The 461,399-nt window shown below is 50.4% G+C and overlaps 22 protein-coding genes across 46 annotated transcripts; 9 read left to right on the forward strand and 13 right to left on the reverse strand.

The window, feature by feature from the left end:
• The first annotated feature begins 7,100 nt into the window (after nt 1-7,100).
• Nucleotides 7,101-42,519, forward strand: LDLR (low density lipoprotein receptor). 2 transcript variants are annotated; one of them, XM_082837046.1, is made up of 18 exons: nt 7,101-7,278; nt 18,096-18,218; nt 19,172-19,294; nt 20,928-21,314; nt 24,045-24,167; nt 26,171-26,293; nt 27,501-27,620; nt 28,097-28,222; nt 29,751-29,922; nt 30,009-30,236; nt 33,442-33,560; nt 33,868-34,007; nt 35,423-35,564; nt 35,675-35,863; nt 36,667-36,786; nt 39,099-39,176; nt 40,509-40,666; nt 41,321-42,519. In XM_082837046.1, exons 1-18 carry the CDS (start codon nt 7,212-7,214, stop codon nt 41,354-41,356), a joined length of 2,574 nt encoding a protein of 857 aa, XP_082693172.1. In that variant the 5' UTR covers nt 7,101-7,211; the 3' UTR covers nt 41,357-42,519. The 2 variants fall into 2 exon arrangements, with proteins under 2 accessions (XP_082693172.1, XP_082693173.1); XM_082837047.1 differs by having other exon boundaries at nt 35,675-35,827.
• An 8,365-nt stretch (nt 42,520-50,884) lies between these two features.
• Nucleotides 50,885-56,123, reverse strand: SPC24 (SPC24 component of NDC80 kinetochore complex; the record flags this gene model as incomplete). Its single annotated transcript, XM_082837148.1, is given in 5 exon segments — nt 50,885-51,058; nt 51,983-52,059; nt 52,255-52,379; nt 52,515-52,672; nt 55,964-56,123. Coding segments are annotated over 5 exon segments (627 nt in total). The 3' UTR covers nt 50,885-50,951.
• Nucleotides 56,124-63,207: 7,084 nt separating this feature from the next.
• KANK2 (KN motif and ankyrin repeat domains 2) lies at nt 63,208-86,045 on the reverse strand. Of its 4 annotated transcripts, none has more exons than XM_082837049.1 (12): nt 85,848-86,045; nt 84,725-84,817; nt 83,055-84,266; nt 73,669-73,842; nt 73,471-73,573; nt 72,206-72,457; nt 71,482-71,569; nt 70,708-70,927; nt 69,732-69,874; nt 66,937-67,137; nt 66,768-66,857; nt 63,208-65,352 (listed from the first exon to the last, which is right to left on the reverse strand). In XM_082837049.1, the coding sequence occupies exons 2-12, from the start codon at nt 84,759-84,761 to the stop codon at nt 65,299-65,301; spliced, it is 2,574 nt and encodes an 857-aa protein (XP_082693175.1). In that variant the 5' UTR covers nt 84,762-84,817; nt 85,848-86,045; the 3' UTR covers nt 63,208-65,298. The 4 variants fall into 4 exon arrangements, with proteins under 4 accessions (XP_082693175.1, XP_082693177.1, XP_082693176.1 ...); XM_082837051.1 differs by having other exon boundaries at nt 72,206-72,388; nt 84,725-84,840; XM_082837050.1 differs by having other exon boundaries at nt 72,206-72,445; nt 84,725-84,840.
• A 2,458-nt stretch (nt 86,046-88,503) lies between these two features.
• DOCK6 (dedicator of cytokinesis 6) lies at nt 88,504-131,059 on the reverse strand. Of its 4 annotated transcripts, XM_082834909.1 has the most exons (50): nt 130,952-131,059; nt 123,768-123,855; nt 122,978-123,153; nt 122,671-122,739; nt 122,292-122,421; nt 121,128-121,340; nt 119,750-119,835; nt 117,930-117,996; nt 117,681-117,830; nt 116,684-116,764; nt 116,415-116,568; nt 116,123-116,250; nt 115,921-116,014; nt 115,266-115,428; nt 112,092-112,209; nt 111,950-112,020; nt 111,589-111,727; nt 111,393-111,494; nt 110,612-110,698; nt 109,965-110,196; nt 109,553-109,714; nt 108,699-108,862; nt 107,927-108,031; nt 105,672-105,764; nt 105,332-105,427; nt 104,452-104,592; nt 101,395-101,508; nt 101,031-101,201; nt 100,542-100,681; nt 100,285-100,454; nt 97,959-98,119; nt 97,505-97,687; nt 97,269-97,395; nt 96,755-96,839; nt 96,498-96,594; nt 96,229-96,363; nt 95,528-95,680; nt 95,188-95,346; nt 94,972-95,072; nt 94,100-94,292; nt 93,856-93,999; nt 92,624-92,755; nt 92,513-92,527; nt 91,080-91,205; nt 90,876-90,965; nt 90,312-90,548; nt 89,803-89,946; nt 89,615-89,721; nt 89,186-89,347; nt 88,504-88,745 (listed from the first exon to the last, which is right to left on the reverse strand). In XM_082834909.1, the coding sequence occupies exons 1-50, from the start codon at nt 130,993-130,995 to the stop codon at nt 88,703-88,705; spliced, it is 6,342 nt and encodes a 2,113-aa protein (XP_082691035.1). In that variant the 5' UTR covers nt 130,996-131,059; the 3' UTR covers nt 88,504-88,702. The 4 variants fall into 4 exon arrangements, 3 of the variants coding, with proteins under 3 accessions (XP_082691035.1, XP_082691034.1, XP_082691033.1); XM_082834908.1 differs by lacking the exon at nt 107,927-108,031; XM_082834907.1 differs by lacking the exon at nt 105,672-105,764.
• ANGPTL8 (angiopoietin like 8) lies at nt 113,518-115,236 on the forward strand. The gene is made up of 4 exons (XM_082834910.1): nt 113,518-113,823; nt 114,005-114,166; nt 114,699-114,808; nt 114,890-115,236. Exons 1-4 carry the CDS (start codon nt 113,527-113,529, stop codon nt 114,915-114,917), a joined length of 597 nt encoding a protein of 198 aa, XP_082691036.1. The 5' UTR covers nt 113,518-113,526; the 3' UTR covers nt 114,918-115,236.
• Nucleotides 131,060-157,478: 26,419 nt separating the features above from the next.
• Nucleotides 157,479-172,079, forward strand: TSPAN16 (tetraspanin 16; the record flags this gene model as incomplete). The annotated part of the gene is given in 8 exon segments (XM_082836513.1): nt 157,479-157,571; nt 163,760-163,915; nt 165,900-165,936; nt 165,939-165,956; nt 165,959-166,002; nt 168,449-168,595; nt 170,778-170,861; nt 171,996-172,079. Coding segments are annotated over 8 exon segments (663 nt in total).
• LOC309960559 (small ribosomal subunit protein eS26-like) lies at nt 159,253-160,356 on the forward strand. The gene has a single exon (XM_082837428.1). The coding sequence runs from the start codon at nt 159,950-159,952 to the stop codon at nt 160,274-160,276; it is 327 nt and encodes a 108-aa protein (XP_082693554.1). The 5' UTR covers nt 159,253-159,949; the 3' UTR covers nt 160,277-160,356.
• An 8,123-nt stretch (nt 172,080-180,202) lies between the features above and the next one.
• On the reverse strand, nt 180,203-190,258 carry RAB3D (RAB3D, member RAS oncogene family). Of its 2 annotated transcripts, none has more exons than XM_082835571.1 (5): nt 190,155-190,258; nt 188,518-188,783; nt 187,623-187,741; nt 187,408-187,532; nt 180,203-182,928 (listed from the first exon to the last, which is right to left on the reverse strand). In XM_082835571.1, exons 2-5 carry the CDS (start codon nt 188,743-188,745, stop codon nt 182,741-182,743), a joined length of 660 nt encoding a protein of 219 aa, XP_082691697.1. In that variant the 5' UTR covers nt 188,746-188,783; nt 190,155-190,258; the 3' UTR covers nt 180,203-182,740. The 2 variants fall into 2 exon arrangements, with proteins under 2 accessions (XP_082691697.1, XP_082691698.1); XM_082835572.1 differs by having other exon boundaries at nt 190,103-190,249.
• A 1,439-nt stretch (nt 190,259-191,697) lies between these two features.
• Nucleotides 191,698-194,050, reverse strand: TMEM205 (transmembrane protein 205). Of its 3 annotated transcripts, none has more exons than XM_082835615.1 (4): nt 193,978-194,050; nt 193,327-193,435; nt 193,058-193,221; nt 191,698-192,037 (listed from the first exon to the last, which is right to left on the reverse strand). In XM_082835615.1, exons 2-4 carry the CDS (start codon nt 193,424-193,426, stop codon nt 191,732-191,734), a joined length of 570 nt encoding a protein of 189 aa, XP_082691741.1. In that variant the 5' UTR covers nt 193,427-193,435; nt 193,978-194,050; the 3' UTR covers nt 191,698-191,731. The 3 variants fall into 3 exon arrangements, with proteins under 3 accessions (XP_082691741.1, XP_082691742.1, XP_082691743.1); XM_082835616.1 differs by having other exon boundaries at nt 193,918-193,986; XM_082835617.1 differs by lacking the exon at nt 193,978-194,050 and adding an exon at nt 193,893-193,972.
• An 876-nt stretch (nt 194,051-194,926) lies between these two features.
• CCDC159 (coiled-coil domain containing 159) lies at nt 194,927-200,351 on the forward strand (the record flags this gene model as incomplete). Its single annotated transcript, XM_082836514.1, is given in 13 exon segments — nt 194,927-194,946; nt 195,935-196,001; nt 196,003-196,054; nt 196,151-196,371; nt 197,449-197,538; nt 197,627-197,705; nt 197,898-198,093; nt 198,695-198,762; nt 198,843-198,919; nt 199,250-199,369; nt 199,601-199,686; nt 200,046-200,182; nt 200,347-200,351. Coding segments are annotated over 13 exon segments (1,218 nt in total).
• Nucleotides 200,352-203,670: 3,319 nt separating this feature from the next.
• On the forward strand, nt 203,671-208,374 carry PLPPR2 (phospholipid phosphatase related 2; the record flags this gene model as incomplete). 4 transcript variants are annotated; one of them, XM_082835864.1, is made up of 8 exons in its annotated part: nt 203,671-203,736; nt 204,265-204,453; nt 204,580-204,715; nt 205,535-205,806; nt 206,695-206,871; nt 207,410-207,532; nt 207,853-207,904; nt 208,031-208,374. In XM_082835864.1, the coding sequence occupies 8 exons, from the start codon at nt 203,671-203,673 to the stop codon at nt 208,372-208,374; spliced, it is 1,359 nt and encodes a 452-aa protein (XP_082691990.1). The 4 variants fall into 4 exon arrangements, with proteins under 4 accessions (XP_082691990.1, XP_082691991.1, XP_082691992.1 ...); XM_082835865.1 differs by having other exon boundaries at nt 204,340-204,453; XM_082835866.1 differs by having other exon boundaries at nt 207,410-207,516; nt 208,031-208,063.
• A 6,446-nt stretch (nt 208,375-214,820) lies between these two features.
• Nucleotides 214,821-216,383, forward strand: SWSAP1 (SWIM-type zinc finger 7 associated protein 1; the record flags this gene model as incomplete). The annotated part of the gene is made up of 2 exons (XM_082835477.1): nt 214,821-215,069; nt 215,697-216,383. 2 exons carry the CDS (start codon nt 214,821-214,823, stop codon nt 216,198-216,200), a joined length of 753 nt encoding a protein of 250 aa, XP_082691603.1. The 3' UTR covers nt 216,201-216,383.
• Nucleotides 216,384-217,658: 1,275 nt separating this feature from the next.
• Nucleotides 217,659-222,439, reverse strand: EPOR (erythropoietin receptor; the record flags this gene model as incomplete). Its single annotated transcript, XM_082836238.1, has 8 exons — nt 217,659-218,270; nt 218,364-218,451; nt 219,745-219,832; nt 219,916-220,069; nt 220,550-220,707; nt 220,784-220,962; nt 221,338-221,473; nt 222,325-222,439. 8 exons carry the CDS (start codon nt 222,437-222,439, stop codon nt 217,659-217,661), a joined length of 1,530 nt encoding a protein of 509 aa, XP_082692364.1.
• A 5,789-nt stretch (nt 222,440-228,228) lies between these two features.
• Nucleotides 228,229-241,214, reverse strand: RGL3 (ral guanine nucleotide dissociation stimulator like 3; the record flags this gene model as incomplete). The annotated part of the gene is made up of 19 exons (XM_082835322.1): nt 228,229-228,439; nt 229,989-230,103; nt 230,192-230,344; nt 230,983-231,097; nt 231,168-231,236; nt 231,337-231,432; nt 232,142-232,263; nt 232,360-232,392; nt 232,596-232,682; nt 232,789-232,833; nt 233,427-233,511; nt 233,612-233,715; nt 234,436-234,651; nt 234,762-234,904; nt 239,192-239,406; nt 239,525-239,578; nt 239,752-239,975; nt 240,587-240,700; nt 241,182-241,214. 19 exons carry the CDS (start codon nt 241,212-241,214, stop codon nt 228,321-228,323), a joined length of 2,142 nt encoding a protein of 713 aa, XP_082691448.1. The 3' UTR covers nt 228,229-228,320.
• Nucleotides 241,215-241,889: 675 nt separating this feature from the next.
• Nucleotides 241,890-249,779, reverse strand: ODAD3 (outer dynein arm docking complex subunit 3). Its single transcript, XM_082835361.1, has 13 exons — nt 249,535-249,779; nt 248,433-248,554; nt 248,246-248,323; nt 246,397-246,567; nt 246,208-246,309; nt 245,984-246,109; nt 245,620-245,742; nt 244,952-245,107; nt 243,886-244,046; nt 243,591-243,804; nt 242,836-242,991; nt 242,288-242,372; nt 241,890-242,125 (listed from the first exon to the last, which is right to left on the reverse strand). Exons 1-13 carry the CDS (start codon nt 249,773-249,775, stop codon nt 242,007-242,009), a joined length of 1,854 nt encoding a protein of 617 aa, XP_082691487.1. The 5' UTR covers nt 249,776-249,779; the 3' UTR covers nt 241,890-242,006.
• Nucleotides 249,780-249,809: 30 nt separating this feature from the next.
• Nucleotides 249,810-393,108, forward strand: PRKCSH (PRKCSH beta subunit of glucosidase II). 8 transcript variants are annotated; one of them, XM_082837430.1, is made up of 18 exons: nt 250,389-250,447; nt 250,768-250,920; nt 251,125-251,241; nt 251,664-251,759; nt 251,856-251,913; nt 252,817-252,934; nt 254,440-254,569; nt 259,598-259,682; nt 260,584-260,662; nt 261,380-261,466; nt 261,743-261,925; nt 262,002-262,098; nt 262,576-262,645; nt 262,914-263,003; nt 263,197-263,271; nt 263,360-263,459; nt 263,545-263,723; nt 393,095-393,108. In XM_082837430.1, exons 2-17 carry the CDS (start codon nt 250,845-250,847, stop codon nt 263,689-263,691), a joined length of 1,608 nt encoding a protein of 535 aa, XP_082693556.1. In that variant the 5' UTR covers nt 250,389-250,447; nt 250,768-250,844; the 3' UTR covers nt 263,692-263,723; nt 393,095-393,108. The 8 variants fall into 8 exon arrangements, with proteins under 8 accessions (XP_082693557.1, XP_082693559.1, XP_082693556.1 ...); XM_082837436.1 differs by lacking the exon at nt 393,095-393,108 and adding an exon at nt 263,846-264,174 and having other exon boundaries at nt 263,545-263,735; XM_082837435.1 differs by lacking the exon at nt 393,095-393,108 and adding an exon at nt 263,846-264,174.
• ELAVL3 (ELAV like RNA binding protein 3) lies at nt 267,898-275,457 on the reverse strand (the record flags this gene model as incomplete). The annotated part of the gene is made up of 6 exons (XM_082835940.1): nt 267,898-268,249; nt 269,976-270,014; nt 270,765-270,990; nt 271,176-271,329; nt 274,863-274,966; nt 275,253-275,457. 6 exons carry the CDS (start codon nt 275,455-275,457, stop codon nt 267,898-267,900), a joined length of 1,080 nt encoding a protein of 359 aa, XP_082692066.1.
• Nucleotides 285,500-300,307, reverse strand: ZNF653 (zinc finger protein 653; the record flags this gene model as incomplete). Of its 2 annotated transcripts, none has more annotated exons than XM_082834857.1 (9): nt 285,500-285,882; nt 286,167-286,266; nt 287,145-287,259; nt 288,393-288,504; nt 288,609-288,786; nt 288,926-289,531; nt 294,616-294,831; nt 296,667-296,710; nt 300,009-300,307. In XM_082834857.1, the coding sequence occupies 9 exons, from the start codon at nt 300,305-300,307 to the stop codon at nt 285,705-285,707; spliced, it is 1,848 nt and encodes a 615-aa protein (XP_082690983.1). In that variant the 3' UTR covers nt 285,500-285,704. The 2 variants fall into 2 exon arrangements, with proteins under 2 accessions (XP_082690983.1, XP_082690984.1); XM_082834858.1 differs by having other exon boundaries at nt 285,753-285,882; nt 286,167-286,283.
• Nucleotides 300,764-316,756, reverse strand: ECSIT (ECSIT signaling integrator). Of its 4 annotated transcripts, none has more exons than XM_082835942.1 (9): nt 316,677-316,743; nt 316,333-316,471; nt 311,299-311,417; nt 306,704-307,121; nt 306,258-306,481; nt 302,297-302,354; nt 302,016-302,164; nt 301,741-301,798; nt 300,764-301,140 (listed from the first exon to the last, which is right to left on the reverse strand). In XM_082835942.1, exons 2-9 carry the CDS (start codon nt 316,469-316,471, stop codon nt 300,890-300,892), a joined length of 1,416 nt encoding a protein of 471 aa, XP_082692068.1. In that variant the 5' UTR covers nt 316,677-316,743; the 3' UTR covers nt 300,764-300,889. The 4 variants fall into 4 exon arrangements, with proteins under 4 accessions (XP_082692068.1, XP_082692067.1, XP_082692069.1 ...); XM_082835941.1 differs by having other exon boundaries at nt 301,741-301,846; XM_082835943.1 differs by lacking the exon at nt 316,333-316,471 and having other exon boundaries at nt 301,741-301,846; nt 316,677-316,756.
• On the forward strand, nt 329,511-335,731 carry CNN1 (calponin 1; the record flags this gene model as incomplete). Its single annotated transcript, XM_082837464.1, has 7 exons — nt 329,511-329,650; nt 331,668-331,789; nt 334,158-334,224; nt 334,334-334,471; nt 334,665-334,775; nt 335,259-335,405; nt 335,486-335,731. The coding sequence occupies exons 1-7, from the start codon at nt 329,588-329,590 to the stop codon at nt 335,729-335,731; spliced, it is 894 nt and encodes a 297-aa protein (XP_082693590.1). The 5' UTR covers nt 329,511-329,587.
• On the reverse strand, nt 339,460-343,277 carry ELOF1 (elongation factor 1). The gene is made up of 4 exons (XM_082835273.1): nt 343,227-343,277; nt 340,626-340,759; nt 340,375-340,445; nt 339,460-340,113 (listed from the first exon to the last, which is right to left on the reverse strand). Exons 2-4 carry the CDS (start codon nt 340,739-340,741, stop codon nt 340,049-340,051), a joined length of 252 nt encoding a protein of 83 aa, XP_082691399.1. The 5' UTR covers nt 340,742-340,759; nt 343,227-343,277; the 3' UTR covers nt 339,460-340,048.
• Nucleotides 349,403-352,011, reverse strand: ACP5 (acid phosphatase 5, tartrate resistant). The gene is made up of 5 exons (XM_082835868.1): nt 351,934-352,011; nt 351,416-351,712; nt 351,078-351,205; nt 350,600-350,945; nt 349,403-350,219 (listed from the first exon to the last, which is right to left on the reverse strand). The coding sequence occupies exons 2-5, from the start codon at nt 351,710-351,712 to the stop codon at nt 349,941-349,943; spliced, it is 1,050 nt and encodes a 349-aa protein (XP_082691994.1). The 5' UTR covers nt 351,934-352,011; the 3' UTR covers nt 349,403-349,940.
• Nucleotides 393,109-461,399: the final 68,291 nt, after the last annotated feature.

Consider the following 461,399-nt stretch of genomic DNA (forward strand, 5'->3'; position numbering starts at 1 on the left):
TGTGTCCTCAGGGAGTCAGGGAAGGCCCCAGCAAGACTTGGGTGAGCAGGTCCCTTTGGCTGGAATACCGGATGGTCAGGGCATGATGGGAGCCCCTGGGGTGCCCTGACACAGCTAGGACTGGGAGGGGGGCAGTCAGAAGAGTATGGAGCATCACATGTGACAGATGGCCACAACAATATCTCCCACCCCATATGCACTTCTAGAACCTTGCAACTCCCCCACCAAGACATGGAATCTAATTCTCCTTCCCTTGACTTTGGCTTGGGACTCTTGGTTAAGCAGTAGGGTGCAATAGAAGTGACAATGTGACCACTAAGAGTGGGTCATACAAAGCACCTCAGTTTGTTGGAACACTCCCTGTTAAAGCCATCAGCTCTCATGGAACAGCCCAAATGCCTAGAAGCCACCATGTTGTGAGGAAGTCCGAAGAAGCCCATGCCGAGAGACCACCAAGACCACAGGAGGAGAAAGAGACGGCTGGCCAAACCCCACCTGTGTGCACCTGCCCAGATGAGCCCTTCCCACCTTCCCGACACAAAGAAAGAGAGAGAACAAACTGTTGTTTTAAGCCACTAAGCTGTGGGGTGATTTCTTACACAGTGATAGCAACTGGAACATCCTAAAACAATTTTTCAAATGACATGGGTCTAATTAAGCTAACATGGAAAGATCTTTAGAGCAATGTTAAGGCTAGGAAAGCAAGCTACACAAATGTCCAGCAAGATGCCTTTTTTAAAATTAATTTATTTATGTATTATTTTTGGCTGCGTTGGGTCTTCGTTGCTGCGCGTGGGCTTTCTCTAGTTGTGGCGAGCGGGGGCTACTCTTTATTGTGGTGTGCGGTGGCTTCATTGTGGTGGCTTCTCTTGTTGCTGAGCATGGGCTCTAGGCACGCGGGCTCAGTAGTTGTGGCTCACGGGCTCTAGAGAGTAGGCTCAGTAGTTGTGGTGCACGGGTTTAGTTGCTCCAGGGCATGTGGGATCTTCCCGGACCAGGGCTTGAACCTGTGTCCCCTGCATTGGCAGGTGGATTCTTAACCACTGCGCCACCAGGGAAGTCCCAAGATGCCTTTTTTTTTAGCACACACAGGGTCTCAGATATTTGCTTTGGACCATGTCTCTGCCACATAAACATTCAGAGAAAGTCCTGTCAGGATATACCCCCAAACACACTATATCCTGAACAGCTGTTACCCCTGGAAGCAGGGGACAAGAGGATGGAGTTGGGAGCTTCTCCAAGCTAGTGAGGTTCTGGACACATGTCCATTTTACGACCCATTTCTTGATTCCTCACCAATGTTTAATTCAACAGAATAGTTGGTTTCTAGTTTATGTCATGGTCTCAGAGATTTCTGCTTCAATGAGGCCATTTGTATCTTCTAGAGCATTCATACTGACAAGGTGCCCAAAGCCCAACTCATCGTGTTCCTCCCACACCTGATTCCGCTTCTGTGTCCCCACCTCTTAGGTGGCTCCAGTGGCCCCAAGAAATCTAACTCAGCTCTCATCCCTTTCCCTCAGCCTCCTACATCCAGTCCATCCCCCAGCTCAACCATTCTCCTTTCTAAGTATCTTCAATCCACCCACCTCTTCTCCATCCTTGGCCCCTACCTAGTCCACCACCACTGCCATTGCTGGTCTGGACCAGTGTGGTCTGCACCTCCCTGGTTCCCCAGCTCCCACCCTCACTCCCCACCAGTCTTTTCTTCCACATGGCCAGAGACTTCTAAACTCTTCCAAATCCTTGAGCGCACATGGGGCCCTGATCATCTGAGGCTGGCAACTCTCCAGGCATGTCTTCCTAAAACTCAGCCACACTGAAATTTCACACCACACACTTACAGGTGTTTGCACATGCAGGTCCCTCTTCCCAAAATGCCTCCCTTGGCAAATCTCCTTCCCCTGAGCCTCGTCTCAAATGTCATTTTCCTGCCCCTTCTCACCTTTCGTTGACAATCTGTAGGAGGAAGCATGTAGGCGCCCTCTAAAAGAAGCCCTCATTGTCATTTTGATTTGCATTTCTCTAATAATTAGTGATGTTGAACGTCTTTTCAGGCCCTTATTGGCCATTGTTATATCTTCTTTGGAAAGGTGTATTTAAGTCCTTTGCTTGTTTTTTAATTGGGCTGTTTGTTTTGCTGTTGTTGAGGTGTAGGGGTTCTTTATATATTCTGAATATTAATCTCACCAGATATAGGATGTGCAAATATTTCCTCGCATTCCATGGGTTGCCTTTTCACTTTGTTGATAGTGTCCTTTGATGCACTTTAGTTTTTAATTTTGATGAAGTCCACCTTATTTGTTTTTTCCTTTATTCTGTATGCTTTTATTGTCACAGCCGAGAACTCACTGGCAAATTCAATGTCATGAAGTTTTACCCCAATGTTTTCTTCTAAAAGTTTTATAATTTTAGCTCTTACTTTTAAGTCTTTGATCCAGTTTGAGTTAATTTTTGTATATGGTGAAAGTTAGTATGCAAAATAGTAAGCAGCATTATTTTGCATGTGGTTATACAGTTTTTCCAACACCGTTTGTTGAAAAGACTGTCCTTTCTCCACTGAACGGTCTTGGCACCCTTGTCAAAAATAATTTGGCCAGGGCTTCCCTGGTGGCGCAGTGGTTAAGAATCTGCCTGCCAATGCAGGGAACATGGGTTCGAGCCCTGGTCCGGGAAGACCCCACACGCTGCCGAGCAACTAAGCCTGTGCGCCACAACTACTGAGCCTGCACTCTAGAGCCTGTGAGCCACAACTGCTGAAGCCTGTGCACCTAGAGCCCGTGCTCCACAACAAGAGAAGCCACCACGATGAGAAGCCCGCACGCAGCAACAAAGACCCAACGCGGCCAAAAATAAATAAATAAAATAAATAAATTTATAAAAAATAAAACTTTTACTTTTTCTCTACTTCTTCCTTTCCTTTTTTTTAGATGTTGGGGGTAGGAGTTTATTAATTAATTAATTTTCTGTGTTGGGTCTTCATTTCTGTGCAAGGGCTTTCTCTAGTTGTGGCAAGTGAGGGCCACTCTTCATTGCGGTGCGCGGGCCTCTCACTATCGCGGCCTCTCTTGTTGTGGAGAACAGGCTCCAGACATGCAGGCTCAGTAGTTGTGGCTCATGGGCCTAGTTGCTCCGCGGCATGTGGGATCCTCCCAGACCAGGGCTCGAACCCGTGTCCCCTGCATTAGCAGGCAGATTCTCAACCACTGGGCCACCAGGGAAGCCCTACTTCTTCCTTTCTTATTTGGACGCCTTTTATTTTCTTTTAATTGCCTAATTACACTAGCTAGAACTTCCAATACTATGTTGAATAAAAGGGTTGAAAGCAAGCATCATTTTCTTGTTCCTGATCTTAGGAAAAAGTCTTTTTACGTTTTCCTAACCAGAGAAATGTTTCACCAATTCAAGCTAAATGAAAGTAGCCTTCCACATCTCATACCAGAAGTAGCCTCTGCACTCTCCATCTGGCACTGCATGGGCCCATGTTTATATACACATCCTGCCGTGTTCTCTCTCCCAGAATCCTTGAGGATGAGGTGGTGTCTTCCTCAATTTTGAATCTCCCCAACTACAGACTTGGGGCTTTCTCCATGTTCTCAATACAGGTTTGCCTTCAAGTCTGGTGTTCTGCTTGAAAGGAAGGACCGGCAGCCCAGAACAAATTTGAGTTCTGAATTATCAAAATCCCAACAACAGTGGAATTCAGAAGCAGGGCATCTCTAATGTTGTTGCAGCCACTCCAGCAATAATGTCTCTTGGACTTCCCTGGCAGTCCAGTGGTTAAGACTCTGCGCTTCCACTGCGAGAGTGGCAGGTTCGATCCCTGGTCAGGGAACTAAGATCCCACAAGCCACGTAGTGTGGCAAAAAAAAAAAAAACACCTCTAATTTTCATTTATTTATTTAACCCTTACTACCACAGGGCGCTGGATATATAAACCATTGTCTCTGCCCTCATATGGCTTATAGGCGTTTTTGTGGAGATAATTGATGGCTACCGAGTCAAGGCAAGTCTCTAATTGTACCTACTGGAAGGTACCAAGGCACCTGCAGTTACTCACCCTCTGTCTGCTGGCTTCTGGGTCAAAGGCCAGACGACAGCTACAAAGGCTCACCTTGGTCAAAAGCAGACCCCTTTGTTCAGAGACCTATTCTGGTTTGAGTCTCCTGGTGAATTCGAGAGGTGTAAAATAAGACAAAGAAGGCTGTCCGTTAATTAGAATGAGGAAAATGCCTGCCCTGGATTTGAATGACTTTGCAAGTTTAGGAATTTTCAGATGAAGTGGATTCCATGGAAGGATTGTTTTCAAGTTCCTATGAGAAAGAAAGTGATAAATGGAATATTTATAAATGGAATGGAATATTTGTAAACGGAATATTTCCTGTCATATCAATAGACAAAGGGTGTCACAGTCATCAATGATTGCAGCCCTCCAATGTGACCCGGTGAGCCCTGAGGAAACTCAGGGCTGAAAAGAATATCTGCCAATTAGCAGCCAACAGACTGCAACCACTCAGGAGATGGTGAGCCCTGAGGAAATTCAGGATGTGAAAATACAGGATACTGGCCCCAGATAGCTGAGGTGCATATCAAAGGAATGAGTCCAGTGAGCCCAGACTTTTACATCTTCCCATACAGAGAAAAGCGCTAAATTCCTTAACTTGAGATATCTGGTTTTCTTTAATTAACAATAATCTTTTTATGTTCAGACTACCTGCCCTTTGGTACAAAACTTCTTTACAACCTGGCTCCCCCCTCACCTTCTCGGAGCAGTTTCTCAGAGCTATCTGAAACGCTGTCTCCCGGGCTGCAGTCCTCATTTTGCCCCAAATAAAACTTAACTTGCAGCTCTCACGTTGTGCATTTTTTTTCAAGTCAACAAAAGTGTTCCCTAAAGAAAAGAGAGAGGGGGAAAAAAAAAGATGTAGTTGCAAAGACAGCCAAACAAAACAGGGAACCCATACACTGTGTCTATTATGTGCCAAGCAAGCATGGCTCCAATCACGTTTATTTATGTATTTATTTAGACATTTAAAAAAAATTATTTATTTATTTATTTATGGCTGTGTTGGGTCTTCATTACTTCGCGCGGGCTTTCTCTTTCTGTGAGCACGGGCTCACAACAGAAACTGAGCCAGTGAGGTCTTGCAATTTTTCTGAAGGGAAATCACACCTAGGGCTCCTGACTTTAAAAGATAAATAAATAAATAAAAAAGGAGCATATGGTGTAAGGAATTGGAATTGGATGGTGACACGTTCATAAATGTTGCAACTCCCAGAACTTACCTGCCCTTGTAAATTTCTCCAGGTGTTTGCTCAGGATCTCATTTTGACCCTGATACTGAACCTGCCAAGTAAGGGAAGTGGCATTACTTTCTCTCTCATATTTATTTTATCTCCCATTTTTAATTTTTATTTATTTTTTTAAACATTTATTTATTTTTGCCTGCTTTGGGTCTTCTTGCTGTGCGGGCTTTCTCTAGTTGCGGCGAGCGGGGCCTAATCTTCATTGCGGTGCGCGGGCTTCTCACCGCGGTGGCTTCTCTTGTTTCGGAGAGCGGGCTCTAGGCGCGCAGGCTTCAGTAGTTGTGGCATGCAGGCTCAGCAGTGCTTAACTGCTCTGCAGCATGTGGGATCTTCCCTGACTAGGGATCAAACCCATGTCCCCTCATTGGCAGGTGGACTCACCCACTGAGCCACCAGGGAAGTCCCTATCTCCCATTTTTTAATTGGCAAAGCTAAATGACTCGGGACTTCCTTGGTGGTCCAGTGGGTAAGACTCCACGCTCCCAATGCAGGGGGCCCAGGTTTGATCCCTGGTCAGGAAACTAGATTCTGCATGCATGCCACAACTAAAGATCTCCACATGCCCCAAGGAAGATCCAGCATGACTCAACTAAGACCCTTCACAGACTAAATAAATAAGTGTTAAAAAACAAAACAAAACTGAGTGACTCACCCAAGGTCTGTCTGATTCAGAAGCTGGGGCTCTTTACTGCCAAACACTGTCTATAAGTTTCTTCCCCTGGATTAAATCACTGTTTTTCTTTCTGTTTCCTCTCTGCCTCTTTTCTGCCTTCTTTCCTGGGTTTCCTGTAAGCCTGCTGAGAGGTAAGTATGCCTTGCCAAGCTCAGTTTGTAAAACCTCAGAGAACTCTGCTCATTCCTGAGGGAACCCTCCAAAACTTCCAAACCCCTTACCGGAGGCTTTCTGGCCAGGGGCCTCTGGGAAGTTCATGAATCTCCAAAGAGACACCCTGATTCTTGAAAGCCGTTCTCCATCAGCCCTCTGTGGTTTAGGCAATCGGGTTCAGTTCTGAAAGCTCTATTTTGTTTTCATTTTGCTTTGGGGAGAGGCTTTGGGCCTCTCTGTTGATTCAACTCCTTCTCCTTAAAGGATAAGTCAATATTTATGTCCAGACCCCAGGTATTGGGTCAATTGATTTTAGAGATGTTTTTGCTCATAATTCATCCAAGTGCTGGATTCCACAAAACAAAATCAGTCTTTGGCTGTACTTTCGTGACGATTTTATTTAAATGCCTCATTAATAACTGTTTATGGGGTGATTTGGAAGAACTCTCTAAGACTATATATGACGAAACAGTTAAAATCTATAAACAATTCCTACAAAGGAAAAGGCAAGGAGAGACAGAGGTAGGGGGGTGTAGTTTCCAGCATCTCTAGTTTTTTTCCTTTTGAGTCAGAGGGGAGATGTCAACTGGCCAATTAGACGATTTGGAAGGACAGGTGGTTCTAATCTCCTTTGGGCACCAAAGAGAACGTAACAATTAAAAGTGGAGTGAAATGTAAGGGAGATCCTTCAGGAGACGCGCATTTCCATTTGGGGGTGGGCGTGGCGGCGGCTCCTCTCTTCAGGGGCTACCCAAATGGGACACATCCGGCAGCCTGTCCCGAAGCGGCTTTGGAAAGGACTGGAATCCGAGTCAGGGCTTCACGGGTTAAGGAGCCCATGTCACATCGGCCGTTCCAAACTCCTCCTCTCGAAACTCCTCCTCTCGCAGTGAGGTGAAGATGTTTGAAAATCACCCCACTGCAAACTCCTCCCTCTACGGGAAACCTCCCATTGAAATGCTGCAAATGACTGGGGCCCCGCGTGCAGTCGCGTCAGGGCCGCGCGAAGCCCGGGTTTCCAGAGCGGACACAGCGGACAGCAGCCCGGCCCGGGGCGTGACAGGCAGAGGCTGGGAACATGAGGCTTGCGGGCTGCGGGCTGCGCTGGGCCGTCGCCCTGCTCATCGCTGCGACTGCCGGTGCAGGTAAGGCTGGCTCCAGAAGCCCGCGCGGGGTGGGGGTGAGCCTGCGAACTAGGAGAGCCTCTTGGTAATTTTTTTTTGCAGGGGAAGAGAACGAAAAATCATTCCACCCTTGGAAGACTTGTGGGAAAATGGCACGAAATCCTTCCCAAATGGCTGCAGGGAGCACTAAGGGGAGCGCGAGGGTTGGGAGGGTCTGAGGGGTCTGGGGAGTCAGGGGAATGTGGGATGCGGCTTTCCCCACAAGCCTCCATCCGATTGCAGACCCTCTTGTCTTAGAGCCGGGTACGCGGGTCTCCACCAATGGGGGGAGGGACCCCCTCCCAGAGTTATTCTAGGGGTGAGCGTGACCCGAAACCCGGCTGCTCAGCCTGGTCCCTGGCTGCACGCTCAGGGTAGTCTGCGGGCGCGCCCCGGCGCCGGTTCACCGTCAGAGGTTACGGCGGCGGGCAAGTTGGCTTTGTGCGGCTCAAGGGCGCTGCTGGCTCCCGGAACTGAGAGGAACGCGTCCAGCGCGGACCCCGCACCACACTTCCTCCCAAGGCCACCGCCTTCAGCCCCGCCCCCGAGCTCCCATAGGGCGCCATTGGAACAGGCGAGCCTCGAGCCACTCCCCTTGGCCAATGGGAAGCGGTGTCTGCGGAGGCGCGCGCGGCGTCGGGCGGGGCTGGCTCAAGACTAGCGGCGCACCTCGTTCTCGATGAGGACGTCCAAGGAGATTCCTCAGGTTGGTCCCAGCTTCTGTCACAAAGGAGGCGTCACGTCCCGGGCCCCTGGAGAAGTTCTGCTAGCGTGGCCGAGGCGCCCGTGGAGCGCCTCGGTCCCTCGGCGAAGGCCTCAGTTTTCCCCTCTATCTGTGGCGAGGCCTTCGTCCCCGCTTTGTCCTCGGGGGCCGCCCTCACCCACCCCGCCCGGGACATGTTCGCAGACGTGCCCCCCAGGCCACCCTCATGGCCCTCGGGTTGCCTTGTTTGTTCAGAGGCGCTGAATGGGTTCAGCTGTGCTGCGCACATGACAGCATTTCGTTTTAGAGGGTTTGAAGTTTAGATTTGGTTAAGAGGCTAGTAGATGCACCATCCTGGGTTGTCTACTGGCTCCCAGAGGCATTTGACCTCGCTCTGGAAAATAGAGAAATGGTCCTTTTCCTACTTACGACCAGCTGGGCCTAGAAAAGGATTGGGATTGTCTGAGTAACAGGATGCAGGAAGCTTTTCCTTTTTATTGGCAGGGAGGTGGCTTTGAACTCTTGGAATCAGTACCTGTGACCCATCAGTTTCCTCTGGGAGGAGAGGAAGGGAGGTTGCACATGGCAGAGGATTACTGTAATAATTCGGCCATTCAGTTGTGTGAAGCAAAGGGAGCGTGGCTTGGTCAAGAGATGCTTGATTAGCCTGTATTTCACACGCGATCCACTCCTTTCCTAAGAGGAAACGATGGCAGTGAAGTCTTGAGCAAGATGCGTTGTTTGCTTCAGTTTCCTCTTTCACTGGGTGGCGGAGGATCTGGTGTATTTTGGGTCTCAAGGAGGCTGATCGTCTGGTGTGTTCCCCAGGCTCCCGAGAGCTGGCAGCTACTAGGTATCTTCTCTGGTGTTAACACAACCATGTACATTTGTAGCAGCCCTGACTACTCCAGTTTGCCCCGAGGGGGAGGGAATTTCTTGTCTGTTTCCTTTGGGAATGGAAGTAATTGGGATCTTAACTGCATGCTTTCCCTTAGCCAGATCAAAATCAGTTAACAGCTGTGTGTGGAGCCTCAAATATGCCAAGGACACATCCAAACTCAGAAAGTAGAGTGGTCCCGCTAACAGTTGTGTCTGCTTTGGCAGCAGGCTCCAGGGTTATTCATTGATCATTGCCAAGCATACTTTTCTTCCCGGGCAGCACTGGCAAAGATAGGGAGAGTGTTTTTGAGACTGCAAATCTTTAAGAGAAATATGTGCCTCATTCTGTCTTTCCACAGTATTCCTGCTCTTATCTGTAGGGTTCCTCCCCTGATAAGACCCAATTCTAGATGCCTTTTTTGCTCAGAGCTTGGATGGCCTTTCATGTTCCCCTTTAAGTACATTAACAGCATCCATACTCTGCCCCGCTGTCAGGAAAGAGACCATGTGTTGCTAAGACACTGTGGAAGTAGCCAGCTGTGAACAGTGATAGAAACAGGCTACCCCTCCCCAAAGGCAACAAAATCTACCATCGAGATCACCCTTGGGGAAAATACCTTGGCGACACCTGGTGTGGAAAAGAGCACTGGTAAAAGGATGTCTCGTTTGTTTTCCGCGGAGTCTGTTAGGTCCCGCCATTTCTTTCTCAAGAAAATGATTCCATGTATTATTTTGATTTCCCTGCACAACCACTGTCTTCAGTAACAGGAAGGAAAACATCGAAAGCGCTTACCACCTCATTTGTGTGCTGGAGAAAAAGCAGAAATGTGTATTCCCCTTATCTGTTTCGATTATGTTGTTCCTGACTCGTCATTCGTGACAGGAGAGGTCTAAGGGCTAGAGTTTAGTTTTTTTGTTTTTGTTTTTTTTCCTAAGGGAGGGTGCAGTGCTTATGTAATTTTAGGCATCTCCAGCATGAGGAGATAAGGGATTGGGAGCTCTGGTTTGCTTTTGCTGAAATTCAAATGAAACTGACATAGAAAACCCAAATCTTGCTTCTGGAACAGGGAGAAGACAAGAAAGAGGTGTGATTTCTTTGGGCTGTGGCGTTTGAAACAGGCCTAGTTCTGACCCATTGTTCAGGACTGTGTTGCCTGCTGTGGAGACACCCATCTGATGTGCTGTCCCTTGGTGCTCACTGTTCCTCATCCCCGTCCTCATGAGCAAGGCTATGGGATTTATTTCCCAGCTGACCGTTCCCTGTAATGGTGAAATCCATTCACTTTTCATTTAAACACTGTCTGGAGCTGTTGGCTAGCTGTTCAGGTAGAAATAGGTAGTAGTGGGGTCTTCCTGTTGGTGGGGTCTTCAGCCGTCTATGACAAGCAAATATTTGATTAACTGTTGCCAGGGGAAGTCTTGTTATCCAGGGAACGGGGTTATTGTTCTTTAAAGGGCCTTAAGATGTTTTAATAGTTCTAACCTTTCCAGGAGCACATTTTGTGTGTAAGATGATTCCTTGTGCAAAGTGGATTAGTAGTGGCAATCGAAACTGCAATCGCCTGGTTGGGAGAGGGGATGACAGAAGGTCCTCCTCCGGGATCCTCACTGAGAATGCCCCTTGCCTGAACTTCCTTTTTTACTTTTTTCTGAGAGTCTTGGAATTCCGATTGCTTTTTGCCCACCCTGTGTGCCAGGATCTAGAAGTGAGTCATTTCCTTTTTCAGGCATGATCACAGTTCGGTTGTGAGTCAGTGGGGTGTGGGGTGTATTGTAGAGGCAACTCGGAGGGAGATATCCTGTTTGGCTCAGTAGCTGGGCAATGTGTTTATCAGTCTGTGTTCTGATAGCAGTAGATTCCAAAGCTCAGCTCATTCACTTCTCTTGAATGAATGGGCTCCACTGGGGCCACCTCCAGCCTGGCCTCCTTGAGTTCAGTTACCAAGTTCTGTTGATGCTTGTCAGCACTCTTTGTATTTCTATCTTTATCACCTGTAGCCTCCTTGTGGCCCTCCTAATCTCACCTGACTGGTTTCCTAACCTCTGGCAGGAACCTTGGACATGATCTTTGAAGACTTAGAGTTTCCATTTTGAAATTGAGGTATAATTGACATACTATAAAATGGACAGATAAGTAAAGAGTTCAGTGAGTTGTGATAAACATTTACTTCTATGTAACCACCTCTCATTAGGATCTAGAGAATTTCTCACCTCCCAGAAAGTTCCCAGAAAGCCATTTACACCCAAGCCTGTCTGTCTGAGCACCTCACTACACTGCCTCTCAGGGGGTCTACACAAAAGTGCTGGGTGAACCAGCAAAGTAGAAATGGATGAAGGGATACATTATTCTCCCATGGATCACTTTACCAGAAATGCCAAATCAAGTTTCTCCATCCGTGCATGCATATTTGAGAACTCAAATACATACATATACACACATGTACACATAAATAAATAAGTAAGTAGCTGTTTTTTAAAGAATAACTTTTACAAGGAAAAGCAACCCAAACGTTAGTTTCATTGTGCTCCGTAGACTCCAGGGCAGTGAAAGATGATCTTTTTGCAAGGTTCTCCAAAAGTCCTAAAAATGCAGAACATTCCTTGACAGCTGGAATCAGGCCATGGAATGTCATCCACCATCATCTTACCTTTTCCTGGCATTCTGTGGCTGCAGTAAAAGGTTTCCTCCCTCTTGTATAAATGTAATACACTCATCTGGGTAGTGGAACTGTTTACCAAAGGAAGCCAGAGGAGAGTGATAAAGTACAGCATATGGTGTCCCATTTCTCCAGGAAGGTGGTTTTCAAACTGGGTCCCAGAGCCCCTGACCCCCATAGCCCTCAACCCAGGCTCAGGATTGGGTTCAAGGCTGAATGAAATGTTCAAGGGACTCCAGAGGTCTCTGGCCTTGTCAACCCCCATTGGAATGACCAAAGCCACCAAGAGCCGACAAAAAGGGAGGTTTATTGAATCAGAGGAATTAGGGCTAATGCCAGGGATAGGCACTGACTGATATCTTAGTTCTTTCACTTAATCATTTTCTTCCTTTGTTTAAAAAAAAAAAAAGAATCTCAAGAGTAAAGCATTCTTAGAAGAAAACCAAACAACCTGAAATGAATTAAAGAAGGCCCCTTGCCACTGTTTCCTATGCAGAAGCACAGATAAGACTTTGTTTCTTCCAAAAGTAGGATCACACTGAAAACTATTACAAACTCTTCTGCCCCTTGCTTTTTTCCCCATTTAGCAAAATACTGTGGACAGCTTTCCACAGTGTCACAACGTAGGATGGTTGCCATCACCTTTTTCAGTGCCTCTGAAGGATCTGCATTATAATTAGGTATCGATTTTGCATGTGTGGCTACATAGTTCCATTTGAATGTAGGCATACCTTCTTAAGTTAGGTTATGTATTAATTATCTATTGCATATCAAATTACCCCAAAACTTAGTGGCTGAAAACAATACACATTTATTATCTCCAGGTTTCTGTGGGTCAGGAATTTGGAAGCAGCATAGCCAGATGGTTCTGGCTCAGGATCTCACTTGAAGTTGCCATCTAGATACCCCAGGAAAAAATATATTTGCAGGGGCTGCAGTCATCTGAGGGCTCTATGGGGGCTGAAGGTTCCCTTCCAAGATGGTGTCCTCAGTGGCTTTTCCCAGAAGGCCTCAGGCACTCACTGCATGGAGCACCTCAGCGTGTGCAAAGGGCTTCCCCCAGAGTAAGCAATCCAAGAGATTCTGGAGGAGGCTGCGGTGGCTTCATGATGTAGGGTCAGAAGGCACACCTCATCACGTCTGCCTTTTTCTCTATATTAGAAACAAGTCCTGAGTACACGCCAGGCGTGGGGAATTAGGCTCACCTTTTGGAGGGAGTGTCATGGAATTTGTGGTCATATTTTAAAATACCACTGGGCTTCCCTGGTGACTCAGTGGTTAAGAATCCTCCTGCCAATGCAGGGGACACCGGTTCGCGCCCTGGTCAGGGAAGATCCCACATGCCACGGAGCAACTAAGTCTGTGTGCCACAACTACTGAGCCTGCGCTCTAGAGCCCACGTGCCACAAGTACTGAAGCCTGCACACCTAGAGCCTGTGCTCCGCAACAAGAGAAGTCACCACAATGAGAAGCCCGTGCACCGCAACGAAGAGTAGCCCCCACTCGCAGCAACTAGAGAAAGCACTCACGCAGCAATGAAGACCCAATGCAGCCAAAAATAAATTAAATACATAAATAAATAATACCACCAATTGTTCTCCCCTTTTCTCTATTATAAGAAAAGTTTTAGGGACTCCCCTGGCGGTCCAGTGGTTAGGACTCTGAGCTTCCACTGCAGGGGGCATGGGTTCGATCCCTGGTGGGGGAAGTAAGATGACGCATGCCGCCAGGCACTGCCAAAATAAACAAACAGAAAAAGCTTTGGACCTCTTTTGAACTTGACATTGTTATACACCTGTGTTAATATTTCTTCTGGGTCCCAGGGACTTTGCACTTTAAATTTTGACAGATTCTGCCCTGTTGCCCTCCTAAGAGGTGGAATGTGGAAGAGTTCCACTTTTCCAAAATCTTTCCCCGGCAAAGGTGATGGACCCGGCCCTGATTTTTGGCATACCTATTGAACAAATCTTACTGTGACTGTGTCAGGCCTTGGGCTCTGATGGTTTCATGCTGAAACGATGAAAAAGACATTCCTTACTCTCAAGAAGTTTAAGTGTAGGCTGGGGGATACACAATAAACATGTGCTTTCGATACTGTGTTAGGAGTGAGAAATGGGTGTTTTAGGGGCTCACGGGGGTGCCAAACCCAGTTTTGGGGAAGGTCAGCTTCAAAGTTGAACTGTTAGGGACTTCCCTGGTAGTTCAGCGGGTAAGACTCGGCAATCCCAATGAAGAGGGCCCAGGTTCAATCCCTGGTCAGGGAACTAGATCCTGCATGCTGCAACTAAGAAGCCCTCATGCTGCAACTAAAAGGTCCTGCATGCCACAACTCAGACCTGGCAAAGCCAAAATACATAAATAAATAATAAAATAAATAAATAAGTATTCAAAGTTGAACTGTTAGCCAAACAAACAGGTGGGAGTTGGGAGGGGGCTTTGCAGCAGAGGGAACTGCAGGGATTTGGGATCTGAGGTTGTGAAATTTTTACCAGATCCAGTACAGAGGCAGAGAATGCCATTTCCATAAGACTGTAATTCACACTGCTTTGGAGTGGGGACAGTTGGTGAAATCTGGTGACCTCAGGGCCTCCCTCTTCCTTGTTTATAGAGGTTTCAGGATGGCATTTTATGGGGAAAACAGATGTCTTGCAGATGGGTGTGTATGAAAGGAAATGGGATGTGTGTAGGGAACACCGGCCTACATCCGTGAGCTTGGAAAAGAAGTATCCAGGCATGTTCTTTTGTTCCCTTCCGGCTGTGGGCCACCTTCACCTCTCTGCCACCTTATGTCTTGACTTTAACTTAGATGGAGACCACACTTCCATTTTGGCCAAGAATGGGATGAGTTGGAGACTCAGCTCTTCCTTCATCATCATAAGGTCTGGCTTTCACCTTCTAGCCCTAAAGACTTTTTTCCCCACTGATGCTCCCCAAGTCTTTATTCACATTCATTGTTCATTTTAAGGAACTGCAGTGGGGACTTCCCTGGTGGCACAGTGGTTAAGAATCAGTGGTTAATATCTTGTAATAACCTATAAGAGAAAAAAAATTGAAAAAGAATCTGAATCACTTTTGCAAAAAAACATTTGCTCTGACTACATCATGATTTCAGATTTTAACTAACTATAGTAGGAAGCCATCACGAATAACAAGATGTTTTTAAATGTTGTGTGTCTGATTTTTAATCTCACCTTTTTAACATTTCTGATTTTCTGTATAGTTATAGTTTGTCATGTACATCATACACTAGTACAGTATATGATAAATAATTATATTAGGGAGGACTTCCTCAAAATTTTTTTAACCAGTGAGGGTATGCGATTAAAAGAGCTGGTAGACCAACTGGTTAAGACTAGGATCAAAGACTTTAGGGCCCAAATGTGATGTGAAATACTGGATTGGATCTTGGAAGAGGAAAGGGCCATTAAAGAAAAAAATGGATGAAATCCAAAGAAAGTCTGGAGTTCATAGTAATATACAAATGTTAATCTCTTAGTTTTGACATGTACTGTAGTATGTAAGATGTTAATATTGGGGGAAAATGTATGAGGGGTATGAGAATTCTCTGTAATATCTTTGCAACTTTTTTTACATTGAATATAATCCCAAAATAAGAAGGTAATTTTTTTCCCAAGTCATTGAGGTGAAAGATGACATACATTAGATGACTGCAGTTCGTTCTTTCTTTCTTCCTTTCTTTCTTTCTTCCTTCCTTCCTACCTTTCTTCATTAAATATTTTTGGCTGTGTTGGGTCTTCATTGCCGTGTGCAGGCTTTCTCTAGTTGCAGCGAGCGGGGGCTGCTCTTCAATGCGGTGCATGGGCTTCTCATTGCGGTGGCTTCTCTTGTTGCGGAGCACAGACTCTAGGCATGCAGGCTCAGTAGTTGTGACCCCCAGGCTTAGTTGCTCCGTGGAATGTGGGATCTTCCCGGACCGGGGCACGAACCCGTGTCCCCTGCATTGGCAGGCGGACTCTCAACCACTGCGCCACCAGGGAAGCCCCCAAAATTTGTTTTTATCCATGGTGGTATTGCCTAGAAAACGTGAATCATCTACACTTAGTCTAGTAAATGGTTACAGGTAAATTAAAATTTTGTTGCCTGGAAAAGAAAAAAAAAAAAAGAATTTCCATTAATAATTCTTTAGCTCTGAGACTACTGAAGAATGTTTCCAAGTATCTGTTCTCCTCCTCCTTCTCCATATTATTAAGACCTTCAAGTTTTAGCTGGGCACACGACCCAAAAGAGGATCTATAATTTCCCAATTTTCCTTGCAGCTAGGTGTGGCCATGGGACTGAGTTTAAGCTAATGAGCTGTGAGTGGATGTAAATGTGCAAACTTCCCAACCTTAGATGGCAGCATTGACAAGTTTATTCCTATTTTTTTTAAGTCTTTATTGAATTTATTACAATAATGCTTCTGTTTTATGTTTTGGTCACGAGGCATGTGGGATCCTAGCTCCGCGACCAGGAATTGAACCCACACCCCCTGCACTGGAAGGCAAAGTCTTAACCACTGGACTACCAGGGAAGTCCCAAGTTTATTCCTATTAATGAGCATTTCGCCCCTCCTACCCTCAACATACAAGATAAAAAGAGACCTAATCAGATATGATAGAAGGTCAAGCCAAAAAAAATCAAAATGATCAAGGACACCCTTTGAAATGTGGCCTTCTGTGCCCAATTGCTAATGATTAACCTTGCCCTTAATACTCAGCCATAAAAAAGAATGAAATAATGCCACTTGCAGCAACATGGATGGACCTAGAGGTTATCATACTAAGTGAAGTAAACCAGACAGAGAAAAACAAATATCATACAATATTGCTTATATGTGGAATCTTAAAAAAAAACGATACAAATGAACTTATGTACAAAACAGAAATAGACCCATAGACACAGAGAACAGTCTTATGGTTACCAAAGAGGAAAGGGGTGAGGGACAGATAAATTAGCAAAAAAACCCAAAAAAACAAAAAAAAAAAAAACAAATTTTGGGTGTTTAAAGAGAATATCAAAGGAAAAAAAAATCTAAATACATAAAAAGCCCCAAAGTGTGTAAGATCTTGAATCTTCCTCACCCATATCCAGAATGAAGGAAGGAGAGACTTCTCCCACGAGAAGAATCGTTAAAGGATCTACTGTCTTCTGTTCTTCTTGTCTGGAGTTTTCTCCCAGACAATGCGTTCATTAATTGCCTTTGTGCAAGATGAGCTCATGAATAAGTTTTGCACAAACCATTAAACTCTTTATTTGGTTATGGCTAACATTCAAAATAAATTAATAAAAGAAAAGACATTCTTAATCTTCTTACAAAGGTAATGAAAAATATAACAAATGTAGCCATCAGTTAAAACTTCTATTTTACATACTATTTGCCTTCAGAACATCTGACTAATCAGGAAAATCTTGCTAGCTTCTTTTTTTTTGGTCTTATTTCCTTATCCTGAGATGAACCAGATCATAATTTTTATTGGCTGCATTACTTTAGATTACAAAGGGGATCAAAGTTTATATTTGGAGATTAAAGGATTAGTACCAGGTTTTACCAACCAATAAAAGTTTGCTTTGATCGTAGTTCACACATAACAATGCATTCTAAATCAAAGCATGATATCTAAAACTAAATGCAGTCAATATTATTTTGTTCTCTTTTCCAAAGTGCAAAAATCATATATTTTAGAAAACTTCCCAAACACTTACTTTGTCCTCATTTTTTTTTTTTTTTTTTTGCGGTACGCGGGCCTCTCACTGTTGTGGCCTCTCCCGTTGCGGAGCACAGGCTCCGGACGCACAGGCTCAGCGGCCACGGCTCACGGGCCCAGCCGCTCCGCGGCATGTGGGATCTTCCCGGACCGGGGCACGAACCCGCGTCCCCTGCATCGGCAGGCGGACTCTCAACCACTGCACCACCAGGGAAGCCGCTGTCCTCATTTTTATCTCAAAATCCAAGTCTTCGTTTTCCTAAGGAAAGTTTTCTCTTGATTAGATCTTTTGTTACTGTGTCTGTCCCATTTCTTTTGATCTGACTTTTAGTTATATGATTATCTTTTCTGCTGGATCTCTGCTCACTGACCTCTACATTAATAATTTCTCATAATTTTTATCTCTTTATAGTTCCTTTCTACCTACTGGAGAAAGCTTTTCAAGTTTTCCTCCAGCTTAATGCTTTTACAGCCTCAATTTTCCTTGGTACTGTTTCCAATACAGATTTGTAATATGTGAAATAATTTTCTTTTCTTTGTTAATGTACACCCAGTTTCTAATATTTTATTCCCATAGACCAATGGATCCATACTTTGGACTCAACAACCATGATGCCAAAATCTCATATTGGGGACAAATCTCTCTTTTGGATGTGTTCTTTGCATCCTCCACAATACTTACATTTCAGTTCATGAAATTTAATTTGTTGTACGTGTTTCATTTCCTGGGAACTTGACTGTTATAGTAAGGTTGTATTTCTGGTTCGTTCTTCAGTTGGCAGGAAATAGACACAGGGAGCATGGTCGTTTCTAATCCTGACCCTGATCCTTCCTTCTCCTTTCTTTCTCTCTCAGTGGAAGACAAATGTGGGAGAAATGAGTTCCAGTGCCGAGATGGGACATGCATCTCCTACAAGTGGGTTTGCGACGGGAGCGCTGAGTGCCAGGACGGCTCCGATGAGTCCCAGGAGACGTGCAGTGAGTCCCCTTTGGGCGTGACACACGTCCTAACCTTTTTTGTCACTCTTTTTTAAAAATTTAAGTATAGTTGATTTACAACGTTGTGTTAATTTCTGCTGTACAGGGATTTCCCTGGCGCCCAGTGGTTACGACTCCACACTTCCACTGCAGGGGGCCGGTGTTGGATCCCTCTTTGGGGATCCCCGCAAGCCATGACACAACAAAAAACACTTTTTTTAAAATAAATAAATAAACATTTCTGCTGTACAGCAAAGTGATTTGATGATACTGGATGACAGACTCGGTGGAAATTGGCCAGTGTATTGATGTATTCAGCTGTGAATTGGGAAATGGAGAGAGAAGATATTACTGGAACTGAAACTTTCCTTTAAAGCCTCTTTTTTTTTTTTGTAAATCGAGGTGAAATTCACATAACAGAAATTAGCCATTTTCAAGTGATCAGTTTGAGAGGGAGGGGGTAGGGATAAATTAGGCGTTTGTAATTAACATATACACACTGCTATATAAAAAATAGATTAACAACAAGGTCCTACTGTATAGCACAGGGAAACTATATTTAATATCCTGTGATAAACCGTAATGGAAAAGAATATATATATATATATATGAATCACTTTGCTGTACATCTGAAACTAACACAACATTGTAAATCAACTATATTTCAATTTTTAAAAAGCCAAAAATATTTAAAAATTAAAAAAAGTAAAGTTCAGTAGCATGAATACATTCACAGTGCTGTACAACCACCACCTCCATCTCGTTCCAAAACCTTTGCAGCACCTAGGTTCTAATTTTAAACAAGCTCCATTAAATGTCCTTCATTTTGACTCAGAAAAGTGGGCTTGGCACTCCCTGTCAGAAAACTCTGGGTTTTTCCCTTGCAAAGCTCGGACTGGTGAGGCAGGTTGGTCTTCGCTCTGGGTTAAGGCTGAATCCTGTTTCTCCCATAGTGTCTGTCACCTGCAAGACGGGGGACTTCAGCTGTGGGGGCCATGTCAGTCGCTGCATTCCTGAGTCCTGGAGATGCGACGGCCAGCTGGACTGCGAGAACGGCTCAGACGAGGAAGGCTGTCGTAAGTGGGGTCACTGGCCTGGTGGCCCGTGGGTCCTGGCTTAGTCCAAGTGACCTGACCAGGTTCCTGGCTAAGGTCAGAGTTTGTTCCCCAAACTGAGGGTTCTGTGAAGAAACAGGCCGAGAGTCTTGGAGGGGAAGGCACTTTGCAGCTGGTTCTGTCTTGTCTCTTTGATTTTATTCATTGTTTATAATTTCATTTTCAATTGCACAGGTTTTTTTTTTTTTTAACAAAATAAGGCCCTTTAAAAAACAAAAAACAAAAACTCCTGGGGAAAATTTCAATAACTGAGATCACATCAAATCTTCAAGTTCACAAAATATGAAAACCCTTAAGAGAGTCTTAAAAAAAACTAAAAACAGGGAGTTCCCTGGTGGCCAGGTGGTTAGGATTCTGGGCTTTCACTGCCGTGGCCAGGGTTCAATCCCTAGTTGGGGAACTGAGATCCCACAAGCCATAAGACCCAAAAAGTGAGTGTTTGCTTACATTTACCTTAGAAATGCACGTCTAACCTTGGTTAGTGGTCATCTGATGAAACAGCTCCCTGGGGAACATTTTAATAAATTTATTTTATTTATTTATTTATTTTTGGCTGCGTTGGGTCTTCGTTGCTGGGCGCAGGCTTTCTCTAGTCGTGGCGTGCGGGGGCTACTCTTCATTGCGGAGTGTGGGCTTCTCATTGCGGTGGCTTCTCTTGTTGCAAAGCACAGGCTCTAGGCACGTGGGCTTCCATAGTTGTGGCTTGCAGGCTCTAGAGCGCAGGCTCAGTAGTTGTGGTGCACAGGCTTTGTTGCTCCGCGGCATGTGGGATCTTCCCAGACCAGGGCTCGAACCCATGTCCCCTGCAGTGGCAGGCAGACTCTCAACCACTGCGCCACCAGGGAAGCCCCCATATATTCTTTTTCATATTCTTTTCCATTATAATTTATTATATGCTATTGACTGTATTCCCTGTGCACACTGTTTTTTTGACTGCATTGGGTATTAGTTGAGGCATACAGGATCTTTGTTGAAGCATGTGGGATCTTTCATTTCCTCGCTGGGGCTTCTTCCTCTGTAGTTGTAGGGCACAGGCTTCTCTCTAGTTGTGGCGTGTGGGTTTTCTCTCTCTACTTGTGGCACGCAGACTCTAGAGTGCATGGGCTCCGTCGTTTGCAGCACGCAGGCTCTCTAGTTGAGGCTCATGAACTCAGTAGTTGTGGTGCAGGGGTTTAGTTGCCCCCGCCCCGGCATGCGGGATCTCAGTTCCCCAACCAGTGATTGAACCCGCATCTCCTGCATTGGAAGGTGGATTCTTTACCACTGGACCACCAGGGAAGTCCCCTGTGCAGACTCATACTGCTTCCCATGTACCCAGCCCAACGTGAGAGCTTTATACCCCAAGTCCTCAGCAATGCCTTAAGACACGAACAGATGAGGGAACTGAAGCACAGAGGGGGCCCAGGAGCTGGGCAGTCTTCCGGCCAGGGCAGCGGTTCCGTGTTCAGGGTTCCTGACCACTGCCTTGAGCTCCTGACCACTGGGCTCTGGCCTCTCCTCGGCTCAGTGTCTGCATCTGTGCAATGGGCTTGTGTCAGAATGTGGTGGGAGGCTCCCTGCTGACCGGGCTGTCGTCTCCCGTCCGTCCCCGCAGCCCCCAAGACGTGCTCCCAGGACGAGTTCCGCTGCAATGACGGCAAGTGCATCGCCCCGAAGTTCGTCTGCGACTCGGACCTGGACTGCTTAGATGGCTCAGACGAGGTGTCCTGCCCCGTGCCCACCTGCGGCCCTGCCAGCTTCCAGTGCAACAGTTCCACCTGCATCCCCAAGCTCTGGGCCTGCGATGGTGACCCCGACTGCGAAGACGGCTCGGACGAGTGGCCGCAGCACTGCGGGAGCCCCCAGCTGTCGGACCCCACACAGGGCAACAACCCCTGCTCGGCCCTCGAGTTCCATTGTCGCAGCGGCGAATGCATCCATTCCAGCTGGCACTGCGACCACGACCCCGACTGCAAGGACAAGTCTGACGAGGAGAACTGTGGTAGGGGCGCCGCACGGGTCCCCTCATCTGTCCCCAGGCTCCCCCAAGTCGGGGCAGGGGCAGTGCCTTTAGGTGGTTGAATGGTTTCACATCTCATAGCAAGAAAATCGGTCCCATTTCATGTTCGAGTCTTTCCAGTCTCATGGAGGACAAGCTATCCTCAAAAGAGTGCTCAGTCTGGAACACCTATTTAATTAATCTCTTTTGCCCAGGGGAGCAAACTGCAACGTGCAGTATAATTTGGGTCCAGAAAGGATCCTGGGCTCCGGGCCTGGCTGGTGTCATCTGTGCTGTGTGACCTTTGGCCAGGGACCACTGTGCTGTGGTCTCCTCCCCTGCAGATGGGGCAACAGCATCGGCCTTTGCAGGCCTCGGTTAGAATCCAGTGCCATCCAATCGAACTTGCTGTGACGCTGCCCAGTGCACGAGTGCTGGCCAGTGTAGCTGGTGCCACTGAAAGATGGAATTCTTAGGTTGCTTTCATTTTAACTCATTGAAACTTAAATAGCCACAGGTGGTTAGTGGCGACTGTGATGAAGACGTGGCCCTGAGTCAGTGCACCCTGAATCAGGGCCGTTCTTGCACGGCTAGTGATGTAGGTCGTTTTCGTCTTTCTGTTTCTTTGGCATCTTTGCCCACGTGCACAGTGTTCAGAGTTGTAATCGCTGTATAGGTGTAATTAGACATTTTATTTTTTTATTATTATTTTTTTCCTTTTTGGCCGCTCCACATGGCATGCGGGATCTTAGTCCCCAACCAGGGATCGAACCTGTGCCCCCTGCATTTGAAGCGTGGAGTCTCAACCACTGGACTGCCAGGGAAGTCCCGTAATTAGACTTTTTAAAAACTTCTTACACCTTTTAAAAACGATTGAAGGGACTTCCAGCCTGCGGAGTCCAGTGCACCCGGCCGGGTTCAGTCCCTGGACAGGGAACTAGATCCCGCATGCCGCAACTAAAGACCCCACATGTCGCAATGAAGATCCCGCATGATCCCACCTGCGGCAGTGAAGATCCCACATGCCACAACTAAGACCTGGCGCAGCCAAAAAATAAATAAGGCAAAACAAATCAGTTGAAGACTTTGTATGTGATCGATCGGTTCTAAAACTGAACACCCTGGCAGTCCAGTGGTTAGGACTCCGCTCTTTCACTGCCAAGGGCCGGGGTTCAGTCCCTGGTTGGGGAACTAAGATCCCACAAGCCCCACGGCGAGGCCAAAAATAAAAAATAAATAAGTAAATAAACAAATAAAACTGAACACAAACTCATTTAATCCCCATGACTTGTGAGAGCACGCTTCCCTCATTCTTTACAGATGAGGAGACTGAGGCACAGAAAGGCAGAGTAACCCTCTGAGGACACACACCTGTGAACCCGAACCCATCCCTGATCACCCCACCATGTGAACTCTCATCAGAGAGCATGTTTTGCGAGAGTTATGTTCAGTTGTATTTTTTTCCTTAATGCAAAGATAGACACAGGGGTTAAAAATAGGATCATTCTAAATACACAAAGCAAAACAAAAAATAGGATCATTCTCCTCTTTTACCTAGGTCACAGCAGAGCAAGTACACTTGAAAATAACAAGCGCCAGACATTTGCATATTTTTATTTTATTTTATTTATTTTATATATATTTTTTTGCGGTACACGGGCCACTCACTGTTGTGGCCTCTCCCGTTGTGGAGCACAGGCTCCGGACGCGCAGGCCCAGCGGCCATGGCTCACGGTCCCAGCCGCTCCGCGGCATGTGGGATCTTCCCGGACCGGGGCACGAACCCGTGTCCCCTGCATCAGCAGGCGGACTCTCAACCACTGCGCCACCAGGGAAGCCCATTTGCATACTTTTAAAAAGGTGGATGGGGAGGATCATTCTGCCCATAGATTTATCATCTTTTTTCACTGACCTGCTGAAATCGAATTTTCAAATTGTAAACATTTTGATAGTGAAATGTAACCCATGGGAAAGTGCAGAAAACTTAAGCTTAGAGCTTAATGAATTAGGGTAAAGCAAAAACCTGTTGGAGGTCAAGGTCTGGACCGTGGTTAGAATGACCCTATTCTTTTTTTTTTTTTTTTGATGTTGGGGGTAGGAGTTTATTAATTAATTAATTTTTGCGTGTTGCATCTTCGTTTCTGTGTGAGGGCTTTCTCTAGTTGTGGCAAGCAGGGGCCACTCTTCATCGCGGTGCGCGGGCCTCTCACTATCGCGGCTTCTCTTGTTGCGGAGCACAGGCTCCAGACGCGCAGGCTCAGTAGTCGCGGCGCATGGGCTTAGTTGCTCCGCGGCATGTGGGATCCTCCCAGGTCCGGGCTCGAACCCGTGTCCCCTGCATTAGCAGGCAGATTCTCAACCACTGCGCCACCAGGGAAGCCCAGAATGACCCTATTCTAGTCATCACGTGTGTCCACCAAGATTTCATTGTAATGGCCTTTTTAGGTAGTGTCAACTGAAACATGTTTTACGTTTGCAGTGTGAGTCATTTGAAGGGCTGTATGATACTCAGTGGTATTGATATGATTTATCATAGCTTACCTGGCCGTGCCTCTGTCTGGGTTGGGACCACATCACTGCTTTTCTGCAGAGAATGGCCTGTTGGGTCTGCCAGCTTTTTAATGCATTTCCTGCATACGAGGACAGACTGGAGAAAAGTCTAAGAAAACGGTTGTGTTAGGGTGCTTTCCTTCCCACTTTCTTATTTTCCACACCTGGCTCTGTCTTTCCCAGCTGTGGCCACCTGCCGGCCTGACGAGTTCCAGTGCTCAGATGGGACCTGCATCCACGGCAGCCGGCAGTGTGACAGGGAGTATGACTGTAAGGACCTGAGCGACGAGCTGGGCTGCATCAATGGTGAGCTGTGTCCCACCAAGGTCCAGGGCCATGGGGAGATGTAGGGGGATGAGCATGGTGCATCCCAGACAAGGGAGGAGCCTCCTGTGTGTCCTTGGGCAAGTTACTTGACCTCTCTGAGCCTCATGTCCACTTATCCGCCAAATGGGCAAAATGTAAGCACCTACTTCAGGACTGTGAGATTTAATGCGGTCGGAGTGTACAGAGCTCATGTCCCTGAGCTCAGAGTTACATGCACAGTACGATTCCATGTAAAGCACTTCGGTGAATTTACAACATAGCAGTTCCGCTCCTGGGAAACTTGCACTGGGAGAGAAGCTCTAGAACAGGCAGAGCAGCACTGTCCTAACAGCAAAACACTGGAAGCAACCCAAATGTTCATCAGCAGTAGAATTAATTAAAAAAATATATACGTATTTATTTATCTATTTATTTATCTATCTGTTTATTTATTTGTTTGTTTATTTACTTATGGCTGCGTTGGATCTTCGTTGCTGTGCGTGGGCTTTCTCTAGTTGCAGCCAGTGGGGGCTACTCTTTACGGAGTAAAGCCTACGGCGCAGGCTTCTCGTTACGGAGGCCTCTCTTGTTGCAGAGCACGGGCTCTAGGTGCACTGGCTTCTGTAGTTATGGCACAGGGGCTCAGTAGTTGCAGCTCGCGGGCTCTAGACACAGGCTCAGTAGCTGTGGCTTGCAGGCTTAGTGCTCTGCAGCATGTGGGATCTTCCCAGACCAGGGATTGAACCCGTGTTCCCTGCATTGGCAGGTGGATTCTTAACCACTGTGCCACCAGGGAAGTCCCAAAATATTTTTTAAATTGTGGTAAAATACCTATAACATAAAATTTACCGTCTTAACCTTTTTTTTTTTATCTTAGCCATTTTTAAGGGTCAATTCAGTAGTGCTAAGTAACCGTCACCACCATCCATTGCCAGAACTCTTTTCATCTTCCCAAATTGAAACTCTGTCCTCGTGAAACACTCACTCCCCCTCCCCCTCCCCCAGCCCCTGGCACCCACCATTCTACTTTCTGTCTCTATGAATTTGACTCCTCTAGGGACCTCATGTAAGTGGAATCACACAGTATTTGTCTTTGTGTGTCTGGCTTATTTCACTGAGCATGATGTCTTCAATGTACATCCATGTGGTAGCAGGTGTTAGAATTTCCTCCCTTTTTAAGGCTGAATAACATTCTATTGTATGGATGGACCACATTTTGTTTATCCAGTCATCTGTGGATGGATACTTGGGTTGCTTCCACCCCTTGGCTGTTGTGAATAGTGCTGCTGTAAACAGGGGTATATGGAAATAATTTTAAACGGCACATAGTGGAATACCATACAGCTGAGAAAATGAGGCTACAGCCCTTGTCTGCAGCCCAGGCAAACCTCATAACCTTGGGGTTGGGAGCAAGAAGGAAGTTGTAGGAATTTACTGGGTACAGTTATTATATCATACTCAAAAACAAGCAGAGTGCAACAATATATTGTTCATTCATACATGTTTGATAGAATGATTAATGAAAAAATAAGGAAATGGTAAACCCATAATTCAAGACTATCATTACCTCTGGGGGTAGCAGAGAGTAGGGGGATGGGATGGCAAAGACCACTATAATAGTCTCTGTCAGGGCCCAATGGTACAGGCCAGAGAGTAAGTATTTTCAGCTTTGTGGGCCATAGTCTCAATTACAACTACTGGACTCTGCTATTATAGCGTGAAATACACCACTGACGATATGTAAATGAACGGGCAGGGCTGTGTGCCAATAAAACTTTATTTAAACCAACAGGCAGTGGGCCAGAGTTTCCCAGCCCCTGCTCTTGGTGACATTCTAATTCTTAAGCTGAGTGGAGGCTTCACAGGTGTTCAATAATTATTTTGTTTTATTACCAAATACGTTTGCATCTATTCTTGCATGAATAAGCTATCATATTAATAAAAAGCACTAAGTGGGCTCCTGCTGCTCAGAAGCACCTGATCCTCCTCTGTGGCTCTCATAGTGACTCTGTGTGAGGGACCCAACAAGTTCAAGTGCCAAAGTGGCGAGTGCATCTCCCTGGACAAAGTGTGCAACTCAGTCAGGGACTGCCGAGACTGGTCGGACGAACCCCTCAAGGAGTGCGGTGAGCCCCAGGGTGCGGGCAGCTGGCAGAGCAGGGGTGGGACCCAGACGTGGGTGCTGCGGTGCTGCGAGGGGCTGGCCCACCCAGGCCCACAAGTGCTGTGGGGTGAGACAGATGGTGGAGGGGGGGTGCTGGGGATAAGTGGATTGGCTTCTAAGCCTTAGTTTTCCCAGCTGTAAAATGGGACAGTAACTGCTCCCACATCCTAGGGCTGCTGGGGATCAAATGATGCAATGCGTGTAGTTTTAGCAGTGCTATGACCCATATTTTGGACTTTATAGGCCATAAGGTCTGTGTCACAGCTCTTCAACTTGGCCATTGTAGCAGAAGAGCAGCCATACAAATGCATACATGTGCATATGAATGCTTGGGGCCGTGCTCCAAGGAATCTTTTATTATGGATACAGAAACTTGAATTTCATAGAACTTTTTCATGAAATACCATTTTGCTTTCGATTCTTATTTTTCTTTTCAACTTTTTTTTTTTTTAATTTTTTTTGCGGTACGTGGGCCTCTCACTGCTGGGGCCTCTCCCGTTGCGGAGCACAGGCTCCGGACGCGCAGGCCCAGCGGCCATGGCTCACGGGCCCAGCCGCTCTGCGGCATGTGGGATCTTCCCAGACCGGGGCACGAACCCGTGTCCCCTGCATCGGCAGGCGGACTCTCAACCACTGCGCCACCAGGGAAGCCCCGGCTTTTACTTTTTATAATTAAAAAAATTGTAATTACGGTTAAAAAAACATAAAAATTTACCATCGTAACCATTTTTAGTGAAGTTCAGTAGTGTTTTAAGTACATTCACGTTGTCGTGCAACCATCACCACCATCCATCTCCAGAACTATTTCATCTTGCAGAACTGAGACTCTGTCCCCGTTAAACACTAAGCCCCCCTCCCCCTCCCCCAGCCTCTGCACCCACCATCCTACCTTCTGTCCCTATGAATTTTACTCCAATAGGGGCCTCGAGGTGGAATAGTGCAGTATTTGTCCTTCTATACCTGGCTTATTTCACTCAGTATAACATCCTCGTGGTTCATCCATGGCGTCCCATGTGACAGTGGCTGAGTCCTCTTAGGAGTCATGGTACTTCTGCAGCTGCACAGTCATTGTGGTGATTATAATGATGACGGCGAAATAGCACAGGGTGGTGGGAGAGTGGTGGCTGGAGGCCAGAGTGTGACCGGTCCCCATCCCCCACCTGGCACAGGGACCAACGAGTGTCTGGACAACAAGGGCGGCTGCTCCCACATCTGCAACGACCTCAAGATCGGCTACGAGTGCCTGTGTCCTGAGGGCTTCCAGCTGGTGGACAAGCACAGATGTGAAGGTGATTCCCGAGCCCCGGCCCTTTCCCTGGACATGGGGAAGGTCAAGCCCTCAGCCTCAGTTTTCCCATCCATTAAGTGGGCGTGGGCACTGTCCCCTCTGTACAGGGCTGGTAGGAGGCCAGGGGCACGGGCCAACTGTCGCCGGCTTGGCTCTCAGGGAGGACTTGCTTCTGGCCTTTGGGGATTAATAATTAAGAAAGAAATCTCAGCTGACTCAGCTTGGCCCTGCTGGCTGTGCCCTGAGGTGAATGGTGAGGTCGGGGTCACTGTTAGAGGTGACACTTGGCTGTTTCCAAGATTTTGTTGGTCAGAGTCCCCGGCCCTGGAGGTCTTCCCCAGAGGGGATGAGCTATCCCCCATTTGATGAGCTGTCCCCCATTTGCCACTGGGATGCACGGCCTTTGGTCAGAGCCCATGGCTCCATCTGCACCCCGTGGGGAAGATGCCCCAAATCTCTCTGTGTCCCATCCCGCAGACATCGACGAGTGTCAGGACCCAGACGCCTGCAGCCAGCTCTGCGTGAACCTCGAGGGCAGCTACAAGTGCCAGTGTGACGAGGGCTTCCAGCTGGAGCCCCTCACCAAGGCCTGCAAGGCCGTGGGTGAGTGCAGGGAGGCGGCGGGACGGGGAACGAACGTGGTGGGGAATTTTATCATCTGAACTTTGCACCGACTGCAGTGACCCGGGGGTAGACCATCTGCTCCGGAGGCCTCTGGTAGGTGAACACCACAGCCTAGTTAGGAATCGGGCTAGGGAGCTGCCCACACCTGTCTGGCTTCTCTGAAGACGCAGATCAATCCCGTGGGGGATGGTTTGTAGCCCCCAGTCCCATGAGGGTCTTCAGGGCACAAGAAGTGGAAAGCCATGGCCTGAACAGCCTGCACCCCCTCCAGCTAAAGGAACTTATATCAAAAACACTAAATCCATTGAAAAGAGACCAAAATATAATTGTTCATAATGAAACAAAATAGTACAAATCACTGAGTTTCTTCTACCTGACGTTTAGGTTAGAACTGCAACCATGCACTAATTCTTAGAATCACCTAGATCAAGGGATCCCATGGTTTTGGAGGCATAGCTGTCCTGGTGAAGTTGACAGGCCACCCAAACATCCTTTGTCTTCTGTCATGTTCTGCTCTTGCAGTGTGATTCCAAATGAGGGCCAGTTTTGCAGAAATATTTTAGAGCTGTTTCCCCTAGGGCCTCTCAGTCATCATCCCTTTGACAGCTCCCTGGCTTCCCTCTGTTACATCCCCATGTGTGAAGCCCTCCAGGATTTGAGATTTCATTTTCATCCCATTCTGTAGGGTCAGGTCCCTACAGATGCCATCGCAGCTGGAATGGTGTTGTGGGAAGGGATATTCTGAGGGGGGTCAGTTGTAGAAGGCTTGGTGTGTTGGTGGATATTGATGTCATGGTTATAGCACAGCCCCCAGAGTCAAAGTGACCCAGGTTCGAATCCCAGCTCTACCACCCACTAGCTGTGTGACCTTGGGCAAGTCACTTCTCTCTGAGCCTTAATTCCCTTATCTGTACAGGGAGCTGACAACAGCCACTGCCTGTTAGGAGGGTGAGGGTCAATGAGAGAAAAACGTAGGAAAAGCACTAAGCAGAATTCCCTGACATTGGGAATCACTTTGTTTACACTTGCCGTTATCATTTCTTCATCTTTACGTTCTTCAATGTAAAATGCTGAGGCCCAGATGTTTTCAAATGTAGGTTTTACTATTAGTCAGCTATGGTGAGGCCAACAGACCAAACCGGGGTTGTGGGAGAGCCTTTATTGTGGTTTCTGTGGGAAGGAACAGGCAAGTTTGAATAATTTCAGTGGTCTCTGGGGAATAGACGCTGGCCCTTGTTGTCTGGCACCTGTCCCTGGGGTGACTAGGGAAGGTGGATAGTGGGCAAGAGTATGAGACCCCAATAAAGGATGTGGCGGGGTGTGGGCTGGTTAGTTTGCATTTGAAGTGAGTCATTTACCATGTCCTCCCCGACCCACATCAGAACCACTTTGTTAATACCCCAGGCAGGCATCCTGGTGTCTCCCCTGATTCAGTCAGACCCTGCAGGGTGACAGTGGAGGCCAGGGTCCCTTTCACTCTCCTGAACTCCCCTTCCTGGCTCCCCAGGCACCATCGCCTACCTCTTCTTCACCAACCGCCACGAAGTGAGGAAGATGACTCTGGACCGCAGCGAGTACGCCAGCGTCATTCCCAACCTGAAGAACGTGGTCGCCCTGGACACGGAGGTGGCCAGCAACAGAATCTACTGGTCCGACCTGTCCCAGAGGAAGATCTACAGGTGAGCCTGGGCCCCGCCCCGTGCAGCCCCAGTCCCTGACTGGACTGAGGGCCCCTGGAGCTGACACTCTCCTCCTCTCCCCTCAGCGCCCAGATCAACAGAGCCTCCAGCTTCTCTTCCTACGACACTGTCATCAGCGAGGATCTCCAGGCCCCCGATGGGCTGGCAGTGGATTGGATCCACAGCAACATATACTGGACTGACTCCATCCTGGGCACCGTCTCAGTGGCTGACACCAAGGGTGTGAAGAGGAAGACGCTCTTCCAAGAGAAAGGCTCCAAGCCACGGGCCATTGTGGTGGATCCCATCCACGGGTGGGTATTCCCAGGGCTGGGGGCACAAAGAACACGGGTGGGGTTCATGAACCGATTAGGGCTCCAGGTCGGGGGAGGTTTGTGCTGAGGTAGACCAGACTGAGTTGGATGCGGGCTGTCCCGAACCCCGGGATGCTCTCGATGTCAGAAAAGAACAAGGCCCAGGGCTTCCCCGGTGGCGCAGTGGTTGGGAGTCTGCCTGCCGATGCAGGGGACACAGGTTCGTGCCCCGGGCCAGGAAGATCCCACATGCCGCGGAGCGGCTGGGACCGTGAGCCATGGCCACTGAACCTGCGCGTCCAGAGCCTGTGCTCTGCGACGGGAGAGGCCACAACAGTGAGAGGCCCGCGTACCGCAAAAAAAAAAAAAAGAACAAGGCCCAGAATGTGGGCCTCCCCACCCATCCTATGGGGGCCCTGGGGGTCGATGCCCCACCATGTCTTCCACCTGAGGTGGAATCAGACCCTGAAAAGCCCTGCCCTATGGAATAGAATCCAAAATCAGAGATTAAATACTGATTTAAATTGATATTAGAGGGACTTCCAGGCGGTCCAGTGGTTGGGATTCCATGCTTTCCACTGCAGGGGCCGTGGGTTCAATCCCTGGTAGGGGAACTAAGATCCCAGTGCCAGGAGGTGCGGCAAAAAAAAAAATTTATATTAGAAATGAACACTTGTTAGAAGTTAGAAATTTAAATTCCAATGTAGTATTATACGGCAGAGTATCCTACACTGAGACAGGATTGCAGAGATGTTTAAAAACGCTCTGGGGCAATGTTAGCCAACTGACAGATCACCGCCCGTGGATCACCCTCCTCGGGGTCCGCAGGCCCCGTGGCTGACTCAGCAGCTCCAGTGTCCCCAGGGACCCGTGTCCCCTGGCGGAAAGCCTCTGTCCTCTGTCACACGTACCCTGCACCTGCAGCACACACCAGCTGCCCCGGTACATCATGTGTGGCATTTCACAACCCCAGGATGGGCAGGATGTTCTGGCTGCAATAACCGGAGAAAAGGGAGCATTGGGCCTCAGGGAGAAAATGTTGGCAAAGGCGCACTTGGCTGTCCTTGCATGGTGTCCGTGGCTCAGAACGGACAGACCCCCCTTGGGGTGAAGGTGGGCATGTCAGGTCCTCATCAATCAAGACTAATGCTCTCATTTGGTGGAGGGTCACCCGGTCCACCCTACTGCCAGCAGAGAGAGACACCCTCCCCGACACACTCCACTTATCATTATTTATTTTAAAATATTTATTTATTTATTTATTTGGCTGCGCCAGGTCTTAGTTGCAGCACGCGGACTTCTTAGTTGCAGCATGCATGTGGGATCTAGTTCCCCGACCAGGGACTGAACCCGGGCCCCCTGCATTGGGAGTGGGGAGTTTTACCCATCGGACCACCAGGGAAGTCCCACACGCTCCACTTAGATGTGTGTTGTGTGCTCTGCTATTGATTGATTGATTGATTGATTGCCTCGCTGCATGGCTTGTAGGATCGTAGTTCCCTCAACCAGGGGTCAAACCCGTGCCTGGAAGCTCAGAGTCTTAACCACTGGACAGCCAGGGAGTCCCCAAGTGCTCTGCTTTTGTGTTTCTTCTCCCCACCCCCAATAGCATGGAATTCTCTGCCCGACCTGGCTCTTTCATTTGGCCTATGGGTTTCCTTCCCTGCCAACCCCATGGGCCATGATTTATTTAAACTGCTATCCAGCCCCTGGAAATTTAGGTTTTTACCCCCTGCCTCATACAAAGTAGCCATGAATACCTTTGAATGCCTTTGAAGGTGACTCGCTGCAGTTTTATCTGCAGGATAACATTCTAGAATTTGGATTACAAATAGGTCTGAGGGTACTTACATGGACATAGCCTCAAATTGTCCTTCCAAGCAAACATTGTGATACTGACCCTCCCGCCAGAGGTGCACCCTAGGACCCGTTTCCCCACACTCTCACCAAAGGGTTTTCCATCTTTGTAATCATGATGGGGAGGGTGTATTCCAGGGTAGTTTTAATTTTTATTAGGTCACTTGTGAGTTAGCCTGAGCATCTCTTCAGATGTTTAAAAGCCCTTGGAGCGACTTCCCTGGAGGTCCAGTGGTTAAGACTCCGAGCTGCCACTGCAGGGGGCACAGGTTCAATCCCTGGTCGGGGATCCTGCATGCTGCAGGATATGGCAAAAATAAATAAAATAAGATAAATTAAGATTTAAAAAAGAAAGAAAGAAAGAAAATAAAAGCCCTTGGAGATCCACTTGTAAGTATGGATCCAAAAGAATTGAAAGTAGGGACAGGAACAGATGTTTGTACACCCGTGTTCTTAGCAGCATGATTCACAGTAGCCAAGCGTCCATCTGCGGAGGATTAGATAAACAAAATGTGGCATATGCATACAGTGAAACTTCATTCAGCCTTAAAAAGGAAATCTGACACCTGCTACAACATGGATGAACCTTAAGGACATTACGCTTAGTGAAATAAGCCAGTCACAAAAGGATAAATACTGTATGATTCCACTTACGCGAAGTCCCTAGAGGAGTCAGATCCATAGAGACAGAAAGTAGGAGAGTGGGTGTCAGGGGCTGGGGGAGGGGGATGGGGAGTCAGTGTTTAATGGGGACAGGGTTTCAGTTTGGGGAGAAAAGAAAGTTCTAGAGATGGATGGTGGTGATGGCTGCACAGCAGTGTGAATGTACTTAATGCCACTGAATTGTGTACTTAAAAATGGTTAAATGCTAAATTTTATGTTATGTGTGTTTTACCACAATTTAAAAAAATCTCTCTTTGTGTGTGTGTGTATATATACACGTATGTATATGTAGGGGTGTGTGTGTGTGTGTGTGTGCATATATATATATATATATATATATATATATATATATTTGTATTTAAAAAGCCAAAAAATTACCCCCCCCCCCAAATTTATAAAAAGCCCTTAGAAAGCAGTGTTCAGGGTGCAGATTCCAGGGCCCCAGTCCCAACATTGGAATGAAAACCTCCCTTTGTTCTCAGACGTCCTCCAAATCCTGCCAGGTCTCACCAGATGTGGGCCTTGAGGGCAGCAAGGCCAGGGAAGCAGAAAGAACCCATCCAGGGTCTCCCCAGAACCAACTGGGAGTCCTGGCCTGGCTGCTTCAGGGGCAAGCAGCTCTTCTGGGTAGGCAGAGCCTCCCTCCCTGATGTCCTCCTGTCTGTCCTTCCCGCTGTCCCACCAGCTTCATGTATTGGACAGACTGGGGAACCCCCGCTAAGATCAAGAAGGGGGGCCTGAATGGCGTGGACGTTTACTCGCTGGTGACGGAGGACATCCAGTGGCCCAATGGCATCACCCTGGGTATGTTGGGAGCACAGTGGTCCTGTGGGGTCAGGCACAGTCTGGAAGAGAGGAAATGGCCACGGGCCTCCCTGAGATTTTATAACCTGAAACTCAGCTCCCATTCCCCCACATACCTGCATGCGGTTCAGGCTCACACATGGGGGTGGGGATGGGGGCAGGGTCTGAACTGCTTTCCTGGGCGCATCTCTGCTGGGTCCTTGGGGGTCTCCCTCCTGTGGGGAGCAGCGTGCCCAAGCCCCAAGCACCGCCCCCCGCATCACGTGTGACCACTCCTTGTCCCCCCCACCCCCATCTTGGATTCTAGATCTTTCCAGCGGCCGCCTGTACTGGGTCGACTCCAAGCTGCACTCCATCTCCAGCATTGATGTCACCGGGGGCAACCGGAAGACCATCCTGGAGGACAAGAAGAAGCTGGCGCACCCCTTCTCCTTGGCCATCTTTGAGGTGGGTGCTGGGGGCAAGCGGTTGCTGCTTCCGTGCTTCCGGGAATTCACGGTCAAGTGCTGCTGACTGAGCATCACTTACATACAAGGCGCCAGCGCTCCTGCTAACAGGTCCACACACATCGTGTAGTCATTCAAGCCCAAACTAGGTCAGAAAACTGCTGGTGACCGTGAAGAGGTCTTAGACCAGGAATTAGGGATTTCCCTGGCAGTCCAGTGGTTAGGAATTAGCACTTCCACTGCAGGGGACCCGGCTTCCATCCCTTGACGGGGAACTAAGATCCCTGCAAGCCGTGAGTCAAGGCCAAAACAAAAGGATGCTGCTCAACACCCTGCAAGAGAAGGGGGTGCCCATCAGGAAGGCTTATGTGGCCCTAAATAGCATCCCAGTGGGGAAACTCTGCTCTAAAGAATGTTGCTGTACAGCTGACCCTTGAACAACGTGGGGTTTGGGGCACTGACCCTTCACACAGTCGAAAATCTGAGTATAATTTAGAGTCGGTCCTCCGTATCCAGGGTTTGTTGGTATCTGTAGTTCCACATCCGTGGATTCAACGAGCTGGGCATCGTGTATTTACTATTGAAAAAAATCCACGCAGTTCAAATGCATGTTGTTCAAGGGTCAACTGTATTCGTAAACCCATGTTCAAGCAGCACGATCCACAAAAGCCAAGAGTTGGAAGCAACCCAAGTGTCCATCAGTGGATGACTGGATAAACACAATGCGGTCCATCCATCCAATGACATATTATTCAGCCCTAAGAAGGAAGGAGATTTTGACACCTGCTATAACATGGATGAACCTTGGGGACATTATGCTCAGTGAAATAAGCCAGGCACAAAAAGACAAATACTGTGTGATTCCACTCATTTGAGTCCCTAGAGGAGTCAGATTCATAGAGACAGAAAGTAGAATGGTGGGCGCCAGGGGCTGGGGGAGGGGGATGGGGAGTGAGTGTTTCATGGGGACAGAGTTTTAATTTGGGAAGATGAAAAAGTTTTAGAGATGGATGGTGGACACAACAATGTGAATATACTTAATGCCAAAGAACTGGACACTTAAAAATGGTTAAGATGGTAAATTTTACATAATGTGTATTTTACACAATTATTATTATTTTTTATTTTTATTTTTATTTTTTTGCCGTGCTGCTTGGCATGTGAGATCTTAATTCCCTGATCAGGGATCGAACCCACGTCCCCTGCACTGGAAGCGTGCAGTCTTAACCACTGGACTGCCAGGGAAGTCCCCACAATTAAAAATATTTTTAAGAAAAAGAAAAAAGAAATGATGCTACCACCCAGCACTGCTTGTTCCCCAGAGAACCCCAGTAACCTCAAGGGGTGTGGAGACAGTGGTCTGTGTCCCAGCCCCATGGTTGATGGGATCTGTCATCTTCCTTAACTCCCATGTAGGATAAAGTATTTTGGACGGATATTGTCAATGAAGCCATTTTCAGTGCCAACCGCCTCACGGGCTCGGACATTAATTTGATGGCAGAAAACCTGCTTTCTCCAGAGGACATCGTCCTTTTCCACAACCTCACGCAGCCGAGAGGTAAAGATGGGATGGCCACCCCCACCTCCACGTCCCTGCCGGCACTCTGGAATTTTCTAGAAATTTTCTGACCTCGTTTTCACCCTGCCTCCCTGCCTTTTCCGCCACAGGGGTGAACTGGTGTGAGAGGACTGCCCTCCGCAACGGTGGCTGCCAGTACCTGTGTCTGCCAGCTCCGCAGATCAACCCCCGCTCGCCCAGGTTCACCTGTGCCTGCCCTGACGGCACGCGGCTGGCTGAGGACATGAGAAGCTGCCTTGCAGGTGGGGGCACCAGTCTGCCTCCTGCCACCCTTGCAGGTCAGCCCAGCAGCCGGACCTTCCTGACCCTCACTTTACTCATTCATCAAATGGGAGAGCGAGGCCCCAGGAGGCCCTTGTAAGGCCTTTCTCAAATGCTGGGCGCATCAGCACTGTGCCTGGCAGGGAGATGGACTCAGTTCACCTGTAAGGTCTAGTTCTCTCTTTCCCAGACCTCTTGGGTGGGGGAGGGACTGATTTTATTTATTTATTATAAATTTATTTATTTTGTTTATTTTTGGTTGCGTTGGGTCTCTGTTGTTGCACGCGGGCTTTCTCTAGTTGCGGCGAGCAGGGGCTACTCTTTATTGCGGTGCGCGGGCTTTTCATTGCAGTGGCTTCTCTTGTTGCGGAGCATGGGCTCCAGGCGCGCGGGCTTCAGCAGCTGTGGCGCACAGGCTTAGTTGCTCCGCGGCATGTGGGATCTTCCCGTACCAGGGCTCTAACCCGTGTCCCCTGCGTTGGCAGGTGGACTCTTAATGACTGCCTGCGCCACCAGGGAAGCCCGGGACTGATTTTAGATGCAGACACTGAGGGAGAAGGTGGCCCCCTTTTGATTCTCCTCATCCTCAGAGAAAGTCTCCATTTGGGGCCAGTGTGTCTGTAACACTTAGGAATCTTCCTTTTGAAAAACAATGTGTAATATAATAACATAGATATTGGTGGGTTTGTATTTTCAGTGCGTTTATCTTCAGTTATTTCTTTGTGGCCCATGGCACTTGCTTCCTATCCGTTGTCAGCAGCAGCGCAGCTATCAGTGGGGCTCAGGCTGCAGGGCACTCAGGAACTGTTTATTCTTTCAGAGACTGAACCTGCAGTGACCACCTGGAGGCCCTCCACGGTCAACTCGACAACCGTGGGTCCGAAGCGCACAGCCAGTCCTGAGCTCACCACGGCAGAGTCAGTGACGATGTCCCAACAAGGTAAAGGCTGGGGTCACCCTGGCCCCGGTTCATTGATATGAGCATGTTGGTGAAGAGACAGAGTGGATTTAGTCTTGGCTCCTTTTCTGTCTCTGGCATGGTGGAAGCCTCAGTTTCCCTACCTATAAAATGGAGCTAATAACAGTGCCCACCCACCTTCCTGGAATAGTGGGGATCACATGGGCTTTTTCAGGTGTCTGCCCAACAGGGCCAGGACTAGCATGAGGCAGGTCAGGCACTCCCTGGGGCAGCATCTAAAGGGGGCACCAGGGACTTCCCTGGTGGTCCAGTGCGTAAGACTCCGAGCTCCCAGTGCAGGGGGCCTGGGCTTGATCCCTGGTCAGGGAACTAGATCCCGCATCCCACAACTAAGAGTTCGCATGCCGCAACTAAAGACCCCCGCAGGCCACAACTAAAGAAAGACCCACCCCTGCATGCCACAACTAAAGATTTTGCATGCTGCAACTAAAAGATCCTGCATGTGCAGATCCCGTGTGCCACAACTAAGACCCGGAACAGCCAAATAAATAAATATTTTTTTAAAATAAATAAATAAAGGGGGCACCAAAATACCCAAGATTCAAATAATATTTTAATGCAGTATTTTTAAAGAAAATCGAATCCTCAAACTATGGCATGTGGGGTCAGCCACCTGTTCTAGTAAATAAAGTTTGCTCAGAGCCAGGGTCTCAGTGAGGCAGGATCTTGCAAAGTGTATAGTCAGATCCTGTTTTCCTAAAAGTTTTGCTATTTTGGTCACCATGAGGTATCGGCATTAATTTTTCTTTTCTTTTCTTTTTTCTTGGCCGCGCCGCGTGACTTGTGGAATCTTAGTTCCTCAACCAGGGATTGAACCTGAGCCCTCAGCAGTGAGAGCGCGGAATCCTGACCATTGGGCCGCTAGGGAATTCCCGTTGGCATTAATTTTGATTTTTAAAAACAATGCAGGGACTTCCCTGGCGGTCGGAGATCTAAGATCCCGCATGCTGCACGGTGTGGCCAAAACAGGAGAAAAACAAAAAAACAATGCATTATAATATTACTGGCTTACTGAGTTTTGGGGGGACCCCTTTAAATTTAGTGCCTGGGACGAGTCCCTCTCTCTCCTCATCTTAGCCCACCCTCAAGGTCATGATCTACCTCCCCAGCTGGAGGAGGTGAAAGCTTGGCTCTCAGTGAATTGGAGCCCACCATTTGCTGCTTTGTCCAGCAGAGGGCGCCCGACCCCGTTTTTGAGCAGCCCGGAAACAGAGCTCAGACTTTTTTGGCCAGGAGAAAAAAAAAAGGCACATCAGCAAGTTTCAGACTTTTTTTTTTTTTTTTTCCCCTCAGAGTAGCTGAATCCTTTGTTCAACCATAAAGGAAATAAAACTGGAACTATATGGTTGAGGGAGGCCCAGAACCCTTCTCACTTGAAGGACCACTGCTTAAAAAACCGTTTCACAGATGGGCCCGTCGAGGGCTTCTCGAATTTGGCAAAGGAGCCCTTTTAAGGGAAAAATTTTTCAAGGACACCGATGCTGCTGCCCAAAATTATTTTTGTGACAAGATTTCTTAAATATGCGTAAGTGTAAAACTGCATGTAAACTCTGTCCACAACACGTGTGACAGCGGATTGAATTAAAACCCAAAGGATTTGAACACAACCAGAGACGGTCATCACTGTTCACCGGCCTATGTGTGGCTTGGATGTGGCTTGTGCAGTCTTCCCAGCTCACTGGCCTGTTTGTAGGCCTTTAAACTTTCACGTGCACGGCCCCTCACATTGTCCGGCCCAGGTGCACGGGCATGGTTATATAATGAGGTTCCCCCCGCTTCTAATATTTCTTATTAGGTGGGGACAGCTGGCGCAGGACTATGGGGCTTTGGTGCGATGCAACCCAGGCACTGGGATTGCTGAGTATTACAGGGACAGAAGTTGGCCTCGGCCCCATCCAGAAAAGGCTCCTTGTCATCAAATGCAGAAGCAGGTTGAAAAATTCCACCAGTGACCTCGCCAGCCACTGGGAGTGTATCTGTAGGCGTTGGTCTCAGGGACCAGCAGTCCCTTCCCCAGTGCCTTGTAATGTGAGGCTAAAGGACCCTCTTAAATTTGCCCCAAATCCCATAACCCCGATTGCTAACAAGCGAGGCCCTGGAGGAAGCCAGCCCGGCTCCTCTCACACCTGGGAGATGCTCCAAGTTCCTTTGAATGTTTGAGGACACTGAGAAATGTCAGGCATTTTCCTTTGCGGGTTGTCATCATACACCTGCTGTGTTTTCCCGCCCCTCACTGGGGAACTGGGCCTCACTTTCTCCCTTCTCCTTCGCAGTCCTGGGTGATGTTGCCGGCCGAGCGGATGCGGAGAGGCCCCAGGGCGTGGGTGCTCTGTACATCGTCCTCCCAATCGGTAAGCCTGTGGCCGGTCCTCCCCTGGTTCCCGGGTTCCTACAAAATGATCTCCGTGCCCAGTAAGCCAGTCTGGTCCACCTTTCCTCCAGGAATGGGGTAGCCCTGCTGCGCATCCTGTTCATCACTGGGCCCCCCTTCCTAGCTTCATTTACTTAACAAATACAGTTGAGCGCCTATTGTATACCAAGATTGCTTCCGGGCACTGGGGACCCAGCCCTGAAAGAAACAAACATTCCTCCCCCCAGCCCCCACCCCCGCCCTGGAGCTGACGGTGAGCAGAGTGGGGCAGTCGGATGTGTCACATGGGGGAAGTGGGGCTGGGCCAGGGTCCCCGGTGTGAGTATGGGCGGCCTCACCAACACCCAAGGGATGGGAGGGCAACCAGCAGGGGCGCCTCCTGGTGAGCGGTTCTCTTGCAGGGGGCAGTTTGGAGATTTCTGCTTCCCCCCCCCCCCCCCATCAATCATGGCTTGGTCAGCATCACACCCATTTTTCCTTTTCGAAAAAAGTCCTTTCAAGGTGTCCCTTCACAGAGATGAGAGATCTAAGTGCCCAACAGCTGTGCGCTGTGGGTTGGCGGCTGGGCCCCTTACCTTCCTTGGGGCTGCCGGGGGCCCAGCAGAGCCTGAGCCTCTCCCACCCTCTGGACCAGAATATTTTTCAGACCTGGGCCGGGTGAGCCATTGGCTGTTCCCTGGATCTGGGGGAGGGGGTAGGGAGGGGACAGGAAGTGCCACCCCAAGGCCCACCATAAAGGATGCAAAGAGGGATCCAGCCCCACCCAAGTTCAAACAGAACCAGAGTACACTGTGGCCCTGTATGTAGAGAACAGTCCTATTTCTGAAAAAGCGGCGGCTCCCATGTGACTAATCACAGAAACAAACTGGAAGAATTGACAATAGTTGGGTATTCAGAGGGTGAGGCAGGGCTTCCCTGGTGGCGCAGTGGTTGAGAGTCCGCCTGCCGATGCAGGGGACACGAGTTCGTGCCCCGGTCCGGGAGGATCCCACATGCTGCAGAGCGGCTGGGCCCGTGAGCCATGGCCGCTGAGCCTGTGCGTCCGGAGCCTGTGCTCCGCAACGGGAGAGGCCACAACAGTGAGAGGTCTGCGTACCGCCAAAAAAAAAAAACCAACAACAAAAAAAGAAAGAGGGTGAGGCAGTCACAGTGGTCTTCAAGCTAGAGATCTGTTATGCTCATAGATAGATTTTTTTTTTTTTTTTTTACAACGGGCAAGTACTGCTTTAAATGCAGAATAAAAACCTTTACAAGTTGAAAGGGCCTGACAGCTGAAGGCAACATCTCTCCCCTCTCTCCCCTCTCCCTGCAGCGCTGCTCATCCTCCTGTGCTTTGGGACCTTCCTCCTCTGGAAGAACTGGCGGCTTAAGAGCATCAACAGCATCAACTTTGACAACCCTGTGTACCAGAAGACCACGGAGGACGAGGTCCACATCTGCCGCAGCCAGGATGGCTACACCTACCCATCGGTGAGCCGCGCCACTTGGGACCTCGCTGGTGCCCGTGTGTCCGTCTGTGTGTCTGTCATGCCTCCTCAGGGCCAGGTCCTCCCCGAAGAGCAGACATTCTCATGGTGTGGGTACGGGGCCAGAGGATAAGCAAAAGGATCGTAGGTCCGAGGGTGAAAGCCAGAAGGGGGACAGAGAGTGGTTTGTGGGGTCTGGGAGGGAGGGGATGCAACTTTAGGTGGGCAGGAAGGCTTCTCTGAGCAGGGAGTGTATGGTGTGCAGAAGGCACCACCTGTGCAAAGGCCCTGTGGTGGAACCCTGCCTGGTGTGTTTGAGGAGCAAGGAGGCCACCAGTGTGACCGGAATGGAGAGAGTGGGGGAGGGTGGGAGGGGACAGGGCAGATGGAGCAGCACCCTCGGAATGAGGTGGGAGCCACGGAGCCACACGATCAGACTCGGGTGGTCACGGCGCTCTCTGGTGGCTGTGAGGGAGCAGGCTGGGACCAAGTAGCGGAGCTCCGAGACCCGGGGGGAAGCCACTGTGTGGGTCCAGCGGGCAACGCGTGGGGGCTGGTTGGCCGGAGGGGCCAGGAGGGAGTGAGGCGTAGGTGGCCTCTAGCCATGTTTACTGTATGTTGGACTGATGGTTTCCGGCGTTTACCGTTTTGTTGACAGAGACAGATGGTCAGTCTAGAGGATGACATGGCGTGAGCTGCTGCCTTGAGTCCCGTCCCTTCCCGGAACCTGCCGCTGGTCAGTCGCTGGCAGGAAGAACACTTTCTCCCCGGACCCTTGACCTGCCTCAAACCCTTCCTGAGACCTCGGGCACCAAAAGTAGTGCTGGTGGTTGCAGCCCCGGAGCCCGTCTGCCTTGTCTGCCAAAGCTTTGTTTTATATATTTATTTGTTTGGGAGGCAGAACAGGCTTCCGACAGCGCCCACGGATCGGGTTTGGGTTGCATTTTTTTCTTTCTTTACGCTTAAAGGAAAAGAGGAGGAAGGCGGACGAGCTGGGGGATGTTTCTGAGCTTCTCTCCTCCTTGACGTGCTCTTCCCCCAAGGGAATGATGGACGGAGGGACACGGAGCGGGAAAGCTAGTGGCTTTGAACGCACCAGAGCAGTTGCTTCCAACAGGGGCCCGGGGAGCTGCTGCTTCACGTGCCCTCCAGCTCGAGCCTCACACTCAGGACTGAACGTGTTTACCTCTGCCTGCCGAGCTGATGGGATGGCCAGTGTTGGCCTTTGCTCTGCCACCCACAGGTTAGGCTCAAACTAGGGTTTTCCAAGCTGGGTTTGCCCTCCCCTTATGCTGGGGAAGGGCCCCTGGTGATGGCTGGCTCCAGCCGTCTGGGGGTGGCACCCGCTGAGCCCTATTCATTCACCAAAATCCGGCCATCCCCAGGGAAAACCTGAGCCACCTGTCACCCTTAATATGTATTAAGTGCCTGAGACCCCATTGCCTTGTGCGTGAAGATAGGTGGCTCCGACCTCTAACTGTGTCCCTCTGTCTGGGTGTGGGTGTCTGGACCCCAGCCCTGCCCCTTGCACTTTTTCAGTTTAGTTGTACACTGTGTAAAGTCGACAGTCTATTATTATTTTGCACTGCTTTCCGTTCTGGTTCTGTTCTGGCTGGAGAGAGTCCAGGTCGGTGATGGTGCGGACCTGGCCCCTCTCCCAGCACGTAGGGAGACGTGCGTGAGGAGGAAAGGGTCGGCCTGATCACAACTTCAAAGCCAAGATCAAGATCGAGACTATCTGGCTAGTGTTTCCACTTCTGTGCAGATGCCCCCCGAGCCGTTCATTTCCCCAATAAGCTGGTCATGGTTGGCGGGGGGTCCATCTGAAACGTGCATGGCAGGTCTGCCCTGTAGGATATGCTCATTTGTGACCACAGAGTGGGGGTGGGGGGGTGCCTCCCCCGGAGACTCTCTGAGGGGACTGTCTGCTGTACAACCACAGAACATGGCGGCCCTGCAGGAGGCTGTGAATGCCTTTTCTCTTTCTGAAGCATGTAAATAGATCCCCGGGCAGACAATGGGAGCTTTTTGTTGTTTGCACTTTGTATATTTGTTGAAACATTTATCACTTATATGTATATAAAAAAAGATCTATTTATTTTTGCAAACCCTGGTTGCTGCATTGGGGGAAACTGTCTCTGAGACGCCTCGTCTTTCTGTACAAAAAGATTATTCGCGCGTGCTGCGCGCAACGCTCTTCAGGAGAATCAGGTCTGCGTTGTATATATGGGTTGCTTTTCCGGGATGGGTATCGCTTTTTAAACCACTGTATAGAATGTTTTTATAGCCTGAATGTCTTACTGTGATCGATTAAATTTCTTAAAGTATTTGGCTAAACCAGAAGTGCTTTCTTCCTCTGTTCTCTGGCTCCCTCCATCTGTTGAGGGACTAGACTCCCCGGGAGAAGGCTCTGGAAAGGGAACATCTCCCCAGATCTCCAGCAGGCTGCAGGCTCTCGGGGATATTGTGCTCAGCTGGGGAGCAGCTCTGCTGGGTGCTTCCCTGAGTTGGGGTTTTGCTAAATTTCCTGCTTGTTCATTCAATGAACAACGGGCACCTGTTGCGTGCCAGGTCCTGTTCTAGGCATGTGGGACACTGCAGTGAATAAGAGTCCATGCCCTTGGGACTTCCCTGGAGGGTCCAGTGGTTAAGACTCCACGCTTCCAATGCAAGGGGCGGGGGTTCGATCCCTGGTCAGGGAGAGCTAAGATCCCATATGCCGTGTGGCACGGCCAAGAAAAAAAAAAGTTATATATATAAAAAAAAAGAGTCTGTGCCCTCAAGGAGATGACGTTTTAGAAGAGGAAACAGATAGAAAAAATTATATTTTACAAGATTATTCTGGAAGAATATTAAAAAGGAACTGAGTGGCAGGAGGCTTTTTTTATTTTGGGGGGTGTCGGGGAAGGATTCTCCTGAATTTAGTCCTATTAAATTCGTTGCTAAGATGGAAAAAAATCGAGAGATTTCACAACACAAATCCAAATAATCATAAATTCAGGTGAATCTGGCTACATCATGGAAACATTTGGCCAGAGCCATGGGTGTCAGGGTACGTGGGCTGCAGTCCACCTCAGTCCCCTACACCCTCATTCTCTTGTGCACCCCAGCTTTACCTGAGTCTGGGCCTTGAGGGCATTTCAGACCCCTGTCTTAGGGCATGGCGGTCAAGCCACAAATAGTCCTGGCACATCAACTGGGGAACAGTCAGGAACATAGCAGGTCACTGGATAGAAAAAAACAATACAGGGATCTAAGCATAACACACCAAATGGGCAAATCATAATGAGATGCCACCTCACACCCATTAGGATGGCTGTAATGAAAAACAAAAAACAAGACAACAAGTGTTGGCGAGGGTGTAGAGAAACTGGAACCTTCGTACATTGTTGGTGGGAATGTAAAATGGTGAAGGCACAGTGGAAAAACGGTATGGCGGCTCCTCAAAAAATTGAAAATAGGACCTCAAATTTTTTAAATTAAAAATAGAACTATTGGGACTTCTCTGGCGGTCCAGTGGTTAAGACTCCACGCTTCCACTGTAGGGGGCATGGGTTTGATCTCTGGTCAGGGAACTAAGATCCCGCAAGGCGCGAGGCATGGCCAAAAAAATTAACAATAAAAATAGAACTATGATGTGATCCAGCAAGTCTACTTCTGGGTATATATACACAGAAGAATTGAAATCAGGGACTTAAACAGATATTTGCACACCCATGTTCTTAGCATTATTCACAAAAGCCAAAAGGTGGAAACAACCCAAGTGTCCATCTGCAGGTGAACAGATAAATAAAATGTGTATATATACAATGGAATATTATTCAGCCTGAAAAAGCAAGAATATTCTGACACATGCTCCAACATGGATGACTCTCGAGGACATTGTGCTACAGGGAAATCAGCCAGTTATAAAAAGGTAACTACTGTATGGCTCCACTTATATGAAGTCCCTAGTGTAGTCAAATTCCTAGAGACAGAAAGTAGGACGGTGGGTGCCTGGGGCTGGACGAAGAGTCTGGGGAGTTGGTGTTTAATCGCTATAGGCTTTCAGTTTTGCAAGACCAAAGAGCTGGATGGCTGGTGGTGCTGGTTGCACAACAATGTGAATGTGCTTAAGGCCGATGAACTACACACTTAAACTTGGATAAGATGGTAAAGTTTACGTTATGTGTATTGGAGCACAACTGAAAATAATGCTAAATAATACTTTTTTTTAAAAGACCAGGGGGCTTCCCTGGTGGCGCAGTGGCTAAGAATCTGCCTTCCAATGCAGGGGACACGGGTTCGAGCCCTGGTCCGGGAAGATCCCACATGCCGCGGAGCAATTAAGCCCGTGCGCCACAACTACTGAGCCTGCACTCTAGAGCCCGCAAGCCACAACTGCTGAGCCCGCAAGCCACAACTACGGAAGCCCGTGCACCTAAAGGCCGTGCACCGCAACAACAGAAGCCACTGCAATAAGGAGACCACGCAACGCAACAAAGAGTAGCCCCCGCTCTCCCCAACTAGAGAAAGCCTGCGGGCAGCAACCAAGACCCAACGCGGCCAAAAATAAATTTATTAAAACAAAACCAAAAACCCAGGGAATTTCCTCGTGGTCCAGTGGTTACGGCTCCACGCTTCCACTGCACGGGGCACAGGTTTGATTCCTGGCCGGGGAACTAAGATCCCAAATGTCGCAAGGCGCAGCCAAAAAAACCACAAATGGGGACAATGAGGCATCTAGAAATAACAGCAGAAGAAGGGGTGGCATTACTGGAGCCCAGGAGCTGTGGGAGCCTGGGAGGAGACCCCTCCACGGCAGAGAGAGAGGAGAGAGACTCCGTCCTCTCCCCTCCTCCGGGCCCCCCTCCCGCCAGCGCCCCCATGGGCTGAACCCAGCAGGACCTGGGAAACAGGGTTCCCTGCAGGAATGGGCCCAGGGGCAGGGGACCCAGAGTGTCAGGGCAGCAGATGGGAAAGAGCGCAGACTGGGCCAGGCGGCCTGGGTTGAGCTGGGTGACCTGGGACCTATCAGAGTCTCAGCTTCCCCAACCGAAAACGGTGCCGATGCTGATGCCTACCTCCCGGGCTCCACGGGTGGCCGGCGTGGTGGTGGAGAGAAGCGCCAGGAGCCGCAGGGACTGTTATCTCTTCTCTGTCCACAGGGTGGCACTTCCTTCCTTCCTTCCGCCTTTTGTCTTGGGAAGGTTCCAAAATGCCTCGGGGGGCGAAAGCTGAGCGGGCCGCACAGGAAGCGTCCGGGGCCTGCAGGCAGGCGGTCAATAATTGGTCGATTGACTGACTCCATGCTCAGCCGCGTGGCAAATGGGACAAATGAGCTCGAATGGCTGGGCCTGCGGGAGGGGCCAGGAGGTGGCAGAGGGTGCCGTGAGGGGAGGGTGGGCAGGACTCAGGTGTCCCTGAGCAGAGGAAGTGCCTGGGAGAGGCTGGAGGTGATGGAAGTTTCTGGTCCCTGGCCTGGGCAGTTTTCCATTAAGGGAGTGAGTAGTTGCTGAAATCCTCCCTCGGGCGTCCCCACCGTGGCACTGAGTACGACACAGACACGCAGAACTAGAGCCTCAGGAAAAATGAGAGCAAACACTTCTTGGGGATTAATTGTCTGCTCCCCTCGGTGGCTGCCCAAGGGGCGGGGAGGGAGGGCAGGCCCAGAGCCCATTTTACAGATGGGAAAGGGGAGGCTGGGGTCACCGGTCTCAGCTCCCGCAGCTCCTGGTGAGACCCAGACGTCCCTCCCCACCAGCAGCCCGAGGGGTGGAGGGGGTGCGGCCTGGTGATCCTCTCTGGGCTCACAAGGGGTCCCCTAGGGAAGGGCGTGGATGTCACCCAGGTGAGATGCAGCGCAGCCAGCCGGCCACTTGGAGGTGGTCTGTAGGCGCAGCCTGCCCAAAGGGGCGGGGGGGCAGACTGGAGCTTCGGAGCTGCCATCCCCAAGGACAGGGTGTGGGCAGGCGTGACCCTGGCTCCCCCTCTCCAAGGGCTCAATGGCTCTGGCCAGGACTGGCTGGGTGGTGGGAAGAAGCTGCTCCCCCAAGCCTGACACCCCAATTCATGTCCTCTGCTGCCTCCCCCTCCTGCCCCCACCGGCATCTGAAACCACAGCTGCCTGTGGTGAGTCAGGCTGGAGCCTGCGGGGCTGAGCCCAGGTCCGGGGGGAGGGAAGGGGGGAGGCAGGGAGGGGGGAGCCCTGTCCCTGACGCCGGCCCCTCCCCCACAGTGGGGGTCAGCACCCCTTCCTCTCCCCCAGGAAGTGAATCCCCTCCACGATGAAGGGGTAAGAGAGCGGCTGAGAGGTGGAGTTTGAGCGAACACTGGTCACATCACCCACCCCACTGAGTGGAGTGGGATGGGGAGGGGATAGCCCCCAGGACTCCAGGGTCCCATCCAGCCTCCCTTCCAGGCAGCTCAGGTTTCAGCACTGATTCCTGCCCTTGGTGGAGGGGCTCCACCCTCCCGGCACAGCTGCTCTGCTCACCCAGGAGGCCTCCTCTCCCACGCTGTGCCTGGGATGGAGGTGGGGAGCTTGGGGGTTCATAGCGAGACCAGCCCCCTAGTCAGCTGGGCCTCTGCACCATGACCTGTGTCAAGAGGCCAATGTCAGGCTCCCCTTTCCAAGCCCCAACTCTGGGGCCCCCCTGGAATCTGCAAATCCTCCCCATGCCTCACTGTGGACTGCAGGCCTGGCATGATCCAGCCCCACAGCCTCATGTTCCCTCCATGCTGGCCTCTTTGCTGTCCCTGAACACCCATCTTTGCACTTGCTGTTCCCTCTGCCTGGCTCACTGTCTCCACACCTTTATCCCCAGAGGGCTCAGGTCTATCTGGGCTCAAACAGCTCTTCCTCCCTGGGGCCTCCTGCAGGCTCTGTCTCCATAATCTGCGACACCTTCCACGAATAGCCTGCCGTCTCTGTGCCTCAGTTTCACCACCTGTAGGGCACTGGGAGCCGGCACACGGCACCTGCTCGTGGCCTCCACTGGAATGTGGCTCCCTGAAGGGGGGCCTAGCAGGTCACAGATGCCCAGTGCACACTTCTGAGCCAGTCGGGGAGCCGCCAGGAGGTCCTGGAGCCTCTGCGAGGGTGGTCCATGCACTGCCGTGTCTGTGCTGATGCCCTGTGACCAGTCCTCCCGGCCTCTCACCAGCCTCGGCCCACCAAGCTTGCCGGAGGTCCAGTGTGAGGGGTTTGGCTATTTTCCCCGGAAACACCAATTATAAGACAGGTTGGCCAGGTGTGTGGATGTTTGACCGGCAACCACTGATCACTAAGCGTCTAGAACTTTACCCTGCTCCGTCGCCCAGCAGGGCTCCACCCAGTACAGGCCTGAGTTCCAGTCCTTGGTCTCTTTCTACCTGGGTGACGTCGGACAAGGGGTAGATGCCTTGGAGGCCATTTCTCATCTGAAAAGCCAAGATGCTCCTCCATGGACCCCAGGGCCCCACTGCCGAGTTCAGCCTCCCAGGGTGTCACTGTCCTGTGACTTCGGGCAACCGACTGGACCAAGCTGTGCCTCGGATCCCCCACCTGTAAAACGGATACTCCTCACCGGCGTGGGACGGTGTTGGCCTGAGGGGTGCAGGAGGAACGGGCGGGGGGTGAGGGGTCAAGTCTCACCTCTGCAGGCGCAAGGCCTCGGTTCCCCACTCACTGCCTGGTCAGGGGGACTCCGATCCTGCATGCACTCCAACAGGCCCGGCCGAGAGAGCTGGTTGCTGGCTGCCCACGGGCCGGGTGTCAGAGGGAGAGCAGGCAGGGGCGGGAGTGGGTGTGCAGGCTGGAGGCCGCGGGCCGAGGCTGTCCGGGCGTCCAGCCAGCGCCGGGCAGTGAGTCAGGGCCCAGGCATGTGGAGGGCCAGGGCCTCTCGCGGCCCCTGTGAGCTCAGGCACCTCCCTGAATGCGCCCGGCGGGCCCCACTGGGCTGCGTTCCTCACGCACTTGCTCACTCCTTGGGCTGGTTGCGGGGGAGGCCTGAGGCGACGGGGCCCCTCTAAGCCTAGGTCCATGCTGCCTCCCTGGAGCCACCTTCTTCTTCTTGGGGAAACTGAGTTCTGGGCAGGCAATGCCTCCAGGGCCCCTCCCAGAACAAAGCGAGGCCACTGCTCAGGGGTTGGGGAGCAGGCCCATGGGGGGCTCAGGCCCTGGGCCGGGGTACAGAGAAGCCCGCGTCTGTAACGGCACCCGCTCCTCAACACTGGCTTTCTCTCCCAGGGACTCTGCACCTGCAAATCTTTTTGCACTGGAGAGCAGTATGCCTCTCTGCCCGCCCTGGGACCCTCAGCTAGGCCGGGTCTACTCAGGGCGGGGAGCACTCCTGCAGGGGAGCAGGTGGAGGCCGGCTGTGTCAGCAGGAACAGCCACCAAGGTGACAGCAGCTAGTCAGCTGACCTTGGCAGAAGACTGACTGGTTCCTGGCTGAGGCTGCAAGGCGGGGGGTGGCAGCCCTGAGTGTGCCTGCCCCCCCCCCACAGGGTTTTTGCGACAGGGGTGTGCTCCTCCCATCTAGTGGGTGGAGGCCAGGGATGCTGCCAGATATCCTGTGATGTCCAGGACAGCCCCCACCAGAGACAGTGACCTAGCCCAAACATCGCGAAGGCTGAGGCAGGAAAACCCTGGTCTAGATCAAGTCTTTTGCCCTTTGGAGGCCGAGGGTACAAATAAAGGGCTCTGCTTCTTTTTCACATCATAAAAAACTCTGCCAGCCTTGAAAATGGAAACAGCCCAGGAGGGCTTATGTGAACATTTCCTTGAATATGTAAAGCCAGGCCCTCGGCCTCTGAAGTTCTTCTGGGAATCTTTCTTTGTGAGCCAGATGGACTGGGGCTGCTTACATTTCAGGGAGACTAACAACCCCTTTTTTGGGTCTATCTCCTGGAGCCCGACAGGCAGGATCCCTTGCTCTAAGGCCTCTGAGAGACACCGGAATGGACTATTTTTAGTGCCCACTTGATGGACTCAGGAGCTGCTAGAACTTACTGCTCCCTCTGCTTAGCATGTCCCTCTCTGATCAAGAAATACAAGTTGTACTCGCTGTAAATGGTACAGAGGTGCACAAAACCCAACACCCAGAGGCTCATGTAACTACCAAATCTACTGGCTTCAGGAAAAGCTGTATCCAAGAGGCACTTGCTATCGAAGGGACCCTACTTCTCACTCTCTACCCTCACACAGGCAGGCAGGCTGGCCACAGGCTTCCCACTCTTAGTAGTCCCTCAGTCACTGAGGATGGGGGTTAGGTGAAGAAATCAATTGGCTGGCCCAGGCCTTGGTTGCATGCTGAATCAGTGAGGGTTTATTTTGGCTGTTTGTGATAGAAAAACTAAAATAACAAAGGCACACATAATAGTTTAGCCCCTACCCGCAAGGAAGTCCAGCATTGATACCCAGCTACACCATCATCAGGGAACCAGGTTCCTATCATCCCTAGAGGATTGCACCCCTCCTTAAGTGTGGCAATACAGCTGCTAGGGCTCCAGGCATCACACTCAAGTTCCAGAAAACAGAGCAGAGGGGGAAAGGGTATACTACCTTGCCTTTTAAGAAGTCACACACAACACTTCTTTTTACATTTCACTGTCCTGAACTTAACTGCAAAGGAGGCTGGGAAAAGTTGTGTTTTGACTGGGCAGCTAAAAGGATTTCCTTACCAAGGGGGGAGGGGAGAACAAATATCAGGGAGGCAAACAGTGGTCTCTGACACACAGCCCACCCTGGAGCCAGCGATGGGCCCCTATACATCCTATAATGTAATCTCTTCATGACTGACTCATCCTTTCCAGTCCCAGCAAAAATGCCACCGCCATCCCCTGGGGCAGGCCCCCTCCCTGGCCAGGGTCCTGAAGCACTCTGGATGCTCTCTAGCCCGAGGGTGTCATCTGATCACTTTTGACTCCTCCACTGGCTCAAGGGATCCTTCATCTTGCCTTGGGTTCCCAGCACAGCTCGGACACACAGTGGCACTCAGAGAACGAACGGATAAAAAAGGGCCAAACCTGAATCACAGATGACGAAGACCTGGAATTTGTCATCGGATACTACGGTGTCATTTGTATGTGTTGTCACAGACGCGAAGTCACAGGCCTGGCACAGTTAAGTCCATTTTCTTTGGTTACCTAGTCCAGCATTTGAGGCCAAAGTCAAGACGGGGGAACGGGGGAAGAAATCCAGTAAAGAACTCATTTACGTATAAACATTTAATTTTAAGCTGATCTCACCACTGAGGCACTGACCACCCACCACGGGCTGATTCCCACTGTGTGGGACTGTACGATGCAGTCCCAGAGGCTCCTGGCTACCACTCTGTGTCCACCAAGCTCCAGAGATAGTCGCTGATGAATTTCTTGGAGAGCTGGGTGCTGTCCAGGTGGATGGGCTGAGCAACGCTGGGGCCATGATGGACTGAGGGTGCAGATGTAAGGGAAACCCAGCACACATGGCCCTCCCTCTCCCCCCACGATGAAAGGACACTGCCTTTAAATTGTTATTATTAAGATAATTGGAGACTGAAAGACATTTTCATGAACAGAAAGTTAAGATAATGAACTGTCTTTTTTTAAATTGTGGTAAAATACATATAACATTATATTTACCACCTTAAACATTTGAAAGTGCCCAGTTCAGTGGCATTAAGCACATTCATGTTGTTGTGCAACTATCATTACCATCTCCAGAACTCTTTTCATCTTGCAAAACCAAAGCTCTGTCTCCATTAAACACTGACTCCCCCTCCCATCATAATCCCCTTCCTATGTTCTGTTTCCATGAATCTGACTCCTCTAGGGACCTCATGTAGGTGGTATCATACAGTACTTTTTTTTTTTGCGGTACGTGGGCCTCTCACTGTTGTGGCCCCTCCCGTTGCGGAGCACAGGCTCCGGACGCGCAGGCTCAGCGGCCATGGCTCACGGGCCCAGCCGCTCCACGGTATGTGGGATCTTCCCGGACCGGGGCACGAACCCGTGTCCCCTGCATCGGCAGGCGGACTCTCAACCACTGTGCCACCAGGGAAGCCCACAGTACTGACTTTTTAAGGCTGAATAATATTCCACCGTATGGATGGACCGCATTTTGTTTATCTGGTCATCTGCAGACGGACACTTGGGTTGCTCCCACCTTTTGGCTTTTGTGAACAGTGCTGCTGTGAACATGGATGTACAAACATCTGCTCAAGTCCCTGCTTTCAATTCCTTCGTGTGTATCCCCAGAAGTCGACCTGCTGGGTTATGTGTTTATTCTGGATTTTTTAGGACCTGCCATAGTGTCTGCACCGTTTAAGATTCCCACCAACAGTGCACAGGGTTCCACTTTCACCACAAAGGATACTGCCTTTGATCATCCCCGGCTCACATTCATAATCCCACTCAATTTTACTAATTCGGCGATAAAGTTGAGCCACATACCTGCGTGAGAAGACGAAACGGGGGGGGGGGAGAGGGGGGGAGAGAGGGAGAGAGAGAGAGGAGAGAGAGGAGAGAGAGGAGAGAGAGGAGAGAGAGAAGTTACTCCAGCGTCGACTCCAACAAAGAGCTGTGGGCTGCGTGTGCACACACACACACACACACACACACACACTCACACCGCGTCTGTGGACCTACACGGCTGAAGGGATGGTGACTGTCGTGTCTTCGTCAACCTCCCTCTCTTGTCTTTCAAGATCAGTCTCGATCTCCTTGAGCTCCTCCAGCTCTCTGCTGAGCTGAGTACACAGGCAGTTAAGGACTCCTGGCTTTGGAGAGAGGGCTGCCCACGTGCTCACACCAACCCCGTCGGGCCCGGGGCTGCTGGCTCCAGGTGTGCTCTCTAGAGTGAACAAGGGCATCCTGGGTGAGGCTGGGGCCCGGCTGTCCTGCACACACAGGAAAGGATATAGGAGGCTGGCCTTCAGACGGGCGTCCTCCTCGCTGGCCCTCTGAAGCTCGGCTTCAAGCTGCTGCAACTCGGCGCCGCCCTGGTGTGCCTGCTCCTTCGCGTTGAGGAGGCTCTGGGCCACCTCCTTCTCCGCAGTGAGGACCTCTGCAGGGCAGGGAGAAGCTGCGTTCCTCATCTCGGGCTCCCCAGGAGAGCCCCGGAGCAGAGGGCAGCCTCAATGCCCCCATCTATGGCCACGTTCCCACTTCCATCTCTAGCTCCCTGACCCATCGTTCTATTTGCAAATGCCCGCCTGAGAGTCCCACCTAGACCGGGCACACGTGCTTCCATTTCACCGAAATCACACTTGAATCCATCCAAAGTAATAAAGCCTGGTCCTTGTTTGCACACCTAGTCTTAATTTATGACGTCACTCTCGACCCCATTGTCCAAGCAACAAGCCTGGGACTCACTTTCTGGATCCAGTTAGCCATCCCGTCTGGCAGGACCCCTTCTTCTGCGTGCTGGTCCTTCATGCCTCCAGGACCACCCCAAAAACCTCCCGGCTGTGTCCTGCTTTGGTCTCTCCCGTTGCCAATCCTTTCTGCTCTCTGCCTTCAGAGCAGCTGCGTCAGAGGCCAAATGTTAAGTCACTCCCCGATCAAAGACCTCCCGTGGCTCCCCAGAGTCTCCAGGATAACTTCCAGGTCTTTTGGGGCACCTTCGGCATCCCTGCCAACCTCCTCTCTCCCTGCTTTTTGCCCCACCATGTGCTTTTCCCTTTGCTCTGGCTGCAAAGATGCCTCATCATCGTGCAGACACGCCATGTTTTTTCAGTCCTGGGCCCCTGCCTGCCGGTCTTCCAGGGACCTGTACCCCTGTGTCCCTGCCCACTGGCGCATCATTCCCAGCATTAAGGCCTTCTGGATAACGCCTGACTCAGGCGGCTGGACACTCTCTTCTCCCTCCTGGGGCGAGACTGTGCTCCCAGGACAGCCCTTATCACACTGGACTATTTATTCCCAAGTCTCTCTTCTTCAAAGCACAGATTGCATCTTAAAATCACCGTACATCGCCAACACCTACTCAGAATAAACACATTTTGAACAAAACATCCAAAAAGATCAAAAACACCCTAAGAAGGTTACTGTGTTCCTTCCCACAGAGTCAGAGAAACCTGCCAACTCAGAGAAGGCACGGATGAAAATGCTTCTTAAAGGGCCGGTGTTTAAGTGTTTATAAACTTATATTAAGCTAATTTTTAATCAAAGCACCACATGTCTATGGTTGTGAAAATTTAAACACACACACACACACACACATATAACCCTCTCTAAGCCTCTCCAACCCTCTGAAGCAGCCACTTAAACTCTTCACTGTTTTCTCTGGCATCGACCTTCATATTTCTAAATAATTTGCTTATGCTGCTATTTCTTGATCTGTCTGTGTTAGACGGTGCCTGCTGACTTCCTGTGAGGAGAGCTGAGGGTCTGGCTCTCTTTTGCAGCCTTCCCGCCCCTTCTCCACTCACCCTCCGAACAACAACCGAGTCTCCTGGGATGATCTCTTCCCCATGGACGTTCATTATAAGCTGTCGTTACCCGAATGTGTGCTAAGTGCCACAGGTGACCACGGGGCCCCAACTCACTGAACTCTCACCACTCCCTGAGGGTGGCTGAACCCCTCCCCCGATTTGAGAGGCGATGAGCAGAAGCCCAAGGTCCAGTGGCTTGTCCACACACTTAGCTCTGAAGCTGGCATCTGAACTGGATCCTTTTGATCGAAACCCCAGCTCCCTAGAACACTGACTCTTGTCTCCCTGCCCCAAATCCCTCCGTGCCTCTGAAACCCAGGCAGGTTGGGTGATGCAGAGCTTCTCCTCAACCATCAGTGAAAGGGGAGTTCATGGAGCGGGAGGGGAGGAAAGAAAGGAGAGAGAAGGAAGGAGGAAGGAGAAAAGAGCAGAAGACCCTCACCAGGACATCTGTTGTGCTTAGCCTAACATCCAAACTCCTCCTGGGGGCTCACCGCCTGGCAAGTCTGGCCCCTGATGACCTCATCTTCTACCTTTCTCTTGGGTCTCCAGCTCATTCTCACCTCATGACCTTTGCATTGACAGTCCCCTCTGCCAGGAACACTCTTCCCGGAGCCATCCCATGGCTAGCTCCCAGATCATTCAAGTCTCAACCCAAATGGCACTCCCTCATAAAATGTAATTGTCAAAAGGCATTACAAATCCCTGGCACTGAAACCACAGTGGAAAACTAGATGACAGCCCCTCAGAAAAATTAAATATCAAATTACCATCTGATCCAGCATTTCCACTTCTGGGAAAATACAAAAAAGAATTGAAAGCAGGGACTCAAAGAGAGATTTGTACACTCATGCTCATAGCAGCATTATTCACAATAGCCAAGGGGTGGAAGTGTCCCAAGTGTCCAGTAATGGATGAATGAATAAACAAAATGTGGTGTATCCATACCATGGAATACTGGAGATGATGGTGGTGATGGTCACACAACAATGGGAATGTACTTAATGCCACTGAACCGGACACTTGAAAATAGTTAAAATGGTAAATCTTAGGTTATGTCAATTTTACCACAATAAAAAAAAAGTCTGAAGCCTTTAAAAGACAAAAACAAAAAAACCCTGATGCTGAGAAAAGCCGCGACAAGGGCAGCTCCTGTGCCCCTTTTAAGGGCACAGTGCTGTGCAAGCATCATCTCCATGAATCTCACTTTGATCCATCAAGGGGTGCTATCAGCAACCCCATTTCACAGATGAGGAAACTGAGGCTTGAGAGGGAAGCACTGGACTGGGACAAGAGGGTTCATGAGTTAACAGCTGAAATCCTTAGCCCATCACCTCCTGACAAATCCATTTTTCTTGTTTATCCTCTGCCTCACCCCACTAGAATATTAGCTCTACCCCCACCCCAGGGATTTTGTTTGCTCTGTTCCCGGCTGTCACCCCATGACTGGCACTATGCCTGGACCCAGCAGGTGCTCAGTAAGACATGGGAACAATCTCAGCAGGAAGATGCGGACTATTTATTATTACAACCATTTTATGGGAAACACAGGCATTGCAAGGTTAAGTAAGTCACCTCAAATCTCACAGCTGGGAAGTGGCGATGCTGGGATTCAGACCCGGCGCTTTGACACCTGAGCCCCAATTCAAACCCTGAGTCCCAGCTCCTGCTCACAGCGCGTCAGTCCTCCTACATTCACCACTAAACCCCTGGGAGGTGGCTGCTGTCCTGAAGCCCATTTCATGGGTGGGGAAACCGAGGCTCAGAGGGGACAATGCTCATCCGCCGGTCGCACGAGGAAATAGGGTAGCGGATGGGGCGCCCAGAAGGGAGGAGGTTTGAGGCCGGCCTGGTCACCACCACCGCCACGCGGGCCCGGCTGCCCGCCGCCCCCCGCTCCCCGCCCCCGACCCGGCCTTCACCTCGCAGCCGCTGTTCGGCACCGTCTTGCGTCTCCAGCAGCCGCTCCACCACCTGCTCGTGGCGCCTCAGCAGCCGCCGTTGCTGCGCCTCGGCGCGGTTGGCACCCAGCAGGCTCAGCAGCCCCTGGCTCACCTCCTCCATGTCGCGGAAGGCCGCCATGACTACACTAGGACCAATCCCGCGCAAATTTAACTGCCCGCTGGGCCCCGCCCCCTTCCCGGAGAGGCCCGTTTCCATTGGGTTTAGCCCACGTCAGTCATCAGCCAATGAGGGTGGCCGCGTCTAGTCGGACTAGTGCGCCTGCGCCGGCACCTCTGTCAACCATTGGCGATGGCCAGTCTGCGTAGGGAGCGTGGTGGTGGTGGGGGGGTGCCTCCGGAGTCCTGCCTGATGCGCCTGCGCAGGCTGGAAAGCGGCTGCAAGATCTTCAAGCTGTTTCTTTCCGGGTCCAGTGCCTGCTGCAAGCAACGCGCTGTTCTAGGGGCGAAGCCAAGCACTACTTCTCGTGGAGCTGAGGTTCAGCGGTGTGTATGTGGGACATTAACAATAAACATCATAAATAAGTAAATTCTATAAGAGGCTGCGTAGCAAAATGGAGTCTGCATCCAGATTTATTGCGTTTCAATCCCAGATTTTCCACTTACTAGCTGTGTTACCCCGAGCAAATTGTTTCATCCTTCTGTGCTTCACTTTCCTCCTCAGTTAAATGAGGATCATCATAGTGTCTACTTCAGAGTTGGTGTGAGAGTTGAATGAGGTCAGTGCCTGGTATTCAGTACGTGCTTTATAGGTGTTAAATAAAAAATACGTAGAAGGCTAGTGGGTGAGGTGTTTGATTCTCACCGAACACCATGCTGTGTGCGGGGTTACGGTTGAGGAAAGACAAACTGTTCACTTTTGTGACATGTCCCTCAAATGAGGTGAAGAGGGCTTCCCTGGTGGCGCAGTGGTTGAGAGTCCGCCTGCCGATGCAGGGGACACGGGTTCGTGCCCCGGTCCGGGAGGATCCCACATGCCGCGGAGCGGCTGGGCCCGTGAGCCATGGCCACTGAGCCTGCGCGTCCGGAGCCTGTGCTCCACAACGGGAGAGACCACAGCAGTGAGAGGCCCGCGTACCGCAAAAAAAAAAAAAAAAAATGAGGTGAAGAAATAAGCGGGTCATGACCAGCATTTTCAACAAAATACAATGAAAAAAAATAAGTGCATTTTGTACAGAAAGCTAAGTATTGTTTTGGGAAACTCCCCCCATTTGTCTACTGGGTGTGGAAGATTGTATTTTCCAAAAAAATGGCTACAGAAATAGTTCCAATTTTGCCAGTCCCTATCAAGAGACAGACTCCAATTCTTCTCTTGAACTTGAGCAGGATTTGTGCAACAAACAGAATGTGGCAGGAGGGACGCCGTGTGAATTCCAAGTCTAGGTCAGAAACTAGAATACATCTTTTGCCTGGTGCTAGCTCGCTCTCTCCCTCTTTGTCAATTCCAGGATACTCTCTGTGAGCCCAGCTGCTATGTTGTGAGGAAGCCCAAGCCACGTGAGGAGTCTCCCAGATAAGGTCCCAGCTGAAACCAGCGTCAACCACCAGAGAAGTGAGTGAACATTGAGATGATTCCGGCCCCCAGGCTTTGAGCCGTCCCAGCTGACACCAAGAGGAGGAGAGAGAGAACTGTTCCCATCAAGCCCGGCCCAAACTGTGAGCAACATCGATGCCTTTGTTTAAAGCCAGTAAACTTGGGGGTAATTTGTGATGCAGCCATAACACCTGGATCACTGGGTCACATGTAAAATTTGTATCTTGATGTGGGTTGTGTAAAAAACCATTGAAAGCCACAGCTGTAGTGGCAAGTCCTCACAGTAAGCAAAGAAACAGATGAACAGAATCATTTTAGCCAGGAACACCTGCTACAGGGAATAAACCAGGGTCATAGGACAGAGTCACCAGAGTTGGGGCAGGGGAGGGAAGTGGCTTTAGGTTACGTGGTCAGGGATGGACTCCCTGAGAAGGGGACATATGAACTGGGACCCGAGTGATGAAAAGGAAACAAAAAGGAAACAGCACCAGGCAGAGGAAAGAGTAAGTTCAAAGGTGTTAAGCAGGGAAGAGCTATGGAGTGGATCGGCTCCAGATCTTCCGGAATCAAGAGAACTTGCCAGCAAGACTGGATTCCATCCTTCTCTGAGGAAGAGAAAGGATGCTTCTGGGTGTTTGGCCCAAACACCTGTTGGGTGGTAGGTAGTGGTGGTGGTACTGGTGGCCAAGGCGGGTAAGGGAGCAGGCTTGGAGGTGGAGGGCTGCGTGAAATGGAAAGCTTGAGGAAGTTCCCAGTGCCTGGAGGCTGACCACGTGGAGCTATCAAGAGGGTAGTTGCAGGACTTCCCTGGCGGCCCAGTGGTTAAGACTCCGTGCTTCCACTTCAGGGGACGTGGGTTCGATCCTTGGTCAGGGAACTAAGATCTCGCATGATCCACGGCGTGGCCAAAAAAAAAAAAAAAAGAAAAGAAAAGGTAGTTGCTTGGCTATGAGCCTGCAGAGACATTTGAGCTACAGATAGAAATCCGGGCGTCGTCAGGGTGCAGCCAATATCAGATGACAGCTCTCCTGGGGGAGAGTATGGAGAGGACAAGGTCTGAGGACTAAGTTCTGAGACCCACCAATTGCAGACGTTGGAGAAGAGAGGAGAAGCCGGCCAGATAGAGAAGGCACAGCCAGGGAGAGAGGAGAGAAACTACAACAGAGGCGTCAAGATTTCCACTGACCATCCAGAATCTGACAGGTCCCCAAGCCCAAGCCTGGAGCCACCTTCCTCCTTAGAGCTTACTTTCATGGGATAATTTTTGCCAAGACCCCAGGGACTGCTCGTGTTGTAATATTTTTACAGCGATCATGGAGCTGGGGACACCCTAAGACTAATATATTTATTTAGTCTTCCCCGGGTCACAGATTCCTTTGAAATCTAATGAGAACAACGAGACAGGCTCTTCTTTGAAAAACGTACCCAACAGGCACACATTTTTGGATTTCAGGACCCCAGAAGGCCATCCCCAGATTTTCAGGTTAAGAAGCTCCACAGCCTTTATCTCATAGGGTGGCTAGCAGATGTATAAGTGATGACACCTTAGTTGTTTCCTGCAGAAATGTCGGTGTCCGGGCATGGAGCTGGGTCCCCAGAGTCAGCGCTTATGGCATCGCTCACCCTCCTGTTAGCTGAGCATTTGATGCTGAGATTGCTCTGTCACCATCAGCTACGTGACCTTTGGTGGCAGGGGCTGGCCTTCTCTGTGCCTAAAGGCGGGCACAGTGCTGAGTGAAATGAAGAAGAGATAAGACCATGGGTTCCGTTTCTGGCTCTGCGGTTCACCTATGACCGTGGCAAGTTCTTAACCTTTCTAAGTCATGGGCTAATGATAGCTCTCTTATCAGCTGGGAAAGGTTTTTCAAGAGTTAAGCCATTCCAGGTTGCACAACCAGAGCCTGAAATATATAAATGCTCCTGTCAAAAAGGCCACTCACCTCACTTCCAAAAAATAAAGAGAGAACCACTCACAGCCATTAGGATGGCTACTATTAAAAAAAAAAAATCAGAAAATAACAGTTGTTGGTGAGGACATGGAAAAACTGGTTGGTGGGAATGTAAATTGGTGCAACTGCCCCGGAAAAAACACTGGCTATTCCTCAAAATACTGAAAACAGAACTACTGGATGACCCAGCCATTGTACTTCTAGGTATATACCCCCTAGATTGAAAGCTGGGACTTGAAGATGTTTGTATAACCAGCATGATTGACAATAGCCAAAAGGTGGAAGCAACCAAGTGTCCACTGATGGATGAATGGATAAATAAAACGTGGTGCGTGCAAACAGCGGAACAGTATTCAGTCTTTAAGTAAGGAAATTCTGCCACATGCTACAACGTGGATGAATCTTGAGTATATTATGCTAAGTGAAATAAGCCAGCCATAAAAAGACAAATACTGCACGATTCCACTTATATGAGGTCCCTAGAGTAGTTGAATTCAGAGACAGAAAATAGAATGGCAGTTGCCAGCGGCTGGGTGTGGGAGTGATGATGTCAGTGTTTCATGGGGACAGAGTTTCACTTTGGGAAGATGAAAAGAGTTCTGGAGATGGATGGTGGAGATCGTTGCACAACTATGTGAATGTACTTAATGGCACTGAACTGCACGGTTAAAAATAGTTTAGATGGTAAATGTTTTGTTATGTATATTTTGCCACAAAAATAGACATATATTTTTTTCAGACATATTTTTTTCATGCACAATTTCTATTCTTTTTCTGTAATGTCTTTTTTTAAAAAGTTTATTTAATTTTGGCTGTGTTTGGTCTTCGTTGCTGCGTTCGGGCTTTCTCTAGTTGTGGCGAGCGGGGGCTACTCTTCGTTTTGGTACGCGGGCTTCTCGTTGTGGTGGCTTCTTTTGTTGTGGAGCACGGGCTCTAGGCGTGAGGGCTTCAGTAGTTGTGGCTCGCGGGCTTAGTAGTTGTGGCTCACGGGCTCTAGAGCACAGGCTCAGTAGTTGTGGTGCACAGGCTTAGTAGTTGTGGCTCACGGGCTCTAGAGCACAGGCTCAGTAGTTGTGGTGCACGGGCTTAGTTGCTCCGTGGCATGTGGGATCTTCCTGGAACAGGGCTCGAACGCGTGTCCCCTGCATTGGCAGGCGGATTCTTAACCACCGTGCCACCAGGGAAGTTCCTGTAATATCTTTATTGGAGTATAATTACTTTACAATTTTGTATTAGTTTCTACAACAAAGTGACTCAGCTATATGTATACATATATCCCCATATCCCCTCCCTCTTGAGCCTCCCTCCCACCCTCCCTATCCCACCCCTCTAGGTGGTCACAAAGCACTGAGCTGATCTCCCTGTGCTATGCAGCTGCTTCCCACTAGCCATCCATTTTACATTTGGTAGTGTATATATGTCAATGCTACTCTCTCACTTCATCCCAGCTTCCCCTTCCCCCACTGTGTCCTCAAGTCCGTTCCCTATGTCGGCGTCTTTATTCCTCCCCTGCCACTAGGTTCATCAGTACCAGTTTTTTAGATTCCATATATGTGTGTTAGCATACGGTATTTGTTTTCCTCTTTCTCTCTTACTTCGCTCTGTATGACGGACTCTAGGTCCATCCACCTCATTACAAATAACTCAATTTCATTCCTTTTTGCAGACATGTATTTTTAAAAAGCAAAGCAAGACACTGGGTTTGGAGGGTGGGGAATGGGGTCTTAAGCATGAGCTGAACAAGGTAACAAAGATGATGAAATAAATGGTCCTGGGTGATTGCTTGTGAGAAACAATTTTTTTAAAATTTAATTTAATTTATTTATATTTTGGCCACGCCACGTGGCTTGTGGGATCTTAGTTCCCCGACCAGGGATGGAACCCGGGCCATGGCAGTGAAAGCACCGAGTCCTAACCACTGGACCACGAGGGAGCATCCGAGCAATTTTTTTCTTTTTAATTTCCGAAAGGCCCCTTCTTGGCTCACAGACCCTTCCGGAAAACTGACAAGATCAGTGGACCTTCCACTTAGAAATATACAACTTTGAGTAAAATTTCTGGGACTTCCTATAACCTCTGAAAACCACCCGTTATCTCCTGGTTGAACAGTCCAGAGGAAAAACGGAGGAAGTGAGAATCAGGAGAGCAATCCTCCATCATCAGTCATCCTTGGGGGGGAGAGAGGAGTGGCCTAGGGGCTGGGGGGCGTTGCTGAGGATGCTCCGCTTCCTTTCCTGGAGCTGGTGACTCATAGATGTTCACTTTTCAAAAAGCCATGGAGCTGTACACTTTTGTACACGACTTGTACGCAAATGGTATACGCCACCTCAATAAAAAATAAAACAGCAAAACAAAGTATTTTAATATCCAACCTATAAGAAAAAGGTTTGGGCTTCCCTGGTGGCGCAGTGGTTGAGTGGTTGAGAGTCTGCCTGCCAATGCAGGGGACATGGGTTCGAGCCCTGGTCTGGGAAGATCCATGCCGCGGAACATCTGGGCCCGTGAGCCACAATTACTGAGCCTGCGCGTCTGGAGCCTGTGCTCCGCAACAAGAGAGGCCGCGATAGTGAGAGGCCCGTGCACTGCGATGAAGAGTGGCCCCCGCTTGCCACAACTAGAGAAAGCCCTCGCACAGAAACAAAGACCCAACACAGCCATAAATAAATAAATAAATAAAGCAAACTGTCAACAAGTAAAAATAAATAAACACTAAAAAAAAAAAGAAAAGAAAAAGGTTTGACAGGAGATTCTCCAAAGTATTGACAATGGCACGCATTGCTACCAGGTAGGACCATGGCACCCTCCACTATGCCAAATGTTTTTGTATTGCTTAAACTTTGTGTTTTACAATCACTATAAATTCTTTTGTCATGAGGAAAAAACAATTAATAAACATTTTTTTCTGCCCACAGTGGGGTTTTTTTTTTTACAATAAATTTATTTATTTTTGGCTGCTTTGGGTCTTGCTGCACGCGGGCTTTCTCTAGTTGCAGTGAGCTGGGGCTACTCTTGAGGTGCGCGGGCTTCTCATTGCGGTGGCTTCTCTTGTTGTGGAGCACGGGCTCTAGGTGCACGGGTTTCAGTAGTTGAGACTCGCGGGCTCTAGAGCGCAGGCTCAGTAGTTGTGCCGCACGGGCTTAGTAGCTCTGTGGCATGTGGGATCTTCCCGGACAAAGGCTCGAACCCATGTCCCCTGCATTGGCAGGCGGATTCTTAACCACTGCACCACCAGGGGAGTCCCACCCACAATGGGTTTGATTAGAACTTTCTGCCACAGTGGCAGTGTTCTGTATCTCTGCAGCCCAATAGGGTAGCCACCAACCACATGCAGCTACTGACCATGAATTAATTATAGTTGATTTCCATCTAAATGGAGATGGCCACAGGTGGCTAGTGGCTCTAGTATTGGATGGTGCCAGTGTAGGGCAGAGCATAAGGGCGTTTATTGTAATATTCTTGTCACCTTTCTGTAGCTTGGAACATTGTTCAAATAAGTCCATTTTAAAAAAGAGATCTATTTTAGGGCTTCCCTGGTGGCGCAGTGGCTGAGAGTCCGCCTGCCGATGCAGGCGACGCGGGTTCGTGCCCCGGTCCGGGAAGATCCCACGTGCCGCGGAGCGGCTGGGCCCGTGAGCCATGGCCGCTGAGCCTGCGCGTGCGGAGCCTGTGCTCCGCAACGGGAGAGGCCACCACAGTGAGAGGCCCGCGTACCGCAAAAAAAAATAAAAAAGAGATCTATTTTAAAACTTCAAGAGTAGTACAGTAACAAAGACCAGACACAGATGCTTTGGCATAATCATAAGGTAGCTTTATTAAGTTCCTTTACTTTCTAAAAAACGATTACTAAAAGGAATACTTCATTTAAGTGTAATACTGTCTTTATGGACGTACCGTGGTTGGAAAGTGAAGTTAAAGGTCATGAATACACGTGAGAAGAGAGTGGGATCAGAGGCAGGACCCCCTGTAGCCTACCATGCCAAGTCCAGTGGGTAAGCTGGGGGGAAGGGAACACAGGGATAACTATGGACTTATAGGGGTGTCAATGAACTGCTTCTAAAAGCTTAAAAGAAACACACCCACCGGCTCCAGGGCCAGACACACAGGCACACAACGCTTGTACCGCTTCTCAAAGCTGCCCAAAGCTGTGGCCTTCTGTCAGTGGTCATCCCCAGTCAGCTTGGGTTTCCTTTCCTCGCCATTTACACACACACACACACACGCACGCACGCACGCACGCGCACACACACACACACACACACACTGGGGTGTCTCTCTCCTTTGACCATTTAAGCTCTCTTGACTTGGGTACCATCCCTTCCATCAAAATCAAAGCAAGCCAGACAACCTACTTTTCTAGGAGAGAAGCCAGCACTTGGCTGTATTGAATGAACGTGTAAGTGCCGAGGGCTTGCTCTGTCCTGCTGGGGTTTTGGCTTCCACCCCAGCAGCTAGGCTGAGAACTGGACAAGAGAGGGCAGGACACCTAAGAACTAGGGATCTTACTCCCTGGTCACAAGGCACTTTTCAACGCTCGGAACCTGTCCCCCTTCCCCTCTCCCTTTTTTTTTTGGTCACAAAAGGAAGGAACAGGAAAGAAAACTTTGTTGAGATTCTGGGGACAAAATAGGCCATGCAGGAAACTACGTGTGTCGGGAGAGCCCCGTTTCCAGCAGGCTCCGTTCCAGGCAGCTCTGGAAAGCCTGTACGTTGTTAAAAAAAAAAAAAAAAAAAAAAAAAAAACCCAGCTGGCCCTTGTTTGGTTTTCGGCAAAGCCCTGTCTCTTTAAGTTTGCACTGGGAGCCCTTGGGGGCAGCCAACTTTTAATCGAGCACACATGGAGTTTTTGGAACTGGTCCTATGCTTTGCCAACAATCTCATGCCCTGTTTTCTTTCCTTTGAGGAGAGAAATTCTGGAGTCTGGGGAGAAAAAGGATGGCCCTGCTACTGGCGTTCTAAGCCTAGGGATGCAAGGACCACTCTGGGGACCGGATTCATTTCCTGCACCTCCACATCTAAAGGATTTTCTAGGAAAATGAGCATTTGCCAGGGCCCCCATGTGGGGAGGGGCCGCATTTCTGGGTAATCTCTCGATATGAACTACTTGCACGCCTTGGCTGCTGGGTCCCGAGCCCCCCACCTGAATGAGGGCGTGGGAGACGCCGGCAGTGGCCACGTGAAGGCAGAAGAAACGACTAAACTTCCTGCCCCGGGTGACAAAGACAGGGTCTGCTTTGTGAAGAGACCAGAAGAAAATTCCACCAAGAAAGCCGTCTGGGGAGGGGGAAGTGGACAAAATGCTATTATATACCCAACAATTAAATGTAGGGGAGCGAGCGGGGGGCGCATTAGGCCACTCCAGACGTGATCCGTGCGTAATCGCATTGAGGATTAAAATGAAAATATGCGATTCCAGTGACTTTCAAATTCCCCCCCCCTTCCCCGAACATGATTCCGAAATACAATATTTTTCCCTCTCACCCTCCTCCATCCTTAATTGCCAGTTGATTGTCCTCAGCGTTCTTCGCAAACCCACGCCCCAGCATCAGCCACTGGCGCCAATTTATATAAGAATTTAGCTTCGGTCTGCGCTGCGGCTGCTTTGAACCGGGGTGCTGGGAAAAAACCTGCTTTCGGCTGAAGTCTCAGGGCTGTTGGGGGCTCCCTGGGGAAGCAGAAGAAAACCCCACTTGCATTTGAGACTTGGGCCTTGGTGGGTAGAGTGGGGGCCGGCCAGGGAGGGGATGAGGGACCAGGGATGGTTCGCTCTGGGGCTGCCTGGCCCCCGGGAGAGGCGCCTCGGGCCCCTCTGACGGCTACTCTTCTGCGGAGGACGACGCAGGACTCTCCTCATCCGACATCGGGGCAAACTGAAACGAGAGGCAGAATTCCTTTTGTTTGGCATCCTTTCCTGTGCTATGAGGCGCCGACTTTGTTGGCTGGCCCCGCGCCTGCTGTGAGTGAACAAGAGGCCTTGGTTCCTTGGCCTCGAGGAGGTGACGTTGGGGAGATGCTTCGGAGCAGCTCACAGATGAATGCAGTGGAGGGTTTTTCCTGAGGGATAAGGGGTGGAAGGCAGTGAAAGTGGAGAGTGGGCGGTTGGGGAGGGTGACGTCTGAGCTGAAGGATGTTAGGGGTCCAGCCAAGGGGCAGGGCGTTCCAGGCAGCGGAAACAGCAAGTGCAAAAGCCCTGAGGCAGGAGCGGCGATCGGGCCAGTGTGGCTGGAGCAGAGTGAGCGAGGGGGAGAGGAAAGAGAGTGGGGAGAGGTGAGGGGTGTTGAGCAGGGCTTGGTGTGCTCTGGAGGTGACTTCTGCTTTTTTCTCTAAGTGGGGTGGGAGCCACAGAGGGCTGTGAGCAGAGGAGGGACGTACCCCGACTCAGGTGCTCACAGTGGCCTCTGGCCGCTGTGGGGAGAACAGAGTGGAGGGGACAGTGAGGGTGGGAGCCAGGGAAGCAGAGCGGAGGCAGTGGCAATGGTCTGGGGGACAGTGATGGAGGAGTGGGATTCATCCCTCAGGAGCCCTCGGAAGCAGGACCACAGATCAGACAGCAGGACGCCACCCAGCCCCATCACCCCCCATTTTCCAGCTGAGGACATGAAGGCCCACAGCTGATCCCAAGGGGATCGCCTAAGCACCACAACTGAGGCTCAGGTGTCCTAACACCCTACGCAGTGAAGACGGAAAGACTCGGGGCCTCAGGAAGAAGCTGGAGGCCAGTCAGGACCCAAATGGCTTTGGTCTCAGCAACCTTTTCTCTCCTAGACCATTTGGGGAATTGCTGTGGTTGACGCCCACCACGCCACCCTTGAACCTGGCCCCAGACGTGCCTGGGGAGGCCGGGGCAGGTACAAGGTGGGGGTGAAGAGGAGGGGGCAGAGGGCTCCTGCCCGTGGTCTGGATTCAGACCCCGAGGTCTCTCCGCCCCTTCCTGTCTGTGAGACTTTGGGCCAGGAATGTAACCATTCAAAGCGTCAGCTTCCCCACCTGAGAAATGGTAATAGCAACAGTACTTTATGCAACTGAATTGGGTTATTGTGGAAGGTTCCAGAAATCATGCTTGGGAGGCACGCCCAAGTCCTCTGTGTGGTAATTAAGAGCATGATTTGGACCTAGACAGATCCGGGTTCGAATACCGTGCAGTCTCAGCTCTCGTGCCTTACTTCCTCGCGAGGGCGCCATGAAGGTTCAACAAGCAGCTGACCATGCAGCCCTCGGGATGGTCCCCATACACCATCCCTTCCCAGAGCCCCGCGCCCGCTGCCCTGCCCGGGCCGAGACTCACCGAGCACTTGATGTTCATGCGAGAGTACAGCATGGATGCAATTTCACTGTGTCCTGCATCCAAGGCCACCATCAAAGCCGTGCTCCCGTCCTGCAAAGCATCAGTTGCTATGCTGACACCCTGCACCATGTTCCCGCCCTCCCCGGAGCGCGCCTGGGTGGGGACTCACGCGGTCGGTGATAGAGATGTCGCAGCTGGGCACAGCCAGCAGCAGCGCCGTGATCTCCTTGTGGCCGTGCTCGCAGGCACACATGAGGGCCGTGGAGCCGTCATCATCTTGGACGTTGACGTCCGCCTCGCAGGCAAGCAGGGCTTTGACCACGTCCACCCGCCCGTGGCTGACCGCCAGCATCAGGGCTGTCTGCCCCGCCTGGGTAGGGCAAGGAACAACTTATGGATCACGCAGCGTCCAGAGCGTGACACCCCTGCTCCGGAACCATCCATGGTTCCTGAGTACTCTGACGCTAACAGCACCTCCACTCACGGGCCTCCTTCTGTATCTCAAATAATCCTTCCTACCACTGGGCCTTTGCACTTGCTGATCCGTCTTCCTCCTGCTGGCTCCTCCCTCAGGTCTCAGCTTAAATGTCTCCTCCTCGGGGAGAAGTTCTGTGCCTCCCCACCGCTATGCCCACTTAAATCAGATTCTTAACTCACAGGTGCAAACGTAAGTAAAATGTGTTGAGCTAAGAGTTGTACACTTTTCTGTCTGCCAGTTAAACTTCACTGTAAAAAAAAAATCAACATCCATCAGTGGATGAATGGATAAAGAAATTTAATATCCATACTACAGAACATTATTCATCCTTAAAAAGAAATGAAGGCCTGAAGCATACCGCAACATGGATGAACCTTGAAAATATCATGCTCCGTGCTAGGAGCCAGACACGCAAGGACACAATACTACATGATTCCATTTATATGAAATACCCGGAACAGGCAAATCCATAGAGACAGAGAGCAGACTGGAGGGGGCCAGGGGCTGGGGAAGTGAGGATGGGAGTGACAGCTGTGGGTGCCGGGTCTCCTATCAGGGTGTAAAGATGTTCTGGAGGTAGTGGTACAGCATTATGGATCGATTTGTTCACTTTAAAAGGGTTAATCTTATGTGCACTTCACCTCAATTTTTAAAAAAGCAAACCACCTGGGCATACATCTGGAAGGAGGAAAACTCGAATTCAAATAGATACATGCACCCCAATGCTCATAGCAGCACTTTTACAACAGGCAAGACTTGGAAGCAACCTAAGGGTCCATTGACAGATGAATGGATAAAGATGTGGTACATACATACACAATGGAGTATTACTCAGCCATAAAGAAGAATGAAGTAATGCCATTTGCAGTAACATGGGTGGACCTAGAGATTACCATACTAAGCGAAGTAAGTCAGAGAAAGACAAATATTATCATATGATACCACTTATATGTGGAATCTAAAATAACGATACAAATGAACTTATTTACAAAACAGAAACAGACTCACAGGCATAGAAAACAAATTTATGGTTACCAAAGGGGAAAGGTGGGGGGATAAATTAGGAGCTTGGGATTAACAAACTACTATATGTAAAACAGATAAACAACAAGGTCCTACTGTATAGCACAGGAAACTATATTCAATAGCTGGCTATAACCTATAATGGAAAAGAATCTGAAAAAGAACATATATGTAAAACAATCACTTTGCTGTACACCAGAAACTAACACAACGCTGTAAATCAACTATACTTCAATTAAAAAAAAAAGTAAACCACCAAGAAAATAATTTTAATTAAAAAAAAATCAGTAAAAAAGCAAGGAGGGTCTGCCTGTTATGCACCACGGCAGCACCTCCCCCTTTTCCTTTGCTGCGGTAAGGCTGCTGCTAATCTCTCCCCTCCTTGCTGTTCCCACGGGGTCCCGGGTGCCCTGCTCTTCTGCCCAGACACCCATCCATGCCCCAGTCACCTCCACAGTCTCCCAGCTTCTGCTCCCCAACATACAGCCGAAGGGAGATTCCAAACCAGAAAGCAGCCCTCGCCCCTGCCCTGGGGGCTTCCCACAGCCCTGGGTCCAAACCCCTGCTAAGCCTCCAATGCTTGGGCTCCTGGAGCTCCTGGCTGGCTAGTGAGCTTTGGGAGGGTGGGGACTGTGCCTGCTTGTCAAACATTTAAGTCCCCAGCGTCCAGTTGCTGGTCAATGAATTACCAAGCAGGATGTGGGATGGCGTCGGCTTAAGGAAAGCTGAGGACTTCCATGTCTTCCCACACCCCCATTTCCACCATGAGGTTCTGTATCAGAGGCACCCTGGCAGGCAGGTCATTAAGAATGGGGCTCTCGGGGGCTTCCCTGGTGGCGCAGTGGTTGAGAATCCTCCTGCCAACGCAGGGGACACGGGTTCGATCCCTGGTCCGGGAGGACCCGCATGCCGCGGAGCAACTAAGCCCGTGCGCCACAATTACTGAGTCTGTGCTCTGAAGCCAGTGAGCCACAGCTACTGAGCCAGCGAGCCACAACTACTGAGCCCACATGACACAACTACTGAAGCTTACATGCCTAGAGCCCGTGCTCTGCAACAAGAGAAGCCACCACAATGAGAAGCCCACTCACCGCAACGAAGACCCAATGCAGCCAAAAATAAATAAATAAAATAAAATAAAAAATAAAAAGAATGGGGCTCTCGGGACTTCCCTGGAGGTCCAGTGGTTAAGACTCCATGCTTCCACTGCAGGGGGCGCAGGTTAGATCCCTGGTTGGGGAACTAAGATCCCACATGCCATGTGACACGGCCAAAAAAAAAAAAAAAAGGGGCGCTAGACCCCCAGGTTCAAGTCCCCCCTCCTCTAGTTTGACCTTGAGGAAATGAATACGTCCCTTGGTTTCTTTGCCTGTGGAGTGGGGATTCTCCCCTTGGGCTTGGGTATGGCCAGGACTTAATAAATGGGAAGAGTTATCCCGGTCTGCAGCGCCGAGGGCCCGTACCTGGCTGGCTCTGGCATTGACATCTCCGAGCCGGAAGAGCTGCAGGACAGTCTCGAGGTCATGCTGGGTCTTCAGGGTGGCCAGGGCGGTGAGCATGATGGGACTGTAGCCGGCGCGGTTCTGCTTGTCTACCTGGCAGACACCTGAGGGGAGGGGACCAGGAGGACATCAGGCCTCAGACACCCCTGACGCTGGCCAGGTCTGCCTTAAGGCTGGGGGGGTGGTCCCCGAGGACCAGGTCATGTCTCTACCATCAGACTGGAAGCCTTGTTCACGACCATAGTGAGCACTGGGAATCATGCCTCCTCCAGCAGTCTAGGCCTGGCCTAATTACTCCTTTTTCTTGGACTGAGAACCCCATTCTGGCCTAGGGTCTCCATCTCTATTACGGGAGGGGCTCCTAAAGGTGTAGACTGTGCCTCCTCCATCAGACTGGGGCCCCCTGGATACTGGCACCCACATTTAGGGCTGAAAGGAGAAGCTGTGTCTCCCCCATTGATCTGGAAGAGTCCCTAGTCAGTTTCCTCCATGAGACTGTGGGCTCTGCCTCCTTCATCAGACTGACTAGGGGGCTATGTCGTCCCCGTTACACTAGGGGAAAGCAAATTTCTTCATGTCGAATTGAGGACCACATCTTCTCTCCAAGCCCCAGGCCACATCCATGTCTTTCCCTCAGACTAGGGTTCCAGAGGTGTCACTTTCATTATACAGGGGTCATTGGTTGGGGGGGGGAGGGAAGGGCCACATATTTTCCATAAGACCATGTCTGCCTTTTCCAGTACACCGGGGCTACAGGTGGGGCCTGTATCCCCCTCACCTCAGACTGGGAGAGCAGCGTCTCCCCCATCAGACGGGGAGGGCGGCGTCTGCCCCATCAGACGGGGAGGGCAGCATTTCCTCCATCAAACTATGAGGGTGGCCTCCCCCACAGACCAGGAGGGCAGTGGCTCCACTGTCCCCGCCCCGCCTGGCTCACCGCTGTCGAGCAGCTGCCGCACCACGGGGAAGTTGGCGTGGGACACGGAGTAGTGCAGCGCAGTGTTGCCGTTGCTGTCGGCGATGTTGACCACATAGTCCAGCAGCCGCGCCGACATGGCCCGGAAGGTGACCAGGTGGCGCCGCACAAGCTCTGGGTGGGCATCGCTGCGGCAGGCCAGGCGCAGCCACTCCTGCAGCACCGTGGTGTAGGCCACTTTCTGGTTGCAGATTGGGAAGGAAAGGGGTGTGAGGGCCACGGAAGCCCACCCCATCCCAGACGAAGCCCCCGAAGGGGAGTGCAGACACCCCACCCTGAACCCGAGCCTTGAGGGGAAGCATGGGTGCCCCACCCCAGTGAGCCCCCCTGGAGGAAAATGCAGTGTCCCCTGCCCTGTACAAGAACCCTAAAGGGAAGTGTAGACACTGCAGTACCAGGTACGCCCCCAGAAGAAGGTGTGAGCATCTCCACCCTGGATGTGCCCTTCAAAGGCCTGTGTAGACACCCATCAGGGGAAATATGGCAGCCCCTTCCCTCCAGCCCCCGAAAGGAACAGGAACCAAGGCTGGGTTTGCTGGCGGGCAATCGTCCTTGGCCCCTCCCTGCCTCCCTGGAGCCTCTCCAAAGACCAAGACTCAAGCCTCAGAGCCCCCCACAAGCTCCCAGCTAGGATCCTGGGGTCCCCATGATCCAAAGCCCAAGGAGAAGCCAGGGTGAGGGTGGAAGGGACAAAGCCCTCCCCGCCCCGCTTTCAGGCCCAGGGCCCCACCATACCAGCTCCCGCTCGGTGAGGGCATTGGGGTTCTCCAGGTACTTCTCCAGGGCCAGGCAGGCTGAGATGAGGTCGGGGCTGAGCTCCATCCTGCCGGTGGCAGACAAACGGGGAGTTGATCTTGGAAGCACCCACCTCAGCCTCCTGGGTGCCCCCTACTCCCCACATCCAGCTGGGGTGCTCGGAGAGGCCCTCAACACTCTCCACCAAGGCACTCACCCAGTCCTGCCAGGGCTCACCCGAGTGGTAGAATCTTAGACCCCCTTCCCTGGGGACATAATTTTACACAGCACCCCAAGGGGCAGACATGGGGAGCACACAGACCCCAAGAGAAAGTGGACACGTGGGCCAAAATTTATTCCAAGTGGCCAGTGGCAGATGGAAAATCTTTCTCTGAGGACAGATTTTTTTTTTTATCAGGGGGAAAAAAAAAAAAGACATACACAGGATGGAAAGGTGTGGCAAATGTCCCAAAGAAGGTGGATGGCTTAAGGACAAACTTGGTCTGCCCCTTAAACCCAAACCTGAACAGCCCAAATTGCCCCCATCAGGCCCTTTATCAAAGCCTCCGGACCTTCAGATGCCCAGAAGGAGAAAGTGCTTGTTCACTAATTCAGACTAAGGTGGGCATGACTGACTGATGGGAGGTTCCCTCAGAGGGTTTGAATGGTGGGATCTGAGGTCACCCCAGGCCCTGCCTAAATCCCTCCCACACAGAAAACTGACCGGATCTCCTCTTCCGCACTGGATCCCGACGCCCCCTCAGCTGTGGGCGCCTGCTGAGACTCCCGGGACAGCTGGCACTCCTCCCGGCTGATCTTGGCCTTTGCCGTCTCCTTGGGCCTGAGCTGGGGGGCTTCAGCCACACTCGGAACCCTCTCCTCCGGCTCTGGGGCCTCGTTCTCTGTACTGTCATTGTCCGAGAAGTTCTCTGCTGTGCTGGAATCCTCGGATGAGGACTCATACCTGGGGGAGACGCTGCAGGTGGTGGGGAGGGTCATTTGACCTCTCTGGGCCTCAGTTTCCCCATCTGTTAAATGGGGGTAATGGCAGTATCTAGCTCACAGGGCTCCAGGGATGCAGCTTATAGCACCTGGCACACAGTAAGTGATCAACAAACACTGGCCGTGATTGTGATCATGCTCGGGGGGGCCAGGGAGGGACATTGCTTTTCCCTTCCACCCTTTGGTACCTCTTACACTTTGCTCCTTACACAGGTGTTATACTGATTCAGACCCTTGTCCCACTGCAAATAGGACCCTCATGCTTCTTGCTACCTCCAAACACATCTAAACTTCTGGGCCTGGCATTCAAGGCCCCCAACTGGCCCGGTTCCCCAGGCCTCCCCCCTTTTTTTTTTTTTTTTTTTTTTGCGGTACGCAGGCCTCTCACTATTGTGGCCTCTCCCGTCGTGGAGCACAGGCTCCGGACGCTCAGGCTCAGCGGCCATGGATCACGGGCCCAGCCCCTCCGCGGCATGTGGGATCTTCCCGGACCGGGGCACGAACCCGTGTCGCCTGCATTGGCAGGCGGACTCTCAACCACTGAGCCACCAGGGAAGCCCCAGGCCTCCCATTTTTCACGTCACTGCTTCCTCCCACCCCTGAGCCTTTATCCAGGCTGTGTCCTCCATCAGGAGACCCCACCCCTCCCACTCTGCACCTCGGAAGCTTCTGCTTGTCCTGCAGCACATGTGCTCCCCTCCGTCAGTTATTTCCTTGGTCCCCCCACTGCCTGAGCATCCCCCATCATTGCTCCAGTCATGTTGTGTTGGGATCGCCTATTAGGGCCCAAGATCGCAGTGGACCAGGAGCTCCATCAGGGCAGGGAGCCGAGTCCGGCACCTCCCGAGGGGTAGTGTGGTACAGTGGTTGCAGCACAGGCTCTGGAGCCAGCCCACGGGGCCTCGTTGTGCCTCCATTTCCTCATCTGTCTACTGTGCTTTGGTTGAATGAACCATAAAGTGAGGGGCTCAGACCCGGTTCTCTCACCTGCCGTTGACCCCCACGAACTGGAGGCTCCTCCGGCGGGTCTCGGGGTCTGCGGGCTCCTCTTTCCGCTTCATGATGGATGGCACACCTGCCGGGGGCCCTCCTGGTGGGGGAGCGTGGTGTCGTGAAGGTCTCCCGAAGCCAGACCCCATGCCGGGCCTCTGGCACCTGACCCTCTCGGTGGCCACCCCCATTTACCTGCACCCCCGGCCTCCTCTGACTCCAACTCCTGTGGGGCTGCTTGCCTGGTAGGCTCCCTGTTGGTGGCATCGTGGGCAGGCACCAGGCCTGTGTTCTTCTCTGGCTGCGTGAGGGAGTCCCCCTCAGACTCCGGGGGTGACAAGGATGACTCTGCAGGAGCCTGTGGGAGACCTGAAGGGGCAGGAAAAGAGGTGCTTACTGTGGGTAACAATAGCAAAACAAGAACAGTAACAACGGCTACCTCCTGGTGGGGGGGGCCGGGTCACATACCCCAGGCCAGGTGTTCCAAGGGCTAAATCTTGCATTAGTTCATCAAATCTTCCCAGCCCATGCAGAAGTTGGATTATTTACCGATGAGGAAATTGAGGCACACAGATTGCCTGAGGTCACCCAGCAAACAAGTAGCAGAATCCATTCCTACCCTGGTTTGTTGCCTGCCTCGCAGCGGGTCAGGGTCAGGGAAGACTACGAGACCCCATAATCCTGGCTTGTGACCCCCTCCGACTTCATACTAAGTAGTGTCTGGAAACTATAGCCAAGCATAGTGGTCATGGTCGGGACTCATATCTCCCACAAAAGAGCTGTGTGACCTCAGGCAAGTCACTTAACCGCTCTGTGCCTTGGACAAACACCATTTCCTACATCATGGCATTGTGCAGACTAAAGACAGTAATGTGAGGGAGAGAGCTTAGAACAACACCTGCACATCAAGAGCACTTGAAGAGCATTTGTTAATTCAAGAGAATTGTAAACTATATTTTGATAAGATTTAATATTATACTTTTTTTTAACAGAAGTAGGGTTGTGCTGTAGATAACATTTTGTATTTCACTTCCTTCTTCTTTACTTAACATAAAGCAGGGGATTTCCCTGGTGGCGCAGTGGTTGAGAATCCATCTGCCAATGCAGGGGACACGGGTTCGAGCCCTGGTCTGGGAAGATCCCACATGCCACGAAGCAACTAAGCCCGTGTGCCACAACTACTGAGCCTGTGCTCTAGAGCCCACGAGCCACAACTACTGAGCGCACACGCCTAGAGCCCATGCTCCACAAGAGAAGCCACCGCAATAAGAAGCCCGCGCACCGCAATGAAGACCCAACGTAACCAAAAAATAAATAAGTAAATAAATTTAAAAAAAGAAATTAAGCAGGTGTTCCTTTTAATAATCATGAAAAAGAAACAATAAGGGCTATTAGAAACTGAAAACTAAAACCCCACCCAGGTGGAGTTTCAGTTTGGGCCAATGAAAAAGTTGGAATGGAGGGTGGGGACAGTTGCACAACAATGTGAGCTGGACACTCAAACATGGCAAAAATGATACCTTTTATGTTATGTATATTTTATCATCATTAGAAAAAACCCCACCCAGTTTGGTCTGAGAACAAAGGTGACATTATAGGACCTGGGCCCCAAGGGTGCCCACTACACAAACGGGAGTGGGCTTGGCAGACAGCTCCAGCCCCGGATCACCAGCCTGGAGCTAGAAACAAAAGTCCAGTTGCCACTTGGAGTGGCTGCCCGGGTCTCGGAACCCACTCGGGTTTCCCCCCCAACCCCCGCCCCGGCCAGGCCACGTGTGGCTTCTGTGTCACCACTTCTCCAGGATGTTCCCTTCCTGCCAACTGGCCAGGGGCTCTGCAGACCAATTCATTTTAATTCCCTTTAACGGTTAACTTTTTTTGACATCCACAGTAACTACTTCCTCAAGTCCATGGGCAACACTCAACTTGAGCTAAGAACGGGGAGTAAACACTCAGCAGAAGCAAAGCACATAGAACGGATAAGACATTGGCCATGAATGCTTCCGACAGCGCCCCAGCCCAGTCGGGCCAGGCGGATTCCTGAGCGGGGAGCTCCAACTCCCATGGGGAACCAAGAGCAAACACCGGGTTTTTACATGAATCTCCAGATTGTTTTTTAAACCGTGTCAATAAATTCACATCAAACAAACAAACAAAAGCACTATGTGAGTGGAATTTATCAGGAGGCAGATGGGCCACTTCACGGTGTCACGGTTGCCCAAACTCAGGCCTCCTGATATAAACACCTGGGATGTTTGTTACTCAGCAAATCAGACTATGCTCAGTGAAAGAAGCCAGTCACAGAAGGACAAATACCGCGTGAATCCACTTATATGAGGTTTCTAGAGGAGTTAAATCCATAGAGACAGAAAGTAGGATGGTGAGTGCCAGGGGCTGGGGAGTGAGTGTGTGATGGGGCAGAGATTCAATTTGGGAAGACGGAAAAGTTCTGGACACAGATGGTGGGGATGGTTGGACAGCAGTGTGAATGTGCTTATTGCCACTGAACTGGACACTTAAAAATGGTTAAGAGAGTAAGTTTTATGTTATATGTATTTTACCGCAATTTTTTAAAATGTGAAAAAAAAAAAAAAAAAGGTGAAGTGGTGCAGCTGTATGGCCCGTTCTGCCCAGAGGGAAAAGCATGGCTCCTTCCAGCTTGAGAAGTTCAAGGTCAGACACTGCAACACTAAAATAACAATAACAAAACTGATAACAGTTATTATTGTTATTCTACTGGGAGATGGAGCAAACTGTTACCAAAATTTATAAGGAAGAACAAAAGTCCATGGCCAGCTAATTTTACAAAAATGGGCAGGGATGGGGAAGCTGGCTTAGGAGACAGTAACACATATTCCCAAAGTCACAATAATTAAATCAGCAGGGCATAGTTGCAAGAAGAAATGGGCCAAAGGAAAGGAGTTCCAGCACAGACCCTGTCTGAAAGGACTTGGGGTAAAGCAGAGGGCTTTCCACAAATCAGTGGTCAAGGGTGAGCTCTGTGGGGTGGTGTAGGGAAAGCAGCTTACTCTGCCCAAGGAAATCAGGCTGGATCCCTACCTCACACCTTACGCAAAAAATAAACTCCGAAGGACTAATATGAAGGCACAATGACAAAGCTACAGGAAGAAAATATGGCAGAATATCAGTGGCCTCAAGAAGGGGAAAGATCCCTTTAAAAAGCCCTCTGAGCACTAACCATATATGAAAAGTATGAGGTGATCTCACTTAAAAGTGGAATAAAAAAAACAAAAACAAAACAGAAAAACCTCAGAGATACAGAGAACAGATTGATGGTTGCCAGAAGCAGGGGATGGGTGGGATGGGTAAAGGTGGTCCAGAGGTACAAACCTCCAGGTATAAGATACAGGCATACCTTCTTTTAGTGGGCTTCACTTTATTGTGCTTCGAAGATACTGCATTTTTTTTACAAATTGAAGGTTTGTGGCAACCCTGCATCGAGCAAGCCTATTGGCACAATTTTTCCAACAGCATTTTCTCCCTTTGTATCTTTGTGTCACATTTTGTTAATTCTCACAATATTTCAAGCTTTTTCATCATTATTATATTTGTTATGGTGACCTGTGATCAGTGATCTTTGATGTGACTATTGCAAAAATGTTATGACTCGCTGAAGGCTCAGATGATGGTTAGCGTTTTTTAGCAAAGACGTATTTTTTAATTAAGGTATGTACATTATTTTTTTAGACATAATTCTACCACACACTTAACAGACTACACTACAGTGTAAACATAACTTTCATATGCACTCGGAAACCAAAAAATTGTGTGACTCGCTTTACTGCAGGGGGTCTAGAACCGAACCCGCAATATCTCTGATGTATATTTGAAAGTTGCTAAGAGAGATCTTAAAAGTTCTCATCACAAGAAAAAAAACCTGTAAGTCTGTGAGGTGATGGATGTTAATTAAACCTATTGTGGTAATCATTTTGCAGTATGTACATATATCCAATCATTAATTTGTATACTTTAAACTGATACAATGTTATATGTCAATTATAGCTCAATAAAGCAGAAAATATCAAAAATTTAAAAAAGAAAAATACGATGGGTTTAACTACATCAACATGAAGATTTCTATTTGGTTAAAACAAAAAAAACTCTTAGACAAAGTTAATCTACGGAAGAATACAGGCTGTGGGAAGATAGTCATAATGCCAAAAACAGGCAAGGGATTACTTTCTAGAATAGGAGTCAACAAGATTTTTCTGTCAAGGGCCAGAGAGTAAATATTTTGGGCTATGCGGGCTATAAGGTCTGCTGCAAATAGTACAAAAGCAGCCCTAAACAGTACATAAATGAGTGGGCGTGGCTGTGTTCTAATAAATTAGAATTTCATATAATTTTGCTCATATCACACAATGTTATTCTTCTTTTCACATTGTTCAACCATTTAAAAACATAAAAACCATTCTTAGTTCATGGGCTATATAAAAACAGGCAGTGGGCTGGATTTGGCCCTGCAGGCTGTAGTTTGCCAACCTCTATTCTGAAATATGCCAGGAACATCTCAAACTTGCCCAAAGAAACATGGACAAAGGCTAAAACTAAGCAACTCACCAAGGATTCTTGTTAAACTTATATGGTGATGCTCAACCTCACCAGAAATCAAAGGAATGCAAATTAAAACAAGGAGATATGAAACGAACACAACATCGTAAAACAACTATACCCCAATTAAAAAAAAAAAATACAAAAACGAAAACAAACAAGCAGACACCACCTTGCACCGGTGTCAAATGGGCAAAAAATTAGAAAGACAGGTAAAACTGTACGTTAGTGCAGATGTAGGGAAGTGGGCACTTCAGGCCCAAGCATGGCCGCTGGGAACGTGGACAGGGAGACCTTTTCCGAAGAGGATAAGACAAAATCTGGAGTGAAGTTGTACATTCCCTGTGACCCAGCAGGCCCACCAGAGGGGACATGTGAGGATGGCGCCATACTGTTCAAAGCGGCCAGGAGCTGGAAGTAACCCAGGGGGCCCACCAAGGGGGGGGGGGGGGGGGCGGGGCGGGATCAGATAAGAAAGCGTAGCACATACCTAGGGCAGAAATCTACGCAGTCGTTAAAAGTGACAAACCAGATTTATAAACATCAGGGTGGAGAGTTCCAAAATAGTGTGTAGAGAGGAAAAAATAAGAAACAGAATGAGATTTTTTTTTTTTCCCTTAAAGCGCAATACCATTTTAGGAAATTAAACAAGCATAGGGCATAGTTTTCAAGAACACTCCAATATCTAAATAAGCTTCTGGAAGATGGGTGGCAAGGAAAGATATTACAGTGGGGGTGGAGGTGTATGACTGAGCAGCGGTTGCTGAATCACGGCCCATGGACACGGTTTTTACATTTTTAAATGGTTGGGAAAAACATCAAAAGAAGGATTCTCTTTGGGACACGTGAAAATTATAGGAAATTGAAATTTCAGTGTCCACACGTTAAGTTTTATTGGTACACAGCCATGCTCTTTCATTTATGCATTGGCTAAACCTGCTTAAGTGCTACAAAGGCAGAACTGAGAAGCCAAACTCATCAAAATGTATACATTAAAAATGTGGGGCTTCCCTGGTGGCGCAGTGGTTGAGAGTCCGCCTATCGATGCAGCGGACACGGGTTCGTGCCCCGGTTCGGGAGGATCCCACATGCCGCGGAGCGGCTGGGCCCGTGAGCCATGGCCGCTGAGCCTGCGCGTCCGGAGCCTGTGCTCCACAACGGGAGAGGCCACAACAGTGAGAGGCCTGCGTACCGCAAAAAAAAAAAAAAAAAAAAAAAAAATTAAATCACTTGGCCAACCTGTACATGGAGGGTGTGTGTTTGTGTGTGTGTGTGTGTGTGTGTGTGTGTGTGTGTGTAAAGCAATTTGGTAACAGACATCACGGTCCTTAAAAATGCCCTTCCAAGGACTTCCGCAGTCCAGAGGGGCCAAGTTCGATCCCTGGTCCAGGAACTCAGATCCCTGGAAGCCACTTGGCGAGTCCAAAAAAAAAGGGGGTGGGGGGATCAAGGGTTCCCATAGAAGGACATGTGCATAGCATCTTTGACAGTAAAGAGTCACCCGGCTGTTAAAAAATAAATAGCATGTCCCAAGAATTTTTTTTTGGCCGCGCCTTGCAGCTTTCGGGATCTTAGTTCTCTGATCAGGGATTGAACCCACACCCTTGGCAGTGAAAGCATAGAGTCCTAACCACTGGACCGCCAGGGAATTCCCCCAAGAATTTTTAACAATGTGATGAAATGGCCCTGGGATAATGTTAAATTAAAGAAATCAGAGAGTTTAAATCCTGGCGTTGAAAACTGTGGGCAAATTCCTTTACCTCCCAGTGCCTCAGTTTTCTCATCTGTAAAATGGAGATAAAAACACTACCCACTTCATAGCGCTGCTGGGGGTGTAAATGAATTAAAATACAAAAAGGGCATCAAGTAATGCCCTGGGCCATTGTAAGGGCTGCCTAAATGCTTTTAAATATAAAATAAAGCAACACAACAAATTCCATCAGCTATATGTTGCCAGACTTGAAAAATACATATTATTTTCTGCATTAAAAAAAATCAGAAGGGGGCTTCCCTGGTGGCGCAGTTGTTGAGAATCTGCCTGCCAATGCGGGGGACACGGGTTCGAGCCCTGGTCTGGGAAGATCCCACATGCCGAGGAGCAACTAGGCCCGTGAGCCACAACTACTGAGCCTGCGCGTCTGGAACCTGTGCTCCACAACAAGAGACGCCGCGACAGCGAGAGGCCCGCGCGCCGCGATGAAGAGTGGCCTCCGCTCGCAGCAACTAGAGAAAGCCCTCGCACAGAAACGAAGACCCAACACAGCCAAAAATAAATAAATAAATAAATAAATAAATAAAAATCAGAAGGAAAGAAGCAAAAGTGTTGACAGCAGCTGTGTCTGGGTGGTGGTGGGTTTATGGGGCTTATATTTTGTGTTCCAGATTCGTCTGTACTTTCCAAACCTTCCACAAACAATACGAATTGCTTTCATAGGACTATGTTTCGAACAAGAGCACAGGAAATTTCAAAGCCTTGGAAAGATCTCATGGAGGCACCTGCCTGGCTACCCCTTCTCCCACTAATCTCTCTGTGGTGCCTTTGAAAGGTGAGGGGTGAATGAGACTTTATGGGGTCTCCAGGCCTCTGCCTGCCCCACCCACCTTTGCCAGCCTGAGGGGGAGGCTGCCTCTCACCTTCCCTGCCCTTGGCTGCAGCAAGCAAATTCTAGATGTCAGAGAGGCTGGGCTCCTTCCTGCCTCCTCCTCCAGGGAGTCCTCCCTGACCTACCCATTGAGCTGACCGACCTAAAAGAACACATGGTCCGAACACTCATCAGGGACTTCCCTGGCGGTCCAGTGGTTAAGACGCCACGCTTCCACTGCAGGGGGCGTGAGTCTGATACCTGCTTGGGGAACTAAGATCCCCGCATGCCTTGTGGTGTGGCCAAAAAATAGAAAAACAAATACACAAACAGAAACCACTTGTCAAGCAGCCACCCGGCTGCTTCTTTCCTTTCACATCTTGGTTCAAAGAGCAGCCTACCAGCGCCTGGTACCATACTGAACACTCACACCAACCGATGCACTTAAGATCACACTGATCTGGTGACATCGGGTTGCCAGGACCCCCAATTTGCAAATTTGGCACAGAGAGGTTAAACAGCTTGCTCAAGGGCACAAAGCTAGGGAGAAAGGAGACCAGAATTTGAACACAGGCCGCCACCCCGTCCACCCACCACCCACCCCGTGCCCATTTTATTGGCTCCAAACGTGTTCTCTGAAATTATTTTTCTTCACGTGTTTTTGGTGGTCTCTTATTTGTTTATCGCAGGGGCTTTTGTCTGTCTTGTTCACTGCTGTGTCCCCAGTGCCTGGAAGAGTCTGGCACATAGCAGGCACTCAATAAATGTCTGCCGGATGAGAAGGTATCGAAATGAATTAGCACACGCCAGTTCCACCCAAGCAAGGCAGAGATTAGGGCTGGCTGCAGCAAGAAGGAATCAAGTGAGACACAAAGAAGAACTTTCTCAGGGGCGGTAGCTTGCACTGGGTGGGGACATTGCTAGGTCTGTGTGTTCTGCAGGCAGAAGGCCCCGTGGCTGCCCTGAGAGGCATGTCTGGAATGGAGGTTGCCTCTCAAGAGATCTCGAGGCTGGGCAGGGCGGGGCCTCTGGCTGGGGGCCAGGGTCGCAGGGCTGGGTGTTTGGGATAGACAGAGCAGAAGGGTGGAGTCCAGAGCTGTCCAGGAACAACATGGGGAAGTAAGAAAACACAGCTGGGTCCCTGACTCCCAGCTGGTGCCCTCTGGTCCCTCCATGGGCTCTGGCCGCCTGACATTCAAGGCTGGGATGGGGATCTGGGCCCCACCTTTGAGCTCTGCTGTAGGTTCAGAATGGCCTGGGCTTAGATCCTGGCTGTGTGACACAGGGCAAGTGAAGCTTCTCCCCAGGCCTCAGTTTCCCCAGCTATAACAAAAATTGACCTGAAAATCATTAGTAGATGGAGTAGCAAGCACTGGCTAAGCACTTACTGTATGCACTAATTCACAAGAGTCTTAGAGGTGGGGGGTCATTATTATGCCACTTCACAGATAAGGAAGCTGAGGCCCAGGGAGGTGGAGCTTCTCATTCAGGGTCACACAGTAAGAAGTGAAATTCGAACCCAGGTTGCCTGGCTGCACAGCCCACCGTCTTAACCTCCTCTGTAGGTGAAACACTTATCAGAGCCCTCAGCACCAAACTGGTATTCGATAAAGAACAGCTGTTATTATTATGAATCATTCTGGCAGCTCCTCCCAGGGGCCTCAGGACGGGCGGTGGTGGGACAGCTGCCATTCTGCACATCCCACATCCCCTTTCCTGGAATGAGGACTCAGCAGTTCCTCCAGGGAGCAGCCCCTTCCTCCCTCAGGACTTGGGTGGGGCTCCTCTACCCCCAGGATCTGGGCCTGGGCAGTGAGATACACAGTGATTAGCTCAGTGATGGGCATATGACCCAAGCCAGCCAAGGAGGGCCACCCGTGGGATTTTTCTTGGTGCTATCTGGATCGAGGGGCTCCCTTTCCACTGAGCTGCAAGGACAGATGCCCGGAGTGGTGGAGCCACCTTTGTCTGCCTGAGAGAGAAGGCTCCATGATTCACAGAGGAAGAGAAAGAGGGAGTTAGAGATTCCTGAGGATATCTGAGTACCTGGATCCAGCTACGCCTGAAGCCGTCCGTCACTAAGTTACACGGACAACACATTTCCTTTTCATAGTCTGAGATTGGTTTCTGCCAATCAGGGACGATTTTTTGCCCATCAACCAACAGCCTTGGGGACCCTCCCCTAAATACCTTCTGTTTTCCAGACATTTACAACGTGCTAGACATGAGCACACACGCTTAACAGACACCCAATTTCTTTTCATGGTACCTAGAGGTACTGAGTCAGCAGCATAAGTGTCCCCTTTTCACAGATGAAGAGACTGAGGCTCTGAGAGCTGGTAGGAGGACAGGGCTGGGGCTGGACCCCGGCGTTCAGAGGAAGAAGGAGGGACCCTCCACCATCTGCCCCCGCCCACTAAGGCTCACCTGCTGCCCCATCGCAGCTGCGCTCTGTGATGCTGATCTTCTTTACCAGGTGGACATTGCTGGTGGATGCAGGGGGTGTTGGGAACACTGTCTCTACCACCTCCTGGCTGCGGAACACAGGGGGGCTCTCGGCCCCGCCGGATGTCGCCAGGGCCCGCAGCCCTGCCCCGTAGGGCTCCAGACTCTGGGCCCGCTGTGCAGGGGCCCCCGCAGCTGTGCTGGCCGCCACCTCTACCCCCCTCGGCCCCTCCACCACCCGGACAGTGTCCACACGGACTGGGCTGTCTGGTGGCGGCCAGGCCTGGGGCTGGAGGTCGGCCTGCCGGGCCTGAGCTGCCTGCAGCTCCTGGAGCGCTTTCTTGAGCTGGGTCTCCAGAACGGCGACCTTAGCGGCAAGGGCTGCCTCCCCGTCGGGCATGCCCAAGTCCCGCTCTCGGACCCAGGTGCCCACGCTCCGGGTCTCGAGCACCGCCGGGTCCTCGGGGGGCTCGGGGAGGTCCAGGCAGAGCTCGCTGCGCCCCCGGGCTCCCGCCGGGTGGCCTAGGAATTTCTGGCTCTTGAGCTGCACTGTGAGCTGCCGCTTCTCCTCCTGCAGCACCGACAGCTTCACCTGGAGCACAGGAATCAGTTTCACCTGCTCCTCCAGCTGCCGCAGCTTCCGCAGGGCCCCCGCCATCTGCTCCCGCACGTGGGCCAGGTGCCCAGCACTGGGCGGCACCGGCGTGGACAGTCCCGATCCCCGCGGCGTCGGGGGCGGCAGCCCCACGCCCACCAGTGAGCTTGTCGAGCCAGCCACGCTGGGGGTCAGGGAGCCCAGGCCGGTGGGGGCGGCCGCCTGATCCTCGAGGCGGCGACGGGCGTCCAGCAGCGTGCGCTCCACGCGCGGGTTGAAGCCAGCGCGGGTCTCCAGGGCGCCGTACTGCGGGTAGAAGCCTCGGCCGCAGTAGGAGTAGGCCGAGTGCCGGCTGTCCCCACTGGCGTTGGAGCACAGAGACTCGGTGGACGTCCACCAGGAGCCAGGGCCGCGGGGCAGGGAGCCGAGGCGGGGCCGGCGCTGCACGGCCACCCGCCGCAGAGTGTGGCCCTTCTCGATGTCATCCACGTACTTGAGAAAGTCCAGGTCCAGGCGGTAGCCGTAGGGGGTCTCCACGGAGTAGGGCAGGTCAGGCTCCTTGGAGGGGAAGGTGGGCGGGGAGGCTGGGCCGGGGGTCCCTGGGGTGGGAGGAAAGGCCAGTGCCTCTGAACACTTTGGTCCCCTCCTCGGGGCAAACTGATGCCCCTGGGAGGGTCAAGGCTTATTTGCCCAAAGGATGGGAGCCCACCGGGTGCTCAACTGCTCAGCTGTGTCTGCGGTCTCCGAGCCTTCCCCGGCCAGGGCAAGGCCCTGTCACCCCCTCAGACCCTCCCAGGGCAGGGCTGTGCCTCCAACCTCCCAACCAAGACAGGACCCTGTCTCCCCACTCAGACCAACCTCCTTCCCTGGAAGACCCAGTCTCTCCCATCACACTCTCCAGGGCAGAACCAAGTTGTCCCTCTTCAGGCCCTCAGGGCAGGGCTTCGTCCTACCCTCAGCCTCCTCAAGGAGGGCCCTCTCCCCTCCCCGAGGCCGTGTCTCCCCTCCCCCACCTCCAACCCCAGGGCAGGGCCCTCTTCCCCGTGAGACCCCTGACCTGGGAAGGGGGCTGGCACGTGCAGGACTTGGGCCATCCTCCTGCCTGCAGACGCTCCTCAAGAGTCACTTGGGCGACTGTGAATCAGACCACCTGCAGCACGGGCTGAGGCTTACCTGGGGAGAGGGTGTGATGAAGCCCCCCCCCCCAGTTGGGAATCTGCTGGGGGAGGGGAGGGGATGTGGCCACCTCTCCCCTCTGCCCCCTCCACCTCCCCGCAAGTTCCCCCTTCCCCTGGGCGTGGGACCCTCTCATAGGTGCACACCCAGCCTGGCTGTGGAAAGGGGTGGGGAGCCCCCAGAGCCTGGAACAAAGAAACCAAAACTCACAGTCTGCCCGCACATCTGTCCGGCCCCTGGACAGGCTCCAGCTGTTCCCACAGCCCCGCCTCCACAAGGCTCCGGGGCCGAGGAGGAGCCCTAAGCCTGACAGGCCCCACCTTTCCTGAGCCCCCTCCCCTTAGCCCAGGCAAGAGCTGGCTGCTGGGACAGATGGGGGCTTAGGTGGACGGAGGGCTGGGGCACTCGTGGGGAGACAGCCTTCCTGCAAGGATCCGAGGAGACAAGAGACACAGGGCACAAAGAGGAATAGAGCTCAGGGTAGGGGACCCCAAAACAGAGCTGGGTCAGGCCAGGCGGTGCGGGTGGGGGGCGGTAGGGAAAGTTGGGGGGAGGCAGCGAGGAGCAAAGCCTTTTCCCTTTATGGAAACAATTTTCTCTAAAAATAAACAGTTTCGCTGCCGGGCTACACGAGAACTTCCTGCCCCCACCCCCCCACCACCCCGACCAAGGACGCATCCGGCTCAGGGCTGGGGGGGGGGCGCGGGGGGCAGCGCGGCGGGGATAGAAGGCCGGGTGGAGGCCCGAGAAGTCATGGGGGTGGGGGGAGGAAGTAAGAGGGGGTGCCTGGAGGCTTCAAAGAGGAGGGACAAGGAGGGCCTCTCACTAACCTGCCCCCCCCAGCCCTGGAGGCTGGCCAGGGCACTTTTGTCCCCAACACTCCACCTGAGTTTGGCCAGTCCTTTCTGCTGTCTGACCCCTAGCCACCCTGCTGCAGAGGTCCCGGCCCATCCCACCACCAGAGAGGACCCTTTACAAGCTGCAGGTGCTGGGGCAGTGGGTACCTGGGAGGATGGGCCAGGTGGGCCACCTGCTGGGCATGAAGGCGGGGCCGGGGCTCCAGGGGCAGCCAAGCTTCTCCTGTCTCACACCCTCCTTGCTTAGCGTCTTGCTTCGTCTCTCCACGTCTCTCTGTGTCTCTCCAAGTCTCTGTCTCTCTGTGTCTCTCTTCACTTGTCTCTCCCTGTCTCTCCACGTCTCTGTCTTTCAATGCCTGGAACACATAGTCACCCAATTGTAGGAAATTTGGTTTTCCAGCTGCCTGGAGGGCCATTCCATGCACAACAGGGAGGTGACCAAAAATATTTTCTGCAGGGACTTCCCTGGCGGTCCAGTGGTTAGGACTCTGCACTTCCAATGCAGGGGGCATGGGTTCGATCTCTGGGGAACTAAGATCCCGCATGATGCGTCGCACAGCTGATAAAATAAAAGTGAATTTAAAAAAAGTTTCTGGGGACCTGAGAGAGACTGGAGGCAGGGACCAGGAACGGTCCCCGGCGTGGAACCCTGGAGGTGGAGGGTGTGAGGCGAATAACAGTAATAACTATAATCATCATCCCGGCAACTCATTTGATCATCATGACAACCCTACCAGGTGGGTAGTTATCACCCTGTTTTACAGATGCGGTGTTTGGGGACACAGAAATACACAGTGACTTGCCCAGGGTCACTGAAGGGGGAATTAGCTGGGTCTGGATTTGAATCCTAAGCCTGGTAGATTCCCCCACTGCCAGCCAAGCCACCCTTAAGCCCCTTGCCACATTCCTCTGCCCATTTCCCAGGCAGAGAGACTGAGGTCTGAGGGTCTCCAGCCACCTGACCGTCTTCCACGTGGGCCGGTGACTGACTCCAGGTGGAGAAAGCAGATGGTGGGGGAAAGCGTAATGGTGGTGGGTGTCTGTGGCCGAGACTCCTCTCCCTCTATAGGACCCCTGGAGAAAGCGGAGGACACGGGATAGGACAGAGAGACATGGAGAGAAAGGGACAGGACACTCCAAGAGGGGACAGGTGGGAGGCTCAGGGAAGGGGCGGGGGGTCCCGGGCAGGCCTGAATGTCCGGCGGGGTCTCCCTAAAGCCCCCCTCCCAGACCAGCCTGGACGTCTCTGGGGTCTTCCCGCTCCTCTCCCCGCCTCAAAGACGGGGGCGAGGAGGACCCCGCCCCGTACAGGGTAGGGGCGGGGCCTGCGGGGTCCCCAGCTAATGGCAAACAGCTGCTGCTCCCCACGCCGGCCCAGCCGCCAGGCCGAGGCCCAGCCCGGCCGGACGCCCGGCCGCCTTCCCGCCGCCTGGGCCTGGCTCCGGCCCGGCCGCGGAGGAGGGCGAAGGAGTACCGAGTGGGGGAGTGGGGAGGCGGGACAGAGGTAGAAAGGAGGATGGAGACGTGGGAGAGGGGCAGAGGGGAGGCAGTGATGGGGCAAAGGGGTAGGGAGGAACGGACGGAGGATGGGGTTGGGGGAGAGAAGCAGGGACAGGGTCAAAGATGAGGACGGGGCAGAGGCGCGGGACCAAGACACTCAAAGTCCGGAAAGTTTGGGCATAGATGATCGAGTTGGAGGCAGCAGCTGGTAGAGACCGGCGAGATCACGCCCCGGGGTTAGGGGTGGGGTGGGTGGGGTGGGGACCACTCTTGAACCCCGAAGCAGACTCGAACCCCGACCCAGCCCGGGTCTTACTCGCCTCGCGCGCTCCGGCCGCCGCTGTCCCAGCGTCCCGCCGCCCGTGCGTCCTCAGCGCGCCGCTGCCCGAGCGCCCGGCCCTCGGCGGTAGCTCCGCCCCGCCCCGCCCCCGGGCTGGCCCCGCCCCTCTAGTCGCCAGCGGCCCAGCCACTGTTGAGGGGGATGGGGGGGGACACGATCGCACCTGGACGGGCAGGTGTGTGTGCGCGCGTGGGGTATCCGGCCTCGCCCCCTCTTCCTGTCCTCGGGGCAGGGTCCCACCACCGCTATCCTCCCCCCCCCCCCGACAGCTGCCGCTGGGCCGCTGCGGGGGGCGGGAGAGGGCGGGGCTGGCCGGGATCCAGCTCCTGGAGGGAGGGCGGTGGTGGCGGCGGCGTCTGCGGGAGGTCACCCCACCCCCCGCCGGCTCAGGGCTGGAAGCCGCCCAGCACAGGCCTGGTACACGGTGGCGTGACCACCGCGGGTTGGGAAGGGAGGGCTGGGTCAGCGCGAGGCTGCACAGACCGTAGCTAAGGCCTGGGTTCCATGGCCAGCCAGACCTGGGCTCCAATCCTAACTCCACCAAGCCTTTACTGGCTGCCTCAGTTTCCCCATCTGTAAAATGGGACTAAGAATGCTGCCTGCCTGATAGTGGTGTTAAGATGATTCTATAACCATGAGGCAGGGGCCTAATAGAGGTCCCTCAGGCAGAAAGGCCCATAAACGGGGCAGTGTCTTTGCGGGAGCCAATTATACAGGGCTGGGCACTTAATGAGAGTTTAATAAATGTTACTATTATTCCCCCTGCACACATGTGACATTGTCCTTTGTGTGTTGCCTTCCCCACTAGAATGTCAGCTCTACAAGGGCAGAAATTTGCATCCGTTGTCACTGCTGTGTCCCTGGCACCCAACTGGTTCTCAGTGTCTATGCATCAACAATCAGGGTGTGCAGGTAGAGGGTGCACATGGGACCCAGCTCCCAGGGACCACACCACACAGGCTGTTTATAAAAACCATTTTAAATTAGAAAAGGTAAGAGGCATCAGTGCACACAGACGAGAACAGAGGGACAGAGGGCCCAGACCCATGTGTGATGTGGTCACCCCATGGCTGAGTGGGCAGCGGGGGAGACTGTCAGGAAGGCACAGACAGCTGAGTCCAGGGTGCTGGTTCCTCTGGGTGTGGCTTCAGGCCCTGTGGGCTCAGAGGTCAGCCTTCCGGAAACTTGCTCTGTTCAAGGAGTTCCTGGGGGAGGAGTGAAGTGGATCAACATGGCCACAGGGCCCCCAACTCCATAATGCTCCCCAGCCTCCTCCCCCTCCCCCTTTTCCTCCACCCTCCTCCTCCAAGGAGGTCTTCTATGGTCTTCCTGGCTCCTTTTACATTGGTTCTGATCTGACCATGGAATCAGAAATTCTCTCTTAGAATCCACCACTGGGGATGTGAATCATGCCCATTTTACAGATGTGGCAACTGAAGCTCAGAAAAATGAAGTCACACACCTGGGAAATGATCAGAAACGGTTGCCCTGAGCTTGAATATGTGTACGTGTCTGAGTAGTCACATGACTGTGCAAAGCCCTGAGCACCCGTGTTGACGTGCACGTGTATGACGGCCCCCACGCTCTGCCTGGCTTTGCCTGCCCCCTCTCTCCCTCTCTAGGGTGGGAGGCCTGGGTCAGGCACCTGAAGCCGGCTGTGTTTGGCGCCAGCAGCTGAGGCAGGCGCTGGGTGAGCAGAGGCTGCAGAGCCTCCCGCAGGCGGGAGTAGTTGCGCTCCAGCTCACGGTGGTACTCCTTCTGGTCCGGCCCAATCAGGGCTTTGTTCTTCCGCAGCGCATCCTCGCACCTGAGGGAGGACCAGATGGCATGAGATGCTCAGGGTCTGACACTCAGAAGACAAAGCAAGACCAGAGGTGGGGAGTTCACGAGCTGGGGTCAGGCATGCAGAGGAGCCTATAATGGGGGTCCGGCAGGTGGATGTGACTTAATGGAAATCAGAGAGGCTACAATGGGGGCTCAGGTTTATAGACAGGCTGTACTGGGGAGTCAGATAGGCAGAGAGCCATAATGCGGGGGTTAGAGGGACCCTGATTGGGGGGGTGGTCAGGCCTACTTCTTGCAGAAGTCCTTGAAACAGAGCCGCAGCTTGTTGTGATGCCTGAAGAGCTTAGGGTCTTGCGGGATCTCGGCCAAAAACACCTGGGCCACCTCCAGTGGACCCTGTGGGGTGACAGGGACTTGTGACGATGTCTGCACGGCCCCCGGGGGCCTCAGGCAGCCTGCATACCCCACCGACCGTGCCTGGTTTACAGTGGGCCCCACGGAGCCCTGCAGCACCATCTGCAGCATTTTGGCATCAGGCGGGTCCTGCTCGGTGGCGAAGGCCAGCTCCCGAGTCTTCTTCTGCATGTCCTCAATGGCCACCTCTACTGGCGTCAGCACTGTCTGCGGGGTGGAGATGAGTGGGCACACGTCGGGGCCCGAGGATGTGCTGACCCAACCCAGCCCACGGCAGCTTGGACCCCAGCTGGGGTTGGACAGGGGTACAAGAGGCTGTAAGGAACCAGGTCTGGGGCTCCTGCCTGCTTGGGTCTGGCAGGGTGGGGGTCAAGGTTCAGCTGCCTTTGTCTGGTTCTGATAACTCTGGTCTGGTTCTCGTCCAGCCTTGGGTCAGCAAGGTCTGGAAGTAAGGGTTTGAGTCTGCAGATTGGGGTCTGGAGGTTGGAGTTTGGGGGTCCCTGGCCTCCCTTGGTTTTGGGGTCTCTGTACCTCCCCTCCCTGGGCCTCCCCCAGGCCTGGGCCCCGCCCACCTCCTCCCGGTGGCACACGCGGATTCGTGTCTTGATGTAGGGGAAGGCGTGGTCTGTGCTGAGCAGCGTCTTGCGCTTGTGCTGCTCGGGCAGCTCTCCGTGTGCGCGCCCGTCCGGCGTGAAGGGCGTGCAGAACAGGAAGGTTCGCAGCCCGTAGTTGCGGTCGAAGTAGGTCACCCGGTCCTTGAGCTCATAGGTGTCGAAGTGCGGCTCCACGTACGTGATCTGGATGTAGGCCTGGGGCACGGGGCTCAGGGGTGAGGCTCTCAGCCCCAATACACACACCTGGGGCTTGCTGGCCTCCCGCAGGGGCCCCATCCCTGGAGAAAGGGGATTTGGGCCTCCTTGGGTCTGGGGGCTTTGGATCTGGGGTTCCCAGGTCTCTCTATATCTCCTTTGGATGTTTGGGAATCCCATGAGGAATAGGACGTGGGGTCCCCGCGGGAGATAAGCTTTGGAGTTTCCCAGAGATATAGGATTTGAGGGGCCACAGGATTACAGGACTTGGAGTCTCCCTGAATATAGGATTTTGGGGTCCCTGGGGGGATAGTAAGGAGTCCTCACCTTCTGGGGGTCCAGCTTGGTCTTGTCCACGGGGTTAGAATCTTTGATGATCTGGACCACGTCCTCCCCAAATCTCTCCGTGTAGAACTCCTGAGAACACGGGGCTGACTCACAACTGCAGCCCCAGTGCTCTGTCCCAGGGCACCCCGCCCCAGGGCAGCCCAGTGCCCTGTCCACCCCCACCCCCTCACCGCCAGGACGTGCCTCCAGCCGGTGTGAGATCTCAGCCAGCTTCGTGATGGATGGCTCCTTGTACACGAACTCCTGTTCATCTAGGTCACCAAAGCGGGCACCGTAGAAGCCCACGCGGAAATATGTCCCGAACACACGCTGGGGCTGTGGGAAAGCTGCTGTTGCCCAGGAGGCCCTGCTGGAGGTCCCCCTACGCCAGAGACACATGGGTCCTCAGGCCCCACGTGCAGAAGAGGTGGGCATGGGCGGAGGACCCCGGACACCCTAAGAACATCACATCACAGGCACAGGCAGGGGCATGGACCCACATGACTGCCAATTGCCCGCACCCTCACTCTTTTTCCCCAGCCTGCCTCCTACCTCCCACAAATCTTTATTCTCATTTAACACAAACCCCTAGTTTCTGATTCTCCCTCATGACCCATGCAGTTCTTCAGCGTCTGGATCTCAATATGAAATGAGAACCGGGGCCCTATTGCTCATAACTAGGTCCTCAATGCCTGTAGGTCTGGGTATACAGTAGGTGCTCATATACATGAGTGACTGAGGGAAGGCGTGGCCGTTTCTTGCTCTGGGACAGAGGCTCTAGTTCCCTTGTTCCAGTGCACCCCCTCCCCTCCCAGATCTAAGTTTGCCAAGAAGGACCCCCTCCCTCCAGGTAGGCTACTTTTCACCGGGAAGGATGGGGGTGGCTCCATGTTCACTCACCAAGGCAGATCCAGGCAGGGTGAGATAGGTACCAGGAGATGGAGGTGGGGAGCAGGGGGCAGAGAGACAAAGTCATGGGTGAGGTCAGAGGTCACAGCCCCCAACCCCCAGAGTCCTGGTTATGCTACCCCATGAGAACTATTCCATGGGCAGAGACAGGAGATCCGGGGAGGGAGAGGACTTAACTGCCCCGCCCAGCTCCCACCCAGTCCTCCCCCCTTGGTTCTGGGTTCCTGCCATCTTTGGCCAGAAAATTCTCCCCAAACTAGGAGATGCCTAAAAATAGACCCAAGTAGGGGAGAGGCGGGAGAGGGGGGACATTAAATGGCAATGAGCAGAGATCCTGGGGGAAGCTGGGGAGACAGGGAGAGACAGAAACCAAGGGAGACACACAGAGAGAGTGATCAAGGAGAGAGGCAGAGACAGGGAGAGATGGACGGAAAGAGACCAAGAGACACGAAGAGGGAGAAAAAGAAACAGAGACAGAGGAAGTTGGAGGCCCCCCCTTCCAGGCAGTGACCAAGCTGGCCCTGCCTGAGGGAGGGGTGTCTCTGGAGAGCTCCCAGCTGGGTGAGTCACAGGCTGCCCTGGAGATCTGGGGCAGGGAGGGGGGCTCCGGGGGGGAAGTAGTGGGGTGCGTCATCGCCCACTGAGCCCCCGCGGCCAGGCAGCTGTGCTCCTCCAGCGCCCCCTGGTGGTCCCTGACCACTGTTGACCAGAGGCAGGTGGCCACTCACCTCCCAGCCGGAGCTCTGTGGGTGGGGACAGAAGGGTCAAGGTCAGCTGAGCTCAGCAGGGGCCAGGGGCTGGGGCTGAGGGCAGGGTCTGAGAGGGCATCCTGGGCCCACCTGGTGCATGATCTTGGTGAAGGCCTCCTGCAGTTTGCCGTGCACAGCAGCCAGCTTCTTGTAGTCGCGGTGGGCTTCCAGGATGGGGATGAGGGTCTTGTAGACCTCATTCACTGCCTCGTAGAGCCCACCCTGGGGGTGGAACATCAGGATTTCCAGCACCAGCCCTGATCTTCTCTGCTGCCTGGAACAACCCTCCTTCCATGCTCCTACCCACCCTCCAGGGTGCCATCTTCCATCACTTCCTCCAGGAAGCCCACCCTGACCACACCTGCCCCAGATGGGGTACCAGCCTTTCCACTCAGCCCCTAAAAACATCCTCTGTGGTCTCCACCATGCTTACTATGGACCCGGTGCTGTGTACATGTACACTCTACCCATGTTCCTTCATTGGTGGGAGGAGTCATCATCTTTTTCCATTCCTCAGAGGGGAAACTGAACTTCAGAGACGTGGAGGGGCTCCCCAGGGCCAGGACCTGAAGGCTGGCCCTTCTGGCATGGTGTCTAAAACCTCCACACCCAACTGCCTCCCAGCACATGGTAATGGCCGCTCCTGAGTGCCGCTGGCCCCCAGTCAGGGCCAGCATCAAGCCTGGCATACGGCAGGTATCCTGAGCTATTTGCTGACTGTTAGAGATCTGTGTCTACCGTCTGGCTTATTCCCAAGGCCTCTGTCTCCGAGACTCCAGCAAAGTGATCATAATAATAAAAACAACAATAACAAAAAAAAAAACCTCTAGAAAAAAAGGAAAAAAAAAAAGAAGGCTTGATGCAAAGAACTGAAACAGGATGGTAAATATAGGTGGTCACTGAATTTGAGTGCTGGGTATGGGGGGTGGTGGGGATACAACTTTCTTTTATGTGTTCTTGAAATTTTTTATAACAAAAAAGAATTTTAGGGACTTCCCTAGTGGTCCAGTGGTTAGGACTCCACATTCTCACTGCAGGGGGGCCTGGGTTCAGTCCCCTTAGTCGGGGAACTAAGATCCTGCAAGCCACAGGCTGCGGCACAAAAAAAAAAAAAAAAAAAAAAGAATTTAAAATGGTAACTGAATATATTCAAGGGTTTTATGGGGAAAAAGGCAGGTAACGGGGCCTCTGAGGGATCCCAGTCCTTCTCCGCAAATCCCCTGCCCAGAAAGGGTCCAGGCAGCAGCTTCACCTTGAGGCTCTAGGAGCGGGTATCGGGCCCACGAGCAGATGCACGATGCCGCCCCAGCCCCAGGCCTCACCATGGTGAAGTAGGCGGCCGCCTGTTCCAGCAGCCCCACCAGCCCCAGCTCCGTGAAGTGCTTCCCGGAACAGAAGCCCTCCTCATCAGGCGACAGGATGTCGTCAGAGATGGCGGACTCCTCCAGCACGTTGGACGAGATGTTCTGGGGTGGGAGGTGGCATCAGAGCCTGGTCCTCGGCCCACGTGTGCCACCCCCTGCCCGCCACTACCCCACCCCCCATCCCCCCATCCCTGCCGCTCACCTGGAAGGAAACACAGCCCACAGGCAGGTGGCGGCTGTCCTCCAGCAGAGCGAGGTACTCGGCCACCAGGGCGGCTGCGTGAACCATGCACTGCGCAGCCTCTGCGTGGTTGCCCAGCTCTGCGTGCTTCCCCGCCATGTTCTGCAGCCATGTCAGCCGCAGGTCTGGGGAGCCCTGGTAGCCCCGGGCAATCCTAGAACCCAGGTGAGGGGGGATGTGAGGAGGATGGAGACTCACCTTGCCCCCCTGCTCACCCCTCACTTGTCCATCCCCTTCACCTGTGGCCCCACCCATCTGCCCCAGCCAATCTCCTCACCTTTACCCCATTCACCTGTCTCCTAACTTATCCCACTCCTTACCTGTCCGTCTCTTCATTACCCCCACAAGTGTCACTCTGGGTCTGCCCAGGCCCATCCCTTCTGTATGCCCCCTGCCTTCTCTGTCTCCATCACCCGGGCCCCCATCTCCCACTCCCCAGTTTCTTACTAAATACCTTCACTCTCTTCCAAATCACTTGTTCCCCTCATCTGTCACCCCTTCATGGGTTAGCACCTCACCTGTCTCTCCTACCTGTCCCCCTCACTTATTCTTGTGCTCCTCTGTCATCCTCATCTGTATGTTCATCCGGCACCATTTTTACTTGCTCATTTACCTGCCCTCACCTGTCTGCTCACCTGGCCCCTCACCTGTCTGCCCTCTCACTTGGTCATCTTCACGTGTCTCCTCTCCTGGTCCCTCTTCACTTGTCCATCCTTACTTGTCTCTCTTATTACCTGTACGCTCACCTGCTCCCTCCCCACCTGTCCCTCTCACCACCTCCTCTCCCCTCACCTGTCTGTGAATGGCTGAAGGTTCCAGCCGGCCCTCCTCACCTGTACATGAGGTCAATGAGCATTTCCGGGTCCTCCTGATGCTCCTTCATCTTCACCGTGTCAGTCAGGATCATGTGCAAGTTGAACATCAGGTCCTGGACCTGGAACGGGGGAATGGCCAGGAGTGACGGAGCCGAGGTGGTGGGGTCAGGGGTTAAGCATGGCAGGGCAAAGACCCTGGCTGCGGAAGGTCGGGTGGGGGTCCGGCGGGGTCACCTGCTCAGCAAAGGTGCTGTCCCGCAGCCCCACATCCTCCTCGGCATAGGTGAGGATGGTCTTGAGTGAACGTCGCAGGTGCTCTTCGCTGAAGTTCTGCGTTGTCCCCACCAGGGACGAAAGCGACATGGTCACTTGCATCTTCACGCGGGCAAAGTTCTGGGTAGGCCGGGGAGGAAGAGCACGCCTGACTGTGGACCTCGGACCCTCACACCAGAGCCTGCTCGACCCACTGACTTCACCCCTCTCCCCTCCTGCCGTGCGTCTATCGCGTCAAGACCCCTAGTCGGCCGCCCTCCCCAGAGCCGTAGATCACCCCCACCGCCACACCCCCACTTACGTTGCCAATCTCGAAATTCTGGCGCATGAGGAGGTAGAGGGAGGCGCTGGCGTGCGTACGGATGGCGCTGATGCGGCTGCCGCAGTGTCGCAGGAGCCTCAAGCAGAGGTCGGCACACAGCTCTGTGTCCTCCTCAAACAGCAGCTCTGGGAACTGGCCCCCAGGGCGGGACAGACACCAGTCAGCCCCTCCCCGTTCTGGCTCAGAAGGTCCCCGATGGGGACATGGGCAGAAGCATCGGTCTGTGTTCTGCCTTCTCGGGCCAAGCCCAGCAGGTTTTGGCGTCAGACCTGGGTTTAAGCCCTTACTGTGTGACTCCGGGTGAGTAATTCTGCCACTCTGATCCTCAGTTCCCTCCTCTGCAAGCTGTAGCTAAGGAGTGTCTGCCTGCCTCAGGGAGCTGCTGAGCACACAACAGTTGCTCAATGAATGGGCTGTGACTGTTACTCTTTTTTTTCTTTTTTTTTTTTGCGGTACGCGGGCCTCACTGTTGTGGCCTCTCCCGCTGTGGAGCACAGGCTCCGGACGCGCAGGCTCAGCGGCCATGGCTCACGGGCCCAGCCGCTCCGCGGCATGTGGGATCCTCCTGGACCGGGGCACGAACCCGTGTCCCCTGCATCGGCAGGCGGACTCTCAACCACTGCGCCACCAGGGAAGCCCAACTGTTACTCTTAAGAAGCGTGGCTGTCAGAGGTACTCACCTTGGATACCAGGGCCCGCTGTGTGGCCAGGCCGTGCTGCAAGAAGAGGGCACTCTGGGCACTGCCCAGACTGTACAACACAACCTTCAGTACCGCACCCAAGATACTCTCCCGGGCCTCTGACAGCATCACCGTCTGGGGGGCCAGAAATCCAGCTGTTAGAGACTGGGGTGGTTATGGAGTCAGGAAAGGAGAGGGATTCTGGAGTCAGAGATCACAAGGCCCTGTGGTGGGGTCAGAGGTGAGGGAGGTGCTGGATCAAGCCCTACCTGCACGATGATCTCCAGTGTATCCAGAACCACCAGGCTTGCCTCGGTTGCCAGGTTCCCGTCCACCAAGGCCTCGTGTTCCATTTCATCCTTGGTCCTGGAGGGGACAGGAGGGATGGAGGGGGCCTCTCAGGGCCAGACTTCACCCCACGGCTGAGGGCTTTCCCCTCCCTCGGCTGCCCTGGCAGGGGGGGTGGGGGCGCCAGTTCTCTGGACATTGGTCTAACCCCAGCAAACTGCTTCCTGCCCACACCCACTTGTCCACACGGTCCGAGGTTTGTCTCCAGTGTGTGACGCTCTTCCGCCAGCGTACATTCTCCTGGTTCCCAAATGGGCTCCTCTCTGAGACACACAGGTGCATGTTCACAGATGTGCAAAAACAGAGAGACACACGTGACCATGAGAGTGGATCCCACGCACATGGGATCAGAAAGACACACGTGACCATGAGAGTGGATCCCACGCACATGGGATCAGAAAGACACACGTGACCATGAGAGTGGATCCCACGCACATGGGATCAGAAAGACACACGTGACCATGAGAGTGGATCCCACGCACATGGCATCCCTGTGAGGACGCTGGGTGACGTGGATGCAGTTAGACGTGAACAGGGAACATAGACACCCACGTGTACGGGGATAACGCGTCGACTTCTTTCTGGGAAAAGTAAGCCAAATAGAGGCAGAGATGGTCCCCGCCTTGGGGCCCCTGGTACAAAGGCTGGGAGGCACCGGGTAGGGACGTGCATGGGGTACATCTCCCTCTCACCACGGCTCCGTCGCACCATCTCCTGTCGGGCTCCGATGGTGCCCAAGATAGCTTCCTCCAGCCGGGCCTTCATGTCCAGTGACTTCTTGAACGTGAGACTGTTGATACGTTCAAAGGCCTTTTTCCCCTGCAGGAACAGAGAATAAGTTCGAGGTTGACTCTGATCTTTTCTGTGGGCTAACCTGGTCCTGCTTCTTCTGCCTCCTATACCCCAGTCCCCTGCCCACCCCTCAAACCTTGTATTCAAAGGCAGCCAGACAGAGGTACAGCAAGTCCAAGAGACGACCCAGTTGAGGGAGGGCCAGGTCCGCAGCCCAGCGCTGCAGCAGGGCTGGCTCAGCATTCTTCAAGACCCACAGCACACACACCAGCAAGGTCCGACTAGACTCGGCGGAGAGGGCACAGCCCGAGCGAGCAGCCTGGGGGCAGAGAGGGGACAGGGCACTCAGAAGGGAGAGAGGTGACTTTCATTTTTCTCCATGTTAAGATGAGACCTGGCTAATTGGTACTTCATTGCATAAATTCCATTACCAGGTTATCGGACACACAATGTCCAAAATACAATAATAAAATCACAAGACATGTGAAGAGGCAGGAAGATGTGATTGATAAGGGAGAAAAGACATTAGACGCAGGCACAAAAACAATCCAATGTTGGATGGGGTCTCTGGGGACAAGGCTGGTACTCACTGTCGCTGGGCCCTGGGAAATGCTGGCCCGGGAGCCAGGGGCCAGGGGGCCACCAGCGATGGCCATGGCCACCGAGGGGTTGATGGTGCCTCCCATGTCCCCTTCCCCTTCTGTGTCTGAGTCGAGCATAGAGGCCAGTCTTGACCGCTGACCTGGACCCTCTGGGTCGAGAAAAGAATGAGACCGTGGTTAAGTGCTGTCTCTGTCTCAAATTTCAGCTCACAGGTCACCTCCTCAGGGAAGCCTTCCCTGATTCCACCCCCCAGACCAGGGTGGAGTCTCTAGTTATTGACTCCCAGAGCTCACTTATTGTACTTGTGATTAGATACATGCATCATGCAACTGTTTCTATGATCCACAAAGGCCTGGACTATATCTGCTCTGGCCACTCTAAACTCAACACTTAGAACGTGGCCTGGTGCACAGGAGCAGTCATTATAGAGATGACGACGATGATGATGATGGCAATGGTGACAACCACAATAATAAATGCTGCTGCTATTATTATAGCACCAACTGGCACTTACATAGCATTTCTTGCGTCAGGTACTGTTCTAAGCACTTTAACAATATTAACTCTTACTCTTCAAAACAACCCTATGAGATAAGTCCTTTTATCACCCTTACTCTTTAGAAGAAGAAACTGAGGCACAGAGAGGTTAAGTTACTTTCCTGGGGTCACACAGTAGGTAAATGGTAGAGCTAGGATTTTAATCTAAACAGTCTGGTTCCAAAATCTCTGATCTTGGACTTCCCTGGTGGTACAGTGGTTAAGAATCCACCTGCCAATGCAGGGGACACAGGTTCAATCCCCGGTCCAGGAAGATTCCCACATGCCACGGAGCCACTAAGCCTGTACGCCACAACTACTGAGCCTGTGCTCTAGAGCCCACATGCCATAACTACTGAAGCCTACACGTCTAAAGCCTGTGCTCTGCAACAAGAGAAGCCACTGCAATAAGAAGCCCGCGCACCGCAACAAAGAGTGGCCCCCGCTCACCGCAACTACAGAAAGCCCGTGCACAGCAACGACGACACAACACAGCCAAAAAAAAAAAGAAAAAAAAATCTCTGATTTTAAAAGAGTACTCTCTCCACTCCCCCCCTCCCCAAAAAACACAGTCTCATCAGAGAGAGAGAGTTGCTGCCAACACATACAGAACAGGTTTCACTCCAGAGTCTTGAAATAAAAGGTCAAAGTCAACTGAGTTTTACTAAAGCTCCAGCCCAGTTTAACCTAGCTGAATTCCTGACTGGATTGAGGTGATCAGCCCCTTATCCTAGCTGCCTAAGAGAGAGAAAGGGGAATGCTCACTGGGAAAAGATGACATTGCTTCAGTCCTGATGTTCCTTTTACATGCAATGTCCAAAATACAATACAAAATCAGAAGATGTGAGGAGGCAGGAAAAGGTGACTGATAAGGGAGAAAAGACAATAGAAGCAGGCACAGAAATGATCAAATGTTGAAGTGAGCAAAACTTTAAAATAAAAAATAAAAAAGATGCACAAACATGGGTTAAAAAAACGGAGAATTTCAGCAGAGAACTAGAATCTACAACAACAACAAAATCAAAATTTACAACTGGAAAATATAAAATTTGAAATTCAGAACTCAGTGGAGGGGATTAATAGAAGACCAGACACAGCAGAAGACAGAAGTAGTGAGCTCAAACACATGTGAATAGAAAGTTTCCCAACTCAAGCACAGGGAGCAAACAGAATGAAAACCAGAACAGAGCACAGCAGACACTTGTAACATGATCATAAAGGTCTAACATACGTGTAATTGGAGTCTCAGGAGGAGAGAAGAGAGAAAACGAGGCAGAAAAAAAAATTCAAGAGATAACAACTGAGAGTTTCCCCCGAATGACGAAGGGGATCAACCCACCAATCCCAGGTCTGTGTTTCCAACCACTGAACACACTTGTCCATCGGTGGTGCCAATGAAAGTGCATATAAATGAACGAACACAGGGCCCCAACTGATGTTCCCCACCTTTCCCTCCTCACACCTCTTTCTAGAAGATAATTCATCTCCCATTTATTGCACGCTGACAATATCCCAGTACTACACGTGCTCAGATTTTCACACAATCCTAGGAAGTAGTTGGTGCTACCACTGTCTCGATGTTACAGGTGATAAATCTGAGGCTCAGAGAGGTTAATGGCTTTCTTGGGGCCCCACAGCAGGACTTGGACCCACTCCTCTGATCCTAACACCCATGTTTTTACTCCTAACATGCTCGCCCACCTTTCCCGATCTGAGCCTTGTGGGATCAATCAGGCCCCCAGATTGTGGGACCCCACCCCTCCTTGCCCTGCTGACCAGCAAAGTCATGCAGCCGTGGCAGTGTGTCCCGCGCCAGTGACAGCAGTGGCAGGTATAGCTCGGCCACCCGGGCCTTCACAGTGGCCTCAGCGTAGCGGGGGTCAGCATCATGGCCACAGAGCAGGCTGTGGACAGCACTGATGGCCTTCTTGTGCAGCAGGGACGCCCTGTGGGGTAGTGAGGTGCTCAGGACAGAGTGGGTGTGGCTCCTGGACCTTCCTCCCGCCCCACGGCCAGGCAGGGCCTGTGCTCACCCCTCGGCCTCAGGTTCCAGGGCCAGGGCCAGTTCCGTCAGCAGGAGCCCAGCCAGGAAGTGCTGCTGCCGGAACGACCCACTCAGCTCGAACATGCTGACCACCTTGGGGTCTGGGGCCTGGCTGGAAAAGGTGGAGCTCTGGAGAGGGGGACAAAGCAAGGGACCAGGGGCCAAGGGTCAGAGGTGAGAGATTAGGGTTAACTCATCTGTGAGATGACAGGGCACAGGGTCCAAAGTCAGAGATTTGAGAAATGGCAGATGGAACGCCAGTCTGGGAGTTAGGATTTAGGGGTGAGAAATCAGAAGCTGGTCCTCCCAGGAAACTGCTGAGAATGCAGGGTCAGAGGTGAAGGGTCAGAGGTAAGGGGTCAGTCCCCTGGGCAGTGGCCTATTGCGAAATGGACAGAGATGAGGGAACCACACAAGAAGGGCTGAAAGGTAAGAGGTCATAGGTAAAGAAGAGGAAGCAGATGTGAGGCCAGCCCACCTGCGAGGTGGTGGAAGATACGGAGGGCGAGGGTGAGGCCGGGGGTGACAGGGGGCAGCAAGGGAGGTTGAGGGTCACGTAGTGCTCGTGGCCGCATAGGATGCGGGTGAAGTCCATGCGCAGGGTCAGCAGCACCGCCGGGTTGGGAGCCGACTGCAGCCGTGTGGCCACCTGCGGGGGAGGGTTCAGTGGGTGACACTACACTGCTCTGCCCACCAACCCACACCACCCCCTGCCATGTCCCCGCAGGTGTGCTGTCCCCTCCAAGTCCCCCACAGGTATGCCGTCCCCACCACATCCCCGCAGGTGTGTTGTTCCTACCACGTCTCTGCAGGTGTGCCATTCCCACCACGCCCACCCCTACCTGCTTGTAGTGAGCCCGGACCAGGCTGAAGACAAAGCCGCGGTCCACCAGGGACAGCAGATCACTGAGGAAGAAGGCCAGGCTGGCGTTGAGGTGCTCGGCCAGCTCCACGTCCTGGGGGAACAGGGCCTGTCAGGCCATGCCCACCCACCCCATCAAGCCTCCATCCCTGCCCTTGGCCTGGCTCTCACCAAGGCCACCAGTGATCCCTAAGAGCCGTGTCACTGCCCGAAAACCTTGGGTCTCCTCGACACGCCCTTGTCTCTAGGCTCTGGACTCCCAGGCTTCCTGGTTGTCCTCCTCCCTCTGACTAGCCCTTCCCTTCCCCACAGTTAGTGTCTACCCTCCCCCCGGCTCTGTTGAGGACACTCTTTTTTATTCTCTCACCAGATTTGAGTAACACAACACAGATGGCAGAGACTGGCTGCTGACCCCCTACCATATCCTCTCACAGGTATTGGGACGCTTTTTCAGAGTTCAGAGCTGGGTAGGCACTACATTTCCTAGCCTCCCATGCAGCTGAGAACAATCATGTGACCACATCCTGGCCAATGGGATTTGAGAGGGATGACGTGGCCACTTAAACAGAAGGGGCAGGTCCTCCGGTTTCCATAGCCTGTAATGCCTGATGTGGTGGGTACCATGATGAACTGAGATGGCCAGGCCCACACCGTGGAGCCCCCCGTAGCCCACCTACGCTCAGAAATAAACTTTGGTCACATTTAAACCATTTGTGATGATGTTCAAGCAAATTAACCTTTGCCCTAACTGATAAACCCTAAGAAATCATCTAACAAGCATCTATTATGTACCAAGTCTTGTGAAAAAGACAGACATGGTCCCTGCTGATTGTCCAGCTCTCAGTCTCATGGGGGCGGGGATGGGGGATAAGAGTATTCCAGATAGCTCTATGTGTTTCAAAGACAACTAACAGGGTGCTATTTCAAGAGAAGCCTGAAGGGTGAGCAAGAGCCCAGGGGAGAAAGGCGTTCTGAAGAGAGGGAACAGTAAGTGCAAAGGCCCTGGGGCAGGAAGCGCCTGGCAAGTGTGAGGAACGACAAGGAAGGAGGCTCCCATGGCCTCAAGGCCCAGCTGCCCTCCTGCTTTCGGGAGCTACTCTTGGCCTCACAAGGTAGCCTCGGTGGCCCGCAGTTCCCTGCAACCCAAAGAAACAAAATACAAAATCCACCTGAGCTCTGAGTCCTCAAGTGGGGCAGAGACTTGTGCGTGGAGCCTGACACAGTTGGTACTCCATAAATGTCAAGTGAAGGAATGAAACCGCTGTGGCCCGTCACTGATACCCCCCTAGCGCTGTGATGAGGGTGCTTCTCAAGGGCATTGTTCTTCCCTGCAGCCCTTTTTTTTTTTTTTAAAGAAGATGTTGGGGTTAGGAGTTTATTAATTAATTTATCTATTTTTGCTGTGTTGGGTCTTCGCTTCTGTGCGAGGGCTTTCTCTAGTTGTGGCAAGCGGGGGCCACTCTTCATCACGGTGCGCGGGCCTCTCACTATCGCGGCCTCTCTTGTTGCGGAGCACAGGCTCCAGACGCGCAGGCTCAGTAGTTGTGGCTCACGGGCCTAGTTGCTCCGCGGCATGTGGGATCCTCCCAGACCAGGGCTCGAACCCGTGTCCCCTGCAGGCAGATTCTCAACCACTACGGCACCAGGGAAGCCCCTTCCTGCAGCCCTTTTGAGGAGGATTTCCTCATAATCTGGATCAGGCTCCGGGAACTCAGCCCCTGGGGAGGCTCTAGCGAAACAAGGTTAAAACCTTTGAGACCAGCCCAGAGGTCGTGGGGGATTGCACAAGGACCAGCTTGGGCCAACTAGCATTTCAAAAATCTGGAAAATTCCCATCAAATCCGAAGTCCCCTTTCTCTTTAAAAATCAGACATTCTGGCCACATGCCCTCCGGTCCACCATAAGCCCTACTCCCCCAACTGAAGCTGGTGGTGAGGGTTCAAATCCCCATTCTGCCCGTTCCCACTTATATGGTATCAAGTTGTTACTCAGTCATTCTTTGCCTCTGTTTCTCCAACAGTATAATGGAGGAAACAATACTACTAACTTCATGGAGTTGTTGGGAGAGTTTAATGTGATCCATCTAAAGTATTTAGGTAGGGGCTTCCCTGGTGGCACAGTGTTAAGAATCCGCCTGCCAATGCAGGGGACATGGGTTTGAGGCCTGGTCCGGGAAGATCCTACATGCCGCGGAGCAACTAAGCCCGTGCACCACAACTACTGAAGCCTGCGTTCCTAGAGCCCGTGCTCCGCAACAAGAGAAGACACTGCAATGAGAAGCCCGCGCACCGCAATAAAGAGTAGCCCCCGCTCGCCACAGCTAGAGAAAGCCCGCGCACAGCAATGGAGACCCAGTGCAGCCAAAAATAAACAAATAAAAATAAATAAATAAAATTTAAAAATAAAGTATTTAAGTACACAGTAAGTGCTCAATAAATGCATAATTTTATTACTATTATCATTGTCTGCCCAGCTTCTGTGAGCACTGGAATTAGTGGTCCAGGGCCTGGATAACCATCAAGGTCTCGGAACATCGACATCCATTTACTGAGTACTTACTGTATTCTGATACTGTGCTAAGGGTTAATGCATCTGCCCTGTCACCTCTCTGCCTTCACCAACTCCCACTCTCCACTTTGTTCACTTCACCCCAGCCACTCACCTCCTCACTGCTCCTCTGACAGTGGCACGGTCCTGCCTCAGGGCCTTTGCACTTGCTGCTCCCCCCCTGACTGGAATGCTCTTCCCCCAGATATCACATAGATTGCTCCCTCATGTCCTTCAAGTCTTCCCCTAAAAGTCAGCTCCGCGAGGGTAAGGAACTGGGTCTGTTTTGTTCACTGCTGTGTCTCTAGTTCCCAGCACAGGGCTGTGCTTAAGAAATAGATGTTGCGTGAACAGACTGATTCAGCAAATGGGATTCGTGGTCTTGTAGCCAGGAGGCACTGGACAGGACTGATGCCTCATGTGGCTGGCTCTATGTCCTCCCTAAGCACCCCTGCCCCACCCTCCCTCCATGGAGGCCCCTCCCCCTTACCTTGTGGACGCGGGTGATGACCTCCAGGCCCACAGAGCCCACCAGGGCAGCAATGTCATCCAGGAAGCGCCCAGGGAAGCGAAGCTTGCGGGGTGTGTCCAGCTTCTGGCCCAGAAGCAGGTGCAGCGCCATGCTTTTCACCTGGGGGTGGGACAAGAGGGTGGGGGGTGGGTCTTGAGGGGCTGTGGGTGGAGGTGGCCTGCCAGAAGGGAGCAGATGGGTGGGCTGTGAGTGGTGGCTTGAAGTGGGCTAAAGGTGGGCATGAGGGGTCCTGGATGTGGCTTGAGCCCTGTAGTTATGGGGTGAGAGTGGGGCCTGATAGCTGTGGGGAGGGCCCAAGAGCTGTGGGTGGGACTTTGCAGGTTGTGGGTGGGGCTTGAGAAGGAAATGGGTGGGGCCTTGAGTGGGTGCGAGGCTGAGAGAGTATGGGTGGGGCTAGAGCAGGTCTCCAGGGGTCAACATCTGACTGTAGGTAGGAGGGTGGGGCTTGAAGGCCCACCAGATTGAGGGGGGACGGCTGTAGTCAGGAGGAATAGTTCAAGGCACCTCTTGAAGAGTTTGGGGGATGTCTCAAGTCTGATCCCAAAAGTTTCCTTCTCTCTCTTGCAGGGGAGGCCTCCTTGCTAGCTGGGGGTCTCTCAATGGTCTTATAGGGAAGGTGGGTAGTGGGGATCCTTCTCGCTGTGGAAGGGGTTTCAGGGAACTTTCAGGGGGCCTCTCCAGGGAGAGATTCCCTTAGGTATCTCTTATCTCTCTCTACGTGTGGGTCTCTTGGGGTCACTTCTCAGGGGGCTTAGGTACAATCTCAGGGGGCTTCTCTCCCCAAGGAGAGTCTCCCCTGGGGGCCCCTTGTTCTTGGGCGGGGAGGAGGGCGTCTCACCATGAGCTGGAAGAAGAACCAGGCATGCTGCAGGACAGCCTCGCGCACGGCACTGCCGCTGACCACCCACTGCAGGGCCAGCTCCTCGTGAAGCAGCTGGGGGCAGGGGCAGGGATCACAGAGAGCAGAGGAGCCCACCCCATACCCCCGTCTGGAGGGCATGACAGGGGAGGATGCAGCTGGAGGGCTTGGGATTAGAGCAGCGAGAGGCCATGCAGGAGGAAAGGGGCCAGGAGTCGTCAACGTGCCCTTTCCCCGGGCTCTCCAGACCCTGCTGGGTTCGAGGGCAAGGGAGCTCTGGACCCCAAAATGGAGTCACCCACCCCCTGCCTCCCACTACCTTCTGCACCGTGGGCCTCGGCTGGGTGGCTGGTGGGGTCGAGGAGGAGCCCTCGAGGTAGGAAGAGGTTCGGCTAGAGCTGCGGTCGATGGCCTATGATAGGATGACGAGGGGATGGGATGGCGAGGGGGGTCAGGGTGGGTGCAGGCGGTATGGATAGAGGAGAGAGACAGTCGGCGTGGATGGAGGAAAGACATGACCGTGTGGACAGACAGCGGGGATGTGGATGGGGAGAACCGTGTTAATAAAGACAGAAGTGTGTGGGAGCAGATGGAGAGAGTAAGAATGTGTAGAATGGAAGAGACGAGAAGAAGCAAGACACAGGTAAGGAGGGGACAAGCAGGGTGAACGGAACAGGCCAGAATGTGGACGGGAACCCATCAGATGGAGCAGGACCCAGCAGACAAAGATAAGAGAAAAGACATGGGAGGAGTGGAGGTGGGGAGGGTAAAATCAGTGTAGACGGAGAAGAGAACGCGGTCAGAGCAGGTGAGCCAAGTGGGGACGAGGGCGGAGAGTGTGTGTGAGTCCGTGAGTCCAGGGATGGACAGAGGAGGCGGAGGGCACCAGGGTGGAGGAGGAAGAGTGCAGACAGGGGTGTAGAGTATAGACAAAGGGGATTAAAGGGAGGATGGAGGAGGAGAAATAAGAAAAAGAAAGATAAGGACAGAGGAGGTGAGGTGGTGACGAGAGACAGTGGGAGCAGCCAAGAGAGCCCCGGTTTCCAGGCCTGGCCCCGCTCCAGCCTTGCTTGGGGCCTTGCCGGGCCTCAGTGTCCCCATCTGTGAAATGGGCATGAGGTGCTCAAGCTCCACTCTCCCCGCCTCCTTTGCTGGTCAGGTGAGGCCGCTGACAGGGAGAGGAGACCCAGTGATGGAGATGGCCCGGCCCTGGAAACTGCCCAGGTCCTTGCCTTGGCCGTGGGGGCCCCCCCAGCTCCCACAGTCCCAGCCACACGCCCTGGGCTCCTCAGCCCGCATCAGATGGGCCATCTACTGCAAAGGCCAGCCTCACTGCCGCCTCCTGCCTGGAATGCCTGCCCTCCTGCCACCTTGTCACCTCTTATGTGCTCTTCCAGGCCCAGCTGACACCCCAGAGAACTGAGGGCACTGGTGGGGAGACCTGTTAAAAACATGGGGGGACTGGAAAGGCCCATGAACCCAGACTCCCAGCAAATCTTAGAAGACTGTCCAAAAGTCCCCCTGCTCGTGCTGTGAACAGTTCCCTGGCTGCCATGCGGTGCAGGTTGCCTAGGTGACAGGTACAGAGCTGGAACACGGCCTGGGGCCAGGTATGCAGGGAATCCAGCCCTTGGTGCCCAGGGGCCTCTGAGCTTGGTTCCAACCTCTACATATGCCTTTCCCTCCATCTGGAACACCCACCCTTCACTGGCTGGCTCTATCTTACCCTTCAGGTACCAGCAAAAATGTCACCTCCCGGGAGAGGCTCCCCAGACCACCCAGAGGGAGGCTGGTGGCCTGTTTCAGTTCGTTTCCCTTCAGGTATTTTCACCCCCTGCACTTATATATTCATGTGTTTGTTTGATGGGTGTCTCTCTCCCCGACTAGCCAGTAACTCAGGGATGAAGCTGGGTTGAGGATCTATCTCCCAAAAAAAATCTTGCCTGTGATGCCCTAACTCCCTCCCAGGCTCGGACCGCTGCACTGAATAACAAGTCTTCACTTCTGAAAATTCAGAACCTGGGGCGCAGGAGGAGCCCACAGCAGAACCAGGACTTGATCCCGATCCAGGGTCTGATGGCAAAGCCCCTCCCTACACCAGGTCCCAGGAGGGGGCAAAGCAAAGGAAGCTGCCCACAGGGGTCGCTCTGCCTGAAACGGGGTTGGGGAGCCCAGAGGTTCAGTTCCATCCCCTGGGCATCATTCAGGCTGCTGTGTCAAGGGGACAGTTGAGTGTCTCCCAAACAGAGTGGATTAAAGAGAGAGAAACAGGCCATGCGGGACAGTGAGGTTAGAGCGGCTGAATGTGCATATCATTTGCATGCTATTTGCATACCACCCTGCCCCTTCTGTCTCTGCCTGAGGCTGTGGTCTGTGTGGCAGCAAAAGGCTGGTTAAGATGACTCTGTGTTGCCTACAACATCCACTCCACAGCCCCAAACAAAGGCGGGGGGGGGGGGGGTCCGCTGCCTCCTCCAGGCAGCCCCCCTAGGTTAGTCGGCCCCAGCCAGGAAGGTGGGAGGAGCTCATGCTGAGGTGGGGTGACACACGTGCAGGGGCAGGCAGGGAGGGCACCTGTCTGGGGTCGGCCCCACAATAAGGGGGTGCCCGTCGCAGCACCGCCTTGCTGCCTCCTGGAGCATAAGCAGAATTCACCCAGGAGTGTGAGCGGTCGATACCCTGGAGATACACGGATAAGTGGTAGCATCTATGGGCAGAGGGCAGGGAAACCAGCGTGAAACACCAAGCGTGCTCACTGTCCTGGGCCACACGTGTGCCCACGTGGACACCCACACGCAACCCTGGAATATGTGTGTGCGCAAATGCGCATGGGGTGCACACGTATATGCATCCCGCATACGTCTGTGCGTGGAATGCATGAGTACATGCACCCGTGTTCCCATGTGCGTGGGGTGCGTGCATATACGTGCCCCGTGTACGTACATGCATAGGGTACACATGGAAACGCACCACTGCGCTATGTACATGGTGCTCTTTTTTCAAGATCCAGTCACCTGTCCTTGGGTCAGCCTAAGAGTCCGAGTCGCAGCTCCCAACCTGTGACAGCCAGGGCCCAACCCTAATGTCCAGGGTCAAGTCTATTTTTTTTTGGCCAGTCTGCATGGCTTGCAGGATCTTGGTTCCCTGACCAGGGATTGAACCCGCACCCTTGGTAGTGAGAGCTTGGAGTCCTAACCACTGGACCGCCAGGGAATAACCCAGGGTCAAATCTTCATCCATGCTGTTGGCTGTCTTTCCTATCCTCTGTCAATACTGAGATCTTTCACCTGCCCACCTGGCAGCCATGACCACTGAGGCTGGAGAGAGCAGGGGCCCCTTGCCCTACCTTGCTGGCCAGGATGCGGGAGACCTCGTCATCCACGGAGCCAGGGGCCACGGCCAGGTCAGGGTTGCTGCTGCTGATACTCTTAGAGCGGGCCAGGTAGAGGCTTGCGGGGCGGCCAGGGCCATGGGCCAGCGTGGCAGGCTGCAGCGTCACTGGAGGGGCCCCTGATGATAGAAGGAATATATATGCTCAGCCCCCTGCCCACCTACCCTCATGACCCCCTGCCCCTTCCCAGTCAGCTGCCTTTGGCGAAGTCACTTTCTTTCTCTGAACCTCTAGGTTCTTCACCTGTAAAATGGGTGGGATAATGGCTCTGCCTCACAGCAATTTTGGGGAGAATGAAAAACATTGAGAACAGTGCCTGGCACGTTATAAGTCTTAGTGCTAATTGTCAATTATTTAGCAAATGAAAAAAAATCCAACTTTATTGAGCGCTCAGTGTGCCAAGCATTTTGCATGGATTACTATGCCATTGACTACTACTAGCACCCCTGTGAGAGGCACTATTATTATCATCGTTTTATAGATGGGAAAACAGGCCCAGAGAGGTCAAGTCACTGGCCCAGAGTCACAGAGCCTGTAGGCAGAACTGAGATTCAAACCCAGACAGCTCTGCTTGAGTCCCTGCTTGCTGACTGGCTGAATCACATGCCACTCAAATTTACAAAGACCACTCCCCTGGGGCTGGGGCAAAAAGTTCTCTCTCTCTCTCTCTCTCTCTCTCTCTCCTGTAAATTGCCCAAACCAACCAAAGCCTGTGCAGCCTCAGGACCTTTGCACATGCCCTTCCCTTTGCTTGGGATGCTCTGCTCCCAGGTATTTCCCGTGCCCCAGGGTCTCCCACCAACACTCACCGCCTGGGAGGCTGGGCTCCGTGCCAGGCAGTCGGAAGGCATAGTAGACATAGGCAGCCAGCAGTGGGCAGTGACCACGGGCATCCTGGGCAGCCTCCAGGCTCCGGTGGACAAGGCTGACTACGTGAGCCATTGCTTCAAAGGCTACACGGCCCAGGTTTACTGCCAGGAAGAAGAGAGGTCAAGTTCCAGGTCCCAGGGCTTCCTACTTCCCCAGGGAAGAGACTTCAGGGTCCAAGGGGCTCACGTGGCCATCAAAAATTCAGGGGACTAGGGGACTGAGGGGCCATTTTTCAGATTGGAAAACTGAGACCAGAGAGATAAATGGGCTATGGGAGGTCACCCAGGACCAGGGGACCCAAGGCCCATTCTCCAGATGGGGAAACTAAGGTATGAGGCTGTGCCCGCGCACCGATCTGGCCGCCGATGATCGGGGGCCGCACGACCAGGCGTACGAGCTTGTCCAGTACGTGGTGGGAGAAGGCGACAAGGGGTTCAGGGCTGGCGAGCCGCAGGGCCACCAGGCTGGCCCGCAGCTCCTGTTCCACGGTGCTCTCGCTCAGTACGGCATCCTTGAGCCGGAATGGAAAGGCCCCTTCCTCCAGGACGTGCACCAGGGTGAAGAATTTGTCCAGGTAGGGGTCCTGGTGGGAGACCAGGGGTGAGCAGGGCGAGGCCAGGGCCCCCAGTCCAGAAAGGGCCCAGGGGATCGAGTGCGAGGCTGAGTAGGCTGGGACACCGAGGCTTGGGATCAGTGAATGGAAAATACATGAGAAAAGGGACAAGACGGTAGATCAAGAAGAAAAGGAAAAGGTGGGGAGTGATCACAGAAATAACAAGGGACAAATCGGGCGGGGGGAGGAGAGACCATGCAAAGGCCAAAGCTCCAGCTAGGACGGCCACTGGCACGGCCGCCCCCGCCTGAGTCAGCAGCTTCCCTGGAGCCTGGCCCCGCTGACCAAAGTCGTGTCCAATGGCCCGAAGCCAGGCCTCCCTGGTCAGCGGAAACTGTTGCCCAACCCCAGGGCCGGACTCCTGGGCTCTGGCCCCACCCCCTACCTGGGGGTGCACAGACGACACAGCCGTGAGTTCCACGCTGAACACACCCTTGTGGCCATCCACCCAGCGCATGCCCGGCAGCGCCACCTGCGGGAGGGACACACCAAGTGGGCACCGGCCGGCCCTCCCCACCGCTCAGGCCACCAGCCTCAGCCATTGCGACACTGTGGCCCGAGCACAGCCCCGCCCTGGGGAGCCACCTGGCACCCTGCCCCCGGGCCCCGCCCAACCCAGAGATGGGGGCAGATGGAGGGGAGCGCTACGGGGGTCCACCGGGCAGGCCGGAAGCCTGGGATGCTCACGGGAGAATGGAGATCCAGAGTGACTGTTATTGGAGGGAATGAACAGGAAATAGCATGATGGGAGGACTCCAGGTCCCCGGGGTGCAAATTAAAGGCTATGTGGGAGGGTGACAGAACATTCGCATGGGGAGGGGGTGCTCTAGGGACAGTGATTAGGGAGGCAAGCAGGGCTGCAAGTGGGGGGCTGCAGCGGAGAGGCAGTGGAATCTCACTATGGAACAGTGAGTGCAGAGGCAGGGGAGGGGGCAGTAACGAGGCAGGGCTAGTCAGGGACAGGGAGGGACACGCACGGGGGCAGCAGATCACACAGGATTAATAATGGGGGTGGGTGTGACGAGGCAGGCAGGGGCCCTGGAGGCCCTAATGGAGGACAAGGCCCCCAGGGGTGTTGGTGGGAAGGAAAGCAGGGCACGAATGGGGGACTTGGGAGCACTGATGGGGGACAGGGTGCTAGTTGGCAGGGAGTCCAGAGCACGTACGTCCGGTGTGAGCACGGAGTAGCTGGGCGGGGGCTGATCCACGGACACAGGGAGGCAGAAGGGGCCGGTCCTCAGGCGGCCGTGCTGCAGCAGTGGGATCCACTGGGGAGAGGCTGGGGGTCAGGTATGGGGCCGGACAGGGGGCAGGAGGGCTGGGCATGGGGGCGTGGGCTGGCAGTGGCGGAGGGGAGCTCACAGTAAAGCCCACAGGAGTCTCCAGGGCCGTGCCTGGCCGGGGCTGGCAGCTGACGTGGTAGAACGTGAAGAGCAGGTGGTGGTTCTCGGTCACACAGGCCGGAAGACGCAGCTTAAATTCCTCGTAGAATTCAGGGGACCTGGCAGGGCCGGCTGGGGGTTCTGCTGGGGGCTGGGCTCCCCCTTGCCTGCCCCGCCCCGTCTGCCACATGTTCCCCCAGTGCTGCTGGGCCCCACTGTCCCTGCTCTCTGCCTCGGGTTCCCGCATTAGCACTCCAGGAGACGGCACCCCTCCCCCGACCCTGGCGCCCCTTCCTGCCCCACTGTACCCCCAACAGTCCCCCCACCCCGACCCCACATACTTGTTATGGTAGACCACTGGTGTGAAGGCCTCGCGGGTGAATTCGCTGCAGCTGGACTTGCCAAAGATGACCTGAGGGAGCAGGGGCATGAGGGGCCGGTGGGGGACACCCCGCCCGCCTCCCCCTGGGCCCAGCCACTGACCGGCAGGGCCTGGCTGGGGTCCTCGCCCGCCATGTACTGCACTCGCACAGTGAGGTTGCGCACGGAGCCCTGGCGGCTGCTGAAGTTGAGGCTGTGCGGGTACACGTACAGCAGGTTCCTGCGGGGGCAGGGGCATGTCCACGTCAGAGGGACAGAGAGCCGGGGGACAGCGGCCACACCACTGGGGCACTGAGAGCCGGGTCAGGGACACGTATGGGCACCAGGCGGGAGATGTGACTGGCAGAGAATGGAGGACAGACGGGCACCCTCAGAGCACAGGCGGGGGAACGGTGTGGCAGACGGTGGGAACAGAGGGACTTCGGGGGTACTGAGGGTACACAGTGAGGCAGAGGGCAGGAGGCAGATGGGTGCTGAGGGCCAGACTTCCGAGAAGGTAGCCCAGGCAACCAGCACCAGGCCTGAACCCTGCGCAGGCTGACCTGCCCATCACCCAGCTCAGCAGCCTGACCACCCCTTCCCCCAGAAGAGGCCACTAGAATTATATGGCGTGTCTCTCAGGCAGGGAAACCAAGGCTGGAGTTGAAGGCAAGGGCTGGGCTGGGGTCAGGGTTCTGTCTCCCACCCCCAGGGTAACTCCATTCAAACCCTAACTGCCCCCTGGGCCTCAGTTTCCCTATCTGTCTAATGGGGGCACCAAGCCTCCCCAGCTGAGCCTTTGTAATACCAATAATGCTAAATTACAAAAATGTCAATGATTGCACCCAACACTAATGTGGCACCGGCTGGCTCTGGGTGTGTTGGGCTCTGTTCTAAGCACCCAACGTGAAATGACTCATTTATTTCTCACCAGCAGCCTGTGGGCAGGGACTCACATCACACTCCATTTCACAGGGAAACAGAGGCACTTGCCCACAGTCATCCAGGGAGACAAATGGCAGTTAGCACTGAGCCAGGGTACGTGGAGGTCCTGGAGTCAGGCTGTGTGGCCCTGGGAGAGTCTCCACCATCTGTACCTGCTCCCTTAGCTCTTAACCAGGCCGACAAAAACTCCAGCATCACAGGCTCATGGGAGGATTATGAGACCAGCTACTATGACAGCAGTGGGACAGCTCTGGGCAAACCACTGGAACTCATAAAAGCTTCACTGTTATTGCCGTTATTGTTGTCATGCCTGTCCACAGGAGGGGAAACTGAGCCTAGGAGCCGTAGGGTCTCCCAGCGGGGCCTGGGCCTGTTCTCTCCTAGCGTCCCCAGCCCACACCTGGCCCCGAGCCCCAGCCAGCGTGATGCCAGCGTGATGCCAGCGTGGCCCGGCTGGACATTCGCCTGATGCAACTTTAGTGCCACCGCCAGGCCCTTGCACAACACGGGGCACCCGGTTGGCCAGTTAACGATTGACCTGAGGTTAAGGGGGGTGTTAAGGCATAAAAGGCAGCAGCACTGTTGCTGTGGCCACACCCCCAGCCCCCCAGTCATGCCCATGCTCATGCTGTGTCTGCTGTGCGCCCTGGCGATGGTGGCCCAGCCTGCCCCGGTGGCCCCCATGAGCGGCTCGGAGCCGGCACAGCAGGAGGAGCTGACCCTGCTCTTTCACGGGGCCCTGCAGCTGAGCCAGGCTCTCAACGGCGTGTACAGGGCCACCGAGGCACAGCTGACAGAGGCCGGGCGCAGCCTGAGCCTCTATGGCCAGGCGCTGGGGCTCCTGGGGCAGGAGGTCAGCCAGGGCCAGGATGCAGCCCAGGAGCTACGTGCGAGCCTACTGGAGATGCAGGTAGACGCTGCAGTTGGGGTGTTGTGGGGTGGATAGGAGTCTATGGGAGAGTTATGCCTAGGGTGACCAACTGTCAGGTTTTCCCAGGACTGAGCGGGTTCCTGGAATACAGGATTTCCAGTGTTAAAATCAGGCCAGTCCCAGTAGGTCATCCTACTAACATCCGCTATCTATTGATCAGATGGCAGAGGATGGTCTCAAGCTGCAGGCAGAAGCCACAGCCCAGGCGCTGGAGGAAGTGGCCCAAGGACAGCAGGTGCTGCGGAAGAAAATGAAGCGGATGGAAGTCCAGCTGAGAGGCGCTTGGCTGGGCCATGCCCGCCAAGAATTTGAGGCCTTAAAGGTAAGGGGTTCCCAGCCCTGGGGGAGTCTAGACCCTGATTCACAACCAGACCTCATTTCTGAACCTTTTGTCCCAGAGACCCCCCAAAGGTCAGCCTTCTAGCACCCTGGCCTCTACTGTGTGTGTCTCTGGGCAAAACCCATGTCCCTCCCCATGCCTCAGATTTCCCTATTTGCAAATAAGGGCGACAACTGATTTCTCAAAGCAGAGCCAGGGACTCAGTGCAGATAAAATCCTCAGTAGGGGGTGACACATGGGAGTTACTCAATAAATGCATACTATTTAGAGAATTTCTTGAGTGCCCATGATGTATCCAGGCACTGTTTTATGCCCTCTAAAAATCCATGCTCGTAACAACCCCACAGAGGGACTCCTGTTTCATCCCCATTTTACAGGTGGGGAAGTTGAGGCCAAGGAGTGGCAGTGACTTGCCGGGTCACACAGATGCAGTGGGGAGCAGGGGGGTCTGGGTGGGGTCGAGGGATAGGAGGTGAGGAGGCCCCCAGCTGAGGTTTCTGTCCTGACCTCACAGGCCCATGCAGACAAGCAGAGCCACATCGTGTGGGCCCTCATGGGCCACATGCAGCGACAGAAGCAGGAGATGATGGCACAGCAGCAGCGGCTGAGAGATATTCAAGAGAGGTGTGCCTGGTGGGGGGTTGGGCGTGCCGGGCAGCGGGATGGGGAGCCCTGCGCCTTGCCTGAACCTCACCTCCCTCCCAGACTCCACACGGCGGCGCTCCCAGCCTGAGACCTGTCTGGGTGGAACTGAGGACCAGTCACGCACCGGGGGATGCTGCCATGCCCCACGCGGCCCCTGCACAGGGAGGAGCTGCCTGTCTGCTGAGGTCGGCCAGGGCGCTGGGCCCCATTTCCGGCCATGGAGCAGAGACGAGAGCAGGCAGGGACGCAGGCAGAGGACACGGACCGTCGAGGAGGGGTGGAGGAAGGACACGCCCCTTCATTCCTATCCATCCCCCATTAAAGCAGAGCAGTGGCATCTCAGGCCAGTGTCTGTGAGTGTCGGGGAAAGGGCATCTCACTTTGCACGATGCCTGAATGCCCCTATTCAAGTGCCCAGCTGCCCCAGAGGCTGTACCTGTAGCTGGTGTGGGGGGCGTAGACCTCACGGGCGGGGAACTCCAGAATCTCCTTGGTGGGCCGACCCCTGGGGTCTGGGTAGGGCTTGACATGAAGCAGCTCCGGGGAGAGGCAGAAGTGGGGGTTCTCAGGGGCTGGGGAGATGTCAATCTTGAGCTGGGCTGGGGAGGGGGTAGTCAGTTTGCACATGCCTGGTAGCCTCGAGCCGGGCCCTACCTCTCTGGGCTCTGACTCTCCCACAACACCCTCTGGTGGCTCTATCCTTCAGGTGCTAAGGCTGAAAGATCGCCTCAACTCCCATGTCTTGCCCTCATATTTGATCAGCTCTGCCCACCACATTCCCCGTGTGACCCACTATCTATCTGTCTTATTTATTTTTTTTTGGCCGCACCCCGCGGCATGCGGGATCTTCCCCAACCAGGGACCGAACCCGTGCCCCCTGTAGTGGAAGTGTGGATTCTTAGCCACTGGACCACCACAGGGAAGTCCTATCTTATTCTGTTTCTCATCTCTGGGCCCCATTAGAAGGTCCACCCGTGAAGTCGGGGCTTTGCCTATCATGGTCCCCAGGGCCTGGCACAGTACGTGCTCAGTGTGGGGTTGCTGAGTGACTGTATGAGTAACACGTCTCGTCTAGGGCGCGCACCACGCACCGGTCACGGGCCGCAGGCGCCGCAGCAGGGATGTCGGGCGCCGCATGTCAGCCAGGAACTTGAAGAGGTCCTCATCACTGAGACGCTCAGCTTCCTGCAGGGACCCGCCCTGGTGAACCAGGGCTGAGGGGCTTGGGGTCCCCGGGGCCCGGGCAGCCACAGGGGGGTAGCCCTTAGCCCCCTGCCCCCCGAGTCACGGCACCTGCTTAAAGAAGTTGGTGACAGTTAGCGTGGCTGGGCGGAAGCCCGAGAAGCTGCAGGCGTCGTCCCCGCTACTCGTCCGGTCCTGGGGCCCCCGACGGCGGCGGTCAGTCCAAGTGGGTCGGCGCTCTAGGGGAGACAGTGACAGTGATGGAGAGGGACAGAAATGAGAGAGAGGCAGGGAGGGGCAGAGACGGTGCGGACTCAGGTCTGGTACCAAGTCCGGCCAGCAGAGGGCGCCCCTGCCCTTCCCCGGTAGCTCCGCCCCTGGCCCGTCGGCCCCGCCTCCTCACCGCCCTCCGAGTCCGAGTCCCGGTCCGACTGGCCCGCGCTGCTCACAATGTTGGCCAGGTGCACCGCCGTCCAGGCAAAGGGCATGCGGTAGCGGCCCAGACGGGTGCAGAACTGCTCAGCCGCCAGGCGCAGCTTCTCTAGCTTCTCTTTGTTCTGTGGGGAGACGCCGGAAACACACCCCACAATCTCAGTGCCCCAGGCCCTCTGAATCCAGGATCTGCCCTGCCTGGGGACCCCTTCACTACCTGGCCCAGCTTCCCACGCTTACCTTGGCTGTGTCCACCTCCTTCATCACCATGTAGGGCTCGCAGCACTCGCTGATGTCCCCCTGCTGCAGCACCTTCTCCAGCTGAGGGGCAGACAAGGCCAGTGAGGCACTGCTGGGGCTGCAACCTCCCCAAGCCACACCCAACTTCCCTGACCCTCACAGCCTCCCACACATTCCGTTCCATCCAGCTAGGGCTCTCGGTTCCAACACCAACCATGGCTCCCACTGTCCTTGGGATTGAGTGCTAGCTTTCAGCCTGGGCAACCAGCTACACCCTCCCCACCTTTTAAACCCGGCCCCAAACCCAAGACTCCATTTTCCCCCCCATTTACATCTTTCTTTGTTAGTATAAACAGAGCCCACATCAAGCATGGCTCTGAGCCTGGACTCCAATCCTGACCACTGAGGGGCTATGGGACCTTGAGCACGTTCCTTACCAGTGCTGTGCCTCAGTTTCCCCAACTGTAAAATGGGCCCCATGTCATCTCCCACCTCCCGGGGCTGCTGTGAGGACCAAAGACCAGAATCCCTGTGAAGCCTAACCGACTGGGAGCAGCGCCTGCCTTAAGGTGTTCAATTAATGTCATTAGCGTAACCTAATTGAATGTTTTGGGGAAGGAAATTTGAACTCACTCCCGGCAAAAGAAAATCCCAAACGAATGTGCCAACTAGGTCTTTCTTCCTCTAATAAACTGAAAAACTCTCAACTAAAAAAAATTTTAAACATCCACCCACATGTGCCGGGATGCCATTTCTCCCCAGGCTGCCCACTCATGGGTGTCGGCTGAGCTGTAACCTCTCCAAGGAAGCCCTTGGTGATTTCTCCCCACCTGGGTTGGGTCAGAAGCTTCCTCTGGGCTCTCACCCAGCTGCCTGTACTTCCCCCATGACAGCCCTGATCACCCTTCTTAGTGACATGTCTGTCTTCTTTCATGAGAGCGGGGACCTCGCCTGCAGCCTTCACCATTATCACCCCCTTGCCAGCCCCAGTGGGTACCTTGATGACCAAGAAGATGTCGGGCGAGGGATAGGTCACGGAGAAGATGGCAGAGCGGGCCAGGGTGGAGATGGCAGGATGGGTGCCATGGGCCCGCAGTAGCCCCTTCATGGAGTCTGAGTTCAGGTCAAAGTAGAAGTTCTCCGAGATCTGGGGGCACAAGAGGCAGCTGGGCCACCACTTCCAGGAAGCCCACTACCCTGCAGCGAGGAGGGGGACTGTGAGGAAAGGGAAGAAAGGGGTTCCTACCTTCTTCTTCTCCCGCACGTCGTACAGGGCCAAGATGCCAAAGATGGGCTCGATTTCTATCTCGAACCTGCAGTAAACGGGGGTTCTCTGGCAGAGGATGACCTTGACACTCCCTCCTCCATACACCCCACTCCCTCTTGAGGTCCAGCCCAGCCTTGGTGCTTTGTGGGGGCGGGGGGCATCTGTTTCCCACTGGGTCACAGAGAAGCACCATTCAAGGGCTTGTAGGAAAGACCTGTCCCATTTTGCCAAAGGGGAAACCAAGGCACCGAGAGATTCCCTCCCCCACCTCCCCCGCCCGCCTTCCTCCCTCAGTAAGTAACTCACAGAGTCCCTCCTGCTGAAACCACGGCCCTTGTTCGGTTGGCATGGAGGCAGCTTTTGGCACATCAATCCCCCCCCGCCCCGAGTCCCATCTTGAAATTCTCGACTCCTGGGCCTCCCTGCCTCCCCTCCCTGAGGTGTCCTCTACGGCTTCTGCCATCCTGGGCTGAGTCCCATCTTCGATCGCCTAAACAGCCTCCATAACCACCTCCCTGTCTTACTCTGCCCTGCTCATTTCTACTCATCATCCACGTGCCTCCTAAGGAAACATCTTAAAACTTAAAATTTGGGACTACCCTGGTGGTCCAGTGGTTAAGAATCCGCCTTCCAATGCAGGGGACGTGGGTTCGATCCCTGGTCGGGGAACTAAGATCCCACATGCCGCGGGGCAACTAAGCCCACGCGCCGCAACTACTGAGCCCACACCACCATTAGAGAGCCTGCGTGCCACAACTTAGAACCTGTGAGCCACAACTAAGAACCCGTGTGCCACAACGAAAGATCCTACATGCCGCAATGAAGATCCTGCATGCTGCAAAGAAGATCCCACATGCCGCAACTAAGACCTGATGCAGCCAAATAAATAAATAAATATTTTTTAAAAAAAGAAGGTAGTAAGAATAAAAAAAACCCAAAACTTAAAATTTGAGGCTCCTCACTGCCCTGCATGGCCCTGTCCCGCCCACTTCTTGGCCTCAATTCTCCTCTCTCCAGACATCTACTGGCCTCTGTTTGTGCTGTATCCCCCACCTAGAGAGCCCTGTGTGGTCATCCCACAGTTACACAGCCTTGCATACAGTAGACGCTTAATGAGTGTTTGTTGAATGACTGGATGAGCTCAGAGTGTTTGTTGAATGACTGGATGAGCTCAGAGAGCCAGTTCCCAGCGTGTGCTTGAGGCAGGAGGCCCACCCGGGCCTCAGGCCAGATGGGACCTCCCTTTCCTGCCCCCATCCAGGCAGGAACTGAGAGTTGGGGAGGGGCAGGGCCGGGCTCAGGTCCAAGGCCACATCCTGTTTAGCTCCATTCCCACGAACGCTGGCTGCTCCCAGGGGGCGATGTGGAGGGGGCCTTGGGCAGCTGGAAGCCAGGCCCAGGGTCACCAGCGCCCCCTCTAGCCTGGGTCCTAGCAGCAGCCTGGGCGAGGGCCAGACTCTGGCCTCACAACTCGTGATCTTGGGCACAATGACCTTTCCACCCTGTGCCTTGGTTTCCCACCTGCACCCACATCGCATGTTGTGGTGAAGGTCAGTGTTAATACACATGGAGGGCTGAGAACTGAGCCTGACACACAACTGGAGCTTAGGATTGGCCGTTTTGAATAATGCAAAAGGGAGTCTTATTTTCCAGCCTGAGAGCCCACAGGCGTCCTCATAGGTCTCAGGGCTGCACACGGTAATGGCATAGCTCGAGTAGTGAGCGCCGACTGTGTGCCACACCATAAGCCACATGGTCCCCTCCCATGTCTGAAGGGAGGGACGGGTCAGCACACTCACTTAAGCGACAGACACTTGACCAGGATCCTCTGTCCGAAGTGCTCTCGGGGTGGTTCCGGGTGGCTGCAGCGTTCCACGGCCTCATCCTGCCAAGAGCCGAAGGGGCAGCTGGGAACACATCCTCCAGGAAGGGCTTGGAATGTGTGGCCTGAGACCAGCTCTACCCGCAGGCTGACTAAACTTCTTTCAGTCCCCTGCCTCTGAGCCTTTGCATATGCTGTTCCCGCTACCTGGAATGCCCTTCGTCTCCCTTCCTCCTTGCCTGGCCGATACATGCTCATCGTCAGGTCGCACATTAGCTGGAACTTCCTCCAGGAAGCCTTCCCTCACTCAGAGCCACTTGATGTTCCAGATGCTCAACAGGCCCTGCTGCAATGGGCCACATGGCTGGGACATTGTGGGCCATGTGAGGGACAATGACACACACCTCATCATGGTACTATTCTGGGTTGTCATATCCTGGTATCTCTCCTCCCCTAGGCTGTGAACTCAGAGAGCAAAGACTGGCTCTATCTTGTTCGTGGCTGTATCCCCAGTGCCTGCTATATAACTGGCACTCAAACACCCTGGTTGGATAAACACAGAGGTATGTAGTAGGTACCTACTAAAAAGTGGTTGAATAGACATATACAGAAAGTATTTGATTAATGCTGACTGGACATATATAGAGACATGTACTAGACACCCAATAAGTACTAGTTGAATAAAATATTGGGGTATACAGCAAGCATTCAATAAATGGCTGAATTAAAACACAGATGTATATACTATGTACCTAATAAAAGTTAGTTGGATAAATATAGGTACACATGGTAGGTGCTCGATAAACATTAGTTGCTCAAATGCTGTTTAATTAAATAGAAGACTATACAGTAGGCATACAGTTAACATTGACTGAATAAATATGAATATACGGTAAATGCCCAATAAATGCTGGGTGGATAAATATAAGGGTATGTATAATAAATAAAGATCATTGAATAAAAATATAGAGTACACAGTAGGTGCCCAATAAATGCTGGATGGATAAATATAGGGGTATATATAATAAGTCATCAAATAAAAAATAGGGTACACAGTAGGTACCCAATAAATATTGGTTGATTATATGCGGTTTGATTAAAGAAAAGACTATACAGTAGGCTTACAATAAATATTGGTTGAGTAAATATAGCAGTATATAGTAGGTGCCCAATAAATGCTGGGTGGAAAAATATAGGGGTATATAGTAGGCACCCAATAGAAGCCATTGAATTAAAGTATACAATGCAGGGTATACAGTAGGCACCCAGGAAATCTTGCTGGGATCATATACTGTGATACATGTCAGTTGGATGTGTATTGACCTCAGGGCCTGTGCAGGCTAGTGGGCACCCACCTCGTCGGGCGCCGGGTAGAGGGTGAGCAGGGCACGGGACCGGTGCTGCCGCCGCAGGGCCTCATTGCGCCGGTCCACATCCTCCGGGACCGCGCGCTCCAGCAGTGAGGGCAGCAATGAGTCGGCTGCCAAGTTCCTCAGGTCGAAGATGCCAGAGGCACCACTGCTTCGTGGGGTGTCGTCTGGGGAGCCTGAGGAGTGCCGGGGGTCATCCTGCCAGCAGTAGAGAATGGGCAAGCGCTGAGTGCCAGCTGAATGCATCTCCATCCTACTCAGGTGAGACTGTCCTCATGCCCAACCTATAGACGGGGAAGCTGAGGGCCAGGGGCTGGGGTCACCACTACAAGGGTCACCTGAGGGCTCTGCTGACTCTTTCTAGAACCTTCTGTCTGGGGAAGCCCCCTCCTTTACTATTGTGGGGAGGTTCCTTCTCAGTCTGGGTATCACATGACCCTTGTCTGGCCAATCAGAACAAAACAGGTACCAACCCCAGGGATTGGCTCCAAGGTCAGGATATGCCTGGGTTGGGCCAATGAGAGCCTTCCCTGGGACTCTGCTCACTGTTGCCAGGGGAGGGAGAGTTCTCACTGGGGCTGTCAATGGCCCAGGACCCTGCCTGACCTCCCAGACTCAGCTATGGTCAGAAGCAGACTACCTTGGTTCAAATCCCAGCTCAGCTCTGTGACCCTGGGTCTCTGATCCCAACCCTAAGGGCCTCAGTTTCCCCATCTACATTTATAAATAGTAACAAGGAAACAATAATTCTTGACATGATTATTACTGGTAAAAGTAGACACTCAATAAATATTGGATGACAAAATACAGGCTCAAGACTCAACCAGGGATTGAACCCAGGCCATAGCAGTGAAAGTTCCAAATCCTAACCACTAGACCACCAGGGAACTTCTGTCTTTATCTGTAAAATGGGTGTTGCCCGACCTCACAGGATGAAAGATAAGGACAAGTATAAAACATTTAGTACGCACTAAGCCCTTAATAAATGCTTATAATTGTTACCCTTAACTTTTCACTTACAGGGCTGATACATTTCCTTTTGGGTTCAAGGTTGTTTGGGTCATTTCCCATCATATGCGTTTGAGAGCTGGGGCCGCAGCCCATGCATGTACATATGCTTATAGTGACCCCTGCCCAGGGCTTCCTCACCGAGTCGTCCGGGCTGGATCTCTCATCCCCAGAAGCGTCCTGCTCGAAGACCTGGCGGGTGAGGCCCTTCTGCCTCTCTCGCTGCGTCTCTAGGGTGATGGGGCTGTATGCTGCACTCAGGTGCTGGTACCTAGGAGGAGGCGGGGCTTGGTGGGTATCAGGAATGAGGGCTCCCCAGGGCTCCCGGATGTGCTGACACACCTCCAAGGTCCAGATGATGCCTGCAAGGCCATCCACCCTCCCAGTGCTCTGCCGGAGAAGTCTGGCTACCCTTAAAGGGACGGTGGGTGGATAAACAGGAGGACCGGCAGCACACAATGGGCTCTTCTGGGCTCAGACCTGGCCTCTCTACCCTGAGCTGCCCCCGAGCCAGACCCACCTCCTGTGGGCGATGATCCAGTCCTCCGTGTACATCTCCACGGCAGCCCTCACCTGGGCATCCAGCTTTCTGCACAAAATACAATCAGGGTAATAAACAGAGGCAGGGCCCAGTGTTAATCTTTCCAGTGGCCTGTGAGGTGGGGCCTGTCCTTCTGTCTGTTTCAGAGATACAGAGGTAGAGGCTCAGAGAGGGCAGAGGACTTGCCCAAGGTCACACAGTGGAGCCAAGAGTTGAAAGGGGGTATTCACGGGGGACACAGAGGTAGGTGGAGTTACAGACAGGGAGGGTGTGGGGCTGAACCCACCCATCCTCGGGGATCCCAGGCTCCGTGGTGCGGCATTCCCGGGGCTGTAGCAGCAGCTCCAGGTCATCAGCTGGAAACTCGACCAGGTCCCGGAGCGGCCCAGGCTCTGCATCTGGCGGCCGGCTCAGGAGCACATCCTCAAAGTCCAGTGGCTCAATGACTTCAGTCAGTGGGACCTGAGTTGGAGCAAAGTGGCTGTGACCCGTGCCCCGGGGGGCTGGAGGGTGAGTGTGGACTTGGGCTGGCCTTGAACAAACAAGAGGGCGGTGGGAGCCATGGAGGGTGTTGGAGCTGGAGGGGCCCTGGAGGACAGTGACCTCAGCCACTCCACCCCCACCCCAGCTTGGCCGGCCCTGACCCTCTTTCCAGGCAGGAAATCACACCCTGTGCCTGGAGGGGCAGGAAACTCATGGTGGAAGGAAAGGTTTGTGGACTGCAGCAAAGAAAGAGACAACTCCTCAGGCCCTGGGGCGAGAGAGCCCCACCCCTCCCCACTGCAGCCAGAAGCACCTCCCATCCCCCAGACTGCCCTCCCCACCCTCCCCAGCTGGGTGGTCCAGGCAGCAGGAGTTGCAGGCCACAGCAGGCTGAACTTCTCCCCCCCCCCCCCGACCACCCACAGGGCTGCTCCCTGCAGAGAGGGGGGTCCACCACCCTCCCACTCACGCTCACTGGGGACAGGAATGGGGACAGTGCTGGGCCAGTATAGGGACCCCCTTCCCTGCCACAGCTGGGTCCCTCCCAGCCTCAGGTTCCCCACAGCAGGGGGGGGCGGCTCCCAAACACTCACCCCCAGGGAGCTGCTGCAGCGCCTGCTGGAGTGGGGAGAGCCACTGCGTTCCCGGGACACCTGCTTCCGCACCTCGGCAGCCACCGTCCTGTGGGGACAGGAAGGGGGTAGTTGGGGGCAGGAGAACTTGGGCAGTGGGGCCCTGGGAACCGGGGCTTCAGAGCCGACAAATTCATTCCATGAGAGGAAAATCCAGGCTATGGAAAGAAAAAAAATCAGGCTCCGGGCCAAGAGAACCCAGGCTTCAGGAGCCACAGATCTCAGCGTGTGGGCCCCAAGGCTGTGGCGCATGCATCGTCCCCTTTCCTCCTGCAAGCACAGATAGAGGGCTGCTGCTGGGCAGGGCCTGAGGGCCACTGATTCCTGCGCGTTCTTCTTCCCCCTGGCCCCCGGGCTCTGAGTCCTGACCCACCAGGACTGGCTTCCAGGTCTGGAGAGAGGCCTCTACTTCCTCATCTGGAGGACCTCTGCCTCTCATCAGGAACGTGAGAACCGTTCCACCCTTGCCGGATAAGTCACTTCTGCCTCTGAACCTCAGTTTATCCATCTGTAGCTGCCCTGCTCTCACAGACCAGTGGAGCTGAGCAGGGGGCCTGGCATTCAGTGGGCATGCCACACACCCACCTTCTCAGGGAGTCTGAGACTGAGGCTAACTGTGTGTAAGAGGCCAGCGTGACTCTCAGAGAGCACAACCCAGCCACCAAGGTCGGTGCCGTGGCCTTCATGGGCCGCCTGCATCTACGCTGACCTTCAGAGTCCCAGAGGATGAGGGTGAAGGGGCAAGACCCACAGCGGAGGGGGCCAGCACGGGAATTTCGAACAAACCCTACAGGGGCAGGGATTCCCCAAGCTCTCAATTCCCTCAGCTGAGCTTGGAAGGAGAGGGAGCCATGCAGTTATCTGGGGGAAGAGTGTGCCAGGCAGAGGGAACAGCGAGTGCAAAGGCTCTGAGGCTGGGCTCTGTTCTCTGGGCCTGGAAATCCCTGCTCCCTGGGGTCTCTGTGAAAACAGGACTAGGGCTGTGTTGTCCCTGTGGAGGCCCCAGCACTGGATCCCACACATAGTAGATGCTCAATAAATTTTTTTTTTTTTTGGCTGCGCCACATGGCTTGTGGAATTTAATTAATTAATTTATTTATTTTCTTGCGGTACGCGGGCCTCCCACTGCCGCGGCCTCTCCCGCTGCGGAGCACAGGCTCCGGACGTGCAGGCTCAGCGGCCACGGCTCACGGGCCCAGCCGCTCCGCGGCATGTGGGATCTTCCCGGACCAGGGCACGAACCCGTGTCCCCTGCATCGGCAGGCGGACTCTCAACCGCTGCGCCACCAGGGAAGCCCAATAAATGATTTTTTGATGGAATGAGTGAATCCCTTCCAATCTCCCTCTTGGTCCAACTTGCGTAAATCTACTGTCAGTTGGGGGAAGCCCCTTATCTTTTAGCTGTGTGGCTTTGGACAGGTGGAACCACCTTTCTGGGCCTCAGTTTCTCTTAAAATCAGGAAGGCAAGGCAACGGCTGAGAGGTTCAGGCCTCAATCGCTCCTGCTTCCCTCTTTTCTCTTATGCTTGGAAATTTTCTTAATAAAAAGTTGTACCCCTGGGATTTCCCTGGTGGTGCGGTGGCTAAGACACCGTGCTCCCAACGCAGGGGGCCCGGGTTCGATCCCTGGTCAGGGAACTAGATCCCACATGCTGCAACTAAAGACCCCACATGCTGCAACTAAGATCCAGAGCAACCAAATAAACATTTTAAAAAATAAAATAAAAATAAAAAGTTGTGCCCCATAAAGCGCTATGTTGAGGATTGCAGATGTGGCCCACAAGCGTCCAATGCAATGGATGTGCGAGGTGGGCCCAGGAAAGACAGGTGTGGAGTGGGGATAATTAGGAGCTTCAGCCCTGCCTGTGAGCCTCCGAACTCAAATCCGTGTGGGTCAAACAAAACTTGGCCACGACCCTGATCCAATGTGGGGCCTCCAATTTGAGACCCCAGCCTCATTCCTTCTCTGTCCCTGGATTCTATTTCTTTTCTCTGTCAACTGTCTCAGAGTCTTGCTTCTGTTGGACGGGAGGTGCGGGGAAGCGGGGAAGGGAAGAGAAGCTTGTAGGAAATTCAAAGAATGTTAAAAATGAGGGATTTGTGGAACTCCCTGGCGGTCCAGTGGTTAGGACTCCGTGCTTTCACTGCCGAGGGCCCAGCTTCAGTCCCTGGTTGGGGAACTAAGATCCTGCAAGCCAGGCGATGCTTGGGGGGAGGAAAAATTAGGGATTTGTCCTCAAATTCCCCAAGTCCAGGCCACTTCCTCTGGAAGCATGGGCACACAGAGGAGGATTGGGGGTGATTTACGAAAGATGCCGTATCAGGGAACCTGTCTGTGCCCTGGTCCCAGCTGTTCTGCAGCTGCTGCCCCAGAACAGGGAGGGGGGTGGGGAGGGCTGAGCCTCCAGCTTCATTTTGCCACGGGCCTTAGAGTGAGGCCCCCAGAGCGGGAGAAGGCTGGGTCCACAACGGTGTGGCCACGGGAGCCAGTTTACTGAGTCACAGAGCTCTGCACTTGGAGCTGGGCGAGCAGGGGTGAATGACATCTTTTCTCTGGACCTCTGGGCTCGGGACAGTACCCACGACTTATTGAGCTGTTCTGAGTGTAGGGCCTGGCACATAGTAAGTGCTCAATTAAAGCTAGCTGTCACCACGTTGCCTCACAGAGCATCCTGGGAAACTGGAATTTCTGACCCTGCTTTGTATACCAAAGGTGAGTGAGGCTCAGAGAGGGGTCGTGAGGCACCCAGGGTCACACAGCAGAATGCAGCGGTGCCCAGAATTGAACCCTGGTCAGCTGGAGGTCAAAGTCCTTTAGCGCTAGGCATTCCATGATGGGGAGCAGGGCCAAGAACAGGGGCTCCAGAACCTGCCCCTTCCCTGTCCACACTCACCCGCTCCCCACTCCGAAGAGCAGTCCCATCCAGTCTCGAGGCTTCAACACCATCTAAACACCAGCAGATCCTCAAATCTGCCCCATGACCGTAACCTGCCCTCCCATCATCCTCTCCATCTCACTAAGGGCAGCCCTACTCTCTTGGACGCTTGGGACCCACACCTGGGAGTCATCGTCAACCCCTCTCTCTTTCTCACTCCCACATCAGATCTGCTTCAGATGTTCCCGTGGACCACATTTCGAAAAGGGAGGCAAAATGCTGGGCTGAATTTAGTGGGTTTTCTCAGGAAGGGATCTCAGCATTCAATGAGGGAAACTGCAAAGATCAGGTGGTGGGTTTTAGCTCTTGGTGAGATATATCTTTCTAAGGTGAACACTCCACAACCCTATGTGTTACTAAAGAGATGCTCAGAGGGGAAACATGAAGCAGTGGCATCACTGGGAATTCATGTGAGACTGTGTACCTCCCCTCCAGGGCTGGCCAGATTAACAGAGGACTACCCTCACAGGGGAGGAGGATGACAAAACCAGAAACAAGAATGGCTTAAGCCTTGATGCTGTGTTCCCACTTCTGTAAAGAGTGAGGGAAGAAAATGAGTAAATATAAAACCATGAAGAGATTCCTCCTCATATCCCACCCTACCCCTCCTGGACTGACAGAAGAATTTAAAGGCAAATAATATGAGTGCCAGCAAGGATGCGGAGCAATGGGAACCCTCATCTGCTGCTGGAGGAACCCCTCTGGAAAACCATCTGTAAATTTACAGGCAGAGTTGAAAATATGCCAATCCAGCAATTCCACCCTGAGGCGTAGATACTCAGGAGGAAATACATGGCCGAGAATGTTCATGGCAGCTCTGATCATGACAGCCTCAAAGGGAAACAACTCACAAGTTCCTTGACCAAAGATGGAGAACACACAAGAAGCAGGGGGAATAGTATGCAGCAATGAAAAAGGATGAGCCAGACTACAGGCGGCAGCACAGATGCTGCCGACATTACGCTGCCACATAGGACTTGACATCCTGTGTGGTTCCGTTTATGAGATGTTCTAAACAGACAAAGCCAACCCACTGCAGATAGGAAGCCAACTTGGATGGAGAAACCATAATGTAAGTGAGGAAGAAACAGTAGCTACCACGAGCATGGCCGTTCCCTGAGGGGCAGAATCAAGTGCAGATCACCTTGAGAGGGGCCTGCTGGAGTGGGTAGGCTTGGGAAGGTAGAGATGGCCCCTGTCTTTTTTTTTTTTTTTTGGCGGCATCACACAGCATGCAGGATCTTAGTTCCCCGACCAGGGATTGAACCTGTGCCCCATGCAGTGGAAGCACGGAGTCCTAACCACTGGACAGCCAGGGAATTCCCAAGACAGCCCGTCTTGATCCAAGTGACTTTTCCCCCGGCACTGTTTCATGATTACTCCTTACTTAAACTTAGCATTTTTCTGTCTACATGTCATCTGTTACAATTTTTTTAAAGGTAAAAAATAATCACCTACGCCTAAGCTCACGTCTGCAAATATATTTGGGGACAGGAGTGGGAGGAAGATATTTCCTGGAAATCCCACAGGTACTTTTGAAATTTCGTCAATGTATGTCTGGTTGTACTCCCACCCCTCCAACAAAGCATTTCTTTAAATGAGAACGGCAAACTGCCCCACATCAGACAACTGAGGGGCAAAATAATGACACTGCTCTCAGAAGCCTGGGAAGAATGAATGGACATCCTTGCGGACAGGAGAGGGCAGGAAGAGGCACGGTTTCCAAGACTGTTCGCAACTCTGGAGCCACACGCTCTTGGGCTACTTCCCCCCGAGAGACCCTTGAGAGTGACCTAACCACTTTGGGTTTTGGTTTCAATAGTTATACCGATGTCAACGGGCTCTGGTGACAATTAGTGACATCTCAGATGGGGACCAGCATGCGATAAGCACATTAGAAGGGCTGGTCATGGGAATTCCGTGGCGGTCCAGTGGTTAGGACTCCAGGCTTCCACTGCAGGGGTCATGGGTTTGATCCCTGGTCGGGGAACTAAGATCCCACAAGCCAAGCCACACAGCCAAAAAAAAAAAAAAAAAAAAACAGTGTGGTCGTTATCACCATTCCAGATTGGACTTTATTTTAAAGAGTACGAGTCAAAAAAAAAAAAAAGAACATTATGTTGCATACAATACTATTTGTGCGTGTTGTGTACGTTCATAAGAGTTTGTTGTTGTTCCTTCTGGCCATGCCTCACGGCTTGCAGGATCTCAGTTCCCTGACGAGGGATCGAACCCGGGCCCCTGCAGTGAAAGCACCGAGTCCTAACCACTGGACCACCAGGGAATTCTCGAGTTTGTATTTTTAAGTTGTCCCCCCAAATCTTTGTTTTAAATGGACCTGTTCATTAGGAAACTGGGGGACTGTCTAATATTCAGATTAATATGGCATTTGTGGAATGAATAGTTGAATGAACAAGCAGATGAATATAGGCCTAGGTCTGAGCATGTAGATACCTGGGTGCCCACCAGTCTGCTGAGGAGACCTTGTCAGAGGGTGGCTGGAAGACTGGAGCCATTTGCTTGTGGTTCACTGGGGCCCCAGGATCTTTCTCTGCTTTTCTTACCCTGAACTCTATAGAGCAACCGTTCCCCAGGGCAAAACCCAGGGCCTCTCTTTCTCACTTGAGTGGACGCCAGGACCCAAGGACATAGGGACCGAGAGGCAAAAAAACAGACAGCAATAACCTCCCCAAGCTCAGAAACACCAAAGGTCCAAGAGAGAGGAACGATTCAGAGACACAGAGATAACAGAACATAAAAATTGCCCAACCACTATGCCCCAGACACCAGGTCACAATGTCCCTCGTCTGTTCCGAACTCTTCATGGCCCCCACCTCACTCAGGGTAAAAGTTAAACTCCTCCCCACAACCCACAAGCCCTGTACAACCTGCTCCCACTGCCCCCCTCCTCACTCTGCTCCAGCCTGACTGGCTTCCTCAGATGCTCGGTGAACATCTGCTCCTGCCCCTGGGCCTTTGCACGTGCCCTTCCCTGTGTTTGGACTGCTCTTCCCCCATGTCTGGGCATGGACCCCTCCCTCACCTCCATCAGATCTTTGTTTAAATGCCACCTTCTCCTCCAGGCCTTCCTGACCCACCTCCCAGATCTGAAATAGTCCTCACATTCCCCATCTCCCTTCTCTGCCTTGTATGTCCTGATACCACTTACCACTAACATATAATCTACTTTATCCTGCTTCTCCTCTGCCTCCCCCACTGTATCTGCCCCCAAGGGTGGGATCTTTTCTTGTGTCTCCGTCAGGGCAGGGCTGACTCTTTCACCTGGGGGTGATCAGGGGAGGTCCCTGCCCGCCTCCCGCCCCACCCCACCCCACCCCTGCCCCGCTGTGAGAGAAACACCCCCCACCCCAGCAGATTCTGAACCCACTATTGGAGGCAAAGACCCGAATGGGTGAAAGGCTCTTCAGCCCCAGAGAGTCTGACATCCCCCTCCCTGGTCAATCTCTTACAATCACCAGTGGCCACGGAAATGGATCCCCCAGCGCCTGGCGCCTGTCCCCTCCCCCCGTCTGCCCACCAGCTGGTTCCGTCCCCCGCCCCCACTCCTTCCATTCAGTCACCATCCATCTCCAGAGCGTCCAGCCGGTGCTGGGAGAGCCTGAAGCAGGGCTGGGGGCGGGGGGACATTCACAGCTGTCCCCTGCCCCCCAGACAGCTGGGCACGGGACCCTCGCGGGGAGAAGATCACGGGAAACTTCCCGAAGGGGTTCAAAGGCCGCCAGGAGCACCATCCCTGTTCCCAAATCTCGGCGCCTGATGCGTCCCTGCCCCACACCAGGCCCAGAGGATGGGACGGAAAAAGCCCCCCAACTCCCACGCTTGAGGGCTAGGGGGCCGGGGGAGGGGCCAGGAGATGGGTAGGACGCGCGGAGGGCGCCGGGCAGCGCTTTCCCCGCGCCGCTTCCTCCAGGAAGGCCCCCCGGGCACGCCCCCAGGCGTCCCAGCGGTTCCAAGGGAAGACCTCAGCCACCACCGCGCCCGCAGCCCCTCCGCGACCCCCAGCCCGGAACCCCCCCGCCCTCCCCACCTCCCCACGCCTGCGCCCCCGGCCGGAGGAAGCGGGCCGGAGCTGGCCAAGGCGGAAGGAGCTTGAACTGGGGGCGCTCAGAAGAGGGAGGGCCGGGCCGCCCCGGGGCGGGGCTCCGACACGTGGGGGCGGCCCGGGAGGGGGCCCGGCGGCCGCACTACCTGTTGATCTTGTGCGCGAAGGCGCGGCGCTCGGCTACCGCCATGGCGCTCCGCGCGTCCAGCCGCCAGCCCCGCCGCTGCAACCCCGCGCACCGTCCCCACCGTGGCCGCCGCCACCGCCGCCTCCCGGTTCTGGGCAGCCCGGGCTGGGCGGGGCCGGGGGCGGGGCCCTTCCGGGTGTCCCGGGCCGCTCCGTGCTGCCCCTGCTGGCCGGAGGGGGCGCGGGTCCCCCGACCGCCTTTGCGGCCCTCGAGGCTGGCCTGGGGAAACTGAGGGGGGCAGGGGAGGAGAGGATACGGGACTGAGGCTGGGGGCCTCGGACTTCCTCCCGGGGGCTGCTCTTTCTGCCCTCTGGCTAGCAATCACCATAATAATTATAATCTCGAGCGTTTATTAAGCACGGCCCTGTAGTTCTGATATGTGGGAGGACCTATTCTTTCCGCCATTTTACAGATGAGTAAACTGAGGCACAGGGACGTTCAGGCGCTTACCTAGGGGTCTCCATGGGATGTGCCCCAGTCTGGGGTGAGGGCAGAGGAGTCCAGTTGGGCTCCGAGGCGCTAGGAGATGTGACACAGGACCCGGTGGTGGGACCTGAGTGAGCCAGTTTGGGAGGCTGGACGGGCCCAGCCGCCTCCAGTGCAGGGAGGATGTGCGGATGTCTTGGCCAGTATGTGGTCTAAAATCTCTCCCCAAAGGTTCCTCTACCAGCCCCAAGGCAGCAGTCTTAGTGGATTCTCCAGCCCCCACTCAGCATCTGCATATGCCAATTTCTCGCTCACCTCCCAGGCTTTGCATGCCCAGGTGCCTCCTCCTGATGGCCCTTCTAGCCCTGGTTAGAAAAGGTCCTAGGAACTTGGGGCTGAAGAATGCTAGGGCTCAGCTCTACCTCAGGGCCTTTGCATGTGCTGTTCCCATTCCTGTGTATGGGTGCTGTCATTATTCCCCCCTTTTACAGATGAGGAAACAGAGGCCCAGGACTTCCCTGGTGGTCCAGTGGTTACAACTTCACCTTCCAGTGCAGGGGGTGAGGGTTCGATCCCTGGTCGGGGAGCTAAGATCCCACATGCCTAAGCCAAAAAACCAAAACATAAAACAGAAGCAATATTGTAACAAATTTGGACCTCCCTTGTGGTGCAGTGGTTAAGAATCCGCCTGCCAGACATGGCGGGGCCCTGGTCCGGGAAACTCCCACACACCGCGGACTAACTAAGACAGTGGGCCACAACTATTGAGGCTGCGCTCTAGAGCCCGCGAGCCACAACTCCTGAGCCCGCGTGCCACAACTACTGAAGCCTACGCTCCTAGAGCCCGTGCTCTGCAACAGGAGAAGCCACCGCAATGAGAAGCCCATGCACCGCAATGAAGAGTTGCCCCCGCTCAGCACAACTAGAGAAAGCCTGTGCACAGCAACGAAGACCCAACACGGCCAACAATAAAAATAAATAAGTAAAATTTTAAAAATATATATTGTAACAAATTCAATAAAGACTTTAAAAATGGTCCACACCAAAAAAGATCTTTAAAAAAAAAAAAAGGAAGAAAACTGAGGCCCAGAGAAGCAGAGTGACTTGCCCCAGTTGCCCAGTGGATCAGTGTCAGATCCTGAGCCCACAGGAGGGAGGCCTGGACTGTGGGGCCCCAGGCTCCTGAGGGCACAGGAGGGTGGCTCCCAGCCTGGCATGTGATATGCGCACACATGTGTCAGCAGCCCACGCACCTTCCCAAGTGGTCCAGCCACTTTGGCCCGGGAGATGCCAGGTGTAACCCTGCTCATCATGCCCTGGTGTGCCCCACCCCGGGTTACCCTTGCTGCAACCTGCAGCCTCCCTGGCTAAAGTCCTTGCCTCGCCTTTCAGTCTGCTGGTAGCTGCTGGGCAGGAAACGTGAAGATGAGCAAAGACTGGCGGGTTTCTCCACTCCTCTTTGCCTATTTCCAGTCCAGCCCCCATCATACCTGGTCTCCCAGCTCCCGCCCTCACCCCTCACAGTTTGTTTTCCCCTCGATGGTCAGAAGGAGCCTGGGAACACCCGAATCAGATCAGCTCCCTCCTCTGCTTAGAATCCTTCATGGCTCCCACCTCATTCAGAGTAAAAGCCAAAGTCCTCACTGTGGCCCAAAAGGCCCTGCATGATCTGATCTTGTCACCTCCCTGCCATCCCCTCCTCCCATTGTCTTCCTTAATCATGCCACTCCAGCTGCCCACCTCTTCCATGTGGCTCTAAAGACTAGGGCGCAACTCCACCTCAGGGCCTTTGTACATGCTGTTCTCCTTTCCACACGTCGGTGCCATCACCATACCCCTTGTACAGATGAGGAAACTGAGGCTCAGGGACGCAGAGTGACTTGTGCCATTTTACCCAATGAATCAGTGTCAGATCTGTCATTCCAGATCTGTGGCCCAGAGAGCCTGACTCCAAAGTGGTTGTCTCTAAATACCAGCTGGGGGACTTCCCTGGTGATCCACTGTTTAAGAATCCGCCTTCCAATGCAGGGGATGCGAGTTCAATCCCTGGTCGGGGAACGAAGATCCCACATGCCGCAGGGCAACTAAGCCTGTGGGCCACAACTAGAGGGCCCACACGCTGCGACTACTGAGCCCACGTGCTCTGGAGCGCACCCGCCACAGCTAGAGAGAAGCCCACACGCTGCAACGAAAGATCCCACATGCCACAACAATGATCCTGTGTGCCTTAACTAAGACCCAATGCAGCCAAATAAATAAATAAATAAATATTTTTAAATAAATAAATAAATAAATACTAGTTGGGGGACTTCCCTGGCGGTCTAGTGGTTAAGACTCTGTGCTTCCAATGCAGGGGGCACTGGTTCGATCCCTGGCCGGGGAATTAAGATCCCAAGTGACGATCAGGAATGACCAAAAATAAAAAATAAAATAAATACCACTTGGATCCCAATCCAGGCCAGGCTGTGTGACCCAGGGTAAATCTCTCAACCTCTCTGAGCCTCTGTTTCCTCATCTGCTCAGTGAGGGGTGGGGTCAGCACTAAGCTCCAGGCCCTTGTGGGAGCTGATTCCACACAGGAGCCAGTGGGGGCTATGAACCCTGTCTTAGTGGAAAAACTTCTTCAAGGAACCCTCCAAATAAAGGTCCTGCTCCAGCTACCTGCCCACCCTGGTGCCCGCCAGACTTGATTAACAAGGCAGTTCTTCTCCAGGATACGACCAGGCCTGACTCAGCCAGACGGGGCTGGGGTGACCCCGGCAGCTGCTCAAACAGAGGCTGAGCTTGGTGGGGACTTTGGCCTCCTCTTGCTGGTGTGGGAGAACAGCCTGTGGGGTCTGATGGCAGCAGTTTGCGGACCTAGGAGGAGGGACTGCACTGGTCCAGGTGGTGAGTTCAGAGTAGGAATGATCACAGGCAGGGCTTGGAGTCCCAAAAGACCTGGATTCCAATGCTGGCTTGGCTACAGCCAGGCTAAGTGACCTGGATGGGGTGGGGGTGGGGCTCTCTGGACCTCAGTTTCCTCATCTGTGAAATGGGGATGTTACCTTCAGAGCCGACCCTGTGGGCCCATGTTCGGTGCCCATGAGATGTTGTCAGGAGAGCACAGAGCCCAGGAGATGCTGCCTTTGTCCTATTGTTTTTCCTGCCGCTTCCGGAGCCGGGGGAGGAAGCTGGGAGCCGGCTCAGGGTGTCCAGGCCTGCCTTTGGGAGTTTAAGTCACAAAGACAAAGGCTGGGCCCAGAGAGGCCAGAGGGGCAGGCCACAGGCTTCCTGTTTTTCTTTGAACAGATGGCTGAACCTCCAGACGCTTGTCTGTGTGGATGCTAATCCACGTCCCTGGTAATCACTTCTTATCCCTCCTGGTGACACTTCTGTCCAGTTTGCTCATTTCCAGTGCTCTGGTCACATTCCAACGTCTGGGAATTTTTCTCCGGGGGTCCCAGACACCCAAGGGGTCCACAAATAGAAGTCGGGGGGGTCCATGAATTTGGAGGGGAAAAACTTGCATCACTCACGCCTGCCCCTGCTCCTAACGTTAACAGTCATTAGAGCTGCTACCGGGCCTCGGTATTTAAGTGTGAGGAAAGATGTACAAATTCCATCACAATTAAAGCATATTTTGATAACTGTATCGCATGTAATGGGTTTCCTTTACCATCTGAGGTGTTTTATTTTAGGCACTTACAAACTTCCACTGATAAGGGCCCACGGCACAAAAAGGTCCCCCTACCACATGCCTAAAACCTGCTGTGGCTCCCCATTGCTGCAGGAAGGAGCCAAGCTCCTCCCTGTGGCCTACAGACTCCCTCATCTGCCCCATAAGCCTGCTCCCCCTTCCTTTCCCCACCTCATTCATTCACGCCAGCAGCATTTATTGAGCACCTGTTGTATGCCAGGCATGGGAAGGAGGTAATGTCAGTGCTGAGACCTGAAGTTCAGGCTGAGTTGGGGAGGCAGGGAGTTCTAGGCAGAGGGACCAGCAAGGCTAAGATGGAGAGGAGAAGTAGAAGTCACCCGTGTGCAGCGCAGGGAGGAGAGGATGAGACTCAAGGTTGGTGAGTTTGTGGGATCAGGTCCGGCAGGACCTCCCAGTGGGGGCCTGGGCATAGCCCAGCGGGTAGTGGGGAACCCTGGAGGGGTGCAGAGCAAGACAGGGGCACCCTCTGGTTTGTTTCAGGAAGATCTGATTCTCCTGTCCGGACTGGCCCCTACAGTGACCTTTTCTCCTCTCGAGTTCCCTGTGTCACCTGTCCCACCATTGAAGCACAAGTGCGAGTTGGCTGTAAGGAACTGGGGCACACGTTGACAAGAACTCTCTCACCGACTGACCAGGGCTCTGGGGGACACCTTGCCTCTGTGAGATGGAACCTATGAGGCACATTCACCAGATGAGCCGACTAGGCTTAGGAAGACTCTGGCGACCCAGCTGAGAAGTGGTGGAGTTAGGACTTGAACCCAGCGCTACCTCTTGCATGAAAGCCCTGCCCTCCATCCTGTGGCATTTCCTCCTTAGCACAACTTTTTGGAGCAGGCGGCAATGACTTCCACAAAACTCTATCTTCTAGGTGGAACAAGTTTTCTCAGGCCAGCAACTTCCTGTATCTTTACCACTGCACCTTGCAGTGGTTACGTGCTCCGATGCTCGGGTTCAAATCCTGCACCTTGGCTATGATGCCAGCCTAAAAAGACTCGTTTCACGCTTATTAGAATGGCTAAACTAAAAATACCGACAATACCAAGTGCAGATGAGGATGCAGAGAAGCTGGGCCTCTCAGATGCTGCTGGTGGTGAGACAGGCCGGGACCCGGGACCCTTTGCTGCCGTGCTTGCACCTGGACAAACGCCTCCTCCAGCAACAAAATACAAAGAAACTATAAGGGACTAAAAATAACTGCATGCATGGGCAGTTGGGGCAAATTATGGACAAGATACAAAAAGGCCAAAAACACACACAGCACCACCATGGGGGTGGACAGACCGCCTAAGCCACCCTTCCAGGGAACCTGTTACTTGTTTTTGCTCCCTCCTGCTGCAACAGGGGCCCCAATAAAGTCTTGCCTGAATTTCTTGTCTGGCCTCTTATCAATTTCTATCGATTAAGGAGGCCAAGAACCCTGGCTGGGAATAGTGGGAATGCAAAATGGTGAGCCACTCTGGAAAACAGTTTGGTGGTTCTTAAAACACTAAACATGCAACCACTGTACGGCCCCGCAATCCCACTGCTGTGAATTTAGAAATGAAAATTTATGTTCACATAAAAACCTGTACGTCATTATTTACAATAGTTTTATTCATAATCACCAATAGCTGGAAACACTCAATTGTCCTTCAATGGGTGAATATAAAACAAACTTGGGTCCATTCGTACAATGGAATATTCTTCAGCAACAAAAAGGAACAAACTACTGATACAGGCAGCAAAGCTTTACGCCCAAATGCTTTATGTTGCAGTGAAAGAGGCCAGGCTCAAAAGGCTGCATGTCGTATGATTCCAAATATATAACATTCTCAGAGAACAGATCTCTAGCATGAGAGAGCAGGTCAGTATTTGCCTGGGGCTGACTACAAAAGGCCAGCATGAGGGAATCTGAGGTATTGTTTTGGAGTTTTGGAGCTCACTGGCAGGACAGCGGATGATGATGACCTAGTAATCAGAGCTGTCGTGGGGGGAATGCCAGGCACTGAGGCACTGAGGGGGCCCTGATGCAATGTTTGACCCAGCCGGAGGGCTTCTCAGAGGAGGCGGCATCTGAGCTGAGACTTAACAGGCTGTGCTGGAGTCCGGCAGGTGAAGGGCCTTCCAGGCCATGGGAACAGCATGAACAGAGGCCCAGAGGAGAGACATTCAGGAAACCGGGTGGCGTTTATTTGACTGAGTATAGAGATTTTTTTTTTTTTTCTTTGAGATTCATCCTTTTTTTCTCTTTTTTCTTCTGGCTGCTCAGCATGACTGGCGGGATCTTAGTTCCCCAACCAGGGATTGAACTGGCAGCCTCGGCAGTGAAAGTGCAGAGTCCTAACCACGGGACCACCAGGGAATTCCCTCCAAAATTCATATGTTGAAGCCCTACTTCCCAGGACCTCAGAATGGGACTGTATTTGGAGACAGGGTGTTTGTTTGTTTTTTAAAATTAATTTTTATTGTAGTATAGTTGATTTACAATGTTGTGTTAGTTTTGTGCTGTACAGCAAAGTGAATCAGTTACACATATACATACATCCACTCTTTTATAGATTCTTTTCCCATATAGGTCATTACAGAGTATTGAGTAGAGTTCCCTGTGCTATACAGAAGGTTCTTATTAATTACCTATTTTATATATAGTTGTGTGTATGTGTCAATCAGAGATAGGGTCTTTAAAGAAGTCATTAAGTTAAAAAGAGGTCCAGGGCTTCCCTGGTGGCGCAGTGGTTGAGAATCTGCCTGCCGATGCAGGGGACACGGGTTCGAGCCCTGGTCTGGGAGGATCCCACATGCCACGGAGCAACTAGGCCCGTGAGCCACAACTACTGAGCCTGCGCGTCTGGAGCCTGTGCTCTGCAACAAGAGAGGCTGCAACAGTGAGAGGCCCGCGCACCGCGATGAAGAGTGGCCCCCGCTTGCCGCAACTAGAGAAAAGCCCTCGCACAGAAACGAAGACCCAACACAGACAAAAAATAAATTAATAAAAAAAAAAAAAAAAGAGGTCCAGTTAAGACAAAGCCACCCCAGGGTACAGAGGTGCCATGGGTAAAGAAGAGAATCTCAGAGGACCTGGGATTACCAGGCCACCTGGAGCGATGCAGACAGAGGAGGGGGTGGTCTCCAGGGGGGCAGGGCCAGACCTCAGAGCGACAGCAGCCACTGTGATTGCTCCAAACACCCATGAGGAAAAACTTGCGACGTGGGAGGGCAGGGTCCATGACAAAAACCTGCTCCAAGGGTTCAAGCCACAAAGCAAGGTCTCAGCCTGTTTTCTTTAAGGCCACAGAGGAAATAGTTACTAGTTCAGGGATGGGCTGACCTGACCTCAGCCTTTCGGGCTGAGCTGTGGGTATCTTCTCTCCACAGCTTCTCTCTACACTCCCGTGGATGGACAGCTGACCTCGGGCTACCCTCAGCCTGCAGTTTCTCCTTACCTCCAGCTCAGAAGCAAAAACTATACTTAAAAAAAAAAAATAGCTTTGGGACTTCCCTGGTGGTCCAGTGGTCAAGACTCCATGCTCCCAATGCAGGGGGCCTGGATTCGATCCCTGGTCAGGGAACTAGTACCTGCATGCCGCAACTAAGACCTGGAGAAGATGAATAAATAAATAAATAAATAAATAAGTAGCTTTACTGTGGGGGAGGGATAAATTAGGAGTTTGGGATTAACATATACACACTACTGAGTAGATATATGTGTATGTATAACTGATTCACTTTGCTGTACACCTGAAACTAACACAACATTGTAAATCAACTATACACCAATAAAAATTAAAAAAAAAAAACAAATGCACTACTGTATATAAAACAGATAACCAGTAAGGAGCTACTGTATAGCACAGGGAACTATACTCAATATTTTGTAATACCCTATAAGGGAGAAGAATCTGAAAAAGAATATATATATATAACTGAATCACTTTGCTGTATACCTGAAGCTAACACAATATTGTAAATCAATTATACTTCAATAAATTAAATTAATTTAAAAATAGCTTTATTGAGATATAATTCACATACCACACAATGCCCCATGTAAAGTGTACTCCAGTGGTTTTTAGTATTTTCACAGATAAGTGCAAACTTCATCATGGTCAGTTGTAAAATATTTTTATTACTCAGAAACTCCTGTACCCTTAGCTCTCACCCTCTTGTCTCCTGTCCCCTGTCCCCACCCCCTGAGCCCTGTGTAACCACTAACCTACTATCCTGGACTTCCTATGACTGGAATAAAATAACATGTGGTCTTTTGCATCTGACTTCTTTCACTTAGCATAATGTTTTCAAGGTCCATCCTTGTTGTAGCGTGTGTCGGAACTTCATTCCTTATGTGGCTGAATAATAAATATTTCATTGTATAGATATACCCCAATTTGTTCATCCATTCATCAGTGGATGAACTTTTGGGTTGTTTCCACCATTTGGTTATTGTGAATAATGAACGCTTCTCTGAACATCTGAGTACAAGGTACTTGTGTGTGGTTAGGACTCCGAGCTCACTGCCGAGGACCCAGGTTCGAGCCCTGGTCCGGGGAACTAAAATCCCACAAGTTGCGAGAAGTGCCCCCCCCAAAAAAAAGGAAAAGTCAGCAAAGTACTTGTGTGGACGTATGTTTTCATGTCTCTTGGGTGCATATCTAAATGGGTCAGATGGTAATTCTATGTTCAACCTTTTGAGGAACTGCCAGACTGTTTTCCAAGGTGGCTGTGCCATTGTACATTCCCACCAGCAGTGTATAAGGGCATCTATTCCTGCACATCCTCACGTGGAAACTCTTCTTGAGCCCATTTTGCAGATAAGACCCAGGTATACTGAGGCCAGTCAGTGAGGGGCAGTGCCAGGTCAGTGAGTGGCACCCAGATCTTTAGACCCCAGACACAAGGGTTTTCTCATTTCACTGAAGCTTGAATAAAGAGTTGATGGGTCTTTATTGAGCTCCTACTGTGTACCAGGCACTGAAGACATCCAGTGAACAAAGCAGACAGGAATCCTTGCAACTGTGAGGAGTAGGGGCATGGAGAGGACCTAGATTATTTAAAATAATGTTACTAAGTTTAATATAAGGTAGAAAAATTTGGAGGAATATATGGGATTAAAAGGAACTCTTTTGGGACTTCCCTGGCGGTCCAGTGATTAGAAGCAGTTTCACTGCCAAAAAAATAAGTTGGGGGGACTCTTTTTCTAGGTGGCTATCAATTTTTACAATGTTTGGATGTTTTTACACTAAGCATAGGTTATTTTTTTATGCTCTTTTTAAATTGTGGTAGGATATCTATAACACAAAATTTGCCATTTTAACTATTTTTAAGTGTACAGCTCAGTGGTGTTAATTACATTCACAATGTCATGCGACCATCACCACTATTTAATTCCAAAATTTTTTATCGCCCCAAACAGACGTTCTGCACCCATTAGGAATAACTTCCCTGATACCAATCCTGGTAACTTTTATTCTCTCTTCTGTCTCTGTCAGTTTGCCTATTCTAGGTATTTCTCTTTTTAAAAAAAAAAATTATTAGAGTATAATTGATTTATAATTTTGTGTTAGTTTCAGGTGTACAGCAAAATGAATCAGCTATAAGTATACATATATCCCCTCTTTTTCAGATTCTTTTCCATAAAGGCCATTACAAAGTACTGAGTAGAGTTCCCTGTGCTATATAGCAGGTCCTTATTAGTTTCTTTCTTTCTTTTTTTAAAATTTATTTTATTCAAGTGTAGTTGATTTACAATGTTGCGTTAATTTCTGGTATACAGCAAAATGATTCAGTTATACACACGTACACATTCCTTTTCATGTTCTTTTCCGTTACAGTTTATCACAGGATATTGACTATTGTTCCCTGTGCTATACAGTGGGACCTTGTTGTTTATCCATCCTATATATAATAGTTTGCACCTGCTTATCCCAAACTCCCAGTCCACCCCTCCCCCACCCCAGATATTTCATATAAGTGGCATCATAAGCACAGACTATTTTTGTGATGAAAAATGGCCAGACTTCATTTTGTTTTTAAATACTTGGTGCCCGCAGTCACACCTGCCCATATTAAACACACAAAAGGTGTCAAGGGATGCCCGTTGGGTCTTCGGGTGTCAGAAGGGCTGCAGATGAGGGGCCAGAGGCTACTCCTGGCAGACTCTGAAAGCCAGGCCCAGGAACAGGAGGTGAGGATGCAGATGTAAGGCTGGACTTCCAAAGGAGACAGCTGTGGGCTCAAAGTCTCCTTTGCCTCATGGAAGCCTGAGAGCTCCCTGGCCCAAGGAATAAGGGGGTCAGACCGGAGTCCACCAATAACTGACCAAGTTGCTTTGTCAGGTAGTGATATCCCCGTCACCCGATGTTCTCAGAAAGAAGTCAGGTCCAGGGAATTCCCTGGTGATCCAGTGGTTAGGGACTCTGTGCTTCCACTGCTGGGGGCCCAGGTTTGAGCCGCGCGGCGTGGCCAAAAAAAAAAAAAAAAAAAGAAAAAAAGAAAGAAGCCAGATTCAATGTTGTAATTGTCTGTTTACACATCTGGGTCCCCAAAATATCTGAGTTTGGGATGATAGGGACTGCGTCTGTCTTATTTGGCACAATGGTGGGCATATACTGGGTGTTCAATGGATGCTTTTTGAATAAAAAATTGAATGAATTAGAGAGTGGGGAGAGGCCACCCATCAGAAAGGAGACCTGACTTTGGACTCAGGAGACAGGCCTTCACATCTCATCTGTGTGGGCTGGGGCACAGGCCTTCTGCCACCGTGCCTCTAGTTTCTTATCTGTAAAATGGGTGTAGTAAAGAGCACCTACCTCCAAGGAGGGGAGGGAAGAATCCAGACCATTTGTCAAGCACCTGACATGGAGTAAGGGCTACGGGAAATGTCTACACCAACTCTCTCAGGTCTTTTAAGAGGGAACCACAGAAAACAGTCTGAACCCAGACTGAAAAGGAAATTCCTGTGCGGGGCGGGACTGTTTTCCATGACCCCTGAGGTCTTGGCTGTTTCGGGTCAGAGCTGTTTTTTTGTTTCTGCAGATCATCTCTCTCTCGCATGGTCCAAGATGAAGTCGTGGTTTCCAACATCCCTGCCAGGCTCAGCAAGGAGCATCCGCTGAGATGATGAGAAAACCCTCCCAGGAATGCAGAGGCCTCGGCCGAAGAGGCCGCCTGTCCTCCAGTGCCACTGCCCCGCCCCCAGGCACCTTTTACAAACAATCAAAACATCCCTCCATTTTCTAAACAATTTCTTCTGCGTGCCAAAGGAATCCGTGTTCACTCTAGACAATTTGGGAACATTTTTCAGAAAAGACTACATAAGAAAAAAAAAGTTGCCCAAAAGCCCACCAATGCAGGCATTTTTGTGAATTTCCTCCTGGTCATTTTTCTCTACAGAACAGTCATCTGTGCGAATTTTTCAAAAGTTGGGATTGTTCTGAACGCACGACTTTGGAAACTGCTGTGTCCTCTTGGCAACATGACGGGATTGTTCTATGTGGGTTTTCCCCACCGTTGACCCTCCAAGGCCATGGTGGGTTCTGTACTTTAAGATAAGAAAGACTGGGGACTTCCCTGGTGGTCCAGTGGTTAAGACTCCATGCTTCCATTGCAGGGGACCCGGGTTCGATCCCTGGCCAGGGAACTAAGATCCCACATGCCATGCATGGTGTGGCCAAAAAAAAGATAAGAAAGACTGTATATTTGTGGGCAGATGGGTGAACAGCAAAACATCTATGTGGTGGTTAAGACTGAGGCCCTGGGGTCAAATTCTGGCTCCCACCACTTTCGGACTCTGTGGGACAGTTTTGTGCCTCAGTTTCCTCATCTGTAAAATGGGGATATATTACTCCACTTAATCTCACAACAACCCTGGCCCCCACAGTGAGTCAACAGCAGAGAAAGGATGTTCTTAAGGATGACACCGCACTGCCTTCCCAGCAAGTTATAAAAATCACACCTTCAGTGCTACGTTATTTATATAAAATCACAAAACACGCATCCAACGTTGTCTGCTTTGCCATGATTCATTATATCCAGCCTACATGCTCTATGGAGCTTTCTGTGTTTGTGTTCTATGTCCTCATTAAAAAAAGATTGTTTAAATAAATTAAATGGCAAACAGCACAAATGAATTTGGAGCAAAAAACAGATGCCATTACCAGATTTCTTTTTCTTTTTTTTTGCGCGGGCCTCTTACTGTTGTGGCCTCTCCCGTTGCGGAGCACAGGCTCCAGACGCTCAGGCTCAGAGGCCATGGCTCACGGGCCCAGCCGCTCCGCGACATGTGGGATCTTCCCGGACTGGGCACGAACCCGTGTCCCCTGCATCTGCAGGCGGACTCTCAACCACTGCGCCACCACGGAAGCCCATCAGATATTTTTTAAAATTAATTAATTTTATTTATTTTTTGACTGCATTGGGTCTTCATTGCCACACGAGGGCTTTCTCTAGTTGCAGCGAGCGGGGGCTACTCTTCATTGCAGTGCACAGACTTCTCATTGCAGTGACTTCTTGTTGCGGAGCACGGGCTCTAGGCATGTGGGCTTCAGTAGTTGTGGTGCGTGGGCTCAGTAGTTGTGGCATGCAGGCTCAGTAGTTGTGGCACACGGGCTTAGTTGCTCTGTGGCATGTGGGATCTTCCCAGACCAGGGCTCGAACCCATGTCCCCTGCATTGGCAGACGGATTCTTAGCCACTGAGCCACGAGGGAAGTCCCGTTACCAGATTTTTTATTTTTTTTTAAGTTTCTCACTGATTTTATTTTATTTTGGGGGGTATTTTTTAAAGTATTTTAATTTAATTTAATTTAATTTAATTTAATTTATTTGGCTGCGTCAGGTCTTAGTTGCGGCAGGCAGGATCTTCGTTGCAATATGTGGGATCTTTCATTACAGTGCTCGGGCTCTTCATCGTGGCACACGGGCTTCTCTAGTTGTGGTGTGTGGGCTCAGTAGTTGCGGTGTGTGGGCTTAGTTGCCCCGTGGCATGTGGGATCTTGGTCCCCCAACCAGGGATCAAACCCACGTCCCCTGCATTGGAAGGCAGATTCTTAACCTCTGGACCACAAGGGAAGTCCCAGTATTTCTTTTCTTATTGAAGTATAGTTGACTTACAATATTATATTAGTTTCAGGTGTATGACATAGTGATTCAATATTTTTATAGGTTATACTCCATTTAAAGTGATTACCAAATAATGAACTTTGTTTTTAATTAATAGAATTTAGTTTTTCATAGTTTTAGGCTTACAGAAAAATTAAATGGAAAGTACAATTCTCACATATCTCCTCTGTCCCTGCTCACAGTTTGCTTTATTATTAACATCTAGCATTAGTGTGGTAAATTTGTTAAAACCGATGAACCAATATTGATACATTATTATCAACTGAAGTCCATAGTTCACATTGAGTTCACTCTTGGTGTTGTACATTCAGTGGGTTTTGACAAAGGCACAATGTCTTGTATCCGCCAGTACAGTGTTGTTGTGCAGAACAGTTTCACTGCCTTAAAAATCCTCTGTGCTCCCTGTATTCCTCCCCCCAACCCCTGTCCCTACCCCAACCCTGAATCCCTGCTACCCAATGATCTTTTCTTTTTTTTTTTTTGAGCCTTGGAACATGCGGGATCTTAGTTCTCCCACCAGGGATTGAAACCCTGCAGTGGAAGTATGGAGTCCTAACCACTGGACAGCCAGGGAAGTTCCCCAATTATTTATTTTTTTAATTTTTAAAAATATTTATTTGGTTGGTTGCACCAGGTCTTAGTTGCGGCTCGCCGGCTCCTTAGTTGCAGCACGAGGGATCTTTAGTTGTGGCATGTGAACTCTTAGTTGCAGCATGCACGTGGGATCTAGTTCGCTGACCAGGGATCAAACCCAGGCCCCCTGCATGGGAGTTTGGAGTCTTATCCACCACGCCACCAGGGAAGTCCCTCACCCAATGATTTTTACAGTTTGTATAGTTTTGCCTTTTCCAGAATGTCACATGGTTGGAATCACACTGTACATAGCCTTTTCAGACTGGCTTCTTTCACTTAACAATATGTATTGAAGCTTCCTCTTCAATCAATTCTGTTCCGCAGAAATATTGTCTGAATTAACATATAGCCTCTTTCTTTAACCGCCAGTCACAACCAATCCCCTGTTGATGGAATTTAGGTTGCTTCTCCCTTTTCACATTTATAAATAATGGCGTGGTGAACATCTCTAGAGCCACAGTTTTGGGCTTCCTTAGGAGAGATGGAATTGCTGGCAGCTGCAGATTTCAATACCTAGTGCCAAACTACCCTTCTGCTAGATGTACCAATTTACACCCTGCTTGACCCTATATTTTAATTGGATAGGTTTCCAGGGACTTATTTGGCCTGGAGTGCTTCCCAAATCTGATGTAAAATGACCAAGGTTTTATTTATTTATTTATTTATATTGGGGTATAGTTGTCTTACAATATGGTGTTAGTTCCTACTGTACAGTGTAGTGGAGTTCCCTGTGCTACACAGCAGGTTCTCATTAGTTATCTATTTTATACATATTACTGTATATATGTCAATCCCGATCTCCCAATTCACCTCACCCCTCTCCTTAGCCCCTTGGTGTCCATATGTTTGTTCTCTACGTCTGTGTCTCTATTTCTGCCTTGAAAACAGGTTCATCTGTACCACTTTTCTAGATTCCACATATATGCGTTAATATGCAATATTTGTTTTTCACTTTCTGACTTACTTCACTGTGTATGACAGTCTCTAGGTCCATCCACGTCTCTACAAATGACCCAATTTCGTTCCTTTTTATGGCTGAGTAATATTCCGTTGTATATATATGTACCACATCTTCTTTATCCATTCATCTGTCGATGGGCATTTAGGTTGCTTCCATGACCTGGCTATTGTAAACAGTGCTGCAGTGAACATTGGAGTACATGTGTCTTTTTGAATCATGGTTTTCTCTGGGTATATGCCCAGCAGTGGGATTGCTGGGTCATATGGTAATTCCATTTTTAGTTTTTTAAAGAACCTCCATACTGTTCTCCACAGTGACTGTATCAATTTACATTCCACCCCACGCAGCTTGTGAGACTTTAATTCCCTGAACAGGGATGGAAACCGGGCCCTTGGCAGTGAAAGCGAGGAGTCCCAGCCACTAGGCCGCCAGGGAATTCCTGTGAGATGTGTTCTCGTGGGGGGTTCTTTAAGCTTTGTGGCTTGTTTCCTTCGCAGTAAGAAGAGGTAGCCACACCCACTGCCATGAGAGGGCAGTGTCTGGGGGAAGGCCTGACACAGACAGAAGGAATGGTATGTATCCCTAAGATGGGAACTGCTGTGCCAGAAAGCTCTAGGAGATGCCATTTATATGCTTTTAATGGGAGCAGCGGCCCCTACAGCTGTGCAAGGAGGCAGCTCCAGAATTGACACCATCAGCTGCTGAATCATTCAGGGCAACTTGGCAATTCAAGTTCACAAGTAAATCTTCCTCCATTTTAGATGAAATTCAACAGCTATGCTGATCATGACTTTGCATTCTTCACAGAAGGTACAAACATATCCCTTGGCCTGTACAGGCTAGAGCAGGGTCCTGCAAGATCTCAGAGACTGATGATAAAAAGAAGTGGAGTGAGTATGCCGTGTCGCTGCCTAACTTCCCTGCCTGGTTGATGAATGACCCTCAGTCTTGAATCTCAGCACGCTGGCTTGGCTGTGGGTCTGTCTCCTGGCTTGCTAGAACCAACAACACAATGACAGGTGGATAGAACCCAGCAAACCACGAGGAGACGTGTGTCACACAATGAATGATAGCCTGGAAGGCGTGTCAGCAAATCTACCTGAGGAATTCAAATTATAACCGAAGTGAAATGATGAGAAAGAGACACACTTGGTTCAAATCCCAGCTCTGCCATTTGTTCCCTGGATGAGCTTGTGGAGGTCAGGCACCCCCCTCTGGCCTCAGGTTTCACATCTATAAAATGGGCATAAAAGTAATTCCAGCCTCACAGTTGAATGTCCAGTAGCTTGGCTGGGCAATGATTTCTCATCGTGAGGCAGAAGGTTTGCCATAATAATCAGATGATGTGGAAGGCTGGTCACTGCATTAGTTTGCTCGCTCAAGAAGCATTTATTGAGCACCTACTGTGTGCTAGGCACTTTTCTGGGCTCTGAGGACACAGCAGCGCTTTGCAGGGCATGAGGAAGACTTGGCTTTGCTCTGAGTAAAGTGGGAGCCACGGGGGAGTGGTTCTAAACAGCGGATGAACCCAAACGACTCAGGTGCTCACAGGCGCCCTCTGGCGGCCGTCGGGGAAACACACTGTGGGGGGAGGGGAGGAGCCCGGAGACGAAGGAGGAGGCTACTGCACTGGTCCAGGTGAGCGAGGTCAGGGGATGGACCCGGAAAGTGGTGGAAAGCGGTCGCGTTTCGAAGGATCTTAATGGTGGGTGGACCCCGCCCTCCATTTCCTCTCGAGGAAGAGGAATTCCAGACACTTAGATATCTAACCATCGTCCTTTCTGAACCTTTCTTTCTACCAGCGGCTGCAGCCGGGTTCTACCTGCGGGGACATCCTTTGGATATCTCAGTCAGGTGGCTGTCTTAGCTGAGGGGCCACAACTGAGATGCCTACCTGACCGGCAGGTTGCTGGAGGGAGGTGGAGGCACGCCGGCAAACTGGAAGTTGACCCTATGCCCCACCCAGGAAGGGAAGAGCAGGTACTCAGCTCAGCGGCAAGTGGCCACGGGGCGTGGCGTGGAGGAATGGAGGAGGGCAGTTCCAGCATGGTCACATTTCTGGATTTTCCAAGAGAAACTCCAAATCGAGATGTTCAATTGAAAATGTTTTAATTTTTTTTAAAAGCCCAGGCCACCAGCAAGATCTGAACAGCATCCCTATTCTTAGAAAAGGACCCCTCCCTGGACCCTGGACGTGGACCCTTTTCCCAAACCTTTTGCTTCTCACACACACAGGCAGCTGAAACACATGCAGTCGGCTACCCACTGTTTTCTGCTTCTGTTAGTTTCCTATGGCTGCCATAAATTAACATAAGCTTGGTGGTTTAAAACAATAAAAAGGTATTCTCGCACCTTTCCGGAGGCCAGAAGTGTGAAATCAAGGTATCAGCAGAACTGAGTCCTTTCTTACCTCCTCCAGCTTCTGGTGGCTCCTGGCATTCCAAGCTTGTGTTCATGTGGCGTTCTCCTCTCTGTGTCTGTGTCCAAATCTCCCTCTTTTTTTTCTTTTTTATTAAATTAGGACACAATTACCCTAAGCCATTGGGTTTAGGGCCCAAACCCACCCTAAATCCAGAATGATTTAATCTCGAGATCCCTAACTAGTTACATCTGCGATGATCCTCAAATAAGGTCACATTCGAGGCTCCAGGTCATATAAATTGAATTCGGGGTTGGGGGCAGGTCACTATCCCACCCACTACATTGTCCAAAGTGATCAGAAAGGGATGGAATTCCACAGGAGCTGCAGGAAATGTGTGTTGACATCATTCACTTCCCTCTTTCCCACCCGGAGGCCTCTATCCCCTCTCCATTTATTCATTGTATTATTATTTGTTACTGTGGTAAAATACACACGACAAGAAATTTACCATTTCTAACCATTTTTAAATGTCCAGTTCAGGGGCATGAAGTACGTTCCCATTGTTGTGCAACCATCCCCAACACCCATCTTCAGAACTTTTTTTTTTTTTTTTTTTTTTTTTTTGCAGTACGTGGGCCTCTCACTGTTGTGGCCTCTCCCGCTGCGGAGCACAGGCTCCGGACGCGCAGGCTCAGCGGCCATGGCTCACGGGCCCAGCCGCTCCGCGGCACGTGGGATCTTCCCGGACCGGGGCACGAACCCGCGTCCCCTGCATCGGCAGGCGGACTCTCAACCACTGCGCCACCAGGGAAGCCCTCCAGAACTTTTTCATCACCCCAAACTGAAACTCTGTCCCCATGAAACACTGACTCCCCATTCTCCCCTCCCCCCAGCCTCTGACACCCACCATCCTACTTTCTATGTCTAGGAATTTGCTTCCTCTAGGGACACCCTGTAAGGAGAATCACAGAGTATTTGTCTTTTTGTGACTGGCTGAGTTGTGTCTTCAAATTCTTATGCTGAAGTTTGAATCCCCAGCATCTTAGAATGTGACTTTATTTGGAGAGAGAGGCTGTAAAGAGATAATTAAGATGAAATGAGGTCACTGGGGTGGGCCCTGATCCAGTATGACTGATGTCCTTGTAAGAAGAGGACACACACAGAGGGAAGACTGTATGAGGACACAGGAAGAAGACAGCCAGCCGCAAGCCCAGGAGAGAGGCTTCAGAAGAAATCAGCCCTGCCAACACCTTGATCTCAGACTTTTAGCCTCCAGAATTGGGAGAAAATAAAAGGGTGTTGGTACTTTGCTAAAGCAGTCCTGGCTGACTAATGCACGTGCTTATTTCACCCGGCAAATTTCCAAAGTTCACCTATGTTGTGGCACGTGTCAGAATTTCCTTCCTTTTTAAGGCTGAGTAATACTCCACTGTATACATACACATGCTGATATTCATTCATCCACTGATGGACACTTGGATTGTTGCTACCTTTTGGCTATTGTGAATAGTGCTGCTATGAACATGGGTGTACAAATATCTGAAACCCTGCTTCCAATTCTTTTGGGTGTATATACCCTAGGCATGGCATGGCTGGATCATATAGTAATTCTACATTTAACGTTTCTATTTTTACTTTTTAAATTTTATTTATTTATTTATTTTGGCTACACCATGTGGCATTCAGGATCCTGATTCCCCAACCAGGGATCGAACTTGTGCCCCCTGCAGTGGAAGGGCGGAGACTTAACCACTGGACTCCCAGGGAAGTCCCACGTTTGACTTTTTATTTATTTATTTATTCATCGCTGTGCGTGGGCTTTCTCTAGTTGCGCCAGCAGGGGCTACTCTTTGTTGCGGTACACGGGCTTCTCATTCTGGTGGCTTCTCTTGTTGCGGAGCATGGGCTCTAGGTAACACGGTCTCAGTAGTTTGGCATGTGGCTCAGTAGTTGTGGCTTGCGGGCTCTAGAGCCTGCGTTCTAGAGCCCGCGCTCTGCAACAAGAGAAGCCACCACACTGAGAAGCCCTCGCACTGCGACGAAGAGTAGCCCTGGCTCCCCGCAACTAGAGAAAGCCTGCACGCAGCCACGAAGACCCCATGCAGCCAAAAATAAATAAATAAATAAATAAATAATTTTAAAAATTTCATATTGGAGTATAGTTGATTTACAATGTTGTGTTAGTTTCAGGTGTACAGCAAAGTGATTCAGTTATATATATATACATATATCCATTCTTTTTCAGATTCTTTTCCCATACAGGTTATTACAGAATATTGATTAGAGGGACTTCCCTGGCGGTCCACTGGTTAAGACTCCACACTCCCAATGCAGGGGTCCCGGGTTTGATCCCTGGTCGGGGAACTAGATCCTGCATGCTGCAACTAAAAAGATCCCGCATGCCACAACTAAAGATCCCACATGCTGGCACCTTAAAAAAAAAAAAAGAAGAAAAGATCCTGCAGGCTGTCTTGAAGATCCCGCGTGCTGCAACTAGGTCCTGGTGCAGCCAAATAAATAAATAAATATTTTTTTTAAAAAAGAATATTGAGTAGAGTTCCCTGTGCTATACAGTCCGTCCTTGTTGATTATCTTTTGTGTGTGTGTATATGTTAATCCCAAACTCCTAATTTATCCCTCCCCCCACCCCTTCCCCTTTGGTAACCATAAGTTTGTTTTCTATGTCTGTGAATATGTTTCTGTTTTGTAAATAAGTTCATATGTATCATTTCTTTAGATTCTACCTATAAGTGATACCATATATTTGTCTTTCTCTGTCTGACTTCACTTAATATGGTAATCTCTAGGTCCATCCATGTTGCTGCAAATGGCATTATTTCATTCCTTTTTATGGCTGAGTAGTATTCCATTGTATACATGTACCACATTTTCTTTATCCATCCATCTGTGGATGGACATTTAGGTTGCTTCCATGTCTTGGCCATTGTATATGTTTGACTTTTTTTTTTTTTTTTGGACGCAGGTCCGCCACCGCTGTGGCCTCTTCCGCCGCGGAGCACAGGCTCCGGACGCGCAGGCCCAGTGGCCATGGCCCACGGGCCCAGCCGCCCTGCGGCACGTGGGATCCTCCCAGACCGGGGCACGAACCCGCGTCCCCCGCATCAGCAGGCGGACCCCCAACCACTGCGCCACCAGGGAAGCCCATGTTTGACTTTTTTGAGGATCTGTTCCTTTCTAAGTCCGGAGCTAAACCTGTGGCTAGAATGGGGCTTGAAAGGATATTCACAATTTTCAAAAGATGATGATTCTGTGCCTGAGGGCTTGCGCATTGCATGGAAAGCTTTACAATGACTCTGGGAAGCAGACGTTATCATTATCACTGTTTGGCAGGTGAGGAAACCAAGACCTGGTCATGTGAGTGCCAAGGCTTAAGTCATTTGGCCAATGAGGGGGGATTCTAGGATCTGAACAAACCAAATGTTAGGGCCCAAGCCCCTGACCATAAGGCCTCCCTCAAGATTTCCCAACAAGTTCCATCTATCTGTCATTGTTTGGGGAAGATCAAAATGTTTCTGCTTTAATCCCACTCCTGGGCATATACCCAGAGAAAACCATAATTCGAAAAGATACATGCACCCCGATGTTCATTGCAGCGCTATTCACGATAGCTAGGACACGGAAGCAACCTAAATGTCCACTGACAGATGAATGGCTGAAGAAAATGCAGTACATATATACAACAGAATATTACTCAGCCATAAAAAAGAGTGAACTAATGCCATTTGCAGCAACATGGATGGATCTAGAGATTGTCATACTGAGTGAAGTAAGTCAGACATAGAAAGACATATCTTATGATATCGCTTATATGTGGAATCTAAAAAAAAGGTACACATGAACTTATTAACTTATTATAAGAAATAGAGTCACAGATGTAGAAGACATCTACAAACATATTCTTATGGCGGGAGGGAGGTGGGGAGAAGCATAAATTGGGAGATTGGGATTGATATATACACACTACTATATATAAAATAGATAACTAATAAGGACCTACTGTATAGCACAGGGAACTCTACTCAACACTCTGTAATGACCTATATGGGAAAAGAATCTATAAAAGAGTGGATATATGTATATGTATAACTGATTCACTTTGGTGTACACCTGAAACTAACACAACATTGTAAATAAGCTATATCCCAGTAAAAATTATATAAGAAACCTATTTCTGCTTTTATGGAGCTCAGTGGTTGATTTCTTATTTTTTTTTAAATTAGGGTGAAATTCACATAACATCAAATTAACCACTTTAAAGTATACAATTCTCTGCCATTTATGACATTCACCATGCTGGGCAACCCCAACCCTATCTAGTTCCAAAACATTTTCATCACCCAAAAGGAAACCCTGTCCCCAGAAAGCGGTCAGTCCCATTCCCTCCTCCCCCAGCCCCCAGCAATGACAAATCTGCTTGTCTCTTTGGATTTGCCTATTCTAGACATTTCATATAAACAGTATCAGATAATACGTGGCCTTTTGGGTCTGGTTTCTTTCATTCAGCATGAGGTTTTGAAGGTTTATCCATGTTGTAGCATGTATCACAGCCTCATTCCTTTTTACGACTGAATAATATTACATTGTATGGCTAGATCCCTGTTTGTTTAAATATTCATTCGGTCCATACACACGGCTCTGTACTTTATTTCTTCACTTAAGAGACCATCACTTGGAGCTCTTCTCATTCTGATCCCAAATTGCCTTTGGTACTTCTGCCTTCATTTTCTCAGCTGCAGAATATCCCTTCATCTTAGCTCAGGCTACCATAATGAAATAGCACAGTCTGGGTGGCTTAAAACAATTGGCATTTATTTTCTCACAGTTCTAGAGGCTGGAATCCAAAAATCAACCTGCCAGGGTTGGTTTCTGGTGAGGTCTCTCTCTCCCTGGATTGTAGATCAATATGAATTTCCGGGGGCGGGGGGTGTCATGGCACAATTCACTCTGTCACACCTTCCTATGGTTGGACCATGCCATATTTAACCAGTCCCCCTGGGAAGGGCATTTAGGTTATTTCTAATCATTCGCCAACTCAAACTAGGCTTTAGAGCAAGTGCTGGCAAAACTACAGCCTACTCTACCTGTTTTTGTAAATAACATTTTGGCGATGTGGTCACGCCCATTCGTTTACATATATTTACATGTTGCTCATTTACATACTGTGCATGCTACAACAGCAGAGTGATGACTGAGAAATATTTATTCTCTGGCCCTTTCCAGAAAAGGTTTGTTAACTCCTGGTCTCTATGTGTTTGAATACATCTGTAGTAGAAATTCCTAGAGGGGGAAATCTCCCCCATCAACGTGTATACTTAAAAAAGTCCCATTTGCAGTTGTTACAGTCTCCCCTTGAGACATTACACAAAATCTCTGAAAGCTATTTATGAACTTTTCAGTAGAATGGGAACAACAGTCTTGGCCACTGTGCTGGGACCAGCCACCAGGTTAAGAAAGGAAATTATAACCCAAGACCCATACACTAAAAGTCGGAGGCCCTTGAGTGCTGCCTGCACCCACTGGCCTGGTGGCCACTTGTGCCTGAACTCTCACCAGGACCTCCAGTCCTCCCAGTCCTATGGGGTCAACATTCCTGACACATTCTGCTCTGTCTGGATCATTGCTTCCTGGGTGGTACTTTCTGGCTGAGTATTTTGAATATCAGCCAGAATCTTTTGGTGCTCCTTCATTTACTCCTCTCTTTTCATGAAGCTAAGACTTTGCTGGGCTGAAGGAGTAGAAATTCCAGATTTTTAAGTAGAGAGAAAGAGAACCTGGGAGAGCAGTGAGTCTCCCCTGTAGGACGGGGGCCTACCTGTCACATCCCAACCCACAGGGCCTCAGCACTCAGAGTGAGCACAAAGGCTCAAAAAATAAATCAGAATGTGAAAAAGATGAAACAAATGGAATTATAAAAACGGCTAAGCCAAACAAAATAATCTCTAACAGTGAAACTGCTGTCTGCCTCCTTTTCAGTTGGCAGCAATGATTGTTACTATGATCCTCTACTGTCTTGTCAAAGATTTCACCCCATGATGCTATAACCTGGTGACACCCATACACCCATCCCTGTGAGGGATGAGGTCCATGGACTGACTGGGAGGCCCAGAGCAAGGGAGTGATGTCAAGGAAGTCGACCAGCCTCAGCATGAACAGGCACCTTTCCTTCCTGTGCTCCAGACATTTCTGTTGGATGGTGGATTCTGATTTGTCACCTCCTCCCTCAATGATTGTTACTAAAATAACTTAAACCATAAAATGCCTCTTTGTCAGGGGTGGATCCAAGTTTTGTGGGGCCTACACATACAAATATATCAGTGCTACAAATTTTACATGAACAATAGACCTGCTGAAACTATCTCCTGAGTCCCTTGTTGTTGCTATTGATGACAAATACATCATTTTAGGCACAGTTCATAGACCAATATGGGCTATTGATATAAATATTGTGTGTGTGTTTAAGACTCTGTTTTCCTTTTATTTTTTTAGATTTTTAAATTCATTTTTTATTTTTTTTTTATTTGACATTCCGTTTTCTTGGAGATCGTGCTTTTTAAAAACTTCTCCTGGGGCTTCCCTGGTGGCGCAGTGGTTGAGAATCTGCCTGCCAATGCAGGCGACACGGGTTCGAACACTGGTCTGGGAAGATCCCGCATGCCGCAGAGCAACTAGGCCCGTAAGCCACAATTACTGAGCCTGCGCGTCTGGAGCTTGTGCCCCGCAACGAGAGGCCGCGATAGTGTGAGGCCCGCGCACCGCGATGAAGAGTGGCCCCGGCTTGCCGCAACTAGAGAAAGCCCTCGCATGAAACGAAGACCCAACACAGCCAAAAATAATAAATAAATAAATAAATAAATAAATAAATAAATAAATAAATAAATAAATAAAACTTCTCCTAAAACACACGGAAGGAGACCAAGCATGTGGAGAAATACGTTAGGACTCTCGACACACCTTAAGCCCTGTAATTAAGGAAATACTGGAGTGACGCTTCTTTTATTCTACAATGGTATTCCTCTTTTAAAAAAAATTATTTTATTTTATTATTTTTTGGCTGTATTGGGTCTTCGTTGCTACGCGCAGGCTTTCTCTCTAGTTGCGGCGAGCGGGGACTACTCTTCGTTGCGGTGTGCGGGCTTCTCACTGTGATGGCCTCTTTTGTTGGGAAGCACGGGCTTCAGCAGTTGTAGCACGTGGGCTCAGTAGTTGTGGCTTGAGGGCTCTAGAGCGCAGGCTCAGTAGTTGTGGCACACGGGCTTAGTTGCTCCGCGGCATGTGGGATCCTCCCAGACCAGGGCTCAAACTCGTGTCCCCTGCATTGGCAGGCGGATTCTTAACCATTGCACCACCAGGGAAGCCCTACAATGGTATTTCAATGTCCTCCTAATCACTCTGTGGAGCCCCTTCGAGAGGTATTTTTCACTGTTTTCTAGAACCTTTGAACAGTTACTGATAAATTGCACTGGTTTTCTGCATGCTTTTTATTTTTGGCCAAATGTCTTGAATTTGCCAGATCCCTGCACTATTCTGTCTCTCCGCATCAATTCAATGGGTGCGTATTGGGGGTGCTGGGAGTGGTTCTTGCCCCTCCATTTCCCCACACGCGAGGGCTGACCGGCGGCTCCGAGGAACGGAGACACATTTGGGTGTGTCTGACTGGGAGACGCCAGGGTCTGGGTGCACGTGCTTCCGCTGATGGCCGCCAGGGGGCGCGAGAGGCCGGGACCTGGGCCTCTGCCTTGCCTCGAAGCCGAGACGAGGCGGCCGCAGGGCTGGGCTGCCACGGGGCGGGGCTGCCGCGGGGGCGGGGCTGCCGCGGAGGTGGGGCTTCGGAGGGGCTCCTGACGCCTCCGTCATTGGGTCCTTCTTTTCACAGTTCCGCAATGGCTGTTAACTTTTGATGGGAGGCGCTCCACCGCGCCCCTACGTCCACACCACTCTCTGCCTCCCACTCTCCCCGCCCTTATCCGTCCTTCATTTTCCCGCCCTCCTTTATGCCACCCCTCCTGTCCTGCTTTGCTCCCGTTTTCTCGAATCCTTTGCGCCCCCATTTTCGGGCCCTCAGCCTCTATCTCTGAGGCTCCTTATTTCAAGTGACCTTTTAGAGAAAGATGTGGAAGGACACACTCTTAGCTGTGAACGTGACCTGTGGTCACGTTCAAATGAGACAGCCACGCCTCCATGAACATCTTGCTTAGTTCTACATGTTCCAAGAAGCAGGCAGTTTTACAAACATTCATTAAATTAATTCAAGTGGAAAGTAATTTTTTTTCTTTGAGTTGTTCCCTGGGGATCACAGAAGAGCGTGAAAACCCTGAGCCCTCCAGGACCTGGCCACAGACATGCTGCAGGCTGGGGCTGGACAGAGGAGCCCAGAGTTGGACCTGGGCGGGTGGGGGCAGGGAGACAATGAGGGCTAGTGGCTGCAGAAGTTGGGCCTGGGGACCCTCAGTGCCCGCATGCATATTTTTTTGCCCTGAAATGCCCTCTGTGCCTCTGTTATCATCAAGAAAGGCCCAGTGATCAATGACACATGAGCTTAAGGACTATATCTTCATCAGCTGTGGCCAAGCAAGCCTCAGATGCAGAAAGTACAGGCTTTCAGGTGGGAAGGGGTTGGAGGTTCCTACCTCTGTGTCACTCCTGGAGCTCCAAAGGCCAACCTTGGCCCTGCTTCCTGTGTGGCGTCGGACAGTTACTTTGGCCTCTCTGAGCCCTGTGAGAAGGATGAGCCAAGTGAGCTAACGTGTAGGCGGGGACTTGGGGAACATGATGGCTTGTAGCCAGATCCCTGCTTCATGGAACCTCTTCATTCACTCCACAGCGGTTTCTTGAGCACCACTGTGTACAAGGCTTTTGGAACAAAGCCATGAGTAGGACAGTCCAGGCTCCTGTCCACTCGGAGCCTCCAATCTAACGGTTGCATCAACCACACTAGTAGCCAGTGCTGAGCACTGTGCCCACAGGGCCCGGGTGGCATCTGGAGGGGTACCAGGGTGGCACACTGTGCCTCTTCTCCACCCCTGGTGTGGCTTATTTGGAGGATGAGGAACCAGCAGGGCGCAGTTTGGGGCACCTGCTTCCCTGGCACTGGGAACCTTGCTCCAGCATCTGATTGTGATACGATAAAGGCTGTGACAGAAGAGGGGCAGCCTCTGGGACCCCTCCCCGGCAGAGGATCATGCAGCCAGGAGAGAGAGGGGTAGAGCAAGGCAGCTTTGGTGCCCCCGACCCCAGACCTCTACCATCTTGGGAAGCAGTATCCCAGAGGTTTAGGAAGATGCTGACTTAAATGGGCTCCCCAGTCTGGCCGACATGGCTGAAAAGGCACACTCCGTACTATTCCTTGAAGAAACTGTTATCTTCCTTCAACGGTGTTATGGCTGTAAGTATGTCACAACCTGGGCCCTGGGGATTTGCAGCCCTTCCTCCACAACTGGCTCGTTCAAAGACAGAAATAAGTTGATCCAAATTCACTGGCATCCGGATCTGTGGTCCCCAGGGAAACAGGAGGGATGTAGGGCAGACTGACAAGGAGAAGGACGCACTGGGAACAGGCATAACCTCCATCGACCCAGAGCTGCTGAAATCAAGCAGAAGAGCGTGATCTGGGGGACCTGGGGTCCATGGCGGAAGAACTTGGCTCTAAAGAAAATCCTGCAGAAAGCTAAGCTGTTAAGGAAGGCAGGAGGGAATGGTTCTTCTCTTGGTCCTTTACAGTTTTCAAACCATTTTTTTCTTACTATAAAAGTAACCCAAAATATGCACTGCTAAAGAAGTAATTGCTTTTAATAGTAAAACAGTATGAGGAAAGGCCGCCAGGAAAGAGAAGGAAATTAACTATCACTCTGTACCTGTGGCTGTATCATTTTGATGGGAATTAAACAAGATAATGCTTTTAAAGCGCTGATACTTGTCATCAGGACATGGCTCAATAAATATCATCATTATATCCTTCCAGACTTTTCTATGTAACTTTTAAAAACAGCAAAACAAACATGGGATGCTAATGCTTTACAATCCTCATTATTTTCTCTTTTAAAAAATTGTAAGTTTTTCATCCTTTTAAATAGACTTTTTTAAGAGCAGTTTTAGGTTCACAGCAAAATTGAGCAGAAAGTACAGAGATGTCCCATGTAAGCCCTGCCCCTGCACACAGCCTCCCCTACTGTCAACATTCCCCATCAGAGTGGTACATTTGTTATAATGAACCTACACTGATATCATTAGAACCTAAAGTCTATAGTTTATATGAAGATTCACTCTTGTACTTATTTATTTATTTTTTTGGCTGGGGTGCGTGGCATGCGGGATCTTAGTTCCCCGACCAGGGATTGAACTCGTGCCCCCCGCAATGGAAGAGTGGAGTCCTAACCACTGGATGGCCAGGAAATTCCTGGTGGTGTACATTCCATGGTTTTGACTAGCATATCCACCATGTCAGCATCGCATGAGTAGTTTCACTGTCCTAAAAGTCCTCCGTGCTCCACCCATCAGCCCTCTTTCCCCGCTAAGCCCTGGCAACCACTGATCCTTCTTCTGTCTCCATCGTTTTGCCTTTTCCAGAATGTCATATACTTGGAATCATACACCATGTAGCCTTTTCATATTGGCTTCTTCCACTCAGCAATATGCCTGTAAGTTTCCTCTATGTTTTTTTCCTGGCTTGATAGCTCATTTCTTTTTAGTGCCAATATTCCATCGTCTGGATGTGCCACAGTTTATTTACCCATTCATATGCTGAAGCCCATCTTGGTGGCTTCCAAGTTTTGGCAATTATAGAGAAAGTTGCTAGAAACATCCATGTGCAGGTTTTTATGTGAACATGAGTTTTCAACTCCGTTAGATTAATACCCAAGGACGGTGACTGTTGACAATCTACTTCTCTTAAAAAAAATTTAGGCCTTAAAAACATTTTTCTGTATCAAGAAACATTCTCCTACCACAGAAGTCAGCAAAGTACAGTCTTGTAAATAGATAGATAAAATTTATTTGTAAATAAAATAAATTTGTTTATAGATTTTGTACAGCTGCTTTTCCACTACACCGGCTGTTTCATTTCAACCGAGACTGTATGGCCGGCGAAGCTCACAATATCGGGTGCTTTTGCAAAAAAATTTGCCACCCCCCGTCTTACAAGCATCATTTAACATAACTGTCTAGGGACTTCCCTGGTGGCGCAGTGGTTAAGAATCTGCCTGCCAATATAGGGGACATGGGTTTGATCCCTGGTCCGGGGAGATCCCATGTGCTGCGGAGCAACTAAGCCCGTGCGCCACAACTACTGGGCCTGCTCTCTAGAACCCACGAGCCACAACTACTGAGCCCGCGTGCCACAGCTACTGAAGTCCATGCACCTAGAGCCCGTGCTTCACAACAAGAGAAGCCATCGCAATGAGAAGTCCACTCACTGCAACGAAGAGTAGCCCCCGCTCGCCGCAACTAGAGAAAGCCTGCGTGCAGCAACGAAGACCCAACAGAACTAAAAAATAAATAAATTTATAAAATAAAAAAAACTCTCTAGGGTTCCATTGCGTGGCTGTACCATGATTTACCTACCCAATCTGTGTTATTGGTTACTTCAGTTACTTCCAACATTTTGTCCTTAATGAACGTCCCTGTGCATCCTGGTTTTGAGGCACACGTGTGACTATTTTCCCTAGGTTTAATGTCTAGAAATGGAATTTCTAGGTAAAAGATTTTACCATAAAACCTTTAAGGTTTTAAATATGAATTGCAAAATGTCCTCCTGCCACGACTAAGATGACCAAGAAAAGAAGGAATAATGGTCGTGCCAAAAAGGGCCGCGGCCACGTGCGGCCTATTCACTGCACCAGCTGTGCCCGATGCGTGCCCAAGGATAAGGCCATTAAGAAGTTTGTCATTCGGAACATCGTAGAGGCTGCAGCCATCAGGGACATTCCTGACGCGAGTGTTTTTGACGCCTATGTGCTTCCCAAGCTGTATGTGAAACTGCATTACTGCGTGAGCTGTGCCGTTCACAGCAAGGGAGTCAGGAATTGTTCTCGGGAAGCCCGGAAGGACCGAACACCTCCAGCCCTATTTAGACCTGCTGGTGCTGCCCCATGACCTCCACCAAAGCCCATGTGAGGAGCTAAGTCCTTAAAGGCTAAAGAAATACTGTTCCCTGGAAAGACAATAAAGTGGAAATTATACTTAAAACAAAAAAGATATTGTGAACTCACTCTTAGCTCGTTAGCCTTTTGTCGTGTTTTTTCGTGTGTGTGGTGTGAGGTAGGGGTCTGATTTTATTTTATTTTTTTCCCATTTGGTGACATACTGTTGCACTTACCAATTGGTCCATCCAGTTCTCCTCTGTCTATGCTAGTTTCCATTATGCTAAAGTCTGTTCTGTGTACACTGCTTTGTTCCATTGGCCCATGTGTATATCCCCCACTAACACAACACTATTGTAATTGCCATGCAGCACAAGTACATGTTCAGATACATGGGGTATGAATATTTCAAGCATGATCATGCAAATAGCATGTCACAGATTTTGCATGTCTTACTCATTCTCATATATAGCCTTGGCCAAATGTCTCCCCAGAGTCCAGCTCCGAGAGCCCCCATTCCCACTTCCCTTAAAATATTGTCTGAGCTCATCATCCCACCCAAAGTTGAATCTGTATCCAGCATCTTTTGTTTTCCTTCCTCCACTGTGTTGCTGCAAAACTACAGCAATTTCAGTTTGGGGGTTTCAGGGAGATCCTTGCTCTAGCCATCTCCCAGAGCATAAACAGCCCGACTGTTAAACCACCCATGCTCACTTTCCTCCTCCCTGAATCTCCATCATCTCTCATTTTCTTTCTTTCTTTTTTATAAATTTATTTATTTTTGGCTGCGTTGGGTCTTCGTTGCTGCGCGTGGGCTTTTTCTAGTTGCAGCAAGTGGGGGCTACTCTTCATTGCAGTGCTTGGGCTTCTCATTGTGGTGGCTTCTCTTGTTGCAGAGCACGGGCTCTAGGCTTGTGGGCTTCAGTATTTGTGGCTCGCAGGCTCTAGAACTCAGGCTCAGTAGTTGTGGTGAACGGACATAGTTGCTCTGCAACATGTGGGAATCTTCCCGGACTGGGGATTGAACCCTTGTTCCCTGTATTGGCAGGCGGATGCTTAACCACTGCGCCACCAGGGAAGTCCTCGTTTTCTTTCTTAATTACTTCAGCAAAGATTTATTGAATAGATGCTGTGTCTGCAATATTTCGTTTTCTCTTCAGTAGAATGTGGACACTATTTTATCCATGTTTTAACTCGGAGGAATCAAAGAGTACTCTCTCTCACACCCCACGTCCAACCCACTGGCAAATCCGATCGACTTTACCCTCAGCGTCTGGTCCATCCAAAGCTGATGGCGTTGGGAGCCACGAAGGGTTCAGAGCAGAATCATGCCCTGACTCAGGTGCTCACAGGCGCCCTCTGGCGGCTATGGAGGGAACAGAGTGTAGGGGGGACCAGGGTGGAGGGACTGTATTGGTCCAGATGGGAGATGGTGGGGGCTGGACTCGGTGGGGCCAGGAGGGGGTAAGAAGTGGGCAGATTCTGGATAGACTCTGAAGATGGAGCCAATAGGACTTGCCAACACCTGGATATCTGTCCTCTGGACGCTTCAGTCACCCAGAGGTTGGGAAATATTATTTTTCTTCTTAAAAAATATTTATTGAGCTTCCCTGGTGGCGCAGTGGTTGAGAGTCCACCTGCCGATGCAGGGGACACGGGTTCGTGCCCCGGTCCGGGAAGATCCCACATGCCGCGGAGCGGCTGGGCCCGTGAGCCATGGCCACTGAGGCTGCCCGTCCGGAGCCTGTGCTCCGCAACAGGAGAGGCCACAAGAGTGAGAGGCCCGCATACCGCTAAAAAAAAAAGAAAATTATTTACTTGGTTGCGCCAGGTCTTAGTTGCGGCTGGTGGGCTCTCTTTTTTGTTTTTTTTTTTTTTGGTGGGCTCTTTAGTTGTGTCAGGCAGGCTCCTTAGTTGTGGCATACAAACTCTAAGTTGTGGCATGCATGTGGGATCTAGTTCCCTGACCAGGGATGAACCCAGGCCCCCTGCATTGGGAGTGCAGAGTCTTAACCACTGAACCACCAGGGAAGTCCCGGGAAATATTATTTTTAAATTATTTTTTATTTTTGGTCACGCAGTGGCAGCGTGCGAGATCTTAGTTCCCCGAACAGGGATCGAACCCAGGTCCCCAGCAGTGGAAGCACGGATTCCTAAACACTGGACCGCCAGGGAATTCCCAAAATACTAATATGAATAGGAATTCTCAGAATCTGATACAGGAGCCACATGTCTGCAGTCTCACAACTGCCTTCATGTTTCTCCCCGTCGACTGCGGGGACCCCGATGTGTATCCACTGTGCTTTCCTGCCTCTCTGTGTCAAGGCCAGATAAGCCCAGCCATCGGCTGGTCTGGCAACTCAAAGCCTCAATTATCAAAGAGATTTTAATGATAATGATAATAATAATAGGTATAGATAGAAATAGATGAAAGGGGAGACAGGAGCTGACCTTCCTTTGACCCCCCCCCAATCTGGTCTCTAGAAGCTCCACAGAACCCACTGAGACCCCCCTGAGCTGGTCCCACCCCTCCGTTGTGCAGATGGGGAAACTGAGGCTCAGGAGGGAAGCAGCTTTTCCTCGATGGATAACTTGAAGTCCCCCACCCCCCGCTTACAGCATTTCCCACTGTTTCCCACCAGACATGTGAATTTCATCGGAAACATGAGGCATTCTCCCCTGGCCCCCACCCTCCTGTCATCCGGTATCTCCCCTTCAGTCTGGTCACCCCTCCCCGTAATTTGTATTTCTGAGGTTTCTTGGCCCTTCCTCTGTTTTTCGTTTTGCTTTGTTTTGTTTTTCTTGACCTTGCAGCACGGCTTTAGGGATCTTAGTGCCCCGACCAGGGATCGAACGGGGGCCCTCGGCAGTGAAAGCACTGAGTTCTAACCACTGGACCACCAGGGAATTCCCTCCTGCCTCTGTTTGGTGCCCCGCACTGTCCCTCCTGCCCTTCCGTCGGCCGCTGCTGTCTGCACAAACCGCTGGAAGTCGCCTCTTAAGCCTCCCAGACTCTCAGAAAGTGGTGGCCGTGAAATGGGGTTCCAGCTATTTTTTTAAAATGAATTCGTTTTTTGGCTGCGTTGGGTCTTCGTTGCTGTGCGGGCTTTGTCTAGTTGCGGCGAGCGAGGGCTACTCTTCGTTGCGGTGCACGGGCTTCTCACTGCGTTGGCTTCTCTTGTTGCAGAGCATGGGCTCTAAGCACGTGGGCTTCAGTCCTTGGGGCACGCAGGCTCAGTAGTTGTGGTGCACGGGCTTAGTTACTCCGTGGCACGTGGGATCCTCCCGGACCAGGGCTCGAACCCGTGTCCCCTGAATTAGCAGGCGGATTCTTAACCACTGCGCCACCAGGGAAGTCCCTCCAGCTATTACTGATAGCTCCTAAGAATATCCCACTGCCAGCATCCTGGACAACATTCAGCAATGCGACACCTGGAAGAAATAAAATAACACCCCCCACCCCCCTCCCCCCGGCGTGTGTTCTTTCAAAATGGAGAGGCCACAGTGGCCTGGGGATGGGGTGGAAGGACTCCCAGCAGGCTCCCACCCCCCCGACTCCCCACCCTGTGTCTTCCCGTGTTTCTCGGTCATGGTCATCATTCTCATCGTGGAAATCACTGTCGCCACAGTGGTCCTTGCCTTCTTCCCGATTGTAAGTACAGCTCGGCTTCTCTCACTCTGCATTAGAAATAAACAGAATCAATAGAAGCCCTGCCCCTCCCCCCGGGAGGCTCCCACACTCGCCAGGATCCGGTGATGGTGGGAGACTAGTCTCCAGAGATAGGGCGAAAAGCCGGAAACCTCAGCCCTGCCTTCAAAGGCTCCCCTCAAGAAACTGCGGAGTGAATTGGACCACCTCTCATTTGGGGGAGTAATGGGAAGTAATTGCTGGAGGAGGAATGGGAAGTAATTGCTGGAGGAGTAATGGGAAAAGCTGTGAAGTATCTTGGGGTTTTGAAATGAGTTCAAAATAGAGGGCTATTCAGCAATATCTATCAAAATGAAAAAGCACGGACACTTTGACCCAACCATCTGGTCCTTCGGAATTATCCAAGGATATGCTTGGGGCAGGGGGAGTTTCTAATGTATAATAATCCACACAAGGGAGTCTGATGCAGCTGGAAAGAAGGAAGGAGGAGGCTCTATATGCAGGAGATGGTACATTCTCCAGGACATAGTGCTGTCCCCGTTTGCGTCCCCCCAGAGGCTCACCCTGAGAAAAGGATTTGAAGGCTCATGGTTTATTTGAGAGGTGATCCCAAGAAGCACCTGTTGGGGACAGGGGCAGTGAGGCAGGGAAGGGAATGTAGCCCCTAAAAGCTGACACTGTGGGGCTTCCCTGGTGGCGCAGTGGTTGAGAGTCTGCCTGCCGTTGCAGGGGACACGGGTTCGTGCCCCGGTCCGGGAAGATCCCACGTGCCGCGGAGCGGCTGGGCCCGTGAGCCATGGCCGCTGAGCCTGAGCGTCCGAAGCCTGTGCTCCGCAACGGGAGAGGCCACAGCAGTGAGAGGCCCGCGTACCGCAAAAAAAAAAAAAAAAAAAAGCTGACACTGTGTGCAACTGGGCTGTCCTGGTGGGGGATGTCGGGGACGCAGCAAGGAGCACGCCATCTATTTTCTCCACCCAAGCGACTAGGGAGCCGCAGTATTAATCCAACACCTCCCATCAGTCATTGCTTAAGGGCTGCTCCCAGGGCGCATGCGTGCGGAGAGGCCACTGCAAGAACCTCGGTTGCTGGGGGCTTCCCTGGGGGTCCAGAGGTTAAGACTCGGAGGTTCGACTGCAGGGGGCGCGGGTTCCATTAGTGCTCAGGGAACGAAGATCTTGAATGCCGCAAGGCGCGGCCAAAAAGTTAAAAAAAAAAAAAAAAAAATCGAACCTCGGTTGCTGGCAGCGGGAAGCCGGGCTCCGCGGCACAGAAATAAGAGAAGCCACCGGGATTTGAGCAGGGTACCGAGAGCCACTGCTACTCGTGTTGCGAACAGCCGGATGCAGAACAATGAGAATAGAAAAAAGCAAGGGGGACTATAATGAGGATATACTTTGCTTTGACACACATAGCATACGTCTTTGGAGACACTGGAAACCATGACAGTCGAGGTGGTGAAGTGGGAGAAACTTGTCGGCTGGGAGAAAAAAGTGGGAGGGAGACTTTTCATGGTTTACCCTTCTGTGATTTGTGAATTTTGAGCCGTGTGACGATTTCACCTCTTTGGGGAAAAAATGGTTTTAATTTAGACCTCTATTTAAAAAATAGAAAATTAAAGTTGCCCCTTTTGTGCAGAGAGAAATTCAGTTGCTGAAGATGATATTCAAGTCCCTCATCGAGTTGCAGCCATAACGGGGGCGTAGCAGGCGTGTGGGCGATTCAAAAGAGCAGATGATTCAAAGCCGTTTGTGAGTTTGGATACAACCAGATGTGCTGGGCTCCAGACCCACGCTCTACCCTGTGTCCCTCTCTCGGGGGCGATGGTAGCCTGAGTTCGTCCTCCTCCAGCGCAGACCCATGGCTGGGGGAGGGGCCATGAAGGAAGCAGAAGGGAAGCCCCCACCTCCCTCCTGAGTCCCCAAGAAACCTCACCAAATGGGGCACCTTGCTGTTTTCTGTGCTCACCGCTCCCTGTTTCATCTCTGAGGTTAGAGAAGTGGCCTTGGAGCACAACTTTGTGACCCTGAGAATTACAGAGGTTACAACAGCCGGATGACTATTCCCTGGAATGGAATTTGGTCATGGAGAAGATGAGATTCACATCCTTTTGTTTTGTTTGTTTAATTTATTTTTATTGTAGTAAAAGATATATAACATAAGTGTATCGTCTTACCATTTTTAAGTGTCCAGTTCAGTGGCATTAAGCACTTTCCTATGGTTGTGCAACCATCACCACCCTGCATCCCCAGAACTGAAACTCTGTCCCCATTAAACACTAAGGCTCCTTCCCCCAACCCCCCGTACCCACCATCCTACATTCTACCATTCTCTAGGAATTTGACTCCTCTAGGGACCTCATATAAGTGGAATCATATAGTATTTGTCTTTTTGTGTCTGGCTTTTTTCACTTAGCATCCTCAAGGTTCATTCATGTTGTAGCACGAATTTCCTTCCTTTTCAGGGCCGAATAATATTCCATTGTATGGATGGACCACATTTTATTTATCCCTTCCTCTGTCAATGGATACTTGGGTTGCTTCCACCTTTTGGCTATTGTGAACCATGCTGCTGTGAACGTGGGTGTACAGATATCTCTTCGAGTCCCTGTTTTCAGTTCTTTTCGGTATATACCCAGAAATGGAACTGCTGGATCATCTGATAATTCTATGTTTAATTTTGGAGGGAATTTTCATACTGTTTTCCACAGCAGCTGCACCGTTTTACATTCCCATCAGCAATGAAGGCACAAGGGTTCCAGTTTCTCCACATCCTTATCACCACTTGTTATTTTCTGTTTTTGTTTTTTGATAGTAGCCATTCTCATGGGTGTGAGGTGGTGAGACTTATATCTTGAGTCTTGGTGTTTAAGGAGTAAGACTGGCCTCCATGTGTCATCTAAGCTCTTGAGGCAGATGGTTGAGAAGGATCTTTGAGGCGAGGGAGGGTGTGGAATGGAAAAGCCATTGCCTGTTTCTAGGAGTGTTTTCCATCTGAGTCTGGGGCCCAAGAACTGCTATGGGGTCAAGTTCAGGCTTGGGAGGGGGCACACTATGGGTAGGGGACTTGCCTGCATCCCCGTTTTGGCTTCTGAAGCTTAAGGTGGTAGAAAGTACTTCTCATTCATTCATATAGTCCTTCCACTAATCTTTTTAAAAAAAATTTAAGTATAGTTTCTTAAAATATTTTTAAAATATTTATTTGGTTGTGCTGGGTCTTAGTTGCAGCAGGCAGGCTCCTTCGTTGTGGCTTACCGGCTCCTTAGTTGAGGCACACGGGCTCCTTAGTTGTGGCATGCGAACTCTTAGTTGCGGCATGCATGTGGGATCTAGTTCCCTGACCAGGGATCGAAACCAGACCCCCTGCATTGGGAGTGTGGAGTCCTAACCACTGTGCCACCAGGGAAGTCCCTATACCACAGCTTCTTTATCCGTTCCTCTGTTGATGGACCTTTAGGTTGCTGTCCTTCCACGAGTCTTTATTGAACACCTACTATGTGCTGGGCACTGTTCAGGGGTCTGGGGACAAAGCAGGGCACAAAACAAAATCCTTGCCCTGTGTTGCTGACACTCGAGTAGGGAGATGGAGAAAAAAACTCTAAGTAAACATTGGTGGCAGGGATGGTAAGTGCCATGAAAAAGAAAGCAAGGCAGGAAAAGGGCAGAGAGAGTCAGGATTTTGCTTACTTGTAGGTGCTATTAGTCACCTATTTTCAGCACACAGTGGGATGGCCTGTCCTAGCCTTTTTGTAGTTAGTTGGGGATCATGTGATGAGTTCTGGCCAATAAGCTGGGAGGAGAAGTGATGTGAGTCACTTCCTGGCCAAATTATTTAATTACCAGTGTAGGACCCTCTGGACCTTTCTTTCTTTTTTCCACAATAGTGGAATCATCTGGATGGTGACTGCTTCACAAGCCTGAGTCCCTGAGAGACTTTGATAAATGGAGTTCCCCTGCCAGGTTGGTATGAGCATGTAGTGTGAGACAAACTGCTGAAATTGAAGGGCTGTTTGTTACGCAGCATCACTTAGCCTGGCCTGACTGATACAGGGCTGGTGGCTAACTTAGAAAGAGGGGTCAGGGCAGGCCTTCCTGAGGAAGAACACTTGAACAGAGACCTGAATGAAGTGAGAGAGGGAGCCGTGCAGACATCTGATAGAACAGCATTCCAAAAAGAGGGAACAGCCATCTAAAGGCAGCAAGGCTGATGCTTACTAAGTGTGTTTAAGAAACAGAGAGGAGATCGGTGTGGAGCTGAGTGAGTTCAAGAGAGAGCAGGGAGATGAGGACCTGAAGGTGACAGGGCAGGTCATGCAGGGCCTTGTGGGCCACGGTGAGGAGTTCAGCTTTTCCTCCCAAGTAAGATGACAGCCATGGAGGGTGCTGAGCCATGATGGGGTGGGGAGAGGGAGGCATTTAGCACAGGCATTGGGATATTGTGACTACTCTAAACAGTAGCCATGGTGACCATGATTTCTAGTGTTTTTATTATTTTGAAATTTGAAAGGGAGTCTTCAAGTGTTTATTCTCTTCTCTGCAGCTAAAATGCTGTGGCATGAAGGACTACACAGATTTTCCATCCTTCGAAAGGATGACTGGCCACACCTACCCCAGGGGCTGCTATAAATCTATCGGGGCCGTGGCCTGCGACGGGCACAACGTGTCTGCAGGTGTCATCCACCAGGAAGTAACTTGACATTTTGTTAGGTGTCTAGGTAGACCCCTAGGGCTGGGGACTTTTATGAAAATTGCATTTTTGCAGGAATCCCAGCGATGTTGACCACAATTTCAGCTCATTTCGACCACACAGCCTAGAGTTACCGTCCCCATTTCACAGATGGGGAAACTGAGGCTGGGGAGGAGAGTGGTTCAAGGTCACATGGCTTTGGTAGAACCGGGATTTGATCCATGTTCGCCTGTGTCCATTGCCTGGTCACACTGCCTGCCTCACAGAGAAATCAAATTGCAGCAATAATGGTGGAAAATGATTGTTCTGTAGACAGTGATGGCTGGCACATGACTAGGTACTCATTCAGTGAATTCAGTCTCCATCGCACCCCTTGAGGTGGGGACTGCCCTTCTCCCATTTTACAGATGAGGAGACTGAGGCACAGAGAGGATCCCATAGCCAGGGAGGGGTGGAGCTCGGCTTCAAACCCCAGCCCTAGCTTCCCCACCCCTAACTTCTGCTGCAGGGGAATAAACACATGGGTCTTCCTTGAGAAATAAGAGTCATTCCTTAATTCATCCCTTCACGCTGAATGTCTCTTGCTGGGTGAATTGGCCAGAGTGAGTCCCAGGCTAGGGCCTCAGGGAGGGACGTGGCACCACACAGTGACCCACTGTGCCCTGTACAACCTGCCTGTCAACCTCCCACTCACCCCCTCACTCATTCCACTCTAGCCACACTGACCTCCACACTGCTGCACAAATACAACAGGCACATGCTTGCCTCAGGGCCTTTGCATAGGCTGTATTTTTTTTTTTTTATTTTTTTTTTTGCGGTACGCGGGCCTCTCGCTGCTGTGGCCTCTCCCATTGCGGAGCACAGGCTCCGGACTGCGCAGGCTCAGCAGCCATGGCTCACGGGCCCAACCGCTCCGTGGCATGTGGGATCCTCCCAGACCGGGGCGCGAACCCATGTCCCCTGCATCGGCAGGCGGACTCTCAACCACTGCGCCACCAGGGAAGCCCAGGCTGTATTTTTTTTTTTTTTTTTTTTTTTTTTTGGCCTTGCAGCTTGGCTTGCAGGATCTTAGTTCCCTGACCCAAGACTGAACCCGAGCCCCTCGGCAATGAAATCACCAAGTCCTAGCTACTGGACTGCCAGGGAATTCCCATGTTCTTTCAGCCTGGAATGCTCTTCCCCTAAATGTTTTCCTACCTCATCTCTTTCAAGTCTGTGCACAGTTGTCACTTCCTCAGTGAGGCTGTTCCTGAACCCCTATCTATAAAACGATGCCCCCCCTTCACCATCACACTCCATCTCCTTACCCTGCGTTAGTGTGCCCAGCGCTTAATCACCACCTGACAAAGTCATTGCTGTACCTGCTTATTTTATTACTTGTTTTTCCCACTCAACTGTTAGCCCCACCAAGGCAGAAATGTTTTCTCTTTTGTACATTGCTGGGTTCCCAGTGCCCGTTTCCGTGCCCAGCACACAGTGGACACTTAAAAAAAAGCCTATTAAATGAAAGGGGGCACTGAGCCCTTTGAATTCAAGACAACTCCAGCTTCCAGAAGAAAGGGGAGTATCTCAGTGGCTGCAGGAAGGGAAGGGAAGGTCCCATCACCTGCAGGTGGCTGTTCTGCTCATTCACTGTGCCTGTTCTCTTAATCTCTCTGAGCTTCAGTTCCTTCACCTATAAAACAGAGAAAAGGCTAGTACCCACTTTATGGGATTATAGTGAGAAAAGACATGAAAATGGCTGAGAAGGTGCGGGATACTTGTTAGCCCTTTTGTTCATATGTAAAGAGGACTTAGATGTAACTAATGGTTACTGAATGCTGGTTATGGATCAGGCCACTGCTGTGTACTTCATGTAGATTCTTTCTTCTAATCCTCACAAAAATCTTGTGAGGCAGATCCTATTGGTCCCATTTACAGCTGGGGAAACTGAGGCACAGAGAGGTGTAGTGACTTCTCCAAGGTCACACAGCTAGCAATAACTTGGGACATCTGATCATATTCTTTTTTTAAAATATATTTTTAAAATTTATTTATTTATTTAAGTTTTGGCTGCGTTGGGTCTTAGTTGCAGCATGCGGGCTTAGTTGCCCCTTGGCATGTGGGATCTTAGTGTTGATGGGGACTTGGAATCCAGGAGTCCCTAACCAGGTTCCGTCTGCTTTGATGTTTGTATCTGCAGGGCTGTTTCCCTAAGCTCCTGAAAATAACGAAGACTCAGAGCATCAACCTGAGTGGAGGCTCTCTGGGGGCGGCAGTGATACGTGTAAGGTCCAGCTCCTCTGGGACACACGAGGCTCTTTTGTTGAGCACCTACTGTGTGCCAAGCACTGTTAGGGACACCGGGGACAGAGCAGCGAGAAAAGACAAAATCCCTTTTGGGACTTCCCTGGCGGCCCAGTGGCCAAGACTCCGCGCTCCCAATGCAGGGGCCACGGGTTTGATCCTTGGTCGGGGAACTAAGACCCCATATGCTGCAGGGCATGGCCCAAAAAATAATATATATATATATATATAAAAAAAATAATAAAGACAAAATCCCTACCATGGTGGAGCTGACATTCAGTGGGGGGGCATGGATGATCATTTCAGTTTAAGATACCAGCTGGGAAGGAAGTAAAAGAGGGTGACAGGATAGGTAAGGGAATCAGGGATGGCCTCCCTGGTGACATTTGACCAGTGACTGGAGGAGGTGAGGAAAAGCCATGTGTGTATATGGGAACTGACAGAGGGAAGAGCTGGTGCAAAAGCACTGAGGCAGCAATAAGCATGGCTTTCTCAAGGACCAGCAGAGAGGCCCCTGTGGCTGGGCAGGGTGAGTGAGGAGGATGGTAGGGGGAGACGAGGGCAAGGCCTTGTGGGCTACAGAGGGGCGTGGCTTTTATTCTGAGTATGATAGAAAGCCATTAGAAGGGTGTTAACATTCACTTTTTCACTCTACAAACCTTACTGAGCACCTACTGAGTCCAGGTACTGCTGTAGGCACCGGGGATACAACAATAAACTAAACAGACAAAAATCCCTGCTCGCATGGGGATGACATTCTAATCAGCAGGGAGAAACAAAAAATATGATTTTTTTTTTTTTTTTTTTTTTGGCTGTGCCGGGCGGCTTATGGGATCTCAGTTCCCCAACCAGGGATTGAACCTGGGTCACAGCGTGAAAGTGCTGAATCATAACCACTAGACCACCAGGGAACTCCCAAAATATGGTTTTGTTAAATTAGAAAATTTATTGCATGATAGTGATAAGAGTTAAGGAGAAATATAAAACTGGGAAGAAGATAGAGGAGGTAATTTTAAGCAGGGTGATTTCATTACTGTTTACCTATAAAGGGGGCAAGGCATGAAGGTGCTGGGGGCCCTCAGACCTAATTCAGGTGAAGTAAAACTTACTCCAGGGATATGCCCTGTCCACCCAGCTAATGAGTCTGGCTTACACTTATGTGGTAGGAGGCCTGTGTGGGAAAGTGCTGCGGCTCTGAACTCCAGCCCTGGTCATGTCACTCACTAGCTCTCTGACAGAGCATCAGGACCATGGCCTCCCTCATTTGTAAAATGGACTGCCCAATTGTTGTGAGGCATTCATGAGGTGCAGTATGTCAGAGGCTTTGCACAATGCCCTACCCACAGAAAGCATGAAGTGATTGTGGGAAGTTATTGTCATTAAGTCTAGGGAGGTCCTGCCCAAAGCAAGGATCACAGGAAGGCAGTGGCTGAAAGGTGATAAGGCCTCATGCACCAGTAGAGATGCTCAAAGACTACTCATTATAGCAACACTATTCTCATTCCTGAGCCTTGTCCGAGGGGGAATCTTTGCTCAGAGCCCAGCCCAGATAGGCCCCAGGGAGAAAAGAATGAACATAAACTTGGGAAGTAAACGGAAGTTGTTTTCAATTCAACTGGTCTTGATTTTTTACACCATCCAGATTGTAAAAACAGAATGAAATATGATTTGTAATACACAGAACGGATAAAGCAATGAATAATGGCAGAATATTGCTCAACTTTAATAAGTCAGGTTTCCCTTTTTTTTTTTTTTTTAAAGAAGATGTTGGGGGTAGGAGTTTATTAATTAATTTATTTATTTTTGGCTGTGTTGGGTCTTCGTTTCTGTCCGAGGGCCTTCTCTAGTTGTGGCAAGCGGGGGCCACTCTTCATCGCGGTGCGCGGGCCTCTCACTGTCACGGCCTCTCTTGTTGTAGAGCACAGGCTCCAGATGCGCAGGCTCAGTAGTTGTGGCTCACGGGCCTAGTTGCTCCGCGGCATGTGGGATCCTCCCAGACCGGGGCTCGAACCTGTGTCCCCTGCATTAGCAGGCAGATTCTCAACCACTGCGCCACCAGGGAAGCCCCCAGGTTTCCCTTTTGAAAAAGAGAAAATTCTCATCCCAAACACTAGCCTAAGCAAGCAGGGGCTTCAGTGGCTGCGCACAACAAAGACTTCGTGGAATTAGTTCCAGAGCGTCACTGAACAAGCAAACAGCAGCAGCAACAAGCACAACCAGCAACACAGAAAACCCTGGGGAGTAGGGGGAAGGGAGATCAAAGTTACCACATTATATTTTGTAAATGTCCAGTTTGCAACAAAAAAATTACAAAGAAACAAAATGCAAAGAAACAAAAAAAGTGTGGCCAGTGTACAGGAAAAAACCCATCAGTCAATAGAAACTGTCCTTGAGAAAACCCAGATGTTGGATTTACTAGACAAATACTTTAAATTAGGTATTATATATATGTTCAAAGAATTAAAGGAGACTCTCTAAAGAACTAAAGAAAAGTATGAGAATGATGTTTCATCAAATAGAAAAGATTAACAGAGACAGAAATGAGTTTTTAAAAGGAAGCAAATAGAGGGCTTCCCTGGTGGCACAGTGGTTAAGAATCCGCCTGCCAATCCAGGGGACATGGGTTCGAGCCCCGGTCTGGGAAGATCCCACATGCTGCGGAGCAACTAAGCCCGTGCACCACAACTACTGAAGCCCATGCGCCTAGAGCCCGTGCTGTGCAACAAGAGAAGCCACAGCAACGAGAAGCCCGCGCACCACAACAAAGAGTGGCCGCTGCTCACGGTAACTGGAGAAATCCCACACGCAGCAATGAAGACCCAATGCAGCCAAAAATAAAATAAATAAATTTATATTAAAAAAAAAAAGAAGCAAATAGAAATTCTGGAGTTGAAGTGTACAAAAATTGAAATGGAAAATTCGGTAGAATGGCCCAGCAACTGATTTTAGCTGGCAGGAGAAAGAATCAGTGAACTTGAAGATGAGTCAATTGAGATTATTCAGTTGAGGAACAGAAAGAAAAAAGAATGAAGAAAAATAAACAGAGCCTCAGAGACATGTGTGACACAATCAAGCGTACATACATATGTGCAATGGGATTCCAGAACAGGAGGAGGGAAAGAAAAAGACAAAAAGGGTACTTGCAGAAATAATGGCCCCAAACTCCCCAAATTTGATGCAAAACATGGATCTGTGCATCCAAGAAGCTCAATGAACTCCAAGCAGTATAAACTCAAAGAGATCCATGTCTCAACATTGTATAATCAAGCTGTAAAAAGAAAAAGATGAGGAGAGACTCTTGAAAGCATCAAGATGGAAGCAACTCATCATGTACAACAGTGGTCCCCAACGTTTTTGGCACCAGGGACTGGTTTCATGGAAGACAATTTTTCCACGGACTGGGGGCAGGGATGTTTCAGGCAGTAATGTGAGCGATGCGGGGGGATGGTTCAGGCGGTAATGCAAGTGATGGTTCAGGTGGTAATGCGAGCGATGGGGAGTGGCAGATAAAGCTTTGCTCGCTCTCCTGCTGCTCACCTCCTGCTGTGCAGCCTGGTTCCTAACAGGTCCGCAGCCTGGGTGTTGGGGACCCCAATGTACAAGGTATCTTCAATAAAATTAATAGCTATTATCTCATCAGAAATCATGGATGCCAAAAGCAATGGGATGACATATTCAGAGGCTGAAAGAAAAAAAAAGTGTCAACTAAGAATTCTGTATCCAGCAAAACTATCCATCACAAATGAAGGAGAAATTAAGATATTCCCAGATAAACAAAAACCAAGAGAATGAATTACAAACAGACCTGTAAGACCTACAAGAAACACTAAAAGGAGTTGTTCAGATTCAAATGAGAGGACAGAAAACACCAATTGGAATCCACATGAAGGAATAAAGAGCACTGATAAAGATTACATAGATAAATATAAAAAAAGTATACATTTAAATTTTTTTAAAAAACTAGACTTCCCTGGTGACACAGTGGTTAAGTATCTGCCTGCCAATGCAGGAGACATGGGTTCAAGCCCTGGTCCAGGAAGATCCCACATACTGCGGAGCCTCTGTGCCACAACTACTGAGCCTGCGCTCTAGAGCTCACGCCCTGCAACAAGAGAAGTCACCATGATGAGAAGCCCGTGCACCAAAACAAAGAGTAGCCCCCACTCACCGCAACTAGAGAAAGCCTGTGCGCAGCAACCAAGACCCAACACAGCCAAAAATAAATAAATAGAATAATAAATAAATGTATATAAAAAAGCTATTCTTCTCCTACCTCATTTACAAGACAATTGTATAAGGCAATAGCCATAAAATTGTGTTGACAGGGCTTCCCTGTCAACCGCAGAGGTTAGGAATCTTCCTGCTAATGCAGGGGACATGGGTTCGAGCCCCGGTCTGGGAAGATCCCACATGCCGCGGAGCAACTAAGCCCGTGCACCACAACTACTGAGCCTGTGCTCTGGAGCCCACGAGCCACAACTACTGAAGCCCGCATGCCTAGAGCCCGTGCTCTGCAACAAAGAGAAGCCACTGCAATGAGAAGCCCATGCACCGCAGCGAGGAGTAGCCCCCACTCGCTACAACGAGAGAAAGCCTGCATGCGCAGCAACGAAGACCCAACGCAGCCAAGATAGATAGATAGATAAATAAATAACTAAATTTATTTTAAACAAAAAAGAAATGTCTGTTGCTTGTAAACCACCCAGTCTATTCTGTTACAGACGCCCCAATGGACTAAGACACCCAAGACAATTAACAGTCGTTCCTTGGCATCACTCAAAACCCAAGCCATTGTCAGCATGTCTTTTTACACTTGGTTTCTTTGAATTGGGTCCAACAATGTCCACACAACACGTTGTTCATGTATCCTAAATTCCTTTTATCCTAATCCAGTAGTTACAGAATTAGAAAATGCATTAGAATACTCTGGACGTTCTGTTAAAGCACAGGTGTCTGAACCTTACCCCCAGAGCTTCTGACTCAGGAGGTCTGGCAGGGGGGCCCAGGAATCTGCATTTCTAACAAGTTCCCAGGCCATGCTGCTGGAATGGGGAACACATTTTGAGACCACTGCTCTAGATTCCTCCTCTTCTTCTCCAACCCCACCTACCTTAGATTTGTTGCAGAAAAGGTGTGGAATGTTGGGTAATGCAGTGCCGTCTGGATTCGGTGCTTGCTTTTCTGTGGTCCCTTTATCTTGTTCCTCTCATCCCCATATTTCCTTTTCATCTCTTGTTCTCAGCTTTGGCTGTACATTAGAATCCCGTGGGAGCTTTAACAAAACATCGGAGCCTGCACTGCATCTCCCATCTCCTGATTTAATCGGACTGGGTTGTGGCCTGGGCATGGAGACTCTTACATTTACCCAGGTGGTTGCAAGGGGTGGCCATGATCACGGCTGAGAATCAATAAACAACGAGCTTCATCCAAAGATCATAGCGGGCTGAATCAGTTCTTTCACTGGAGATTGCAAAATGGTGGTTTATCTAATTCTTCCATCTTTCTTTTGGAGGGATTTTTAAAGAGGATAAAAGGGGCACATGTCAAAATTGCTATGCTGCAATCATCTCCCAAGTCTGGCAGGAACACACCTAGTTTTCTTTGGAACCAGCCCGCCTCTCAGATTTCCGTCTGTAAAGGCATGTGATCCCAGCAGGCCAGTTGGCATGTTCCATCTGTCCGACCACAGTCATTGGTTCAGGCATGGGCATGGGACCCAAACTGGCCAATGGGACTTGGTTTTGGGACTTTGGATACGGTGACAGGGAGAGAACAGTTCTGCCACATCTCAGCTGGTTCAGAAGGGACTGCCTCATGGGGGCAGGGCTGCAAAGAGAAGGCATGGAGAATCCTGGGACAGTACACAAGTCCTAGCTGACTCTTGGACTCTGCAGTTCATGCACTCACTCAACAAATATCTGTCAATGCCTGCTCTATGTCAGAAATAAACTATGTTTAAAATAGAACAGAGGGACTTCCCTGGTGATGCAGTGGTTAAGAATCCGCCTGCCAATGCAGGGGACACGGGTTCGACCCCTGGTCCAGGAAGATCCCACATGCCGCAGAGCAACTAAGCCCGTGCGCCACAACTACTGAGCCTGCGCTCTAGAACCCTCGAGCCACAACTACTGAGCCCACGTGCTGCAACTACTGGAGCCTACGTGCCTAGAGCCCGTGCTCCACAACAAGAGAAGCCACCGCAATGAGAAGCCCATGCACCGCAACGAAGAGTAGCTCCCGCTCGCTGCAACTAGAGAAAGCCCGCGCGCAGCAACGAAGATGTGACGCAGCCAAAAAAAAAAAAAAAGAACAGAAACAGTGTCATAGATACAGAGAACAAACAGGTTGTTGCCAGAGGGGAGGGGGTGGTGGGAGGAGAGGAATAGGTGAGGGAGATTAAGAAGTACAAATTTAAAGTTGCAAAATAAATGAGTCAGGGGTATGAAATGTACAGTGGGAGGAATATAGTCAATAATTGTGTAACTTCTTTGTATTGAGACAGATGGTAACTAGGCTTATTGTGGTGATTATTTTGAAACGTATAGAAATATCAAACCTATCAAACCGCTATGTTGTGTAACAGGAACTAACATAGTGCTATAGGTCAATCACACTTCAAAAACAGGGAATTCCCTGGCAGTCTGTGGTTAGGACTTGGCGTTTTCACCGCCAAGGGACCGGGTTCAATCCCAGGTTGGGGAACTAAGATCCCACAAGCTGCTGGCGCGGCAAAAACAAACAAACAAAATCATAGAAAAAGAGATCAGATTTGTGGTTACTAAAGGCAGGGCATGGGGGAGGGGGAATTGGATAAAGGCAGTCAAAAAGTACAAACTCCCAGTTATAAGATAAAAAGCACTAGGGATGGACTTCCTGGTGGTGCAGTGGTTAAGAATCCGCCTGCCAATGCTGGGGACACGGGTTCGAGCCCTGCTCCGGGAAGATCCCACATGCCGCGGAGCAACTAAGCCCGGGCACCATAACTACTGAGCCTGCGCTCTAGAGCCCGCAAGCCACAACTACTGAGCCCGAGTGCCACAACTACTGAAGCCCACATGCCTAGAGCCCGTGCTTCGCAACAAGAGAAGCCACCGCAATGAGAAGCCCGTGCACCTCAACAAAGAGTAGCCCCCGCTCGCCGCAACTAGAGAAAGCCCGCATGCAGCAACGAAGACCCAACGCAGCCAAAAATGAATAATAATAAAAAAGTACTAGGGATGCAATGGACAACACAATAAATATAATGAACACTGCTCTGTGTTATATATGAAAGTTGTTGAGAGTTAAGAGTTCACATCACGAGGAAAAAATTTTTTTCTATTTCTTTAATTTTGTATCTATATGAGATGATGAACGTTCACTAAACTTAGTTGATCGTCATTTCATGATGTACATAAGTCAAATCATTATGTTATACACCTTAAATTTATACAGAGCTGTATGTCAATAACTGGAAGAAAAAGAAGAAATGAACTGTTTTTCCTGTTTCTGACACCAAACGTGTGGGGATTTTCCACACCAAACAATTCTCTGGGGGCACCAACAGACAGCCCTACAGTTCAATTCAATTCTGACACTACCCCGAGTTAGTGCAGACCCCACAGTTTAAGGGCTCAGTCCCGCAAGACCGGCTCCACCTCAGATGCCCGTCACCAGTATTAGGTCCCCAGGGCACCCATACTTCTGTCTGACGTGGCTACAAAATCAGGGGGTTCCCGCAATCCCCCCTCCCTTTCAGGTTTGATCATTCGAATAACTCACAGAACGCAGAAAATCCTTTACTTACTGTTACCAAGGATATAGCTCAGATGGGAATGACAATGTTTTTAAAGCATATTTATGTATTTGGCTATGCCGGGTCTTAGTTGCAGCCCACGGGATCTTCGCTGCGGCGTGCAGGATCTTTAGTTGCGGCATGGGGGCTCTTCATTGCGGCACGCATGTGGGATCTAGTTCCCTGACCAGGGATTAAACCCGGCCCCCCTGCATCGGGAGCTCGGAGTCTTAACCACTGCACCACCAGGGAAGTCCCGACAATTTGTTATTAACTCAATCTCCAGCCCCTCTTTCCTCCCTGGAGCTCCATCCCAGGGGTTGGGGCTGATGGTCTCAACCCTCTAATCATGGTTTGGTCTTTCTGGCAATCAGCCCCATCCTGAAGCTACCTAGGGGTCTCCAGCCTAGCTTGTCTTCTCATTAGTATACAAAAGATGCTCTTATCACTCTGGATATTACAAGGGTTTTAGGAGCTCTTTGCCAAGAACCAGGGGCAAAGACCAAATATTTCTTTTTTTTTTTTTTTTTTTTTTGTAGCAGACAGGAAAGAGCTGGATGCGGTAGTAAAAAATTTAAAAATCCCTGCTTTTGAGGTGCAGATATTACAGTGAAGGAGACACTTGTTTAAGTTAAATTAGTAAATTACATAGTATTTTAGATTCTAGGGGCTGTCGGGAGGAGGACACCAGGAAACGGGCAACAGAAATGCTGTGGCAGGGTTTGCAGTCCTAAGCCCGGTGTTGGGGAGGAAGGTGGGTCAACAAGAAGGTGAGATTTGTGCAAAGACCTGAAAGAGGGGGTGAATGAGGGGAGCCATGTGACTCCAGGCAGAGGGAACAGCCAGTGCAAAGGCCCTGAGGTAGGGACCTAGTGCGTTCAAATAGCAGCAAGGAGGGGCAGAGCAAGTTTGGGGGGCAAGTGGGAAGAGTGACAGGGCAGGTGACAGGTCAGATCATGCAGGGCCTCGTGGACCCCGGGGAGGATTTAGGCATTTACTCCGAGTCGGGTGGGAGCCATGGAGGGCTCCCACCAGAGACGTGACCTGACTCAGGTACTCACTGGCGCCCTCTGGCTGCTATGGGGAGGACAGACCTTCTTACTAGAATTAGTTGAGGCAACATCATCCTCTTTGCCCTTCATGCAGAGGAACTTTCCAGGGCCAAGGCGGTGACCACGAGGCCCAGCTAGAGGCAGCCCTAGACCTGAGCCTCCCTGTCCTGATTCGGGTTCTGCAGCATCACACATGGCCCTCGCCCAACTATCTACTTGACTGTGATTTAACTGTCCTCTTCCTGGAGGACATTTCACTAATGGCAATAAAAGAACAACTGCATCTGGGCATAACAACTTTAATTTTTTTTTCTTGTGGAGAAAAGAGCACATCTTTATAAGTGGACATCCAAGAATGGCTTACACAGGAGAACCACACCCAGAATATAAATGATCAGGTCCAGAGCTCTCTCTATAGTGTGTTTTGGGATCATTGGGGCGAAGCCAGTTAGGGGAATCAGCACTTCAACACTGAGATCAAATTTCACCACTTACTTGTTTGTTTTTTTTTTTCCAGTTGGGTAGGAGAGAAAGATACAAGAACATGATCCCCAGAGAAGCCAAAGAAAGAAAAAGAAAAAAAGTATAACCCCAGATGGCAGTCATGGCAATTTCCCACTGAAATTGCCTGTGGAAGGACAAGTTGCTGAAAGCAAATGGTGAGAAGGCACGGCACAGATGCAGGATACATCCTCAAGTGACCTCCCCAGATGCCAGTCTCCCTGGAGTTGGGAAGCTGTTTTCCCACAGCCTTTCGCTTAATTTTTGTTTGTAAACTCAGCAAACTCCCATTCTCTCCTAGTGATCTTTGAGGACATCAGTTTCAGTTTCTCAGAGACCATCAGGAGTGAAAGCTCCCCCCTAAAAACCTCACAAAATAAAAACTTACGTTATTTTTAGAAGAAGCAAGAAAAATTCTCCTACGTCATTCCCAGTCTTAAGAGAGCCCAGAGGCAGCTGTCTCAGTTACTACTTGAAGCTGAACTGGTGAAAAATCTTGTGTAAACAGAAAGCTTAGGCCAGATCAGGTACAAGATACAGCCAGAGCTGTTGTTTTTATCACACGGGAGATGACAAGTCAGCTTGTCCCTCAGATAGTGACACTCTGAACCACCATTTTTTTCTGGCAGCCGTTTAAGGAAAATGAACTGACCAACAGGGTCTCGACAGGCCATGGTGCATCTTAAGAAGCTTTTTCTAGCTGCTTTACTTTCTCTTTTATGTTAAAGCAATTGACATTTTTGACTCCCACCCCAAACCTTCAGATACTCGCTCATGGTGCATTTCCAAGAACTTGTCCTTTTCATCACAGCACAGTTGTTGGTATACAAAGATATCCCCACTTTGAAGCTCTAAGGACAGCCCATGGTTTGGGGGTGAACAGGGCCCTCTAGAAATAAATTCAATCTCCAGCTTCTATAAAAGTAAGAACTACATTAAACTTGAACCAGACCTTCCCCACTCTTGGAAGGAAGCAGCAGAGATCCTTAAGCTTACAGGAAGTCATTTTGGCGCCAGGGGCTGGGAGACTGGACAAACCATATGCTTGGCCATTCGCACAGTGTCTGTCAAGTTCTGGAGTGTCAGTGTTCCAGGGTAGAAGAAGGTCTCATGTCACCAGGTTTGGACTCTGGTGGGCAGGAAGGGCCACTGAGCTGAGGATGGGGCTGGGGGGCGTATGTGTCAAGATGTAGATCCCCAAACTGCACATCATCTCTCAGCAGGAGCCCCTGGTAGCTGGGGACCCCAAGCTGGTTGGGCTCCCCGCTAGTGCCTCAACCAGGGAGCCTGGTTCCCCACCCATCCCCCATCAGCCTGCCACTCCCAAGCTGCACCTGTGAAATGCAAGCGGCCACAGCAGTTACCCAACCCTGCCTTCTCGCCCCTCCAGCCCAACCCCAAAGCATTCTTTCGAGTGACTCTTCCATTAGCAGAGAACATCACTGGACCCTAGCGATGACATGGCTCGGGAAGCCAACACTGCGTCTTCAAGCTTTTTCAAGTGGAAGGGGCCAAAGTCCTTACATGGAGAGCAACCAGCCAGCACAGGAAAACAGGAGCATTGCTCAATTTCCTTTTCTAGCAGGATGTCGGATGTGGAAAGAACCTTGCTTAAACCATTACCAGCCAAACAGGGCCCGGAGGAGGCAGGTCTGGGCAGGAGAGCCCAGGCTCCTGACTCTGAGTTAACTTCTGGTAGAAAGTCCCCAGCAGGAACGCCAAGGGTTGGGTGATTCTCTGCCCGGCCCCATGCGGCCCATAGTTCCAGAATTCAATTCTGGATCAGGGATGAAGTGGATAAGCTGAAACAGTGGCAGGGTCGTGGGTGATGTGGAATTCTGGGGAAGCTCAGAAGGCACTTCTGCGGTCCCTGAAGCCAGGCTGGGGAATGGGGGATGTGGGGGGGGGGGTCTGACTCCCTCTTCTCTTACAATGGGAAAAGCTGCTTTAATACTGCTTTCACAGGCAGAGGATGTGCAGGCCTGAAAGGAGGGTTCTGGGGGGACTAAATCACCACCCTGCCTTGGAGCCTCGAGGTCTGAGAAGGTTCACAAGCAGACTGGGTGACCCTGAGAAAGGAGCCGCCTTCCACATCTCCGGGGATGAAGTATGAGAATCCCCGCTGCACGAGGGAGAAGAAGAACCATCTTTGGCCAGCGCGTGAACTCCAAACAATGCCCGACAAAGAAACGGATGTGGATAAGTGGTTCTAGCCCAGAAGGCACTGTGGATGCCCCTCCACCAGGCGGGATGGGACACGCTGCCCGCACTACCCCCATGAAGACGCCCCATCCCCAGACTCTGCCTGCAGTGCGGAGTCCCCAGGGTCTGGAGCCTGTGAAAGGGGCTGCTGGGGCAGGCTGGTGGCCATGGCCAGAGAATGCGCCATGCAGGAGTTGGCAGGGGACGGGGGGGATGCGGCTGATGGGAGGGGAGGGGGCGCCCTGAGCTTGGAAACAGCCCTTGTGGCTCATGCCTCAGTCACTGTCCCTGCCGAGGCAGGAGGGGGTGGGCAGGGGTGAGGGATCATCTCTAGCAGGGGCAGCTGCTGGTATGCGGGAGTGGGGTGTCCCCTAAGGCCGGGCCTTTCCCATTGCTGCCCGGGCTGGAGCTGGGTTCCAGGGACTCATTCATCTTCTCGCAGATGACATCCACCAGGCGCTCGAAGACCTGCTTCACGTTGATGTTCTCCTTGGCGCTGGCCTCAAAGAACTTGAAACCTGCAGAGGCATAAGATGGGAAGAGCTGTGAGACCCTGGGGGGCAGAGCCTGGACTGTAGCATCACCCGAACCTGGGTTCCAAGCCCAGTTCTGCCCTTAGGGCAGCTGTGGGACCTTGACTGAGGGCCTTAGTCTCTCTGAGGCTCAGTTTGCTCTTCGGTAAAGTGGGCACAACGATGCTGCTGCTGCTGGTAGAAATCTGTGACAGCAGCCCTTGCCTGTACTACCTTGCGTATCTCTTTGTCACAAGGCAGTGGCAGCAAGAGTCCAGGCAGTAACATTCTGGTGTCCAGCGGATATGGGGGTGCCCCTGTGTAAGTGGGGCTCATCTTCTATTCAATTTCTGCTGCACAGGAAGGCACAGCCAGGGCGCCCACAGAGCCAGATATTTATGTGGACCTTTTAAATGGAGCCAAGTGTTTCACATGTTCTGGAACATATGTTCTAGGTCCAATAAAACAGAGGATTGAGCACCGGCTGAGGACTGGCTTCAGCCCAGGGGCTACCAGTTTGCAACCTCTGTCACCCAGCTAATGGCAGGTTTCAAAGAGTTTGTAGAGAGCATACAGTGCACACGGTTCCTGGCCTACAGAATGCACTAAAAAATGATAACAACAATAATAATAATAATAGGCAGTGCTTACATCATGCTTACTACGCAGCAGGCCATTTTTCTAAGCCCTTTACATAAATTAACTCATTTAAGGATGCTCTAAGATTTATACTTTCTTTTTTGGTCACACCGCACAGCTTGCAGGATCTTAGTTCCCCAACCAGGGACGGAACCCATTTTCCCTGTAGTGGAAGCGTGGAATCCTAACCACTGGACTGCCAGGGAAGTACCTATACTATTATAGCCCATTTTACAGATGGGAAAACTGGGGCACACAGAAGGAAAGTCACTCATGTAAATTCATACAGGGAACACAACCAGGGTGCCTGGTTGGAATACTAAAAGATTAAACATTTCTAGTGTATCACCTTGGGCCTCGGGAGGGAGGGCAGGCTGGCTGATTCCCTTTGGGGAAGGGGATGCCGAGGTAGCTTTGAATATATTCTTAGCATCATAGTGACCATCATAACTTTTTCTCATTAAAAAAAAGTTTATCCCTCCTGGAAAAGGTGAGAGGTGGTACAAATGCTTTGGGGACTTGCCCAGGGTCCCTAGGCTATAAGAAGTGGCCCACCAACCTGCAAGTAAGGGAATAAATGACAGACCTTCCTGCACCCTTAAAAGGCTGGTTCAAGCTCTGCTTGCTGGGAGCTGTCCCTGAATGGTCCCCAATGTGTTCCCATCTGTCATCCTCAAGGTAGGCCAGAAATTCAGAAAAACGTCCACCATATTACACACATCACAGGGTAAACAGTCCTCTATCCCAGCACTTGTCATTATCATGCAGCACTATAAAAATGTCATTGTAATTAGTTACGTGTGTAATTATCCATTTACTATGTCTCTGCTACTGGCACACCAGCGCCAAGAGGACAGGATTTCTGTCTGCCTTGTCAACAACTGCAGCCCAGTGCCTGGCATAGAGCAGATGCTTGGAAACCACTGACTGAATGATTGATTGAACAGATGGATGGATGTATGTACAGATGGATGGATGGATGAAAGGATGTGTAGATGGATGGATGAATGAATGGATGTGTAGATGGATGGATGGATGGATAGCTGGATGGACAGATGAATGACAGAGGCAGGGCGCAAAAACAGATCTCTAGTCTCAGTCTGGCGATCATCAATGTCACCCCTCTGTCTTCCTAGGCAAATTTGGCATTTCCTTAATTGTGTCTGGCTCTGCCTCAAATAATCTGAAGTTTTTTGAATACTTTTTTTCTGGTTATAAATACTCATTCACTGGAGAAACTAGAAACTACTGAAAAATATCAAGAAATATAGAAAAGCTGTGTGTAACCTCATCACCCAGAAACAATTACTATTGGTGTTTTGATATTTAGTTTTCCACTCTTTTTAAAAATACAAATACATAGGGCTTCCCTGGTGGCGCAGTGGCTGAGAGTCCGCCTGCCGATGCAGGGGACACGGGTTCGTGCCCCGGTCCGGGAGGATCCCACATGCCGCGGAGCGGCTGGGCCCGTGAGCCATGGCCGCTGAGCCTGCGCGTCCGGAGCCTGTGCTCCACAACGGGAGATGCCACAACAGTGAGAGGCCCGCGTACCGCAAAAAAAAAAAAAAAAAAAAAATATATATATATATATATATAAAAATACATAATCGTTGGGGTTCGGTTTGTAGGGGTTATGTGTGTGTGTGCACATGTATGTGCCTTTCTTCTTACAAAATTGGGATCGAATTCTATCTCCCACTTTGTCCTCTAATGTTTTAAATTTAATGCCCGAGTGGGAATCTCCCCTCACACCAGGCACTAGATGTTTTCTGCAAGAAGGTGTGGGCAGGGGACTTCTCTGGCAGTCCAGTGGTTAAGACTCCGTGCTTCCACTGCAGGGGGTGCGGGTTTGATCCCTGGTTGGGGAACTAAGATCCCACTTGCTGCGCAGCCAGAAAAAAAAAAAAAGGAAGGTGTGAGCAGCATCCTCAAGTATTCTAGCCCACGGCCGGCCACCAAAAGCTGACTCCCCAGCACACCTGTTAATGAGACCCAGAATGAGGTTCCCAGAAGACACAGGGGACAAGGGAGCAGGTTAAGTGGCACCACGAGGGAGCAGAGTCAAACCCCAAACGGAGACATTCCACAGAACAAAGACCCAGTTTCTCCAACAAACGATGGCAAGAAAAAAAAAAGAGAAAGAGAACCGTTATGCTCCAGGGGTCTGCAAACTTTTTCTGTAAAGGGTCAGATAGTAAATCTCTTAGGTTTTATGTACAAGCATCAGCAATAGTTCACAATCATGCTAGCTAATGCTTAGATGCAATCTACACGTATGCCGGACTCTGTTAGAACTGCTTCACACGTCATAACTCATTTAACCCTCCTGACAACCTAAGGAGGTGGGGCTGTTATTATCTGCATTTCACACATGAGGAAGGGCAAGCCCAGAGAGCTGAAGTCACCGGTGCAAGATCACAAAGCAATCGAGAAATAACAGGAGTTAATGTTCAATCATGGCCAGCATTTGCTTAATCTTTCTAACAGCCCTATGAAGTAGATGTGGTTTTCACCTGTTTCCTAGATGGACAAATGGAAGCAGAGAGAGGGTAGGTGAGGTGCCCAAGGTCACACAGCTAGTAGGCTGCAGAAGGGGATTCTAGCTCCAGAGTCTGGGTCCTTAACCTGCCCTCCCCCAGAGAGGTTACAATGCCTCCTGCAAGGAAAGTCCTGGGGAGGGCCTAGAATACTAGAATACTCCAAGATAAGATTTTCTTTTAGCTTAAACTTTGCATTGATAATCCATTTACCTGATTCAGAAAGGTAGCCTGAAAAGTCCCCCTCCCACTCTGGTGCCCTGGCCTGCCAGGTCTGAGACACCCAGGTCACCACTGTTGCTAGATCCTTCTGTATCCTTCCAGAGTTCCTTTAAGCAAACATAAGTATAATATCCTTATTCTCACCCTTTTTATACACTAATGCAGGGGTTGGCAAACTTTGAGCTGCAGGCCAAATCTGGCCTGTCACCTATTTTTTTTTTTTTTTTTTTTTTTACTGAAATACAGTTGATTTACAATATCATGTTATCAAGTTAGTTTCAGGTGCTGTTACCTATTTTTGTAAATAAAGTTTTATTGGCAGACAGTCATGCTCATTCATTGATGTATTATCTATGGCTGCTTTCAGGCAGAGCTGAGTGGTTGTGACACAGACCCTAGGACTGAAAACATTTCCTATTTAGCCCTTTAAGAAAATGTTTGCTGGGGAATTCCCTGGTGGTCCAGTGGTTAGGGCTCCACGCGTCCACTGAAGGGGGCACGGGTTCAATTCCTGGTTGGGGAATTAAGATCCCACAAGGAGCAAAAAAAAAAAAGAGAAGAAAAGAAAAGAAAAAGTTTGCTGACCACTGGACTAAAGGAAGAAGCCATACTCACCTTTCTGCAGTTTGCTTTTCCCACTTAACCATATACCCGGAGACCCCAGAACATAAAGAAGGTCCTCATCCTTTCTTACAGCTGCGTAGTATCCCACCATGTGACTATAGTTTATGTGTAGCTGCTTCCCCCGCCGTGAAACACTTGGGAGGTTGCCAAGGTTTCCCTCCACTAACGGTGCAGCAATTTGATATACCCGCCACTTCCCACATGGGAAGTGGATGTCTGTAGGATAAATTCCCAGAAATGGTTTTGCTGCGTCTGGGTTCCCAGGGCAGTGGGACGGTAAAGGGTATCTGTGGGTGAATCCTCTGAAATGAAATGCAGCAGGTGGTATGCAAGTGGGTATTTTTCTGGGCAGATCTTCAAAGGGCAAAGGGTTGGTGACAGTGGTTGGACCTGAGACTCAAGCACAGGGTTGGAGGTTTGGTTCTGGGAGGTCCCAGGCCTGTGGCCCAGGCTGGGCACTAACCAAGGTCGTCAGCGAGCCTTTGGCCTTCCTCAGTGGGCACGACACGCTCGTCCTCCAGGTCACACTTGTTCCCCACGAGGATGACTTGAGCGTTGTCCCAGGAGTAGGTCTTGATCTGCGTGGCCCTGTGGAGTTTGAGGGGCTGTGTTAGGCCAGAGATTAGGGTCAGGGGGAGAGGGCGAAGGTCAGGGGGTCAGTGGTCAGCAAGCACTCACCAGTCCTGCACGGCGGCAAAGGACTCCTGGTTGGCGACGTCATACATGAGCAGGAAGCCCATGGCTCCGCGGTAGTAGGCTGTGGTGATTGTACGGTAGCGCTCCTGGCCTGCCGTGTCCTGGGCACACAGTGGGGTCAGGCGTCTAGAAGCCACTCTATTCCCCACCCCACTCCTGCAGGCCCCTGTCTGAGGCTCCAGTCTCCCAGCCTTATAGCCCCAGTTTGATGAGCAAGACATGGATCTGCCCTCACAGCCCCCCGGTCTAATGGGAGAAACATGGGCCTGCCCGTGTAATCTCTAGTCTATTGGTGGAGACATGTCCCTGTCCTTGAGGGGTTCCGGTCTGAGGGGTCAGTGGCCTTTCGAAGACTTGTAAGCCCTTCTGACCTCATCTCCAAGAACTAGCTTCATGACCACAAATAAGAACCACGTGAAAAAAAAAAAGAAAAAAAAAAAAAAAGAACCACATGGGCCAGAGGCTACCACCTTGATGCAGACAGCCTGATGCTCGTTACCATGACAATCATTACCAGCAGGCGCTTTGGGAAAAAGAGCATGGCTCTGAAGAGGCTCAGTGGGGGCCTCTGGGCTTGCCCCGAGAGGGTACCCAAACCTCTTCTCCATTGGTCACCAGGTCTTCTAACCCAACTTGGGTTAGTACTGTCTCCCCCTCAGACCCTACAGGGCAGGGCACATCCCCCTCGTCCTGATGAATTCACCTCATAGATAATAACCCCTGCTCCTCTTCACACCTACTCCAAGCCCCCTCCTCGACTCTGGACACTTGTCCTCACCCAGACCCTCCCCACAGCCCTACACCCTCGCCCGGACTTCCCTGGAGAAACCCCAGCCCCTGCCTGGCCAGCAGACCCCCAGACAGCCGCCTGGCCCACCCAGATCTGCAGCTTGATCCTCTTGTCGTGGCGGTAGACGGTCTTGACCTTGAAGTCGATGCCCACAGTGCTGACAAAAGCGGGCGTGAAGGAGTCGTCGGCGTATCGGAACAGAAAGGACGTCTTGCCCACGCTGCTGTTGCCGATGAGCAGCAGCTTGAACATGTAGTCGAAGTTCTGGTCTGCTGCATCCCGCTGGCCCGTTGGGGGATCTCCAGCTGACGCCATCTTGGCACGGAGCCTCCTGGGAGGGGAGGGCTGGAGCCCTGTAGGGAAAAAAACCCACCAGGAATGGCTCCAGTGTCTACACCAGACCTGGACTCAAATCCCCGCTCGGCCACTTGGAAGCCAACAGACCCCGGATGCGTCACTGGCCCTCTCTGGGCCTCAGTGTCCTCTTCTGGAAAATGGGGATGTTTGTCGAATGCAAGGGCCCAGGTTGGGGGTGCCCCATCTGGCCACGGAGGAACCAGACCCTGCGGAAGGTGCAGGTGTGGACTTTGCCCCAGGGTGAGCAGCTGGTGTGGCCCAGGTGTGAGCTGGGGGGAGGGGGGGTTGCCAGCTGGATAGAGTCCCCCTCAGGGCCTGGGTGTTGACTTTGGCAGGTGTTGGCCACCTGCCTGCCCCCACCCAAGCCAACTTTAACTCCTTCCCTGATCCCCATGGGGAGGGGGCTTTCAGTGGATACACCCCAGGTTTAAAGCCCAGCTTTACCACCACATGGGTACTGCCACCTTCTGTTTGTCCAAGGGGCCGGGCCCATCCCCCTCTCAGTAGGGCTGACTCACCCCAGCCCCAGCTTCAGCCCATGGAGGCCAGAATGACGGTCCGCAAATGCAAGACCACCCTCAGCCACCACCACGACCACCTGGTCCTGCCTTTCCTGGCAATCTGTCCCCACGGCTGGGCTGCTTCATTTGGATCCAGCTCACCCGCTCAGCCCTCATGGCCTCAGTTTCCCCAGCTGTTTATGGCTGCTCCCTGAGCCTCACAGGGAGGCTCCAGAAGGCCTGGGTGAATGGGAACCACCAGCATAGGAACCCCTGGCAAAGCCATTTCTCAACTGCCCCGCGGGGCTTTTTTCCACTTTAAAGGAGGACCCAACTAGCCCCCCTTTCCTGCCCAGCCCTCCGCCCCACCCCGCGTTCCGGGAGAACGAGTTTGAGGAGGGGAAGAGAAAGGCAGGAAGCCTTTCCCCATGCAGGGCAGGGCCGCCGGTATGGGGGCCCCCGCCCCGCCCCATCCCCCAGCCTCAGCCCACCTGTCAGCCGGTCCCACCTCTTTCTGACAATCTGCCGACTCTCCCTCAAGCCTGCCACTAGGTAAGGGACCCCGGAGGGCTTGGCACTGTCCCCCGTCACTAGATGTGGGGCGCCCCAGCAGGTGCAGGGGAGCTCAGGAGCTTCTTCCCATCACCATATGGTCCCATCTCTTGTCCCCGGCTGGGCTGTCTGCCCCGCCCGCGCCCCATTAACGCTCCCCGATGAGCCCAGCTGGGTGGGGGCGAGGGAGGAGGCGTCCCCCGCTGCTTGCCTTTGTTCCCCAGGCCCCGGGCCTCCCCCTAAGCCCCTGTCCCCCCCAAGACCTGCTGAGACGCGGAGGCGCGGGTTGGGGTGCGCTCCCTCCGACGGGGTCACCTCGCGTGGGGACGCCGCCCTCAGACGTTCCGCCTCCGAACTCGCTGTGACCTGGCCCTGGCTGCGACCCGGACCCCGCAGCCGCAGCCGCCAACGCCGCCCGCAGCCACCCGGATCCCGCGCCGGCCCCGCCCAGGCGTGGGAGGAGGGGCCCCTCTCGGGGAAGGGCGGGGCGGGACCGGGGCGGGGCCTGTGGAGACCGCGGATTGGGGGGCGGGGGCGGGGGAGGGGCTGGAAGTCGCACCGCGCGCGCAGCTATCAGTTCCCTGACAATAAATATTGCATTTTCACTAACCATACGTGGAGCTCCTACTACGTGCACAGCAGCTAAGCAGCACGGACTCTGGAGCCGGGTTCGAATCTCAGCTCCACCACTTTCTAGCCTTGTCGCTTTGGACATGTTAACTTCCCTGGGTCTCATTTTCCCCATCCGTCACGTGGTCGATAACGAGGGTACCCACCTCACAGGGTTGTGTAAGGGTTCTGATCTGAGTTAGTGTTTGTAACATGCAGCGCCTGACCTAAACTGGGCTAGAGCCTTTCCCAAATACCCTTAAGGGCCCTTAGAATTCACCACCACCACCCCCACCACCACCCCCCGCCACCACCACCACCACCACCCCCGCCTTTTACAGATAAAGAAACTGGAGATCAGAGAGGGGCAGACGCTTGCCTGAGGCCACACAATTTGGCAACCAGGCCCAGCTGAGGTCCCAGACTTTTCTTCAAGCCAACAGAAGAGAATCTGCAGTTATAACAGTTCAGGCTTGGGACTTCCCTGGCCGTCCAGTGGTTACGGTTCTGTAATTCCACTGCAGGGGGCACAGGTTCTATCCCCTGGTTGGGGAACTAAGATCCCACATGCCATGAAGCGTGGCCAAAAATTTAACACAAAACAAAACAAAACACAGTTCAGGCTTTGTTGGGCTTCAAATCCCAACAACTGCGCCTGAAGCCACTTGCTGAATTTCTCTGAGCTCCCATTGCTTCATGGAACAATGTTAGCCACCTCTAAGGGCTGTTGTGGACAAACTGAGATGATGTGTATCAGTCAGGAAGGGATGGCATATGCTCAGTAACAAGCTGCCCTATAGTCATCATGGCATCTAACATCCAAGGTTTGTTTCTCTCACACCGGTCGTTGCAATGAGGGGAAGATGTGGCGAATCACATTCTGGCTTGTATACTTCTCTTTGGAAATGACTTTGTTCACATTTCACTGGCCAAAGCAAGTCACATGGCCACCCCTGATGTCAATGGGGTGAAAAATATGATTGTCCTCTAGGGATCAGGACCAGCTGTTGTTACAATAATACATGATCTGTGCAGTGGTTAGCGCCACACCTGGCACACAGTGGGTGCTCAACAAATGGGCACCATTATAGGAAGAGCTTAAGGGCTGCAACAGCTAACTCTCCAAATCATCATGCCACATGAATGGGGAAACGGAATCCCTCAGCTCTACCCTTGCCTGCCCCTCCCCCTGCTTCCCAGTTGGAGAAAAGTGACAGCAGTCATTTCCAAAGAAGTGTTTATTGACATTTGGGGCCCCAGCAGAGACAGAGAGTCAGTGGGGGCTAGAGGCTCCTGAGGCCCAGGGCGAGGCCTACAAGATGAAGCCCATTGCTCAGGAGGCAGCCCAGATTGCAAATGGAGGATAGGCCATGGTAGCGGAAGAAGATCTGGCGGAGGGCACTGTACTTGGGGTCCTGCTCCCGCAGCTGACGATAGGGGTCTGAGCCCTGGTGGCTGCCCAGCACCTCCCCGCCCAGGCCCCGCTCCTTCTCCATGGTCTGCAGGGCCCACATGGCGGCCGTGGTGCGGGGTTCCAGCCAGCGGGCGTTGATGGTGGCCAGCATGAGGCTCAGAAGCAGCAAGCAGAGCTGGTAGGGCGGCAGGAGGACAAGGTGAGCCGTGCCTGGGAGACAGCAGGGGCCCTAGGGAGGGTCCCTCTGCATCCTCAAAGCCCAGAGGGGAATGGGGGACAGGACTGGGTCAAAGCCAGGCCTCCCCACTCCAACCTCAAACCCAAACAGAGCTCCAGCTCTCATACCCTGAAACCTGCAGCTCCTAAGGAAAGGCTCCACCACTATCTCCTCTCTCTACCACTGTCTCCTCTCTCTCCCCCAAACCTCCTAAGCCTCCTCTCCTCTGATACCCTGACTGGAACTTTCCAGAACACAGCCTGTCTCCTACCTTCCTCTGTCCCCCCAAACTGAGGGTATCTCAGGGCAGAGCCTCTCTTCCCTGAATTGGGACAGAGCACCATAACTGTCCCCTCATTTCCCCAAAATAGAGAGCCTAAGAGAGGGCCCATCTCCTTTGTGGCCCCAGCCTAGACCCTAGAAGTTGACATTGGGTCCAGAGGGAGTGAATTAAAAGTCCTCGAAGTTCCAATTACCCATAATCCCTCCTGTGTCTGTGGGATTATTGAAACCCCTGTCAGGCCTCACCTGCCCACATCTGAGGGACATAATGGGGGCAGGGGGAGGGCAGGATAGAGAAATATGAGATGCACAGATGGTTCCTTGCCTTGTGGCTGGGAAAAATGTGTGGATGAGGGTGGGGGACTGTAAATTCCCAGTCAGGCTGGTTTTTAAACACTGAGCTGGGGTCAGTGCCCCAGCCCAGCTGAGTCACCACAGCTTGGCTGCAGGCCCAGCCAAGGGGAGGAGAGGGAGCAACAGCCAGCAGAGAGACACTGCGGAATAGTCAGGGCTGCTGGGGATGGTTGTGCAGGCTGTGCACTGCTCAAGGGTATCCAGAACCCAGCTTTGTATACACCAGGAAGAAAGGGCAGTTTGGGGGGTTTCGTTTTAATTCTCACAAAGGTGTAGCCATAGGTGCTCAGTGTGGTCCTGGGAATGAATCTCCAGAGGGTAGTGGAGCTCAAGCTGTCATACCTGGCTGGCCTCCCAGAATGTGAGCTGAGCCCCGGCACGCTGTGAGGCCAAGATGCAGAGGTTGACGAAGGCACAGCCCATGGAGATGTGAAAGTAGAAAGGGAAGAGTTTGCTCTGCACCAGGCCGAAGGTATGTCGGGGAAGGCCTCGGAAAAGCAGGAAGCCTGTGGGGTGCAGGGGACCACATGTCTGTTAGGACACTTCCAAGTCCCCCTCTCATCCCTGTCCCCACCTTAGGCACTCATGATATCCAGGCCGAGGGTCCCTACCTGAGACGAAGGTCACCCACATTTGCATGCCCCAGGCCCCTGACAAGACCAGTAGATGAACCACCATAGTCAGGCTTTCCGGGTTCCCACCTTCCTCCATCTTGCGGGCCTGGGAAGGAGGCACCAGGTGGTCAGAGTTTTACCTTTGCCCTGTGGCCTTCAGACCCTGTGAGCCTGCACAAGGCCAGGGTCATGGTCTATCCAGCAGAGATCCAGGGATAGTAGCCCAGGAATGGCGGTGCGGAAGACCCATAGCACTTCTGTGATGTCCCCCGACTCCATCTCTCCAAATGTCAGCCCTCAAGATCTTAGGCTCTCTGGACCCCAACATCCATGCCACCTCTGAGACCCCCAAATTTCAGCCCCAGCAGCTCAAGCTCGAAGCCCTAGATCCTCAGAGATTACCCCAGTGACTCCCAAATATCACCCCAGGGACCGAGTTCTGATATCAAAGACTACTCCTTTCATGACAGGATCCCAGATATCACTATGAAGATTCCCAAAGCACCTCCTGGAGACGCCATCTAATCCTGAGAAACCCTAAATCTCATCCCGAGGACACCGACCCCACCACTGGACCCGGGCCTCGACCTGCAGCACTCAAGAGTCCGGGGCCGGATCTAAGGGGGTCAGGCGGGCTGGGCTTGGTACCTCACTCTCGCGCTCCGCGGTGCCCGCGGACCTCCTCGGCCACCTCCCCTCGTGGGACCAAGAATTCGTCCCGCCTCCCAGCTAAGCCAGAAGCCAATCGGATCGGAGATCTGTACCTCCTGTACCGCCCTCTTAGATATTGACTAATCGATGAACGCAATCCCGTCCTGGAATCCCGTCCACTCCTCGGCATTTCACCCAATTACACCGCGGCTCCTAAGATCTGCGGAAGCGGAAAGGCGCCAATGAGGTCTTCGGCTGCATCGGCGGGGCGGAGCTAAAATGCCAGCCACACCCCTCTCTGTGACTATACCTTTGGGCTCCGCGCGTTTTAATAGGATGGTGTCTCCACGGGATCAAATTTCAGCGTCACAGCTGGGGACTGGCTTCGCGGTCCCTGATGGGAGAGCAGGAGCAGGTGGTATGTGGTAGGTGGGGGTGGAAGGGGATCGGGAGCTTGGCGAGCGCAGGATTTAAGGCCCCGGCGGGCGGGGCGCAGGATTCAAGGCCCCGGCGGGCGGGGCCCAGGCAAATGACCCCGCTCCGTTCCTTCAAGAATTCTATCGGGAAGGACTGAGGGAAAACAGGTGATGTGGGAGGGGGAGGGGGAGGGGGAGGGGGGGCTCGACTGGGGGCCTGCCTGCAATTGACACTCAGAAATGCATCTTGCCTTTCCCCTCCAAGTCTCCCAGGGCTCCTATGATTCCCAAGTACCAAGTCCTCAGTGTGATGTTCAAGGACAGACACTGAGCTTCCCACTACTGCATATCAGGCACTGGCATGGATTAATTTACTTAATCACAACAACCCAGTAAGGTGGATAGTATGACATCCCATTTTTATAGTTGGGGACAATGAGGCATGGAGAGGTTTAGTAACTACTCCAACATCGCACAGCTAGGATTTGAACCTGGGCCATCTAGCTGGAGGGTCTCCTTGCTTAATCATCATGCTGTACTGCCTCTGGAAGTGAGGACCTCCCTGAGGCGGTGACTTTTGAAGTGATAGCTTAGAACAGTTCAGGCAGAATAATAACTCCTACATCACAGGGTGGGTGTGAACACCCAGTGAGGGCTTAGGGTGGTGCTCAGCACTCAGCAAGATGCTCAGAAAATATGAGCTTAAAAAGGGATTAAGGAAGATTTTACAGAGACAATGCTGAGTAGGGTTTTGAAGGGTATGTAGGAGTCTTCCAGGAGGACTGGGTTAGGGGAAAGATACCAGAGGGCCCAGCAAGGACAAAAGAAGAGAAAGGCGTATACTGTGGCCTTTCTGGCTGACTGTGACCCATGGCAAGTTGCCCTTCACCTGGAAGTTTTTCCAGACAGACCTCCCCCAGGTTTCTCCAGCTGTGCCAGCCCTGACTACACTGGAAGGGCAGGGGGTGTGGATGTGAGACCCAGAACGGAGTTCTTTCCTGTTTCCAGCCTCACCTAGTACAGGCCTGGGACCCCATTCAGCTACCATTTGTTAAGTAGATATGCTCTGCCTCTCCTGCTCACATTCTATGTCTCCCATTTACTTGGGGAGCCAGTTCCCCGGCTTGGCTTGCCCTGCCTTGCTTGAACGGCCCTGCTAACGTCCTGCTGCTTCCTTTTGGACCCTGCCTCCAGCCACCCTGCCTTGACCCGCAAAGAGCACCTGGTTGCAGACTTCCAAGTTTTCGCACACGCTGTTTCCTGCCAGGGATGTCCTTCCTTTAGGGCCCAATGTTAAGACCTTTTCTTCTTTTAGGCTCGTCCCAGACCTCACTGACTCCTGTGGGATCTTCTAGGTCCTTCTCACTGCCCATCCTAACCCCTGGGGCTGGGATCATCTTTCACCCAGCTTTGGCTCCTATCATAAATAAGAGGCCTGTGTTCAGGGCTGAGGCCTCTCTGGGGTGTCAGAGAGGGCATGAGAGTGTCAGGACCTGGGAGCTGGTCTCAGTGCAGCCCTCTGTCCCCCCTACTCTAAGCAACCCTCTTCTGGCCCGCCTACCCCTGGACCCTGACTACTCCGTGCCTTGCTATCGCTCACCTCCGGTCACCCTCCAACGTGTGTTTGCCTGCTAATGATAAGTGTGACAAGTGCTGCGGTTCGCTGAGCGGCTGCCCTGGGGCTGGAGAGCAGGAGGGGCTGGAGTGCTCTGGGCTGGTTCTCAGGAAACCTTCACCACACACCCCACTCCCAGGCCCTTCCTCAGAAAAGACCTTGGAATATACATTTCACTGGTCCAGGACCCCAGAGCCAGAGACCTTGCAGCTGGCTGCACCCGAAAACACAGTGACAATTGGAACCTGGAGGCCAGGGAGAGACTCGGGGCTTCAGTCGCATGGGTCCCTCCCCAACTCAGACTCACAGAAGCACTGTAATGACCAGGACCCTCCAAAGAGGCATCACAGCAACACTAAGGTCATCCCCACCCGGGAAACCCCTTCCTGCCACACCGCTATCTACTGCTGCAGGGCTTAGGGAGGGAGCTGTGGGGGCAGAGTCCTCCTCGAGACCCCTCACACCCTCTGTCTTCAGCACCCCGAACAGCGCCCAGTGCTCAGCAGGCCTGCACTAAAAATGTCTTGAATGAATGGAACGGATGTGCGATTGTGTGTCTTAATGAGGTCCTGTTTGTGATTGTCTCTGGATGTGACTGCCTGTGTGTCTGTGGTTGTGTGTCTGAGATGGGCATGAGTGCATGCCCTGGGTCTTATGACTTAGTGTGCATGGCTATGTCTGAGGCTGCATGTCTGTGGTCGTGTTTTGATGACCATGTGTGGTTGTGCGTCAGTGGCTACTGGTGCTCCTTGCAGACATTGTTGATGCCCCTAAGGAGGAGGGCCATTCCCTGAGCGCAACCAGAGGTGTGGCTCTGAAGGCGCATGCTCTCAGGGGCAGCCCATGGGCCTGCCACACAAATGCACTTCTGAGTGTTTTCAGGCTGGGGCAGAGGTGGGGGTGGGGGTGGCGGTGGGGTGCATGCGTATGCCTGGAGGCAGCTTTGCCTGCACTTGGGGGTCTAGGACACCCAGAACTCAGCAGACCCAAATCATGTCTGGCCCCCACACACTGGGTTGTGGTGAGCAAGGAGGCAGACCAGGGATAGATTATTACTGCTCTCATGCCCACCTTTCATAGAACCCCTGGGAGACCAGCTCTTCCAAAACCAAAGGTGAGAACCTTCCCGCTCAACAAGACTGTGGGTGGGAGACCTGCCAGTTCCTACCTCCACCCTCTGCCCCAGCCTCAGTGGACCCCCACCGTTGCTGCTCACTCATCCCTGCCCCATTGTCAGCTGACCCTTACCCCTGACCTCGCCCACCATCCCTGTCCCTGACCTTGAGCCCTACTCCTGCCTCTACCTCTGCCTCAGCCTACCCCAGCTTCTTGCCCTGTCCCCCCTCAACCAGACCCTGAGCCTCTACTGACCTCTGTCCTGACCTTGCCCCTGCCCCCACCCCTCCCAGCCTCGGCTGACCCTCACCTCTACTCACAATTAAGTCCACCGTGATGATTTCCGAATCCCAGAAACTTCTGAGATGTGAACTGGAGTCACTCAGGTGTCAGCTACAGGCCCAGACCACGGTGAGCCACCTCAGCCCCGCCCCCAGCAGTTGTTTCCCCCGCCCCCCCCACCTCTGCTCTCACCCCCAGGCCTGGCCTCTTCCTCCAGGCTTTCGAGTTCCTAAACCACTCAGTGACCGTGTTGAAGGACAGCTGCCTGCAGCAAATCAAGATCCAACAGCTTGAAGGTGAGAACTGGCCAAAGGTCAAGGTAAGGCTGGAGGCTGCTCCCCTCAGGGTCAGCTGAGTCAGGCCAGGGTGAGAGAAGGTGGCTGAGTCTGGGTTCAGGACCAGAGTCTGGTCAGGGTGGGGGCAAGCTGGGTTCAAAGCTGAGCTCAGGGTGTGGGTGGGGCTCAGCCAAGGTCCCACCATCTCTGTAGAGGTGCTGGGCCCCACGAGCCGCCACGCAGACAAGGAGAGACACAAGTGGGACGTGGAGGAGGGACGGCAGGAGCTATATGAGGCCCTGGCTAAAGGCCTGCAGGGGCTGCAGAAGACCCTGTATGACAACGAGGAGGTGCAGAGGGCCCGTACCACCCGCTGTCTACAGCTGTTGGCTCAGGAGATCTGGGACAGGTGGGTATTGCCAGGAGGGAGGGAAGGGAGGGAAGGGAGGCTAGGGAGAGGGAACCACAGGTGGGATGGGGGAAATGGGAGGGGCCTGAGTAAGGGAGTCTGGGGGGCCTTGGAAATCTTGGGGCACAAGAGGAGGGGATGGGGGAGGCAGGAGGCAGTGGGGGGGGTGGGAGACTGGGAGGCCAGAAATAGGGGAGACAGGAGGTGGGATGGAAAGGGAGGCTGGAGGATCAGAAAGCTGGTGGGGGTGGCATGGGAAGCTGGAGGGTAGAGGAGGTTGAGGGGGGCAGAGGCTGGGGGTATTGGAGGTCTGGAGGGGCAGAAGGTGGGGAGCTGGAAGCCAGGCAATGGGGGGGCTGAGGGAATGGGAGGCTGGAGGTCAGAAGGAGAGGACACGGGGCTAGGGAGGGGTAGGAGGTGGGGGAATAGTAGTAGGAGCGGACAGGTGGGTAGGCAGGTATGGGGAGGGGACAGAGCCTGGGAGATGGTAGTTGAACAGATAGAAACATGGGAGGTGGAGGAGGCTTTGGGGAGGCAGGTGGGCAAATGGGAAGCCAGGAGGTCAGGAAATGGGAGGCCAGATGCTGCACTGTCCCCTCAGCAAGAAGTTCTTGTGGAAGGAGCTGGAGCTGGTGCAGGAGGAGGTGACCTTCATTTATCAAAAGCTACGTGAGTGCCCAAAGCCCATGACCAGGAGGGCGGGGGGTCCTTCTGCAGCTCTGGCCCACCTGAGTCCCCTCCCCCTACAGAGGCGCAGGAAGAGGAGATTACGGAGAACCTGGTGAACATCCAGAAGATGCAAAAGACACAGGTGAAGCGCCGCAAGGTGAGCAGAGAGCACGGGGACCTTGCGTGAGTTGGGGTTATGGGGATCTCTGCCGGCCTCCACCATCAGACTGGAGCGAGAAGGCCTGGGTTCAAATCTCAGCTCTGCTTCTTACTGCTGTGTAACTGTGGGCAAGTCACTTCCCCTCTCTGGGCCTCAGTTTCCTCATCTGAGTAATGGGTGTAACAATACAGCCCTACCTGACCAAGTAGCTGCATTAACTGAGTGATAAGCACTTTGAAGGCAGCCTGGAATGTGATAAATGCTATATTACACGTTTCACCATCATCATCATTATTATTATTATCCCCCCATCTCCCCCGGCCTCAGGTCCTGACCAAAATGAAGCAGCATGGGTATGAGACATCCAACTGGCCAGAGACTGAGGAGTTGCCACCAGGAGGCAGTGGCTCCTGGAGGGATGACCTCCAGAAGGAGCTGGGTGACATATAATGATGCCCAGCTCCCACTCTAACCTCTGACCCCTGACCCTCCTCTGCCCTGTGCTCCTCCCAATCAGATCAAGCAGCGACCACCAGAACCTGGAACGCACCTGAGTCCACATCTCCCTCTCCTCCCAGGACTCATCTCCGCCCCTGCCCCCACCATGGCCTCCCTGCTCCAGCTTTGAGCAGTCCAGAGTCGCCCCCCGGGGCCCCCAGATCCCCATCTCCCCACAGGTCCGCTGTGCACCTGCTGCAGAACTCCTCTGGTGGCCTCGCCATATACTCAGGGGGCCACCCCAGGGCTGCGAGCCTCAGGGGTGAGTGGGGTTGAGCAGCACTCCAGGGGTGGGGGAGGTTCATTCTCCAGCTTCACACATGGAGGTCATGTTCAGAGGCCATAGTTGGGGGTGGTTGGGTCTGTTGGGTCTTATTCTGGGGTCACATTAAATAATGTTCTGGGGTGACATTAAAGAGTCCCTGGAGGTTTCATCCAGGGGTCACTCAGGGTCACTGTGATCTTTTTTAAGGGTCAGTGGGGTAAAATTCAGGTGTCATCGAGGTCATACTTTGGTGTCATGTTGGGTCACATTCAAGGGACATAATCAAGGATCACATAATATCAAGGGCACTGGGCCCATATTCAAAGGCCACTCGAGGGTCACATTCAGGGTTTGTGCCAGAATTGCACCTGTCCCTCCTGCTGGCTATAAGGGGCACCGATGCCTGAGCCCACCACGCCCCTCCTGGGACTCGGACTCGGACTCAGACCAGGACCCTTCCCAGCCACCACTCAGCAAGAGCTGCTCCTTCCCACCTGGTGTGGATCCTCCCCTGCCCCAAACTACCCTTCCCCTCCTGGCCTGCCCTGGAATCCCAAAGTACACGCCCTTCCAACTCCCAGCCTGGGCATCTGCTCCCTGACCTCCAGCCCTGGGGTCCCCTGGACCAGGCCAGCCTCTGACCCACCCTCTTTCTCCACAGCCTGAGCAGCTGGGACTGCTCTCCCTGAAGACCCCTCCAGAGAGAAAATAAACTAGCTGAGACCCTCCTCCATCTGTGGACTGCTGCTCCTGGCTGTTTCCTGTGCCTCAGAGTGACCCCCACAGTTTACTACCCAGTCTTGGGGAGGGTGTGGAGACCCCAGGGACTGTTCGGGATATGTGGGCCTAGGGTCAGGGGACAGTGTGAGGCTGGATTTAGTATATGACAAGGTCAGGGGTAAGTCTGTCTAGATACGAGTGTCCAGATAGGCCCTTGGCGATCTGGCCTGATGTCCCTACTGCCCAAACGGGGAAATTGAGGCCCCTGACCCTCATCTGCCCTGCGTTCCTCCTAATAAGATCAAGCAGCGACCACCAGAACCTGGAACGCACCTGAGTCCCTCTCCTCCCAGGACTCATCTCCGCCCCTGCCCCCACCATGGCCTCCCTGCCCCAGCTCTGAGCAGTCCAGAGTCCCCCGGGACCCCAAGATCCCCATCTCCCCCCAGGTCGGCTGTGCACCTGCTGCAGAACTCCTTTGATGGCCTCGCCATATCCTCAGGGCGCCACCCTAGGGCCCCGAGCCTCAGGGGTGAGGGGGGTTGAGCAGCACTCCAGGGTGTGTATGGGGAGATCATTCTCATCTCCGCCCAGGGTTTCGGCCCGGGGTCACGCTCTGACACCCCACCCTCCTCTTCCTCTCAGCACCCACCAGGGTCCTCCCTCCCAACCTCCAACCTTCATTCCCTCCCGAATCTATTCTAAAACGCCCTGACCCGAAGAGCAACAGAGGCCCCGCCCCGGATCACGCTAATGAGACTCCGCGAGGCCCCGCCTCACGGGTTATGCAAATAATGCTCCCGGAGGCCCCGCCCCTCTCCCCGCCGCGGAGTCTGCGCTGCGCGGCGCGGCGCGGCGCGGCGCGGCCCGGCCGGCCGACGGCGTCTCCATCTCTGCGTTCGCTCTCTGGCCGGCCGTCTGTCTGTCAGTCCCAACGCGCCGGGGCCGTCTAGGTGGATCCGGGGCTCAGGCGGCGGCAGTCTAGACCCGGTGAGGGGGAGGGCCTTGGGGAGCCCCCTGTACCCCTTCTCGCCTGCTTCCGACCCTCGGTCTGTCTGGCCAGGGTTCGGTTCCTGTGGGTCGGGTCCCCTGCGGGTCCAGCGCGGGGAGGGGGAGGGGAGGCTGCGAGCTGAGGCTTGGGGACCGGGCTGGGGGAGGGGAAGATGGGGAGGCGACCCTGGTGAGGCTGACGGTGATTGTGTGGTTGTCGTTATGTGTCAGTGTGTGGCTGTATGAGAGATCGTGCGGCTTCAGGGGTGTCTGTGTGGTGTCTCTGTGACTGTGTCTCCTGTGGCTGTCATTTGCGGCTGTCGCCGTGGGTATCACTGATGGTGAGTGTGTGGTGGCTGTGTTGTCGGGGTCGCCTTTGAGTGGCCGTGTGACTGCTGTCACAGTGATTGTGTGGCTGGCTCGGTGTCTGTACGGTTGTGTGCATGTGACTGTCATTGTGTGGCTGCTGTTGTGTGTTCCTTCTGATGGTGGTGGGGGGGGCCGTTATTGTGTTCCAGTGTGTGGCTGTGATCATGTGCCTTTCCTGTGTGGCTCTGTGTGCGGGTCTGTGCCGTGGTCCATGTCTGTGCCCTCGTGTGGCCATGTGGCTGCGGTTGTGGATGGCACAGGGCGCTCCTAGGACTGTCAGTGTGGATGAGAGACTGTTAATGTGTGTCATCCTGTGCCTTGTAATTGGGGGCGTGACGCTGTGACCAGTTCTGTGACCCCCCCACACACACACTGTGTGTGGTGACTCTCTTCTTTTGATGTGGCTCTTAAGTGTGTTGGCAGCCTCGAGTCTGTCCCTGACGGTGGTGGAGTGAGGGCTGGGTGTGAGGCTGTGAGGTGTGTGAAGGACCTCCTGTTGTGTTCCAGTGACCGTGTGTGTGGGGACATTTGTTTGACCTGTGTGGGTGTCTGTGCCAGGCCGTGTGCACACTGTGCTGTGTGTGTGTGTGCAGCTATGTGTGTAGTGGGTGTTGGGCACCTGTCTGAATGAGCGAGCCTGTCTTGTTCACCACAAGACTGGCACCCAGCACAGGGCCTGGAACCCTGCAGGCCCTTGATCCTTGTTGGTGGGATGAATGAGTGCTGTGCGATGGTGGGTGTGTGTGTGTGTGTGTGGTGTTTGGGATGGAAGCTCTGGCTGACTTGTGTACTCTGGGGGTGCCGGTGTGTGTTTGTGTCTCTAAGAAGGTGAGGGGGCCATGGCCAGGTGGGCATCTTGGGCATCTGGGCTCTCTGGTGACCCTCACCCCCACATGTCACATTGCAGGGCAAGCCACGTGGATGGGGCACTGGATCCAGAGTGCCTACCCTTACCTGCCTGGGCCTCAGTTTCCAAATCTGTGCAATGGGTGTGACCATCCCTGCCCTGCTGGCCGCCAGGAGTGGCTGTGAGTCTGTGGGCGTGGCAGCGGCCTGCAGGAAGTCATAGGGCCCTTTCACAGGTGAGGTTAGGCTGGGAGAATGGGTCAAGCAGGTGTGACTGCGTTGGCCTGTCAGTGCTGGGGACTGAGGTTAGACTGTGGGGAGGGGAGAGCACATTGAGGGGGAGATAGCCCTCTCTTGATACAGGAAGGCAGACGGGCTGGGAGGAGGGGGAAGGAGGGAGAGAGGGAGAGGCAGCTGGAAGAGAAGGAGGGCCTGGCCATCAGCCCGAACCAGTCAGGCACAGCCCATGGGGACAGGAGAGGGAGGCCCCTGAGGGCCATGGGGGAAGTGGTATAGGGTGAGGGGCTTGGTGGGGGTGGGTGACAGGGAACATGGGGTCTCCTGTAAAGCATGTGGGGAAAGAGTATGGGGTCTCCTAAAAACTAGTGGGGGTGAGGACCCTTCTTTGTGGGGGAGGGGTCCACATTAGCTGGAGAAGTCTCTGCTAAAGGCCAAGGGCATGGGTCCCACATGCTAAGGAGGCCAGGCCCTCCTAAAAGGTATGGGGTCAGAATCTCCTGTGTAGGCTGTTGGGGGAGAAGACCACTATACAATCTGTGGGGACCCCAGCAGAGGCTGAGCTGAGCAGGTTGTGTCAGGGGAGGCTGGTGCCTCCAGTGGGCAGGGGTAGGGGCAGGGGCAGGGCAAGACCTGCATATGCAGAGGCGTGGCCAGAAGGCTCAGGGGGCGGAGCCAGGGCTCCTTGGCTGTAGTCCGAGGGGCCAGGGATGGGGGCCAGGTTGTGGCCAGAAGACTCCACAAGCAGGTGACCTGAACCTCCCCTTAGGCCCCACCCTGGCAGTGCCACTCCCTCCCCTTCTCCACAGGCCCGGCCTTCACCATGGCGGGAGGGAGACCTCAGCTGAAGAGGAGTTTCTCCATCATTCCCTGCTTTGTCTTTGTGGAGGTGAGGCGCACAGTACCTCCCCTGCCCAGACCCTCAAGGGGGAGGAGGCACTTTCGGAAGTGGCAATCCGGGATTCAACCCAGCTCTGCCCATCATTACTGTGGGACTCTGGGCACCTCACTTACCCTCCCAAGCCTGTTTCCTCATCTGTCAAATGGGCATAATTACAGTCCCTCTCTCCTAGGACTGTTATGAAAGTAAAATGGATTAATTCATGGAAGAGGTTTAGTATGATGCCCTGCCCACAATGAGAGTTACACCTGTGGTAACTCTAGTATTTCTATCAGTAGTATTTTTTCTTTCCCTGTTGGTTTGTTCCTCTACTACCCACTATCTCTCTCTCTCTGAGCTCTGGCCCTGTCCTCTCTCCCTCTTCCCAGTCCCATCTCCTCTCTCCTCTTCATCTCTCTCTCTATCTCTCCCCCTTGTCTCTGTCTCCATCTCTGTGTCTCCATCTCCGTGGCCCAGCTCAGGCCTGACCCTCTCTGTTCTTACTCTGTCTCTCTCCCCACCCTGGCTGGGCGGCAGTCGGTGCTGCTGGGCATCGTGGTCCTGCTTGCTTACCGCCTGGAGTTCACGGACACCTTCCCCGTGCACACCCAGGGCTTCTTCTGCTATGACAGTACCTATGCCAAGCCCTACCCAGGGCCTGAGGCTGCCAGCAGAGCACCCCCGGCCCTCATCTACGCCCTGGTCACCGCTGGGCCCACCCTCACGGTGAGACTGGGGGTAACCTGGCTCAGACTGTGGGAAGGGCCTTCCAGGAGGCAGGAGGGCCAGGTGGAGATGGGTGGAGGGCTGGGCTTGAAGGCCAGGAAGACCATGCCTTGGTCTTGCCCACAGATCCTGCTTGGGGAGCTGGCACGTGCCTTTTTCCCTGCACCACCGTCAGCCATCCCAGTCACTGGGGAGAGAACCATCGTGTCCGGGGCCTGCTGCCGCTTCAGCCCCCCGCTGCGGAGGCTGGTCCGCTTCCTGGGTGAGTGACTCGGTCAGGGGTCAGCCATGCAAAAGGGCTATGGGCCAGGCTCAGGTATAATAAGAATTCGAGGGGGGGAAGGCCTAGAATTGCTATGATGGTGACTTCATGGGGAAAGAGGGATGTGGGCTGAGGTCAGTCATGGTGGAGGTTCTAGAGACATGGGTGGGGCCTAAGCCAACCTTGATGACAACTATAAGAGGAGGGCCCCAAATTGCCACAAGGAGAGTCTCAGGCAGAAAAAGCACAGGACAGACACCAGGGGGCCCTGGGGGCAGGGAGATGAGAACGCTGGCTGCACTTTGAATATGGTCCCAACCATAGTTGGTAGCCTTGGGGTAGGGCAGAGCTCATCCAAAATGGTGGTCCCTGTGGCAGAGGGCTGGAGATCCAGCCCTGGCTGAGTGGTGCTCCAGGAGAAAAGTGCTCAGCTCAGCAATAGCGAGTCCAGGGGCAGGTATAGGAGCCCCAGAAATGCCATCACGGTGGTCCTAGGAGGTCCCTGGCATGGGCCCAATCCTGATGTAGTGCTGTTGAGGGGTCCTAGTCCAGCTATAATGGATTCCAGAGGAGGGCCCACTCCTGGCATATTGGTAATCCCGGAGGGACAGAGGCCAGAGGCCCAGAATGCCTTGGTGGTCCCAAGGGAAGAGGAACATGGCCCAGCTATTATGGGGTGTGGTGTTAGGGGGAGTCCCAGCTGTGCTTTAATGTCAGTCACAGGAACAAGGAGACAGGGGCCTATGTGAGCCATAAGGGGGCTCACAGGAGGACGGCTGCTGGGCCCTGGCATGAACCCCCTTTCCTATCCCATCCCAGGGGTCTACTCTTTCGGCCTCTTCACCACGACCATCTTTGCCAACGCAGGGCAGGTGGTGACCGGCAACCCGACGCCGCACTTCCTGTCCGTGTGCCGCCCCAACTATACGGCCCTGGGCTGCCCGCCACCCTCACCGGACCGGCCAGGGCCCAACCGTTTCGTCACTGACCAGGGTGCCTGTGCTGGCAGCCCCAGCCTTGTGGCCGCTGCGCGCCGCGCTTTCCCCTGCAAGGACGCTGCCCTTTGCGCCTACGCCGTCGCCTACACAGCGGTGAGCCCCGAAACGGGGGCACGGCAGTAAGGGGGCGGCCAGCGGGCAGGAGACCGTCTGGGCTGTAGCCTCCAATCCCTCCCCGAGTGAGGCCACGCATCACTGTGACACCATCCCTAGGGCGGAGGCTCCCACTCCTCCCCTTGGACCCTGGCCACGCCCCCTTGGACCCTGGCCACGCCTCCTGACCCACTAAGGCCACACCCAAAGGAGGCTATTGGCTCAGCACCCTGAAGCCTGGCCAAGTCTCCGCCATGCTACAGGTCCTGGAGGTGACTCGGTAATGGGCTTTCAACTCCATCCCCTGGAGCCCTTGCCCTCCAGTTTGTCCTCGTCCTTTATTGGCCTGGCCACGCTCCTGACTCGACTTCACTGGAACTTCCTGACTCTGTCCCCTGTCTTTCCCTGGTCGCACCCTCTGTTGCTTTGACTCCTTTTTCTGGCATTGGGGACTGTGCTTCTAACCCTGTCAGTGGTCCCCAGGGGTTTGGGGACTCCACCTCCTGGAGCTCCTGGACCTGTCACTTGAGCCCTGACTCCACCCTCTGACTTTGTGGCCACACCCTAAGCCAGCAAGCATCCTTCCCCATCCCACCTAGACCTGGGGCCCAGGCCCCCCAGAGACCTGGGCCCCAGACCCTATCTACTGCTCTTTGGTGCTCAGGCCACACACACCCCCATCCCTGCAAAGGCCCACTGGGGGTCCATGACTCCATCCCCTGAACTCCTGTCCCCCGGGCTCTGTTCCCTGGAGCCCCTGGCTGGTGCCTCCAGTCCCATTGCGGCTTCTCAGGATTCTGGCCACACCCCCTATCCCTGAATGTAGTGTCCGCTTGGGTTTGGGAACTGCTGCTGCCATGTGTTCTCTGACCCATCCGGCTCCTGCAGATGTACGTGACGCTCGTGTTCCGCGTGAAGGGCTCCCGCCTGGTCAAACCCTCACTCTGCCTGGCCCTGCTGTGCCCCGCCTTCCTGGTGGGCGTGGTCCGCGTGGCTGAGTACCGCAACCACTGGTCTGACGTGCTGGCCGGCTTCCTGACAGGGGCGGCGATCGCCACCTTTCTGGTGAGCCCCCTTGCCATCCATCCCTGACTCAAGAGGCAGGACTGCATGATGGTGAAGGGTGTGGACTCTGTACCTTGGGCAAGTCCCTTAACCTTACCTAGCTTGGACATTCTCATCTGTGAACTGGGATAACGGGACTGGGACCAAGGTAAGGCGAGTGAGGCCCTCGCTTTGAGCACAAAATTTAAGGAGGAGCCAAAACACTCAGTAAACAAGATAAATAATATTGTAGTGAAACATTTTTAAAAATCAAAATGAATGCAAAAACCCATAATGTCCAAAATACCAAAGGTTTAAATAAGGACAGGATCAGATCCTCTTACACAACTCGGCCTTACCTGCCTCCCCGTGTGGAATAAGAAATAATAGTACCTATCTCTTAGTAAAGTGGAAAGAGCAGTGTTTGGCACATAGTAAGCACCATAAAAGTGTTAGCTGTTTTTGAAATCCTGGGCCTCAGTATCCTTATCTGAAAAATGGGGATGGTAATTTACTTTATTGGCCTCAGGCCTCAGCGTGCCCCCTCCCTCTGTCACAGGTCACCTGTGTCGTGCACAACTTCCAGAGCCGGCCACCCTCTGGCCGAAGGCTCTCCCCTTGGGAGGACCTGGGCCAAACCCCCACCATGGACAGCCGCCTCGAAAAGTTAAGTGTGGCCCAGGTAAGGGGGGCCGGGGGCTGCTCCCGGCTGGAGAGGGTGGTGGGTGGAGGAGGACAAAGGAGGCAGGAAGTCAGGCAGGCAGTGGGGGTCTCAGGGCCATGGAGAGGTAGAGGGATCACTCACCTCTGTGGACCTAGGTCCTGGGGGGACCGTCCCACAGGATGCAAGGGCGGGCCACCCCCTCCCTCCCAAGGGAACATGGTTAATCCTGAAAACTTGTTGTCTTTTCCATTGGGCTCTCTGCCCGATGAGCCCCTTGTGGCTCTGGCCAGTGGGGCCCAGGGGGCCGCTAGCCCCTTCCCTCTGCCTCTTTGTCTCAGGAACCCGAGGCCTGCAGGCCGCATTCGACACCGGCACGGCTCACCCCATCCAGTGAGTGTCGAGGGAGTGGGAGGATAAACGGGGGGACTTCCAGATGGCGATCACTGCCACAGAGGTCTCACCTGTGCTCTCATGACCCCTCCCAAGCTTTCTAACCTCCTGACTTCTGATCCCTAGAGCCGCAGAACTGCGCCCACCGTGGCCACCTGATCCCCAGCTGCGTGTCCTCCAGGGCTCCAGCCATGTGTTCATCACCCCGTGTGCCCCGCCCTCGATTGAGGTCTGAGCCAACACCCTTGCCTCTGCCCCTGCCCCTACCCGCACCAACCCCCAGCCAGGGCCCCTCGCCCTCCTCCCCTGGGCCTGGGGCGCCGGGCGGGGGTGGTGGCCGTGGCCGGAAGCTGCTGCTGCCCACACCCCTGCTGCGGGACCTGTACACCCTTAGTGGACTCTATCCCTCCCCCTTCCACCGGGACAACTTCAGCCCTTACCTGTTTGCCAGCCGTGACCACCTGCTGTGAGGCCCAACACCCACCCAGAATCTGCCCAGTCCCCATTTCTTCCCTGCCATGCGTGTGTGTGCGTGTGCTGTGTGAGTGCCAAAGCCCTTGTCCCCAAACCAGCCAGGCCCAGACATCAGAGCATGGCTGGAAGGACATCTAGGGGACCCCCTGCCTCTCTTGCCCTCTGGGGCATCTAAGTGGGCATAATTGGGAGATGGGTCCTTGCCTCCTAGGATTGCCCTTTTAAGGGCCAAAGCCTGACTCCACTGGCCATTGCCTAGCCAATGGGAGCCCCCCAGTTCTCAGAATTCTGGCCAAAAGGAGTTTACTCCAGCCAATAGGAGCCTCCCCATCATTTCTTAGAATCCTCAGGCAAGAGGGCAACTCTAGCCAGTGTTCAGCGTCTGAACAATGAACAGGAGTCCTTGGTTCTCAGAATTTCTAGGGTGGGTGGGTATGATTCCAGTCAATGGGGGACCGCCCATGTCTAAGCATGTGCAAAGGAGAGGAAGGAGATGGGGTCATCTTTTGTCATCGGGTCCTCTCTCCTCAGAATCAGAGAGTCCAACTGGAGGGTGGGGGGCAGGCTCCCCCGTGGCAGGGTCCTTGGGGTACCCCGTCCTCTCTCAGCCCCTCCCTCATATGCAGTCCCTCCTAACTCCCAAGTTATGCAGGGCTTGCCCCACTTCAGAGGCTTTGGGGTTCAGGGTGCTGCATCCTTCCTTGCCTGTGCCCAGGTCACCCCAAACTCTTCTGTTATTTATTAGGGCTGTGGGGAAGGAGTTTTTTTTTCTTAGAACCCCCCCTCGTTCTTCACACTGCCCCCCATGCCTCAGCCTCGTACAGATGTGCCGTCATAGGGGCACAGGTGGAGCAAAGACGGCTCCCCGCCCCAAGCAGCCAAAGGCAGTGGGCAGGGGAGACACTGCCCCCTTTTCCTGCCCCCTCCTCATCTTTAATAAAGACCTGTTTGTAACAGAAGTTTGGCCACCTGCCTTCCTCCCCCAGGTGGCAGGGTGTGGAGGACTTTAATTTTGGGTCTAGGTGTGAGTGTATTGTCACAGGGCGATTGTGGAGAGGCAGCATGGGGCTGTGGGGTCCGTGACTTGGCTTTAAATCCTGGCTCAGCATTTCCTGGCTGTGTGGCCTCAGGAAAGTTAATTAACCTCTCTGTGCCCTTGTTTCTTCATGTCAAATTCGAACAGCCCTACAAGCCACATGTAAAGCACACAAACACACGGTGAGGGGCCTCATAATGACTGCCTTCCCCAGGCAGCTGGCCTGTTTCTGACCACGGCCAGGGTGCAGAGGGCACAGGGAATCGGGTGAGGGGACCCTAAGGGTTCTAATAGAAGGGGATGCTGGAGGCTGTAGGAACCTCCAAGCTGAATCCCTGACTACATGGATTTGAGCAGGGGTTCTGATTATGAGGTTCTGCTGAGAACCAATCCCTGAGGACCCAGCAGAGACCAGGGAAGGTAGGAGGGACACGGAGCCACAGACCACCTCCCCCCCCTACACACACTGTGGCTCATAGGGACTTCAGACAGGCCATTCAGGGTACGGAGTCATCGAGAAACCAAGAAAGGGGAGTCTGCTTTCCTTTCTTTCTCGTTTATTCGTCCATCCATCCATTTATTCATTCAGCGAACACTATGGAGCACCCCCCACACCTGAGTGCCAGGTGCTGTTCAGTTAGGCACAGGGGCTGCAGCAGTGAGCAGAACAGACACAAAATCCTGCCCTCATGGAGCTCACTTCCTAACACCTGAGACAATAAACAAGATAAATAAGCTATACACAAAACCACAATTCCAAATTTCAAGAAGGTCTGGAAACCAAAATTTGTTTCTCATTTGTGGCAAAACCTGACCTGAACTGACATAGGTTATTATAGCTTTTCTTTATTTAACTTTATGAAACTATTCTTACGTCTTGCTGCAGATAAAGTGTTCGACTTAGAATGTTATCCCAGGTCCAACTAGGAGTGTTATTCAGTGCATAGTATTTGCACCGTAGTACCTTTCGAAAATCTGAAAAATTCTGAATTCTAAACTGTAGGATCAAGGATTTAGGTCAGGGATTGAGATCGCTGATATGTTAGAATGATAAGTGACAGAGAAAACTCAAGCTAGAGAAGACAATGGGACAACTCTGGGATGGGAACACAGCTTGCAATTTAAAGAGGGTGGTCAGGGAAGTTCTTTCTGAGGAGTTGGCACTGGAGATGAGGTGTGAAGGAGGGAGGGAAGGGAGCCATGCAAGTATCCACAGTGTGGAGCAAGGGGAGCGTTCCAGGCAGAGGGAACAGCAAGAATGAGGGCCCTGAAGTGGCAACGTGCCGGCTGTGTTCGGGGAACAGTGAGGACACCTGTGCGGTTGGAGCTGAGCAGGCGACAGGGAGACGGAGGGGGAGGAGGTGGTGGGGTGGATTGAGGGCTGCAGGGAATGAGTTGGACGCATGAGAGGGCTGCAGGCAGAGGAGGAACAGAATCATGGAGCCCCCTGCTTCACCGCCCAGAGCTTCTATTTCCGGGGCTTGCACCCCTGAGGCCCGGGGTCCCTCCAGACGCACAGCTGCCTCCATGCGGGCAGGAAAGAAGCAAAACTTCAGCACAATGGACAGCGCCCTACCGCAACCCGGTTGGCACTGTCCGTGGTCCTGATGTTAAGCGGAGGCCAAGAAAGGGTAAAGGCGGGGCTGCCAGACACAAAGAAGTGTCTGGGCCCGCTAGAGAGGTTGGAGACAGCAGCCCTGGCCTTGCACACACCCCCATCCCAGGGTGGATAATTTTAGGTAGAAAGTTCAGACTAAGGGACTTCCCTGGTGGTCCAGTGGGTAAGACTCCATGCTCCCAATGCAGGGAGGTCGGGTTCGATCCCTGGTCGGGGAATTAGATCCTGCATGCATGCCGCAACTAAGAAGTCCACATGCCACAACTAAAGATCCCACATGCCACAACGAAGATCCCGCGTGCTGCAACTAAGACCCAGTACAGCCTAAATAAATAAATAAATAAACATTTTAAAAAAAAAGAAAGAAAATCCAGACTAAGATCTGCTTGCTTATTCAAAAGGCTTCTTGAGGGCTTCCCTGGTGGTCCAGTGGTTAAGACTCCGTGCTTCCACTGCAGGGGGCGCGGGTTCAAGCCCTGGTCCGGGAAGATCCCACATGCCGCAGAGCAACTAAGCCCGTGTGCCACAACTACTGAGCCTGCGCTCTAGAGCCCGCGAGCCACAACTACTGAGCCCGTGTGCCACAACTACTGAAGCCTGCGCACCTAGAGCCCATGCTCTGCAACAAGAGAAGCCACCACAATGAGAAGCTGCGAAATGCAACAAAGAGTAGTCCCCGCTCGCCGCAACTAGAGAAAGCCCGTGTGCAGCAACGAAGACCCAATGCAGCCAAAAATAAATAAATAAAATAAATAAATTTATTTTTAAAAATCCTCTAATTTAAAAAAAAAAAGCCTTCTCAACATGCCCCAGTAAGTCTCACAGCCTCTCAAGCTCAACTCGATCAAAACTGAGCTCCGGGCTTCCCTGGTGGCTCACTGGTTAAGGATCCACCTGCCAGTGCAGGGGACATGTGTTCAAGCCCTGGTCCAGGAAGATTCCACATGCTGCGGAGCAACTAAGCCCGTTCACCACAACTACAGAGCCTGTACTCTAGAGCCCACGCACTGCAACTACTGACCCCACGTGCCTAGAGCCCATGCTACGCTACGAGAAGCCGCTGCAGTGAGAACCCTACTCACTGCAACAAAGAGTGGTTGCTGCTCGCCTAAGCTAGAGAAAGCCCGCGCACAGCAAAGAAGATCCAATGCAGCCAAAAATAAATAAATAAATTTATTTAAAAAACTGAGCTCTGACTTATAATGTAAGTTAGACCATGACCCTCTTGTGCTCAAACCCTCTGTTGGCTCTTCATGGCACTCTATGTAAAAACCAAAGTTCTCCCAGTGCCCCCAGGCCTTTGCACTTGAAGGTGCCTCCACCTGGAATGCTCTTCCCCTACATAGCTACACAGTTCCCTCTCTCAACTCCTTCAAGCCTTTCCTCAAGTATTACCTTCTCAGGGAGGCCTGCCCCTACCACCCTATTCAAAATTGCAAAAACCAAACAAACAATTGACCCTTCCCTTCCCTGTGCAAACTTTCTTTTCTTTTTTTGCACACACTTATCATCTGCCCATAGACTATTTAAACTCTTCATTATCTCCTCCCTCGCTAGGATGTCAGTTCCACCAGGACAGAGATTTTGTTGTCTGTTCACCGCTGAACACCTGTGCCTCCTAGGTCAGGGCCGGGCACAAAGTAGGTGCTCAAGAAGTGTTTGCCAAATGAATGAACTTGAGGATGCTGATAAACCAGGGAGGAACACAGACTGACCCTGAGCTCTCCACCTCCCTGTTCCCTCACCCTGCGGTCCTGCCTCCTCCAGGGAGCCCCTCTAAGGTAAGAGTCCTTCTGTCAGGACATGAAGGTGGGATCCTAAGAAGGGAGGGAAAGAAGTACCGTGTGCATGAGAGATACACCTAATGTCCGCATCTCTGACTATATACTCACTCAGCTACATTTAGGAGCACCTACTCTGTGCCAGGTACTGTTCTAGGAGCTGGGGACCCAGTAGTGAAAGAAAGAGGGACCCTTCCCTGGTGGAGCTGACATACTAGTGGGGAGAGAGGCAATAAAATAAATACATAAGGTTGGAAGTGATAAGTTATTTGAAGAGAAATACAGATGAATAAGCAATTAAAGAGTGAAGGGTGTGTGACTTTACACAAGTGGTCAGGGAAAGCCTAAGTAGGTGATATTTGAGCAGAGATCTGAATGGAATGAAAACAACTAGGGATAGATATCTGGGAGCTGAGTGCTCTAGGCAATGGAACAGCAAGTGCAAAGGACTTGAAATGGGGCTGTGTTGGGCATACTCCCATGTATATAACTGTGTGGAACTGTGTGATTCGGGTGTCACTACTGGGTGCTTGTGTATTTAGAGTGTTGCAAAGTAAGGTGAACCATGGGGCTGAGGTTGTGCATTTGACAGGGGAATGTAACAGCATGCCTCGTGTGTGTGTGTGTGGTGACAGTGGTATGGTTATATCAGAGTGTGTTTTTGTATGCGTGCAAGGGAAAGGGTGTGGGGGCATGAATGTGGGAAAGAGTGTGTATGGGATGCGTTGTGTCAGGATAGGACATGGCTGTGAGCATGTGAGTGATGGGGATTCTGGAAGTGAATATATATGCAGAGATGCCGTGTGTGTGTGTGTGTGTGTGTGTGTGTGTATGTGTGTGTGTGTGTGTGCGTGCGTGTCTATGTATTTGTAGAGGGATGTGGGGGTACGCGGCTTTGTGAGTGGGTGTATTGGGGGATGTTGTGGAGCTGTGTTCTGGCCCCAGAGGGAGAGAGAAAGCCCTGGAAATCTCAGTTCGGCCCTGCCCCTGGGTCTCCTGGCAACAGCACCACTTTGAAGTTACCAGGAGACAGAGTTGCCAGGGCAACAAGGGCGTGAGTGGCAGCTCTGGGGAGAAGTCTGGGTGAAGAGACCCAACCAGTGATCACTTGATTATTCACCTTGTTCCTCCTCTCCCAGTTTCTCATCAGTTCTACCTTCCTTTCTTCATTCATTCCTTTAACGAACCTGTATTGAGAATCTAAAATGCCCTAGGCACTGACTGGGCACTGGAGATACCGAAGTGAACGTGACAAACAAGGTCGTGCTGTGGCTCTCCCTGTCTCCCAGCCCCTTCATCTTTGCCTCTTCTCTCCTGGCCCATTTTTTATTCTATGGTCCTGCCTCCCATTGTACCCCAAGCAGGACTCCAGAAGCCCCCAGGCCAACGAGGAGGCCAGCTGAGACTCTTCTTCTTATAGACCCTCAAAGACAGCTGCTTTGCTGTCTGACGGATGTTTTGCACACAAATGTCCTCAAGCCTGCAGCCCCCGCCCCCATTTGTGCAAGTACTCAGGTACAGAGAGAGATACAAGCACATAGCTCCTCCATCTCTCCCCTGCTTCATTGTCACTGGGTAACATCAGCAGAAACACACACATACGCATCACAATATTCCTCTGAGATACCATGTGCTCCATTTTACAGGTGAGCAAACTGAGGCTAGGAGACTTTAAGTAATGTGTCAGTGGTTAGGGCCTACTCCCTCCAACTCTCAACCCTTGTATTGTCTGATTAGCTTATTAGCTCAGAATAATAGTATTCATGCTGCTTCCGCCAGCGGACTCACCCAGGGAAGGGCCTTATCTCCCTCAAAGGCCTCCATTCCTTCCTCAGACTAGGTTATTTGCCCCTTCACCGGGGGAGGAGCTAGGAAACGTCGATCTAGCTTTGATGAACAGATCACTGGACCAATGGAGAAGCTAACTGCACTGTAACCAATGCGACCCCGTCCTGGGCGGGATCAAGGACAGGAACGGGCCGCCGATTGGACAGAGGTACGCTGCGAATGGCGGAGACGCTGAGGCGGGTGCTAAACTCGGGCGGCGAGGCTGGCTCCGGGGAGGATAACACAGCTGAGGCCGAACCGCCTTTGCTGCTGCTGGGCGGTCACGGCTCTGGAAAGACAGCGCTGCTATTCGCGGCGGCCCTGGAGGCGGCTGGGGAAGGCCGAGGCCCTGTCCTCTTCCTGACTCGGAGGCCTCTGCAAAGCCTGCCTCGCCGGATTGGAGCTGCGCTCGAACCCTTGCGGTTACAGGTGGGGCGGAGCGGGACCAGAGGTGGACCAGCCAGTAGCGAGGCGGATGGACGATTGAGTGACAGGCAGAGACAGGCCAATGGCGGAGACGAAGGGAGGGCAAGCCTGAGCAGGCATTATGGGACGGAGTCTGGAACGAGTTGGGGGTGGGACTACGCGAAGCTTTGTTAAGATTGAGTGAGAAACCATCCAATGAGGGGGCGGAATTAGCAAAGGGTGGCGCCCAAAGACGGGAGTCCGGGGCGAGTAGGGGGCGGGGCTAAACATGGTCGGGTCTGGAAAGAGTTTCTGGGCCGCTGGAGTCAATGCTGGGGTCGGACGTTATGGTCAGGTTTTCCGTGGAAAGATTGCCCTAGAGATTTGACAAAACGATATACCTTGTTCTTAACTAATACCGGGAAGTGATGAGTGCAGAATTAGAAAAACAAAAAATAAAACGGGGTGGGGGGGCGGGCGAGGCGAACAGAAGAATATTCGACCACTCTGAGCTAGCTGCTTCACTCTGGAACCAGCAGTCTGGGGAGTGAGAACCATGTCCAGGAAAGTATGCAAGGAAGCAGGGCTGCTATAGCTGAGAGCCTGGCTTCCTGTGATGAATCTGGCCGTTTCCTTTTTTCCTCTCTCTAGAAGATCCGCTTCCAGTACCCACCCTCAACCCGTGAGCTCCTCCGGCTCCTGTGCTCTGCCCATGAGACGCGGGGGCCAGCCCCTTCCCTCCTGCTGCTCGATGGCCTGGAGGAGTACCTAACGGAAGACCCCGGGTCCCAGGAAGCCGCCTACCTGGCCGCCCTGCTTCTGGACACAGCTGCCCACTTCAGCCACCGGGTTGGGTCTGGCCGGGGCTGTGGGCTCATTGTGGCCCTCCAGACCCAGGAGGAGGGAGACAGTGCGACTGCCCCGCAGTTGGCACTGCTTCAGAGGTATTTCCCTGCCCAGTGCTGGCTGCAGCCCGATGCACCAAGCCCAGGACAGCACTGCCTCCGAGCCTGCCTGGAGCCAGGTGGGCTGGGTGCCAGGGCAGAGTGGCGGGTGACTTTCCGACAAGATGGAGAGATGACAGTCACCCCGTGGCCCACGCAGGCTGGTGACACCAGCTTGCACAAGGGTTCAAGCTCTGAAGGCCAACCTTGAGGTTTGGAGTGTGACAACCTCTCTATGCTTCAGTTTCCATGGCTGGAATACCTACCTCAGGGACAGATGCAAATTCAGAGACCTAAAGATTATAAAGTGCTTTTTCTCTCATAAATATAGCATTATCCTGTACATATTGTCAACATATTGTTTAACTTTGCTGTTTTGAACTTTGTAAAGAGTTTCATGATAAATGTAATCTGAGACTTCCTTCTTCTCCCGCTCAACATTGTTACTAAGATTCGGTCGTGGGACTTCCCTGGCGGTCCAGTGGTTAAAACTCCATGCTTCCAGTGCATGGGACACGGGTTTGATCCCTGGTCTGGGAACTAAGATCCCACATGCCATGCAGCACAGCCAAAATACAGAAAACATTCAGCCACATTTTTTCATTCATTCCTTTTTCCATACTTTGTATAATTCCTTGGGTGACTATACCCCAATTTACTCATCAGATTGACTTATTTACTGCTATTAACACTCTTGTACACATATCCTGGTTCATGTGTGTGAGGGTTTTTAGGGTACATACCTAGAAGTGGCATTGCTGGAGTAGAAGGTATGCATACGTTCAGCTTTCCTAGGTTATGTCAAACTATTTAAAAGCGGTTAAACCAGAACTCCCATTGAGCCACTTGATGACATTTGGTGTCATCAGAGTGCTGTCTTAGGACAGGGCCTGATTCAGAATAAAGCCCTAGGAATGAATGTCATTGGTATTATTATTAGTGGCAGAGACTAGCTAGCAGCTCATTAAACAGCTTTTCTCTCTTGGGTGCACAGCTAAACTACATTTCCCAGCTGTCCATGGTTCTCGCTAGGGTCACATGACCATTTCTGACCGGTAGAATTTGTGAAGAAGAGATGGCGCCCACCTCTAGGCTAGGTCCCTAAAGGCCACAGAATCTTCTGCTGTCTCTCTCGTGTTGGCTGGCAGGATGCAGAGGATCCATCTAAAGACCCCAGGGTAGCCCTGGGGGATATTAAAGTTACAGTCTGGGCTTCTGACTCATCCCAGGGATAGCTGCCCACCTGTTTGAATTGAGAAATGAGAGAGAAAATATTTAATGTGTTCAGCCACTCAGTTTCAGGGCAGCTTTGTTAGGGCAGCTAGCATAACACACTAACTGATTCATTTTATTATTATTATTCAGATTGCCAGGGCAGAATTTCAGACTGAACTCAAGGCCTTTTCCTGCTTCTCCTATGGCCTGGGCCCAGGGAAAAGATGGGGCTTAGAGGTATTTATAGAAGCCGTGACAGAAAACTTATATATATTTATATATCTACACAAAAGACTGTACATTTAAAAATACTGCAAGGTTGTGACTTTCTGACCAGGATGAATTGAGCAGAAAGCCAAGGTCAGCAGGCCTCACTGACCCTGCCGGATAAATCTTGGGCCTGGAGTAGCACTTGAGGTCATTCTGGGTCCCTGTGCATCTGAGGGCTGGAGTCCTAGGAGCAGGCCACGTAGCTCGGGGGTGAAGGCTCGGGGGCTGGGATGAGGCTGTTCTCATAAGGGTTGGAATAGGGGCCATTGGATGAGCCCCTCTGGGCTTCCTGGGAACCCCCAGAGCTGTAGTCAGTTGAGATGCCAGAGTCAGACACCACGAGGTAGAGGTACTTCAGGTGGGGTGGGGTAGGGGGCAATTCGGGGGGAAGTGCCCTCGGGCGCAAGAGCTGGGAGCTGGGATCCAGGATGGTGTACTCAAAGCTGGCAGCCGAGGCCCCCTCTGGCACAGGCTTCAGGGCCAAAGCGGATGAGCAGGAGAAGGCTTCCGAGGCTTCATCCATGGCTGCTACGTCCAAATCGCCACCAGGCTGTGGGAGGTCCTCGCTGGGTGGGCTCCGGGGCAGCAAGCACTTGTCCAGCACCAGGTAGCTGTCTTGGGCATGCTCGCTGCCCACCGGCTCCAACAGGGGCCCCTCATCATCTGCCCCTGGCTCCACTGCCTGTGTCGCCCCCCAGCAGCGCTCAGAGAGGACCTCCAGGGGGGCAGGTGGGTCCTCTGTGAAGGGGGTGCAGGGGCTCCACCACAGACAGCCATCAGTTTGGTACAGCCACAGCTGGGGAGACAGCAGCAGCCTGCTCAGAGACCGGGGATTCGGCCACAGGAGCAGGGAAACCCCAGGCCCTGAGGGGACAACCAGGCCACCTACCTGGAAGTTACCCTTGTGGGTGGTGAAGAGGCCCTCAAACTCGCTCTCGGGGCTTGGGATGCCAGGCCATATCTTCTGCTTCAGAGTCCTAGTGAAGCCAAAAGAAACGAATACCTGGGCATGTGTCACTGACCAGTCACCAGCACCCCCTCAGCACCAGTCACAGGGCAAAGGTACTCCTAGACCCTTGTGATCATGCTGAAGGCATAGGAGTGTGTGGGGCTGAGGAACAGGGGCTCGGCCAAAGCATCTGCCAGGCTCTACAGAAGGGCAACTGGAACAAAGTTTTGAAGGATGCATAGGAGTTCAATATGCTCCATCTAAAACCCACCCAGTCTTGTCTGAAGGTCCATTGTTACTTCCCTCCTCACTCCTTTCCATAGTTCCTCAATGCATTCAGAATAAAGTCCCGATTCCTCCCCACAGCCCTGCAGAAGACCCTGCCTGGTCTGACCTCTGGCACCTCCTTCATCTCATCATCCACCACTTACCCCCTTACACACTCTTCTCTAACCATACAGCTCTTCTTGCAGCTGCTTCAATGTTCCAAGCTCATTCCCACCACAGGGCCTTTGCACTTGCTGGTTTTTCTCCCTGCTTTTCATGCGGCTGCCTCCTACCAGACTTCAGGTTTCTGCTCTGATGTCACCTCCCAGAGGCCTTCCCTGACTATCCTGTCATGGCCCCATCCCCATTAATTTCTGTGATATCACTCATCACAGTTTATAATCAAATATATGTTGATTCCCTTATTTGCTGTGTGACTCAGCTATGAGATCCACAAGGTCAGTGATACGTCTGGTTTGTTCTACACTTTCTCCCCAGTGCCTAGCACACAGTTGGCATTCAGTATGTATTTTCCAACCAAGTAAATGAACAGGGCCTTTAAAGACAACGAGGAGATTGCTTGGCAGACATGGCAAGAAGGACGTTCCTGGCAGAAGGAACAGTATGTGCCAAGCCTTGGGGGTGTGAAAACACATGGTTTGTACTTGGAATTACAAAAACCTCAGGATGGCTGGTCATATCGTAAAGCATCTGAGGAGCTTGACAACAGGGGTGGGAGGCACTTGGGGTTAAATCGTTTCAGTAAGCCCATCTGGTTGATTTTACAGAAGTTGATGAAATTGGGAAAAAGTACAAAGGAATCCAACAAGGGGCAGCCACTGAGGTAGGAGGAAAACCAGGTGAAAGTATGCCCAAGAGCAGAGAATTTTAAGTAAGAGTCTGCGTCTGACCTGGCTTGCACCCAGTCCTGCCACTGACTCCTCATTGTGTGACCCTGGGCAAGTGCCTGCCCCTCTTTGAGCCTAGGTTCCCACAGGGAAAGGAGAACGTTGGTGGGGAGGAATCTGAGTCAGGTGCCGAGTGGGGCGCTCACCGGCGGTGGGAGAGCAGGGTTAGCACGGCCAGCAGCAGCAGAATGAGCACGAGGACGAGGGAGAGCGTCAGGATGAGGGGGTCCAAGTCTGGGGAGCAGGGAGGAGGTCAGGGCGGTGAGCTTGCCCCATGCTCCGCCCAGCCCCTTCTACACCCCTGCCTGGGGCCTCACCACTAGCCGTCAGCAGCGACACAGGCTCGGACCAGGCGCTCCAGAAGCCACCGAAGCTCGGCTCGGCCATACGCGCGCGTACCTTGAAGGTGTAGCGCGTTCCGCCCCGCAGGTTGCTCAGCACGCACTCAGTGCGGCCGTCGAGGATCTCCACCTGGAGGCGGGGCCCAGGTGAGAGGTATCGCCAATAGGGGCGGTGCGGGCAAAGGAGGGCATGTGAGGGTGGGCCCTGAGGGACCGAGCCAATCAGAGAAAGGAAGAACTGAGCCCAAGCATGGGGAGGCGGGCAATGAAAGCAGGAGGCGGGGCCCAGGAAGGGTCGGGGCCAATCAAGGTGGGGCCCCAGGTAGAAGAGGGCGGGCTCGGGCTATTTAACTGCGGGGCCAGAGCACCGGGGGGGGCGGGCCCTGAAGAAGTCTAGGGTTTGGGACAAGGGTTTAGTGGGATTGAGTCCAGGTGGGCTGGGGAAAGGGGACATCGGGAAAGGGGACAAGTCGGTGGACGTGGAGCTGTCTTGGGCGGGAGGTGGAGGGGCGAGGCCATGGGGGCGGGGCCGTGGTGACCGTCTGGGTGGGACCTAGAGGGCCTGTCGACTCTGGAGCCCTTGGGGCTAGGCCGTAGGAGCGAGCCTCACCCTCTGCGCGCCACCAGCGGCGTTCTCTGCCGAGATGTTCATCTCATAGCGAATGAGGCTTGCCATGGGTGCCCCAGGCGGTGGGAGCCAGCGCAGTACCACATGGCCGCCCTCGTCTGCCCGCCGCGCCAGCAGCCCAGCGGGAGGGTCTAGGAGCACTGTGGAGAGGGGTTGCTCAGGTGGGCGGAGACTGGGACTTCCTCCCGACCACTCTCCCGTTCCCAGCGCTCTTACCCACTTCGTTGATGTGGATGATACGGCGGTAGCGTGAGGAGCCCGAGGAGGCCACAGTGACGCGCAGCTCTAGGGGCACGAAGCTCGACGTGTCGGCTGTAGGCAGCGAGCACCAGAAACGCACCAAGCCGCGGGTGGGGGGCGCCTGATGCAGGCGGCACGGCTTCCACGGCTCACCCCTGTTCGCCCAGGAACCAGCGAGGGTAGGGAGCAAGTTGGGAGGCATTGCCGGGACCGAGGGTGTGTTCTGGACACTACCACCAGGGGGCGTCCCAGCCCCGACGTACGCGACGCCTTAGTCCTGCTTTGGAGCGGTGTTGTCCCAGCCCTGAAGTTTGGGGTCGCACTCCAGCAGTGATCACGGGAGTGTTCCAGCCCCGACCACTAGGCAGCGTGTCGGCCCTGACCCCGTGGGCTTCCCAGTAGTGACTACCAGCGGAGGTGCCATCCGGCCCCTGGCACCAGAAGTCCCAAGGTGCGAGCTCCGGGGAGCGCTGCTCGGCCCGCCCGCCCCCTCCACCTGTGGGGCGCTCCACTTGCCCCGTCGGACTCACTCGAGCTGGTAGGAGAAGCTGTAGTTGTCCGGGCCGACCCCGGCGCTTGCCGCTTCCTCCCAGAAACACACCAAATCCTCCAACCTCTCGGTGAAGCACAGAAACTCTTCAGGCTCGCGGGCTGTCAGCAGGGCCGCTGGGGATGGGGGCCAGGGGAGGGGGTCAGGAGACCCGAGCCCCGTCCTCGGGCCACAGCATCCTCCCCTCCCTCCTGCCGCCTGTGCGGACCGATAAGAAAAATGCCCCGCCCCTCTGTCTACCCCAGCGGGGCCCTTCGAGGGGTCTGCAGAAGTGCTGCCCCCCGAACTCCCATGCGTAGGTTGAATGTCTTATTGTCTCCCCACACACGCCCGCCCACCCCGCGACCGGCTGAGCTGAGCGCAGCGTTCAAGGCCTCCGCCTCCCGCTGCAGGCCCCGCCCCAGCCCAGGACGTGCGTGAGGGTGAGTGTGTGTGCAGGAGGCGGGGTCCCCTATCAGCCCCGGCAGGCTCCCGGCTGCCCGATAGCGCCAACCGTGCCCCCCGCCCCCGCTCCCTCAACCCCGCGGACCCAGGGATATGGCGCCCGCATGCAAACAGTGTTTACAGACGCCTGCGGCCCGGCCCCTCTGACTCGGACCCTGGTTTTAGCCTCCCTCCCCCACTGGAGGGTCGGCTAGGTCCCCTCCCCTTGGGGACCCTAGACTACAGGGCCTAGAACCAGCACCACCCCTGCCCCATTTAGTGTTTAGCATGTGTCAGACTCCTTGAGAAGATAAAACAGGACTCTTACGCCCCTCTCTAGCTTCTCCCGCAGACGCAGTCTGGGGATACAGACCCGCAGTATGCCATATCAGGTCCCAGTCTAGGGTTCAGACACCAGCTGGGGCTCCAGGACACAGACGGGTTCAGAACCTGGCATAGCCCCCAGGACCCAGGCTGGAAGTTCAGGCCCCAGCATTGCCCTCCAGGACCTAGTGCGGGGGTCCACACTCAGCTCCACCCTTACCTTTCCTTTCAAACTTGGGATCCGGTGGGTTGGGTGGGGGAGCCCAGGTTGCCCCAGCGAGTAGGAGACAGAGGAAGCCAACTCCAGGCCAGAGGGGTGCCCCGAGATGATACATGATGCAGCCCCTGCCACGGGAGGCCCAGGGCTCCTGCCCCCCCTTCCTCCGCCCCAGGCACAGTCCACAGCTGGGTCAGCAGCTGCCTCCGCCGGACACAGCTGACCAGGCCTTCCCGGCCAGGCGCCTCCAAGTGGCAGCTCCCCCGAGGGGGCGGGACCAGCAGGCAGCCTGGGCTGAGATAAGAGGGAGGCAGCCGCCCTGCCAGGGCCTGGCTAGAGAGGGCAGAGGCCCTCCAGGGCCTGGGGGCCCCTTGGGGGATGGGGTGGGGGGCTGGCGGGAGCAGCTCTGGTTTCTGCGTAGGACCCACTTTCTTGCTGTGTGACCCTGAACAGGTGACTTACCTTATCTGAGCTTCAACCTTTTCATCTGTAAAATCCGACTTGGCACATAGCAAACATTCCAAAAACGTAAGCTACTGATAGTATCGTGCTAATCAACATCTCTTCCCAGTCTGGGTAGGAAAATAATCATCGTAATAGTGAGTAGCGGTTGACTGTTTGCACAGCGTTGGGCAGTGCTGCCGGACAGTATGTGCGAAAGAGCCTGCATTTGTAAGATTACATATATTCTGGAGTGTGAGGTTTCATGTGTGATTTTTTTGCTTTTTTTTTTCTGCTTACATTTCAATACTATTGGGATTTTATTTTACAAGGAGTGTGCAGTTCTTTTAATAATCTGGAAAGCATAGAACAAACTATAAAAGCTTTTCACCTGGGCTGAGCTTTAACTGGGGTAAACACCCTCCCCACAGAGGTACATGCCTGGGGAAGGCGGAGGGGGTGGTGCTGATACCTACCTCATTGCGGCAGCCTGCCCCAGATTAGCCAGAGAGCTCCCTGGTGGCGCAGTGGTTAAGAATCCGCCTGCCAGTGCAGGAAACACAGGTTCGAGCCCTGGTCTGGGAAGATCCCATATGCCGCGGAGCAACTAAGCCCGTGCGCCACAACTACTGAACCTGCGCTCTAAAGCCCGCGACCACAGCTACTGAGCCCGTGTGCCACAACTACCGAAGCTCACGCGCCTAGAGCCCGTGCTCCACAACAAGAGAAGCCACTGCAATGAGAAGCCTGCCCACTGCAACAAAGAGTAGCCCCCGCTTGCCTTAACTAGAGAAAGCCCGCTCCCAGCAACGAAGACCCATAAATAAATAAATTTATTAATTAAAAAAAAGAGAGGGCTTCCCTGGTGGCGCAGTGGTTGAGAGTCCGCCTGCCGATGCAGGCGACACGGGTTCGTGCCCCGGTCCGGGAAGATCCCACATGCCGCGGAGCGGCTGGGCCCGTGAGCCATGGCCACTGAGCCTGCGCGTCCGGAACCTGTGCTCCGCAACGGGAGAGGCCACAACAGTGAGAGGCCGCGTATCGCAAAAAAAAAAAAAAAAAAAAAAAAAGAGAGAGAGAGAGAGAGAGAGAGAGAGAGAGAGAGAGTGTGTGTGTGTGCTCCATTCCCTGGAGCACAGTGATTGGTTCAGGGAGGGCATGTGACCGAAAGGGATCCAGTGAGCTTCCATCATGGGACTTTTCCTGGAGTTAGTGGGAAATGGGGTGCCGCTTTCTGTTGGATGATGAGGTGAGCAGATGACTAGCCAGAGACATCTTTGCCATTAGGAGGGAAAAAATTGCCTGATAATGAAGCTAATGTGGGCTTCTGAACTGTTACCTCCACCCGTAGACTCTTCCTCTAACTAGACATGGGGCTCACTCCTTCACTTTACTCAGGCCTCTGCCTAAATGTCACCTCCTCAATGAAGCCCTCCTTGCTCACCGTATTTAAAATAGCAACCCTCGGGCTTCCCTGGTGGTGCAGTGCATAAGAATCTGCCTGCCAAGGCAGGGGACACGGGTTCGATTCCTGGTCGGGGAAGATGCCGCATGCCGCGGAGCAACTAAGCCCGTGCGCCACAACTACTGAGCCTGCGCTCTAGAGCCCGCGAGGCACGACTACTGAGCCCACGTGCCACAACTACTGAAGCCCATGCACCTAGAGCCCGTGCTCTGCAACAAGAGAAGCCACTGCAATGCGAAGCCTGCACACCGCAATGAAGAGTAGACCCCGCTCACCGCAAGTAAAGAAAGCCCGCATGCAGCAACAAAGACCCAACACAGCCAAAAGTAAAAACAAACAAACAAACAAATAAATAAATAAAATAGCAACCCTCTAGCCCCACACTCCCCATCAGCCCTTAAACGTCTTAGTAGTAGTAGCAGTAGTAGCAGCATTTTGCATTCCCTGTACTTATTATATCTAATACGTATTTGATGCTTTGTTATTGATTCACCACCTTTACTAGTCCGTTTTGTTCATTTCTGCATCCCAGTACCTAGAACAGGGCCTGCCATACAGTAGGAGGTCAAGAAATATTTGTGGAGTAAAAGATTAGTGAAAAACCAAGCTGAGAGATGTAGAGAAACAGTTGACTTTGTGTTAGCCACTGGATAGAGCTGTTCCTGAGTACTTCTGCACTTTTTAAAAAAATAAATTTATTTATGTATTTTTGGCTGTGTTGGGTCTTGTTGATGCACGCAGGCTCTCTCCTTGCGGCGAGTGGGGGCTACTCTTCGTTGCGGTGTGTGGGCTTCTCATTGTGGTGGCTTCTCTAGTTGCGGAGCACTGGGCTCTAGGCGCGCAGGCTTCAGTAGCTGTGCCATTTGGGCTCAGTAGTTATGGCTTGGGGGCTTAGTTGCTCCGCGGCACGTGGAATCTTCCCGGTCCAGGGCTCAAACCTGTGTCCCCTGCATTGACAGGCAGATTCTTGACTACTGAACCACCAGGGAAGTCCTGTCCTGCACTTTTAAAAACAGAAGTCAGGGAATTCCCTGGTGGTCCAGTGGTTAGAATTCCATGCTTCCCCTGCAGGCGGTATGGGTTCTGTTGCTGGTAGGGAAACTCAGATCCCACAAGCTGGGCAGTGTGGACAAGAAACAAACAAACAAAAAGAAAACAGAAGTCCATGAGAATCTCTTCCTCCGGAAATTGGCATTTGGTTTGAGTGTGTGTGTGAGAGAGAGAGGGAGAGAGAGAGAGAAAGAGGGAGAGAGAGGGAGAGAAACTAAACTGTGATTGTGAGAGGCAAACTAGCCCTGTTGGTAAGTGCATGTGTTCTGATGTATTGCAGGCCATTCATGTTTGAACCCCAACATTGCCACTTACCATGCCACCTTGGAAAAGTTACTTAACCCTTCCTAGTCTCAGTTTTTCATGTATAAAATGGGCATGATAATAGTGCACCCCTCCCCGCCCCCAAATAAGGCTATTGTGAGGATTATGAGATAGATTATGTCAACTTCTGAGAACATGCCTGGTGCATTGTAAGCGCTCAGTAAGGATAGCAATTATTTGCTTAAGCTAACTTAAGAAGGATGCTGTTACTTACATCTGGTTGGTCTTTTTTTAAATTAAAACTTAAAAAAATTATATTTATTTTTCATTATTATTATATTTTTGGCTGCGTTGGGTCATGGTTGCTGCACGCAGGCTTTCTCTAGTTGCAGCGAGTGAGGGCTGCTCTTCGCTGCGGTGCACGGGCTTCTTATTGTGGTGGTTTCTCTTGTTGTGGAGCACGGGCTCTAGGCGCGCGGGCTTCAGTAGTTGCAGCACGCAGGTTCAGTAGTTGTGGCGCACGGGCTTAGTTGCTCCGCGGCATGTGGGATCTTCCCAGACCAGGGCTCAAACCCATGTCCCCTGCATTGGCAGGCAGATTCTTAACCACTGTGCCACCAGGGAAGTCCCGATTGGTCTTAATACTTAGAGAAAAAAAAAATCCTGTAAAGTAGCATGCTGTGTGCTTAACTGTTTTTCATGAGGCCCTACATGATAACTAGATTCTTCTAGTTCCTCTCCCACTCCAGACAATGCCTGGGCATCCCCCATTATTGTTCCAGGGACAATGTTTAGAACCCTAGGGATTGTTTTTGTTTTTGTTTTGCATGTTCACCAGAATTCTCCCTTTTCCTAGTAACAGCAAATGTAATTTCTATTTACATGCCCTCCCAGATTCCATTCCTGTGATTTGAGATGTCTCTGCCAGCTGACAGAATGAGCACAGGACCCAGGCCTGGCCAATGAACATATCACATTCCTCTGAACACAGTGATTGGCTCAGGGGTGGTTACAAGACACGCTGGTCCAGTCAGCATCTGCTCTGGGACTTTTGTTGGAGCTGATGGGATGAAGGGAATTTCCTTGCACGGGAAGGTGGAGCTGGTGGGATGTAAGCCTGGCACTGCCCCAACGAGGGTGAGGCTGCCTTGGAGTGGGCAGTAGTCATTTAAATGTTCTTTTGGCTACTGTAATAGAGACCCAAATCATAACGTAATGGCTTAAATAAGATAGGCATTTAGTTCTCTCTTTTGTAACAATCCAAGTAGCAGCAATACAATATGGCTTCTCCCTGGTCTCAGAGGGCCACACTCCTTTCAGTTTATGGCTCAGTTATTCAGAGGGTATGAACCACCTACTCCAAGATGATCTACTCCACGTCTTCATTCTAACCACCAGGAGGCGGAAAAGGGAGAAGGAGCGGACACAACCCTTCTCTTCAAGGGCAGAGCCTGGAATTTACCCATGTACTTTCCCTTTACATCTCATTGGCTAAGACTTTGTCATATGACCACATTTTGCTGCAAGGGAGACTGGAAATGTGGTTTTTACTCTGGGTAGCCAGCTAAAAATCAGTGTTTCCATTACCATAGAAGAATGTGAATGGATTTAGGGAGACAATGGACAGTCTCATTCTCAGAGCAAATCAGAGGCAAGAGATTTTGTTACAAAGTCCTGGTGACATCTTTTGAGTCCCTGGATCCAACTGTGCCTGAAGCTGGACCCATGGAACTTTACAATTACACGGGCATTCATTTCCTTTTTTGCACATACCTGTTTGATTTGGGTTTTTGACCACTCGAGACAGAAAGAACCCTGATTAATACAGTTAGATATAAAGCCCCTAGTTGATGTCTGGCAGAGTGGGAGTTCATGAGTAAGTATCATTCTTGTTGTTGCTGTTGTTGTTACGACTATGTTGCGGGTGGCCCTACAGCTCACTTCGTCTATGCCTTCTCTACCTGTTTCTTCATCCTACCCCAGTACCGCTAGCTCACCCCTCTCATCCTCACAGCCCTTAATGACTCATGGGTGATGATGTTATTTGTCTCTGATTCCAATGAAATTTCTTCTTCACTCTGCCATAGACATGGCAGAAAAGAATCATACCACCCCAACAATGTTGAGGGAGGGAGTCCTGAACCCTCTGTTTGTGACAGAGACCCCCCTGGATTCAAGTCATGCCTCACCCTGTGGAGCACAGGCTCCGGACGCGCAGGCTCAGCGGCCATGGCTCACGGGCCCAGCTGCTCCGCGGCATGTGGGATCTTCCCGGACCGGGGCACGAACCCGTGTCCCCTGCATCGGCAGGCGGACTCTCAACCACTGCGCCACCAGGGAAGCCCTCAATTCTTATCTTGATGAAAAGCGAACATGAAGCACAGGCGCAGAACAAACAAGACTGACTCCTGTTTCATAACTTTGATCACTATTTTCATCTACTTCTATCGCTCCACATATGTCTCCAGCAATTACAAGATTTCTCTGGGAGAGGGTCTGACCCCTGACACTGCACCCCTTTCTATGTTTATGGGATGAAGCTCTCCACCAGCCACCCATGGGCTGATGTCTTTGGAATAGGGGTCTGGTGCCAAAAGGGTCAGAGGGATGAGGTCCAATAAAGTTTGGGGAGGGGGAGTTTACAGGGTATGGAGGACAATGGCCTCTACTGGGGAATGAGAGATTTCCAGAGAAGAGCTCCCTCCCTGCCCCCTGGTGAGAGAAGCCAGGCCCCTTGCTGCCCATGGGGCCCATGTCCTGGAGGAGGGGGAGAACCACCTCAGGCTGGGGAGACTGAGGTTGTGTGCCGGGCCCCCTCCTTCCGCCGCAGCACGAAGTCTCCAGGGCCGGCTGGGCTCATTGCGTAGAAGACATTGGCATTGTCAGGAATCAGGAGCTCTGACCAGGGGCGGAGATGATGGTGAAAGGCCCACACAACCTCATACTTCCCTCACAAAGGACCTAGGTAACCTTCCACCATTCACCTTGGAGCCTGACAACCTTGGGTCCCTTCAGCTAGTGCTAAGCCAACCTCATCCTCCTCTCTTTGTGAACCTAGACCACTTCCCACTCAAAGCCCGCACAACCTCATGTCTCCCCCCACCTCCAACCCCGTGAACCTGGGCTACCTCCTGCTATTTCCCCCTGGAGTCTAGACAACCTGCACTACAAGCTTGAACAAAGTCAGGCCACCCAGCCCAATCAACTTCCTGCCCATCCCACCCTTCCCCCACAGCCAGCTCCCAGCCAAGTTCATGCTGCTCTCACCATGAACTTGGACAACTTCTGACTTCCCACTTCCAGCCTGTACAAACCTCACACTTGGCACGTGAACAACCTCATGTATCCTTCCTAATGTCCAGCCAACCTCACATCATGCCCTTTAATGTGTCGCTTTCTCTCTGGTTTTTTTTTGGCCACACTGTGGGGCTTGCGGGATCTTAGTTCCCCGACCAGGGACAGAACCCGTGCCCCCTGCAGTGGAAGCACAGAGCCCTAACCACTGGACTGCCAGGGAATTCCCTAGCATGTCAATCTCTTGCCTCTCTCTCGTTTTTCTTCCTACATTTTTTTCTCCATTTAAAAAACTTTTTAATTGAAGTATAGTTGATTTAAAATATTGTGTTAATTTCTTCTGTACCGCAAAGTGACTCAGTTATATTCTTTTTCATATTCTTTTCGATTATGGTTTGTCACAGGATACTGAATATAGTTGCCTGTTGCCTCTCCCTCTTTTTTTTTTTTTTTTTTGCAGTACGCGGGTCTCTCACTGTCATGGCCTCTCCCGTTGCGGAGCACAGGCTCCAGACGCGCAGGCCCAGCGGCCATGGCTCACAGGCCCAGCCGCTCCGCGGCATGTGGGATCTCCCCGGACCGGGGCACAAACCCGTGTCCCCTGCATCGGCAGGCGGACTCTCAACCACTGGGCCACCAGGGAAGCCCCTGCCTCTCCCTCTTGAAAACTGGATAACCTCCTACTCACCTGTACACTGAACGATCTCATGCTTCCCTACCCTGAATTTCAGTACCATGTGGCCCTCTCCTATGCCAAATTCAGAGTCCCCATGCTGAGCCCGGACAAACTCATTTCCCCTCAGATCCAAGCCCAGACCCTGCTTCAGTCTTGTGCTCCACCAGGTTGAGCCTGAATAACCTCATGATTCTACACATTTAAGCCCGGATGACCTTCTACACTCCCTCTCCACTGGACCCTGGACAATCTCATTTCCCCATAAATCCTAGGAAGTCACCTTTGGTGCCCGCTTCCCTCACACTGAGACAGGACAACCTCATGACCCCACCTAATGAAGGTACCAATATTTTTCTGCCTCTTACCCCAACCCTGCTTCATCTCACCCCTACTCTGTGCCAGAACCATCCCAGTCAGTCTGCCGCCCCCCTCCTGAAGCTGCCCCCCCAGCTCTGGCTCCAAGCTGTCCCTGCTCACCCCTGTCCCCAGGAAGGGCTTGGAAGAGCTGATAGTCCTGGGCCCAGGGCTGAGCCACATTGTGCTTTTCCAAGGCTCGCTGCACCACGCTGGAGGCCTTGTCCTGACTAGTGAGCTGGGAAGAGAGGGCGAGAGGTGAGGGATGACAGCCCAAGCCCCAAGGGCAGGGCTGCCACCAGCAGGTCCCAGGCACAGCCCCTCACCAGGATGCTCCGATACAGATTTCCATGGTCATTGTCGATGCTGACTCGGACGACGCAGGCCTCTGAGCCCTGTTGCCCCGGGAGGGAGATGTGAGGGCCACTCAAGGGCGAGGCCAGGGTCCGGGGGCCTGGTAGGTCTGGGCTCAGTGGCAGCTGTAGGCAGTGGGGTGGGGACTGAGCGGTGAGAGCACGAGGCCCCTCCCTCATTGTATGCAACACGTCTTCCTGCACACCCCAAGCCTGGGACATGCAATTAGGGTACATACACAAGCCCACATCTATGCAATCCCATCACATACAGACTTTCACGCCCTGTTACATGAATTCACATACGACTCACGTTCACACACAAGAAACCCTGTGTAACCAGAGAGCGGCGACTGCACCCATTTGCTCACAATTGTTGGATACGCACAAGCCCATGTCCATGAAAAACCCTGCACGTGGTCCTGTGGACACTGTGGATATTCACGCCCACATTTCCCCTCCAGGTATGCAAATTCCTAGGAAAATGCATATCTGTGCAAAAGTGGGTGATTGCACCCCAGAGTACCTTGTGTCTAAGTGGAAGCTCTGGTCCAGATCTGAGCATAACTCATGGACAGTCCCTCAAAAGGGGCCATGGAAATGCACGTGGCTTCCTGGACATATCCCTAGAGTGTTCAGCCAGCTGTGTGCATAGTCTCCTGTGTACATACCTAGCCCCCAAATCCTGTACACACACACACACACACACACACACACACAGCCCTGGGTGCCCGCAGTCCCACATGTACACATAGTCCTGGTACCTTGGTGCTGGGGCCCTGGGGCCCTGGAGAGGCCGGAGGACTGCCGGGAGGAGGGTCCCTCGTTCTAGGACTGGAAGGGGGGGACGCTGGGGACAGACTGGGGGAGACACAGAGTCTGAAGTGGGGTGGCTGCCCTGATCTCTGATCCTGTCCTCTCCAGTCCCTTTACCAAATGGGATGCTGACCTGGAGGTGGAGGATGAGGGATCCCTGGGACTCCCACCAGGGGATGAGCCTCTCTCTCGGGACAGCTTCCTGAAAATAGAGACAGGGGATGAGGCTGAGCCCAGACTCAGTCCCAGGAGCGGATGCCATCTCTGCCCACGTCACTCCCCACATACTCCCTGAGACTCACGCGCTGAGGCGCTTGGTGAGGCTGATTCGCCGCCGGACGCGTGGGGAGCTGGGGCAGGAGGCGGCCGGTGGCTCAATGACCCGGGAGATGTGGTAGCTGAGGGGTCAAGATGCAGATGGGATGGGGGGGTTGGGAAATGAGTTAGAATCGGTCGGGAGCTGGGTTTTGGGGGTGTGTGTATGTGGGAACAGCCAGGGGGTGGGCACCCAATGTTGGGGTCAGGGCCATTACAGCTGTGGGGTCTTATCAGGGATGAGATGAGATGGCTTGGTTGGCAGGTCACACAGGGGTTTACAGAGTGGGACTGAGGAGTCAAATTGGGTCGGGGATAGAGTTCAAGGTCAGATAATCACTGAGGTCAATTGTTTGGATCATGGATTCAGTAGAATGAAAAGAAACCATTGGGACAGTTGAGTTGGATGCTCTGACATAAGAGTCAGTTGCTCAGAATTGGGGGTCAATGATTGGGCTCAGAGAGTCAGATGGGGGTTATGAATGGGGTCATGGGTCAGATAGGGCCAGAGGTGGGGGGAAAGAAAAGATGAGATGGTTGAATGGAATGGCCAGCTGCATGTTAAAGGTTGAAGTCAGAAAGTCAGATGGGTTAAGGTTTGGGGTCAGAGGTCAACTGGGGCCCTCGACTGGTGCGCAGACAATGCAAGGTGACAGGCTGGGTGGGGGGGTGTCAGGGCTCAGGAAGGGGGTCTTAGGAGGAGCTGGAGAGGTGCAGGGGGGAGGTGGATCCAGTGTGTGATCCAGGGTCAGTGGGTGGGAGGTTGGTCAGGCCAGGCCACGTGTTGGTCACCTCTGCTCCTCGCTGAGCTGGCGCTGGGTGCGCAGGGCAGCCAGGATGGGCAGGTGGGAGCTCAGGCAGTAGCTCTGACAGCGCCTCTGCAGCTGCTGGATGTGGGCCAGGATCTCCCACTCCTGAGGGGGTGGCCTCTGAGACCCCATCCATGCTCAACCCCCATCCTGGACAGCCCCCCCCCACCCCCCGGCATGCCCACCTCAGTGCCCACTTACCTTCCTCCTCTTCTCAAAGTTGATGAGATCCCCCTGGGGGCAAATTTTGTCTGAACTGGAGCCTCCAGGGTCAAGGATCAAGGGTCAAGGTCAGGGGTTGGGATGTCAGGAGCCCTACCACACTAAGGGGGCTGGGGTCAGGAGCCCAAGGCAGGGTCACGGGTGTGAGGTCAGGAGGCCCTCTGTGCTGAGGGTGAGTGAGGCTGGGGTCAGGAGTCAAGGGTCAGGGCTCAGACCTCCAGCATGTCCGGCAGGGCTGTATCCAGCATAACCAGGTCCGTGAGAAAGGTGCCAAGGTAGGGGATGGGGCCTGGGGGCAGTTTCTGTGGCCCCCAGAGCTCCAGTCACTCTCAGCCATCACCAACCCCACCAGGCTCCACCCTCCACCCAGGATCCTGCTTGTCCCTCATCCCAAACCACGTCACTCACTGAGGGCAGGCTTCCTGGGGGGGCATTCTCCTCGGTAGCCTCCTCCTGGGGGAAGGGGAAGAACTGAGCCGTCCTGGGCTCTCTTTGTCCCCTCCCTCGGGGAAGATGCCTCCATCACAAGCAGTTGTAAAGGCCATACCCAAGGGAGAGTGAACAGGGAGGGGGAGAGAACAGATAAGCAGCAGGGGGCAGGGCTCACTGGGGATGATGGGAGGTGGGGCTTGTGGGTGCCTTGGCCTCCAAGGCTGGCCTTAACACAGGTGAAAATCCTTGTACCTGGAGATCCCCCAGAAATGCCCTGAACCTTGTTGGCACATTTTTTTTTTTTTTTCTTATCAAAGTCAAGTCCTTAGCAGAATTTTTGTTTTCCCCTCTTTGCTCTGACTCTGGCCTTCAGTGACCTTTTCCCTGTAACTCTGGTATTTGTTGAATGAATAAATAAGGCAGCCACCAAGTGTGAGCTATAATGAGGGCAGCAGAGGGAGTAAAAACGCAGGGCTGCCCACAAACAAGAGGAAGGTCATTCTCGAGGCATAGGGAAAGGACACTGAATGTTATGACAATGACAAGCAATGCCCTGCCGGGCCCCTGGTCCCCTTCCTGGGCCCGGGATCTGAGGGGTCCTCACCCATCTGTACCTGGGAGAGAATCTCTCTGCTGCTGAGGTGATTGTTCTCATCGGAAAAAATCTGCGAAAGTTTCCTGAAAGTGGATAACGGTTCCCTGGGGGTACAGGAGAGGGGTCACGGGTGGCCACGGGGAGAGTCAGCGCTGGCATGAGGTGGGCAAGGAGTACCGCGCCAGCACCCCGCGCCTTGCTCACCGGCTCAGGGCACCCCAGCTGCGCTTGAGCCGGTAGATGGGGTTAGACTGCAGGGCGGACAGGATGGCGCGCAGGGAGGAGAAGTTCCGCAGTTCCCGGCAGCGCTGGGGAGCGGGGTGGGGGACCGCTGGTCACACCCCCAAGTCTGAACCCCAAGTATGATCCACCTTTGATCCCGTGACTTGTGACCCCAGGATAGATCCTTACAGCTAGCCCCATGTCTGACGGGCTACCCAGATTCAGCCTCCTCCCCCAGGGGCCCCCTCTCCCTCTCCAACCTGCAGTCCCAGCCCCTCCCCCGGCTGCCCCTCCATTCCTTTCCTCTAACCTTGGCTTCCCGTGTCCCCACTCCTTACTTCTCCCTGGGCCCCAGACGGACCCGTAGCATCTCTCCTAGACCCAGACTCCTCCCCGCCCGCCCAAGTCTCACCCCAGGTGTCACCCTTCTTCCCCCTTCGCCTTGCCACGCCCCCACTCTCTTTCCTGGCCCCCATTTCTACTCTTCCTCTCTGCTCAGGCTCCTGCCCCGCTTCCATCCAGTCTCTTTCAGGACCTCTGCCTCCGTCTCTTGGCTTTGGTCTCTCCTCCAAGCCTATCCCCTCCCCAGTGCCCCCATCCCATCCTTATTCCTAGACCAGCCCTGCGTCCCTCTGCGGTCTCAGGCGCCAGTCCCGTCCAGCTACGTCCTAGTCTTTCTCTTAGGCACCTCCCAGCCCCAATCCTCCAAGTATCCCCAGACCCCAGTCCTCGGCCTTCCGCCCGCCCCCGACCTCTCTCTGGCCTCGGTGCCCCATGCCCCCTTCCACCCACCACCCGACAGGCACCTGCGCGATGCGGATCCACTTCTCCAGCCGCTGCGCCCTCTGCGGGGCGGCCAGGCCCGGCGACCCGAGCACCGAGCCCAGCACGCAGCCCGTCACCGTGTTGAACTGGGTCACAGTGGCGCGCACAGTGGAGGCGGTGCCTGTGGCCCCCGGCCGGTCCCGCTGCGACCACACGGAGCCCAGGCACTCGAAGGGCCGCACGCGCGAGAAGAGCTCCTGCGCGCGGGGGTTGGGGGTGGGTAGGATCTGTGCTCAGCTGGGCCTCTCCCCCTTCCCCCTCCTCTACGCCCCGCCCCCTCCCGGTCGCGCCCAGCAGGGATCCTCACCGCATCCATCAGGGTCAGCTGCTCGGCCACGTCGTCTACACTGAAGTCCAGGAGCTCAGGACCTTCCCGCACGAGTCCTTCCACCTCTTCCAAGCAGCCTACCGGGGAGTCTGGACGGGGTATCTGGGCAACCCCTGGATGTCCTAAGGGAGCATTAGAGGGGGTTAAAAACTCTTAAGTTTGAATCCAGGACTGGCTGCGTGACCTTGGGCATCTGTGATCCTCACTTTTCTCATCTGTGAAACAGAGATCTCCTTGAGTGTTTTTAAGAACGTCAGAGCAGCAGTAACTGTTCATTGAGCATCTTGGGTGGATTAACGGGGAAATTTATACACTAACCCTGCGAGGGAGGTACTATTATGCACCTTTCTTAAGGGCAAAACTGAGGCAGGAATTTGCTCTCACTTCTTCAGTAAATGGCAGAGATCTGAAGCCAGGTGCTCAAAGTCTAGAATAGAAAATAGAGCTTTTTGACTTTGAACCTGTATTAGGATAGGATCCACCTGCCCTTTTCTGGTGGTTAGAGGTGGTACAACCTCGTGGTTAAGGAAAGGTTATCGTCTTAACGTCCCCAGTTCAAATCCAAACTGGTCCACCGGGGTGCTGTGCGAATTAAGCAAGACTTTAAACCTCTCTGTGCCTTGGTTTCTTCACTTGGATTTTTTTTTTTAATCACATGAAATCACGCATACCAGACGGCTATAAAGTACTCAATACATATGATTTTTCCGAGGTGGCGTTCAATGGTGGCGCCCCCTAGGGGGACATTTTGGAAGTTGACATCTTGCCACAAGAGGGGCTTGGCACTCATAGTGACGAACTGTGCCACCAGCCTCCAAATGTCCCTCCAAGAAATTTGTGTCCTTGAAAAACCTGTTTACAATACTTGGCACCTAGAACTCAACTATCTTGCTCGTAAACACTAACTATTTTGGCTCTAGAAAGGCAAGGACTGTGAACTTTGTTTTGTATGGAAATGGCGAGTGTTGTTCACCATCTTGGAAATTGATGTCACCAACATCTATGCTGCTGCATCTGTGTCGCCAGTGCATCCCCCTGCATTAGTTTCTGGCTGCCATATTCACCATGATGCTATGGCAGGTGAAGGCCCTGAACAACTTCATCATGTCTCCTGGTGAGGCATGCCCAGACATTGACACACCAACAAGTATAGTTGATTGTTGTGTAAATTGCTTTTGTTTTATTTCTCCTTCCTATTACAATTTCAGCATCATATTATTATTTTCATATTATTATTTTTAAATTATCTGTGTAAGTCTGTTTAATTATCTGTCTTTCATTTCGTATTAGGACAGGTAGCATTGCAAAATACTACTTTATTTTTTGGCTGTGCTGCCATGCTGCATGCAGGATCTTAGGTCCTGGAACAGGAATCGAACCTGTGCCCCCTGCAGTGGGAGCACAGAGTCTTAACCACTGGGCCACCAGGAAAGTCCCGCAAAATATTAGTTTTTAAAAGTGAGCATAGGGGGAAAAATTACTCAGCCATAGAAAGGAACGAAATTGGGTCATTTGTAGAGATGTGGATGGACCTAGAGACTGTCACACAGAGTGAAGTAAATCAGAAAGAGAAAAATAAGTATTGTATATTAACGCATATATGTGGAATCTAGAAAAATGGTACAGATGAACCTGTTTGCAAGGCAGAAATGGAGACACAGATGTAGAGAACAAACACCAAGGAGGGAAAGTATGGACACGAAGGAGGGAAAGAGTGGGGTGGGATGAATTGGGATTGACATATATATACTAATATGTATAAAATAGACAACTAATAAGAACCTGCTGTATAAAAATTAAATAAAATAAAAATTTTAAAAAATCCCATAACTTGAGCACCAAAAAAAAAAAAAAAAAGTGAGCATAGGGGAAAAAAAATTGCACGTAAATCTAATCAAACCTTTAGCTCTTACAGCAAGTATGGTGAATAGAGGAACGTGCTTCATGTCACCATGAGAAAGCTAACAGGTAAATGGAGAAGAATGTGAGACATTCCTCGGGACAAATGACCCATTATTTTCTCCTAATGCCATTAATCAAAAGGCAAAGAGGAACAGTCATAGAAAAAAAGAGGTCTAAGAAATGAACACTTGGGACTTCCCTGGTGGCATAGTGGTAAAGAATCCGCCTGCCAATGCAGGGGACACGGGTTTCAGCCCTGGTCCAAGAAGATCTCACATGCCGCGGAGCAACTAAGCCCGTGCGCCACAACTACTGAGCCTGTGCTCTAGAGCCACAACTACTGAGCCCGTGTGCCACAACTACTGAAGCCCGCACACCTAGAGCCCGTGCTCTGCAACAAGAGAAGCCACCGCAATGAGAAGCCCGCGCACCGCAACGAAGAGTAGGCCCCGCTCGCCGCAATTAGAGAAAGCCCGCGCGCAGCAACGAAGACCCAACGCAGCCAAAAGTAAATAAATAAAATATATAAATTTATTTTTTAAAAAAAGAACACTTTAAATGGATCTTTGGTTTTGGAAGAAACAACTATAAAGAAGACAACTTAGGAACAATAGGGGAATTTGAATATGAGTATTTTTTGATATTGAGTAATTATTGCTGATTTCGTTGGAAAAGATTGTGGGCATGAAGGTTATATATATTTTAAAGTCCTTGTCAATTACCAGTGAGAACCAAAGTATTTGTGTGTGAAGGGATGTAAGTCTGGGATTTGCCTTCAAATCATCCTGAAAAAAAATTTTCTTTTTTGGTCAAATTGATAATTGTTGAAGATGAGTGATGGGTGTTTCAGTGTTCTTTACATTACTTCTCTCTACTTTTCTATATGTCTGAAATTTTCCATGGTAAAAAGTAACCCCCAAACAAGGATACTAAGGTTCCTAGATCCTGGCATAAAGTCAGTGTTCAATAAATGTTCATTTTCTCCTCTTACCTCAAGAACTCATAGCTTAGGGCAGCACTTTCAATAGAATTTTCTGCAGTGGTGGAAATATTTCCTACCTGTGCTGCCCAATGTGGTTACTGAGCACTAGAAATGTGGCCATTGTGACCAAAGAACTGATTTTAATTTTTATTTAATGTTAATTAAGTTCAATTTTAATAGCCACATGGGGCTAGTGGCTACCCCACTGCCCTGTGCAGCTCTGATGACTTGGAATCAGCTGGTGAAATCTTGAAGGCAGAGGAAGAAAGATACTTGGCAACCAGCAGGGAAGATGAAGGGATAAAATGTATATAAATAACTCTCACCAGGGGAGAGAAGTGGTTGCTACTTTGTAAAGCAGAGAGGAATGTGGCCAGTTTAAGGATTAAAGAATGGATTAGGGATATAAAGCTCTTGTGACAGGGATCAGATCAAACACAGATGGGTGAAAGATGATACTTTATAAGCAGGATGCAATTACTCAGTAGACAAATCCGTGTTGTAACGGACCCTGGGGATAGCGTTGGGGACAAGATCAATAGGTTCTATGTAGAAAAATAAGGCAGGTAATAGGACTCAGAGTGGGAGGCTGTATTTGTTGGGAGGGGATCTGAGAAGGCATGTCTGAGGAGATGACAACTGAAAAAAGATCTGCGTGAAGTATGTGGATATATTTCCTTCCCCCCAAAGCTCTCTACAACAGAGGTTGTAGACCTCTGCTGTAGAGAGCAACAAATGTGGCATGTGGGATCTTAGTTCTCTGACCAGGGATTGAACCCATGCCCTCTGCAATGGAAACGCAGAGTCTTAACCACTGGACCACCACGCAAGTCCCAGCAAACTTTTCCATAAAAGGCTAGATAGTTTGCTGACACCCACTTCACTAGAAAACATCAGTATGATTTATTGTATCGATTTCATTATAAGTGGTAGATTCTAATAAGTAAGAATCTGTGATAACAACAGTAATGAAAATAATGCTATTTGCCAAGCTCTCATTACTTGTTTATTTACTTGTCCACTAATTGTCTTCCCCAGGGAACAGGGAGCTCCTGTCCACTGTTACGTGCCCAGAGCCAGTGGCTAAATATCTGTTGAATGAATGAAGAAGCCAATGAGGTAAGTACTGTCATTGCCCCCATTTTGCAGATAAGGAAACTGAGGCTCAGAGAGGTGATTTATCCAAGGTCGCACAGTCAGCAAATGGCAGAACTAGGATTTGAACCCAGGTCTCTGTAGCTCCTAAGGCAAGTAGTAATAGATGATTTGTAGCCAAAAACACAGGGTATCCTGACCCAATGATGGACTATCTTTGTAGTTGGGATGTGTTGTGTGGGGGAGGTGATAGACAAATGCCAATACTTTAAACAAAGGGCTATTATCCCCATTTTACAGGTGGTGAAACTGAGGCTCAGACAGGGTTAAGAACCTTGCCCAAGATCTGTAGCTCCTCCGTGAGGGGAGAAGACCCCTGGGGGAGGGAGAATGCCTGTTCCGGACACTATCGGTTCCCCAACCCGCTCACCTGCCCATGTCTGGGACCGTTCCTCTTCTTCCTGCTGTGGCTCAGCATTCTTCAGGAAATCTCCCAGCAGCTTTTCTGCCTCCCGGGCCTCAGCCCCTGATGGGGCTGCCCAGCCCAGAAAGGTGCAAACACTGCCTAGGTCCGAGTGGGCAGGGGGATCCCAGAAATCCTGAGAGTAGTCCCGCAGCCAGGAGCCCAGCACTGACACCACAGCCCTGGCCAGAGGGGTGGGGCCTCAGAGCCCAGCCCAGAGCTCTGGACCTCTGGAGCCCCTACACTTCAGATCCTTTTGACCTCTATGCCCCCCTGCCCACACCCGACGGGAGGACAAACCTCAGGTTGTTGTTGAAGGTCAGATCTCTTCCCTCTGTCTTCTTGATCTCTACCCTGGAAAGACATCCCCCCTCCGCCATCAGGTGAGGAAGAGGGCGGCTGGAGGGGACTCAGGAGGAAGATTCTGGGGTTGGAGGGGGGAGTCCTGGTTCTAAACCGGAGGGAGCAGAGGAGTATCCAGGTGAAGGTCTGGGGAGGGAACATGAGAGTCCCCCGTTGGTACTGACCCCGGCGGCAGGGGCGGCGGCGGCGGTGGCAGGAGAAGGTCCAGCACGCGGGCAGTGGGCACAAAGGCCCGGTGGGTGGCCAGGAAGGCAGGCACGAAGCCTGGGTCCTGCTCGCGGTCTCCAGACACCAACTCCCGCACCAGCCGCTCCAGCCGCGCTGCCCTCAGCGCCCGCACCTTGCTGGTGCGGTAATGGAGGAAGGTGTCGGCACCGGGGCTGCGGGCCTGCGGGGCAGGGTGACCGCAGTGAGACACAGAGGAGTGGGCCCCAGCATCCCATTCCAATCGTGTCTTTGGGAAGCACCGATCTTGCATCTGATCCTGTCCATTCTTCTGAATCCTGCCCCCTGAGTTCATCATTCTTCCCCATTGCACAATCGACCCCCGAAACCCGCCTGGAACCTCCTCATCCGCCCAGGCCCCGCCCTGCCCTCTGCCCCATTTACAAGCCACCCCTACCTCACCCCCACCTCCGCCCCCAGGCTGCTCCCAGCTCTCCTGCCGCGCTTCACTGGCCCGTTCCCAGGCTCTCTGCCCCACCTCGCTCTCGCCTGGTCTCTTCTAAAGACCACTCCTTCAGCTCCGCCCCACTAAACCTGGCTTACCTAGGCCCTGCCGTCCAGTTCCGTCCCCAAGTCCTGCAAGTCACCTCGGCCTCACCTGGCCCCGCCTCCTCATCTACCCCACTCACCTGGCCGCCCCCGGGCCCCACTCCATCCTTACCTGGTCGCCTCTAAGCCCCGCCCCTCCTTCGGGCCCTAGTTCCTCCCCTCCACTCAGCCCCGCCCTCACCTGGTCACCTTCCGCTCGGCCCCAGCCTCCTACCCGTTCCTCACCTGGGTGCCCCGAGGCCCTGCTCCCGGACTCAAGCGCTGACTGCGCTGCCGCCGCAGGGAGACACTGTACACCGCGCCGTCCTCGGTCTCCTCGCCCCAGTCCTGCAGCGGCGCCTGGACGCGGAGGCGAGCTCAGGACGCCGCAGGGGGAAGGCTCCCGGGACCACGGCCCCGCCTCTTCCGCGGACTCAAGCCTGATCCCTCCAGTTTTATCCCCCTTTGCCGGCCAGAGTCAGTGAGACTCGGGGCAGGGGTCCAGGCTCGGGAAGTCCCCTCGGCGCCGCGGGTACCCTCCTACCTAGCCCTTGGGAGGATCAGGTGGCATTTGGGGACGTCCCAAGGTCCAGTCTTAGCGAGTCTGTCTCTAGTCCCTCCCGCAGATGCGTTCAGAGACACTCCCGCCACCAACCATCCCTAAAAGGAGCCAGCCACTTCACTGGGTCAGGGGCCGGGAGGCCAGAGGTAGGGACTCCCAGGCTGTTCCGAAGGGTCCGATTTGAGGGGAGAGAGGATCCAAGGGGCGGTCGGGGACCTGGAGTTTCTGGACTTGAGGGTCGCCAGGGATGTGGGGTCCTGGGACCCCAGGTCCCCTTACCAGGGCGAGCTCCTTGCTCGTCGTCCGCTCCATGGTCCGCTCCCGTCCCGCTCTGCCGCGCGGCTGAGTGAGGCGGAAGGGCCGGTCGGGGAGCAGTGGCCGGGAGTCGGGCCGGCGGGGCGGGGCGGCCGGGCAGCGCGGGGGCGGGGCGGGGTGGACCCACTGCTCGCGGTTGCCCCTGCCAGACCCCAGCGCCCAGCCCAGGGCCCTGGGGAAGAGGTCCGAGCTCTCCGGATAAATGTGTATCAATCTGAGCCCGGGAGACAGGACGCCCCTCTCTCTCTCCCAGGGGAGGGCTCTTTTTTGTGTCCCCAGGTGTGGAGGAGCTAATGTGTATAGCTAAGTGGGGTACAGGTCTGCGTCCTCAGAAGGAGAGTCCGCTTGCTCAGACGGGGAGGGCTGGTCCGCCCCAGGTGTGGAGGTATTTCTCACTTCTCTGGAGGGACGGAGGGAGCTCAATCTGCGTCCCTAGCTTATGGGAGTCATCACTCCCCAGGTCGGAGGGGGCTGAATCTGTGGCCCTGGTTTGAGGGGCAGCCATCTATGGGGTGGTGCAGGATCAAGGAGAGGCGAATACTCAGGGAGCTGGTGGTTGACCTTTAATGCGCGATTCCGAGGCCGGCGCGGACCAGCCTGGGGAGATTTACTGTGGGAACGTCCGGCAGCCCAGCCCCCTTCTCTACTTCGGGCATCGCCCGCCCGCTCCGCTCCCTCGTCCGGGCCGCGTTCAGCCCTTGAAGGGGCCCCGTGGGCCCGCCGCTGGGCCCAGAGGGGTTTGGGGGCTCCGCAGGGGCCCGCAAACGCCAGATGGGCGCGAGGGCGAGTCTAGGACCTCCGCGAACGACCGCGCCTCTTGCTGCGGGATTCGATTAATTTCTGGGAACGCATCTTGAGCTCCGCGCGGGTCACCACGTTGCTGTCTTCGTCCTCACTCTCCTCTTCGTCTGCAAAGGGCGATGAGGGGATCCAGTTCCCATTCCCGGCTCAGATGTTCCTTCCCAGCCTTTACCTCCCACCACCACCTTGGCCCTAGGTCCGGCCTCTGACCACCTCCCGATGCTCTGCTTGGGCCCCCGGCCCCGCCCCCTTTCCTTGCCCGTACTGACCGAAGAACCTGTCCTTGAGACCGGCAACAGGCAGGGCGATGCGGGTGTTGTACATCGGCAGCTTTCCCTCTAGGGTGGAGTAGAACTGGGGGAGGGGGGAGCGGGAAAGAAGAGTGTGAGTGGGCAGAGGCTGCAGCGAAGTCCGTTCCCCCTCCTCCCCAGCCCACTCTGAGACATAACCTGATTCCATTCAGCACCTCTGCCCACTGCTGTAAAGTTTTCTTTGGTCGCTGCCGCGTCATTTCTTCTCAGCGTGCATCCTGATACCCCTCCCCCTCCCCCTCCCAGGCCCGCCCGTGGTCTCTAGGTCCCACCTCTTGTCCTCTCGAGGCCCCACCCTTGATCCCCCCAGCCTTGACCTCTGGCCCGCCAGGGCCCTCTGGAAACTCTCATGGTGCATCCCTACCTCCTTAAACCTCATGCCTTGTCCCTAAGGCCCATTCCCGGCCCATGGGCCTCCTCTCTGGTCTCCTGGGGGATGCCCCGACCTCCTGGTATTCCGCCCCAGCCCCGGCACCCTCAGCCCCACCGCCTGGCTGAAGGGGTACCTCGCGGTCGGCGATGTGGCGCAGCAACTCTGGCACGTTTTGGTTCTGGAGTTGCGCCTGTAGCTTCAACAGTTTTTCCTCCACGAGGCCCAGTAGGTTGGGCAGATAGTCACCTGCCTTGGGATCCAGCTCCTTTCTGGCGAAGTGGCCGGCCTCCTGCGGCCGGGGGCGGAACCAGGTGAGTTGGAAGGGGGCGGGGTTTCTGGGGCAGGTTCCACCCAGGGGCGGGGCTTTTCCTCAGGGACCAGGCCTTTGAAGTTAGGGGCCACCAACCCGAGTGGTGCTATCCTCTGTGGGGTGGGGATTCTGTGGTCAAGGGCCACGCGTATAGGGCAATTGCCTCTGAATTCCAGACACCCAAGCCAAGGGATGGGGGGCAGGGGGAGTCTTTTAGTGGGAGGGCAGGGATACTAACTGGAGAGAGGCCATTGCCGGATGACCTTAAGAAATGGGATTCTGCTGCGGGCAGGGTGGGGCTTCTCTCATCTGTGGTCGCTCCAGGATTGGAGCGGGGTCTCTGAAGTTTTGGGTGTGTGTGTGTGTGGGGGGCTAAGTGGGACTTTCCCATGGGGGCGGTTGAAATGGGACAGGGTCTCTAAAGTCCTGGGCCTCTTGAGGAGTAAGGGGGTGCCCCCTGAGACGTGGGGTGGAGACTCAGGAGTGGGTTGAGGTTTCCCCTGTGTCTAGGCCTCTCATGTCCTGGACAGGGCCTGCGGTGGGATCTCTCGAGTCGGCTACGGGGCAGAACCCCACACCTGTGCGCCGGCACCGCCTCTCACGTCTTGCGGGGATTCCTCGTGGGCGGGGCCTGCCACTAGGATGTGGTTCAGTTTGCCAGCCAGGTGTTCCAGGCCCTCTTTGGTCATTTGCATTGCCCACATGGCGAGCTGCAGCTGATCCTGTGTGTCAGCGCGCCGCTGCTCCTCCGCCTTGATGCGCCCCTGCAACTCGACTTGCAGCTTCTGCTCGCTGCGGGGAGCAGGGAGGCCACCACTGGAGCTCCACCGACCCCGCAGGCCCCACTCTCGCCCTCGGGCACCCGGACCTCACCTCATGAGCGTGGTCTCCCCTGAGTACTTGAGGTCTTCGAGCTCCCGCTGCAGCCGCTGCTTCTCTTGATTCAGCCTCAACAGCGTCTGCTCGTTCTGGCTTTTGAGCGTCTCCAACTGCGTGAAGGTGTCGCCCTGTGCCAGGAACCGCTGCACCACCGCCTGGGGGCCGCCCAGCCCGAGTCAGAGCCAGGGCTGGGGCAGGCAGGGGTGCACTCCTCCTTCTTTCCCCCGCTTCTTTCCCCCGGGGCACGCAGGACAAGTGGCTGAGCTGATGGCTTCTGCATAATGGTGTTTAGACACTCTGTGAGTCCGACCCAGGGCTGCCTCGAGGGTGTGCAGCCCCGAAGAAATGATTTTTGCGGGCCCTTCCTTGTCTATATAGGGAAATTGAATCAGCCACAATCGGATTGCGGGGCAGTGATAGCAGTGAGCACAGCTGCTTTCCAAACTCAACATGCCAGCAACGTTCTGGCAGTGAATCTTGCCCACTTCCATGAGGAAATATGGCTGGGAAAGGCGCCTGGTCACAGTGCTCCAGATGACCCCATATGTCCAAGTCCTGGAACTCCTTGGAGGCTACCCCATAGGAGTAGTGGGTTGGAGAGAGCCGTAAGTGGAGAAACCCAACAGGGATCCAGGGGAATTAGTGTTCGCCAGCTGGGGACATAAATAAAGTCTTAGGAAATTTCAAGGAAGACGCTGCCTCGCGTGGGCCCCAGCTTCTCTGGGGCTGAGGCTGGCACTGGGCATTTTACTGCGCCCAGACCCTGCTACAGGTGCTGGAGGCACAGCAGAGAGAAAACACTCATAGTTCTCCAAAGCTGATATGTCAAAGACGTCAGCACCAGTGTAAGCCGGAACATTAGAGGATGATGGCCAGTGTAGATAACTCGTGTGGGTTTTGCTGAGAGAGGTAGCAGATTAATGAGGCAGTAGCTGGAGGAAGAAGGGGTGTCTTTTGTGTGCTGAAGAATTGACCCGGCAAAAAGGGGAGGCTGGGTGTGTTGGCTTCCCAGGCTCAGCTCGGGCGTCTGGGAGCTGGGAGGGCCGAGGGCAGCACTCACGTGCGTTTCTGCCACGCCGGTGGCGTCCTTGACCTTGCCGAAGAGCACCTCCATCTGGTACATGTTCCAGCGCCGCCGCAGCTCCTCCTCTTTGGAGTGCATGCTGTCCTGGAGCCTGTCGTTGGACTGCAGCAGCACCTGCTCGCGCTGGGTCTGCTGGTGGGTTGAGGTCAGGGCCGGGGTCAGCTCGCAGACAAGGGCTTAGGGCAGAGGCCGCGGGGGTTGGGGAAGTATCCGCACTGGGGTAAGGGAGGGGCTGGGGCCCAGGCGTGGGTAAGGGCACCCAGAAGGGGTCAGGAGTGCTTGGCAGGGCCTCAGAAGCAGCGCAGAGGGACGGGGTCCAGGGGGCGGGGCCTGTCCGGTAAGGGGTGGGGCCTGTCGGGTAAGGGGCGGGTTAGAGGCAGGATCAAATTTCCGACACAGGCAAGTCTTGTGGGGAAGGATGAGGATAGACCTGAGAGTAAGGGGAGGGCTGGAGGGCGGGGTCAGGGATGTGAGAGGAGCCCTGGCATCTAGTGGAGATGGGGGCGGAGTCAGGAGAAATGTCAGAACTGCCGAAGGGTCTAGGGCCTGGGCCAAGGTAGTGGCGCGGCCCCGGACCCAGCAGGGCCGCATCTAAGCAGGAGCAGGCTGGGGTCGTCGCAGTCCCGTACCCCTGGTGCGCCCACCTTGCGCTCCATGCGTTCGTTCTGCAGTTTCCTTTCCTCCGCGCGCTTCTTGCACTCTGTTAGGTAGCGTTCACGCTTTTTGCGCTCTCGGAACACTGTCTCTTCCAGATGCTGCAGCTGGTTCTAGAGGGCGGGAAAGGGGGACAGCAGGACCTGCTGGCACCTATCCGGGCTCTGGGCCAGAGCTGCAGGCCCAACTCTAGACAGCTGGGTCAGGCTGTGGGGTCCTGGGAGCGAGATGGGACGGGTTCCGGGACAGCTGAGGTTCAGATGCTGGGGCCAGAACAGAAGACCATGGCGGCATCGGGGGTCGGGGGGCAGGACCCCCACCCCCCACCCCGCCCAGGACCTGACGGGCTGGCACCTTGGCGATGTCCCTCGCATTAAGCGCCTCCTGATTCACTAGGTTCAGTTCCTCCAGCTCCTGTTTTGTTCTCAGCACCTCAGCCTCCATGAAGTCCAGCCGGTTCTCCAAGCGAAGGCTCTCCTCCTGGGGCGTGAGGGATGAGGCAGGCCTGTGACCGCTGTCCCTAACAAGGCTGGCTCTCCCACTTGCCGCCTCCCACCGCCAGTCGCCCTGGTCCCTACCTGAAGATAGGCCTTGAGCTGCAGGTACACATTGGTGATGTGTTCGGCCTCCTCCACCTTCATCTGGGCCTTCTCCAGGCGGTTCTCCAGGTTCCGCATAGTCTAGAGAGAAGCAAGCCTGGGCTGGGTCCCTTCCCCCCTCAATTCCTCCCCCAGGATCAAGGCCTCTGCAGACCTCACTGGCCCCACCTTGGCCACCTCTGTGTTGCTATCTTTCGCCTCTGCCATCTCCAGCTCACGCAGACTGTGCTGCAGCTGGAGCTCCTCCAGCCACTTCTGTCGCAGCCCCAGCTGGTACCGAAGAGCATTCAGCTGCTTCACCTTCTCACTCAGCCGGTGGTCCAGGTGCTCCAGGGCCTGCTGAGGGAGGGGGGCAAGAGCAGGGGCCTGAACCCCTCACCTAGTCCTTCCTTCCTTCTCCCATATCTTTTTTTTGTTTGTTTTAATTTTATTTATTTTTTGGCTGTGTTGGGTCTTTGTTGAGATGCGCGGCCTTCTCATTGCAGTGGCTTCTCTTGCTGTGGAGCATGTGCTCTAGGCACGCGGGCTTCAGTAGTTGTGGTGCGCGGGCTCAGTAGTTGTGGCTCGCGGGCTTAGTTGCTCCGTGGCATGTGCGATCTTCCTGGAGTAGGGATCGAACCCGTGTCCCCTGCATTGGCAGGCGGATTCTTAACCACTGCGCCACCAGGGAAGTCCCCTTTCTCCTATATCTTGGTTCTCACCTCCCCTGACTCTTAGTAGTGTCTGACCTGGTTGATCCCCCTCCTCCTGCAGATTCTCTTTTATTGGGGCTTCCAGGACCCCCACTTCTTGGTTGTCCACCCACCTCCCTGGCTGCCCCTTCTCCATCTCCTTTGCCTTTGAAGAGGTTCTTCTCTCCTCTGACCAACCTTACCCCCTTGGTGATTCTATCCAGTCTCAGGGTTTCAAAACTCACATATACACTGAAGACACCCCAATTTTGCCTCCCTCCTGAACTGCAGGCTCGTATATCCATATCTACACTGCCTTCCAGATGTTTCCACAGGCAGCTGAAAACCATCGTGTCCAAAACTATGTCCTTGATCTTTCCCCAAACCTGCCCTTCTCGAATCTTCCCCATCTCAGCTCATGGCAGCTCCACCCTTCCAGGTGCTCAAGTCCCAAACCTTGATGTCATCCTCACCTTCTCTTTTTCTCTCCCACCTGCATCCAGTTTGTTAGCAATTCTCTGTTCTATTTCAAAGGTTCCTCCAGAGAGAGCTCTTTCTTCCTATTTCCACCCCTTTTGTCCTAGTGCAGCCAACACCATCTTTCACCCGGTTGACCTCCTCCTGGCTTCTATTCCTGCCTCCTCACAGCCCATCTTCCATTTCTCTGATTCTTAGTATAAAATCTGCACTCTTGCAGTGAAGGCTGCTGCAAAGTCTTGCCCCTGCTGACCTCCCTGACCTCACTTCCTGCAGAACCCCCCCGTCACTCACTACCATCCCGCCACACTTACCTCCTTTGTGTCTCCAACACTCTACTTTTGTTCCTACCCTAGGCACTTTGCACTTCCTATTCCATCTGCCTGGAATGCTTTTCCCCAGATCATTACCTGCCTGTCCCATTCTCAGCTCAAATATCACCTTCTTAGAGAAAGCAAAGACCCCCATCCTGCAGTCTAAAAGGCAAACCCCTGCCCCCATCCATCTCTAGTAAGTCAGTCTGTTTTATTTTATTTGTTTCTCTTGTCACCACTGGGAATTACTTTGTTTCTATATTTGTTGTTCTTGGTTTTTTTGGGTGTGTGTGTGTGGGGGGGTCTGTTCTCTCCACCAAGATATGAGATTTTGGGGAGTGGGGACATGGTCTGTTTCTTTCACCTCACGGTGACCAACACCTAAAACCATGCCAGGCACATGGTAGGTGCGTGATAAAGGTTTAGAAATAAATGAGTGGCGCCAGGTGTGGAGAAGGGATTGGAGAGGCAAGATAGTGGGCAGGGAGGCCAGCTGGGTGGGGACCGAGGCTGGAAATGAAGGGAGATGGTCAGTGGAATGGGAGTGGGGCAAACCTGGCCTGTCCTGTTCTTCAGGTATGGCTTCTCTGATTTCCATTCCCGAATCACTGCCTGGATCACTTTCTCATCTCCCTGCAGAGAGAAGAGCCCAGTCACACTACTGATTCAGGCCACTTCTACTTGAGGTGGTGCTCTGCCCCTGGGGATGCTGCTCCGCCCCCTGGCACCTCTTCAACCTCACCTGGAGCAGGTCTGTCAACTGTAATTGCAGCGCCCTGGTCTCCTCATGGAGCTGGTTGATGGTCTCCTGATTCTTTTTGATGTTCCACTGGCTGGTCTCATAAAAGGCCTTCCGGTCACCCTCTGGGGTCATGTGAGGTGGGCAGGCAGAAGCAGAGGATCATGGGAAGGGGGGACTTCCCAGAGGGAAGACCTTTCAGTAATTGTCAACCTAACACTGTAACAATATTTCACTTTGAGCATTTGTTATGTGTTGGATGCTGGACTAATAATTTTCTAGGTATCAAATAGTGTGTGCCAATAGGTACATATCCATATATTATACCCATTTTACGCATGACAAGACTCAGGCTTATTATATTGTTCCAAGTCACAAGCAGTTGGACTCCCCAGCCCATACCTTCAACCACTATGCAAAATTATCTCCTAATAATAAAACAATAATGGTTTATACCAGGATTTCCCAACCTTGGCACAACTGCCATTTGGGATGGATAATTATTTGCTGTGGCGAGCTGTCCTGTGCACTGTCAGATGTTGAGCAGCATCCCTGGCCTCTACCCACTAGATGCCAGTAACCACCCCACCCCACCCCAGCAATGTGACAAACCAAAATGTCTCCGGACATTGCAGAATAGCCCTATTCCATTGAGAACTACCGGTTCACACTTTATAGTGTTACTATGTGCTAGGCACTGTCCTAAGCACCTTACACATTTCAACCACCTATGAGGTTGTACTGTTACTATCCCCATTTCATGGCTGGACAGACTGAGAGCAATGAGGTTACTCTTGGTCCCTGAAAGTCAAACAATTAGTATATGTAGAGCCAGGATTTGAACCCAGAAAATCCAGCTCTAGAAATCTATATTCTTTACCACTCCATGCATGATAGAAGAGTTGAAATTACATAAAAGTATGAAATGCAGTCCAGTCAGTTCTGAGCTCAGGAAAAGTTTTACAAGAAAGATGAGGAAAAACATGAACCAGTATGAGTTTTTGCCTTCAGAAACTGGCCACTGGATGAACGCCAGTGAAACGCTCCTGCCAGCTCAGAGGACTGTTGACTCTTGACCCTTCTGTGCCCTGTGGAGCCATCTTACCTAACAGTTGTAGCTTCCTTTGTAACTCAGCCACCTGCGTGTGCACAGCGGACTTCCCCTCGCTGGCGTGGAAAGGTGCCGCCTTGGAATGGAGTGAGTGCCAGGCCTGCACTGACCCCTTGCCTCGAGGGTGGTAGGGCTTGATCTGAGCCTGACCGCCCTTGACTTTGGAAGGAGCTGAAATCTGGACCTGAAAAGGCATGGCGTTGGCGGAGGCCGCCCAACTCAGGGGAGACGTCATAATTGGGTTGAGGCCAAGGATCCCTGGTGGTTAGGGGATCCGCTAGGAATTGCCTCTGTCCGGCATCCGTCAGCTCCCGTTCCTCGGGCTCTGGGAATGCACTTGTCTACCGCTTGGCGAGGCCTCGCAGCATCTACGGTTGCTAGGTAACCTTCCCCGCCTCCCTCCAGCGCTCCCAAGGAAATCGCCTGCATTCCAATCTACGGCTCTCATTGGCTGACGCTGAACTGAGGGGCGGTCCCAATAGGGGACAGACCGGACCAGCTCCGCAGAAAGATGGGGGAGGGTACTTTGGAGTCACGTGCTCATCCCTTTTCCTCCCCACCCCTCCACCCTAACCCCGCCGAGGCTGTTCGCGGGCGTTTTTCAGGAACTTTCTGTTCCGGCTGCAGAACCCGACACTCCCAAGATGGAGGCACCTTGCGCCGCCATTAAGCGCTAACCTTCAGAACTATTCCCTTTAAGGCTTCACAGTCCTATCCAAGATGGCCGTCTCGGTTCCGGCCCCGCCACTTGCCACTCGCAACATGGCGGCCACGAACCGCCGTTCAGGGAGCGCAGCGTGATACCGGAAGTGATGCTTCCACACATTTCCGCTTTCTTTCTGCGGGAGGAACAGTTGGCTGCTGGGTCGGGGGGCGCGGTGGATATTGACCTTTGCCCCAACCTCGTGTAGGTGGTGAACTAGTGGGCGGGAGGGCACCCCAATTTCCTCTTGGGGGCAGTCGAAGGTGGGAATTGGATAGCTAACCACCCCCTACTCATGGGGAGCCGAGGTTTTGAGATCTCCCCACCGTTGATTTGGGCCAAGTGAGATTCCCCTCCACTGGGCAGGATTGGGGAGACCCCCCCCCCGCCCCCAGTATGGGAAGCAAAGTGAGCCCTCATTGCCCGGAAGCGATGGAGGAGTCCAGTTGGCTGGAGGGAGAGGTGCCTTCCTTCGGCTGGAAGTAGCCCTCTCCCACTGACCTGCCACCCCTTTCTTGCTGCAGCGCGAGGGCACAGCGCATCTCCCAGCAGCCTCCTTCCTCTGACAGAACCCGTTTCCGGCTTCCGAGGCTCCAGCGAGATGTTACTAGTGCTGCTGCTGCTGCCCATGTGTTGGGCCGTGGAGGTCAAGCGACCCCGGGGCGTCTCCCTCACCAGTGAGTCGGCCACTGGAGGTGGTCAGAGGTGGGGGTGGGGTGTGGGAGGCTCCTGGGAGAGGCACTTAACAGCCTTCGGTCTCAGTGTTCTGGTCTCTGGGCAGGAAAGGTGGCAATGCTCAACTGGTGGGTGGGGGGAGAGGAGCCATTGGGTGGAAAGGGCCTCTTCCTGCCCTGGGCTGAGCCCCTCGCCCCCCTCCCCAGACCATCACTTCTACGACGAGTCCAAGCCTTTCACTTGCCTGGATGGCTCTGCCAGTGTCCCTTTTGATCAGGTCAATGACGACTACTGTGACTGCAAAGATGGCTCAGATGAACCAGGTGAGCTCTTTCTTCATTCGTTCATTCATCATGCATTTATTGAGCAGCTGGTGGGTGCCAGGTCCTGTGCTGTGAGCAAAACAGACCCAGTCCTGTCCTCAGAGAGCTCGCTGTTGAGTGGGGGGAAGCGGGCACAGAAGCGAGTGGTCAGTGGTTTGGTGAGGAGAGCGGGAGGTGCTGTGGGAGCCCGGAGGGGGAGGGGGAGGGGGTTTGGCAGGGTCCTGTTCTGAGGGCCTCAGGGAGGAGAGGCAGGAGGGAGCACTGAAGAGTTTTGTTTCAGGCCCCGAGCGTGCAGCTGTCTTTCCTCCTCTTACTTGGGATCAGTTACTCTCACATTCCTTGTTCCTTCTGTGTATGCGGTGGGTGTGACACGCTGGATTCTGAGCACACTCCACAAACCCTCCCTCCCTTCGTCCCCCCAGGCACAGCCGCCTGTCCCAACGGCAGCTTCCACTGCACCAACACTGGCTACAAGCCCCTGTACATCTCCTCCAGATGGGTCAACGATGGAGTTTGTGGTGAATGAGATATCCCTGGGGTTGGGAACAGCGTGCTGGGTGGAGGGAGGGAAGAGGCGCTGCCGGGTCCGATGGTGCCCACACCTCTTCCCTCAGACTGCTGCGACGGGACGGACGAATACAACAGCGGGATCGTCTGTGAGAACACCTGCAAGTACGTAGGTGACACCCCCCATCCCCCCCCACCCCTCCCGACCTTGCCTTGCCCCACTGGGTGAAACAGGTTTCCTCTCTTTTCTGTTTTTGTGTACTGAGTGCTCACCCCGTGCCAGATGCCTTGTGAATGCTCCATCAGCAATTTCCTCTCTGGCCTGGAAGCAGGTGCAGTTTGCCTAAGAACAGATGAGGAAGCTCAAGGTTAGAAAGGAGAATGACTTCCTCAGGGTCACATAGCTAGGAGATAGCAGAGCCGAGACTCGAACCCAGGTCGGTCTAACTTGAGACTGCATACTTTTAACTGCTGTGCTCTGCAGCAGGACCTGAAAACTGAAATGCCCACAGGTAGGTAATCTAAACAGCACAAGCAGGCTGAGTATAAGGCAGTAGGGAGTGGTGGGCTTGTGACATCTAAAGGCACAGCTGTCCTCCACTCCTGTGAGTTGAGGGCAGGTGGCAGGGCTGGATTTGTTTTTCAAAGAAGCTGAGAGTCCCAATATTTCTGTAAACTCTTTTGATAGAAGGTCTTTGAAACAGAGAGTGGATTAAGCAGAACAGCTTACCGGCCAGATTGCCCTTAGTGTCTGGGGGGTCTGTGACTTCTGTGCTTTTCTCTCCTCCCTCTCTTGGGAGCCACCTCCCAGCCCCACATCCCAGCACCCCCCAGTCCCTCCCCTGACCCTGAGGGTGGACGAACCCTGCCCATTGTCCTTCCCCCCAAGGACAGGGATGAGGGACTCTGAGGCCAAGAGAGCCTGGGGAGGTGGGGAGAGGAGGGTTTGTTCTCTTTGCCCACATAGGGGGTGTGAAGGCATGGGTGTTGAACCCTTTTGGAAGGAGCAGACCTGGTGGATGCTAAGTGCCCCCGACCCCATCGTGCCTATGTGTCCCCTCTCCCCAGAGAGAAGGGCCGTAAGGAGAGAGAGACTCTACAGCAGATGGCGGAGGTGACCCGCGAGGGGTTCCGCCTGAAAAAGATCCTAATTGAGGACTGGAAGAGGGCCCGAGAGGAGAAGCAGGTGAGGGGCCTGGTGGGGCTGACCCAAGACAACCTGGAGGTATAGGCTGAGGAGGCCGGCTGGGGTTGACGTCTGCTCCTGACTCGTGGTGTCCTGGGGCCAGTTACTGTCTCTCTGCGCCTTGATTCACTCGTTTGTCCACTTGGCGCTTAGTCGTCGCTTAAGCGGGTACCAAGTGGGTGGCAGCCAGTACAGGCATCGACCTGGGCCTTGGGTGCAGACTGAAGTGGGCTCAGAGGAGCTCTGCCGCCCCTAGGACAGGAGGGACACGTCTGCATCCCGGTCCCAGGGTTCTCTCATCTGTAAGTTAGGGTTAATGGCTATGTGACTTCCCAGTCTGGGGGAGGACTCGAGACGGGGGTCCGTCAGTCGCAGTCACGTTAGTTCAATAGGGTGGGTGCTGGGGGGGGCAGAAGAGGGTGTACCCCCAGGGGTGTGTCTCTCCCTCCCGTCTACCACCCCCTTGGCTGTTAGATGGGTCAGAGTCCTCAACACTCCTCCTGGGCTCTTGCCCGACCCACTGAGTAAGGGCTCCAGCTCTGTTTCTCTGCCCTGGGCAGCTTCCAGGTTTTTCTCTTCCACCCCCATGGCCTGGCTAGAGAGGTACCTCCCGAATTTATGGGGCAGTGAATTCAGAGCCAGTGTGATACTTCCCGAGTTCAGAGGTTGCTGGGGAGCCACATGGTGAGGTTGGCTCCGGGTGATCTTTGCCCTCCTGGGCAGGTGGGAGGATCCTGGCAGCAGACCAGGCTGAGGTCTTGGGAGGAAAGTGATCCCGTGTGGGCTTGGGCTAAGACCCTACAGCTTGGGACCCCCATCCCTAGGCTGGAGTCCACCCAGCACACACATTCGTTTTTGAAATAGCCACAGAAGCCCAGGATGCCCTGGGCTCATGCATCATGGCTAGAAGCAAACGTGGAACTAGATGTGGAACTGCCTCAAGAGTGCGTCAACTAGTGGGAGGGACACACAGACAAAGTGATAGCCAGGGCTGAGGGGAGAAGGGCTGTTCGGGGCTGTAAGGCATAGAGAAGACTCTTGCCCGGTCCCTCTGTTCCCCGAACCCGTCTTGGGGGTAGGAAGTAGGGAAGACTTCCTGGAGGAGGAGGCTTCCATCTAAACTGAAATCTGTTGGGTAATTCAGAGTTAGCCAGGCAGAGTGTTCCAGACAGAAGGAAAGCATGTGTGAAGAACTGGAGGCAGAGAGTGGGGCTCTGAATGTTGTCAGGGCAGTTGGATCTTAGAGTTTAAGATAGCAGTGGGGTGGATGGGGCTGGAGAGGTGGGCAGGGGCCTGGTCGTGCAGGGCCTCAGGGGCTACATTGACGTATTTGGGTTTCTCTCCAGTGGGCTGCAGGGAACCATAGCAAGGGGGAGACCCAGAGAGGGGTGTGTATTTTGAAAAGATCCTGTGGCCACCCTGTGAAATAGAGTCAGGGAGATGGCCGTCTGTGAGGAAGAGGGTGGAACAGGAAGAGAGCTGGCCCCTGTCTTCTGCCTACCCAGAAAAAGCTCACTGAGCTGCAGGCTGGAAAGAAGTCACTGGAGGACCAGGTGGAGTTGCTGCGGACACTGAAGGAAGAAGCTGAGAAGCCAGAGAAGGAGGCCAAGGACCAGCACCGGAAGCTGTGGGAAGGTACATCACTATGTCCCAGGGTGGCCGTGACTTGCCCTTGGCTCCTGGCTGGGAAGAGTCTGGGCCCAGGAGCCTCTTGCTGGTTATCTCTCGTCTGTGGTTTTGCTGATTTTTTAAATCATGGCACTTTAGTTCCCTGCGTGCCCAGTTATCTTTGACTGTGTGTTGGTCGCTGTGTTTAAAAGTCATTAGTAGGAGTAACTTGCAGTCTAGGATGAGAGGTTCCTCTCCAGAGAGGAGGGGCTTTGCTTCCTGCCATCTCTGAGCACTACCATTCAGGGATCCCTTGAATCCAAATTCAAGGCTGGAGATTCTTCCGGCCTCACAGGCCGTGTGAGCCGAGGTCTGAGCATAGGCTGGGTAATTCCTGGCCCAGCTTATCCCTGAGGGGAGCCCCGTGGGGTCACAGTTATGCTGGGGGGGGGGGGTTCACCTTGGACTTTGATTTTCATTTCTCTTCCCTCACAAGTTATCAAAATGGACATCCACATTTGCCAGGATTGGCAACATCCCTTAGGGTGAAAGCGGCTTCCATATTCTCTTACCTTCTTGATTTCCTCTTGGTCCTGGAAACTCCTACTGTCTGGGTTGGTTTTAAGATGATTTTCTTAGGCTTTGTCCAGCATTTCGTTACTGTTGGTAGATTGTGTTGCCATTATGGGAAATCTGAAGCCTTGGCATTTGTTCTCAGTCTGCTCTGCGCAGGGGCACATGGTGGAAGGAGGATAGAAGGGAGAGGGGGGACAGAAACCCATTCCAGGCTAGTTAAAAGACCAAGCATTGCTGGGAGGATTTGGAGGTGTGGCCCCAGCTGGTTACCGGGCTGGTGACCAGGAACCGGCAGTCTTCTCTCTGAGGCCATTCTGTGATCTCATCCATCTCTTTGAGCATCTGCTGCGTTCTCCCTTCCTTTCCTATCTCTGCTCTGATTTCTCGTAATCAGTAATTCAGTCATTCATCTAACAAGCATTTGCTGTGTACCTGTCATATGCCAGGTGCACCCCAGGTGCCAGCAATACAGGACTGAACAAGACAAGAGAAAGCCCTCTGACCACAGAGGGAGGGAGGGAAGGCCGGCAGAGGGAACAGGTGCAAAGGTTCCGAGGCAGCATCTTGTCTAGTTTTTAAGGAGCAGCAAGGAGGCCACGTGGGGGAGTGAGAGGAGACTCTCCCGTTTATTCACATAACATCAGCTGCTTTTGTGATACAGCTACAGAGCCGAGTGGTTGCCAACAGAGACCTCATGGGTTGCCAAACCTAAAATAGTTTAGCATCAGGCTCTTTACAGTAAAGTTTTCCGACCCCTGACAAAGACACTGATATTCTCTCCCACACTGATGATAGCTGGACCAGAGCACCCAGTGCTGTTTCATAAGGATCATCGTGTCGCTCCTGCCTCCCTTCCCTATGAACTGCACCCACACGTAGCCGTGTTCCACAGATGAGGAAGCTGAGGCCTTGCCCAGCTAGGTTGATGCCCAAATCTCTCTGATTGCAGACCCTGTCCCTTAACTGGAGGCTTGAGTCATCTGCCTGTTCCGCCTGGCTCAGGGCCCAGCATTGCCCTGGCCTCCTGATGGCCTCCCTCCATCAGGCCAAGCCATTCTTCTGCCCAGCAGTCTTCCCGGCTCCCCAGTGCCTCGGGTGGGACAGCGTTTGGGCCACCACTGCCTGGTTGCGACGCCCCCTGCCTCGAGGAGTCGAGTGCTTTTCCCGGCACTGCACCCTGTGCGCTCACCACGTTGGTCTGCTTGCCTCTCCCCTGAAACTGCTGCCCTGTATTGCTCCCAGGCCCCTGCTCCAGCCACTCCCACTGCAAATACAGAGCTGTCCAGTGGGCTCTAGGCCCCGTGCCCAGCAGTGACACATGAGGCCCCATCCTGCAGCCCTGCTCACCTTGAAATGGGAGCAGCAGATCAGTGAGCCTGTCCCACTGTGCCCCAAGCCCTCAGGTGGCGCTGCCTCCACAAAGACTTTCCAGCTTCCTTCCTGAGATCAGCCTTTCTGACCACATGTGACAAAAACCCAACTTGAACCCACTTCCTAAAAAGTGGAAGCTTTAGGCCCAGTGGGACCCTAGGCTCCCTGGATGGCAGGAGTCCTCCCTCCACCTCTGGGCTCTGCCTCCTTCTCTGTGGGCTTCCTTCCCAGGCAGGCTCTGCCCTCCTGTGCCAGCACAACCACAGGCAGCACTAGGTTTATTTCCTTCTGGCTCAGCAGCCCCAGCCAGTAGAGAATACCACTTTCCCACAAGTCCCAACACAGATTCCAGGGCAAGCTCCTCTTGGCTTGTCCCAGGTCCCGTGGCTGCCCATGAACCAATCCCTGGAGCCAGGAGGTGCAGCACAGGTTCTGATTGGTCAGGCCTGAGTGTCGGGTGGGTAGTTGCCCACAGGGAAATGGAGGAGGGGTAGTGTAAGCAGGTGGGGTTGTTTGCTGGAAAGGTAAAGCTGAGGGTTGGAATTACCCTCCTTTGCTGGGGTCTTATTGCTTCTACTATTCTCTGCCCTCTTGGGTTTTGGAGTGAGTAGGTGGTGACCAAGTCAGACCTGTCAAGGGCCAGCACAACATGGGGTCACCCAGCTTGGACTTTTAAGGGTGGTATGAGTTCCAAGGCCAGATCATCGGAGGTGGGGTGTGTGAGTGTGTGTGAGAGACGTGGGATGTGACTGGGGCCTTGAAAGAAGGCTGGGAGTTCCCTGCTCTTTCTTCCTAGTTTCCATGTGATTTAAAATGTCCCATCTGACTTCCATATTCTCTGTTAAAAAGATTTTTTGGGGTAACAATCCTGAAAGTAGTACAGTAGAAAGGGAGAGAGTTTTCCTCCAGGTTAATCTCTACCAGGAGGCGTGAAACCTTCCAGACCTTTTTTTTTTTTTTTTTTTTTTTTTTTGTGGTATGAGGGCCTTTCACTGTTGTGGCCTCTCCCGTTGCGGAGCACAGGCTCCGGATGCACAGGCTCAGCGGCCATGGCTCACAGGCCCAGCCGCTCCACGGCATGTGGGATCCTCCCGGACCAGGGCATGAACCCGTGTCCCCTGCATCGGCAGGCGGACTCTCAACCACTGCGCCACCAGGGAAGCCCTTTCCAGACCTTTCTTGTCCATCCCAGGCAGAGATGCAATTCTTCAGAGGGTAGTAACTCTGGGTGTCGACCCCAAAGCCACACTTCAAGTGCCCAGTGGCCACGTGTAGCTGGTGGCTGTCATTTTGGCCAGCAGATGTAGACCATGTCCATCTTTGTAGAAAGTTCTGTTGGACAGCACTGGTCTACATGGTGTATGATTGTTGTGCTATGTCTATGTGTACCTCATTGCTTTTTTTTTCACTCAGACCCTTCACTTTTTTTTTATTGTGGTAAAATCCACAAAATGTACAATTTACCATTTCAGCCAATTTGAAGAGTACAGTTCAGTGGCATTAAGTACATGCACCATGTGCGCCCATCTCTGCTCTCTAGTTCCAGAGCATTCCCGTCTCCCCAGAAGGGGAATTCCATGTCCATCAAGCAGTCCCTCCCCATCCCCTCACCCCCCAGCCCCTGGCAACTACTCATCTGCTTTCTGTTTCTATGGGTTTGCCAGTTCTGGACGTTTCATATCAACAAAACCAGGCAGTGTGTGGCCTTTGTGACCGACTTCTTTCCCCGAACATCGTGTTGTTACGGGTCGTCCACACTGTAGCCTTGTGTCTGGACCCTACTTCCTTTTAACAGTTGTGTCTATTCCGGTGTATGACCCTGGCAGGATTTATTTAATCCAGGTGCCGTTTTTTTCTCTCAGGTTCGCAGTGCTGGTTTTCATCATTTGTAAACGCCTGTTGTGTATTAGGGTGTTGGCCCTTTGTGACCGAAGTTGCCGGTGTTTTCTTATCATTCATCTTTGGTGCCAGGTTCCTGGTGTTTTCTTGCTGGGCCATGTGTTAGAAAGTGAATTCAGGGACCTCCCTGGTGGTCCAGTGGTTAAAACTGCGCTTCCACTGTAGGGGGTCGTGGGTTCGATCCCTGGTTGGGGAACTAAGATCCCGCATGCCGCAGAGTGGCCAAAAAAAAAAAAAGAAAAGAAAAGAAAGTGAATTCACTCTTGTCTTCTCTTTGCTTCTGTTTCCACTGTTTTGCACCACGGCGAGCGTCCTTTTACACAAGGCTGGGCGTACTCGTGCCCCGTTTCCCTTAGCCCGAGTTCTCAGCATGGAGTTGCCGACTCAGGTTCAGGGGTAACATGCCAGGGTTTGACCCAGATTCCCAGAGGGTGGTGGGGATGAGCACGGGCTCTGGAGGCAGACGGCCCGGCTTGGGCCCCCGGCTCTGCCCCTCGCCAACTGGGTGACGGGTCCCTTCATCCACCTGAGCCTCAGGCCCTCGTCTGTGAGGACGGTGTCCGCTGAGTCTGCTGGGGTCTCGTGGGGTCTCCTGGGACACAGGCCGCTTGTCCTGATGCAGAGGGCTGAGCTTCCTAATGGAGCTGCCCCTGTGGCTGCTTTCCGGAACCCCACCTGAGCCGGCTAGTGATGAGACAGACAGGCGGAGGAGGGACCATCAGAGCAGATACGGGGCTAAGGCCCTGTGTCCACTGGCCACTCCCAGTTCCCTTTTTCCGCGCAGGTGGCCTCTCCCCTCTCTCCTGGGCCCCCAGGACATCTCCCTCGCCTGGCTGCCCCCCAACCCCAGTCTCCGTCCCCTGACCTTTTTCCTGCTTGGCCTCTTCCCGCGGGGGCCTCCCGGACATGGCAAACCTAGTGCGTGGTCCCCCGCCTGCCTCTCACAGCCACCGATCGTTCAGACCATCTGCAGAGCCCTCAGGATCTCCCCCCAATCTGGCGCTTCCTGCCTCCTTGGCCCCCTTGCCCCTGCACCGGCCAGCCCTTGTCATCTCCTTGCTCCCACCCCCATAGCGGCCTGACTCAGGGCCCCAGCACCCAGTGGAGGGCTGGCCATACAGCGGCTCCCCTGGGGCGTTGGGTAGGGCAGATTTTGGGGTGGCGGGAGCTGTAGACGGTGCAGAGGATGATGGGCTGGTCCCTCCACAGAGCAGCTGGCCGCCTCCAAGGCCCAGCGAGAGCAGGAGCTGGCGACCAGTGCCTTCCAGGAGCTGGACGATGACATGGACGGGGCGTGAGTGTGTGGCATTGCCTGCCCTGGGCTCCCTCCTCCCATCCCCGCCTTCAGAAACCAGCCAGAGCCCACCTCCTCGCCCTGGGGCCCCCAGGGCCCGAGCCGGTCCCAAGCCTTCTCTAAAGGAGCCTCTGCTCGCTCATGTATAAGATGGGTTTAGAGCAACCCCGGAGGAGGAGACGAGGGGAACCACCCCTCAAGGAGCTGGGCCCCCGAGGGGACTAGGGATCCCATTACTTTTCACAAGCCTACTCTGTGGCCTGGGACACTTTGGTGAAAGTCAGAATCCCCCCTGCGCCCCCGAACTTGCTGGCTGACCCCAGGCAAAGGGCTCGGTGGAGGGTGGGCTGTCGGGAACGAGGAGGCTGGGCAGCCCCCTGGTGGGAGGCTTCGGAGGGACCAAGGGGGCAGAATGGGCAGGGGCAGCCCACGCCCTGGTTGGCGATGGTGCGGGTGGAGGGACAGAATGTGGTGCTGGGGCCGTCGTGGGTACTGGGGCTTGGCTGCGGGGAGGGCGCCAGGCCAAGGGCAGTTTCGATGGGTTGGGCTCTAAGGGTGGAAGGACGTGGAAGCTGGGTCTTGGGGGACACAGGGTTGTCCAGGTATCTCCTCCTCCCACCCCTGTGTCCTTCCCTCCCTTGAGCCCCTCAGGGTTGTGGAGCCTCAGGAGAGGGTAGGAGGGTGGGGACTGGGTGGCTGCTTCTCCTGGGGGGTGGGGGCCAGAGGGGTCCGAACCCCAGACTTCATCTTTTCTCAGCTTCCTGCTGCTCTCCCCTCCCTGCCCCAAGGTTCTGAAGCAAGTTCTCGGGGCGGGGGGGCGGGGCCTGGCAGGGGGAGGCAGGCAGCTGGCCAGCAGCCAGTGGGCTCACCCCTCCATTGGCTTCTGCCTGTGCCCCTGCAGGGTCTCTGTGGCCGAGCTGCAGACCCACCCGGAGCTGGACACAGATGGGGACGGGGCATTATCAGAAGGGGAAGCCCAGGTACCCAACCAGCCCCTTCACTTGGGACTCCTGGAGGGGATTGCCCCAGGGTGACCTCAGGGCCAGGGGGCCCAAGACACGCTGGCCGTGGGCTCCTCCCGTGGATGGTTCCCGGCTGGCCCCAGGCCAGGGCTGCTGTGGTGCCCACCGTGGCCGACGCGGCCAGGCCAGGGCCGCCACCCAGGGCCGCTTCTCCCTGCCCTTTGGGACCTGGTGGGGTCGCGCAGGTGCCCAGGGTGTCTGATCGGGACGGAGCCAGGTTCCGCATACGCGTGCCCCACCTGCTTCGCCTACCCCGCCAAGTGCACGTACCTGATTCACTTTCCTCACGGCTGGGCCTGTAGCTCTTTGTCTTTGCTGGTTTGGTCCCCCGTCCGTCGCTGTCCTGCTGGTCCCCACTGCGCCCCCCTGCCCCTCTGCCTCTGTCTCCGGGGGCCTGGGCACCTCTGGTGCCCCTGCCTCTCAGTTTCCCTCCCTGGTCTCTCCAGTCCCCACCCGACACCTCTCTGGCCCCGCTCCTTTCCCACAGGCCTGTGCTGCCCCCTTCTGGCTGCCGCGCCTCACCCAGCCTGGCCCCGGCCTGGCCACGGGAGGTCAGGGCGTGCTGTGCCTGGCACCACGGCCTGAGGGGCCCCCCACCCCCTCCGAGAGTGCCTGGGGTGCAGGGAGGCACATGGAGGTCCTGCTCCTGACACCACCCCAACATAACGCACACAGACCCTTCTCGGGGGAGACACGCAGACAGATGCCGCTTCCTTCTCTGACCGCATCTGGGCTGCCATCCGGGACAAGTACCGGTCCGAGGTCAGTGGGGGGAGGGAAGGGCATGTGGTCCTGCCCCCCCTCGCCCCGCCCCTCGATGCCTCACGAAGGAACGGCCTCCGTTTTCTGGCACCGGGCCACCCTGGCCAGCTGGGCAATCCCACCCCCTCCACAGAGGCCTCCCCGCTCCCAGCTGACTGTCCCTCCCTCCCGCCAGGCTCCTGGGAAGGGCTAGAGACGCGAGGCCTGGACCCAAGCCCTGGGGGTGGGAGGTGGAGTCCCGAGTCCACAGCACCGACTGCTCCGCACGTCTGCCAGGTGCTGCCCACCGACCTGCCGTCGCCTCCTGCACCCGCCTTGACGGAGCCCCAGGAGGAGCAGCCCCCGGTGCCCTCACAGCCTGCAGAGGAGGAGGACGAGGAAGAAGAGGAGACAGAGGAGGAGGAGGGCGGGGAGGAGGGGGAGGAGGAGGATTCCCAGGTGCCAGGGGAGCAGCCCAAGGTGTGTGTTCAGGGGAGAGGCGGGTGATGGGGGCAGGGTGGGGTCACTCTCTGACTCTGTCCCCCCCGCCCCCCAGGAGACCCCACCCCCAGTCGTGCCCCCCCAGACAGCCAGCCCCACAGAGGAGGACAAAATGCCGCCCTACGATGAGCAGACACAGGCCTTCATCAATGGTGAGGGTGGAGCCTGGGAGGGGTGAGTGCCTCCTCATCGCCTGTGCCTGCAGGGGCCCAAGAAAGAGGCCTTACCTGCTCCCAGAGGCGGGCTGAGGCTGGCCCCGAGCAAGCCCAGGGGACTTCGGGTGGCCTGGAGGGGGCTTCTGGGGCCTGGGGATGGCTAGCACCGCCTCCACCGGCCCCAGGGGCCCTCCTGCCGCCTCACGGGCTGTTGCTTGTTTGTCTCACCCCTGGCAGGTGAGGAGCTGGCTGGGCCCCGGGAGCCCTGGCCCTGCTCCTGCAGGAGCTGAGAGCCCAGGCAGTGGGGTGGGGTCTGCCCTGGGGCTGGCAAGGCCCACAGGATCTTCGTGGGCCCAGTCCTCGCCCAGAGCAGGCCCGGGGGCTGGGGGAAGCCGGCGTGGCTGCGGCAGCCCCTTCCCTCTCTTCTCGGCTGGAAGTCGGGGCACCTCTGACCTCCTTCCCTGCCCCCACCAGCTGCCCAGGAGGCCCGCAACAAGTTTGAAGAGGCCGAGCGGTCCCTGAAGGACGTGGAGGAGTCCATCAGGTATGGGTGGCTGTGTGGCCACAGTGCCGTCTGCACCGGCCCCACAGCTGCCTGCTGCTGGGCTCCCCAGGGGAGGTGGTGATGGGGAGTCGCCTGGGCGACCTCGGGCAAGGTGGCAGTGGCTCCTGCAGGGAGGGTCCCCAGGTGATGGGGAGCAGAGCCCAGCCCCCAAGAGGCCCTCTGCCACCGGAGCAGGCCTTCCTGTGCTGTCCTGAGTCGGGCTGCGGCGGCCCCAGCTGCCGCTTAAGCTCCCGGCCTCCCCTTTTAGGAACCTGGAGCAGGAGATTTCCTTTGATTTTGGTCCCAACGGCGAGTTTGCCTACCTGTACAGCCAGTGCTACGAGCTCACCACCAATGAGTGCGTCCCCCACAGACAGGCGGGGTGGGTGGGCTGGGAGGTCCTGGGCCTGAGCAAGGATGGGGGGAGTGAGGAGCGGGGCTTAGGAGCAGTCACTGGAGTTTGAGGTACTTGTGTGCCCCCTGCAGGGGGGGGGATGTCATGTAGGTTGGGGCCCGGGTCTCCCCTACCCACGCACCCCATCCCGTGATAGGTACGTCTACCGGCTCTGCCCCTTCAAGCTCGTCTCGCAGAAACCCAAACTCGGTGGCTCCCCCACCAGCCTCGGGTGAGTGGGCTCAGGCTGGGCCCCCCTCTCAGCCCCTGGTCCCCCCGGCCACCCGGCCGGCCCCACTCAGCACCCCACTCTCCCGCAGCACCTGGGGCTCGTGGGCTGGCCCCGACCACGACAAGTTCAGCGCCATGAAGTATGAGCAGGGCACAGGCTGCTGGCAGGGTCCCAACCGCTCCACTACTGTGAGTGCCCGGTGGGTTGGGCCGGTACGGGGGACCCAGGCCCACCGAGCCTGCCTGAGCCCCGCCTGCCTGCCACCCGCCCCAGGTGCGCCTGCTGTGTGGGAAGGAGACGGTGGTGACTAGCACCACGGAGCCCAGCCGCTGCGAGTACCTCATGGAGCTGATGACACCGGCCGCCTGCCCAGAACCACCACCGGAACCGCCTGCCTCAGGCAACCACGATGAGCTCTAGCCCTGCCCTGCCCCACCCGGCCCGGCCCAGAGGTGGGTGGGGAGGTGAGACCCCTACCGCCTCGGCTGGGGGATGCAGGGGGTGGTCTAGGTCGCATTGATGCTCCCCCCACCCATCTCCATCTGTGTCTCATTTGGTTTCTCTGCGGCCCCAGAACCTCAAGACGTGGAACCAGCCCCCAGCGGTGCTGCCCGCCTGCCCCTCAGTCTGTAGACCAAGGCTTGCCCCTCTGGGTCTCCTTGCCCTCCCCAGCGGGCAGGAACCGGGTGGGGCTCCATGCCCTGCTCTGGGGGCAGGCGGGGCAGAGCCACGGTCCCGGCCCCAGGTGCCTCTACAGGTGGAATAAAGGAGGCTGCCCTCCCTGGACCCCCGCCCTGGTGCCCCCCCCAACCCAACCCAACCCTGTCCCCCACCCAGGGCATCTGCCTCCCCTCCTGGTGCGGAAGAGTGACTTGACCTGTGACCTCCAAACAATAAACGTGATCTCCCCAACTCATCTGTCTGTCTTTGCTCGGGTGTGGAATCAGCCAGGGGTGCGAGAGGGCTAAGTGCAAGGGGAAGCAGCTCTGCAGATTCTGTGCGGGCCTCCTTCCCCATCAGGCTGGCTCCACAGTTGGGGGTCTCACCTGAGATGCCCCGTGGACAGCACAGCCTGGCGCCACTGGACAGATGGCCCCTGGGCCACTTCTGTCTGGGTTTCCACCTGGACTTGTCTCCCACCTGCTAATCACAAGAGTGCTGTGGGAAGGCCAAGAGGCTCCAGATGAGATTCAGGCCCAGAGAGGGACAGCAGCTTGCACTCAGCCACACAGCGGGGCTGTTGACACGTGTTCCAACACTCCCCGCACGCCGTTGTACATATATCTGAGGCCGTAAGATTCTGAACTTTTATTTTCTGGCATGAAAAGTACAAATAATTAAACAATTCCATGTAAAAGTCTGTTACCGCGGCCAGGCCTGTAATCCCGGTAATAAATAGTGTCTAAACTCAACGCAAAGTGTTCTCGTTGTTGGGTTTTGGGTTTGGTTTTTTTTTTTTTTTTCTTTTTTTTTTTTTTAAACAGTTCTTTATCACCTCCAACATGGACTCTGTCTTGATTTGAAACCATCCAAATAAATAACAGGATGAAGGGAGGGCTGGAGGGGCTGAGCCCCTTCCCCATGGGCCCTGCCCCTGCCTCCCAGGGATGTGGAAGACCCCAGGCCCCCTCCCCTGGGGTGAGGGGCTGGCCTCCAGGAAGGGGGCCTGGCTGGCTGGGCTGAGTTCTGTGTTTTAGAAAAAGGAGTCCCCTCCCAGTCTTGGGGGTGGCAGGGGCTCAGGCCTCTGTGAGGGGGTATGGGGAGGTGCCCCCTCTCCAGAGCCCGGCCCCCCCCAGGGTGAGGGACAAACCCAGCCCTTATTGCTCACAGATGCCTCCGCCACGCTGCCCACGTGTGGACACGTGTCACCGCACGGAGTGCAGAGGGGAGAAAAGCCCCAAGAAAACAGAGGGAGAGGGATGGACCCGCTGCGGGGCCTGCCCTGCTGGAGGGGAGCGGGGAGGTTGGGGAGGACTTAAAAACCACAAGAATAAATAGGTTTGTGTATCAAGAACAAGCTAGGGTTTCACCAGCTAAATAGGACTGAAAAAATTCTCAAGACGAGCAAAAATAACCCCATTAAGACCCCGGACGTCGCTGGCCGTGGGGACCGCCCTGCAGAGCACAGGCCCCCAGGGCGCCGCTCGGCTACCATTACTGATATTAATAATTATTATTACTTTAATGATTCCACTTCCCCTTTTATAAATAAATTAGGCATAACCACGTCTCGGCAAAACTTAAAGAAACAAAGAGAACATCGTGGTTCCTTTAAACTTGCAAACTGGATGAAGGAACAGAAATATACACAAATGTCCTTACAGGGCAACAAGGAGGATAAATAGTTAACATAGCAATAAGTTAAAACTACAAGAAGCTCAATTCGGCAAAAAAGTACAAGAAAGTTAACTGGTGCCAGTTTATGTCTGTTTTGTTTTTTTTTTTTTTCCTTTTTTTTTTTTTTAAATCTCTTCTGTGTGTGTGGTTTTGTTTTGTTTTTTTTTCTCTTCCTTTTTTTTTGTCGCTTTTTTTTCTCTTCTGTTTGTGTTTTTTTGTCGCTTTTTTGATTTTTTTTTTTTTTCTTTTTGTTCCTTGCAGCAGAAGCTCCACAGACGTTTAATAACAACACCGGGAGGGGTGGGGGAGAGAGAGCTGGGCAGTCAGATGGGGCCATGGCCAGACACCAAATGCAGGGACACCACAGAAAGGGCACTGAGGCTAAAATCGGGGTTTGCCATTCTCAGTTCTGACTGGGCCCTCTGCGGGGGGTGGGGGCTTCAAGGGCTCCCAGGGGGCTCCGGCTTTTGGCTTCTATTGGATTTTTGTTTGTTTGTTTTTTACAAAGAGTGAAAACTAGGGGGATGGAAAGTCCAGACAGAAGCCAAGGCCGGGGCTCGGGATAGGGGCTGCGTCCACTGCCCTCACTGATCTGGAAAGACGGAAAAACCCAACAAACTGAAAGGGGGGTGACAAGTGGACGGAAAGGGAATGCGGGGCTGGGCCCCTGGGCCCATCCACCCTGGGCCTGGAGGGGAGTGTCGGGGCACTTGCTGCTGAGGAGGCTCTGGAGTGGAGAGGCTCAGGGCCTGGCCTCCCCCTCGGCCTCGTGGGCCAGGGCCTCGGCCCAGGGAGGCTCAGCCCCAGGGATGGGGGTCCTTTGGCCTCAAGCGTTGGGTGGGCTGCCTCCAGCCCACCATGATGCCAAAAGGACAACGAGGTATCGTGTGTCTGGATGCATGGACGCTGTGTGTTCACGCCTGTGTTCGTGGGCGGCAGGGACCATCATTGAGGAGCCAGGAGAGAGCTCTGCAGAGAACCTGGGGCAGGGGCGAGTGGGGCTGAGTGCCAGGAGGAGGGGTGGGCCGGCCTCGCTGGAGGAAGTGGGCTATGGACTGGGCTGGGGTCTGGGCTGTGACCTCTCGCCTGGGCCTGAGGGATGCTGTGGGCATGTCTGTGTGTCTCTGGGTATTGTGACTATGTTTCTCCATGACTGGGTATCTAGATTTGTGTGTCCAAATGTAACTGTCTCCACTTCCATGTGGCCACAGGCACGTGTGGAAATGTTCCCATGTCCACGTGTGCACGTGTCCACATTTGTCCCCGGCCACATTCACCAGTGTCCACATCTGCCCGTGGCCGCATCTGCCCACGTCCACCATGGCCACATTTACACAGCCCCATACTTCAGTCTTCTGTTGTTTATACGTGTGTTTGTCTACGTGTCTGAATTGGGCCAGGGAGTTCCTGAGGCATGTCTCTGGGTCCGTCTGTGCTGCTGTGTATCCCTGTGGGGTGTGTGTGTGTGTGTCCCTGTGTGTCTTCACGTGGCTGTGTTTCTCTGTGTGGCCCCATGGACCCTCAGCTCCTAAGCCCTGCTCCCTGTGTCCCTGCCCCAGTTGGTAAACATAACCTGCCAAAATATTTTCTTTTTTTTTTTTTGTCTTTTTTTGTGTTTTTTTTTTTTTCAAGTTCAAGAATCCCCAGTAAAAATTCTCCACGAGGTCTTTTTTCCCTTTTTACAAAAATAGAGTTTTTCTTCCCCTCCCACCCCCCCTTTTTTTCATTGTGTTTCTGTTTCCAGCCCCTCCCCCTGCCCCTCACATTCCACCAAGGGGCTCTGGGCCAGGGATGCCCACACCCCTCTCACGTTTCGCTTTTTTGGGGATTTTTAAACCTGCTCCCCCCTCTCAGGCTCACCTAGGTGTTGGGGAGGCCTGGGCAAGGGGGCCTTGGAGGGCACCCCCAGCACCCCTCCCCCAAGCCATCCACGGAGGGTGGTTGAGGGTGTGCTGGGGGCACGTCTCTGCTTTCACTTTAGCCGAAAAAGGAAACAAAAACCTTCACCATGAACAAAACCAAGACGAGAGAGTGAACAGCCCAGCCTGGGGGGGAGGGGCAGGAGGACGGGGTGGGGGACCCCCAGGAGCCCTCCCATTCCCTGCAGACCCTCCCACCGAGTGCTCACCCTGTGGCTTCTGCAGGGACACGGGGCCCTCGTGCCGTCCGTGGTCTGCCTGCGCTGTCTCTCTCGGGCCCCTGTCTCTCTCTCTCTCTCAATCTCTCTCTCTTTCTCTCTCTCTCTCTCTGTCTCTGCTGCCCGGGAAGGGTGGGGAGGGCGGCGGTGGCTCAGGCCTTGTGCTGTTTGCTGGTCTTGAAGGACACCTGCAGCACGCGCTCGCCCAGGCGGTAGCCGTTGAGGCTGGCGATGGCCATGGCCGCCTCGTCATAGTTGGTCATGGTGACGAAGCCGAAGCCCTTGCACTTGTTGGTGGTAAAGTCGCGGATGACCTTGACATTGGTGACTGCCCCGAAGGGCCCGAACAGCTGCCACAGCACACTCTCATCCGCCTCCGGAGACAGGTTGTACACGAAGATGCACCAGCCAGCGCCCGCCGCGCCCCCCGACAGGCCCACGCCCGCGAGGCCGCTCATGCCGTCGATGGCGATGGGTGAGAACCTGGCGATGAGCGACAGGGGACTACTTTGGGGGTCACGCGGGCTCTGCCCTTACCCCCGGCATGCCCCCTGACCCTGTCATGACCCCTGACCGTGCGGAGACCTCGGGACTATGTGACCCCTGCCTTGGCCCCGTGACCTCCATCTGTGACCCCGCCTTAAGCCCCAGGCTCTGAGCCACTCTGATACACCAGCCCCCGATCTCCATCCTGACCTGGAGCCCTGTCCTGACCTCTGACCCTCCCTAAACGTTAGGTCCTCACCTGCGATCTTGCCCTGAGCCCCTATCCACCCCGACACTCCCTGACCTTGGACCCTACCTGGTCCTCAGCCCTCTTGACACTGACCCCCTCCCCACAACTGGCCACCACCCTTCCCTTGACGCCTCTTCCCACCCAACTCCTGCCCTCACCCCTACTCGGGCACCACCCTGATCCCGCCCTTGGCGATGCTGCCCCTTTTGCCCCACTGGCCATCCTGCCAGGTGGAGGCCCACCCGGAAGGGCAGCGCTGGAACCAGGGTGCGAGCGAGGCCTTTAAGCGCCCCCTCTCGTTATTCAGGTCTCAGCTCAGCTGTCACTTCCCCGGGGTGGCCTCCTTTGACTCATATAGTGGCCACCTCCTCCCTCTGGCCCTCTCTGGCCTTTTCCTATGTATGTATGTATGTATGTATTTTTTGGCCTCACCACGCGGCATGTGGGATCTTAATTCCCTGACCAGGGATCGAACCCGTGCCCCCTGTAGCGGAAGCTCAGAGCCCTAACCATTGGACCACCCGGGAAGTCCCCAGGCCTTTTTCTATTTAAATCATGTATTTATCCTTAGCTCCATCTTCCCTGAAAGGTTCTATTCCCTCGGTGTCCCGGCCCAGAACAGCTCCCAGCACCAGCAGGCCCTCGGGGGGTGGGGGTGGGGTCTGTGGAGTGAACGAATGAGTGAAGGGGCATTGGCTCCCTGCCTTCCTGAGCCATTCCTTTGATCACCGGGCTCACTCCCTCCTCCTGGCCTTTGCACAAGCCGCTCTTGCCGCCAGGAGCTCCAGCTCTGCTCTGGCCCTGTCTCCTGAGCGATGTCTCCACTGGATCCTTATCACCCCGTCTCCTGCCCCCTTCACAGCCCAGATCACGGTTCATCTGTCTCCTTCCCCAGTGGACTGAAATAAGTAATAACAGTAACCATAAGCATAAGAGACACTGCCTTTTAAACTGAGTGAGCCTGCACTCCGTGCCAAGCACCCTGCTCAGTACCATTCCATCTCCACCAGGGGCCAAGTCTGGCCAGGCCACACTGGGTCCCCAGCTCAGAGCCAAGCTCCTGGCCCTCAGCATGTGCTCAATAGCTCTCGATGCTATAAACATGGGGACCTTCAGAGGATCAGGGATGTGGACAATGGAGCGGGTGGGGGGCCTCAAGGTCCACCCCCAGCTATGAGGCAGAAGGGGGCATTCTGTGACCCTCAGCATAGATGATCAGCAGTGGCCAGTGGGGGCACAGCTGTGACCCGGGCAACACTGCCTGCCTTTCAATGGGGTGGAGGAGGCCACAGACAGGCCCCCCAGATCCAGATTCTGTAGTAGCACTTTCTAGGCATTTAGTAGGCTCAAGAACCCCCAGATCTCTTAATGGCGACACTATGCCCAGACAGGGGTGGTCCTGGGGGATGATGTGGGGGATGGGGGCCATCAGGGCAAAAGGGTCCAAGGAGGGACGGCGAGGGGCTGGGGACAGCGGGGCGGGGGCACTGTTACCTCTTGACTCCGTAGGCCATGTTGAGCAAATTGTCCAGCCTGTGGAGGCAGAAGGGGTGGTCACTGGTGGCTTCTGGGCACACCCCCGGCTGTGACACCGGGCAGCCAGCCTGCCCTCCCCGCCCCCACCCAGCCATCCAGCAGTGCCAGCCCTGCCCCCGCCTGCCTGCTCCCCGCCAGGCTGGACACCGCCTGGCACGGAACCGTGGTCACTCGGGCACCGCCTCTTGCCTGCCCTGCTGCTGCCCAGCCTGCACTGGCGTCCTCGTCCTCCCCCTCCCGGCCGCCCAGCCCTGCTCGCCTGCCCCCCGCCCCCCAATCCGGGGCTTGGGTCCCGAGAAGGGAAGTCTCTTCTCCAAAGTGCCTGGGCCAGGCAAGTGACAACGCCTCTCTGAGCCTCAGGGTCCCCGTCCGTAAAATGAGGACAAGTTCTGTCCTCACGGGGTCGCTACGCAGAAAAAGTAAGGGTGCCTGGCCAGCAGGGAGCTGAAGCCACGTGCCCTTGGCGGGGTGGGGGAGGGGGTGTGTTGGCAGTCAGAGCTGGGCCTGGTCAGGTGATTCTAAAACTACTGACGCCAATAATGCCACTCTTAGTGGCCTGCACACATTGAGCGCCTGCTGTATACAAGGGTCTGGCCTCAGCACCTGACAGACCCCCACGTTTCCCCTTTTGCCCTGGTTTCTCTCCGCCCTGCAGGAATGGGGTTCAGTGAGGGCACCTGCAAGCCTAGGGCATCCGGCCCTGGGGGTCTGGGACGTCTGGGGGGCAGGGAGCGGCAGGGGGCTCACCGGAAGCGCTGTGTCTGATGGTGCAGGGGGCCTGCGTAGCGCCTGGCGGAGGACTGGTAGAGGTGAGTGAGCAGGGCCTGCCCGGTCTTCTGACTCGGGTTGTTGGCAAACTTGACCGTGATGGGCTCGGCCGCACCTAGCGGCTTCTGCCCGTTCAGTCCTTTGATAGCCTCCTCGGCCTCAATCCTCTTGTCAAAGCGGATGAATCCGACACCCCGAGAGACACCTGCCGGGGCGCGAGGGCGTCATGGGTCCCGCCCCCTCCTGGGGACCCGCCCCCTCCTGCGTGACCCCGCCCCCCTCCTCGCTGCTATTTCCGGTTTCTCCACTCTGGTCCCACCTGGGTGCCTTAGCCCAGTGCCCCCCACCCTCCCACCCCCCCGCCAGGTGCACTCTCCCCGGCAGCCTGACCTGTGACCTGGTCCACCAGGATGCGAGAAGTGATGATGCGGCCGTACTGGGAGAAGAGCTGCTCCATCTCTTTCTGGCTCATGGTCTTAGGGAGCCCGCTGACGTACAGGTTCGCATCCCGGATGGAGGCGGAGCTGGGTCTGGCATAGGACACCTGGGGGAGGGTGTCAGGCGGACCGGGGTGAGGGCAAGACCCATTTCAAATGGGGAGGGAGAGGCCACATTCAAACCGCCACTGAGCAACAGAAATCCCTCATCCGTTTATTCAACAAATACCACCATGGGTGGTGGGTGGGGTCAACCAGGGCTTGGGGGAGGAGATGTGGCTGTGACCAAGACAGCGTGGCCCTGCCCGCGTAGAGCGGTGAGAGGGACCTGTCATCCGAGGAGGTCAAAGGAGCTGCGCCCTTGGGGTCACATGTCTCCCTGGGGACCTCAGGGACCCTCACATCTCTAGCTCATGTTCTCAGGCTGGATATTCCATCAACATTGACACGTCCCACTCCCTTGGAAAGTGAACCTGGGATGCTGGCTGGCCCCTTCTCTTCCCAACTACAGTGGGCCCTCAGATCTTTAGCGCCCAGCTCAACCCCGAGGACTCCCAAATGTCCGAGCCCAGCATGCGCCTGGCCCCTGAGCTGCACACCTGCGTGACACCTGCCTTCAGGTACCCCACGAGGAGGCCTCATGGGGGATCACACTCAGCACCCCTGACTTGCCCTAACTCAGTAATGACAGTTCTGTCCTCCTGGCTGCTCAGGTCCCCAGCCTCGGGTTGTCCTCAATGCCTGTCTGTCACACCCGCATCCAACAACCATCCATCCTGTCAGCTCCACCTTCCTCATTATCTGGATAGAATTCACACACTTCTCCCCATTTCCACTGCCCTACCATTGCTCACCCTGACCAGTGCAGCAGTCTCTGCCCTGGTTCCCTGCTCCACCCTCGCCCCCCCACAGGCTGTTCCCCCCACAGCAGCCAGGGGGCACCTGTGAGCATCTCAGCCAGGTCACATCCCTCCTCTGTTTAGAACCCTCCGTGGCTCCCACCTTCCTGAGTTAAAGTGCTTCTCAGGGCCACCAGGCCCTTCACGACCTGCCCCATCATCTTTGCCCACTGTCCCCCTCCACATCTCTATTCCAGGCACATGGGCCTCTTCCACATTCCCCAAACACTAGGTGTGCTTCACCCTCAGGGCCTTTGCACTTGCTGTCCGCTGTGCTTGCAACTCTCTTCCTTATTTTTCTTCTCCAGGTCTCAGTTGAAATATCCTTCCTGTCCTTTCCCATCTGAATTTGGTCCTCCACCCTTATCCCTGTTACTCTGTCAAAGCCCTTCTCTCAGCTGTGAAGTAGACACGTTTTAGTATGATCCTTCGATTCATGTTATTAATTATGGTCCAACCCAACAATGAAACTCTCTGCAGCTGTTTAAAAAATGGTGGACGTGTATATTTATTTCCCCGAAACAGTGGTGAGTATTGTAAAGTGGGGGAAAGAAAAGTCCATTTACAGAGCAGCGAGTATTGTGTGACCCCATCTCATTGTGTGTTTATCAATGTCCTGGAAACATGGTCTGGAGGGCCCACCCCTAAACGCTAGCAGGGTGACCTAGAGCTGGTGGGGGAGGCGAGGTGGGATAAGCTCCGTTCCCCCTTATTTCTGCTGATGTCTATTTTCTGTTTCTTCTAAATTAACCTCTGGGTAGATGGGGGTCATTGTAAAGGGTCTGGCTTTTGTTTGGGGTGGTGAGTTGTGAGGGCATATTACTTCATTAGAAATAGCTAATTAAAAAACAAACAAAATGAATAAATTAGGCCAAGGGCGGATGGGGGTGAGGGTGTTCATGGGGTGGGGGCAGGGGGATTCTAACTGATGCAATTGTGCACACCTGGGATCCTCCAGCAAAAAGACAAACACCACAGCTGCTATTATTTCTGTAATAATAATTAAAACTCATGGCCATGTATTTGATGGTTTCCACTCTCCCCTACCCCGTGGGGCTGTGAGTTTTGAGGGGTGAGGACTTGTTGATGGATTGGAGCTGGGGGAGAGGGGAGGGGAGTCTCAGCTCCTGGGTGGGTTTTGGGGTCAGGGGTCATCTGAGGCACAGAGTAAGCGTTCAGGGGCCTTTCCCATCCTTTCATGACATGGGCTGACCCAGGTCCCTCACGTGGTATGGGCTCCTCCTACACCCCCTCACTAGGAAGGGGCCTGGCACACGATGAATGGCTGGAACTATTGTGGGCAGAATCTGCTGGGACACCTAGTCAGGACCAACCACACACCACAGCCACCCAGGCAGATGCACATGCATGCACATACACCCACACAGAGGGCCACGCTCTGGTATTCACTGCACAGCTATGGTGACTACACCAGCAGGAGGGTGACACAAGGCCACCGCCACATTCACGGTGACTCTGGGGGTCTGGGATAATTGCAGTAAGCGTCGCAGAACCACACACCTGTCACACCACCACACAAGCCCTCAATGTCACACACGTTCCATCCTGACTGGGGCACAAGTAGACACACCCACACAACTTCACCGTAACACACAAACACCCTGTCACAGCCAGACACACCCACGCAGCCCCACCAGGTCACAGCTGGAGTTGCAGTGCATCACAAAGCACCTGTCAAATAAACACCACGTCTCACAGACACAAGGTGACACACCCTCGTCTATAACAGCCAGACCCACATGATAACAGCCACTCACATAGCCAGGGGGTCCCATAGCCACGGGGTCCCACAAACACCATGTCTTATAGCTCAGGGTCCCCCCCCCAACATATGCCCCACATCACATGCACACAGTGGCCCTCTGGGTCATACAGTTCATCACTAGGGTCCACTCTCACAACCTGGGGGCTTCTGGGTCTACTTGGCCATGGAGGGACCCATCAGGCCCTTGTCAGCCTCCACACCAGGGAGAGGATGAGATTCCGGCACCTCTGTTCCCATGGCGAACTGGGGGCCAGATGGGCATCCTCCCCAGCCCAGCCTCCCCCAGGGTTCAGGAGCAGATTTGTGGGGCGGAGCCCAGACACCCACAGGCAAACCTAGAGAGGGGGTTTCCATGGTGATTCCCTGCAACCCCCACGGCCTCCCGGGAACCTGGGCTTGCAGGGTCCCAGCTGCAGCTGCTGAGAGGGGAGGTCATGGGGCGAGGGGCATTGTACAAAGGTGGGGGAAGGGCCCACCCCTAATCCCACCCTCCCAGACCCTAGTTAGGCTCCAGATGGCAGATGGGCCCCCACCTCTCCCCCATTTCCATGACAAAGGCAAGGAGAGGGCTGCCCACCAGACCCTGGTCACTCTCTCCTACTGCTGAGGGGGTGGGTACCTCCAGGGCCTGGCTGACTCCTTGAGTTGCCAGAGAATGTGGGGCTGATCATCTCCCCATTGACAAGAGAGGAAACTGAGGTTCAGAGAGGCAGAGCCATTGGCCCCGGGGCCCCAGCCAGAAAGCCTTTGGGGATTGATTTGAACCCCTTAGGGGATGAGCCATGGGGGAGGATGGGCAGCAGTGGGGGGAATGGATGTACGGGGAGGGTATGGTCATGGGGGGCTGGGTGGCCATGAAAGGGTCAGTCCAGGTGGGCGGTAATAAAGAGGAAACGGGCACAGCCAAGATGGGAAGTCACAGGGATGGGTGGCAGTGGGGAACGAGGGCGCTGACCTTGATGGTCTTCGTCTGCAGTTTGAGGCCGTTGAGGGTGTTGATGGCTTTGTCTGCATCGTTGGGGTCAGAGTAGTTCACAAACCCGTAGCCGAGGCTCTGCCCTGCAGGCAGGACCAGGACAATGACCTCCCTGGACCTGCCAGTGTCCTCCCAGACCCCGGCCTGAGAGACTGACCACCCCCCTCAAGGTTAGGAGAACCAAGATTCCACCCTTATTTGTTACCCCCAGAGTACTACCATATCCTGAGGACAGCTCAGACCCCCCAGGGTCCCACCTGCTCCCATCACCTCCCACCTGGGGTCACACCTGTCTCTACACCACACCTGTACTCCTGAGGCTACCACCTCTGTCCCCTATCCCCACCCCCCACCTGCCAGCAGCCACACCTGTGATCTTGTCCCGAACCAACTTGCAGGACTCAATGTCACCAATGCTGCCGAAGAGACTCTTGAACTCATCCTGGGTCATGTTCTGGGGCAGGTAGTTGACGATGAGGTTGGTCTTGCTGTCATCACTGGCTCCGTTTGTACCAAGGAGTGGCCCGTTGGGCAGGGCCGGGCCAGCCGGGCCCCCCGCCACCTGAGACTCCATGGCCCCGAGTATCTGCTGGAGACAACAGGCCGCACCCACTCACGGCCCAGTTCCCACACCAGGGACCAGTGGGAGTGAGGAGGGGCTTGGTGGTGACAGATCAATCAGGTCTGCGTAGGCTTGAACATACAGAGGGGATAAGGTATTATTCTTATAGTCCCTTCCACTTCTTGAGCACTGGGCAAAATACTTTACAGGTGATTTTATTCTGAAGAAGTCCATATATTAATGCCATGTATGCCCATTTGCACGTATGCTTGCCTGTTTGTCCACAGCCAGTCTGCATTTCTAGAATAATGAAATTAATACTTTGTATTCAGAATAAGAATTACAACATTTTTATTAGCTTTGAAGCCCTCATAATCCCAAACCTGACCATGTACTTTGCTCTTCCCACCAAATGTAATTCCTATCCCAAATGTGTTAGTATTTCTTTTGCTTCATGCATAATTTACCCCCACAGGTTTTCCACTGAGCCATTTGGGGTTTTTTATGTATATCATAATAACACCTGCAAATATAATGACAGTTTTATTTCTTTATCTCCAATCTATACCTGTTATTTATTTTTCTTGTCTTGTTGCAGGGGCTACATTGTGACATTGGCATCTTTATCCTTGACATTAAAGGAAATGTTTTAAACATTTCACAGCTAAATATGATCTTTACTATAGGTTTTTTGGCAGATGGCCTTTATCAAGTTAAGAATGTTTAATTTTATTCCTAGTATCTTAAAAAGATATTTTTTTGAGGAATGGATATTGAATTTTATTGAATATCTTTTTCTGCATCTATTGAGATGATTTTTTGCTTCAATATTTTTTTTAACAGGGAAGAGGGCTTTTTATTTTTTAAAATTAATTAATTAATTAATTAATTAATGGCTGCGTTGGGTCTTCGTTGCTGTGTGCGGGCTTTCTCTAGTTGTGGCGAGCAGGGGCTACTCTTGGTTGCGGTGCGCAGGCTTCTTATTGTGGTGGCTTCTCTTGTTGTGGAGCACAGGCTCTAGGCACGCGGCTTCAGTAGTTGCAGCATGCGGGCTCAGTAGTTGTGGCTTGAGGACTCTAGAGCGCAGGCTCAGTAGTTGTGGTGCATGGGCTTAGTTGCTCTGCAGCATGTGGGATCTTCCCGGATCAGGGATCAAACCTGTGTCCCTTGCATTGACAGGCGGATTCTTAACCACTGCACCACCGGAGAAGCCTGCTTTAATATGTTCATGTAATAAATTACATTAATTGATTTTCCAATATTAAGTCAACTTTCCTAAGCTACACTAAATTTGGTTATGTTGCAGTTTTGTTTATATACATTGTTTGATTTGCCAACTTTTTTATGGTTCTTTGTTTAGGATTTTTAACCTCTATATTCAGGAAGATATGCTTTTTTAAAATTTAATTCACACAGAGGCTCAGGTAGAAGTTTATTATGCTATGACAAATAAGGAATTTGAGGCTCCGAGATGTTAAGGAACTTGTTGAAGTCACACAGCATATCAGTGGTGGCACTGGAATGCAAATGCAGACCTGTCTAGACCTGAAGACCACTCTACCATTCTCTATGACAGTCAACCAGGCAGGTACCAGCTCTGATAACTCTTCGCTGTGTGTCCTTGGATATGCTCCTTATCCTCCTGGGGCCTCTGGTTCACTTTGCTGAAAATTCAAAACAATTAGTAATGGCTATCTTAAGGGCCATGTAGAGAAGAATTATAAAGCCATGTCTGGGCTCAGAACGAAAGAGGGCTGGGATTGATTGGTATTGTCTGTCATGGGCATGGGAAGGGAAAGTAGCTAGCATTTCCTTAGGTCTTCTCCTATGTCACAGTTGGTGAATAGGTTGCCCTTACCTAGAAACCCAAATAGATTGGTAGAGTCTTCCTAGACGGATGAATTAAGAAGGATTTAAAGCTATATTCAGTTTCAGCAGTAAAGATGACTGTGATTGATGAGCAATATCTGTTGTGGCCACAGAATTAGAAAGAGCCAGCAGGTACACATCATCTCAGCCATCCCTGCCCCAAAATTCAATACCATAATTGTTCCCAAATATTGCACATACTATGTGCCAGGCACAGTGCAAGGCCCTCTACAGGGAACGTTTCTTTTCTTTTTCACCACTCTGAAAGGAGGAGAGTGCTCCCTGCTTAGGAGATGCTATGGACTAAATGCTTGTGCCCCTCCAAATTCATATCTTGAAACCCTGCTCTCCAGTGCAGTGGTATTTGGAGGTGGGGCCTTTGGAAGGTTATTAGGTCATGAGGGTGGAGCCTTATAAAAAGGGACGGGAGAGAGATGATCTCTCTCTCTCCACCCTATGAAGACAGTGATAACACAGCTGTCTACAAACCAGGAAGCCGGCCCTCACCAGGAGCCGAATCAGCCCACACCTTGATCTTGGACTTCTCAGCCTCCAGAGCTATGAGAAATACGTGTCTGTTGTTTAAGCTACCCAGTTTATGGTATTTTAGTCAGCCTGAGCTGAGTAAGAAAACAGATGAGGAAAGTGAGGTTCAGAGATGTTTGAAAAATTACCAAAGATCATGCCGCCCATAAACGGTGAAACAGGGATTTGCGCATGAGCTTTTCTGATTGGGCATCTGTATTTCCAACTTCCACTGCCAACCGAGACTAGTGCTGGCTCTAACACTTCCCAGCTGCGTGTCCTCAGGTATGCTACTTAACAGTCTTTATGCTACGACCTCTGCTCCACTTTGTTGAAAACTCCAAATCACCAGCATAGTGACCAGAGACCCATCTAAAGCCAATTGTGGGTGCAGCTGGAAGGCATTCTGGGATCAGTTAGCTATGTCTGACACAGGCAGTCATGAGAAGTGGAAGTGGGCCTGTCTTGTCCACAAGACAAGCCCTGCCTCATAATGCTGCTATTAATAATCACCCTGCTCCATTGACACCTACCGTGTCAGGTACCAGGGAAATAACTCAGAGACGTTGGGTGATATAAATGGGGAAACTGATTTCAAACCTGGATATGTTGAACTTCAGAGCCGTTTTTAATGACTGGCCAATACACTGGGGGCAGCTGTGCCACCACATAGCTGTATGTCTTCAGCAACAATCTTAGCTCTTCTTTGGGCTTCTGTTTCCTTGTCATTTATTCTTATTTAAAGGATAGTACAGAGGGTCAACTCCCCTGCAGCTCCATTTGGCTGGGAGTGGCTGTCTGGGGGAGCTGCCTGGAGGATTCTTCTTCTTCTTCTTCTTTTTTTCTTCCATTTTTGGCCACGCCATGTGGCTTATGGGATCTTAGTTCCCAGACCAGGGATTGAACCCAGGCCCTCAGCAGTGAGAGTGCGGAATCCTAACCTCTGGACCATCGGGGGGGGGGGGGGGGGAATTCCCTGGAGGATTATTCTGAAGCCACATCCAGGCTCACCAGGAACACAAACTGGGTTGATTAGCAATGTCTGCCACAGGCGCCTGAAATATAGCAGTAATGTACCTTCCACACATCTGCATCCTGGTCTTGTAACATTAATATTTTACGAACAACATGGCCATGTATTGAGGGCCTGCTATGGGCCAGCCAAAATTCTTTATGTGAAAATTTCCAGGCAATTCTCCCCAAATTGAATGTTATGGGACTCTATTCTTATTTAACAGATGAGAAAACTGAGTCTCATTGAAGGAGGAGGGATTTGCACAAGTTTGGGTAGCATGTAAAAAGTGGACCAAGAATTCCAATTCAGGGTTTAGACTCTAGAGCCCACTCTCAATGAAAAGGCCGATTTAAAAAAAAAAAAAAAACAAAGCAAAGCAAAGCTGAGCACCCACTCTTTGCCAAGCCCCAGGCAACACTACATTTAAACCCACTTTGGGGGCTTCCCTGGTGGCGCGGTGTTTAAGAATCCGCCTGCCAATGCAGGGGACATGGGTTCGAGCCCTGGTCCAGGAAGATCCCTCATGCCGCGGAGTAACGAAGCCCGTGCGCCACACTACTGAAGCCCGTGCACCTAGAGCCCGTGCTCTGCAACAAGAGAAGCCACCGCAATGAGAAGCCCGCGCAGCGCAACGAAGAGCAGCCCCTGCTCGCTGCAGCTAGAGAAAGCCCGCGCACAGCAATGGAGACCCAGCGCAGTCAAAAATAAATAAATAAATAAATTTAAAAATAAACAAACCAAAAAGAATAAACAAACAAAAATAAGCCCACTTTGTTGGCCGAGTCTGCTCATTCAACTCAACAAATATTTACTAGGTGCCACCATATGCCAGCTGCTGGCTCCACCCTCCTGTATATCCTCTGACGCTCATGTTGCCTCTCTAGGTCTCTGTCCCACTACTAAAGATATGGCACAGAAGTCCCCCGTGTATGGGGAGATGGAGTCTGAATTCCCGTCTGGGCTCAGCGAGCTAGAATTCTGTGATTTGTTGATAATGTCTATTATGGGAGCCCCCAAAGCAATCAGCAGTACATAAACCACTGTTTCAGGACACATCGGATCCCAGCTTTGGAAGCCCTACTATGTGCCAGGCCCTGAGCCTGTGCTGTTTTCATTGCCTTTCCACAACCGCCCTGAAAGCTGGAGATCATCTCCATTTCTCAGATGGAGAAATTGAGGGTAAATGGGACCTGTGACTTGCCCAGGATGACAGAGGGAAGTAGTAGCGATGGTGTTAGGGTTTGACCCCTTGATCTGATGACCCTAGAGCCTACATACAGGGTTACTGGTCCTCCACCCCCGGAAATGCTGTCCTCAACTTGGGTGGGGTTAAGAGGTGACTGGGGGGTTCCCACTCAGGATCTTGAGGCCCAGCCCACTAATCTCACCACCACCCCATCTCCCTCCCATCTGTGCCAGAGCTTAGAGGGATCAGTGTCGCATTTCCTCCGAGGCTGAGCCGGCTGAGCTGCTAATGGGGATCGGATTGGTGGAGGCCACACCCGCCCTGCCTCAGCCCACAGTAAATGCGTGGCCTGGGATGACACAGGGATCACAGGGACCTTCGAGGGCTGTCCCAGAACAAGGGTAGAGAGGTGAAGTCAGAGGGGAGGAAGGCAGATCAAAGATGGAGCAAGGGAACCTCCCCTCCCACTCTCTCCAGCTCTTCCTCTGGGTCTCTCCCTCTTTCTGTTTCTCTTTCCCTCTTTTCCCCTCAGTTTCTCTCTCTTCTGCTCTGTCCCCATCTTTCCTCTCTGTCCATCTCTCCCCTCTGAACGCTTCTCTTTCTCCCCCTCCCTCTCTCTCTCACCCTTTCTCCAACTCTTTTGCACCATTATACAAACATCTGACATATGGATTTTGCAATGAACACACCTGAGGTTACTTGCTGTGTCAGACCCCCTTGGCCCCCAGCTGTGCCCCCTGGCCCTAGTCACAGTGACAGATGCCTGGGTACTGGCAACAATAGGGCATTGAGTGGCTATGCATGGTAAGGCTGGGCCACCACGTGGTGCTGCTAAGTGAGCCTCCTACTTCTGGGCCCTTCTCCCTCCATGCAGGAAGGGCCCTCACTGTCTCAACTCATCCCCTCACTTCCTCCCAGCCTGTCCCCATGATGGGTCTCTGCCTGAGTACTCTCCATTGGAGTGAACAGGACTCCAAGGGCTTCAAGGCCCTTGTGTGACCTCTGACCACACCCTCTCCCCTTTGTGCATCAGCTTCCCTTTCTCAAATGAGGGCACAGATCGGAGCAATGTATGCTGGACTGCTGTGGGGGTGCTGAGGGTCCTCAGAAGGGCTCGCTCACGTTCCTAGATCAGGGTGAGCAGCGTGAGGCACAGAGAGGGGAAGGAGCTGCCTTGAGGTCACACAGCAGAAAAGGGTGGTCTCTCTCAGGCCTTTCTCAGAGCCAGGTGGGTGGGTCCCAGGGTCTAGTATGGGAGAGGCCCAGGCGTGGAGGGAGTGCTGAGCATCCCCCCACCCACTGTGCTCGTTACTACTCGAAAAAGAGATCCAGGAAGAGACACAGTGTACAGAGACACACACACAGAGACAGAAAGAGCGGAAGAAGGAGGCCCCGGCGCCAGGACCAGACAAAGGACGCTCGGCAGCGCGGGGAGCAGAGTCGCGCGTCGGGGGCGGGGGTGGAGCTGGGGTGGGTCTAGAATTGGCCAGCCCCGCCCCCGGGATACGCCCGGGCTGCCAGTGGAAATCCGAGGGCTCGGAAGAGGCAGGGCCCCTGGGGCCCCTGGGGCGGGGCTTAGATGGGCGGGGAAGGGGCGTGGCTAGTAAGGGCGTGGCCGGGCGTGGCCGGGCGCTCGGGAGCTGACCAGCTCTGTGGCTGCTGAAAGCCCCGAGCGCGGGGCGAGTGGTGCGGGCGGGCGGGCGCGCTCAAGGTCATCCCGCGGCCCAGAGCTCTGGCGGGGTGGGACGCCTGAACCTGGCCTAGGGGGCCTGTCTGAGCCCCTTACCCCATCCCCCGGGGGCGGGGGCCCAGGAGCGGCGGAGCACCCCCTACGAGCCCTCCTCTCCCCTCCCCCTCCCCGCAGCCTGAGGCGCCCGCGCGAGGCTACGGCCCGCGAAGAAGCGCCGAGAAACAAAGGGACGCGGCGGCGGTGGCGGCGGGCCCGCGGGGCCGCCGGGCGCGCCCCCTCCTCTCCCCTCCCCGCTTGCCGCAAGGTCGACGGGCTTGAGGACGAGACGCCCGGCTCCAGGGCGCGGTCGAGGCCCAGGGCGCGCGATCCGACGCCACCCCTTCCCTGGGGCTCTCGGGGACTCCTTGCCGCCTTGTCCTGGCCCAGCACCAGTGACTGGGGCCCTGCGTTTGCCTGGGAGGCCTGCTGGGTCCGGGCCTGGATGGAGGAGGCATCCTACGCCGCGGCGTCCCCTCCCCCATCAGGCCTGCTGAAGGGGGGGCAATCCCGCCCCCAGGGCGCCGTAGGATGTCCCCCGAATCGCAGCTCGATTCCCTAAGGCCTCTCAAGCCAGACTCTAAGAGCCCCCAGCACTCTGGGCGCGGCTCTGTCCACTCTCAGGCCCCGAGGCTCGGTCCTACCCCACCCCCCCACCCGGGCCTAGCTAGGCCTGGTCCTACCCCCCCTCCCATCTCTTCGGAGCCTGTGCCTAACCCCTCTCCGACTAGGTTCCCTCTCAGCGACAGGGGAATACCTACAGTGACCATTCTTGTGTGCCCGGCGGGCGCGGTCCGTGTTGAGGGTGGCTCCGGGGGTCGTGCACTCCTTGGGGGGCGCTCGATGCTCACGCCGGGGTCCTGCCCGGGCGACCTCTGGTGCGGCCGCTGCAGAGGTCTCGGTGAGGGCAGCGACTCCCTCGAGGGCCGGGGACGGGCCCGAGCCCGGGTACGCGCGCGCGGATAACCGGGCCCCGGGGTGGCCTGCGGGCGGCAGGGGATGGAAAGAGGGAGCGGGCGCGGGATTGAGAACGCCCCCTGCGCGGCCCCGCGGGGCCCGAGGAGGTTGCGCTTGCCGACAGAGATCGCTGCGCTCTGCCTTTCGCCGCCGCCCCTCGGCCCGGCCCGTCTGGTCCCCGGTGTTCAGTCCTCTCCCCTCGCCCGCCCTCCCTCCCTCCCTCCGGCCCGCGCTGCGCGCTCCGCGCTCTGGGCCGCGCCGCCGCCGCCCCCAGCCCTTTATAGCAGCAGCTGCCAGCGCCGGCGTCGCTTATTGGCTACGGCAACCGAGCCCCGCCTCCTCGCGGCGCCCGACGGCGCGGCAGGTGGAAGAGAGGGCGCGGTGGCCAGGACTTCGCACGCCCAGAAGGCACATCCTGGGGCCTCGGGTTGCCAGATTCGGGCCCTTTTGCCCTCACGGATCCTACTTCCCGCGTTGGCGCCCTTTCTTGGGCGGGCTTTCTGCCCGGAAGACAGGAAGGGTTCCCCTCTGTCCAGCACCCAGAGCTGGAGGAGCAAAGAGGGCGAGGAGATATTGATGGCTCGATTGTACTTCCTTCAGGAGGTGCTGTCCACCAAGAGCACTGCAGAGGAACGAGGAACCTAGACTTCAATGAGCAGAGGCCTGGGTCCCCACGTTTGGGAGGACCATATGTAGTCCCAAGACCAAGGGAGGAAGGTGGGGGTGGCTGCGGACCTAGTCAGCCTGAAGAAGGAATTGCGACCCTGTGGATTTTGAGCAGGCTAGGCGTCTCTAAGGTTTAAAGGGGGTGGGGAATGGGCATCCCACAGTGCAGGGGCACTGCTCCAAAGGGAGTGAAGAAGTTTGGGGCTCAGGGTTCCAGGCAAACCCCTTCTGTGCCCTGAAGACCCAGTAAACCATCGGGCCGTCTCGGACCCCATAAACTTCGGGTGGACGGTTTTGCCATGTAAATGTCCTGGCTTCCCGGGCTCGTGATTGGTCCGCCTGTGAGTCCCACTCCCTCTCTGCTAAGCGGGACCTGGCCTTTCTGTCAGGCGATAGGGGGTGGCGCAGTCTCTTGTGGTGTGCGGGCGCGGGTGCACGGTTTTGTCAGGGCGGCCACCAGGCGCGAGGAGGTGTTCTCACTACAACACTAGGGGAGCCTTTGAGTGAGGCTTCAGCACCACAGACAGCGGTCCGACGGCCCTGTCCAGGGCGCTGCGGGCTGCGTAGCCCGGGTCCCCGAACCCGAGAGTCGCTATCCAAACTCTATCCTCGTCCGTGCACGCCCTTTTAAGCTCCAGACTGTCCGAGAGTGCCATCAAACCCAGCGAGGAGAGCCTAATTTGACCAATCAGGGATGGCCCCCGAGAGGACCAATTGAGGGAAGATGCCTTCGAGATTGAGCCAATGGGAGCGCGAGCAGCAGACAGCGCTGCCACGACGATGGAAAGGGAAGGCCAATCATAATGGCCCGCGCAATCTGGGCGGTGGCGATGCGGATCCCCGGTTGGCCCTTCTTGGATTTGCCAGGGCGACCTGGCTGCCGACCCCGGGGACCCCGAGCGATGGCTTGTTCCCCATCCCGTGTTCCTCCTCGCTCCTGTCGGATCGGAAACTGTGCTTGTGCCGGGAAGGAAGCTACTCCTGGGCGCGCAGACCAGGCTGCAGTTCCCATGGAAACTGCTGGCTCCCGGTTGTGCGGGGATAGCGAAAGGGGACTGAGCCTTGCGGGGAGGCTCGCGGGGGCGGCCCCAGTAGCCGGACTCGCTCATCCTCTCCAACTCATCCGTCCCCAGCTGGGGTAGCTCCCAGTCCGAAAAATAAAATGAGGCCTAGCTGCTGCCCCGCCCCCACAAGCTGGTGAGGGGCCGGCGGGGCCATTCTGCGCGTGGCGCCATAGAGCTTCCCCGGGCACGTGCCCTGGCTCGCGGCTGCGGTCCCCGGAGTCACGTGGCTGCGGCCACCAGGGCCCACGAGGTTTGCGCGCCATCTGGCGGCCGCGTGGCCTGGAAACGCTCCCCGTCCCTCTCCCAGAAGGCCCGCATAAGGAGGAGGAGGAGGCGGCCTCAGCATCATCCTCCGGGAAATGGGGCCAGTGCAGTCGCCCCACCGCTGCCAAATCCCCTCCCCCGGCTTTCTTCTTGTTCCAGGAACACGCCGAGCCCGTTCCACCTCGGGGCTTTGGCACTGGCTGTTCCTTCGACCTGGGATTTGCCTCCCCCGTCTTTCTTCAGGGATGGAACCTCTTTGTCATTCTGGTCTATGCTCAAAGGCCTCCCCAGAGAGGCCCTCCCTGACCACCAACCTAAACAGCACTCCCAGGAACTAGCGTATCACTCTATTTTCTGCACGGCGCTTGTCACAGCTGTAGATGTTTTACTGAGGGGTTTACTGGACATCTCCCCAACTGCTCCCTGAGCTCTCTGAGAACCAGGAATGAGTGTTCTATGAGGGATTAGGAGAGGGAGTCAGGATCCTGAGACCTGGGACATGTTCAGTAGCCTCCAGGGCCCCCAACCTTCCACACCTGACCCTGTCAGAGGAGGGGGTGTTTAGGGTTGCCAGGCCCAGGTAGCCGAGGCAGAGCGGAGGTTGACAGGAAAGGGCAGGAGCGCTGTCTGGTGTGTAGGGGCATCTGCCCCTGCCCCCGTCTTGCTCGGGAAGGAACCAGGTTGGAGACAGAGAGGGGCCCACCTTCCCCCAATCATCCAGGCCTAGGGGAAGAGCAGCTCCTTTCTCGCTCTTTAATCTCGTTCTGCTCTCTTGACACAGTCCCAGCAGTGCAGCCGCAGGTGCCAGCTCCAAAACTCGGGCGGGGTCGGGGGGACCTGCCCTGAGGGCCCAGCCCTGGAGCGGGGCAGAGGCGCCTCCTTCTGGCCCGAGGTTCTGGCGGCTGGCCGCGGCTGTCCCGGCCCCGGCAGACTCGGGCATGGTGTCCGATGGGATGAATAAATAGGGGCGTTCAGTGGTTGGGTGGATCAGGCGGGCTTGTGGTCCGGGTGGCTTTTGAGCGTGTGGAACTTGACGCTGTCCAGCTTCTCGAAGCGCTTCCCGCAGCGCTCGCACGTGAAGTTGTACTGCACCTCGGCCGTGTGCTTCTTCATGTGCCAGTTGAGCGACGCACGCTGTCGGCACTGGTAGCCACAGATCTCGCACCTGCAGGGGAGCACGCGGGAGGCACCGGGTGGGGGGGGCGGGGGGCGGGGTCAGAGAGGGCGGGGCAAAAGGGAGCAGCACCGGGGAGGGGCCGCCTCGGGGGCGGGACACAACCACTAAGGCTGGGCAGACCCCTGGAAGGGGGGCACCATCTGGGGTGGGAGCACTCTGGAAACCCCACAGATGCAACACTGGGGACGTCGCCCGCCCTTGGGAGCTGCCCTGTGAGAGTCCAGGCCCGGATGCCCTCCCTCCCAGCCCCTCGCGGGAAGCCCGTCACTCACTGCAGAGGCGTCTCGCCTGTGTGCGTGCGCCGGTGCACCTCCAGGTGGTTTTTCCTCTTAAAGGACTTGCCGCAGGTTTCACAGGTGAATTCACGGACACCTGGGGGAGACGCGGGGCTGAGCAGGCCGCCGTCGAGAGAGGGGTTTGTGGGGTCACTGCGGCATTGCCAAGACCCAGTAGTGCGCAAGGCCTCTGGGCGCAGGCAGACTAAAGCCCACATCCTCTGGGCGCGAATGCCGACTATAATAGCTAAGGCAGCTAGAACAAAGGACAGCTACGGCCCCGCATGAGGCTCGCAGGCTGCCCAGGAACGCGACTGGGCAGAGCAGGAATGCGTATTCGGATTCCTGAGGTACACAGGGTGCAAACTGCCAAGTTAAAGTGGGGCTCAATTTGACTCTAATGTTTCACATATTGGGGCGATCTCACATAAAAATCCAAAGTTCCAGCCTCTCGAAAAATCTGAAGCCGTGCCCTCCTGCTGGGTATAGGCACCAGTGCTCCCCGTGAGGCCTGCACCCCGTGTCCTGGGTTAAGGAGGCGCCTGGAGCAGACGGAACAGAAATCCTGTCCCAAGTTCACTTCCCCACCCTGCCCACCTGGGGTGGTTCACTGTCCCCCCTCAGTCCTGGAACTGAGTCCCACGTGAGAATTGCTCATGGAAGTGGGGAGGCCAAGGGCCAAGTTGGGGAAGAGACAGCCAACCCCTGCCCAGCTCCACATGACTTAGAATAGCAGATGTCCCTGTGACCCGTGTAGCGACAGCTTACTGACTACTTGGGAGGTGCCCAGCGGGCACTAAGTCAAGCACTTTACTTCCACCGTCTCACACCAGCCTTTGTGGTGGACACAGAGGAGGCTCAGAGAGGGGCAGTCCGTGTCTGGGTTTCAGCCTGCCTGCCCCAGCCCCGGCCCCAGCTCCCAGGCCCAGGCCACCGTGCCTTTGGCTCAAGCTGCCAGCCCCTCCCCGGCCTGACCTGAGTGGATGATCATGTGCCGCCGAAGGTGGTTGGATAAATAGAACTTCTTGCCACAGCCGGGGTGAGGGCACACCTTGGTCTTCCCTTTCCGATGCACAAGGTTGACGTGGTTCTGGGGGCAAGAGGGGCAGGAGTGGGGCTGCGGGTGCCATGGGCCCGCCTCTGGAGCTCTCCAGGGTGGGGACAGATGAGGGCCAGCTAGGGCTGGCCTCCCTGGAAGAGGAAAAGGAAGAGGGGTGCCCTTGCCCTTGGGCAGGGACTCCCAGATCCGAGCCGGGGGCCAGGGGCACAACTGGGATCAAAGAGCAGCTTACTGAGCACCTACTCCAGCCAGGCTCTGGGCTGGGGCATCAGTCAGCCTTGTCAGAACCATGGGAAGGGGATCAGCCATGAGCCCAGTTTGTGGATGGGGAAACTAAGGCTCTGGAGGCTTAGTGGTTTGGCCCGTGTCTCACAGGTGGGCAGTGGCAGGGCTAGGACCGGAGTCCAGGGCTGTCAGCCCCACAGTGGCACTTTGCATAGTGCTAAGCTGCCCCTAGCACCTGGAGCAGGCAGCCCCCGCGTCATTCATTCTTTTGTTCTTTCATTCTTTAACTCACTAGCACAACTGCTCCAGCGCCCAGCACCAGGCCTGGCACCCGGTAGGTGCTCAACACGTGCTTAATGAAAACATGACTTGGCAAATCCAAAGTTCTCCTGGTGCCACATCCTGCGCCAGGAGTGGGGATGTGACGGGATCCTGTCTCTGCTCTCAGGGCACCCTGTCCAGACCTCAGAGGGCAAACGGCAGGTATGTCCTGGTAGTGCGGTGACCTGGGGCTGGGGGGACTAGGATGGGCTTCCTGGCGGAGGGGCGTCCTCAGTTGAGCTTGGAGAGGAAGCATCGTGAGCTGACAGGGTGGCCTGGGCAAAGGCAGGAAGAGTTCAGGCGGCTGGAAGAGGGGTAGTCTGTGGGGAGCCACCAGGACCAGGCAGGCCCCCGGGGTGTGCAGAGAGAGGCCGTGGCTGGTTGAGGAGACAGGATGGCTGGGGCTGGAGAGCAGGAGGGGAGGGCACAGAGGTGACGGCTGCCTCTCTGTGGCTGAGGCTGAGATCAGCTGGGGCTGGGTGGGTGCACGGCAGGCAGGCCAGTGGCACCTGGAGGGGCCGGGTGGGGCCCTCCACGAGCCGCACTGCCCAGACCCAGCGCGCAGGCAGCCCGACACAGAAGCAGTCCCACCCAGCCCACTTGGATGGCGGCCTCACCTGGAAGCTGCTGAGGGCCACGTAGACCTGGCTGCAGCCCTCGTAAGGGCAGTGGAACATCTCAAGCAGGCCATCGGCGTCCATCACCCGCGATCGCTTGCTTCGCCGCCTCCTGGAGGGGAAGGGCCCATGGCGTCGGGGCTCTGACACCAGGAGGGCTGCGGGCCCAAGGGCCGCTCCTCGTCCCTCCTCTCCCCCGCCTGCCCCAGCACCCACTTCTCAGGTTCCTTGGGGATCTCATAGATGATGGCTGACATGTCGCTGCCGTCCAGCTCCTCCCCGTCTGCCTCTGCCTCGGGCTCTGCGCTCTCAGGCACCGTCGCAGCCAGCTCTGCCAGTTCTGGGGCCACCGGCTCCTCCTTTTCCTTCTTGAGCACGTGCAGGTCCTCCTTCTCTACGGGGGTGGACACAGGGTGAGTGTCCGTGGGGACTAAGGCTGCTGAGGAGCTTCCTCTGGGGCCATTACTCGCCCTCCCCTTCCCAGGTCCCATCATGGCCCCCCCAACCTCCCAGACTGGCACGGCCCCCCAGACCTTTCTTGGTCTCAATGCCTGTCATGGCGTCAGGGTCCACGGTGCTGGGCTGGCTGCCCTCTGGCTCTGTCTGGGTGTAGGCGGCCACACCCTCCATCATTGCGCAGGGCACCTCATCACCCAGGCCCCCTCCGGGGGCACCGTTGCCTGCTGCCACGTTGAGGTGGATGCCCTCGGCCGTGAGGGCATCGTAGCCAGGGCCGGCAATGATGATCACCTGCGAACCGGGCACCATGCCTGGCATGGGACAGCTGGCCACCACCTCACCCAGTGCCTCCTGGGGCATGTTCTCAAAGAGGGTGCTAGGGCCCGGGCCCACTTGCACGGGCACCGGCACGCACACCACTGTCTCCAGGGCTTCGGGCCCGCTGCTGGCCGGGTTGGGGCACAGTGGGGTGCCCTGCTCAGCCAGGCTCTCCACGTGGTGGACATCGAAGGGGATGTGCATGCCCTCCTGTGTGATGAGCCCGCTGCTGCCCGCTGGGCTGGTGGGGGTAACTGCCGCCATCGCCACTGTCGCCTTGGCCTGCTGGCCCTCAGGGGGCTCCTCGGAGCCGGAGCTGGAGCTGGACGAGTCAGAGCTGCCGGCCACCAGGCCATTGCCCACTGTGGTGACAGAGGAGAGGGGACAGTTACGACAGTGGCGGCAGCAGCTGGTATTGCTTGAAGGCTACCCGGGGGCTGAGCACTGTGACTCCCCTACCCCCATAAGAGCGGTCAGCTCGGTCCATATCCTCCACAGCCGGCCCTACTCCTTGAGATGCTCTCCTGACTCAGCCTCCAGACCCACACTCAGGTTCCTGGCTCCTCCCTGGTGGCCCCTGCTCAGCCTCTTCTGTTCTTATGGGCCTGGGAGGCTCTCACTGGGGCCTCTCCTCAGCGCTCCACTCATCCCAGGGTATCCACCAGGCTCATACCACCCTCATCCTTGACACCAGCTGGGTGTCCAACAATTCGATTCAGTTCTGACACTATCTGTCTGGAGACAGTGTCAGACCCTGAGGGTTAAAGAGTTCAGTCCCACAAGGCTGCCCCCACTTCAGATTTCAGTCACAAGTCCCGGGTCACCCATACTTCCGGCTATAAAGCAGAGGTTCCCACAGCGCCCTCCTCAGCTTTGGTAATTTGCTAGAACAACTCACAGAACTCAAGAAAGTGCTCTACTTCTGATTACAGTTTTATTATAAAGGATACAACTCAGCAATGGCCGGATGAACAGATACACAAGGGAAGGTAATCGGTAGGGGGGCGGGGGGAGGTTGGGGGTTGCCACGGAGCTGCCATGCTCTCTACAGACACGTAAATCTCCCAGCGCCTCAACGTGTCCACCGACCTGGAAGCTCTCGGATCACTGTTTAAGAGTTTTTATAGGGACTTTCCTGGCGGTCCAGTGGTTAAGACTCCATGCTCCCAAAACAGGGGGCACGGGTTCGATCCCTGGTCGGGGAACTAAGATCCTGCATGCCACACGGCGTGGCCAAAAAACTAAAAAATAAATAAAAGAGTTTTTATAACCCAGTTTCTAGCCCCCATCTGCTCCTGGGGGCTGGGGGTGGGGCTGAGAGCTGCCACCCTCTAACCCTGGGTTTGGCCTTTCTGGGGACCAGCCCCCATCGTAAAGCTATCTAGGGGCCCCTCCCTGAGTCACTTCATTAGACTCAGGTGTGTTCCCAAGGGGCCTCTTGCGAAAGAGGCTCATTACAAACACTGTTTACAAACTGAAGGTCTGTGGCAACCCTGCCTCAGGCAAGTCTATTGGCGCCATTCTTCCAACAGCATTTGATCACTCTGGGTCACGTTTTGGTAACCGTTGAAACTTTTTCATTATTATTATATTTGTTATGGTGACCTGTGATCAATGATCTTCGATGTTACTATTGCAAAAGGATTGCCACTCACTGAAGGCTCAGATCACGGTGGCATTTTTTTAGCAATAAATATTTTTAAAAATTTTATTATCTATCTATCTATCTATCTATCATTGGCCGAGCAGCATACTCAGCAGGCAGGATCTTAGTTCCCTGACCAGGGATTGAACCCGTGCCCCCTGCAGTGGGAATGCAGAGTCCTAACCACTGGACAGCCAGGGAAGTCCCCAGCAACAAAGTATTTTTAAACTAAGGAATGTACCTTTTTTTCCCCCACAATGCTATTTATTGCACACTTAATAGACCACAGTATAGTGTAAACATAACTTTTATATGCACTGGGAAACCAAAAAGTTCGTGAGACTCCTTTTATTTCGATATTCACTTTATTGTGGTGGTCTGGAATCACACCTGCAATATCGCCTAGGTCTGCCTGCATCTATTTTTATTATACCGTCACCACCCATACCCCAGTGTCTCCAGTGGACAGTTCTCGCCTGGACCTCCCGCGGAGCTGCAGCCCATCACGCCCCACTGCTCCCTCTGAGGGGTCTTACAGGCATCTCAGACTCTAGGCTCCGAATCTTCCCTCAGAGAAAGGCTGCATGGCTCACAGACACCCCCGTCTCAGCGGGCGGCAGCTCTGCCCTTCCAGTTGCTCAGGCCGAAGTCCTGGGGCTCTCCTTGGCCTCTCCCTTTCTCTCACACCCACTTCCAATCTGTCAGCAAAACCTGTTGGCGCTGCTTCCAAAATACATCCCCAGGCTGACGGCTTCTCCTACCTCCCCCGCACACCCTGGTCACGGCCCCGCCAGCCCTCTGCCAGGACCATGCAGTTCCTTCTTCTGGGTGCCCCCGCTCCCATCCTTGCCCACCCCCAAGTCTGTCCTCCCCTCACTGGCCAGGGGGAGCCTGTGAACACCTGCTCAGGTCACGTCCCTCTTTGACTGAGAATCTGCTCATCACTTCCTGTGGAAGAGATAGGCCAGCTGCTCACCAAACCCGTCTCTTCCTCCTGACACCTGGTGGACTACATGTCCCAGCATCCTTTGCCATTAGGTGTGCGATACAGCTGAGTCTCACCGGAATGCGGGGGGAAGTGAGCTGTGTTGGGTCACAGGAGCTGGGGTGCGTCTATCTCGGCAGCTGGTCTTACCTCAGTTAACGCCCTTCCCAACTCACTGGGCATAGCAGCCAAAGCCCTCACCATGGCCACACAGCCTGAACATGTGCCCCTGTCACCTCCTCTCCAGCCCCACTGACCTCCCTTCTGTGCCCAGGGACACTAGGCAGGTTTCTGCCTCAGGGCCTCTGCACTCGCCACTGTCTCTGCCTGAACCCTCTTTTCTCAGACACCTGCGTGGGCTCCCTCCTTCACCTCCATCAGACCCTTCCTCAAATGGTATTTTTTCAGGGAGGCCTCTGACCACTTGGTCTCAAACAGCACCCTCTTCTCTCCTTTATTTTCCCCCCAATACTTACCGCCTTCCACTGCACTCTAGATTTTACTTGTTTATCTTGTTTACTGTCTGCTTCCCCTTTATACCGTAAACTCCACAAGGATGGGGGTCCCTGTGCACAGGCCCCAGTGCCCAGGTACACAGTGCTGCTTGGTATACACTGAGTGCACGTTTATAAAAATGAATGAACCCATGACCAAGGCTGTGATGAAGGCCAAGAGGGCTGGCATCTTACCCAGGTGTTTGGTGCTAATGTCTGCAAGCAGGGAGAAACTGGGGACAGGAAAAATGAATGACTGCCCCTTAAGTTACACACACTCGTGACACAGTTGGGGTGTGCTGTCTGGGTACTACGTGTTCTACACTCCCAGAAGGTCACATGGAGGGTGCAGGCTGACTGCCGGGGTGGGATCCTGGTGCCCACTCCTCCAGCTGTGTGAAGGGGGGGTGCCTTATAACCTCTCTGGGCCTGGGGATAACTTGGTACCTACTCAGGGGGTGTTTGGGGTATTTAATGAGTAAATAGGACAGTAGAACTTACAGTAAGCACCCTATCAGTGTTTCCCATTATCGTTATTATCCTAACACCCTATCCCTGACTCAGCCCTGGGGCAGCAGCAGGGGCAGGGTAGGGGGATCGCCCCTCCTTCTAACACCCTGTAATCTGCAGGGTGGATTGAACCCAGTGGCTCCGCTATGAAGGAGGGGCAGTTGCCTAGTGAGTTGGGGGCACGGCCAGGGCCTGTGCCTGGATCCCCAATTACAATGTCCGGCTGTTAAGCCGACGCTGGACTTCTTGCCAGTTGATAACGACATTAATGACAGAATTGGCAGGGCACCCACCGGCCTCCCACAGTCCTGGTGTGAGGTCTTCTTACTGAGTGCGAGGTGGCAGGGCCGCCCTCGGCAGAGAACTGATAAGGGCGCTGCGGAGGGACCAGGCTGGGACAGGGACACAGCCACTCCCTCACAGAAGATCTGGCTAATCGATCCCAGCATTCATTCCTGAGAGCCCAGATCCAGAGGGCACTGGTATCAGAGTTGGGTTGGGCTGTCAGGGGACTCCTCTGGGTGCCACCCCCATCCCAGCTAGACCCAGTGCCAGATGGGCCAGTCACATTACTCCCTGGGCCTCGGTTTCCTCAACTGCTAATGACAGGGCTGTCATTAGGCTGCGGAGGATTCAGGGTGGTTTGGGGCAGGGCCTGGAGTCGGGAGGACAAGACGGCCGAGGGGCTGGCTGCACACTGGGAGCCTGGCTGACACACAACGGGACAGCCGTTGGCTGGGGTGCCCACCTGGAACACCTCTCGCCCACGGCTTCCCCTCGGCCAGCTGGGATGCCACCTGCTCAGAGATGCCTGCCAGCGCAGGCTCAGCCCTGGTAACTGACCCCACCCTCAGCTCCGGCAGGGTGCCTGGCAGAGGGCCCCATGCTCCCCCTGATGCCAAGCCCCCGAGGCAGGTGGGCAGCCCCTCACCACCCATGGCATCTCCTCTGCTCCCCTACCAGGGCCAATTGGACCTTCATAAATGAGTCCCTCCCAGTCCTGAGAAGGACTCCAGCTCACATGTGTGTGTGACCAGTGTGGGATGGCAGGGGAGGGGCTGGGCAGTGAGAGATGGGGAGGGTGGGGCCGTGGTGTGGAGGAGAGAGAAAGGGATGAAAATGGGAGTGAGAGAGTGAGATGGAGGAGAGACAGTGGGAAGAAGAGAGAAAACGAAAGGAGATGTGCGCGCGTGCGCGCACAAGACAGAGAGAGAGAGAGAGAGAGAGAGAGAGAGAGAGAGAGAAAGAGAGAGAGAGAGAGAGAAAGAGAGAGAGAGAGAGAGAGAGAGAGAGAGAGAAAGAGAAAGAGAGAGAGAGAGAGAGAGAGAGAGAGTGAGAATGAAACACAGAAAGGTGAAAGGGGAGGATCAGGAACAAGAGAAAGCTCAAGAGCAGAGAACGGGGTGTAGGGAGGAGAACAGGCTGGAGGGCGGGAAAGAGGGTGAGGCTGCGAGAGACAGTGCAGAGCCTGAGAGAGAGCCGGAGGATGTAAAGGAGAACAAAGAGGCCAGGAGAGGCCCAGCACCTGCCTGTCCCTCCAGCCGCGGAGCCAGGTTCCTGGACCTCAGCCCTGCCTGCGACTGAACTCAGGCCCAGATGAGCAAACTGCGCCGCACCTTGGCTGTCCCTCCGCAAAATGGGGACCAGCTCTTGGGTTCTGCAAGGACTCAAAGACTGCAAGGCCATCCAGAGCCAGGGCCATGTCAGCTGCTGTGAGGTCCGCGACGCTGGCCTGAGGCTGGCAGGGCCCATGAGGGGCTGTAGAGCCCCAAACACTGGAGGCCACCGTGAGCCCTCCCCTCGTAGACCCACCTTTGTCACTCTCAGGGTCTGAGTCGCTGAGCGGCTTCAGGGGCGAGTGCAGGTCTTGGAAGTAGCGGTGCCCAGCCTCGCACTGCCACACAGCCGTGGTGTACAGGCCAAAGGTGGGGTCCAGCTCAGCGAGGTGTGGCTCGTAGGGGCAGCGGTGCTTGTGGTCCTCGTACCAGATCACCACGTTCTTCAGGCAGTTTACGTTGCGTCGCCGCCCTGCGCACGTGGGGCACGGGCAGGCATGAGGGGCACGGCTCACCCCTACCACCCTCTCTGGGCAGCACGGCCCCCAGAACCACATGGGTCTTATAGCTCTGGGGGTTGAGACACCCTCCTGAGTATTATCCAGGCCCGTCCCCAGTTTACAGATGAAGAAACTGAGGCTCAGAGATGTGAGACCTGCCCCGGAGACAACAGAGACTGGCAGGGAATGTCCTCATTGTTTGAGTCAAGTCATATACATAATAAAGCCTGGTGTATGGCAGGTGCTCACGCAACGACTGTCAGCTGTTAGTTACAGTTATAATCGTCCTCATCAACTTGGCGTCTCCCGCCTGCTCAGGGAGACTGCTCAGTCCCTCGGCCCTAGTCTCCCAGCTCTCACCCTTGCCCCCGGCAGCTGACAGAGGGCGTCTCTCAACACTTGAGTCGGGGCCACATCCCTTCTCTACTCAAAATCCACCAGGGCAGACTTCCCTGGTGGCGCAGTGGTTAAGACTCTGCCTGCCAATGCGGGGGACACGGGTTCGAGCCCTGGTCCGGGAAGATCCCACGTGCCGCGGAGCAACTAAGCCCACGAGCCACAAATACTGTGCACCACAACTACTGAAGCCGTGCGCCTAGAGCCCGTTGCTCTGCAACAAGAGAAGCCACTGCAATGAGAAGCCCGTGCACCGCAAGGAAGAGTAGCCCCCGCTCGCCGCAACTAGAGAAAGCCCGCACGCAGCAATGAAGACCCAATGCAGCCAAAAGAAAAAAAGAAAAAATCCACCAGGGCTCCCACCTCAATGGGGGTAAGAGCCAAAGTCCTCCCTGAGGTTCACCAGGCCCTGTGTGTTCTGCCCTGTCACCTCCTGCTGCTACTGCCCTGGATCACTCCACTCGAGCCTCAGGGCCTCCTCCCTGTTCCTAAACTAGGCAAGTATGGCCCTGCCTCAGGACCTCTGCAAGGGCTGTGCCCTCTTCCTCTAGACACCTGCCTTGCCCCTCGCCCTTCACTCAGCTCTGAAGGTGTGCCCCTGACCTTCCGGGCTGGGAGATGACGGGGCCGGGGGGACCAAGGAGACACCTCTCGGCCTGGGGGTCTCAGTCTCAGCTCGGCTTCTGCCTCTGAGCACCGTGATAAGTAGAGGGGCTCACTGCCATCAGACGGCCGTCCCTGGACCACCGGCCCTCACCATGCTGGACATGGCCTGGGACCCACAGCCCAGGGCTCAGGGGTCGTGCTCAGGGGGTGGGAGTACGCACTCCAGCCTCTGCTCCGACTGCCCTCGCCCGGCTCCCCTTGAGCCTGGCACAGCACACGCCCTTTAGGCCTGGGCACAAGCTGCTCCCTCTGCTCTGCCTGGCTCTTCCCCGGCTGACTCCCACGCACTGGGCAGGAGGGCAGAGGAGCAAAGGGGACCCCTCGGGAGACACGTGGTCCTGGGTTTGCAGTTTGGCCCGGCCACTTTCTGGCTGTGCAGCCTGGGGCAGTGACTCAGCCTTTCTGTGTCAGATGGGGATGATGAGAGCACCCCCGGTGGGCACAGCACAGGTTCGGGGCCCCTCCAACCCTTCCTATCCCATCCCCACCCCCAACCCAGGCTGGGTCAGACCCCTCCTCTGGGCCGCCCCGTGCCTCTGCTTCCCCACCACAGCCCTGCTCAGCCTGTCCCCTGTCTTTCCTATGAGACTGCGGGCTCTGGGAGAGCAGGGCTGGGTCTGTCCTGGACTGCACGGCTCCTGGCACGCGCGGGCCCTCCACCAACGGTCGCTGAGGGAGGGAGGGAACCAACCACAAGGCCACTTACTCCCAACGCCACCCCCACCCTGCTTGCAGCGCCACTTACGTTTCTTCCGCTTTGGCTTTTTGGGGACTTGCTCCCAAGGCTTCCTGTAACAGAGAGAGGGGGCAGTGGGGAGTGAGCTTGGGGCCTGAGGGATGAAGACATGCCAATCCTGCTGGGGTAGAATGTGGGCTTCCGCTTCCCGGGCCCGGTCTACTTCCCCTGCCCCTTCACTTGGGCTCTCCTGCACCAACAGCAGCCCTGGCAGGGGTCTACTGTCATCAACCACCTCACGGAGTGGGAAACTGAGGCCCTGAGGGTAAAGCCGCCTGCCCAGGATCCCGTGGCTGGGGAGTGGATTATCAGGAGAGAGCTTATTCGGGGAGCCTGACCTAATCAGGGGAGCCTTTAAAAGGGCCCTGCTGAAGTCAGAGACTGGGGGCTGAGAGCATGAGGGGGCCTGTGAGGGACCAGGACCTGAGAACGACCTTGTGGAGCTGAGAGCAGTCCCAGCTGATGGTCAGCAAGACCGCAGGGACCCCAGCCGTATAGCCCGGAGGAAATGGATTCTGCCAATGCTCTGAACAAGTCTAGAAGCAGATCTTCCCCTGGGTGAGCCTCTAGGTGACGCTGTGGCGTGCTGATACCTTGATTTCAGCCTCCTGAGACCCTGACTTGAGGAGCCAGCTAAAATGTGCCAGATTCCTGACCTGCAGAAATGTGAGATGATAAATCTGTGGGGTTTTAAAGCCACTACGTCTGTGGTCATTTGTTACCCAGTAGAACAGTCATGGAGTTGACTTTGGACTACCCCCTCCAAGGACCTGCAGTTCCTGGTCCTGAGGCTGGCCCAGAGCCCTGGGGAGATCGGCTGGGCCCTAACTGCCTGCTCTGTGAGGGTCCTGACCCTGCAGCCAGCTCAGGCCCAAAGGCCACGCCATCATGTCCGCCTACCTCTAAGGCCTTCCCCGCTCTGCCTGGGTCCCAATACCCTGACTGTGTGTCCCAGTGAGCCATGGCCTTGGGGAGCCCAGGGCAGGGCCAGACCCTAAGGCCAGGGGCCCCCATGGCCTCCCACACCAGGATGGCCAGCAGATCTGCCAAGCAGGTTCCTCACCCTACATGGCACACTCAGCTGTGACCCAGCACAGGCTCCAGGCAGGTCCTTTGGAGCCATCTCTCCTGGACCTGCTAGGGCCTCCCTTTGCCTTCCTGCCACCATGCTTCAGGGTCTGCCCACCTGACTCAGACTGCTTCCCTGCTCTTCCTCTTCTAAACCACAGCAGCAGGCTCTGTGACCCTGGGTGAGTAACCCTGCCTCCCTGTGCCTCAGTTTCCCCATGTGTAGTGTGGGCTCAAAACAGTACCTTCCTCATGGGGTTGGCGTGGGGTCACGCATTGTAAAGAGCGTGGTAATTAAGAATCACTCAGCAAATGGTAACGATGACCATTATGATTCTCAGTATTATCACAGAGCCAGGCACTGGAACACGGGTCTCCTCGCTGTGGCTGGGGCCACGCTCTTGCCACCAACGTCCTGACAACCAGTCCAGGGTCTCTCCTCAGCTCCACCGCCCACCCTAAGTGACTCTTGTCCAGCCTGATAGCAATCCTCAGCCCCAACACCCCATGTCTAGCCCAGGACAGCTCCTTGGGGCTCCTGCCCAGGCTCTGCCCTCTGCCCAGGAATCCATGTCCCCTTGTACCATCCCGGGAGCCTCTATCCCCTCCCAAGGCTCCACCTCCCCTCCAAGGGGCCAGGCTGGCTGCCTAGATCCTCACCCAAACCCAAATCCAAACACCCATGACCACCTCCACCCATTCATAGCCTCGCCCCGGCTGGGGTGCGGGGAATGCCACATCGTGGTAGAGACAGACTTGGCGTCAGTCAGATCCGAGTTCAAGTCTTATCTCCGCTACTGACTGGCTGTGTGACCTCAAGCAGGATTGGTCCCCTCTGGGCCTCAGTTTTCCCATCTGTGAAGTGGGGATAACCACAGTGCCTCCCACACAGAACTGCCATGCAGTTTGAAGGAATAAATATCCCTTAGTGTATTTTCCTGACTACTCATGTGCCCCGGGGTCAGGTTTTGCCACACACTGCCTGGGTTGTCTCAGTGTCCCTGCCCCAGTCCTGCACAGCTCCCACACACCTCCAGCTCAGCCAGACAAGCTTCTGTAAATACCACTTTCAGCTTCGGAACCTCCAGGGGCTCCCTCTGGTCAGTGGTTCTCAACTCCAGCTGTACATCAAGTCTCCCTGGAAGCTCTTCAGAAAAAAATACAGGGTCTGCAACTCCACCCAGACTAACTGAATCAGAAACTCCAATAGCTGGGACTCTGGCTTGAAGTTTTATAAGCTCCCAGCATTTCCTGCCCTGCTCTTGGGCATATAAACCAGCCTGCCACCCTGGGGAGGGGGTGGGTACAATTCAACAGGTTCTGGTTGATTCTTGGCCCTCAGAATCTCCCCTGAGAGAAACATGTGAATGTATACAAGTGAAAACCAGGGCAGAACAAGGGTTTTGTTGCAGCACTGTTGGTGACAGGAAACAAACATCATCATGACAGCTAATATCCGGACTGCTCACTATGTGCCTGGCACCGTTTGAGGCCCTCTGCTGTATTTTAACTCATTTAATCATCACATCAACCTATAAGGCAAGAAGAGAAATATTCCTTCCATTACTGCTCATTCTCGAGATTCAGATTATGCAAAGGCCTCTGCCCTCCACCTGAGCAGCTAACTCGGGGTTTCCTCTTCACCTGAGTCTCCCTGGGCAGAGGTGTTCCCCAAGAGCCAAGAGATTTAGGGGAGTGAGATCTGGATTGTGAGGGGTGCTCTGGGAGTGTGGGGCCTCCCCAGTGGCCCCATTCCAGTGTGGGAATGGGGCCACACGCAGTCCCAGGTGGGTCACCGGAACCTCATGAGGGGTAGGGCTGGGTGGCCCGGGGTGTCCAGTCACAGCCCCAGGCTACATTGTGGGAGTTTTAGGGAATGAGGCATGTGAGATGCCGCGGACCAGCAGGGACCTCGGGGCCCTCAGGCCTCAGGAGGCGGGGCCGCCCTTCCAGGGACTGGGCCGTTAGAATGCTTGGAGGTGGGGCCCGTACCAGGATTGGGCAGCCAGAGCTCTAGGGGGCAGGGCCAAGCGCCCAGGAGGCGGGTCGAGAGGCTGGGCGTATCCTAGGATTGGGCAGTCGGAGCGAAGGAAGGCGGGGCCGCGAGCCAGGCGCGTCCCAGGACCAGCAGTCAGAGACCCAGGCCGGCAGTCGGGGCGCTGGGCGGGGTTCACAGGTGCCAGGGGCGGGGCCCTGGGGGCGGAGGGGGCGGGACCAGGCTCAGCGGGGGATGGGGGCGTCTCCTCCCTCGCTCCCTCCCTCCGTTGGGCCGGGCCCCCTCACCCGTGGCGGCTGCTACGTTGGCCGCGCTCCAGCGAGATGAGGTAGGCGGCGAGCTTGGCGTCGCTCCAGCCGCTGCGGCGCCGCAGGTCCACCCAGGGCCCGTGCGCCTCGCCCAGGTACACGCGCCGCACGTCGTACTTCTTCCGGGACTCGAGCCGCCGCCGGGCCCGGTCCGACTCCGTGAGCCGCGGGCGGCCCCGCGCCTTGCGGCCCGCCGCGCCCTCCTCGGCGGCCACCTCCCCGCCCGCGCCCGCCTCAGCCTCCGCCTCCGCCTCGGGCTCCGGCGCCCGCTCCGCCATCCCCCCCTCCCTGGTTACTAGCCTCCCCCGTTGTTAGGAGCCCGGCCGGAAGTGGCGCGCATGTTCCGCGCCGACGAGAAATTTCTCATGGACTCTCACTGGCTCGCGGCGCCAAAAGAAGATCGAGAGTGGAAGCTGCGCATGCGCGCAATAAGCGCCAGCAACAACCCACTCTCCCTTTACTCCCTTCTCTGTTAAACTTTCTGACAAGGCAGAGACGGAAGGGGTAGCGGAAGGTTTGAGGCTGATCCGGGAAGAGCCAGGAGAGCCCGTAGACCCTGGGGTGATGGGGCCTTCTTCCTCCGCACCTTTATCCTGAATGAATTGTGGGGATGACAAAGGAAGGGTGGGAGCTGTCCAGAAAAGGCGGACGGAAGGCCAGCGGCTCGACCCGTCAGTTCTGGATGATGTTTCCATCACTTGAAAAGACGTAACACCAGGCATTAAAGGGGCAGGGACGCTACACTGCCAGAGAGGAGGCAAGGCAGCCCCAAGCCGGAAAACTTTTATTTTTTGTACACTAAGAGGTCATCTCATGCTTTCACACCAGTCCACCGCCTGTGCTCCTGTGACTGCTTAGGCTCAGCTCTGGCTCTGCTGCTGTCGCTGCTGATTGTTTTCCTCTTCTTCCCGGCCCTCGGGTGGGGTCAGGGGTGTCTCCTCCAGCCCTGAGGAGGATGCCAGGAGCTCCCCGGAGGACGCTGACAAGCGGAAGACCACTGGGATGCGGGCCAAGGTTGGGTTGGTCTCCTGCAGGCCCTGGATCCACTTGGCCAGCGTGGCCTGGTCATGAGCACCCGCCATGCATATGGCGAAGACAGGGCCTTCCTCCACTGTCAGGAGAGACAGGCCCTCAGTTTGTGCAGTTGGGACTGGAGCAGCCCCCTCAAGCCCACATCCCTTCCAGGCCAAGGATGGGGGCTTTAAGCTCCCTTTTTCTTTTTCTGTGTTTCCAAGCCTTTGCACATGCTCTGCCTAGCCTGCCTGTCCCATGCTTCACCTAGGTGACACCTCCTGGCTCAAGTTTCCACCAGGAAATCCTCCTGACTCCCACCTGAGGCTGAGTTGTGTGCTCCTCCCCAAGAATGTAACTTGTCTGATCCACCGCTGGCCTGAGGGAAGGGACTGGGCCTGTCCTGGTCACGCCCAGTAGCCAGCACAGAGGTGCTCCATAAACGTTTGAAGGAGGATGTTTGAGGGCTGACAGGTCTGGAGCCCCTGAGTGTTGAGTTTTGTGCTTTCGTGGGGCGAGGTGGTAGGGTGGTGGGGTGTGTGTGTGTGTGTGTGTGTGTGTGTGTGTGTGTGTGTGTGTGTGTGTGTGTGTGTGTGTGTGTGTAACTGGACTAGGTCTCGGCCTGGGCCCCATCCCTCGACTCCAGAGGTGGCACCCCATCCCGTGCAGTGTTCAGAATCCTACCCATCCCAGTTTTTACCTTCATCGATGTTAAACTCGTAGTCATCCCAGCTGCTCCTCCCGTAGGCCAGGTCTAGCTGCATCGGGTAGTAGAGGTTCCACTCCTCTGGAATCTCCTCTACTTCCTAACCCGGGGGTGGGGGTGGGGGCCCGCGGAGGTGCAGGCAGAGGCCCAGGATGTTGCAGCCACCTGCCGCCTCTCCCCCGGCCCCTGCCCTCCCATACCCCCACCCCCCTCCCCACCTTTGAGCCAACTCACTCTTACCACCCCCGACTCCCACTTTGGGCCCTCACCCTCTCCTCGGGGGGCAGCAAGTCAGCTCTGAGGATGTGGTAATAGACGCATTTGTCTCGAAGCCACAGGGAGAAGGGACCCTCAACGAAGATCGGGCGGGCTGGGTCGTGGTGGGCCAGGGCGGCCTGCTGATCAGGACTCTGGATTCCTGATGTGGAGACACACATTCCCGGGGCGTCCTGGCTGAGGGGCTATGCCCAGAGGCCCAGGGAGCCCACCCAGCAGGCCTGCTGAGAACCCGGCGCTCGCTCCCTCCCTCCTTCCCTCCGCAGGACCTTACCTACGATGTGGGGCTCCGTGGGATCCGTGGCATCTGTGGAGTCTTTGGACAAAGGCATCTGCAAGGAAAGTCGGAGTGGAAGCTTGCAGCCCCCACAGCCCCTACGGAGGAGCCCGGGAGAGAGAAATGGGGATTCCAGTGAATTCAGGACCCCTCTTGGGTCTGTCTACTGGGCCTCCAACAATCACTCGAGCCCACCGCCTTCTTGCTTCTATCTAATTGGGTAAGAGCCACTGACCCTGGATATACTCACATGGAGGGAACCCTGGAGCTGGCCCACCTGCGTTAAAATCCCGGCTCTGCCACTGTCTGCATGACCTTGGCTAAGTCACCGTGTGCCTCAGTTTCCCCAGTTCAAAATGGGGGCAATAACAGCACTTAGTTGATATGGTTCTAAAATGCCGAGAACGATGCCTGGTACATGCTAAGTGCTCAGTGCATGTGAAAGTTAAAAAAGGAAAAGAATTTCATGCAAACAGAATATGCCAGGAAGGAGACACAAGAAGCAAGTCACAGCATTTGCCTCTGTGGAGGGCAGGGAGGGAAAGAATAGCCTTTTGTAGCTTTCTAATTTTACACTCTGAAATGTGATTTTAAAAACTAAATGAGGGACTTCCTTGGCGGTCCAGTGGTTAAGACTTCACCTTCCAGTGCAGGGGGTGTGGGTCGATACCTGGTTGGGGAGCTAAGATCCCACATGCCTTGCGGCCAAAGAATCAAAACATAAAACAGAAGCAATATTGTAACAAATTTAATAAAGATTAAAAAAAATAATGTTACACATCAAAAAAAAAAAGCCTTTTAAAACAAAAAACAAAAAACTAAATGAGGGAATTCCCTGGTGGTCCAGTGGTTAGGACTCGACACTTTCACTGCTGTGGCCCAGATTCAATCCCTGGTTGGGGAACCAAGATCCTGCAAGTCAAGCAGCGTGGCTAAAAAACAAAAACCAAAACTAAATGAAGTGCATTTTTGAAAAAATGCACATACTCTGACCGAAATACCTGTGAGTGGACAACTGTTGGCACACATATCCTCCACCCTTTCAGGTTAAAAAGAATGGACTCCTTTGGGACTTCCCTGGCGGTCCAGTGGTTCAGACTTTGCCTTCCAATGCAGGGGGTGTGGGTTTGATCCCTGGTCAGGGAACTAAAATCCCACATGCCTTGCGGCCAAAACACCAAAACATAAAACAGAAGCGATACTGTAAGAAATTCAATAAAGACTTTAAAAATGGTCCACATCAAGAAAAAAAAGTCCAATACTTAATTTTTCTTTTTTTTTTTTTGCGGTAAGTGGGCCTCTCTCGTTATTTTTAATATTAAAATAACATTTTTTCTAACATTGTATATCTTTTTCTCTCACAGTCAAAATCTTGGCTCCTATTACAAGTAATACACATGCTTATTTGACTTATCCATCAATATACATAAATGATTATGATATTACAGCTGACCATAACGCTAGGGGATTAAGTTCAGGATTCTCAGAATGCAGGCCACTAAGGATGTCAGACAACAGTGACTCAGAATTTTCTTCTCTCACTGGTTATGCTGTCAATTGGATATTTAGCCACATATGTTTGTTTTCAACTTTGGTGGGTTCTTTCCCCTCTTTTTTGATTTTATATATATATATATATTTTTTTTTTTTTTTGCGGTACGCGGCCCTCTCACTGTTGTGGCCTCTCCCGTTGCGGAGCATAGGCTCCGGACGCGCAGGCTCAGCGGCCATGGCTCACGGGCCCAGCCGCTCCATGGCACATGGGATCTTCCCAGACCGGGGCACGAACCCATGTCCCCTGCGTTGGCAGGCGGACTCTCAACCACTGCGCCACCAGGGAAGCCCTATATATATTTTTGATAGACTAAACATTTCCATAGTTTAGAAGCCAACCCATATTAAATAGATGTCTCCCTCCCATTCTTTTCTCTCTATCCCTATCTCCTCTGCCCACCCAGAGATGACCATTTTTATCCATATCTGACTTATCTTTGCATTACTTATTTTTTAAATTTTTTTATTTTTTGGGCATGCCGCCTGGCTTGCGTGATCTTAGTTCCCCGACCAGGGATTGAACCCGGGCCCTTGTCAGTGAGAGCTCTAAGTCCTAACCACTGGACTGCCAGGGAATTCCCTGCATTATTTATTCTTGTGAAAATAAACAAATAGCTATATGCCTTTTTATTTCTCCTCCCTTCTCACACTTTAGGTGGCTTACTACACCACTGTGCATGCCTCACCCTTTCACTTTTTTCACCAGTCTGATTGAGGTGCCACAGTGGACATGGACAAGTCCCTCTTGATAGATACTTGGATTGTTCCCATTCTAAATCTAGGTGGTGTCAAACAACAGGGTCCTACTGTATAGCACAGGGAACTATATTCAAGATCTTGTAATAAAGTATAATGGAAAAGAATCTGAAAAAATATATATGTAAACATATATATATATAACTGAATCACTTTGCTGTACACCAGAAACTAACACAACATTGTAAATCAACTATACTTCAATAAAGTTTTTAAAAAAATCTAGGTGGTGTAGGTGATCATTTTACCATGTTTTCAACCCTTCTGTATGCACTTTTAATAATGAAACAGGGGAAAAAAGGGATATTTAAATACAAAGGATATATATGCAAAAAAAAAAGTATACATCTGCATGCAAATGCATAGATCTCTTGGGAAGGAGACATGGAAGTGGTCACCTCTGGGGAAGTAGCCTGGGGGCTAAAGGGTCAGGGTAGGAGAGGGGAACTCTTCACTGTGTGTTCTTGTGTACCATTTGGCTTTTTCTTTTTCCCCGCTGTGCCGTGTGGGCTTGCAGTATCTTAGTTCCCTGACCAGGGATTGAACCCGTGCAGTTCCCTGTTTGGCTTTTTAATGCATTACTTTTTTTAGGGGGGGGTGTGTGTGGTGGCATGCCGCCCGGCTTGTGGAATCTTAGTTCCCTGACCAGGAATGAAACCCAGGCCCTCAGTAGTGAAAGCGCAGAGTCCTAACCACTGGACCACCAGGGAATTCCTTTTAATGCATTACTTTAAAAAACGAAGAAATGAGTTAAAAACTGCACTTCCTCTGCAATATGTTCTCTCACTGGGACACCGCATCACCACTCTCCTAGCCTCTCTGTCCTCTTCGCCTTGCCCCCAATCCAACACCATCCACACGGCCGCCAGGGGGCGCTTTCAAAGGCGCAAATCCTTCCAGAAACTTGACTTGCACCCCAACCCTCCTCTTCTTAAAACCTCCCCGTGGCCCTCTCATTACTAACCTGGTGTCCTACATGCCTCTTCTCTCTCACCCCAACTCCCTGCTCCGGCCAAAGGAAGCCCTTTCAGCATCTCCAGCCACTCCCAGCCACCCTCAAGCCCTGGCCCATGCTGCTCCCTCTGCCTGGAATGCTCTCCTCCCCTCTTCTGTTCTGCCTGCGCCCAGCTCACCCTCACCTCCTCCAGGAAGCCCTCCCTGCTCCCTTTTGGGCTCCCACAGCCCCCAGGATATGGGGAATATTTGATTTAGTCATTCGACAAACAGCTGTGGAACGTCCGCTTTGTGCCAGAACCTGTGCTGGGCCTTGGGAGACACAGGTGAAACTGAGTCACAGGGAACCAGGCTCAGCCAGGGTGGTCAGGAAAGAGGTCCTGACGAAAGGTCGGTGGAACTCAGACCTGAAGGAAGTGCAGTCCCGGTGGAAGGGTGTTCCTGGCAGAGGGAACAGCAAGCACAAAGGCCTCAGGGGGGAGCTGCCACAGACTGCTCAAGGAACAGAAAGCCATGCCCGGAATACAGTGAATGTGGGGAGAGGGGCCGAGGTCAGAGGTCAAGCTGTGCCAAGGGCCCTGGACTCTAGCGGAGGTTCTGCCAGCGAATCACGGCCTGTCTCACCACAATCACTTGGGCTTACTGAAGGGGGCCCTGCCCTAGAGGCGGCCGAGGATGTGGACAGGGTGGATACCTGATAGACGGTGACCCTGGCACTGAGGTCGGGCTCCATGTGCCGCAGGGCCAATCTGGCCAGGTCCACTGGGTCCTGGGGCAGGTCCCGGGGCACGGGGAAGGGGTTGATATTCTTGAAGCGGGTGAACCACAGCTTCATGCGCACAAACTTGAGCATGGGGTAGCTTTTGCGCCCAAATATCTGAGTGAGCAGGAACTCCGTCTCCTTGTTGGGCATCACCCCTGTGCCAGGCAGATGGAGGCTGAGCCTCAGGGAGGGGGCAGAAGAGGGAAGGGATGTTGGGAGAGAGAGATGAGCAAGAGATGGGGGTGGGCGCGCAGAGGAGGAAGCCAGACAGAGAGACAGAGAGGAGACGAGTCAGAGCCAAGGAGCCATGGAGGGCCCCGAGACCCTGGAGAGGGAGGTGGCCCCCGCCCCTGCCTGAGCTGGCCTGCTGGCCTCACCGTGGTTCTCCATCTGCTCCAGGACAGCGATCCCGCACTCCTGCTGCCGTGGGTAGTGGAGGAAGATGCTGTGGAAGATGTTGCGAGGCCGGAAGACCTCCTTGGGGAAGATGTCAAGCAGCAGGTTGTAGATAGCCAGGTCCCGCTCGACGCCGTACTCCCGCATCTTGCGTAGGGCCAGGTAGATGAAGTCGACGTGGCCCCGCTTGTGCACGTTGTACTGCGTAAAGTTCTGCACCGCCTGCACGAAGCTCGCCTTGTCCCGCACCCCATCTGGCGCCTGCCTAAACAGCTCCTCATGGGGTGCCAGGGCCTTGACCAGCCCCCTCTGGGGTTCGGGTGGGCGTGGGACCAGCGGCGAGTCAGGGTTGTGGGCGGCTGTGCTGCAGTGGAGGCCCCGCGGGGCCTGGGGCGTCACCTGCGGATAGAGAACCACTGCTGGAATGTGGGTCTCCCAGTGCCCCTGGGGGACTGCCGCACTGGCTCTTTGCTGAGAAAGGTGCCAGCAGGCCTCCCTAAGGGCCTCTGAAGAAGTGTGCTGCGCGGGTTACAGACCCATGATCAGGCACCATCACAAAGTGTGAGAGAGCAATGGTAACGCCCCGACGGAGGCAATGTTCACCACGATGACAGACACACACCCTCTGACTCAGCAATCCTGCATCTGGTATTTAAATCGGATAGCTCTAAAAGCACCTGCACCAAATGACTTTTGTTCGTCTGCTGCGTCAGTGGAAATGGCCCAAATGTGCATCGGCAAGGAAATAATTTAGCAAATGGCCAAGCACCTGGACAAGGAGCACCTACCGCTGTAAGGCACACTGAGGAGGTCTTGTGTGACCTGGAGTGAGCTCCAGGGTATACCATTAAATGAAAAAAAAACAAGGTGTGAAACGGTGTGTACAGTAGCTTCCCATTTGTGTAAAAAAAAGAAAACAACAACAGCTTATATATAGTTGGTCCTCATTATTTGCGAATTCCATGTTTGCAAATTTGCCTACTTGCTAAAATTCATTTATACTCCCAAAGCCAATACTCTTGGCACTTTCTGGCCATTTGCAGACACGTGCAGGGGGGTGGAAAGTTGAGTTGCCCAGCGCCTATATTCCCAGCTGAGATGGAACAAGGCAATGCTTGGCCTTCTTGTATCAGCCCCCATGCTGTCAACATTTTATATTATTTTATATTATTTGTTTATTTTATATTATTTTGTTTTATTTTTTTGTCTGTGCTGCATGTCTTGCAGGAACTAGTTCCCCAACGAGGGATCGAACTTGGGTTCCCGGCAGTGAAAGCACTGAGTCCTAACCGCTCGACCGCCAGGGAATTCCCAACGAGTGTCCTTTTAGAGGTTTATTTATTATTATTTTAAAATTTTTATTTATTTATTTTTGGCTGTGTTGGGTCTTCGTTGCTGTGTGCGGGCTTTCTCTAGTTGTGGTGAGCGGGTGCTACTCTTCGTTGAGGTGCGCGGGCTTCTCATTGCGGTGGCTTCTCTTGTTGCAGAGCACAGGCGCTAGGCATGTGGGCTTCAGTAGTTGTGGCTCACAGGCTCTAGAGCGCAGGCTCAGTAGTTGTGGCTCACAGGCTCTAGAATGCAGGCTCAGTAGTTGTGGCACACGGGCTTAGTTGCTCCGCAGCATGTGGGATCTTCCCAGACCAGGGCTTGAACCCGTGTCCCCTGCATTGGCAGGTGGATTCTCAACCACTGTGCCACCAGGAAAGTCCCTAGAGGTTTATTTAGTGTATGTTTTCTGCATCTTTTTTGCTGATTTGTGGTTGAAAAGGACCCCTAAGCCTGCCTAGTGTTCCTACGTGCAAGAAGGCCCTGCTGTTCCTTAGAGAAGATACATGTGGTAGGTAAGCTCAGGCATGAGTTATAGTGCTGTTGGCCGTGGGTTCAATGTTAATGAATCAAAAAGCTATATTAAATAGGATGTCTTTAAACAGAAACACACATACAACAATGTTATGACTGATTGGCTGATGAAAATGTTATGACCTGAGGCTCACAGGAACCTTATCCCGTATCTCCCCTGGCGGCAATGGTTTGGTATTCGCTAATTCAGCGTATGCAGTGACTTTCTAGAATGTTACTGTGAATAATGAGAATCGACTGTATGGATACATATTTTTTGCTTTTGTGAAAAACATCTCTGGAAGGAAATACAGTAAGCAGGCAACATCTTGCCTCTAGAGAAGGGAGCTAAGCGGTGGCCAGGCAAGAGAGAGAGAGACCCTTGTCACGGTACAGCCTCAGAACTTTTTGAATTTTGAACTATATTGTTTGCTGTAATTACCTATTTAAAAGATAGATTTCAAAAACTGAGTTGAAGGAATTCCCTTGTAATTCAGTGGTTAGGACTCCATGCTTTCAATGCTGAGGGCCTGGGTTCAATCCCAGGTCAGGGAACTAAGATCCCACAAGCCACGTGGCATGGCCAAAAAAAATTGAGTTGAAAAAAGAAAATGCAGATTCTGGAGTCAGCAGGAGCCTCAGCGTGACTGTCCTCCACCTGGTGATACCCACAACCCACTCTACTGCTCAGGCCTCTCTCCCCATCTATTATGATGGTACCTCCCTTGGGTCAAGGAGATCTTGTTCCCCAGAGTGGGGAGTGTATGCTGCTGGGAGCAGGTCAGATCCCTCTAGAACAGAAGTTGGCAAACTACAGTCTGTGGGGCAAATCCAGTCAGCTGCCTGCTTTTGTCAATAAAGTTTTATTGGAACACAGCCATATGCCTTCATTATGTCTGGTCTGGGGCTGCTTTGTGCTGCAGTGGCAGAGTTGAGTAGTTGTGACAGAGACCACATGGCCTACAAAGCCAAAAGCATTTACTGTCTTACACTTTACGAAAAAGTTTGCCAACCCCTGCTCTAGATGGTACCCTAATAGATTTACTTTCATTTAAATTGAATGTTTAAATTAGAATGGTTATACATAAGGCATCTTTTCAAATATATGGTTAATAAGAGCTAACATTTACAGAATTTTTTTTTTTTTTTTTGGCCGGGCTGTGTGGCTTGAGGGATCTCAGTTCCCCGACCAGGGATCGAACCTGGGCCCCCTGCAGTGGGAGCACAGAGTCCTAACCACTGGACCACCAGGTAAGTCCCTTATGGAATATTCTTATGTTCCAGGCATTGTTGAGCACTTTCTGAGAGTGAGGCTCATTTACTCTTCTCAACTGTCCATTGAAGGAGTGCCTCTTCATGTACCCATTTTACAGATGAGGAAACTGAGGCCCTGGGAGATGAAACAAGATGCCTGGTGCCACACAGCAGCAAAGCAGCACAGCTGAGATTGAAGCCCTCTGTTCTGCTGCACCCAATAGCCATCCCAATATCCTACTTAGGTAAGGAGATGTTTTTTTTTAAAAAAGGCATTCCTTTAAAGTGGCGCAGTGGTAAAGAATCCGCATCCCAGGGCTTCCTTGGTGGCACAGTGGTTGAGAATCTGCCTGCTAATGCAGGGGACACAGGTTCGAGGCCGGGTCTGGGAAGATCCCACATGCCGCGGATCAACTAGGCCTGTGAGCCACAACTACAGAGCCTGCGCATCTGGAGCCTGTGCTCCGCAACAAGAGAGGCCGTGATAGTGAGAGGCCCGCACACCGCGATGAAGAGTGGCCCCCGCTTGCCACAACTAGAGAAAGCCCTTGCACAGAAAGGAAGACCCAACACAGCCAAAAATAAAAATAAATAAATTTAAAAATAAATAAATAAATAAATACTCCTGTTCTCTATTTAAAAAAAAAAAAAAAAAAGAATCCGCCTGCCAATGCAGGGGACACGGGTTTGAGCCCTGGTCCAGGAAGATCCCACATGCCGCAGAGCAACTAAGCTCGTGTGACACAACTACTGAGCCTGTGTGCCACAACTACTGAAGCCCACGCACCTAGAGCTAGTGCTCCGCAACAGAGAAGCCACCGCAATGAGAAGCCTGCGCACCGCAATGAAGAGTAGCCCCCACTTGCTGCAACTAGAGAAAGCCTGTGCGCAGCAACGAAGACCCAACGCAGCCAAAAATAAATAAATAAATTTATATTTAAAAAAAATAAATAAAGTGAAAGTGTAGGAAACTAATACTACAGGTGGTATGTGCATAGGGCAGAAAGCAGAAAAGAAGCTCTAGAATGCTCCAAAGAAGGGGAGACACCACAAATGAGATAACGCAAATGAAATGCATAGCACAGGGCCTGGCCCAGAGGAAGTGCTCAGTAAGGGAGCTATTAATATTGTCACCATCATCACCATCCTTGTTATAATTTATGGCCGTTGATCAGCCTGGTCACTTAGGGTAAGGGAACGAAATTCAATTCACATCTTTACAAGTGAATACAGGAGTCACCCAGAGTCACCACCCAAATCTACTTAGCTCAGACCTTCTTGATTTCAAATTCAAGCCCCTCACTCATGGGCGCACCAACACTTCTTAAAATGAGAAGAGACATTCAACTGGCCCTCAGAGCAGACAGGCCAGCCCAGACCCTCCCCACCCCCATCCCCGCCACCCCGAGCTGGCTTCACTGGGAGGGATTGTGAGCAAATCCCAGGCCTGCCTGCCTCTCTCCACCCCATGACTGGCAGTTACCTGAGAGAAGGGGGCTCCGGTGAGGGCAGTGCTGCAGATACCTCCCCAGCCCCGAGAGAGGCCCCGGGCCAGCAGGATGGCTTGGGCCCAACTCATGCCTTTGCCTGTCGGACAACCACCTAGAAAGAGAGAAGAAAGAGCATCAGCCTGGTACCCCACCCGCTAAAGGCAATGAGACCCCTCTCGTGGGCAGAGGTCACGTCCCAGACTGCATGCACAAGGTGGAGCAGAAGTGACTGTTACAATCAAAGGTCCCTGTTCTTCTGGGCCAAACCCTTCACTATCTTGAGGAATTTGCTCCTGCATTCGTCCCCCTCCCTACCAGATCATTCTGTTTTGTTTAACAGCTTTATTTGTGTACCATACAGTTGAACCTAAGTATAAAATCCAATGTGTTTTCAGTAGTTGACCCTTGAACAACACTGCTTTGAACTGCATGGGTCCACTTACACGCTGATTTTTTTTTTCAGTAAATACGTACTACAATACTACACGACCTGTGGTTGGTTGAATCTTAGGATGTGGAACCGTGGATATGAAGGGCAGACTATAAAGTTATATTTGGATTTTTAACTGTAAGGAGGGTCGGCACCCCTAACCCCTACATTGTTCAAGGGTCAACTGTATATTCACAGAATTGTGCAACCATCACTAAATCTAATTTTAGAACACTTTTGTCACACACCCCCCAAAAAAACCCACCTATACCCATTAGCAGTCCCTCTATTTCCCCTCACCCTCAACCCTAGGCAACCCCTAATCTAGTGTCTATAAATTTGCCTACTCTGGGAATTTCATATAAATGGAATCATATAATATGGGCTCTTTTGTGACTGCCTTCTTTCACTTAACATGTTTTCAAGGTTTATCCACGTTGTAATATGTATCAGACTTCATTCCTTTTAATTGCCAAAATTTTTTCATTATATGGATTTAACCATATTTTATTTACCCATTCCATTGATGAACACTTGCAGTTCTTCCCACTTTTTGACTATATGACTATTGCTGCTATGAACACTTGTGTAGCTTTTGTATGAACACATGTTTACACTTCCCTTGGGTATATACTTAGAAATCAAATTGCTGGGACATATAGTAACTCCATGTCTAATCATTTGAGAAACTGCCAAAGTGTTTTCCAAAGTGGCTGCACAACTTTACATCCCCACCAGCAATGTATAAGAGTTCCAATTTCTCTGCATTCTTGCCAATACTTGCTGTTGTCTTTCTTTTTGATTACAGACATCCTAATGGGTGTGAAGTGGTATCTCATTGTGGTTCCGATTTGCATTTCCCTAAAAGTTAATGATGATGAGCATCTTTTCATGGGTTTATTGGCCATTGTGTATCTTCTTCAGAGAAATGTCTATTTAGATCCTTTGTCCATTTAAAAATTAGGTTATTTATCTTTTTATTATTGAGTTGTTTATATATCCTGGATACTAGAAGCTTATGATTTACAAATACTTTCTCCCATTCTTTGAATTGTCTTTCACTTTCCTGATGTTACTGTTTGCAGCACAAATGTTTAATTCCAATGAAATCCAATTTCTGTTTTACTTTTGTAGCTTTGCTTTTGCTTTTTTTTTATGTTTTATCTAAAAAACCATTGCCTGGTCCAAGGTCATGAAGATTTACTCCTATGTTTTCTTCTAGAAGTTTTGTTTGTTTGTTTTGGCCACACCTTGTGGCTTGTGGGGATCTTAGTTGCCCCACCAGGGATGGAATCCATGCCCCCTGCAGTGGAAGCTCAGAGTCCTAACCACTGGACCACCAGGGAATTCCCCTCTGATCCATTTTGAATTAATCTTTGTGAATGGTGTGAGGAAGGGGTTCATTTCATGTAGATATCCAGTTGTCCTAGTACTATTTGTTGAAGAGACTATTTTTTCTCATTGTCACTCTTGTTGAAAATCAATTGACCACAAATGTAAGGGTTTACTTTTGGGCTCTCAATTTAATTCTGTTGATCTATATGTTGAGCCTTATGCCAATACCACACTGTTGTGATTATTGTAGCTTGTAGGTTCTGAAATTGGGAAGTGTTAAGTCCTCCTATTTTGTTCTTCTTTTACAATATTATTTGGCTATTCTGGATCCCTCACTATTACATATAAATTTTAGAATCAGCTGTCAATTTCTGGAAAAAATCCAGCTGGGATTCTGGTAGGGATTGTGTTGAATCTGTAGAACAGTTTGGGAAATACTGGTATCTTAATAATATTATCTTCTGATCCATGAACATGGGATACCTCTCCATTAATTTAGATCTTTAATTTCTCTCAACGATGTTTTACAGTTTTCCGTGTAGAAGTCCTTTACTTCTTTTGTTAAATTTATTTGTATCTTATTCTTTATGAAGCTACTGTATAATTTCATTTTCACATTGTTCATTGCTAGCGTACAGAAACACAATTTATTTTTATGTGTTGATCGTGTATCTTGCAACCCTGCTGAACTTGCATTAGTCCTAATAGTTTTTTTTTTTTTTAATTGGATTCCCTGAGGTTGTCTACATACAAGATCATGTCATCTGCAAACATAGACAGTTTTACCTCTTCCTGTCTAATCTGGATGCCTTTTATTTCTTTTTTTTGCCCAAGTGTCCTTGCTGGACCTCCAGTACAGTGTTGAATAGAAGTGGCCAGGGTGCACATCCTTGTCTTGTTCCTGATCTTAGCGGGGAAAGCATCCAGTCTTTCATCATTAAATACGATGTCAGCTGTGGGTTTTTCACAGATGACCTATCAGGTTGAGGAAATTCCTTTCCATTGCTAGATGCTGAGTATTTTTATAAGAAAGGGCATCAGATTTTGTCAAATGCTTTTTTTTTTTGCTTCTATCAAACTAATCATATGTTTTTTGTCCTTTAGTCTATTAATATGGTGTATTACATTAACTGATTTTCAAATGTTAAACTCATATTGCATTCCTCGGGCAAATTCCACTTGGTCATGGTGTATAATTCTTTTTATATGTTGCTAAAATTGGTTTGCTAACATTTTGTTGAGGATTTTGGTATCCATGTTCATAAGAGATATTGGTCTGTAGTTTTCGTTTCTTGTTGTGTCTGTTTGGTTTAGTTTCAGGGTAATGCTGGCCTCATAAAATAAGTTGGGAAGTATTTGGATCACTTTTATCACCGTTTAAACTTTCTCTAGCATCTTCTTCCGCCTCTGCTCCACATCTCTGCTCCATTTATAGCACAGCTTCTCCCAAGAGATGTCTGCACGCTGTGTTCCCTCCTCACTCTCTCCAACTTGGCTGCTGCCCCAACCACTCCACTGACACCACTCCTGTAAAGACCCCTTGTGTCTTCTACATTTAACAAAGCCAGTGGTTATTTCTTTGGCTCATTTTGCTCAATTTCTCAGAAGGATTTGGCATAGGTGAGGTCCTCCTCCCACCTTGACACTCTTGATTTTCTTCCTAGTACCCAGGTCTATTTCTCAACCATTCAGTAAGACCTGCTTCCTTCTCTAAAGTTTGCAATGTTTACAAACTTGAATTTGCAGATGAATCATCAAAGATCTTGTTAAAATGCAGATTCTGATTCAGTGGGTCTGGGGTGGCGCCAAAGACCATACCTCTAACAAACTTCCAAGTGATGCTGATGCTGCTAGTCTGGAGACCACATTTTGAGTAATAAGGCTGCAAAGAGCCCCACGTTCTGAATTTATCTGTCTGCTACTCTAAGGCATCATTCAGCTTCCAAGAGAGGTTCCTCTCCTCTCTGTATTCCTGTAGGCAGCTCTAATGGTTCTTAAACTTTGTTCATATTAGAATAATCTAGGGAGCTTTAAAAATCCCCTTGTCCAGGCCATACCCCAGATATACTGAATCCAAATATCTAGAGGCATGGCCCAGGTATCAGCATTTTAAAGCACTCCAATGACTGTAACATGCAGCTGAGATTAAGACTTTAATCTAAACCTTTGCTATTCAAAGTGTGTCCCAGGGACCAGGTGCATTGGTTATTATCATCTGGGAGCTTATTAGAAATGCAAAATCTCAGCCCTAACCCAGACCTGCTGAATCAGAATCTGCATTTTAACAAAAGTCCAGGTTTCTCCTCTGTGTGTTAAAGTCTGAGAAATGATGATATATGCCATGAGCTCCAGCCTCCATACCTAACTGCCACTTTGGTGTATTCCCCAGCCATCTCAAACTTATGTTGCTCCAAATTATATCCCTGCTGAAACTTGTTCTTCCTCATCCTAGCCAATGACATCACCATTCCCAGTCATTCAGACCACCAACCTGGGAATTCTGAGTCCACTGTGTCCCTCACTCCCCCATCCAATCCATCAGCTACTCCTGTTGACTGCTTCCAAATCCACCTCAGATGCATCTATTTCTCTCCATCTGCAGGCCACCACTCCAGTCCATGACCTCTTTCCACCTACCCAGCCTCACACTTCTTTCCTTACCTGCCTCCACTCAGTTCTCCCCCCAGTGGTCAGAGGGAGCTTTTTAAATGTAAAGTAAATTCAGTGTTCTCTGCCTAAAATCACTAATGTTATATCACACAAGATAAAATCAGGCAGGGCCCGCCCCTCCAAACTCAACTCTTAGTACTGGCAGCTCCAGCTACACCGTTTCTTAAACAAGCTGACTTTATTCTAGCCTCAGAGCCTTTGAACTTGCTTCTCCTTCTGTAAATTTCTCGCATCCCCCCCCCCCCCACCCGCTCCCATCAGTCCAGAGCTGTCTCTGGTCATTCAGGTCTATAGCCAAATAAGAAGCCTTCCCTGACCAACGCCCCACTCCCAATCTAAAGTCCCGTCACCCTGATGAATGTATTTTTAGCAATTATTAGCATCTGAAATCACATGTTTCATTTACTTCTGATTTGTTCAATGTCTGGCTTCCCGGGGAGCTCGGGGATTTTTGTGTGCTTTATTGCTGCGTCTCCAGGACCTGGGACAGTGCCTGGTATATGGTGGGTACCCAGCAAATATCAGTTAATGGGAAGAGCTAAATTTCTACAAAACTTCTAAAAATCTTAATCCCTAGGCAGGGTGTACCTACAGCAGCTGAGGCTGGCTGCCAGGATTTTGAGTCCCTTCGGAGAAAGGGACAGACGCGGGGTCCAATTCCAGCCTAGCTGATGACTTGTGGCGTGACCTTGGGAGAAGGCTTTAACCTCTCTGAGCCTCAGCAGTCTCATCTGCAAAATTAGAGATAAGGGATGTGGAGAGGCGGGTACAGAGAGGGCGGCTTTTTCCGGCACATCCCCGCCCCGTACCCGGAAAGGTCACGGTGCCCTGGCCCTGCAGCCGCGGCCCTCCGGGGCCGCCCTTCCGCAGTGCCAGCACAGAACTGGCCGCCCCGGGGCCCAGATATTCGCGCTTGCCTCCCCACGGGCGACCTACCTACTCACGCGGCCGACCGCGGAATCCCTGCCGGTTCTACCTTACCGCTGGGCGCCGCCATGTTGCACTATCCGGGTCACGGGCCGCCAAGGCGACAGCAAATCAAGAACACCGGTTTCGAGAGGTCCCCCCCCCCAAGAGAGGAGCACCAATAGGAAGGTGGAAAGGCCTTGGTCCCGCCTCGTAATGTGCCAGGCCCCGCCCTCAATGAGGCAAGCGGCGTCTCCTACCTAGGAATTAAGGAGTTTTGGTTCGGGAAGGAGTGACTGCCCCATTTCCGGGCTGGGAGGCTGGACTTGGGGTGGGGGTGGGGGTGGGGCCTGTGACTCCTACTGGCAGCCCCAGTTTTCCCGCCTGAAATGTGGGAATGAAATATTAAAGGTGGAAGTGATCCGTGGATTCCTTCATTTGTTCAACAAACATTTGAGCCAGGCACTGAGGATTGGACACTTAACATTAGGGAAGGTGGCAGGCTCTGCTAATCTAGCTTCATGGGTCTGGGCTAGTGCTTAACCCATCTGTGCATCGATTGTCTCAACCCTGAAATGGGCCAATTATAATAACCTCATGGGTTTTTTTATTTTTTGTTTTTGAGATTTAATTGAGTTTATGCAGAACAGCCATATAAGTGTATGCTGGGGATTTTTTGTTTGTTTTGTTTGTTTTTGTTTGTTTGTTTTGTGGTACGCGGGCCTCTCACTGCTGTGGCCTCTCCCGTTGTGGAGCGCAGGCTCAGCGGCCATGGCTCACGGGCCCAGCTGCTCCGCGGCATGTGGGATCCTCCCGGACCGGGGCACGAACCCGTGTCCCCTGCATCGGCAGGCGGACTCTCAACCACTGCGCCACCAGGGAAGCCCTGTTTGTTTTTTGTTTTGGCCTCACCACACGGCTTGTGCTATCTTAGTTCCACACGCCCCCCCCCGCCCCTCCCCACCCCAACCCGGGATGGAACCTGTGTACCCTGCAGTGGAAGTGAGGAATCCTAACCACTGGACCACCAGGGAATTCCCTATGCTATTGTTATTATGGGGGACTCACCCTAACACCTCCCTCCACCTCCCTCACTGGAAGGGCATGGAGGCTGGTTTGACACATTGGGCCACCCTCATGGAGAGCTGAGGGTCCTGTAGTGTTGTGTGCATATTCATGATTTTGTGTGTGTGTGTGTGTGACTGTGGTGTTGGGGTGATAGAGTGTGGAGGTTTTCATGTGTCTTTGTAGTGTCTCAGAACTCAAGCAAAGGTGTGTAGGTTTGTGTGTGGCTGTGTAAGCGTAGGTCAGGTGTGGCCCCCATGTGTGTGTCAGTGTGAGCCAGGCCAGTTGGGACATTGGTGTGTGGGTGTCTTTGTGTGTTCACGTGCTATTAGCTGCATGTGCATCTGTGATTGTACCAGCTTCTGGGCGTTTGTGTGTGTGTAAGGCTGTGGAATTTGTCCCACAATTCTGAGGGCTGGGAGTAGGTGTGTCAACATTTCTTTGATGTTCCACGCAATAATGCAAGTGTGATTGCATGTCTGAACACCAGTGGATTGATGACTGTGTTTGTGACACCTCATGTGTTCCCAACTTGTGGATAAATGATTGTGTCCCACTGTGAAAACGCATGTGACTGTTACACCCCATATCGGTCTATGTGTGATTGTGTCTACCAGTGTGTGTCTGTGACCGTATGAATCTCTGATTTCATGTGTGCATGGCTGTGCTTATGGCACCCTGTGTGTCTCTGACTGTGTGTGACTCTGTGTTCCAGCAATGGTATAAAGGTCTGACCATGCCAATTTGGGGGATGGTCTCTGACGTTGTGGGACTTCATTGTGTAGTTGTGTCCAACCATTGGTATGTGTTTGTAACACTGTGTGTCTCTGACTTGTATGGGTGTGACTTGTATAGGTGCCCCCCACCATCGATGTGTGACAGTATATGACACTGTGTGTCTATGACCGTGCCTCAATATTGGTCGATTATGACTGTGTTGATCTGTCTGTGTGTGTTACAATGGTGTGTCCCTATGCCTCTGTGTATGACTGTCCACCCAACCATAGTGGGGGCTGTCGCTGTATTTGTAGCTCCCCGAGTGTATCTGTGTGTGGCTGTGTGTCTGATTCCCAGGGTCTACTCACGCTGGTTGTACCCAGGAGTGTGTGTGAGAGACGCAGCGTCTGGGTCCCCAGATTTTACTTCTTCTCCCCTGTGTGCGGCAGACCTGTGATCCCCGGATAATTCCCTTGCCTCAGGGTATGGCAACACTGGAGGTGGTGCAGCTGGCACCTGCCCCGTTGGCTGTAGGAGCTGGCCTCCGGGCAGAGGAGGTGCCCGAGGCGTGGACGTGGCCACAGCCACAGCTCAATAACCACCCCTACCCGTCTCTATGGCGGCCCTCCCCCTCCACCCACCGTGGTTCAGCCTCCTGGCTTCGTCTTGCACCAAAGGAGCTCCTAGGCGCTCAGCCAGCGCTCGTTCAGCAGCCTCCCGCCAGCCTGGGAGCAAGTTTGGACTCACGCAAACTCCTCCAGTGGGACTCCAGGTGGTGCGGGGGCGGGGCCACGCGGAAGAGAGGGGCGGGGCCTAATTTGCCTTGCCCCCTCCCCAGGTGTGTAGCCATCCTCCTCTCCCTGGCCATCAGTACCCTTTGCTGGTACAACCTGCTCTCTGTGGAGACAATCAACATCAACCTCACTCTGTAAGGGTCAGCTAGGCCCAAGTGGACATTCTCCACTTCACCCCTATTCTATGCTCCTGTAGGGGTGGGGAGTCGGCAGCATGGGGAAAGGGGGTGGACACTGCTGAGGATGTCCAGAGGAGGGAGATATCCCTCCGGGAAGGTTCTCTGAGTGAGGCTGGCCCAGCTAAGGAGCCTCATGGGCCAGCCCACTGTCTGTCTCTACCTCAGCCCAGGCAGAGCCCAGACCTGGGCCTTGACCCCTCCATACCAGACCCCCAGCTGTCCTGTCCAGAGATGTCCAGGGTGGGGGTCCAGTGGTGCCCCCACTCCTCCCATCCCATGGACTGTGGCTGATGACTCTGTTGACCTGCTCTGTGGTAGATGGGATCCAGCTGCGTGCGACTGGGGGTCACATTCCCTCAATCCCCTGTCCACTTCTGAACCCTGCTCCCTTCAGACCTGGTGGTGATTCTCCACAACAGGGATCAGTTGTTCCCGTGTTACCATGCAGTTTCTCTCTTCGGCTTCTCCTGCTTCTATAAAGACCCTTGGAGACACCACCTCTCCCACCACCCTGCCCGCAAGCTTTGAACATCTCCTGTGGGCTTGGTTACCATAAGCTCCAAGAGGACAGGGAGATTTTGGTTTTTTGTTTGGTGTGGTGTCCCCAGCATTAGAGACGGAGCCTGGAACATGGGAAGTGCTTAATAGATGTTAGCTACAAAAATGAGTAAACGAATGCGTGAATGTTCCTGAAACTCACCCGAACCTTTAAAGCCTGCAAACGGTCCCTTGTGACAGCCCCATGTGACTGCCTTCGGCATGCCCAACTAATTACCCTGCCACTGCCTTCGCCCCTCTTTCTCCAGCCCCGGGACAGGCTGCATTACCTTGTAGAATTCTATGCCCATCTGTGTCTGTCACAGCCTTTTGTCAATTTTGGGCACTTGGGTCTGGGGGGGCATGTGAGGGCCTTCCTGCTGCTCTCTTGCATTCACCTTCCTCTCCTTCACTCCTGATCGCCACCCTCCTGTCCACAGTTGGTTCCTGAGTATGGTGAGCTGCCCCCAAAGCTCACCAGTGGCCTTGCTGGTGTGGCCATGGCTGGAGTCTATATAGCTGGCAGCACTGTGATACGGTTCTAAAATTCGAGGGGTGATGACCTTGTCTATTGCTGGTCCTGGACATCCTTAACATTCTATGGATATACCGCATCCTGTCCGGGGCCTGAGGCTGGGGAGCCATCTCAGAGTACGCCAGAGCAGAGTGTGGGCAGGGATTGAAGCAATCTGGAAGAGCTTCCCTCAATCCTGCTGCAGCCTCAGACCCAGGGCCAAAAAAAGGGAAGCTGTGCATAGGATCCTGAGGCTGTGCCCACCCCTTCACGAGAAGGCTCAGAGTCACTCAACAAGCACCTATTGAGGGAATTCCCTGGCGGTCCAGTGGTTAGGACTCCACGCTTTCACTGCCAAGGGCCCAGGCTCAATCCTTGGTCGGGGAACTTAGATTCCGCAAGCTGGGTGGTGCAGCAAAAAACAAAACAAAACAAGCAAACAAACAAAAAAACCACACACACGCACAAAACACAAGCATTTATTGAGAGCCTCCTTTGTAGCAGGCACCGTTCTAAGTGTTGAGGAAAAGCAGTGAGCAAAAAAAAAAGATTCCTGACCTGGGGGAGCTGGCATGCTTGTGGAGGAGATGGAAAAAAGACCCATGTTCTTTTCTTTTCTTTTTTTAAAATCAATATTTATTTGTTTGTTTTTATTTTTGGCTGTGTTGGGTCTTTGTTGCTGCACGTGGGCTTTTGGTGAGCGGCGGCTACTCTTCGTTGCAGTGCGCGGGCTTCTCATTGTGGTGGCTTCTCTTGTTGCAGAGCACGGGCTCTAGGCGCGTGGGCTTCAGTAGTTGCGGCACATAGTCGCGGGCTCTAGAGCGCAGGCTCAGTAGTTGTGGCTGATGGGCTCTAGAGTGCAGGTTCAGTAGTTGTGCGTGGCACACGGGCTTCGTTGCTCCGCGGCGTGTGGAATCTTCCCGCACCAGGGCTCGAACCCTTGTCCCCTGCATTGGCAGGCGGATTGTTAACCACTGCGCCACCAGGGAAGTCCGAAAGACCCATGTTCTATAGAAATATTTTCATAACTATATGCAGCTTGAAAAAATATTAAGTGCAACTTCAGAACTGTTTAGGATATGATTTTGTCTATCATCTTGTGAATCTTCAGTGATTTTGAACATTGAACATGTAACCTTTTGTAATTAACAGCAATTTTTAGTCCCTGTTTTGCTTGTGTGTAGAGCTTGATTCTTTGTGTTCTGTGTATTAATTTAGGTATTTAGATTTATGCCTTCTGTCATTCTGCCATCTCAAACAAAGCATCAGAATACTTTCACTAATTCAACAAATTAATTACTTAAAACAAATACGTGTTGTGTGCTAGATCCAGAAGGAAATATGAAATTAATTTGAAAAAGGAAAAGAAATTTAAGTTCTCCAAGTACTTAGAATCTGTTTCCAAGAAAGGGTATATTTTCATGAAGTAAAAATGTAAAATGCTACATGTAATTAACAAAAGGGCTGATATTAATAAACAGATTAAGAATTGTTCAAAAAGAAATATTTTGTAGCTTGAGCTGTGCATGGTGATTACATGGGTGTGTATGAGAATTCACTGAGCTCTCGATTAAGATGTGTGCATTTTACTTTAAGTAATATCTCAATTAAAAATATTTTAAAAGTGATAATTCATTGAGCTATAATTTGTACACTTTTCTATATGTATGATATACTTGTAAAGTCTATGTAAACACTTCACAACCATTAGGTGGCCATTATCAAAAAAATAGACTCTAACAAGTGAAGAAAGTGAAACTCTTGTACACTCCTGGTGGGAATGTAAACTGGTTCAACCACCATGGAAAACAGTATGGCAGTGCCTTAAAAAAATTAAAAATGGAATTACCCTATGATTCAGTAATTCCACTTCTGGGTATATACCCCAAAGGACTGAAAGCAGGGACTTGAACAGATGGTCACACACCCATGTTCATAGCAGCATGATTCGCAATAGCCAAAGCAACTCAAGTGTCCATCAGCAGATGAATGGATAAACAAAATGTAGTACATACATACAACGGAATATTATCCAGCCTTAAGAAGGAAAGAAATTCTGACACATACTACAAATAGATAAACCTTAAGGACTTTATGCTGAATGAAATAAACCAATCACAAAGGGACAAATACTGTATGATTCCACTTATGTGAGGTACCTAGAGAGTAATCAAATTATCATGGAGACAGACAGTAGAATGATGGTTGCTAGGAGGTGGGGGAGGGGGAGAGTGGGGAATTACTGTTTAATGGGGGCAGAGTTTCAGTCTTGGAAGATGAAAAAAGTTCTGGAGATGGATGGTGGTGATGGCTGCACAACACCATCAATGTACTTAATATCACAGAACTGTACACTTACAAATAGGACATTTTATGTTCTATATTTTACCACAATTTTGAAAAAGTCTACTTAAAAATGATGAGTGATACAGAGAACAGTGAAGCAGAAAAAGGAAGGAGGTGCAAGAAGGGTTTGCAGTTTGAAACTGGCTGGTTAGGAGAAGGTGTCACTGAGCAGGTGATCTTTGAGTAAAGACCTGAAGGAGGTGAGTGAACCATCTGGAGATTTGGGGAACACTTTGGGCATAAGGAGCAACTGCAAAGGCCTTTGGAGTGGAGTGAACTGAGGGAAATACGAGGAGGTCAGATGGAGTGGTGGTGGGGGGGCTCCTGGGCTCCCCCAGAAAGCCCTGGTTTTAGGCTATTAATGACCCCAACAGATTAGCACATAAAATGGGGGGTTGGCAGTGGCAGAGGCTCCAGGCGATGATGTTTCTCCGCTCCCATAAAGCCACTTCTGCAATCCCTTGGCCTCCATGACACAGGGTGCTGGCAGGGGGACAGAAAGATGCTCACAGCCACCCTTAGGATGCCTCCACGACTCTGCGCAGCCGCAGCATATCTGCCATCGAGATTCCTGTGATTGGCAGATCTAAGAGGCGCTACAGCCAATGAACTGCCGGTCCAGGAGGGCTTGCGCACCTCCCCAGCACGTTGACAGCCACGTGGGCAGCTGCTGGGAGTGCTACTGCCCTCTGCTGGACGTGCCCAGCTATAAGTAGGCGCAGTTCGATCTGCTCAGCTGGGTCTGGGTGAAGGCACGCGTGGGTGGTGGTGGGCTCACCAACCTGGCCGCAGCCTTTAGAGCTCCCGTTGTTCCTCTTCCTAGTGAGGCATTTGCAGCTCTCATTTTCTAATTTATCCTTCCAGAAGTAGTTGATTCAAACACAGACATGTACTTTTTTGGGGGGGGGGTATTTTTTTTTTTAAACACAGAGCACAATAGTATGTGTGAAGCCCTCATGTAAACCCTTTAACACGCAGTCCTCAAAACAACTCAAAGAAAATAGCAGCTTCACAGTGGAGGGTCCTGGCAGACATCACTTTAACCAAGGGACCAAGATTAACATCACCAGCAATAAGTCATAGTGACATCATAAGCCCTTGGTATGGGAAGGGAACATCACCCTTCCGGGATCCTTCTCACTAACGCAAAATCCCCACTCTAATCAAGACAAACCAAATTGAGAGACAGGCTATAAAATTACTAACCAGTACTCTTCAAAAGTGTCAAGGTCGTGAAAGACTAAGGGACTGTCACAGACCAAGGAGTCTAAGAAAACATGACAACTAAATGCCATGAGGGATCTTGGATTGGGTCCTGGAACAGAAAAAGGACATGAGTTAAAAAACTGGAGTCTGTAGTTTATTAATAGTATTGTGCCAAAGTTAATTTCTTAGTTTTGATAAGCATACTATGGTTATGTAAGATGTCAACAGTAGGGGCAGCAGGGTGAAGGGTATTTGGGAACTCTCTGTGCTATTTTTTTTTGCAACTTTTCTGTAAGCTTAAAATTATCTCCCAACAAAAAGTTAAAAAGAAACAAGCCTACGGAAGCGGACACTATTAATGTGCTCATTTTCCAGAGGAGGAAACTCAACCACAGAGACGTTAAGACACCTGCCTGAGATCACACAGCCAGGAAGCACCAGGGTATGCCCCAAACCCATGGAATATGGATCCAGAGCCCCCACCCCCCACAGTCTTAACCACAGCACCACAGTGCCTTTATTTAACTGAAACAAAGTGCTGCATATTCTGCTGTCATCTTTGTCTATCTCACGTGTTCCCTGTTGATAGATCTACAGGGTGACTTGTTATTAAAAGGCCACTGCAATAAATGTGATTCTTCATACCTACACTTGTACTTCTTAGGAATATTCTAAAAAAGAGATTTGCTGGTTCAGAAGGTGTATTACATAGGTAGGGTTCTCCAGAAAAACAAAAAAAATGTACGTACACATACATATATGTATTGATATATATGAGAGAGACGATTTATTATAAAGAATTGACTTATGTGATTATGAAGGCTGAGAAGTCCAAGTCCAAGATCTTCAGTTGGCAAGCTGGGCACCCAGGGGCGTAGTTCCAGTCCAAGAACAAAGGTGTGAGAACCAGGTGCATCAATGGTATAAGTTCCAGTCCAAGAGCTGGCAGGCTTGAGACCAAAGAAAAGCTGGTGTTTCAGTTCCAGTCTGAAGGCAGGTAACGACCCATGTCCCAGCTCAAGGCAGTCAGGCAGGAGGAGTTCCTTCTTAGGGGACGGGGGAATCAGCCTTTTTGTTCTGTTCAAGCCTCCAACTGATCTGATGAAGCCCATCCAGATTGGGGAGGGCAATCTGTTTTACTCAGACTGCAAATTCAAATATTAATCTCATCCAAAAACACCCTTGAAGACATACCCAGAATAATGTTCGACCAAGTATCTGGGCACCCCCTGGCCCAGTTGACTTGACACGTAAAAGTAACTACCAGAAAAAGTAAGGACACTTATCATTTTGAAAGCTATCAACAAACTGCCCATGTCCATCAAAGATATCCCCTAAGCCTCCCCAGCATTTGTTGTTATGAGTTGTTCTGATTTTTGGCAATCCGGGCCATTCTTTTATTTTTATTTTTTTCATTTTTTTTGGCCACACCATGCGGCATGCAGGATCTTAGTTCCCTGACCAGGGATCAAACCCGCGCCCCCTGCAGTGGAAGCACGGACTTTTAACCACTGGACCACCAGGGAAGTCCTGTGGAGGGGGCTTTTTATTTTTTAAATTCTATTATTATTTTTAAAATTTTATTTATTTATTTTTGGCTGCGTTGGGTCTTCCTTGCTGCATGTGGGCTTTCTCTGGTTGCAGCGAGCAGGGGCTACTCTTCGTTGTGGTGCACGGGCTTCTCATTGCAGTCGCTTCTCTTGTTGCAGAGCATGGGCTCTAGAGCACGCAGGCTTCAGTAGTTGTGGCACACGGGCTCAGTAGTTGTGGCTCGCAGGCTCTAGAGCAAAGGCTCAGTTGTTGTGGTGCGCGGGCTTAGTTGCTCCGCGGCATGTGGGATCTTCCCGGACCGGGGCATGAACTCGTGTCCCCTGCATCGGCAGGCAGACTCTCAACCACTGCACCACCAGGGAAGCCCCGAGGGGGCTTTTTAAAATCACTTATTCAAATGGAAGTTTTTATGGAGGCAGATGTACGTATCCACTGTCAGGTGCAAACACTTAAGTGAATAGCTCCCTCCTGCCCATCCTCTCACAGTCTGGGGGTGTGGGATACATTATTTTAGGACAGGTGGTCAGGGAGGGCCTCTCTGAAGAGGGGACATCTGAGCAGAGGAAATGAGGGAGAGGGCTCACAGGCATCTTGTGGAAATGTGTCGAGGCAGAAGGGACTACAAAGATGAGAGTGTGCTTGGGCACTCAAGAAATACATGTGGAAGGATGTGGGAGCAGCAGAAGCAGCGTGACCCTGGGAGAGTGACTTGGTTTCTCTGAACCTTTTCTTTATCTATAAAAGGGTCTAAGGGACTTCCCTGGCAGTCCAGTGGTTAAGACTCTGTGCTTCCAAAGCAAGGGGCTCCGGTTGATCCCTGGGGAGGCAACTAAGATCCCACATGCCCCACCGTCCCGCCCCCCCCCAAATAAAAAGGGGTCTAAGACTTCCCCTCTCAAGAGGGTGGTGGTGAGGATTAAGTGAGATTGTGCCTGGCACAGTGTCTGGCATGGAGTGAGCCCTCCAGAAACAGAAGCCATCTGGGGAAAGGAGAGCTAGGTAGGGGGTGGGTTTGGGGGTGCTGGCAGACACGGTCTGCCAAGATAGGCAAGTGAAGGGGGTGAGACTCTCCCGGACACAGGCACAGAGGGGGGTGTGTGTGTGTGTGTGTGTGTGTGTGTGTGTGTGTTAGTTCTGAGAGTCAGAAAGTTTCTGGGGGATCTCCTAAGATTGAGGAAAGGCAGAGCTTTTCTTTCATGACTGTCCTGGACTCTTCGTCCTTACTAAAGCCCATCCTTCTCATTTAGATGGCAAACTGAGGCACAGAGGGGCTGCGGCCTGGGAAGCGCCAAACAGGAGCTGAGTGGGGGGTCTGCACACCGGGCAGCCAGTGATGGGGGAGTCCCCTGGGGCTGGGGCCTCGGGATGGGATCAGTCCCCTCTCTCCGCCTCTACCCCCATCCATCAGACAGAAACAGAGACGATACAGAGACACAGTGAAAAACCAAGAGGCGCGGAACAGAAACTGAGACGCAGAGACGGCGAGATAAAGAGAGAAGAGACACGGGGACAGAGAGAGAGACAGAGACAGTGAGATGGGCAGATTCATAGAGACGCAGAGAGACAAAGGCTGAGACAGAAAAAGGCTAGGCGACGCTGAGAGACGGGCACAGAACGACCAAAAGACATTGCAAGAGATACAGAGACACCGACCCAGAACTGGAGGGACAAATGGACCCAAAAAGGGCTGCTCCCTAGGGAGACCCCGGGTTGCCCCGTCTGGGGTCAAGCCAAGTGCTCCCCCACCCCGCCCCCGTCGTGCCTGGGCAGTGACTTCAGAGCCGGCGCGGATTCTATAAATGGCCAAGCGACCGCGGGCCGGGGGGCGGGGCCGAATGAGTCAGCGCGTTGCGTCATCGCCGCCTGGATGCCGCCAGGCCCCGCCCCCGCCCTCCTGGGCCGCCAGGGGGCGCCGGCCGAGAGCTAGCGGAGGCGCGGGTCCTCTCATGCGCAGTAGCGACCTGTGGCCCGCTGCGGGCCGCTCTGTGTGGGCAGGATCCAGCAACCTACGCGTTTGAATCCTGGCTCCGCCACCCTGGAGCTGTGTGACTCCGGGCAGTCGGCTTCACCTCTCTGTACAACATTTAGACCCCACATCATAAGGCTGCTGTGAGGAATGAGTTGACAGATCCAAAGCACTCAGTACGTAGTAGGAGCTAATTGTTTGCTCATTTTATGTATTTTAGCGTATCTTCAATATACCATTACACGCTATCAACTTGTCGGTAGTTGCCTTAGCCCAGTCGTTCTCAAATGGGAGATATCTGCTGCCGACCCCTCACCCCCATAGCTTTCCCAGGGACATTTGGCAACCTCTGGAGACATTCCTGTTTGTCAACGCTAAGGTGGGGGGAAGGGAGGAACGACTTCCCTGGCGGTCCAGTGGTTAAGAACCCCCATGGGGCTCGGGTTCGATCGGGGAACTAAGATCCCGCATGCCATGCAGTGCGGCCAAAACAAAACAAAAAAGACTAAAGTGAGGGGGGGTGTTGCTTCTGGCACTGAGTAGGTAGAGGCTGGGGATGCTGCTTCAAGTTCTGCAATGCCCAGGACAGACCCCCGCCCCCACGATGAATTATCCAGCCGGGGTGTCAACAGTAGGAAGATTGAGAAACCCTGCCTTAGCCTCATAGCATTAGGGGCAGAGGCCCGGGTTCAAATTCTGCTCTGTCCCTAGTGAGCTGTGTGACACTGGGACAGGGATTCCACACCCTGGTGCCTCAGTTTCTGCATCTGTAAAGTGCATAGAATAGCAGCACCCACTTCTGAGGGTGTTGTGAGGTATGTACGAGTGGATACATGTACAGCATTTGGACCAGGGCCTAACATAAGGGCCGTTGTCATTATTAGTACATCACGGCTGTGCCCTTAGCATGTGGCCAGCAAATTGCATGTCCTTGATGTATCATTAGTGTGTGATATGGTTGCTGACATGTTATCCAAGTGTCACTAACATGGCCTAAACATACATGGCATGACGTGGGCATGTCATCCACCCCTATGGTACAGGGGTGAGATCTGGACAGGCAGGGCTGCTTGCAGGTGTTCCCTTCAGGCCAGCCTGTCTGGGACAGGAATATATGGGGGTGTCCATGGCCTGGAACCCACTAACACAGCCACTCCGTGGTTCAGGCAACCCACAGGTGGATGGGGAGGGTGAGATCCAGGATCTCTGCTCCCCCAGGTACTTATGAGGGGATGGAGGGGACAGAAGTGGGGTGCCAGATTCTCAGCAAAAATACTGCTATTCCCTGTCCTTCCCTGTGCCAGGCACTGCCCTGGGCATATTGGAGGCATTATTTTTTGGCTGCGTCACCCGGCTTGTGGAATCTTAGTTCCCTGACCAGGGACCAAACCCGTGCCTCCTGCAGTGGAAGCACAGAGTCTTAACCATTGGACCACCAGGGAGGTCCCAGGCATTATTTCCTCTGATCCTCACAACACCCTCGTGAGCAGGCACTATCGTTAGTCTATTTTACAGGTGAGGCAACAGAGGCTCAGAGAGGGGAAGGGGCTGGCCTACACTTATAGACTATTGGTGTCTGGACTTAAAACCAGGGTGGTGCTCCATAAACTACCACAGGTGGTAGTCCTGCCTCAAGACAGGAGAGAAATGAAGAAAGATGACCTCAGAGATGTGGGGAGATGGCCTCAGAGACAGACACAAAGAGACTAGGAGACCCAGCCAGAGGCCTAATGAACAGTGGGGAGTGGGGAAAGGTTGGTGGTCTCTGTCTGGCCAAGCTGCCCGCCGCCCCAAAAATGAATAACCCAGGCCGCCCCCCTAGGTGGAAACAATGACACAATCAGCTCCCAATACCAAGGCCCTGACATCACGAAGGGGGGCTGGCCAAGGTGGGGGGCGCCCCGCCCCTTGGCAGGCCTCTATGGCCAATGGGACGGGCCTTGGAAGAGGCCCGGGCCGCCTCCCGAGCTTCAAAAACATGTGAGGAGGGAAGAGGGTGCAGACGGATCTTCAGCTGCTGCCGCCTTCTTCAGCGCTGCTGCCACCGCTGTCCACCATCAGCTGGCATGTCCTCTGCTCACTTCAACCGAGGCCCCGCCTACGGGCTGTCAGCTGAGGTCAAGAACAAGGTAGGGCTGGAGGGCCTCCCCGCGACCTGGCCCACTTGCCCTGCCAGGCCAGAGGCCCCACACTTGGGGTTCCCTGGACCCCCTTCCTGCCTATCCCATATGACTTGGAACCTAAGAGAGAAAAAGGACGAGTATATGGGGAAGGGGCTGCCTTCCTCCCTGGCCTGAGCATCCCAGAGCCCTCAGCTCCTGTTGGGGTGTGAAATGGGGGGGCATGCAGGCAGTCACAGGTAAACTGAGGCGGTTGGCCCATTGTGAAACCCCACTTGATTAGAGTCCCCCGTTAACCCTTTTTGTTTCTGGGGGTCTGGGGAAGGACTTGATTTTGCCCACACCCCCTAGCCCGACAAAGAATTTGCAGACTGCTCCAGAGCTGGGGTTCCTGGGGGTGAGGCCCCAAGGTGTTGGAGATTGTGAAGGAAACGGAGACAGCTGGGGATAGGCAGAGAGTGGGCATTCGGGACAAAGCAGGGGACTCCTAATTCTGGGGGTGGGAGGACATGGGGACATCGCCTTCATGCTATGGATGGGTAAACTGAGGTTCAGAAAGAAGAGACAAGTAGCTCAGGTCCTATATAAGAGAGATTCAGAACTGGGCCCCTGAACTTGCGGCCCGCGTCCCCCATGGGATCAGCTTCTCCAGGGCAGCGAGCTTGAAGTCCCCAACCCACTGGAACAATCCCTTGAGCACTGCCCAGGGAGGAGTCCCAGCCCCATTTGACAGAGGGCAACACTGAGGCTCAGGGTGGCTTTTCCCAGGGTTCCACAGACAGGAAATGGGGAGCTGGGATTGGGAACCTGGGTCGGGGGGATCCTCGGGGCTGGAGGAGGGGGCGGGTAGGGGACGGGTGCTCGGGCAGGAGGCAGATCCCAGCGTCGCCCCCCCTCCCCCCAGCGCCGGCCCAGGAGCCGAGCGGAGCCGCCACGCCATATAAGGCGGCCTCGGGAGCCCGGCCCGCGGGGCCGCGCTATATAAGGGCCGGTTTGCTTTATAAAGCCGGGCTGATGGGGAGGGGGGCGGCAAGGCCGGGGCCAGGTGAGGGGGCCTTCCCCTCCTCTTTCCCCTCCCCCAGAAGAAGGGGCGACCGGGTCTCCCAGGGGCCCGGAGCCTGTCTGGGCTGGGGTAGAGAGTTCTGGGGAAACGGAGCGGGGGCAAAGCGGGAGAGGAGAGGTGGGGGAGAGACGCAGAGATACTGGAAGCCTGAGACTTGAGAGGGACGGATGGGGGAGGGCGAGCCTGGAGCACAATAAGACTGAGACAGGGATGGAGAGGTGGAGAGACCGCTGAGCCCCATCCTCGCCCGAGGCGGGGAACCTGGAGTCGCAGAGATGGAGAGAGACCTATGAAAGCAGAGAAGGACGATCTATGAGGCCCACCCCCAGCCGGACACGAAGAGATGGGGACAGGATGACAGGGCCTAGGAAAGACAGACAGAGCTGGGAGAGAGACTGAGGACATCGTGCCATGGGGAGAGAGACAGAGAAATACAGACATGCACGGGGCCAGGAGTAAGGCAAAGACAGGCCCTCGCCCCGAGCCAGAGAGGGGGCCCCAGGGATGAGGACCTAGAGACACACTGAGACAGAGATATAAGACAGAGCTGTCCCCTGCAAGGCGGCATCCGGGGGCACCTCCTTAGGGCTCCTCCTCCCCTGCCTGAAGCTCCCAGGAGGGGGGCAGGGCCAGGGGAAGCTAAACCCCAAGTTTGGTCTGCAGGGGGAACCAAGAGGCCAGGCGCCGCCCCCCAGCTCTGAGTATCTCGTTCTCCACCCCTTAATCCACATTCGGTGGTGCCAAACCTCAGAATGCCTGGAATGGCCCCTGGGCAGGTGCCGCCTCAACACTGGCCCTCAGCACATCCCCCCCCACCCCCCTCAACTGGACGTTGGGACAGAATTGCCTTAGTTGGGAAGGGACGAGGGAAGAGAGCAGACCTAGGGAAGCTTGGATTGGGCCTGGGAGCCAACCTGCTCCCCACTGCGTCCTCACCACCTTCTCTGTGTCCCCCACCGCCAGCTGGCCCAGAAGTACGACCACCAGCGGGAACAGGAGCTGCGAGAGTGGATCGAGGGGGTGACAGGGCGCCGCATTGGCAACAACTTCATGGACGGCCTCAAAGACGGCATCATTCTTTGCGAGTGAGTGCAGCACTCATGGCTCAGACTCTGCCTTGGGCTGCCCCCAACCCCTCATCTCTACTCCCCTCATCTCAAATGACCAAGAGCTCAGAGCTGGATTGGGCACGTTCTATCTGATACCTTTGTTGTGAGGTATCAGATATTAAGATAACCACTGTGCCCATTTAACAGGAAAGAAAACTGAGCCCGGGTAAAACATGTCGCCCAAAGTCCCACGCTGTTCCAACAGAAATGGCTTCCGAATCTAGAGTCTGAACCGCCAACGCATACGGGGCAGCCACATGTATGGTCTCTAGAGTCCCAAGAAAGGGAGGTCACAGCGAAAAGGCACTGGGCCATATCAGCTGTCCGCTGCTGGCTTGGTGACCTGAGCGATGTGCCACAGTAATTTAAGTGGGCCCTGATTTTCTCCCCCTCTCAGAACCTAATCACTGAGGGAGAGGAAAACCCTCAACAGCTCCCAAGCCCCGATTCCAGATTCCACCTCCTAGATTTCACTGCAACCCTATTTCTGGGTGGGGCCCCGAGCCCAGCTGGGGTCCTGTCTTTTTCTCTGCGTCTGACCCAGGGCAGGGTGACCCTAAGAGCCAGAGCTTGTGCTAGGGAAGCTTCCCGAAGGCACAGCGTTACCAAGCCCTAGCTGCTGGAAAGAGAGGGGCTGGGGGATGATGTTCTACCATATCCAAGGAATCGGGGGATGGTCTGGTGTCCCAGGCCTTAAAGAGTGCAGGGCCACCCACCCGTTTATGGAGGAGGTGCATTTAGGGAGCACCTGCTGTGTGCCACCCAGGTCTAGGCGCTGGGGATAGTGAACAAAACAGACTTGACTTGGGGCGCTTACAGAGCTTTAGTCTTGGTGGGGGTGATTGAACAAATAATTGATGAAATAATCACATACTTGCCTGTGGTGGGAAATGCCATGAGGAAGAGTCAAGCTGGGAAGGATGGGGGGCGGGGGGCATGGGGTGAAGGGTTGCTGCTTTGTACAGAATGGTCTGGGAGGTCTTTCTGAAGAGGTAATATCGAAGCAGAATCTTGGATAAAGTGAGGGAAGTTGCCGGCAGGACATCTTAGGGAAGAGTGGGCCAGGCAGCGGGGACAGCCAGTGCAAAGGCCCTGGGGTGGGAGCATGCCTCAGTGATCAGGGAAAGTGGAGGGAGTTAGCTGGGGGCCAGATGGTACAGGGCCTCTTCGTCCTTCATACTATGGAGTTAGGCTTTTATTCTCAAGGCAATAGGAAACCATGGGAGTGCTCTGAACTGGGGAGTAACTGGAAATTTTTTTTTTTAATTGAAGTATAGTTGATTTACAGTTGTGTTAACTTCTGCTGTACAGCAAAGTTATACAAGGTCCTACTGTATAGCACAGAGAACTATATTTAATATCCTATGATAAACCATACGGAATTGTTTTAAGAAGGCCATTTTAGCCGTGGGATGACAAGCATCTGGAGGGGATGAGGTGGAAGCTGGGAGCCCAAGGGGAGGTCAAGGCAAGAGCCCAGGGAAGAGACACTGGTGGCTCAGAGCAGGGCGGAGGTGGGCTTCTGGAAGTCTTCAGGAGGCAGAGTAAAAGGAATTGCTGAGGGATGGAATGTGGGGGTGAGAGAGAGGGAGAGGAGAGTCAAGGGCGGCGGAGGGCTTTGTCTGAGACCTGGAGGGCTGGGTTTACTGAGCCGGGGAGGATGGAGGGAGTTCTGTGGGGGAAAGTGGGTGTCAGGAGTCCAGGTAGGGTGAATTTGATTTGAGACACCCATGTGGGGTGCTGGAATGGAGAGTAAGAGGGGGCTGCAGGAAGATGTTGGGGAGTTGTTGGCATGTGAATGGCATTTAAAGTCGAGAGGACTTCCCTGGCTGTCCAGTGGTTCAGACTCTGCGCTTCCACTGCAGGGGGCACGGGTTCAATCCCTGGTCGGGGAACTAAGATCCCACATGTTGCGCAGCGTGGCCAAAAAAAAAAAAAAAAAAAAAAATGCCAAGAGACTGGATGAGATCAAGGGGGTGAGTGTAGCCAGAGAAGAGGCCCCAGTTCTGAGCTGCGGGCTCTCCGAGGTGTAGCGGTTCGCAAAAGGAGATTGAAACATGGTCACGAGCGAGGCAGGTGCACCCAGGAGACTCCCCTACACCCTCCATCGGGAGACTTTCTGACCTGAACGAGTCTAGCTCCCCGGGGTTGGTTTCCCATCTGGGTCCTGCCTATGTGTGCAGACAGTCTGTGGTGGGGCTGCAGCTGGGGGCTGACTGCAGTGGGAAACAGAAAAAAGGAAAGCTCCCACTGACCGTCATCCTGACCCCTTGTCCCGCTGGGCTGGGCTTGGGTGGGGGCAGTAGGGGTCCCCTTCCTCAGTGCCCTCCCCTGCGCCTTGCAGGTTCATCAACAAGCTCCAGCCAGGCTCTGTGAAGAAGGTCAATGAGTCCACCCAGAATTGGCACCAGGTGAGCCCAGACTCTCTTAACTCTTTCGACCCCTGGCCCATAGCCCCTCAGAGCTCCACCCAGACCCCCACTCCCCTCCCACCCCTGACCGCCACCGGCTCCCCTCCAGCTGGAGAACATCGGCAACTTCATCAAGGCCATCACCAAGTACGGGGTGAGGCCCCACGACATCTTTGAGGCCAACGACCTGTTCGAGAACACCAACCACACCCAAGTGCAGTCCACCCTCCTGGCCCTGGCCAGCATGGTGAGTGTGGCTGAAGGGTGGGCATGGGGCCGGGAGGCTGCGGGCACTCGGGGCTGGGATGCGGGTGGGGCCACTTGTGCCCTCTGAGCCCCGCGTGGGCGGGAGGGGGAAAGCAGGTGCTGCTTAGGGTCTCCGAGGGGACAGTGTGGCCCAGGGCTTCCTTGTCAGCCCCTGCCTCCCTCACCCTCCCCAGGCCAAGACGAAAGGGAACAAGGTGAACGTGGGAGTGAAATATGCAGAGAAGCAGGAACGGAAATTTGAGCCAGGGAAGCTAAGAGAAGGGCGGAACATCATCGGGCTGCAGGTACCGCCCCTTCTACATCCGGGTCTCACTGCTGAGCTGAGCAGAGGGTCAGGGAGTGGAGGAGGCTGGGAGGGCGCCCTGGTCCCTGCAGGCTTTGGCGGGGGGGTGGCAGGATATTTGGCCTTTACTAGACTATACGCTCGGCATTTTTCCATACCCTAACTCACTCCTCTGACAGCTCTAGGGGGTGGGTACTGTTATCAGCATACCCTTTATACAGACGGGAAAACTGAGGCCTGGAGAAGATCGCTTACTTGCCAGGATTGCCCATGTGATGAGTGGCCGGGCTGGAACTTGAACCCTGGAAGTCAGGCCACCTATCAGTCATGTGACCCACCTTCTCTGGGCCTCAGTTTCCAGTCTGTAGCCTGAGGGTGGAAACAGTGCCTCATTAGAGGGCCATGTAAGTGTCTGCTGACATGAGTTACATCTTGTGGCCCACCGTGAGATTTGTAAGGGGTGATTCTCCTTCTGGCTCCCTAGATGGGCACCAACAAGTTTGCCAGCCAGCAGGGCATGACAGCCTACGGCACCCGGCGCCACCTCTATGACCCCAAGCTGGGCACAGACCAGCCCCTGGACCAGGCCACCATCAGCCTGCAGATGGGCACCAACAAGGGAGCCAGCCAGGTGTGTGGGGGGCCATGGGGCGGGCTGGTGGGGCTGTGCCCCTCGCCGTCCCCTCGGCCTGACTGCACTGCCCTCCGCAGGCCGGCATGACTGCTCCCGGGACCAAGCGGCAGATCTTCGAGCCGGGGCTGGGCATGGAGCACTGTGACACGCTCAATGTCAGCCTGCAGATGGGCAGCAACAAGGGGGCCTCGCAGCGGGGCATGACAGTGTACGGGCTGCCCCGCCAGGTCTACGACCCCAAGTACTGCCTGACGCCCGAGTACCCGGAGCTGGGCGAGCCTGCCCACGACCACCACCCGCACAACTATTACAACTCCGCCTAGGGCCCTGGGCCTCCCGCCTTCCCCCGGGGAGGCCGGTGCTGCTCTTGGCAGGGCCCAGCCCGGCCCGCCGACCCCCTCCCCCTGCATGGCTCCTCCAGCCCCCTGGCACCTGCCTACAGGGTTAGCATTCGGGGGGAGCAGACTGGGGGGGGCCTGTGTGGGGGAAAGGGGGCTCCTCCCTGGGTCCAACATAGAGCCGGGTGTTCCCAACAGCACCCAAAGGACGCACTGAGCAAAGCTACCCCGCTGTCCCCCACTCCCCACAGGTGGGTCCCCCAGGACAAGAAGCCCCCCCAAGCGAAGCCCCCAGAGCCCAGGCTCGCCCCCCTCCCCCATTCCCACAGTGGGAGCAAACTGCATGCCCAGACCCCCAGCGGACACACGCGGTTTGGTTTGCAGCTGGCGTTAAGGGATGTGACAGCGGTGTTTGTAACGCGAGCACTTTCTTTTTCTACTTCACTGGAGCACAATAAATGGCTGTAAAGTCATCTGAGGACTCAGGGCTGCTCTGTCACAGAGGCTGTGTGGCTGTAGCACACGCATAAGTGGCCTCACTCAGATATACCCCATCTCCCACACACACATCTGCACAGGCACACACACTCACATGCACCCTAAGATACACACACAGAGCTCACAGAGCTCGCTGGACCCAAGATGGGCTCCCCCCCCTCCCCCGACTCACACACAAAATCCACATGCACGCACACTTCGTGTGTATGGTGTACACACGCTCTCTACAGCCTTACTGCACATACCCTTTCACACACAGATACACATGCAGTACACACTCCTACTCAAGGCACATAAAAACATAAACCCTCACACAGGTACACAATACACACACACACACACACACACACACACACACACACACGTACCTTCCCTGGGGGCCTGTGGGTTGCGTTGAGGCCAAGCGCCGGAACGGGCTAGATGGGATGTAAATCACAGTTCTGCAGCTTGCCAGCTAGGTGACCTTGGGCAAGTCACTTCCCTTCCCTAGGCCTGTTTTCGCATTAGGAAAATGAGGACATGGAACCTTGTGGGGTCACAGGGAGCTTAAATGAAATGACGCCTCCAGACGGGGGATGACATTTGGTACTGACCATGAGAATGGACAACCAGCCAGGTCCTGGAGGCCCCTGTGGGCAGGGAGAACCCTTTAGCCCTGAAGTAGACTGTGGGAAGGTGGGAGGGGACAGGGCAGTGGGGAAAGCTGGGCACTTTGGAAAGATGTGCCCACTTTGGATGGGCACAGTGGAGGCACTTTGGCAATAGCCCTTTACCAACTGGCACAGAGCAGTTAGGTAGCTGACTGCAGGGTGCAGCTGGCCCAGGCGCCTGGCCTGCCAGCCCAGGATCCCAGAAGTCTGGACAAGGTCCCAACCTCCCCACATTTCAGAGGGGACCCTGCTCTCCCGGTGATGTGGGCCCCAGCTAACCTGCCCAGAAGTTATCAAATGCCAGGGTTCCAACGAGAGGATGCGGCCATGCTGGGGGCACAGCGGTCTTCTCCCCTTCCCTCCCCAGGGCAGGGGGCGATGCTGGAATGTGGGGACCTGCAGAGACAGACATCAGAAGACCTGCTCGCACAGACGCACACGGCCCCTGGGGCCTCGTAAACTGGATTCCAGGCGCTCTTGGCCTGGCTACCCTAAGTCCTGCTACCCAAAGTCCTGCTACCATGGGGCCAGCTCGGGGAAGCTATGCTGAGGAGGATCCATGCCTGGCCTAGGGCCCTGCCTTCTTGGGAAAACAGCACCATATTAGCACTTGGTCTGTAAGACTGGGGCGGGCGGGCCCTGGTTGGCAGGAGCCCCCTTTCCCTGGACCCCAGAGGGCATCCCCCACCCCCCCACCCCACCCCCGGCACCTGTCCGCCACTCTGCCTGTGTCCGCTGGGTCCTGCCTCGGCCAGGGGACCCCACCTGGGGCCTTGGAGGGGGAGGTGGGAGCACCAAGGAGCGGTATGTCAGGGTAGAGAGGGCCCTGGGGGACACATGCCGGACCCAGTGGCTGGGCCTGGTGGCCAGGGCTTCTGGCCTGGTCAGCATCTTCTCGGCTGTTCACATCCCCCACTGCCCTGGTGGGTCCGAGTCTGTTGGAACTGTGCCAGGAATCATGACAGGTGCCTCCAGCCTCAGTGTGGCCCTGGGAGGAAGGTTCCATCATCCTTCCCACTGTACCAACGAGGAAGCCAAAGCACAAGTCACTTGCTGCCCAGGCTCACGAGGCCAGGTGGAGGAGATGGACATGCCCCACACTGCCGAAGCGTCAGGCCCTCCGCACCACGAGACCATCTGGGGTCTCACCATCAGCCTTGTTAAGGTGTGTTTCTTCCAATACCACCAAGCAATTAACTCAGTTCTGACACTCTCTACCTGGAGAAAGCGTCAGATCCCACGGGATAAGGGTTCTGTCCAAGACCGCCCCTCCTCCACTTACGCTGCCAATCACAAGTGCAGGTGGTTTACCTGTGCTTTTGAGCAACCAGCTGGAGATCGGGGCCCCCCCCACCCCCTCCTCAGATTTGGTTAATTTACTAGAGTGGCTCACAGAACTCGGAGAAACATTTTACTTATTACATCACTGGTTTATTATAAAAGAATATAACTCAGGAGGAGCCAGATGGAAGAAATGCCTAGGGCAAGGTATGAGGAAGGAGGGTGGAGCTTCCATGCCCTCTCCAAGTGTCCCAGCACCTCCCTGTGTTCACCAAGGGCGGAAGCTCACCAAATCTTGTCCTCATATCGTGCTTCATCTGTAGGTCCCTTCCCCTTCCCGAAGGTTGGTGGATGTGGCTGACTGAGTTCCTCCTCTGCGTCCTGCCCCTTCCTGAGACTACCTAGGGCCCCACTCTAAGTCACTTCATTAGCATAATCTCACCTGTGATCAAAAGGGGCTCTTTATGGATGACAAAAAGTACTCCAGTTGCTCAGGAAATTCCAAGGGTTTTAGAAGCTTCCTGCCAGGAGCCAGGGACAAAGCCCAGGCATTACTTCTTACACCCTACACGTGCATCTGGCTCCACCTCCAGCCTTCCGAGAGACTCCTCGCGACCCTAGGACAAGGGTCCCTTACTCTTCTCCAGTGCTCCCCACTGCCCCCCGCCCCCCAGGAAGCCAGGAGCTGTTCCCTTAGCCCGGACCCTGGACTCAGGAGGAAGTAAGATGCTGGGCTGTGAAGCCAGGCCTCCTGGGTTCAAGGCCCGGCAGCCGTGCAGTCTTCTGGCTGTGGGACCTTTGGCCGGTGACCTCCTGTCTCGGGCCTGTTTCCTCATCCGTGAGCATCTTCCTTCCTCAGGGCGGCTGTCGCGACATGGGGGCAAGGCAGGCAAACCTGACATTGGCCTCTGGCCCAGTGTGGCCCCTCAGCCTTAGCTCCTTCAGGCTGTCCCCCAGGAAGCCTTCTCTGACCCCCCCAATCCCCACCCTGGGCTCTGCTGGCCCCGGTTTCTGCTGTGACTGCAAACATCAGACATAAACCTGTAAACGCCTGGCCAGGTGTCTGTGGGTTCATCCCTGTCCCCTGAGCCCAGCACTGCCCTGGTTTCACCTTGAATGCTTGTAGAGTGGATAAAACGTTGTGCGGTTTGAAGGGCTGACCCCTTCCAGTGGCCCGCCAGGCCACCTCTGAATGCCTCAGTCTCCCCCGTTCCCTCGTTGAGCCCCTGGGTCTGACCCAGAGCCCAGGAAACCAGAGAGCTGGGAGTCTCGCGTTGGCTGCTTTATTTAAGGGCTGGTGAGCGACAGCTATCCCCAGCCCAGCCCCTCCCTCCTCTACAAAAGTGGCCAAACGTGAAAACAGGCCGCCCCGCCAGGGGGCCTGTGGGGCTGTGGCTTGAGTCCCAGGCCACACACCTTGGAAAGCAGGGAAGGAGGATGAGCAGTTGGTCCAGTTCAAATGGACAAGTGCTGGGGAGGCGGGGTAAGACGCTGGAGAGTCCCGAGGCAGCCTCTGCTGGGCTTGCCCTCACCTACGGTGTCAGGACACGGGTCCCTGGAGGAGCCAGGGCCCCAAAGCCAGGTGGCCAGGTGCCAGAGGAGGGAGCAAGTCAAAGGCTTTCGGAGCCAAGGGAGGCAGTTCAGGCGCCTGGGGCCCAGCAACCCTTCAACTCTACCCCATGCCCACGAGGACACCCCCACAGTCACACCTGCAGCCACACCCACTCACACCCATGCCCACACTCACTCCACACACACACACACACACACACACAGGGCTGCAGAGGCCCTGGACCCACACCCTGGACCCTGGAATGTCTCTGGATTGGTACCCAGCGGGTGAGGCTGCCAAGGGAGTGGGTCCTCTGCGTTGCTACTGATTGGCCGCCTCGCAGGCATCTATCCAATCGCTGTACACGTCCACTGGTTCCGACAGATCTGAGCCGCTGAGGTCAAGGGCAACTGGTAGCACTGGACCCCTTTCCTATACATACTTCTGTTGTTCACGCTACTGTTAGCCAGACCCCACCCTGAAGCCTGTCACCCCATGTAAGTCAGCACGTGGCACTGGTTCCTCTCGGTGGCCACACCACCAGGGCACGCAGCAGGGCTGGGTGCCCTTGAGCAGCCCACTCTGGGCAGAGCAGCCCTGACGCCCCGCCCCCGTCTCCTGGGGAAAGCCCGGGTTCCCAAGGATACAAGTGATGGGCGTCTGGAATTCTTCCAGGCACACGGTACAAGAGATGACTCCGGTGTTGCGGGCCCGGTCCCTGGAACGGGAGGAGATGCGGGGACTTAGTGAACGAAAGGGGCTGTGTCTGTGGGTGACGATCCCCCTAACCAGGAGGGCTGGGGACAGAATGGAAGACAGTGGGGGTGGGGGGAAGCCACCTCCCGACCGAGGAAGGAGAGGGCCGGCCCCGTGAGGCAGGATCCTGGGCCCCGCTCACATTTTCACGTCACAAGACTTCTCGTGGTTGCAGAAGGGGCAGGTGAACTGGGTCTCTAGGGTGCCTGTCATCTTCTTCTTGGGGGGTGGCTTCCGTTTTGACTTTCTGCGCCCCATGTCTGCAGGAGGGCAAACCTGTGGGAGGATGGGGGCAGAAGTCAGCGACTCGTGGGACCCACGTGTCCCTCTGGCTCGACGCTGTAGGAAGCGGTCATCCCCACCCCCCCCCCCGCCTCCCCGATTCTGGCATCATTCTTCCGTGACAGCGGAGGTCAGCAGCCTGCCAGATAAAGACCAGAGTTTCACTTATACTTAAGACCACTCTCTATGCAATATCCTTGTTCTTAACTAAGGGTGCTTCCAATTCACCGAGTAAACAGAAGCAGTCAGACCACATCCACAATCCACAAGTCCCCAGGACCACCCACTCGACCTTCTCTCCTTTGCTATGGAAGAACATCCACGCGCCCCACGAAAACAATTTGCTACCTTGTGCCTTGGATCCCAACGTCACATTTTCTCTCTCTACTGGATCATTAACAAACACACTTGTTATGACCTCTCCCATCATTAAAAACCACCCCTTCGTTCTCTGTGAGCTTTTCTAGCAGAGCTGTCTGCGTTCCCTCCTACCCTCTCTCCACAGCCCCTTCCATGCTGTCCACCCCAAGGGGCAGCCCTCACTCCTCAGGGTACTGGACACACCGGTTCCTCCTCCCACCATTCTCACAGGGCTCTCCCACCCTCCTCAGTGGCAGCTTCTTGCAGTCTCTGCTGCTGCTGCAACCCCATCCTCACCCCGTCAATTCGCTAATGATGGTGAGTCCACAAGCTCAGTCTTTGGACCCCTCCCCTCTCCATCTCCATTCATTTCCATGGAGATCTCACCCAGCATCAGGGCTTCAAATGCCTCCTCTACACCGATGTCTTCTCTGAACTGCAGGCTCCCCTGGCCACCTGCCTCAGCCACACTCCTACCCGGCGCTACCAAATGTTTAAACAGAACCTGTCCAAAACCGAGCTCCGAACACCTCAATGTGTTGTCCCACAGGCAGCAAGTCCATCTTTCCAAAAACCTTAGACTCATCCTCAATTCCTTTTGCCCTCTCTCACACCCCTTATCCCATCCTGACCCTACTGTTCTACCTTTAAAAGACATCCAGCATCTGACCACTTCTCACCACTCCCAGGGCCAGCTCCGTGGTCTGAGTCTTGAGTCCCAGTCATCTCTGGCCTGTATTATCACAACAGCATCCTCACTGGTCTCCCTGCATCTCTAACTCTGCCCAGCACCCTCCAAATGTGAATTCCTCGAAGGCAGGGATTTCTGTCTTTTCTTTGTATCCCCAGCGCCTAGAACAGCTCGTGGCACAGAGCTGGCTCCCAACAGAGATTTACTGAATGAATGAATGACCAATGCCAAGCCTACAGTAAACCACAGCACTGCTGCTATCAAGGCAGGCAAGGTATCTGCTCTTGTGCAACTGATATTCTAGCGGAGGAAGACAGACCCTTCAGCTAACTAATAAGGGAGATAATTTCCAATATTGGTTAAGTGCTATGAAGTTAATGAAACAGGGCTGAGTGAACGCTTCTGGGACGGGGCTACCTAAGGGTGGAGCTGGAAGAACCCTTGGGTAAGAGTCATTTAAGCTGAGGCCTGAATAAGAGAAGGCGACCATGCATGGTAGTCCAGGCAGAGGGAATAACAACTGCAAAGGCTCCAAGGCAGAAGAAGCTTTTCTTGAGAAAGAGAAAGAAGACTGGTACAGCTGAAGCCCAGCGAGTAACGGGGAGATGGGGTGTGAGATGCAACAGGAGAGCAGCGGCCAGACCCTACAAGACCCAGTAGGCTTTAGTAAGCCGGAGCCAGTTCTGCAGCCCAGGCTCTCACCTTCGGGGGTACAGGGGTAGTGTTCTGTTGAATTTTTCCCCCCAAAGCCTGGCCCTGGTTACCACCCGCACCAGAATCACCTGGGGGTGCTCAAAAAATGCAGATTTCTGAACCTAACCCCCAGATCTCCCGGCCCTAGAATGTCAGTTTTTCGGGTTCGGGTGGGAGCATGATTTGCCCACTGCTGAATCCCCAGCACGCACAGTTCCTGGTATGCATTAAGAGCTCAATAACTGTTGAATATAAACAAGTCTCCTGAATCAGAAGCTACAGGTGAGCCCCAGAATCTCATTTTCCCTGGTGACTACAGCACCCGCCAACCACACTCCAGAAAAGGGAGTCTGGCCTGCACATAAAACTCCAGGGGCCTCGGACTGTACTTCTGTGGCGATCTAAGTCCAAAGCGCGCCAAGGTGGGGGCTGGAAAAGGGCTCAGCCACCGACCCTGCCGGGACTCAAGAGGAGGCCGGTGGGCCGTCCTTCCAGGCTCACCGAGGCTTCGGCGTCGCCTCCCGCCGGCCGCCGGTAGAAGCCAGGCCTCCGAACAGCGTGCTGGGACCCGCTGGGACCCGGGGGAGTCAAGTTCCCCGATGGGCCGCCCCCCAAGCCCTGGGCCCTGGGACCCTCCTCCAGGACCCCGTCAGCGCCCCGGAGTCGCAGAGCGCCCAGTCCCACCCGGCCCCAAAGCCCGCCCGCGCGATCCCTCACCTGCACTCGCCAACGATCTTTGCGACAGCCTCGTTCACCCGGGAGACAGTGACTTCCAGCTCCCGGCGGAAGCGGAAATCCCTCCTCTCCCCTTCAGTCTCACCCACCCGAGGCCGGGACCTCCCAGCAAGTAAGCCCCGCCTCCTCCAGTGTCTGTGTGCGCACGCACGGAGAGTAAGTCTTCTCTGTACTCATTCCGGGCCCGGAGGCGGGATCGCAGTGCGCGTGCGCGAGGGCTGGACCGCATTTCACAGTTGGTGCGCAAGTGGCCGCCACTTCTAGTGAGCTTCCGCGGTGGCAGTTCCCGCGTTTCAGGAGCGGTGGACCGGGCCATAGCAGCATTGGAAAGGCAGCCTCTCCCATGGCTGCAGCATCTTCACGTGCCTTCTCTCCCACTTCAAGCCCCAGCTCCTCGCAGCTCACCTGGGTCTCCCCGATGTCGGGCACATTCAGATATCTCAGTGCTAAGAAACGACAGATACCAGTATGGCTGAATCAGAGTTAACGGGGGAAGCTTGTAAGAAGCTCTTCTCAAACTTTAACAAGAACCTGTGGATCTTACTCTAATTCAGGTTCTGGTTCATTAGGTCAGAAGTGGGGCCTGGAAGTCTGACTTTCTAACTAGGTCCCCAGTGCCATACGTGCTGTTGGTCTGCGGGACCACACTTTGAGTGCCGAAGTTATAATACATGAGTTTGGACAGGCAGGTAGGGGCTGGGGGAGGGGAAAACAAAGCTCCACAATTCCCACGATGTAGTGAAGAGGCTGGACAGAAATATAAAGGGTCAGTTGCTACACTGTTCAGCGCAGCAGAGAGGAGTGTGTGGATCTCAGAGCATGTGATGGTGGAGGGGGCTGCCAAACTAGTACGAGAGGTTAGAGAAGGCTTCCCTGGGAGGCCGATGCTCAGGATGGAATCCAAAGCCTGAGTGGAAGTCACACAGACAGAAGTAGCACCTATAGAACTTAAGAGGGAGTGAAGGAGAGAGGAGTGTCAAGGGTGGAGACCCTGGACGCTGCCTCTTACTCAGATGAGGAAGGCTCAACAGAGATAATTCGGAGGAGCGGTCAAGGGTTGTGTTTGGCTGTGATTAGTCTGAGACAAGCAAGAGGGGCTCTGGAAGGGGCCTTTGGAAGAGAAGCCAGGAGCTCAGGAGAAGGATCTGGATGTGATTTTGAGAGTCATCTGCATATGGAGGTTATTTAAAGTCTTGGGGCCAGAGGAGGTCACATGGTTTCAGGGGTAAGGGGCAAAGTGTAGCAAAAGAAGAGGGCTAAGAAGGACACCAGGGCTCCCCAGCCTTAGAGGTTAGGAGGAGGAGCCAGCAAGAGACTGGGCAGAACAGTGAGGTAGGAGGAGGAAGACGTGGGTTGCCCTCTCCCAGAAGCCTCCAGAGGCAGGTATTTCAAGACGAGGAGAGTGGTCAGCTGTATCACATGTGACTGCGAGTTTGAGTAAGATGAGGAAAGAGAATTGACTGTTGACTTTGGCAAGTGTTTGGTCCCTGGCAATCTTGATAAGAGCTCTTTCATTGGAGCGATTAGGAAAATAACTTGTCAAGAGATCTATCGATGTATTTCCAATAGACCTATCTCCAAGAAGTCCTCTAGAGGGCAGTGTTACTCTCAGAACTGCCAAGCTTAACCCTTGGCAGTGCCTCTCTGGAGGACCCCTTCTCCGTGCTTGTAGGAACCTGGATACACACAGGATGGGATCATACCATACATGTTACCTTGCAACTTGCTATTTCCACTTAGTGGTCAATACACATACAGATAATTATTGTGTGACTGCCGTAGTCATGATTGCCAGGTTCACAGGTTTTGTCTTTTCTTTTCCTTTTCCTTTCTTCTCTCTCTCTCCCTTTCCTTCCTTCCTTCCTTCCTTCCTTCCTTTCTCTCCTCTCTTTCTTTCTCTGTCTCTCCTTCCCTCCCCCCCTTTCTTCCTCCCTCCCTTCCTTCACATCTTTATTGAGATATAATTGACAGACAATAAACGGCACGTTTTGACATATACATACACCTGTGAAGCCATCACCACAATCATGATAGTGACTGTTTCCATCCCCCCAAGAAGTTTCCTTATGTCTCTTTGTAGTCAATCGCTACCCCACCCTCAGCCCTTGACACCAACTAATCTGTTTTCAGTTCCTATAGCTTTGTGTTTTTGAGGAAGTCCCATAAACAGAATCATACAAAACGTAGCCTTTTGAGTTTGGCTTCTTCTACTCAGCTCAGTACGTTTGCAACGTGTCCATTTTTTTTTTGGCCACACTGCTTGTGGGATCTTAGTTCCCCATCAGGGATTGAACCCATGTCCTCAGAAAGCGTGGAGTCCTAACCACTGGACCGCCAAGGAATTCCCTATGTCCATGTTGTGTTTATCAGTAGTTGTTCCTTTTTATCATTGAGTTGTATTCCGTTGTAGGGATGGACACAGTTTGTTTATCCTTTCACCTACTGATGGACATTTGGGTTGTTTCCTTTTTGGGACGATTATGAATAAAGCTACTATGTACTGTCTCATTCAGATCTTCGTGTAGATGTTCATTTTCTACTGTATTTTTTAAATTTAATTTTTATTTTATTTTGGAGGGTAGTTGATTTACTCTACTGTATTTTATTTCTACACTAAAACATGTGATTCCTCTGGAATTCATTTTTGTATACGGTCTGAAGTAGGGTTCAGGTTGTGTTTTGTTCTGGGCTAACCGACAAGGCAGATAACATCTTTCCTGGGAAGTTGTAATGTCACCTTAACCTACATCACGTTCTCATGTGTTCTTGAATTTGTTTCCGGATTTCCTCTGGATGTTTTCCCGGAGCCAGGGTCATGCTGTTTTGATGACAGTGCGTTTTGCTGTTTGGCAAGGCGGCTTTCTCACCTTGCTATTCATGAGTCTTGGCCTTGGAGACTGTTGAGAGGGTGGATGTGGCCTGACTCTCCATTGACAACCTCCTGGCTGAGTGAGGGTGCCGGTGCCAGGCCCAGCACCTGGTGTGAGGAGGGGAGTGGGGAGATGATAATATCCATGATGGTTGAATCAGATGCAGTTGCTCAGGAAAAGCGGGAAGAGATGAGACTCTGTGACTGGTCTCCAGGAATTCTGCCATCTTATTTCCTGTAATTTACAAGGCATCTTTTTTTTTTTAAACATCTTTATTGGAGTGTAATTGCTTTACAGTGTTGTGTTAGTTTCTGCAGTATAACAAAGTGAATCAGCTATATGCATACGTATATCCGAATATCCCCTCCCTCTTGTGACTCCCTCCCACCCTCCTTATCCCACCCCTCTAGGTGGTTGCAAAGCACCGAGCTGATCTCCCTGTGCTATGAAGCTGCTTCCCACTAGCTATCTATTTTACACTTGGTAGTGTATATATGTCAATGCCACTCTCTCACTTCGTCCCGGCTTACCCTTCCCCCTCCCCGTGTCCTCAAGTCCATTCTCTACGTTCTCTTTCTGACTTCACTCGAATGACAGACTCTAGGTCCATCCACCTCACTACAATTAACTCAATTTCATTTCTTTTTGTGGCTGAGTAATATTCCATTGTATATATGTGCCACATCTTCTTTGTCCACTCATCTGTCGATGGACACTTAGGTTGCTTCCTACAAGGAATCTTTCTACCCATGGCCGCGTGCTGGCTGACATTGTCCCCTGAGCTGGAAGGAAGCCCTCTAGGAGGGCATGTGTCTATCCTGCCTTATTCCTTTGGGTGCTCCTTGAGTTGGCACAGGACTTGGTCCTTGGTGCTTGGTAGACATGCTTGGCCATTGTGGAGGAGGGGGGCCAATCCCCCTCTCTGCCGCTAGTTCCCTGTGTCAGCTTGGATGTGTCACTTCTCCTTTCCACCCTCTGGGCCCTGTGAACTGGGATGTTGGGCTAATTCCACACTCTGGGCCCTGCAAACAGGGACACTGGGCTGACTTCTGATTCAGACCCCTGCCGGCTTGGAGCCTCTGAGTCAGTGGGAAGAGGCAGGGTGGCCGTGAGCTGCCTTGACTGTCGTGGTTAAGATTGAGGGTCTGACGCTTCCTGGATATGACCTTGGGCACCTGACTTAATCTATTGAGCTTCTGTCCTCTGAGAAGCCAGGATGACGCCGGCCCTTTCCTCCTGGGTCAGGATTAGAAGGGATGGCGGGTTAATTTGGCATAGAGCTTGGTGGGTGGTAATGTCAGCTGGAAAGAACTCAGGGCTGGCATTCTGGTAAGACAGCTTTGCTTAATTTTTTTTTTGTGGTACGCGGGCCTCTCACTGTTGTGGCCTCTCCCGTTGAGGAGCACAGGCTGCGGACACGCAGGCTCAGCGGCCATGGCCCATGGGCCCAGCCGCTCCGCGGCATGTGGGATCTTCCCGGCCCGGGGCACAAACCCGCGTCCCCTGCATCAGCAGGCGGACTCTCAACCACTGCGCCACCAGGGAAGCCCCAGCTTTGCTTAATTTTAATAGCAACACATGTTACCTTGTAACAAATTCAGCAGTGTTGACTGCTACAAAGTAGCAAGCAGAAGGTGCCACTTCCATCAAGTCCCTTTCCCCAGAGAGGTGAGGCAAGGGATGCTCATGACACACGTTCAGGCTTTGCAGCTATTCTTTTTTTTTTATTTTTTAATATTTATTTATTTGGTTGTGCCAGGTCTCAGTTGCAGCATTTGCGGCTAGTGGGCTCCTTTAGTTGTGACATGCGAACTCTTGGTTGCGGCATGCATGTGGGATCTAGTTCCCTGACCAGGGATCGAACCCGGGCCTCCGGCATTGGGAGTGCAGAGTCTTAACCACAGCGCCACCAGGGAAGTCCCTGCAGGTATTCTTTTATTGACTATTTGGCAGTGACCAAAGGATGCTTGATTCAGGAGACAGCTGCACCCCCATTGCCCAGAACTCAGTAACCTCACTTATTTTACCCAGGGTGCTATTCCGTTCTATTTAGGTGGGCTGGCAGCTGGACCCAAACAGTTGGGTCCCCGGCCCCATAGCAGCTGAAGTGGCCGTTGAGGGCAGGCCAAGAGAGCAGTTCCTGTGACGGGCTGGCTCAGGCCGTTTGTGGTGGGTGTTAGTCAACTCAGAAGCCCAGAGGGGAACTGGGTTTCTCTGCAGCTTTCAGCTCAGGGTGAGCATTCTGCTTTCCGCATTCCTTGGCAGGAACAGGCCCTGAAATAATTCTGCTTCTGGAAGTTTTCCTCCGTGCGTACTTGCACAGATGTGCAAAAGCATGGGTCCAGGTGTGTCCACTGCAGCTATGTTGTTAAGAGGGAGAGATTGGGAAAGATTGGTTTATCCTACAAGCATATCTGCATATGTAGGAAATGAATGTGTGGGTCATTTATGGCAGCATTGTTTGAGGATAGCAATCCAGGCGACCCTCAGTAGATGGCTGTTTAGATAGACAGTTGGGGACTGGCACACAGTGGGGCCTCTGTAGCTGCAGAAAGAAGCTCCCCCAGAGGGCTGATGGGCAGATCTCCAGGTACAACAGGCAGAAACAGCAAATTGAAGAAGAGAACCTTTGGGGGTGCAGGAAATGCTTTTATCTTGATTGTGGTGGTGGGTTTGTGGGTGTGTGCCTTTGTCAAAACTTACTGAACTGCAGACGTTCAAAAGGTGTCAATTAGACCACAATGAAGTTAGTTTGAAAAAGAAAACAAAACCAAAACCAAAAAAGCAAGGTGCAGATCAGTGGGAAAGGGGAGGAAAAAACCGTTCAGGTTTGCTTTCATTTGCGCACTGAAATCCTGCAAGGAAGCCCAAGGCATTTACAAAAAGCTATTTCCTTTCTGGAAAGGTGGAGGGACAGATGGGAAGGGGGTGAGAGATATTTTACCTTTCTACAGTTTAGATTTTCGAACCATATGAATAGCACCGATTCCACAGTGAAATGAACAAAAATGAATGTTCTGATATGAACAGTCCGCTTGTGGTTAAATAGACACCCCCCCCCGCCACAACCCCAGAAGAAAAAAAAGAACCTCCCTGTCAATCCAGTGGTTGAGACTCCGTGCTTCCACCGTGAGGGGCATGGGTTCGATCCCTGGGGACTAAGATCCCGCCAAAAAAAAAAGGAAAAAAGAACTGCGTATACATTGTGATGTTTTGTGCGAAAAAAGGAGGATGTTTTTATTATGGAAGGAAAGAACATGATGATGGCTGTCCCTAGGAAGGTGAGCATGGGGGAGGAAGGCTTGCTTCACGTTGGACCCTTCTTTGTGTTTGGTCTTTACTTAAAATCGCATCCATGTATGAGGCCAGTTGGTTATGGATGAGGCTTAGAGATGGAGACGCAGGCCAGCAAGTGGGGGAGCCCAGACCCTTTCAAACCCAGGTGATGCGTCTCGCCAGTGAGGTGAGGAAAGGGATGCTCACGATACACGTTCAGCCTCTGCAACTATTTTTTTTTATTGACTATTTGGCAGTGACAGAAGGATGCCTGATCCAGGGGAGGGCTTTCCCTCCCTGTCCCCCAATGCCCGGAACTAAGGCTGGGCGAGCCCGGCCAAGGGGCCTGGCACTCTGGCCAGAACATGTGTCCATGCTTCTTTCACGTATATGGGCATCCTTGTCACAAAGGCCACGTGGCACCACAGTTTCTCATCTGTCCTTCTCCTTCCTGCTCTGCCGTAGCACCACCGGCCCTTGAGAAAGCCTGCCCATGGGCAGGGGGTCCCAGCGGGACCCACTCACCCACCAGCTGGGAGGCGCCCCTAACTCAGGCCCCAGCGTGGAGCCCCCGTCGGTGCTGGTGCTCAGACTTGGCTTGCCTTGGCAACTTGGTCTTGAAGAGGGACTTGCCCGAGGCCTCGATGTAAGTGATGCTCATCTCTTTGGGGCTGATCTCAACGTAGGCGAAGCCACCCAGTGAGTTCTCGGCCCCGTAGTGGAAGCGCAGGTAGCCATTGGGGACCTTGCGCAGGTGCTTCTTCGAGGGGTCCATGAAGTTCCCGGCCCCGCTCAGCACGAAGCCCACGCCGTTCTCATCCTGAAGGTACTGCGGACAGAGGAAGCAGGGTCAGTGGAGTCCCCAGCCCCTCAGTGAGGTTTACCACTGGCTTGGTGTCTACCTGTCTTGAGTCCAGGGTCAGGCACAGAGTCACCTTGAGCAAGGGACATACCCCACCCCCTCCTGTCCTGGGCCTCAGTTTTCCCACGTGTGAGAGTGTATTGCGCTGAGCAATCAATAGTCAACTGGAACCCGTGAGATGGCTTTTAGGGAACTTTGGGCTGTTTTCTGGTTAGCGAGCATAGAGTTTGAGAGAGAGTGACATTCCGGGGGCTCCCACACAGCAGGAGGACCCCAATATGCCACGTGGCACAGTGGCTGGGCTGGGGACCCCTTACCAGGCTCTCGCCCACCCTCAGTTCCCTCACCTGCAGGTTGTGGTCATGGCCACACAGGTAGGCGGTGACCTTGTGCGTGGTCAACAGCGGCAGCAGCTGCTTGACCAGGCAGTGGGTGGGCCCGTGCTCGGCGATGGACCACACGGGGTAGTGGCCGGCCACCAGCACGTAGTCCTCCTTGGCCGCCGCCAGCTGCTTCTTGATCCAGGCCAGCTGCGTGCGGGCCATCGCCAGGTTGCGGGGCCTCTCGGGCTGCTGGCTGGCAAAGTCGTCCGAGTTGCCACACAGTGTCACCGTGTCCAGCATGAAGATGGCCACGGACACGTTGGACCGTGGGATCTTGAAGCGCAGGCGGTAGTAAGGGCTGGGGAAGTTCCTGTGGATGGGATGGAGGTGGTGGGCGCCCGTCTTGGGCAGAGAAGCCCCAGGCTCAGCTCTGGCTGATGGATCTCTTTGCCCACCTGAGCGAGGCTGGCGGAGGGATGGATAGAAGGTGGGGCAGGCTCACCAGCGCTTGGAGATCCTGGAGTAGGCTATCTGTGCCGAGACGTTCCCCAGATGGTCGTGGTTGCCAGCCAGCACGTACCAGGGCACGTTGCGGAGTGAGGAGGCAGAGAACACATCCTCAAAGGTCTCCTGCAGCAGACAGAGAAGGGAGCCCCGCCCCCCCGCAGGTTCAAGCAGCCATCAGATGCTCCCACTGAGTAAGGCGCTATGTACAAGGGAGACGCTGAGTGTGCTAGGCGTCTACAAGTGTCATCTTCCCTCTGCCCTCTCCAGAGTCAAAAGGTCGAGTGGCTTCTCCACGCATCCCCCCGCCTCCACACCTACTCCAGTGGCGCACACCTGGAACCTCTTGTCTTTGGCATCCTGCACGCCAGTGAAGTAGAAATTGTCCCCCAGGGACAGGATGAAGTCTGCGCCCAGGATCTGCACGGTCCTGGCAATCTCCTTGGCATTGGCCATTTCCCGGGCTGTGTAGAACGGGGCATTGGGGACCCCTCCCCAGTCACCCACGGCAACAAAGCGCAGGACAGGGGCGGGGGCGGTGCGGGTGTTGGTACTGATGCCGGCAGCCCAGGGGAGCACCAGGGGGAGCACCAGCGAGGCTTGCAGGACGAGCAGCACCGTCCACGTGTCCATCTGGGAGGGGAGAGACAAACGTCTGGGGCATGGGCAGCATGCGCCCCCCAGAGATCCCCACTTGCCCTGTTCTGAGAAAGGAGGAGACGGCTCCCTGCAGGGATGGCCTGGCTCCCGAGCTCCCGGGGCTTGAGTGCAAGAGCTGGCTGGGAGGGTCAGGGGGCGGGCAGGGTCCAGCCAGCGGGGCGGGGAAGCAGGGGTATGCCGGGCCCAGTACTCACCCTGGGGGAGGCACAAGTCAGTCGGCTGGGGGCTCAGAGAGGCAGGTGAGCTCCAGAGCAGAACTGGCCGTCACTGAGCCTTTATTCCCTGGGGGCGGAAATGGATCATTAGAGGGGATGATGCAGTTTCTCCGCCAACTGTTCCAGAAGCCCTCCCCTCGGGTCATGTGAGCCTTGGAGTTAGTTCCCCGGCGGCCGGACACGGGATTCGAGGCGGGAGCGGGAGTGGGGGGTGGGGGTGGTCTGGCCTATGAGTGCAGCCGCGCCTGCCCCACAAGCTCTGCGTCTGCCCACAGGAGCGCGTTTGTGTCGTGGGCCTCGTGTGTGCTGTGTGCGCAGCTCTATCTGTGCGCCCCGGCCCTGCACCTCCCGTATGTGTGTCCGTGTCTTCCGCGGACGTGTTTGTCTGCCAGTGCCTGGGTGTGTCTGAGCTGTTTTCTGTGTGTAGCCAAGCGTGCCTGCCTCGGTCACATGTCTGCTGTGTGCCTGGGAGTCCCATGTCCCCGTGGCTGTGGACACTGCGCTGGCAGGGCCTGTGTGGCAAGCCTGTGACGCGCGCCTGCGTCCTCAAGTGGAACTGTGTGTGTGCGACGGGGAGCTGTGTGTCCCTGTCATGTGGCCGAGCCGAGTTGTGTGTCTCTGTGTTGTGTTTCTCAGCTGAGTTGTAGGTCCGGTGTGTGAGGTGTGTTTGACAACATCTGAGCCCGAGTCCCAGGGTCACCCCCCCTCCCCCAAACAGCAGGGGCTCCCTTTTCCAGGAAGTCCTGCCCACACCTTCCTCTCTGCCCCACCCCCCATTCAGGAGGAGGAACCCAGGCAGGAGGCAGCTGGTGACAAGCCGTGTGACCACAGACTTTCGACCCTCAGACCCCGAGGGCAGGGGGGCAGGCTATGGGGCAGCGGGGCCCCTGCACTTGAGGCCGCTCTGACCTGCCCCTCCCCTCCCTGCCTCCCTCCTCCCGGCCCTGACTGCCCCCTGCACACTCACGCTGGTTCCCTACAGCCTCTTGCGAGAGTGGATGGGGGCCCCTCATTCACAGCCCCGCAGCCCCGCCAAACAGGAAGTGGGTCACGAGGGCAGGCGGAGACAGCTCCTCCGGGTGGAGACCTCCCGCCGCCAGGCGGTCTCACCTGGCAAAGGCTGGGCCAGGGGTCAAGGCCAGGCGCGGCCTTGCGAGCCGAGCTGCAGGAGTGCGGGGTGCTAGCCGTCGGGGCTGCCCCGGCTTTAAGGAGGCGGCAGTTAGCCCGCCCTGCCGGCGGGCAGGGGGCGGCCCAGGCGATCCCCGGCTGCAAACGCGGGCGCCTGGGCCTCCTGGCCAGGCCGGCGCGCCCGGGGATGCTGCTGGGCCCCTGCGCGCCACCACGCCTGCGGGGCGCACTTCTGTAACAGGAGGTAACGCTCCCTGGAGGGCGGCGCAGACCTGCCGATTGGGCTGCAGCTCGGCCGGGCAGGGTGGCTCGGGGACACGATTTCCTCCCTCTGTCCCCACGCAGGCAGAGTCTCCACCTGCCTGCGCACTTGGGGCGCCCACGGCCCCCACGATCGCAGAGCTGGGTGGGGCCTCAGCCCCGGGCTGCGCCACCCTCTAGTGAGGAAGTCTCATCTTCAACCTCAATTTCCTGGTCTTTAGGTGTGAGGGCAGAAGAGTCCAATCTTACTTAGAATCGCAAATAATTTATGTTGAAACACCCCTCCAGGAGCTGGGGCTGCAACCCTTCCCGCCTCCTTTTGAAGGTGGGTGGGAGGCAAAAGAGTCTCATCTGAAGAGTAAACAAGGGAAAGCAAAAGACGGGAACTTTCTGGTGGAGACACCTGGCAGACACCGCCCTAACAGATGGTCCAGGTGAACAGCATAGTGATGTCTTATTGATATCACGTGGCCCTGACATAATGTCATGAGAAGGGCCCCTCACCTCCTGGGTTTCTCCTGTCACCTGTAACCACAGGCTTATGATGAGAAAAATACCAGATACACCCAAATCCAGGGATATTCTACAGAATACCTGCCTAGAACTCTGCAAGAATGGCCCAGTCATGAAAAAGCAACCTTTGAGGGGCTGTCACAGACTGGAGGAGACCCAGGAGCCGGGAGGACAAAGTGAATGTGGGATCTTGGGCCAGAAAAGGGGCACTTGTGGAAAAACTGGTGACATCCAAAGAAAGCCTGGAGTTTTGTGAATAGTAACACAACTAAGAAACAGAATCGCGTACATGTTCCAGGTATATCGTGGTTCCAGATGATGCTGGCCATAGAGGCAACAGTGAGGTGTATGTTAGAACTCTTTGCTTTTTTTTTTTCAATTTTCCTGTAAATCTGTAATTACTCCAAAATAAAACAGTTTACTTTGAAAATAGTCATGATCCAAGAAACTTAAACATGGATTCGACATGCACTGAGCACCTGCTCTATGCCCAGTACTGGCAGACCCAGCAGGGAACAAGACAGATAGGAAACACCTGCTCTGCTGGGGCCCCATGTGCTGGTGAAATTTATATTCTAGCTGTTAATTACTTTCCATTCTTTGGGGGTGGGGTGGAGCATTCTCTTTCCATTTTATACATTATGTATTGTTTGGATTTTTGCTTGAAAATCAGTGTTATTTTGCCAGCAGAATAAATGCAAACTTCCTCCTAACGTATCTGTGGTCTGAATGTAAACATGGGAAGCAAAGACCTCGTCACAGATCCAGGGCAGGGATTGTTTTCTGGGGAGACAGGAAGAGGAATGGAATTGGGGCTCAGGGACAAGGGAGTGTCAGGCAGGGGGCTTTAACTTTATCCCTACTGTTTTCCTTTCACAGAAAAGGAAAAAAAAAAATTACCTGAAGCAATTAGGACCAAATGTTAACATTTACTTCTTCATGTGGCAGGTCTGGGGGTGTTTGAGGGATTACCTTCTATGCTTTCTGTATTTTTCTGAGATCACACAAAATTATAATATTTATTATCATATCATATTACCTGGTCTTTAAAGAAAAGTTGGAAAATACTGAAAAGTACGAGGAAAATGATTACACTCGTCTGCGTAGAGAATGACTATTCAGTAATTTTTTCCATTAATTTTTCTATGCCTACATGTGTCTTCTGAAAAATGGTATGCTATTGACACCTTTTTTTTTTTTTTTTTTTTTTTGGCCATGCTGTGCATCACGCAGGAATCTTAGTTCCCTGACCAGGGATCCAACCCATGCCCGCTGCAGTGGAAGCGTGCAGTCTTAACCACTAGACCGCCAGGGAATTCCCTACTGATACAATTTTTTAAGTTTGTCAAATGTTAACATCTTCTATATCTTTTAAATTAAAAAGTACAAAAGCACACGCACATGAAAAGAAATCAGACTTCTTGCGGAGTGTGTAATGAAACTTGTGAACCCTTGGCTATATCTCTCTGGTCACCTCTGGGGTTCCGAGTAAACTCTTTTCCCTCCATTCACTCAGGGGAGCCCGCTTCTGCTGATTTTCTGTGGAGGTAGATCAGGATTTGGCTCTGAGCCTCCCTCCCCCTCCACTCCTGCCTTGCTTCCCAACAACAACGTCAATCCCATGGCTGAGTTCCTCCCTGTCCTCCCCTCCCCTCTCTGCCCCAGCTCTCACCACTCCTCTGGCCTTCTCACCCTTCCCGGAATAGGAGCCCTTGCTCTGACTTCAGGGCTTTGGTACTTGCAGTTCCATTTTCCTAGAAGGCTGTTCCTTCTCCAGCTACCACCGTGGCTCCCTCCCACTGTATTTAAGTTCCTTTAACTTATCTAAAAAGCATCCCTCCCACCCCCATCCTGACTCCCTCTTAACTTGCTGTAGTTTTCTCAGTAGCCCTTATCAAGGCCTGATGAGCCAAACTCTGCTTATCCTGTTTTCAGTCTGTCTCCCCACCCGAATGAGGTCTGAGGCAACAAGAGCTGTCTGCAGTCAGTGGTGTTTGCTGCTGCTTCTCTGGCTTTTAGAATCTGGGGCCCACAAAGGCAGCTGCTCAGGAATTATCTGGGGAAGGATGAAATGAAGGGACTTGCTTGCACGACACAACCTTCCCTCCAGTCTGAATGTGCGGTTTCCCCCCACCCTCCTGGCTTCATCCCTTGAGTGGATACCACTAACTCCTTTACAGCTTGCTTCAGATCTAAACTTTGTTGTTCTTTGTTTTTTTGCCAGGCTGCATGGCATGTGGGATCTTAGTGCCCCCACCAGGGATGGAACCTGTGCCCCCTGCATTGGAAGCAGGGAGTCTTAACCACTGGACCGCCAGGGAAGTCCCAAACGTTGTTGTTTTTGATAATCTGTCCAGGACTCTTGGAGATATGTCAATGTGTGCATCTCCTTCGTGTTGGGGCCACTGCGCACACATCACACTAAGGACAGTGTGTTCTGACCTCAGGGCCTTTGCACTTGCTGTGCCCTCCACTGGCCCACTCTCCCCCACCTTCTTGTCCTTGAGCACTTGGCTTCAATGCCACTTCCTCAGACGACCCTGACACCCTGACTCAGCACACACACCCAACACCTAGTCCCCTGTCTCTACTGTTGTCAAGTCCCCCGCCCCCCAAGGAATTCCCACGACAGCAGGTCTGGGTGGACAACAAATGTCCACTCGATGGGGTCAGAAGGGGGGCAGGCGGTTAGCATTACTTCTGACAAGCACGGTCAGTGAAGGGAGGTGTGCAGCAGATTGGTACATGTCGTGAGGAGAGCCTGAGGTGGGAGGTATCAGGAGCTAATGGCCTGGAGCTACGGAGTGTGGACTCGATCTGGAGGGTGACAGGTTTGCAGGATAGGGTCCAAGCTGTGTTTTTAAAAGGTCAGTCTGGAAAAAAGCACGTCACAGACAGATCTATATCGCCTGTCTCTCTATATCTATTATTATTATTATTATTTTGGCTGCACGGCATGTGGGGATCTTAGTTTCCAGACCAGGGATGGACCCCATGCCACCAGCAGTGGAAGTGCAGTCTTAACCACTGGACTGGCAGGGAAGTCTCATTTCTATATCTATTTATATCTATCTGTATATCCATGTAACTACATCTATCCATCTATTTATCTGTATCTCTATCTATCCATTTATTTTTATCTATCTGTCTATCTACCTATCTATCTATATATCTATCCATTTATCTATATCCATCTATCTGTATCTCTATCCATCCCTTAATTTTTATCTATCAATCTGTCTATCACACTATATTTTGATACAAAACTACAAGTGCTTGGTTGCTACTCACCAAGAAGAAATAATTCTGGCGCCCACAGGAAAAAAATTAAGAGTGGTTTCTTCCAGGGATGGTTGCCCTGGGAAATTATCAGTTTCTACTTTACTGAATTCATCTTTAAAAATTAAAAGCTAGTAAAGATTTTGTAATCAGGAAAACAGTATTTACCTAAATAACCATTCTGATGGAGGTACAGATGATTGTTGATGGAGGGTGAGCCTACAATGAGGGGGACACCGCCACCCCCCAAGTGGCTGGTATAGTTGGGTCAGCCCTCCAGGATGGCTGTTTAAAGGTGGTTGAGTCAGGGGGCTCTGCAGCCATCTGCCTGAGTTCAAATTTCAGCTCCTCTGCTGTTATTTAGCTGTGTGACTGTGGGCTAGGGGCTTTACTCTCTGTGCCTTATTTCTTCATCTTTTTTTTTTTTTTTTTTTTTCCAGTACGCGGGCCTCTCACTGTTGTGGCCTCTCCCGTTGCGGAGCACAGGCTCTGGACGCGCAGGCTCAGCGGCCATGGCTTACGGGCCCAGCAGCTCCACGGCATGTGGGATCTTCCTGGACCGGGGCACGAACCCGTGTCCCCTGCATCGGCAGGCGGGCCCTCAACCGCTGCGCCACCAGGGAAGCCCTATTTCTTCATCTTTAACACGGGTGATGTTACAGTTATTCAGTACAGAGTGTCGTGTACTGGCACCAAAAGTCCTGTCACAGATGGAACATGCAGCAGAGGACCTTGTTCATAGCCAGCACCCCCTATAAGCTAGCTGCCACTGCTTGTTATTATTATCATTACTATTATGTGTATTATTATTATAGACTAGGGCAGTGGCAATTTGGAGAAACTGAACAAGTTTAAGAGGCAGAAATAAGAAGTTGGGGGACCTACTCATCCCAGTTTGCCGGAGACTTTCCTGATTTTAGCATAGAAAGTCCCACATCCCGGGAACCCTCTCAGTCTTGGGTAAATCAGAAGGATAGTTGGTCACCCTAAGGTAAATCTTGGGACCCAGTGGTTAGAGGGAGGAATCTCTGGCAACTTCCAGCTTTCAGGTCTGGAGAATGAGAACCCAGACCCAAGGAAGAAACTCAGGGAGAGGAACCATTTTTGGGGAAGTGGACAAACCTGAGCGTGGGTACATTGAATTTGAGGGGCCCCTTGCTTGTCTGGGTGGGAGAAGACAGGTTTCCCGGTGGGGATCACGGGACAGAGGTCCCAGTATCTTATTCTGAAATATTTCGAACACACAGCAAAGTTGGAAGACTTGTCCAGCGAACAGCCACACACTTGCTCCTAGATACTGCAATTAAGATTTGCATATATTTGCTTTCGTATCTATCCATCCGTTCACTCATCTATCTTACTCTTTACCTATTTTAATATGTTGCAGACATCTGCACACTTCCCTGCCAAGGCTTCAGCGCTCATACCATTAACTAGAATTCGATATTTGTTTACAGTTCTTTTCTCTGATGTGAAATTTACATACAATGATATGTACAAGCCTTAAGTGTACACTGGGCAAGTTCTGATAAACCTCAGCTAGGGTCATGAAAGAAAGAACTTACTCAACCCCCCGTGAGATTCAAAACAAAAAATAGAAGTAAATGGAGGCAGCTCTGGTTCTGCTACTTGCAAAGCTCTGTGACCTGGAGGGAGTGTCTTAACCTTTCTGGGCTTCAGCTTCTCATCTCTAAAATGGGAAGAGTAAGGGTGCCTGTCTGAGATCTGATTGTGGTTGTCGTGGGTATTGAACACGTGAATTCGTGTAGAAATACTGAGGAGTGCCTGGCATGTAAGGAGTGCCTTGAGGGACTTCCCTGGTGGCCCAGTGGGTAAGACTCCCATGCTCCCAATGCAGGGGGCCCGGGTTCGATCCCTGGTCGGGGAACTAGATCCCGCATGCGTGCCACAAGTAAGAAGTCTGCATGCTGCAACTAAGAGTATACATGCTGCAACTAAAGATCCTGCATGCCTCAGCGAAGATCCCGTGTGCCGCAACTAAGACCCGACACAGCCAAAATAAATGAATAAATATTAAAAAAAATTTTTTAAATGCCTTGAAAACACTTACTTATAATATTACCCAGTTGGAACAGTGAAAAGAATTACTCTTGGTGGAAGAAGAAATAAAGAGGTAAGTATATTGCTGAAAAATTTCAAAGATGGCCATCAGAGGAACCTAAGCATGGGATCTACACTGGTGTGGAAGGCAGGTGGAAGGAAAGGGTGGCTGTGAGCTAAATCCTGATCCACTGCTGCAGAAAATCAGCAGATGAGAGCTCCATTCACCTGTGCATGTTTAGAGGGAGAGGAGCGTATTCAGTATTCAGAATCGTGGAGATGCCCAGAGAGAAAGCTAAGACTTCATGCCCTGCAAAAGGTCTCATTTGTTTTAATCATGTGCATGTGCTTTCGTATTTTTTTAACGTGCTTTTGTATTTTAATTTAACTGTAATTTGAAAAACATAGTCAAGATTCTGACCCCTGCTCCAAATGGATGAACCTTGAAGACATTATTATACTCAGTGAAATAAGGCAGTCAGCAAAGGTCTGTATGATTCCACTTCTACAAGGTCCCTAGGGTGGTCAGATTCATAGGGACAGAAGGTAGGATGGTGGGTGCCAGGGGCTGGGGGAGGGGGAATGGGGTAATGTTTAATGAAGACAGTTTCAGTTTTGCAAGATGCAAAGAGTTCTGGAGATGGATGGTGGTGATGGTTACACAACAATGTGAATGTATTTAATGCCACTGAACTGTACACTGAAAAATGGTGACGATGGTAAATTTTATGTTATTTGCATTTTACCAAAGTTGAAAAAAAAGAAAAACCAGAAAAGCACAAAAGATAATCCTAAAACACCCCTCTACCATCACATGAAGAGGCAAATGTTGTAATTGCTTCAGATATACATTTTCCTTTTTATGAAAGAAAAAAAAAACTAGTAGAGATAAAGTTGAAGTCCTCTCCCCCTTGTAATTTCAATTAAAAAAATCCTAAATAGTTAACAGTGAGAAGTCTCCTTCCCATTCTAGTCCTCCGCTTTGGAGGGAACAAAAGTTACCAGATTTTTGTGTCTCCTTCCAGAGCTGGTTAATTGATTTCAGGATGGTAACCTTTTTTTTCTTTCTTAATTTATTTATTTTTAATTTTTGCCTGCGTTGGGCCTTTGTTGCTGCGCGCAGGCTTTCTCTAGTTGCCGTGAGCGGGGGCTACTCTTCGTTGAGGTATGCGGGCTTCTCATTGCGGTGGCTTCTCTTGTTGTGGAGCACTGTCTCTAGGTGTGCGGGCTTCAGTAGTTGTGGCACGCGGGCTCAGTAATGCGGCTCACGGGCTCTAGAGCGCAGGCCCAGTAGTTGTGGCGTAGGGGCTTAGTTGCTCCGTGGCATGTGGGATCTCCTGGGACCAGGGCTCGAACCCGTGTCCCCTGCATTGGCAGGCAGATTCTAAACCACTGTGCCACCAGGGAAGCCCTGGGCTGCTAAATTTAAGTTGAAAAGTCATATGATAATTTGGTTGAATTAAGAAGCAGTACTGGAATGTTTAAAAGAACATATTTCAAACTCCTATTTATATGTTTAATTTTTAGATTTGTAACAACGCTAAGGACTTCAGAAGCATTTGCTTGGTGGAGGGATTTAAGATTAAAGAATCAAATATAACACTTTTATAAATGCCATCTGCAATATTTAAGAGATTTCAACCCACTACATTTCTAAATGGACCCAAATATGTATCCAATGACCTCTCTGAAAGTGATGGTCCACTTTGCCAGGTGTATAAGTAACATAACAGCTGTCATTGGAACCGAAGACTTAAGAGAAACTCTGTTTTTAAAGGTATAATTTAAACTGACTGTATACTTGCAAAGTAACCACAAAGATGGATTTTTCTAGGCACCAAAGCTGCCCCAAATCCAGACACCATCGTGAGTTTGTTTGATTTGAGGAACGCAAAGACCAGTGTGGTTCGAGCAGAGGGAGCCAGGGGAAAAGTGGGAGGAAACGAAGGCAGGGAGGTAAGGGGTGCGTGCGAGTGCTTTGGGGGCTGCAGGGAAGAGGGTTTTTATCCCCAGGGAGGAGGGCGCCGCGGAGAATTCTGAGCAGAGGTGGGACTAATCAACAGGTTTTGCATAATTTCCACCAGCTGTTGGGCTGTGGACCACAGCTACGTGGTGGGTGCTACCGGTGGGAAAAACCGCATCCTGTTGGTTTCCCCCAAACCCGGTAAACAAAGTCTGAGAATCTTGACCTCGGAAGCTTCCCGGGACCCCCAGCAGAATGCCGGGCGCCCTCCTCAGACTCTTGACCTGTCCACTGCTGCTTCCGCGTGGGCAAATCCTGAACTGCAGCAACGTCCTGCAAACCGTGTTTCCTTTTTGGTGCGCAAAGGCCCCCTTGTGTGGGGTGTGGAGGGTCGGGCAATGGAGCCAGCCAAGGTCTGCCTCACCCCCACCCCAGAAGCTCCCGGGGGGAGGGATGAGTGAGCTACACGGGGATTCAGATGTTTGCAGGATAATCTGATGAGCAGCCCGCGTCTCAGAAAATTGCAAACCAGATTCTCAGAGGAGGGGTCTTTGGGCAGAGTCTCCAAGGACCAGTAGGAGTTTTTTAGGAAGGCACAGTAAGAAAAGACATCCTAGGCAGAGGGAAGGGTATGTACAGAGCAAGGTCAAAACTAAAATCCTGATCTAACTCCCCCCCCCACCCCCGCTTAACTGCTCCTCTCAACCTGGGTCATGGGGTCACCATGTGAGCCCCACACCTAGTACTTATCCTGAATGTGTCTCTTCCTCTCACTCCCCCCATCCCCATGGCCATCATCCAGGGCCAGACAGCCATCACCTGGGCCATAGTTGTCTGTCCTAATTGCCTTCAATTCCTAGTCATCCATCCCAGTCCCAAAAGAATCTCTCTCCAGCTCTCCCCTGCTCACACACCTCCCATTGCTCCCTAGTGCTCTGGAGGTGAAGTCCAAGCCATTCAGCCTGGCATCTGAAATCGTGGAAGACCTGGCCCTGCCTGCTTCGCCATATAGTTAGCATGAACAACACATGAACAATAATAACAAAAATAATAATAACAGCAAATACCCACTTTACATGCTGCCAGGCTGTGGGTCATGCAGTATAAAGGCAGTTTCAGGGAGTTCCCTGGTGGTCTAGCGGTTAGGATTCTGGGCTCTCACTGCCATGGCCTGGGTTCAATCCCTGGCTGGGGAACTGAGATCCTACAAGCCATGCGGCACAGCCAAAAGAAAAAAAAAAGGCCCTTTCACAACAGCCTTATTATCCCCGTTTTACAGAAGGACATTCTGAGGTTCAGAGAAGTCAAGGGACTTGTCCAAGGTCACTAGCATGCCTGTGAACTCAGTTTTTTCCAACTCCGAAGCAGAGGCTTAACTCCAACTCTGTCTGCTCCATGGCACATCTCTGGTGTGATAGGTTTAACTTCTTTGCTATTCCTCTGTCTTAGCTCAGGCTGCTATAACAATACCACAGACAGGGAGGCTTGAAACAGACATTTATTTCTCAAAATTCTGGAGGCTGGGAAGTTATGGAAGATCTTGACACTAAGATCAAGGTGTCAGCCTATTCAGTTTTTGGTGAGGGCTCTCTTCCTGTGTTGCAGACGGCTACCTCCTCTTTTTTTTTTTTTTTTTTTTTTGGCTGTGGCTTGCAGCATGTGGGATCTTATTTACCCAACCAGGGATTGAACCTGTGGCCCCCTCAGTGCAAGCATGAAGTCTTAAGCACTGGACTGCCAGGGAAGTCCCCCATAAGGGCTTTATTCTACCTTGAGGGCCCCACCCGCATGACCTCATCTAACCCTAATTACCTCCCAATGGCCTCAACTCTAAGTACCATCATATTGGGGGTTAGGGCTTCAACATAAAAATTTCTGAGGGATGCAAATATTCTGTCCATAGCATCCTCCCTTCAGATAGTGGGGCCTCATTCCCCTTGCCTTGAGTGTGGGTCAGACTTTAGTGAAGCACTTAAAAAAAAAGACAAACTTTTTATTTCGATACTCTTGTAGATTCCCATGCAGTTTTAAGAAATAATACAGAGATTCAGTACGACCTTCACCCATTTCCTCCCAATGGTAACATCTTGCATAACTCCAGTGCAATATCCCAACCAGGAAATTCATACAATCGCTGACCTTATTCAGATTTTACCAGATTTACATGCACTGGTGTGTGTATGCACACGAGTGTGTGTGTTTAACTCTTTGCAGTTTGTCACATGACTAGATTTGTGTGACTACTACCACAGCCAGGATACATAACAGTTCCATCACAAGGGTCCCTGGCGCTACCCTTTTGTAGTCCCTGTCACCTCCCCCTGCCAACACCTGGAAACCACTCATCTATTCTCCACGTGTACAGTTTTGACATTTCAAGACTGTTATAAAGTATATCCATTCAATGAAATATTATTCAGCAATAAAAAGAAATGCAGCACAGATACATGCTACAACACAGATGAATCTTTTTTTCTTTTTTTTTTGCGGTACGAGGGCCTCTCCCTGCTGTGGCCTCTCCCGTTGCGGAGCACAGGCTCCGGACGCGCAGGCTCAGCAGCCATGGCTCACGGGCCCAGCCGCTCCGCGACACGTGGGATCCTCCAGGACCGGGGCACGAACCCGTGTCCCCTGCATCGGCAGGCGGACTCTCAACCACTGCGCCACCAGGGAAGCCCAACACAGATGAATCTTGAAAACATTATGCTAAGTGAAAGAAGCCAGTCACAAAGGACCACGTATTGTAGGATTCCATTTATGTGCGATATCCAGAATAGGCAAATTTATTGAGACAGAAGGTATATTAGCGATGCCTGGGGCTGTTGGATTGAGGGTAGGGGGTGGGGTGCCAGCGATAAAAGGGGCTGACAGCTAACGGTGCAGGGTTTTTATGTAAGAGTAATGAAAATGTACTGAAACTGATCGTAGTGATGGTGCACAATTCTGTGAATATACTAAAAGCCATTGAATTGTACACTCTACATGGGTGAATTGTATGGTATGTGAATTCTATCTCAAGTGGTTTAAAAAGAGAGCATTGTATAACTGGAATCATACAGTATGTAATCTTTGACATTGGCTTCTTTTTTTTTCACCCAAAACAAATCTCTTGAGATATGTCCAAGTTGTTGTTTGTATCAATAGTTTCTTTTTATTTTGACTAGTATTTCATGGTTTGTACCAGTTTGTCTAACCATTCACCCGTTGAAGAACATTGGGGTTGTTTCCAGTTTGTGGCTATTACAAATAAAGCTGTTATGAACATTTATGTACAAGTTTTTGTGTGAATTTAAGTTTTCATTTCTCTAATATAAATGCCTAAGAGTGTAATTGTTGGGTTATATGGAAAGCACATATTTAGTTTTTTAAGAAATCACCATACTCTTTTCCAGAGGGGCTGTACCATTTTACATTCCCACCACCAAAGCACGAGTGATCTGGTTTCTCTGCATCCTCACCAGCATTTGGTGATATTGCCTTTTATTATTTTAGCCCTTTGAAAGGGGCACAGTGATGTCTCATTGTGGTTTGAATTTGCATTTTCATAATGGCTTATCATGTTGACATTTTTTTTTTAAATGTGCTTACTTACCAACTTTATGTCCTTTCACATAAAATGTCTGTTCATGTCTTTTGCCCATTTTCTAATTGGGGTCTTCTTCTTCTTCTTCTTTTTTTAAATAGTTGAGTTTTGAGGGACTTCCCTGGTGGCACAGTGGTTAAGAATCTGCCTGCCAATGCAGGGGACACAGGTTCGAGCCCTGGTCCAAGAAGATCCCACGTGCCACGGAGCAACTAAACCCGTACGCCACAACTACTGAGCCTGCACTCTAGAGCCCACAAACCACAACTACTGAGCCTGCATATCATGACTACTGAAGCCCACACGCCTAGAGCCCGTGCTCTGCAACAGGAGAAACCACTGCAATGAGAAGCTGGCGCACTGCAAAGAAGAGTAGCCCCTGCTCGCAGCAAGTAGAGAAAGCCCCTGAGCAGCAACGAAGACCCAATGCAGCCAAAAAATAAATAAATAAAATTTATAAAAAAATAAAAATAGTTGAGTTTTGAGAGTTCTTTATATATTCTAGATAAGAGTCCTTTGCAATATGTGTTTTGCAAACATTTCCTCCCAGTCTGCAGCTTGTCTTTTCATCTTCTTGCCAGGGTGTCTTGCAGAGCAAACAATTTTATACTTTTGATGAAGTCCAATTTATTGGTTTTTCCTTTTATGGATCTTATTTTTGGTATCAAGTTTAAGAACTCTTCACTAGTCCTAAGTCCCAAAGATTAGATTTTCTCCTTTTTTTCCTAAAAGTGTTATGGTTTTATGCATTACATTTTCATTTCATCCATAATTTGAGTTAATTTGGGTACAAAGTTAAAGATTTAGATAGTGCTTCTTCCCTCTTTCTCCCATAAATGTCCAGTTGCTCCAGCATTATATGTTGAAAAGTCTATCCTTTCTCCATTGACTGTTTCTGTGTCTTAAAAAAAAATCAGTTGGGCATATTTTTGTGGGTCTATTTCTGGGTTCCCTATTCTACTCCATTGTTTTAGGTATCTATCCTTTTACCAGTACCACCATATCTTGATTTCTGTAGCTGTACAGTAAGCCTCAACATTGGGCAGAGTGGTCCCTTCTATTTTATATTTTTTCCAAAATTGTTTTCAGCTGTTCTGTGACCTGTGCAATTCCATATAAATCTTAGAACAAGTTTGTCTATGTCTATGCAAAATCTTGCTGGAATTTTGACAGAAATTACTTTAAACTTATCTATCAAGGGGAGAATTGTTATGTTTACTATGTTGAGTTTTCTAATCCATGGACATGGTATGTCTCTTCATTTATTTAGATCTTTGATTCCGTCAGTATTTTGTAATTTTCAGGATACATATCCTGTACATGTTTTGTCAGATTTACACCTAAGTATTTAATCTTCTTTGTTGCAATTGTTAATGGTATTCTGTTTTAAATTTTGGATTCTATTGGCTCACTTAAATTAAAAAAATATTAAAAATTGAAGTATAGTTAATGTACAACATTATGTAAGTTACGGGTGTACAGTATAGTGATTCACATTTTTTAAAGGTTATATTCCATTTATAGTTATTATAAAATATTGGCTATGTCCCCTCTGTTGTACAATGTGTCTTTGTAGTATATTTTATTTTATTTATTTATTATTATTTTTTGGCTGTGCTGCGTGGCTTGTGGGATCTCAGTTCCGCAACCAGATATTGAACCTGGGCCATAGCAGTGAAAACCCGGAATCCTAACCACTAGGTCACCAGGAAACTCCCACCTTATAGTATATTTTATACATAATAGTTTGTACCTCTTAATTTTTTCCTTGGGCATCTGCAGTCACTTTCTAAATTCTGCCATATATCTGGTTGCCTGTGAGTATTGTAATCCTTAAATCAAAAAGGTGAAAAAGGGAAAAAGAAAGAAACAAAAAACACAGATACTGTTCCTTAAAATCTCCTGGAAGCCACTTTGGCTGGTAGGGGTTGAAACAATGCTAGCCAGCCTCAGTGTCTGCACCTCAGTGATCAAAAGCAGTAATCAGCCATCAGAACATAGAACCCAGATAATTGGAGGACAAGGTCTTTCTGTCCCACCCTGGGTCTAGCAAGCCACACCTGGCATAGGTGCCACTGTCTCCAAAGCTGTCTGCCATGGGCTGAGTGGTGGGGGATGGGTAGTCACTCTTGCACTAAAGGCTGAAATTGACTGAAATTGCTGCAGTGGAGTAGCCAAGATTTCCCATGGAAGCCACTAATTCAAATAAGACTCCATCGTTTCAAAAGAGTTAACTTCAGAGAGTTTGTGGCAGTACAATTGTGGTCTACATGGAGAATCAGGTACCTGGTGCTTCCTTCTCCACCATCATCCGTGACATCATTTTCTACACAGCTGCTTTTCTCTTTTCCTTTGGGCTGCCACTCGGCTTGCGGGATCTTAGTTCCTTGACTAGGACCAGCCATCGAACCCGGGCCCCCTGCCGTGGAAGCACGGGAGTCCTAACTACTGGACGGCCAAGGAATTCCCTACACAGCTGCTTTGAATGTCCCAATATCTCAAAGAATCTCACTCCAGCGTCTCCTCCAGAATTTGGGCAGTCTATGGTATGTCTAAACTCCATAATCTCTTGCCCCAGATATTTGTGGGTCTCTAGTCTGCTGTGCAGCTTTACGAGCAGTGACTGCTGCTTTTCCTACCTGAGAGCTGAGTTAGGCTCAAGAGAGACTAGTGCCTTGCACCTATCCTCCAAGCATCTCCCGAACAGGTTAGAACAGACTTACACAACAATTAGTGGGTAAGGTCTGCTTTGCTCCCTACAGTTCAAGGGCCAGGTTCCTAAAATTGGGCAATGGGCTACTGTCACAGCCCAAAGGGAAGAAAGGCAGAGGCCACAGTAGAAAGGGAAGATGTCTCTCAGAGACAGAACTGGCCAATGCAAGGGATCAAAGACCCCATCAAGAGACTGGTCCAGCAGAGGTGAGGTCTGTCTGAATTCAAACTCCCTTGGCACCTAAGGCTGGCAAAAAATGTCTAGACTTAAGGGAGTTGGAGGATGGGCTTTGTAAAAAAAAAAATATTTTATTCAAATATAATTGATTTACAATGTTGTGTTAATTTCTGGTGTACAGCAAAGTGATTCAGCTATATATATATATATATATATATACATATATATACATATACACACACACATTCTTTTTCATATTCTCTTCCATTGTGGTTTATCACAGGATATTGAATATAATTCCCTGTGCTATATAGTAGGACCTTGTTATTCATCTGAGGATGGTGTTATAGCATCTACAGTCCAGTCAGAAGAGACAAGCCATCTTTGTTATATTAATAAGGAGGATTTAGACTTCCCTGGTGGCGCAGTGGTTAAGAATCTTCCTGCCAATGCAGGGGACACGGGCTTGATCCTTGGTCTGGGAAGATCCCATATACCACGGAGCAACTAAGCCCGTGCACCACAACTACTGAGCCCGAGTGCTGCAACTACTGAAGCCCGTGTGCCTAGAGCCTATGCTCTGCAACAAGAGAAGCAACCGCAATGAGAAACCCATGCACTGCAAAGAAGACCCAATGCAGCCAAAAAAAAAAAAAAATTTTAGTTTTATTGGAGTATAGTTGATTTACAATGTTGTGTTAGTTTCAGGTGTACAGCAAAGTTATTCAGTTATACACATACATATATCCGTTCTTTTTTAGATTCTTTTCTCATATAGGCTATCACAAAATATTGAGTAGAGTTCACTGCGCTATACAGTAGGTCTTTGATGGTTACCAATCTTAAGTATAGTATAGTAGTAGTATCTTATATCTGTCTATCTATATATAGTTTCAATTTTAGAAACATGGAAGATGGGTCTTGTGGGGTTGGAACACAGAGTCCTGAGAGAGGGAAAGAGGGGTGCATCTTGACTGGTGCTTGTTTCTCTGAGGAGCCTCAAGGAGGCTGGTTCTGCGAGTGATGAGAAAACTACCAGCTGGAGTTAGAAGCTGATGCTAGGACGACGTGCCTCTCCCAGGGTGAAGAAGCTGGTTTGACCAGAAACTGGAAGAATCAAGTCCCTTCTCCCGCCTACAGCCTTTCAGGCTCTCTGTCACCCTCTATTGGTAGCCTTTAAGAGGGAGCCTGCACCAAGGCAGAGACATGGTTTGCTGAGACCCAGTTCCAGCAACACACACACAAATCTGTAGGGATGAGATTGAAGCTGAGAGACAGTAGCTTAATAAGTGATTCCTACTCTGCTTGAAGGATACAACCCCCTGAGGAGGTGGTAAATCACATATTTTCAGGTGCTGCTGAAAATTTGTGTTACAAATGACCTGCTCAACTCAGTAAAAACTCGTATGTGTACTGTCTTTTGTAAGAAGAGCATCCATCTGATCTTTTTAGCCCCTTTCCTTGCCCTGGTAAAAGGTCCCCTCTCTTAAACTCTCATGGCTATCCCTGAGTTAGCCCCAGGATACCAGGTGACAGGTAAGAGAAAGGAAGTAGGAGTTGAGGCAAAGGCCTCCCCAGAGATGTTTGTGAGCCATTCACACCTGGGGCCAGTGCTTGTCATGCCCATCCCAGTGAAGGCTCTGTGAAAATAAGGACCACTGCAAGGAGATGAACCTAGGGTAGAGTTCTGCCCACAGAAGAGGAATCGGTTCAGGAAGAGGAGGCCAAGCATCCTGGGGGTAAAGGAGATCCTGGAAATAAGAGTGAGGAGGAAGAATGTTGAAGCAGAGAGTAGGTTTCCAAAGAGACAAAGGCTAGGGCTCCAGAAGGAGGAATAGCAGGGTCCTGTGGTGTGGGGGATGGGAGACCAGAGTGGGAGGAGTTATGTAGGATGGAAGAGCAGGGTCCCAATTGGATAGAGTAGTAGGGAAGAGGAGAGTCACTGGGTTTCAGAGAAGATGAATGGGATCTAGAACAGGAGCAAGTTAACTGTAGTACGTTTAAAAAAGTACTACAAAGCTACAATAACCAGGACAGTGTGGTACTGGCATAAGTTTAGACATATGGATCAATGGGACAGAATTGAGAGTCTAGAAATAATCCCCTACATTTATGGTCAATCGATTTTCAACAAATGGCCCAAGAAAATTCCATGGGGAGGGACTTCCCTGGTGGCCCAGTGGTTGAGAATCCGCCTTCCAATGCAGGGGACGTGGGTTTGATCCCTGGTCAGGGAACTAAGATCCCACATGCCAACTAAGCCCATGTACCACAACTAGAGAGAAGCCTGTGAATGGCAATGAAGAGCCTACAGGCTGCAATGAAAGATCCCGTGTGCTGCAACTAAGACCTGATGCAGCCAAAAATAAATAAATAAATAAATATTAAAAAAAAAAAAGGAAGTCTGTTCCACATGGTGCTGGGGACAGTTGTATATGGACAGGTAAAAAGATGAACTGAGACTCCCTACCTCACACCATACATTAAAATTAACTCATGCTGAAATGTTGAAAAGTAAAAATATAAATTTAGTAGCAGACGTAGGAGAATATCTTTGTGACTGAGGGGTGGAGAAGGAATTTGTGTGTGTGTGTGTGTGTGCTTAAAGACAAAAAAGAAACATCCTAATGCAAAAACCCCTGATGCTGTCATAGAGCCACTGTGAAGAACCCAACCCATATGTTCTCTACCTTGTGTTTGAACTGCTACACACAAATTTTGATGCATGTACCTTTTGCAGTCCCCAAATTCCCCACCAAAATGTGGTTTCTCAGAGCTTACCTCCAGCTCTATACCTACAGGTTTCTTACCTCTTCCCTGGATTTTTTTGATAATTTCTTACAGGAATGATCATTCCTAACTTTTTTTCCCGTCACGGTAATGTGAACGCTTATTTTTGTCTGAAATCTTTTATAAATATTTAAATAACACAATAGTCAACTATTTAATTGCTGCAATCTGTAGACATATACAAAAGCCGTAAATAAACATCCCCCCTCGACATAGTTGGATACACTGTCTTTTCTCTAAATACCTCTCTGGGAACAAATAAACATAACATTATTCCTGGGGCAGTTAATGTGAGGAGTGAGAAGAAGCGCATCTTACAGTGTGGTACTTTATCCTTTTGGTATGGCGAAGTGTCCTCTGATACTAGTGTGTGTGAGTGTGTGTGTGTGTTTAATTTTCAAAAGAAACAGGATCATTTACTCATTTGTTATACTCATTCATCTTGTCTTATTTTCCAAACATGTCCATTTTATCTGATGGAAAATGCTACAGCTTTTACGAGTGGATTAAAGGTGTTTTAATTAATGACCGTCTGATGTTTTGACTCCTTTATTTATTTATTTTTTAAAATTATTTATTTATTTATTTTGGGCTGTGTTGGGTCTTCGTTTCTGTGCGAGGGCTTTCTCTAGTTGTGGCAAGTGGGGGCCACTCTTCATCGCAGTGCGCGGGCCTCTCACCGTCGCGGCCTCTCGTTGCGGGGCACAGGCTCCAGACGCGCAGGCTCAGTAGTTGTGGCTCACGGGCCTAGTTGCTCCGCGGCATGTGGGATCTTCCCAGACCAGGGCTCGAACTCGTGTCCCCTGCATTGGCAGGCAGACTCTCAACCACTGTGCCACCAGGGAAGCCCTTGACTCCTTTATTTTAACCGTGGGTTTCAGCATCCAGCTCATGATGGTTTAATGTCTGGTACTTTTAATCAATAAATGATAGGGAAACCCTAATATTTTCAAAATTCAAAGTCCAAAATCTGTCTTTTGATTGTAGCATTGAATCTATGAACATTTAAAGTAAACATTTTACTTTAAATAAGGAGGGACTTAACTTCTGTCACATTGCCTTATCATTGTTTTTTATCCCTCATTTCCTGCCTTACTGTATTCTTGGTGTTTAGTTGATCTTTTTTTTTTGTAGTATAAGGTTTAAGTTTCTTTCTGATTCCCTTTTGTGCATATTTTATAGCTATTTTCTTTTTGGTTGCCATGGGGGTTACATTTATCATCCTGAAGTTATAACACTCTAATTTGAATTTATGCCAGCTTGATTTCAATAACATACAAAACTTTGCTTTTTTACAGCTTCATTCCCCACCCCTTTCAGTTGTAGATGTCACAAAATTACATCTTTATACATTGTATGTCAAAAATATAAATTAATAATTAAAAAATGCATTAACCTCTTTGGACTTCCTTGGTGGTGTAGTGGTTAAGAATCCGCCTGCCAATGCAGGGGACACAGGTTCGAGCCCTGGTCCGGGCAGATCCCACATGCCTCGGAGCAACAAAGCCCGTGCGCCACAACTACTGAGCCTGCGCTCTAGAGCCCAGGAGCCACAACTACTGAACCCGCCCGCCACAACTACTGAAGCCTGCGTGCCTAGAGCCCCTGCTCCGCAACAAAATAAACCACTGCAGTGAGAATCCCATGCACCACAACGAAGAGTAGCCCCTGCTCTCCGCAACTACAGAAAGCCCGTGCAGCAACGAAGATCCAACGCAGCCAAAAATAAATAAATAAATAAATTTATATAAAAAATGCATTAGCCTCTTAAATTATGTAAAAAACAAAATGCAGAGTTACAAACTAATGTTACAATAACAGTAGCTTTTAGACTAATATTTGCTTTTTAAAATGTATTAGTTCTTTTTTGTGTGTTTTTTTAATTTTGAAAAAATAAACTTGATTCTCTTTAACTATTGATGTGTGGAGAAAGACATGTCCTTGATAAAGGATGGTCAACTTTTGCATTTTCTTTATTTAGGGCAGCATTTCTCAAAACTCAGGTTTTTTTAAAAAATATTTATTTATTTATTTGGTTGTGCTGGGTCTTAGTTGCGGCAGGTGGGCTCCTTAGTTGCGTTGTGTGAACTTGTAGCTGCGGCATGCATGTGGGATTTAGTTCCCTGACCGGGCCCCCTGCATTGAGGGTGCAGAGTCTTAATCACTGCACCACCAAGGAAGTCCCAAACCTCAGTTTTTGTTTTTTGTTGTTGTTTTAGAATTACCTTCACATTATTTACCATTGTCTCATCTTATAAATATTTTTAAGATTTTATTTTATTGTGGTAAAACACTTACCATAAGATCTATCCTCTTAACAGGTTTTTAAGTTATGATACAGTCTTCTTATCGGTAGGCACAATGTTGTACTACAGATCTCTAGAGCTCATTCATCTTGCATAACTGAAATTTTATACCCATTGATTAGCAACCCCCTTCCCCCCTCCCCTCCAGCCCCCAGCAGCCACGATTCTATTCCTTGTTTATATATGTTTGACTATTTTAAATATCTCATATAAATGGAATCTTGCAGTATTTGTCCTCCTGTGGCAGGCTTATTTCTCTTAGCCTAACATCCTCAAGGTTCAGCCATATTGCTGCATATTGCAGGATTTCTTTCTTTTTTATGTCTAAGCAATATTGCATTTTATGTATATGCCACAGTGTTTTTATCCATTCACCTGTTGATGGGCATTTAGTTTGTTCTGGCATCTTGGTTATTGTGAATAGTGCCACAGTGAACATGGGAGCTCTATCTCCTTGAGATTCTGATTTCAATTCTTTTGGATAAATATCCAGAAGTGAACTTGTAGTTTTAATTAATTAATTAATTATTTTTGCGGTACGCGGGCCTCTCTCTGTTGTGGCCTCTCCCATTGCAGAGCACAGGCTCCGGACGCACAGCCTCAGTGGCCATGGCTCACGGGCCTAGCCACTCCATGGCATGTGGAATCCTCCCGGACCGGGGCACGAACCCATGTCCCCTGCATCAGCAGGCGGACTCTCAAGCACTGCGCCTCTAGGGAAGCCCTCATATAATTTTTATATAAGAAAAGTGTGTTGAAATATCTGAACAAAATTTTTCTTTATTTTCAGAAACTTCTGTTTTCCTTCAATATATCTAAACGTAGGCACTCATAGATCTATTTATAAAACATAGAGGATAAACCATAACAGAAAAGAATATAAAAAAAAAGAATGTGTATATGTGTATAACTGAGTCACTTTGCTGTACAGCAGAAATCAGCACAGCATTGTAAATCAACTATGCTTTAATAAACAAACAAACAAACACAGAGGGAAAGTTGTCTTAGTAAAGTTACATTGCAACATAATATTCAGGAAGCCGTTTCATAAACATGCAAAAGAGCTTAGTATTTTCTGAAATCTCAGGACTTTCATTTTCATTCTTGAAGAAAGTTGTAATGCCTGGAACTGAAAAGCTCTTAATACACAAGAAAAGAAAAAAAATGGTTACATGGTTTCTTTTAAATAGACTTTAAGCACAAGTAATAAAATTGTATATTATTGGGTTTCCTAATGTTGAGACATTAATGAATTTGTAGGATACATTTTACTTATTTATGGTGTTTTATTATGGAAAAATGTGTAGTTGTTTTATTAAAGATAGGGCTGGATGGGGAAGCAGCTGGGGAGATAGGACCGTAGCCCTTACATAAAATGCTATGTTGATACGAGGCAGAATAAAATGTAAGAAAATGGCTAGGCTTTTGAAATCTGACAGATATGAATTTAAAGCCCAAATTTCAGGAAGGCCATTTACAAGCTATTTGAACTTGGCACGTTACTCAGCCTCCTCGAGACTGCTTTTTTATTCTATCCTAATAGCAGTACGTACTTCACAGGGCTGTTGAAGCATTAATGACTGTGCTAAGTACTTAGTTAAATTAATGCCTGGTAAGTAGGAAGCATGTAGTGAATGTTAGATATTATTATTGTTGTTTTCATCGACCAGTAATTACCAACACATTTTGCCTTAAGTACTACTACTATATTAGGTTTGTGTCTTCCTTATGGTTTTTCCCCTTTGCTCCAGCTCTTATTACTTATTTATTTCCCAATCATTTTTAAAATTTGACCTGTAGTTGATCTACTATATTGTATTAGCTTCAGGTGTACAACATAGTGATTCAAAAATTTTATAGATTATACTCCATTTAAATTTATTATAAAATATTGGCTATATTCCCTGTGCTATACGTGGTAGTTCTACTTTTAATTTTTGAGGAACTCCCGTACTATTTTCCATAGTGGCGACACCATTCTCTGTTCACACCAACAGCATACAAGTGTTCCAGTTTCTCTACACCCTTGCCAACGCATGTTGTCTTTTTGTGTCGGTTCTGCAAATCATGTAGAAAACAAAAAGTGGAGTTATACGCCAATGTTACAATAAAGCTAGCATTTATAATCACCCATGTATTTACTTTTACTGAGATCTTTATCTCTTCATACAGCTTCAAATTACTATCTGGTATCCTTTCATTTCACCCTACAGGACTCTCTTTAGAATTTCTTGCAAGGCTGGACTAGTGGTAATGAACTCCCTCAGCTTTTGTTTATCTGAGAATGTCTTAATTTCTTGCTCATTTTTGAAGGACAGTTTTTCTGGATAAAGGACTCTTGGTGAACAGTTTTTTTGTTTTAGTAGTTTGAATGTATCAGTCTTCTGCCTTCTGGCCTCCAAAGTTTCTGATGAAAAATCTGCTGATTATCTTACTGAGGATCCCTTGTAGGTGATGAATCACTTCTCACTTGCTGTTTTCAAAATTCTCTGTCTTTGGTTTTTGACAATTTGATTATAATGTGTCATGGTGTGAGTCTCTTTGAGTTCATCTTACTTGAAGTTTCTTGATGTTTATATTCATGTCTTTTATTGCATTTGGGAAGTTTTCAGCCATTATTTCTTTCTTTCTTTTTTTTTTTGGTACGCGGGTCCCTCACTGTTGTGGCCTCTCCCGTTGCGGAGCACAGGCTCCAGACGCGCAGGCTCAGCGGCCATGGCTCACGGGCCCAGCCACTCCACGGCATGTGGGATCTTCCCAGACTGGGGCACGAACCCGTGTCCCCTGCATCAGCAGGCGGACTCTCAACCACTGCGCCATCAGGGAAGCCCAGCCATTATTTCTTCAAATATTCTTCCTTCCCCTTTATTCTCTTCTACTTATGGGTCCCCCACAATGTGTATATTTGTCCATTTGATGGTGTCCCACAGGTTCCTTAGGCTCTGTTCACTTTTTAAAAAATAATTAGCTAATTAATTAATTTTTGGCTGTCTTGGGTCTTCGCTGCAGCGAGTGGGGTCTACTCTTCGTTGCGGTGCACAGGCTTCTCATTGTGGTGGCTTTTCTTGTTGCGGAGCATGGGCTCTAGGCACGTGGGCTTCAGTAGTTGTGCCATTTGGGCACAGTAGTTGTGGCTTACGGGCTCTAGAGCACAGGCTCAGTGGTTGTGGCGCAATGGCTTAGTTGCTCCACAGCATGTGGGATCTTCCTGGACCAGGGATCGAACCTGTGTCTCCTGCATTGGCAGGTGGATTCTTAACCACTGCACCACCAGGGAAGTCCCAGGCTCTGTTCACTTTAATTCAATTTTATTTTATTTTCCGTTCTTCAGACTCAATAATTTTCATTTTTCTACCTTCAAGTTTGCTGATTCTCTCTTCCGTCTGTTCAATTACGCCTTTTGATCTCTTTCAGAAAATTTTTTTTTGCAGTTTTCATACTTTTAAGCTCGAGAATTTCTTTTTCCCCCCAGGTTTATTTTTTCCCATCTTCATTGACAAATGAAGGTATAATTGACAAACGAAAATTGTAATCAGAATTTCCCTTCTTTTCTTTTTTAAAATTGAAGTATGGTTGATATACAATATTATATTAGTTACAGGTATACAGTATAGTGATTTACAATTTTTAAGATTATATTCCATTTATAGTTATTATAAAATATTGGCTATATTCCCTGTGTTGTTCAATATATTCTTTTTTTTTTTCCCTGCGGTACGCGGGCCTCTCACTCTTGTGGCCTCTCCCATTGCAGAGCACAAGCTCTGGATGTGCAGGCTCAGTGGCCATGGCTCATGGGCCCAGCCGCTCCGCGGCATGTGGGATCTTCCTGGACTGGGGCACGAACCTGCGTCCCCTGAATCAGCAGGCGGACTCTCAACCACTGCGCCACCAGGGAAGCCCCGATATATTCTTGTAGCTTATTTTACACAGAATAGTTTGTACCTCTTAATCCCCTACCCCTATGTTGTCCCTCCCCATTTCCCTCTCCCCACTGGTAACCATTAACTTGTTCTGCATATCTGTGACTGTTTCTTTTTTGTTATATTCACTACTTAGTTTTATTCTTTAGATTCCACATATAAGTGATATCATACTGTATTTGTCTTTCTCTGTCTGACTTATTTAACTTAGCATAAAACCCTCCAAGTCCATCCATGTGAGATATATATATATATATATATATATATATATATATATATATATATATCACACCTTCTTTATCCTCTTCATCCATTCATCTGTAGATGGACACATTTAGGTTGCTTCCATATCTTGGTAATTGTAAATAATGCTGCTATGAACCTTGGGGTGCATGTATGTAACCAGAATTTCTTTTTTTTTAAAAATATTTTTGAGAATTTTGAGGTATTTATTTATTTAATTTTATTTTTTTGGCTGCGTTGGGTCTTCATTGCTGCACGCGGGCTTTCTCTAGTTGTGGCGAGCGGGGGCTACTCTTCATTGCATTGCATGGGCTTCTCAGTGCAGTGGCTTCTCTTCTTGTGGACATGGGCTCTAGGTGTGTGGGCCTCAGTAGTTGCATCACCGGGCTCAGTAGTTGTGGCACGTGGGCTCTAGGCTGCACAGGCTTCAGTAATTGTAGCATGCGGGCTCAGTAGTTGTGGCTCGTGGGCTCTAGAGCACAGGCTCAGTAGTTGTGGTGCATGGGCTTTGTTGCTCCACGGCATGTGGTATCTTCCTGGACCAAGGATCAAACCCATGTCCCCTGCAATGGCAGGCAAATTCGTAACCACTGCGCCACGAGGGAAGTCCCTTTTTGGTTTCTTTAAAAAAGCCTTTTAAAAAAATAGATCTTTATTGGAGTATAATTGCTTCACAATACTGTGTTAGTTTCTGTTGCACAACAAAGTGAATCAGCCATATGCATATGCATGTCCCCATATCCCTCCCTCTTGAGCCTCCCTCCCATCCTCCCTATCTCACCGCTCTAGGTCATCATAAAGCCCAGAGCTGATCTCCCTGTGCTATGCTGCTGCTTCCTACGAGCCAACTATTTTACATTTGGTAGTGTATGCCGATGCTGCTCTCCCTTCACCCCAGCTTCTCCCTGTGATTCTTAACCACTGCACCACCAGGGAAGCCTTCTGGAGAGTTTTTATCATAAATGGGTGTTGAATTTTGTTGAAAGCTTTTTCTGCATGTATTGAGATGATCATATGGTTTTTATTCCTTAGTTTGTTAATGTGGTGTATCACATTGATTGATTTGTGTATATTGAAGAATCCTTGCAAGAATCCTTGCATCTCTGGGATAAACCAGTAGGGCTCAGTAGTTGTGGCTCGTGGGCTCTAGAGCACAGGCTCAGTAGTTGTGGTGCATGGGCTTTGTTGCTCCACGGCATGTGGGATCTTCCCGGACCGGGGCCGAACCCGTGTCCCCTGCATCGGCAGGCAGACTCTCAATCACTGCACCACCAGGGAAGCCCACCACTTTTTTCTTGATGAGTCTGGCTAAGGGTTTTTCAATTTTGTTTATCTTCTCAAAGAACCAGCTTTTAGTTTTTTTTGAAATTTTCTATTGTTTTCTTCATTTCTATTTCATTTATTTCTGCTCTGATCTTTGTGATTTCTTTCCTTCTACTGACTCTGGGTTTTCTTTGTTCTTCTTTCTCTAGTTGTTTTAAGTGTAGGGTTAGATTGTTCATTTGAGATTTTTCTTGTTTCTTGAGATGAGATTGAATTGCTATAAATTTCCCTCTTAGAACTGCTTTTGCTGCATTTCATAGGTTTTGGGTCATTGTGTTTTTGTTGTCATTTGTTTCTATGTATTTTTTAAATTTCCTCTTTGATTTCTTCAGTGATCTCTTGGTTATTTAGTAGCGCACTGTTTAGCTTCCATGTATTTGTGTTTTTTACAGTTTTTTTTCCTGTAATTTATTTCCAATCTCATAGTGTTATGGTCAGAAAAGATGCTTGATATGATTTCAATTTTCTTAAATTTTCCAAGGTTTGATTTGTGACCCAAGATGTGATCTATCCTGGAGAATTTTCCATGTGCACTTGAGAATAAAGTGTATTTTGCCACTCTTGGGTGGAATGTTCTATAAATATTGGTTAGATCTATCTGGTTTATTGTGTCATTTAAAGCTTGTGTTTCCTTATTTATTTTCTGTTTGGAAGATCTGTCCATTGGTGTAAGTGGGGTGTTAAAGTTCCCTACTATTATTGTGTTACTGTCAATTTCCCCTTTTATGGCTGTTAGCATTTGCCTTATGTATTGAGGTGCTCCTATGTTGGGTGTATAAATATTTATAATTGTTACATCTTCTTTGATTGATCCTTTGATCATTATGTAGTGTCCCTCCTTATCTATTGTAACAGTCTTTATTTTAAAGTCTATTTTATCTGATACGAGCATTGCTACTCCAGCTTTCTTTGATTTCCATTTGCATGAGATATCTTTTTCCATACATTCACTTTTAGTCTGTATGTGTTCCTAGGTCTGAAGTATGTCTCTTGTAGACAGCATATATATGGGTCTTGTTTTTGTATCCTTTCAGCCAGTCTCTGTCTTTTGGTTGGGGCATTTAATCCATTTACATCCAAGGTTATTATCGATATGTAAGTTCCTATTACCATTTTCTCAATTGTTTTGGGTTTGTTTTTGTGGGTCTTTCTCTTCTCTTGGGTTTCCTGCTTAGAGAAGTTTCTTTAGCATTTGTTGTAAAGCTGGTTTGGTGGTGTTGAATTCTCTTAGCTTTTGCTTGCCTGAAAAGCTTTTTACTTTATCGAATCTGAATGAGATCCTTGCTGGGTAGAGCAATCTTGGTTGTAGATTTTTCTCTTTCATCACTTTAAGCATATCCTGCCACTCCCTTCTGGGCTGCAGAGTTTCCACTGAAAGACCAGCTGATAACCTTATGGGATTCCTTTGTATGTTATTTTTTGTTTTTCCCTTGCTGCTTTTAATATTTTATCTTTGAATTTAATTTTTGGTAGTTTGATTAATATGTGTCTTGGTGTGTTTTTCCTAGGGATTATGCTGTATGGGACTCTCTGTGCTTCCTGGACTTGGGTGACTCTATTCTTTCCCATGTTTGGAAAATTTTCCACTATAATCTCTTCAAATGTTTTCTCAGACCTTTTCTTTTTCTCTTCTTCTTCTGGGACCCTTATAATTCAATGCTGGTGTGTTTAGTGTTGTCCAAGAGGTCTCTGAGATTGTCTTCAATACTTTTCATTTTTTTTCTTTATTCTGCTCCTTGGCAGTTATTTCCACCATTTTGTCTTCCAGCTCACTTATTTGTTCTTCTGCCTCCGTTCTTCTGTTATTGATTCCTTCTAGTGTATTTTTCATTTGTGTTATTGTGTTGTTCATCTCTGTTTGTTCTTTAGTTCTTGTACAGCTTTGTTAAACATTTCTTGTATTTTCTCAACCCATGCTTCCATTCTATTTCCGAGACTCTGGATCATCTTATTATCATTACTCTGAATTCTTTTTCAGGTAGATTGCCTATTTCCTCTTCATTTATTTGGTCTTGTAGTTTTTTACCTTGCTCCTTCATCTGTAACATATTTTTTTGCTGTCTCTCTTTTTTTTTTTTTTTTTTATGAGTGGGATTGTGTTCCTCTTTTACTGGTTGTTTGGCCTGAGGCTTCCAACACTGGAGTTTGTAGCCTATTGAGTAGAGCTGGGTCTTTGTGCTGATATGAGGACCCCTGGGTTCATGAACCAAGATCCTGTGAGCTGCATGGGGTGGAAAAAAAAGAAAAGAGAACAATAAAGTAAAAAATAAAATTAGACTAGGAAACTAACAGATATGTTAGAAAAAATGTAAAAATAAAAGTATAGATGGATCAACAACTGGAAGGTACATCAGTACCACAGTAGTAAAAAAGAGGAGGAGGGAAAAGGATAAAAAAAGGGGGTTTTGGGGGAAGGGCTTTGGCTGTGGAGAATGGGGCCTAAGCAAGGGCGAGGTTTGGGTGGTGGGAAAGGCCAATGCTCAGGACCTACAGGGCTGGAAAAGGCCCTGAGGGCTGTGGGCGGTGAGGCTTAGGCTCAAGGAAGAGAAGGGGCCCAGGAGTACCCCCACTCCTGGTCTCAGAGGGCAGGGGACCTCACTTGGGAGCCCAGCAGGCTTCCTGGGCTTGAGTGGGCAGGGCATATGCCCTCCTCTCCTCTACTGCTTCTCTGGTCTGGAGTCTGGGAGGGCCCCTCCTGCCTGCCTCTCCTGATCTCCCCAGCCTCCCTCCTATGCCCCCAAGGACGATGCAGTCTGGAGAGGGCTTTGGAGGGCAGGGGACTGGCCTGGGAGCTCAGCAGTCTCCCCGGGGCCCCAGTGGGCAAGGCAATCACCCTCTGCTCCTCTCCCACTCCTCCTGGAGGGCCCCTCCCACCTGCCTCACCTGATCTCTGTGGCCTCCCTCCATTGCCCCTAGGACCCACGTGGCCTGGATGGGGCCTTGGGGGGTGGGGAAACCGGCTTGGAAGCTCAGCAGGCTCCTCAGACACAGTGGGCTAGGTGATCGCCCTCCACTCCTCTCCCACTCCTCCCGGAGAGTCCCTCCCACCTGCCTCTCCTGATCTCCCCCACCTCAGGGGTGCCGATCTTGTCTGGCCTCCACTTCTCTTCCGCCGTCAGTCCCTCTACATCCTACCAGTTCATTCTGGGGTTCCTCCCGTCTCCTTGGGCGTCAGAGTCCCCACCAGCAGCTGGCACGTGCCCTAGTTGTGGCTCTTGGGCCCTAGAGCACAGGCTCAGTATTTGTGACGTATGGGCTTAGTTGCTCTGCAGCATGTGGGATTTTCCCGGACCAGGGATCAAACCCGTGTCCCCTGCATTGGCAGGCTAATCCTTAACCACTGTGCCACCAGGCAAGTCCCTTTTTGGTTTCTTTTTATGTTTTCTATTTCTTTGTTGATATTTCCACTCAGTTCACACATTGTTCTTTGTCAGACATATGTTTTGCAAATATTTTGTCCCAGTTTGTGGATTGTCTTTTCATTCTCTTAACAGTATCTTTGGAAAAACAGAAAAGTTTAATTTTAATGAACTTTAGTGGATCAGTTTTCTCATTCATGGATCATGCTTTTGGGGTTGTATCTAAAACCTCATTGCCAGACCCAAGGTCATCTAGATTTTCTCTTATATTATCTTTTATTTAAAATTTTTTTATTATTTATTTATTTGGCCACTCTGTTTGGCTTGTGGGATGTTAGTTCCCCGACCAGGGATTGAACCCAGGCCCCTGCAGTGAAAGTGTTGAGTCCTAACCACTGGACTGTCAGGGAAATCCCTTATATTATCTTTCAGATGTTTAAAATTTTGCATTTTACATTTTGGCTTATGAGGTACATTTGAGCTAATTTTTGTGAAAGTTTTGAAGTTTATGTCTAATTTTTTTTGCTTATAGCTATCCATGTTTTCCATTGTCATTTGCTAAGAAGACTTATTTGTTGAAAAAACTTTCTTTCTTCATTGAGTTGCCTTTACTTCTTTGTCAAAGATCAGTTGACTATATTTGAGTTTATTTTTGGGTTCTCTGTTTTTTTTTTTTAAACATCTTTATTGGAGTATAATTGCTTTACAATGGTGTGTTAGTTTCTGCTTTATATCAAAGTGAATCAGTTATGGGTTCTCTGTTCTGTTCCATTAATCTGTCAATTCTTTTTGTTTCTTTTTAAAGACTTTTTGATGTGGACCATTTTTAGTCTTTTTATTGAATTTGTTACAATATAACTTCTTTTTTATGTTTTGGGTTTTTGGCCCTGAGACATGTGGGATCTTAGCTCCCTGACCAGGGAACAGACCTGTACCCCCTGCATTGAAAGGCAAAGTCTTAACCACTGGACCGCCAGGGAAGTCCCAGTCTGTCTATTCTTTCACATTGTTTTGATTACTGTAGCTCTCTATTAACAGACTATCTGTCTTGAAGTCAGATAGTCCTGTGACATTGTTCTTCAGTATTGTGTTGATCATTCTAGGTCTTTTGCCTTTCTGCATAAACTTTAACCAGTTGTCATTATCCATAAAATATCCTTGACTGGGATCATGTTGAATCTATAGTTCAAACTGGGGAGAAATTACATATTAATAATATTAAGCCTTATGATCCATGAACATGGGATATTTCCCCATTTATTTAGATTTTAAGTTTGTTTCAACAAAGTTTTGTAGTTTTTTTAAAAAATTAATTAATTAATTAATTTCTGGCTGCGTTGGGTCTTCGTTGCTGCACGTGGGCTTTCCCTAGTTGCCATGAGTGGGGCTACTCTTCGTTGCAGTGCATGGGCTTCTCATTGCGGTGGCTTCTCTTGCTGCAGAGCATGGGCTCTAGGCGCGTGGGCTTCAGTAGTTGCAGCACACAGGCTCAGTAGCTGTGGCTCACGGGCTCTAGAGTGCAGGCTCAGTAGTTGTGGCACATGGGCTTAGTTGCTCTGTGGCATGTAGGGATCTTCCCGGACCAGGGCTCGAACCCATGTCCCCTGCATTGGCAGACAGATTCTTAACCACTGCACCACCAGGGAAGTCCCAATGTTTTGTAGTTTTAAGAGTATAAGTTTTGCACTTCTTTTGTTAAACTTATTCCTATGTATTTTAGCATTTGGTTGTTGTAAATGAATTTGTTTTCTTAATTTTATTTTAAAATATTTTATTGCAAGCACATAGAAATACAATTGATTTTTGTATATTAATTTTGTCCCTCCACCCTTGCTGAACTCACTTATTAGTTATAATAGTTTTTTAGCAGATTCCTTAGGATTTTCTATGTACAATATCATGTCATCTGTGAATAGAGATAATTTTACTTCTTCCTTTCCAATCTGGATGCCTTTTATTTTTTCCTAGTCTAATTATAATAAATAATGATAAAACATCTGATATGTTCAATAAAAGCAGCAAGAGTGGACATTCTCAATATTATGACATAGTATGAGTGTGTTTTGTGTTTGGTAATTGCAATCATTGTCGCTTTTGTTGTGGTCATCCATTTACAATGCTTGGTGTCAGTTTATTTATCTCTTATAAAAATAAAATACAGTATGTGTGTGTGTGAAAAAAAAAAGAGTGGACATTCTTGTTCTGTTTCTGTTCTTGTAAGGAAAAGCATCCTCTCTATCACCATTAAGTGTGATCTTAGCTGTGGGTTTTTCATAGCTGTCTCTTGTCAGCTTGAGGAGGTTCCCTTCTGTTAACAGTTTGCTGCAGGGCCTTCCCTGGTGGTCCAATGGTTAAGACTATGCCCTTCCACAGCAGGGGGTACGGGTTCAATCCCTGGTTGGGGAACTAAGGTCCCACATGCTGTGCAGTGCGGCCAAAAAAAAAAATTTGCTGCATGTTTTCATCATGAGACAGTGTTGGATTTTGTCACAGGCTTTTTCTGTGTCTATGGAGATGATCATGGGATTTTTGTTATTCTATTGATATGATGCATTATAATAGTTGATCTTGGGATGTTAAATCAACCTTGCATACCTGGAGTAAAACCTACCTAGTTATGTATAATTCTTTTTTTTTTTAATATTTATTTTTGGCTGTGTTGGGTCTTTGTTTCTGTGCGAGGGCTTTCTCTAGTTGCAGTGAGTGGGGGCCACCCTTCATTGCGGTGCACGGGCCTCTCACTGTCGTGGCCTCTCTTGTTGTGGAGCACAAGCTCCAGACACGCAGGCTCAGCAGTTGTGGTTCACGGGCCCAGGTGCTCCACGGCATGTGGAATCTTCCCAGATCAGGGCTCGAACCCGTGTCTCCTGCATTGGCAGGCAGATTCTCAAACACTGCGTCACCAGGGAAGCCCTAGTCATGTATAATTCTTTTATATGTCCCTGAATTAAGTTGTCTAGTACTTTGTTGAACATTTTTATATCCATATTTATAAGAAATCAGTGTGTAATCCTAGTCTGATTTTGTAATCAATGTAATACTGGTTTTGTAGAATGAGTTGAGAAGTGCTCACTCCTCTTTTATCTTTTGGAAGAGTTTGTGAAGACTTGGTATTAATTCTCTAAATGTTTGGTAGAATTCAGCAGTAAAGCTCTCTGGACCTGGTTTTTGTTGTTTTTCATAGACTTTATTTTTTAGAGTAGTTTAAGGTTCACTGCAAAATTGAATGGAAAGTCAAGAGTTTCCTTGTGCCCCTGCTCCTCCCACATGTGTTCCTCCCCCACTCTCAGTGTCCTGCACCAGAGTGGTATATTTGTTACCATCAATGAACCTACATCGTCGACACAACACTATCACGCACAAGTCTGTAGTTTATGTTAGAGTTCACTCTTGGTGTTGTACATGCTATGGATTTTGACAAGTGTATAATGACATGCATCCACCATTATGGTATCATACAGAATAGTTTCACGGCCCTATAAATCCTCTGTGCTCTGCCTATTTTTCCCTCCCTCAACCCTACCCCTGTCAACCACTGATCTTTATTTTTTTAACATCTTTATTGGAGTATAATTGCTTTACAATGTTTTGTTAGTTTCTGCTGTATAACAAAGTGAGTCAGCTATATGTATACATATATCCCCATATCCCCTCCTGCTTAGTCTCCCTCCCACCCTCCCTATCCCACCCTTCTAGGTGGTCACAAAGCAGCGAGCCCTGTGCTATGTGGCTGCTTCCCACTAGTTATCTATTTTACATTTGGTAGTATATATAAGTCCATGCCACTCTCTCACTTTGTCCCAGCTTACCCTTCCCCCTCCCCGTGTCCTCAAGTCCATTCTCTACGTCTGTGTCTTTATTCCTGTCCTGCCCCTCAGTTCTTCAGAACTATTTTATTTTCTTTAGATTCCATATATATGTGTTAGCATACGGTATTTGTTTTTCTCTTTCTGACTTACTTCACTCTGTATGACAAACTCTAGGTCCATCCACCTCACTACAAATAACTCAATTTCATTTCTTTTTATGGCTGAGTAATATTCCATTGTATATATGTACCACATCTTCTTTATCCATTCATCTGTCGATAGACACTTAGGTTGCTTCCGTGTCCTGGCTATTGTAAATAGTGCTGCAATGAACATTGAACCACTGATCTTTTATTGTCTCATAGATTTGCTTTTCCAGAATGGTATCTAGTTGGAATCATACAGTATTTAGCCTTTTCAGATTGGTTTCTTTCATTTAGTAATATGCATTTAAATTTCCTCCATGTCTCTTAATGGTTTGATAGCTCATTTCTTTTTAGTGCTGTGTAATATTCCATTGTCTGGAGGTAACTCAGTTTATTTATCCATTCATCTACACCAAGGACAGCTCAATTGCTTCTGTGTTTAGGTAATTGTGAATAAAGCTACAATAAACATCCACGTGCAGGTTTTTGTGCAGCCTTAAATTTTCAACTCATTTGGGTAAACCCAACTTGGGCATTGGTTTGGGGACCAGGAGACTCCCCTCTACCACATGGGATGGAGGTAAGAACAATTTACTCTGTGAAGGTCAAGTAGATGTGGGCCTGTGATAAGGTTTGTGTAAAATCCCAGTGCTGGGACAACTGGATAGCCACATGCAAAGGAAAGAAGTTGGACTCTTACTTCATACCACACACAATAATTTACAAAAAATGGAACAAAGACCCAAACATAAGAAGTAAAACTACAATACTCTTAACAAACATAGGCAGAAATATTCATGACCTTGGATTTGGCAAAGTATCCTTAGATATGACACCAAAAGCAGAAACAGCAAAAAAAGATATTTTGGATTTCACCAAATTAATAAATTTTGTGCACCAAAGGACACCATCAAGAAAGGGAACACACCCATTAGAATCCTTGTGCACTATTGGTGGGCATGTAAAATCATTTTGCTTGTATGGAAAACAATATGGCAGTTCCTCAGAAATTATACAGGTACTATATGATCCAGCAATTCCTCTACTGGGTATATACCCCAAAGAATTCAAAACATGGACATATATTTGTATATTTGTTCATAGAACCATTATTCACAATAGCCAAAATGTGGAAGCAACCTAGGTGTTCATCAAGGGATGAATGGATCAACAAGACGTAGTATATACATGTAATAGAATAGTATTCAGATTTAATGAGAAAGGAAATTCTGACATATGCTACAACATAGATAAACCTTGAGGACATTATGCTAAGTAAAATAGGCCTGTCCATAAAGGACAAATACTTCATGATCCCATTTATATAAGGTTCCTATAGCAGTCGAATTTATAGAGACAGAAAATAGAATGGTTTCAGGGGCTGGAGTAGGGTGTGAATGGGGGTTGCTGTTTAATTGGGTATAGAGTTTCAGTTTTGCGTGACGAAAACAGCTCTGGAGATTGGTTTCCCATAGTCAATGTACTTCACACTGCTGAACTGTACACTTAGCAATAGTTAAGATGTAAATTTTATGGTATGTGTATGTCATCACAATTAAAAGTATAAAGTTTTAAAGCAAGAGAGTGAAAACACTACTCACAGAATGGAATAAAAATTTGAAAATAATGTATCTGATAAGGGACTTGCATCAAGAGTAAATAAAGAACTCCTATAAATCAATAATAGAAAGCCAGATAACCCAGTTTAAAAGTGGCAAAACACTTGGGACTTCCCTGGTAGTCCAGTCTCTAAGACTCCACACTCCCAGTGCAGGGGGCCAGGGTTCGATCCCTGGTCAGGGAACTAGATCCCACATGCCGCAACTAAGAGTTTGCATGATGCAACTAAGGATTCCGCATGCCACAACTAAAGATTCCGCATGCCACAACTAAAAGATCCTGCATGCCACAACTAAGATCCGGTGCAGCCAAATAAATAAATATTAAAAAAGTGGCAAAACAGACATTTTTCCAAGGAAGATATACTAATGATCAAGAACATATGAAAATTTCTGAACACGATTACACATTACGAAAATGCAAGTCAAAACCACAACGAGGGTGGGGGTTAGGTGAAATGCACGAAGGGGGTCAAAAGATACAAATTTCCATTTATAAAATAACTCACGGGAATGTTATGTACAGCATGGCAACTCTAGTCAATAAATACTGTATTGCAGATTTGAAACTTGCTGAAAGAGTGGAGCTTTAAAGTCCTCATTGCAAGATAAAATTTTTTTTGTAACTATGTGTGGTAAGAGAGGTTAACTAGACTTATTGTGGTGATCATATTGCAATATGTACAAATGTGGGATCATCATGTTGTACAGCTGAAACTAATATAATGTTATATGTTAATTATAACAGTTAAAAAAACCTCGTAAGATACAACTCCATACCCACTAGAATGGCTAGAATCAAAAGTGAAAGAATAAGTGTACTTGAGGATATGGAGAAATTGGAACCCTCTTATACTGCTGGTGGGAATACAAAATGATGCAGCCACTTTGGAAAACAGTCTGGCATTTCCTCAAAACTTAAACCTAGAATTACCACATGACCCATCAATTCCACTCCCAGGCATATGCCCAAGTGAAATAAAAGCACGTTTACCCAAAAACTTGTACATGACAGCACTGATTTGAAACAGACTGTCAGCTATTTCTCCAGCAAAGATGGGTTTATTCAGGATCAGCAGAGAACTGCAATTCAGGGTGTGCAACCACCGCAAGCTGTGTGCAAGTCTCCCCAGAGCAAGGGAAGGAGAATGCTTTTACAGAAGGGATAAGGACTTCGGGAGGGTTATAGTAAACAGTCTACGGTTTTTCACTGACTGAATCTTTGCCAAGAAAGGAGTCTTTCTTCTTCCTCTTGGGCTCTGCTATGATTGCAGGGTGTGGGAGCTTCCCCTTCTGCTCTCCTGACTCTATTTAATTAATTTGTTTAATTAAACAAGTTTTATTTAAACAAATAAATGTTTATTAATTTTTATTAATTTTTTTACAGATGTTTATAGCAACATTTTTCATAATAGTCAAAAGGTAGTAACAATCCAAATGTCCATTAACAGATGAATAAAGAAAATGTGCTATGCCCATATAATGGAATATTATTCAGCCATAAAAACAAAGGAAGTATTGATACCTGGATATCCCTTGAAAAAATTATGTAAATGAAGCCAACAACAAAGTCCACATATTACATAATTCCATTCATATGAAGTCAGTGAATACTGATATCTATAGAGACAAAAAGTAGATAAGTGACTGCCTGGGGCCTGAAGGAGGAAAATGGGAAGATACTGATAGCTAAAGGGTACAGGGGTTTCTTTTCGAGATGATGGAAATGTTCTAAAATTGACCACAGGGACTTCCCTGGTGGTCCAGTGGTTAAGACTCCACATTTCCACTGCAGGGGGCACGGGTTCCATCCCTGGTTGAGGAACTAACATCTCGCATGCCATGCAGTGGTGGCCAAAAATAAAATAAAAAATAAAATAAAATAAAATAAATAAAAATAAATAAAATTGACCATAGTGATGAATATACTGAAAACCACAGCACTGTACATGTTAAAGTGGTCCATTGTACATTTTAAACTGGTCCATTGTATAGTATGTGTTGCATCTTAACAAAGCCTTTCAAATAAATGGCTAAATGCATTAAGAGTCTGCAATCCAATCTCTTAAGCATATTAATAGTTTCTGGGTACATCCCACATTTATATGATGTGGGACATTTATAATTTAATGTGGGACATTTATAACAATTATAATATTGTGGGACATATATGACATTTATAATTTATTGTTTTTCTTTTATCAGTGAAAACAGGAATTTTGCTGTAGGGCTATTACAGTTGTTTACTTCTCAAAGTGCTTTAAGAACACACTGAAAAACTAATGTAAAACATACATCTAGGGCTTCCCACTAGGGCGCAATGGTTGAGAGTCCGCCTGCCGATGCAGGGGACACGGGTTCGTGCCCCGGTCCGGGAGGATCCCACATGCCGCTGAGCGGCTGGGCCCGTGAGCCATGGCCGCTGAGCCTGCGCGTCTGGAGCCTGTGCTCCGCAACGGGAGAGGCCACAGCAGTGAGACGCCCGCGTACCGCAAAAAAACAAAAAACAAAAACCAAACCCATACATCTAAGAATTTAATGAACATGTCTCATAGCTTGTGACTGGTGAGAGGAGATCCTCCTGCTCCAGTCTGGCCTGGTCCTGGCAACCGACTTGCTCCTCAAAGCGTCGGTCCATCTAGAAACAGCTTTGAGTAACCTGCTTACACCTGTGCCCCATTCAGGTCCGAAGCAGGATTTGGTTGAAAGCAAAGATCCTTGGAGGGCCAGAGCGGAAGCCGGGTCTGCTTGGCCACGTGACCTCCACCTGCTGTTAACTCTGGGGGCGGGGTGGTGGTGGTGGTGAGAGGGGGTCCTTGCGAACAGTCCTCTAGGAGGCACATCAAGGGCAGGTGGGTGGGGCGACGCTCGGCTGGGCGTGGACATCGCTACGCCTTGTGGATGCGCCGGGATCGCGGCTTACCGGCACTTAACCGCCTCAGGTGTCTCTGCTGGACCGTCTGTTGCGCCTTGACCTGCCCGGGCCGCGGGAGTGGAAGGGAGGACGCCGGGGACCCCAGAAGGGGGGAAATGGTGAGTGTGCGGGGCCATGTGTCCCAGGACGGGGAGGGGGGATTGAGTCGGAACCTGCCGTGGCGGGACGCTGGCCTCCCTGCAGTCAACTCTGGAGTCTGCGAACTCGCGTGGGCCGGGGGCGCCGCTCGGACCTCAGTCCCCTCCGTCTTGCTAGTGGGGGCGGGGCCGGCAGCCGGGACCCCGGGAGTCCTGTCCCGTCGCTTCGAGCCGCGACTTCGGCTTCTGGGTAGCTCTGCGCCCGCAGCCCCCCGAGTCCCCCAGATTGTACGGTGACCTTGGGGAGGGTCATCAAGGGACAGTCGTGACTCGGTTTCCGGGGTTCGTGCGTGGGAGGAGCTGTGGTCTGTGGTGTCCCCAGTCCCTGTTTTCTTCCCAGGCGGCACCCATTCTCTTGCGAATTTTTAAAAAATTTTAGGAAGCAGGACCTCAAATCCATGACACTGTCCCCCAAGCCTAGCTCTTCCTAGGACTGGCAGTAAATCCCTAAACTTTCAGATCCCTCCCACCTTCCCAAGGCCCACTTGCCCTCTCGAATTCACAGCATCATTATCAGCTGTTCGTTTTCCGTGGTGCATTTCAAACGGACCCAATATTTTAATTGTTTATTCTCCACAGCCGATGGATGGCTCTTTTTAAAAGATTTATTTTTTGTTTGTGGATATTTTACATGAAAGGAAATCAGAGAATTACCAGCTGGAACTACTTTATATGAAACCCTTGTGTCTCTCCCCCTGGATCTTTCCTGGATACCTATATCCTATGGGAAGTCTTTGGGGCAGCGGTACGTCTTCGGAAACTTTCCTGGGTGTTCTCACCTGTCAGCCCTACCCCTCTCTGTGTTTGTCACCTTGAAAAATTTATTCACTTATTTGAGTCTCAGTTTTTCAGTATATAAAATGTATTTAATTAATAGATCTTGAAAGACAGTATAAAATATTTACAAAGAAGTGAGTTTCTAAGAAATGAAATAATGTATTTTAGTATTATTACGTTTGTTCCGTTTATTTCTTGTTTCCTTTTTACTCCCCTGGGAGCGTGTATAAATATTCTGAGGTCTTGTTAGGAGCCAAACTTGGGTCTGCTCGCCCACACATAGTAAAGCCAATCTACTGACCCTGGGATGTGGTGAAAGAAAGTGCAGCATTTATTGCGGGGCACCAAGTAAGGAGTCCAGATAGCTAGTGCTTAAAAGTCCTGAACTCCCCAAAGGCTTTCAGGGAAAGATTTTTAAAGATGGGGTGAGGGAGAGGGTGTTGTGGGGTGTATGATCAGCTTGTGCACATTCTTCTGATTGGTTGGCAGTGAGGTAATTGGGAGTCAGCATCATCAACCTTCTGTTTCCAGCTGTTCTGGGATCTAGGTGCTGATGGGCAGCATACAGTTAACATCTTCCACCTGGTGAGGATTTCAGTCTCTGCAGAACAGCTCAAAGGACATGGCTGCGAATATCATCTATAGCTCTTGAGGAGGAACTAAAGGTTCTTGACTTTAATGGCTAAAGTATTATTATTTTATATTGCTTGACTGTTGTCCTTTTTTTCTGCATTTTCTCACTTCTCTGATTAAATTTACGCTTTGGAACTCTAGGAGTTTTGGAACTCTAGGCCTAGGAGTCTAAAGTTTTTCTACAGACAAGAGGCAGGTGGAGGACATGGCGGGGGGTGGGGGGAGGAGATCTGTTCTGGAAGACCCCATAGGGTCCTGCTTGGTTACAGTCTGTCCTTATTTTGGGGGCGTTTCAAGTGGAATATCAGGTCTTAGACTCGCAACACTTAGAAGTGTTCAAATGTGATTGTTTTCCAAGCAGTTTCTTGCTGTGGAAATAATAATTAACTGTTATATTCATTTCTGAAGGGAATAGGTATTTGTGAGTTTTATCGTTGAACTAGCCTTGCAAATTTCTTCCCTCCTTTACACATAAACACTGCTTTTGAGTGACTTTACTGCATTCTCCGAACAGTGGGTTCGTCACTTTTAAAATGTCAATGCTGGTCCAGAGCAACTTGGCTGGGAGCAGAGTTTGAGGTCAGTGTCTCTAAGCGAAGCCCCCGCCTTGAGGCTGCAAAGGGAAGGACTTGAAGGCCAGTTGGTTCTTCCTGAAAGCCTCCCACTGCAGATGCTTACCTGCTCACACCCACCTGGAAGGAGCCCTTTCTACTGAGAGAAGCTCCAACCCTGGAAAGCTGGGGATGCACCTGCAATGGGGGTGGCAGCGTGGAGTGATGCCCTTTTTGAGGCTGTAGCTGTAGTCCCTTTGTGCCTGTTTCTAGATGTAGGTTGGAGTTTGGCATCCACAGCTTAGGCATGATCCAAGTAATTTGTGCCCATTGAGAAAATCTGTGAAGGTCACGCATTCTGTCTTCTGACAAAGGGTCTTGAATATGGGAGTTCTCTGGGTCAGAACCTTTAGTTGAATTTGGGTGAGAGTTTCCTCATTGTGAGAATGGAAGCCTGGGAGAGGAAGCTTTTTCCATTATTCCCCAGGGAGAGGAGGACAGGCGGAGCTCCCAGAGTTTATTCTTGTGACTGCTCTGGTGTCCCCACCCTCCTTCTCCAGGGACTGACCTGGCCTGGCGGTTCTATCTCAAAGAGGAGAGTCTGGGGCCCAAAGCTTGGGAAGGTGTTTCACTTTCAGAATGTAGCTTTTGCTTCTAAACTGTGGGGCTCAGGCTGCTTATTTCAGCTGATTCGAATATTTGTGATTTTTTCCCCTTGATTCCTTTATCTGTTGATTATTAGGGCCCTGTAACTGATTTCCCTTAGCAGTTTGTAATTTTATTTCCTGTGGGAGTGTGTGAGACTTTTAATTTCTTGGGCTTTGAGAATGTAAGTTGACTGAAAGGTACAGTGCGTGTTGGATGAGAAAATTCTGGAGACAAATAGAATATTTGCTCCTTTTAGGGCAGAGAACCTCAAGATGTGAGATGGGTAAATTTAAATTTTCAGGTACATTTTCAATTTTTAAATTAGGTTTTCTATGTGCATATCCCTGAGAATTTGGATATTTAAAAGGCTATACTATTGCCAAGCCAAATGAATTTCCATTTTAATTGATGGGAGGAAAACTACTCAAAGCTTACTTAAATCTTTGAGAACCATGCTATGTTTATGGGATTAGGCCCAAACCTTTAGTGCATTATAATATGCAACCCATTCCCCCAAAGACCCTCCAGTTTGATATATAAGGACAAACTCTGATGCCTCCTGTTATTTTTTTTCATTTTTAAAGTTCACTGTTTATACCCAACCTTGTTCCAGAAAGGGTTTAAGGGAGCTTAAAATAGCCTCTTGTTTAGTTAGGAAGAGATTTGAAAATTTTCATTTTTTTTATGGCTTAAGCTTTTATAACCATTAAGGTTTAAAGGACTATATCTTAGAATGGTTTCCTATGAAGAAAAGTTAAAATTAATGAATTTTAAAAGGCAAAGGTAAGTTAAAAATACAGGCTAACAGATAATCGGGTAGGTAATAAATTACGTACTGTTTATTTTAATAATGCATGTTAAGGTTAAAAAAACTCTGTAAGATAAGAATCTAACTTAAGAAGATTCCCCACCAGCATATCCTGGGCGCCTCTAAGTGCTCTTGCTTCAGCCACCCCAATACCTGTGTTGGTCATTTCTTGAGCTTCTTGTGTTTCTTTATATAAAAACAAGCAATTGCAAATGCATTTTTTTCTTATACATTTGCGCTTGTAATGAGCAGACGCCCCATTTTTTTCTGTTTTTGGCTGCGTGGCTTGTGGGATCCTAGTTTCCGGGCCAGGGATTGAACCCCGGCCCCCCTGCAGTGGCAGTGTGGACTGGACTCCCCATTTTTGGATGTTTGACAGCTCACAGCTTAAGCCTCACCCCGCCCTCTTCCTCTCGTGCCCCCACCTGGACAAGCTGATGAGAAAGCCTGGGTGGTCCCTCCCTTAGAGCAGGAGATTCCACCCGCACAGGCCCCTGTGTGCAGAACACTTGCCCTGGCTTCACTCCTCAACCACAGTGAACATCCAGGCCAGGCTCCTCTCTTTGTTTTCTGAAGCCGTTTCTGAGCTGCCTGAGGGGCCAGCCCTGCCCTTTCCTGAGACCTCAATTGTGTGAGTTGTAAGCCTTTTCCTACCCTTTTGGTATGTGTGCATGTGTGTGCACATCAGCATCAACCTCAACAAGAGAACCCTACCTCTGCAGGTGACCACAACAGTTGGCGCCGTGAGCAGCACGTCCGGACATGACCACCCCACCATGGGTCTGTCTTCTCTTGCTCTGACTCGCTCACCTGCTCTGCTCTCTGATGGGGGCCGGCGCTGTGGGCTGCTGGGTGCTGGGGAGCTCGTGCTGTGAGCTGTGCTGCCCTTTGTTGCATTGTTGACCCCACCAGGACTCAGTTCTGTGTTCAGCCAGCCAGAGATGGCAGTTTTGAGACTTCCTAAAGCTTTTAGGAGCAGGAGTATGGGATTGGGGCTCTCCTTAAAGTAGTTCTGTGTTGATGTCTTTGCCGGATTTATGAGTGTTAGAGTGAAGCGATGACAGAGGCTGGTTTGGCCCTGACACCTGCCAGGGTTTGGGTGGCAGAGGGGGACTATACCCTGGAAAAGGGGTGGCCACTCCTGAAACATCTGCTATTTAAATAGGGAGAAAGAGAAGAGAGGGGGAACGGCAGCCCGTAGATGGCAGCTGAGTTCACCCTCCTAATTCTAGGGGCTCACCAGGACCCTTGGGTACCTCTGCTGCTGTGGCCCCTGCCTCTACTGCAACAAAGATCCTACTCTTGGAGTTATAGGGGACAACACCATGGCACCTCTGTGGCCAGCAAAGGTACTAGTACAAACTCAAACTAAGCCCTGGGTCCTTAAACCCTACGAAGCAACCAGTTGTCATGGGGGAGACCCCGAACCCTAATGGCACTGGTGTGAGGCTCTCTGGAGGGAAAAAATGATAAGCACCGGGGTAGAGAGGACACCTCTTCCCGTGAAGTATATCCAGTGATGAAAATACAACAGGGGAGGAAAGGAGGGAGGAAGCAAAAGAAAAAAAAATACTGAAACAATTTGACCAATTGGCAATCCAACATATACTAAAAGATTTTACGCAACAAAAAAGGTAAAAGGACACGGCTTGGCTTTTGCCCTCAACAACATAGGTTCTGAATTAATTTTGCCATCTGGTGTAACGCACTAATTCAGAAATCTTCAAGCAATTAATCAATACTAGGTCTCAAAGTAGAGTCATATGGGGGTCCCACTAAATTTAAGCAAGGTACTCATGATCATCTTAGGGGAGTTACTGAATATACTATGGGGGACAAATAGGTATGCCTCACCTTAATCATCAGAAAACTACTGTCTTGCCTAAATTCCCCATGGTCATAATACCCAGTGTCCTAAAATATCCCATACCAAGCAGGGAAACTCTACACTAATGAGTCATGAATTAAATTGATTAAAAAATTTTAAATTTCTGCTATTATATTTTATTTCTATTTAAAAATTAAAAAAATATTTTATATTGGACTATAGTTGATTTACAACGTTGTGTTAGTTTCAGGTGTACAGCAAAGTGATTCAGTTATACATATACATATATCTATTCTTTCTCAAATTCTTTTCCCATTTAGATGATTACAGAATATTGAGCAGTGTTCCCTGTGCTATACAGTAGGTTCTTGTTGGTTATCTATTTTATATATAGTAGACTGTATATGTCAATCCCAAACTCCCAATTTATCCCTCCCCCCTGCCTTTCCCCTTTGATAACCATAAGTTTGTTTTCTATGTCTGTGAGTCTATTTCTGTTTTGTAAATAAGTTCATTGGTATCATTTTTTTAGATTCCACATATAAGCAGTATCATATGATATTTGTCTTTCTCTGTCGGACTTACTTCACTTAGTATGACAATCCCCAGGTCTATCCATGTCGCTGCAAATGGCATTATTTCATTCTTTTTTATGGCTGAGTAAGAGTCCGCTGTATATATGTACCACATCTTCTTTATCCATTCATCTGTTGATGGGCATTTAGGTTGCTTCCATGTCTTGGCTATTGTAAACAGTGCTGCAATGAACGCTGGAGTGCATGTATCCTTTTGGACCATGGTTTTCTCCAGGTATATGCCCAGGAGTGGGATTGCTGGATCATATGGTAGCTCTATTTTTAGTTTTTAAAGGAACCTCCATACTGTTCTCCATAGTGGCTGTACCAACATGAATTACATTTAAATGAAGTCTTTAGCACTTCCAAATTGTCTTGACAAAAATGGGATTCCACAGACCTTACCCCCACCACGGCCCCCCCCACCAATTAAGTTACTTAATCTGTCCCAAAGTAAACAGGACTTTGAAGGATTGAAAACCATTGTATAACACCTATTTAATGAAGAAGTGATTATCCACTGTTCTTCTCCTTTAATAGTGGAATTTGGCCTGTTCTTAAACCTGGAGAGAATGAATGACACCTCACAGTGCATTACTGCAACCTGGAGGCTGTGGTCTCACCACACAAACCCCTATTCTCAGTCCGCAACATTATGGGAATTACTGACTCCATCCACTTAGCAACGGGTAAATATCCTGCTCTCCCAGATTTGGCTAAGTGTGTTCTGTTCAGTGCCTATTTGAATAGCCTCTCAGCTGCAGATGGTCCCGCCTCTGAAGGGACATGATACACCTTTACCTGGCTATCCTCAGGGAACCTCAGCACAGTTACCACTGCACACAGTCTCTGCAGGCAGGATCTGAACCACATTTACCTGGCTCCAGGAGCACAGGTCTGACACGAGGCCAGTGATATCCTCCTCTGAGGACACTGGTTTGACATTCATTCAGGAAGAGAAATAATGAAAAAAGGAGTACCTCCCAAAATGGATGGGTCATTGCCCCACACATAATGTGAGGCCCTAACACTGGTTAAGTTCCTGAAAATTCTTTGTTAATGAGACAGCTTCTCCCTCCTGAAAATTCTTTGTTAATGAGACGGCTTCTCCCTCCCTGACACTGTAAGAAATAGCTCTTGTCCCTCTCAGCATCCAAAGCATCTACTTGGTTCTTTTGATGTTCAGAGGCAACGTATTTCTTGTTTACAAATTTTACTTGAGTCCATTTATGCTGTTACTTGCAAATTGGCCCACCTTGAATGGGCACCCCTACCATAGAAGGGTCTTTAGTGTGTTTAAATTACCACACAGCAGGCACTCACTGTAGAGGGTGTAGCAACTTCTCTCATGCCTCCTTGAGTTACGCATCGTGGCCTTAAGTTGTCCATAGGCTTTTTTTTAAAGATTTTTTTTTTGATGACCATTTTTAAAGTCTTTATTGAATTTGTTACAGTATTGCTTCTGTTTTCTGTTTTGGTGTTTTGGCTGCTAGGCACGTGGGATCTTAGCTCCCCGACCAGGGATTGAACCCGCACCCCCTGCATTGGAAGGCGAAATCTTAACCTCTGAATCTCCAGGGAAGTCCCTGTCCATAGGTTTTATTTATTTCTTTATTTGGTTGGTTGTGCCGGGTCTTAGTTGTGGCAGGCAGGCTCCTTTGTTGTGCCATGTGAACTCTTAGTTGCAGCATGCATGTGGGATCTAGTTCCCTGACCAGGGATTGAACCCAGGCTTCATGCATTGGGAGCATGGAGTCTTAACCACTGCACCACCAGGGAAGTTCCCCTGTCTATAGGTTTTTTAAAAAAACTTATTTATTTAATTTATTTATTTTTGGCTGCCTTACGTCTTTGTTGCCGCATGAGGGCGCTCTCTAGTTGTGGCGAGCGGGGGCTACTCTTCATTGTGTGCAGGCTTCTCATTGCGTTGGCCTCTCCTGTTCTGGAGCATGGGCTCTAGGTGCACAAGCTTCCGTAGTTGCAGCACGTGGGCTCAGCAGTTGTGGTGCACAGGCTTTGTTGCTCCGTGGCATGTGGGATCTTCCCGGACCAGGGATCAAACCCATGTCCCGTGCATTGGTAGGCGGTCTGTGCCACCAGGGAAGCCCTGTCCATAGGTGTTTTCTTTTCTTTGTTTTTTTTTTTTTTTTTTTTTTTTTTTTTTTGCAGTACGCGGGCCTCTCACTGTTGTGGCCTCTCCCGTTGCGGAGCACAGGCTCTGGACGCGCAGGCTCAGCAGCCATGGCTCACAGGCCTAGCCGCTCCACGGCATGTGGGATCTTCACGGACCGGGGCACGAACCCGTGTCCCCTGCATCGGCAGGCGGACTCTCAACCACTACGCCGCCAGGGAAGCCCCTGTCCATAGGTTTTTGATGCAAAGAATCGCCCTCCTCTGCCCCACACTATATGTCATTAGAGCTGCATTTCCACCAGGTACTGTGCTTTCCTGAAAACAGAGGCTCTCCCAGGCCCTGAGCATGTGACCCTCCACCCTGCTGCTCATTATGCCTTGGGATCTGGAAACAGCACCTCATGAGCTCAGCATGGCTACCGACACCTCCTTGCAACATAATAGAGCCAAACCTGGGCCCTCCGTATTCCTCCCTGCAAGAGCGGGTGGCCTCCCCTCTCCTCAGTCCCTTGCCAGGTACCGTGATGCTGAAGGAGGTCATCCCTTCCCCAGACTGCTAGGCTCCCTGGGGAGCTCCTTGGGATTAACTGAATGAAAAGCCGTGATGTGCAGCAGTATTTGCAATAGCCAGGACATGGAAGCAACCTAACTGTTCATCGACAGAGGAATGGATAAGGAAGATGTGGTACATATATACAATGGAATATTACTCAGCTATAAGAAGGAATGAAATAGTGCCATTTGCAGAGATGTGGATAGACCTACAGATTGTCATACAGAGTGAAGTAAGTCAGAAAGAGAAAAACAAATACCGTGTAATATCGCTTATATGTGGAATCCAGAAAAATGGTACAGATGAACTTATTGGCAAAGCAGAAATAGAGTCACAGATGTAGAGAACAAACTTATGGTTACCAAGGGAGCAAGGGGGGGTGGAATGAATTGGGAGATTGACATATATACACTACTATGTATAAAATAGATAACTAATAAGAACCTACTGTGTAGCACAGGGAACCCTACTCAATGCTCTGTGGTGACAAATAGGAAGGAAATCTAAAAAAGAGGGGATATATGTATATGTATAACTGATTCACTTTTTGCTGTACAGCAGAAACTAACACAACATTGTAAAGCAACTATACTCTGATAAAAATTTTAAAAAATCTGTGAAAAAATAAAGAAAAGCAATGAGGACTTTGTATACTTTATGGGTGACGTGGCCACAGTCCTACATGATGGAGCTCAGTAGGGAAGAAGAGCTGCTGCTTTCATCCCTTAACTGGGACGTCCCTGATAAAAGACTGGACCCAAGGGTCACACAGCTGACCAAACATCAGGCTGTCATCTGAGCACTGGCCAACAGTTGGCCCATCTGGATGTGTTTACAGATTCCTAGATGATTGTCTAAGAGTTCCCCCTTTGTGATAAAAGAACTCTGGGAATCTCTTGCCTCATAGATACCCACCATATGAATCAAGGTAACACTTGTCTGCATGTATACTGACTCTGCAATACAAGGCTTCACCCACCAGCACGCTCCTCATCCATGTTGGAGTTCTAGACACGGATGACAATAACCAAGGCACTCATTTCACTTCTCAGGACACACAGGGCTGGGCTCTCGGAAAAGGCATTCAACGGAACTTTCACCTCCCTTCCCAGTCTTGGCCTGCAGGCCTCATAGCACACCGTGATGGCTAAAGTTCAAATCAATTAAATGAACGATGGCCTGTTTCAATCATCACTGATCACTGGTGGATACTAATGTGTCTGTTTTAGTCTTTTCTTTTTTGCTAATAGACTACTTAAAATTTTTATTGAAATATAGTTGATTTACAGTGTTGTGTTAGTTTCAGGTATACAGCAAAGTGATTCAGTTATATATTCTTTTTTTACATTTTTTTCCATTATAGGTTATTATAAGATATTGAGTATAGTTCCCTGTGCTATTCACTAGGTCCTTGTTAATTATCTTTTATATACAGTAGTGTGTATATTTTAATCCCAAACTCCTAATTTATCCCCTTCCCCTCTCCCCCTTTGGTAACCAGAAGTTTGTTTTCTATGTCTGTGACTCTATTTCTGTTATGTAAATGAGTTCATTTGCATCATTTTTTTAAGATTCCGCATATAAGTGATATCATATGATATTTGTCTTTCTCTGTCTGGCTTACTTAGTATGACAATCTCTAGGTCCATCCATGTTGCTGCAAATGGAATTAGTTCATTTTTATGGCTGAGTAATATTCCATATGTATGACATCTTCTTTATACGTTCGTCTGTTGATGGACACTTAGGTTGCTTCCATGTCTTGGCTATTGTAAATAATGCTGCTATGAACATCGGGGTGTATGTATCTTTTTGAATTAAGAAAAGATTAAGTTTTAATCTTTTCTTTTTTCTAATAGGCTACTTTTTATTTATTATTTTATTTTATTATTTTTTTGGCTGCACCGTGTGGCCTGTGGGATCTTAGTTCCCCGACCCGGGATTTAACCTGGGCCCTTGGCAGTGGAGGTTCAGAGTCCCAACCACTGGACTGCTAGGGAATTCCCTAGACTACTTTTTAAAGAGGAGTTTTTATTTTCCAGAAAACTTGAGAAAATACAGAGTTCACATATAATCCCTCTGCCTTCATGCCGTTAACCTTATTTTTTATATCTGTATTACTGTGTATGAATGTTATAATTGATTCAACAATATTGATGCATTAAAGTCCACACTTACCTTAGAGTTGATTCTTTGTGTTATATAATCTGTGGTTCTAGGCAGATGTACAATGACATGTGTTCATCACTTCAGTAACATACAGAATACTTTCTCTGCCCTAAAACTCCCTGTGGTCTACCTATTCATTCATTTGTCCACCCCACCCCTAAATTCCTGGCAACCAAAGATCTTTTTATGGTCTATATTTTTGTCTTTTCCAGAATGTCATATACTTGGAATTTTGTAGCCTTGTCAGATTGGCTTCTTTCACTTAACAATATGGTTTTAAGTTTCCTTTGTCTTATCCTGCCTTTTTATCACTCATTTCTTTTTATCACAGAATAATATTTCATCATATGGATATTTTCACCACTAATTGTTTATCTGTTTGCCTATTGAAGGATATCTTTGTTACCTCTAAGTCTTGCCAGATAGAAATAAAGCTTATATAAACATTTAGAAAATTAAGAGTATATTTAGTTTTGAAAGAGACTTCCTGTTTTCCACCTTAGGCATGTCATCCTCCATTCTCGCCAGTCGTGAATGAGATTTCCTATTGCTTCACATCTCCATCATATCACGTTCTCAGTGTTTTGAATTTTAGCCATTCTAAGAATTGTCTGCTGGTATTTCATTTTGTTATAGTTGCAATTCCTTAACGGTATGTGATGTTGAGCATCATTTGTATGTGTATTTGCCAGCTACATATCTTTTTTGGTGAAATGTGTGTTAAGAACTTTTGCCCATTTTTAATTGGGGGTGGTTGTCTTATTGCTGAGTTTTTAAAATTGAAGTATAGTTGAGTATGATATTATATAAATTACAGTTGTACAATATAGTGATTCACAATATTTAAAGGTTATACTTCATTTATAGTTATTATAAAATATTGGCTATGGGCTTCCCTGATGGTGGTGCAGTGGTTGAGAGTCTGCCTGCCGATGCAGGCGACATGGGTTCGTGCCCCGGTCCGGGAGGATCCCACGTGCCATGGAGCGGCTGGGCCTGTGAGCCACGGCCGCTGAGCCTGCGCGTCCGGAGCCTGTGCTCCGCAACGGGAGAGGCCACAACAGAGGCCCATATACCGCAAAAAAAAAAAAAAAATTGGCTATATTCCCCATGTTGTACAATATATTGTAGCTTACTTTATGTAGAATAGTTTGTACTTCTTAATTCCCTACCCCTATATTGCCCCTCCCCTCTTCTGTCTCCCCACTGGTAAACATTAGTTTGTTCTCTATATCTGTGAGTCTACTTCTTTTTTGTTTTATTCACTAGTTTGTTGTATTTTTTAGGATCCACATATAAGTGATATAATATGGTATTTGTCTTTCTCTGTCTGACTTATTTCACTTAGTATAATGCCCTCCAAGTCCATCCATGTTGCTGCTAATGGCAAAATTTCGTTTTGTGTTTTTTATTATGGCTGAGTAGTATTTCATTGTATATATATATGCAACATCTTCTTTATTCATTCATCTGTTGATGGACAGTTAAGTTGCTTCCATATCTTAGCAATTGTAAATAATGCTATGAACGTTGAGGTGCAACGAGGTGAGGTGAGGTGAATTAGTGTTTTTGTTTTTTGGGATATGTACCCAGGAATGGAATTGCTGGGTCATATGGTAGTTCTATTTTTAGTGTTTTGAGACAAATCCATACTGTTTTCCACAGTGGGTGCACCAATTTACATTCCTATTAACAGTGTAGAATGGTTCCCTTTTCTCCGCATCCTCTCCACATTTGTTGTTTGTGTTCTTCATGATGATAGCCATTCTGATGCTGTGAGGTGATAGCTCATTGTGTTTTTGATTTGCATTTCTCTGATGATTATTAGCAATGATGAACATCTTTCCATGTGCCTGTTGGCCATCTGCATGTCCTCTTTGGAAATATGTCTATTCAGTTCTTCTGCTCATTTTTTTTTTAGAAATTTTAATTATTTTTGAAATAGTTATCTTATTTATTTATTTATTTTGGCTGTTCCAGGTCTTTGTTGCAGCATGCAGGATCTTCATTGCGGCATGCAGAATCTTTTAGTTGTGGCATGCAGCCTCATAGTTGGCAGCATGTGGGCTTCTTAGTTGCGGCATGCAGGTGGGATCTAGTTTCCTGACCAGGTATTGAACCCAGATCCCCTGCATTGGGAGCATGGACTCTTACCCACTGGACCACCAGGGAAATCCCTCTTCTGCTCATTTTTAAGTCAGGTTTTTAACTTTTTTGATGTTGAGTTGTATGAGCTGTTTATATTTGTTGGATACAAACCCCTTATTGGTCATATCATTTGCAAATATTTTCTCCCTTTCAGTATGTTGTCTTTACATTTTGTCAGTGGTCTCCTTTGCTGTGTGAAAGCTATTAATTAGATCCCACTTGTTTATTTTTGCTTTTATTTCCTTTGCTTTAGGAGGCAAGTCCAAGAAATAGTACTACGATTTATGTCAAAGAGTGTTCCGCTTATGTTTTCCTCTAGGAGTCTTTGATATCCAGTCTTAAATTTAGATCTTTAATCCATTTTGAGTTTATTTTTGTATATGGTGTTAGAGAATGTTCTAATTTCATTCTTTTATATGTAGCTGTCCTGTTTTCCCAGCACCACTTATTGAAGAGACTGTCTTTTCTCCATTGTATATTCTTGTCTCCTGTGTTGTAGATTAACTGACCATAGGTTTGTGGGTATTTCTGGGCTTTCTATCCTGTTCCATTGATTTATATTTCTGTTTTTGTGCCAGTACCATATTGTTTTGATTACTGTAGCTTTGTAGTATAGTCTGAAGTCAGGAAGCCTGATTCCTCCAGCTCCCTTTTTCTTTCTCAGGATTGCTTTGGCTGTTTGAGATCTTTTGTATTTCCATACATATTTAAAAATTTTTTGTTCTAGTTCTGTGAAAAATGTCATTGGTAACTTGATAGGGATTGCATTGAAGCTGTAGATTGCCTTGGGTATTATAGTCATTTTAACAATATTCATTCTTTCAGTCCAAGAACATGGTATATCTTTCCATCTGTTTGTGTCATCTTTGATTTCTTTCATCAGCATCTTATAGTTTTCAGGGTACAGGTCTTTTGCCTCCTTAGGTAGGTTTATTCCTAGGTATTTTATTCTTTTCAATATGATGGTAGACGGGATTGTTTCCTTACTTTCTCTTTCTGATATTTTGTGGTTAGTGTATAGGAATGCAAGAGATTTCTGTATATTGATTTTGTGTCCTGCAACTTTACCAAAATCATTGATGAGCTCTAGTAGTTTTCTGGGAACATCTTTAGGATTCTCTATGTATAGTATCATGTCATCTGCAAACAGTGAAAGTTTTCCTACTTTTTTTCCAGTTTGGATTCTTTTAATTTCTTTTTCTTCTCTGATTGCCGTGGCTAGGACTTCCAAAACTATGTTGAATAGAAGTGAGGAGAGTGGTCTTTGTCTTGTTCCTGATCTTAGATGAAATGCTTTCAGCTTTTCACCATTGAGAATGTTGTTAGCTGTGGATTTGTCTTATATGGCCTTTATTATGTTGAGATAGGTTCTCTCTGGGCCCAGTTTCTGGAGAGTTTTTATCATAAATTGGCGTTGAATTTTGTCAAAAGCTTTTTCTGCATCTATTGAGATGATCATATGGTTTTTATTCTTCAGTTTGTTAATGTGGTGTATCACATTGACTGATTTGCATATATTGAAGCATCTTTGCATCCCTGTGATAAATCTCACTTGATCATGGTGTATGATCCTTTTAATGTATTGTTGAATTTGGCTTGCTAGTATTTTGCTGAGGATTTTTGCATCTATGTTCTTCAGTGAAATTGACCTGTAATTTTCTTTTTGTGTGATATCATTGTCTGGTTTTGGTATCAGGGTGATGGTGGCCTCATAGAGTGAGTTCAGGAGTGTTCTTCTTTCCTCTGCACTTTTGAATAGTTTGAGAAGGATAGGTATTAACTATGCTCTAAATGTTTGGTAGAATTCACCTGTGAAGCCGTCTGGTCCTGGACTTCTGTTTGCTGGGAAGTTTTTTTTAAAATTATTATTACTGATTCAATTTCATTACTCGTAATTTGTGTGTTCATATTTTCTATTTCTTCCTGATTCAGTCTTGGGAGATTTTACTCTTCCAAAAATTCATCCATTTCTTACAGGTTGTCCATTTTATTGGCATATCATTGTTCATAGTAGTCTGTTATGATCCTTTGTATTTCTGTGGTGCTGGTTGATTTTATTATTTTGGGCCTTCTCCCTTTTTCTCTTCATGAGCCTGACTGAAGTTTTGCTTATATTTTCAAAGAACCAGGTTTAAGTTTCATTGACCTTTTCTGTTTTTGTTGTCATTGTTTGGTCTCTATTTCATTTATTTCTGCTCTGATCTTTATTATTTCTTTCCTTCTACTAACTTTGGGTTTTGTTTTTCTTTCTCTAGTTTCTTTAGGTGTAAGATTAGATTGTTTATTTGAGATTTTTCTTGTTTCCTGAGGTAATCTTGTATTGCTATAAACTCTCTTAGGACTGCTTTTCCTGCATCCCATAGGCTTTGGATCATCCTGTTTTCATTTTCATTTGTTTCTGGGTATTTTTTGATTTCCTCCTTGATTTTTTTGGTGATCCATTGGTTGTTTAGTAACATATTGTTTAGGTCCACGTGTTCGTGTTTTTTGCAGTTTTTTCCTTGTGATTGATTTCTAGTCTCACAGCATTGTGGTTGGAAAAGATGCTTGATATGATTTCAATTTTCTTAAATTTACTGAGGCTTGTTTTGTGGCCTAGTATGTGATCTATCCTGGAATTATCTTTTCCACTTGCACTTGAAAAGAATGTGTATTCTGCTGTTTTCAGATGGAATGCTTTCTATATATCAATTAAGGCTATCTGGTCTAATGTGTCATTTAAGGCCAGTGTTTCCTTAATGATTTTCTGTCTGGATGATCTGTCCCTTGATGTAAGTGGGATGTTAAAGTTCCCAACTATTATTGTTTTACTGTCAGTTTCTCCTAAAGTGGCTTTTTTATGGACAACATTCAATAAGTTGTTATTTTTTAAAACCCTATGATGGTATCTGTCTTTCAGTTCTTATATTTAGACCACTGACATTTAAAATAATTATACATATAGCAGGATTAGTATTTACCATACTCTTACTGTTTCCCTTTATAAAAAGTATTTATTTATTTGGCAGTGCCGGGTCTTAGTTGTGGCATGTGGGATCTTTGTTGCGGCATGTGGGATCTTTAGTTGGGGCATGTGGGCTTCTTTAGTTGTGGCATGTGGGCTTCTTTAGTTGTGGTATATGGGCTCCTTTAGTTGTGGCATGTGGGCTCCTTTTAGTTGCAGCATGCATGTGGGATCCAGTTCCCTGACCAGGGATTGAACCCAGGCTTCCTGAATTGTGAGCATGGAGTCTTAACCACTGGACCACCAGCAAAGTCCCTCTTACTATTTTGTATTTGTTGTGCTTGCTCTTTGTTTCTCTTTTGTCTTCCACCTTTTTTTCCCTGCATTCTGGCTTTAATTGAGCATTTTACCTGATTCTGTTTTTTTCCCCCCTCCTCTTTTGGCATATCAATTATGCTTTAAAAAAAACAAACCTGTTTTAGTGGTTGCCCTTGAATTTGCAGCACATATTTACAATTAACCTATGTACTCTTTCAGGGAACACTATAATACTTCACTGGTTGTATAACTTCCTCATAACAGAGTTCCCAATTATCCCTTCCCTGCCCTTATAACATTGCTTACATTTCACTTATCCATAAGCTATAATTACTGAAAACAATGTTGCTATTATTTTCAACATACTGTTATTTGTGAGATTAATTAAGAGTATGAAAAACAAATGATTTCGTTTTCCCTTCAGTTATTCATTCTCTAATGCTCTACCTTTCTTTTTCATTTTCCTTGTTTGCGATTCATTTATTAACATTTCTTGCAAAGCAGGTGTACTGGTGACAAATTCCCTCAACTTTTGTTTGTCTCAGGAAGTCTTTATTTCTCTCTCACTTTTGAAAGATAATTTTGCTCAACACAGACCTCTTCCTGGGTGTTTTTTTTTAATCTTCAACACAAACTTTTCTTTTTGTATGATTTCTGAAAAGAAGTCTGATTTAATTTTTATCCTTCTTTCTCCATAACTAAGGTGTTTTATTTCTCCTCTGATTTCTTTCAAGATTAAGTCTCTTAGTATGCCTTGTAATTTTTTGTTGGAAGCCAGACATGATGTGTTGAGACAAAGGAACTAAGATAAATGGGCATTTAGTGTGATATTTCCAGTTTATCTGGCTAGTCTATGTTTACTATTTGCTGTACCTGCAAGTGTCAGAGGTTGAACTTTTCTCTGGTGTCCTTCCTTTGTCTCCTGTGTCATCTTTGGGGTTCTCTAGAGCAGTGGTCCCCAACCTTTTTGGCAGCAGGGACCAGTTTCGTGGAAGACAATTTTTCCATGGATGGGGTGGGGGAGGGGGGATAGTTTTGGGATGATTCAAGCACATTACATTTATTGCACACTTTATTTCTATTATTATTACATTGTAATATATAATGGAATAATTATACAACTCACCATAATGCAGAATCAGTGGGAGCCCTGAGCTTGTTTTCACTTGCCACTCACTGATAGGGTTTTTGTTTTTGTTTTTTTAAAATAAATTTATTTTTATTTATTTTATTTTTGGCTGTGTTGTGTCTTTGTTGCTGCATGCGGGCTTTCTCTAGTTGCGGTGAGTGGGGGCTAATCTTCATTGTGGTGCATGGGCTTCTCATTGTGGTGGCTTCTGTTGCTGTGGAGCACAGGCTCTAGGCATGTAGACTTCGTAGTTGTGGTGCGTGGGCTCAGTAGTTGTGGCTTGTGAGCTCTAGAGCATAGGCTCAGTAGTTTTGGCACATGGGCTTAGTTGCTCTGTGGCATGTGGGATCTTCCCGGACCAGGGCTTGAACCCATGTCCGCTACATTGGCAGGCAGATTCTTAACCCCTGCACCACCAAGGAAGGCTCACTGATAGGGTTTTGATATGAGTCTGCAAGCAATTGATTTATTATGGTCTCTGTGCAGTCAAACCTTTCTGCTAATGATAATCTGTACTTTCAGCCAACTACAGATTTGGAGGCTCCCTCCACACTGCCTCAACCTATATCCCTCGCATGTGCAGTTCACAGTAGGGTTTGTGCTCCTATGAGAATCTAATGCTGCTGCTGACAGGAGGCGGAGCTCAGGCAGTCATGCGAGTGGTGGGGAGCAGCTGTAAATACAGATGAAGCTTCACTTGCTTGCCCGCCACTCACCTCCTGCTGTGCAGCCTGGTTCCTAACAGGCCACAGACCATTAGTGGTCCTTGGCTCGGAGGTTGGGGACCCCTGCTCTAGAGGCTTCTTAAATAAGGTCTGAAAAGTGCATTTCCTTCAGCATATTCCACCGTTATTAAACAGGAGCCCTCCCAACATAGAGGTAAGTGTGGGTGGAGGGGAAGACTTCTGTAGTTTGTGATTTGATCTCAGTCTGTTAGTGAGCTTGTGTTCCTGGGCTCTGACCTTCTGTGGTATAATGAGAAAGATATTTGTCCTTTGTCTCTGGTTCTTAGACCTCCTAAAGCCCTTGGAATTTCTTGAGTGAAAGGGGTGATAGAACTTCTTTTCTTCTAATGAAGCAACTCTTGGCAGCTCCGTAGATTTAAGCTTCAGGATGGGGGTTGGTCACCAGTAAGATGCAGCCTTTATTAGAAGCTTGGAATTTTCAGCCCCAGTCTTCAGAGAATTGAGAGGGGCAGGAGACTGAGCTAATCATGAATGGCAATGATGTAATCAATCATTCTTACGTAATGAAACCTCCATAAACAACTCTTAAGCATCGGGGTTCAGAGAGCTTCTGGGTTGGTGAATGCGTCGAGGTTCTGGGTGGCATGCCTAGTGGAGATATGGAAGCTTTATGCCCTGCACATCCCCCAAACTTCATTCTGTTCATTTCTTCCATTTGACAATTTCTTAATGGTGTCCTTAAAAAGACTGGTGATGGTAAGTAAAGTGCTTTTCTGAGTTCTGAGAGTAGTTCTAATGACGTATCTAACCTGAGGCAGTGTGGAGGGAGCCTCCAAATCTGTAGTTGGCTGAGCAGAAATGTGGGTAGCCTGGGCATGCTATTTGTGACTGGCATCTGCAGTGGAACAGTCTTGTGGAATTGAGCCCTTAACCTGTGGCGTCTGATGCTAACTCCAGGTAGGTAGTTTTAGAATTGAATTGAAGTGTAGGACACATTTGTGTTGATGTTAGAGAGGTGGAGAAGTGGTATTGAAAAAGACACCACGTATTTGGTGTCAAGAGGGAAAAAAACTTATCACCTTTAGAATTGCTTCTCAGCCCCCTACCCCTACCTTAGCTGAGGCAGGAAGGCTAGAGGAGACTCAAGTTTAGTATTTCTCTCTGCCCAGGGCAGTCGGTAGCGTCCCAGTCAGTTAGACTCTGCTGAAACAGAATCTTTTGAGGACAGGCCTTGTTAAGAACAGAATGTTCTGGGCATATTTCAGAATGGTTACTTCCCTGTCCCTTGTTCCAATTTTGGAGACAGCAGTTTGCCTTCTGACCACAGTTCTCTGATGGAAGTATCGTTGTTGTTTTTTGTTGTTTATTTATTTGCTGCAATGTGCGGCTTGTGGGATCTTAGTTCCCTGACCAGGGATGGAACCCACACCCTTGGCAGTGAAAGTGCAGAGTCCTAACCACTGAACCACCAGGGAATTCCTGGAAGTGGTGTTGGTTTAAGTGTGTTCGTTTTTTTTTTTTTCCTATGAGGACAGCATGACCGGCTTCTATGCTCCTTATATGCCAGACCAGAAACCAGAGGTCTCTGACTTCATTTTTTAAATTGAACTATAGTGGATTTACAATATTGTGTTAGTTTCAGGTATACAGCAAAGTGAATCATATATATATATATATATATATTTCAGATTATTTTCCATTATAGGTTATTATAAGATATTGAATATAGTTCTCTGTGCTATACAGTAGGACCTCGTTGTTTATTTTATATATAGTAGTTTGTGTCTGTTAATCCCATACTCCTAATTTTTCCCTCCCCCATCCTTTACCCTTTGGTAATCATAAACTTGTTTTCTATGTCCGTGTGTTTCTGTTTTGTAAGTTTATTTGTATTTTATTTTAGATTCAATATATAAGTGACATCATATGGTATATGTCTTTGTCTGACTTAGTTCACTTAGTATGATAATCTCTAGGTCCATCCATGTTGCTGAAAATGGCATTTCATTCTTTTTTATGGCTGAGTAGTATTCCATTATATATATAGATATACCACATCTTCTTTTTCCATTCATCTCTCAATGGACATTTAGGTTGCTTCCATGTCTTGGCTATTATAAATAGTGCTGCTGTGAACACTGGGGTGCATGTATCTTTTTGAATTAGAGTTATGTCCAGTTATATGCCCAGGAGTGGGACTGCTGGATCATATGGCCACTCTATTTTTAGTTTTTTAAGGAACCTCCATACTGTTCTCCATAGTGGCTACACAAATTTACATCCCTACCAACAGTGTAGGATGGTTCCCTTTTCTGTACACCCTCTCCAGCATTTATTAGTGGTAGACTTTTAAATGATGGCCATTCTGACCGGTGTGAGGTGATACCTCATTGTGATTCTGACGTGCATTTCTCTAATAATTAGCGACGATGAGCATCTTTTCATGTGCCTGCTGGCCATCTGTATATTATCTTTGGAGAGATGTCTGTCTATTTAGGTCTTCTGCCCATTTTTGGATTAGGTTGTTGGTTTTTTTTCTTTCTTTTCTTTTTCACAATTTTTAAAGGTTACTTTTTTTTTTATTCAAACAGAAAGTCACAAAAATTACAATCATCCTCATCAGTGCACTCAGTCCCATGTAATTAATTTTTTTTCATCTTGATCTTTTGTTAGCACTTTTATGAATTCATCAGTTTTCCATTAGAGTTCTGAAAATGCTTATTCATTCAGTTCAGCAGTATAGTCAGTTACCAGAAACCTGTACTTGTCAGTCTTTTCCATGAATTCCTTGAAGATGAAACCCGTTTATAGGAACATTTTTGCAAAAGCATCAGAGTACACCCAGAACTGTCTGTAAATGACAAAAGACTTAAAAATGACCATGGTTAAAGATTTGATGAACGTTCATAATAATGCAATTGACAAGGAAATTTAGTTATTTCTGAGATATACATTTTAAAGTAATAATTAGAATTATGACTTATAACATTATACCAGAACATATAAGATTTTTAGAAATTTCATGTAATGTCTGAAACATTTATGTTAACATATTTCCATACAAATAACCCAAAGAAAGTTTAGTATTGGTTTTTTGTTCATTTGTTTCATTTTTTATACTGCAGGTTCTTATTAGTCATCAATTTTATACACATCAGAGTATACATGTCAATCCCAATTGCCCAATTCAGCACACCACCATCCCCACCCCACTGTGGTTTTCCCCCCTTGGTGTCCATACGTTTGTTTTCTACATCTGTGTCTCAACTTCTGCCCTGCAAACCAGTTCATCTGTACCATTTTTCTAGGTTCCACATACATGCGTTAATATGCGATATTTGTTTTTCTCTTTCTGACTTACTTCACTCTGTATGACAGTCTCTAGATCCATCCACGTCTCAACAAATGACTCAATTTCGTTCCTTTTTACGGCTGAGTAATATTCCATTGTATATATATACACCACAACTTCTTTATCCATTCATCTGTTGATGGGCATTTAGGTTGCTTCCATGACCTGGCTATTGTAAATAATGCTGCAATGAACATTGGGGTGCATGTATCTTTTTGAATTATGGTTTTCTCTGGGTATATGCCCAGTAGTGGGATTGCTGGCTCATATGGTAATTCTATTTTTAGTTTTTTAAGGAACCTCCATACTGTTCTCCATAGTGGCTGTATCAATTTACATTCCCACCAACAGTGCAAGAGGGTTCGCTTTTCTCCACACCCTCTCCAGCATTTGTTGTTTTGTAGATTTTCTGATGATGCCCATTCTAACTGGTGTGAGGTGATAGCTCATTGTAGTTTTGATTTGCATTTCTCTAATGATTAGTGATGTTGAGCAGCTTTTCATGTGCTTCTTGGCCATCTGTATGTCTTCTTTGGAGAAATGTCTATTTAAGTCTTCTGCCCATTTTTGGATTGGGTTGTTTGTTTCTTTAATATTGAGCTGCATGAGCTGTTTATATATTTTGGAGATTAATCCTTTGTCTGTTGATTCATTTGCAAATATTTTCTCCCATTCTGAGGGTTGTCTTTTCGTCTTGTTTATGGTTTCCTTTGCTGTGCAAAAGCTTTTAAGTTTCATTAGGTCCTATTTGTTTATTTTTATTTCCATTACTGTAGGAGGTGGATCAAAAAAGATCTTGCTGTGATTTATGTCATAGAGTGTTCTGCCTATGTTTTCCTCTAAGAGTTTTATAGTGTCTGGTCTTACATTTAGGTCTTGAATCCATTTTGAGTTTATTTTGGTGTATGGTGTTAGGGAGTGTTCTAATTTCATTCTTTTACATGTAGCTGTCCAGTTTTCCCAGCACCACTTATTGAAGAGACTGTCTTTTCTCCATTGTATATCTTTGCCTCCTTTGTCATAGATTAGTTGAGCATAGGTGTGTGGGTTTATCTCTGGGCTTTCTATCTTGTTCCACTGATCTATGTTTCTGTTTTTGTGCCAGTACCATATTGTCTTGATTACTGTAGCTTTGTAGTATAGTCTGAAGTCAGGGAGACTGATTCCTCCAGCTCCTTTTTTTTCCTTCAAGTCTGCATTGGCTATTCGGGGTCTTTTGTGTCTCCATCCAAATTTTAAGATGATTTGTTCTAGTTCCATAAAAAATGCCATTGGTAATTTGATAGGAATTGCATTGAATCTGTAGATTGCTTTGGGTAGTAAAGTCATTTTCACAATTTTGATTCTTTCAATCCAAGAACATGGTATATCTCTCCATCTGTTGGTATCATCTTTAATTTCTTTCATCAGTGTGTTATAGTTTTCTGCATATGGGTCTTTTGTCTCCCTAGGTAGGTTTATTCCTACATATTTTATTCTTTTTGTTGCAGTGATAAATGGGAGTGTTTCCATAATTTCTCTTTCAGACTTTTTATTATTAGTGTATAGGAATGCAAGAGATTTCTGTGCATTAATTTTGTATCCTGCAACTTTACCAGATTCATTGATTACCTCTAGTAGTTTTCTGGTGACATTTTTAGGATTCTCTGTGTATAGTATAATGGCTTCTGCAAACAGTGACAGTTTTACTTCTTCTTTCCCAATTTGTATTCCTTTTATTTCTTTTTCTCTCTGATTGCTGTGGCTAGAACTTCCAAAATTATGTTGAATAATAGTGGTGATAGTGCACATCCTTGTCTTGTTCCTGATCTTAGAGGAAATGCTTTCAGTTTTTCACCATTGAGGATGATGTTTGCTGTGGGTTTGTTGTATATGGCCTTTATTATGTTGAGGTAGTTTCCCTCTCTGCCCACTTTCTGGAGAATTTTTATCATAAATTTGTGTTGAATTTTGTCAAAAGATTTTTCTGCATCTATTGAGATGATCATATGGTTTTTATTCTTCAATTTGTTAATATGGTGTATCACATTGAATGACTTGCGTATATTGAAGAATCCTTACATCCCTGGGATAAATCCCACTTGATCATGGTGTATGATCCTTTTAATGTGTTGTTGGATTCTGTTTGCTAGTATTTTGTTGAGGATTTTTGCATCTATATTCATCAGTGATATTGGTCTGTAATTTTCTTTTTTTGGAGTACCTTTGTCTGGTTTTGGTATCAGGGTGATGGTGGCCTCATAGAATGAGTTTGGGAGTGCTCCTTCCTCTGCAAATTTTTGGAAGAGTTTGAGAAGGCTGGGTGTTAGCTCTTCTCTAAGTGTTTGATAGAATTCACCTGTGAAGCCATCTGTTCCTGGACTTTTGTTTGTTGGAAGATTTTTAATCACAGTTTCAATTTCATTACTTGTGATTGGTTTCTTCATATTTTCTGTTTCTTCCTGGTTCAGTCTTGGAAGGTTATACCTTTCTATGAATTTGTGCATTTCTTCCAGGTTGTCCATTTTATTGGCATAGAGTTGCTTGTAGTAGTCTCTTACGATGCTTTGTATTTCTGCGGTGTCTCTTGTAACTTCTCCTTTTTCATTTCTAATTTTATTGATTTAAGTCCTCTCCCTCTTTTTCTTGATGAGTCTGGCTAATGGTTTATCAATATTGTTTATCTTCTCAAAGAACCAGCTTTTAATTTTATTGATCTTTGCTATTGTTTTCTTTGTTTCTATTTCATTTATTTCTGCTCTGATCTTTATGATTTCTTTCCTTCTGCTAACTTTGGTTTTTCTTTTTCTTTTTTTCTTTCTTTTTTTTTTTTTTGCGGTACACAGGCCTCTCACTGTTGTGGCCTCTCCCGTTGTGGAGCACAGGCTCCAGACGCACAGGCTCAGCATCCATGGCTCACGGGCCTAGCCGCTCCATGGCATGTGGGATCTTCCCGGACCGGGGCACGAACCTGTGTCCCCTGCATCAGCAGGTGGACTCTCAACCACTGCGCCACCAGGGAAACCCTAACTTTGAGTTTTGTTTGTTCTTCTTTCTCTAGTTCCTTTAGGTGTAAGGTTAGATTGTTTACTTAAAATTTTTCTTGTTTCTTGAGGTAGGCTTGTATAGCTATAAACTTCCCTCTTAGAACTGGTTTTGCTGCATCCCATAGGTTTTGGATTGTCGTGTTTTCATTGTCATTTGTCTCTAGGTATTTTTTGATTTCCTCTTGATTTCTTCAGTGATCTCTTGGTTGTTTAGTAACGTATTGTTTAGCCTCCATATATTTGTGTTTTTTATGTTTTTTCCCTGTAATTCATTTCTAATCTCATAGAGTTGTGGTTAGAAAAGATGCTTGATATGATTTCAGTTTTCTTAAACTTACTGAGGCTTGATTTGTGACCCAAGATGTGATCTGTCCTGGAGAATGTTCTGAGCGCACTTGAGAAGAAAGTGTATTCTGCTGTTTTTGGATGGAATGTTCTATAAATATCAATTAAATCTATCTGGTCTGTTGTGTCATTTAAAGCTTCTGTTTTCTTATTTATTTTTATTTTGGGTGATCTGTCCATTGATGTAAGTGAGGTGTTAAAGTCCCCCACTATTATTGTGCTACTGTCGATTTCCTCTTTTATAGCTGTTAGCAGTTGCCTTATGTATAGAGGTGCTCCTATGTTGGGTGCATATATATTTATAATTGGTATATCTTCTTCTTGGATTGATCCCTTGATCATTATGTAGTGTCCTTCCTTGTCTCTTGTAACATTCTTTTTTGTAAAGTCTATTTTATGTGATATGAGTATAGCTACTCTAGCTTTCTTTTGATTTCCATTTGCATGGAATATCTTTTTACATCTCCTCACTTTCAGTGTGTATGTTTCCCTAGGTCTGAAGTGGGTCTCTTGTAGACAGCATATATATGGGTCTTGTTTTTGTATCCATTCAGCAAGCCTGTGTCTTCTGGTTGGAGCATTTAATCCATTCACGTTTAAGGTAATTATTGATATGTATGTTCGTATGACCATTTTCTTAATTGTTTTGGGTTTGTTTTTGTAGATCCTTTTCTTCTCTTATGTTTCCCACTTAGAGAAGTTCCTTTGGCATTTGTTGTAGAGCTGGTTTGGTGGTGCTGAATTCTCTTTGCTTTTGCTTGTCTGTAAAGCTTTTGATTTCTGCATCGAATCTGAATGAGATCCTTGCTGGGTAGAGTAATCTTGGTTGTAAGTTCTTCCCTTTCATCACTTGTTTTTCCCTTGCTGCTTTCAATAATTTTTCTTTGTCTTTAATTTTTGCCAGTTTGATTACTATGTGTCTCAGCGTGTTTCTCCTTGGGTTTATCCTGTATGGGACTTGCTGCACTTCCTGGACTTGGGTGGCTCTTTCCTTTCCCATGTTAGGGAAGTTTTCAACTATAATCTCTTCAAATATTTTCTGTGGTCCTTTCTCTCTCTCTCCTCCTTCTGGGACCCCTATAATGCAATTGTTGTTGCATTTAATGTTGTCCCAGAGGTCTCTTAGGTCTCTTCATTTCTTTTCATTCTTTTTTCTTTAGTCTGTTCCACAGCAGTAAATTCCACCATTCTGTCTTCCAGGTCACTTATCCGTTCTTCTGCCTCAGTTATTCTGGTATTGATTCCTTGTAGTGTAGTTTTCATTTCAGTTATTGTATTGTTCAGTTCTGTGTGTTCTTTAATTCTTCTAGGTCTTTGTTAAACATTTCTTGCATCTTCTCGATCTTTGCCTCCATTGTTTTTCCGAGGTCCTGGATCATATTCACTATCATTATTCTGAATTCTTTTTCTGGAAGGTTGCCTATCTCCACGTCATTTAGTTGTTTTTCTGGGGTTTTATCTTGTTCCTTCATCTGGGACATAGCCCTCTGCCTTTTCATCTTGTCTGTCTTTCTGCGACTGTCAGGTTGTTTGGGTTTTTTTTTTTGCAGTACATGGGCCTCTCCCTGTTGTGGCCTCTCCCGTTGCAGAGCACAGGCTCCAGACGTGCAGGCTCAGCATCCATGGTGCACGGGCCCAGCCGCTGTGCAGCATGTGGGATCTTCCCGGACTGGGGCATGAATCCGTGTACCCTGCATTGGCAGGCGGACTCTCAACCATTGCGCCACCAGGGAAGCCCTTTTTTTTTTTTTTTTGATATTGAGTTGTATGACCTGTTTGTATGTTTTGGATATTAACTCTTTTTCAGTTGCATCATTTGCAAATATTTTCTCCCATTCCATAGGTTGTCTCTTCACTTTGTTGATGATATCCTTTGCTGTGCAAAAGCTTTTAACTTTAATTAGGTCCTATTTGTTTATTCCTTTTGCCTTGGGAGGCTGATCTGAGAAAATGTTACTACAGTTTATATCTGAGAATGTTTTGCCTATGTTCTCTTCTAGGAGTTTAATAGTGTCATGTCTTACATTTAGGTCTTTAAACCATTTTGAATTTATTTTTGTATATGGTATGAGGGAGTGTTCTAATTTCATTGATTTACATGTAACTGTCCAGCTTTCCCAAAACCACTTGCTGAAGAGACTGTCTTTTCTCCATTGTATATTCTTTTTTTTTGCTTAAAAAATTTTTTTTATTAAAAAATTTTTTTAAAAATTAATTTTTATTGGAGTACAGTTGATTTACAATGTTGTGTTAGTTTCAGGTGTACAGCAAAGTGAATCAGTTATACATATACACATATCCACTCTTTTTAAGATTCTGTTCTCATATAGGTCATTACAGAGTATCGAGTAGAGTTCCCTGTGCTATACAGTAAGTCCTCATTAGTTATCTATTTTATATATAGTGTGTATATGTCAATCCTAATCTCCCAGTTTATCCCTCCTCCGCTTCCCCCTTGGTAACCATAAGATTTTCTATATCTGTGACTCTATTTCTGCTGACTCTATTTTGTAAATGGGTTCATTTGTACCATTTTTTAAGATTCCACATATAAACGATATCATATGATATTTGGTTTTCTCTATCTGACTTTACTTAGTATGACAGTCTCTATGTCCATCCATGTCACTGCAAATGGCAGTATTTTGTTCCTTTTTATGGCTGAGTAATATTCCATTATGTGTGTGTGTGTGTGTGTGTATCTATCTATCTATAGATAGATAAACCACATCTTCTTTACCCATTCCTCTGTTAATGGACATTTAGGTTGCTTCCATGTCCTGGCTATTGTAAATAGTGCTGCAGTGAACATTGGGGTACATGTATCTTTTCAAATTATGGTTTTCTCTGGATATATGCCCAGGAGTGGGACTGCTGGATCATATGGTAGTTCTGTTTTTAGTTTTTTAAGGAACCTCCATACTGTTCTCCATAATGTCTGTACCAGTTTACATTCCCACCAACAGTGTAGGAGGGTTCCCTTTTCTATATACCCTCTCTAGCATTTATTGTTTGTAGATATTTTGATGATGCCCATTCTGACTGCAGTGAGGTGATACCTCATTGTAGTTTTGATTTGCATTTCTCTGATAATTAGTGATGTTGGGCATCTTTTCACATGCCTCTTGTCCATCTGTATGTCTTCTTTGGAGAAATGTCTATTTAGATCTTCTGCCCATTGTTTGATTGGGTGTTTTGTTTTTTTGATATTGAACTGCATGAGCTGTTTGTGTATTTTTGAGATTAATCCCTTGTTGGTTGCATCATTTGCAAAATTTTCTCCTAATCTGTAGCTTTTCTTCTCGTTTTGTTTATGGTTTCCTTTGATGTGCAAAAGCTTTGAGTTTAATGAGGTCCCATTTGTTTATTTTTGCTTTTATTTCCGTTACTCCAGGAGATGGATCCAAAAAGATATTGTTGCAATTTATATCAAAGTGTGTCTGCCTATGTTTTCCTCTAGGAGTTTTATAGTATCTGGTCTTACATGTAGGTCTTTAATCCACTTTGAGTTTATTTTTTTATATGGTGTTAGAGAATGTTCTAATTTCATTCTTTTACATGGAGCTGTCCAGTTTCCCCAGTACCACTTGTTGAAGAGACTTCTCCATTGTACATTCTTTCCTCCTTTGTTGTAGATCAATTGACCATAAGTGCATGTGTTTATTTCTGGGCTTTCTATCCTGTTCCATTGATCTGTGTGTCTGTTTTTGTGCCCAAACCATACTGTTGATAACTCTAGCTTTTTAGTGTAGTCTTAAGTCAGGGAGCCTGATTCCCCCAGCTCCATTGTTCTTTCCGAAGATTGCTTTGGCTGTCTTTTATGATAGTATTATCTTGGTGGTGGTATAACTATACATTTGTGAGAAGTCGCAGTTACAATTAAAATCATATGTGGGGGCTTCCCTGGTGGCGCAGTGGTTGAGAGTCAGCTTGCCGATGCAGTGGACGCGGGTTCGTGCCCCAGTCTGGGAGGATCCCACATGCTGCGGAGCGGCTGGGCCCGTGAGCCATGGCCGCTGGGCCTGCGCGTCTGGAGCCTGTGCTCTGCAACGGGAGAGGCCACAACAGTGAGAGGCCCGCGTACTGCAAAAAAAAAAAAAAAAAAAAAAATCATATGTGTTTGCACTAAAAACAATAGAAAACAAAAAAATTGCTTTCGTATGCCAGGAGAACGTTAAACTCCCCTGAATCTTGATTTTTATGTGTTCGGCGCTTCTTTCTATCACCTTGATATCCTTCTTTGGAAGAATTTAAGGACTGTGGAGTAAGAACTTGGGTTCCCCACCAGGCCATTTTGGAACTCAGTCTGAAGTTAGGAAACACTTTTTAGCACTTCACCTGCCTTCACCTCACACACATACTGGAGACAAATGAGACAGCTGCCAAGATCTGTCTGCATTGACACCAGATTCCTTGGGTCATATCTTTGGAAATACTATGGCTCTGGAACATAAAGGTGCACCCCATAGATCTTCTCAAGTAACATCTTCCTGGGACATGCTAATTCATGGGCATCAGTGTCATGTCTTTCCAAGGCCATCTTGAGGCCATTTTCAGCTCTAAGTTTCCCATCTCAGGCCTCTTCTGTGCTTTATTTCTGGGAAACATCTTTAAATAGCCACACCTGTCCCAAAGTGAGGATTTTTCTCTGTGGAAAACTCCAGTGGCTCTAAGGTAAAAGAGAAGACTTAGTGTCAGAACCCATGTCACAGGGCATACCCCCCTCAGCCACAATAACCCCTGCTCTCCCGTCATCATCAGTTCCACACCCACCTGCAAAGTCATATAACAGTCTCCAACCTGCCAAAAGATGCGCTAGCATGTCCCAGTTATAGGAGGACCTCTCACACCTCATGGTCCATGAATCATGTGACCCAAATTCTTTTGCACATTCCCTTTTGAGAGGTTCTGCAGTGCATGTGCTGGCTACGCCCCAGCCCCTTACGTAAGAGCCTGCCTCCCCGACACTCATCCAAAGTGGGTTTGGAACCTACTGTGAGACCACTGTCTACTTCTTTCTGGAATGGGATCCTCCCCCCCACCCCACTCCAGCTCCGTGGCCTGCTGGAAATGGTGATCTTGGAGGCTCTGCAGCCCCTGGGGCCCCCTCACTTCACATGCACCCTGGAATGCAAAGTACACTCGTCTCCAAATAGACTGTGTCCTGAAGCCTTTTGGGAGTCACGCTTTCCCTGAAGTGCACATGTGCAGGAGGTGGTGACCCCTCCCTTGTTGGAAGTGGGCCCACAGTTTCTTGCAGGACTGTATACATTGCCCTGGAGGGGAGGCTATGTGCCCAAGTGCACTCGCAACTGCTTCCAGCCCATTCCTGAGTCCCAGAAGCAATATCTGTAGCTGGAAACTTGTCTGAGCTCAGGAGGCCTCACCCCTTCCCCAACAGCAGGTGTGACTACAGGCTGCAGTCAGGACACTTGGACACTGCAGGGTTGATGGGAGCAACTTCTGTGGGCAGATGAGACCCCAGTGGAGGTGATGTCCACTGAGGAGAGCATGTGGCGGCTGGGCAGGGAGACGCAAACCTTTTCTACCCTTACTGGTAGTGTTTGGAAAACCAAAGTGAATAAAGGGTCAAGTTAACAAGGGTGTATTTCTGGAGGTGATTATAGCAGTGTGAGGGGGCTGGAACATAATTGCAGCCATTTTGGGCCCTGACTCTCACTCTTCAGTTCTGGTTTTGCAGATCTGTAGACATAATCTTTTTACACAGTGTAAGCTGAGGAAGTGTGAGATCCCTTCTTCCCCAGGAGGGGCAGATGGACCCTCCTTTGGGGATTGCTTTGGGGGCCAGGACACACACTTCTGCCATGTGGCCTGGGGCGTGAGAACAATTCACTCTGAAGATCAGGTGGCTGTAGGCCTGTGGTGAGATTTGTGTAAAAACCCTGTGTGTGTGTGTGTGTGTGTGTGTGTCCAGTTATTCAATAAATGTCAATTCCTTCTTGTGTAACAGGCCTTCTAGTAGGTGCTGCAGTGAACAAAGCAGAACAAACACCTGTGTCTCCTTGAAGCTGACATTCTAGGAGATAAGAAAGGAGATACAAGTAAAATATACAATGTATCTGGTGGCGATGATTCAAAAGGAGGGGAGAGAGCAGGGAGGAGTCTGAGGACCTGGGCTCTGTGTGTCTTTGCATCTTCTCTGAGGGCTTATGAGTGTTCATATCTATGTCAGGGTGTGTCTACCTGTATGTGCAGTGACAAAGTCTGTGTGGTTTTGTATGTCTGAGTAGAGGGGATATGTGTGTGTACTCTTCAAAATCTTGAATGCTTTATATTTTATTGTCCTTGGTTGCCCCTCCCATACCATGTTGAATAGAACTGGCAATAGCCGACATCATTGTCTTGTTTCTGGTTGTATTAATCATGTTTTTATATTTTCTGTGTCTTAAGATGTTTTGACATTTGGGGGTCTTTTATACCTGGGGAGTGATTGCTCCTCCCAGAGGTACCTAATTCCAAGGGGTGGTGGTAGTGGACAGTTTGCCAGGAGCCCACCTTTCCTGTGCAGACTGCCTAATCCAGTGTCATATCCCCACCCACCTCCTTATCTGTTTCCCACACCCAAACCAATATATCTTCTGTCCTAAACCAATCCAGGGTCAGGTGCTAGACAACTTGTGACAGCCCCCATGCTCCAAAGCCTTCTGTAATTATTGAAACTAGACAGTCATAAGATGTTTATTCTGCCCCATCTTACCACTCCTATGGAAACCCCAGAACGGCTTGGCCTAGGCCAAGTCCTCAACTTGATACAGAACTTCTAAAAAGAACATACAGCAAATATCATACTTCATTTTGAGAAACTAGATGCTTCTCCACTTAGATCAGGAACAAGGCAAGAATGTTCCTTCTCACTGTTTCAATTCATCATTGTACTACAAGTCCTAGCTAATGGAATAGAACAAGAAAAGGAAATAGAACGTATTGAGATTGGAAAGGAAGAAATAAAACTTTTCTAATATGATTGTCTATGTAGAAAATCCCCTCCAAGTTTATTTAAAAAGCTCCTGGCACTGGGCTTCCCTGGTGACGCAGTGGTTGAGAGTCCGCCTGCCGATGCTGGGGACGCGGGTTCGTGCCCCGGTCCGGGAAGATCCCACATGCCGCGGAGCGGCTGGGCCCGTGAGCCATGGCCACTGAGCCTGCGCGTCCGGAGCCTGTGCTCCGCAACGGGAGAGGCCACAACAGGGAGAGGCCCGCGTACTGCAAAAAAAAAAAAAAAAAAGAAAACGCAAAAACAAACTCCTGGCACTAATGAGCAATCAGAGGAAGATCACAGAATATGAGGGAAATATACAAATATCAATTACTTTTTTATATACTGGTAATATACAGTTGGACTTTTAAAAATAAATTTATTTATTTTTGGCTGCGTTGGGTCTTCATTGCTGTGCACAGGCTTTCTCTAGCTGCAGCGAGCAGGGGCGACTCTTCGTTGCAGTGCGCAACGTCTCATTGCGGTGGCTTCTCTTGTCAGAGCATGGGCTCTAGGCACGTGGGCTTCAGTAGTTGTGGCTCGCGGGCTCTAGAGTGCGGGCTCAATAGTTGTGGCTCGTGGGCGTAGTTGCTCTGCGGCATGTGGGATCTTCCTGGACCAGGGATCGAACATGTGTCCCCTGAATTGGCTGGCGTATTCTTAACCACTGTGCCACCAGGGAAGTCCCTACAATTGGATTTTGATATTAAAAACACAATACAATTTATAGTAGTGCCAAAAGAAGAGAACTACTTAGATGTAAATCTAACAAAATATGTATAAAATCTATATGAGGAGATGGCAAAACTGATGAAAAAATCAAATCCAAGTAGATCCAATTAAGTGTGGATATTCTGTGATCATAGGTAGGAAGGCTCAATATTGTTAAGATGTCAGTTGTCTCCAATTTGATCTATAGATGACTCTTTTGTAGATACCAACAAATTGATTTTAAGGTTTATATGGCAAAATACCTAGAATGGCCAGCACAATACTGTAGAAGAAAAACAATCAGAGGATTGACACCAATTGACTTCTGTATGAACTATAAAGCTACGGTAATCAAGACAGCGTGGGTGTTGCCAAAAGAACAGGCATAACATATATCAGTGGAACCAGGATAGACAGCCCAGAAATAGACCCTACAAATATAGTCAACTGATCTTCGAAAATGGAGCAAAGGCAATTCAATGGAGAAAGGATAGTCTTTTCAACAATTGGTGCTGGAACAATTGGACATCCACATGCAAAGAAATGCATCTAGACATAGACTTTTAAAATACATCTTTATTGGAGTATAATTGCTTCACAATATTGTGTTACTTTCTGTTGTACAACAAAGTGAATCAGCCATATGCATACATATATCCCCATATCCCCTCCCTCTTGAGCCTCCCTCCCACCCTCCCTATCCCTCCCCTCTAGATGGTCACAAAGCACGGAGCTGATCTCCCTGTGCTATGCGGCTGCTTCCCACTAGCTATATATTTTACATTTGGTAGTGTATATATGTCAGTGGTACTCTCACTTCACCCCAGCTTCTCCTGCCCCCCTGTGTCCTCAAGTCCATTCTCTATGTCTGCATCTGTACTCCTGCCCTGCCACTAGGTTCATCAGTACCACTTTTTTAAGGTTCCATATATATGCGTTAGCATACGGTATTTGTTTTTCTCTTCCTGACTTCACTCTGTATGACAGACTCTAGGTCCATCCACCTCACTACAAATAACTCAATTTAATTTCTTTTTATGGCTAATATTCCATTGTATACACATGCCACAACTTCTTTATCCATTCATCTGTTGATGAACATTTAGGTTGCTTCCATGTCCTGGCTATTGTAAACAGTGTTGCAATGAACACTGTTGTACATTAGACATAGACTTTACAATTTTCACAAGAAGTAACTCAAAATGTGTCATAGACCTAAATGTAAAATGCAGAACTATTGAACTTCTAAAATATAGGAGAAAATCTATGAAACATTGGTTTTGATGATGAGGCTTTTAGATATTGAACAGAAGCAAGATCTAAGAAAGAAAAATTGATAAGGTGAACTTCATTAAAATGAAAAACTTCCAATTTGAAAAAGATACTGTTAAGAGAATGGAAAGTTAAGCCACACACTAGAAGAAAATATCTGATAAAGGACTTGTATCCAGAATACAAAAAGAACTCTTAAAGCTAAACAGTAATGAAACAAACAATCCAATTTAAAAAATATGCAAGGGATTTCCTTGGTGGTCCAGTGGTTAGGACTCAGCACTTTCACTGCCATGGCTGGGATACAATTCCTGGTTGCGGAACTAAGATCCCGCAAGCCACATTGTGCGGCAAAAAAAAAAAAAAAAAAAAAAAGAACAAAGAAAGAAAAGGAGATGTATTAAAATTAGAGAAAATAAATGTTTAAAAAATAGGTAAGAGATCTGAACAGACATCTCACCCAAGAAGATATACTGATGGCAAATCCAACATATGAAAAGTTGATCAACATTATCATTAATGTCCTTAGGGAATGGCAAATTAGGGAATCTTTTGTTAGGAGCATAGATTGATTGTTATGTCTTCTTTGAGAATTGGCCTTTTTATCACTATGTTATGTCCATGTTTATCCCTGCTGATTTTCCTTGTTCTGAAGTCTGCTTTCTGTGGAGTTAAATTCTTGGTCTGGTCCTTCAAAAATCTCTGCCATATCTGAGTTTTGTTTTAATACTTACTTTGTCTCTTCAAATTGTTTCTCTTTCCTTTTTGCATGTCTTGTAATTTCTTGTGAAAACTGGACACGATAGATCAGGTAATAAGATTTGAGTTAGACAGGCTTTTAGTGTCAGACTTTATGTTTTCTTGAACAGGAGTTCAATTCCTGCATGCTGTAGCTATGGGTGTTAGGGGCATCAGTATCCTTTACGGTCCTTGTATTTTTCTCCCCTGTTGTGCTTGGGTTTCCCTAGAAACTCATCCCTTAGTACAGCCTATGTCTTACTGCCTATGTCAGTTGTAATCTACTCTTACTATTAAATTGAAGTCCTGTTAATATGGTGATAGGTATTTGGGAAGGCAAGGGTGTTCTATAACAATATGATTAAGCCTGTGATGATTTGGTGTGACAGATTCTTGGGGCTGTGACCTTCAGAACAGTTTCTTTGCCTCTATTTTTCCTCCCCTTTTGTCATACCGGAAAGCTGGAAGTGGCTATAGTTGGCTAATTGCCCTTCCTCAGGTCAGATAAGGCTTTGGTGAATTAGTTTTCTTTGAAGGGTGGCATAAATTACAGAGAACAGAATGCTCTGAGTGTATTTAAAAATGTTTTTCTTCTTTAACTGTGTGAAGCACAAGGCTTGGGCTCTTGGAGGTAAAATTCATTGTGGGGGGGTACACTATGACTGGGTCCCCCCAGAATACTTTCAAGCTAGTCCATACTGTGTCTCCAGCAGTCCATCTGTAGTAGTTCATGTGTTACCACAGTTTGCTTGCTCCAGTGGCTTCCGCTCCCAGCGACTGGTAATTCTCTATATTCACACATCCCTCCAGTTTTTTAAAAAATTAATTAATTAATTTTTATTTTTAGCTGCATTGGGTCTTCGTTGCTGCACGTGGGCTTTTCTCTAGTTGTGGTGAGCGGGGGCTACTCTTCACTGTGGTGTGCAGTTTTCTCATTGCGGTTGCAGAGCATGGGCTCTAGGCACACGGCCTTCAGTAGTTGTGGCATGCGGGCTCAGTAGTTGTGGCTCACGGGCTCTACAGCGCAGGCTCAGTAGTTGTGGCGCATGGGCTTAGTTGCTCTGCGGCATGTGGGATCTTCCCGGACCAAGGCTTGTACCTATGTCTCCTGCATTGGCAGGCAGATTCTTAACCACTCTGCCGCCAGGGAAGCCCATCCCTCCAGTTTTTAAAAATTTTTTATTTATTTGGCTGCACCGGGTCTTAGTTGCGGCAGGAGGGATCTTTGTTGCGGCATGCGGGATCTCTTTTAGTTGCGGCATGGGGGGATCTTTTAGTTGTGGCATGTGGGATCTTTAGTTGTGGCATGTGGGATCTAATTCCCTGACCAGGGATCCCCTGCATTGGGATCATGGAGCCTTAGCCACTGAACCACCAGGGAAGTCCCCCCGCTCCAGTTTTTAGGGCAGTGGTTTACCCTATAATCTCAATTCTCTGATGGATTTAAGAACAATTGTTGATTTTCATTTTGTTCACCTTTTTACTTATGATGTAACTGATGACTCCAAGCTCTTTTTATGTCAGAGCAGAAACCATTTATTCACTTCTGTTGCTGTGTGTTCTTCCCTTGTGAGACCATAGGATTTTCACTTGTTGATTTTATGGCTAGTGACCATTTGTGTAGTTTCAGAGTTTTTAAACTCTGAGTTATTTCAGAGTTATTAAACCAATGGGTCTAAAAAGCTTATCATATGGGGAACTCTGTATTTGGATGTTTTATCCTCATATTCCTTTCAAAATTCCCCACCCTAAGCTCCTGTTCATCACCTCAAAAACATTTCCCACAGGTGATCTTTGGTTTTATCTTTGCCCCCTTTTGGGGAAGGATCAACCCCCCCCCTACCCAAAATGGGTTTGAGTGTCAAAACCGATGATGTCACACACAGCAAGTGAATACAAAAATGTTTATTACTCAGTGTGACCTTCTAAGGAAAGGAGGGCAAGTGTAAGATGGCTCAAATAAAGCAGATAGGGTCACCTGTATCTTTATTGGGTCTATAGGTTGAAGCTAGAGCTGTTCAAAGTTTGACAAATCTAGCCACTGGCACAAAAAGAAAAGGGACATTGTGATCATTTTTAACTTGGTTATCTGTGTTGGGCCAGGCAGGGAGGATGGATAAGTATATAAAATCTGTTAATAGTCAAACATCAAAAATGGAGTCAATGTCTTTATTAAAGTTTACTTCTGATGTTTGATGTTGACTGAAATATGCTATATCTCATTTACATGAATTTGGTTTTGAATGTGAGTTTTAAAAGCCAAGTGAAAAGCACAGGCAACATTCTAAATAAGACGAGGAAGGTTTGAAAAAGCACTTGAATCTAGTCATCCCAGTGTTGGAGAAACCCAGGAAAATATGTTAGTGGGGCTCGAGCTGTGTTCAGTGATTTTTTTTTTTTTTTTTTTGGGATCTTCCCGGACCGGGGCACGAACCCGTGTCCTCTGCATCGGCAGGAGGACTCTCAACCACTGCGCCAATTTTAGTCATGTTATTGGTTCTTTTAATCTGTTGTCTCATTTGTTGAATTATTGGTGCTCTGTCATTGTTGCCTGCCCACACGCAGCACAAAACCTCTTTTAAGGGAACGGAGCTCTCTCTGACTGGCCAATGAATAATCCAGAGCCACACTTTCACCAGCTCCCATGGCTGCCAGAGAGAGTTTTCCTTCATGGAAAGCATCCAAGACGTTAGGGGTCTGCTGCATGAGTTAGGAGACTTTTTGATATCTCCCGACTAGTGTCAATGATGTGAGTGTGTTGAGTGATGTCATGTATGCCCAGGGCGGTCCTGGAGATTCCCACAACAGTGAGTGCATGAGTGCAACTGGTAGGAAAACAGCACACTCGTGTTGAGATGGGCCTGAGGGTAAGTATCCAAAAGGAAATATCGGCACCTTGAGGAAGGCCCAGGTGTGGGATATGAATGGTGGCTAGTGAGCACAAAACAACCAATCAGAGGCCTGTGGGAGTGACCATTCTGATAGACGCGTCTGGTACAGGAATGACTTTATTTGTAAGATGTCCGTGATCCTGATGATTAAGGCCCCGCAGGCTGGGGGTTGAGCCCTCAAACAGGAGGGATGCTAATTTAGAAGAACATGTTTAAAAGATATTTTGTGCGGCTTCCCTGGTGGCGCAGTGGTTAAGAATCCGCCTGCCAATGCAGGGGACACGGGTTCGAGCCCTGGTCCGGGAAGATCCCACATGCCGCGGAGCAACGAAGCCCGTGCGCCACAGCTACTGAGCCTGCGCTCTAGAGCCCGAGGGCCACAACTACGGAAGCCCATGTGCCTGGAGCCCGTGCTCCGCAACAAGAGAAGCCACTGCAACGAGAAGCCCGCACACCACAATGAAGAGTAGCCCCCACTGGCTGCAACTAGAGAAAGCCCATGTGCAGCAACGAAGACCCCATGCAGCCAAAAATAAATAAATTAATAAATAAATTAATTAAAATAAAAGATATTTTGTACTCTTAGCAAGGTTTGTCTAAGTAAGTCATTATGACATTTAATGAGGGCTGTTCTCTAATTCACTAAGTGGAGGTGTGATGTCACCTTATTGACTGAGACCATGTTCCTGAGGGTTTCCAGCATCACATCTCTGTAGAGTTTCTTCTGAGAAGGATCCAGCAGTGCCTACTCCTCCAGGGTGAAGTTCGCAGCCACGCTGTCAAAGGCCACTGAGTTCTAAAACTTCCCATGTATGAGTATAGGAGGATGGGTGAGGCTAAGAGCATTGGGTATCTACACTCAATTCATAAGAAAGTCACATGATTCTGTGGTCTTCAAACATTTATTCTAAGACTTGGCTGTCTATGACTTGTCTGTCCATTTCACTTCCTTTGAAGGAACTAACAAAAACTACTGCAAACCTAATAGGAAGAACAGATGTCTAAAATTGGTCAAAATTCTCTGAATCACAACGTGAGGACTGGCATAATATATATCAAGGATTTTAATACTATAGTATTACAGACAGTATATTAGCAGAGAGTTGACAAATAGACCAAGGGAAAGGAAAACAGTCTTCAGTGGGCTGGCACGTTATGGAAATCTGATTAGATAGAGAAGGCATTACAGAGTAGTGGCAAAAATTGTGAACACTTTAATACATGGGGCAGGGACAAACTGTTATCTATGTTGGAAAAATACATGACATTCCCCTCCATACTACGGACAGTGATCAATTTATTGTAGATTTTGATGTGAAAGACAAAACTAAATACTTCAGAAGCCACAGGCAAATATATATATTTGCAAATATATATATATTTTAATATATATATTTTTAATATATATATTATATATATTATATATATATATATATATATATTATGTGTATATATATATATATATTGCAAATATATATTTTAATATCTATTTGGTTGTGCCAGGTCTTAGTTTCTGCTCACCGGCTCCTTAGTTGCGGCACACGGGCTCCTTAGTTGCAGCATGCGGACTCTTAGTTGTGACATATATGTGGGATCTAGTTCCCTAGCCAGGGACCGAACCTGGGCCCCCTGCATTGGGACCATGGAGTCTTAACCACTGCACAACCTGGTAAGTCCCCAGGCAAATATTCTTTTGACACAGGAATAGGGAAGAATTTTCTTATACAAGAAAAAAATGAGTAAGCCATAAAGGATTCAAATACATTAAAATTAAGGGAGTTAAAAAGATAAACAACAAAGACATACTGTATAGCACAGGGAACAATATTTAATGTCTTGTAATAACCTATGATGGAAAAGAATCTGAAAAAAATATATTTTATATTATAGAATATTCTATATTCTATATACTATTCTATAATTTTATATATATATATGTAAACTGAATCACTTTGCCATATACCTGAAACTAACACAGCATTGTAAATCAACTATACTTCAATGAAAAAAATTTAAGGGAGTTAAAAGATACACAAACTGGGAGAAATTTTTCTGCATTGCATGCAATATAAAAGGATTACTGCAGAGAGTAAAAATGAATGAGCGAGTAATTTAAAAAGGAGAATATGACCAGAACATATTTCACAAAAGGTGAAAGATCACATATCAAAATGAGGTCAACCTCCTTGGTAATGAAAAAGTATCCAGATACAATCTCAAGTAGTCCCATTTCACATTTATTAGAGGGGCAAAAATTCGGAAATAAAACAATCCCAAGTGTTGATGACCATACTGAGTAAATAGTTAGACAAAGAGTGGTAGGAGGGTCAGCTGATACATCCATTGCTATTTCCTGTAAATGTAGCCTTGACTATGGTCTACACCCCAACAACCTTTCTCTAATATGCAAAGAATTTCTTGTACATTTACACCTGAGTCTGAAAAAGAAAGACAGCAGTGGTATTTTTCTCAACAGTAAAATATAATTTTGATAAAACCCAGACACCGAAAGCATTGGAAGGGATGAACAAATTGGATGACCTGCAGCCTCAGATGCCACCAAGTGAAACTACCAAGACAAAGAAACAACAAAAAACCCTTTTCGGTGTGACTGCTTTAATATTCATTTATGGAAAGTCCCAAACAGGCACAACTAAATGAAGACTGCTTAGTGAGAAAGAATACATGGTAAAGATATGAAGAATAAATGAAGAATTATAACGGTGGCCCATCTATGGGCCATGTCAGAGATGGGTTCAGTGAGGGGAACATCAGAGCACCCTAACAAGTGCCCAAGGCCCATTTATGAATCTTGATGAGTCCAAGAATGTTTATATTGTTATTATTACCAAAACTTACCACAAGACATTTTATGTATTCTTTCTGGAATATGTTTCAAAATAAAACTTCAAAGCACTATTTAAATTTGGAAAAGAAGAGAATTTTAATATACTTGTTTGCCTTATAACATGACAGCATGAGTTTTTGTTTGTTTGCTTTTTGTTTTTGCCTTGCTGTGTGGCTTGTAGGATCTCAGTTCCCTGACCAGGGATCGAACCTGGGACCTCAGCAGTGAAAGTGTAGAGTCCTAACCACTGGACCACCAGGGATTTCCCACAATATGAGGTTTTTAAAAAATTAATTAATATTTTTGGCTTCGTTGGGTCTTCGTTGCTGCACACAGGCTTTCTCTAGTTACGGCGAGCGGGGGCTGCTCTTCGTTGTGGTGCGTGGGCTTCTCATCGCGGTGGCTTCTCTTGCTGCGGAGCACGGGCTCTAGGTGTGTGGGCTTCAGTAGTTATGCCACACGGGCTCAATAGTTGTGGCTTGCAGGCTCTAGAGCGTAGGCTCAGTAGTTGTGTTGCACGGGCTTAGTTGCTCCGCAGCATGTGGGATCTTCCTGGGCCAGGGCTCGAACCCATGTCCCCTGCATTGGCAGGTGGATTCTTAACCACTGCACCACCAGGGAAGTCCCCACAATATGAGTTTTAATGAACAATTTTGGTAACAAAAGTTTAGAAACAAGCTCAGTGTCTATTTAGAAAGAATTGATTACATAAGGTCATCATCATATATACCTGTAATTAAAATGAGAGGTGGCATGTATTGATATGAAAAGATCTTAGAAGATTTATCAATAGAACAAAGTACTGCAATGTATAAACTATCTTACCTTTTCTGTAACTGTTGTGGTCAACTGGTGATGCAGGTGGACATCCATCCAAAGTTTGGTCCCAGTGTTGAGACTGAGGACTGCAAATACAGACCAAGAGGGTATGAAAATATTAATTACTCAAATATTTGAGGGCTCTAGGGGGAGGAGGGCAGGCTTCTCAAGCAGGTGGGAAATGGCTTGAGAAAGCAAGGAAAGGAGACTGCCTGGTTTTTGATTGTGGTTTGTGTGGGGTCAGGGTGATACTTTTCATGCACATGTGCTCAGGTAGGAAAACCTGAACCGTAATTGACAAATTGCTGGAGGTCACGTGTGGACAACTTTTAGTGTTAAAAACCCCACAGGACACAGTCTTAGGGTGTCCCCACCAATTTGTGAATTTTACATCCAGAGATCCCTACCAGGTTCTTAGAGGGAAGATCTGAGAAAAATCTCTTTGTGCTTCCAGCACAAAGAGGGGAAAAGTATCCATCTTGAAGTATGTCCCAAGTATTCTGTACTTCTTAAGAAGGCCTGCCCTCAAAAGAAACTATTTTACAAAGCCTAACCAACTAGGATTTTACCAGAGCCTAACTGACCTGGAGAAAGGGAAACACCCAACTCCATCATTCTCTAGCCTTTCTGCCTCAACCAGATTGGGGGGCAGGGTACGGAAAAGCGCTTGTGAAAGTCACAGCCCAGGGACACAGGATATAGACTATAGAATTCTCCTCCCTTCCTCCACATAAGAGGGCTCCTGTAAAATAACAGGGGAACGCAACTGAAGGAACTGCACGCCTCAGACCTTATTTAAGAGGTTTCTAGGGGTGCAGTAACAAATACCTAGATGAAATGGACAAGTTCTAGAAACACACAAACTACCAAGCCTGATTCATGAAGAAAGAGAAAATCTGATCAGACCTATAACTAGTAACGAGAGTGCTGCAGTATGAAAACAAAAAAACCCACAAATCCCTCCCAACAAAGAAAAGTCTAAAACCAGATTACTTCCCCGATGAATTCCACCATTGAAAGAATTGACAACTGTCCTCCTCAAAATCTTTTGAAAAAGTGTAGAGGAGGAAACACTTCAGAACTCACTCCATGAGGTGTGCATAAACTCTGATTTCAAAGCCAAAGACAGTACAAGAAAACTCAGACAAATTTTGCTTATGAACATTGATGGAAAAATCTTCAAAATATGCCAGCAAACCATATTCAGCAGCATCTTAAAGGATTAGAAACCACAACTAAATGAGAGCTATTCCTGGAATGCAGAATTTTCAACATGTGAAAATCAAATAATGTAATATACCATATTAGCAGAATCACACACACACACAAAATCATGATCACTTAATTGATGAAGAAAAAGCATTTGACAGAATTTAACACCTTTTTATGATAACAGCACTCAACAAACTAGGAATAGAAGGAAACTATCTCAACATAATATAAAGGCCATATATGGAAAACCCACAGCTAACCTCATACTCTGATGAAGGACTGAAAGCTTTTCTTCTCACATAAGGAACAAAACAGGACGCCTGCTTTTAACACCTGTATTCAACATAATATGGGGAAATCTAGCCAGAGCAAATGGGCAAGAAAAAGAAAAGACATACAAATTAGCAAGGAGAAAATAAAATTATTTCTGTTTGCAGATGACATGATCTTACATGTAGAAAACGCTAAATATAACACATACACACACACACAGACACACACACACACACACACACACCCCGCTAGTACTCATAAACTTATTCAGCCAAGTTGCAGGATACAAAATTAATATGCAAAAATTGGTTGCATTTCTAACACTAACAGTGAATAATCTGAAAAGTAAATTAAGAAAACAATTCCATTTACAATAGCATAATGTTTTCAAGGGATACCCATGTTGTAGCATGAATCAGTATTTCATTCTTTTTTGTGGCCTAGTAATATTCCATTGTATTGATCGAGCACATTGGGTGCTAGATTTATCCATTTATCCACTGATGGACATTTGGTTTGCTTCTACTTTTTCAGTATTATGAATAACATTGCTATAAACATTCATACACACATTTTATATGGGCATATGTTTTAATTTATTTGGGGAATGGTATTCTTCACCTAGGAGTGGAATTGTTGAGTCACATGTTAAGTCTATGTTTAATCATTTGAGGAGCTGTCACACTGTTTTCCAAGGTGGTTGCATCATTTCACATTCCCATCAGCAGTGTTTAAGGGTTCCAGTGTCTCCACATCCTCACCAACATTAAAAAATTCTAGCTATCCTAGTGGGTATGAAGTGGTATCTCTTTGTGGTTATGACTTGCATTTCTCTGATGACTAGTGATGTTGAGCATCTTTTCATGTGCTTTTTAGCCACTTGGACATGTCTTGCTTGGACAAATGTATATTCAGATCCCTTGTTCATTAAAAAATTATGTTTTTTAAAATTATTGAGTTGTAAGAGTTTTTTTTTTAACATCTTTATTGGAGTATAATTGCCTTACAATGGTGTGTTAGTTTCTGCTTTATAACAAAGTGAATCAGTTATACATACACATATGTTCCCATATCTCTTCCCTTTTGCATCTCCCTCCCTCCCACCCTCCCTATCCCACCCCTCTAGGTGGTCACAAACCACCGAGCTGATCTCCCTGTGCTATGCGGCTGCTTCCCACTAGCTATCTATTTTACGTTTGGTAATGTATACATGTCCATGCCACTCTCTCAGTTTGTCACAGCTTACCCTTCCCCCTCCCCATATCCTCAAGTCCATTCTCTAGTAGGTCTGTGTCTTTATTCCCATCTTACCCCTAGGTTCTTCATGACCTTTTTTTTTTCTCTTAGATTCCATATATATGTGTTAGCATATGGTCTTTTTCTCTTTCTGACTTACTTCACTCTGTATGACAGACTCTAGGTCCATCCACCTCACTACAAATAACTCAATTTCGTTTCTTTTTATGGCTGAGTAATATTCCATTGTATATATGTGCCACATCTTCTTTATCCATTCATCTGATGATTGCTTAGGTTGCTTTCATCTCCTGGCTATTGGAAATAGAGCTGCAATGAACATTTTGGTACATGACTCTTTTTGAATTAAGGTTTTCTCAGGGTACATGCCCAGTAGTGGGATTGCTGTGTCATATGTTAGTTCTATTTGTAGTTTTTTAAGGAAACTCCATACTGTTCTCCATAGTTTTCAGTTTTGATGAAGTCCAACTTATCCTTTTTCTTTGTTGCTCATGCTTTTGGGGTGACTTCTAAGAATCCTTTCCCAAATCTAAGGTCATGAAGATTTTACTTGATGTTTTCTTCTAAGAGTATTATAGTCTTAACTCTAACATTTAGGTCTTTGATCCAGTTTTGAGTAGTTTTTGTAGATGGTGTGAGGTCAGAGCCAAACTTCATTCTTTTACATGTGATTATCCAGTTGTCTTAGCACCATTTGTTGACATGAATATTATTTACCATTGAATGCTCTTGGCACCATTGTTGAAAATCATTTGACATATTTGTATGGGTTTATTTCTGAAATCAAAATTTTATTCCTTTGATCATGCCAGCACCACACTGTCTACTGTCTTGATTACCAGTGCTTTGCAGTAAGTTTTGAAATTGGGAAATGTGGTTCCTTCTTCTGTTTCAAGATTGGTTTTTCTGTGTCCCTTGCAATTCCATATGAATTTTTGAAACAGCTTTTCATTGTCTACAGAGAAGTTAGCCAGGATTCTGATAGGAATCGCACTGAATCTGTAGATAATTCAGGGGAGTACTGCCATCTCAAGTGTATTAAGTCTTCAAATCCATGAATATGGGGTATTTTTCCATTTATTTATAATATTATTAATTTCTTTCAACAATTTTTTGTTGTTTTCAATGTGTTTTGTACCTCATGTTAAATTCCTAAGTGTTTTATACATTTTGATGTTATTGTAAATGAAATTGTCTTAATTTTACTTTCCCACCATTCACTGCAAGTGTATCAAAATACAATTGATTTTTATATATTGATCTTGCCTCCTATAATCATGCTGAACTCAAGAACCACAGGATCATCTCAATAGATGGAGAAAAAGCATTTGACAAAGCTCAACAACACTTTACATGGAAAACTCTCAGTAAACTGAAGGGAACGTCTTCAACCTGATGTAAGGCATCTAGAAAAATGAACAGCTAACATCATATTTGATGGTGAAACTCTGACTGCTTTCTCCCTAAGAGCAGACACAGAGCAAGGGTATTCAGCTCTTGCCAGTTCTATTCAACATGGTAAGGGAGGGGCTACCATAGCAATTAGGCAAGAAAATGATATAAAAGCATTCCAAATTTTAAAGGACATGCACACACAGTCCCCCAGACAGACATACAAAATTACACAAATGCACAGGCCCAGTCTCCCAGACTCCTCCCCTGCTCTATTTCTCTCCTTCTGAATAACCACTACCAGATATATTATGTATTTACTTGTATCTCTCATTTCTTATCTCCTGGAATGTCAGCTTCAAGGGGACAGGGATATTTGTTTGGCTTTTTTCACTTCAGCACCTACTAGAAGGCCTGTTACTACACAGGAGGGAATTGACACTTACTGAATAACTGAGCCCTCTCACTCCCACGTACACTCCCCCCCGCCCCCCCTCCCCCCCACACACAGGGGTTTTACACACATCTCAGGCCTACAGCCACCTGATCTTCACAGAGTGAACTGTTCTCACCCCCAGGCCACATGGTAGAAGGGTGTGTCCTGGCCCCCAAAGCAATCCCCAAAGGAGGGTCCATCTGCCCCTCCTGATGAGGAAGGGATCTCACACTTCCTCAGCTCACTATACAGAAACGCAAAACAGGAGTTGAAGAGGTGAGGGTCAGGGCCAGGACATAATTCCAACGCCTCATGCTCCAGACTCACCTCCAGAAACGCACCGTAGTTGACCTGACCCTTTGTTCATTTTGGTTTTCCAAACACTACCAGTAAGGGTAGTTAAGGTCTGTAAAGGTTTGCATCTCCCCACCCGGCCGCCACATCCTCCATGTGGTCTCTTCGGTGGACAGCACTCCCACGGGCGTCTCATCTGTCCATAGAGGTTTCTCCCATAAATCCTGCAGGGTCCAAGCGTGGCGACTGCGTTCTATAGTCACATCTGCTGCTGTTGGGGGAGGGAGGAGGCCTCCTGAGCTCAGACAAGTTTCCAGCCACAGAAATTGCTTCTGGGACCCAGGAATGGGCTGGAAGCTGTTGCTAGCATGCTTGGGAATGTGGCCTCCCTTATTTCTGCCACTTCCCTCCCCCACACTGTATATATAGTCATCCGAGAACCGTGGGCTCACTTTGGACAAAGGAGATGCCACCTCCTGAGACTGCGCACTTCAGGGGAACCGGAAACTCTTTTAAGTCTCCAGGAGATGAGCGTACTTTGCATTCTGGGGTGCACGTGAAGCGAGGGGCTCTTGCTCCAAGGTCACCATTTCCGGCAGGCCACAGAGCTGGAGCGCTTGTGGGGTGGGGTGAGCGGAGGAGCGGTCCCATTCCAGGAAGAAGTAGGTATTGGTCTCAGCGGGCAGGCTCCAGGCCCGCCCAGGATGGGTGTAAGTGAGGCAGGCTCTGAGGCAAGGGGCTGGGGGCGGGGTCAGCGCATGCGCCGCACAACACCTGAGTGGACTTGGCAGAACTTGAGCCTTGTGATGTATGCACCTGAAATGTGAGAGGGCCTCCTATAGGTAGGATGTGGTAGGGCAAATATAAGTTTCTGATAGGACTTCTCCAACAATGTGGGGGCAAAATCTCTCCTGCTTCCCAGCTCCTTCCCGTCTGTGCTCCTTAGATAAGACCCTTGTTGGGCCTACCAGAAACCCCTGCTCCTTTTGGCTTGAAGCGACCAATCCCCATCTTCAGCCTGGGAACCCCAGAAACATCCAACCCGTGGACCCGAATAAAGTCGTATGCCCCAGGGCGTGGTGATCTTAGTGTGCCTGCACCCTGCCTCGACTTCCTGTGTACCTCCTCCAGGATCTGTGAGTAATAAACTGCTCTATTTCACTTCCCCTCGTGGTCTCTGTTGAACCGTGGCTCACCATATGTCTCCCACCTGGGGTTCCACTTAACAAATGTTAATTTAACAAAATCATAATATTAGTATAGTTACATCGATAAATGTTTCTTTGCGTAGTATTTCAGAGGCAGCCCAGTAACTTTGCCCTTTCATTCAACACACACTGTTTTCTCATTTATATGTTAATGGTTATTGGTTATTTAGGGATACGTTAATAACCAATGCGTTAATTTACTTGTATTTGTAAATTTCCCCAATTTTCTTCAAGTTACTGATTTCTAATTTCGTTCCATTCTCGTCACAGGCCATAGATTTTAAATTTAATGAGGATTGTCTTATGTCCAGCATTTGTTCTACCCTAGAGAAAGTTTCCTGTGCATTTGAGAAGAATATTGTTTTTGTTGGGCCCAGTGTTCTGTAGATATGCTTAGGCATGCCTGGTTTATAGTGTTTTTCAAGTCTTATTTCCTTACTGATCTTCTATTTAGTTGTTGCATATATCATACAAGGTGGGATATTGAAGTTTCCAATTCTTGTTGATTGATTTCTTTCTCCCCTTATTTGTGTCATTTTTTTGCTTCCTGTGTTTTGGCACACTGTTATTGGATACATATATTTTCATAATTGTTATAGCTTCTTGATGGATTAATCCTCTTATCATGATATAATGTTCCTTTTTATCTTTAGTAATATTTTTTGTTTTAAAGTCTGTTTTGACTGTTATTTGTGTAGTCTCTCTAGCTTTCTAGTGGGTGATGTTTACAGATGTATATTTTCCCATTCTTTTACTTTCAATATATTTGTATTTTAAATTTAACCTGCATCTCCTATTGATAGCATGTATTTAGATTTAAAAAATTAAAAAAAAATCTAGGGTGACAATCTCTGCCCCTTCATTGGATTATGTAATCCATTCATATTTGGTATTATTAATATAGTTGCAATTACATCTGCTATTGTACCTTTTGTTCTCTACAGTTCTCACATTATTTTTAGTTATTTTATTCTTCCTTCATTTCTTTATTTTGCATTAGGTGAATTTTTTTTTTTTTTTTTGCGGTACGTGGGCCTCTCACTGCTGCGGCCTCTCCCGTTGCAGAGCACAGGCTCTGGACGCGCAGGCTCAGTGGCCATGGCTCACGGGCCCAGCCGCTCCGCGGCATGTGGATCCTCCCGGACCGGGGCATGAACCCGCGTCCCCTGCATCGGCAGGCGAACTCTCAACCACTGCGCCACCAGGGAAGCCCTAGGTGAATATTTTGTAATGTTGCATTTTAATTTTTTTTCACACACACACACATTGTGTTTTATTTTTACAAGAGATAAACTGACACCAAGCATCGTAAATGGATGACCACAACAAAAGCAACAGTGATTGCAGTTATGAAACATGAAACACCCTCATACTATGCCATAATATTGACATTCAGTCCAGTAATCCTCCACTGTAACAGCTCCTTTACTTTGCAGTGAAAATTGATTTGTATATTTTTTGCCTCTGAGTCCTTGTGGGATTTTTTTTTATTCAAACAGAAAGTCACAAAAATTATAATCATCCTCATCAGTTCACTCAGTCCCATGTAATTAATTTTTTTTCATCTTGATCTTTTGTTAGCACTTTTATGAATTCATCAGTTTTCCATTAGAGTTCTGAAAATGCTTATTCATTCAGTTCAGCAGTATAGTCAGTTACCAGAAACCTGTACTTGTCAGAGTCTTTTCCATGAATTCCTTGAAGATGAAACCCTTTTATAGGAACATTTTTGCAAAAGCATCAGAGTACACCCAGAACTGTCTGTAAATGACAAAAGACTTAAAAATGACCATGGTTAAAGATTTGATGAAAGTTCATAATAATGCAATTGACAAGGAAATTTAGTTATTTCTGAGATACACATTTTAAAGTAATAACTAGAGTTATGACATAACATTATACCAGAACATATAAGATTTTTAGAAATTTCATGTAATGTCTGAAACATTTATATTAACATATTTCCATATAAATAACCCAAAGAAAGTATAGTGTTAGTTGTTTTTTTGTTTGTTTGTTTTTTTATATTGCAGGTTCTTATTAGTCATCAGTTTTATACACATCAATGTATACATGTCAATCCCAATCACCCAATTCAGCACACCACCATCCCCACCCCACCACGGTTTTCCCCCCTTGGTGTCCATACGTTTGTTCTCTACATCTGTGCCTCAACTTCTGCCCTGCAAACCGGTTCATCTGTACCATTTTTCTAGGTTCCACATACGTGTGTTAATATGCGATATTTGTTTTTCTCTTTCTGACTTACTTCACTCTGTATGACAGTCTCTAGATCCATCCACGTCTCAACAAATGACTCAATTTCATTCCTTTTTATGGCTGAGTAATATTCCATTGTATATATGTACCACAACTTCTTTATCCATTCATCTGTCGATGGGCATTTAGGTTGCTTCCATGACCTGGCTATTGTAAATAGTGCTGCCATGAACATTTTGGTACATGACTCTTTTTGAATTATGGTTTTCTCTGGGTATATGCCCAGTAGTGGGATTGCTGGCTCATATGGTAATTCTATTTTTAGTTTTTTAAGGAACCTCCATACTGTTCTCCATAGTGGCTGTATCAATTTACATTCCCACCAACAGTGCAAGAGGGTTCGCTTTTCTCCACACCCTCTCCAGCATTTATTGTTTGTGGATTTTCTGATGATGCCCACTCTAACTGGTGTGAGCTGATAGCTCATTGTAGTTTTGATTTGCATTTCTCTAATAATTAGTGATGTTGAGCAGCTTTTCATGTGCTTCTTGGCCATCTGTATGTCTTCTTTGGAGAAATGTCTATTTAAGTCTTCTGCCCATTTTTGGATTGGGTTGTTTGTTTCTTTAATATTGAGCTGCATGAGCTGTTTATATATTTTGGAGATTATTCCTTTGTCTGTTGATTCATTTGCAAATATTTTCTCCCATTCTGAGGGTTGTCTTTTCGTCTTGTTTATGGTTTCCTTTGCTGTGCAAAAGCTTTGAAGTTTCATTAGGTCCCATTTGTTTATTTTTGTTTTTATTTCCATTACTCTAGGAGGTGGATCAAGAAAGATCTTGTGTGATTTATGTCAAAGAGTGTTCTTCCTATGTTTTCCTCTAAGAGTTTTCTTTTATTCTTCCTTCATTTCTTTATTTTGCATTAGGTGAATATTTTGTAATGTTGCATTTTAATATTTTGAATGAATTTCTTACCATATTTTTGATGTTATTTTTAATTGGATGCTCTATTGTTTATAGTATTCTTTTTATTAGAAGCAGCTTCAGGTATATTCTAGTTTAATTCAAATGACATATAGAGAGGTTACTCCTGTACAGCTCTATTCCCTTTTGCCATTTTGTAGTAGTATTATCATACAGGTTATACCTATTAATGGTATAACACAATAATACACTGTTATGCTTATTACTTTACTTCTTGTGCTCATTTTGTCAGCCCAATACAGTTTTGCTTCTGCCTTTGTAGGATTTATTGGCAAACATATTACAAACCTGTTATATTTCTTTATGCTATAGACCTAACATCGCATTATATACATATTACTTTATGTAATTTATTTGATATCAGTTAAGAAAATAAAGGATTAAATGTGTACTTATTCTGTCTTTCATAAATACATAAATACTTATACTAGCACTCCTTATTTTTTCATGTTGCTATGCATTACCATCTAGCTCACTCACTTTCAGCCTGAAGAACCTCCTTCAGTATTTCTTGTAAGTTGGATCGGCTATCAATACATTTTCTCAGTTTTTGTTTATTTGGCAAAGTCTTTGCCTTCATTTTTAAAAGGTAGCTTCACTGAATATAGGTTGACCAAATGTCTTGGTTGACATTCTTTTTCTTAATGCACTTTGAATATGTCATCACTCTGCATTTTGGCCCCTCTTTTTTCTGCTGAGATGTCTGCTGTTAATTTTACTGAGGTGTCCTTGTAAACATTGGTTCTTCTTCCAGTTACTATTGATGTTTTGAAGATTTTGTCATCGACTGACTTTCAGCATTTTTATTATGCTGTGTCTCTTTGTGGCCCTCTGTGTTTCTCCTGCTTGGAGTTTGATGAGCTCCTGGATGTGTAGGTTAGTGTTTCCATATATTTTGGAAAAGTTCAGCTATTATTTCTTTACATATCTTTTCTCATTTCTTCCTCTCTTCTCCTATGGATACTGCCATTATAATATATTGGTGTACTTAGTGGTATTCCACATTATTCTGAGGTTCTGTTCATTTTTCTGCCTTCTTTTTTATCTCTGTTTTTGGATTACATAATCTCCATTGGTCTATCTTCTTTTTTTTCCGGGATCTTAGTTTCCTGACCAGGGATAGAACCTGGGCCCTCGGCAGTGAAAGTGCAGAGTCCTAACCACTGGACCACCAGGGAATTCCCCATCAGTCTATCTTCAAGTCTGATCATTCTTCTCCAGTTCAAATCTACAGTTGAGAGCCCCTAGTGAAATTTTCATTTCAGTTGATGTACCTCTCAACTCCAGAATTTCCTTTTGATTCAATTCATAATTTCTATGTCTTGATTGGTAATTTTATTTGATCAAACATTTTCAACATCTTTTTAAAAAAATACATTTATTTATTTATTTTTGGCTGAGTGGGGTCTTGGTTGCTGCATGCGGGCTTTCTCTAGTTGTGGTGAGTGGGGGCTACTCTTTGTTGCAGTGCGCGGGCTTCCTATTGTGGTGGCTTCTTTTGTTTTGAAGCATGCATTCTAGGCCTGTGGGCTTCAGTAGTTGTGGCACACGGACTCTAGAGCACAGGCTCAGTAGTTGTGGTGCACAGGCTTAATTGCTCCGTGGCATGTGGGATCTTCCCAGACCAGGGCTCGAACCTGTGTCCCTTGCATTGGCAGGCGGATTCTTAACCACTGCACCACCAGGGAAGTCCCTCAACATACTTCTTTAATCATGCTTTTTTCTTATTCCATGAACGTATTTATAATGGCTACTTTGAAGTCTTTTTCTGTTAAATCTGACATCTGATTGCTCACACATGCAGTTTTGATTGCCTGCTTTTTTGTTGTTGTTGTATGATTCACACTTTCCTATTTCTTTGTATGTCTCCTAATTTTATTGCAAAGGCACGTTATTTATTTATTTGTCTGCATCAGGTCTTTATTGCGGCACATGGGATCTTTGTTGCAGGCGTGTGGGATCCTTTTTTAGTTGTGGCATGTGGGGTCTTTTAGTTGCGGCATGAGGGATCTTTAGTTGTGGCATGTGGGATCTAGTTCCCTGAAAAGGGATGGAACCCGGGCCCCCTGCCCTGGGAGCATGGAGTCTTAACCACTGGACCACCAGGGAAGTCCTGCAAAGGGACATTTTAGATGATACATCGTAGCAACTCTGTAGACTGGTTCCTTTCACTCTGGGGCTTGTTATTTTCACCAAAATTGTCATCCTGCCTGACTTGGTTGTTGTAGTGATAGTTTTCCATTGTCTTCCATCACAGGGCATGGTAATAATAAGAGATGCCCTAACGGATGTCCTGTAGGTCAGACATACTCTTCCTTGCCTCATTGGCGGAATAGCAGACCAATTTCCACTTGGTAGGCAGGATCAGTAACCCTAGCCAGCACAATAACTCCCATCTTTGTTGATTCAGAGGCATGAGGATCCTAAGGTGGCCAGATGGCTATCTTAACTTCCAGTCCAGTGGAATCATGGTTGTATGTCCTGATGAATTCATTACTCTGTTTGGAACAAAGACCTCTGGGATGGTAGAGCATCAGGTCATAGGGGCAGGAAGCAAAAATTTTGCTATGGGTCATCAGGAGAAATAGCAGTACCATCCCATTTTCACCCTTTGATTCCTTGACCTGTGTATCCTACGGGACAAACATGACTATATATTGGATGCTAAGTTAGAGCATATGCAGCCTCCTGGAAAACCTTGTCCCAGCCCTAAAAGTTATTGTCACCCAGCTGGTGCTATAACTCAGTCTTCAAATGGCCATTCTACAGTTCTGTCAAGCCAGCTGCTTTAGGATGATGGGGAGCATGGTTAGACCAGTGAATTCCATGAGCATTTGTCCATTGCTGCACTTCATTTGCTGTGAAGTGAGCTCCTTGATCAGAAGAAATACTGTCTGGAATACCATAATGGTACGTAAGGCATTGTGTAAGTCCATGGATGGTAGTTTATGCAAGAGCATTGCCTATGAGTGTATGTGTATCTGTATCCAGAATAAATGTCTATTCCAGAAAGAACAAAATGCTGCCCCTTACATGATGGAAACAGTTCAATGAAATCAACTTGCCACTGAGTGGCTGGCTGATGATCCTAGAGAATGGTGCCTTATCGGGAATTCAGTGTTGGTCTCTGATAGCAGATTGGGCACTCAGTGTGTGTAGCCAGGCCATCCCTGGTGAGCGAAGGTCCATGTTGCTGAGCCCATGAATAACGTCTATTCCTGCCCCATAGTCACTTGTTCATGATCCCATTGGGTGAAGACAGGGTTGACTGTGGAAAAAGGCTGACTGTCATCCACAGAATGGGTCATCCTATAAATCTTGATGATTAGAATCCTCTTCTTTTGCAGTCACCCTTTGGTGAGCATTCACATGGGACACAAATATCTTCACTTTTTTCAACCATTCAGAGATATCTATCCACATAACACTTTCACCAACTCTCTTGTCATCCATTTTCCAATCATGTTTCTTCCTAGTCCATGACCATCCAGCCAATACCTTTGGTCACAGCCCATGATTCAGTGTATCATCGTACTTCTGGCCATTGCTCCGTCCAAGGAAAGTGAACAAACAGGTGCAGTGCTTGCAGTTTTGCCTGCTGAAGAGTAGTGCCCTTCACCATCTCCTTTAGGGAGGTCCCAGAAAAGGGCTATACTGCTGCAGCTGTCCATTTCAGGTGGTGCCTGCATCAGAACTTTCTGTTAACCAGGCCCTAGACTCCTTTTTCTCTGTCAGCTGATTGCAGGGAACTCCCCATAGGTGCCACAGGTACAGGTCGGGAGGGAGAATGTAGTGTAGCGGAAGTGGAGACTATGGGCGTTTGATCCACTTACTTACTGGCACCTTCATGGTCTGTACCTCTTCTTGTATATACTACTTCTTTTTTTAAAAAAAAAATTATTTATTTATTTGGCTGCACCAGGTCTTGGTTGTGGCACACGGGATCTTTGTTGCTGCGAGCAGGATCTTATTTTAGTTGCAGCATGTGGGATCTAGTTCCCTGACCAGGGATCGTACCCAGGCCCCCTGCATTGGGAGCGTGGAGTCTTAACCGCTGGACCATCAGGGAAGTCCCTATGCTACTTCCTTTTGATGCTACAGTGCTGCTCTGCATACCAAACCTCATGTCTTGGTCTGTCAGATAACACCCAGTTCATGACGGGTGGCTTAGTTAGCGTGGCAACCTGGGAGCCCGTGGTTAAATGTTTAGTTTCTACTAAGGATCATTAGCAAACCTTTTCTCAAAAGGAGGTGAATCATTGGCAGAGGATATCAGGGCTTTGGTCCAAAATCCTACAGGTCTTTGCCATGTTTCACCAATATGGGCCTGCCCAAGGCTGCAAAGAGTATCCTATCTGCCATTAACACTTCAAGTGACATTGGATCTTCTGGATCACGTGACCTAAGTGAAGGGCAGCTTGTAGGCAGCCTGGACCTGTTAAAAAGCCTTTTCTTGTTCCAGGCCCCACTCAAAACTAGGAGCTTTTTGGATCACCTGGTAAATAGGCTGGAGTGGCACACACAGATGAGGTTAATGTTGGCTACCCAAATCCAGAGAGGCCCACTAGGCATTTTCCTCTCTTTGGTATATGAGGGGCCAGATGCAATAATATACCCTTCACCTTAGAAAGAATATTTTGGTATGTTCCACACCATCAGACCCCTAGAAATTTCACTGAGGGAGGAGGCACCTGAATTTTTGTTGCATTCATTTCTCATCCTCTGACGTGCAAATGTCTTATCGAGAAGTCTAGAGTAGTTGCTACTTCTTGCTCACTAGTTCCAGTCAGCAGAGTACCATCAATGTAATATGATATCTTTTGGAATGAAGAGGTGATCAAGGCTGGAAAAGTATATTATGGCTTAGGGCTGGAGAATTGATATACTCCTTAGGTAGGAAGGGAAGGTGAATTGCTAGCCTTGCCATGTGAAAGCAAATTACTTTTGGTGGTTTTTATTAAGAGGAATGGAGAAAAAAACATTTGCTAGGGCTTCCCTGGTGGCACAGTTGTTGAGAGTCCATCTGCCAATGCAGGGGATGCGGGTTCGTGCCCCGGTCCGGGAAGATCCCACATGCCGTGGAGCGGCTGGGCCCGTGAGCCATGGCCGCGGAGCCTGCACGTCCGGAGCCTGTGCTCCGCAACGGGAGAGGCCACAGCAGTGAGAGGCCCGTGTACCGCAAAAAAACCCCCAAACCAACCCCCCCCCCAAAAAAAAACATTTGCTAGATCAACAGCTGCATAGCTGGTACCAGGGGTTATGTTAATTTGTTCAAGCAGTGAAACCACATCTGAAAAAACAGCTGCAATTAGAGTTACCACCTGGTCAAGCTTATGGTAATCCAGTGTCATTCTTCATGTTCCATCTGTTTTCTGTATTGGAGAAATAGGTGAGTTGAATGGGGATGTGCTGGCCATAACCTTGCCTGCATCTTTCAAGTCCTTGATAGTGGCATTAATTCCGCATCCCTCTAGGAATGTTGAATTGGTTTTGGTTTACTATTTTTCTGAGTAGAGGCCATTCTAGTGGCTTTCACTTGGCTTTGCCCACCATAATAGCCCTCACTCCACAGGTCATGGAACCAATGGGAGATTCTGCCAGTTGCTGACTATGTCTATTTCAATTATGAATTCCAGAACTATGGAAGTAACCAAAGGATAAGTCCAGGGAATCACTGGGCCTACTCTGAGATGGATCTTAGCTAAATCTCCATAGATCACCTGACCTTCTTAAGCCCCTCTGAGTAGTGGATCATAGTGACATTTTGGGTCTCCTGGAATTAATGTAATTAATCTCCAGTAGGTCTGATTATTTCCTTTTCCCCATGTACTGTCACCCTGACTATAAGGCCCTGTTGGGAAGGCTGGGAAAAAGATTAAATGTATATATTTGGCAGTGTACCTGGGTCCTTCCTCATGGGGAATTATCCTCCTCTTAATTCAAGGGGTTCTGGAACTGTAAAGTGACTCAAGTCTGGGAATTGAGTGAGGGACTGTGACTGTCTTTTGATGATTCAAGTTAGAATTTTGTTCACTAACCTAGAACCTTTCTGCTTATATAGATCAAGTAAGAATTTATTAAGCTTCCTATGTATTTCACTTCTAGGAACAACATTATCAACCAGACAGTGCTGTAGGTCTCCCTGAGACAAACTTTTCTGATTCCTGCTTTGACTCTTATGTCCATGATGGTAACCATGTCCATCTTGCCTTTGGCGAATTCCATGCTACCACTTGGCCCCTGCTATCCCAGGATCTAATCACTCCTATTGCATTTAGATTTCCCAACTCAGTGTCAGGATTTCCCAGTGTAAATTCTGGGCTAAGGAAAACAGTTATCACAGAGCTCATCAAGGAGGCCGAAGCTCCCCTCATAAACTAATTTCTCACAGTTGTGATAAAAGGTGTGTCCAACTTGTGAGTGAGTAAGTCTTTGGTGACAAATCTACTTTAATTCCATTCTGCATAAGTTTTTTTTTTTTTTTTGTGGTACGCAGGCCTCTCACTGTTGTGACCTCTCCCGTTGCGGAGCACAGGCTCCGGACGCGCAGGCTCAGCGGCCGCAGCTCACAGGCCCAGCCGTTCCGCGGCATGTGGGATCTTCCCAGACCGGGGCACGAACCCGTGTCCTCTGCATCGGCAGGCAGACTCTCAACCACTGCGCCACCAGGGAAGCCCTGCATAAGTTTTTGAATCCCTTCCGCTGCAGTAAACCAAGAGAGTCTTGGCATTGCAGGCTCATTTACTTTTAGTTGCCTTTTTGTCTATGTTTCACCTACCTAACCAACAAAACTGGCAGCTAGATACTTAGTTCCCTAAGGTGCAACATTAAATGTGGAATCTCTGCTAAGTAGGCCCATATTAATAAATTCAGCCTGAAGCAACATTAGGTTCCTTTCACCATTATCTTACATGTTTGATATCCATTCCCATGCATATACTCTGGATTTCTTTCTCTATAAATTAGAAAAAATAAGTATTTCTTTTGGAGTGTAATGCTTCCCTTCATGGGTCATACTCAGTACTTCACCCTTAGGGGCTTGCTGGGAATTGAGTCTAGTTATAAGTCTAGAAGAAAAGAGGGCCAGTAGGGGTAGTTCCTGAGGAGAATCAGCAGTGTCTTGTGTTATTATAGTTTCCTGAATAAATGCAGGGTTAATTTCCTTACGTGGGGGTGGAGAGGCTGCTTCTTCTGGCAAAGAAGACTCGTCGCAATTTAGGGGCTCAAGGACCCCTGCTTCATCAGGGTCTTTCCGTACATCCCCACTCCAATTTTCAGGATCCAACTCCTTCCCAGACAATGCCCACCCTCACTTTAACAGTAGATGTCTTATGAATTGGGAATTCAATTTATCTTGTAATTCAGCCGTTCAAAGCATGAGATTCTACGTTTTGGTGTTTAGCAGTCTCAGCTCTGCAGCTGCAGGAGATATGGGTCTTTTTCAGGGCAGATTTGTCAACTTTCATATCATTTATGCAGCTTTATCTGGGACTTCCTATCTCTGAGCCTGTCCTCTTCTTCTCCTGCTTTGATGAATCATATTAGGAGCAACCAGCCAATCTCTTTATGCTCATTAGTTTCACAAAAATGTTCAAAGGTATCATATACATGAGCATACAGCACTCTGCCTCTTATACTTCTTTGATTAGGAATATGCAGTGGTGGTATTTTGTGTATCTCTGTTGCCACATCACATTATGCACCATCAGTGCTCTCTTTACTATTGGAAATAGTCATTAATGTCTTTAAATCTAATCATATTAGCCAATTCCAGAGACTCCAAAAACATTTTAGAAAACGAATCCTTAAGCTTATATTCCTCCAAAACCACTCTTGTTATGAAAATTTTTATTAGTCTGTGTACTCCAGAGAACCAGAACCAAGAGCATGTGTATGCGTATATATATGGAGATGGAAAGACAGAGATTAATTAATTTTAAGGAATGGGATCATGTGATGCTGAAGGTTTGAAAAGTCAAAAAGCTGCAGTGTAGGCAGGCAGACTGGAAACCCAGGGAAGACTTGTGGTTCCGTTCCAAAGGCAGTCTGCTGGCAATATTCCTTCTTGCTCAGGGTAGGTCTGTCTTTGCTCTATTAATGCCTTTAATTTATTGGATGAGGTATATACACTCTGGAGGGTACTTTGCTTTACTCAACATCAGCTGATTTAAATGTTAATTTAATCCAAAAAACACCTTTACAGAAACATGCTCAATACTGTTTGACCAAATATCTGAGCACCATGTCCCAGCCAGCTTGACTTGTAAAATTAAACATCACATATGATGAATACAAATTTTTGTTTGTTATGAATTAACAGCAAATGTCAAGTTTCAAACAATCAGCCTGACATTTAACAGTCTACCTGAGGACTTGCTCTTAGTATGTCAACTCAACGTTTCTGTCTCCTTACCCCAAAGTACGTAGGTAATAATTTTATTAGTTTCTTGTACAAAAAAGTCAACAATGGATCAGTGTTTTTAAAAAGACAATGTAATTATGAACCAAGGATTTTACACGCTTTCCGTCAAGTATCAGGGCTATGTAAAGACAGCTTGCAACAGATAAGAACATAGAGTATTTAGCTACCATCAGCTTCTTGAGTCTATTCGATGATGAACATTTTCCACCCAAGTGAGAATTGGGAAACTGCAGCAAAAGGACTGATGATGAGCACTTAAAATATGTAAATATAAGTCGCAGACTAAGCCAAACATGGGAATGAGGGTGGAAGACAAAGGTACAAATATGCACATTCTGACAAGGTAGAAATAATGTAATTGTAAATGAGAGGAAAAGGGAGATAGAAAAATGAAGCAGAGTAAAGCTCATTGATGTATAGGCAATAGGAGGGCATTAAAGGATATAAAAACAAACCTGACAGTTACCCAGATAGTGACCAGTTAAATAAGCAAACAGAAATAGAAGTATTAAAAAGGAATAAGTACGAAGATAACAATTATCGATAGAACAAAACTGCAAGCCTTAAATTGCAAAAGGAGCAAAGAATACATATCTCATAAAGAAACAGCATAGAAAACAAAATATGCATAATTGTAAAACCTTATGATACTTAGAAAAAAAGGACACCCTAATAGCAAAAAGCTTACCTATACCCGTGTCTTGGTTACTAAGACTATTACCGAATAAAAGAAACCAAAGCTTCTTGGAGAAATTGCTGATTTTAGGACTGGGAAGGAAATAACAGATGAGCCTGGAGCATCGTATAATACCAGCAAATGCTTTAAAAACAGTATGACAAAAAGACACAGAGCCAACTGAAAGAGCTGCCAGTGACCAAAGCTGGAACAATCTGAGCAACAAAGTAAATAATGTCATATTAGGATATGACCCAAAGTTTAAAATAAATATCCATGATCCTTATTGATATGAATGAATGAATGAATGCAGGAGAAGAGGCAATCTCCCATGCAGAAGAATTCCAAATAATGTACTTAGATACTTTTCCCTTGAGGAGGTAACTCCCCACTCTGTGTGACCTCTGCATAATGAATACTTTGCAAAGAGTACAGTAGGCAACTGGGATGAGAAAGACTTTATAATGTAGGTACTCAAGAAACACAACCTATGTCTGGTGATCAAGGTCAACATGAACAGTGGTAAGTCATGTTGAGGGTACGTACCTTTGATATGACATAATAAAAATGGCACTTTACCTATGGGCTTATCCTCCCCGAAACCCATGATCCTAGTCTAATGATGAGAAAGAACTTCAGAAAAATTCCAAAGTGAGACAATTTCAAAAATATCTGATCAGTACTCCTCAAAACTCTCAAGTTAATAAAAAACAAGGAAAGTGACATATGGGCACAGTGAAGGAGAACCTGAGAGGATGAATGACCAAATGTAATGTGATAGCCTTAATCTTCTCCTGGAACAGAAAAATGACATCAAGGAAAACAAGAAAATTGAATAATGTATGGAAATTATTAATAATTGTGGATACTGGTCCATTAAATGTAACAAATTTCCCATACTAATGTTAAGATGTTAATAGTAGGAGAAATTGAGCACAAGTAAATAAGAACTCCCTTTACTATCCTTGAAATTTTTTTCTAAATCTAAAATTGTTAGAAAATAGCAAGTTTTATGAAAATTATTATGACAGGGTTGAGACCAAACATACCATTCATATATGAATATAAACATATTAAAAGAAAAATATTTTTGATTTAGTTTACAAAACAAGATGCAAGTGTATACTGTATTCAGAAGACATGCAGGACAGGAATAAAGACAGACGTAGAGAATGGGCTTGAGGACACGGGAGGGTGAAGGGTAAGCTGGGACGAAGTGAGAGAGTGGCATGGTCATATATATACTACGAAATGTAAAATAGATAGCTAGTGGGAAGCAGCCGCATAGCACAGGGAGATCAGCTTTGTGACCATCTACAGGGGAGGGATAGGGAGGGTGGGAGGGAGACACAAGAGGGAGGGGATATGGGGATATATGTATATGTATAGCTGATTTACTTTGTTATACGGCAGCAACTAACACAACAATGTAAAGCAATTATACTCCAATAAAGATGTTAAAAAAAAAGAAAGCAGTCAGTACGGCCAACAAAACCCAAAACCCAAAAAACAAACAAAAAACCCCAAGAGGATAGACAAGGTACACTGGGCAAATGTACACAAAAAGAGAGCAGGGGTAATGTTCCAGTATCTGACAAAGTAGAAGTGAAGCCTAAAGCATTAAAGGTGATAATGGACACTTTTTTATTTAAAAATTTTTTTTCTTTTTCCTGGTTTCCATTGTTTATTTATTTTGAAGGACACTTTTTTGATGCTAAAAGCCACAGTTCATGATGAAAATATAACACTTCTGAATAGGATGTATCCAATGGATATATACGGAAGACAGCATTCTAATGATAAGAATGTACGTTTGTCTTAGGTGACATGGCATTCACCAAAATATAGATTAAAGCATAACAAAATATCAATGTGTCCATAATGCCGAAATATGACTAAGATGGTCTCAGAAGATAATGCAAAATAACACATTTAAAAATAGAAATTAACAAAAACAAAAGACAAGAAGGTTCTTCCACCTGGAAATGTACAAAACTTCCCATTAAATATCTTTGGGTAATATACATTGAAAGAATCTGACTCAAGACACCCAGGAGAACAGAGATGTGGGCTAAGGGTGAAGATGATAGGATATTACTAGGCACAAGTACAAAGGAAGTCTGAACTACCTGCTAATTAAAAGTCAAACTCATAGAAACAGCAGAATGGTGGTTACCAGGGGGTGGGGGAATTGGGGAGATGTTTTACAAAGGTACAGACTTGCAACTAGAAGATGAAAAGTTCTGGAGATCTAATGCACAGCACAGTAATTATAGTTAATAATACTGTATTATATACTTCAAAACTGCTAAGAGATGAGACCTTAAATGTTTTCACCACAAAAGAAGTAATAATTACATGACATGATAGAGGTGTTAGCTAAAGCTTCAGTGGTAAACATATTACAGTATATAAATGTATCAAATCAACCCATTGTACACCTTAAACCTCCACAATGTTATATACCAATTATATCTTAATTTTTTAAAAAAGGAACTTGTGTTCTTTTTATTTTTTGATGTGGACCATTTTTAAAGTCTTTATCGAATTTGCTACAATATTGCTTCTGTTTCATGTTTTGATTTTTTTACCTCGAGGCATGTGGGATCTCAGCTTCCTGACCAGGGATCAAACCCCCAGCCCCTGCACTGGAAGGCAAAGTCTTAATCACTGGACTGCCAGGGGAGTCCTGGAATTTGTGTTCTGAAACATGCTCAGGCCCAGTCGTATATGTATACCTTTCCCATATTATAATGAATGCTATGCTTAATGCAGTTTTATGGTTCAGTGCCCAGGGATGATGGGCATTAAAGGTCAACGTTATATAGTCCCTTGTGGTCAGAAATTTAGTCTGTACCAGAACCCAGTAGGAAGCCAAGGTTATTTTTCAAAGTTTGAAAGGTTTTCAGGAGAAGAGGGTATGACCAGACTGTCAATTTCAGGGATCTACTCTGTCATTCTACTATTTGGGATTTCCATCAGTTCCACACAGCATATTCCAATCAGATCTGTGTAATAAGACCTAAATAGAAAGGCAGTTTCTTCAAGGTCATGATGCAGAACTCTCCCTGTTCTGGTTCCTATGCCAAACTGGCACTCTTACGTGTGACCAGCAGATGAGTCTGAGTGGCAAGCTCAAATATGTATATGGTCTCCATAATCTAAACATTCCCACTGACCTTGCTACCTACCTGATGGAGGACAGTACAAGGTGCACCAATTTATCTCACATACTGCAGGTCATATTTCATCCTGTTCTCAGACAACTGAAACCCTAGAAAATCCACAAACATACCTGGCCATGTACGTTCATGGCACTTATACCCTGATATCTGATATGCGTGTCTGTACTCTATTTTGATAAAGGTAAGGACTTACGACCTAGCCCTAAGACAAGACAGTAAAAATATACTATTGTGATTGCCAAGAAAGGGAAAATTGATTCTGATGAACTCTACTGGCAGAGATGGGCAAAAAGCAGAAGCTGCATACCAGATGCCACAAAGCTTGTTCCTATGCTCCAGTAATGATATTATAGTTAGAAAACAGCTGTGATTAACATCCCAAACTATTTATGTATGTAATATTATAAACTCACCATAGTTTTGTATTGTAACAAACATGTGAATTTAAAAAGAAGGTGGTAAAAAAAATGCTCCTGTATCTTTCAGGTCTTTGATGACAGAACTTATCTATGTAATTCTTCCATGGATAAGGTGTCACTTCTGAGTTATTATCTTGGCTGGGGAACAGATCAAGAAGCATCCATTTGGCCTTTCCTACCAGAATATGCCTCAACAAAAGTGTTAGAAACCAATATAGGTTAATAAGTACATCTATTCCAACTATATATCTTGGGCCTGAGAAGTTCACTTTGGAAGACAGTCTGATAGTTTCTTGCAAAACTACACCTAAGTTTTACCATATATATGATCCAGCAATTGTGCCTCTACATAGTTACCCAAATGACTTGAAAACCTATGGCCACATGAAAACATGCACACACACATGTATAGAAGCTTTATTCATATATACCAAAAACTAGAAGCAATCTAGAGGCCCAATAGACGAATGGATAAACAAATCATGGTATATCCAAACAATGGAATATTTATTCAGTGACTAAAAAGAAAAGAACTATCAGGAAAATATATGGGAACCCTAAATACATTTTGCTAAGTGAAAAAACCCTCCTACCCCCAAAGGCTACAATCTGTATGATTACAACTATATGATATTCTGGAAAGGGCAAAACTGTGGAGACAATAAAATATCACCAATGCCAAGGATCTGAAAAATGGGAGTGTGTGGTGAGGTAAGTAAATAGGGATGAATAGGTGAAGTAAGGAGATTTTTTGGACAGTGAACAGTATCTGGAAAATATGGTAACGGCGCATATATGACATCATGCATTTGTCAAAAGTCGTAGAAGTGTACAAAACAAAGAATGAACTGTAATGTTATCTACAGACTTTAGTTAATGTTCCAATATTGGTTCATCCATTTTTACAAATGCACCCTAATGCAAAATGTTAAAAATAGAGAAAACTGTAAGCAAGGGGGAAGGAGTATGTTTCCTTTTCTTATCTTATTAGCTAGGATTTTTAAAAACATCTTTATTGGAGTATAATTGCTTTACAATGGTGTATTAGTTTCTGCTTTATAACAAAGTGAATCAGTTATACATATACATATGTTCCCATATCTCTTCCGTGTTCGTCTCCCTCCCTCCCACCCTCGCTATCCCACCCCTCTAGGTGGTCACAAAGCACCGAGCTGATCTCCCTGCGCTATGCGGCTGCTTCCCACTAGCTAGCTATTTTACGTTTGGTAGTGTATATATGTACATGCCACTCTCTCGCTTTATCACAGCTTACCCTTCCCCCTCCCCATATCCTCAAGTCCATTCTCTAGTAGGTCTGTGTCTTTATTCCTGTCTTACCCATAGGTTCTTCATGACATTTTTTTCCTTAAATTCCATATATATGTGCTGGCATACAGTATTTGTCTTTCTCTTTCTGACTTACTTCACTCTGTATGACAGACACTAGGTCCATCCACCTCATTACAAATGGCTCAATTTCGTTTCTTTTTATGGCTGAGTAATATTCCATTGTATATATGTGCCACATCTTCTTTATCCATTTATCCGATGATGGACACTTAGGTTGTTTCCATCTCCTGGCTATTGTAAATAGAGCTGCAATGAACATTTTGGTACATGACTCTTTTTGAATTACGGTTTTCTCAGGGTATATGCCCAGTAGTGGGATTGCTGGGTCTTATGGTAGTTCTATTTGTAGTTTTTTAAGGAACCTCCATACTGTTCTCCATAGTGGCTGTACCAATTCTCATTCCCACCAGCAGTGCAAGAGTGTTCCCTTTTCTCTACACCCTCTCCAGCATTTATTGTTTCTAGATTTTTTTGATGATGGCCATTCTGACTGGTGTGAGATGATATCTCATTGTAGTTTTTACTTGCATTTCTCTAATGATTAGTGATGTTGAGCATTCTTTCATGTGTTTGTTGGCAGTCTGTATATCTCCTTTGGAGAAATGTCTATTTAGGTCTTCTGCCCATTTTTGGATTGGGTTTGTTTTTTTGTTCTTGAGCTGCATGAGCTGCTTGTAAATTTTGGAGATTAATCCTTTGTCAGTTGCTTCATTTGCAAATATTTTCTCCCATTCTGAGGGTTGTCTTTTGGTCTTGTTTATGGTTTCCTTTGCTGTGCAAAAGCTTTGAAGTTTCATTAGGTTCCATTTGTTTATTTTTTATTTCCATTTCTCTAGGAGGTGGGTCAAAAAGGATCTTGCTGTGATTTATGTCATAGAGTGTTCTGCCTATGTTTTCCTCTAAGAGTTTGATAGTTCCTGGCCTTACATTTAGGTCTTTAATCCATTTTAAGCTTATTTTTTTGTATGGTGTTAGGAAGTGATCTAATCTCATACTTTTACATGTACCTGTCCAGTTTTCCCAGAACCACTTATAGAAGAGGCTGTCCTTTCTCCACTGTCCATTCCTGCCTCCTTTATCAAATATAAGGTGACCATATGTATGCGGGTTTATCTCTGGGCTTTCTATCCTGTCCCATTGATCTATCTTTCTGTTTTTGTGCCAGTTGCATACTGTCTTGATTACTGTAGCTTTATGGTGTAGTCTGAAGTCAGGGAGCCTGATTCCTCCAGCTCCGTTTTTCGTTCTCAAGATTGCTTTGGCTATTCAGGGTCGTCTGTGTTTCTATACTAATTGTGAAATTTTTTGTTCTAGTTCTGTGAAAAATGCCAGTCGTAGTTTGATAAGGATTGCATTGAATCTGTAGATTGCTTTGGGAGTAGAGTCATTTTCACAATGTTGATTCTTCCAATCCAAGAACATGTTATATCTCTCCAACGATTTGTATCATCTTTAATTTCTTTCATCAGTGTCTTATAATTTTCTGCATACAGGTCTTTTGTTTCCTTACGTATGTTTATTCCTAGATATTTCATTCTTTTTGTTTTAATGATAAATGGGAGTGTTTTCTTGATTTCACTTTCAGACTTTTATCATTAATGTATAGGAATGCAAGAGATTTCCGTGCATTGATTTTTTTTTAACATCTTTATTGGAGTATAATTGCTTTACAATGGTGTGTTAGTTTCTGCTTTACAACAAAATTAATCAGTTATATATACACATATGTTTCCATATCTCTTCCCTCTTGCATCTCCCTCCCTCCCCCCCTCCCTGTCGCACCCCTCCAGGTGGTCACAAAGCACCGAGCTGATCTCCCTGTGCTATGCGGTTGCTTTCCACTAGCTATCTGCCTTACATTTGGTAGTGTATATATGTCCATGCCTCTCTCTCACTTTGTCACAGCTTACCCTTCCCCCTCCTCATATCCTCAAGTCCGTTCTCTAGTAGGTCTGTGTCTTTATTCCTGTCTTACCCATAGGTTCTTCATGGCATTTTTTTCTTAAATTCCATATATATATGTTAGCATATGGTATTTGTCTCTCTCTTTCTGACTTACTTCATTCTGTATGACAAACTCTAGGTCTATCCACCTCATTACAAATAGCTCAATTTCGTTTCTTTTTATGGCTGAGTAATATTCCATTGTATATATGTGCCACATCTTCTTTATCCATTCATCCGATGATGGACACTTAGGTTGTTTCCATCACCAGGCTATTGTAAATAGAGCTGCAATGAACATTTTGGTACATGACTCTTTTTGAATTACGGTTTTCTCAGGGTATATGCCCAGTAGTAGGATTGCTAGGTCATATGGTAGTTCTATTTGTAGATTTTTAAGGAACTTCCATACTGTTCTCCATAGTGGCTGTATCAATTTACATTCCCACCAACAGTGCAGGAGGGTTCCCTTTCCTCCACACCATCTCCAGCATTTATTGTTTCTAGATTTTTTGATGATGGCCATTCTGACTGGTGTGAGATGATATCTCATTGTAGTTTTGATTTGCATTTCTCTAATGATTAATGATGTTGAGCATTCTTTCATGTATTTGTTGGCAGTCTGTATATCGTCTTTGGAGAAATGTCTATTTAGGTCTTCTGCCCATTTTTTAATTGGGTTGTTTATTTTTTTGTTCTTGAGCTGCATGAGCTGCTTTTAATTTTTGGAGATTAATCCTTTGTCAGTTGCTTTATTTGCAATTATTTTCTCCCATTCTGAGGGTTGTCTTTTGCTCTTGTTTATTGTTTCCTTTGCTGTGCAAAAGCTTTGAAGTTTCTTTAGGTCCCATTTGTTTATTTTTGTTTTTATTTCCATTTCTCTAGGAGCTGGGTCAAAAAGGATCTTGCTGTGATTTATGTCATAGAGTGTTTTGCCTATGCTTTCCTCTAAGAGTTTGATAGTGTTTGGCCTTACATTTAGGTGTTTAATCAATTTTGAGCTTATTTTTGTGTATGGTGTTAGGGAGTAATCTAATCTCATACTTTTATATGTACCTGTCCAGTTTTCCCAGAACCACTTATTGAAGAGGCTGTCCTTTCTCCACTGTACTTTCCTGCCTCCTTTATCAAAGATAAGGTGACCATATGTGCGTGGGTTTATCTCTGGGCTTTCTGTCCTGTTCCATTGATCTATAGTTCTGTTTTTGTGCCAGTACCATACTGTCTTGATTATTGTAGCTTTGTAGTATAGTCTGAAGTCAGCGAGCCTGATTCCTCCAGCTCCACTTTTTGTTCTCAAGATTGATTTGGCTATTCGCGGTCTTTTGTGTTTCCATACAAATTGTGAAATTTTTTGTTCTAGTTCTGTGAGAAATGCCAGTGGTAGTTTGATAGGGATTGCATTGACTCTGTAGATTGCTTTGAGTAGTAGAGTCATTTTCAGAATATTGTTTCTTCCAATCCAAGAACATGGTATATCTCTCCGTCTATTTGTATCATCTTAATTTCTTTCATCAGTGTCTTATAATTTTCTGCATACAGGTCTTTTGTCTCCTTAGGTAGGTTTATTCCTAGATATTTTATTCTTTTTGTTGCAATGGTAAATGGGAGTGTTTTCTTGATTTCACTTTCAGATTTTTCATCATTAGTGTATAGGAATGCCAGAGATTTTTGTGCATTAATTTTGTATCCTGCTACTTTACCAAATTCATTGATTAGCTCTAGTAGTTTTCTGGTAGCATCTTTAGGATTCTCTATTTATAGTATCGTGTCATCTGCAAACAGTGACAACTGTACTTCATCTTTTCCTATTTGGTTTCCTTTTATTTCCTTTTCTTCCCTGATTGCTGTGGCTAAAACTTCCAAAACTATGTTGAATAATAGTGGTGAGAGTGGGCAACCTTTTCTTGTTCCTGATCTTAGTGGAAATGGTTTCATTTTTTCACCATTGAGGACGATGTTGGCTGTGGGTGTGTCATATATGGTGTTTATTATGTTGAGGAAAGTTCCCTCTATGCCTACGTTCTGCAGGGTTTTTATCATAAATAGGTGTTGAATTTTGTTGAAAGCTTTCTCTGCATCTATTGAGATGATCATATGGTTTTTCTCCTTCAATTTGTTAATATGGTGTATCACGTTGATTGATTTGCGTATATTGAGGAATCCTTGTATTTCTGGAATAAACCCCACTTGATCATGGTGTATGATCCTTTGAATGTGCTATTGGATTCTGTTTGCTAGTATTTTGTTGAGGATTTTTGCATCTATGTTCATCAGTGATATTGGCCTGTAGTTTTCTTTCTTTGTGACATCCTTGTCTGGTTTTGGTATCAGGGTGATGGTGGCCTTGTAGAATGAGTTTGGGAGTGTTCCTCCCTCTTCTATACTTTGGAAGAATTTGAGAAGGATAGGTGTTAGCGCTTCTCTAAATGTTTGATAGAGTTCGCCTGTGAAGCCATCTGGTCCTGGGCTTTTGTTTGTTGGAAGACTTTTAATCACAGTTTCAATTTCAGTGCTTGGTTGTATGTTTTTCTGCTTCATCACTTTAAATATGTACTGCCACTCCCTTCTGCGTTGCAGAGTTTCTGCTGAAAAATCAGCTGTTAACCTGATGGGGATTCCCTTGTGTGTTATTTGTTGTTTTTCCCTTGCTGCTTTTAATATGTTTTTTTTGTATTTAATTTTTGATAGTTTGATTAATATGTGTCTTGGCGTGTTTCTCCTTGGATTTATTCTTTATGGGACTCTCTGTGCTTCCTGGACTTGATTAACTATTTCCTTTCCCATATTAGGGAAGTTTTCAACTATAATCTTTTCAAATATTTTCTCAGTCCCTTTCTTTTTCTATTCTTCTTCTGGGTCCCCTGTAATTCAAATGTTGGTGTGTTTAATGTTGTCCCAGAGGTCTCTGAGACTGTCCTCAGTTCTTTTCATGTTTTTTTCTTTATTCTGCTCTGCAGTAGTTACTTCCACTATTTTATCTTCCAGGTCACTTATTCGTTCTTCTGCCTCAGTTATTCTGCTGTTGATCCCTTCAAGAGTATTTTTAATTTCATTTATTGTGTTCTTCATCATTGCTTGTTTCCTCTTAGTTCTTCTAGGCCCTTGTTAAATATTTCTTGCATTTTCTCTATTCTATTTCCAAGATTTTGGATTATCTTTACTATCATTATTCTGAATTTTTTTTCAGGGAGTCTGCCTATTTCCTATTCATTTGTTAGTTCTGGTAGGTTTTTATCTTGCTCCTTCATCTGGTGTATGTTTTTCTGTCTTCTCATTTTGCTTATCTTACTGTGTTTGGGGTTTCCTTTTTGCAGGCTGCAGGTTCGTAGTTCCCGTTATTTTTGGTGTCTGCCCCCAGTGGCTAAGGATGGTTGAGTGGGTTGTGTAGGCTTCCTGGTGGAGGGAACTAGTGCCTATGTTCTGGTGGATGAGGCTGGATCTTGTCTTTCTGGTGGGCATGTCCACGTCTGGTGGTGTGTTTTGGTGTGTCTATGGACTTATTATGACTTTAGACAGCCTCTCTGCTAATGGGTGGGGTTGTGTTCCTCTCTTGCTAGTCGTTTGGCATATGGTTTCCAGAACTGTAGCTTGCTGGTCGTTGAGTGAAGCTGGGTACTGGTGTTGAGATGAAGATCTCTGGAAGATTTTTGCTGTTTGAGATTATGTGGAGCTGGGAGGTCTCTTGTTGACCAGTGTCCTGAAGTTGGCTCTCTCACCTCAGAGGCACAGCACTGACACCTGGATGCAGCACCAAGAGCCTTTCATCCACACGGCTCAGAATAAAAGGGAGTAAAAGTAGAATGAAGGAAAGAAAGAGGATAAAATAAAGTAATGTAAGATAAAATAAAGTTATTAAAATAAAAACTAATTATTAAGAAAAAGAATTTTTTTAAGTTAGAAAAAACAAAACAAAAAAACAATCAAACAAACATGCAAACAAAAAAATGGACGGACAGAATCCTAGGACAAATGGTGAAAGCAAAGCTATACAGACAAAATCTCACACAGAAGCATACACATACACACTCAGAAAAAGAGGAAAAGGGGAGAAAATAATATATCTTGCTCTCAAAGTCCACCTCCTCAATTTGGGATGATTCGTTGTCTATTCAGGTGTTCCACTGATGCAGGGTACATCAGGTTGATTGTGGAGATTTAATCCGCTGCTCCTGAGGCTGCCTGGGAAATTTCCCTTTCTCTGTTCGCACAGCTCCCCATGTTCAGCTTTGGATTTGCCCCTGCCTCTGCGTGTAGGTCGCTGGAGGGCGTATGTTCTTCGCTCAGACAGGGCGGGGTTAAGGGAGCAGCTGATTTGGAGGCTCTGGCTCACTCAGGCTAGGGGGAGGGAGCAGCACGGGGTGCGGGGCGAGCCTGCGGTGGCAGAGGCCGGCGAGAGGTTGCACTAGCCTGAGGCGTGCCGTGCGTTGTCCCGGGGAAGTTGTCCCTGGGTCACAGGACCCTGGCAGTGGCAGGCTGCACAGGCTCCCATGAGGGGCGGTGTGGAGAGTGACCTGTGCTTGCACACAGGCTTCTTGGTGGCGGCAGCAGCGGCCTCAGCCTCTCATGCCCGTCTCCGGTTCGTGCTTTTAGCCGCGGCTCGCGCCCGTCTCTGGAGCTCGTTTAAGCAGCGCTCTTAATCCCCTCTCTTCGTGCACCAGGAAGCAAAGATGGAAGAAAAAGTCTCTTGCCTCTTTGGCAGGTCCAGACTTCTCCCCGGAATCCCTCCCGGCTACGTGTGGTGCACTATCCCGCTTCAGGCTGTGTTCACGCCGCCAACCCCAGTCCTCTCCCTGCGATCCGACCGAAGCCCGAGCCTCAGCTCCCAGACCCACCCACCCTGGCGGGTGAGCAGACAAGCCTCTCGGGCTGGTGAGTGCTGGTCAGCACTGTTCCTCTGTGTAGGAATCTCTCCGCTTTGCCCTCTGCACCCCTGTTGCAGTGCTCTCCTCCGCAGCTCTGAAGCTTCTCCCCCTCTCCGCCACCCACAGTCTCCACCCACGA

The sequence above is a fragment of the Leucopleurus acutus genome (assembly GCF_964270905.1).
Source record: "Leucopleurus acutus genome assembly, chromosome: 3".
NCBI lineage: Eukaryota > Metazoa > Chordata > Mammalia > Artiodactyla > Delphinidae > Leucopleurus > Leucopleurus acutus.

What these genes read in the sequence shown, in the direction of transcription:
- LDLR (XM_082837046.1), top strand. Translation starts at nt 7,212, where the DNA reads ATGAGGCTTGCGGGCTGCGGGCTGCGCTGGGCCGTCGCCCTGCTCATC. An exon ending in CGAACCCCTCAAGGAGTGCG is followed by an intron (nt 26,294 to 27,500) that starts GTGAGCCCCAGG and finishes CACCTGGCACAG; the next exon opens with GGACCAACGAGTGTCTGGAC. An exon ending in GGACAAGCACAGATGTGAAG is followed by an intron (nt 27,621 to 28,096) that starts GTGATTCCCGAG and finishes CCCATCCCGCAG; the next exon opens with ACATCGACGAGTGTCAGGAC.
- KANK2 (XM_082837049.1), bottom strand. Translation starts at nt 84,761, where the DNA reads ATGGCCCAAGTCCTGCACGTGCCAGCCCCCTTCCCAG. An exon ending in CGTGCCAGCCCCCTTCCCAG is followed by an intron (nt 84,267 to 84,724) that starts GTCAGGGGTCTC and finishes CTCCCACCCCAG; the next exon opens with GGACCCCCGGCCCAGCCTCC. An exon ending in GCATGAACATCAAGTGCTCG is followed by an intron (nt 65,353 to 66,767) that starts GTGAGTCTCGGC and finishes CTCTCGTTTCAG; the next exon opens with TTTGCCCCGATGTCGGATGA.
- ANGPTL8 (XM_082834910.1), top strand. Translation starts at nt 113,527, where the DNA reads ATGCCCATGCTCATGCTGTGTCTGCTGTGCGCCCTGGCGATGGTGGCC. An exon ending in CGAGCCTACTGGAGATGCAG is followed by an intron (nt 113,824 to 114,004) that starts GTAGACGCTGCA and finishes TCTATTGATCAG; the next exon opens with ATGGCAGAGGATGGTCTCAA. An exon ending in AAGAATTTGAGGCCTTAAAG is followed by an intron (nt 114,167 to 114,698) that starts GTAAGGGGTTCC and finishes CTGACCTCACAG; the next exon opens with GCCCATGCAGACAAGCAGAG.
- DOCK6 (XM_082834909.1), bottom strand. Translation starts at nt 130,995, where the DNA reads ATGGCGGTAGCCGAGCGCCGCGCCTTCGCGCACAAGATCAACAG. An exon ending in GGACTCGGACTCGGAGGGCG is followed by an intron (nt 116,251 to 116,414) that starts GTGAGGAGGCGG and finishes TGTCTCCCCTAG; the next exon opens with AGCGCCGACCCACTTGGACT. An exon ending in GCCCCCCACACCAGCTACAG is followed by an intron (nt 112,210 to 115,265) that starts GTACAGCCTCTG and finishes CTGCCCCCGCAG; the next exon opens with GAACCTGCTGTACGTGTACC.
- LOC309960559 (XM_082837428.1), top strand. Translation starts at nt 159,950, where the DNA reads ATGACCAAGAAAAGAAGGAATAATGGTCGTGCCAAAAAGGGCCGCGGC.
- RAB3D (XM_082835571.1), bottom strand. Translation starts at nt 188,745, where the DNA reads ATGGCGTCAGCTGGAGATCCCCCAACGGGCCAGCGGGATGCAGCAGAC. An exon ending in GGATCAAGCTGCAGATCTGG is followed by an intron (nt 187,742 to 188,517) that starts GTGGGCCAGGCG and finishes CTGTGTGCCCAG; the next exon opens with GACACGGCAGGCCAGGAGCG. An exon ending in AAGGCTCGCTGACGACCTTG is followed by an intron (nt 182,929 to 187,407) that starts GTTAGTGCCCAG and finishes ATGCCTCTGCAG; the next exon opens with GTTTCAAGTTCTTTGAGGCC.
- TMEM205 (XM_082835615.1), bottom strand. Translation starts at nt 193,426, where the DNA reads ATGGAGGAAGGTGGGAACCCGGAAAGCCTGACTATGGTGGTTCATCTA. An exon ending in GTGGGTGACCTTCGTCTCAG is followed by an intron (nt 193,222 to 193,326) that starts GTAGGGACCCTC and finishes TGCACCCCACAG; the next exon opens with GCTTCCTGCTTTTCCGAGGC. An exon ending in CATTCTGGGAGGCCAGCCAG is followed by an intron (nt 192,038 to 193,057) that starts GTATGACAGCTT and finishes CCGCCCTACCAG; the next exon opens with CTCTGCTTGCTGCTTCTGAG.
- ODAD3 (XM_082835361.1), bottom strand. Translation starts at nt 249,775, where the DNA reads ATGACGTCTCCCCTGAGTTGGGCGGCCTCCGCCAACGCCATGCCTTTT. An exon ending in GCAACACAGAGGTGGCCAAG is followed by an intron (nt 246,310 to 246,396) that starts GTGGGGCCAGTG and finishes GCTTCTCTCTAG; the next exon opens with ACTATGCGGAACCTGGAGAA. An exon ending in GCCACATCGCCGACCGCGAG is followed by an intron (nt 242,373 to 242,835) that starts GTACCCCTTCAG and finishes CCCCTCCCCCAG; the next exon opens with TTCTACTCCACCCTAGAGGG.
- PRKCSH (XM_082837431.1), top strand. Translation starts at nt 250,845, where the DNA reads ATGTTACTAGTGCTGCTGCTGCTGCCCATGTGTTGGGCCGTGGAGGTC. An exon ending in AGATGGCTCAGATGAACCAG is followed by an intron (nt 251,242 to 251,663) that starts GTGAGCTCTTTC and finishes TCGTCCCCCCAG; the next exon opens with GCACAGCCGCCTGTCCCAAC. An exon ending in GACGTGGAGGAGTCCATCAG is followed by an intron (nt 262,646 to 262,913) that starts GTATGGGTGGCT and finishes CTCCCCTTTTAG; the next exon opens with GAACCTGGAGCAGGAGATTT.
- ECSIT (XM_082835941.1), bottom strand. Translation starts at nt 316,471, where the DNA reads ATGAGACTGCTGAGGCTCAGAGAGGTTAAAGCCTTCTCCCAAGGTCAC. An exon ending in CCAGGGTCACCGTCTATCAG is followed by an intron (nt 302,355 to 306,257) that starts GTATCCACCCTG and finishes CTTTCCTTGCAG; the next exon opens with ATGCCTTTGTCCAAAGACTC. An exon ending in CGAGTTTAACATCGATGAAG is followed by an intron (nt 301,141 to 301,740) that starts GTAAAAACTGGG and finishes CTCTCCTGACAG; the next exon opens with TGGAGGAAGGCCCTGTCTTC.
- ELOF1 (XM_082835273.1), bottom strand. Translation starts at nt 340,741, where the DNA reads ATGGGGCGCAGAAAGTCAAAACGGAAGCCACCCCCCAAGAAGAAGATG. An exon ending in AAGTCTTGTGACGTGAAAAT is followed by an intron (nt 340,446 to 340,625) that starts GTGAGCGGGGCC and finishes CTCCCGTTCCAG; the next exon opens with GGACCGGGCCCGCAACACCG. An exon ending in ATTCCAGACGCCCATCACTT is followed by an intron (nt 340,114 to 340,374) that starts GTATCCTTGGGA and finishes TCAGCGGCTCAG; the next exon opens with ATCTGTCGGAACCAGTGGAC.
- ACP5 (XM_082835868.1), bottom strand. Translation starts at nt 351,712, where the DNA reads ATGGACACGTGGACGGTGCTGCTCGTCCTGCAAGCCTCGCTGGTGCTC. An exon ending in CCAAAGACAAGAGGTTCCAG is followed by an intron (nt 351,206 to 351,415) that starts GTGTGCGCCACT and finishes TGTCTGCTGCAG; the next exon opens with GAGACCTTTGAGGATGTGTT. An exon ending in TCCAGGATCTCCAAGCGCTG is followed by an intron (nt 350,946 to 351,077) that starts GTGAGCCTGCCC and finishes TCCCATCCACAG; the next exon opens with GAACTTCCCCAGCCCTTACT.